At 41.0% G+C, this 528912-nt stretch overlaps 3 protein-coding genes and 2 long non-coding RNA genes across 17 annotated transcripts; 3 read left to right on the top strand and 2 right to left on the bottom strand.

The window, feature by feature from the left end:
- The first annotated feature begins 8766 nt into the window (after positions 1-8766).
- Positions 8767-37357, top strand: nsmce4a (NSE4A component of SMC5/6 complex). 2 transcript variants are annotated; one of them, XM_078564773.1, is made up of 11 exons: positions 8767-9066; positions 10270-10350; positions 10759-10889; positions 11626-11771; positions 11953-12052; positions 25362-25452; positions 26521-26615; positions 27490-27538; positions 32780-32865; positions 33384-33469; positions 37189-37357. In XM_078564773.1, exons 1-10 carry the CDS (start codon positions 8805-8807, stop codon positions 33444-33446), a joined length of 1104 nt encoding a protein of 367 aa, XP_078420899.1. In that variant the 5' UTR covers positions 8767-8804; the 3' UTR covers positions 33447-33469; positions 37189-37357. The 2 variants fall into 2 exon arrangements, with proteins under 2 accessions (XP_078420899.1, XP_078420900.1); XM_078564774.1 differs by lacking the exon at positions 37189-37357 and adding an exon at positions 34263-34388.
- A 7276-nt stretch (positions 37358-44633) lies between these two features.
- ate1 (arginyltransferase 1) lies at positions 44634-314649 on the top strand. Of its 8 annotated transcripts, none has more exons than XM_078564783.1 (13): positions 44634-45121; positions 53264-53327; positions 60580-60642; positions 65902-66002; positions 68982-69221; positions 81085-81335; positions 90571-90699; positions 92287-92415; positions 119913-119945; positions 179731-179912; positions 192857-192956; positions 274047-274167; positions 307415-314649. In XM_078564783.1, the coding sequence occupies exons 1-13, from the start codon at positions 45037-45039 to the stop codon at positions 307591-307593; spliced, it is 1677 nt and encodes a 558-aa protein (XP_078420909.1). In that variant the 5' UTR covers positions 44634-45036; the 3' UTR covers positions 307594-314649. The 8 variants fall into 8 exon arrangements, with proteins under 8 accessions (XP_078420909.1, XP_078420914.1, XP_078420913.1 ...); XM_078564782.1 differs by lacking the exon at positions 44634-45121 and adding an exon at positions 45896-46031; XM_078564788.1 differs by lacking the exon at positions 90571-90699 and having other exon boundaries at positions 44635-45121.
- On the bottom strand, positions 253760-287577 carry LOC144694417 (uncharacterized). Its single transcript, XR_013579746.1, has 3 exons — positions 287115-287577; positions 269186-269300; positions 253760-255399 (listed from the first exon to the last, which is right to left on the bottom strand). It is a non-coding gene; the product is annotated as an uncharacterized LOC144694417 (long non-coding RNA).
- Positions 314650-321085: 6436 nt separating the features above from the next.
- On the bottom strand, positions 321086-352835 carry LOC144694416 (uncharacterized). The gene is made up of 3 exons (XR_013579745.1): positions 352719-352835; positions 329752-330154; positions 321086-323306 (listed from the first exon to the last, which is right to left on the bottom strand). It is a non-coding gene; the product is annotated as an uncharacterized LOC144694416 (long non-coding RNA).
- Positions 352836-432023: 79188 nt separating this feature from the next.
- LOC144694413 (fibroblast growth factor receptor 2-like) lies at positions 432024-528334 on the top strand. 5 transcript variants are annotated; one of them, XM_078564780.1, is made up of 19 exons: positions 432900-433042; positions 434925-435160; positions 454086-454355; positions 455249-455323; positions 467736-467905; positions 472568-472691; positions 489120-489310; positions 489817-490008; positions 490683-490827; positions 492814-493017; positions 500866-501013; positions 505062-505183; positions 505587-505697; positions 512776-512966; positions 513856-513978; positions 516761-516831; positions 520386-520523; positions 523073-523178; positions 524426-528334. In XM_078564780.1, exons 1-19 carry the CDS (start codon positions 433017-433019, stop codon positions 524588-524590), a joined length of 2808 nt encoding a protein of 935 aa, XP_078420906.1. In that variant the 5' UTR covers positions 432900-433016; the 3' UTR covers positions 524591-528334. The 5 variants fall into 5 exon arrangements, with proteins under 5 accessions (XP_078420904.1, XP_078420906.1, XP_078420903.1 ...); XM_078564778.1 differs by lacking the exons at positions 432900-433042; positions 490683-490827 and adding an exon at positions 432024-432456 and having other exon boundaries at positions 489817-489967; positions 492814-493010; positions 500865-501013; XM_078564777.1 differs by lacking the exon at positions 489817-490008 and having other exon boundaries at positions 492814-493010; positions 500865-501013.
- The last annotated feature ends 578 nt before the right edge of the window (positions 528335-528912 follow it).

The following is a 528912-nucleotide window of genomic DNA, read 5'->3' as shown; positions in this document are numbered from 1 at the left end:
CCTGTCAAGTCCCCTCAGGGTCAAGATTATGGGCAGAATTGTCCTAGATTTGCACTAAGTGCAGTAGCAAGCGCCCTCACGACGTTTTACCCACCAGCCACGATGGTGGGTTTTCACACTGTATCGTCCCAAACCCGCCACATTATTTATGTACTCCGGGGAAGCCCGCCATTTCCATGCCGGGTGGGGCTCTCATTCACCCGCCCGCAATTACCCCTCCGCTGCATATCTCAGGGCGCCATATTTAAAGTCCAGCCGCAACTACACATCTCAGTGCTTCCACACCACTGGTATTGCATGGAAGACATGGCCCTGAGACTAAAGAAGACTGCAGCCCCCAGGTTCAGCGACATGTCCCTTGAGCGCCTTTTGGATGCCGTGGAGGCCCGCTGGGATGTCCTCTACCCCCACTACAGCCACAGGATGGACAGCAACAGCACAAACCCAGCTTGGGAGGTGGTGGCAGCGGTAGTCTGCGCCAACGCCCTTCAAAAGAGGACAGCCACCCAGGGCTGCAAGTGGATGAATGATCTCCTCCATTCTGCCAGGCTAAGTCACTCTTCTCATCACTGTCAATTCACACTCACAAGCCCATCACACATCCACATGGGACATCACCTTTCACAATCTCACACTCACCATCATTGTCCTCATCCTGTCCATGGGACCACTCACTACCCACAAAGGCAAGGCACACTTATCATCTGGCCTGGCAGGCATCCTGCTTACACTATCTCCATCTCTATCTATGCAGGACAATCTGGCACACATTAAGAGGGAGAGGTCACAGACCGGTGGCAGAATGCCCAAAATCAAGGTCATCACGGTCTTTGGAAACAGAGCCACCAAGCTGGCTGGCAAGGATCTAGTCCGGTCCTGTGCTGACAGTGAGGTTGGCGGTGCTCTACCAAGTGAGGATCCAGCAGTGCAACATCCATCAGACTACAATGCCGTGAGTGATGTGTCTTGTTTCACAGGCCACTGCCATGCACTAATTATCTCTCCTTGCTTTCGCAGGCACATCTGCCAAACAGCTGAAGGAGTCCACGCCCCAAGGCCTCCAATCAAGCCCCGAAGAAACCTCTGAAGAGGAATCTGAAGGCACCCTCCCTAAGTCCCATCACAGTGCTCACCCACACTCTCCACTAGCGCAGAAACACACACCTCGGTGGGACCTAGTTTGAGAATAGCCCCAGGATCACAATCTGGTGAGCACATTGTACCATCCGATCCACAACAGGCGGAGGCAGGTCTTCCCAGGTCCCCGGCACACGGAGGACTGCTGGAGGTCAGAACGTTGCTGAGTCCAAGTCAGATGACGAGCCTCTGGACTCGGTTATGTCACAGTTGCTAGAGCTGCAAAGGCAAGCTCGGGAACATCAGGAAGGAATGTCCACTGCACTCCTCATGTTCCAAGGCATGATGGAGGAGTCTGTTTGCATTCACTCAGAGGTGATAGCGCTGGCATGACAACACACTGAGGTCAACACTGGTAGGATGGCAGCCACCATGGAGACCTTGGTTCAGGACTTTGCTCCTGCACTGTTGTGTGGGCTCAACTCCATTGCTGATGCCATAGTTGGTGAGTTGTACGCGAGATGGATGCTGGGCAGCTTGATCTCACTCCAGCTACCTCTGCTTCTCAATGAGTCAGCCTGGGGCACCTGGGCACCCAAAGTGAGGAGGATCAGCAGGTGAACACTCTGGGCCCATCCATCCTGATGTCAGCAGGCTGCCTCCACCTCTGCTGTGGATGACCAGGGAGCACCGAGATGTAGCGGCAGGGTTAGGAGAGTTAAGGAGAATTAGCTGCACAGTCTGGGCATGGGTGTTAATCACTTGTACATACTGTTCACTATTGTCAATAAACTTCCAAGAACGTCTCCATGCCTATGGTCCCTTGTTCTGATGAGCAGTCTTCTTGTCACTCAGATGTGAAACCTTTCTGCACAAGATAAAGGCAGCTGTCTCAGTCCAGGGCCTTTTCCCTGTGCTCCATGCAGCCTTCAGACCAAAGTGATGGTCCAGCCTCACACTCGCTGGAAACATTACTGATGCCTGCACCTCGACAGTGCTTGTCATTGCTGCCAGAATGTAGTGGGCAGGCATCACAGAGTTCTTTCATTTTCTTGGTGTACTCTCAGTGCCTTTAAGAAGGGGCTGGCCCCCATCTCTTCAGCATCTGTGACCACTGATGCTGTGCTCCAGCTCCTGAAGAGCTCAGGTGCTGAAGGCAGACAAAAGATCAGATGCTTCTAAATTTTCATGGCTGCGTCGCTATGATATGACCCTGATCACAGGGCAAGCGATCTGCCCTTGGCCAGACAGGAGTCAGACATACTCAGAGGCTATGTGAAGATTTATGGAGTGTCCTGATTGCATATTGTCATCATCCTCGAGTTACTATTAGGGCCTCCACTGCGTCTCCATGATAGGAGCATTCTCACAGAGGGTATTCGCGCTGCCATAAGCCAGACTGGAGTCAAAAGTTCACAGATGTGATGTGAGGATTTATGGGGTCACCTTACTGCATCCTCCACATATCTAGCACTTATGAGGGCCTCTCGAGTGCGACTGCCCAGTGCGAGGGCCTCATCCCCATCATCGTTGCCTCCGAGGGCCTCCTCACACTCATCCCCTTCGGCGTCCTCCTCATTGGAGGAGACGTGCAGCTCCTCCTCAGCCAGCTTCTCTCCCTGTTGGAGCACTAGGTTGTAAAGGGGGCAGCAGACGACAATGATGCGTGTCACCTTCTGTGAACAGTATTGCAGGGCTCCACCAGACCGGTCCAGGCACCAGAACCTCATCTTCAGCATCCCGATGGTCTGCTCCACTAAGTTGTGAGCTGCAGCATGAGCCTCATTATACCGTCGCTCTGCTGCAGTCTGAGGCTCCCGCATGGGTGTCATCAGCCACGGCCTCTGCGGGTAGCCCTTATCCCCAAGGAGCCAATTGTGCAGCCTTTATGGACCCTAGAAGACTCCAGGGATCTGTGACCGGCTGAGGATGTAGGTGTCATCTCACTCCCTGGGAACCTGCAGGATGCATTTGTGGTGGTCGCACACCAGCTGAACATTCAACGAGTGGAATCCCTTGCGGTTGATGTAGTTCACCATTCGTTGCGTCGGAGATCTAAGAGCCACATGGATGCAGTCGATTACACCCTGCACCTGTGGGAAACCCGAGATCTGGGCGAATCCAATTGCTCTTGCATCCTGGCTGTCCTGGTCCTGGGCAAAATGCATAAAGCTGTGTGCCATCGCAAAGATGGCATCTGTGATTTCATGGATGCATTTGTGGGTGGAGGCTTGTGAGATCCCACAGAGATCACCTGTGGAGCCCTGAAAGTAGCCACTGGTGTAGAAATTGAGCGCCGTGGTCACTTTCACAGTCACTGGCAGTGGATGCCCTCCATGTCCCCATGGTGCCAAATTCTGCAGCAGGTGGCAGATGTGTCCGACCAGTTCCCTAGATATACGCAGTCTTCAGCGACGCTGGTTCTCGGTCATCTGCAGGAACGAAAGGCGGAATCCTAGGTGTTGCTAGGCACCAGCCTGTGATGGCTCACAGTGGCTCTTGGGCGGCGTGTGCAGGAGCCCCCGCCGTCCCTTCTTCCTGAGGTTGCTGCTCCTGCCTCTGCGCAGCCAGGAGCCTCAGTCGATCTCTCCTCTGTCATCTTCACGCTCTGTAGGCCATCAGGCTCCATGATCCTGATGTACTCCTCCTGCAGAATGAAATAGAGAGACACGTGGTTAGCAAGGGTGTACTACGAACCTGTCCTGGTTAAGTGTGACGGCCCCTTAACACTTCCCGGAGCGTGCTGGCCACCACTTGAATGGCCAGAGATTAATGCACTGCATGGCTGCCCTGTTAGCTTGAACCATGGGGGAGACTGGTCCAAACCTGGATGCTGACATTGCATAGGGCTGTAGCGCCTCCAATAGTAACTGCTCCATGGCTAGCTTTAGCAAGGAGATTGTACGACGTCTGCAGTCGTCCAACTGTTCTGTAGTCCGCTAAAATGCTCATGAATTTGCAGTCTGTGCCAGGGTGGGAGGAGCTCTGGAGCACTTGGTGGCACTTTAATGTCTCTGCATTGCTTGAGTGGGCAGATAAGCTAGGAGCCCGACCCCAATCATATCAATGTGGCTGCGCCTGAACTGTCAGTGTTGCAGAGGAATGGTCATTTTATACAGGTTTCCCGAATGCATGGCCACTTCCCTCACCCAGCCTACCCCCCACTCTGAATGCTTGTGCACTATATTCAACAGCAGGGCTGCCCTTGCCTCCTCCTTGCCATGAGTCACCTCAATGGCAGGGCTGCCCTTAACCCCAACCCCACCTGAAGCTTGAAGTCCAACAGGAGACCCTGGAGAGCACTGCACAATGTTACTGTGTACTCACCTCCGAGTTCCCCTCAAAGTGCAGACCGTCAAGTGCACGCCTTTTATATGCTGTTGTGAAACACGTCGGTGTGCTTTCCCACTGACGTGGACGGACAATTCAGTTTGGGGGAGGGGATGATTCCGGCGGGCTGGTCTTATGCTGATGTATTACAGTGAGGTTCCCGATGTCCAATGGCGGAAATCGCTTACAATCGGCGGGCTGAGTGGACAATCATGAACTGGCTTCCCACCATCATTAAACCAATCGCACCATATTGTCCGCTCATGCCACCAATCACGCCCGACCTCAGTGGGCATGGAAAATTCCGCCCTACCTCTCAATCCTTAAAACTCCGATGGATACAGTCTCAGCCTGTCCAACCTTTCCTCATAAGATAACCCCTCCCCCATCCCAGGTATCAGCCAAGTGAACCTTCTCTGAACTGCTTCTAATGCATTTATATCCTTTCTTAAATACAGAGACCAAAACTGTACACAGTACTCCAAATGTGGTCTCACCAGCGCCCTGTACAACTTTAGCAAAACATCCCTACTTTTATATTTATTCCCCTTGCAATAAATGACAACATTACATTTGCCTTCCTTGTCAATTGCTGTACCTGCATACTAACCTTTCCTGACTCATGCACCAGGACACCCAGGTCCCTCTGTACCTCAAAGTTCTGCAATCTCTCTCTATTTAAATAATATGCTGCTTTTCTATTCTTCCTGCCAAAGTGGACAAGTTCACATTTTCCAACATTATACTCCATCTACCAAATTTTTGTCCACTCACTTAATCTATGTTCCTTCGCAGACTATTCATGTCCTATTCACAACTTACTTCCCTAGCTTCCTGTGTGTCATCAGCAAATTTAGCAACCATACATTCGGTCCCTTCATCCAAGTTATTGATATAAATTGTAAATAGTTGAGGCCCGAGCACTGATCCATGTGGCACTCCACTCGACACATCTTGCCAACCCAAAAATGGCCCATTTATCACTTCTCTCAGTTTCCTGTTAGCTAACCAATCCCTATCCAGGTTAATATGTTACCTCCTACACCACGAGTTCCTACTTTGTGTTTAACTTTTGATGTGGCACCTTGTCAAATGCCTTCTGGAAATCTAAGTACAGCACATCCCAGGTTCCCTTTGTCCACGTTGCTTGTTACTTTCTCAAAGAACTCCAATAAATTAGTCAAACACAATTTCCCTTCCACAAAACCACATTGACTCTGCCTGATTTCATTAAGATTTTCTAAGAGGCCCGTTATAATCTCCTTGCAAATAGATTCCAGCAATTTTGCTATGACCGATGTTAAGCTAACTGGCGTGTAGTTTCCTGCTGTCTATCTCCTTTCTTGAATAGAAGGATTACATTCACTGTTTTCCAATTTGATGGGACCTTTCCATAATCTAGGGAACTTTGGAAAATTAAAACCAATGCATCTAGTATCTCAGCAGCCACCTGTTTCAGTCTAGGCCTGCTCTTCTCATGTGGTGGGATGGCAGAAGTGGTGTCACAAGCCACATGCAGAGGGGATAGCCATTGTCCCTGAACAAACAACCTCTAATTCTGTTCTGAGGCCAGAAAACAGTGGGTAGGGCAGACTGGTAAGGATGAAGAAATCGTGGCTGCTCCAGGATAGTAGGTGTTCACCGAGGCGAACCTCTTGATGTGGTTGCACACCAAGTAGATGATTAGTGATATCCCTTATGGTTTCTGTGCCCCCCCTATAGAGTCAAGTGGGTGCAATCAATGGTGCCCCACATCATTGGCAATTCTGCTATTCTGGTGAAGCCCCGCACCTTTTCATCCTGATCTTGCCTCTTATGGGAGAAGAGGATGACATTCCCTATCTTGGAGTATATGGCCTCGGTCAGATCCCAGAATGCTTTAATATACATCATACTGTGATACCTTCGTGATGTCTCCTGCTGCCATCAGGAAGGATCCAGGGGCGTAAAAGTTAAGGGTGACAGTGACCTTCACAGCCACTAAAAAGGGCTGTCCTCACTCTGCTCCAAAGCTTCAGGTTGGCTGAAAGAGTTGGTGTAGCTTTGTGGCTGCCTCCTTGGTAAATCACAGCTGCTTCAGGCATTGTTCCTGGCTCATTTGAATGTAGGAAAATTGTTCCCAGAATACCCAAGGTGGGTAGGGTCTTGGATAAAGAGCCCTCCTACTGCTTTCTTCTTGCAATATCCCTGCTCTGTCTCCTCCATGCCTCTTTTGGATGCTGCAGAATAAGAAGCATTGCAACAGCTACCCCCAGAGCTAGGCCATACTCTCTTAACTGATTACTTCAAAAGAACAGCTCCAGGAACTCCACCAACTCTGCCTTGAGCAAAATCAAAAACACTTCAGCTGAAACTTGGCCTTTTAAAGAAGCCTCATCGAGAGCCTATCTTGCCTCTTTGGCTTCATGCTTTTTCGAAGAGTGATGCATGATTTTTTTGCAGAGAATATAGCATTGCCTAAATTTGGAATCTTGGCATTGCATCAGCCTGTTAGGTTGTGTGGCATCAGGATAATGCTGAATCTAAGACTCCTAGCACCCTGCCTCTTGGCAGGTGCATGCCTATGTGTTCCGTCCTTCTGCTGCAATGCTGCATAGGCAGCGCAGGAAGCAGCAAGTAGCACAGGCCACATCGCATAAGTGCTTCTAGGTCTCTGTGGCGCCTACTAGCTCTGGCAATTTCACACCCAATTTACATTTCAGCATGAGATAAAACAGAATGGGTTGCATGTTTAAAGCTAAATGACTCTTTGGCCCAGCATATCTGTAAAATCAAAAAATGTATATGTTGGAGATCAAAACCAAAAATGCTGAAAACACTCTGCTTGTCAGTCAGCACGTGTAGAGAGCTTGCCTCGCTCTTCCACTACTTTTTCTGCACTTGGGTGGCTCCGAATAAGGAGCACATAGTGTTCAATGGTACTTTTGAAGCTTTGCTTGACTGCTGGACACTGCAGGACTGGAGGGTGTAGTGGGTCATGCAAATAATACTCCCAAGTTCTTTATTTTACTTAGGTTCTTTATTATTTGTCCCCATCAGAGAGGGTTGCTTTTATTAAGTTTTTGTCAGATGACACTGGGACAATAGTGTCCCCTTAACAATTTAATTAAGAAAATGCATCTGTAAAGAGTCCGCTCTCTTCCGTAGTTTCATCTACACCTGAGGTGGCCCTGGAAAAAGAATATGCTCTATCCACTATTTGATGCCTTCTGCGCCCAAGGGGCAATGTTATTATTTAAATTTTCTAAGTTTCATTTGTTTTATGGTTTAGTTTTATATCACAAAGCAAAGTAGTGCAGATGCTGGAAATCTGAAATAAAAACAGAAAATGCTGGAAATACTCAGCAGATCCATCAGCATTTGTGGAGAGCAAAAAACAAAGTTAATGCATGAGGGCTGATGACAAGTCGCAGACCTGAAACTGTAACTCTGTTTCTCTCTCCAAAGATGCTGACTGACCTGCCGAGCATTTTCAGCAAGTCAACATTTCAAATGTGGATATTTGGTCCTGAGCGTGTTTAATGGCTCCTCTGGGCTCACAGCAAGTGAAAGAGCAAAGAATCCGCTGCTTATAAGGCACTCTCCTATACATTGGGGAGACCAAATGCAGATTGGGTGACTGCTTTGCAGAACACCTCCTTTCAGTCTGCAAACATGACCCAGAGTTTCCGGTGGCCTGCCATTTTAATTCTCCATCTTAATTGCTCTCATTGCTCTGCCCTTGTTCCAATGAAGCTCAATGCAAGCTTGAGAAGTAGCACCTCATCTTTCGGTTAGGCACTTTACAGCCTTCTGAACTCAATGTTGAATTCAACAATTTCAGATTGTAAACTGGACTTCTCCCCCCCCCCCCCCCCCCAACATTATCCCATTTTGTTTCCTTTTTTTTGCATATCCCAGAAGGAAAAAAACAGTAAAAACTGGGGAATGGGAGTACTGGTCCAAACTGTTCTTTCCTTCTGAGCCAGTCGGCATAACCTTGTTTTCCTAATTTTTCTGTACAGCAGCTCTTCATTATTACACAGTTCACAGCTCCACTGGGCCAATCTTTTCTTTCTTTACTATTCCCTTTAGCTCTGCTCCAACCCTTTCGTCATTTAATGTCTCCCATCTTCTGCCCTATCATACACGTTCCCTTTGGTCCTGTTTCCACCCTCCTCCATAAAAGTTATTACATTTCGAACATTCCTCGGTTCTGTGAAAGGATCATCGATCTCAAACGATAAGTCTATTCCTTCTGCAACCTCCACAAATGCTGACAGCGCAGACCTGCTTCGAGTTTTTGCAGCATTGTTTTTGTTGGGCGCTGTGCCGTCGACTTCCGGCGCACGTTATCGACGTCAACGCGTCTCCCATGGAAAGGCGACGTGTTTAGGGGGCGATCAGAGCGTGCGACAATGGCTGAGGGCAAAGGTCGAGCCCGAATGTCCCACCCGAGCGGCGGCTCCCAGCGCTCGGTCCCCGGCACCTCGAACGGAATGCTGGCCGGAGCGGGAGGCCCGCAGCGCGGCAGGAGGAACTCGGCCGTCTCGGATTGTACCATGACTGAGGAGGAGGAGCTGGCCGACGGCGGCATCCCATATGGGGCCCGGGATGATGACCCGAACCGCCGGAGGATGCTGAGGCACCAGTACCGGGAGCTCATCAACAGCGTCCAGCGTGAGTGAGCTCCAGGCCGGGGCCGGCACTTTGTGTAGAACGGCTGAACTCACTACTTCTTCATACTCTCACAAGGAGACCCTGGGTCGCCCCCACCCCACCCCCAAACCAGTGTTATCAAACAAAAGTGAACTAGACCATGCAGCAAAAAACCCCTGTAAAAGTTGATAGTAATATAATCTATAACCATTATGCTTAGTGAGAGTGTACATCGAAGTTTAAGTACCACAGGCCAACTTGGTGGCTCTTGAGTTAGCCACATTTGCATAAACGTTAGGCAATGTTGTGGACTGTCTGCTCCTTTTGTAGTAATGGAGCAGGCTTACCCTTATCGTGGTGCTTGCAAATAATATTTAGCAGAATGTTTAATAATGGGTAAGGCCATTGGTTTGTAACTTTCATGAAAAATATACGCATTTGCTGAATGTGATTCTGAGAGCCAGTAAAATTTCCCATACCTTCCTACTTCAAATTCTCCCCTGCTATCCTGTAACCGTGAAGTGGATACCAATTTGGTTTGTGTGAAGCCTAATGTCTGGACACTTTCCCAGATCCAGAATTTTGTTCAGTGTTATAGGAATCCAGAATCCTCCTGTTTTTACCATTTGCTATATATTGATGGATCTAATCTATTTCTACCTGGGCCACAGTGTGACATTGGGAGTAACTCTGTGACCACCACCGTTGAGATATTCAATGTAGAGCCACAGTTCCTGAGGCTCCCATTGAAAGATGCTCATTCTGCTTTTTCCTAAAACTTTAGTGTTTGCATGAACAAAGATTCCTGGCTGGCTTCATTCCCTTCCAAGCGGTTTTTTCCCCACCTACTCTGTTATATCTCTTACCCTGGGGTGCATTATCAGGACTCTGCAAATTAGGCTGTCATTCTGCCACTATTAGCAGTAACCTCATGGATTGTGGTTGGTTCCCCGTGAGCAGCCCATTGCTACACATTGTCAATTTGTTGCTTGCATTTCTGTGTATCCTGGGTGTCATGAATTGAATACCTATTGGATAAGTCCAGAACTGGAGGTTTCCCAATGCCTTAAATTATATCTAAAATTCCCATTCGCTTTTTGTATCCTGCCATAGACTCAACTCCTCCCTATCTCCAAAGACGATTCAGTATTGCATTCACAAATAGACCACAGCATTTTTTTTTAAGTCATTCCCTGATTTGCATTTTGACTCTCAATGTTTCAGAGAATCGAGAGGATATGATCAGACCCAACAGTAATAAATTAACAGAAGCACTTGAGGAAGCTAACAAACTGTTTTCCAATGGTGAGTACTCTTTAATATTCAATATAGCTTTACAAGGAAAAGGTTACAGTGCAGTGAAATCCAAAAATAAGCACAAGGACAAAGTTTTTGATGTGGGTAAACCAAGTAAACTGGCACAAAAAAGCACTAGCTAGTTCCCTGTTTAGAGAATAATTAAAAATATAGGCTGTAACTGAAGAATGTCTGATCTTTAGCTTGGTTAAGGTGTTAAAACTTATGTCCAGCGGTGTACACTTTTTCTTCCATTCCTAATTTCCTTAGTGGTTGATCATTTGGTATTTGTTTTGTGACCATAGATTCATGGTGACAATGTTCAGTAGCTGAATTATATTGCACAGGGACTCGTGAGTTTGAACAGTTAAAACTACTCAAGAAAACTGAAATTATGCCTTACTTTGTACCTTTCAGTCCGACAGACACGTGAAGCAGCTTTGGATGCACAGTTTTTAGTGCTTGCAACAAACCTGGGCCAAGAAAAAGCTAATCAGTTACACACAGATATGATGGTTTTTGACCCATCAGTCTTTGCAGAGCAACTGGTAAGTTTTCATTGCATGCATAAGTACTGGAAAAATAAATTGAAGCATTTTTAAAAATTTTCCTGAACTTCCAAAGTGGGATTGTGTTTAACTCTGCTTTATTTCATTTTGTACAAGACTGTATTGCAACCTGCATAATTACCATGATTAGAACCAGTACTGATTGTAACTGGGATTATTGTACCCATCCAACAGCTTTGACATTTGTGTGTTTTGATAATTATCTTATGGGCTTTGGTTTTTAAGAGCAAGTACTGGATTGATTGAATGAGATCTAGAATTATTGGTTTCTAATAATTTCCAGTATTTTACTTTGTTTTAATCACAAGTGTTGACTTTGCTTATTGTTTCACAAAAGATTTAAATCACATGGCAATGACATTTGGATCCTAGAAGTTCACAGCATAGGAAGAGTCTTTGCTGATTTTATGTTAGACCGTATTTAAGATTATGGCAAAATCTTGTGTTTAAATTGAAGAGTGATGTTATCACCTGATTTAATATGCATCTCCAAATTGAGGAGGAGAAATATATAGCTGTAGAACACAATTCAGAATTTAGCATTTTCCCACAAGAAGTTTGTTTATTAAAGTTGTAATTAAAATTAATACATAAGTCACAGTCTCATGTTATTTTACTATTTTAATACCAAAATGAATGGTTTTATATTTTTCACTCCTACACAAAAATCAAATGCTAATTATAATACCGTTTGGTATAAATTATTTCTGTGCAGTTAACATTCATGGGCTTAAACCGATTGGAAACTGAAGGGAGTGATGATGATGATGAATCTGCAGGGTGGCTTCCTAAAGATGCCTGGACCAAACTTGGAAATGAAACGGAAAAATATTTTAAAAGAGCTCCAGCCTTTCATTTTATGTAAGTTGAACACATTATCCTCCTGTTACCTGTAGCTGCAGTGCTGCAGTCCAAATACAGTGCAAGGCTGACTATACTTAAGAAGTACTTCATTGGCTGTAGTAGTTTAGCAAATTGAGGTTGTGCAAGTGCAGGTCCCTTTTTTTTTTCAATACTTGACCATACTTATCTTATGGTGTAGGCTGGGGTCTTTCAAGAGTGAACCTCCAGTTCCACGACAGAGAATTGAGAGACCGAAGAGGGTCCCGATGAAGGAAGAACACAGAATAATGCCTACACAGGTTTGTTGATTTTATGCCAACTTGCAGGAGATTAGCATTTTGTGACTTGAAGCCTGAGCTCGGGCTATTTTTTATTTACACCAAAAAACCTTTGGTCTACAAAACATTTCTCGTATTTTTACTGGCCAGCATAGGATCCAATCAAAATTATTCACTGAAGTTCCCTGTTGCCTGACTTTTGTGATAAGGTAATGTTTTGGACCAGGTTAAAAAAAAAACATTGATTTGTTTAGCTTGCACTTCCAAACCTCCCATCATTTGCCTGCCTGTGACTCTGGAACCACAAGTCCTATTTAGAAACCATCTAGATTATGGTAGTGCAGTAACTAAGCTGTTAGACAAGCAACCCAAAGACGCTGAGTTTAAAATTTTAACATACAGCTTGATAAATTAAGTTTCTTACATTTAGCAACCTGTGGGCCAGCAACAGAGAAGAAAAAAATACTGACTTTGAAAGCTGCTGAATTTTTGACTTTTAAAAATTCAACTAGTTCACTAATATTGAACTGCTGAATTGGAGAGCGGGTGCAGAAACAGTAAGCCGAGTGGCCTCCTCCTGCGCTGTAACAATTCTGTGATATCCTTTAAGGAAGCATATCTGTCATGCCCACCTGGTCTGGCGTACATGTGACACCAATGCCATATTATGGATTCATTCTGAAATGTCCTCTGAAGTAGCTTAATGAGGTCCTCTGTTCAGAGCAACTAGGGATGGACAAGAAACGTGGCCTTGCCTGCATTGTCCATATACCAAGAAGGATTTTTAAAAATCATGTCCAATTTAAATGCCATGGTTTTCTACATCACCACTTCTTCAGTTGATCTCTTTCATAACTCAGTTGCCCGACGGTGGCTTTCCCCCGATTCGAGAACGATGCCGACTCAGGCTTGGATTTCTGCCCTGTGTCTTCGTGTGACTGAACAGGCTGATTCTTGACCTGCAGATCTTTGGGCATGTAGGGCAGGGTGTCCCATGAGGAAGTGGGATCCGGAGTGCAGGATTTGCTTCCTTCTCTGTCTCATCATTAAGATATTATATCCATGAGTGCTCTAACATTCCAAGTTGCAAAATTCAAAGTTTTCTTTCTTTGACCACAAAGATAGTGATCCCTCAGGGCGTGATTCTTGTGAATCGCCACCTTCATGTGGTGGAGAGGCTTGTTCACTGCAACAATCCCTTGAACAATGCTGTTGGGAGCTCCTTGCTCTCGGTAGGGCCACTTGTGGTGGCAAGGCTGGGGGTGGGGGGAGGTGCCAGACAAAACGTGGTCCAAAAGTCCTCAATGGCAGAACAGGTGAAGGATAATTCTATCACCATCTTTTCAAAAAGAACAAAAAATTGCCTAATTGTTTCATTTTATTTTGATGCCATTAGTTTCAATCTCGATACCCCAATCCTCATGTTCTGTGTCTCACTGAATAAATTCCTGGATCTAAGTTCTCTGTAAGTTGCCTATATCTTGAAAACCTTAAGCCCTCTACTTCCCCATGCTCCGCTCAACCCCATCCCCACTCCCCAACCCATTCCATTCCCCATCTGTCCATAGAGTTCAGCCCCAGGATAGGCTATGTTATAACTCAGCCTTCTTCATTCAGAACTTGGCTTTTATAGCCCTTCTCAGGACTCTGAAATTCTGACTTTCTTGTAAAACAGCAATCAAATTTTAGTTCTCATGATTTAACCGGTGCAGTGGAAAACCAAAACCTGGCGATCATATTTGTTATTTACTTTGTTGAGTTGCTTTTAAGGATGTTTTTTGCATTTGCAAGATTGTAGTATATCAGACTACATTCGAAACTTATTCTATGGGTCAGCTGTAAGTTGGTCAGGATGGGGAAAATTGAATTTGGCAGAAAGGGAGTTTCTAACTGAGTTTAAATTTGCACAGTCCAAGTAAATGCTACAGGAATTGATTTATTTGAGTCAATCTGGTGGTGTGCAAACAGTAACTAGCTTTTTTATTTTACATTTGCAGTTTTAAAAGTTTGGTTTTGTCTTTCATTCTTTTTCTGTAGAAGGTGGAGGGATCTTTTACGAGAGAAAATGAAAGCTTTTTTTCACCCCTCCTCTGTTGCTCCATGTTTTGCCCAACTGTTTTCCAACTAAATGCTGAACTCATAGAAGAAATCTGACCCATTAAAATGTTTTTTGTTTGGCTTAAATGACAGTCAAGTGACCTGTCCATGCATCCACTTGCCCAATTTTTACTTTTTTGCATCTTTCAACCCCCTCCTCCCCACCTTTTATAGCGCAAAAAACAGCCAATCTATTACTGCTTGTTCTTGTAACTATCACATTTTAGTTGCAAAATTGGTGCTGCTACGCTATGGCAGTGTGTTGGAATACTAATGTACAGAAAGCTACCTATTCTAAAATTTTTATCTATGGATTCTGAACTAGTTATTAAAAACTGGGAATTATTCAGACTTCTACAATCAGTCCTTTGATTTATACTTGGAATGTAGGCGATGCTGGCAATACCACATTGTGAGGCTTCCAGATTGTGACTGATCTTCAGTGATGGAAGCCTATTGCCTGTACCAGGTCAATATGTGTCTGCAGCCCACACTGGAAAAAGGGCCATGTCAATGTATTAGTTATTACATTGCATAGCAATTACACTGTTAAAGACAATTGCTAGTTAAACGGGTGATGAGCATTGGTTCTCCCATCAAAACAGTATAAATAGATACAGCTGGAACACTTGGGTGGGAGGTACTCAGAAGTCCGTTACACTGAAGAGCTGTCTTATGGATAAACCAACTCATGGAGAAAAAATAGCTTTGGACTTGTTCTTCCACGACAAATACTTATCGTGAGTAACGTGGTAGCAGAGGATGAACTTTAAGCTCTGGTGATTGATTGCTGAAATCCCCTGAGGGAAAAGAAGCGTACCGCTACTAACAATTTAAATTACGGAAGGACAGTGAAAAATCACAAGCTTTGACAGCCCACCAATTTTTTGAGTCTGAACCATATCAGCAATGGAAGGCTGAAGTTGAGATATGGACCCGAGTCACTTCCATATCCCGAAAGAAGCAAGGTATGGCTTTGGTGTTATCATTTTCAGCCAAAAGTAAGATTAGGAGTAAAGAATTTTCAGAATGGAACACAAATGTTTTGGATCATGAAGAGGGATTGGACCTTCTGTCACAGTTTTTGGATACATTTTACAAAAAGGATGATTTATTGGAAGCTTACAAAACATGGTCAACCTTTGATAAATTTAAGAAAACAGATGATCAGTCCATGGAGGAATGTAATGCGGATTTTGATAAATAATGTAAGAAATTGAAGAGAAATGAACTTGAAATCCCGGAGCCTGTATTTACATTTAAGTTACTCGATTGTGTGCACGCCTCTCATGTTGATAGACTTTTAGTGTTGACGGGGGTTCAGTTTTGGGGGAAAGACTCTCCCCTAGACCAAATGGCTGCTGCCCTAAAAATATTTTCTGGGAAAACGGTCATTCCCAAACGCTTTCTTAGCAAATCTGAACAACTATGCCATGAAAAACAAGATGGAAGATTCCATGATAAAAGCAAAATACTGTGGATGCTGGAAATCTGAAACAAAAATAAAAATAGCTGGAAAAACTCAGCAGGTCTAACAGCATCTGTGGAGAGGAATACAGTTAATGTTTCGAGTCCAGATGACTCTTCATCAGAGCTGAGGGAATATAGAAATAAGGTGAAATATAAGCTGGTTGAGGGGAGTGGGACAGGTAGAGCTGGGTGGAGGGCCAGTGATAGGTGGAGGCAAAGGAGAAATTGCCAAAGTTGTCATAGACAAAAGGACAAAGGGATGTTAACGGTGGTGATATTAGCTAATGTGCTAATGGTGACATTAAGGTTAGAAAGCAGGACGAGCAAGTAACAGCCCTAGTGGGGGTGGGGTGGGGGGAAGGGATCGAAATAGGCTAAAAGGTGGAGATGAAACAATGGATGGAAATACATTTAAAAATAATAGAAATAGGTGGGAAAAGAAAAATATATTTAAAAATTATAAATAATTGGAAAAAGGGGTTGGGAATGGAGGGGAGAGTTCATGATCTGAAGTTGTTGAACTCAATGTTAAGTCCGGCAGGCTGTAAAGTGCCTAGTTGGAAGATGAGGTGCTGTTCCTCCAGTTTGCGTTGAGCTTCACTGGAACTTTGCAGCAGGCCAAGGATGGACGTGTGGGCATGAGAGCAGGGTGGTGTGTTGAAATGGCAAGCGACAGGGAGGTCTGGGTCATGCTTGCGGATAGACCGAAGGTGTTCCGCAAAGCGGTCACCCAGTCTGCGTTTGGTCTCTCCAATGTAGAGGAGACCGCATTGGGAGCAGCGAATGCAGTAGACTAAATTGAGGGAAGTGCAAGTGAAATGCTGCTTCACTTGAAAGGAGTATTTGGGCCCTTGGACGGTGAGGAGGGGGGAAGTAAAGGGTTGCACCTTCTGCAGTCGCGTGGGAAGGTGCCGTGGGAGGAGGTTGAGGTGTAGGGGGTGATGGAGGAGTGGACCAGGGTGTCCTGGAAGGAACGATCCCTGCGGAAAACCGCTGGCGGGGGGTGAAGGGAAGATGTGTTTGGTGGTGGCATCATGCTGAAGTTGGCGGAAATGGCAGAGGATGATCCTTTGAATGCGGAGGCTGGTGGGGTGATAATTGAGGACAAGGGGGACCCTATCATGGTTCTGGGAGGGAGAGGAAGGTGTGAGGGCGGATGTGTGGGAGATGGGCCGGACACGGTTGAGGGCCTTGTCAACCACCATGGGTGGAAAACCTCGGTTAAGGAAGAAGGAAGACATGTCAGAGGAACTGTTTTGGAAAGTGGCATCATCAGAACAGATGCGACGTAGGCGAAGGAACAAAGGAAGGCGATGGAAGATTCTATGGTGGCCGAATTTCGAGATCGACCCAATATTGGGTGAAGATCCCAGTACAAGGACTGGGTTACTAATAGGTGGCCTGAAAATGGTCGTAACTTTATTCAATTTGACAATAGAGACAAAAAGCGAGTTTGGGACAGTGACCGTAGGCATTTGAACTCGAAAAATATGCTAGAAATGGTTAATCGGTGTGATTCTCCATATCATTATGCGATTAATTGCCCACAGCGAAAGAATGTTGTTGAAGTAGCTCACAAAGATTCTTCTGGGGCCAAAAAAGATGATGGTGGCTGCCATAATGGAATTGTGTTGATCACTGAAAGTTTGAATCCGGTAATGAGTATCTTGATGGTCGATTCCTTCAATTGTGCAGCTCTGGACAGTGGTTGCACTTCTACGGCATGTGGGATGGATTGGCTTAACTGCTACCTGGTGTCTCTCGATGAGGCAGACCAGCGGAAGGTCAAGGATTGTGAAAGCTCTACCTGCTTCCAGTTTGGAGATGTTAACACATTAACATCTTCCAAAAGGATGGTCCTCCCTTGTAAGATAGCAGGGATCAGCCTCTTCATCAGTATTGATGTGGTTTATAGCGAGATACAGCCATTGTTTATTCGATCTCTGATGAAAAAGGCTCAGGTGACGCTAGACATGAAGAATGATAGAGAGGTTATGTTTGGAAAAAATGTGGATCTATATTTTACTCGGTCAGGCCATTACTGCCTGCCACTGAAGAAGCCAGGTATTTCTCATCAAAAAGTTCATGAAGTTTTGTTAACTGCTGGGAATAAGAATTTGGTGGACAAAAATAAGATAATTTGGAAGTTACATAGACAATTTACACATCCAGCGCCAAGAAACTGAAAACTCTACTGCGAGACGCTGGAGTGGTTGATGAAGGATATGATGACCTTTATTGAGCAAATCACTGCTCAGTGTGAAATTTGTATTAAATATCACAAGACACTACCGCATCCTGTTGTGAACTTGCCACTAGCCAGGGAATTTAATGATGCGGTGGCAACGGACTTGAGATTGGGACAAGGATAGGGGTATTTTTTTTACTACACCTCATAGATATGGCAACCAGATATAGCCTATCCATTGTAATACATAGTAAGGACAAACAGACCATTGTCGATAAGGTCATGGAGAAATGGGCGGGAACAGGATTAGGAACACCAACGAAGTTCCTGCCAGATAATAGTGGAGAATTCGCCAATGAGGAATTTTGAGACATGAGAATTTGAACATTATAATTATGCACACTGCAGCTGAGAGCCCGTTTAGTAATGGTCGTTACATTAAATATTGGCTGATCAACTAGATTGCAAATTGCAAATGGCGCTGGAATGGGCAGTGCACACAACTTTTTGCAAATGGTTGGAGGGTACAGTCCGTACCAGTTGGTGTACGGAAGAAATCCAAAGTTGACTTCAGTGTCATCAGATCCTCCCTTTCTAGGGACTAGCATTACTTCCACTTTTTCTGCTGATCTGCATGCAGGCAGAAAAGCTTTCATTAACGCTGAGGTTTCAGAGAAAATTCGGCAAGCCCTCTGGCACTGCCCGAGACCATCGGGAATACAGTTTAGACAAGGAAACTTGGTATACTACAAAAGGGAAGGCTGGAAAGGAGTGGAAAGGACCTGGAAAGGTGATAGGGAATGATGGAAATGTACTAATTGTGCAACATGACAATCAAACTGTTAGGGTACATTCTTCGAGGTTAATTGGCACTGACTATACCTTTACTGGCTCTGACCAGGACATAGCGAAGAGTGTGCGCGTGTGTGCACCCGCACCTGCACATGTGCACACACAGCAGTTATGAGGAGCAGGCTATGGCAGATAGAGAGTCGACTGATGATGAGTACAGGATAAGGCTATTCGTCCAAAAGGGCAACTACCCAAAGTAGGAACAAAGGTAACATACGTGCCAGAAGGGGCCAGTGTGTGGAGGGATGCCACCATCATAGGGAGAGCAGAAAAGGCCTCTGGTAAATACAAACATTGGCTAAATGTGCAGGATGAAGGAGAAGAGATAAGACCCATGGATTGGCAAATGGAGGTAAAGATGTGGAAGCTCAAAAAGTGCAATATAAGCTCTGATAGTGGGCCAGAAAGTGGTCATGACCCCAGAAAAAAATCACGGACCTGCAGACAGGATTCTGCTCGCACGGGAGAAAATCATATAGTAGTAATCCAGAAAGAAAGATGAATGTGAGTAGAGGTCGTAGCTTGACAAGAACGAGGAATATAGAACAAGCTAGGAATGTTAATAGAAGTAGAAGTCCTTATGACCAAGAGGTTTTGGTAATTGCTAATAAATTGGAAAATAAGCTGATAAAGGATGCCAAACAGAGAGTTGGAAAGTTGGAAGGAATTTGGTGTATATACTGAAATAGCTGACAGTGGACACCCAGCCCTATCTCACAGGTTGGATCTGTACAGAAAGGGTACTTCCAAACGGCGCACACTAGAGTAAAGTGAGATTAGTAGCCCAAGGCTTTGAAGAAAGACTCGCGGATCAGGATGTCAGGGTGGACTCGCCTACTGTAGGGAAAGTGAGTTTGAAGATTGTTTTTCAGCTATTTTAGCATCATATTCCTTGATATAAAGGCTGTGTTTTTGCAAGGGGAGAAGTTTCAAAGAGACGTTTTTTTGAAACCGCCTAAAGAAGCTGGTGCTGTAGAAGAAAAGCTGTGGAAATTAAACAAATGTATTCATGGATTGAATGATGCATCAAGAGTGTGGTATTTTTCCATGAGGTCTGTCCTCTTGAAAACAGGTTGCATTCAGTTAAAGGCAGACCCTGCAATGTTCTACTGGTACCATAAGGAGAAACTAGCAGGAATCTTGATCATGCATGCTGATGACTTACTGGGTGGAGGCTCTGTAGAATTTCAGCAATAGGTAATCGAGAAGATAAAGGAGTTCCAGGCTGGCAGTCAGGCTTCAGGGGCCTTTAAATACATAGGTTTGGACATTTAAGCACAGCAAGTTAAGAGTGACATTGAATCAACAGTCTTATCTAGAAAATGTTAATCGCTTCCCTATAAATCGCATTAGATCCTCACAAAAAGAGAATCCTGCTTCTAAGGAAGAAACAGACCAATCGAAAATTTTGATTGGGCAGTTGAACTGGTTGTGCACTTTGACTTTCCTGATGCTAGTTATGATGTATTGGAGCTGAGTACTATGGTGAAACATGCTACAGTTGGGGAAGTTCTGACAGCAAATAAAACATTAAAGAAGTTAAATTCAGAAAGATGCACATAAAGTTTCCAGCCTTGGGTGGACCAGAAGATATGAGGTTGGTCATTTTTAGTAATGTTTCACCTTACAGATGGGTATTCTAGTACAGCAGGGTTTATCATACTCTTGGTAGGAAAGAGTGATAGATGTTGCCCACTGGCTTGGGAGGCCAAGAAAATAAAAAGGGTAGTGAAAAGCACCGTAGCTGCTGAAACACTGGCATTAATGGAAGCAAAATATATATGGGGGTTTACTTATCCAACATGTTGACAGAAAGATTATATAAGGGGCAATGTGAGAAAAGTTTGCCCATAGAATGTTATGTTGACAACCGGTCTCTTTGGGATAATGTTCATTTGGCGAAAAGTGTTGCTGAATAAAGGCTAAGAATAGACTTGGCTAGCACAAGAGAAATGTTAGAGAAGAGAGATCTCTAAGATCCGATGGGTTGACACAAGTCACCAACTATCAGACTGCTTTACAAAAGAAATGCCTGTTCCAAGAAATTACTAAATGTGTTGGAAGAGGAGTGTTTTATGTTAAAATGACAATGAAAAAACTTATATTTTTTTTGTTTTATAATTGTTTATATATGTATATAATTGGTAAAGGAAATGTGGAATCTATAAATGTGGAGATACGTGACTTTATTTTATAAGAACATAAGAAATAGGAGCAGGAGTAGGCCATTTGGCCCCTCAAGCCCCGCCATTAAATAAGATCATGGTTGATCTGGCCCCGGGCCCCAACTCCTCCTTTGTGCTAGCTCCTCATAGCCCTCAACTTCCCAATATTTCAAAAATCTGTCTATCTCCTCTTTAAATACTTTCAGTGATCTAGCCTCCACGGCTCTCTTGGGTAGAGAATGCCAGACATTCACTACCCTCTGAAAGAAGAAATTCCTTTGCATCTCCATTTTAAATGACTGTCCCCTTATTCTACACAACTATGTCCCCTATTTCAAGATTCCCCTACTAGTGGAAACATCTTCTCAACATCTACCCTGTCAAGCCCCCTCAGAATCTTGTACGTTTCAATAAGATCACTCCTCATTCCTCTAAACTAATGAATATAGGCCTAACCTATTTAGCTGTTCTTGATAAGTCAACCCCTTCATCCCAGGAATCAGCCTAGTGAATCTCTTTTGAACTTCCTCCAATGCCAGTATATCCTTTCTGAAATACGGGGACCAAAACTGTACACAGTACTCCAGGTGTGGCCTCACCAACACCCTGTACAGTTGTAACCAGACTTTCCTATTTTTAAACTCCAACCCCCTAGCAATACAGGCCAAAATTCCATTTGCCTTCTTAATTACTTGCTGCACCTGCAGGCTAACTTTTTGTGTTTCATGCACACGAACACCCAGATCCCTCTGTGCTGCACTTTTTTGGAGTCTCTCTCTCCATTTAAATAATAGTCTGCCTTTTGATTCTTCTTACCAAAATGCATGACCTCACATTAAACTCCTACATTAAACTCCATATGTCAAGTTTTTGCCCACTCATTCAACCTATCTATATCCCCTTGCTGATTCCTTATGTCCTCATTACAATATACCCTCCCACCTATTGTATCGTCAGCAAATTTGGATACATTACACTCTGCCCCCTCCTCCAAGCCATTAATATAGATAGTAAATAATTGAGGCCCTAGGACTGATCCTTGAGACATTTCACTAGTTACGTCTTTCCAATCTGAAAAAGACCTATTAATCCCGTCTTCTCTGTGTTAACCAATCCTCAATCCATGCTGATACATTACCACTAATACTTTACCCCCAATACCGTGAGCTCCTATCTTGTACCATAATCTTTTATGTGGCACCTTATCAAATGCCTTCTGAAAATCCAAATACACTACATCTACCAGTTCCCCTTTATCAACTCTGCTTGTTATATCTTCAAAGAACTCTAGCAAATTTTTCAAACGTGATTTCCTTTTCACAAAGCCATGTTGACTTTGATTGCATTAAGCTTTTCTAAATGCCCTGCTATTTCTTCCTTAATAATGGACTCCAGCATTTTCCCACCGACAGATGTTAGGCTAACTAGTCTATAGTTTCCCGTTTTTTGTCGTCGCCCCCCCCCACCACCCTGCAATCCTCCTTGAACAGGGGCGTCACATTAACAGTTTTCCAATCTGCTGGTACCCTCCCGGAATCCAGTGAGTTCTGGAATGTTTTGACCAATGCCTCCACTATCTCTGCAAAAACCCTTGGATGCAAGCCATCAGGTCCTGGCGACTTGTCTGCCTTTAGTCCCATTAGTTTATCAAATACTTTGTCCCTCGTGATAGAGACTGTTACAAGATCTTTCCTCCCATTCGCTCCTTGCTTATCTGATATCTTTGGGATATTTATCGTGTCCTCCACTGTGAAGACCGATGCAAAATATTGGTTTAAATTATCTGCCATTTCCCTGTTCCCCATTATCAATTCTCCATTCGTGTCCTCCAAGGGTCCCGCGCCAACTTTAGCCATTCTCTTTATTTTTTTTATACCCATAGAAGCTCTTGCTGTTTGTTTTTATATTTCTTGCCAATTTACTTTCATAATCAATTTTCTTCCTCTTTATTAGCTTTCTAGTCGTACGCTGCTAGTTCCTAAAAAAATTCCCAAACCTCTGGCCTACCACTAGTTTTTGCCGCTTTGTATGTCTTAGTTTTTGATTGGATACTCTCCTTGACCGCCTTTGTTAACCACGGGTGGTTCATCCTCATTGAGTCCTCCCTTTTGCCCGGGATAAATTTTTGCTGAGGGTTATGAAATATCTGCTTAAATGTCTGCCACGGTTCATCCCTTAATCTATTTTCCCAGCCCGCTTTAGACAACTCTTTCTTCATACCTCTGTAATTGCCCTTATTTAAGTTGAGGGCAAAGTTTAGAGACCTGAGTTGCTCGCCCTCAGTGAATTTGAAATTCTACCATGTTGTGATCGCTACCCCCTAGAGGATCCTTAACTACGATATCTCTTATTAATCCCACCTCATTACACATTACCAGATCTAAAATAGCCTGTTCCCAGGTAGGTTCTGCAACATATTGCTCTAAGAAACAATCCGTGATGCACTCTACAAATTTGTCTTCCATGTTACCCCTGCCAATCTGATTTATCTAGTCAATATGCAGATTAAAATCACCCATGACAATTGTAGTGCCCCTCTTACACACCTCTATCATTTCCTGATTTATAGTTTGTCCTACAGTGAGGCAACTCTTTTGGGGCCAACAGATGTCTCCCACCCATGATTTCTTCCCCTTGTTAGTCCTTATTTCCATCCAAACTGATTCCACATCACAATCTATTGCACCTATATCACTACTCACTACCACACTGATAATTTATTAACAAAGCTACCCCACCTCCTTTTCCTTTTTGCCTATTTTTCAGGAACGTCGAATATGCTTCAGTATTGCGTTCCCAGTCTTGGTCACCCTGCAACCACGTCTCTGTAATAGCTATCAAGTCATATTCATTTATTTCCATTTGTGCCATCAACTCATCTATCTTGTTACAAATGCTGCGTGCATTCAGATATAGAGCCTTAGGCTTTGACTTTTTACCATTATTGCTCATTCTGGTTCTAATTTCTGCTGCACTCTTCTGCTTATATTTTTTGCCCCTTCCTGTCACATTTTGATTATCATTCACCTCTTCACTACCCTGCACCTCTGCTCTCTCATTTCTCTTTGATTTTTTTTAAACTTCCCTTCAATCCCTACCCCCTCACTAATTAGTTTAAAGTCCTTCTGTTTGTTTTGACAAGAATGTTATTAAAATTTCCAAAAGCTTTAATTTAAAAATAATATAAGGGAATCTGTCAATGTATCAGTAATTACATTGCATAGTAATTTCCTTGTTAAAGACGATTGCTAGTTAAAACAGGTGATGGGCATTGGTTTTTCCATCAACACAGTATAAATTGATACAGCTGGAACACCCTGGGGTGGGGAGATATTAGGAAGTCTGTTACACTGAAGAGCTGTCTTATGAATAAAGCAACTTGTGGAAAAAGACTAGCTTTGGACTTGCTCTTCCATGACAAGCACTTATTGTGAATAACAAGCCACTCTGTTATAAATACAGGCACTGAAGAAGGCAGCCCACAACCACCACCTTAGGGCAACTGGAGTTGGACTTCAAAAGCTGTCAGTCTGGCTCAGTGGTTGTGCTCTTGCTTTGGAGTCAAAGGGTTATGCTTTCAAGCCCTATTCCAAAGACTTTAGCACATATTCCAGATTCCTACATAGTACAGTGATAAGGGGGTGTTATTTGAGGTGCCATCTTTCAGGTGAAATGTTAAACAGCGGTCTTGTCTGCTCTCTCAATATGATGTTAAAGGCTCTATTTGAGTAAGAGCAGGTAATTTTTCCTAGTGACCTAGTCAACATTTATTCCTCATTCAACATCCTTTAATCAGATTATCCATTCATTTATTTTGTTGTTGTTTCTAGGATCTTGTGTGCAAACTGGCTGTCATTTTTCCTTACATTTATTACAGTTAACTACAGGTATAACACTTCAGAAAGTAATGTACTGGCTGTGAAGGGATTTAGAACATCTTGAGGTGATTTGCATGTTCTTTTCCTTTCTTGCTTGAGAAGTAATGAAAGTATCTTTTGTCAAGTGACCAACTAAATTTTGCATCCAGATAAAATTAAGGTACTGGTTTGGTCTTGTATAAATGCAAGTTCTTTCAATCTTGGAGACAATTTGTTTGACGACGTTTACGATAAAGATTGATTAGATTTGTTGTGTCAGGTAGCCATTGGTTGACTTAGTGGATTTCACAGCCTGCATTTATTTCAACGACCTGGTTTAAATCCAGGCCAGATTGATGGGATCAGAGTTTGTTCTTAGGCTCTTGGAATTCAAAGTGAAATGAGTCGGGGTAGTCTCATTTCAGAACTGTCCATATTTTGACAAAGTTGGCAACTTCACTAAGTGTCCTCTGCCAATGAGCACATAATGCTGAGAACTGTTATGCCTGCCAATGAAAGCAGGTGAACATAGTAGAACACACTGTAAAATGAAAAAATGGGAGTAGCAAATTCAAGCTATGTAGCTTGGGGATGATTGGTTTTGGGCAAATGTAATTATCAAGATTTTTTAAGTTTAAGGAATGATTTTATTTTTGAACAACCTAATTCTATAAATCTTTACATTTTTTTTACAAAAAAAGCTGAAGAAAATGGATGAATCTCACCAAGAAGCCACTGAAAAGGAAGTCGAGAGGATCTTGGGACTATTGCAGGAGTACTTCAAATCTGACCGTGAGTATGATACATGCAGCATGCTAACTGCTGGACCTATGATGCTACTCTTTACAATTAAAACTGTAGATATACTTCTGAAACAGTCTTTGCCATTGCTATTCAAAGCAGAGTTTAAAGTTGTTGAATGATGCAAAGTATCATATTTTCCTGTGTCACCTTCAGCAGTAAATGTACTTAAAGCTTTACTGAAAGGACTTGATTATTTCCAGTTACTCAAAATTTGAGAGCTGCATATAGAACTCTCAATAACCGTTGTCTTTCTTTCTGTCATTCATTTTTTCATTCGCTCTTAGTCACTTTTAATCAGTCATTTATTTTAATTTAATTGTCCTATTTGCCACAGAACCTTGGCCTTCTCATCTGATTTTGATTCACTTAAAAGAAACACTCCCCATCTTATCTTGCTGCCAGCAGTCTGATTCCACTGATCTTGCACACAGCTCCAATTACACTCCCCCCCGCAAAATCCTCCTCCATCATCAATGGAATAACCATGAACCAATGCAACAATGAACCACTGAATTGGCAAGAAGTAACCTCACTCAAAAAGTAAACTTTTGCATTCAGCATTTTATGATGGGAACCAGTTGCTGCAGATAATCTTTATCCCACCTTCCTCAACATTTCTCTCAACTACTTTGAGCAGTCTGACCTCTGACCCAATTTCACACAAGGACAACATATCTGACTTGCAGCACATCAATACCACTGCTGTATTTCAACATATTCTTGTATCACTGTTCACATATATCAACAATAGACAACAAAACTTTGATCTAATCATGTATAATTCATTCACCTTCTTCACCATTCACTTCTGTTGCACTTCCAGTTTGTAATCAACAACACGCATTTTGCTTGTGAGTGATGTCATCGGGTAGTATGCATAATTTATAACAACTGTCATGGCACTTTCATATTGCAGCTTTTTAAGATGACTTCCACTGCAATCTGGCATTTGCTCAACCAAGAAATGCATTTAAAAAGGTTTATAGGATTAGGATTTGATGAAATAATGTCACCATCCTGATGATATTAATTTCTTGAATGTTTTGTCTTCTCCAGCTGAAACGCCGATCAATTTCTTTGACTTTGTAATTGATCCACATTCTTACTCACGGACTGTGGAGAACATATTCCACGTCTCCTTCATTGTGAGGGTAAGTGTTACATAATGTAATTGACTTGAAGGGCAGCTATTTGTACTAAAGTGCCCTTTCCACAAATAGCACATCAAAGCCTTGTGTGTAAGAGGGAAGAATTGACCTTGCAATAGGAAGATGCTTTTCTTTCCTTCATTGCCTTGGTCTGTAATCTTCCTGTAGTCTCATAAGTATTGGTCATCCTTGTCGTGCCTTGCTTGACGATTTAGGCTATTCACACGTAGCGTGTCATGGCTGGGCTTAGCAGCCTTTACTTGATAACCTTATCTAGGCAAATTCAACAAATATCATTGGTTTTGCTTCTGTTCACTATCCCTCCTCTAACTCTGAAGTGCTGAAACTGATTTTAGTGTCACGGCTGCTGGCCCAGCTGAGACCAGCTATGCAGCACATGTTGGGGGATTGTCTCAGGAAAATATTACAAATAGAATTATTTCCACTGCTGTACTCCCTAAGGATCCATATTTGTAAGAAAAAAAGGAAACTTCCCTGCTACACCTAATGCTGTATCCATATTGTAGCTTTTGCTTAGACCAGTATTGTTTCCCGCTTGGGCAGTTCTTTGTACATGCTTTTGGATGTGGTTACTTGTATGCTTAAAGCTTTCTTCCACCATGGTTAAATGTCAAGTGAGCATGGGAGGAATCATTGGAATTCAAGAGATTTTTTTGCTCTGTTTAAATGCCTAGTGGGTTCAAAGCACTTTGTGTACACTTATTAAACCTAGTTTGATGACCCACTGGTATTGCACTTTGTGGTGTGAAACTCTCCATTTCAAACAGTGTTATTTCTTCTTAACTTGGAGTCAGATCCAGCCCCTATTCCTAAGTTGTTAGCTACTATTTGAAATGATGGTATAATCTCTTTTCAGGATGGTTTTGCTGCCATTGGACTTGACCAAGACAAACTACCAATCATTGGTAAGTTAGAGATTTGTCTAATCCAGAAATTTGTCTAATTTCTTTTATAGCTGGTCTCAGCATTCGGCCATCACTTTAATGGGTACTAATACATATCTCATGCATAACAAGACTTATGTCTTTTTTGAAGAGATAATTAAATCCCATGACATTATTTGAAGATGAGCATGTGCATTCTCTTGGTGTTCTGACCAATATTTATTCGTCAACCAGTATCACTAAAACATATTCTTTTGTCATGTATCCGATTTCTGTTTGTGGGACCCTGCTGTGCACAAATTGTTTGTCACAAGTGTTTTGGGTACCCTGGGTTTTTTCATTTATGGGAAATGGGTGTCGATGGCTAGGCCAGCATTTATTGCCCTTCCCTAATTACCCTTGAGAAGGTGGTGGTGAGCTGTCGCCTTGAACTGCTGCAGTCCATGTGGCATAGGTACACCCACAGTGTCGTTAGGGAGGGAGTTCCAGGATTTTGACCCAGTAACAGTGAAGGAATAGCGATATATTTCCAAGTCAGAATGGTGAGTGGCTTAGAGGGGAACTTGCAGGCGGTGGTGTTTTCATGTGTCTGCTGCCCTTGTCCTTCCAGATGGTAGCGGTTGTGGATTGGAAGGTGCTGCCTAAGGAGCCTTGGTGAGTTTCTGCAGCGCATTTTGTACGTGGTACACAGTGCTGCCACTGTTAGTCAGTGGTGGAGGGAGTGAATGTTTGTGGATGGGGTGCCAATCATATGGGCTGCTTTGTCCTGGATGGTGTCAAGCTTCTTGAGTGTTGTTGGAGCTGCACTCATCTAGGCAAGTGGAGAGTATTCCATTACACTCCTGACTTGTGCCTTTTCCATGGTGGACAGGCTTTGGGGAGTCAGGAGGTGAGTTACTCGCTGCAGGATTCCTAGACTCTGCTCTTGTAGCCACAGCATTTGTAGCCACTCCAGTTCAGTTTCAGGACAATGGTGACCCCAGGATGTTGACAGTGGGGGATTCAGCCATGGTCTCATGTGATTTGTTGGTTGTGGGATTGCTTAGCTCTGTCTATCACTTGCGTGCCAAACAGCATAAGCAGCAAGTATATTGTTATTGTGTTATAGCTTCACCAGTTTGACATCCCATTTTTAGGTATAACTGGTGCTGCTCCTGGCATGCCCTCCTGCACTCTTCATTGAACCAGGGTTGATCCCCTGGCTTGATGGTAATGGTAGAGTGGGGGATATGCTGGACCATGAGGTTACAAATTTTGTTTGAGTACAATTCTGCTGCTGATGGCCCACAGCGCCTCATGGATGCCCAGTGTTGAGTTGCTAGATCTGTTTGAAACCTATCCCATTTAGCATGCTGGTAGTGCCACACAACACACTGGAGAATATCCTTAATGTGAAGGTGGGACTTTATCTCCACAACTGTGCAGTGGTCAGTCCTACCAACACTGTCGTGACAGATGCATCTGCGGCAGGCAGGTTGGTGAGGATGAGGTCAAGTATGTTTTTCCCTCTTGTTGGTTCCCTCACCATCTGCCACAGGCCCAGTCTAGCAGCTGTGTTCTTTAGGACTCAGCCAGCTGGTCAGTAGTTGTGCTACTGAGCCACTCTTGGTGATGGACATTGAAGTCCCCGACCCAGGGTACATTCTGCACCCTTACCACCCTCAGTGCTTCCTCCAGGTGATGTTCAACATGGAGGAGCTCTGATTCATCAGCTGAGGGAGGACGATATGTGGTAATCAGGTTTCCTTGCCCATGTTTGGCCTGATGCCATGAGCCTTCATGGGGTCCTGGAGTCGATGTTGAGGACTCCCAGGGCAGCTCCCTCCCGACTGTACCACTGTGCCACCATATCTTCTGGGTCTCTCCTGCCAGTGGGACAGGACATAACCCAGGGATGGTGATGGTGGTGTCTGGGACATTACCTGTAAGACAAGATTCTGTGAGGATGACTTGTCAGGCTGTTTCTGGACTTGTCTGTGAGACAGCTCTCCCAATTTTGGCACTAGCCCCCAGATGTTGGTAAGGAGGACTTTGCAGGGTCGACAGGGCTGAGTTTGCCGTTGTTGTTTCTGGTGCCTAGGTTGATGCCGAGTGGTCTGTCTGGTTTCATTCCTTTTTTGAGAATTTTTAGCGGTTTGCTACAACTGAGTGGCTTGCTAGGCCAACAGAGGGCATTTAAGAGTCAGCCACATTGCTGTGGGTCTGAAGTCACATGTAGGCCAGACCAGGTAAGGACGGCAGATTTCCTTCCCTAAAGGACATTAGTGAACCAGATGGGTTTTTACAGCAATCGACAATGGTTTCATCATTAGAGTTTTAATTCTAGATTTTTTATAGAATTCAGATTCCATCATCTGCCATGGTGCGATTCAAACCTGGGTCCCCAGAGCATTACCCTAGGTCTCTGGATTACTAGCCCAGCAACAATACCACTATGCCATCGCTTCTCTTTCCTTGGCCCCCCCCTGCCCCATTACTATAATTTCAATATCTGTCACTTGAACAGCATATTGTGTACCATTTACAAGATGCACTGCAGCAACTCACCAAGGCTCCTTCAACAGCACCTTCCAAACCTGTGACGTCTACCACCTAGAAGGACAAAGGCAGCAGACGCATGGGAACTCCTCCACTTGTAAATTTTCCTCCAAGCCACACATCATCCTGACTTTACTGTCGCTGGGTTAAAATCCTGGATCTCCCTCCCTAACAGCACTCTGAGTACTCCTCCACCACATGGACTGCAGCAGTTCAAGAAGGTGGCTCATCACCACCACCTTGAGGGCAATGAGGTAATGGGCAACAAATTCTGGACACGAGATATTTCTTTCTTTAGCCAATGGTTAACGACAGCTTGTTCAATAAACACTTATTTACTTAAGTTTACAAACCTGGTGCTTGTATTCTGTTGACCTAAATTAAACAGTTAGGTAGAATTGGGGCAATCTAGTGGTTTGGTCAAACTTTTCACATTTGTCACGTCTCGGGGAATAGTGGGGCTTGATATTACAGTGCACTATCCCTAGTGAGTTGTGACAATAGGAAAACATGCCAAGGCACTTCATGAAACAAAATTTGACACCAAGCCACTTAAGGAGCCATATGACCCAAAGCTTGAACAAAGAGGCAGGTTTCAAGGAATCTCAGAGAGGCAGAGAGGGTTATGGAGGGAATTCCAGAGCTTAGGTCCTTGGTAGCTGACGGCACGGCTGCCAGTGGTGGAGAGATTAAAATCGGGCATGCACAAGAGGTCAGAATTGGAGGAGCGCAGTACCTCAAGAGGTTTGTAGAGGGAGTTAGAAAGATTCAGAGGGGCAAGACAGTGGGAACAATTTGAACACCAGAATGAGAACTATAACATTGAGGCATTGCTTATATGGGATTTACGATACAGAAACTGGCTATTTAGCCCAACTAGTCCATGCTGGTGTTTATGCTTTACCGGAGCCTCTTCCCATCTTTCCTCATCTAAATCTATGATAATAACCCTCATCCTCTGCCATTTCTGCCAACTCCAGCATGATGCTACCACCAAACACATCTTCTCTTCACCCCCCCGGCGGCATTCCGCAGGGATCGTTCCCTCCGGGACACCCTGGTCCACTCCTCCATCACCCCCTACACCTCAACCCCCTCCCACGGCACCTTCCCATGCAACCGCAGAAGGTGCAACACCTGCCCCTTTACTTCCCCCCTCCTCACCGTCCAAGGGCCCAAACACTCCTTTCAAGTGAAACAGCGCTTCACTTGCACTTCCTTCAATTTAGTTTACTGCATTCGCTGCTCCCAATGCGGTCTCCTCTACATTGGAGAGACCAAATGCAGACTGGGTGACCGCTTTGTGGAACACCTTCGGTCTGTCCGCAAGCATGACCCAGACCTCCCTGTCGCTTACGATTTCAACACACCACCCTGCTCTCATGCCCACATGTCCGTCCATGGCCTGCTCCAATGTTCCAGTGAAGCTCAACGCAAACTGGAGGAACAGCACTTCATCTTCCGATTAGGCACTTTGCAGTCTTCCGGACTTAATATTGAGTTCAACAATTTCAGATCATGAACTCCCTCCTCCATCCCCACCCCCTTTCCGATCCCCCTTTTTCCAATAATTTATAACATTTTTTTTTACAACTATGTTTTTTTCTTTTCCTTCCTATTTTTAAATTTATTTTGACCTATTGTTTCATCTCCACCTTTTAGCCCATTTCGATCCCTTCCCCCCACCTCACCTGTACTAGGGCCATCTGCCACTAGCTTGCTTCCCTTAATGTCCCCATTAGCACATCCTTTAGATAATATCACCACCGTCAACCACCCTTTTGTCCATGACATCTTTGGCAGTCTCTTCTTGGCCTCCACCTATCACTGGCCCCCTATAGAGCTCTCCTGTGCCACCCCCTTCTACCAGCTTATATTTCATCTCATTTCTATATGTCTTAGTTCTGATGAAGGGTCATACGGACTCAAAACGCCAACTGTATCCCTCTCCTCAGATGCTGTCAGACCTCCTGAGTTTTTCCAGGTATTTTTGCTTTTGTTCATAATAACCCTCTTATTTCCTTCTCCCACATATGCTTGTCTAACTTCCCCTTAAATGTATCTATACTATTTGTTTCAACAGCTCCCTGTAGTAGTGAGTTCAATATTGTCACTACACTTTGGGTAAAGAAGTTTCTTCTGAATTCTCTATTTGATTTCTTGTATTGATGGCCTCTAGTTATACTCTTCCACATAAGAGGAAAAAAATCTCTTCATCCACTCTTTTGAGCTTGTGATCCTGATTTTCATGCTATCCTGTGAAGTAGAGTGCTGACGTTGCCGTTGCACCCATGAAAGATTGAAAATTGGGGAGTACATTGCCCTGGGTTGCATTAGCATGTGCCTCAATACAAACCTTAGCTTCACCCCTATTGTAACAATCTAATCTTTTCTTCTTTCTCAAGAGTTGTTCTCTTGGCCTAGAGTTGAGATCGACAACTAGTAATGAACTTTGAGTCTTTTGTTATGTGGGCCTGTCACCATTGAGATCTTATGGATTACTGCTCTGAGCTGAGACTGCTGCATAAGCTGTTAAGGCATTAGGCTTGCATAACAAAGTCTTTAATCCAGTCAGCCTGAACAGATTCAAACTTAAGTCACAGACATAGTTATTGCGGTCTCTATCAGTTGGTATTTGTCATTGCATATATAATGCACAAATAAATCATGCGTACCCATATATTATCAAAGGAAATTTGTATTTTTGTGTGATCTTATTTTCAGAGCCAGTGAATGAAGGCGTGGATAATGAAAGGCCACAACAACAAAGGCAGCAGACAGTTATTTCTTTGAGTCAACAGGAATGGAAGGTAGGTACAGTAACTAAAAAGAGACTGCTAGAAAATTTTTCAACCAAATCATATTCAGGGAGGATTTATTCTAAATTATCCTGTTGTAATTTAATGGATTTATCCAGTTTTTTTTTAAGCTGTCCATATACCAGTGTCGGATGACGTGAATGTCATAAGTTGTCGGATAACATATCCACTTATTCTAACTGCTTGTACTGCCGACTGCTACTTTGAGTCTGTAAAATGCCACCCTAGACCTCGTGTTCTGATATTCTTGGGGGGGGAGCAGCAGAAAAGAGGTAAATTGTGTTGAGAAAGTGATAGTGAAATGAGAGGAGGGTTCTTTAGCATGTTGCAGCGAATGTTAACCATTGTAGTAGACTGCTGTTAGGCCTGAAAATCAGAAATTCTGATATATCTCTTTAATAAGGGTATTTGTATAAGCTTGTCATTTTCATGATTAATTAGGTGCCTTTTTTAGCTAAAATATGATTGATGTACATGTTCCACTAATACTAACTTTTTTTATTTTATAGGAAATAATTGATACATTTGAAATAGCAGATGCGATGATACCACCATCCACCCAAGGAGACTGATTAAATTATTTGATATATTTAACGTGCGTAGCCTTTTAAAATCTTTATTTTTATAAAGTGTACAATTCAGACTATCTAATAATGTTTATTATCTCGATTGTTACGGACAGGAGAGAGAGGCAAAACTGAACTCCTTTATTCTCTCGCCATCTGTCCGTAAGCAGAGGTGTTTTTATTTTAAAAATAGGCTGTGGCGCTTATTCCAAAAACCCTTTGTTTAAAGTGACATGCAGCAAATTCTTTTGGGATTAAATCGGAAGTTGAACTTATTCACACATTCAGAGCCAGCCAGTGGGGGAGATGATCGCAACTTTACACGCGTGTGCGTGTGCACACATACACACACACATATACAGTAAGGGGATAGGAAAGAGGTGTTTTACAACTATGAATAACTTAGCAGTAAAAAGAATCACAGAAATGAATGTCGGTTCATGTGATTTCCAGGGACCAGAAAGTCCAAATCCAGAGAAGGTGCCCTCACAAAGTAGCTCCAATTCAGGTGGGTTCCTGGCTGAAGGCAGAAGTGCAGAATTCCTTTGAAGATGATCTCTGGGCATTGAGATGAGGTTGATATTCAGAGAATGGTCTGCTGGGCAGGCAGTGGCCTGTGGCTGCCAGATAAACAGGCGTCGAGCAAGCTGCTTTGTCATCCTGGAGTCCGGCTTTTGATAACAAAAACAGAAAATGCTGGAAAAACTCAGCAGGTCTAACAGTATCTGTGGAGAGAAAAACAGAGTTAACATTTCAAGTTTGCATGACTCCTCTTCAGAGCTAAAGAGAAGTAAAAATGTGATGAAATTTATACTATTTAAGGGGTTGGAGCAGGTGAAGCTGGATAGATGGGGTCAAAGGAGAGATTGACAAAATGAACAAAAGGACAAAGGGGTGTTAATCGTAGTGGTACTGGCTAAAGGAGGCGCTGATGGTGTCATTAAGGTAGGAAAGCATAATAGGACTAGGGTAAGCACCCTGAAAAGATCATCATGAACAAGTGACAGATGCCCTTGGTGGGGATGGGGAGGGGGAGCCCCCCACTGTCCCCATCTACCGTCTCCTCTCTTTCCCCCACCCCCCCGAATGACACCATCAGCACCTCCTTTAGCTAATACCACTATGATTAACACCCTTTTTCCTTTTGTTCATGACATCTTTGTCAATCTCTCTTTTGCCCCCACCTATTGCTGGCCTTCTACCCAGCTTTACCTGCTGCACCCCCTTAAACAGTACAACTTTCATCACATTTTTACTTCTCTTTAGCTCTGAAGATGAGTCATACGGACTCGAAATGTTAACTCTATTTTTCTCTCCACAGATGCTGTTAGACCTGCTGAGTTTTTCCAGCATTTTCTGTTTTTGTTTCAGATTTCCAGCATCCGCAGTATTTTGCTTTTATCCTGCTTTTCAATGTCTGCAGATTGGGGTTAAATCAACAGACTTGCCTAGTGTGGCTAGAAATGTAACATTAAAAAGCAGTCCAAAGGCTAGAAGCTTGGGTCATGTGATGTTGCCCATCAATTAGTTCATTACTGCTTAATGAGTTGTTTCTGTGCTTTTGGCCAAAATCGATTGTTCCCCTTAGGAGCAAGATGGTGGCTGTTAGCGCCTCTGCAGGTATAAAGAGTTTTGTATTTCTCCCTTTGTTATAGTCCCGGCTGGGGGAAGCCATATCATCTGCTAGCCCTCTGGTTTTGTAGATTATAATGTGTTCTTACAATGAAGTGTGAGATTCCACAAGGATGAGGATATAATTCTTTTGTCCTTGTAACTGTTGTTGGAAATTTCCAGAAACTGTGGCCAATCTAATAAATCATGTGACCTGTAGCAGCCATCTTTTGGTCCAGCAAAGTTCATTTTTAAATAACCCAAAAAAAGTTTGATTTAAATGGTTTATGATCCCTTTCATATCTTAGGGACTTGTCATCTTTAAAAATTAGATCGCATTGGCAAGTCCATACTCCCTCTGGACTGAAGTTTGACCTTGTTTTGGATATTGGGCTGTACATATGAACTTTTTTACAATTTGTACACTGAAAACAGTACAGGATTACGCTATACACTCCCGATTTCATCAATCAGTGCAAAAGCATGACCCCAAAAGACCTCGTGGCCTAACCTAAAATCACTTGTTTTTATTGAGATATGAAATAGTATAGCAACAACACCAATATACTGCCAGTGAGATCAGATGATGCAGCAAATACCAAATCTGAGCTAGCTAAAAGTCAAATTAACTAGTAGATCTCCTGTGGCATTGACCATGAAAAATAAGGACAAGTGAATTTCCCTTGGTACACTAATGATGCTGTAGGTATAGGTATGGGAATCTTTATAACAGCAATACCAAAACAAACTTGAAAGGTGGATGCAATTATTATGTGATTAAAACCAAAGTTAATGGAGATTAAAATTTTAATCAATTAATTCGACCAGATGCATCTGTGTACCACAAGGTCACTTTCCATCTTTCCAGTTAAAACGAAATAGCAGAGATTGGATGTGAGTATTTACATGATAACCTGTCACAAGATCGCCACAGTCACACATGCCCCTCTTCCCCAGCAGGTTTTGATATTTATTCAATCAGCACCTAGTGACCTCCTCAATGACTACAGGATAACAGTATTTTGCAACATTTGCTTGTAGGTGGTTGTGGGCAGGAGAATGCAGTTAAAATGCTGATGTATTTCAGGTGATTGAAAACCATGTCTTTCAAGTCTGTCCATGCAATTAACTGTCTTCTTTCCTGTAAGAAATATCTATATCATGTATAAAATTCAGTAACCATGAGCCTTTCTTATGCCTTTCTGAAACCCTTTAAGTTTCATGCTCAACTACTTGTATTTAGTAGTTTTTTTTCCCATTTGTTGATCAATTTATTTTTTGCAAAAGAAATTGGGCTTGAAATTCAGCTGTGTAGCAATTTGCTTCTAGCAGCAGCATGGGGGCTTTGTTGCATGCAGTGCACTGCTGGCTGCTTCCATATCCATGCAATTCTTAGGGCCCAGCCACCAGCTCCTGGGATCTGGACGCAACCTCAGAAGCAAGAGGAGGAGAAAGAGGCAAAGAGGAGATGACATCCATCCCATGAAACTGAACAGAGTGAGAGAGACTTTGCTTCAGTTAACTGGAATTTCACCTACCCAACTTGGACACACTGGGCTGAATTTTAACCCAAAAGAACTAACGGGCAGGTAGTTTAGGACTGGAAATGCACTGCCTGAATGTGGTGAGGCAGGTTCAATCGAAACTGTCAAAAGAGAATTAGACTGTTATCTGAAGAGAGAATGTGCAGAGTTACGGAGAGAAGGCAGGAGAATGGCACTAAGGGAATTGCTCATTCGGCGAGCTGGTGCAGACATGATGGGGCAATTGGCCTCTTCCGCTGTAACAATTCTGTGATTCTGTAATTTTAAGTTCATTTCTGAATGCAAAAATTTTTCCCTTTTATCTTTTTCAATGGCCTTATCTAATTGTGCCACCAAGTTTTAATGTCCAGTGTGCCTGCACACCAATACGCCATTTGAAATCTTAAATTTATAGCATATTTCCATTTCCCATTCTTTCTTTGCATTGTTTTAAATAGGCCCATCTGCCTGCTAGCCAATTTACGTCTGCAGTCTCCCACAGTCGTCAGCTTTCATACTCCAATTTGATATCAACAGATTTGATTATCATTCTGTCCTGTAACTTTGCATTTATTTTTATGATCACTCTCTAACAATTTGTTTTATGTTTTCAGGTACCTTATCCAAAATCTCTATAATAGAAAATGTAATCTTGGAGAAGTGAGGATTATCTTGTACATATAGCTAAGGAAGTTTATACAGCAATGTAATAAATGTTACTGCCTTTATTTGTGTATTCTTTCAGTTCTGTTATTGAAAATTAAAGCTACTTTTTACCTCGAAGTATTTGTGCATTTAGTTTTTTTTAAATGGTTTAAATTTTCTATTGCTGGTTGTTGTTGTTTAAAAGAGACTGAGCAAAATGATGCACAGATGCAGTCAGAATTAAATATTTAGTCATTTTTACATACAATTGACTAGTACACTTGTTCTTGGCAAGTAAATGCTTGATTTTATTACTAAATTTGCAGTCTTTAAATATATTGAGTCAAATTTTTTGAAAAAGCGTAGATACAAATTTGCAGCATATCTGGACTGATACTAGTTCTTCAACGAGGGCTGCCTCCTGTTCCATTTTCTTTGCTTTTCAAATACTTATCCAATTACTCTTTCTTAGGTGGGTCATTTTAACCCCCCCAAAATGGGTGTGTTTATATTGGGTGATAAGTTCAAACCCATGCAGTTTTAACAGATCCAGTGGGCGACTGATCTGTTCTTGGGTGAATTAATTAGCAAAACTTTTTAAGGGGACTGTGTGCTTCCATTTTAATCTTTTTATTTTAAACTTGAGTTGGGTTTCCCTGCTCTTCAGAAACCTAGCAAATAGGGCTGGATCCATCAAGCTGGTCCTTTTGTAACACTGCTATGGGCCAGAAAGAGCAGGAGTTTTTTCCCCCATGCAACATGTTTACCTGTAAACCAGCACCCGTCCCCATCCATCTGTTAATCTACTTCTACAGGCTTTCTCAGACAGTCAGTCAGGCAAGAAGCCTAGAGAGAAAAATTAAAAGGCACTACAGGACGTTCGGGAAACAGTACACCCTGTAAGTATTGTGCCATGGTGTCTGTTCTCATAGCCATATATGGTAAACTATTCTGTGATCCAATAATCACCTTAGAAAATATCCTCTACTGTTCTAGAATTAATCCTGAGACTGCCTTCTTTCAATATCCAATGGACACGATCTTTTGACCATTGACCCTATTAAAAGTTTTCAGAATTTCAAAACAAGCTTTGATTTTTCCTTAACCTTGCATGTTCCATTGGAAAAGATGCCACTTTTTGAGCCTTTCCTCATAAAGACCCTCATTCAAGGTTTTGTGATGAAGTTTTACTGTACCTCTTTCGTAGCTCCAAAATGTAGTTCAAATTGCTCTTTATTGAACTGCCACCTATCTGCCCACTGCACTCATCCTCAGAACTTCCAGACCCTATAATTTGCTACCAATACACCTAAATACAGTTTCTGCCTCTTCTAATTATCTTAGCTGTAGGCACAAAATGATAATTATTTACTAATACCTGCATCCCACCAATCTGGAGAAACATCTATTTAACCACACTTTTTTATTATCCTTTAATATAATTCCATGTGGTACATTCTTTGTAATGTCTACTTTAATCTTCATAATGGTATTTCTTTATTAATGTTTTATGAAAATTTATGTGCAATATTTATTGCATTCTATATATCCATATTGATTTTCCTCAAAACATAATTACCTATAAATTGTTTTCCCATGCCTGTTTAGCCCAAAGCTAGCAACTGGTAATTTCAAATGGTATTGTGAGCTGAAAATTTGCTCACAATGGAACTGAAACTTTTAATTTTCTGTTCACATAGAAACATAGAAAATAGGAGCAGGAGTAGGCCATTCGACCCTTCGAGCCTGCTCCGCCATTCATTATGATCATGGCTGATCATCAAACTCAATAGCCTGCTCCCGCTTTCTCCTCATATCCTTTGATCCCTTTCACCCCAAGAGCTATATCTAACTCTTTCTTGAAAACAAGCAATGTTTTGGCCTCAACTACTTTCTGTGGTAGCGAATCGCTCTCTGGATGAAGAAATTTCTCCTCATCTCAGTCCTAAATGGTCTACCCCGTATCCTCAGACTGTGACCCCTGGTTCTGGACTCCCCTACATCGGGAACATCCTTCCTGCATCTACTCTGTCTAATCCTGTTAGAATTTTATAGGTTTCTATGAGATCCGCCCCCCCTCATTCTTCTGAACTCCAGCGAATATAATCCTAACTGACTCAATCTCTCCTTATATGTCAGACCCGCCATTCCAGGAATCAGTCTGGTAAACCTTCGCTGCACTCCCTCTATAGCAAGAACATCCTTCCTCAGATATGGAGACCAAAACTGCACACACTATTCCAGGTGTGGTCTCACCAAGGCCCTGTATAATTGCAGCAAGACATCCCTGTTCCTGTACTCGAATCCGCTGGCTATGAAGGCCAACATACCATTTGCCTTCTTTACCACCTGCTGCACCTGCATGCTTACCTTCAATGACTGGTGTACAAGGACACCCAGGTCTCGTTGCACATTCCCCTCTCAATTTATAGCCATTTAGGTAAGAATCTGCCTTCCTGTTTTTGCTACCAAAGTGGATAACCTCACATTTATCCACATTATACTGCATCTGCCATGCATTTGCCCACTCACTCAACTTGTCCAAATCACACTGAATCATCTCTGCATCCTCACAGCTTTGTGTCATCTGCAAATTTGGAGATATTACATTTAGTTCCCTCATCTAAATCATTAATGTATGTTGTGAATAGCTGGGGTCCCGCACCGATCCCTGCGGTACCCCACTAGTCACTGCCTGCCATTCAGAAAAAGACCTGTTTATTCCTACTTTGTTTCCTGTCTGCCAACCAGTTTTCTACCCATCTCAATACACTACCCCAAATCCCATGCGTTTTAATTTTACATGTTAATCTCTTATGTGGGACTTTGTCGAAAGCCTTCTGAAAGTCCAAATAAACCACATCCACTGGCTTCCCCCTCATCAACTCACATTAGTTAAATCCTCGAAAAATTCCAATAGATTTGTCAAGCATGATTTCCCTTTCATAAATCCATGCTGACTGTCTAATTCTGCCACTGTTGTCCAAGTGCTCAGCTATTAAATCTTTTATAATGGACTTGAGAATTTTCCCCACTACTGATGTCAGGCTGACTGGTCTATAATTCCCTGTTTTCTCTCTACCTCCCTTTTTAAATAGTGGGGTTACGTTAGCTACCCTCCAATCTGTAGGAAATGTTCCAGAGTCTATAGAATCTCAGAAGATGACCATCAATGCATCCACTATTTCTAGGGCCACTTCCTTAAGTACTCTGGGATGTAGATTATCAGGCTCTGGGAATTTATCGGCCATCAATTCCATCAATTTCTCCAACACCATTTCCCTACTAATACTGATTTCTTTCAGTTTCTCCCTCTCACTAAACCCTGTGTTCCCCAACATTTCTGGCACGTTATTTGTGTCCTCCTTCGTGAAGACCGAACCAAAGTATGTATTTAGTTGGTCAGCCATTTCTTTGTTCCCCATTATAAATTCCCCTGTTTCTGACTAAGGGACCGACATTCGTCTTCAATCTTTTTCTCTTCATATATCTATAGAAACTTTTACAGTCAGTTTTTATGGTTCTCGCAAGCTTACTCTCGTACTTTATTTTCCCCTTCTTAATCAAATCCATTGGTCCTCCTTTGTTGAATTCTAAATTGCTCCCAATCCTCAGGTCTGTTGTTTTTTCTGGCCACTTTGTATGCCTCTTCCTTGGATCTAATACTATCTCTAATTTCCCTTGTATGCTATGTTTGACCACCTTTTCTGTTTTACTTTTGCGCCAGACAGGAATAAATAATTGTTGCAGTTCACCCATGCGCTCTTTGAATGTTTGTCATTGCTTATCCACCGTCATCCCTTTAAGTAACGTTTCCCAATCCGTCATAGCCAACTCCCGCCTCATACCATTGTAGTTTCCTTTATTAAGATTCAGGACCCTAGTCTCAGAATCAACTACATTACTCTCCATCTTGATGAAGAATTCTATCATATTATGGTTGCTCATCCCCAAGGGGCCTCTCATAACTAGATTGCCAATTATCCCTTTCTCATTACACAATACCCAGTCTAGGATGGCCTGTTCTCTAGTTGGTTCCTCAATGTATTGCCCCAGAAAACCATCCCGTATACACTCTAGGAATTCCTCTTCTACAGTTTTGTTACTAACTTGATTTGCCCAATCTATATGCAGATTAGTCACCCATAATTACAGATGTTCCTTTATTGCATGCGTCTCTAATTTCCTGTTTAATGCCATTCCCAACATCATCACTATAGTTTGGGGGTCTATATACAACCCCACTAACATTTTTTGCCCCTTAGTGTTTCTCAGCTCTACCCATACAGAATCCACATCGCCGGAGCTAATATCTTTCCTCACTATTGCTTTAATTTCCTCTTTAACCAGCTCCTTTTCCTTTTTGTCTTCCCTTCCTAAATACTGAATACCCCTGGATGTTCAGTTCCCATCCCTGGTCACCCTGCAGCCATGTCTCCGTAATCCCAACTATATCACACCTATTTACATCTATTTGCACGGTTAATTCATCCACTTTATTGCGAATGCTCCTCACGTTAAGGCACAAATCCTTAAGGCTTGTATTTTTAACATTACTTGTCCCGTTCCCACTATTTTTCATGGAGGTGCTGTTTGATACTTGCACTTGATTTCTCTGCCTATCACTTTTCTTATTCCCCTTTCTGTCTTGTTATTTTCCTTGATTCACCCTCCTCTGACTCTTTGCATAGGTTCCCATCCCCCTGCCATTTTAGTTTAAACCCTCCCCAACCACTCTAGCAAATATTCCCCCTAAGACATCAGTCCTGGTCCTGCCCAGGTGTAACCCGTCCAGTTTGTACTGGTCCCACCTCCCCCAGAACCGGTCCCAATGTCCCAGGAATCTGAAACTCTTCTCACACCATCTCTTCAGCCACGTATTCATCTGATATATCCTGCTATTTCTACTCTGACTAGCACATGGCACTGGTAGTAATCCTGAGATCACTACCTTTGAGGTCCTACTTTTCAACTTACTTCCCAACTCCCTATATTCTGCTTTTAGGGCCTCATCCCCTTTTTTTTAAACCTATGTCTTTTGTACCAATGTGTACCACGACCACCGGCTGTTCACCCTCCCCCTTCAGAATGTCCTGTAGCTGCTTTGAGACATCCTTGACCCTAGCACCAGGGAGTCAACATACCATCCTGAAGTCTCGTTTGCGGCCACAGAAATGCCTAGCTATTCCCCTTACAATTGAATCCCCTATAACTATTGCATTCCCACACTTTTTATTCCTCCCCTGTGCAGCATAGCCAATCGTCATGCAACAAATTTGGCTGTTGCTGCTTTCCCCTGAGAGGCCGTTCTCCCAACAATACCCAAAATGGTATATCTGTTTTGCAGGGGAATAGCCACAGGAGATTCCTGCACTGCCTGCCTAGTCCTCTTGCTCTGCCTGGTGGTCACCCATTCCCTTCCTGCCTGTGGACTCTCAGCCTGTGGTGTGACCACCTCTCTATATGTGCTGTTCATAATATTCTCCGCCTTGCAGATGCTCCACAGTGTCCCCAGCTGCCACTCCAGCTCTGAAACCCGGGCTTCCAGGGGCTGCAGCTGGAAACACTTCCCGCACAAATGCTGACCCCGGGCACTGGAAATGTTCCCGGTTTCCCACAGAGCAGGATGAGCACACCACGGCTTTGACCTCTCCTGCCATGATATACCCCTTTAAATTAAATTAAACTTTTTGGAAGATACTTAATATCAAATAGTATCAATTAACCTAGGGCCCTTCTTCCTGCTCCTCATTGTTACAGAATATAGCCTTTACAAACGATGAACCACAAAATAAGACCTTAAAAACCATAAGCGATAAAAGTAGTAAATACTTTTCGTCCGTACTCATGGTACTCAAAGGATCATCTCGTTCCCTCCTCACTAAAATCCCTGTCACCAAACTCCAACTTAAGCTCTCTACTGCAGCCCAAAGCAGCACTCCAGTGCTTTATAACCAGGACTTTTCAGTACATTGATTAATTTGATTATTAATGTAGAAGGACTGTCTTTGGTTAAATACAAGCTCACCGGCTGATTTGTTCATTTTCCTCTACATGAAAGTTGCTGTAGTATACAGGAGACTTGGGGATATGGGTGCCTTGGTATTTTGCTTGGCAGAAATAAGGCAGTTTTGAATTCTCACTCTCCCTTACTGTATTGCCCATGGTAACCATTGACTTAAAAGCAAAATACTGCAGATGCTGAAGATTTGAAATTGGGGTTCTTAAGAAGAGTTATATTTGACTCAACATTAACTCTTTCTCTCTCCACAGGTGATGCCAGGGCTGCTGAATTTATCCGGCACTTTGTAGTTCAGTGGCCATTGACTTGTGATATAAAAATATGTTGATGGGGAGTGGGGGGTGGGTGTGGAGATTTGCGTCATTGACTTTTCTTGCTCACTTTCTGCCTCCTGGAAGGTGCATTGTCTCATAGGCACAAGCTTTTAGTACCTCAATCCAATGGAAGTTATCCATACAAGCATCAACACTGAGCAGCAGCAAGCTCTTTAGTGAAAGTATGCGTAATTCAGTGCCCTTGATTGGTATTCTTGCTGCAATCTGCTAACTCAGTAGGCAGAAATCAAATCCAGCGTCAACAATTCTACACAACTCAATATTACACTGGGTGTTTGCTCCTTTCACCAGACTTTGAGGAAGCCACCCCAGTGTCTTTATAGTGGCATAGTGTGGCCTAAATAATTTACCATTTCTTTGAGAGGCATGATTGAATATAATTCATAATACGGAGTTGGGGACATTTGTGACATTATTGGAACCTGTCTTCATGCTGCACATCAATGTATTTTTATTTAATATTTATGCGAAGATTACTTAATGTATGGTATAAACAACGTAATACAGTATATAATTTGATATGTAACATGATGCTAGTACAGAATCACAAAACAATGATTTCTCCACTCTGAGCTTTCCTCATTCTATCACTTTATTTTGTACATTATTGTAAATCTCTCACTTATTTTAATGTATTTATTTGTTATTAAATGTGGATAAGAGCCATGACAAAATGCTAAACAGTATATTTAACATTTAGATCAATGACAATCATTTCAGAACTTTGGTTGCATTTAACTTTTGGAAGAACAAGTACATAGGAAAATGTTTAATGATTTGGAGGTTAAAGGTGCATTTGATAAACGTTCACTCGATCTCGTTGTGTAGAAGAGAATCATTTACTTTAGATTATGACTCTGCACCTGCTGTTCTAATAGCAGCTTTACTATGTGATTTAGAAAAATCAATGTGATAGTTATGATCTTCGCGTATTGGAAACTCCGGAGTAAAGTTCATTCTGCCCAGGTATAACTTTTTCCTCTTAAGTAGGGCAGTGAAGGGAATTAAATAAAAGTTGCACACATCAGCACTGCTAGCCCAGTCAACAATGATTAACTTGATTATAAATAGCTAACGAGAAGACGCAAAACTGCATCATTGTGATGTTTACATCAATACACAAGGAGAAAATTAAAACCACTCGTACCTTAAAATATTTTGCAAAAGGTGAATTGGTCATTGCTAAATTTGTAAATTTGGTGTGTCACAACATGTACCCTCCTCCGCATTCCTCGGCCACATATCTGATTGTTAGGGATTTTTTGATCGTGTTTTTTTTTTAAAGAGTGCTAAAGGAGCACATCGGCTTTGCAAACGAACATTACTGCTCGGAGTTGGCATGTGACTTGGCGTTACCACAGTTTTTTTTTTAAAATTCCGGTAAAGCCTGGTCGTGTCGGTCGGGAATGTAAAAACGAATTGCTACTGGATTGGACCGGGCCAAACAAAAACAACATGGGATGTATTCAACTGTGGAATATAAAGGTTTAAAGTCCGATTATCGCTGTGGATACTGCGGCTCGGACGATGGTAAAGTGTCCGCGGGTAAGTCCGAAGCTCAACAGGGCCTCAAATGGATTTAAACCCTTTTCAATCGTGTCAGCAGCGCGCCTCACTAAATAACGTTGGCCCAGGCTGAATGGTGAATACAGGCCTGTGTGTGAGTGAGTGTCTCCCAACCACCTTTCACAAAATAAATCCGGTCCGGCATCTCGATGGAATATTTCAACCTCGTAATTCACCTTTTAATTCTCTCACTATCACAGCCACACCGGCCTCACACAGGAGCTCGAGCATTCAATCGAGGATTTTTGGCTGCGTTAGCCGGGATGGTGTTTTTACTCCGGGGAACATATTCATTTTTTTTTAAATGAAAGACACAATCACAACGTGTGCACCTCATCTGCTCCCGGCTCTGAACAAGAGTCATAAGGACTCGAAACGTTAACTCTGATTTTTTTTCTCTCTCTCCACAGATGCTGTTAGAGCTGCTGAGTTTTTGCCTCTACAGGACCTGTTCGGAGGTGCTGCGCTTTTTAAATTATAGAGATAAATAGCGATCACACAGCTGGCGGCGGCAGCAGCAGCTCCTCCTCCAGGGGACCCAGGCTGTACACAGAGATCCCTTTGCCCTCGCATTGAGATGTGAACAGTTGGAGGAGCAAAGCGGGGGCGGGGACACGCAAAAGCGTGCGCGCCCCCGGACCAACTGCGGGCGCGTTCCCCCCACCCACTCACCGCTGACCACCCCCCCCCTCCCTCCCTCCCAAACTCCCCCAACTGCTTCCTGATTGGCTGGCCGCGCCGCCCCGCCTGGGCGCGCGCTGTGTGCCCGGCAACAGCTGTTTGGGGATCATGGCCGAAGGCAGCGCTGTTACTATCCTCGAGTATTTCACCGAGGACGATGGCTACAAATGCGGCTACTGCAAGGGGACCTCCAGCAACTACTCCAACGGTGAGAGTACCAAACCATAAAAAATCCACTATAATGTCCGGATGTGTGATTCAAAAAGTTGAGTGACCCGAGAGGGAGGGTGTTTATGTGGAGAGGACGGACCAGGCCTATCTTTTCCTCCTGATGAGGCCAGGCAAACAGCCCCCCCAGGAGTCGGGCAGGTTCAGGGTTTGTTCTGTTGAAGGGTCATGAGGACGTCAACTGTGCTCTTCTCCGCCGATGCTGCCAGACCTGCTGAGTTTTTCCAGGTTTTTATTTTTTGTTTTGGATTTCCAGCATCCGCAGTTTTTTTGTTTTTATCTTGTTTTTATCAGGTTTACACCTTCCTTTCCCCTCCCTCCACCTGTGATTCCCAAGGTTTCAAGGAGAGGGCTTTGATTCCAGCATAGCTCAGACATGCATCATGTTTACTGTAATAAATCAAATGTTGTGCTCCAGTCTATTTACCCTATCCTATTTCATAACTTTTATTCTGCGGCATGACATAACATATGGTAGGGTGTCTAACTTATATTCAGACAAAATCCACTTATTCGTTGTTGGAGGATGTTAGCCCAATTCTTGTCTTTACATGCTCAGATTTTAAAAATTCATTCATGGGATGTGCGCATTGCTGGCTAAGCTGGTGTTTATTGCCCATCCCTAATTGCCCTTGAGAAGGTGGTGGTGCGCTGTGTTCTTGAACCGCTGCAGTCCATGTAGCGTAGATACACCCATGGTGCTGTTAGGGAAAGAGTTCCAGGATGTTGATCCAGTAACAATGATATATTTTCAAGTCAGGATGGTGAGTGGCTTGGAGGGGAGTTTCCAGGTGATGGTGTTCCCATGTGTCTGCTGCCCTTGACCTTCTAGATGGTAGTGGTCATGGGTTTGGAAGGTGCTGTCTAAGGAGCCTTGGACAGCACCTTCCAAAACCACAACCGCTACCATCTAATAGATGATAGGATTTCCAACTCTGGATGAACATGTTCTTGGAGAATTGAGAATGTGATGTCTGATCATGTGCCATTTTCCTGCAGTTTGCATATACAATTCCCACTGCTTGTAGCAGGCATGTTCATGCTAAGAATTTCCCTGTTACATGCAATAGAAGGTAACATATAGAAACAAATAGAACATGGTAAAGAAAAGATAGATAGGTTTGTTCTTGATGACTTTTTTAGTTTAAATTATTAATCTCCTTTTTGTTTATTTTTTGTTATTCTACTGATAATCCACCAAATGTATTCACACTTCACTCAGGATTCATCGTTATGCTGTTATAGATCCAGTTTCCAGGAGGTGCAAAGCAGGGGCGCCAACTCACTGTGATTTCCCCAAACCATTGTGTACAATATAAATGCAGAGTTCCAAAGCACATTGGCAGTTGGCTACCATTCATTAAACACCTTGGAATTATTATTTTAGGCATAGTAAGTTTGGACCGTGTAGATTGTTCACTGCTTCAGTCAGCGGAGATCGGAATTTTTGGAATTTTCACCGTTCAATCAGTTTTAAAGGAAATTACTTATATTGAAAATCATTCATGTCCACAAAATACATCTGCATAAAATGCCAAAGTTGCACTTGTAGAATGGGTATTTCTTGTCCTAGCATTCATACTGTCAGAGAAACCGCCTCTATACTTGGGATTGAATATGGTGCTTGTTCATCCAGGTGCAATGTTGAAAGTGCCATGTATGAGAGTATTAGGGATGACAGGGGCAAGAGTTGCTAATCCTAACTCAGTTTAACTGAATGAGTACAGAGCCACATAAGAATTCTTAAGGACTGGGCGTCACTGCAATTTTAGCTGCATAAATAAACAAGCTGTCAGAACGGAAATGTTCATTTTGAAATTAAGTGGAAGCCCAAATGCAAAATGCCCACGGCTGCTGTTGGATTTTAAGCATTTTTGGAAACAGAAGAATGATTTTCCCTGACTGATATAAACCTTGTCTTGAAAATCATTCAAATAAAAGCCCTTAAATTTTGAAAAAGTAGAAGTTTAAGAAATGCACTTGGAGGGCGGACTGGAGAAGAAAGAATATTGGTACCATCTATTACATACCAGTCTTTTTAACATAAATTATAGATTGCTCTTTTAAGTTGCTAGTTAAATGCCAAGGCATATACAGTTAGGCTGAACTACGAAAGTTTGTTTAGAGCCCCAGTTGCACTCAACCTTACCCCACCCCCAAATTCTTTCTCCTTCAAGAATTTGATTCCTGAAACTTGTATTTCCATTGCCCCACTGACTTTGCGTTACCTGAAACTGAAAGTAACCCGGAAGTGGTGCACTTGCCAATTATTACCAGAGCCCTAGGCAATGCACAATCTAGGCCAGCACTGTGGGCAATAGTGCAAAGGTTGCAGCATACTACTGAAGCTGTCATTGATTACTTAAACGCTTGGGCTTGAGATTCTTTCCTCTCCCCTGTAGTATTGCAGAGATCATGCCCTAACAGTGGTTCTCAAACTCTTGGTTGAAGAACCCCTTTTCAAATTAAATGAACCATGGAACCCCACCCATCTAAATTGCACTATAAACTCTTTGCACATTTACATTTCTGAATGTAAAATTCGTCAGTGTCCTGTTGAAGTGATTTGCAGGAAAGTTTTACAGGGCTGCCTGATATAGTGAACATTAATGTGATGAGTGATGTGAAAACTTGTATCTTTGCTTCAGCTGAAAAGGTTCAGCAGCATATCTGTTGAGCACTTTGCTGCACCACACTTCCCTGCCCTTGGAGTGGGATGAGGTTTGTTGGATCTTGTTGGGCATTTCAGGTGTAATCCTTCACCACTCACCCACTCACTGCACAGTTGCTGAATGTTTCATGGTGTTTTTCTCCCCCTCTGCTGTTTACTGGTGTCATGAAGCTATTAATGTATATTATTGGAAATTATTATTTTTTAAATAGAAGGTTAGTCTGTGGGTGTATCTTAACTGGATTAAAGCCAGCTTGTCTGGGTGCTTTGATGTATACTAGTTTTGAGATGTAAGAGTGGTAGAGTGCATTTTGTTGAATAGAGTATTCAAGAAGAGAGTGAAATCTGGCACCTAGCTAGCAAAGACCAAGCAATGTTTATATTACTAATAAAATTGGTACTATGAAAGGGGTTTTATTGTTAGAAAAGGTGGAGTTCAAAGGGGCTGGTGATACAGTGAGAATTTACATCCAATGAGATGTGCTGGGTATAACTGATGGCAGTTCTGTGTGTGCAGGGCAGAGGCAATGTAAGATCAAAGCCTGTAAGCCTACCACTGTATCTGCAAAGGAACCAAAGTGAAAGGAACTTCATTTTGAACTTGTAAGGTAAAAATGCTTTGCCTGGTATCTGTTTAAAATCTATAGGCTGTTGTTGCCTTAATGGAGATTAGCTTGGGAGTTTGTTAAAAGTTATGATAATTTAAGTCATGTATATATATTTAACTTGTGTAAATTAATAAACGTTTCATATAGTTTGATATAAAAACCCCTCGAGAACTGGTGGTCTGATTCCTGAATTTAGAGCTGCACCTCAATCGTACCACTTTAAACAACTGTCATAACCTATGTTTTTAAGTTTCCGTTTGAGATTTTTAAATAACTCAGCTTTACCAACTGCTGTTTCATAACAAGCAGTCTGTCTGAGTAAGAAAATCACTGCCTAGCGTGTGACACTCTTGTCATCGGATTGCTACTGCAATTGGGACTGCGAAGCTCAGCTTGATCATTATTCCTTGCACTTGGACAAGCCTGACATGGTGGCTCTTACTTAAGGGAGAAATGGTGTCATAGTGATAATGTAATTGGACTCGTAATCTAGAGGCCCAGAATGATGCTCTGGGGATGCTGGTTCAAATCCCACCATGCCAGCTGGTGGAATTTAAATTCAATTAATACATCTGGAATTAAAAGCTTGCCTCGGTAACGGTAACCACGAAACCATCACTGAATGTCGTAAAAATCCATCTGGTTCACTGATGTCCTTTAGGGGAGAAAATCTGTTCTCATCTGGCCTGGCCTATATGTGACTCCAGACCCACAGCAATGTAGTTGACTTTTAACTGCCCCCTGAAATGGCCCAGCAAGCCACTCAGTTCAAGGGCAGTTAGAGATAGGCAACAAATGCTGGCCTTGCCAGCGATGCCCATATCTCATGAAAGAAAAAAAACTTGCCCCAGCCCTGCATTACCATTCTCTGTGTGTCTGGAACTATCCATCTCCTCACACAGAATTCTCAGTAAGTCAGAGTCCCACAAATCTGGTTCTGTGGGCATTTCCTGTGCTATTTTGGCCTCAATGCCAATGAAGTGGTTGCTCCCCAGTGTCCTGCTGGAAGCATATCCCATTCACATAATGCCACAGACTCCCTGGAAAGATCCCAGTTTGAGAACCACTGTCCCAGCTGTCCCCTTGCCAACTTAAGGCAGCTGTATAAATTTGATATTATTCATATATTATAGTATTCCTCATTTCCTCGTGTCAACTTTGTTTTTTTTTTGTCTTCCATGAATTTTCAATAAAGTAGAATATAAAGTATTGGTTCCTCCAGAGAGGTCATGGTGTTTATTTCTGTTACTCTCCTTTTTCTCTTTCCCTATTAGACTCCCTTTTCTCTGTTGGACTGACTTTTTCTGATGCTTCACTGCAACTTTAGTGATCCTTAGACTGCATCGTGTTTCTGCTTTTTGTTGCTGCCTTTTCCTCCAGCTATTTCTTCCCCTGTACACCTCCATTATGTGTTTTTATTCTTTCATAGAATGTGGGTGTCGCTGGCAAGGCCAGCATTTGTTGCCCATCCATAACTGCTCCTGAATTGAATGGCTTGCCATGTTATTTCAGAGGGCAGTTAAGAGTTAACTGCATTACTGTGTGTCTGGAGTCATAGGTAAGCTAGACTTGGTAAGGATGGCAGATTTCCTTCCCTCGAGCATTAATGAACCCGATGGGTTTTTACAACGATGAATGATAGTTGTCGTGGTCACCATGACTGAGACTAGCTTTGTATTTATTAAATTTAAATTCCATCATTGTCAGCTGCTGTATTGGGATTTGAACTCATGTTCCCAGAGCATTAACCTGGGCTTACCACTATGCCACCATCTTGCCTTTTGGCATGTACATTCTTCATAAGGTACATGTCTTTCTCTGTTCCTTGGGCCCCTGAATAGTTGATTGGGATGCACTGGTTTTTCAGTCCCAGGCTCCTAAACAGCTTATTAGTGGACAGTAAACAACTTGGCAGTATAGATCAATCCGAAGACCAAAATGGCATGGCTAGATGTGACAACTGGACAATGCAGATGTGCATTGAAACATTAGGGGAATGAAACTGGGGAGGTATCACAGAATCACAGTGCAGACCAGGCCCTTCGGGTAACGAGCCTTTAGCCAGTTTCTTACTCAACATATCATGGAAAAGCATGCAAATGACCTGGACACTCCGCAAGTACTGCAACTGTTTGGTGACTAGAGGCATTGCTTTGTTCAACCTGACAATAGGCACAATGAAGGAATCATTGGAGAGTCTTTAGAAAAGAGCTTCTTTAATGATACATAGAGCAAACTACTAAATACTGGTTTTACTTTGTAAAAATAAATAAATTGGAACTGCATAAAATTTATGGGATTAGGTACTGGAGCACAGGTTTTGCAGGTGCCAGGTGGATTCTGTGTGAGGCTAAGAGATTGCATTGAAAGAATAAGATGTGCAGTACTTTGTGTAGAAAGCTGTATTTCCTCTTTATGGTGGTTGTTTTGTTGCTGAAAGCTTTTCATGTGATGTAAATATTATCAATGTCATGGTTTGTTTCTGTAAACAAAATTAATTTAAACATTTAGTTGGGCTGATAAGGTAGTGAAACGTAGTTAATGTCTCTGCTTGGATCATACTGTTGTAACTGGCTTTTATTTTTAAATGTGACATTTTATTGATCTGAAAAGGGTTGAGGTTCTGCAGTCAGAATTTCAGGAGGTAGCGAAGAAGTTTATAAAAAACGGACATCCAAATTAGTAATTTCTGGATTATTCCTGAAGAAATAATGCAGGCGGGATGGTTTTGGGTGTCTGGGGCATTGGGACCTTTTTCAAGAGGACAGGGTGCACCTCATCTGGGACCAACTTCATCGTGGGGAGGTTATCTGGTGTAGAGGAGGGTTTAAATTAATTTGGCAGGGGAATGGCAACCAGCATAAAATCTTAGAGAGGAGAAATAAGGTGCAAAGAGGATTGGGAGGGACAAAAAGCAATAGAGTAAAGAATAGCCCAAAACCAGGAGTAATCGAACTGGGCAAATATGAGGCAGTCTAACATGGGTTTGGAGTGAATGTATGTAAATATACAGCATTATAAATACGATTGTTGAACTGCAGGCACAATTTGCCATATGGACCTATAACATATTGGCAACAACAGAGACCTGGGTCAAAGAGGGGAGGATTGGGAAATTGCCCGAGGTATTCAGGAAAGACACAGAAGGAAGGGGTTGCAGTATTGATCAAGGAAACTATTATCTCACTGGAAAGAATCATAGAAACTTACAGCACTGAAAGAGACCATGTGGTTGTTGTGTCTGCTCTGGATTTTGGAATTGAGTCCCACGTCCTTTCTTTATGTCTGTTAAGCTCCTGATCCTCAAGTACCTGTTCAACCCCCTTTAAAAATGATTTACGGAATCAGCTTCAACCATCTTTTTAGATAGAGATCCATATCCTGAAAACTCTGAGTGGAAAAACTCTCTTCTCCTTTTCCCTCTAGATTTTTGGTGACAATTTTAAATCTATGTGCGAAAGAGTTGATTGTAGTTGGGGAGGGACGGTGGTTTCTGGCTTCTTTTGAACATTTGCTTCTGGTGCAGCACAAACTGAAACTTTGTGTTCCACATCCCTCTCTGTTGGACAATGTCACCAATATTTAAAGCAAGGCCTGATGCTTTTGTCTTCGGTGGCGGGGGGGAGTGGGCAGCTGCGGATGGGGGAGGGGTGGGTGGGGTTGTGCTGAAGAATCACCAGACGAGAGTAGTGCAAGGAAAGCACAAAATGGGTGGAAAACAATGTGGGGGATGTCAGTTCAGTAAGACTCGGAAAAACTGGAACAGTCTGAGTTTATTTAAACTGTCGTATCTCCATAATAAATATGGCAAATTGGCATTACTGAGCATTCTTAAATTTCTTACTGCAAATTTTATTTTGGTATTATGTATGTATTAAAACTTTTGTTTGATAACCTGAGCAGCTCTAAAGTTTTAAAGTATTTATGTTGCAGGTATGTGGGCTCATGCCATGTCTGTTCAGGACTATCAAGACCTAATTGACCGAGGGTGGAGGAGGCAAGTACCATTCTTAAGAGATATTGTATATTAATGTCATGTTTGATCCAGCACAGAAGAATTTGCATTTTTGTAATATAGATCTTTCGCATCCTCGGGCCATCCCAAAATGGCTTACACTATTGAAGTACTTTTGAATTGTAGTAGAGAAACATGGCAGCCAATTTGCATGTAGCAAGTTCCCATACAGCAATAGGATAAAAGGTCAGATTGTCTGCTTTTGTGACATTTCTTGGGGGACATATGTTGTTCGTATATAGTTATCCCTCTTTGATTAGTGCCATGGAATCATGTGTTGAGAGAATAGACTGGGCCTCCAGTGGTGCAGCACTGCCTCAGTTCTGCACAGAAGCATCAGTATAAATTTAGGGGAGGCAGAGTGGTGATGTCGCTGAACTAGTAATTTAGAGGCCCAGGCTAATGCTCTGGGGACATGAGTTTGAATCACACCTTAGCAGCTGATGGAATTTAAATTCAGTTAATAAATCTGGAGTTAAAAAGCTAGTCTCAGCAATAGTGATCATGAAACTATCAATTGTTGTAAAACACCATCTGATTCACAGAAAGGAAATCTGCCATCCTTACCTGGTCTGGCCTATATGTGACTCCGGACACACAGCAATGTGGTTGACTCTTAAATACCCTCTGAAATGGCCTAGCAAGCCACAGATGTATCAAAACCACTAAGTCTACAAAAGGGAATAAAACTGGATGGACCACCTGGCATTGACCTAGGTGCAGGAAACGACAACAGCAAACCCAGCCCTGTCAACCCTACAAAGTCTTCCTTACTAACATCTGGGGGCTTGTGCCAAAATTGGGGGAACTGTCCCAAATTCTAATCAAGCAACAGCCTGACGTAATCATACTCATGGAATCATACCTTACAGACAATGTCCCGGACACCACCATCACTATTCAGAGGTGGCGGCACAGTGGTACACAGTCAGAAGTTGCCATGGGAGTCCCCTGGACCCCATGAAGTCTCATTGCATCAGGTCAGACATGGGCAAGGAAACCTCCTGCTGATTGCCACCTACTGCCCTTCTTCAGCTGATGAATCAGTACTCCTCCATGCTGAACACCACTTGGAGGAAGCACTGAGGATGGCAAGGGCACAGAATGTATTTTGGGTGGGGTCTTCAATGAACATCACCAAGAATAGATCGGTAGCACCACTACTGAACGAGCTGGTCGGGCCCTAAAGGACATAGCTGCTAGACTGGGTCTACGGCAGGTGGCGAGGGAACCAACGAGAGAAAAACCTATTTGACCTTGTCCTCACCAACCTGCGCTCACAGATGCATCTGTCCATGACAGTATTGGTAGGAGTGACCGATACACAGTTCTTGTGGAGACGAAGTCCTGTCTTCACATTGAGGGTACCATCCATTATGTTGTGATGCTACCACCGTGCTAAATGGAATACATTTCGAACAGATCTGCAATTTAAACTGGGCATCCATGAGGCATTTTGGGCCATCAGCAGCAGAATTGTAGACAACATAATCTGTATCCACTTGGCCTGACATATCCCCCACTCTACCATAACAACCAAGCCATTTGATCAACCCTTGTTCAATGGAGAGTGCAGGAGGGCCTGCCAGGAGCAGCACCAGGCATACCTAAAAATGAGGTGTCAACCTGGTGAAGCTACAACACCGGACTAAATGTGTGCCCAACACTGAAAACAGCACATGATAGACAAAGCTAAGTGACCCCACAATCGACGGATGCGACCTTAGATCTGCAGTCCTGCCGCATCCAGTCGTGAATGGTGGTGGACAATTAAACATCTGACAGGAGGAGGAGGCTCCACAAATATCCCCATCCTCAATAATGGGGGAGCCCAGCACATCAGCACAAAAGACAAGGCTAAAGCATTTGAAACAATTTTCAGCCAGAAGTGTCGAGTGGATGATCCATCTCGGCGGCCTCCTGAGGTTCCCAACATCATAGATACCAGCCTTCAGCCAATTCGATTCACTCCATGTGATATCAAGAGCTGAAGGCACTGGATATTGTAAAGGCTATGGGACCTGACAATATTCCAGCAATAGTACTGAAGACTTGTGCTCCAGAACTAGCTGTGTCCTTAGCCAAGCTGTTCAAGTACAACTACAACACTGGCATCTACTTAGCAATGTGGAAAACTGTCCAGGTATGTCCTGTCCACAAAAATCAGGACTAATCCAACCTGGCCAATTACCGCCCCATCAGTATACCCTCAATAACCAGTAAAGTGATGCAAAGTGTCATCGACAGTGCTATCAAGCAACACTAACTCAGCAATAACCTGCTCACTGACACTCATTTTGGGTTCCGCCAAAGCCCCTCAGCTCCTGACTTCATTATAGCTGTAGTCCAAACATGGACAAAGAACTGAACTCCAGAGGTGAGGTGAGAGTGACTGCCCTTGACATCAAGGCAGCATTTGACCAAGTATGGCATCAAGGAGCCCAAGCAAAACAGGAGTCAATGGGAATCAGGGAAAAAATTCTCCACTGGTTGGAATCACACCTAGCACAAAGATTATGGTTGTTGGAGGTCAATCATCTCAGTCCCAGGACATCACTGCAGGAATTCCTCAGGGTAGTGTCCTAGGCCCAACCATCTTCAGCTGCTTCATCAATGACCTTCCTTCCATCATAAGGTCAAAAGTGGGGATGTGTTGCTGATGATTGCACAATGTTCAACACCAATCGCAACCCCTCAGATACTGAAACAATAAGTGTCCATATGCAGCAAGATCTGAACAACATTCAGGCTTGGACTGATAAGTTGGCAAGTAACATTCATGCCACATAAGTGCCAGGCAATGGCCACCTCCAACAAGAGAATCCAACCATCGCCACTTGACATTCAATGGCATTACCATTGCTGAATCTCCCACTATCAATATCCTGGGGGTTACCATTGACCAGAAAATGAAGCCATATAAATACGGTGGCTACAAGAACAGGTCAGAGGCTGGGAATTCTATGGAGGTAACTCACTCCCAGTGCCTGTCCATCATTTACAAGACACAAGTGAGGAGTGTTATGGAATACTCTCCACATGCCTGGATGAGTGCAGCTCTAACAACACTCAAGAAGCTTGACACCACCCAGGACAAAGCATCCTACTTGATTGGCACCCCATCCACCATCTTCAACATTCACAACCGACACACAGTGGCAGCAGTGTCTACCATCTGCAAGATGCTCTGCAGCAACTCGCCAAGGCTCCTTCGACAGCATCTTTTAAACCCGCAATCTCTACCAACTAGAAGGACAAGGCAGCAGATGCATGGGAACAACCTGCAAGTTCCCCTCCAAGCCACACATTATCCTGACTTGGAACTGTATCATCTTTCCTTCACTGTCGCTGGGTAAAATCCTGGAACTCCCTCCCTAACAGCACTGTGGATATACCGACATCATGTGGCCTGCAGTGGTTTAAGAAGACAGCTCACCATCACTTTCTCAAGGGCAATTTGGGATGGGCAATAAATGCTGGTGTAGCCAATGATGTCTACATCCCATGAAAGAATTTTAAAAAAATTGTGGTTAGGTTTTTGGAGTGCAGCTTGAATGCACAAACTTCTGACTTTTGAGGGAAGAATGAGCCAAACACGCACTTGGTATGAAGGAAATTTTGCATAGCTCATGAACAGAAGTTATTATATTTACATGTTTATGACCTTTTATTTGCTGGTCTCAGTAGCTTTCCACATTTTGACTAATATTAAAATAGTTACAAGTCCTCTTCTGGACTGTTGGAGAATTATGTTGAATAAAATCCTGCATATCATACAACAAAAAAGAACTTTCATATTATCAATTAAAGGTTCATCATATATTTTAGTTAAATTTCTTTCTAATTCTTTCTGACAGCCCTTTGAAATTTAGTGCAGAAACTTTAAAACTCTTATTCTAATGTTGTATAGGTTTATAAAATTCTGACCTTTCAAGATATTTCCTAGGTTCAAGATGCTCCACTTATGATTCTGCGTAGAAGCATAAAAATTAGGAGCAGGAGTAGGCCATTCGACCCTGCTCCGCCATTCAATATGGTCGTGGCTGATCCTCTATCTCAACGCCATATTCCCGCTTTCTCTCCATACCCCTTGATGCCCCTAATATCCAAAAAATTATCAATTTCTTTCTTGAATGTACTCAGTGACCTGGCCTTCACAGCCTTCTATGGTAGAGAATTCCTCTGAGTGAAGACATTTTTCCTCATCTCAGTCCAAAATGGCCTGCCCCATATCCTGAGACTGTGGCCCCTGGTTCTAGACTCCCCATCCAGGGGAAACATCCTCCCTGCATCCAGTCTGTCTAGACCTGTTAGAATTTTATATGTTTCAATCAGATCCCCTCTCATTCTTCTAAACTCTAGTGAATACAGGCCCAGTCGAACCAATCTCTCCTCATACGACAGTCCTGCCATTCCCGGTATCAGCCTAGTGAACTTTCGCTGCACTCCCTCTATGGCAAGTATATCCTTTCTTAGGTAGGGAGACCAAAACTGCACGCAATACTCCAAGTGTAGCATCAGTAAGACATCCCTACTTCTGAACTCAAATCCTCTTGCAATGAAGGCCAACATACCATTTGCCTTCTAATTGCTTGCTGCACCTGCCTGTTTACTTTCATTGACTGGTGTACAAGGACACTCAGATCTCTTTGTACATCCACATTTCCCAATATATCACCATTTAAATAATACTCTGCCTTTCTGTTTTTTACACCGAAGCATATAATTTCACGTTTATCCACATTATACTGCATCTGACATGTGTTTGCCCACACGCAACTTGTCTAAATCGCCCTGAAGCCTCCTTGCATCCTTCTCACAACTCTCAACTCTACCCAGTTTTGTGTTGTCAGCAAATTTGGAAATATTGCATTTGGTTTCCTCATCCAAGTCATTTATATATATTGTGAATAACTGGGGACCAAGCATTGATCCCTGCAGTACACCTAGTCATCGCCTGCCATCTGGAAAAAGACCCATTTATTCCCACTCCCTGTTTCCGGTCTGTCAACCAATTCTCAATCCATGCCAGTATATTACCCCTGATCCCATGTGCTTGAATTTTGCCCACTAGCCTCTTATGTGGGACCTTATTAAAAGCCGTTTTGAAATCCAAATACACCACACCTACTGGCTATCTTTTATCTATTCTGCTAGTTACATCCTCAAAAAACTCCAGTAGATTAGTTAAGCATGGTTTCCCTTTCATAAACCCATGCTGACTTTGCCTAATCCCGTTAATGCTTTCCAAATGTCCTGTCACCACGTCTTTTATAATAGACTCTAGCATTTTCCCCATGACTGATGTTAGGCTAACTGGTCTGTAATTCTGTTTTTCCTCTTCCCCTTTTTTTAAATAGTGGGGTCACATTTGCCACCCTCCAAGCTGTAGGAACAATCTCCAGAGTCTATAGAATTTTGGAAGATGGCCACCAATGCATCCAATATTTCCAGGGCCATTTCCTTTAGTACTCTGGGATGTAGATTATCAGGCCCTGAGGATTTTTCAGCCTTTAACCCCATTAATTTCTCTAGCACCATTTTTTTTTTACTAATACTGATTTTCTTCAGTTCCTCCCTTTCACTAGACCCTTGGTTCCCTAACATTTCTGGGAAATTATTTGTGTCCTCTTTTGTGAGGACAGAACCAAAATATGTGTTCACTTCTGCCATTTCTTTGTTCCCCATTATAATTTCCCCCGTTCCCCCGACTGTAAGGGACCTATATTTGTCTTTGCTAATCTTTTTCTCTTCACATATTTCTAAAAGTTTTTACAGTCAGTTTTTATGTTCCCTGCAAGTTTACTCTCATATTCCATTTTCCCCTTCTTGATCAATCTTTTTGTCCACTTTTGCTGAATTCTAAACTGCTCCCAATCCTCAGGCTTGCTGCTTTTTCTGGCAATTTTATATGTCTCCTCTTTGAATCTAATACTATCCCTAATTTCTTTTGTAATCCATGGTTGAGCCACCTTTCCTGTTTTGTTTTTGCACCAGACAGGAATGAATAATTGTTGTAATTCATGCAAAAGTTCCTTAAATATTAGCCATTGCCTATTCACCGTCAACCCTTTTCGTAAGGTTCCCCAATCCATCATTGCCAACTTGCGCCTCAGACCCTCGTAGTTCCCTTTATTTAGATTCAGGGCCCTAGTTTTGGATTCAACTTCATTCTCCATCTTAGTGGACAATTACATCATTTTATGGTCGCTCTTCCCCAAGGGAACCCGCACAAAAAGATTGTTAATTAATTCTTTCTCATTGCACATTCTCTTAACGGTTCTTATTTCTAAGTTAATTTCAGAAGTAACTGATCCATAAACTTCGATAGACCGAACGAGTTTGACTGCAAAACTTAAAAAGGGATAAATTAGTTGTGGTACTATGGAGTATTAGACTGTAACTTCAAACCACCTCATCAAAGAAAAATAGGATAGGCATTCACAAGCCATATATTCCTGGTGGAAAGAGCAAGGCAGAGCTACTGGGGGTTCTCCTAATACCTGTTGGACCTATTTGCCTATCCTTGGCTCAAGTGTGGTGCTTGAAACCCAAGAAAGGACATTTTGTTAAAATGTTGTTGAAGGGCTTGGTGCAGGATATGATTAAGGATGAAAAGAATAAGAGATGAAATTACATAATGGCGATTAGGTAATACAAAACCTGGGTTTACAGACTTGATTATAGGAAGAAGGAGATAATGAATAGTTTCAAAATTTTGAACTTTTGGGGAAAGAATTAGTAAAAATTAGGCAGACAACATGTTTGATGTTTAGAAAGAACAAGAAAGCAAAAGGCAGATGAGCACTGACAGTGGTGTCAATGAAGTAGAGAAAGGGAGAAAGTTTGAATTGTATGGAGGGGTAACCATCCAAAGAAGTATTAACTTGCCCAGCAATGTGAGAATGTCAGAGAACCTCCTCAGATAGACCATGTTTTAAAAAAAAAATCATCTGGTTAGCTTGGTGCTGTGTCAAAGCAGTTTCCTAACCTAGTTTACAGCTGAAGTGTTAGTAATTCAAGTGAGTTCATCAGAAAGAAAGGAAAATCCTTGTATTGATTTGTTCTGAGTTTGTGCATCTCCACTGTCTAAAACAGAAGCCTGGCAACTGACCATTTTCCTTTCTCTTGGTCTGTGCTGCAGGGTAACTAGGCAATTCAAGACATATCAGATTGATATATGGATTTGATTTACACTATAGCTGTGTAATGTAATCTCTTTAATCATTTTTAGGAGTGGTATGTACGTTTATAAACCCACAATGAATCGAACATGTTGCCCTCAGTATACAATCAGGTAAGAATTATGTCTGTAGGTAACCATCAGCTCTTCCACTTTCTTGCCAATTTTTTTGTGTGGAATTCTCAAAGACACAGTGCTGAAGCTAGTACCTGAATATTAACTGGTGAAGAACTGTCAAATGATACCATTAATGATCAAATTTTCAGGAAATTTGTAAACAAGTGTGGATAATTTTGTAGTATGTAACACTTACAAGAAAAGCTCAGCGAATTCATAATTTATCCATTCTTACTCTTTTATGTTGCAAAACATAATTAGTATTATGTTTTGTAGCATTTAGTAACTTAATCCAGGTCTGGATTAACCCTCCTTTGATACTTGCTAGTTTAAAATAATTGACTGTCTTGTTTAACGATTATGGTGCAGTGATGGGACTTCAATATAAAAAATGTTACACAATTCTGGAACCACTTCTCATACCTATGGAATGAGCAGATTATTTTGAAAAAGAATAACCTAACCAAACCTTCAAAGAAAACATTGGTGATTCAATCAGGAACCATTAAAATTCCTGATCTTTGAAGACCTTGAATTGAGGTCTCCCTTAGACAGTTACAAAGCTTTTGAAGGTTTTGGTTGTATCTATTTCAGATGCTTTAGCTCCCACTTGTGTGGTAAAGAAAATTATAATTAAGACAAAGGGTATTTAAAATTTCACAGATAACAGGTTTGGTGCATAAAGATGCGAAGGAATGTCCATGTGTATGGATTATTAAAAGCTGAGTCAAGTTTATGTAACCTGTCGCTGATAATTTAAACCCTTAAGCCATGGTGGGGAATCTGCACTGTACTCATTCTTTCATTAGCCCTTTTGATACTTGCGATTTTGGGTTTCCTGCATATAGATCACACAAAATTAGTGTGTAGTCATCAAAACTAATCAAAAAAGTTAACAAAATGTTAATCATTATCTCAAAGGTTTGGAATACAAAAATGATGATTCATAGATCGGTACAGCACAGAAAGAGGCCATTTGGCCTGTCGAGTCTGCACTAGCTCTTTCAAAGAGAAATCCATTTAGTTCCACTCCTCCACTCTTATCCCTGCAATTTTTTCTCCTTCAAGTATTTATCCAGTTCCTTATGGAAGTCTACTATTGAATTTATATACACCACCCTATCAGATAATGCATTCCAAATCTTGACCACTCGTTGTCTAAAAAGGTTCTTCCTTATGTTGCCTCTGGCTCTTTTACCAATTAGCTTAAATCTGTGTACTCTGGTTAAATTGGAAACAATTTCTTTTTATTTATTCTTGTCTAACCCTTCATGATTTTAAACTCATAGAGATCTCCTCTGCTTCGGGTAGGACAAGCTTAGCTTCTCAAAGTAACTGTGATCCCATTCTAGCAAATCTCTTCTACACCCTCTTCAAGGACTTTGTCTTTCCTAAAATGTGTATCCATGATTGGACACAATACTCCAGATGGGGCCAAACTAGTATTTTATGTAGGTTTAATATAACTTCCTGGCTTTTGTACTCTGTACCTCTATTTATAAAGCCCAGGATTTCAGATGCTTCATTAACTGCTTTGTTAATCTATTTTTTTTAACCTTCAAAATGTGTACAAACAGCGCCCCCCCCCCCCCCAACCCCACCCCGGGTCTCTCTGTTCTTGCATCCTTTTTAAAAAGGTATCATTTAATATATAATATTTAACTTCTGGTACTAGGTGAGCATAAATTTCCTCCAATTCAATATTGGAAAGACATTGTTTTTGGTCCCCACCGCAAACTCTGTTCTCTAGCTATCAATTCCACCCCTCTCCCTGACAACTGCCTGAAACTAAAACTATGCTGTTTGGAATCTTGGTGTCATGTTTGACCCCGAAATGGACTTCTGAGTATGTATCTACGCCGCTTCTAAGACCACCTATTTCCATTTCCCTGACATGGCCCAACATCTTTGCTCATCAGCTGCTGAGACCCTCAGCCATGCCTTTGGTACCTCTGGACTTAAGTATTTCAATGTTCTCTTGGCTGGAGTCCCACATTCTATCCTTCATAAACTTGAGGTCACACAAAATTCTGCTGCCTGAGTTGTTACTTGCACCAAGGTCAGTTCCTCTATCACCCCTGTGCTTGCAGACCTACATTGGTTCCCAGTCAAGTAGTGTCTTCATTTTGAAATTCTCATCCTTGTTTTCAAATCTCTCCATGGCTTTGCCACTCCCTATCTCTGTAATCTCCTACAGCCCCACAATCTTCCAGTCTATCTGCTGTCCTCTCATTCTGCTCTCCTTGAGCAACCCTGATTTTAATTGTTCTGCCACTGGGGGCCGTGCCTCGCCCCTAAGCTCTAGAATTCCCTTCCTAAATCTCTCTGATTCTTTACCTTGCTTCCTTCCTGTAAGATACTCTGTGAAACCTAGCTCTTTGACCAAGCTTTTGGCCATTTGCTCTAATATCGCCTTATGTGGCTGATTGTCTAATTTTGTTTTAATACACTTCTGTGAAGTGACTTGAGATGTTTTATTACGTTAAAGGCATTGTTTCAACATAAGGTTCTTGTATGGTCTCTCCTCATTCTTCCAACCAAAATCCAGCACTGAATTTCATCTGCCATATGGCATGTCCATATCCTCTTGCTATCTATTCCTATCCCCATCCTTTATACTGTTTGCTACACTTCCAAGCTTGCCTGTTTGGTAGGTTTCAAAATTATGCCTTGTGCCCCAGAATCCAGGCCAATAATGGACACCAAAGACAGTACTGAACCTTGGGGAACACAATGTATACCTTCCTCTGTTCACAACTCCCTGCTTTTTATCTTATAGCCAATTTTGTATCCATGCTGCTGTCACCTATCTTCATTTATGGGCTTCAATTTTGAAACACCGTTTGGAGTCTATATGTTCATATCAACTACTTCAGATGTACGGTCAGGAAAGACGCCTTGGAATGGGTTCAGTCCAATTTCACCAAAATGATGCCAGGCCTTGAAGGATTAAATTATGCTGACATGTTGCGTAAACCTAACAGGAGCTGAGGGGTGATTTAACTGAGGTATTTGAAATGATAGGGATTAAATGGGGAAGACATAGAGAAACTATTTCATGGGAAATGGATCAAAGTTGACTAAATGGAACTGAGATGCAGCTCAGCCATGATCTAATTGAATGATTGATTGGGCATGAGAGGCTGAATTGTCTACTCTAGTTCCTGTGGACCCACTTCCTTAGGACGATGCCATCTATTCAAAAGAAAAGGCAAGTTAGCATTACAGGTAATTTTTAATGAACAAAACATTGCAAACTTTTAATCTCAGAATTATGCACTATACAATCCTCTTTCTTGAATACACTTGTCCCTGTCTCCCCCCTAAGCTCAAAATTAAAAATAATACTGTATATCTTATGTATTAGGTATCATGGCATGTAATTTGTTCTAATTTAATGGCAGTACTTGAACGGTTTTATAAAAGCATGCAGTTAGATACAGCCGCTGAATTGGTGTAACAAGTTATTGTCACAAACGTTGTTATGCCTTGAAGGCCACAATGCAGGATGTATATTGATATTTTCTAAGCAAAGTTGCCAACTCATTATCTATATATAGGACTGTTGTAAGCAACGATCTGATCCGTGATCTTTTATTAAAGTTAGACTTTTGGTTGCCTCCAAACCTCAGAACTGTACCTGACTCAAGATATGGTACTCTTTCTTGCTGTGAAATTTCTGATGATCCAATTAAATTATTTAGGTTTTGGTGAAACTTTTGTTAAGTTGTTTTGATGTGCGTTTTTCATTTTCTTTCTAATATCTCTCGGCCTTTGTGCATTTCTTTCTTTCTGTCATGCTGTTTCTCTTCCCCTCACGTCTTTCCTCTACATGCTCAACTGCACACATGAATCAGTAACTTAACGCAATGGTGTCAATTAACCCTTTGTCTGGAATCGTGCTTCCTTGCATACAGGGTTTGTGTGTTTGTTATTGCTCAACTATTCCAAATCACTGTTGAGAAGTTTCAACGTCAAGTATTTGCAACCAGATCCTGATTGGAAGGTATAGGTGAAGTAAGTGCCCCTTGAAGAAAAAAGGATTAGGATTGGAGCTTGTTGATGATTGTCACTCTGTAGGAAGGTGCGTCAACACAGTCTCTACAAGCAAGGAAATGAAATTCAAACTTGCACGCAGTCCTATACTGGAGACAGATTGTGCTTAGAGTACGGGCTTATTGGTAAAAATGTCTTAATAGTTTCCCAATTCGTGATTTAGAAATGCTCTACAGTTTGTGGATCCTTTTTAAGCAATATTTTGTGGTTCTATCATGATTTATTGTTCTTGGTCTGCATTCAGATACCCCATAAACCAAAGGATTTCCAAGTTAGTTTAAAATACTGATTTTTAACATGTGTGTATATATACCCTTAACATACTTTGGAAATTTGAAAGTACCTAATTATGCACTAAATTGGAATTATTATAATTAATGGTTTGTCAACATGCTTTGTCTTGCGTTTCTAGAGTTGTTGTATAGTAATAAGTTTAGTACCTATTATGGTTGAAACATATTCGGTTGACTGGTTAAATTTAATGGCTAATTTATCGAATGCAACATATGAGCAGGATCTTTGCTGAAATCTTGAAATTGTGGTGTAGGTGATACATGCATGAAATGCGCTATTTTGTGCCTTTTTATTCAGTGAAAGAATTCACCCTCAGGTAGTCTTCACTACAATGGTCCAGCAATTAACATCAGTAAAGAATGGTGTGAGTTTATGGAAGAATTTTTAGTACAAATCCATGGGGTATGCTCACTTCCACAGAACATAAGCACATTCATTATTTATAACCATATGAAAATTGTGGCTAATTTTGAACTCCAAACTATCAATTTGTGTTAGGCAGTCGGGCAGTCAATTTAGTCAATCCAGGTAAAGGGTCAATTGACGCCATTGTGTTAAATTACTGATTCGTGTGTATGGAGGAAAGAGGAGAGGAGGGGAAGAGAGAGAGCATGAGAGAAAGAAAGAAATGCACTCAGGATCATACTTGCATTATAAGATTGGGTTGTAACCATAATGTAACGATTTTGATGAAGTCATCCCTGAGGCTGTGATGTATCAAAAAACAGCAACCTTCAAGGCATAATGTTTGTGACAACTTGTTGTACCAATTCAGAGGCTGTATCTAATACTGCATGATTTTATGAAACTGTTCCAGTATATTAGAGACAAATTACTTCTGGTTATTTTGGATGAGCAATTCACTGTAAAATCATCAAAACACTTTTTGTGCTGTTACCTTCCCAGGTGTCATATTTTAGATTTCAAACTTTCTAAGTCCTCAAAGAAAGTATTAAAGAAAATGATGCGATTTCTTTCCAAAGGAGAAGTAGTAAAAGGAAGTGATGGTGAGTCTACATAATTGTTTTACTAACTGTTGTGACTAATAAATTCAGTTTTGATACGTAAAGCAGTCTGTATTATTCCATATCCTCTGGTTGACCTTTTGTGTTATTTTCTGCCACCCCTCCAAACTTCTCTGTTTCAGAAGGCAGTGACTTGTTTTGAGGCAAAATTCATGGGTGCTAGTGAGTCCCACATATCTCTGCCACTGGCAGAGATTCTTGTGTGAGCCAAGCTGTCAGTGAGGCTATCAAGGTAAACCTGAACTTATCTTCACTGAGTGCCTCCCCAATGTATTTTCCAGTAGGGATCATTAGTGATCACTAATGGAATCCTGAATGAGTTCTGTTGTTTTTTCTGCACTTCCTCTTAGCACCAAGCTCAGCAAAGCGAAGCTAATTGCTACGCCATGATCCTATCCTTGTTGAGATCAGTTATCTCTGCTTGGGCAGAAGATTGAAGCTGGGAGATTCCTGATCCTGTACACTTCAATCCCTACCATGTCATTCAGTAGCTTGTCATAAGTGCTGTCATTTAGAAAGTAAGATGCACCTATGTCCAACATATGGTAACTTGAAACTATGTATATAGGTTACCGTTACAATCCCATATCTGAAAATAAGGTACTTTAGAAACTAAAATTAAGCAAATAATATTTATTTCATGCTGATCTGGATTGGTACCTATAGCAAAAATATACTACATTTTTAACAAATACAAATTAAAAAAACTTGTTACTGCCAAATATGAGTGGGTTACTATTCCAGGGTCAATTTTACTAAATTCTTGGAGGCAATTTTTCATACTACTTTATCTCAAAATTCCTTGGGAATTTTTCAGTCATAATTTCAGGTTTTAAAGAGGGCACCAATCAAATAAATAACAAGAGTTAGAAACTTGATGCAAATTTTTAAGTTTGGGGACAAACTTGCTGTTTTTGATATTGTGTCTCTGTAACCGATAGGGTGTTTTTTATAAATCACTCTTCACATTGGAAAGGCACCTCAGCACTTCAGAGAAAGGAGGAAATAGACATCGAATGCTTTGAAAAGCCAAGGCCACTTCCTCAATGCTAGCAAATTTCAGAGCTCTCTCTGTGTAGCTAAACCTGTTTCCTTACCCAATGTCCTTAAGTAACATAACTAATTTTAACTAATCAATCTTGCATACCAAATTGATGTGCATTCTCCACTTTAAAACTATCCAATATGGATAAGAATGAAATATATAAGTGAATCTATTTATCATATTCACAACTTTCATAGATTAATGGAATTTTGAAATCCAATTGACGAAGCAAAAGTAAAAATCCTAGAATACCATTTAATGAAAATAGAAGCTAACTTATCACTGTAAATTAGTGCCTTTGAAGACATCCTTTACAGGTCATTAAACCCTTATAGGAGCATTGAAGCATAGGAATAGGTGTAGGCTATTCAGCTCCTCAAATCTCTTCTGTCATTTAATTAGACCATGGCTGATCATCTTAATTCCATCTACCCACATTGGTTTTGTAGCCCTTAGTATCCGGACCAAGCACAAAGTTATCAATCTTCAGTTTTGAAATTTTCAGTTGGCTTCACTTCAACCTTTTGGGGAAAGAGGCCCAGATTTCCACTACCTTTTAGTGTGAAGAAGTGCTTCCTGACATCACTCCTGAATGGCTGAGCTTTAATTTTAAGATTATGTACTGTTGTCCTGAATTCTCCCACCAGAGGACATTGTTTCTATTTATCTGCTTTATCAAATACTTTAATCATAAGCAATTGAATTATATCATCACTTTAATCTTTCATACTCAAGGGAATACAAGCCTGGCCTATGTAACTTGCCCTCATAATTTATCTTTTAAACCCAGTATCATTTGGATTAATCTGCACAACATCTCCTCCAAGGCCAATGTATCCAGTGAGGTATAGCCCAAAATTGAATTGAGTACTCCAGATGGGGTCTGACCAAGGCTTTGTACAACTGAAACATCACTTTATCCCTTTGTTTTCCAGTTATCTTGAGTCAAAGGCCAACATCCCATTAGCCATTTGATTACTTTTGTATATGTGTATTAGCTTTTAGTGATTGTGTAACTGAACAACCAAATCCCTTGGCTGCATCACATCTCCTTAAGCCTTTCTAGGACCCGAAGTGAATGACCCCACGCTGCCCCACTTCCATCTGCCATAGTTTTGTCCACTCATTTACTCTTATGTCCCTTTGTAACTTCCTGCTCCCACCTGCACAACTTATTTTGCCTCTTAATTTGTCAGATCCTATCAATCAGGGTACATTCCATTTATTCCCACGCTGTGTCTCTTGCCTCTCAACCAATTAATATATCACAAAATTTCACCCATTGTTTCTAATGCTCACTTGTGCAGAACCTTCTGCTGTCCATCTAGACAACCTCCATTGGCATTCCCCCGTTGAGTACGTTAGTGACCTCCTTGAAAAAACTCAATAAGATTATTCAGATATACCCTATCTTCACAGATCTATATTAATTATATGTGGTTTGCTGATCAAAGTGACAGTTCTACTGCACCATGCCCCTTTAATGCCAGTAAAAAGAGTCGAATGTTGCTTGAATATTTATTCATGTAAGGGAAGCTGAGTAAACAGTGTCAACGTTTTGCCTAGTGTACCATGAAAGATAGGCATAATTCACTTCAGTTAAAATTCCAAGTGTTTACCCCATTCGATAGCGTCGATGAAACTATTCCCCTCATAGATTGTTATGGACTTTCACCTTTGCTTATGAATATGAGGTGGTATTACTAGTGAATTGACTTGTACAATTAAATATGCTTCTAAGTAAGATTATTTTTTCCTTGATGAGGAAAATTGAATTGTTAGAGTCAAAAGACAAAATGCTTAAAATATTCAGATATATTTTAATGGAAATTGTAAATTTTGAAGCTCTGGTTGGTGCCTTCACTGTGATCTATAGAAATCTATCCTGTCATTATGTCTTTTCATGTGTTATGAAGTTGAACCCATGGATTCTCACAGTGAAGACGCTGGAATTGGTCACCAACCTGTAGCATGCACCTCAGAGTTCAATACAGATATAGAGAAACCTTTCAAGATTGTGAGCCTTGAGGAACCTGAGTCTACTGAAATACAGGAGAAACCTCAACCGGATGCTGCTAGTGATAAAGGGGAACCAGGACCAAAAAATCCATCTGTGGATGTTTCCACTGAGCCATTTAAAAGTGTTCCCAAACCAGGTAGGATTTAAGAATTTGAATGACTTAAAGTAGAAATTATCATGCCAGATTCTTGAAGCAATCTATTAGTTTTTTTCCATTTGAGGTAGTATAGCTGGTTGATCTGTTACATTTAGTGTTTGCATCAACTATCACTAAATGGAGACTAGTGAATTGTATTGTATGAAGTGTCTCTTTATTTATTCTCTTGCTGGTTGGGAGCTATGAAGAATAGATAGACTAATCTTCATAATAAATTAATATGATCATGGTCTAATATGTCTAGAAAGTAGTCACATAGTTATTTTTTCAGTTGTGACATCTTGATTACTTGTTCAAGCCACCTTTAACATTAGATCATAAACAAGGCCACTAGGGAAGTGAAGTTACTTAGTCACATTCTAATTTTATTACATTGGCTTCTGGGATTTTGTGCCACTGTTTCAAGATCATATTTTGCTTTACTACCCATTTATAATTAGGGCTGTTGATTTATGGTGACTGAGAGAAGTCAAATGATTCTTTCTCATATCCCCTCTTTGCTCTCCAAATTGCTTTCTTAAGATCCACCCTGCACTTTCTGTACTCCACTAATGCCTCCGCTAATTTGCTCCCCTTGTACCTGCTAAAAGCCTCTCTTTTCCTTCTCATTGTATCCTAAATATCTCTGGTCATCCATGGTTCTCTGGGTTTGTTACTCCTTCCTATCAGCCTAGAGGGAACATGTTGTGCCTGTACCCTCGTCATTTCCTTTTTGAACACCCCCCACTGCTCTTTTGTATATTTCCCCACAAGTAGCTGTTCCCAGTCCACCTTGGCCAGATCCTGCTTTATTTTACTAAAATCCGCTTTCCCCCAATCCAAAACATTTTTTTGCAACTTGTCTATTTCTTTGTCCATAACAAGCTTAAATTGTACCATGTTGTGGTCGCTAGCACTAAAATGCTCCCCCACTATCACCTCAGCCACCTGTCCGGCTTCATTCCCCAGAATTAGGTCCAGCACTGCACCATCCCTTGTTGGACCCTCTACATGTTGACCTAAAAAGTTCTCCTGTATACATTTCAAGAAATCCACTCCATCCAAGCCCTTAACACTATGTCTATCCCAATTAATGTTGGGAAAGTTGAAATCACCTAATATAATTATTCTATTGTTATTCTTTTTACACACCTCCACAAATTGTGCACATATTTGCTGCTCAATTTCCCGCTGACTATCTGGGGGTCTATAATAAACACCTAACAATGTGGCTGCCCCTTTTTTATTCCTAAGCTCTACCCACAAAGATTCATTCGATGCCCCCTCCAAGATATCACCTCTCCTTACTGCAGTAACTGACTCCTTAACTAATAATGCAATGCCTCCTCCTCTTTTACCCCTTCCCCGTCTCGCCTGAAGATTCTATATCCCGGAATGTTGAGCTGCCAATCCTGCCCCTCCCTCAACCACGGCTCTGTGATGGCTACTATTATCACAATTCCACATGTCAATCCTCACCCTTAACTCTTCCATTTTACTTGTAATACTCCTGGCATTAAAGTATAGGCCATCCAGCCTTGCCTTAATCCCTTGAAACTTAATGCAGCTGTACTCCCTCTGACTTGATTGTTTTACTGTATTATGATGTGCCCCTATTCTGCTAACATTCTGTGTTCCCTCCCCCTGCTGAATTAGTTTAAACTCCCTCCAACAGCACTAGCAAACCCGCCCACAAGGATGTTAGTCCCTCTCTGGTTCAAATGTAGACTGTTCCCCTTGTACAGGTCCCACCTTCCCCAGAAACGATTCCAGTGATCCAGGAATCTAAAACTCTCCCTCCTGCACCAACTCTTAAGCCACGTATTCATCTGCGCTATTCTCCTATTTCTGTGCTCACTAGCACGTGGCTTTGGGAGTAATCCAGAGATTACAACCCGAGAGGTCCTGCTTTTTAGTCTACTGCCTAACTCCCTGAATTCTTGATGCAAGACCTCATCCCTCTTTCTACTTATGTCATTGGTACCAACATGTACCATGACCTCTGCCTTATCACCCTCCCCCTTCAGTTCTGGCTGGTAAAAGTAGGAAAAATCCCATGATACTCTATAAGTATATCAATGGGAAGAGGATAACCATGGAAAGAGTAGGGCCCGTTAGGGACCAAGGGGGCACTCCATGGGTGGAGCCAGAGGACATCGATAGAGTGTTGAACGAATACTTCACATCTGTCTTCACCCAAGAGAATGAGGATGAAAGTATGGAACTCGGGGAGAGGGACTGCGAGGCTCTTGAGCAAATTAACACAGGGAGTGACAAGGTATTGGAAGTGTTGGCAGGCTTGAAAGTGGACAAATATCCAGGTCCAGATGATTTGTGTCCCAGACTGCTGAAGGAGACAAGGGAGGAGATCGCAGGGGCTCTGACCCAAATTTTTAATTCCTCTCTGGCCACTGGGGAGGTGAACAGCTAATGTGGTTCCGCTATTTAAGAAGGGTTGTAGAGATAAGCCAGGGAACTACAGGCTAATGAGTCTCACGTCAGTGGGAGGGAAACTATTGGAGAAAATTCTGAAGGAGAGAATCTACCTCCACTTGGAGAGGCAAGGTTTGATCAGGGATAATCAGCATGGTTTTGACAGAGGGAGGTCATGCCTAACAAATTTGATTGAATTTTTTGAGAAGGTGACCAGGTGTGTAGATGAGGGTGGTGCAGCTGATGTAGTTTATATGGATTTCAGCAAAGCCTTTGACAAGATCCCACATGGAAGCCTTATAAAAAAGGCAAATGCATATGGGATACAGGGTAATTTGATGAGGTGGATTTAAAATTGGCTTAGTTGTAGGAGATAGAGGGTGATGACAGAAGGCTGCTTTAGTGCCCGGAAGTCAGTGTCCAGTGGCGTACCACAGGGACCTGTGCTGGATCCCCTATTCTTCATCATTTATATAAATGACATAGATGACTATGTGGGGGGTAGGATTAGTAAGTTTGTGGATGACACAAAGATTGGCTGGGCGGTGAACAGTGAGGTTGAGTCTCTTGGGCTGCAGGAAGATATTGATGGGATGGTCAAATGGGCAGATAAGTGGCAGATGGAATTTAACCCTGAAAAGTGAGAGGTGATGCACTTTGGAAGGAGTAATTTGACAAGGAGGTATTCAATGAAAGGCATGACACTAGGAAGTCCTGAGGAACAAAGGGACCTTGGCGTGTGTGTCCATAGATCTCTGAAGGTGCAGGGGCATGTTAGTTGGGTGGTGAAAAAGGCATATGGGACACTTGCCTTTATCAATCGAGGCATAGATTACAAAAGTAGTGAGGTCATGTTGGAGTTGTATAGAACCTTAATGAGGCCACAGCTGGAGTACTGTGTGCAGTTCTGGTCACCACATTATAGGAAGGATGTGATTGCACTGGAGAAGGTGCAGAGGAGATTCACCAGGATATTGCCTGGGATGAAACAATTAAGTTATGAAGAGAGGCTGGGTAGACTTGGGTTGTTTTTGTTGGAGCAGAGAAGACTGAGGGGCGACCTGATCGAGGTGTACAAGATTATGAGGGGCATGGACAGGATGGATAGGGAACAGTTCTTCCCCTTAGTTGAAGGGTCAGTGATGAGGGGACACAAGTTCAAGGTGAGGAGCAGGAGGTTTGGGGGGATGTGAGGAAAGTTTTTTTTACTCAGAAGGTGGTGACGGTCTGGAATGCACTGCCTGGGAGGGTGGTGGAGGCAGGTTGCCTCACATCCTTTAAAAAGTACCTGGATGAGCACTTGGCACATCATAACAGCCAAGTGCTGGTAAATGGGATTAGGTAGGTAGGTCAGGTGTTTGTCAAGTGTCAGTGTAGACACGATGGGCCGAAGGGCCTCTTCTGCACTGTGAGATTTTCTGATTCTTTTATAGCATGCGATTCAGCTTATCCAGCGCTTTTATTTGTATTTCGCAAATTGATTTTCATGATTCCATGGATCCTGATTCCAAAATCTGTGCTACTTCATGTAATTTAATTCAATGCCTGATGATGAATGTTAGATTATACACAATAACTATAGTTTTTTTTCTCAGTATTGGGATGTAGTCATAATTCAATCTCATTATTAAAAAGTTTCCCCTTTTCCTGCTTTTTGGGTTTCCCCTATCCAGCCTTTTGGTTCTTTTTCTGACCTGGTATACCTCGGAGCTTGTTTTTGGTGTGTCTTCAGAATTCCTCATTGTTTAAATTTGCTTCTTATTGTTCGGTTCTCATGCCAAAACTGAGTTGTGGTTTAGAATGAAGAAGGGTATGGCCTAGCTCAAATTGCTGTCATATTACCTGTGCGAGCCTTCATGTAAAGTACAGCTGTCTAAAGAAGGTGCAGGGGGCCCCCGAATTTACATTCCTGCATGGGTTACAAACTTCAGAGGTAGAAAGGTAGGCGAGAAAATTGGATGAAAATTGGGTGAAAAAATTATGCTTCAAAAAATTATGGTTTTCTTTTAATGCAAATACGACCTTGAAACTTGTACTAACTGAAGCACATCACTGTAGTTGTGAGACACCGTGAAAGATTGAGCTAAGAGACAGAATAGTATTGTTTATTTGATCATCTGAATTCTGGGTGCTCCAGCATCTTTGGGAAAAGAAAACTTCTTTTGGAATTATGATTTTCATAATTAAACTTAAGAATATAATTTGTAGAGTGTTATCCTGCTGCAACTTATAATTTAAGAATTCATGAAAAAGAAAAACTTGCATTTATATGGCACTTTTCACAGCCATCCAGCATCACAAAGCATTTTATAGCCAATGAAATACTTGTTGTCACTATTGTAATGTAGAAAACATGGCACCAATTTGCGCACAGCAAACTCACAACCAGCAATGTGATAATGAGCAGATAACCTGTTACTTCATGTTTTTGATTGAAAGATGAATATTTGCCTGGACACCAGGGATAACTCCCCGGCCCTTCTTCGAAATAGTGCCATGAGATCTCTTAATCCGCCCGAGCAGGCGAATAGGCCTCAGTTTAACGTCTCATTGGAAAGACGGCATCTCTAACAGTGCAGCACTCCCTCAGTGTTGCGCTGGAGTGCCGACCTAGATTTTAATGCTCAAGCCCTAGAGTGTGACTTGAACCAGAATCTTGTGACTCAGAGGCGCGAGTGCTACCAACTGAGGCTATCAGTCTTGCGTTTATTTTATGACATCTGGCTGACTTAACAAAAAATGCATAGCTTTTAATTTAAATATTTAAAATATTATTAAATATTGCACTTTAACCACTGATATAACCAGTTGAGTGACATTCCTTCTAACATGGAAACGTTGAATATTTCAGTTCAACTCAAGATTCAAGGCTTTAATAAACTGAAATCACCAGCAGGTGGCAGCGCAGTACAGCAATTTTGCTTGAAAGTAAAATCTGGGGAAATGTAGGAGAAAAATACTGTTGTATGTTTTCAGTAGGCTGTCAGGCAACTGCCTTTGTTTTAAAAAAAAGATGCTGGAGGCAAAATAAATTTGGATGGATTGCATCGCATTTGCTTTACATACTACTGTAAGCAGAATTCTGCCCCAAATTATCTGTATTACATCCCACTGTCACACAATTTTGAGTCCCGCTTGTCATATGCACTACTTATTGAAAACTTCGCTGAGCAGAGTTGATGAGCACATTGGCAAGATGAGATTGATGCTAAATTAAGAGGCTGGTTTATTTTGCAAACAGGCATGACTGAACAAAAATAACAATTCCAGACTTTTTCCAGATTAGTACAATACTTTTCTTAATAACACAATGTAAATTTCAGTACTATCCGAAATAATGGATATAAATATTTAATGTTGTTTTATTCCTTTAGGATCGCCTTTTAGCTAACAGAACTGACCTGCTATACCTTAGTTGCCAGTTCTGGACAAGATTTGTTTTCTGGCAGCCTTTGTTAGGCTGAACATGGGTCTTCCTGTCTTCTTTGTTAATCATACCTCAGGAATGGAATCTTACCAGACAATCCTGGTAACTGATTGATCCCTGTTGTGCTCAAATCAGTTCCATCATATCAATATGAATAGATGTGGATGATCACTGAAATGTCGATGTTTGATCCTTGCTGGCTGAGACATGCCCATCTGAATTTTATCCTACCCTCTCCCAGCTGTGCTGCCCCGAGAGAGCTTAGTTTAACTCAATAAGTAGCATTTTTAACATTACAACAAAGTCCCTTTGCAGCAGCATAATTGGAAAGCCCAAAATATAATGGTGGTCTTATGAGTTTGTAATTTTTGTTTCATTTTGGTTGATTAAATTTTAGTTAAATATCGATTGAGGTTTTTTTTATAAAAAAACTTATGTCTTGAAGAATACGGTATTGCTCTGATTTTTTTCGTCAATTTTAGCTTAATTATTTTTTAGCTTTTGAGTTAAAAGATGTTTAGGTTGATTGAAGGAATTGGACTTTTCTCTGATATAATTATTTAAACAAGAACTTCCATTTTGCATTTTGAGAGGAAAGCCACTTTAAATAAATAGGTCATTGCTCTCTTACTGCTATTATTTTTATAGTGCTTTTAATATAAATGTTTGAACTTCAGCTCACTTTAGTCCTGGGAATGGAATGACTGCAGGGTAACCTGATTGAGATCTTTAAGATTATGGAAGTGTTTGATAGAGTAGATGTAGAGAGGTGTTTCCATTTGCGGTTGAGACCAGAATTTGGGACCCTACATATAAGGTAGTCACCAAAAAATCCAATAGGAATTCAGGAAAAACTTCTATACGCAGAGTGGTTAGAATGTGGAACTTTCTATCACAAGGAGTAATTGAAACAAATAGTGCAGGTGCTTTCAAGGGAAAACCAGATAAGCACATGAGGGAGAGAGGAATTGAAGGATCTGTTGATAGGATTAGATGAAGTGTGGTGGGAGGAGACTTATGTGGAGTATGGACCTTTTGGGTTGAATGGCCTGTTCCTGTGCAGGAAATATGTTCTATTACTTTGTAAATGCAGACAAGGACAATCATTCGACATACTTCCTACATTGCTGTGAAATATCATCTTTGTAAGCAACTATTCAGGGTTGAGTAGTGAAAATTTGAGTACAGTATAGATAGATATTCTGGAGTATTGCTAGGTTATCTTTGAATGTCAGAGAGAAAACCAGAATTTACACTGAGGAGATTAGAAATTCCCCATGTAGATGGAGAATTGTACCTGGCCTGTGGAAGGATCAAACCAAGTGGCCTTTTCTCATTTCATGCTTTATATTAAAGTTTCAGTGTGATTTTTTTTGTTTTGTTTTGCACTTTAAGTGTAAGAGGCTGGCATTTTCCCCGTCTAACCTAGTTTTGGAATATAATCCAAGCTAATGGAATGGAAGGCTGAGTGACCTTTTCTTGTAATTGTAACAATCCTACCCTGAAAAAAATGTGTTCTTAGCCTAGGTGTTAGTTGGTGAGAATCCAAAGCACAAATCATCATTAGGCACAAACTGCTACTAGCAATATTGTTAACAGACACTATTAGAAGTGCGTATTTAGATTAGAATGAGCAGGCACTGGAAACACTTCGGGTAAAATGAAGAAACAGCAAGGGATCCAATACTTGAGTGGGGCTTGTCTATAGATCTCCTGTCAGTGGTGATATAGCAGTGGGATGCAAAAATGAGGATCTCACAGAAGCATGTCACAAAAACAAAGCGGTTATAATGTGAGATTTTAATTTTCACATAGACTGAGAGAAATAGAATAGTTCAAGTTGTAAAGGCCACACTAGGTTTAGTGATGAGTTACAAGTGAGAAGTACAGATTCACCGAATCGTTAAAGTGCAGAAGGAGGCCATTTGGCTTATCGAGCCTGCATTGGCTCTCTGAAGGAGCATTCTACCTCATCTCCCACCCCCCTGCCTTCTCCCCATAACCTTGCACATTCTTTTTTTCAGATAGCAACCCAATTCCCTTTTGAATACCTTGATCAGACCTGTCTCCACCACCCTCTCAGGAAGCTCGTTCCAGACTCCAACCACCCTCTGGGTGAAATAATTTCTCCTCACATCACTATCACTCCTATTACAGTGAACATGACATGATTAAATTTGTTATTAAGTTTGGAAGGGAGAAAAGAGAGACAAACCAAGGTTTTAACCTTAATAAGGCTGACTTTGAAGGGATGAGGCTTTAACTTGCATTTATGAGGTTAGTTTTTGAATCTCTCTTCTTTTGACATCTCAGAATTTGGAACTGTTCCAAACTGTTCTATAGTTAATTCTCTTTGGTTTCTGGATTTTGATTGATTGATTGTTTTAAGTGCACCTTTCGGGTTGTAAAAGTAAAATATGATGGGGAATGTACAAGACACCATATTAAGAGACTTTGTATTCCAGTACAGATATAAGTTTACATTGAATATTGGTACTCATGAAGAATGGATATTCTGAAGTGCTTGGTTTTTAAGATGGATTTAGTTGTATAACTTGATATGCATTAGTTGAGTGTTTGAAAAGGTTAATGCAGAATTTGATCACTAAGTGTTGATAGAAAAGTACCTTTTTCAAGATACACAAACAGGACTGCCTTGGTAGACCCATTGTTTCAGTCTGTTCTTTCCATGTAGAACTTATTTCTTCCTATCATAACTTTATTTTTCTGCCCTTTGTCTAGTGTCTTTCTCCCCACAATGCACCTACATCTGTGAATCTTCCAACTGTACTCTACTCCTTTAACAGTTTCTAGTCTCCTGGCCCTAACAATCTCCCTTTCACCAAAGATGTCCAATTCCTCTACACCTTCGTTTCCCAACAAGATAACCTTGAATGGACACCCAAAAAGTTCCCATCCACCACCACCCTCCTCTGCCTGGCTGAACTTGTTCTTGCATTGAACCACTTCTCCTTTGACTCCACTCACTTCTTCCAAATAAAAGGTATTGCCTTGGGAACACATGGATCCTAGCTAAGCCTGCCTTTGTATGGGATATGTGGAATATTCTTTGTTCTAGCCCTACCCTCAGGTCCCCTTCTCACCTATTTTTTCAGTACATTTTTGACTGAATCAGTGCTGTTTGTTGCTTTTGCCATGGACTGGAAAATTCCATCAACTTTGCTTCCAATTTCTATCCTTCCCTCAACATCACATAGCCCATCTTCAATTCTTCCCTTCCCTTTCTTTACCAGCCTATCCCCAAAAATGGAAACAATCAACTGATATTTATTATAAATCCATTGACTTCCAAGCTACCTCAACTACATTTCCCCCTACCCCACTTCCTGTAAGGACTTAAGTCCTTTCTCCCAGTTTCTCCATTTGAGTCCCATCTATTCTGTCAATGCCACTTTCCATACGGGTGCTTCTACTATGTATTTTTCCCTCAACTGAGGATACCCGCTCTTCCCTACCATGGTTGACAGGGTCCTTGTTTATGTCCAATCCATTTCCCACATTTCTGCTCGCACCCCTTTGTATCCCTACCAGTGTATCTCCTCTTGCTCTCACTTTCCACCCCACCAGCCTCCATATTCAACTAGTCATCCATTTTCGCCACCTTCAGCGTGATTCCACCACCAAGCACGTCTTTGCCTACCCTTCCCTTTCAGCATTTCAAAGGGATCGTATGCTCCACATCACTCTGATCCACTCCTCAATCACCCCCTTTTCATGGACCTTCCCATGTAAGTTTAGGAGATGCAACACCCGCACTTTTACTTTCTTCTTTCTCATTGTCCAAGGGCCCATACAATCCTTTCAGGTGGAACAGCAATTTCCTTGTACAATCTTCAATTTAGTATACTGTAATCGCTGCTCATGGTGTGGTCTCCTCAATATTGGGAAGACTAATCACAGATTGATTGACCGCATTGTGGAACATCTCCATTCATTTTGCAAATGTGACCTCAAGCTTCTAGTTGCGTCATATTGATTCTCTATCCCAATTCCACTCTGACCTCATGTCCTTACACTGTTCCAGTGATGCTCAGAGTAAAGATAGGAACAGGAGAAGGCCATTCAGCCCATTGAGCCTACTCCGCCATTCAGTACAATCAAGGCTTATTGAACACTTCAATGCCTTTTACCCACATTAGCCCCATAACCCTTCTCACTATTGTTAATTAGAAATCTCTATCAATCTCTACCTTAAAAATCCTCAAAAAACTCCAAGTTTGTTAAACATGATTTTTTATTCGCAAATCCATGTGGACTATGCCCAATCAGATCATGATTATCCAAGTATTCATTTTTCACATCCTTTATAATAGATTCTAGCATTTTTCCCTAAGGCTAACAGGTCTGTAGTTCCCTGTTTTCTCACTCCCTCCCTTCTTAAATAGTGGGGTAACATTTGCTACCTTCCAACCTTCAGGAACCATTCCAGAATTTTGGAAAATGATCACCAGTGCACCCACTATCTCTATAGCAACCTCTTTCAACACTCTGGGATGCAGAATATCCGGTCCCGGGGACTTATCAACTTTCAGTCTTCTTAATTTCTCCAATACAACCTTCTTACTTATACTAATTTCCTTCAACTCCTCATCCTCCCTAGTCCCTTGGATATCTAAATCTAGGAGATTTCTTGTATCTTCCTCAGTGAAAACAGATACAAAGTAATCATTTAGCTTCTCCGCCATTTCTCTATTCCCCATTATGAATTCTCCTGACTCTGCCTGTAATGGACCCACATTTGTCTTAGCCAAACGTTTCCTAAACTTATGGAACAGTGCCTCATCTTTCAATCGGGCATCTTATAGCCTTCTGGACTCAAAATTGAATTCAATAATTTCAGATTCATAATCTTTGCTCCACGTTTTCTTTTTCGAAGACAGCCGTAGGTCCTCCTCCTCCTATATTTTGTTCCTTTAATTGTCCCATTCCCATCTCCTTTTGCTTTGCACCATCATCCCTTTTGCCATTTAATCTCTCTTGCCTTCTCTTTAGTTCTTTCCATTCTGTCTGAGGTTGAACCAGACTGTTCGCAACCTTGGTGTCATAGTTGATCCCAAGATGTGCGTCAAACCACACATTCTCATCATTATTAAGATGCCTATGCCCATCTCTTTAACACCACTTAAATCCATCACATGGATGGATTTAAGCTCATGCCTTTTTTAACCTCTAGAATTGACTTCCAATGGACTCAAGGTTGGACTCGCACTTTCTACCCTCTGAAAACTGAAGGCTGTCCAGAACTGTGCTGCCTTGTTCCTAACTTGCACCAAGTCCCATTCAGCCATCACTCCTGTACTCGCTGACCTACATTGGCTCCTTGCTAAACAGCACCTCAATTTAAAAAATTCTCGGCCTTGTTTTCAGATTCCTCCATGGTCTCGCTCTTCCTTAACTGTATTCTCCACCAACTACACAACCCTCAAAGATATCTTCACTGATCTAATTCTGGCTTCTTGAGCATTCCCAATTTTGATTGCTCCACCATTGGTGGCCATGCCTTTAGCTGCTAAGACAGAAGCTCTGAAATTCCCTCCCTCAGCGTTTCCTACCCTGTACCTCTGTTTCCTCCTTTAAAATGCTCCATAAAGCCTCTCTCTTTGATCGAGCTTTTTGGTTATCTCCCCCAATATCTTTTTACATGGTTTGGTGTCAAAGTTTGCTTGAGACATTTTATTGAGTTAAAGAAGCTATATAAATACACATTAATGGTTTCTCCTTCCCTCCTTTCCTGCCTCTAGACTTGTTTTAAACCTATTACGTTAACTTTTTCCAGTTCTGACAATAGGTCATCAACCTGAAATGTTAACTTTTTCTCTGTCCCTAATTACTACCGGATGGACCTGTTGTGTATTTCCATACTTGTTTTTATTTTGGATTTCCGCGGTGTGCAGTATTTTGCATTAGCACCTGCTTCTTTGATGTATTTCATCAAAATTTACCCAATTTTAGGACTTGAACCAAGTTTTTTCTTTACCAAAGGCAGAGGAGCAGATCCAACTAAACCACCTTGCCGCAAAGCAAAAGATATTCGGAGGGAGATAAAATTGAAAAAACTACTTCAGAAGCAGCAGCAAAGAGGAGTGGCTGATGTATCCCAGCACCAAGGACCCTCTTGTGCCAACCCTTATACTGTCCCGTTGGGGCACCATGTCCCTCAAGCAAATCAGCCAAAATCATTGGAAGAATTCATTTTTGAGTCTTTAACTCCAGATGCAGTACATCAACTAGAGGTACTTCTACGGTTTATCTTCCTGGACCTTTTGTCTTCCAGTATCCTTGTATTAATTTCAGAATAGTGCGTATCAGATACCTTCCATTTAATATTACTAGTTATTTGGCAAATTGGTTTTGACCACAATACTTTAGAACCTTGTTGATTAAGATTCATAGTTGGTAAAATTATTTTATTTACAGTAATTTAACTCTTTATTGGCTATTTAAAATTGCCCTTTTTGGATCATTTAACCTTGCTTTAAATATCAGATTGCCATCATTTGCAATTAAGTATTTGAATAGATTTTGCAAAAGTTTGATCGCATTTGCAATTATTGTTAATACAAAATAAAGATGTGTAGATGCATCCATTGCTAATGTTATCATTCTCAACACAATATATAATTTATGCTTTTTCATTTTTCGCATCCATGCTTTTTTCCCCCACATATATTTAATGGACTCTCAAGCTCTGTAGTTAGGGGGTTAGATTGTTTGTATATTAAAACAAAAGAAATTTACCTTTCACAGTGGCAAATTTTTAAACTATTTTTCTGGCAAACACTTTCCAAAATATAGCAAGTTATAATAGATAACGTTCAAGAACATTTCATAACAAACTGGAGTAAATATACTTGATTTTGATACTAAAACTTTTAAAAGGTGCTTTTCTAATGTGGTAAAAACTTGGTACTCTTTAACTCAAAATCTTGCATATAGCACCTGTAACATTTTAAACATGTCCATGCTATGGAAAAAATCGCAAGCATTTTTGATTGAGGGATTGTGTTTTTTTTAATCCAAATATTAACAAGGAGGAAAAGCTAGCAGCCTTATTGTTTCCTCAACCACCCCACTACATGCTCTGACTAAATATGTATGAATATAATTGATATGATCTGTCACCTGTCAACATTCCTTATGGACTTCTTCATTGGCAATTGTATCAGGACCTATGTTACATTTTTAGATGTCAATGATTCCCATATATGATGCCTTTTCTCTCCCTTAAACAGTGTTGCAGGAGCTGAATTAGAATCTAATAAAATGTACAAGCTTTTAAAAAGCTAAATATTTGCCAATATTCATGCATGTTTTGTAATTCTCATTCAGTTTTTGAAAATTACTTTCCAAACCTTTTGAACCCATCATCATTTCTATCGTGGGATTTCTTTACACAGTAATAAACATTTCAAGCTTGCTTGTTAGTAAAAGTAGTTAGTTATAGATCAAGTTTGGGTATGGATTTGACACTGTGAGTCAGAAGAACTTAAATTAACCAAACATAACAGGCATAAATAAATAACTTACAATCCCCAAATAAATCAGTAGGGGGCAATGTTAGTGTGACAGCACATAAATGTAGAGGCATTGAAAAGTCTTCTTGCAAACTGTTTCTTGTATAGATAGGAAACTAAGACTAAGTGTGCTTTTGTTCAGTATCGCCCAGAGCTCCAATAATTGTATTCAACACACAACTGAGGAAATTGGATGCATATATTTATGATTCATTAATATTCACAATGTTTCAAAACATACTTTTGGTGCAGTTAAAAGCATTTTTAAAATTATATATAATTCTCAATTAAACCGGCAAGCAAAATATATTAAAAGTTGGCAAGAATATTAAGAACAACAGGTGGCTTGCCTTTTGCCATATTGCTTAATGATTCCTTGCATTCTGTTTATTTCTTTCAAATCTTAATTTTGTGCTTTCTAAAAAGATCATTTTTAACTAACTGTTTAGTTGTGGGAAACTGTACATTAACAGTTACACGTCTATTTAAAGTAAGCATTTTAGCAAGATTTGTTTGGAAGCAAGAAGTGATAGGCCAAACACACCTGTCCCTTTTGATTTGTTCTGAAATTTTAATGCGTGAGTTTTGATGTATTATTGGAAAAGTTGTTTAATTATTTTTTGCGAACCTTTTAACAAATATTGATGATTTTAAGTTACAGGTTAAAAAGGAGCAGTTTTATGATTCCCCTTGTTATCATTTTTGTCTTGAGGTATTTAGCTTCATATGGCTGAGAGAGTGAGCAGAGACAATATGGGTCCCGTCAATTCTGGACTGCAGCGGACCGAAACAATTGACTCAATTGTTTGAGAGTTTCACTTGTTGCAAGGAATGACCTTGCCTGTGTTCTAACTATCCTTGGATGGTATAGTTGAGATTGCAAATGTATTGTCACGACTCACTGGGGATACTGCATTGCAATATCAAGCCCTATTGCTCCCTGAGCTGCAACAAACATGAAAAGTTTGATCATCCTGCCTAATTGCTTAATTTAGGTTAACAGAATACAAACACCAGGTTTGTAAACTTAACAAGTAAATAACTGTTTATTGAACAAATTGTCTTTAACCAGTGGCAAAAGAAAGGAATATGAACTGCTAACTTCTAACTCTAAAACCTAAACTCTACCCTTTCTTAAATCCCTATACACACATATATAAGACACACAAAAACATGGATTTTAGGGGTGGGATAAAACAGTTCAATAGCACCAATTCAGGATTCAGTGGGTTGATTTTGATCGATGTCTTCCAAATTCCTTTCAGTTCTTGTTGATGACACGAGGTGGTCTTCCAGCATTTTCAGTATTTAGTTCACTGGTTGAGCACTTGCCTTTCAATGTCTCTAACAGTGATTTTCTCCTTTGCCTCTTGACGGGTTTTCAGAGAGAGAGCAGGTTATCGAGATATGAGAAGAAAAAGCCAGCTGGCTATTATTGTAGAATTACTGGCATCTTCTACACACAGGAGAAAAGAGGCTTGTTCCTTTCAGGCTAGGAGTTATTCAGCTGCACTGCTCTCACATAAAACCTGGTTACCTGGTCTGGAGCCAATTAAAATGTTGTTGCCAGGCAGCTCCCTTGTCCAGGACTCCGTTCCATCACCATCCTGTCTTCCATGGCACACTCTGTTCCAGGACTGCAACAAATTATATATATCTCATCATGTTCCAGTGGACATGTCTTTCAATCTGCAGCCATTGTAATTTTAACCCACAGTCCAACAGAAAATAAAAAGTTATGTTCTTTACAACAGTCCAACAGAAATATAAATATATATTCCTTACAGTATGTTGTGGTGAATCATAACATATATTCATGATTTACTGAAATGCCTTTTGTGGACTTTAATTGAAGGTTGCTTTTATTTAGCTCGCTTCTATACTTTCTCCCCTCCCCACCCCCCCCCCCCCCCCCCCCCCCCCCCCCTTCAATTTGATCAGCAGTATACGTCATTTGGTGACTGAATATGGCTCTTTGGTATTCCATAACCCGTCACGTTCAGTGTCATGTTACAGCTAATGTGAGGTGAGGTGCAGTAGTGTAAATTTTAAAAAAATAATTGGTCTGTTTTTAAGCTTTCCCTTTTTCTCCACATTTAAATCTTTCCAAATATTGGCACCTTTTTAGGAAAGTGCCAACACTCCAAGTAAGCAGTCTTTGGCAATTTCTAAATGTTTTGTCAAAATATTAAAAGGTGAATAAAACTAACTAATGACCTGCTTATTCGAATATTACTTTTTTTGTCAAAGTAACTCAGTTTTGAGTTGAAAATATTAATATTGTCTTCAAAGCTTTGACAATCTTAATTTGCCTTACTAGTATTATAATATAGAAACTGATACAGGCAGAATGTAGAAGTGAGAATGTTTGCTGATGATTGCACGGTCTTCAGTTCCATTCACAACCCCCTCAGATAATGAAGCAGTCAAACCCACATGCAGCAAGACATGGACAGCATTCAAGCTTGGACTGATAAATGTCAAGCAATGACCATCTCCAACAAAAGAGAATATAACCTTGATATTCAACAGTATTGCCATCAACAACAACTTATATAGCGCCTTTATTTAATAAAATGTCCCAAGGCGCTTCACAGCATTATAAAACAACATTAAACACCGAGCCAAATAAGGCAATATTAGGGAGGTTGACAAAAAGCTTGGTTTGCGAGGTATGTTACAAGGAGCAGGTTAAAGTGAGGCATAGTGATATTGTCACTGGACTAGTATTCCAGAGACCCAGGGCGATGCTCTGGGGACCCAGTTTCTAATCCCACCATGACAGATGATGAAATCTGAATCCAATAAAAATCTGGAATTAAAAGCCTAATGATGACCATGAAACCATTGCTGATTGTTATAAAAACCCATCTGGTTCACTAATGTCCGTTAAGGAAGGAAATCTGCCGTCCTTACCTGGCCTGGCCTACATGTGACTCCAGATCCACATCAATGTGATTGACTCTTAAATCACAGCATTTTAACAGCACAGAAGGAGGCCATTTGGCCCGTCATGTCTGCACCAGCTCTCCAAATGAGCATTATGACCTACTGCCATTGCCCCACCTTTTCCCTGTACTCGTGCACACTGTTTCTATTCAAATAATCATCCAATGCCCTCTTGAATGCCTCGATTGAACCTGCCTCCACCACACTTCCAGGCAGTGCATTCCAGACCCGAACCACTCATTGTGTGAAAAAACTTTTTCTCATGTCACGTTTGCTTCACTTTAAATATGTGCCCTCTCGTTTCTTGATCCTTTTACAAGTGGGAACAACTTCTCCCTATCTACTTTGTCTAGCCCCCTCATGATTTGGAACATCTCTATCAAATCTCTTAGCCGCCTTCTCTCCAAGGAGAGCAGTCCCAACCTCTCCAATCTTTCCTCATAGCTGAAATTTCTCATCCCTGGAGCCATTCTTGTAAACTCTTCTGCACTCTCTCCAATGTGTTCACACCCATAAATGTCCTCTAAACAAGGGCAATTGGGGATGGGCAATAAATGCTGGCCTAGCCAGCGAGGCCCACATCCCATGAACAAACAATGAAAAAAAACGTAAAGAATTCGAGATTTTAGGGAGGGAATTCAAAAGAGCTGGACCTAGGAAGCTGAAGGCAAGTTTAAATTGGGGATGCTCAAGAGGTCACTATTAGATGAACGCACATATTTTGGGAGGGTTGTGGACTGCAGGAGATTACAGAAATAGAGAGAGGATATGGAGGGATTTGAAAACGGGCATGAGAATTTTAAAATGAAGGCATTGACAAGGAGCCACTGTAAATCAGAAAGCACAGAGCTGATAGGTGAACGGGACTTGGAATGAGTAAGAACATATGCAGCAGAATTTTGGATGGCCTCGAGTTTATGGACAGTAGAATGTGGGAGGCCAGCCTGAATTGCATTGGAATATTTACGTGCCAAGGTAATAAAGGGTTTCCGCAATGTATGAGCTGAGCATGGGTGAAGTTGGGTGATGTTGCAGAGGTGGAAATAGCTAGTCTTAGTGATGGCACAGATGTGCAGTTGGAAGCTCATCTCTGAGCCAGATATGACACCAAGGTTGCGAGTAATCTGGTTCCGTCTCACAGTTGCCAGGGAGAGGGATGGGTTCAGTGGCTAAGTAACGGCGTTTGTAATGGGGATCAAAAAATAATTGCTTCAGTCTTCCCAGTATTTAATTGGAGAAAATTTTTGCTCATCCAGTACTGGATTAGGTTAAGGAACAGATCATTAGAGATGCAGTGGCACACATTTAAAGGGATATTTCAGAATACACAAAATTGACGCATTCCAACAGGAAAGAAAAATTCCAAGAGGAGGACCCACCATCTGTGGTTAACTAAAAATTTTGAAGATATTATCAAACTTAAAGAAAAATCATATAATTGCGCAAGGATGGGTGGCAGGTCAGAATATTGGAAGAAAAAAAAAGCAGCAAAGAATGACTAAATGATTAATAAGGAGGGAAAAATTAGAGTACAAGAGAAAGCTAGCCAGAAATATAAAAACTGATAGTAAGAGTTTCTATAGATATTTAAAAAAGAAAAGAGCTGAAGTGAACTTTGGTCCTATAGAAAGTGAGCCTGGGGAATTATTGATGGAAAATAAGGAAATGGCCGATGAATTGAACAGATATTTTGCATTGGTCTTCACTATAGAGGGTAAAAATAACATCCCAGAAATAACAGTAAATCATGAAATAGAAGGGAGGGAGGAACTCAAAATTAAAATTACAATCGCCAGGGAAGCAGTACTGAGAAAATTGTTGGAGCTGCGGGCTGACAAGTGCCCGAGTCCTGACGGACTTCATCGTAGGGTTTAGTTTTGGTCTCCTTAAATAAGAAAGAATATACTTGCCTTGGGGTTCATTGAAGGTTCACCAGACTGATTCCTGGGATGGCAGGATTGTCTTATGAGGAGTGATTGGGCCGACTAGGTCTGTATTCACTGGAGCGTAGAAGAATGAGAGGGGATCCCATTGAAATGTATAAAATTCTGACAGGGCTGGATAGACTAGGGAGGGATGATGTTTCCACTGGCTGGGGGGCCTAGACCAAGGGGTCACAGTCTCAGGGTATGGGGTAGACCATTTAGGACTGAGATGAAGAGAAACTTCTTCACTCAAAAGGTGGTGAACCTATGGAATTCTCTACCACAGAAGGCTGTGGAGGCCAGGTCACCGAATATATTTAAGAAGGAAATAGATTTCTGGACCCTAAAGCCGCCAAAGGGTGTGGGGAGAAAGTGGGAGTACGACGTTCAGATAGGGGATCAGCCATGATTATATTGAAGGCGGACCAGGCTCCAAGTACTGAATGACCTACTCCAGCTCCTATTTTCTATGTTTCTATTTTCTTGTTGGCAAGATGTAATGAGTGGTGCGCCACAAGGATCAGTGCTGGGGTCTCAACTTTTTACAATTTATATAAATGACTTGGATAAAGGGACCGAAGGTATGGTTGCTAAATTTGCTGATGATACAAAGATAGATAGGCAAGTAAGTTGTGAAGAGTACATAAGGAGGCTACAAGGAGTTGTAGAATAGGTTAAGCGAGTGGGCAAAGATCTGGCGAATGGAATATCATGTGGGAAAATGTGAAATTGTCCATTTTGGCTGAAAGAGTTAAAAAAAAAGCATATTTAAAGGGTGAAAGATTGCGGAGCTGAGAGATGCAGAGGGGCCTGGGTGTTCTAGTGCATGATTCGCGAAAGGTTAATATCCAGGTACAGCAAGTAATTAGGAAAGCTAATGGAATGTTATTGTTCATTGCGAGGGGAATTGAATACATAAGTAGAGAGGTTATGCTTCAATTATACAGGGCATTGGTAAGACCACTGTATACATTATTGGTCTCCTTATTTAACGATGTAAATGCATTGGAAGCAGTTGAGAGAAGGTTTACTTGACTAATCTGGAATGGGTGGGTTGTCTTATGGGGAAAGGTTAGATGGGAGTTTAGAAGAGTAAGAAGTGACTTAATTGAAACATGTAAGATCCTGAGGGGTCTTGACAGGGTGGATGTGGAAAGGATGTTTCCTCTTGTGGGAGAAGCTAGAACTAGGGATCACTTTTTAAAAATGAGGGGTTGTCCATTTAAGACAAAGATGAGAATTTTTTTCTCTCGGAAGGTCATGAGACTTTGGAACACTCTTCCTGAAAAGGCGGTGGAAGCAGAGTCTTTGAATATTTTTAAGGCAGAGCTGGATAGATTCTTGATAAGCCAGTGAGTACAAAGTTATTGGAGTTAGGTGGGCATGTGGAGTTGAGGTTACAATAAGATCAGCCGTGATCTTATTGAATGGTGGAGCAGGCTCAAAAGGCTGAGTGGTCGAATACTCCTAATTCATATGTTCATATGGATGTTGGATAAGCAATCTGATAATTTAGCAACAGTGAAGGAGTTGAGAAGGATTGTGATGAGTGCCAGCAGTACTTGTGAAAACTAGTGCTGTGCTTTTGGTTGATGTTGCTGAGGGGCACCATGGAATACTCTTTACTTGTTTGGATCAGTGCAGCTCCAACAACACAAGAAGCTTGACACCATGCAGGACAAAGCAGCGTGCTTGATTGGCACCCCATCTACCACCTTAAACATTCATTCCCCCAACACTGCCAGATGCGCTGCAGTAACTTGCCAAGGCTTATTTGACAGCACCTTTCAAACCCATTACCTATAGACGGTCAAGGGCAATAGGCTCATGGGAACACCAACACCTGCAAATTCCCATCTGAATTGTACATCACCTTTATTTTGAGATACATTGTTGTTCCTTCATTATCCTTGTCTAACAGCACTTGGAGTACTTGTACCACACAGACTGCAGTGGTTCACGAAGGTGACTCATCAGCACCTTCTCAAGGGCATTTAGGGTGGACTGTAATTGCTGGCCTTGCCAACAGTCCCCATACCCCATGAACAAATCAAGATCGGTCAGAAGGGACTGACTGGTGACCTTTTTCAGTTCCTAAAATATTGAATGTAATTGTTGTTATGGGTAATTTGTGGTATGATGAAAATGAGATTTGCCTGATCTGCAAGCTTAACAGTGGCTAAGATCTTTTCCTGTCGAAGTTTTTAGACCTAAATTGGGTAAATATTTTCTAAAACTTGCATGTAAACTAACAAAAAAATGAGTGAGGAGAAAGTAAATAAAATGTGCAAACCGAAGTCGCAATTAATATTGAATTTTGTGTAAATGTATTTCTGTATGAAAGCTGTTGATTTTATATAATTTTGGACAGGTAACATTAAAACCTATGTGTTTAAATACCTATAGACATATTCAAAACAAAATCAAGTTCACTTTTGTGAATGGTAGTGTTGACTTGATAAGTTATCCACACTGAGTTTTTTTAAACAGATTTCTCCATTGATTTTTATAATATGCATTTATATTAACTGGTTATCTGTGTTCATATATATCTTATGAGGCGTGTGTGTGTGTATAGTATAAAATGTGTGAAAGCTTTAAGGTTTCAGATAGCTATGAGCCATTTTGCATGATAAGTTAATACATATAAAAATGGCCTTCAATTGAAGGAATAAATTCAACAATTCCTACTATTGCACAACCAAATCATGTGGAGCATGTTACATTGGCTCAAAGCATTTGAATGATGGCATTCTGAAAAAGGTTGATGACACACTTAAAATATAACATGATTCATGAAAGGGCGCAACAATGAATCTTTCATTTTACAACAGTCTTTAAAAAAGTAAGTAATTTATCTATATTATTTTATGGTAACTACAGAGTTAAATGAGATTGTCCAATACAATAAAAGACCATATGGAATAATGCTGCCACACTGTGAGCTTGTTGAAACTAACAATTCTGTAACAAAGATCTTTTTGTTTCCTTAAGTCTTAGAAATTTGAATTAATAAATGGTTCTTTAGCTATTCGTACTCCTTGTTTTAATAAATTACCTTTTCTTCTTGCCTCCTGAAGGTGAGGCTAGTGAGGTCATCTCCACCAAACTCCCAGTTCAAAGCAACTTTTCAGGAGTCTTACCTGATCTATAAACGGTACCAGATGGCCATCCACAAGGATCCCCCTGATAAAGCAACTGAACACCAGGTCAGAATGAGATGCACATAATTCATAAAATTAAGAGGTAAAGCAACCAGCCCAGTGAAAGGATTATCACTTAATGTCATGAAGAAAAAAAATACATTTATTTAATGGGTTCTGTCCCTTTACATTACAGTGGGTTATACATAAATGGTTAAGGGGATACTAAATAAATACCACTAAATCAGTGAGAATGAATATTCTGAAAAGAAGATAATGTATGTATAATGCATTAAGATATATACATATACATTTTATAAAGTACTCCCTTAAACTATAACCTTTTTGGATAAGCCCTGTGATACCTTGTCCTCATCTACATGAAAAAAACCCTCCAATTTCAGAAATAGACAAAATTGAAAATCCTTAGTCATTATGCGTACTTTTAGTTTACATTTCTTTAAAAAATTGATTTTGTGGTCTGATCCAAGCAATGGCTAAAACACTTTAAAAATAGAGATATTCCATTTTATTCTTTAAGATTTGATTGATTATAATACTAATTTACCAATATAGAGATATCTATTTTGATGTAAAATAATACCAATCTCAAGCTGAAACTGATTGTCCTGGGAGGAGCTCTGAACATATCTGGTTATATTCATGCAAAGATCTCAACCACCAGTTAGAATTTAATTGCTGTGGGAACTCAGGGAGGAAAATTCTCACAGTCTAAACATTTAAATTAACATAAAGAAAGTCCCATTGAGCAGTTCGTAGATTAAGTTAAACTCGCACTGGATTTACACTCCAGCTGGGTATCGTCCTGACAATGTGTAAGCCGCATTTTGAGGACTATGTCTAGTTTTTGGAACTCCCGTTGTTGAAGGAGCATTACAACTGTGTATAGTACTGTAATTATTTCCATTGGCACAGAGAAGGCTAAGGAGTAATTCATGGAGTAGTTCTTTTAAATTATGAAAGTTTTTGATAGGCTGAATTGGGAAAGACTATTTTCTTGTTGGGGATTTGTTAATAAGGCATGATTAATTTAAAATTGCCATAAAAGAAATCTCCTCACATAGCTTCCCTCCAGATGTGACTAAAAAATCACCCGTAGTATAAATATGCCTTAAGATATATAATGGAACTAATAGATGTTTTTAAATCAGCAAAATACGCCTCCTTATGATCTCTTGTTCAGGTCCATTTTTCCGCTTTGTCAATTAGCATTTACTTGCACACAAGGGAAGAGCCAGGCTGATTGGTGTGCCTCACCTAGCAACCTGACTTGGAGCCAATTTGAAAGTGCAAACGCATGGGTTTGTTAGCAGCTTGGAAATTTGGCCTGTGTTAGATGTAAAATTACAAATCAGGTGCAAATTAAAATGTCGTTTATGCCAAAGCTGGACATAGGAAAAAAAACACATTTATTCATATAAATTTTGTTCAGATTATTTTGACGTTTGGTTGTAGGAATAGGATAAATTTAAATGGGTTTTTGAACTGGATATGGAGGAGAACCTGCACTACTCTTGCCTTCAGTGGTAAGACCATATGGTAAATCTTCAAGTTTACTTGAGCTTGCTATTGTAAAAATGTTTTCAATTATTTGCTTACTTTGCAAATTTACATGGATCCCCTGCTCTGAAGGTGAAACTAGTGCCAGTTTCCTCTGATGACCCAGATTTCACTGAATCCTTTAACCAATCAGCAGCTTTGTATGCCAAGTATCAAATGGCTGTCCACCAGGATTCACCTGATGAATGTAGTGAATCAGAGGTAAAAGTTTTTGCATTTGTTATTTTATTGATTCTTCTTTAAATGTACTCATTTAAATGGTGTTGTGGAAAAACTACTGCTTTGTTACACAGCTACTTCAAATTTCTACTTAAAGAAAAGTGTTTTATTCACCATAATGTTCAAATCTGCATTTAACTTATCATGAAGGGAGTGCTAGGTCTTTGCATCTTACATACTCTTTGGTAAGCAGGACATGATGGCAAACACAATGGTCCTGTGTAGGAAAGAAAAATGAAGGAAGTAGAATATTTGGTCATATCTATCTCTAATGTCATACATATCTATTGTGGTCATATTTTTTATCTCTGTATACCTACAAAGCTTCTGTAAATAGGGAAATGTTTGTCAAATCTCACTCTTGGTGATGAAAATTACATTATTAGGCAAAGACACATCTGGAACTCTTATTACCATGGTGACTGATCACTTGCCTCTGTATCATTTACCACTTCAGCAATTCCTGATACAATGGAATGTTTGATTTACTTGAATCTATACATATGTCAAGTCCCATTCTTAATATCCGAGTTACATAAATGACTGAAGCAGTTCTACATGATTCAGTGAATATGTAATTCTAATAGACATTGAAAGCTTGTTAAATTTGAAATCTCCCTAACAATTTATGTTTTCAAGCCCAGAAACCAAATATAGCAGCTGCTAACTGTAACATTAACAAATTGTAGTCTCTGTTGCACATATCACTTTGAAGGTCCTTTATATAATTTTTATAATACTGCCACAAAAATGCTTTTATGAAGTAACAAACAAAGTCTATTATGCATTTTGGGAGATGGGGGCAATTTTGGAAACTATTTCTAAACAATTTACATTTTTCTTTATGGAGATACACTATTGAAAATGCTGAATTTATATACTGCCATGTAAATTAAAAGCTAAATTTTGTTTGGACTGCCTTTGGACAGAATACTACATTTTTCTTTGAGAGAGAAAGATCAGCTTTTTTTTTATCAAACCAAAATCTTTCTTCTCCATCACCCTCAGCCATCTAAATCTCCTAACCAGCCATAAGGAAATGGTAACTTCTTCCTCCAGTGTTAGGATCAACCACAGATTCTGTTATCAACAATATAAAAAGAAAGGAACTTTCATATTATAGTGTTATGATTTAGTGTTCATTTTAAAACTGGAGCTAATGCGTCTTGTTGTTTCACTTGAAGCTTTGCAACATTGTTATCTATAAAAAGTAATAAATGTTAATCGGGATGCTTTTTCAGCATTCAATGTATTTTCATGGGTTAAAATCATAATTTTGCAATAAGCCACTGCCAGTGCAGAGTCTTCCATCAGAGAGGACAGTAAGTATGGAATTTAGTTTGCTATGTTTGTAAAATACCAATGAGTGCCATTTCTTTTTATCTTGAACACATTATACACTCACCCCTTCTATGCACCGAAATTATAACTTGCCCATTCAGTTTTTTATGTAATTGTGTAAGGTTCATTTAATGTCCCAGTGCTTCTTGGAGGATGAATATTTAGCTCACAGATACAAGTTGGACTAGTTTGTATTTGACTTTGTAATTGTTTTTGTGACTTCAATGTTTTGTCAAGCCCTTAATCTTTTTTTTTATCTAATTCATTGAGGCACAGCCTTCAAGTTTCAGAACCTTATGTCCTATTTTCATACGAATTTGTATTTCCTCAAATAAGTTCTAAATTATTTTGCCTAGTTACTAAGTGTCTGAGAAACCATTGACTTTCATCCCTTTCTTCAAACATTTTTCTTTGAATCATTACCAAAGAATTTATGTATTTTTTCAATAACTGGATTCAGAACTAATCCTTGAGTTACTCTGCTATTCACAACTGTGCAATGAGATCTTCTACTGTTGATCATTACAACTTTCCCATTATTTGGCCAATATGTTAACTAGTTTGCTACTGCTTTCTATATTCCAACAATTTTAACTTTCACGTTTAGAACTGATGTATAACATCCACGGCTTCTACTGATTATGTAACATTTTTAAAGAATCTCAAGTTTGTTCACCATGGCCTGTCAAATTAATTGTTCTTTTGCACCCCATTATTTCCAGTTAATCAGCTTTTGATCATTTAACATTTCAGTATAGCTAATGTGTAGTCAGTATGCAAGCATTTATTGGTTGTTGGTGTAAGTGATGCCTACTACCAGCAAAAAAGGCCTCAAAAGGAAGAAAACCACTATCATGAATACAAGATATATAAACTTTTTAAAAGGGGAGTGGGGTGGGGGCGGTGGATGTCAGGTCTCTACTTTCTTCACGGTTCAGAAGACTAAGTTATTGAGTTTGGAGGGTTGATGAATGCGGTGGGTTAACAAACTGTCATGACCCTCTGGGACTAAAGTCTTCTGTTTTTGCTGCCTGTAAGCATCTGAAGCTACACAACTTTTAATTTGAAGCTAATTGCTTGCAGGATTGATCATTGACCATTGACTTTTCAGTACAGTTTGATATTCTTGATCGGAAGTGCCATAAAAATAATATGGAAAATTTAACTTCGCCCAAAAGTAATAGCTTGCCCCTTCTGAGGGTCAGAGTGAAGGGAACTTTACTGTCCATTTATGCTTGTACATCCTCCTAATGGTGTTTGTTACTCTTTCATGATGCTCTTCAAAATTTTATTTTGCAAACATTGATTCATTTCCCTTTTAAAGGCTATTATGTTCTGTTTCATCTACTTTTTCTGGTATATCTGGCAGTCCATTTTCTAACAACCCTCAACATAAATTAAAAATAATTATTCTCTATCCCCTTTCGTTCTTTTGCTTATGATCTTAAATATTTGCCCTCTAGTTACCAATTAGTTGGTGTAATTTTTTCAATTTAATTTTTCTGTAATAGTTGTTGAGATTACTATCTTGTAAATCACTTACATTTATCTATTATTCTCTGCATTTGATATATAACCCCTCAAGCCTTCAGGGAGGTTTCTTCTCTCCATCTGTATTGTTAGTTAAATAAGTTGGTCCCTCTTTCCTAGAGCCATCATATATCTTGATGCAAAGCATGGTGACATTTAGCATCTACATTAACAACTACCAACACCTGAATGAATACCAAATAAAACCCTAATATAGAATTGAAGCATAACATATGCTAACTAATGTTTGGGAATGATTTCAATGCAGTAAATTAACTCCAAAGCTTCTTCTAATTTCTTTTTACAGTGTGAATCCCTTCATTTAGGTGAATGCAATTTAGTCATTCTATCTTCTTCATTGAATCCTACATAGTGAGTTGTGTGGTACAATGAACAAGGTGTGTTCCTAACCACTCCAGCTGCAAATTTTATTGAGAAATAATTAAATCAACAATAGTATTAACCTTTCAATACTGTTACGCTTACTATTTTTAGCCTTTTGGTTATTGAACAGCTGAAAACTTGCATATATAGCAGAAATCCACATGAATTAAACTAATAGTTACAATGCATAATCTGGCCATATGGCTTTTCTGATCTGTATTTCTGTTTTGCTCTACTATGTGAACTATATAATCCCTCTATACTGCTTGCTCCATCAGTCAAGGAGGAGAAAAGGTTTTAAAGGCAGGGAAAACCATAGAAGATTGTTTGCAGAGAACAAACAGCATACTCCTATTTTTTAAATAAAGTTGTGCCTGTACTTTAGATGCTGGATTTTCACTCTTTTCTTTTTCTTTTAAATTTGTGTGCGATAGATAATGTACTACTACTACTACTAATGGAAGGGAGAAAATGGTAAATGTTTGCATGTCATGAAATATTCACACTGCAGACTCAAAAGTTTAAATACTTTTTAAATTTGAAAATGTACTTTTGTGTCATGGAATTCCAAACACCTTTGTCATGTAATAGAATATCCAGGTACAAATTTGATTTTTTTTGGTAAGTATTTTTTGCCCTTTAATATCATACTCATTTTCAGTACTGGAGGCTGATTCTCAATTCTATAGGAGGGCATGATAAAAATGACCAGTTGCTGTCGCAATATACTTGGAATGTAAAAATGCTGGCAAAGTAAATCTGTAAACCATGAAGGAAAGTTAGTCAAATGAGATCTTGTAGATCTTTAAGTCTTTTTTATATCAGAAAATTAGCTGGAAATTTGTCATCCCCATCTAAGGTTAGTAAGATGCTGAAAATTCCACTTGCCTTTGAGCCGTTTTCAATTTTCCAATTGAAAAGTAGATTGGCAGTTACACAATCAAAACCAGACCAATCACACCAGGGACTCAGAACACTATTGAGCGAATTATTTAACTTCTACTTACCAGAGCAATTAAAAATGAATCAGGTACAGAAATCCATAAACTGAACTATTAATGCATCCATAACACAGTTAACACCTTTGAAAGGGTGAGTATTAAAGTACTTGGGTAGATAATAACTAACAGTTTAGCAAACATAACAGACATAAAATATAGGTTAAGAACATCCTAGCATCTCAACATTAGGTGGGTTTGCTTTTAAACAACCCAAGGTCCATGATTATTGTACTGTTAGCAAGGTTGCATTTATTGTTGGGTCCCTTGTATCCTGCAGGGGGATTAAGTTGTTGTAATTTCCTCTAAAATACTTGGATTAATCTCTGGGGATGGCTGCAGAGTTAAATTCTGTCTCTACCCATTATGTAACTTTCTTCGTTTGGTTATTGTAGGCTTAATGGACCAGATGAATTTTTCTTTGCTGTCTTTTTTTGTTCTTCGTAGCGTAAACAGCTTCACATCTACATGTCTATTTCCTATCTCTCTTTGCTTAGGAACTTGAAGGGGAAAATTTGGGCTTGCTCACCTGTTTTTTGGGTGAGGTGCCTTATCGTTCTAAAATGTTGTCTGCGGCACATGTGCACACATTTCTAATACAAATTGCGCTGGCAGCATATTGATAAAAGGATTAGTGCGCACACGACTAACTTTGACCAGCAGCAAGCAGAGTAGGCAAATCATGACAGCACACCAATTTGATGTCAGTGCTGCCAATTTGAAGCTCCACACTGTAGCTATACCCTAACCTTGCACAGCTGACCACGTATCCAGTGGCATAAAGGGCCCTCCACTTATTTAAATAGATCATCTAGTACATGCAGGCTAGTTGCTGGATTATTTCTTCTGGCTGTTGCTGCAATTCTGTGCATTTTCAGCGCTTTTCCATACTTTATTAAAAGCTTTAGCACTTTACAGGAAGTGGTCTGGCTGGTGCTGAAGCTCCGTTTTGGTGGCTTAGTGGCTTGTGCACAAATGAGGTGCTTCCAGACGTGTGGACTAATAGAGCTTCCTTTTGGTATTGAGCATGACTGGGAGAATGAGCAGAGGGCACATAGAAGACAAGTTGCTAGAAGAGAGGAGACAGGATAAAGGTTATCATCAGAAGCCTATTTCCACAAAGGGTCTTTAGCGAACAGATCTATTGGAGAACAGATTGCAGGAGTGCTGTGGCAACCTATCCCGAGCCATGATGGCAGCAGTCTGAGCTTCCATGGAAGCAAGCTGAGATTGCATGATAGCCTGAGCTTCCACTGAGGCATACAGAGTTTGGGTGGATGCTGTTTGTGCTATCAGACGCTGCCTCGTGGTTGGCTCCACAGGTGTATTGATGGATATTTTTCCAACTTTTTAATTTGGATTTCAAAAGCACAGTGTTTTATGCACAAAGTAACTCCCTGTTCATCTATTTTATTTTTTGAGCAATCGACATGGTGCATTTTTTCACATGGATTCACTTTTTGACAAGATTCACTTCTTAAACAGATGTATGTCAGGGATCTGAAGTGATCATATTTTCATTTGTCGACAAAAGCAAGACTGCTTATTGCTGAAGTTCCCCTTCCTCACTGCTTAAATCACTCCAATAAGACTGTAAACCATAACAAGGTATCTGCATTTAAAAAAAAAAATTAAGCTTAATACATCTGAAATGAGGACAGTTGATGAAAGCATTAGTGACTATCTGGATGGACTGAAATATTATCTGTACTAGGGCTTTGTTATTGGTTCATAGCTATCCAGAATAAAATGATTTGGGGCAAAAACAAAAAATGCTGGAAAAACTCAGCAGGTCTGACAGCATCTGTGGAGAGAAAGACAGGGTTAATGTTTCGAGTCTGTATGACTCTTCTAGCATTTTTTGTTTTTGTTTCAGATTTTCAGCATCCGCAGTATTTTGCCTTTATCTAAAATGATTTGGGGGTTCTGTTTATTTTCTAATATCTTTAATTATATCTGTGTAGGGTGCTGCCATTGAATAGTAATTGTTTTAAAACAATTCATGCTGGCATACCTAAAAATCTCCCTACCCAAAAATAAGTTTCTTGTGTGACATTGCATGTTACTTTGGCTTCTTATGAACTGCATACTGAGTAGATTTCACTTTTCTGTGGAAGGTGCAGGCTTAATGGGTTGAATGATCTTTTTTTGTTCAGTGTTTTCTTAGAAAATTACTTCAATATTGCATTACTTACTGGCAGAGATCCTGCATGTATTTTATTTTAGGACTCATAGTTGATTTGGTAAATGCTACAGTTATGTTTTTTTTCACTCTGAACCCCCTCCCTTAAAAATAGTTTTGTGTTAGTTGTGTTCTTTAGAATTGAAACTTTACTTACCTAATAGGGAGTGTATTTAAATGTGTTCAATGGAAAATTTAAGGATGCATCTTATTACTTAGTCTGGAATGTTTTATTGGTCTTGAGATCAGTGTTTTAGGTTAGAATTTAAGGTCACAGGAGACATCTGTGCAAACACTGGCAAATCAAGCAATGAATGTGACCCAAACGTCTTGTGTAACAGTATATGAATCTGTCTAGAGGTGATTTATATAAGGAGGGAAAATTCATTGTTGAGTGGAAGTTGTGTCTGGATAATTTGTGTTGCCAGTGATAGTACTTTTAAAATTGATTTTCTCCCCCCTTTCTTTTCATATTATGTGTTCCAGTTTAATGCCTGGGTGTTTTTAACCCAGGCTGAAGCCATTCCTCCTATAAACCAGAGAGCAATTTGAGATTTATGCATGTAAACTACCTCTTTTTTGCAATAGCTGCTCCATCAAACTGCAAGCCATGATACAGCCACTAATTAGAATGGTGTCCAGTGGAACATTTATTTTCAGGATTTAAGCATTTACTACATGAAGGAATTAATTAGATATTTGTAAGGTCAATGCCAGTTTCTAAACATTTATTAGCTTCTGTTCTGGGGATAATAATGTGCTCTAGAGATACACATGTTGAGTGTTTGTCCAAATACATAAAGCTGGGAGGAGGAGGTTGTTGGCAGTCTACTCTGTTCTAAAAATTGTTGGTCTCCACCTTTGCATTAGATCTTATAGAGCAACAATGAGAGATATTTATGTTCAGTTTGAAATTGTTCAGTTTAGCATATCCTTTCCTACTAGATATTTTGTAAGTGTGTCAATAAGATATTACCTCTAAAATCAGGTTTCAAGGTTCAGTTTATAATGTTTTGGGAAGCAGTGAAAGAAGTATATTTGAAATTTCAGAAGGCATTCAGTAAGGTGTTGCACAAGATTAGGACTCATGGAATTGGGTGTAACGTATTGGCATGGATTAAGGATTGAAGGTCGGCTAAGGGTCAGAAAACAAAGTAGAAATACGCAGGTTAGTTTTGCGATGATAGGGTGTAACTCGTGGCTAGTTCATGAGATTGATGCTAGAGGGTAGTTTTATGAATTGCCATTGACTGAGTATTGGATTCATCCAATAAATTGAATCTTTTCCACTTTAAACAAAGCATTACTAAATAATAAAGTAGTATGAGTCACTGTGAAGCATTCAGCCATAGTTGAATTCAAACTGATAACGCTGGGACGGAAAGAGACTAAACTATAAGAACCTTTTTGATCTTGATTGATATGTGAACAAATTCAGTCGCTGGTAATTTGGATCAAGTATGTAATCCTTTTATATTCGGGTAGTTGGAGGCCTGGAAAATTATTTCCACTGCCAAATGTTACAGTTTAGTCAAGCAACTTCCTGGAAAGAAACATTGCTCTGTAATGCAATTGAAGTAATGGGCCAATATCTGCTTTTTGTCTAACATTCTTGACCTACAGGTTGTGATAACCTGTTGGCTTTTGACATTGTGAAATTATGGATAACTGGGTTAAATATAAAAAAGGCAAATCAAAGTTTGTTGTGAAGGTAATGAAGTCTAGATTTTTAATGTTTTACTTAATACTTCATCAGTGATTTAGTGGCTACTATTCATCTCTTAGTGCTCATACTGTATCTATTAAAGCATTCTTTGAATAAATATCTAAAAAGCAGAAAAGTAGATAAGTTGTATTATGGCACAGTGCATTGAAGTGGTCAGTTCTAAACATTTGGCCATAAGACCGTGTAAAATGATCAATTTTTTGTTCCCATTTACTCTTAACTTAGAGTGGAGGAATGTTTATATTTGAAACAAAAGAGTTTAATAGAAAATGCATAAAGATTAACAGCTGCAATTATGTTCCAGTTTAACAGAATGGGTTGCAAAGTTTTTTGACCGGCTTTATATTCACGTTGACAGCTCCATCAAACATAAATGTCTCCCACAGCTTCTAATGTAAAGGTAGCTATACAACCTTCTGACCTGTGCCTGACTAAATATTGGCTTTGGCACTTATTAATCCTGGAGGAAAACAGATCATTTGGTTATGAAGTTAAAATAGAAATACATGTTAATATAGTAATAAATAGTAGCATTGAGAAACGTATGAATGTTTTGAAATGTGGTCAGGCACAGCAGTTTAATTGGGGATACTGGGACATGTGGCTGTAAATGAGAACATTTGAGTCCAAGCTGTCAGTGACCTTTAACAGTAATGTGATACTCCCCAAGCAATGATTGAACACAAAACTGTCCACATGAGGAACTTCCAAATGTTTTGTATTGAAGGAAAATATATATCAGTGTTGTACTATCCTGCAATAAATGAATGAGGATTGGGCTGGTCATGAAATATCACCATAATGCTATTCTAAGATGGCAGTGAAGATAATCTGGTCACTCAATTTGCCTTCAACATGCTCTTAAAATAATTTCAAATCATATTGGAAGGAAATTTAGCAAACTTGCTTTTCAGCCTGTTTTCAATAAGAGATCACTGTCCTTTTTCTGGCCCTTCTTCTTGTAGCCCTTCCTTTCCTACAACTTTCTTCTGAACTTACTCCTTATGCACACAGCTTGTGGTTTCATCTTGCCCAAGTAGCCTTTATATACAGGCCTTGGCGCATCAGTGGGCAGCTGAGCCTGACTCTTCTCTGACTTTTGCTTCTGAACAAGAGTTATTCATTAGTAACATAGACCATGCTGCCTCTTAATTAGTTATGCGGTGTTAAAGTCAGCTAACCTGATGCAGATGAAAGATTGAGCTTGGGATCTTCCTGGACTTCATAGCTGTGTATCATGCTGGGTAGTAGGTTAGTGTGTTAAAACAATACTGAATTTGATCATTAAGTTTGCAGCATCTGTATTATTACAGTGGGCATGTCCTATCACTTGTAAACAATCCTTATGGGCATTTCCATGTTAGCTATAACTCAGTTGCACTCTTGCCTCTGAGTCAGAAGGTTGTGGGTCCAAGTCCCACTCCAGGCACTTGAGCACAAAATCTAAACTCCAGAGCAGTACTGAGAGAAAACCGGAAGTTCGGTCTGTCCTCCCAGGTGAATGTTAAAAAAAATGCTATGGTGACTTTTCAAAGAAGAGCAAAGGAATTTTTCCTGGCTTCCTAACCAATATTTATTCCTCAACCATTTAAAAATAGGTTATATGGTCTTAATATGTTACTGTTTGTGGGATCTTGCTGTGTGGTTGCCATGTTTCTTAGATTATAACAGGTACTACATTTCAAGTACTTAATTGGCTGTAAGGTGCTTTTAGATACCCTGAAGTTGTCAAAGGTGCTAAACAAATGCACCTTCCTTAATTGTCCTCTATATGGCTATCACTTTCTGCTTCCACTGACCTTATTATCTCCAGGATACCTCATTTTTAAAAAATATATAGTCATGTGCCAGTTTCCTGTTCTGATCTCACTTTGTCTTTGCTTTCACTGTCATGGATATCCTGCTGTACTCCCTTTCTACAGTCTACCTAGATACCCTTACTACAAATGACTAAGGCTCCTCATTACACTCTTGGGCAGTTGGCCTGTCCCATACTGGTCAGCAACTTCTGTGCCATTTTATTTGTCATGCATTTGGGGCTTCAAGCTTCCTTCTGTTCAAGCTGGCCACCTCTATTGCCCTCTGCCCTACCTAGTTTGTTTCTTTGTCACATAGGTGGGGCCTTGCATTCTCGTGCCTCTAATTCACTGAACCCCCTATTGGTTCTAATGCATAATGCCTCTGGTTTTTCCCAGAGCTTCTGCCAGAATTTAACAGGTATAAAACTCAGCTCTTTCTCCTCATTATGCTGAAGTCTCCAGTTTGCTATTGATACATTCTTTTTTCTTGATAAAGGGTGTTTTGTTGCTATTTGGAGCCTCATTCTTTCAAGTTGGCAACATTTTTATATTCAAGGTTCTATAATACTTTATTCTATAATACTTTATTACACATTCAAGTTTCTGCTACTTACCTATTTGGTAGTTTTATTGCTGCTGCTGATTTGAGATGGTAGTCTATTCTTTCTGACTTTCTTTGCCACCCCTCCAGTTAATCTTCTGGTGGGTCTGGACAGCTTCAAGCTGTAAACAATTCATGCTCTGTTGTGTTCTTGTTTCCCCACTGTTTTCTGCTGGATGGTCTCTTGAGGAAATTATTGCAGGCACAAGGTTGGAAATGCAAACTAGGTAATTACTGTCTCTTCCATAAGTCCTGCCATCTGCCTTCTTGGATCACAGCGTGCAGTGGCTCCTGTTTCTGTAAGTTAATTCTGCCCTCAAATCTTTCTCTAAGAAGCTAAGAGAGTGGAAATTCACTGCTGCTTTTCACTGAATTTTCTTATGTTTTGAGTTTTGATGCTTTTTGCTGTTGGAAATGCCTCCAGTCTTCTTCAAATGCAGGATTCCAGGAAGTAGGTTCTCTGCTGGCTTTCTAGAGTTTTATTTGTATTTCTAATCTTTACATTATTTTTGTTTCTTTTTCATCAGTAACGTCTTTAGGTACAACCTGCTGAGGCCTAACTCTTATGAACTTAACCATTTGGCATTTATTGCATGCTCTTGACTTTGAAATTTAAGTATTGCCTTGAATCTTTCCCAGCATGAACTAATAAGATGATGGTTTCTTGGTTGAGAGATTTTGGTTCAGCTGTTTGGAAAAGCCCATTATAAGCATATACCCAGCACAGCCCATAAGCTTTACAACTTTCTTCTCTGGTTCTTGCAATACTAGTTCCTAAAAAGTGTTTCTCCTTAATAACCTTAAAGAGCAATGCAAAGTTTTGAAGCAAGGTAAAGCGGCCTAAACCAAAACTCCAATGAGCCAATCTGGATTTTGCATCAAGAGCATTTATGAATTTGTTCAAGAAAGTTAACTTTCTGAACTACTTGTCTATTATATTGTTTCTTATCTTACAGTACACCTCTGTGGTTTTGCATTCTCCCATTTCTTTCTGGTATGAAGCCTGTATGAGGCTCTTGTTACGATATTTGTGGAGACCAGTAACTTTTTAAAAAGAGATTTGAACTTCCAGTTACAAGCTGAAAGAATGACATAACAATGTTCCAAGTTTTAAACCTTTTACTGTAACAAATGACTACAAGCACGATTGACTAAACACTTTCTTTGTAGGCAATTTATACTTTAAACTGCAGTGAGAAATGTTCCCCTTTTATACTTATTAGACATTGCACCCTCCATGGAATTACTGTCCTTATAGCAAACAGCCCGTAATTGCTCCTAGCTTCCAGTAGGTTTCCGTATCCCTGTTTTGCCGAGTAATAACTTTGCAGGCGCTTTTTTTCAGTTTTAGGAGAGTTTCTTAAAACCACCACGAGCAGCAAAGCCTGTTCCAATGATTCTACTTCCTCCTGGCCATACTAGGACAGATCTCTTGGAAGCCTTAGAGACGCATGCTTCGTCCATCTTTGACTAGAGATTGTCTCCCTCCCACATCCGACTGTAGCAGCTCACAAAGCCAAGCAGCCTTTTCTCTCTGCTGACCACAAAGAACAGCTGTCTGTCTGAGGCATTCATTGATTTGTAGGGAAGCCTGTAACCTGACCTAAAAATGGCTTCTCCTATCAACATCCCCATAGCAACACGTTAACCTTTTAAACATGCTGATTCTCTATGCATGACCCCAACACCCTTTCACCTTAGAAGTAAATAGACGGTTTACAGCACAGCTGTTTACAACCCGATAGCTTGAACACCTTCCTGGGACTTTGGCAGACTAAAAGTCAAGTCATTGTGAACTCAGAATGCTGCCACTGCCTCCAAGCGTAAATAATGAGCCTTTTCCTCAGTAAAATAATCTGAGCTTTCCTTTGATCTCTTAACAATCAAACTACCCAGGCTTGCTGTCAGGCAGACTGAAGAACATGACCCCTTAATTTACCCCAAATTTAAAGATGCAGTCTAAAACATAATCTCATAAGCCTCACAATTATAATACTCTGTGCAATTAACCAATTTTATTCTGTGTCAAAGCTCAGTTATCTTTCTGTTGGAGATTGATTATTGGAAAGGAATGTGTTCAAGCCCGTTTCCTAAAATGTATTTTTATTTTGTAGAAGGCCTTCGGTTTCTGGGCCTTATACAATCTTTTCTGTTATTGATTAGAAATTGGCCCTCCCTACAGATTCATCCTCTAGTTTGCCAGTTGGCACTGGTTCCTGTTGCATGACAGATAACTGGATTTGGTCTTTGCTGACATTGAGTGCCAGCTGAGCCTGCTGCATGCCTTGAAGCTGTGCCATTAGCACCAGTAGTTTTCTTGTCGGTGAGCAGATTATTTAGGTCTTCAAGAAATATTTAAATAAAACGTTATTTGCTAGTTATTTAAAGATAGCTGCTATTTATGCCCATTTGTCACAGCACCAACCCAACCAGACTTACACAAACCTATTATTAACATTGTTAAGCACAAGTGCAACTTCAAAATTGTCAGGGAAGGAGTTGCAGTTTGAGCTGAGGCAAGTGGAGTTTTGACAGCAAAGTAAATTGACTTTGCAAGGTTAAAGTGGATGAGATTAAGAAACCATTTAGCCCATCTAGCCCATTTCCTGTAGTCACCTATAGATCTAGCATCATCTATCTAAATACCTCTTTTATGGACTCCAGACCATTTGCCTCCTTTCTGTTACCCATTCCAAGTATTAAATCATTTTTTTGCTTGAAGAAGTGCTTCCTAATCATAGTTCTGGGCTTAGAATTTACCAGTTTGTAACTATGACTGTTGGTCCTGCAGTTCTGTTTTAATTTAAAATTGTACTCTCAATTATCGTTCTTCCATTTGGTGTCATATGCCTCCTTTCAAGGGTGCATTTGCTTTGCTGACCACTCTGTTCTATTTCCAAGCGAAGCTCCAACTTTCCTGTAGCTTGACACTTTAATGGTCTGGTTTCCCCCACCCCCACCTCCCAAACCTGAGTATTAACTTTAGTCAGTTAAGATCATAGCCATATGTTCTATATACTTTACAAGTTATGTTGGTGATGTGGGGTGACTCTGGTATCAAGGGAGGGGGTAACAGGCTAATATTTTGGATGCAGGCACCCCATCAGAACACTTCTGGTTGGGAATGATCTGTGCCTTTGGTGTTGGATTTTTTTTCTCTCCTTTGGAGATTGACTTTTTGGCACTTTATTTCCAACATTTTCATTATTCCATTTCAGTCTTTCTGTACTGGCTGGTTTCTTTAGTTTTTACAATTTCTCTCATTTTGTTGCCTTTTGCTTTGATTTATCTCTCACCATCTTAACAATGTGCATTGCTTTTGTTTAATTTCCTTTCATTTCATTACTGAGATAATCTTTTATATCACATAATTTCCTGCTTTCCTTTTGAACAAGTTTCAGGTCATTCAACTCATTCATGACATCTCTGGAGTATCTGTTGTTTCAATCCTTAGTCACCCTTCTCTTAATTTTCCAGCTCTACTGAAGTACCTGCTTATCTTTCATTTTTCCACTCAGAAGACTTCAGTTATTCAAAATGGTAACCTGTCTTTTCTTTTTACAGATGTTCACTGATCTGTGCATCTCCAGTGTTGTACTTCTGTTTGATTTCTAGCAGTTTGTCTTTTCCTCCAAATTCAATTCAACATGTTAGCTTTAACAAGAAGATCAATTATAGTAGGATTGCATGCAACAGACTTGTGCATAATTGTAAAATCATTAAAATTAAAATGTGGAAACTGGAATAAATTTAGCAAATTTTAAATACACCAAATATGACATGCCCTAACAGTGCATTTCCTGGAAACTCTTTTGAGTTATCAACAGTCACAGATTGCAACTCTTTCGAGTACAATCACGGTTCTTGGTTTCCGGGAGTGGGACATGAACCCACAACCCTCTGATTCAAAGGCGAGGGTGCTATGAACTGAGCCACTTCTTATGTTAATGAGTTAGGTCATTGTCATGGTTACCTCTCTTAAAAGCACCTGTGCATGTTTGATTAATACTATTCTTGCTTTTATTTTTGAAGATTTTATCTTTGAATAAAGAAGTTTTATATGATGCATAGTATTCCATACAGAAATTTGGAAATGGTGTAAGTCTGAGCTATTTCTAATGTTCCAAATCCAAAAGAATCAATTTACCTACTAGAATACATTTCCCAAATATAGCTTGTATTCCCTATGGGATAAAGTTTAAGTACTATTTGGCCTTGAATCGTCTTGAAGTGGGCCAGCTAAAATGTGCTTCGAGAATCTGTAATGATAATATTTGATAAACAATTTGCTTGTATATTCTTATAATTAAGAGCAGACAGGTTTTTTTGGTTATTGAACCTGCTGTTTTAGGGAACGCTAATTAGAAATATGTTTCTAATTGTTGAGCTGCGTGAAGGTGCTTTGACAACAATTCAACTATCACATTTGTAGGCAAGCAGAAAAATTGCAAATTGACCAAAAAAAGTAGAAATAGGCAATTGTGCAAATTTCTCCTTGTCATCAACCAGCTTAGGTTTTTTTGGTGTCTATATATCAGCACTGCAACTGACTTAAATTAGAAGAGGATGTGTTGAAGAAGTTTAACAGTGATGAATATTTGCAGTGTTATTTAGGTTTGGAGAAATCAAACTAGCGAATCATCAGAAGCTGTTGGAAAAAGTTGTACATTTTGTATACAAAAGTTATTAGGTTATCCAGAGCATATATAATTTACTTCAATTAAATTTGGTTATTTTAATAGTCTGCTTGAAGATATTAAAATGTTTTGCTTTGAATTAATATCTGTTTAATTGAAAAAAAAATCATTCAAATTTTTTGGCTGACTAAGAATGTGGTTCAGTTATGAAAAGTTCAAGCAGTATTCTCTGTTTTAGCAGTCGTCTACACTTGACTATTGTTACAATCCCTGTAGAGACCGATTAAACTTCAAATAAGAGATTTGCATTCCCAGTGACTAACTTAAAAGAATTGCGCAAGATTTCAAGTTTTAAGACTTTTACTGGTACAAACAAACTAAAAGTAGCAAGTGACTAAACATTACTTGGTCGGCAACTAATACTCTAAACAATAGAAAAGTTAACCCTTATTAATGTTTTATGCAACCAATAATCCCATGCCACATATATGCACCACAGCATGCTGTCTACACGCTTACAGTCTTTATAGGAAACTATCCACAGTCACTCCCAGTTTCCATTAGGTTCACACCTCCCTGGTTCGCCAAGTTGTGACGTCGAGTGACCATCAAAAAACTCTTCCCTTAGCTTTCAGAGAATTCCAAACCAACTACAAGTAGTTAGGCCCCACTCTGGTGATTTCTCCTCCCGGCTTCACCAGGGCAAACATTCCAGAGTCTTTAGATTGTCATGGGATGCATCTCTTCGACCAGTGACTGTCTTCCCTCTGCCTTCTGCCTAGTAGCTCGCAGAGGACCAGCAGTCTTCCCCCCACTGTTCACCTCTTGCTCTCACTCTCACTCTCACTCTTGCTCTCTCCAAAACCTCAGAGACCGAAAGTCTGTCCACAGTAAGCCCAGGTACTCTTGCCTTTGTTTTCAGAGTGAAATAAGGCATGTACATTTCTCTTGTTCCCATGATAACCAAGCCATGTAGGCATGTTGTCGGGCCGAACTGAAAGCAGATCACATTCCTCCATTTTACTTTGAATTAAAGGGACAGCCCAAAACATCTTATAAACCTCGTATTCGTAACACTAGTGGTAAATAAATAACAGTAAGTGCCTGTTAAGTTCCTAACTATAATATAAATGATAGAATGAATTTTCCTTGTGATGGAAAATGAAATCCTTCAGGTACTCTGTTAGCATGTGTTCCAACAACACATGGACTGCAGCAGTTTCAGAAGGCAGCACACCACTACCTTCTCAAGGGCAATTAGAGATGGTGTTGCCAGCGACGCCCACATCTCATGAACAAGTAAAAAAAATCTAGATGCCAGCCTTATGAAGTTTATGCCAACCTAATTACGTGCATTGTATAACATGGTAGTTAGTGAAGTAAATTTGTTTGTGGAATTCAAAATGAACAAGTGTACAATTATCAAGGGAAGAAAATAAAAACATTTTCCTTATCTTTAGTCCCTTTAAAAGCTCTTATCTTTTCTTCATGTTCAAAGGAAAAAAATTGCAGAGTAATGGGAAAGAGCAGGGGAGGGGGACTATTTGGTTGCTCTTTTCAAAGAGCCAGTGCAGGCACAATGGGCCGAATGACCTCTTGCAGTGCTGTAAGATTCCATGATGTTACCAATTGAAACTTCCATACTGAGTCAAATGTGCTGAGGTTTCAACGCCACAAGCTGTTAGGAAATAGTTATCATGTGAATGCTGTTGGATTGTATATGTGTTTATAGTGGCGCTGAACCAGAAGCCTGTTTATAAGATGTACCAATACAAAATGGGTGTAGACCCAGGTTCCAGAGAGATTTTACACCATATTTGCAATAGTACCAAATCACCTAAGAAATATACAGTGGTGTCCCCCAGGTTTCAGTATTTAGGACCACCGCTTTATTGATGTACATTAATGACTTGGACTTGGTTATACAGGGCATAGTTGTAAAGTTTGCAGATGACACAACTTAGAAATGTGGTAAACAATGAGGAGGATGGTAGCAGACTTTAGGAGGACATAGACAGGCTGATGAAATGGGCAGACACATAACAGATGAAATGTAATACAGAGGAGTGTGAAGTGTTGCATTTTGGGAAGAGGAATGAGGAGGAGCAATAACCTAAATGATATAATTTTAATGAGGATGCAGAAAGAAAGAGATATGGTTTCACATGCTTGAATCTTTGGAAATGTGGGACAAGTTGATAAAGCTGTTTAAAAAGCATACAGGCCTTATTAATAGAGACAAAGAGTACAAAAGCAGAGAAGATTTACTAAAACTATACCAGGAATTAGGGACAACAGTTAAATGGAGACTCGAGACGGTGGGATTGTTCTTTTTACAGTAGAGTGTCTTGAAAGAGTAACTAAGGAGAAGCTTTCCACTGGGAAGCATCAGTAACCAGCAGACACAGATTAAGATAATTGGCAAAAGAATCGGGGGGAAATGACAATTTTTTGTTTTATGCAGCAGGTTGTTATCAACTAGGATGTACTGCCTGAAAGAGCGGTGGAAGCAGATTGAGTCATAATTTTCAAAAGGAAATTGGATATGCTTGTATATTTTACATTTGCAGAGTTGTGGCGAAAGAATAGTGGAGTGGGATAAATTTGATAGCTCTTTCAAAGATTTGGGCATGTGCAGTGTTGTACATTCTGCTAGAACTTAAGGACAATTTGTGTAGACGGGAGCTGGTGCAGTTTTAAATCTTAATTGTTGTAGGTTGAGACTGCTGTTTCATAAATGCATTTCTTTTCATTGATTATTTTTTATTTATTGAGAATTTACATACTAAATGTGGTCTTGCCAATTTTTTCCCCTCCCACTGGACTTCTCTTTCAGCACATGACAATAATGTTTGAATATCCAAACATTAATCCACTTCTATCTCCTTAGTTCTGTGCATTAACTGCAGCACAGTGATGATACATCCCATTGAAGTAGTGGACCCTGCATATTGCTGGTTGGAGTACAGACACATCAACCCCATGAACCTAACATAGTTCAGGCCCCCAACTTTGAATATAAAGACAACCAACTCAAGAAAATCAGTTATTATGTACCAATGTAACACACAGCTTTAATTGTGGAAAACTGCAGCAAAATGCCCCAACTACATCTATTCCTTTTACTAGAGCTAGCTGCTGGAGTTATGCCAACTTACTCTTAAATGTAAAACAAAAACAGAATTACCTGGAAAAACTCAGCAGGTCTGGCAGCATCGGCGAAGAAGAGTTGACGTTTCGAGTCCTCATGTTTTCACTCTTAAATGTAAGCTACCTGACATACAGTATCATGTTTTCTGTATATGTTGATACACTGTATGCAAACCCATTGTAAATGAACAGCAACTGTAAACAGTTGGGGAACAGACTAGCCAAAAAAACAAAGTGAGCCAAGTCCCGGGTGGGCTATCCATGAGTGCCTGTAATAATGTAATGACACAGAGTCCAAACCACATTAGCCACTGACTTACAAATGTATCAGTGCTAGGCCTGGTTTTGCAAGACTTTCCAAAGTCCCGCAGCCACTTGGCAAGCAATATGCTAAGTCATGCATCAAACTCCAATAATGATGCCTTTTCCAAAACTACCTATACAAAGATTCCTTTGAAATTATTGTGCGAAACTAAAGTGCAGGAGATGCAGTAAATTATTCGTGAAATGTGAGCTGAGACATATTTTATGTTGATGCTGTAATCTTTCTGTCCCCTCTACAGTATATGGGTCAGTAACCTCTTGTGTCATTAGTGCAATTATTTGCAACAGATGTTGAGTTATACTCACATCTTTGATGGAATGTGTTTGTGACTCCTGTGCCTTTTAAAAGAAAGCAGGCTTTTCTTCATACAGACACAACCAAAATTCAGAGAAATGATATCAGGCAATCATGGGAAATATTTTTTTAGAAGTATCTTTGGCACAGTCACTGACTTGAAAGGTTATGTACACTGACTGCCAAGTAAGGAGTACAGATTATAAACTCCTGGGTGTATGCTGACGTCAGATTTAATGACAGACTTGAACTCCACTGGCGCCAGGATTTGCTTAACTAGATTATTGGGTAAATGATGGATTCCAAGATGTTAGATGTGACAGTTTTTAGGGTTAATATGCAGTATAAAGTTCCTTTGCTTACACTAGATAAAGGTAACTTGTTTAAAGGTTTAAGTCACTAAGCTGTGAAAGATTGCAACCATTGGTGGTTTATTGTTTTTAAAGAAAGTGAAGCCTCTCCAATTTCAGCAACATTTATATTAGAATCTAGCATTTACCTGGCCACCTCTCCATCTTGAGTCCAACTTTGTTGAATGCCGTCTCTTTATATCTTTGACAGAGGCTTTACACTGGGCAGCTGGAAATGATGCCCTCTAAAATCTTAAAGCTAAATACTCCAGCTGGGTTCCAATGTAAGTGAATTAATTTAGGCAGATTCCTAAATCTGAGCCTGGTTAATGGGCCTGAACTTTCAGCAAACTTGTGCCATAATAATGGTGCATTATCAGCATGCGACATTGTTAACTAACGTTCCAGTCAAAAATGGAATGAGAGAGTTACACCATGAGAGTTTTGTGTTATGTAATAGCTTCTTGACACATTTGTCACCGTTGGCCTCTCCAAAGTTGATGAGAGGTCGTCCTCGCCCCCAGCTCTTCATTGTCTTCAACGGTGATGGAAATTTGCTGCATTTGTGCCATTATTCCTACTGCAGCCAATTAGACTGAAAAACAGTGGCACGACTGACTTGGCATTGGCTGAGGATTTTGCATCTTTGTCTTTCGCCACTCTAACTTATTCAACGAGGAAGGACAGGGAGGTGAATGAATACTGAGGAGCAAAGCCTACCTTGCTGATGACATCATTTCTCATCACCAAAATCTAGCGCAGGAATTATACATGCATACACACACGATGAGCCGATAATTTGTAGGGAGGATGATCAGAGTCCTTAAAGCACACTTCCAGTGCCTGTTCAGATCAGAGAGTGTCCTATAGTATGTCATTGATAAAGTGACAAAAATTGTGGTGCCCTACTGGACAACATACAATTTGCCTTGTTGGAGGAGTTTGCCTTTGATTTAGTAGAAGAGATGCTCATATACCTAGATGATCCCAGCCCGAATGTTCCTGGGTCAATGGATGGTGGCTTCCTGGAGGAAAGCATGGTGTCATTGGCGAAAGGTCAGAGATCAGCTCATGGCTTGGACGATAAATATCCCCACCTGGATTCGCACTTGAACTGCCCACACCACCATCACAAGCCAAAGCACTCACCAGTAGAACAGAGGTGCATCAGGAATATGGAGAGAGATTTCTGTGGAATCATCTGCACTGTGAGATGAGCACAAAGCTGAACAGCATAATTTAAGTAAACAATTAACCTTTTATTAAATGCAACATTGAGATACAGACAATAAACAAGATCAATGAATATGCAGATGAAAACAAAAAGCAGTAAACTCTCATCCGGAAAACTGAATTCAAGAAAGCTATTGGAAACCAACCTTTGTACTGAATGGCAGGAAGAAAAGGCAAGTTCTATGCCCTTCTTTATTCTGTGGAAAAGGTGGTGTACAGATAATGCAGATTTCCTTTTATAGCTTTAAATCTTTTTTAATAGCTTAGATTTTTTAATTGATTTTTTTTTAAGTTGATTTCAAAAGTTGTACATCAATCTGAGTTATGTCATCCGTTGCCAGTTATTTCTACTGTGGTATGGTTGGTCTGTGGGCTAAACCATGTGCTGTCTTGGTCCCATAGTCCCTAATTTGCTGTTGATCTTCTCACACAGATACAACGATGTTCTAACAAATCATGTATAAATACAGATGGATTTGAATGGGGAGCTGAAAAGCCCAAATAGCAGTGATGTTCCAGGAAATTCAGGCACTGTAGTTGTTTAAAAAGTTACCCTTAAACAATTATTTCATTTTTATATACTCAAAACCTTGTTTGAGTTTGCAGAATTTAATATTTTTGGTACAAAATACTATAGTGGCCTGCCAAAGTTGATCATAAGGAAAGACAGTCAAAAATGCAATGAAGTATCAATCTAAAATAATTGGAAGAAAATCAGCCCAATTAAGGGTAGGCCGTTCAGCCCTTGAACCTGCTCCGCCATTCAATAAGATCATGGCTCATCTGTTCGTGGCCTCAACTGCACTTTCTGTCCCCCATATCCTTGTAGATCAAAAATCTGTCTAATTCAGCCTTGAGTATATTCAATAACCCAACCTCCAATGTTCTCTAGGGTAGAAAATTCCAACGATTAATGACCCACTGAGAAGAAATTCCCCCTCATCTTCATCTTAAATGTGAGCCCCCTTATTCTGAAATGCTGCCCCATAGTTCTAGATTCCTCCACAAGGGCAACACCCTCTCACATCTACCCTGCCAAGACCCCTCAAAACTTTATGTTTCAAAAGATCACCTTTCATTCTTCTAAACACCAATGACTTCAGGCCCAACTTGCTTAACCTTTCCTGAAGACCACCCCTTCATCCCAGGAATAAACCTAATGATCCTTCTCTGAACTGCCTCAAATACAATTATATCTCTGCTTAAATAAGGAGATTAAAATTGTACTGTAGGTGTGGTTTTGCTATGACCTGTACAGTCGTAGCAAGAGTTCCCTACTTTTATACTCCATGCCCCTTGCCATAAAGGCCACCATTTAATTTGCCTTTCTAATTACATGCTGTACTATACCTGCATGCTAACGTTTTGTGATTCATGTACAAGGCCATCCAGATTCCTCTACCACAGCATTCTGTAGTCTCTCTCCATTTAAATAATATTCTGCTTTTGTATTCTTTCTGCCAAAGTGGACAATCTCACATTTTCCCACATTACACTCTATATGCCAAATTTTTGCCCACTCTTAACATATCTATATCCCTTTGCAGACTTTGTGTCCTCCTCAAAGATTGCTTTCTTACTTTGTATCATCATCAAATTTGGCTATGATAGACTGTTGCTTCATCCAAGTCATTAAGTAGACTGTAAATAGCTGAGGCCCCAGTTAACTCAGAAAACGCAGACTCTTAATGATTGAGAGCAGTCACTTACACACCTTAGTGACAACACCATGCAGTTCTTGTGAGTAGGTTGCATTTAGACAAAAACATCCTCATCATAGGAACAGAAGCAGATCATTTAACCTCTTGAGCATGTTCTCCCATTTAGTGAGAACATGGCTGATCTGTAACCTAACTCCATACACCCACCCAGGGACTACAAGTACAGTTTTAGTAAATCTATGCTACACTCCCTCCAAGGCTGATATGGCTTCCAAAAATGTGGTGCCCAGAACTGGTCCAGGTGTGGTCTAATTAGGGCTTTGTATAGCTGGAGCTTGACTTCTACCTGTTTATATTCAGAGGAATAAAATACAAAGGCTTTTTTGACTATTTTCTGTACCTATCCGTGGCATTTTAATGATCCGTATGCAAGGAACCTCAAGTCTTTTTAGACTTTATATTTGCCTATATTGAAATCGATTTACCACAGTTTTACCCACTATTGACATCCTGGGGGTTACCATTGACCAGAAACTGTATTGGACACTAACGCACAAGTCAAGAGTGTGATAGAATACTGTCCACTTGCCTGGATGAGTGCAGCTCCCACAGCACTCAAGCTTGACACTATCCACGGCAAAGCAGCCCGCTTGATTGGCACCACATCCACAAACATTCACCCCCTCCACCACCGACGCACAGTGGCAGCAGTGTGTACCATATACAAGATGCACTGCAAGAATTCACCAAGGCTCCTTCGACAGCACCTTCCAAACCCATGACCACTACTATGTAGAAGGACAAGAGCAACAGATAGATGGGAACACCATCACCTGGAAGTTCCCCTCCAAGTCACTCACCATCGGGATATATATTGCCATTGGAAATATATTGCCATTCCTTCACTGTCGCTGGGTCAAAATTCTGGAACTTCCTCCCTAACAGCACTGTGGGTGTACCTACATCACATGGACTGCAGCGGTTCAAGAAGGCAGCCCACCACCACTTTCTCAAAGGCAACTAGGGATGGGCAATAAATGCTAGCTCAGCCAGTGAATCCCACATGCCACGAATGAGTAGGAAAAAAAATTCACCACTTCCAAAAATTCAGTCAGGGTTTTCAAGCATGTCCTACCCTATGCAAATCCACGCTGACTCATTCTGATCAGCTGAATATTTTCAAGGTGTTCAGTAACACATTTCTTAGTTTTAGTAATTTCGGGACACCAGATGGTAGTCTAACTGGTCCGTAATTCCTTGGTTTCCCCCCTCACCTTTTTTCAATTCCTGTGCATAATTATGGAAATAAATGATGTGCCAGTATAAATTTAAATGGATGTTTAAAAGAGTTGCGCCTTCAGATAATTTATAAACCTCTTAGTGCGATAGTGTTGTTTAAATAAATGTTGCATAAGTCTTAAAATTCCTTCCAAAACAAGGCAATTATGCTGAAATGTTCCAGCAAATTCCTGTGTCCATTCACGCTATTATATTTGGGGTTTTATTTTTCTTGCCATTCTCCCAGACCTGGAAAAGATCTGGAAATAAGTTATATTGAAGTGATTGTATTTAAATTAAACAGAGTCCAAAGGGGTGAAAGTGGAGTATGCAGCTATACTTAGAAATAGAGTAATCTGTCAAAATCGTTGTAGCTGCATGCTCACAAGTTGGGACAGTGGGGGAGGTGTGTTATCTCAGAGCTGCAGGATCCACACCTATTATTGCTTGATGACCCTATTTGAGTTGGCAGCGGTCAGTTGCAAGGCTAGTTTGATGAAAACCTGCTCTTCAGAGGAGGTAGTAAGCTTAATTGGCAGTTCTACTGACCAGTCCTTGGCCAGTCAAGAGCTAAGCCCCACTTTCTGTGCTCAAGGGGTGGCAAAAAAAGTATAACTCATGATCAGTCAGTTCCAAGAAAGGCTAAGGAGCAAATCTGTGCCCGAAATTAAGATATGGGCAGCTGATTGTTACAACTAGCTGCTGACCAATAAGAAAGGAAAACACAAGTGAGCATTATATCCTGCACATTTGAGGTAGTACAGCCTGCTTTTGTTCTCTTTCCATAATACTACCTGTGATATACAAATGTTGAAATCTGAAAGGGCTATCCTGTTCAGTCATGTATTATGCAAAATACACCAGCTTCCTGATTTTGCATTGACCTTGTCTCAACAGAGTGTTCATTGGTTTTGTCTAACAGAAGATTGGAAAAATGCAAGTGACATGTATGCAAAGAGCACAGCGTCCAGTTCAGATCACAAGAAGGCCCTAGAGTTACACCCCTGGGTTACACGATTATACAATAATTGTTCTGTAATCAATTGGTCTGTGTTTGGCTATGTGAGTCTGTTTACTATTGATGCTCACTGTGCTTGATTAGTTAAGCCTGGGTCTGGATTCAGAAAAGTAAACAAGCTGCAGAAAGATCTGGAAGGAAGCTAAAGCTAGAAGCATGAAGTAGACATTTTAAAGCTTTGTATAAAACTCTTGTGAATAAAGTTCCAACACACACAGAAACTATTGTCATCTCTGCATAGATCTGAGATATAAAATATACAACATACAGTGCAAACTGATATACCACAAGAATTTTTTGGCTTTATTATCGAACAGTCCACTTTAGTTCTTCTGTATTCATTTTGAAATTACAGGGTCCCAATCAATTTCATACCGATATTGTGATTTGATGTCCTTGCAAAATAAAGCACAGTTTGCATTTGTAATTTTTTCCAATCTCATCAGTTCTGTGGACTAGAGATCATGCTGTTTCATGTTACTTCTACGAAATATTATTTCTTAATATGACCTACAGTAAAACCGCAATCATCCACTCTAATGCTGGGGACTTGCTGGCAGAAAATTAAAATTGGCAGATAATGGAGAGTCATGCTGAATTAAACTACGAGAGAATTCATTTTTTAACCTATGTGGGGCAATCTGCTCATATGGTCATTTGCATAATGCAGTTTGACCTGTCTTCATTTTTGATACTAGCCCAATTTATTGTAATACACTGATGAAACAGTTATTTGTGTAAAATGTCACCTGTTTAAAACTGAAGAAAGTTCTTTACTCTAACGGACCCAGTGCCATTTTGTTACCTTTAATCTCTGAAGTGCTAAACAAACTGCACTGCCCACACAAAAGGTTTAAGAATAATTACTCTTAGTGAGCTGTTGGCGGATTTAACGTTAGAGTAAGTGAGATTTCAAATTTCCAATGTCTCATAAATCATTGCAGGAACCCTTTCTAGTTTGAGAAATTTAGATTGCTCCTTATTGTAATTTTGCATATTACCGTTGAAATGTCATGGCGGCGTCACACTTATCAAGAACATTTTCAGTTTATAGATTCAGCACTGACAAAACATTTTGTTTACTTTTGCAAGATGCTTTAGAGGCCAAAGGTGTAAAAAAGTGCCACAGGGTCATTGAAAGTCAGGTACTGTTGCTGTCCTAACCGAGAGCCAAGGCTTGTGAAAATTTTCATAATGGGAATGTGGATATTCATGACCGTAGTTCAAACATATGCTTTGTAAAAGTTGTGCCTTCGGAACAATGGGGGACTTTTTTGTAAGTTAATTAAGCCATTTCTCACCCTGCGCCCTTCAAAAAAAAACACTCATTAGTTCTGCACCCAAGTCATATTTTTAGGCGCTGGGATAATTAAGCAGAAATTGAGATGTTTCTCCTCTGGTAGAAGCCTTGATAGATACTGGTAAATGTTGGATATAGGACCACAACATTGCAGCCTTGATTCTGTGTCCCCTACATGCACTCAGTGATGTCTACACTGGGATCAGTCTTGTAGTTTCTGTCTTGAAATGTATGGGTCAGTCCAGTGTTGTACTGTTTAAATATTTGATTTCTCCTGCTTGATATAGTGAGAAAGCTATTTGACTTCACTACAAACGTCAGTGATAGACGTCAAACATTGCAGAAGTAGAACATACTACATTTTCTCCACTGATCAGTTCTATTATAATGGTTTGCTCTTTCTTTTTTTACTGTAATGGGCATTATGGGTATATCCTAGCAGGACAAAATCATGAACGTGGCAGTCTTCGCAAAGGCAGAACTCCCAAGTGTGTTGACACTAGTCAAACAGAGGCAGCTTCGGTGGAAAGGACACACTCTCAGGATGGAAGACGGTCGCAAACCCAGTGACTTCCTGTATGGTGAGGTAGCCAGAGACAGGCAACCAATAAGGCTCTGCTTCAAGTGTGACATGCGGGCCCTAAATATTGACTATTGCACGTGGGAGTCACTAGCTAATGAAAGAGGGAAATGGTGACACCTCCTGATCAGTAGCTACAGCAGCTTGGCAACAGGTGCTAATGTTGAAAACAACAACCCACGTCACTTGACAGCTTCATGTGTGGCACTTGTGGCAGAACCTGCCTGTCAAGGATTGACCTTCAGAGCCATCAGCAAAGGTGCACCAAATGAAGACATCCCACCTAAATGGATTGTTTGCTTCATGTTCATCACCTCTCGTAGATGGAAGGATGCCAATACATCACACTGTTATTGCCTAAAGAAAGATTGAAAATCTCAGCAATACAACATTTAACTTCGGTTTGCTTGTATAAAATCTGTCAAGTCTTTTAATAAGCTTATTGGTTAAATTATGGCACTGTTCTTTTAAAAGATATCCTTTCTGGTTATATGCTTCATTGGTTGTTAAAACATGTTAAATCCCACTGTGTGTTGGTTTCCATGCTTGTATCCATGTTTAGGATATTGGTTTGTAAAGGGGCATTGTCTTTCTGAAAACTGTTCATTAAACAATGAAAAAAAGTTTGGTTACAGACATGATGTTACTATGTAAATTGTCTTGAAGTGGAACATTACATCTTCATGACAAACTAGTTATCCTGACATTTTTCTCTTCATACAAAGCAGTTTACCAAACCATTATTTGGAGATGGTGGGGTTGTGGGCGAAGAAGCAATGTGATGAGGAGGGAGGGGGAATTGTGCTTAATTGAATGGTTAATGTGAATTGTTAATAGTATCAAATATAGACTTCCAGATTCTTAACAAAATATTCAGAACATAATACACAGCTGTTCTTGTGCTTTAAGTAAGAAATTGTAAGACCAGGGAATTAAATTACAACTATTAAGAGTTGAATAGAGTTGTTATAAATATCATTAGCATAATGATCATTATTACTAAGTGTAACTTTATATTGTTGCAAGAATTAACTTGATTTTTTTATTCTCCTTTTGTTCCCCATTCTACTAACGTCGATCCGGTGAATGCAGTACACACGATTCCTTTGTCAGTCCCCACTCCAGGTAAGTCTGACATTACATTCACTTGTATGGAATATTTTATTGGAATATGAGGTATAGGACCAAAGCCAAAAATATCAAGTCAAATGTTTTGAGCAATCAAATATAATTTTAATGTACTGTTTCAGGCTGTAAAGATGTTTTATTATTGGAGTCTTAACCTGTCAGTTTGCTCTTTGTGTAACAGAATTGGCATGTGGATTGTCAGCAGAAGGGAAGTGAACTAGCCTCAAAGGTTACTTCAGTATTATTGTAATACCATTATCAATTTTGAGTCAATAAACAAAACTACATCTGTTCTTTCGGAATTTAATGCAGAATCTGTGTGGGATCGTGCCTCTTGATATAGCACTTAGGTTCTACATGCACAGCTGCATCTTTGGGATCATCCCAGTTTACTTCCCTTTCTCTCAGGATAGTCCATTTTTACCCTTGATATGACTGCAATAAAACAATGCAGCTGCCTGAAGATGCCTGCTATAGTGGATAATGTTCCACACTTACATGTTAACATATCTTGACCGTACAAGTGTTGAGTACTATCAGCATAAGCAAGTAAAAGGATGACAGGTAACATGATCAAGTTCTAAAAATTTAAATATCTTGAATTTATTCTGTCTTTTTTGCCTTCCTTTGCTTTCTCTCTCTCTCTCTCCCCCTCACTTTTTGTTAATTCTCTCTTAACTTCCTTCACTTTCTCTCTCCCTGGTTGTTCTTCCCTAATTCTTTGGTTTGGTTTGATTACACAATTACTCTGGTTGGCTATGAAGAGCATTAAGGAAATCCAATGAAAATTATTGGTACTTCTGACTATTCCAATTTCAACTATTTATATTTCCTTTTGCTGTGGTGATCATGACAAAAATGCACTAAAGTCAGAAGTTATAATTTTAATAGCTCTGTAACTGTGCACTGGAGAAATGTTGGTATTGTATGCAATCCAACACCCAGTATCAAGTTTAAAATTTGAATTGTCTTGTATATTTTGAGTTTTATTAGTTTTGACTTAGTCCTGATATAGTTGTTGCCTTTGTGGTGGTGCATTGATGTCTTGAGATAGAATTCTGTTCATAATTCTGAACAAACTTGATTACACCAATTGATGTATCAAATTTGAAATCTCAAAATATCTCATAAAACAACTATTAGATGGACTGTTTGTGGTTGATCCTTTTAAGCTATTTTTAATAGCAGTTTGCATTATGGCTTTATATAGCTTAGAAATTAACAACACATCTCTTGATACACATCCTGAGTTAACTAAGATTGTGTTTAATCTAAAATTACTGACATCTTTAGTGTCTTGACAGTTTTGCCATTACCCATAACTTCAGTCTCAATACAATATTATTTTCAAGCAGAGTGAATGGCACATTCTTTCAATCTTGATGCACTTACTGAGGGGTCCCTCTTTTCCATTATCACAACATCTGTTTATTTCCCAATTATGTCCCTCTCTGATTTTCTATTAGTTTACAGTTCCCTGCTCCACTCTCACCCCGCCCTTTCCATTATCACCTTCTCTCCTCACCCACACCTTTCCCGAACTTTTACTATTGCAGAATTGTTATAGTGAAGAAGGAGCATTCGGCTCATCGTGTCTGCACCAGCTCTCCAAATGAACAATTCACCTAGTGCTATTCTCGCACCATCTCCCACAGCCCTGCTCATTCTTCCTGTTCAAACAACAGACTAATTCCCTTTTCAAAGCCTCAACTGAACCTTCACTATCCTCCTCACAGTACACAATGCTTCCAAGTTTTGTATCATCTACAAATTTTGAAATTCTGCCCTACACACCAAGGCTTAGGTCATTAATATATATCAAGAAAAGCAAGGTTTCAACAGTGACCCCAGGGGAACTCCACGATAAACCTTCCTCCAGCTTGAAAAGCATCCATTAACCACAATTCGCATTTTCCTGTCAGTCAGCCAATTTCATATCCATGTTGCTACTTCCCATTTTATTCCATGAGCTATAACTTTGCTTACAAGTCTGTTGTGCAGCACTATTGCATGCATTTTGTAAGTCCATATACACCACATCAGTAGCATTGCCTTCATCAACTTTCTCTGATACCTCTTCAAAAAGCTCCAGCAAGTTAGTTAGACATGATTTTCCTTTTAGAAACTGTAGTAACTATGGTTTTATTTAGTGTATAATTTAGCTTTAAGAATACTTGTTAAGGAAGATCACATGATCTGTAGTAACCTATAGGAGAGTAGCGTGGGATACCTTAGCAGTCAGTGTAGAGATAGAGTTTGAGTTGAAAACACATGTAGTTGATGCTGAGTATATTGTAAATAAACTAATGTTTCCACCCAAGAAGTGCCTGCAGATCAATTCTATCATTAATAGTAGCAACTTGGCCCCCCTTACAACAAACTGGCGATGAGGATAAAACAGAATTGAACAGAAGAAATCAAATAAGAAAGAAATCAGCACTATACATCGCCCAGTTATTGTAAGTAGCAAGCTCCATTAGAATTGAAGAAGTTATCCCCTCTCAAAATGCTGCGGTTTGGGAGAATTTTTCCTTTTGAACCAGCCACAGACAATTGGTCTCATTACATAGAACGCCTTGCATTCTTTTTTCAAGTGAACAAGATTACAGGAGAAGAGAAGTGGCGAGCGATCCTCTTGAGTACTTGTGGGAGCAAAGCCTACAGTTTGACGACACCCAGTGCCCCAGATTCGAAGAATTTTGATGAATTAGTGGACCTCGTGAAGGGCCATTTTCAACCAAAGTCCTCAGTTATGATGCAGAGGTTCAGGTTTAATTCGTGATATGGAGCCCCGGGTGAGACAATTGCATGCTACGTGTCAAATTTGAAGCAGCTAACGGAACACTGAGTTTGGTACAACTCTAAACGACATGCTCAGAGATCGTTTAGTGTGTGGTGTGAAAGAAGACACTGTTCAGCAAAGATTACTGTCCGAAGTGAATTTGGATTTCAAAAAGGTTCTAGAGATAACACTGGCCATGGAAAGCGCAGTATGAGATTCAAAAGCAAGACAGGATGCACAAAATGCATCCTCCACATCGGGCCGGAAACCTCAGCCAAAAAGGGCGTGAAAATGCAAGACTCTGCCGAGAAGTGGGAAGCTCCTCTAGCCGAAGAATAAGGAAAAATAACTTAGCAGTGAAATCGAAGAATAATTTTAATAGAGGTGGAAACAAGCAGTCTTTTAGCGATTGGCAGTTTAAAAAATCCGAATGCTACTATTGTCACAGGAATGGACATATGATGAGGCAATGCAAGGAAAAATTCAAGTAGGCTTGTAAACAAAAGAAGAAGCCCAATGAAATCTACAATGTAGAAGAGCCTGAAACAACAAATTCAGACATTTACTCATTGTTTAATCTGAAAGTTTGAAAGACAGGACCAATATTTGTCACAGTGAAGGTTAATGGCAAACCTGTCAGAATGGAAGTGAACATGGGAGCTTCCACTATAGTAATTGGGGAACATACCTTCAGATATCTGAACAAGTGTGAACATCATTTAAGTTTAGAAGAAACAGCTGCCAAGCTCAAAACATATACAGGTGAAAACATTTAAGTAAAAGACCTAAGCAGAGTAACTATTATGGAAGCCAATCGGTAAAGCTACCCTTGATGATGGTAGCAGGTAAAGGGCCAAGCCTCCTGGGGCAAAATTGATTAAAGGAGATTAATTTAGAATGGGCTGAAATTTTCCAGTTGAGAGCAAGTGGGCTCCCAGAACTATTTAGAAAGTACGCCACTGTCTTCAAGGACAAACTGGGGGAAATCCAGGGCCTGCAGGCCAAGATTCATGTGGATCTGGAAGCAACCCCTCACTTTTTGAAGGCGAGACCGGTGCTTTACGCACTGCAGGAAAAAGTCGACACTGAACTGAACAGACTAGAGAAACTGGGTGTTTTGCAATCTGTTCAGTTCTCAGAATGGCCAGCACCCGTAGTCCCCGTCCTTAAACTTGACCAAAGCGTCCGAATTTGTGGAGACTGCAAACTGATGGTTAATAAAGTAGCTAAGCTAGACAGGCACCCCATTCCAAAAACCGAAGACCTGTATGCCAAGCTGGCAGGAGACAACATGCACGAAGCTTGACATGAGTCATGCTTATCAACAACTAGAATTGGATAATGCCTCCTGGGAATTTGTCACAACTAATACCCACAAAGGGTTGTACCAACATACACGGTTGCCTTTCGGTATCTCCTCTGCTTACGCTATCTTTCAGAGAACAATGGAAAGCTTACTGCAGGGACTGCCCCAGGTTGTAGTCTGTTTAGACGATGTATTGGTGACAGAATTCACTGAAAAAGAGCATTTGACAAACTTAGAAGAAGTCTTAAAATATTTCTTGCATGCTGGAATGCGTCTAAAAAAAAAAGTGCATGTTTCAAGCAAGAGAAGTAATCTATTTGGGTCACTGGGTAGATTCACAGGGCCGCCATCTGATTGAGGGAAAAGTGAGAGCCAAAAGAAAGGCACCTGCGCCAAAGAATGCCTCAGAGTTCAAATTGTTCTTAAGAATGATCAACTATTATGGGCTGTTCTTACCCAGTTTGTCAACAATGCTGGCCCCCTGCATTCTCTACTCAAAAAGAACCAACATTGGTCCTGGGAGGGGCCCCAGAAAGAAAATTTCACAAAGGTGAAACAATTGTTGCACTTGTACAATCTATTAGTACATTACTAATTAGTGCAGACGAAAGAATTGGTGCTGACATGTGACGCATCTCCCTACAGAGTGGGAGCAGTGTCCTCTCTTCGGATGGTTGATGGCACAGAATGGCCAATAGGTATCAAGAATGCTCACCACAACAGAAAAGGGATACTCACAGATAGAGAAAGAAGGCCTGTCCATCATCTTTGGTGTCAAGAAATTCCGCCAGTACATACATGGCCGCCATTTTACAATTGTTTCAGATCACAAACCATTGCGAGGGTTGTTTAGTGAGGACAAGGCTATGCCACCCATAGCCTCAGCAAGAATACAATGATGGGCTTTAATTCTGGCAGCACACAAATATACTTTCGGACATAGGTCTGGCAATCAAATCGCAAACGACGATGCTCTTAGTCGTTAGACTTTACAAGAAAATGATGAACACATCCCAGTTGCACAGCAACTTGTTCTATTATTAAATTTCTTAGATTCCTCGCCAGTATGTGCTTGGCAGACCAGAGACTGGACAAGTCGGGACCCTATCTCAAGTACGAGAACAAGTGCTGTATGGTTGGTCACAAGAGCCTATATCTGATTAAATGAAACCGTACTTCAACAGAAGGCATGAAATAACTAGTCAGGGTGCACGTGATAGTCCCTCCAAAGGGAAGGGAGCCACTTTTAATGGAACTACACAGTGCCCACCCAGGAATTTTCTGAATGAAGATCATAGCACGTAGCTATCTGTGGTGGCCTGGGATGGATGGCAAAATAGAGAGTTCAGTAAAGCACTGTGTGCAATGTCAGCAACTGCAAAAGTTGCCAGTGACAGTCCTATTACACCCATGGGAGTGGCCAGGTAGACCCTGGGTGCAGTTACACATTGACTACGTTGGACCTTTCCTAGGAACAATGTTTCTGCTCATTGTTGATGCCCGTTCAAAATGGTTGGACGTATACAAGGTGAAGTCACCAACATCGGCCACTACAATTGAGAAACTACATCAGAGTTTTGCCATTCACGGACTACCAGAAGTAGTCATTTCTGATAACAACATGGCATTTACGAGTGCTGAGTTTCAACGGTTTATCAGCCTCAAAGGCATCACTTATGTAAATACGACACCATACTACCCCTCCTCAAATGGACTGGCCCCACAGAGTGGTTCAAACGCTCAGAGCAGGCATGAAAAAGCTAACTGGCGATTCCTTGGCAACCAAGCTAACACGATTTCAAATTTAGAGGGGAAGGTGGAAAGGAGTCAGTGAAGCCAGAAAACTAGACACAACTGGCATAGTTGTGAGGTAATTTACTATGGGAGAGACGGTATGCGTGACAAACTTCAGAGAAGGTCCAAAGTGGGTTCTGGGTGAACTAATTGAGGTGACTGGACCTCTTTCTTGCCACGTGGACCTGGAAAACCGGATCTTCCGTAAACACCTGGTCCATCTAAGGAAGAGAGAGACAAATTACCAAGATTTGGTTCCACCAGTGATCATGACCGGGTCTGCGTTTCCTGTTGAGGATACTCAACCTAGGACAGACATGTCTGATGTTCCTGTAAGGGTTGAGGGTACAGAACTGCAAGCGCCCACCGAAGTACCTGATGTACAGGCAACTCTGGAAAAAGAGGTTCTTGACAAAGAGTCTGAAGTTGTGGAGCTGAAACATTCCACACGTATCAGAAAACCACCTGAAAGGCTGGACTTGTAAATTCTTTATCCAGTGTAAACATTATGTTGTCTTGAAAAATATGTACTTGTAAATATAATATGTATAACCAAGTCAAAGGGGGAGGAATGTAGTAATTATGGTTTTATTTAGTGTGTAATGTACCTTTAAGAATGATACTTGTTAAGGAGGATCACGTGATCTGTAGTAACCAGTAGGAGAGTAGCGTGGGCTAATTTAGCAGTCAGTGTAGAGATAAAGTTGGAGTTGAAAACACACGTGTAGTTGCTGCTGAGTATATTGTAAATAAACTTAATGTTTCCACCCAAGAAGTGTCTGCAGATCAACTCTATCATTAATAGTGGCAACTCAGCCATCCTGACAACAGAAACCCATGCTGACTTTGCTTAATTAACCTGCATTTGTCTATGAGACTATTCATTTTGTCCCTAATTATTGTTCCTAGAAGTTTCCCTACCACCCAAGTTAAACCCGAATGTGAAATGAAGTGCTGAAATTACCACAACATGGTAAAGCTTTAATATTCTTATTGATTTCAATACCCATAGCCACTGATTTGCTGTACTCACAGGAAAATGGATAGAATCGTCATTTAAGATTCCAGAAACAAAAGTGAGAATCCTGTAATCCAAGGAATAAAATGGTTCTTGAGTTATTCAGTTGCAAAGATTAAGTGACGCTGCCCGTAATCTGTTCACCGACAGGCAAACAAAAATCAGTTGGTTTCAAAGGTATGTGAGGAATAACTTAAAAATTCCAAAATCAACTTTCAGGTAGGAATTTTATAGAATTGTGATCAATGATCATTATGCTTTTTTATTTATTCTTTCATGGCATGTGAGCATTGTTAGCAAGGCCAGCATTTATTACCCATCGCTAATTGCCCGTGAGAAACTGGTGATGAGCCTTCTGCTTGAACTGCTTAAGTCCGTGTGGTATGTGTGCTACACAGCGCTGTTAGGTAAGCAGTTCAAAGAGCAAAGAAATTGTTACTTTGTGGAGAATTAAGGATGGTTGAGAATATTAGTAAAACTAATTGGAGTTTATGTTGACATCCTAAACAGGCGAGGAATTTTTTGAGTATTCTACAAAGAGCACCTTTGATGAGTGTTTCTGTCTTGAGAGATAAAAATCTGCAAGAAGTTCTTCTCTTGTTTCTTGTGCAGCAACCTGTTTGTGGATTGAGTGAGGAGAGATTTGATTAAAGTGTCCCTGACATTCAAGCCATGTGTTGAATGCAATGTGGAACTTTACCCAAATAAGGAATTAATGTCACCAGGAGAGGATGGGAATATTTGATCATCAAGTTAATAAATCAAGAACATAATTTTCTCATTTCCACTGCCAAAGAAAATATTTTAGTAGGGTGGCAGAGGCACTTTAAAACATTTTCTCTGCCAAAAAAACTGATCATAAATCATACTTTTGGGTAATTTCCCCCTTTTTTTTCATGAAAAAGTCATGCTGTTTTGTGGTTGCCATTACTAACGTCTACACTCATTAGTTCTCTTTTTTAACCTACCCACTTGAAGCCAGAGAATCTCCTGCTATGGGTTCCCTTTTCGTCATTGCACTCACTGTTGCTTCTGGAGTTCCCAAGCATCTACTCTGTCCCTCTCCTGTTTCTCATTTACATGCTGGCCCTAAGTGATGTCAAGTTCCACATATTCGCTAATGATACCCAGCTCAACTTCACCACCATGTCTATCAATTCCTCCACTGTCTCTGTGATTTTGGATTGCTTGTCTGATATCTAATCTTAGATGAAACAAAATCTCCTTTAATTAAAAATTGGGAAAATCAAAGCCATTGTCTTCATCCTATGCTGCAAACACCATTCCCTTGCCATCAATTCCTTCCTCCCCCACTGTCTGGGTCTGAAACAGACTGTTCACAACCTCGCTGAGCTGACCTAGAGTTTCCCTTCTGATCCCATATCTTTTCTGTCACTAGGACCACCTCTATATTATCACCATCTCTGCTTAAGCCCACCTGGTGCTGATATCCTCATCTATGCTTTAATTGCTTCCAGTCTTGATTATTTTAATAGTATCTTAGCCAAACTTCCATCTTCAATCCTTAATAAACTTAAGATTATCCAGAACCCTGCTGCTCAGGCCTTAACTTGGACTAAGTTCCATTCATACATCAGCTTGTGCTTGCTAACCTATTTTGCCCGAAAGCCTTGATTTTAAAGTTCTAACCATAGATTTTAAACCCCGCCATGGCCTCCTCTCTCCCATCCGTGTGACCTTCTCCAACCTACAGCCTGTAAGAATCCTGCATTCCTCTAACTCCAGCCTTAGTCCATCCCTACTTTCTTCACTCCACCATTGGTGGCATGTCTTCAGCTGCCTAAGCCCTAAGCTCTGGAGTTCCCTCCCTAAACCTCTCTGGTTCCCGCCCCTCTAAGACCCTCCTTTACACCTACCTCTTTGACCAAGCTTTTACTCAATTATTCTAATGTCTTCCTCTGGCTCCGTGTCACTCCCTTGTCCAATTATACTCCTCTGAAGTGCCTTGAGAAACGTTACTCAGTCAAAGGTATATCATGTGCTTTGTCTGCCTTGCACCACTAGGTATGGGAAAGCTCTAAATCTAAAAGTGTTATATAAAGAAGAGTTGTTGTTGTTTTTTCTATGTTGTCTCAAGTTTTCTGTTGCCCAATGTGAAGTTCTTCCTATTTAAATGTTTTTCAATTCTGCAATACTTCTCTTTAATGCCACTTGACTGCTGTTTAGTCTTAACACAATCCACCTTGGAGCTCCTGGGGAGGATTGCTGCTTGCTGCACCCTTTTGAGTGGGGGGGCTCTCCTTTCCAGCCAGCTGCCCTGCCTGCTAACTGGTTCACTATTTCCCCTTCTGCACTTAGTCCGTGGAGCTCCTGCTCACTAGACCAATTTCCAAAGAGCTCTGTACTGCTGATATATTTTGATGTAATGAATAATTTCAAATACTACTACCTTTTTACTATTCTGGGAGTTTCAAGGGCACCTAACTTCATATTTTCTGCCTTGAACATAGAACAATTGAGCTTTTCGCTTGGATTTTGATTAGTACAATGTATGTCTCTGGGAGTCACAGAACAACATCTTGAAACAATCTGAGTGCAAGATCTTGGTTAGCAATATTCTGTACCTGGCAGAGTAAATTTTTCTTGTCCACTGCCAGCCATACAGGCTGTTCAAATCGCTCACTGATATTTACTAGGAATAAATTGTATGTTTAGGAGGAAATAATTTGAAAATAAAGGTGATTTTTCTTTTTCCTTTCTCTTCACTCACACGCCATCCCCGTCAATAGAAATCTGGATAGTATGCAATTATTCCTCTCTTTTTACAACAATTTTGCCTCTATTGTAAAGCCCTTTAATATGTTGCTGCCTCCAAATTCATGCCCATTTTCCCCAGAACTCGGTTTTAATCCCTCCAGTTGTGTTTCCCCCCCCCTTGCCAGAGTACCAAAGCTGCTTTGTGATTGTGACAAAGGTAAATCTTCTCTCCTTGTGCTTCTCGACCTCTTTGAAGCCTTTCGTACTGTTGACCGCACCATCCTCCTCCAGTGCCTCTCCACTGTCATCCAGCTGGATGAAACTGCTCTCAAGTGGTTCTATTCTTACCTATCTGATTGTAATCAGAGTATCACTTGTAATGGCTTCTCTTCCTGCTGCAGAATTGCTATCTCCGGTATCCCTAAGGATCTATCCTTGGCTCCCTCCTATTTCTCATCTACATGCAACATCAGCTGAAGACACACTGTTAGTTTCCACACCTGTGATGACACCCAACTAAAACTCACCACCACCTCTCTTGACTGCTGCACTGTTGCAAAATTATCAGGTGGCTTATCCAACATCCAGTACTGGATAAGCAGAAATTTCCTCCAATTAAATATTGGGAAGCTATTGTTTTAGGTCCCTGCTCCAAACTCCATTCCCCAGCTACTGACTCCATCCCTCTGTCTGGCAAGTCTGAGATTAAAACAGGCTGTTTCCAACTTTGGTGTCATATATGACCCTGAAATGAGCTTCTGATCACATTTTCATGCCTTGACTAAAACGACCTATTCCCAACACCCAACTTCACTTCTGTCTCAGTTCATCTGTTAAAACCCTCATCCATGACTTTGTTACCTCTAGACTTGACTAACCCAACACACTCCTAGCTGATCTCCCACATTCTACCCTCTGTAACCTTGAGGTCATCCAAAACTCTGCTGCCCATGTCCTTAACCCCCACCAAGTTCTGTTTACCTATCACCCTTGTGCTTACTGACCTACATTGGCTTCTGTTCAAGCAATATCCTGGTTCCAAATCCTTCCATGGACTCACCCCTCCCTATTTCTGTAACCTCCTCCAGTGCTACAGCCCTCCAAGATATCTGTGCTCATCTAATTCTGACTTCTTGCGCACCCCCAATTTTATTTGCTGCACTTTTGGTGGCTGCGCCTTCTGGAGCTTGGACCTTCTGAAGTTCGCTCTCTACACCACCCTGCCTCTCTATCTTGCTTTTCCCCTTTAAGACAATCCTTAAAAATTTATCTCCTTGACCAAGCTTTTAGATGCCTGACAATATCATCTTATGTGACTCAGTGTCATATTTTGTTTTATAATGTTCCTTGAAGTGTCTTGGGATGCTTTATTGCGTTAAAGGCTCTATATAAATATAAGATGTTGCATCTCCAAGAGGATTTTTATCTTGTAAGTAATGTTAATTGTAAGCGTTGCTCCCTCTCCTGTGAGCTAAATTTGGCTGCTTCTCTCAGCAAAGAATTATTTTGAGTTCTTCAAAATGTTCAAACGGACAGGGAGGAAGTGATCTCTCATTGGAGAGAATATTTTGAACAACTCCTCAGCCGAGACTAGCGTATTCGACTTGAACATCCTCAACTCCATTCCTCAATGCCCTGTCTGGCTCAATCTCGGTGCTACCCTGATCCAGAGCAAAATTGAGAAAGCCATTTGGCAGCTAAAAAATAACAAGGCCTCTGAATCAGATGGAATCCCTGTCAAAATTCTGAAACGCAGCAGAGATGCAGTCCTGGCACAGCTGCACTATCTCATATCCCTCATCCGGGAAGCCCTGCTGTCTGCAACAGATTATTGCAAGGATCCCCCTCAATTGCTTCTGCCCAGTGGCCGAAGAACTTCCAGTATCACAGTGCGGATTTGCCCATCAAGAGGGATCACAGACATGATTTTCATTGCGTGGCAAATTCAAGAAAAATACAAGGAACAACACCAGCTGCTGTACAAAAATTCTAAGGGGAGGACCCACCATCTGTGGTTAACTAAAAAAGCTAAAGAAAGCATCAAACTTAATGAAAAAGCATATAGCTGTGCAAAGATGAGTGGCAGGTCAGATGATTAGTCAGAATATAAAGAGGGGCAGAGAATGACTAAAAGATTAATCAGGAGAAAGAAATTAGAGTATGAGAGGAAATTAGATAGAAATGTAAAAACAGATAGCAAGAGTTTCTACAGGTATTTAAAAAAGAAGAGAGTAAGTAAAGTGAGTGGTGGTCCTCTAGAGAGTGACAATGGAGAGTTAATAGTAGACAATAAGGAAATAGTAGATGAAATGAACAAATATTTGCTTCTGTATTCACGGTAGAAGAAACAAAAAACATTCCAGGAATAGCTATAAGTCAGGAGGTGGAAGGGAGAGAGGAACTTGGTTAAATTACAATCATGAGGGAAGCAGTACCGAGCAAACTGATGGAGCTGCAGGCTGACAAGTCTCTGGATCCTGATGGACTTCATCCTAGGGTCTTAAAAGAGGTGGCAAATGAGGTAGTAGATGTGTTGGTGTTAAGATTCTTCTTCAGAGTCATACGGACTCAAAACGTTAACTCTGTTTCTCTCTCCACAGATGCCGCTAGACCTGCTGAGTTTTTACAGCATTTTCTGTCTTTAAATAAAAGTAAAGTTGTTATGCTTCAGTTATACATGGCATTTGTGAGACCACATCTTTGAATACTGTGTACAATTTTGGTCTCCTTATTTAAGGAAGGATGTAAATGTGTTGGAGGTGGTTCAGAGGAGATTTACTAGGTTGGTACCTGGAATGAACAGGTTTTCTTATGAGGAAAGGTAGGACAGACTGGGCTTGTTTCCACTGGAGTTTAGAAAAATGAAGGGTGACTTGATTGAAGTATATAAGATCCTGAACAGTCTCAACAAGGTGAATGTGGAAAGGTTGTTTCCTCTTGTGGGTGAGTCCAGAACCAGGGGACATTGTTTTAAAACTAGGGGTCACCCTTTTAGGACAGAGATGAAGAAAAATTTTTTTTTTTTTTTTTGAAGATTGTGCAGCTTTGGAATCCTGTGCCTCAGAAGGCGATGCAGGCCGCGTCATTAAATATTTTTAAGGCAGTGGTAGATAGTTCTTGTTAAGCAAAGAAATCGAAGGTTATTGGGGATAGATTGGAATGTGGAATGTGAAACACCAACAGATCAGTCATGATCTTATTGAATGGCAGAGCATGCTCAAGGGGCCTACTGATCCTAATTTGTATGTTCGTACGTACATAGCCTCTTTCGACCTCAAGAAAGCCTTTGACTCTGTCATATGCAAAGGCTTATGGAGTATCCTCCTCAAATTTGGCTGCCCTGAGAAATTTGCCACCATTCTCCACCTACTCCATGATGACATGGAATCTGTGATCCTCACCAGCAGGACCACTACAGACCTATCTTAGTGAAGACTAGGGTCAGACAAGGTTGTGTCTTGCACCAGTCCTCTTCTCCATTTTCCACATTGCCATACTATGCCTCACCACCAACAAATTACCCACAGGCTTAGAGATAATCTACAGTACAGGCGGAAAACATTTCAACCTACACCGGCTACAATCCAATGCCAAAATGAGTGCAACTTCAATCAATGAGTGTCATTATGCAGTTGAAGCTTATGTGTGCACTCACTCAAACTGATGTCCAGGTCATTGTGGACTTCTCCAAAGCATATCAGAAAATGAGCCTTTCAGTAAACATCTGGAAAACTAAGGCCCTCTTCCACAGCAAAATTCTGCCTCTCCCTCTCCCACTCAGTCTCCCTCTCTCTCACCCACTCCCTCTCCCACTCACTCTCCTCCCACTCAATCTCCCCCTCCCTCTCCCTCTCAGTCTCCCACTCAATCTCCCCCTCCCTCTCCCTCTCAGTCTCCCTCTCCCACTCCCTCTCCCACTCACTGTCCCTCTCCCTCTCACAACCCCTCTCCCACTCAATCTCCCTCTCCTCTAACTCAGTCTCACTCTCCCACTCAGCCTCCCTCTCACTCTCCAACTCAGTCTCCCTCTCCCACTCCCTTTCGCTCTCCAACTCAGTCTCCCCCCCCACTCCCTCTCACTGTCCCACTCAGTCTCCCTCTCCCATTCAGTCTCCCTCTCCCACTCCCTCTCACTGTCCCTCTCCCACTGATGCTCCCTCTCACTCTCCCACTCCCTCTCACTCTCCCACTCCCTCGCACTCTCCCACTCCCTCTCACTCTCCCTCTCCCACTCAGTCTCCCTCTCCAACTTAGTCTCCCTCTCCCTCTCCAACTCAGTCTCCCTCTCCCTCTCCAACTCAGTCTCCCCCTCACTCTACCACTCAGTCTCCGTCTCCCTCTCATTCTCCAACTCAGTCTCCCTCTCCCACTCCCTCTCGCTGTCCAACTCAGTCTCCCACTCCCTCTCGCTCTCCAACTCAGTCTCCCTCTCCCACTCCCGCTCACTCTCCAACTCAGTCTCCCTCTCTCGCTCCCTCTCACTCTCCAAATGAGTCTCCCTCTCACTCTCCCTCTCACACTCAGTCACCTCTCCCTTCACTTAACAGAGCTGTTAGAAAGCATACTTCAGAATCGCCGGCTCTATGTTGAACTAGGTGGGAAGCGCAGCAGGTGGCTTATTCAGAAGAATGGTCTTCCTCAGGGAAGCGTGCTTGCACCGCTGCTGTACAACATCTACACGAATGACCAACCTATAGACGGTGTCACACGCCATTTTATATATGCTGATGACTTATGTGTCACTGCCCAAAGCACTGATTTTAACACCGTGGAGAAAACGCTTTCTGAGGCCTTGGAGGGACTAACATCCTACTATGAAGAAAACCACCTTCACGCAAACCCATCAAAGACGCAAGTTTGTGCATTCCGCCTCAGAAACCGTGAAGCCAAACGCCAGCTTAAAGTAACCTGGTGTGGAGCAACACTGACGCATTGCGAGCACCCTATCTACTTAGCAGTCACCCTTGACAGATGCCTCACCTTCAAGAACCACATCGAAAAGACAAAGGCAAAAGTGAGTGCACGAGACAACATCCTGAACAAGCTCACTAACACAAAATGGGGAGCAAGCTCGAAAACATTGCAAACCAGTGCACTTGCTCTTTGCTATTCCACTGCCGAATACGCCTGCCCTGCATGGGAAAGATCTTCTCATGATAAGAAGATGGATGCCATTCTGAATGCAAGCTGCCGACTTATCACAGGTTGTTTAAAACAAATAAACACCAACAGCCTATATATCCTAGAGGGTATTGCTCCCCCTGATATAAGAAGAACGGTAGCCAGCAAGAAAGAGCGACTCCGTCAGACATCAGATGAGAGGCACCCTCTACATGGTCATACACCTACACCCAGCCGCCTAAAGTTAAGGAAGAGCTTCATGAACAGTGTTGTTCCATTACAGTTAACCCCATCTGAAGCCTGCATCGCCTTGTGGAAAGACCGGCTCGCCAGTCTCGAACAACCCCCAGTGATGGAAATTCTACCGGATGAAAGCCTTCCTCCAGGAGCTAATTGCAACTGGGCAACCTGGAAGTGCCTTAACAGACTTAGAACTGGGCGACCGCTTTGCAGAACACCTGCGGTCTGTCCGCAAGAAAGACCCAAACCTCCCTGTCGCTTGCCATTTTAACACTCCACCCTGTTCTCTTGCCCACATGTCTGTTCTTGGCTTGCTGCATTGTTCCAGTGAAGCCCAACGCAAACTGGAGGAACAGCACCTCATCTTCCGACTAGGCACTTTACAGCCTTCCGTGCTGAGTATTGAATTCAACAACTTTAGATCTTAAACTCCCCCTCCCCCATCCCCACCCCGTTTCTTCCCCCCCCTTTTTTTTCAATAATTTGTATAGATTCTTCTTTTTCCACCTATTTCCATTATTTTTAAATCTAAAACTAAAACTTTGTTAGTCTTTCCATCCCACCCCCACCAGAGCTGTACCTTGAGTATCCTGCCATCCATTCTTAATTAGCACTTTTCTTAGATAATATCACCACCTTCAACACCTGTTTGATCCTTTTGTCTGTGACATCTTTTGATTATCTGCTCCTATCACTGCTTGCTTATCCCTACAACCACCCCACCCTCAACTTCTCTCTCCCCCCGCCCCCCACCTTAGACCAGCTTATATTTCACCTCTCTCCTAACTATACTTCAGTTCTGCCGAAGGGTCATGAGGACTCGAAACGTCAACTGTTTTCTTCTCCACCGATGCTGCCAGACCTGCTGAGTTTTTCCAGGTAATTCTGTTTTTGTTTTGGTTTCCAGCATCCGCAGTAGCTTTCAGCTTTTTGTTTTTAGGACTGGTGTAGGTCATTCAAAGGTGTCACTAAGTAAATAGGGATATACAACCTGCCTGACAACTTGTGTATGTGGAACTGAGCCACAGACTATGCAACATCTCCTGCAATGTCTATCGCTAGAGGAACCCTGCACTTTGCAGATCTTGCTGAATTCAACAACAAGGTGCCAAAAGGTGTCCAGTTCTGGCTGGGCCATGTATAGACTGTCCGTGGACACGATAAGAAGTGAGAGAAGAGAATTTTGGAACTTCATATGATGATCCACATTGTCTATTTCTAAGTTTTGAGAATTGCAATGATGTATCAATTTCATATGGTCTATGTTGGTTCTTGCTGAAAGAAGTCTTGTCTGCTTGTAAAAACAAAAAACTACGGATGCTGGAAATCCTAAACAAAAACAAAAATACCTAGAAAAACTCAGCAGGTCTGGCAGCATCGGCGGAGAAGAACAAAGTTGACGTTTCGAGTCCTCATGACCCTTCAACAGAACTGTTCTGTTGAAGGGTCCTGAGGACTCGAAACGTCAACTTTGTTCTTCTCCGCCGATGCTGCCAGACCTGCTGAGTTTTTCCAGGCATTTCTGTTTTTGTCTTGTCTGCTTGTATATGTGTGTGTGTTTGTTTGTGACTTCAATTACATAGGTGAATACATGATCATGCAATTAAGCTGCATCTTGCTTGATTAGTTGTTTCTTGGAGTGGTTCACATTTGTAAATTCATTTTGCCTCTCAATTGCCCTTGCGGGAATAACTCATTGTGTGTCAGTTTTGACAAATTGGGAAGATTGCCCTTTTTTCAATGTTTATTTCCTGTACATTTAAGTGAACAGGCATATATTTGGATGAGCGTCATATGCTGCTTCTTCTCCACCCCCAGCCCCCATATCACTATAAAGTGGTAGGAGTTCTGAGGTTCGCTTAAGAACTGCTTCTTATCATGGGAAATGTTTTTCTGCTTCCTCTGTTTTTGTCATTTCTTGGCTCCTGTCGCTCTTCGAAGACCTTGTGCCTTCCAAGTTGAGAACAGCACCCTGATTTTCTCTATGGCTGCTATCATTGCTGCTGTGTGATCATTCAACAGGTATTACTATTGAAGTCGGATACAGGATGAGTCTGTGAGTGCCCTTTCATTGCTCCACTACCCCCTTCTCCCATTCCCGAAAGATGTCATGGAGAAGCCTGGGTTTACATCAAATTGCTTGGCAAAACATTGAACTAAGGCAAAGAAGTTGAAGTTTTGATGCAACCTGGTGAGAGTTGCTTCTTGAACTGCTTGAGCTGCAATACTTCTCCATGATCATTTAACTTTATGGGCTGGATTTTACTGTCAGTGAGTGGGGCCAGGGCCAGGGCCCACTCGCTGACGCGTAAAATGACGCACGGTGATGTCGGTCGGAACTCCCAACGTCACCGCGCTCCACTTAAATTTTCAGGAAGGCGGGGGCGCATCAAAATCAGCCGCGTGCCCGCAGACCTGTCAATGGCCAATTGAGGCCATTGACAGAGCAATTAAAGTAATTAGTGGACCTGCCCGTCCAACTTTAAGGTTGGCGGGCAGGCCATGAGCACCGGCGGCAAGTAGAAAAAACATGAAACCTCATCCACAGGCGGGATGAGGTTTCATGTAGGGTTTTAAAAATTTTAATAAAGTTGTTTTGGAAATTATGAATATGTCCCAACTCATGTGACATTATCACATGAAAGGACATGTAAGGGCATTTTTTTTTCTATTTTTAATATTTTTGAAAGTAGAGGCGATCTCCCTGAGGCAGCACTTAGCCTCAGGGAGATGAGTGCACTCTTTCGTGCGCGTGCGTGAAAGAGTGCACTCTCAATTTTAGGCATTCCCCCCCTCACCCACACAGGGAGCGCATAGCGCTTCCCTATGGACGTCATGCTGGGCGGGCCTTCATTGGCCCGCCCATGTAAAATGGCGCCTCGCCTCTGATTGGGGGCGCTGATCGGAAGCACGCCCGCACACGCCTACCCATCAACTTCCCCCCAACGGGGGGAAAATTCAGCCCTATAAATTTTATTTCCGATGACTAGGCCAAAATATTCTGGCTTTGCATTGCACATCCCAAAATTCCTCATGGCTTATTCCATAAAGTTGTGAAAAATTACATGGGCGTGACTTATGAAGTACTCTGGCGATGAAGAGTTAAACTTCTTAAGTTCACTGGATATTGCTGTTGATGACTGGTTTCTTTAAGGAATGGTTTTAAAGATGCATGTGGAGACTGATTCAAATCAAATGTATGGTGTCTTGTGGATTAGTACCTTTCTGGATCAGGGCTTCTTCAATAATTCATGTCTATTTAATAATAATTTTTAAGGTAGACTTTTAAAGTAGTGGCCAACTGAAATGGAGCTGATGGAAAGGTAAAATTCTGCAGATACTAGCAATCTGAAGTAAAAACAGAAAATGTTTAAAATACACAGCAGGTCAGGCAGCATGGAGCTGATATATTTGAGTATTTGTGCTAGAAACATGATATTGTACTTGATTTCAATGGAACCATCTGTGGAGAGTTATTACCTTCTGCAGTAAAAAGGGAACCTTTAGGTTCCTGCCCAATGAAGGCTAATAGAGCTCATTATAATTTATGGGAAATGGGCTTTTATCACCTCATCAATGCAGACTGCAGGTTTATACTATTTACCTAATTCTGTGTGGCTTTATTAATGTTCATGGAAGCATTCCTGCTGGGATTGTGCCAGGACAGTTTTTTAGGGCTAATTTTTATTGGTATTTGTAAGTCTGAAGTAAATTTTGTATGGCACCATGTACATATGCCTTTAATAACAAACGTTATGTAAGACACATTTCATATTGTGGGTCATTGAAATATTTTGTTCCTTTCTTTCTAAACATATATTTATTTTATTAATCAACTCTTTAGATTATCCCCTTGGTTGATGTGTTATAGAGAAGATTTCTATAGTAAATCTTACTTTCATCTTTTCAGTTCCCGTTGATATCTTAATTTTTTTCCTCACACTTCATGGCATTAAACAATGCAGCTACCTACAGGTGAAAATGAAGATGAGATATACTTATATGTGCATTCTGAAGTTTAAATAAAACACTTGCAGAAGAGTAAGGTTATTTTGTACAGAGATATTTCCCTTTCCCCATGTATTTTCTTTTTAGTCCTTCCCTATTGGTGGGGGTGCCGAAGTATGCATGAAAGATCAAACCTTGCCTGTGCTCACACTATTTGACTGTGACCAAATGTGGTCTCCTGGAGAGAACTCAAGTAGAACTGTCTGTCAAGATTGAGACTCAAATTCTTGCTAATCCTCAGTAGCAAATGTGTTAGTAATTGCACCCCAAAATGACCCCAAATTAAATGGTAAACACATCAACTTACTATTATTACCAGTGTTGATCTTAAATGATGCATCAAGCTATTTTGACATCTGCTTAATTATGAGATGCTTAGCTTTGTCAAGGGGTAAAGACTAGCTTTTGATTTCATTGAAATATTGTGGTATACAATTGAAAGGAAATTGGGAAGTATAAAATACAGAATTTGATTTCAAAATGCACATCCTTGGAAAGTGGTGTGTTGATGTGGAATTATTTTTACTATATGTTATTATGCATTATAAAGACTAGTATTTAGTGTGCATGTATCATGCCTGCTACATTGACTCAAAAGTCAATTTTAAAAAAAGCTTTTGTTCACAATTAAGTGAATAATGCTGATTGCCTGAAATATTAGTGATTTAAATTTTTTCATTTTAAATAAAAATTGTGAGCAATAGTATTGTTTGGAACTAGCTCATTTTTGCATTGCTAAGGGAGTCTAATATTTGCACTTGGTCATAGAGGGGAATGTTTGAGTACTAACTCTGAGCTCAGACATTTAGATCACAATATGTCTGTCAGATCCAGAGAATGGCAAATGACCCCTTCTTCAACTTATTGGACATTGAAGACAAAAGTAGTGGGAAAAATCTCCCTGGTGCAGCGCTATGCAAATAACTAGTTAGGCAAGAATAAAAAAGCTGTGGTAAGAAAGGGCAAAAGATGTAATTAATTGAGATAAATGTTTTGGGATAGAGGAGTGTAGAATAAACGAAGTGAGCCAGTTAAGCAAATACTGTTGTCAGGAAGATATAATAATTCTCATCTAATAAATCATTGTAAAATAGAGTAACAGTGAGATGTGTTTTTGTGTCTATATGTGTGTGTGTGTGTATATATGTGAGACTTATTTGAATTAAAGGCAGCTGGCTTGAAGGCTTTGATGTAAAGATGGCAAACACGAGGGAAGTTTAGAATATAAGGTAAAAGGGACACTTGCTTCTTTAAATAAACCAGACTAGATTGTTTTCAAAGGAGGGGTGAAATGTGTCACCTAGCCAGGTAAAGTTTAGAAAAAGTGTGTTTATTTTTCCCAAAGATTACTGGTAAAACTTAGTGCTATGAGAGGTTTTTATTATCAGGAAGATAAAGACCAAAGACATAGTGAAACAATGGGAAAATATGTATAAAGGAGCAAAGGCTGTGTGTAAGGGTTGGCATTTTAACATCTTACAGGTGTGAAAAGCCTTCAGCATCTATGGCTCAAGCTGCTGTTTTCAAAGGACTGTATTTAAGAAAACTCACTTTGAATTTGACTTGTTCAAGGTATCATGTTTCTTTGCCTGGGTCTTTTAAAATTTGTGTCTTACTGTTGCCTTAACAAAAGTGTAACTGGGAGTTAGATTGATTAGGGGATTTAGAAGTTATCATAGTAGTAATTTGTAGATCTATGTATGTATTTAAAAATAATTTCTCATTAATAAATATTTAATCTAGTTTTGTAAGACTTGGTGGTCTTATTACTACTGAATTCAAGGCACGCACCTTGAAATTTATACAAACTGCAAAACAAGTTGTGGCAGTTATTTCAAGTTTCCCTCTGGGATTTGAACAACTCAGCATTTACCATCAGCTGTGCCATAACACTGTAAATATACTTAAAGCTAAATTGGGAAGCAGCAGACAAAGCTACTTTTCTTTTAAGCAAGTTTTTAAAAGACATGTGTACAGGAAGCAGACCCCTGTCTTGCTTCAAACTGTAACATTGCTTATTGGTTTCATATACATTTTTTGGTAGGTAACTATAGAAATAAATTCAACTGTTTTCTAATTTTGTCTTGCAGGGGGTGTGGAATGAGGCAATGCACACTTCTGTGTAGATAGATTTTTTGGCGGGGAGGCAGCATGTAGCTCTTTTGTCTTCTGGAGGGAAATTGTGTGTCAATTTCAAAAAGAACTAACTTCAGTCTTTATAACACCAAATGCAAACAATGATTGACAAGGGTGGTTAAGAGGCAAGCTATTTTGTAAATCATGGGTAACAAAGCCAGCAGTTCTCAGCTTTTAACTGAAAGCTAAGATTGATTTAAAATCTGCTTATGTGCCTGATGTGACAGATTTGATCTGGAATGCCAAAATCCTGGATGGAGTTGTGCAAATGCTGCGCATTTCCAGTATTCCACAGTTGTCTTGTGTCAACCTTTAGTTTTCAGGTCATGGTAGTAAGACAGAACTCGATGGAGCACATGTGCCCATGTTAGAATAATTGAAGACTCAGTTCAAAATCCTGAGAAGTTCCCCCAGAATTTGGACGCTATTATTTTTATGACGGTTGGAATAGTTTGTACCTTGACTACTTTCTTGATTATTCTGAAGTATTTATCTGAATTTGGAGACAGGCTATTATGTAGTATTTGGCATTTAATTTTTAAACTTCTGCTATGAGGACCTGATTGCAATTTTCTATTTGATTTCATTGAGTTTCCGATTTAGATTTAGAAATGGAGAATTTTCAAAAAAAAACTTCTGGGTTATGAAATTCAGTTTAAAATGGTCATCCTTGTATATGTTCCTTGGGATTAGCTTTCATTTTGAAGATATTTTTTAAAAAGGCCTTCTAATCAATATAGAAATGGATCAAACGCACTACTGTTGCATGGGTGGCAGATACAGTTCTTGGAGTTATTTTCTAATTGCTTCAAAGGACTGTAAACATTTAGCTTTCATTAGAATTTTGATGGAAGCAGTTAGTATTGATTCATTTAAGTTAAACTTAGATTGCTTTCAGAAAATAATATTTTGCAAAACAGTGATATGAGTTATTTGAGACCTGACCTATGCTAATTACAGCATGCTTGTGAGGGACATTTGCCTATAGACTTGTGGTTCCTCAAGCTTTCCACCACTGGACTTTTTCCTCATGTTATGACTGAGTCTGTTGTAGATTAATGGATGGAAACTGATTGCTACGATTAGTTAACATTCCATTGTCATATCATGTGACTACTAGGATGGACATTTAGTTTTTTTTGTCCAGCAATTCCTATACTCCTATCAAGGTTAGCATCTTCTGGGCTTACAGAAGATTCATCCTTTTAAAAATGAAGACATTTCCATGCAATATAATTAAACTAATAATTTAAGTTGAAGCTAATCAATGGGTTGATTAGCATGTGATTTATAAGATTGTTTTGGGACTGTGTCTTTAATTTAAAACAAAATAAAAGGAATGATGTGCTCTGTTCTAGAGTCTGCCTGGAAGCAAGTCTGGGTGGTTTGATTGTTAGGGGGCCCAGATTGCTTTACTGGGAAGAAGATGCAAGGTGTTTACACTCTGAGACAATGCCAGTATCCTTTGTGGCAACAGCGGATAGGCTGAAAGTCTCCAAAATCCCAGAAAAGCATTGAGAGTGTTGGGTTGTAAACATTTATGCTTTAAACTGTCCATTTACTTCCAGGATAGAAGAGAGTTGGAGTCACAAGGATAGCTAATCAGCATTTCTACCTGGATACAAGGCCCGTGTGATTCAAGTTGCCATAGAGATGGGTTTTGAGAGGGGAAGGGTCTAAGATATCCTTGAAAACTCTCAGAGATGGTTACTCTGCAGGGTCCGGGAGAGAGAGAGAGAGCCAAAAGTTTCTGTGGTTTACCACGAAGAAATGCGGATGGGAACTTGGGCTCGGGTTAGAAAGACCAAATTTGTGAGGAGGTAAAATGAGGCTGGAAGAGTTGCCTGGCTTTAGCTTGAGGAGAAGTCTCAACGTAAAAGACAGTTCTGAGCTTTAAAGTTATCAGACTCAGAAAGGAAAGGAACAGAACTAAACTATTGGAAGCCAAGAATCACTTTGGACCATGTCTGGAAAAATTGAATGTAACTTAAGAGACAGTGTGAAGCATACCTGTGAAGTGGGTTTTTTGGTTGTGTAAAAAGGGAAAATTCTATTCTCTAGCTTTAAGTATAAGTTGCCTACAAATATAATGTTTAGTCATTGGTGCTGTCAATCTGGCTGTTACAGTAAACATCTTAAAATGTGAAATCTTGTCATGTCCTCCTTTCAGCTATCAACTGGAAGTTTGAATTTCTTTTACAAATTTAACAGTCTCAATTGTGATCATGACACATTATGCATTTGATTTACATAATGTGTAGTTACTGGGGATGCTTTTGTTTTTACAGTGCTATTTGCATTTATGTATATATATCCTTTTTATTTAGATAATTTCACCCTGGTCTGACATGTTTATCTCCACCATTGAAGGTGGGTGGAGGTATTGTTTTCACCTCTATAAACAATATATCTCAAAAACTGATAGATGAATTTCAATGCAACTTGGTACACCGGGTATGGCCCAAGGAAGAACAGATGTTTTTTGGCAAAGATGTGCCCTGGATGCTGGAATTTTTTAAAGAATTCATAAGTATTGGGAGTAGGGAAATCTGACTTTTGTTTAGAATGTTATAGGTTGCTTTATTTAGAATGTTGCTTATTGTTTTAGAAGATTGTAGATTGCCTCAATTGCTGTGGTGGAGTTTGTTACAGCTGTCAAAATGTAAGCAGAGTTTTTCAGAGCAGATTGTTGGATGTGGATTGGTCTGAAACCTCCTCAGTGAGATAGAAGCTCTTAATAAGATTTATTTTTTTCGACCTTGAAGTTACAAAGCATTAAACAGGCAGGCAAGGTCTCAAGGAAGACCTGTGTAATTGTAATAACGTTGAGTTAACACAGTGTGACTGAGGTATGTGCTCTATTGAGTGCCCTCTTCACTTGGTAATGTATAGAATAGTTTAAGTGAGGCTTACACTTCTTGCACTTTCATTGCATAATGCCTTTATATAAACCAGTTCATGTGTTGCAAACACAAAAAGAGCAATTTACTAAAATGAGTGATTTCTACTTTGCTTTAAAAATACATACTTGCATATTCTTCATGAGACCAAATCTTAACATTATTTATTTAAAGCACCATTCTCACGATTCACTTTTGGTTGCAATCCTGATCAATGACTTGCTTGAGGGCTACTCTTAGAAGCATGCCATTAAACAACTCCATGTTTCTTTTAAAAATAATAGTAAATCTGCTGTGATATTGCACTAGGGTAATTCAGGATCAGCAGAGCAGTTTGGTTTCTGATGTTTACTCTGGGCCCTGCAATTTAAGCACGATAATGGTTGCAGCAATTTTACTGAAGCAATACATGACTAGGCTGAAAGTAAAAATGTTACATTTGGATCAGAGGCCCTCTCCTAACATACCCCACAAAATTTTCAGCTGATGTTACTAAAAGATTTCTGTCTGATTGAAGTGAATTAATAGGGTAAGTCGTGACAACCTTTTGTGCTTGAAGTCTAGGACAATGGGTGCATAACCTTAAAATCAGAGTCATTCAGGAATGAAATTAGCAAACTTTTTTTCAGTATGGAGCTCCCTCCCACAAAAAGCAGTGGGTGCTAAAACCTAGCAATTTTAAATTGAAGATTGATAGAGTTTTGCTAGCCAAGGATATTGAGGATTATAGAGCCAAGGCAAGTGCATTGGTAGGATAAAGAGCAGCCATGATCTCTTTGAATGGCAGAAAAGGTACAAGGGGCTGACTGACCTACTCCTGTTCTTATGTTTCTAAAGTTTCACTAGACGCTGTACTTCATGACTTTACTGTTAAAGGTGCAGAGCTGGTTACACCAACTGTTATGTACATCAATGCCATGAGGAGAGGATTCCCAGCTCAAATTAACCCTGATTGTGCATATTTGTTGCAACATAATACACCCCAGTTTACTGATGCATTTCAAAAAAATCATGGGTGTCTACAATTTAGAAATTGGTCGGACTAGAGCCTGCATCAAATCGTAGAAGATTGTCAGGTAGAGTGGAATACCTAGTGTTTGTCAAGTCTCTTGAGTGCTGTTATACAATTAATAGCATAAAATAGTATAAATATTCCTGCATTCAGATTATAGTCCAGTAGTCATGGTTCTGCAAGAGGAGCAGTATAGAAACGTGAGACTGCTGAATAACTTCTTTACTTGCCATGCTTTGTTCAATTAATTCTTGCACACCTTTGTGATATACACTTTTGCGTAGCATTGACAGTGACTTTGTTGATTTCACAAAGACCTTCAGTACTGGGTAGAGAGTAGCATCTGGAAACTACCAGCCAAAATTGCTTGACCAAAGAATTTTACCTAGATGATCTGCAAGTTCCATGATAGCCAGAATAATAGAAAGTAATGAAACTTCCATGGAGGTTTTGTGGCCCAGCAACACTCCTACTCTGGGCTAGAAACTCCGGGTTCAAGTCCCACCTCAGGACCTGATGGCTATAGAAGATATGTTCATAATGCGGCCAAGCAGGTTGATTATCAGCCTGTAAATCCCTCTAATACACCTGATGACAAGTGGTAAAAGTGGGAGAGTTTCCTGGTCAGCTATACCGCAGAAGGCAAAGGCACACCACTGGAGCACTTTACCAAGCATAATCATGGACCAATCTAGTGGAAGTCAATGGTCACCAACCTTAGGACATTGCACCCGAAGGAGGAGGAATAAAGTTTCTGACTGACAATAGAGATCCCTTAGCTGAATGTTGAAGGGCTAATGGTGTAGTGGAGTCCCACGGTCGCTTCCTTGGATCTCGCTCATGAACCCTGTGGTGTTACTTTCTGCAGATTTTGACTGTCTCCTAGCTTTTTTGCTTTTTATTCCAGATTTATTTAGTCAACCAAATTTAAATCGTCCATCTGCTGTGGTGGGATTTGAACTTGCCTCTCTAGATCATTAATCCAGGCAGCTGGATTGCTAGTCCAATAATTATACCCACTTTGTTACCATTCTTCTTATTGCCCACACAGAAGAAAACCTACCAAGTTATCATGGATCATTTCTTGAAAGAAGTGTATGACATTTGGCATTAATCTGAAGGAGGCAGAGTTGTACATTAGCCTGACCCTGGAAAAGTTCAGCACCATTGAATATTACCATTGAAGAGCACAAACTGTCTGCAATGAATATGTTTATCAACATGGAAGCACTTGTCACGTGATGTGCTCTTATATCATGAAATGAACCAGCTTAAAACCAGTGGTTCTTTCGGAAGGCTCCATGTGAGGTTATGGGATAAAAAAGGTGATAACCTAACAATAAAACTTGACATCTACATGGCAAATGTTACATTGTGTTTACTGCACAGACAGACAAATAGGCTATTCAGCACACGTGTCGGTGATTATGCTCCACTTTAACCCCCTCCCTACTTCATCTAACCTTATCAACATTATCCTTCCGTTCCTTTCTCCCTGGTGTGTTTAATCTTGCTTCCCCTTACGTGCATACATGCTCATCACCTCAACTACGGCTTGTGGTACTATTCCATATTCTAGCCACGCGCTGCATAATGAAGCATCTCCTGAATTCCCTATTAGGATTATTAATTATTTATTGCCTTCTAGTTCTGTTCTCTCCCACAAGTGGAAGCAACATCTGTGCACCTACCCGAGCAAACTATTTCAAAATCTTGAAGATCTCTATCAGGTCAACCCCTCAATCTTCTGTTTTCTAGAGAATAGAGCCTCAATCTGTTCAATCCTTCCTTATAGGTATGACCCCTTTGTTCTATTAGTGTTATAGTAAATCATAATTGCACTTCTCAAGTGCCTTTTTATAATATGGGGACCAGAACTGTTCACATCTCTGTTTGGGCTAACCAAGGTTCTGTACAAGTTTAACATAACTTCGATAAAAACAAATAACTACTGCGGATGCTGGAGATCCAAAACAAAAGCAGAATTACCTGGAAAAACTCAACAGGCCTGGCAGCATCCGCCGATGCTGCCAGACCTGCTGAGTTTTTCCAGGTAATTCTGTTTTTTTTTAACATAACTTGCCTGATTTTCAGTTCAACACTCTAGAAATAGACACCAGTGCTTTGTCTTTTTTATGGCCTTATTAACCAACATCACTGCATTTAGTGCTTTATGTATCTATCTCCACATCCATCTGCTGCTCTACCCAATTTAGATGCTTATTTTCAAGGCACGTTGGATCCAAAATTGGCTGAGAGGCATGAAGCAGAGGGTAATGGTAGAGGGATGGTTCTGTGACTGGAAGTCTGTTTCCAGTGGGGTTCCGCAGGGATCGGTGCTGGGGCCCTTGCTGTTTGTGGTGTACATAAGTGATTTGGACTTAAGTGATCAAGAAGCTTGCAGATGAGATGAAAATTGGTAGGGTGGTAAATGTTGAGGAGGATAGCCATAAACTGCAGGAGGATATCAATGGACTGGTCAGGTAGGCAGATCAGTGGCAAATGGAATTCAGCCCAGAAAAGTGTGAGGTAATGCACTTGTCAGTGCAGAAATCCCCTGTGGCTGTCCCCCTCTCTAACAGGTATACTGTTTTGAATACTGTTGGGGGGGATGGCCTATCAGGGGAAAACAACAGCTGTAGCCACAGCAGTGGCACTACGGCTGGCTCTGTTGTTCAGCAGGGGGGTGGTCAAAGCACAGAAGAGCAATTGTCATAGGGGACTCTATAGTCAGAGGCTCAGATAAGCGCTTCTGTAGTCGTGAAAGAGACACCAGGATGGTATGTTGCCTCCCTGGTGCCAGGGTCCAGGATGTCTCTGATCGGGTACGGGACATTCTGAAGGGGGAGGGAGAACAAGGCAAGGGATTACACTATGGATGGTAGGACCCTGGAAAGTACTGAAGATCAGAGGGACCTTGGTGTGCATATCCACAGATCCCTGAAGGTAGCAGGGTAGGTAGATAAGAAGGCATATGGCGTACTTGCCTTTATTAGCTGAGGCATAGAATACAAGAGCAGGTAGGTTATGCTGGAACTGTATAAAAAGCTGGTTAGGCCACAACTGGAGTACTGCATGCAGTTCTGGTCACCGCATTGTAGGAAGGATGTGATTGCACTAGAGAGGGTGCAGAGGAGGTTTACCAGGATGCTGCCTGGGCTGGAGAATCTGAGCTAGGAGGAAAGATTGGATAGGCTGGGGTTGTTTTCCTTGGAGAAGTAAAGGTTGAGAGAGGACCTGATAGAGGTGTGTAAGATTGTGAGAGACATAGGTTGGATAGGAAGGCACTTTTTTCCATTAGTAGCAGGGTCAATAACCAGATTTGAGGCAAGCGGTAGAAGGATAAGAGGGAGTTGAGAAATTCTCTCACCCAGAGGGCGGTGGGAGTCTGGAACTCTCTGCCTGAAAGGGTGGTTGAGTCAGAAACTCTTGTAACATTTAGCAAGTATTTAGATATTCACTTGCATTGCCATAGCCTCCAGGGCAATGGGCCAAGTGCTGGAAAGTGGGATTAGTGTAGTCAGATCTTTGTTGACTGGCGTGGACATGATGGGCCTAATGGCTGCCTTCTGTGCTGTAAGCATCTATGAGTCTATGAGAGTGTGGCATCCTTATTCTTCCTACCAGAATGTACCAACTCCTACTTCCCTATATTGAAGTTGCTCATGACATTATTATAGCTTTCTTCCCTTATGTGTGCACTAGCTGGACCACTAAGTTATTACATGAGAAATCTCAACCACTTCCATCTAAATACACCAGGCTTAGAGGCAGTTATAGTAAAAGTGCGGTTAAAGTGGGCTGGTAACTTGGACTCGATGCCTAATGCTAGACTAACCAAAAGGGTATGCTGTGGTGAGCTGAAGCTTGGCAAATACTCTTGTGGTGGTCAGTTCACATGATAGAAGAATTGCCTGAAGACTAATCGAAGAGAAATGTGACACCTCAATTGAAATGAGGGAGCCCGATACTTGACTCAGGAACTATTGGAAGTTTGAGGAGATGATACAAGAGCTGTGGTAGAATTGAAGAATGATTCAGTAGCTATAAGAGGAATAAATTATCCTTCAAGCCAGCAGATTTAGTTCCAGGATTCATCCAGACGAGCAGATTCTAGCCCAAGATGCCAGTTTTTTTATTTACTGTTTCTGACAGGGAAATAGACTTCTATTGAAAGATGGCCTGCTTATAGTATTGAAGAAGTAGACTTTGCAATATTTGCTTGCTTTGATTTAAAAGCTTCAGATGAAGCTCAATTACATTATAAGGTCATAGATGGAATCTCAAGACATTTTTGTGTCTTTTGAAATTTCCTTTCTTTTTGACTCTACCAAAATAGGTAGATACCATCTCTAAAAGGGAGTTCTATTAAGCTGCCCTCCAATTTTTAAGCAACACATTGAAAAAGTCTGCAACTTTCCTACCTACTTTACAAAAAATCCTGTTAATTTCTTCCATTTGGCCTTTTGAAAACCCTGATATTTGAGATTGGAAAATTGCTGAAGACTTGCTTAGTTTACTTTAGCCACAGGCACTGTCAGCGCGAAATTGCTAAATTGGCAGGGCGCTGTTTTTTTTGGTCCTGGATGATAATCTGGAAATATCAGTTGTTTTGAAATTCAGTACCACTCAAGTAATGTTTTGTTCTCTGCTAGTACTGGATTTCAAAATGACTGATGACTTAAGGACTGAAAAAAGTTGCTGATGCCTTCGATTCAGTGTTGTCACTTGCTGACAGAGCCCGTGGCTCGTGTCAGTTGAGCTCTCTGACAACCTGACCCGAAATATCTGAGCAGTGGTGTTGGAAGGGAATAAAAATAAATAGATTGGAGAAACAAAAAACTTTGAAGTGGAATAACTAAAAGTGGTTATGATTTTTAAATTTGTTCAAGCTGTCGTTTATGTAATCCAGTGTAAGCCTCACTGATGTTCAATAGATGCAATAACACAGGTGACTGATGCAGAGGAAAAGAGAAAACTGTCCTGGTTTCCTGAGCAGCTTTAACTTAGCCTATACTTTTTTCGTCAAATAGTTTTTCCTAAGTTTAGCAAGTGTGGAATGGATGGGATTTCAAATCAAGTGTAAAATGCTACAAAAACAGAAAATGCTGGAAAAACTCAGCGGGTCTGACAGCATTTGTGGAGAGAGAAACAGATTTGATGTTTCAAGCCCGTATGACTCTTCTTCAGAGCTACAGAGAAATAGAAATGTAATGAAATTTATACTGTTTAAAGGGGGGGGATGAAGCAGGTGAAGCTGGAAAGAAGGCCAGCTGGTGGGGGCAAAAGAGAGATTGACAAAGATGTCATGAACAAAAGGACAAAGGGAGTGATAATGGTGGTGGTAAGGACTAAAAAAGGTGCTGATAGTGGCATTAAGGTAAGAAAGCAGAATGTGATAATAGCAGGACAAGGATAAGCACTCTGAAAAGAACAACATGAACAAGTAACACAGAGATAAAAACAAAAAGCTAAAAGCTACTGCGGATGCTGGAAATCCAAAACAAAAACAGAATTACCTGGAAAAACTCAGCAGGTCTGGCAGCATCGGTGGAGAAGAAATCAGTTAACGTTTCGAGTCTTCACGACCCTTCGGCAGAACTGAAGCATAGTTAGGAGAAAGGTGAAATATAAGCTGGTTTAAGGTGGGGGGGGAGGGGGGTGGGGTGGGGAGAGAGAAGTTGAGGGTGTGATGATTGTGGAGATAAGCAAGCAGTGATAGGAGCAGATAATCAAAAGATGTCACAGACAAAAGGGTCAAAGCGGTGTTGAAGGTGGTGATATTCGTCAAAGAAAAGTGCTAATTAAGAATGGAAGACAGGACACTCAAGGTACAGCTCTAGTCGGGGTGGGGTGGAAAGACTAACAAGGTTTTAGTTTTAGATTTAAAAATAATGGAAATAGGTGGGAAAAGAAGAATCTATATAAATTATTGAAAAACAAGGGAGGGGGGAGAAACGGGGTGGGGATGGGGGGAGGGGGAGTTTAAGATCTAAAGTTGTTGAATTCAGTATTCAGCCCGGAAGGCTGTAAAGTGCCTAGTCGGAAGATGAGGTGCTGTTCCTCCAGTTTGTGTTGGGCTTCACTGGAACAATGCAGCAAGGCAAGGACAGACATGTGGGCAAGAGAACAGGGTGGAGTGTTAAAATGGCAAGCGACAGGGAGGTTTGGGTCTTTTTTGCGGACAGACCGCAGGTGTTCTGCAAAGCGGTCGCCCAGTTTGCGTTTGGTCTCTCCAATGTTGAGGAGACCGCATTGGGAGCAACGAATGCAGTAGACTAAGTTAGGGGAAATGCAAGTGAAATGCTGCTTCACTTGAAAGGAGTGTTTGGGCCCTCGGACGGTGAGGAGAGAGGAAGTGAAGGGGCAGGTGTTGCAACTTCTGCGTGGGCATGGGGAGGTGCCATAGGTGGGGGTTGAGGAGTAGGGGATGATGGAGGAGTGGACCAGGGTGTCCCAGAGGGAACGATCCCTACGGAATGCCGTCAGGGGGGGTGAAGGGAAGATGTGTTTGGTGGTGGCATCATGCTGGAGTTGGCGGAAATGGCGGAGGATGATCCTTTGAATGCGGAGGCTGGTGGGGTGATAAGTGAGGAGAAGGGGGACCCTATCATGTTTCTGGGAAGGAGGAGAAGGCGTGAGGGAGGATGCGCGGGATATGGGCCGGACACGGTTGAGGGCCCTGTCAACGACCGTGGGTGGAAAACCTCGGTTAAGGAAGAAGGAGGACATGTCAGAGGAGCTGTTTTTGAAGGTAGCGTCATCAGAACAGATGCGACGGAGGCGAAGGAACTGAGAGAATGGGATGGACTCCTTACAGGAAGCGGGGTGTGAGGAGCTGTAGTCGAGGTAGCTGTGGGAGTCGGTAGGCTTGTAATGGATATTGGTGGACAGTCTATCATCAGAAATTGAGACAGAGAGGTCAAGGAAGGGAAGAGAAGTGTCAGAGATGGACCATGTGAAAATGATGGAGGGGTGGAGATTGGAAGCAAAATTAATAAATTTTTCCAGGTCCCGACGAGAGCATGAAGCAGCACCGAAGTAATCATCGATGTACCGGAGAAAGAGTTGTGGGAGGGGGCCGGAGTAGGACTGGAACAAGGAATGTTCCACATACCCCATAAAGAGACAGGCATAGCTGGGGCCCATGCGGGTACCCATAGCCACACCTTTTATTTGGAGGAAGTGAGAGGAGTTAAAGGAGAAATTGTTCAGTGTGAGAACAAGTTCAGCCAGACAGAGGAGAGTAGTGGTGGATGGGGATTGTTCGGGCCTCTGTTCAAGGAAGAAGCTAAGGGCCCTCAGACCATCCTGGTGGGGGATGCCCATCCCCACCCCGTTTCTCCCCCCTCCCTTTTTTTTCAATAATTTATATAGATTCTTCTTTTCCCACCTATTTCCATTATTTTTAAATCTAAAACTAAAACCTTGTTAGTCTTTCCACCCCACCCCGACTAGAGCTGTACCTTGAGTGTCCTGTCTTCCATTCTTAATTAGCACTTTTCTTAGACAAATATCACCACCTTCAACACCTCTTTGATCCTTTTGTCTGTGACATCTTTTGATTATCTGCTCCTATCACTGCTTGCTTATCTCCACAATCACCACACCCTCAACTTCTCTCTCTCTCTCCCCCCCCCCCCCCAACCTTAAACCAGCTTATATTTCACCTTTCTCCTAGCTATGCTTCAGTTCTGCCGAAGGGTCGTGAAGACTCGAAACGTTAACTGATTTCTTCTCCACCGATGCTGCCAGACCTGCTGAGTTTTTCCAGGTAATTCTGTTTTTGTTTTGAACAAGTAACAGATGGCCCTTGTGGGGCTGGGGTGGAGGGGAGAGGTGGGGGTGAAAAAAAATGGATCAAAAATGGGATAAAAACAGGGATAAAACAATGAATAAATGAGTGAAAATAAAAATGAATAAAAATAAAGTGGATAAAAAATAAAAATGAATTTTGAAGAAAAGCATTTTTTTTTAAAAAGAGGTGCAGATAAAGGAGGAGTTCATGGTCTGAAGTTGTTGAACTCAATGTTAAGTCTGGAAGGCTGTAAAGTGCCTAATTGGAAGATGAGCTGCTGTTCCTCCACGATGCAGAACTCTTCTTCTGCTGCCTTTGTCTCCGTGCTCACTTCTTTGGGTAGGAGTCGTCCTGCCCCTGTTCCACGGATTCTTTCACCCAGCTCCAGTATTCTCCCTCCACCTGGACCCCTCCCTCTGGCCTCTTAACTGTTCTTGATCTTTCATTGAGAACTGTTGGCGTGACATCAGCAGTCTCAATTTCCCTGCTCCTCTCACCCACTCTTGCTTGTCTCCTGCTGAACTTGTTGCACTTCGCTCTCTTAGGTCCAAATCTGACTTTGTTATCAAACCTGCCGACAAGGGTGGTGCTGTTGTTGTCTGGCGTACTGACCTCTACCTCACAGAGGCTGAGTGCCAACTTGCAGACACTTCCTCCTACCTCCCCCTGGACCATGACCCCACCACCGAACATCAAGCCATTGTTTCCAGGACTGTCACTGATCTCATCTCCTCTGGGATCTTCCCTCCACAGTTTCCAACCTCAGTTTCCCAACCACGGACAGCCTGCTTCTCCTTCCTTCCCAAAATCCATAAACACAGCTGTCCCAGTAGACCAATTGTGTTAGCCTGTCCCTGCCGCAGGGAACTAATTTCTTCCTATCTTGACTCTGTTTTCTCTCCCCTTGTTCAGTCACTTCCCACATACATCCACGATTCCACTGATATTATCAACAATTTCGAGTTCCCTGGCCCTAACCACCTCCTCTTCACCATGGATGTCCAATCCTGCTACATCTCCATCCTCCACCAGGATGGACTGAGGGCTCTCTGCTTCTTCCTTGAACAGAGGCCTGTACAATCCCCATGCACCACTCTCCTTCGTCTGGCTGAACTAGTTCTTTCATTGAACAATTTCTCCTTTAACTTGTCTCACTTCCTCCAAATAAAAGGTTTGGCTGTGGGTACCCACATGGGCCCCAGTTATGCTGTCTCTTTATGGGATATGTGGAACATTCCTTGTTCCAATCCTATTCAGGGTCCCTCCCACAACTCTTTTTCGGTATAAGCTCACAGCTCCATGTGGTTGTAAACTCTTTGAGGTGCGATTATGAATTTCAATGCTTGTTTTTTTTAAGGGATTTTGTAAGGGGGGGTATGCTGAGGCTTGTTTAATGCTTTTTTTCGAAAGCTTCAACATGGTGCCAGTATACTGAGGCAGGCCTTCCAGCTTGCCTCTGCACCCAGCAGCCTCCGGCAATTCTCAGGGGTCGCTCGCCGCAAGTCTCATTTTCACCTGCCCCCACGGACCGAAAATCCAACCTTCCAGGGCACTTGCACATGGGTCATGTTTGCAGAGCCGGGAATTGCCCTAACTCTGCTCTCCTGACCTGGGAGTGAAAATTCAGGCCCTAGTCTCAATGGCCTTGTGCCAAGATGCATGCATGGCATAGAGCCACTGAGGAGGTACAACAATGACAGAACATTGTGTATATGCCTTATGTGTAATTACGCTTGAATGAAGCAGTATATGCTGTCAATTCCATTACAAACTCTAAGAAAAGGAAGTTTGTTGAGCAAATAAGGGTAAAGTATTTTAAGTTATCGTTGATATATTAGAGACATTTCTGAGCACAGAGATCTCGATGATTGTGTTGAGCGGTTTATGGACATTCCATTTATTAATGAGCAACCTTCCAAAGTTTGCAGACAAAAATTGCTGAAAGAAATGGTTATTCTGTTGTTGACATTTACTTTAGGCACCTGAGGAATTTTCAGTTCATCCAACTGGTGAAAATGATGGGCAATGGCCTTGTGCCCTGTTGTCTCTGTCATTGTGGCCATGGTCACAATGTTTAGCAGGGCTTGTTAAGAAACCCTTCTTGTTTTCTCTAAATTTGCTTTGACCTAATAAAAATAAATTTCAATAGACTTCTGGATATAGCTTTCTTATGCTTTGAGAGCGCCTTAGATTTATAATTTGAGCACATAACCCAGGCTTACACTGAAGTGCAGTACTGAGGGAGTATTGCATTGTCAGAGCTGTCATCTTTCAGATGAGAAACCAAGATCTCTCTACTTTCCCTAAACAATCACACGACACGTCTCGAAAAAAAAAGCAAAGGATTTCTCCCTATGAATTCCCCAACTTTTATCCCTCAACCGATACTGCCAACTGCCTGGCCATTTAGCTCATAGCTGTTGTGGTACCTTGCTGTGTTCACAGTCGGTGCATTTAAAAAATAATTTATTGGCTGTGAAGCACTTTCGGGCCTGAGGTCGTAGGAGGCACAGTTCAGTCACTCATTCTTTCAGTACTTTAAAGCTGCAGCCATATTACATCTTCCATGCGGATTGAAATGACCTGGCTCATTCTCATTACTGCGTACAAAGTTATATGCATTTTTGGTCTCATTTTAGTGTTTGCCTCCTGGCCCTATGCCTTTACTAGCTTGTCTGCCCACTAAGGTGGCATATCTGCAATGCTACCAGCTCTTTTTCTAATTTCCCTGTGTCCATAACTTCCTTACAAATATACACTCCATATCCATGTCTGCACATCTTTGAAGAAGATCACTAGGGTTGCAGAAGCCCGTTTCATTCCAAATGATGACAAAGGACATAGAGTTACCACCTGGATGCAATCATTGATTCCAGCACAAATTGCAGCAGTTTTTATGTGGGTGTCACTGGCTAGGCCAGCATTTATTGCCCATCCCTAATTGCCCTAAAGAACTGAGTGGCTTGCTAGGCTATTTCAGAGGGCATTTAAGAGTCAACATTGCTGTGGGTCTGGAGTCACATGTAGGCCAGACCAGGTAAGGAAGGCAGATTTCGTTGGATTTTTATGACAATCAACAATGGTTTCATGATTTTATTGAATTTAAATTCCACCATCTGCCATGGTGGGATTCGAAGCTGGATCCCCAGAGCATTACCCTGGGCCTCTGGATTACCGGTCCAGTGACAATACCACTACGCCACCACCTCCCCCGGAAATATTTTCCCCTGAACCTCTTCCTCCCCCTCACCCCAGCAACCTCCCCACCCCAGAGTTCCCCCTCAAAAGTTATTTGCATCTTGCCAAATGCAAAAATCTGCCATGCACCAGCACAGTTAGGCAGCGTTTAAAACATAATTTGTTTTTCAAAAATATTTTGATATATTTGAGTAGTAACTTGGTAAAATTTGACTAATAGAGCTAAAAATGGGTTTATCACAATGGGTTTATCAATCCGCCACTTGTGAGAAGCCTGATTTTAAATGACTAAAAATAACTTTTAGAAAATATACAAAGATATTTTCTAGTTAGATTGGAGCACAATAGTTGGTTGCTTAGTATATTTAAAAAGACGATTCAAAACATTTCAAAATATACCTGTTCGTGCCCTTGTGCCTTAAAGATCAAGTGTAATTTTTGGCTCCTTAAAAGCCTGCAAATGAGCAGATGTAGCAGAAACTCTCGATGGTGATTAATTCAACCTGGAGGCATGACCAGTTTTGTGGGTGGACCCTGCTTCGAGCCCAATGTTTTTAAAAGGAGCACAAAAGTTCATGGAAACTGGAGTTGTGCTAAATGCAATTTGAGCTTAAATTTCTGTGGTTTTGTTTCTGTACCACTTAGACTGGTATCAAGGAAGCTACGCCGGAAAACACAGCACAATCAAGCAGAAACTCTGGGCCATTAATTACAAACAAGTAACATGTTAAAAACATCATGATTCTATCTACTGACTCAATTATAGTTTATATTTTATAGCTACACAAATGCGAGGCCCTTTCATTTCCAACAATACCTTCTTATACTATCGCACAATTAACTGTAGACAGTTCAGCTACCTGAGCAGCCAGAAAGGGGGAGATATGGCGAGTGGAGGAAAGAGTCAGACTGTCATAGAGAGGCGCAGAACACGCCAATCCAGTAAAAAAAGGTGCAAAAAGTTGTCATGTGCCGATCGAAAAAGGGTTTTATCTTAAATCCTATTTCTGAGAGTAAATTCTGGATATATTTATGTTGCATCTCTACATTCCATGAGATACAAATATTATTGACAGATTTTTGCCAGTTGAAAATCAAACAAGTTTGTCAAAAAGCCATATTTACTGCTTCAGAGAGGCCAAGAGTAAAAATTTGACCTTTCTCTCTATCCTTTGTTCTTTTTCTCTCTCTCCCTGTCCCTATATTATGTATCTAAAGAAAACAATATTGATTTTCAATTGAAAACACACTCAGTGCTACCAAATCATTGGAACTCTTCCCCGCTCCCTGCTGCCACACTTTAGTAATTACCTGGTCAGCTAAAATCCATGTTTTTCATCACCTGGCATTTCTGCTAAATGACACTGCAGCTTGTCAAAGCGTAGTGTCCCCTATAGTGGCCACAGCTTCCAAAATCCACAACCTGCTGCTGCCAAATCTCAGGAACAACTTACTTAATGTTCTCTGACTTATGCTTCTAAACCCTGTGATAGTAATTTTAACCGTGGGGTTGGGGGGGTGGGTGGTGGTGTTGGGTTGGTAAACGGTTAAAACCTGAAACGGGAACCCTTCCACTTTTGATTTTAACAGAAGCGGGACAAGAGGCAGATAAATGATCAGCTCTCAAGAGGCAGGTCAGTTGTTGAAACCTGAGTGCCTTCATTTTTGCAGTTCCAATTTTAACTCATTGGGTTTGGGTTTCCTCGGCCTCAGACAAACCAGCAGGTAAAAGGAAGTGAGAAGGGAAGGGCTGAAACAATCGGCTGAGTGCATTTACAGGACTGTTTGGGGGCCAGGAGGAACAGGAATGCTCCCTCCTGGCCCAACAAGCTAACCTGTAAACTGACCTACCTCCCTGATGTCCCTCTGATCCAACATGCCCACAATGACCAATCATTGACAGTCCCCCCCCCGCCCACCATGATAATAAGCCCCCAAGCACCCCCTTATTGATATGCAGTGAACAATTAAACCTCCCCATATCTGATCTCCCCTTCGTTACCTGACTTCCCCCCCCCGCCCGACCACTCGTGTCACCGCGCCCCCCCAGCCAACACAAACTAACTACAATCTCTCCCCGACTCTGCACAAACTTTAACCATTGGCGATCACCTCAACCAGGTTCGACCCACCTACTCCCTTGATCCCTACTCTGATCAACCGCTAAATCTACCTTCTCCAGGACTTGATATCCCCATCTGACAGGCAGGGGGATGGGGACCCTTTCATTTTTAAAAACACATGTCAAGATAATACCGGTAAAGGAATATAGAAGGCCTAATTTTGCTTTAAAAATAATAATACCTAAACAATGTACACTGTTATTGGTGTGCAAATTCCCAGCAATTTGCAGTAAGGATGAGATACCTGGTGTATCGTAAATCACAAAATTTGCCCTCCGCAAACTCCCAAAAACAGCAATGTATAATAATGACCTGATAATTTGTTTTTGTGATGTTGATTGAGGGATAAATATTTGCCTGGACACTGGAAATAACCCCCCTCCTGTCCTTCGAAATAGTGCCATGGGACCTTTTACATCCACCCAAGCAGGCAGATGGGGTTTCACATTTCATTCGAAAGGCGACATCTCCAACAGTGTAATACTCCCTTAGTACAGGAATACTCCATTTTCAGTAATATTTAAGTTCCACGGTGCCACTACTTAAATCAAAACTACTTATCCTGAAGCAATTTTTTCATTTAAATGTATGTAATGTCAGGAGATGCGTTCCCAACCCAAGATTTTTGACCCCGATACATAATATAAACATGTAATAAACAAAACGCAATGTAAATAAATCTTATACATTCCCAGTGATGTGGCAAAGAACCAAAGAGAACAGGCTTTGTTTTTCCTGATGGCTCTAAAATACAACTGCAAAATACATCCCCAAGGTAGTCGCATGTTTTTGCGTGGTTGATTTCCCTATACTCACTCACGCTAACTTGTTCCATCCCTTAAAATGACCAGGTTGCTTGTGCTAACATTATTCCTGGTCGAGGATGCTCGTGCTATTAATGGACAGCTTCTCGACCCCCTTCTTCCTGCGGAGCCAATCACTGCTTTCTGGGTGGTGGGGGCACTGGTCAGCAATGTCTTCCTGGTCAACCTCCTGGGGTAAGGAGAGTGAGCGTGCGAGTGGTTGTGGACTGCTCCACTACAACTGCTGCCATGGAACATGTAGAGCTCTCGGCGCGGATCCAGTAGACAGTGTCCTTGGCCATTGATAGGAGGAGCATATTCCAAGGTGTGGAGGGTCAGGTGGTGAGAGACCAAAACCTAAGCTGACAGCATGTTCCAAAGTTGCGGGGAGGAGATACCTAAGCCTAAACTGACAGCATGTTCCATAGTTGGGGGGCGCAGGGGAGGCCTGAGCCCTAAGTTCTAGGGAATGAGGTAACAAGCTTTTAATTAATTTACCCAGCCAGTAACTATGCAGATGGTTACAAAGAAAAACATTTACACTTGGTTCCCAACTACTTTATAATAGGGTAGTTAGTATTTAAAACGAATAAATCGGTAGTAATTTTTTAACTACTTGCTAACGAAACCACTCTATACGGGACTACTTAAAACAGGGTATAGCTGTACCGCTCTTGAGTGTCAGCCTTGATTTTTGTTTTGCACTCAAGCCCTGGAGTGGGACTTGAACCTAGAACCTTGCGACTCAGACAAAAGTGTGACTAACCAATCCACAGCTGGGTCTGAAGACAGATTGTTTACACCATTGTTCACTAAGTTTCCAGTGCACTGTTGCCCTCACCAGACCATTATCAGCTTGCAGTAACTGTGAACAAAACACTTAAAGTTCTAGGCATGACTAAACAGGTCTGCCTAAGCTTGTTGCAAGATGTCCCACTCCGACAAACTCTGACTCATTGTCACTAAAACATTTACACTGTAATTGAATTCTATAGTTACACTTTGATATTGAATTCTATTCCAGAAACACCAGCAAAAATCTGAAAATATTATTCAATGAGAATGGAAAATTTGAAAATGGTAAATTAATGGCTCCGATAATACATTGTGCATTGCATAACACCTTCATTGTAGCAAAGTAACCTAATGTTCTACTCATTATGCACAGTATCATGCAAAATCCACTTTTATATTTTTTAAAAATTACAAAATTTATTTTTATCAATTGGCAATTAGCTGGAAATATTTGCAGCATTATTAACTATTATGTGATTCAGAAGCCTCAGGCAAGTGTTGTAATATACTGCAGCACCCAGTGTGTCAGTGAGAGATTAAGATGGAAACCTATTGACAGTCATACAATGAATTATTAGGCACTGATAGCTCAAGCAAAATAATGTCCTTGTCATCATTGTGAGAACATATGTTTCAGGAGCTTCAAATCCACAGTTGTTTTCTTAAAAAAAAGATGGAACTAAATACCACAGTTTTGTTGCCCTGCTTAGTCAGTCATTGGCGAATGAAGGAAAAATAATTTAAGTTTAGCTGCAGCACATCAGCTACTTGTGTGACTAATGAAATCTTAATTGAAGAATGCGTCTGGATTTTGTCCAGTTTGCTTTTTGCCTTTTTTTGACATTATCATTTCAAACATTTTTATTAGTTCTTAAATTTGTTTTCTATTTGTTTAGATAAAATATGACTGCAAAAATGCCAGTGTTTTCCATCTTTACTCCATTGAAACTGAGAGCTGCTTTGGCAGTGGATTAACGTGGAAACCCAGAAGTTCCTGTCAGTGATCCTGTGCTCCTCCAGAGGGCACTGTTGAGGTAACCCCAGAGCACAGGGCCAGAATTTCGCTACCAAGGCGGGTAGCTTAAGTCGGAAAATTTTCCCACTTGGCAGGCCCTCATCTCTTTAAAGAACACAGTTCGAACCAATTTTTGCTCCAGGGTAAAAGCAAAATACTGCAGATGCTGTTCCATTCCCCTTAAACAGTATAAATTTCATCACTTTTCCACTTCTCTTCAGCTCTGAAGAAGGGTCATACGGACTCAAAACGTTAACTCTGTTTATCTCTCCACAGGTGCTGCTAGACCTGCTGAGTTTTTCCAGCATTTTCTGTTTTTGCTCCAGGGTGGTGGTGTCAGCTTAGAGTCGGACCCGCCAATCCCAGAAGCAGATCGTAGGTGGCTATGTGGTGGGCGAGTGCCAAGGAGGGTGAGTTGGAAGGCCCACCTTGGTATTCAGGAACTTCATCTCAGTTGTTTTAGAAGCTTTTAAGCCCTTTCGCCCTCAGCCCTCACACCCCCTCACCCACTCCCCATGCCCTCTCATAACCCCCACCCAACCCCATGCCTCCTATACCTGCCATGCCACCTCCATAGCCACTCACTCAGTATCCACCATGGGCAGACCTCAGGAACCATATAGAGATGATAAGATAAATTCTAGTAATCTAATACGGATCTTATTCATACATGCTTGGTGGTGAAAAAAACTTCCATCATGAAACCTGTTCAAAGCTTCTAAGTGGTTAATGTTATAAAAACAAAAGCCTCTATTCAGTAGCCACATCAAGGACAGGTCATCCTTTAATAGCCTCTTCAACCTCAAATCAAACTGTGAACTCAGAAAGCCCTGATGAAATAATGTTATTGTGGCTTTTGAAAGTCGGCCATGCATTCATAATGATAGAATCACAGCCCTTGGGAAATGTCAATAAAGATCTCTATTGAAACTGCAGAAAATGTCATTTTTTTTCTAACATACACCAGATAGCCTGTCAATCAAAGCTGTTGAATGGATGGTGCTTTTTAAAAACTTTCACTGATAGCTTAAACCAGTTTTTTTCATGTTGAAAGAGCAGAGGATGTAAAAAAAAACATTTCAGAACACGACACTTAAACAGACCTTATCCGCCCTTCAAGAACATGTATATACACTCCATCACTTCATTACTCCTTCCCCCACTGTTGAGTTAAGGCCCTTGGAACAACTGAAATGGGGCCTGTTTGAACTGAACACTAAGCCTAAATGCCACTGTTGAGTTTGGGTTTCCTGCCTCTGTGAATCACAGCCCGCTCTTTTCCCCCTGCCGTGTAAAATTGGATCTGTTGGAAATAGGGTGGGACTTCTGCATCCAGGTCCCACCTGCCATTTTTAAAGGCCCACGGAGTCTTCCCAACTTCCAAAAATCTGGCTTGCAAACCCTTAGCGATTAGGGTCTACCTTTGCATTGTTAGTTTCAATGTCATTATCCTTGAAAATGTTAAATCTCGTTGAATGAGGTGTCGCTGGGTTTCTAATAGCGTACTAACTTTTAATTACTGCTAAACACCCTTAGGCCTTGAAAAACTAATATATTTACAGAATGTTAAATGTTTCTGTAATGGTTAAAACAAATGAAATTTAATCACTTTGTTTTTAAAGTTTGTGATATTTAGCTTCCATCATTCACAGAATCACAGTGCAGAGAGGCCCTTCGGCCCATCGAGTCTGCACCGACACGTGAGAAACACCTGACCTACCTAACTAATCCCACATACCCGCACTTGGCCCATAGCCTTGAATGTTATGACATGCCAAGTGCTCATCCAGGTACTTTTTAAAGGATGTGAGGCAACCCGCCTCCACCACCCTCCCAGGCAGTGCATTCCAGACCGTCACCGCCCTCTGGGTAAAAAAGTTTTTCCTCACATCCCCCCTAAACCTCCTGCCCCTCACCTTGAACTTATGCCCCCTCATAACTGACCCTTCAAGTAAGGGGAACAGCTGCTCCCTATCCACCCTGTCTATGCCCCTCATAATCTAGTACACCTCGATCAGGCTGCCCCTCAATCTTCTCTGTTCCAACGAAAACAACCCAAGTCTATCCAACCTCTCTTCATAACTTAAATGTTTCATCCCAGGCAACATCCTGGTGAATCTCCTCTGCACCCCCTCCAGTGCAATCACGTCCTTCCTATAATGTGGCAACCAGAACTGCACAGTACTCCAGCTGTGGCCTCACTAAGGTTCTATACAACTCCAACGTGATCTCCCTACTTTTGTAATCTATGCCTCGATTGATAAAGGCAAGTGTCCCATATGCCTTTTTCACCACCCCACTAACATGCCCCTCTGCCTTTAGAGATCTATGGACACACATGCCAAGGTCCCTTTGTTCCTCAGGACTTCCTACTATCATGCCATTCATTGAATACTTCCTTGTCAAATTACCCCTTCCAAAAGTGTATCACCTCACACTTTTCAGGGTTAAATTCCATCTGCCACTTATCTGCCCATTTGACCATCCCGTCTGTATCTTCCTGTAGCCCAAGACACACAACCTCACTGTTAACCACCCCGCCAATATTTGTGTCATCCGCAAGTTTACTAATCTACCCCTCACATAGTCATCTATGTTGTTTATATAAATGACGAATAATAGGGGACACAGATCCTTGTGGTACGCCACTGGACACTGGCTTCCAGTCACTAAAGCATCCTTCTGTCATCACCCTCTGCCTCCTACAACTAAGCCAATTTTGAATCCACCTTATCAAATTACCCTGTATCTCATGTGCATTTGCCTTCTTTATAAGTCTCCCATGTGGGACCTTGTCAAAGGCTTTGCTGAAATCCATATAAACTACATCAACTGCACTACCCTCATCTACACACCTGGTCACCTTCTCAAAAAATTCAATCAAATTTGTTAGGCATGACCTCCCTCTGACAAAGTCATGCTGACTATCCCTGATCAAACCTTGCCTTTCCAAGTTGAGATAGATACTCTCCTTAAGAACTTTCTCCAATAGTTTCCCTCCCACTGACGTGAGACTCATTAGCCTGTAGTTCCCTGGCTTATCTCTACAACCCTTCTTAAATAGTGGAACCACATTAGCTGTTCTCCAGTCCTCTGGCAACCCCCCCCCCCAACCCCCGCGACCAGAGAGGAATTAAAAATTTGGGTCAGAGCCCCTATGATCTCCTCCCTTGCCTCCCTCAGCAGTCTGGGACACAAATCATCTGGACCTGGAGATTTGTCCACTTTTAAGCCTGCCAACACCTCCAAAACCTTGTCACTCCCTATATCAATTTGCTTAAGAACCTCGCAGTCTCTCTCCCTGAGTTTGATACCTTCATCCTCATTCTCTTGGGTGAAGACTGATGTGAAGTATTCATTCAACACTCTAGCGATGCCCTCTGGCTCTACCCATAGATTGCCCCATGGTCCCTACTCTTTCCCTTCTATACTTATAGAATATCTTGGGATTTTCTCTACTTTTACCAGCCAGAGCTTTCTCATATCCCCTCTTTGCTCTCCTAATTGCTTTCTTAAGCTCCACCCTGCACTTTCTGTACTCCACTAATGCTGATTTGCTTCCCTTGTAGCTGCTAAAAGCCACTCTTTTCCTTTTCATCGTAACCTGAATATCTTTGGTCATCCATGGTTCTCTGGACTTGTTACTCCTTCCTATCACCCTAGAGGGAACATGTTGAGCCTGTACCCTCCCCATTTCCTTTTTGAACACCCCCCACTGTTCCTCTGCAGATTTCACCACAAGTAACTGTTCCCAGTCTACCTTGGCCAGATTCTGCCTTATTTTACTAAAATCTACTCTCCCCCAATCCAAAACATTTTTTTGCAACTTGTCGATTTCTTTGTCCATAACAAACTTAAACTGTACCATGTTGTGGTCGCTATCGCTAAAATGCTCTCCCACCACCACCTCAGCCACCTGTCTGGCTTCATTCCCCAGAATTAGGTCCAGCACTGCTAGACCCTCTACATATTGAACTAAAAAGTTCCCCTGTATACATTTCAAGAAATCCACTCCATCCAAGCTCTTAACACTATGTCTATCCCAATTAATGTTGGGAAAGTTGAAATCACCGAATATAATTACCCTATTGTTTTTGTTTTTACACGCCTCCACAAATTGTGCACATATTTGCTCCTCAATTTCCCGCTGACCATCTGGGGGTCCATAATGAACACCTAACAATGTGGCTGCCCCTTTTTTATTCCTAAGCTCTACCCACAAAGATTCATTTGACGCCCCCTCCAAGATATCATCTCTCCTTACTGCAGTAACTGACTCCTTAACTAATAATGCAATGCCTCCTCCCCTTTTACCGCCTCCCCTGTCTCGCCTGAAGATTCTATATACCGGAATGTTAAGCTGCCAATCCTGCCCTTCCCTCAACCACGTCTCAGTGACAGCTACTATATCACAATTCCATGTGTCAATCCTCACCCTTAACTTATCCATTTTACCTGTAATACTCCTGGCATTAAAGTAGAGGCCATCCAGCCTTGCCTTACTCCCTTGAAGCTTATTGCAGCTGTACTCCCTCTGACTTGATTGTTTTACTGTATTATGATGTGCCCCTATTCTGCTAACATTCTGTGACCCTCCCCCTGCCGAATTAGTTTAAACTCCTCCCAACAGCGCTAGCAAACTCGCCCGCAAGGATGTTAGTCCCTCTCTGGTTCAAATGTAGACCGTCCCGCTTGTACTGGTCCCACCTTCCCCTGAAACGGTCCCAGTGATCCAGGAATCTAAAATCCTCCCTCCTGCACTAACTCTTAAGCCACATATTCATCTGCGCTATTCTCCTATTTCTGAGCTCGCTTGCACGTGGCACTAGGAGTAATCCAGAGATTACAACCCGAGAGGCCTTGCTTTTTAGTCTACTGCCTAACTCCCTGAATTCTTGATGCAAGACCTCATCCCTCTTTCTACCTATGTCGTTGGTACCAACATGTACCATGACCTCTGCTTTATCACCCTCTCCCTTCAGAATGCTCTGCAGCCGTTCAGTGACATCCCGGAACCTCGCACCATGGAGGCAACATACCATCCTGGAGTCACATTGACGGCCACAGTAGCGCCCATCTGTTCCCCTGACTATAGAATCCCCTATTACTATTGTTCTTCCTCCCCTCCTGTACAGACAGGCTGCTTGTGGTGCCAGAAGCTCGGCTCTGTCCGCACTCCCTGGAGGAACCAGCGCCCTCATCAACCTCCAAAACGGAATACCGATTTGCGAGCGGGACCCCAGGGGACTCCTGAACTACCTGCCTGTTTCTCTTGGACTGCCTAGTGGTCACCCAATCCCTTCCTTCCTCAAGTTCCTTCATCTTCGGTGTGACCACCTCCCTAAATGTGCTATCCACGATGCTTTCAGACTCGCGGATGCTCCACAGTGTCCCCAGCTGCCGTTCCTGCTCTAAAATCTGAGCTTCCAGGAGTTGCAGCTGGACACACTTCCTGCACACATGCTGGTCCCTGGCATGCAACCATTATATTGTGACTATTTATTTCGCTATATGAAAATTTAAGTTAAACATTGAAGAGATTCAGTTCTTTAAACTACTTGATTTACTGTCTGTGCGAATGTTTCAATGTGATTGGCTGCTTACCCTTGTTATGATCCTCGGCCAGACCCCAGAACATGCAGTGAGATCCAATTAGGGACCAATAAAGTTTTGATTAAAGTAGATAAAAGTTTGAGAGTGAAGATGCTTGCTAAGTGAATAAAGCCACAAGATTCCATGAGTTTGGAACAACAAAAAATAAACTTTACTATACAAGTTCAGAAAGATAAAACAATTTACAATACCTCTCTTATACTCTTAACATTCAGGGTAAGTATGAGATACATGTGAATTAACAGGCAAACTGTGGTTGGATACACCACATTACACAATAGATGACATCTGCAACCTAAACAGTTTCCATGGATTTCTCAACAACCCACCCAGACGTTTGTCACATTGTGTCACTGAAACTTTGTCTTTCTCAAGAGGGTTTCCAATCTCCACATTTGATGACCTAGCCTTGGAATCCTCTTCAAAGTCGCTCCCACTTGGATGTCTTCAACAATAACCACTTTGCAAGGTTTCAATCTTGCCTTCCGAGATTTCTTTCCCCTGGATCTCTGAATACACTCAAGCTTCATCTTCCATGCACAATCTCAGATCTTCAGCCAAACCAAGCAGAACACCACTGCTCCAACGGCCCACAGCATGGAGTCACTAACCTTCGGCTACCTTCCCGGATCTTCAGGGCTCCTTTCGTGCCTACTGTTCAAAGTCTGCTCCCCTGCACCTCGCTCTTGAATTCAGAGCATATAACTCTGCTCCTTTCTTTTGCTTCACTTAAGGGAACCTATTTCTGTTCCCCGCCTTCATCTCTTACCTGAGACTACCTTTTGGGACCTCTCCCTGTACCCCTCCCTGGTTTGGGACCTTCTCTCTGTCCCCCTCCTGTGTCCTGCTCCCTGGGCCATTGACATGCATTTTCATGCTGTTCCGTTTCTTCTGCGCAGGCATGAAGAGTAAGAAAAAAAACCAAAATGTGCATCCATTTCCCAGCTGGCTCATGCACAAGAGACCTGAGGTTTGTCTGGAACTGGAGTTGTTGACCTATGAACTAAAAGAGGTTAGTTTGAGTTTCATCGCACCCTGTTCTCCGAAATCACTGCAGTTGGACTCCTGGAGACCCTTTAACATTTAAACTGCCAGGAAAGGGGACCCTAATCCACAGAGATCACTAGATCTTTGTTAACAGTTTTCATTGAGGTCAGCGGTGAGTGCCATTGCTGACCAGAAGATCTAACCCAGTGCCAAAATGAAAAGATGGACAGACATGACTTCAGTTCACCTCTTCAACGTAGACATAGATTCTATAAATGAGCTGTTTGTTAGCAAAAAGTTGAATTTTTGCCCATCAAATGTCAGTTAAGGCCTTCAACAAATTTGAAACTTTTTTTGTGATTGCAGTTAAAAATTAGTTTTATAACCTTTTAAACGACAGTGGTGATGCATTTAATTCAATAAGACACCGAGGCTGGATTGCAACCATTAATAATTTTTCAATTGGATTTCTTATTGAATGTTACAAAAGCCCATACTGAATTACTGTATTACCTTATAATGTCTACAAAAGTAGCATTCCATTGATCTTACATATTGAGTGCCGTGAATTTAACTTGACATGTGAAGCTTTTTAATTTCATTTCATTTGTGAATAAAATCTATTGTATTTATATTTTAGCTACCAAATGCTACACAGTTTTCAAGGTTTTGAAGAGTTGAATTTGAAACACATTGCAAAAAAATGGATTTTAAAGCAGGGTCCACTTAAATAAATATTTTGCAAATCCCATGAACTTTATAAGTTTCAGATCACTGTAGGATAGTTTATAGAGTATAGTTTCAGCACAGTACAAAATATATAGACATAGGATACTTTTTTAAAAAACTGTTTTTAGAAGTCCTTTTGGAATGGAATCTTAGTGAAAAATATGCATTGTGGAAAGTGAAATGTTTGTTACTAATTTGTACTTGAAAAACCAATATGGAACAGCCAACAGCAGATTAAAGCTCCCTTTGCTTTGCTCCATTAATTTACCATGACACCCTCTACTGTTCCAATTTATTTCTACTTTACATACCAGCCACCTTGGTATTTTGGAGAGTTAGTGAGTAAAAGAAATAATATTTGCCTTGTACAAATTTTCTAGTTATAAAACTCCTTTTGTATTTGTGGTGAGATATTGCTAATATTTATGCAAATAGATTGAGTGGAGCTGCCCACTTTGTGCCATCAACTATAGATCAAGCAGCTTCAGGGCTTGTGTATATATTTGTTAAAAGACTGAATCTTTTACACTGGAGAATTGAATTGCAAACATTACATCCTTGTTCAAAAAAGCTTGTAGGGTTAAGCCCAGCAATTACAGACCAGTCAGTTTTGCTTCAGTGGTGGGCAAGATTCTAGAAACAATTATTTAGGATAGAATTAGTCGTCACATGAAAAAATATGGGTTGATAAGGAAGAGCCAGCATGGTTTTCTAAACGGGTAATCGTGTTTAACTAACTTGCTGGAGTTTTTTGAAGAAGGAACAGAAAAAGTCGATGAGGGTAATGCTGTTGATGTGGTGTACGTGGACTTTGAAAAGGCATTTGACACAGTGCCACAGAACCGACTTGTGAGAAAAATGATTTCTCATGGAATAAAAGGGACAGTAGCAACGTGGATACAAAATTAGCTGAAAAATAGGAAGCAGAGAGTAATGGTCAATGGATATTGTTCGGGCTGGAGGAAGGTTTGTAGTGGAGTTTTCCAGGGGTCGGTATTGGGACTCTTGCTTTTCCTGATATATATTAATGATCTAGATCTCGGTGGCAGGGAACAATTTCAAAGTTTGTGGATGATACAAAGCTTGGGAGTGTTGTGAACTGCGAGCAGGACAGTGTGGGACTTCAAGAGGACATAGACAAGTTGGTGGAGTGAGCAGATAGGTGGCAGATGAAGCTCAATGCAGAGAAGTGTGAGGTGATGCATTTTGGTAGGAAGGACATGGACAGACTATAAAATAAGGGGTGAAATTTTGAAGGGAGTACAGGAGCAGAAAAACTTAGGTGTATATGTGCACAGATCATTGCAGATGGCAGTACAGGTGGAGAGGACAGTTAATAAAGCATATAGCATCCTGGGCTTTATTAATAGGGGCATAGAGTACAAGAGCAGGGAGCTTATACTGAATTTACATAAGACACTCATTAGACCTCAGCTGGGATGTTGTGTACAGTTCTGGGCACCATATTTTAGAAAGGATGTGAACACATCGGAGAGAGTGCAGAAGAGGTTTAAAAGAATGGTTCCAGGAATGAGAAACTTCAGCTATGAGGATAGATTGGAGAGGTTGGGACTGTTCTCCTTGGAGAGAAGAAGGCTGAGAGGAGATTTGATGGAGATGTTCAAAATCATGAGGGGGCTGGACAGAGTAGATAGGGAGAGGCTGTTCCCACTCATAACAGGATCAATAATGAGAGGGCAGAGATTTAAAGTGATTTGCAAAAGAAGCAAGTGTGACATGAGAAAAAATGCTTTCACACAACGAGTGGTTTGGGTCTGGAATGCACTGCCTGGAAGTGAGGTGGAAGCAGGTTCAATCGAGGCATTCAAGAGGACATTAGATGATTATTTGAAAAGAAGCAATATGCAAGGGTACAGGGAAAAGGCAGGGCAATAATGGCACTAGGTCATAATGCTCATTTGGAGAGCCGGTGCAGACATGATAGGCCATATGGTCTCCTGTGCCGTTAAGATTCTGTGATTCTATGTTATGCTTTCTTGCCTGTGTGAAAACTGTGTTGGACAGTTTTAAATAAATAATTGTAAAATTGTAATGTTCTTTGAAGAAAGCACTTTAGAATCTGTGTGTCATGTGTGAAGAACGGTGTCAAACAAGGCTGCGTCATCATGCCAACTTTCTTCTCCACCTTCCTTGCTGCAGTACTGCACCTTACCTCCTGCAGAGTACCTCTTCCAACCAGCTCCCACAGCACACCTTCCCCCATTGATTAAGATCAATGGCGAGATTCTGGAAAATGTGGACCATTTTCTGTATCTCAGGAGCCTTCTCACAACAAAGGTAGACATAGACGATGAAATGCTTCATCACCTCGAACATCCCCACCAACTCATGGGAATCCCTGACTTGTGACCAGCCAAAATGGAGAAAGTTCATTTGGGAAGGCACTGACTTCGCTGGGAATGCGCAGAGTCAAAGTTGAGGCATCAGTGGGAGCACACAAACCTCCAAACAACCCATCTATCCGACCCTCCAACCACCAACTGCGGCAGATGGAAGCAAGTCATCTCGCTCCCGAGGGACTGCCTAGAAAGAAGAGTATAACACTGGTTGCATTATATACCTGAAAATTTAGCATTAGTAATTGCAGCAACCTTTAGCTTTATGGTTGGCTGATTTTGAAATGGGAACTACAAATGTAAATACTTCAACAGTAAAAAATGTGATTTCAATTAACATAACAAAACAATCTGACTTTAAAGATATGAAGTTCATTGTTCAGGAAATTTGTTATCATAGCAGGTGGTTTTTTTAATAGTAAATAAAACACTGTCCTAGTTGGCTTTAAGATAAAATAGAAGTAAAGTTTTCATTTGTGAAGCAATGCCAATTCTTCCACCCTCATAGTTTTTCCTTCAACCATAGACAGATATGTGCCAAACATCTTAATGTATTGATGTTTTTTATCATGGCTACAGTATTGTAGTGTGATAAGTGAACTTAGTACTGATTGAATGGAAAAGCCAGAGAGTGTGATTTAAACTATATGGCAGAAAAATTCATTTTATCCGTTGTAAAGCCAAGATAAATTATCAAAATAAGAAGTCACTAATAAACTTACTTCATTTATGCATTTGAAATATGAATATTTTACTCTCGCTGGCCACATGCTGTTGGCTTGCTTATTTCCTTTATGTGACCAGCTTTAATATTCTTTGAAGCAACAAAATAATAGATTTACATCCACAACAAAATACAACTGAGCAATTTAGCAAGTTTACAGTTAATCCTTTGGATATCTGCAGACAATTCATTTTAAACCCGTATTACTGGAAATTGTGGAATCAGCTCTGGATGCACAGCAAGAACATTGCTGATGGCAATCGGTTACTGCATAACTGAACATACAATCATAATGAAAATGAATTTTTACGTTACGATACTGACCTGACTCCTGCTGTAAATATTGTTTATCCAGCAGTCATACAGGCCAGGAATGTCGCAGATTTAATCTCCTTTTTGTGTTGAGTTAGTTGGTTGCAGCTAGGCCAACAGTTATGGTGCTATAATTGGCTTCATCTGAAAAGGGTGCACATGTGGATGTTTAGTAGGATCAGACTCAGCTATCATGGCTGCCATAGTCAACACTCTTAATTAAGACTCTTGCATGTATAATAACTACATGAACAAAGTAACAAAGGATAACCAGCACTTGTGGGACCATGCCCCAACAAGGAGTCAACTTTTTGAGGGAAGTAGGAGAATGGAAACGGACAAAAGTAATTGTTTATCTCCTAGAACGTAGTACTTGTAAAAAGACAGCTTGTTTTTTTTAAATTTAAGGGTCTAGCCTTAAAAATATGAAATCAATAACATAATAAGTCATCTCTGAGCTGCAGTCCTCGAGAAATAGTTTTCCAAATATCCACTGACAATCTCATCTAGCCCTCTGTTATTCTGCAGCAGCTTCTGTTCTCAGCTGTATCTGTAGAGCACAGCACACAATTAGCAGACTAGATTGATGGTGGAAGAAGCAGGTTACAGCAAAATCGACAACAACATAGGCCCAGAACTTCGGATCTTCGAATGGTCGTACGTACTCCTGCTGGCACTCCCCAAGATGCTCTATGGGACCCCTCTGAGGTCCCGATGCCCTGACAATGCGGGAATGGTCCGGGAAGTTGAGACTTCCGATGGGCAATTACCCTGCATCAAGAACCCTCCAAAACAGCTTCCAACTCTGAGTTGTTGTCAGACTTCGGATGGTTCCCACTCACTCATCTAAATCTTTACCCAAGAAAAGTTAGAGGGGGTAAAACCAGTTCTAAATCCTGGGTAAATATACCCCTGACTCGACTACTACTCTGACCCCACTATCCCCTGACTCCCCGACTACCCACCTGACCCTCCGACTACCCCCTGACCTTCAACTATCCTCCTCCTATCCCGACTACTTCCTGATCCCCCCCCAACTACCCACCTGACGCATCTACCTTTCCCTCCCGACCTGACTATCCCGACCCAACTACCCTCGAAACGTTGACTGCCGCCAAATACCCTCCTGATATAACTACCTACCAACCTGACCTCTTTCCCCGACCTGATCCTCCGGCTCACCCCTGATCCCCAACTATCCCCACAATTCTCTGACTCATGCCCAACCCCGATAGCCCCCCTCACCCACCTGCCACCCTACCCCCTCACTCACCTGCCACCCGACCCCCTCATCCATTTACCTGCCGCCCTACCCCTCACTCACTCACCTTGCTGCACTATGTGAGCTTGGAAGAATCCTCCATCGGAAGATGGGCTGGAAAAATCGTAGGAAGGTACGTAGGTAACTTTGTCTGATCTGGGTTGGAAATAGGGATTCTGACTGAGATCAGAAGTTCAGGACCATCAAATTGTATAGCATTCCTCAAGTACTGGAACATGCTTCGGTGCTTAATAAGTCAGAGAAATAACAGACATTGAACTGTGGAAAATTTATGGCAAAGAAGGAGGCAATTCGGCCCCTTGTGCCTGTGCCAGACCAAAAAAGAGCTATAAAGCCTAATCCCATTTTCCAGCCCTTGGCCCATAGCCCCGCAGGTTATGGCACTTTAAGTGCATATACAGGTATTTTTTAAAATGTGATGAGGGTTTCTGCCTCGACCACCATTGCAGGCAGTGAGTTCCAGGCCCTCACCACCCTCTGGATGAAAAGACCTCCTCCTCAATCCCCTTCTAATCCTCCTCCCAATTATTCAAATCTATGTCCCAGGACACTGAGCGGAGGGAGGGAGGAAACTAGAAAGTCAAAATGGAACCTTAAAAGCATAGTCAAAGAGAGATGTTTTATGGAATACTTTGAAAACACGGTAAAAAGTGACTCGGTTAAAGGATGAGAAGGGATTGGCAGAAGGTACAATGTAGTGGCCTAAGAGTGTAACAGATGACATAGCTGGAAACAGTGGGTTTATGTGGGGACATATGGATGAAGGAAAACACTTCGTTAAAGTAAAATTAGACAATGTCTGAAGAGATTTGAATGTAAGGTTAGTTAGATTTCTGAAAATCTATTTGATGGGACAGTTGAAGATGAGGAATCTTGCCAAGAACTGTTAAATGGTAACATGGGCTGTGCCATTCTAAATTAAATGTAGTTTGCAAAGAGTGCATTAAGCATGTTGAACCTCCATGAAAAAGATGTGATGTCCTTCGGGAAAAGTTGGATGATGACAACTGTGGGGGAGAGGTCGGGTTTGGCTTGGAAGTGGCAGAAAATAATTTTGGTAATGGTTCGGATATAAGGAATGGAGCTTAGCTTGGGGTTTGGTAGCATGTCAAGTTGCCTAAACTCTACCCTAATTTAGCTTGAGATGGTAGCCAGGAGGCTGATTTAGGCACTGCGTGCAAATGTTTAACTGCAAGCATAGAACTCCATTATCTAGTGTCTAATTCTTGATATTAAGCGACAGAGATGGAAATATCAGCTTTGTTTATTTTCTGATGTTTTTACTATTAATGCAAAATAATGGATGGAATTTCTGTTGTACTGCATGCAATGTGAACTCGGGCTGTTGGAGTTTCCTTATCGGGGTCTTGCGTTACCCAGGTTTAGTACATTTGGGAGCTCAATAGAAACTTAACTCTGTAGCTACACAACCTTCCCATTAGTGTGCACCCAAAAATGTTTTCATTTACATGAAAATGGAATTTAAACTACATTTGGTGTTTTCTAAAGGGTCAGTTTTCCTTGTCACCTTTCAGTGGAACCTTTTCTTACACTGATTAAGCTTACTTCCAGGTAGGACAACCAAGGAGCCACATTGATCAAATGTGTGAAATGTGCTTGTTCCAGCTAACCAAGATGGGGAAAGACATAGAGTAGTGGAGCACAGATGAGGTGGTTGGATCAATGGTCAATAAACAACAGTAGTATTTTTCATGCTTCATAAATTATTATTTCTGTGAAGTTTCATCACTTTTCTTGATTTTCAATTTCAGAGCTCAGTTGCCTCTTTGATATGAGTTTGCTTTCTGCAGTGCTTTGATGAATGTCCAAAGAATAGATGCCACACTTCTGTCTATAATAGCTTCAGTGTGATCAATCTCAGGGAGTGAAATAAAGTACCTTGTGTTTTGTAGTGTGTGAAGCTTGAGATGTTGGTCCTGAAATGCATTTTCCAAACTAGTGGGTAAATTGAGGGTCACTTGGATGAGATCATACTTCTATATAAAAGAAATAACATTGGAAAAGATAGCCTGTGTGTTTTGTACTCCTACCTTTCTTGTTAAATGGTAAGAAGCAAGTTCATATCTATACTACAAATGCCTTTTGAGTGAATAGTTTTAGCACATGTGCTAACAATTAATGGAAGTCCCAGCTCACTTTATAGGCTTTGATCTGGCTACTGTATTCATTATTTTTTTCAATATTGTTATTAAAATTGTAATGGAAAACAGTTGCAATGGTTATTATACTATATTCCTTGTTGGGTAGGATTGCTTGTGTTCATTTTAAAAAAAGTATTCTTTATTACTTTCTGAAGAAGTTGATTCAAAATGATCAGGACCACTTATTACTGACTGAATAGATTTAGATTTAGATTCCAATGTGTATGCTGGTTATTCTAGGGATTACATTCCTGGTTCTACTGGAGAGCAAAGTAGACTCTTGAACATAAATGATAAATAATTTGGAGCACCTTTTGAGCTGTCCCTAGTTGCCATAGTGGTACCTAATTATTGTCCTAACAGCCCTGAAACACTGACAAAGAAACACTGTTGGGATAAATGGCGGTTTGGAACAAACTAAAATAAGTACATTGCCCCACAGAACACTGCCAGACAAACCACTGATACCCAAGTAACAGGAACAGCATTCTAATTTTCTTAAGCTGCTCTTAGTCACTATACCCCATAACATTGTAACATTTTGAAAATATGGGCAAATAACCAAGCGAAAGACTACTGGTCACTAGGAACAGCTGTAAAATTTGTATATTTAAATGATCATTTTAAATTGAGCCATATTTGCCCTTAGAGTAACTGGGTAGAAAAAGAGAAAGAGTGAAGCAGCCGACTGGGGAGCAGAGATCTGGATCTGCCAGCAAAATGAGGAACTCTGAATATGATGCCTGAAACACAGAAGTCCCACTGGAGCAAGAGTAATAATGCAAGATTTCTTTAACAATCGGCTAACAGTAAATGCTGATAATTATTTATGCGTTACAGAGCAAAATTGATACAATTAGAATTTAGAGAAAAAATTACAGCCAAAGACAAAATCTTGCATTCTTGCTGTTGTGAGGTTTCCACGATTCTGGTGTCTGATTCAAAATTCCAGGTGTCCAATGTGCAATTCTGACAGTTTTCCTTTGGAAGTGGAAAACAGTCATCTTGTGAATACTAATTTTTAATGGACCTCTGGAAGAAAATGTTTCAACTGGTGGTACATATCTGTTTCTAACTGCAACTGGTGATTGCAGATTTAAAACAAAGCAATTGAAAGTTTATTTTAACATTATTCTTGATTTAATGTAAGCTGTTTATTTTTTAGTTTACATCTATAAACATTCTTAACTATTCCTTGAAAATATTTGATAAACAACTGAATCCTTGAAGAATTTTGTCTACTGCCTTGCACTTCAATCATCAAAGCAGTGTGAATAAAAAGTGCACCTTAAAAGGAAACCGAGCCTTATATTAAAATGTTGAAAAATGCACAGATCCTGCAGGTGCATGATTCATAAAATTTGCGTACATTAAGTGCCAGTCACATAGGTTGGTCTTAAAATACGAATTATTTTAGCACCATAGAATACATTTTTTTCTAACTCGAGGAATAACTAATTGAGAGTTCAAGTTTCTCTAAAGCAGTCTGGTGGAAAATACTTATTTATGTTTCGATCTAATCTACCGTTGCGTTGTGAGCCTCTAAAATATAAACATGTTCACTGTTCCTATAACTGCATCTCTGCGTGTCTCCCAATTATTCTAGTTTTACTGTTGTTCTGCCCTACATCCTTTCCCTCCATGCCATCTTTTTCTCTACACGCTGTTCATTCTAATTTATAACGTATTTTAGTCAGCAATCCTAGCAGCCAGACATAATGTAATGAAAAAAAATTCTGATATCTGTTCAAATTAGTTGAAGGCTGCTGTCAAACTGGAAAATGTCTACTTGGAAATGACTTTGTGTGAAACTAGTTATTGCAAGTGTTGTTTGTGCATTAAAGGCCTGATTTTTGCTGACTGAAGCTTTCTGTCAAATCTTGGGTAACTTCCTATGTCTGGGTTTTTGCAAATCAAAACCTCTTATTAGCATGTGCAACCACATAGCCTTCTGCAGGTTTCTGTAAAATTGGGTCACAACTCCAAAACACAGAACTCAGCTGTTTAAGGTAGTTTGGTGTCTCACTAAGAGGTCTGGAGGCTTGTATGGTTGAAGGTAAACTGTTTATTGTTAATACACAGCCCTCTACATATCTCCAAGGTATAGCCCTAGTTAGGTGCTAACCTCGTGCCGATTTCTCTCAGATTTTCACTACACACTGTCTACCATCATGTGACTCTCTACATCATAATGTGGGTGCTACTGTTTCCCCAGTCCCATAATTATCCTTGCTAACTCAGACACCCTTATACTATATCAACCAGTGTAGAGATTGTGAACAAAGTAAAATACTGCACTGAATATCTGAAATTGAAGCAGAAAATGTTAGAAATACTCATCAGGTCTGGCAGCATTGGTGAAACATCGTTGACCTGAAACATTAACTCTGCCTTTGCCTAATCAGAAATAGAAATAGAAAATGCTGGAAATACTCAGCAGGTCAGGCCCAAGAACACAAGAAATGGGAGAAGAGTAGACCACATGGCATGTCGAGCCTGCTTTGACATTCAGTACGATCATGGCTGATCTTGGGTTTCAACTCCACTTTCCTGCCTGCTCCCCACATCCCCCGATAGCTTGAGACACAAAATATCTGTCTACCCCAGCCGAAAGTGTATTCAAAGATGGAGCATCCACAATCCTGTGGGGCAGAGAATTCCAAAGATTCACAGCCCTTTGAGTTAACTAATTTCTCCTCATCTCAGTCTGAAATTCTGAGACGGTTCCCCGTGTTTTAGATTCCCTGACCAGTGGAAACAATCTCTGTGTCTATCCAGTCAAGCTCAGTCATTGAGTATGTTCAAGACCGAGATCGGTATATTTCCTGATACTAATGATATCAAGGGATATGGGGATAGTGTGGGAAAATGGAGTTGAGGTAGAAGAGCAGCCATGATCTAGTTGTATGTTTCAATGAGATCACCTCTCATTCTTCTGAACTCCAGAGAATATAAATCCAAATTACTCCACCTCATAGGACAGCCCCCTCATTCCAGTAACCAGTTTAGTGAACCTTAGCTATATACCACCACCAATGCAAGCGTACCCTTCCCTAAATGTGGAGACCAGAACTGCACACACTACTCCAGATGTGGTCTCACCAAAACCCTGTACAATTGTAGCAGGACTTCTTTAGTCATGTACTCCAATCGCCTTGCAATAAAGACCATGCCATTTGCCTTCCTAATTGTTTGCTGTACTTGCATGCTAACTTTGTGTTCCCTATACAGACACATCTCTTTGAATGTCAACACTTACAGGTTTCTCACCTTTTAAAAAATATTCTGCTTTTCTATTCTTACGACCAAAGTTAATAACTTCACACTTCCTCACATTATATTCCATCTGCCATCTTGTTGTCCACTCACTTAACCTGTTTTAGGCGTAGGCCATCCAACTCTTTGAGCCTGTTGCACCATTCAATTAGATCATGGCTGATCTACTTCAACTCCATTTTTCCACACTATCCCCATATCCCTTGATGTCATTAGTATCAGGAAATCTATCGATCTCTGTCTCGAACATGACTGAGCTTCCACAGCCCTCTGGAGTAGAGAATTCCTAAGATTTACTACCCTCTGAGTGAAGAAATTCCTCCTCATCTGAGTCCTAAATGGCTTGCCCCTTATTCTGAAACTGTGTGCCCTGGTTCTAGAACCTCTAGCCAGGGGAAGCATCCTTTCTGCATCTACCCTGTCTAGCTCTTTAAGAATTTTGTACACTCCAATGAGGTCGCCTCTAAACTCTAGAGAATACAGTCCCAGTCCCCTCAATCTCCTCATAGAACAATCCTGCCATCCCAGGGATTAACCTGGTGAACCTCTGCTGCACTCCCTCCATGGCAAGTACATCCATCATTATGTAAAGTGACTAAAACTGTACACAATACTCCAGGTTCCCCCTATGCCAAGCTCTGCCCTTCCACACAGTGAGGCTTGGCTGAGAGCTCACATAACTATTAGAGTACTGAATCACCTGCCCCTCAGAGAAAACATTGTTTGATTGACAGCTCAGGCTCTCTGATCTCTGCAGTTAATTTTAAAATGATTGTTTACCCAAGTTAAATGGTTTCAAGGGTTTGTGGTTTTTGTTATTTTTTTTAAAAGGGTCTGAGTGATTGACACTTTTATTAGCTTGTAGTGAAATGACTTTTTCCAATATAGGCAAGAGTAATGAATGAATTATTTTTAAAGTTTTTTTTTATTGCGCATCCCACTATACAATACAGCATTCACTGGTTCTAGACATTCTATAGTGGGTCAATGGGCATGGAAGTGTCATAACTTGGCATAGGGGGCATGAGAGGCCATAGGGGGGTAGGTGAAAAGGCTTTGACAAGAGGAAAATAACTCAGTAGTTTCAGAGCATGATTTATCTCCCTCTTGAAGACAGTTACACTTGTTCCATTCCTTGAGAATCCACCTACCAATGTTTGGGAATGAGCTTTTACTTTTGTCAGGTTGGTTGCAGAATCTTGACTGAGAAGTTTTATGTTTGAGAAATTGAATAAAAACCTTTTAATGATTCTTAAAATTTAAAATAGATACTTCTCAGCAAATTGACGTTAACTGTGGAAAAGAACAGATATATGGGCTTCCTCATTTTGGAATTGCCAAATATTTGTCTTAAGTTGCCAATTGTAAATGTAACTTAAATGACTTTTGTAGACTTAGTAACATAATTAGAATTTTAGACTGCATAATTTTTCAGGGTTAAGCCTAAAGAGATATTACTACAACACAATTAACAAGATGGCACACTTTCAACTTCTATATATGTTAAATACCCGTATCATTGACTCATATTAAATTGCTTGGATATCCTCTCATAATCTTCTCCCTTTTCTAGGCAGAGAATCCACCAGATGGGCCTGTTTCAGGTTATGGATCATTTCACCAACAGTACTGGTTGGATGGAAAGATTATTGCAGTTGGTGTAATTGACATTCTTCCTCGGTGCATCTCCTCTGTGTACCTTTATTATGATCCTGATTTTGCATTCTTGTCTTTGGGTGTTTATTCTGCACTCAGGTATAGTGTGATTTTATTTTGCCTTTAATATATGCTTTGATTGTATCCTCGGGTCAGATACACTGTAACCTCTCCTGTCCGGAATGTTCAGGACTAAGTTGTTTTTGGATTTTGGAATTTTCTGGATTATAGTATAATGTTAGAGTACCTAGCCACAAGTGTGAGAACGAGAAAAAATTGCAAATGTAAATATTTTCCTGAAACAAAACAGGGGTAAAATATTTTAAAGCAGTAATGAAAATTGTTTTACCTATCCAAATATTGTATCTTCCACGTTTCCACACTCAAAGAACTGTACTAAAATGTTCAGCTTTATTGAACATTAAATGTTCAATAACGCCGTTGAGGGAATCCTTGGGTCTGCTCAAAAAATTTCCAGATAATTGTGTTTCCGAATGATAGATTTCTGTTCTGGAGAGATTACAGTATATTTCTATAGAGATTAAAATGATTGTGATTTGTTTTTAAATTTACCTGTTACTTCATGGGCAGAATTTTTCAGTCGGCATGCGGGGGTGGGCCCGACACACCGACGCATAAAGTGAGAGCTCAACGTCACTGCACGCCATCATGATATTGTATTCGGCAGACGTGCGCCGGAGTCAGCTCTGCGCCTGCCGAAAAATAAACGGTTATTAAGAAATTAATTGAAACACTTGTGAATGCTGCCCGTTCAACCTTAAGGTTGGCGGGCAGGTGAAAAGCCCAAACAACCTTCGCGTTTGTCAGGAAACCTCATTCACGAGCAGGATGAGGTTTCCTGAAGCTTTTATTTAGTAAATAAATAAAGTTTCAGAAATTTAAAAATATGTCCCAGCTAGGGTACAGCCTGCCCACCATAGGAAAATCCTGCCCTATATTATCTTTGACCAACATAGGTGGAGGGCCAAGGTTGATAGAGAGGTCAAGTCAGTTGGGTCTGAGTCTCTACACTTGCACAGTTTGCTGTTGTACCTGCAGCCAGTGCAAATATCCTTTTCTGCAAGGATCCAAATGATGATAAGCCACTGGCTCAATCTATAATACCGAACTGCAGCAAGTTTAAAAGAGTAGAATGACATAAATTATCATTGACCTTCGAAGGTGGCAGAACATACCGTGAGAGTGGTTAGCAAACCATATGGGATCTTTGGTTTCATAAATAGAGGCATTGAGTACAAAAGCAGGGACATTATGCTGAACCTATCTAAAGCCCTGGTTAAGCCCCAACTAAAGATTGCGTCCTGGTTCTAGCCACCACACTTTAGGAAGTTTCATGAGAGGGTGCAGAGGAAATATACTAGGGTGGTTCCAGACAAGGTTAAGTTAAGTTGTTCACCTTGGAGCAAAGGTGATTGAGGGGAGATTTGATATAAGTGCACAGGATTAGGGCAGGCTTAGATAGGGTAGCAAGGAAACACTATTCCCGCTATCTGATTATATAAGAACTGGGGGACACAGATTTAAGATTTTGGGCAAGAGATGTAGGAGGAACATGAGGAAGAACTTTTTACACAATGAGTGGTACTGACTTCGAACTCCCTGCCCATGTGGGTGGGGGGAAGTGGAAACAATCAATGATTTTGAAAGGATTGGATGAGCACTTGAAGGAAATAAACTTGCAAGGCTATGGGGACTGAGCAGGGAGTGGGACTGACTGAGTGCTCCCCGGGGAGCCAGCATAGACTCGATGGGCTGAATGGCCTCCTTCTGTGCAGTAAATTACTCTGGCTGTATTATGTGCAAAGATCTGCTCATATGATTTTCCAATTCTTAATTTCCAAAGATTTCGAGATTTGGAAATGTACCCTTAGATTAGAAAATTGCAAATGCTACTTCATTATTTAAGAAAGGAGGAGGGGAAAATTGATAACTACTGACCTGTTCATTCAGTATCAATTGTGAAGTTGTTACTGGAATCTATTATCAAAGAAAGAGTGTCTTAATAACTTGGTTGAGTATCAAAGAGAGTCTGCATGGATTTGTGGAAGGTAGGTCAAGTCTGACTGATCTGGTCTAAATTTTTAAGCCAGCCACTGACATTGTAGAAGGGGTCGATGGATGTTGTATATGTCTAGTAGGAATAAAGGATTCATTTTCTAAATTATAGAATGTGACAAATGTAGTTCCCTAGACATCAGTACTGGGCAATCATCTTTTCAGATGAAGGATTAGAGAAAATGTAAATCCAAGTTTGCAAATTCAACTGTTATAATACAGAGTAAGTTATGTTCATGGGAGAAGAATTTACAAAGTGAGTTGGCAAAACTATGTATTTAAATTATGAAGACAGGTTAAAAAAACTTGGGTTTATTTCTTTGTGTTTGGAAGGTTGAGAGGTGATTTGACCAAGCTGTTTAGAATGATATAGGAATTTGCTGAGATAGATACAGTGAAACCATTTCCTCTATTGGTGGACGTGACAATAAAATTAGAGCTAGATCATTTAGGTGTGAAATCAGGAAACACTTTTTCTGTACAAGGGTAATGCAAATCTGGAATTCGCACACTCCGCAGGCTGTAGATGCTGGGCCAGTTGAAATTTTCAGCATTCTTATCAATAGATTTTTGTTGGGTAAGGTTATCAAGGGCAGGATTCCCCGGTTGACGTGCAGGGGGCGGGACCCGCACGCCGATGCATAAAATGATGTGGGATGACATCGGGCGGAACTCCCGACATCATCCCGCGTCATTTTTAGTTTTAGGTTGGCAGGGGCGCAGCCGAATCAGCTGTGCACCCGTCAACCTGTCAACGGCCAATCTTCTGACTCGGAGGTGAGGCTACCAACTGAGCCATGGCTGAGGGGTCAAGCAAGTTGATATTGTGACCCTACACACAGAAGCTGATAACATGTCTTTAGTTTATGTTACCACAGGGCAGTATGTAGATGAGAAATAGAAGAAGGCAAAGGATCGATTGTTAGGGAATTCCAGAGGGGACCAGAAGAGAAACTTGCAGGAAATTTTCAGGCAATGACTGGATGAGAGTGGAATCAGGCAAGGGCAGTCAGACTCAGCTGGGAGGATGACATGATCAGTTATGTCAACGACTCCATGTATGTTGAGACGGAGCTCTCGTGCATCATCATCACAGACATGGAGGATGCCATTTGTGACTTTAAGATGGTTTCAGAATATTATTTGAAAGATTCAAACAGAGGGTTGGCAGAAAGATGGGTGTGGATTTGGGAGGTGATGAAATATTCAAGGATGTTGGAGAGGAAATGGAGGTTGGAGATGTATTGGAAGTTCGTAAAGCCATAGGAGGGGTCAAGAGGAGAGAACAATGATGAATTTTTTGAGGAGAGGTTGATGACAGATTTGAAAGGGAAGGGGACTGTAACTGAGCAGAGAAGACAGTTTATAATGGCAGCTAGCATGGTGGCCAGGAAGGGAAGTTTGCTGGTCAGTGGATTAGTGGGAATATGTCGAGAGCAGGAGGTGAGTCTCATGGACAAGATGAGCTTGTGAGGGCATAAATGTAGATGGTGGAGTAACTGAGAAAAATGTGGCAACTTAATTGGCAGAATTAATGCCACAGCAGTCGAGTCATTGCTTTGTCTGTGCTTGTTAGATAAATACGATATTGTTTGCAATTGAATGTTATATAGTATAGAAATAATTAGCCTTCTGTTCCCTTTTCTGATTGCATAATTTTCTGTCGTCTTATTTTCAATATTTTATTCCAGAATGCAAGATAGTCAGAACAGAAAAAAAACCTGTCAGGAATTCTATTAATAATGTAGTGCCTGTCTATCTGCACTGTTGATGTTTTGATTTTAAAATTAAATAGTGATGGAAATTTATCTTGTTTATTCCAGTTCAGTAGAATACAATCTCTGCATTCCAAAAAGACAGTGCAGATTATGTAACTAAATATTAAACACAAAGAACACTTAGGAAAGATTAAATTTTAGTGGAGAGCATAGGGTCCTCTTGCAAACCTGATATGAATATGAATAGCCTATGAACTGCCCGGTTGCTTCTTTCATGGTGCACAATGACTGAAAAAAGGTGTCTGCTTTTCTCATGACCCTTAATATGTTTTATTTTTAAAAAATTAATGTGGAATTCAATGTTAATTGTGGGTTTGATACAAGTCCTGTTGCTTTCATTATGTGCTTTTATTTGTGGTGGACACTGTGGTATTGTTGCTGTCAGAAGCTGCATTCAGACTACCTTTTTCACTTGGGAATTTTCTACTGCAAATACTTCCTGAAGAAAAGAATGCTGTCTTGCATTAAATGTTTTGAATTAACAAACCAGTACTGGAGAGCAATGCCATCTTGCTCATTTTCTATAGCCTCATCATATGGCCTTGCAGAACTAAGACTTAAATTAGGTGCCAAATCAAAGGATTTTTGTGGTCTATACACTTGTTTTCTGGAGAGTTAAGGAGCCAACCTGAACTCAATATTTCTTTGATCTTATCAACCATTGGATACAAGGAACCCTGTGTTTTCCTGAGCTCCAGCTAATCTTGGTCATGGTAAAAAAAACAAATACTTTGTAAGCTATCTACTCTTAAAAATTGCTTGGAAAGAAAATTTGACCGGAAATTCATTTACCCATAAATACCATCCGATAATTAATGAGGCTATTACCACATGCTTTATGCAATATAATTTCATGATCATAAAAGAGCTGCTGAGGTGATCATTATGGGTGGCATTCATTATGCACACCTGGCCTTTAGAAAATTGCAGGCCTGTTGTCATTATACAATAATGTCAATTTTCTACCTAATTTTGATATTTGAAAAACTATTTTTCCAGATGGATATTTTACCCACTCATTTATTTTATTCATCTTCATCTTTTCTATTTTCAGAATTTGATACCTGCTGATAGAAAGAAACCATTTATTGGTGTTAATATTTCATGCATTGCATAATATAATTTTGTGTTTCTTGAGTAATCTTGATCCTGATTCACTATTTACTAAGGCGAATATGCTTTTGAAATGAAGTGTAATAGAGCAATAATTCTCAAACTTGTTTGGTTGAAGGACCTCTTTTTATATGAATTAATAATCATGTCACCCCCATCTAAATTATACTAATATACAGCACATATTATGTGTAAGAGCTGCAGAGAGTGCCTGGTAATGCTTTTAAAAAATTGGTTTTCACTCTCACACTTGAGAGCACTCCTCTAAGCATGCTCCCCTCCTAGGTGAGACAGCAGGCACACACTGCACTGCATTCTGGCAGTTTGCACTTTCATATCGTTCTGTGGACCCCCTGGAGAGTGTCTATAGACCTCAATTTGAGAACCATTGTATTAGAGGTACCAACACTGAACTCATGACCTATTCAGCTTGAGTAAGCCAGAGTCTGTTTGCTATACCAGAACAGCTTAACTCATAAAAATTATATTCAGGTGGCAAATCATAATCCAAAATCAATAGTATCAAGACTCTCATCAAAGTGTGAAATGCAGTTCATACAGAGAATTGACGGCTAACTGTTGTTAAAATATGATGGTGTCTCGATTAGCCGAAGCCTGACAGTAATTGAGAAATGGAATGTGATTCTGGACTAAATATCAGTTATCTCACTCATTTTAGTACTGCTGTTGTTATAATTCAGTCATGATAGAGATCAAAAAGAAAAAAAAGACTTGCATTTATATAGCGCTTTTCACGACCAGCAGACATCTCAGCACTTTACAATTGACATGATATTTATTGAGTATTGCCATCTTTCCTTTTAACAGTCACAGGGAGTTTCTCCATGCATTCTGAGGCAGGTTCAGTGCTAAAGGTGGGAGGCGGATTACTTCAAATAGCCATCAACATTCGTGGCTGAGATTAGACCCGAAGTGTGATACGATGTAAGGGCGAAGGAGAAGGAGCAAGGAAGTGACATTAATTGGATAGTTCTACCAGAGTTGGCACAGGCACAATAACCCGTACGGCCTCCTTTTGTGCTGTATAATTATGATTTTATATTGGGGTAGTGGAGCACATAATACTTGAACCTGGGTCTGTCCTCGCCTAATGTCCATTCCAGCACCTGTGATTTTTGTTTTCCCTTTTTCCTTGCCCTTAAGATGGGAGTCGGTGGTGGTCAGATCATGGAACACTTAGGCTAATATTAGTGCCAAAATGCTACCCTGGCTAAGATCAATTAACTCAGTACAGTCTTAGATTGATGCACCCTACTATCATCAAAATGGATTATAAGATTTATTTCATTAGTGCTCTTGAGACCTTGCTGTGCAAAGATTGGCTGCTGTTTCAGACATTACAACTGTGACTAGACTTCATAAGTATTTCATTGGCTATAAAACGTTTAGGATGTCCTGAGGTTGTGATCGGCACAATATAAATTAAATTCTATATATGGCATACATACAGGCATGCAGTTCATGTGTGTGCGTGCGCATGTTTGCCATGTGTAAGTATATATGTTAAAGGTACAGAGGGAGAGATGATAGAAGCACAGAACCATAGGAGAGGGAGAAAAGTACCGTCACATTGGAGGGAGGACAAGAGAAAAACATGCAGGAGAAATGACTAAAAAACACGGCAGCAAAGGAATGAATTAAATTACAAGTGTGTAATTAGGTAATAGACAATGACAAAGCAACAACTTATATTTATTATAGTGCCTTAAACACAATAAAAAGTCCCTAAGTGCTTCACAAGAGCTTTATGAAACAAATTGTGACATCAGGCCACGTAAGGAGATATTAGGTCAGATGACCAAAAACTTGATTTTGGTGCAGGTTTTAAGAAGTGCCTTAAAGAGGGAAAGTGAGGTGTAGGGAGGAAATTCCAGAGCTTAGGCCTAGGCAACTGAAAGTGGTGGAGTGATTAAAATCAGGGATGCTTGAGAGGCTAAAATTAGTTGAGTGCTGATATCTCAGAGGGTTTGGGGCTGGGAGAAATTACAGTGACAGGGAGGGGAGAGAGGCCATGGAGAGATTTGAAAACAAGGATGAGAATGTTAAAATCAAGATGTTGTTTGACAGGAGCCACTGAAGCTCAGAGAGTAAGACTAGGATAGGTGAACAGGACTTGGTGTGATAAAAGCAAAAAACTGCGGATGCTGGAAATCCATAACAAAAATAAAAATACCTGGAAAAACACAGCAGGTCAGCATCTGCGGAGAGGAACACAGTTAACGTTTCAAATCCGTATGACTCTTCAAAAAAACCAAGTAAACATAGAAAAGAAGTGAAATATAAACTGGTTTAAGGGGGTGGGGTAGAGCTAGATAGAGGGCCAGTGATAGGTGGAGATAGCCAAAAGATGTCACAGACAAAAGGACAAAGAGGTGTTGAAAGTGGTGATATTATCTAAGGAATGTGCTAATTAAGAGTAGAAAGCAGGACAAGCAAGGTACAGATGGCCCTATGGGGGGTGGGGTGGGGTGAAGGGAAGGGATCGAAATAGGCTAAAAGGTAGAGATAAAACAATGGATGGAAATACATTTAAAAATAATGGAAATAGGTGGGAAAAGAAAAATCTATATAAATTATTGGGAAAAAAAGGGGGGGATCAGAAAAGGGGTGGGGATGGAGGAGAGAGTTCATGATCTAAAATTATTGAACTCAATATTCAGTCTGGAAGGCTGTAAAGTGCCTAGTCGGAAGATGAGGTGCTGTTCCTCCAGTTTGCGAAGAGCTTCACTGGAACAATGCAGCAGGCCAAGGACGGACATGTGGGCATGAGAGCAGGGTGGAGTGTTGAAATGGCAAGCGACAGGGAGGTCTGGGTCATGCTTGCAGACAAACCGAAGGTGTTCTGCAAAGCGGTCACCCAGTCTGCGTTTGGTCTCTCCAATGTAGAGGAAACCACATTGGGAGCAACGAATGCAGTAGACTAAATTGAGGGAAGTGCAAGTGAAATGCTGCTTCACTTGAAAGGAGTGTTTGGGTCCTTGGACGGTGAGGAGAGGGGATATAAAGGGGCAGGTGTTGCACCTTCTGCGGTTGCATGGGAAGGTGCCGTGGGAGGGGGTTGAGGTGTAGGGGGTGATGGAGGAGTGGACCAGGGTGTCCCGGAGGGAACGATCCCTGCGGAAAACCGCCGGGGGGGGTGAAGGGAAGATGTGTTTGGTGGTGGCATCATGCTGGAGTTGGCAGAAATGGCGGAGGATGATCCTTTGAATGCGGAGGCTGGTGGGGTGATAATTTAGGACAAGGGGGACCCTATCATGGTTCTGGGAGGGAGAGGAAGGTGTGAGGGCGGATGCGCAGGAGATGGGCCGGACACGGTTGAGGGCCCTGTCAACCACCGTGGGTGGAAAACCTCGGTTAAGGAAGAAGGAAGACATGTCAGAGGAACTGTTTTTGAAAGTGGCATCATCAGAACAGATACGACGGAGGCGAAGGAACTGAGAGAATGGGATGGACTCCTTACAGGAAGCGGGGTGTGAGGAGCTGTAGTCGAGGTAGCTGAGGGAGTCGGTAGGCTTGTAATGAATATCGGTGGACAGTCTATCACCAGAAATTGAGACAGAGAGGTCAAGGAAGGGAAGGGAAGTCAGAGATGGAACGTGTGAAAATGATGGAGGGGTGGAAATTGGAAGCAAAATTAATAAATTTTTCCAGGTCCAGACGAGAGCATGAAGCAGCACCGAAGCAATCATCGATGTACCAGAGAAAGAGTTGTGGGAGTGGGCCGGAGTAGAACCGGAACCAGGAATGTTCCACATACCCCATAAAGAGACAGGCATAACTGGGGCCCATGTGGGTACCCATAGCCACACCTTTTATTTGGAGGAAGTGAGTGGAGTTTAAGGAGAAATTGTTCAGTGTGAGAACAAGTTCAGCCAGACAGAGGAGAGTAGTGGTGGATGGGGATTGTTCGGGCCTCTGTTTGAGGAAGAAGCGGAGAGCCATCAGACCATCCCGGTGGAGGATGGAGGTGTAGAGGGATTGGACGTCCATGGTGAAGAGGAGGCGGTTGGGGCCAGGGAACTGGAAATTGTTGATCTGTTGTAGGGTGTTAGAGGAATCACGGATGTAAGTGGGAAGGGACTGGACAAGGGGAGAGAGTATGGAGTCAAGATAGCAAGAACTGAGTTCCGTGGGGCAGGAACAGGCTGACACGATCGGTCTGCCAGGACAGTCCTGTTTGTGGATTATGGGTAGGAGGAAGAAGCGGGCCGTCCGAGGTTGGGAGACTATGAGGTTGGAAGCTGTGGACTTGGTGTGAGTTATGACATGGGCAGCAGAGTTTGGATGACTTCAAGTTTATGTAGTTTAGGAGACCAGCCATGAGTGTGTTGGAACAGTTAGGCTTGGAATAAACAAAGACATGAATGAGGATTTCAGCAGTAGATGAGCTGAGACAGGGCGAAGTGGGAATAGATGGCCTTAGTGATGGTTGATTGATTTAGGAAAGATGCTGATTAAGAGGGAAAAAAAGATTTGCTTGGGATAAAGAGAAGAAAGATGAGGAACTGGTGCTCTTTTCACTAGAAAAATGATGGCTGAGGGGTGACCTGATCGATGGCTTTAAAATTATGGAAGGGTTTGACAGGGTATTTGTAGAGAAAATGCTTCCACTTCTGCCGAAGTTCAAAAACTAGAGGTCAGAAATATAAAGTAGTGACTAATAAATCCAATAGGGAATTCAGTAAAAACTTCATCTAGAGATTGGTAAGAATGTGGAACTCGTGACTATAAGGAGCAGCTGAGATGAATAACATAAATGGATTTAAGGAAAAGCTCAACAAAAGCATGACGGAGAAAATAGGAGGTATGCTGATGGGGTGAAGGAAGAGGGATGGGCCAAGGTATGTGTAGAGCATAAATGCAGACATAGACCAATTGGTCTCTATGTCTTGTTTCTGCACTGTAGACTCTGTTGAAGGATATACAAATTACCTCCTCTGTTGTCTGTGCCTCGATTCGAAAGTGACGTCTACTCAGGGTCATGAGCTTCTGCCAGGGGCCTTCATGTGATTGAACAGGCCAATTCTCGACCCACACATCTTTGGGTACGTGGGTCAAGATGTCATGGGATCTGGAGTGCAGGATTTGCTTCCTTTTTTTCTTTCCCCTGCAATTGTTCTGCCTCATCATTAAGACATTGTGAATCAAAGCATGAGGCAACTTGATGGAAAAGTTGTTGCCATTTTGAAGGATTGGTAGCAAGCTTCTCCCAGTCATTATGTGTATGCTACCATGCTTCAAGGAGAGTTTGAGTGTCTTTGTAGAGTTTTATTTGTCCTCCCTGGAGGCTTGCCATTTGAGAGTTGACAAAAAAAGGACCTGGCAGGAGATAAAAGCAAAATACTGCGGATACTGGAAATCTGAAATAAAAACAGAAAATGCTGGGAAAACCCAGCAGGTCTGGTAGCATCTATGGAGAGATGGTAGGGTGGGTGGGGGGATACTTTTCGGCTATCCAGACAAAACGTTCTGCTCATCAAAGTTGATCTGGCAGGGGTTCTGCATGAATGCTTGTAGAGCTGGCTTCAAGAAGGACACCAGCAGATGTTCGGTGGTCCTCCCATTGAATCCGGAAGTGCAGTGGAGGCATTGCTGATGCAATTTCTCTAGCCGCCCTTATGTGTCACTGATAGACAGTCATGGTCTTCTGGCAGTATAGGAGTGTGGTGACTTGATGACAACTACTCTGTACACTAGGACTTTTGTTAACCTGCGGAGGTCTTTGTTGTCAAACACTTGCAGCAATAGTTTGTAGAAGGCTGAGTTGGTGCAGCTGATCTGGTGTTGGATCTCCTCGTCAGTGGTGGCCCTTTCAGAGTGGTAGCTGCCAAGATTTTTTTTCCTCCTTTCATGGGATGTGTGTGTCATTTGCAAGGCAGCATTTGTTGCCCATCCCTAATTGCCATTGAGATGGTGGTGGTGAGTTGCCTTCTTGAAGTGCTGCAGTCCATATGGTGTAGGTATACCCACAGCACTGTTAGGAAGGGAGTTCTAGGATTTTGACCCAACAACAGTGAAGGATGGGCAATATATTTCCAAGTCAGGGTGGTGAGTGCCTTAGAGGAGAATTTCCAGATTGTGGTGTCCCCATGTATCTGTTGTCCTTGTCCTTCTAGATGGTAGCGGTTGTGGGTTTGGAAGATGCTGTCAAAGGAGCCTCAGTGAGTTCCTGCAATGCATCTTGTAAATGGAACAGACTGCTACCACTGTGGATGGAGGGAGTAAATGTTTGTGTCAAGCTTCTTGGGTGTTGATGGAGCAAACCTCATCCTGGCAAGCGGAGAGTATTCCATCACACTTCTGACCTAGGTAGATGATAGATAGGGTTTGGGGAGTCAGGAGGTGAGTTACTCACCACAGCATTCCTAGCCTCTGACCTGCTCTTGTAGCCACAGTATTTATATGGCTAATCCAGTTCAGTTTCTGGTCAATGGAAACCTCCAGGATGTTGATAATGGGGGATTCAGTGAAGGGAATGCCATTGAATGTCAAGAAGCGATGGTTAGATTCTCTCTTGTTGGAGATGGTTATTGCCTGGCACTTGAACTGAGTGGCTTGCTAGGCCATTACAGAGGGCAGTTAAGAGTCAATTGCTAAGTCATTACAGAGGGCAGTTAAGAGCCAATTGCTGTGGGTTTGGAGTCACATGCAGGCCAGAACAGGTAAGGACGGCAGATTTCCTTCCCTAAAGGACATTAGGGAGCCAGATAGGTTTTTGCGACAGTTGATGATAGCTGTCATTGTCGTCATTAATGAGACTAGCCTTCAATTCCAGATTTTTAGTGACTTAAATTCTACCAGCTACCATAGTGGGACTTAAACCCATGCCTCCAGAGCATTAGTCTGGGCCTCTGGATTACTAGTTCAGTGATATTACCACTACACTGTCAAATGCTCAACGTACTTACATAAACGTTATGTTAATAGAAGGATAGATTCTGCTCCAGTTCTTATCCCCCTATTAAACCTTATAGAAAGAATAAAAATGCAAAGTTTTTTTGATAATTTTAAGTTGTGTAATTCATCCAAACGGCAGCTGTGTGTACTGTACAGAGCTGTGATTGTCTGGAAGAAATTACAGCATGATAGTCCAAACGCGTACTTGAACTCTGAGTTTTGGGAATACTTAAGTCTGGGTCCCACCAAAATTGCAGCTAGCTAACCCTTTCTAATTCTGAATTCACAATAAAGTTTAATCTCTTTAATTTAAAATCATCGACTCAAATTAGCCTTTTTTCCATAGAGTTCTATCACTAAATTCCCACTTGGCTGCATTTTTTCACAGCTTAATTCAATTCTTTTAGCAGAAGGTAACTTTGAAGTACTAAGAGAGCATTGTATTCTATTGATTTATTATAGGAAATGGTGTCGTGAATGGACTCCTAAAACAGGTTGCTGCAACTCAAAATGAAGTTTTAGAACATTGGTATTTCTCCTTGTCTTTATCTATATGTAGTAATTGTCCTTGATTAATACTGTTTTTCATTATTTTCCTTCCAATCAGGACAACTGCATACATAATCTAAATTCAAAGACTCGGTTAAAAGAGGCGACCTTGTACTTCTATTCGTGCAGGTTGTGTATTTGCATATGAATTGGCTCTGCAGCCTGAGAAGTCTTTTCTTTTGCTTGTTAAAAACCAAAGGAGGAAAATGCTCTCATTCTTGCTTGTTTTGCTGTCTTCTGCCCAGCTGGGGATGATGGCAGGCACTGATCTCTGTTTTAAAAAAATAGGATACATGAATATTAACCAGAAACCACTAAATAGGGCCTTTAATCACAGGCTGTTTGAATTTCAGATCAGGCACTTGAGAATAGGAGATGGTGGCAGAATAGAGGCTTCAAGTGTTAGCTTGAGATGATTTTCTGAATGCTGTCCCCTTTCTAAATTAGTACATTCTTCTTGTTTTCCATTCTCTTTGTACCATGAGGGTGGGTGAGAAAGAATGAAATTTAAAATGCTGAACCTAGAAGAAATACACCCCAAGGATGACTCTAATGCTGCTTTTGGTGAATTTAACTGCCATATTAATTTTAACATGTTGTTTATTCTAGGGAGGTTGCTTTTACAACTCAGCTACAGAAGACTGTTCCCAGTGTCTGTTATTACTATATGGGCTTCTACATCCATTCATGCCCCAAGATGAAGTACAAGGTAATTAAAGTTGTTTTGTTTGGTTCCATTGTTTCATGTTGTTAGAAAATAAATTAACATCTTTCATCCAGGTAGGACTATATTTTACAGAAATGTGTATTTTCATGATATATTGACATGAGACGCTCCAGCTATACAGAACACAAAGTCATCAAATATTGGATTCTCCACGTGGCTAAGAAATTTAAATACAATTTGATGGCAAAGTTCTCTGATATTTTGAAGGAGAATGACCATGTGACATTGAGATGGTGGGGGCTACTGAAATTGGCTCCCTTGCCCATTTTTTGGGTTCAGAATGCCATCAGGGTCCCACAATGGTGGCTGCTGCACACACGCGTACTTCTGATGCAAAGTGTGTCAGATGCCATTTTGGTAAAGGAATTAGCATGCCAAGTTGACGTCCATCATAAGTGTACAAATTAAGTAGATCATGGCGTCAATCAGCACGCAATGCTAATTTGCTGCTCTCGGGCTGCCATCTTAGAACTACATGCTTTGGCTGGCAAAGTTGAAAGACTTTGTGAATAATTTTTTGGCCAGTTTTAAGCTAATTCCAATTACTTTAAATGAATTATGTCGACATAGCTAGAAACAACCATCTTAGGTTCAGCACGTGACCTAAAGGACATCTTAGAATTGAGTTTTGTATTTGTGGGACAGCAAAAGCAGAAAGTGCTTTTAACATTGTTTCTACAGCTAAATATATTCAATGTAGAGATATGTGTGCCTATAACTGTGATAACATACTAAAACGCATGTCAGAAAAAATTGATTAATTGAAATCAATGTACCTTGGTGGCCAGCCAAAGAATTAATCCAATCAGCAAAGCTGACGCTGAACATTTGTGCTTTTAAGTTTATAGTATTTTAGTATTTTTTAAGTCTTACACTTAAGTTAGAATAGTTTCTTAAAACCTATATACCATTTCTAGACTATTTTCATGTTGTTTTCACTGTCGAAAGCTAACAAGGTCAAGAAGCCATTTTGTACTAACATGGGCCAAAGGAGCCATTTTATGCTAACATTAGACCAAAGAAGCCATTTTGTGTTCTCCACTTTATAATCACTTGCATGTATTAATCAATGACTGCATAATTAGTAATGCAGCCAGAAACAGTTGATTGACTAAGTAGTTTACCTCAATTCAGTAACGACTGAAGAATTAGTAATTAATCAAGTAGTTATATTGTTAAGGCAGGGTTATATTCAAAAATCTGTAAGCTTGCTTTAAATGTATTAATTAGCCATTGTGAGTTCTGCCTGTGGAAACACCATCAAATCAGATACCGTGTGCTAGCTCAGCGTTGCTCTGGCCTTGACCATGTCAAAGTTGAGAATGGACAATAGACAATTGTGCAGAGTCAAATAAGAAAAGGCACCACGAAAGATACATTGTTCATTTAGGTTGACAACGTACGCAGGTAGCTAAAATTCGCTGAAAATAATTCAACAATGAAATTGACTAATTGCAAAATTATAACAGACCTAATTTGAGATGAAGTAATGGTAATTTAGGAGTTAATAGTAGAGATTCCGAGCAACATCTTTGCTAATCGGTGTCCTATCTGAAAGGATAGATGTATCCTCTGTATAGCATCTTCTGGGGAAGGGTGGTGAACTCAAAGAACTGATCACTCGAAGGTTGACCGAAGTCTGCAAATCGTGTCATTTGTGAGTTGGAAAGAGTTGAGTTAGTTAATTATGTAAACTTCACTTTCTGCACTATATTTCTTAATTAGAATCTATTAAATCTAGAAATTTTGTATCAGTAGTCTTATGTATTACTTTATGAAACCATCTTCACATAAACCTTCTGATTTCACGTTCGAAGTCTCATGGTCTACCTATTGCAATTAAAAGCCTCAGAAAAGAACCTTATTAAGATAAGATGTGTTGGTAAATTGATTTATGATTGGATTCAGATATACAAGTTATACACCAATAAACTTAAACTAATCAAAAATCTCTCAACTTGCATTTATATAATGCTTTTCATGAGTGCTGGACATCTCAAAACAGCCAGTAAAGTATTTTTGAAGCATAGCCACCGATGTAATGTAGGAAACTCAGCAGTGAATTTGCGCACAAGCAGCTCCCACAAACAGCAATGTGCTAACAACCAGTTAATGTTTCTTATATTGATTGTGCAATTTATTAGCAATTGCAAGGTTTTACTGGTAGTATTAAGATTTACTATCAGTGATAAAGCTTATTGCGAGTAGTAGGGTGTTATGTTCTACTATGGGGTCACTTTGCTTGCGAACCGGTTACACACTTATCTGTCAGCAGGTGAGTCGATTACAATATACTGCAGATGCGGAGACCAATATGAAATGAAACACATGCTATTTATTTACACAGACAACAGAGCACTAACATGATGTGTGCTCCTCTAGCCAGATCCTACTCTAGGCTAACATTAACATGGTAGTCCACGCTACACAGCTATTGGGTCATACAGCCACGTCGTCAATCTGCTCACACTCTCTTAAAGGTGTATTATACCCAGATTACTACATCCCTTCCCCTTTACTTGAAACTACATTTTACAATACATTAACTATTTACATAAATAAACTATTCACAAATTCAGTTTCTCGGGAGGCTTTTCCAACCGTGTCGACCGCCGTAGTTCTACAACTTTGGATGGTTTATCTGAGGCCTCCCTCTCAGGAGTTATCTGTCCACTAGGCTATCCAGCAGGAACCTGTAAGTTTGCCTCTTCAACTCCCTCAGGCTCAACGGGTCCTGCAGGTACTTCCAAAGCAAGGGGAGTTCCTTCTACCTGTGGTGTAGACTCCAACAGGAATGTTTGGCGCACCTTTTCTTGTGGATTTGCTTCCCTTTTCCTGAGGTGATCTACATGTCTCCTGATTATCTGACCTTCAATCGATATATGGTAGGACAGGTGTCCTGTCAGTGCACTGACTTCACCTGATAGCCATTTGGGCCCATCGCCAAAATTCGTTGCAAAAACTGCTTCTCCTACAGTGAAGTTTCTTTCACGACTGTGATAATCGTGTTCATTTTTCTCGGCCTTTTGACTTCTCTCCACCCTCCCCCGTAAGTTCGGCCTTATGAGGCTTAGATGTGTCCTGAGACGTCTCTTCGTTATTAACTGCGGGGGCAATACCGGTGGTCATATGTGGCATATAGCTGAGCAGGGAATGTGATAATTTCGTTGCTATAGAGTCACCATCTACTTTTTTCATTCCAGCCTTGAAGGTCTGGACTGCCCTCTTGGCCAGTCCATTGGATGCAGGATGGTATGGCGAGGCCTTGATACGTGTGATGCCATTGAGACTTGTAAATCTTTAGAATTCCCCACTAATGAATGCCGTTCTATTATCAGACACTATTATCTCTGGTAAACTGTGTATCGTAAAACACTGACGCGATCTGTCTGTGGTGGCAGCACATGTGGGTGATCTCACCTCGTATACATCCATCCATTTGGAGTGAACGTCGATACGTAAGAGGAACATTGTGCCCAAAAAAGACCCCATGTAATCAATGTGGAGGTGGACTCATGACCTTCCTGGCCATTCCCAAGGATGCAGTGGAGCAGAAGGAGGCAATTTCTGCACCTGTTGGCACTGCATGCAGTTCTTGACCATGTTTTCAATTTCAGTGTCCATCCCTGGCCACCACAAGTAGCTGCGCGCCAACATTTTAATTCTGGAAATGCCAGGGTGAGTGCTATGCAATTCTATCATTAATGGTTGTCTTCCTCTGGGAGGCACAATGACTCTCGCTACCCACAGTAAGATGCCATTCTGGCAGGTGAGCTCGTATCTTCTGTTAAAATAGGGCTTCATTTTGTCCAACTTTGGCTTGTTAGACCATCCCTGCAAGACTTGTTTCCTGACATGAGACAAAACTGGATCGCTGTCTGTCCATTCTCTGATCTGTTTGGCATTCACTGGTGATGAATTAAGAAACTTTTATAACAATATAAGTCCTTGAGGGATGGGGACATTCATGTTGCTGTCCTTTATGGGAAATTGGCTTAGTGCATCGACATTGGCAATCTGGCTTCCCAGCCAATGGATAAAAGCATATTTGTAAACAGTTGAAATCAGTGCCCATCTTTGGATGTGTGCCGAGGCGATTGTTGGTACTGCCTTATCTTCCCCAATCAAGCCTAGTAGTGGCTTGTGATTGGATACAAGTGGCAACCATGGATGTATGGGGGAATTTCTTAATGCCAAATACAATGGATAAGCCTTCTTTCTCAATTTGTGAGTATCTTCATTCTGCCACACTGAGTGTTCTTGAGACATAGCCAATGGGCCGCTCAGAGTCATCCGGTGAGAGAGTACTGCCCCTACTCCGAAAGGGGATGCATCGCAGGTTAAAATCAATTCTTCCTTTGGGTCGAAATGTAGCAACAGGGTCAAAGAATGGAGTAATTGTTTTACTGCCGTAAAAGCCTGTTGTTGTGGGGCTTGCCAAGTCCACCTGTGGTTTTTCTTGGGAAACTCATATAATGGAGCCAGTACTGTTGACAAATCTGGGAGAAAACGACCATAGTAGTTAACCATTCCCAAGAAGGACTTGAGTTCTGTGACATTTTTTGGTGCTGGCGCCTCACGAATAGCTCTCACCTTGTCTTCTACTGGGTGAAGGCCCTGCGAGTTGACCCTATGACCCAGGTAAATGACTTATTTTGCTTGGAAGATACATTTTTCCCTTTTCAAGCATACTCCGGCTTGTGAGAAATGCTTCAATACCTCTTCCAAGTTAGCCAAGTGTTCTTCATCAGTTAGTCCTGTTACTAGGACATCATCAAGATAAACCGCCACATGGGGTAGAGTTTGGAGTCAATTTTCCATAGTCCGTTGGGAAATGGCACAAGCCAATGAGACTCCGAAGGATAACCTGTTATACTGTATAACGCCCTATATTTGTTGATAGTCACAAAATCCTAAGAGGCCTCTCCTAGCTCGACTTGCTGGTAAGCGTGGCTCTTGTCGAGTTTCGTATTTGTGGTTCCCCCTGCCAGCTTAGAGTACAATTCATCAATTTTTGGTATAGGGTGCCTGTCAGGTCTGGCCACTTTGTTAATGGTCAACTTGTAGTCCCCGCATATTCACACACTCTGGCCAGGCTTCAGCACTGGAACTATGGGTGCTGCCCATTCAGAAAATTGTACAGGTTGTAAGACTCCCAAACTTTCCAGCCTGTCCAATTCAATATTCACTTTTTCTCGTAATGCATAGGTGATTGGCCTCACCTTCAAGTATCTGGGGGTTGCTCCAGCATCCACATGGATTTTAGCTTGCAGCCCCCAAGCTTTTCCCTGAACACGGAGGCATATTTCTGTCATAATTCTTGCAGATCTTTCATCCTGAGTTGAAAAATCTCAGTCCACTTGAACATTATTTCCTTAAGCCAGTTCTGACCAAGTAGAATTGGACCGTCCCCTGCTACCACTATCAGGGGTAGGTTAGCAGACTGGCTTCTATATTGTACTAGAACCTTGCATATACCTTTCACTCATATGTCTTCGCCAGTATATGTCTTTAGTATAGCATTTGAGTTTTCCAGCTTTAGCGAGTGGCCTCCTTTATTCAGATACTTAAACATGTGTCCCCCTATGACTGTCGTGGATGCGTCTGTATCCACCTCCATTTGAATGGGTTTTCTGTTGACTTCTACTGTCACGTACTGTTTTACCCATTTTTAAGTTGTGTAGCGAATAAATATCTGACTCTGTTTCTTCTGGTTCCTCCATTATATAAATTTCACAACTTCTGCCTTTTTGTTTGAAATTTTGCCTAAATCTATCTTTACAATATTGCATAATGTGCCCATTGCGATGGCAGTAGAAACGCTTGGTTCTTTTAAATTGCCGTTCGTTTGCAGACTGTCTGGTTCTAATTCTGCTATTATTAATGTGGTTTTTATCCACTAAACCATTGCTTTTTGCTGGTCTGTTAATTGCGGCTGTTTTCCGCCTTTCTACGGAGCCCTGCACTCCCGCGCCATTTCTAGCTGGTGCCTCCCTCCCAACGCGAAGAACTGCTCCGTTTTGTGCTCCCTTGATTTCTTCGAGTCCCTGACTGCGCTTTCCATTGCGAGCACCAACTCCAGCGCCTTGCTGAAATCTAAATTTGTTTCTGACAACAACCTTTTTCGAGTTTTTCCAGCTATTTTTGTTTTTGTTTCAGATTTCCACCATCTGCAGTATTTTGCTTTTAACCCTTTTTGAATGGCATCTTCATTAACCCTATACACTAATCGGTCTCTTAACATGTCATTAATCGACGTCCCGAACTCTCAGTTGTTTTAAGGCTGCTACATAGCAAGCAACTGTCTCCAGGGGCACGACACCTTGAATTAAATTTAAAACACTGCTTTGTTATCTAGAGTTTTGCCTGAAAATGGCTTTTCACTAGATTCACCAACTCGTCAAAGCTCTTGGAATCTGGGGCATTGGGTGCCGTTAGACTACATGTTAGGCCATATGTTTTACTGCAACATGTCGATATGAGGATCGCCCACCTCTTCTCCTTCCCCCGATATGTCGTTGGCCAAAAAGAAAAACACATGGCGTTCTGTATAATGTGACCAGTCATCGGCGGTCTGTTCAAACAGTTCGTTGCGGCCAAATTGTGGCATACTGGAGGGAGATAACTTCGACAACTATAGTGAGGGCTTTACTTACAATCGGCCTGCAAGGCACAGCTGATTCACTTCCGTTGAGTTTTCGCGGCTTTCCTTGGTGTCGTTGACTGGTCGTCAGTCATGCCGCCAGTCATATTCTACTATGCGGTTGCTTTGCTCGTGAACTGGTTGCATGCTTATCTATCAGCAGGTGAGTCAATTACAATATACTGCAGATGCGGAAACCAATGTGAAATGAAGCACATGCTATTTATTTACACAACAACAGGGCACTGACATGTTGTGTGCTTCTCCAACCAGACCCGACTCTAGGCTAACATTAACATGGTAGCCCACACTACACAGCTATTGGGTCTTACAGTCACGTGGTCAATCTGCTCACACTCTCTTAAAGGTGTATTACACCTCAGATTACCATATAGGGTTTATTAATTATAAAGTAATTAAGGAAAAAGTCATAAAAAGTAATAACACATAATAAAGATGGCAGGGCAGGTAATCTGTTGGAACTGCAGAATGCTTCAGCACTGAGTCATTGAGCTGGACACCAAACTGCAGACATTGCGATGCATCAGGGATGCATCCTCCTGGGTTAAAGCTTTAATCCAGGAGGCGGTCAAACCCTTCAAGATAGGCAAAACTTTAGAATTGGTCAATGGTCCGGGACAGGAAGGTGTGACTGAGAGTCAGGCAGGTATGAGGAACCAGCACGTCATGCTGGAGGAGCCTCAGTCCCTGACTTTGTCCAGCAGGTACCAGGGGCTTGCTACCTGTATGCATGAGGAGAAAGACTGCAAGGTGGATGAGCGCACTGACCAAGTCATCTTGGTGAAGGATGCCGTTCAAGTGAGTGGAGGGAAGAGGAATGTGGTAATTTAGGAGGCACTATAGTCAGGGGGCTGTTCTCTGCAGCCGTGACAGGGAGCTTAGAAGGGTGTGATGCCTCTCCGGTGCCAGGGTTAAGGATATCTCCTCGTGGCTGGAGAGGAACTTAGAGCAGGAGGGGGAGGATCCAGTTGTAGTGGTCCACATAGGAACCAATGACATACGTAGAACCAGGAATGATGTTCTGCTAAGAGAATTTGAGGAGTTAGGGTACAAATTAAAACACACAACATCAATGGTAATCATCTCTGGATTGTTATCTGAACCATGTGTGGGTCAAATAGTTTAGAAAATTAAACATGTGGTTCAAAGAGTGGTGTGGGAAGAAGGGGTTTCAATTCATGGGGAACTGGCATCAGTACTAAGGAAAGAGTGAACTATTTCATGGGATGGACTCTACTTAAACCAGGCTGGGGCCAGTACTCTGCCCAATCCTATAACTAGGGCTGTGGAGAGGCTTTAAACTAACAGAGGTAGGGGATGGTTCTGGTGAAGGGAGATTTAGAAACCTAAAGAGAAAGGCCAAGGTATCGGAACAGTGGATAAAGACAAGCAGAGCAGGACAGGAAAGGACAGAGAGTTTAACAAAAAAATGTACATCAGCGAATAAGATCACTGTAGGAAATAGAAGTAAAACAATGAAATTCAAGGTTCTTTATTTGAATGCATGAAGTGGAAAAATAGTTGAATTAATGGCACAAATAGAGGTAATGATTTAGATTGAATTGCCATTCCAGAGACATGGTTTCAAGGTGACCAAGGTTTAGAAATAAATATTACAGGACACACAATATTTTGGAAAGACAGACAGAAAGGCAAAGGAGGTGAGGTAGCCCTGAAAGTAAAGGATGACATAAGGACATTATTGAGAAAAAGGACCTGACCTCTGAAGATCATGAAGTAGAATCAGTGTGAATGGAAATTGGGAATACCAAGAGTCAGAAAACAGAGGTGGGAGTGGTTTATAGGCCCCCTAACAGTTGGGCAGAGCATTAAACAATACATTATTGGAGCTTGTATGAAAGGAAATGTAATAATTGTGGCTGGATTTAAACTTCATATAGACTAGGACAATAGAATTATCAAGAATGGTCTAGAAGATGAGTTTGTAGAGTGCTTTCATGACAGTTTCTTGGAGCAGTGAGTAGTGGACCTGACTAGGGATAAAGCTATCTTCAATCTGGTATTGTGTAATGAGGCAGGGTTAATCAGTAAAAGATCCACTGGGAAATAGTGATCATAATACCATTCAATTCCATGTTAAGATTGAAAGTGACATTTCCAATTGCAAACAAAAATCTTAACCTATCTAATTGGCTTTGTTTAAGTTTATGAGGGGAGAACTGGTTGAGCTTAATTGGGTAAATAGACTAAAAGGTATGGAGCTAAATGAACAGTGGGAAACGTTTAAAGAAACAATTCAAAATGTTCAACAAAAATACATTCAATTGAAAAACAAATACTCAGCAAGAAGGACCCCTCCGTGGCTCACTCAGGAAGTTGAGGATAGCATTAGATTAAAAGAAAAGACTCACAATGTTTCAAAAAACAATAATTAATCTAAGGATTGGGAATGTTTGAGAAACCAGCAAAGGGCCACCAAAAATTTGATAAATAGGGGAAAAGTAGAATATGAGAATAAATTAGCCAGAAATATTAAAACAGATTGTAGGAGCTTTTAAAAGTACATAAAAAGGAAGAGAGTGGCTAAAGTAAATGTTGGCCACTTAGAAGCAGAGACAGGAGAAATTATCATGCAGAATGAGGAAATGGCAGAGGCGTTGAACAAATATTTTGTCTGTCTTCACAGTAGAAGACACAAGCTCCAAACCAGAAGTAGATGGTAACCTATTGGCTGAAAAGAGTGAGGAAATCAAGGAAATTAATATCAGCAGAGATTAAGTATTGGAGAAACTTAAGGGACTAAAATCCGACAAATCCTTGCGACATGATGGCCCATACCCTAGGACTCTAAAAGAGACAGCTGCAGAGATAGTGGATGTGATAGCTGTGATTTTCCAAAATCCCTTAGATTTGGGAATGGCCCAATTAGATTGGACGTTGGCAAATGTTACACCACTTTTCAAGAAAGGAGGGAGAGAGAAAACAGTGAACTACAGCTAGTTAGCCTATCATCAGTTGTTGGAAAAATGCTGGAATCTATTATTAATGAAGTCTTAACAATGCACTTAGAAAAGCATAGTATGATTAGAACAAGTCAACATGGCTTTACTAAATGTTTGACAAATTTATTTAAAAATTTTTAGGATGCATCTCGTAGGGTTGATAAAGGGAACCAGTAGGTGTAGTACACCTAGATTTCCAAAAGGCATTCGATAAGGCGCCAACCCAAAAGGTTAGGAGGCAAGATAATAGCTCATGGAGTTGGGGGTAATATTAACATGGATAGAGGATTGGTTAACAGTTAGAAAAGAGTGGGCATAAACCAGGCTTTTTCAAGTTGGCACGCAGTGAATAGTGGAGTGCCGCAGGGATCAGTGCTGGGACCGCCGCTATTTACAATCTATATTGGTGACTTATATGAAGAGACAGAGAGTGATGTATCTAAGTTTGCTGATGATACCAAGCTAGGTGGAAAGATAAGCTGTGGGGAGAAGATAGAGAGGCCGCAAAGTGCTATAGATAGGTTGAGTGAGTGGGCAACAAGGTAGCAGATTGAGGATAATGTAGGGAAGTGTGAAGTTTTTCACTTTGGTCATAAGAATAGAAAAAATGAATATTTTTTAAAAGATGAAAAATGTGTAAATGTTGATGTTTAGAGATGTTGGGTGTACTCATGCGAGGAACACAAAGTTAGCCTGCAAGTACAACAAGCAATTAGGAAGACAAATGGCATGTTGGTCTTTATTGCAAGGGGATTGGAGTACTGTACAAGAATAAAGAAGTCTTGCTACAATTGTACTGAGTTTTGGTGAGACCACATCTGAAATACTGTGTGCAGTTTTGATCTCCATGTTTAAGAAAGGATAAACTTGCATTGGAGTTGGTACAGCAAAGGTTCATTAAATTGGTCCCTGGGATGAGGTGGTTGCCCTATGATAAGAGGCTGAATAAATTGGGTTTATATTCTCTGAAGATTAGAAGAATCAGAGGCGATCTCATTGAAACCTACAAAATTCTGAAGGAGCTTGATTGGGTGGATGCTGAGAGATTGTTTCTGCTGGTCGGGGAATCTAAAACATGAGTCACAGTCTCAGGATAATAGGCCAAACATTTAGGACTGAGATGAGGAGAAATTCATGTACCCAAAGGGTCGTGAATCTTTGCAATTCTCTACCCCAGAGAATTGTGGATGCTCCATCAATGAGTACATTTAAGGCCGGGATGGACAGATTATTGGTGTCTCAGGGAATTAAGGAATATGGAGAAAATGGAGTTGAAGCCCAAGATCAACCGTGGTCATATTGAATGGTGGAACAGGCTTGATGGGCTGTGTGTTCTGCTCTTGCTCCGCTTTCTTGTGTAATGAATATTGAGTAGGACACCAGGGATATCTCCCCTGATCATCTTTGAAATTGTGCCAGGCAATCTTTTAGGTCCACCCGAGAGGGCAGGCATAATGGTTTAATGTTTGATCCGAAAGACAATATTTCCAGCAGCATAACACTCCCTCGGTACTGCACTGGAGAGTCAGCCTTGATTTTTGTACTCAAGCCTGAGAGTGGGACTTGAATTCAGAACTTCGTAAATCAGAGGCGAGAGTGCTACCAACTGAGTTGGTTTATTTCTTCCGATTGTTGCTGCAAATATTTTGCTGTTTTCCATAGTTTTCTGGTTTAAAAAGGTACAGGTATGGTACGTGTCGAAGGAGCTTTTGCTGACTTCAAAACTTCCGCACAAACCGTTTGCTTCCAGACATGGGTACACATGCAGGCCTTCCTCTTGAAATTCAGAATGGCTGGGAGAATGAACAAAGACAACACAGAACAGGACAAGCTGCTAGAAGAGGAGAAGATGGGGGAGAAGGGTTCTCAACAGGAGATCTGCTCATGGAGTTCAGGGAGCAGTTTTCCTGCCTGAACCTGGAAGAGTCAACTTACAGCCAGCACCACCATTTCCATGGGAGTTAGAACATATAGGGTATGCCTCTTCCCCTCCAGTTGATTCCTGTTGCATCCAGTTGTGCACCACCTTCTGCAAGCAGCCCGATCAAATCTCGGGGGAAAAATGTGAGGGTCACTATGTTGAAGGGTTGTTGAGACTGTGGGGGTTGGCGTAAGGAGCTTTCAGGACTCTGGAAGCAAGGCACCAGTGGCAGGGTGGAGGTGCATACTGCGCATGCACGTGAATCATAGATCTAAAATATGGGTCAAAGGCCATCCCGGCAGCAAACAACCTGGGACTCAGGAGGACCGCCTCAAATGTGGGATGGCCCCATTATATCCAGGATGGTTGGTCACCCTGTCTGCAAGAGATGAAAGTTAGCTGATTATTGTAAAATATGTTTACCTGTTGGGGCGGTCATGGGAGAATACTTGGCAGGGTGTGTAAGGTGTGAGATTTGGGTAAGAGGCATGCAATAGTGCTAATTTTGTGAGGATGAGGCGAAGCAAATGAATGTTCAGTATGAGTTGTGATTGATAGAGATTGTTAGTAGATGAATGTTGGGAGAATGGTGTGAATTGAGCAGTAACTGGGGCTTGCAAGTGCAATTAGTAGGATGTGAAATTTGAAGATTCATTCACTGATCTTGACCGCTCATGAATTCATTAAACTTCTTGCAGCACTGCATCCAGGTCCTTGGAACCAAACTCTTGACATTTATCTCCATGGCTATCTGCTCCCATTTTCTTCATAACAAAAACAGAATTACCTGGAAAAACTCAGCAGGTCTGGCAGCATCGGCAGAAAAGAAAAGAGTTGACGTTTCCAGTCCTCATGACCCTTCAGCAGAACTGAATAAAGTTAGGAGAGGGGTGAAATGTAAGCTGGTTTAAGGTTGGGGGGGGTAGGGGGGAGAAGTTCGGGGGGTGGTAGTTGTATGGACAAGCAAGCAGTGATAGGAGCAGATAATCAAAAGATGTCACAGACAAAAGGAACAAAGAGGTGTTGAAGGTGGTGATATTATCTTAGAAAATGTGCTAATTAAGAATGGATGGCAGGACACTCAAGGTACAGCTCTAGTGGGGGTGGGGTGGAAAGACTGACAGGGTATTACAGTTATAGATTTAAAAATACTGGAAATAGGTGGAAAAAGAAAAATCTATATAAATTATTAGAAAAAACAAAAGGGAGGGGGAAGAAACGGAAAGGGGGTGGGGATGGGGGAGGGAGTTTAAGATCTAAAGTTGTTGAATTCAATATTCAGCCCGGAAGGCTGTAAAGTGCCTAGTCGGAAGATGAGGTACTGTTCCTCCAGTTTACGTTGGGCTTCACTGGAACAATGCAGCAAGCCAAGGACAGACATGTGGGCAAGAGAGCAGGGTGGAGTGTTAAAATGGCAAGCGACAGGGAGGTTTGGGTCTTTCTTGCGGACAGACCGCAGGTGTTCTGCAAAGCGGTCGCCCAGTTTGCGTTTGGTCTCTCCAATGTAGAGGAGACCGCATTGGGAGCAACGAATGCAGTAGACTAAGTTAGGGGAAATGCAAGTGAAATGCTGCTTCACTTGAAAGGAATGTTTGGGCCTTTGGACGGTGAGGAGAGAGGAAGTGAAGGGGCAGGTGTTGCATCTTCTGCGTGGGCATGGGGAGGTGCCATAGGTGGGCGTTGAGGATCTGAAGGTCCGCCTCCTCCTCTGCAGGTACAAAGCATCGCCTCTCCATTCCACCTCCTTCACCAGACCTCCAGTGCAGGGTCTCATAACCATGCTACACTCTGCCATGCTCCAACATTTTTCTTTGTTGCATAGCGCTTTTCCAGATGATGTCAACGCTTCCAATAGCCACAATGCACATTCAATTTGGATGCTGCAAGCTAGCTTTAAATAGCACTAGCAATATTGGACCCCCTGCTGATGTACGTAGTCAATGAACAGGCTTGCAAGCAGCAATCATAATGAGCAGGCAGCATGAAGTTGAAGTGTTGCCTACATTACATTGACCAGGAGAAGGGTAATTGCACAATGCAATCCCCGTGCCTGTTTTTGGAGGCTATCCAATTTAGCCCCCAATGTGTCATGAAAAAGCAAAGTTTTATTGATGCAAGAAAAGAGCCAGAAGAGTAAGGTTTACCAACTACTTTCTTTTTAAGTAATGGGCCTGGCCAGTAAACTCTTCGAAAAGCCAGTTGTGATCATGCATATCTTCTGAAAGCAGCAATAAGTTCCATTTGTCAAGTTATCTCTAAGTCTTGCATTTTTCTGTTAATTACAGATGATTTTTCACTTTGTTAGAATTATTAGGTCATAGTTTTAGGCGAAGGGTGGTAGATTTAAATCAGAGATGAGGAGGAATTGCTTTTCTCAAAGGGTCATGAATCTTGGAATTCACTACCTCAGAGTGCAGTGGATGTCGGGATGCTGAATAGATTTAAGGAGGAGCTAGACAGATTTTTAATTAGTAATGGGTTGAAAGGTTATGGGGAGAGGGCGGGAAATTGGAGCTGAGGCCGAAATTAGATCAGCCATGATTGTATTGAATGGCGGGGCATGCTCGAGGGGCTGAATTGCCTACTCCTGTTCCTAGTTCTTATGTTCTTATTAGATCACAAACAATTTAATGTTGTTTAAAGATAAAAATCAAGACCATACAAACAAACATGAAGATTATTTCATTCTAGATGATGTTTATTGAAACCTAAATATATCAGTGCTATTGAAATGGTTTATTTCCAAGGATCACAAATGTGACCAGACCATTAGTCAAATTTTAAACTTTTCATATCCAATGTGAATAAAATAACTTGTATTTTAATCACTATCAGCTCTACATCTGTGCCTGTGATATACTAAGAAATTTTAATGTTTTTTGTTCAGGTTTGAATTTTAAAAATTACTGCAGTTTATTTCTAAAATGCTCATTATATACCGAAGTATTTATGCATCATAGTGGATGCATTGCTCCCTGTTTCTATAGATTTATCTTTTGGAGAAAAAAGGCTAATGGATTTTTCGTAAAACTTTCAATGCCTCATCTGGCGTTATTGGCACTGGTATGAGTTGCTCTGTTATTAGGAACACCAATGCACTCTATAGACTACAAGGAACATAGTAGCAGCAAACATAGGTGACTCATTTTCAATGTCAATCGCTCTGCAAAAGGCATCATTCCATGCTTGTATCATGGCCGGCCACCTGTTTTTCAAATCTTCAGCTGATTTTATGAGATCTGCCACCATCTTGGCTGTGAATTGACCTTTCTTCGGCTCTCCCTCTCGTTCCTGCTCCTGTTTAGTTTAATTTAATTTCATCAGTTCTCACAATTCTTATAGAGAGTTCCTCTTGATAAGATTGAAGCAACTCATCCACTTCATCTGTGGTCAGGTCTTCAAATCCCTCCTTTCCAACTTGCTTTGCCAAGTCAACAATCCTGGCCACTTCAGCATTCACATTGGGGAACTCTATGAAATCATTCACAGCCTCAGGCCAAACTTTTTTCCAGCAGGCATTTGTGGTTCAAGCTCTAACTTCACCCCATGAGTCCTTAATTATGCCTATGGTTATGGGGATGTTGAATTCCTTACAGCAGTCATGGACTGTGGTTAAAGGGCCTGCTTCCATAAGATGAAGGATGTGGCTGAAACTTCGTCGGGTGTAGGAAGCCTTGAATGAGACAGTGTTGCCCTGATCCATTGGTTGGATAATTGCAGTCATATTTGGGGATAAAAACAAAATGTCAACATCTGGATGACTCTCTATGAGAGAGTGTGGATGCCCAGGTGCATTTTCGAAGGTTAGTAGGACCTTGAAAGACAGGTTCTTTTCCCTCAGATAAGTCCTGACATCTGATAGAAAGCAATTGGCAAACCAGTCTTCAAGTACTACTTCTATAATTGCTGTTAGCCTTCCAAAAGACTGGCAGATGAGATTTATTTTTCCCTTTAAAAGTTTGAGGGTTTTCTGACCTATAAACCAGCATTAAAGCGAGCTGCATTGACACATAGCAGAAATGTCAGCCTGTCCTTTGAAACCAGGAGCTGTATTTTCTTGTTTCGAAATGTCGGTCCCATTTGGCATCATCTTCCAGAACAGGCCAGTTTTGTCTGCGTTGAAGACCTGCTCTGCCTGGTAGCCTCTCTCCTCAATGTATTCCTGCAGCACCTTGGGAAATGGTCCTGCAGCTGCATGGTCAGCTGAAGCAGCCTCCCTCATCAACTTCACATTATGCAGCCTGAAACGCATTTTAAAGTGATAAAATCACCCTGTGCTAGTTCAGAATCCTTTGGAAGTTGAAGGAGAGGCACCCCATTCATTGTCACTAGCGACGCCAGCACTACCCTCTTTTCTATTCTTTATGTGCTGGTACAATTCAAGTGCTTTGTTTCGAATGATTGGACAATTAACTGGGATCCTCCTTTGATGCTGGTGCTCTATCCACACGGAGGTGTCAGCTGTGGCTCAGTTCATAGCACCCTCGCCTTTGAATCAGAGGGTTGTGGGTTCATGTCCCACTCCCGGAAACCAAGAACTGTGATTGTACTCGAAAGAGTTGCTCTATCCACACGTTGAGTAACTTCTCCGTTTCCTCTAAGTGTGGATCTCTCCTCACAAAAATTAACCTGGCAGTACGACTATCAGAAACACTTGCCCTTATTTTTTTTCCTCAAATTGTCTAATGTACACTGTGGATTCATTGACAGAGTATCCCCTGGCAAACATGGTAGCACTTGCACCAGTCTATCTCAGATTGTGACTTTTTGTTCAAGTGTCATCGTTTTCCTGGGAACTTTTCTGCTTGGCTCTGACTGACTTATTTTTAGTAAAGTGCTATAATGTACCTGTACTGCAAAATATTAGTTGGGATTTACTGTATCCTGCAAATCACAGCAAACCACGTGCCGTTAGAGACAACAAATGCAGCAAACCACAGGCTGTTAGAGGCGGCACTTGCGCAGTGCACACTTTCTGCGTGGGAAAGACAGCGCGGAAGCTTCGTTTTTATGGCCTTTAAATTCGGTCTTTTATTTATTTTGGGACCAACATACGTTTAGGTGATAAGTTTTAAATGGTAAATCACGGATGGGCGAATATTTGGGGTTGTGAATCGCAATCGTTTGTACAAACACTTCCACGTGGTAAACGAATTCACGATAGAGGAGGTCATGAACAGCAGAAGTTGACTGTTCCAATGCCCAAGAGAACCACATGTTTCAAACCTTTCTTATTGCAACATGAGTGTCTCGTGAGTGATCACTGCTGCCATCTACTTTTTATAGCTGTAGAAGTTGGAAAAATAGATGCGCAGCTTTGTCGCAAGTTGATGCATTTAAGAGGGGACTGTTCAATCCTTCTGAAAATTCCAATGATTATCTTTCCGTCAAATTTGAAGGTGAAAATTATAGCAATTTTAATTGGTTACTTTGACTGTAGGAAGTAAAGTAGGTTTCAGCTGTACAACTCAATCGGTGGGGTGGGGGGAGGGGGGGTGGGGGGGTGCAGCGGTGGTGCCCTGTGAACAACAGACTATTTTTCTTTCTTTTGTGGAATGTGAGTGTTGTTGGCAAGACCAGCATTTGTTGTTCATCCTAATTGCCCTTGCGAAGGTGGTGATAAGCCATCTTCTTGAACTGCTGCAGTTCATGTGGTGTAGGCACACCCACAGTGTTGTTGGGAAGGCAGTTCCAGAACTTTAACACAGCAACAGTGAAGGAATGGCAAGATAGTTCCAAGTCAGGATGGTGTGTGGCTTGGAGGGGAACTTGACAGGCAGCAATCAAAAAGAGCAGGCAGCACAAAGTTGAGATGTTACCTACATTACATTGACCAGGAACAGAGTAATTGCACAATGCAATCCCCGTGCTTGTTTTCAGGGGCTATCCAATTTAGCCCCCATTGTATCATAAAAAAGCAAAGCTTCATTGATGCACGAAAAGAACTTGCAGGTGGTGGTGTTCCTATGCTTCTGCTGCCCTTATCCATCTAGGTGGTAGCGGTTTGGAAGGGGCTGTTGAAGGAGCCTTGGTGAGTTGCTACAGTGTATCTTGTACATGTTACACCGTGCTGCGACTGTGCATTGGCGCTGGAGCAAGTGAATGTTTAAAGTTGTGGATGGGGTGCCGATCAACTGCGCTGCTTTGTCCTAGATGGCGTCAAGCTTCTTGAGTGCTGTTGGAACTGCACTCACCCAGGCAAGTGGAAGGTATTCCATCACATTCCTGACTTGTGCCTTATAAATGGTGGACAGGCTTTGGAGAGTCAGGAGGTGAGTTACTTGCCACAGAATTTCCAGCCTCTGACCTGCTTTTGTAGCACAGTATTTATAGGGCTAGTCCTGTTAAGTTTCTGGTTGATGGTCACGCCTGGATGATGATGGAGGATTCAGCTATGGTAATGTCGCTGAATGTCAAGGGGAAATGGCTAGGTTCTCTCTTGTTTGAGATGGTCATTGCCTAGCACTTGTGTGGCACAAATGTTACTTACCGTTTATCAGACCAAGCCTGAATGTTTTCCAGGTGTTGCTACATATGGACACAGCAACTGGATTGTTCACACTAATAGAAATGAATTTTTCAAAAAGTGAGATAATGACCTGTGAAACTTGTGATCTAAGTATTCTGCTTTGGCAGTGTCAGCAATAAAAGATGCCTAACAAGTTGAGACTTGATTAATAAACCTGATAACTCCCTTCTGATGTCACTTCAGTCATTTCACAGCTAACAACATTGATATTTGTAGGGATATATTTGGAGAGAGAGGCTAAGAGAAAATTAAAAAGTACATTTTAAAAAAGGACTAAACATAATAAATTTGTTAGGATGGTTGCAAATCCACACACTCATATTAAAAAGTTAAGTAACTTCTGAGAATGTATGATACTATAAAAACAATTCCCCAGTTTTACGTTAGCCTTTGGAAGGAAAGTGCAGAAGGATAAAATCCAAATAAATAGTGAGGGACATTGTACAGAAAAATGCCACCTGAATGAAAATCAATAAAAGCCGAATTAGTAAATGTAGCATTGGCACCTGAGGGGCCCTTGCTTAATGATCTGGAGGATTATTGTAGTGAGTGCAGGCTTTATTTCGACTTCATAAAGTTTGTTCCAATGCAATAGGAAAATTGCAGGCACTCAGACTTCTGGTATTGTGTGCCTGAGGTACGGTAGACTTAATCACTTTATTGCTAATCTAGTTTTCACATTAACACGATTCCTTTTAGAGCTGAACAACTGGTACACAATGGTACAGTATTTCAGATGTCCCTGCTATATTACTTTAGTTCCTGAAAACAAGTATTTCTTTAGGCAGGTGTTCTAGTTGCAATCATGATCCAGACTAAAATTTTGGCCAATGTAAATGAAATAATTACAGCCAGTGTACTTAGTATGACTTTCAGTAATAAGACATAGCCAAATGTCAGCTGTCTGAAACATTAAACAGAGTCATGGCAGCAGATTCTAGACAAAGATTTATTTAGCTTAGATAAATACAAAGAATCACTAAAGATTTAACTAAATTTGAGATACTAAAAGGTAGACATGTCTGGTTTACAGATAACAAATAAAGGGTGAGTTATTTATATTTCCACTGAGTGGAAAATTGGATCATCTGACATGTAGTATATTGTACTTTAAGTTCACTTAAAGAAGCAATGTTGTTTTTTTTAAAATATCACATCCAAATTCTTAAACCATTGATATTAAGTAACTACATGATTACATATCCTGTCTTATTTTCTTCTCCCTCCCCACCGCTATTTTTTCTCCACTCTCTTGATGGTAGCAAATGCTAACAATTCTACAGTATATTGTCCAAATGGATATTCCATATGCATGAGCCCAGATATTGCATGCTGCCAGGCTAATTGACCATGGAACTCGTTGACCACAACCGAATGTGACCCTGCCCTCACCCAATATCGATAAAGCGCATGTTCCAGTAGGGAACAATAGACAGTGATCAAAAATGCGATTGCCCTCAATTAGTCCATGATGTAGCAAATTCCAGCTTGTAACCAGTATCTGCGTAGAGATATTTCTCCTGAATTCTTTATTTGATTTATGAATGACCATCTTACATTCAAGATCCCCCACAACAACAACTGCAAACATCTTCCCGATGTCTACCCTATCAAACCTATTCATAATTTAAGGATTTCTATTAGGTCACTCCTCAGCCTTCTCTTCTAGAGAAAAGAGCTCCACCATGTTAAGCCTCTTCCTCATCATTAGAACTGTTCAGTTCTGTTATCGTCCTTATAAACCTTTTTTTGCACCTTCTCCAGTGCGTGCATATCCTTTTTGAAATACAGAGACCAGACCTGTTCGTAGCACTCCATGGGCAGAATTTTGCCCTTGATGGGCGGGCAGGCGGGCCCCACCGGCTCGGCGGCGGGCAGGCAGCCAAAACAGGCTCCACCGCCATTTTAAGTGGGAGGGCCAATTAAGGCCCACACAGCGGACTGCCCAACAGGCACTATGCGTTTCCTGGGGGTGGGGTGGGATTCCCCAACTGTCAAAGTGCGCTTTTGCACATGCGCGCGAAAGAGCACACATCTCCCTGAGACTAAGTGCTGTCTCAGGGAGATCACTGACAGCATTTTAAATATTAAAAATAGAAAAATCAAAAAATTATTAACATGTCCCCCTCATGTGACAATGTCACACAAGATGGGACATGTTAATAAATATGACTAAAACTTTGTTAAACTTTTTAAAAACAGACGTGAAATCTCGTCCTGCCAGTGGATGAGGTTTCAAGTTTTTTCAGAAGCCCGCTGGGGCTCCTGGCCTGCCCGCCAACCTTAAGGTTGGACAGGCAGGGCTTTTAATTGTTTTAATTACCCTGTCAATGGCCTCAATTGGCCATTGACAGGTCGGCGGGTGGACAGCTGATTTTGCCGTCCGCCCGCCTTCCTGAATATTTAAATGGGGTGGGAGGACGTCGGGGGTTCTCCCCGACGTCATCCCGCGTCATTTTCGCGTTGGCGAGCGGGCCCCGCCCCCAACTCACCGACAGAAAAATTCAGGCCCAGGTGTGGCTCAATACAAAGACCAAGGTTCAATACAAAGATAACATAACTTCTCTGCTTTTCAATTCTGTCCCTCTAGAAATGGACCCCAATGACTTGGCTGCATTTTTTATGACATTGTTAACTTGCATTGTCGCTTTAATTATTTGTGAATGAGTGTCACTCTTTATAAGGAGGATGTGGCCTCATTATTCTATTCCTTCTACTTATATGTACCACCTCACATTATTACCTTAAAACTATTTATGTTGGCGTTTTTGATCAAAAATTTCATGTAAACATTTTGACATCACCCTTAGTTGAAGCATATGGATGATTAGAAATACCTTTTCGGAAAAATAGTCACCACCAATTTTTCCTCAGTTTTTCTAAATTTCAGAATGAGGTTTTAAATAAAATTCAAAATATTTTTAAAATTAATCACTTAGATTTCCTTTCTAAGTTAGAGATAATAGTGATGATGTGGAATTTTAACTGAAAAACTCATTCTACTGTTTGTTTTCAAATAATCTGAAATAACCCAAAAATCTTTTGTACTATGCGGAGATATTCCATTTGCACGTGTAGCTCTGGTATCAACTCTAAATCTAGATTTTAAGATACTGGAAGACGTGAATTAAATTATAAAACACATAAAAGACAAATTTTTACATGGATTTGGTGAAATTATGATTTTGTTCCTATTGCTTTTACTCTATGCATGACCTAATTTCAGTTAAAAATAATTAATATCAACCAGTAAGTTGAAGAAATTTGTATTGACTTTAATTATCAAAAAGGATTTGAATTCCAGTTAATTACTACAAGAATGTCAAAAATTTGAATGAGAAATTTACATTTGTCTCCCATGGCCTTGATCACTCCTCCTACCAATTCCTTTTCTAGCTAACCGCCCACATCCACTCTGGGGAAAACTCTTCCACATACATCAGTTACTGATATATTTTCAAACTTTTAACCACTTAGTCTTTGGCCCACCATTCGTCACAATATCTCTACAGCTCTTGCTTGATGACTCCCTTCTCATTTCCACTTCCTTAAATTTATAACATACTGCAGAAAACATTGTGATTAAAAATAAGTATTTTATCAGGATTTTTTTTTTAGTTTTGCATGACTTTTTTCATTCACTCATGGGATGTGGGTGTGGCTGGCTAGGCCAGCATTTATTACCCTTGAGAAAGTGGTGGTGAGCCGCCACCTTGGACTGCTGTAGCCCATGCAGCAATGATATAAATGGTATCAATAAATTTTCAGTGGGGAATAATTTAAGGTGGCAGCTGCAAATTTTTCAGCAATTTGGTTCTACTTTTGTTAATTTTTCTCACTTTTGATCCTAAATGTGGAACTTTTGTACTGACTAGTACTTCCTTATTGGTGGGAAATATTGAGCTGCGCCATTTATTTCACTTGTGCTCACTGCTTAAGACCACTCGCGTAAGTGAGCATTTTACTCCCTACAAATTGAAGTGTCTGCTTATACAACATGTAATAAAATAGCATTGTCTTGCATTGAGCAAAACCCATTTGTTGTACGTTTGCTAACTGCAAATAGCACAAGTCTTCTTGTGCCATGGTTTTTTGATAACAGAAGAATAGACAGACAGTCAACATTGAGCTTATTAAAGGAGTAATAACAGAACAGGAGGTTTGAATATTATTTCATAAAGTTCAACTCAATTCACAAAATAACTTAAGATGCATCGCTATATATGCTGTATTAATAAGATGAGCCTGTAGCAGAGAATGTATTTTTGAAGAGGTTTTGTCTGCTGCAGGGAGCCTTGACCTGTTCAATTCCATATTGATGGAATGCAAAGAACAAGCAAGTGTAGATTCCATTAGTTAAAACACTGCCCTTTTGATCTCAGAAGACCAAGGGAAATTCACAGTTAGAAATTAAACACAATTCAACACTAATGCATTTGTTTGTTTATTCTTTCATGGAATGCAGGAATTGCTGGCAAGGCCAGCATTTGTTGCCCATTCCTAAATGCTCTTGAATTGAGTGGCTTGCCAGGCCTTTTCAGAGGGCAGTTAAGAGTCAACCACATTGCTGCGGATCTGGAGTCATATGTAGGCCAGACCTGGTAAGAATGTCGGATTTCCTTCCCTAAAGAGCATTAGTGAACCAGATGGAGTTTTTTTTTATGACAATCAATAGTTTCGTGGTCACTATTACTGAGACTAGCTTTCAATTCCAGGCTTTATTAATTGAATTTAAATGCCACCAGCTGCTGTGGTGAGATTTGAACCTGTCCGCTGAGGCCTAAGCATCCGGATTGCTCGTCCAGTGATTCACTACTATGTTACCATCTCCCCGAGATGGTTGTGATGAGTACCTGTACCTTGTAATCAATGCTAGAAACATGGTTCTAGGCACTTTTACCTTCATTGATTGTCAGGGCAAAATAAATAGCCTGTAACCTGAAATTCATTGGATAACATCTTATTGGAGTACCATGCCTATACCGTTTCAATTTGAAGATGTTAGCATATAAAAAGATCTTGTTCCTTCAAAGATAGTGTGGCTGCATTCCAATGAGGCATGAATACATATTCTGTTTGCAATGAAACAAGTTAATGAAGTCTTCGCACAGTTTGTCAAAGACCCTGATATTTTAAAAAACGAGTTATCTAACACTAGATAGAGCTGATTTCTAGTCTGTAAAAAAGTTTGTCTCCTATAGTTACTTATGATGTATACATTCAATACTTAAACAAAATCCCGATTTCATGATGTTTGATAAATTATAAAATGCTGAACGGAAATGTGTGCTATCCAAGTATTTTTATTAAATTATATATATATACATCTAATAAAGTCACTTGGAAAAGATTAGCCAAAATCCAAGAGCATTTTAATGCAATACAACACGGGTTATTCAGCTAAAATGTCAATGTCTACAGTCTACAGCTTGATAATGTCTCAAGGTATAATTGCAATTGTTCTCCATTCTTAAAATCAGTTGGATGATGATTGCTTTTAGCTGATCCTCAGGATGATTAGAGGTTAGACTGACTTTTGTAAACTCCTCAAATCAATTATAAGGTATTTTCTGTACCATTTCAAGCCAATGAGAGGCTCATTGGACATAACAAATGCTGAGGTCCATTAGAAGTCAGACTGACTTTCTTTTGTATACAAATCTGCATGCATGCTATCTGAATTGTGAAAACAGTTGCATGTTGGGGGTTTCTGCTGATCTGTATTTATCAGATCCTGTAGTGTCATTCACAGTGAGTTAAAGTTTATGCCAATTCGAGAAGGGTGCTATTGTGGAAAATTTGAACATTTATTTGGTTGATTTGGCTTCCTGTAGAATGTATAAATGATAACTTTAACCAATGCAGCTAGAACCTTGCATAAGTAATAATTGTTTTACAGTTCTTGTGTTTTCCTTACCAGCTTTGTTAGCTAAATTACATTTGCAAAAAGAAATCTTTCTATTCCTTGTAAATCTAAGTATGAACAAGTCTCAGATGTTTCACATTGGTATTGACCCTTGGCAATGGACTATTAAGGCATTTTTAACTCAAAATAGCATTGTATAGCTGGTGGGTATAATCATTTTTTTATGCTTGTATTGTTATTGCTTTAGCACAGACCATATTTTGATTTCTAAGCACTCAGCTTAGAGGAGAAAATACTGTGTTGGCTAAAAAGGACTTTCAGGCAATTTTTGTAGCCCTTTAGTTCACGTTATTTTGTGTATTTTGCTGACTCCCAGGTTTTCCTACATAGTGACTGTACTTCATAGGTAAAGTGCTTTCTGATGTCTTGGGTCATATATATATAAATGCATGTTCATTCTCTCTTTCCTATTTTCTTTCTTATTGACAAGTAAAATAGATGGAAATATTTTGAAAAAGTAATTAGAATGATTTTGCTCTGGTTATTGATAGACTTTGGATTCATGACTTGTTCTTGTTAAAAATTCTTAGTTGTTCTGAATTGGTTACATTTGTTGCAGGATACCTTACAAAGATCTTCATTTGTTCATGTTTTATGAATGGAAAACCTGAGCAACTCAGGCCAAAGAATATATGTGTGTGCATAATATTAATTTAAATTTATTTTCTATCAATAATTTTTATGTTTTAAAGAAGGAATGTGCCAAAATGACTGCTTTCAGAGTTGGAAGATCATTGGATTTTACTTTATATTGTAAATTATCATTATGTATGTTAAGCCTTAATGATTTGGCTATTGTGATTAACAGGAAAATTGGTGCACTGTCGACTATTAAAAAATCCTGCTTGTTTTTGAATTGCAATGTAGTGAATTCCCACTGAAGCCAGCAGGTGTTTTACGATTGCAGAGTAATTTGACTGCTGCTACCACAAGAGTTGCCAACAAGATTAATTCATCACAGCTATACAATTATTGCAGTGACACAACTTGGCAATTTGTGAACGGTGAAGAGGATATTGATAAAACTTTGAGAGGACCTAGTCAGGCTGGTGGAATGGGTAGACACATGGCAAATGAAACTTAGTGCAGAGAAGCGTGAAGTGATTAATTTTGGTATGAAGAACGAGGAGAGGTAATATAAAATAGTGATTACAATTCTAAAGGGAGTGCAGAAACAAAAAGACTTGGGTGTATAGGTACACAAATCGTTGAAGGTGGCAGGGCAGGTTGAGAAAGTGGTTAAAAGGTTATCCACTATCCTGCGTTTTCATAAATAGAGGCATAGCGTTCAAAAGCAAGGCAGTTATGTTGAGCCTTTGTAAACCGCCAGTTCAGCCTCAGCTGGAGTAGTGTATTTAATTCTGGGCATCACACTTTAGGAAGAATGTGAAGGATTTGGAGAAGGTGAAGAAAATATTACAAGAATGGTTCCAGGGAATGAGGAATTTCAGTTGTGTGGATAGATTGGAGAAACTCAGGCTGCTCTTAAATAAGAGAAGATTTGATAGAGGTGCTGAAAATCATGAGCGGTCTAGACAGAGTAGATAGGGAGAAACAGTTCCCATTGACTGAAGGGTCAAGAACCAGAGGGCCCAAATAAATTAAATGGCAAAAGAACCAACTGTGTCATGAAGGAAATCTTTTTTATGCAGCTAAGTGAGTGGGATCCGGGATGGACTGCTTGATAGTGTGGTGGAGGCAAATTCAATCACAGCTTTCAGAAGGGAATTGGAAAAGTACCGGAAGAGAAAATAATCACAGAGCCATGGGAAAAGGACAGAGGAGTGGGACTAGCTCAGTTGCTCTTGCAAAAACTCATTCTCTGCTGTAACCATTGTATGATTGTATTAAGAGAGGAACTATTCCATGAATGATGCACAGGATAGAGTTAATCACTTGTAAATTGTGGCCCTATGAAGACATGAGTCATAGTTTGCTTCAGAAATGCCTCAAATTTAAATTTGTGAAAGCATGTTCTTTCTGAAGAAATCAATATGCTAGAACAATGTCAGGTAGTAGATTATTTTCACAAACGTAATTTAAAAAAAAATCACTTCATATCTCGATCATAAGGGAAAAAAATTCGAGCTGAAAGTATCCTTGAACTGTTTTGTCTAAGGCATCTACACAAAAGCAACAATCTGTGCCCAAAAGACTGTTAGCTTTCTGAGAATAATAAAACCAAAAGAGCAGTTTCTGCTGACATTAAACCTAACATAACGGTCTCTTTTATTTTAACAAGCTGATTTCTCCGGCTAGTGCTTTAAAATGAGTGAGGTCTGATATGGTGAAATGTCATCTATAAAAAAAATACAATGTCTCAATTTACTTTTCAGACAGTACAGCTAAATAGAATGACACTTTGATTACAACGAAATTACTTCGCAGTGGAAATATAGTCAGTATTTTCCATTGTTTAGCTGATGTATGCAACTTTGTGTAGATCAGTAAAAGCTTCTAATCATGAAGTGCTGATTATTTTTTTTCATTAAAAGCATTTGCTTCAATATTAGGAATTATCTGTCTTTGGAACATAAGTTGAACACAATTTGAAGCATAAACAAAAGTACCTCCTTGAGGTTTAGAGTTCCAGATTTGCTATTTACATCAGTATAGAAAATGGAGCAGTTCCTAGTTAAGTGGAATAAAAACAGAAAATACTGGAAACACTGGCGTAATGGTATTGTCACTGGACTAGTAATCCAGAAACCTTGGGTAATGCTCTGGGTACCCGGGCTCTAATCTCGCCATGACAGATGGTGGAATTTGTATTCAATAAAAATCTGAGAAAAAAGTCTAATGATGACAATGAAACCATTGTTGATTGTTGTAAAAACCCATCTGGTTCACTAATGTTGTCTGCCGTCCTTACCTGGTGACTCTCTTGGCTGCCCTTTGTTACTCAGTTGTAACAAACTGCTACAAAGTCTCAAAAAAGGAAGGAAACCAGATCACCACCCATCATTGACTGAAGCACCGGAAATGACTATAGCAAACTCAGCCCTGTCAACCCTACAATTTCTTCCTTACCAACATCTGGGGGCTAGTGCCAAAATTGGGAGATTTGTCTCACAGACTAATCAAGCAACAGCCTGACAGAGTCATCCTCACGGAATCATATCTTACAGATAATGTCCCAGACACCACCATCGTCACAGGCATAATGGTATACAGTTGGGAGGTAGTTGCCCTGGGAGTCCTCAACATTGGACCCCATGAAGTCTAATGGCATCAGGTCAAACATGGGCAAGGAAATCTCCTGCTGATTACTCCGTACCGCCCTCCCTCAGCTGATGAATCAGTGCTCCTCCATGTTGAACACCAGTTGGAAGAAACACTGAGGATGACATGGGCTCAGAATGTACTCTGGGTGGGGGATTTTAATGCCCATCACCAAGAGTGGCTCAGTAGCACCACTACTACCCGAGCTGGCTGAGACCGAAAGGATATAGCTGCTAGATTAGGTCTGCGGCAGGTGGTGAAGGAACCAACAAGAGGAAAAACATACTTGACCTCATCCTCACCAACCTGCCTGCCACAGATGCATCTGTCCATGACAGTATTGGTAAGAGTGACCACGGTACTGTTGTTGTGGGGACAAAGTCCTGCCTTCACATTGAGGATACCCTACCACCATGCTAATTGGAATAGATTTCGAACAGATCTAGCAACTCAAGACTGGGCATCCATGAGGCACTGTGGGCCATCAGCAGCAGAATTGTGCTCAACCAAAATCTGTAACCTCATGGCCTGTCATATCCCCCAGTCTATCATTACCATCAAGCCAGGTGATCAACCCTGGCTCAATAAAGTGCATTAGGACATGCCAGGAGCAGCAACAGGCATACCTAAATATGAGGTGTCAACCTGGTGAAGCTATAATACAGGACTACTTGCGTGTCAAACAGCATAAGCAGTAAGTGATAGACAGAGCTAAGTGATCCCACAACCAACGGATCAAATCTAAGCTCTACAGTCCTGCTGCATCCAGTCGTGAATGGTGGTGGACAATTAAACAACTCACTGGAGGAAGAGGCTCCACAAATATCCCCATCCTCAATGTTGGGGGAGCCCAGCATGTCAGTGCAAAAGATAAGGCTGAAGCATTTGCTACAATTTCCAGCAGAAGTGCCAAGTGGATGATCCATCTCGGCCTCCTCCGGAGGTCCCCAGCATCACAAATGCTAGTCTTCAGCCAACTCAATTCACTCCACGTGATATCAAGAAACGGCTAAAGGATAGTGCAACAGCTATGGCCCTGACAACATTCCAGCAATAGTATTGAAGACCTGTGATCCAGAACTTGCCACGCCCTTAGTCAAGCTGTTCCAGTGCAGCCACAAAACTGGCATCTACCCAGTTATGTGGAAAATTGCCCAGGTATGTCCTGTACACAAAAAGCAGAACAAATTCAACCCGGCCAATTACCACCCCATCAGTCTACTTTTGATCATCAGTAAAGTTATGGAAGGGGTCATCAACAGTGCTATCAAGTGGCACTTGCTTAGCAGTAACCTGCTCACTGGCACCCAGTTTGGGTTCTACCAGGGCCACTCAGCTCCTGACCTCATTACAGCCTTGTTTCAAACATGGACAAAAGGGCTGAACCCTTGAGGTGAATTTAGAGTGACTGCCCTTGACATCAAGGCCACATTTGACAGAGAGTGGCATCAAGGAGCCCTAGCAAAACTGGAGTCAATGGGAATCAGTTGGAAAACTCTCCACTGGTTGAAGTCATACCTAGCACAAAGGAAGATGGTTGTGGCTGTTGGAGGTCAGTCATCTCAGCTCTAGGACATCACTGTGTGAGTTCCTCAGGGTATTGTCCTTGGCCCAACCTTCAGCTGCTTCATCAATGACCTTCCTTCCATCATAACGTCAGAAGTGGGGATGTTCGCTGATGATTGCACAATGTTCAGCACCATTTGAAACTCCTTAAATACTGAAGTAATCTATACCAAATGCAGCAAGACCTGGACAATATCCAGGCTTGGACTGACAAATGGTAAGTAATATTCATGCCACACAAGTGCCAGGCAATGACCATCTCCAACAAGAGAGAATCTAACCATCACCCCTTGACGTTCAATGGCATTACCATCACTGAATTCCCCACTATCAACATCCTGGGGGTTACCATTGACCAGAAACTGAACTGGACTAGCCATATAAATACTGTGGCTATAAGAGCAGGTCAAAGGCTGGGAATCCTGCGACGAGTAACTCACCTTCTGACTCCCCCAAAGCCTGTCCACCATCTACAAGGCACAAGTCAGGAGTGTGATAGAATGCTCTCCACTTACCTGGATGAATGCAACTCCCACAACACTCAAGAAGCTTGACACTGCCCAGGACAAATCGCCCTGCTTGATTAACATTACATCCACAAACTCACTCCCTCCACCACAGACAAACAGTAGCAGCAGTGTGTGCCATCTACAAAATGCACTGCAGGAATTCACCAAGGCCCCTTAGACAGCACCTTCCAAACCCACAACCACTACCATCTAGAAGGACAAGGGCAGTAGATAGATGGGAACACCACCACTTGGAAGTTCCCCTCTAAGTCACTCAACATCCTGACTTGGAAATATATCGCCGTTCCTTTGCTGTTGCTGGGTCAAAATTCTGGAACTCCCTTCCTAACAGCACTGTTGGTGTACCTACACCACATGGACTGCAGCAGCTCAAGAAGATAGCTCACCACCACCTTCTCAAGGACAATGGGAAATAAATGCTGGCCTAGCCAGTGACGCCCACATCCCCTGAATGAATACAAAAAAACTCAGGTCAGGCAGCATCTGTGGAGGGAGAAAGAGTTGAAGTTTTAAGTCAATGACCTTTCCTTAAATCTGGAAAATCTTCGAGTTGAATGGTTTTTTCGAGGTAAGTGAGCTGACCTCACAGCTTGAATTTGTTTCATGAAATAGGGAATAAGGTAATCACTAATGTTAAATCAACTGACTTCTGAGATATTTAGAATTCTTTGCAGTGACACTATGGAATAAGTCCAAAATTAAGTATCTTGAAAGTCAGCGAGAGTTGGTCTTCACTTGTCACATTTCGCTAATAAATTTTAATGCAGATGTCAAATAACAGATACAGTTGATCAGTGAAGGGCGTGCGAGGAGACAGGCAACTATACCAGAATGAGGAGGAAACAGTAAGTAGTGAATTAGGTTCATGTGCTAAGTCCTTTTTTGATTTTAACTAGAGATTAAGAATCAAGATCTGACATAGTGCTAACCTTCAAGTAAGTTAGGTTAGCTTGTTTAACCGAGAACTGAAAGGAGTGGCAATTATCTGTCAATCACCTGAAAGCAGTTGGTTCAAGTGGTGTTAATTAATGTAGTAGGAAGCTAAACTAGCTAGTGACTCATTAGAGGGTCTATAAAAGAGACAGGCTTTTTAAACCGTATGGCCAGTTAGGGGCGCGTGAGGAGGCAGGCAGGCTACTACACCGGAGTGAGACTGAGACAGAGTGAATAGAGAATTAGGTTCAGGTGGGAATTTGGTGCATGGGGAAAAGAGGTGTGGCATTCATAGGAATTATTCCAAGTTAATTAAATGAGTAATTAAATTAAGTTAACTACATAACATAAGTAACAATGGCAGGACAGGTGTTATGATGCAGTTGTGGAATGTGGGGGCTTTTGGACGCCAAGGCGACCCATGACAACACGTCTGCAGAAAGTGTAAACAGCTAGAGGAATTCTAGTCAGTATTATTGATCTGGAAGCCGAACTGCAGACACCGTGCAACTTAAGGGAGAGGGAGAAATACCTGGACACTTTGTTCCAGAAAACAGTTACACCTCTTAGAATAGGGTTGTCTGTTTTGATCAGCAGTGAGGGACAGGAGGATGTGACCATCAGTGAGGCAGGTAATGGGACCAAACAGACAGTAGTGGAGGAGCCTCAGACTTTGCAATTGTCAAACAGGTTTGAGGTGCTCACAGCCTGTGTGGATGAAAGCGAGGCCTGCAATGTGGGTGAGCAGGCTGGCCATGGCACCATGGTACAGGAAACTGTTCAAGTGGGGTGGCAAACAGGAATGTAGTGCTAGTAGGGAACAGTATAGTGAGGGGGATTGACACTGTTCTCTGCAGCAAAGAGCAAGAGTGTGGAAGGCTGTGTTACCTGCCTGGTGCCATGGTTTGGGACATCTGCTTAGTGCTGGAGAGGAACTTGCAGTGGGAGAGGGAGGATCTAGTAGTCATGGTCCATGTAGGTACTAGTGACATAAGCAGGACAAAGAAGGAGGTTCTGCGTAGTCAGTATGAGACACTAGGTACCAAATTAAGAAGCAGAACCTCAAAGGTAATAATCTCTGGATTATTACCTGAGCCACGTGAAAATTGGCATAGGGCAAATAAGACTAGAGAGATGAATGTGTGGCTCCAAAACTGGTGTGGGAGAAGTGGGTCCTGGTTCGTGGGTCACTGGCACCAGTACCTGGGAAAGTGGGGCCGTACCTTCTACAACTGAACCATGCTGGTACGTGTGTTCTTGCGAATCATATAGCTAGGCAAGTATAGAGGGCTTTAACTAAACGGGGGGAGGTGGGGTGGGGGGTGAGGGATCAAGCTTGGGTAGAAGTGGCAAATCAAAGGGTAAATTTTAAGTAGGAGACCGTAATAGTAATATGGGAAATGAGGGTCAAAGAATAGCAGGAAGGGACAGAGGATAAAACCTAAGCATACACCAGTAGTCAAGACCAAATGTTACAAGGATAACAAAATGACAAAGCTAAAGGCTCTGTATCTGAATGCGCATAGCATTCATAACAAAGTAAATTGACAGCGCACATTGAAGTAAATAAATATGATCTGATAGCCATTACAGTGATGTGACTGCAGAATGACAAGGATTGTGTCCTAAATATTAAGGGAATACGACATCCAAGAAGAATAGGAAACCAGGTATAAGTGGTGGGGTAGCACTGTTGATAAAGGATGTACAATAATTAGAGATGACCTTGGTTCAGGAAATCAGGATGTAGAATTGGTTTGGGTGGAGATGAAGAACAACGGGGGAAAGAAGTCACTAGTGGGAGTGGGTCTGCAGGCCCTCTAACAATAACCACAATGTAGGACAAAGGGTACAAGAAGAAATATTGGGTGCTTGTGATAAAGTGACATCAATAATCATGGGTGATCTTAATTTACATATAAACTGGAAAAATCAGACTGGCAATGGTAGCCTGGATGAGGAGTTCATAGAATGCTTTCAAGAGTTTTTTTTAGAGCAGCATGTTCTGGAACCAACCAGAGCGCAAGTTATATTAGATTTGGTAGTGTGTAATGTGATAGGATTAATTAATGACCTCAGAGTGAAGGTACCCCTAGGTAGCAGTGACCACAATATGATTGAATTTTAAATCCAGTTTGAAAGGGAGAAGAATGGGTCTAAGGCCAGTATTGTAAACTTAAATAGTCAACTATGTGGGAACAAAAGCTGAGCTAGCTGAAGTGAACAAGAATCTAGGTTAGAGGATAAATTAATAGAGAAACAGTGGCAGACATTTAAGGGGATATTTCAGAATACTCTAAGTATATTCCTACTATAAAGAAAAATGCTAAGGGGAGGACCCACCATTCGTGGTTAACTAAAGAAGTTAAGAAAAGCATCAAACTTAAGGAAAAAGCGTGTAACTGCGCAAAGATGAGTGGCAGGTCTGATGATTGGTGAGAATGTAAAGAATGGCAGAGAATGACTAAAAGGTTAATCAGGAGAAATAAATTAAGAGTATGAGAGGAAGCTAGCTAGAAATGTAAATATAGACAGTAAGAGTTTCTATAGATATTTAAAAAGGAAAAAAGTAAATTGAGTGTTGGCCCTCTATAGAGTGACAATGTGGAGTTAATAGTAGATAAGAAGGAAATGGCAGATGAAATGAACAGATATTTTGCTTCACTCTTCACTATAGAGGATACAAAAACATTCCAGTAATAGCTGTAAATCAAGAGGTGGAAGGGAGAGGAGAACATGGTGAAATTACAATCACAAGGGAAGCAGTACTGAGCAAACTGATGGAGCTGCAGGCTGACAAGTCTCTGGGTCCTGATGGACTTCATCCTAGGATCTTTAAAGAGGTGGCTAATGAGGTAGTGGATGCATTGTTAATTTTCCAAAATTCGCTAGATTCTGGAGAGGTTCCATCAGACTGGAAAGCAGCAAATATAACCCCTCTATTTGAGAAGGGATGGAGGCAGTAAACGGGCCAGTCGGCTTGATGTCTGTTGTGGAGAAGGTGTTAGAATCGATCACTAAGGAGATTATAGCTGGGAACTTAAAGAAACTCAAGGTAATTGGGAAGAGCCAGCATGGTTTTGTGAAAGGGAAGTCAAGTTTAACCAATTTATTGGAGTTCTTCGAAGGAGTAACATGCTCTGTGGATAAAGGGGAGCCAGTAGATGTGCTGCACTTGGATTTCCAGAGGCGTTTGATAAGGTACCACATCAAAGGTTATTGCGGAAAATAAAAAAAATCATGGTGTAGGGGGTAACATATTAGAATGGATAGAAGATTGGCTGGCAGAAAACAGTATGCATAAAAGGGTGTTTTTCTGATTGGCAGGATGTGACGAGTGGAATCCCACAGGGGTCTGTGCTGGGGCCTCAACTTTTTACAATTTATATCAATGACTTAGATGAGGGCAGTGAAGGCATGATAACCAAATTTGCAGATGGCACAAAGATAGATAGAAAAGTATGTTGTGAAGAGTACATAAGGAGGTTGTAGACGATAGAGATAGGTTCAGTGAGTGGGCAAAAATCTGGCAAATGGAGCATAATGTAGCAAAATGTGAAGTTGTTCACTTTGGCAGGAATAATAAAAAAGCAGAGTATTACTTAAACGGAGAATGGCTGCAGAATTCTGAGGTGCAGAGGGATCTAGATGTTCTACTGCATGAGTCACAAAAAGTTAGTAATTAAGACTGATGGAATGCTATCCTTTATTACGTGAGGAATTGAACATAAAAGTAAGGATATTATGCTTCAATTATACAGGGCATTGGTGAGACCACATCTCAAATATTGTGTGTAGTTTTGGTCTCCTTATTTAAGGAAGGATGTAACTGCGTTGGAGGTAGTTCAGAGGAGGTTTACTAGATTGATACCTGGAATGAGCGGGTTGTTTTATGAAGAAAGGTTAAACAGACTGTGCTTGTTTCCACTGGAGTTTAGAAGAGTGAGGGGTGACTTGATTGAAATATATAAGATCCTGAACGGTATTGACAAGGTGGAAGTGAAAAGGATGTTTCCTCTTGTGGGTGAGTCCAGAACTAGGGAGCACTGTTTTAAAATTCAGGGTTGCCCTTTTAGGACAGAGATGAGGAGAAATTTTTTGTCTTAAGGGTTGTGCAACTTCGGAACTCTCTGCCTCTCAGGGCTGTGGAGGCAGGGCCATTGAATATTTTTAAGGCAATGATAGATAGATTCTTGTTAGGCAAGGGAATCAAAGGTTATCAGGGATAGATGGGAATGTGGAATTCAAAACACAAACAGATCAACCGTGATCTTGGTGAATGGCGGAGCAGGCTCGAGGGGACTTATGCCACCTTCTGCACCTATTTCATATGTTCGTATGTGTATTAGTGAAGTATTCTAGCAAGTGTGTGATAAATTTAAATTCATCCTGTATAAGATAATGAGAAACAGAAGTGTTGCACACTAGCTTTAATGTTAGCATTCTAAATGCAACAAGACAAAAAATAGATCATTGACAAACAGTAAGAAGATATTTATATTATAGGAATGCCAAGTTTGATCATGGGAGGAGGTCGCATAGTGGTATTGTCACTAGACTAGTATGCCAGAGACCCAGGGTAATGCTCCGGGGATCCGGGCTCGAATTCCACCACGGTAGAAATTTGGAATTAAAAGTCTGATGATGACCATGAAATTGTTGATTGTTGTAAAAACCTATCTAGTTCACTAATGTCCTTGAGGGAAGGAAATCTGCCATCCTCACCTGGTCTGGCCTACATGTGACTCCAGACTCCAAATGTGGTTGACTCTTTAAAATGCCCTCTGAATGAGGGCAATTAAGGATGGACAATAAACGCTGGCCTAGCCAACGACATCCTATGAACGAATATTTTTTTTTAAATCATTCTTAGAGGTATGGTTACTGCAAAAAAAACTATCAATTTACCATATTTATGATAAATTCAAAAGAATAGTTCCTGTTTCCTACCTTATTGCTAGGTTTCACTTTGTCCTTCTAGGCAGTAGAAGTCAAGGGCTTGGGGGCTGCTATTGAAGAAACCTTGCTGTGGTGCATCTTGTAGCTGTGTTGTGCCAGGAGTGAATGTTTACGGTGGTGAATGGGGTGCCAGTCAAGCAGGCTGCTTAGTCCTGGATGGTCTGAAGCTTCTTGCATGTTGGCAAGTGGAGTATATTTCATCACCCTTTTAACATGTGCCAAGGTCTGTTGTTAAATTGCAGTCAGATTCAGAGGTGAGTTACTTACTGCAGAATACCCAGTTTCTGACCTGTTCTTGTAGCTACAGTATTTATTTAGCTGGTCCAGAAAGTTTCTGGTCAGTGGTGAACCCCAGTTTGTTACTGGTGTGACTGTGTTGATTTATTAGAAAAATGGCGATTGATGTTGATGAAAAGTTACATTGGAATGTACAGGACTGTTATAGATCTCTGATTACACTCATGTTATGTTCCTCCCACAAAGCATCATCACCTTTCTTATTTCCCTCACACGGCCTCATCGTCTTCCATTTGTTCACTTAATGATTCAAATTCCTCATGTTTGCTCCTCTTGCTTGCTGTTATTTGCTGCACTCCTGCTATGTTTTTATTTTCAGTTTTGTTTGTTTTTCCCCTTTCAAATCATTTATATACAATGTAAACAATAATGATACTCTGCTAATCATTTTCTTACATTCTGATGCAGCTTTTAATAGAGCTCCCTTTTGCTTCCTCTGAGCCAATTTTTGGTTCACTCCAGAAGTCTGCGCCTTAACAGCAAATTTAGCGCCTTCAACCATTGGGCCAGTAGCATACATGACACTGTCACAAAGTTTGCCAAAGTATAAATACATAACCCCTACTAATTACCCCTTATCCAATTTTTTTTTCCTCAGCGTTCTAGGAAATTTAATAGACATGAAGTCAATGCTGAGTCTCACTGATCAATTATTCTTTGTGCTTTATTTGTCCCCCTGTCAAATTCTCCTTTTCCAGTTCCTGAATGCGTTCATTTGTATTTTTTTAAGTGGGAATTAATTTTGAGTGGATTCATTTTGGAAAAAAAATAAATGATTTTAATCCAAGATTTTTTTTACAGTTTATGGAAAATAGGTAAAGAATGCCCAATTAAATTGCATATGATTTAGCATGATTTTCTCCATCAACTACAGGCAATTGGTGTAATTTACTGTTTATTTTTCTGAATAGTAACAGTGATGTTAAAACAGTATATAACATTTGTATATTTTCGTAATGTGTGCAAAACTTTAGAAAAATTTGAAATGAACCCAATAATCAGCCTTAAACAAAATCTGAAATAAAAGGAGAAAATGCTGGAACTACTCAGCAGGTCTGGCAGTTTCTGTGGAGAGAGAAAAGATGAGTTTACACCAGAATTGATGAAAGACCACAGCCTGAAATGCTGGCCCGGATCTTCCAATGGCACCAGCACATCTGTGGTATTTACTTGGGAAGTTTAAACTTCTGATGGGTAGAATTACACAGTTTGAGCCCCTTCAAGAATGTCCCCAACATTGACCATAGAGTCAGAGACTTGGGCTAAATGCACTATACTCACCCAGATATTTATCCCATCCTTCTCCCACTGTTACTCTCAGGTGTGGGCACTGCAAAGCTTAACCCGCTCCCTCCTCTCACCCACCCTCGACAATGCTCACGCCCGCACCTCTCTTAGTAATAACCTTCACCTCGCACCTCCTACAATGCTTACCCTCCCATGCCTGCCAACTGCCCCCACAAACTCATAACAACAATTAAAAGTCTTAAACATTAGAAATAGTTTTAAAAATCCTTAGAAACTTAAAAAAAGCTTGCCATAACACTGCAAGCATGCTGATCTTAAAAGGAGTTACTTGAGCTGGTGGCATCAAAAGGGGGCATGGCCTTGCCACTGCTTCTCCTTGCCAGTCCTCCATGTGATTTCTGCTTGATGGCTTGCTTCGCAGTCTAGGACAGGAATGCCCTGCTGGAAGGGTGAGGAAAGTTAAGACCGTACTTTTAATCACATTCAGCACTGACCACTGTGGCATCGCCGCTGACCAGAAGATTTTGAATGTTAACTTTGTCTCTCTCTCCACAGATACTGCCAGACCTGCTGAGTATTTCCAGTATTTTCTGTTGTTATTTCACAATATAATCAACCTGCCACCTATACAACAAAACTGCTGTCAGTGTTTTCATTAGCTTGGAATTATGTCAGAGAAGCTGAGGGTTTTGATATAGTGAATAAGGAAAGAACATTCCTTTGCTTGGGTTGTCAGTGATGCTGGATCATCGATTTGAAATTGTCAGCAAGAGATTGAGAGCAGTTATGAGAATAGAACATTATTAGCAGTGGGTCATTGGGACATGGAAATCTTTGCAACAGGATTGGTTGGAAGCAGAGGACGTTACGTCTCTTTTTAAAAATTGTGTAATGATTTGAAGCAGAGGAAGATGCAGGGCTGTGCAGAGAGTGTGGGGCATTGGGATTAATTTTGGCTTGCTGTACCAAAGACCTGACACAAATGTGGATCTTCTATGCTATGACTGTCTGAGAGTTCTGTGCAAGCCCTCTGCTCTGGTGGTTTCACACTTCAATGTTTAGGAAAATCACATTGGGCCCAGCTCCCAAAATTGCCACTTTTCTATTGCTACATACCCACAATTGTTTTGCAGTGATGTGAAAGTTGTATTATGATGAGGAAAGAGAAATTTCAGACTGTGAAGCTGAAAGGTAGATGAAAGGATGCACTATGTGCAGGAATGTACATACATGCATTTACCTGAGATCTCAACACTAAGGCAGGAGGGTGTTGAACCAAAAATCACAATGGACCTCTAAAATCGAACTTGTTGCCTTTTGTGACAGCAGTTTACAGATACAAGTCAGGTTGAAGACCCACAGGACCTGGAAAACCTTCACTCTGTTACTGTTTGTAGGATTCTATTTTGTAGTTTCTGCTGTGTTCTGAGATTTTAACAATTTGTTTGGCCAATGCTCATGGAATGGTGCCCACATGGATTTGTAGACAGAGTGTCTCCATCTCCACAGGTTAGTTTTCATTGCCCTGTACATAGACATGTCTGGATTACATATTCACTCTCACCTCTACACATTTTCTAAACATTTATCGCTTTTGAAAGATGAGTAAGCGGCAGTTTTCATACAGACAGTGTCTCCATATAAAATATTATTCTGTGTTCTAACTAAAGCTTTTCAAACAAGCTCAAGTCCTTTAAACATCTTTAATAAAGTATGTAAATTAAACCAGTGTTTATATGGTTCAATATAAAAACATTTCTGAACAGTTGATTATGAATAGCTTCTGGTTAAGATCTATCCATAACATTTTCACAAGACTACTCTAGAAAGGATTATTCTCTATGTACTGTGCAATCAGTTGGCATTCTTTTCCAATAGTTTTTATTGAAATAAGAAACAGAGATTACATTCTGTAAAAATGGTGCCCTCGTTCTGACCTGCTCGCCTTCAGAATCCAAGGATTATTTGCAATTTTAGAAATAAGCACATACTGGCTATAAGACTTCCACTGAAATTTTAGTAAAATGTTCAAGTACAATATTAACTGCATAATTCCTGAAATCACTTTGGATTTCCGCTTGCTGAAAGAAGGTGCACGTATTGATGTATTTATTGTGAATTAGTGATTGGTGCAGGAAATATGAATGGGATTGTTCCTGTGCCTCCAATCCCTCCCCACCCCTCCACCATCTCGGCACAAAATCTAGGGTGATAATTACAGATGACAAAGTCAGGTTATCAAAAATTATCCATCCAGAGAGCTCCTCATGGGGTCATGGGATCAACAGGGGTCAATTGATCTTTCAAAATCTGATCTGTTTAAAGAAAGATGAACTAGGAAATCATAAGCCTATTAGTCAAACATCAGTTGTGGGAAATTACTAAAAACTGTTATTAGGGACAGAGTCACTGAGCATTTGGATAAACATGAGCTGGTCAGAGAAAGCTAGCATGGATTTGTAAAGGGTAAGCCATGTCTAACAAGCCTAGTTGAATCTTTTGAAGAGGTAACTATTGTGGTAGATATGGGAGTGCCTATGGATGTTTTTCATATAGACTTTCAACGGACATTGTACAAGGTTCCATGCAAGGAACTGTTAACAAAAAAAAATGAGAGTGCTTGAAATTGGCTCTGTTGGTTTGGTTAGGGAATTGGTTACTAAGTGGAAAACAAAGTAGTGATGATGGGTATGTACTCAAACTGGCAGCATGTGACTCAGGGTGACCCCAGGGATTAGAATAGGGACCACAGCTTTTTTTACTACATTTATAAATGATTTGTATGAAGGAATAGAGAGCTGTACGTCTAATTTTGCTGATGGCACCAAGCTGCACAGTCAATAGTGTAGAAAGTTGCAAAGAAAGTTGCTAGATTAAGTGAGTGGGTAAATCTGTAGCAAATGGAGTTCAGTATGGGAAAATGTGCAGTCATCCACTTTGGAGCTAAGAAAGATAGATCAAAGTAAATGTTGAGAAACTAGGAACCGTGCATGAACATGGAAATTGAAGGGTCAAAGTGCAAAAATCAGTAAAAGCTAGTGGACAGGTATTAAAACATAATTAAAAAGCTTAATGGAATGTTGACCTTGATTTCAAGAAGCTGGATTACCAAAGGGTAGAAATTAACAGCTGTGCAGAGCTCTGATTAGACCCCATCTGGAGTGCTAAACTCAGTTTTGGGCACTGCACCTGAGGAAGGATATACAGTACAGGCCCGGGAGCGAGTGCAGTGCAGATTCATCGGAATAATACCGTAACTAAAAAGGTTTCATTAAGAGGGCAGGTTGCAAATGCTAGACCTGTACTCCTTGACTATAGAAAATTATGGGTGATCCAGTCAAAGTGTTGAAGATAATTAAAGGACTGATATTGTAGATAGAAACTATTTACTTTGCTGGGAAAGTCCAGACCAGGGGTGTGTAATCTTAAAATTAGAGTTGAGCGATTTAGGGGTGATGTCATAAAGCTACACAAACAGTAGTAGGAATCTGGAAAACTCTTCCCCCAAAAAGTAAAGTTGAAAATTTCAAATTTGAGGTTAATAGATTTTTTATTAGGCAAGGATATTGAGGGCTACAAAACCAAGGGCTGGGTGAGGGCAGGGGTGGGGGGTGCACAGTTAAAGTTAAGATACAGATCTACATGATCTAATTCAATGACAGGACAGGCTAAAAGGACTGAATGGCTTTATTTTTGTCCCTATGTTTGTTTCCAATAATCTTCCAGGACATCTGTTTCATGCATTGACCACTCATTCTGTGAAGAAGAATTTTCTGACATCAGTCATAAACCTAGTTTTCACTAACTTAACCCAGTGTTCCCTTGTCCTACTCTCTCAATTTATTATTTTTTTGGGGGTTCATTCTTGAGATGTGAATGTCACTAGCAACGTCAGCATTTATTGTCCATCCCTAATTGCCCTTGGGCAGGTGATGGTGAGCCACCTTGAACCGCTGCAGTCCATATGCTGTAGGTACACCCACAGTGTTGTTAGGGAGGGGGTTCCAGGATTTTGACCCAGCCACAGTGAGGGATCAGTGATTTAATTCCAAGTCAGGGTGGTGTGTGACTTGGAGGGGATCTTGCATATGGTGTTCCCATGTGTCTGCTGTCCTTGTGTTTCTAGGTGGTAGAGATCGCGGGCTTTGAAGGTGTTGGTCGAAGGAGCCATGGCAAGTTGCTGCAGTGCAACTTGTAGATGGTACACACTGCTGTCGCTGTGCACTAGCGGTGCAAGGAGCGAATGTTTAAGGTGGGGGTGCCGGTCAAGCAAGCTGCTTTGTACTGGATGATGTTGAGCTTGAGTGTTGGAGCTGCAGTCATCCAGTCAAGTGGAGAGTATTCCATCACACTCCTGACTTGTGCCTTGTAGATAGTGGAAAATCTTTGGGGAGGCAGGAGGTGAGTTTCACGCCACAGAATTCCCAGGCTCTGACCTACTTTTGTAACCACAATATTTATATGTTTGGTCCAGTTTAGTATTTATGAAGGTAGTATTCTGGATTTAGTTTTTCCATTTCCCTACCTTGCATACCTCAGTAAGATTATCTCAAACACCCCTTTTTGAAGCTCAAAAGCCAAATTTGCTTCTATCTTTTCTCATAACTAGGGATAAGCATTCTGGCTCTTATCTGTACCACTTGTAGATATTGATTGTCATCCTGGCATTTGGGTTGGTAGAACTAGACACAATACTGAAAGTGTGATCTGATCGGAGCACTGTACTTGGTTATGACTTCCTCCGACTTACATTTGATTGTTCAATATTCTGTTGGCTTTGTGGTTTGCTGCTCTACATTAGTTCAACATGTTCAAGTTTAAATTTACTTAAACTCCTAGATCTCTTTAAACTTCTTCCTTGGCTATTTCAATTCCATTCATGTGTTACGTATGTTACTTCCTTATTCATTCTATGTATCGTACTTCACACTTGTCCATCTACTTATATTTCATGCACATCATTCTATAATTTCTGCACAGCCCCCTCTGACTCCACTGCCCCCATCTGGTTCGACATCCGTAGCACATTTGACCACTGGATTCAGCACTCAACAATTTCTTAATCATTCTCAGCAATCAACATTAATCTCTACAGTTGTAGCTTAACTAATATTGCTTCACATGGAACTTTATCGGTTGTCTTTTGTGAGTGTAGGTACATAGGCTGGAATTTTCCAGCCCCCTCATAGTGGGACTGGTGAGCCATTGAAATCCCGCCGGCATGAGGGGCTGGCAAATTGCGGCCATAGTTCTCAGTTCTTCAAAAACCTGAGGAGGTTCATCAGGCAGGACCTTTCCCTGCTCGATCTCTAGTGGCTGCTGTTTATCACGCTGTACAATTTAACAGGTAATCACATTTACTCCAGTTAATATTGTTATTTTATACAGAATGAAAGCAAGACGAGTGTGTCTGCAGATGCATGTTCCACTTTTAGAATTCATACCATCCCAGTCTGTAGTGATTGTCTATGCAGTCTCGTTAATCCCTCTCAGCACTCTGGGTTAAATTCCATCTATGCTGGGGATCTGTTTGTTTTGAACTTTTTCAGCCTGCTTAGGACATATTTATGTCAGTCATTGGTTTAAGTAAGATTCTCTCTAGGGAAGACATGCTCATATCTTACCTTGTAAGCACTTAAAATCATCATTCAGGCAGTTAACTATCTTGCGCTCATTATTGATTCTGTTTGCACCTTTTCTTACTGTTCTAACAATGTTGTGGAACTAAAACAATGGCTCAGATTTTCACTACCAGGTGAGTAGCTCGAGTTGGGAAATTTCTCAGCTCGCTGCACCCGCCTTGGAGAAAAGGCCCCCCAAATATTGCGATCTTTGCTTCGGCGAGGCAGGTGCGAGGTAGAGTTGGACCACTGACCTTGGGAAACAGATCATGGGCTGCCGGGCTGGCTAGAAGGCCTGTCTCAACTCTCTAGCACTTTGTCCTGGCTGTGTTAAAGATTTTAGGCCTCCTAACCCTCACCCAACCCCATGGTCCTTTATACCCCCATGTGAACCTATGCCCACACTCAAGCCCCATTTCCCCTTATACCCCCATGCCAACTCATGGCCCCCATCCACTCCCAATGACCTCTTGTACCATCATGCTAACTCACCCAGTGTCCATGCTGGGCAGACATCAGGAGCCATGTAGAGATGAAATAAAATAAAGTTCTAAAAATCTTAAACGTATTTCACAATACAGACTTGATAATAAAACAAAATCCCATTTGTGAAAGCCCAAAGTTTTTTTTATACCTCAAGTGCTTAATCTCTTTTAAAAACAAACTTCTATTCATACCTCATTTCAAAGACAGCTAATAACCTCATTAAGCTATCGAACAAACTGTGAACTCAGAACCTCCTGAGATAATAATAGCTTTGGGCAGTCAACTAAACATAAAGAGCCCTTGGGGAAATGTCAATAAACAACTATTGAAACTGTGAGAAGAGAGTTTGTTTTTTAACTCTGACTGACACCTGCAGCCTGCTTTCTTTTCATTTTTAGAGGACTGCGGATTTAAATAACTACTTGGCAGTTGTTTAGACATTACTTGTCCTTCAAGAGCTTTTATATCTTCTGCATAAATTTGTGACTTCCGTGCTGCAGGTTAGGTCCATTGCAACAGCCAAAATGGATTCTCAGCTCTGAGTTCAAATGGCCCTGCTGAGTTTGGGTTTCCCTCATGTGTGAATCACGCCCCGCCCCCATTGCCCTTCTGGCAAAAACTGGTTTCTGTCGGAAATGGGGGTGGAACTTCCTCATCGGTGACCCACCCACCATTTCTCCATGACACTGCAAACATCTGGGCCAATGTCTTTCTATTATATTTCACTTTTACTTCTCTATTCATTTAGCATCTTGCGTGTCCCGGTGGCTGCAGTGGTTATACAATGAATAACTTAAGTGCAGTGACTGTTATTATTGTACATATGGTAGTTGTTGTGTACAAACAAGAACCCACCAACAACACTGAAATGAATCACTAGTTAACCCATTTTTGGTGTTATGTGAGGGAATGGTTGAGAGTCATGATATCTATAGAAGCTGTTTGAGGAGTTCCATGAGATCTTTAACATCTGCCTGAACAACTTAGGCCTTTTTTTCAGATATGGCGGATTGTGTTCATTTTAATACCATAAACTGCGGCCTATAAGGCCACCTGACGAATAGGACAACCCCATTTTTCTACCCCAAAAAATTATGCTTTTGCATGTACTCGGCATTTAAGTCGACCCACCCCTCCCCCTTTTCAACAACAACATACCATACTTGCCTTAGTAGTCAGCCTCAATTTTTCATCCCACAAATGGATACTTTACTTACCAGCACCCTATAACTGGGTGTAAGGAATCAAACAGGCATTACAAGCTGTGTTGCAGAGATGCACAAGAGTTTAGGACATGTCCACACAGAGCAGACCTCGTGGCGAACATCAGAAATGGCAACCAACTATACCCACATTGACAGTCCCTTTTATACTCAGCATATAAGTCAATCTCCCTTTGTGGAGGGATTTTTGGAGACTTCAAAGGTCAACTTTTATGACAACGTCTACGTCACTTCACAAAAAATTGTCATCTTCAACAGTGTAGTACGCCTCAGTACTCCATTGGAGTGCCTGTTCAACTGTGCTTTTCTTGGAGTGGGCTTAAATCCGCAGCCTTTTTTACTGAGGCAAAAGTTCACCGTGCATTAAACACTGAAACATTCAGGCAGCTGTTAGGCCACATTTGACTATTTTTGAAATAACTTGCCCCACATGACCTTGGTTCACTGTGTCTGTCTTCACTTTTGATTTATTTTTATTTGTTTTACATTTTTCTCTAAAGTGCGACTGGTAAGATGATTGATTTTCTTTCCTAACACTACTTGAATGTTGTGTTGCTAACATAAACCTGCAGTCCCGAAGTCGATTTGTATCATTCTAATTCATTACCTTAAAAATGGAAAAATGTTTAAGGTAAATAAATTGCAATGCTGATTTTGGTGTCTGAAAATTTACTTGCAAGTGACAAATTTGCCCATTTGTCCTGTAGATTAACATTCTGGGATGGGAAATGCTTATTTTTAAACAAGGCTGCAGAGATGAGAGTGTAACTTCATTCAAATTTTTGATACATGTGCTAAAAATGAGCTATTCATGAAAACTAATCTGAGTTATCCTCTGCAGAGAATTCTAGGGGAAACAGTTGACCCCTTCCTCACTGGATTACTGGAGATCAGGGACAGCTTATTTTCTATTCAGCTATTATAATTGTGCCGTGCTTTTTTAACTAATAAATAATATCAACTGGAGACCATTTGATTAAAAATTCTGAAAGTTCCTGCAAATATTGCCCCATCCAAATTTCCAAAAAGACAGTGTGAGCCTGTTAAGCAAAGTTAAACTCTGTAGCATCATAGAAGTCAAGAAATATGGCTAGCAAGTTATTTGATCCCAGCGTGATACCATTGAATGCTGATGGATGACAAAATTGTATATAATGAAGTGAGAAATGAAATGAAATTATTTTAATCCATTATGGTATTTACTAATCTTGGCAAAGTCATTTCTGTATGAACACTGCAAATATTAGTTAGTTTGATAATTGGAATAAAACCAAACTAAATATCATATCTATCTTGCTGAACAGTTTGCAGTCTTAGTATATCAATTATTGCACATCTCCATTGCTTTTGTATTAACTATATTTTATACTTTTTTTCCCCCTGTTTGAATAAATGCAGCGTGTAAACATGCAGCAAATTAGTTTGCTTATTTGAAGCTCACTTGAGGTTCTTTGAATCTTTCACCAAAACAATTATTACTGGTGATTATGTTTATACTTATTTTTCAAAGTCTATGTATCTAAAATGTACATTAACAAAATGCTCATGGAAGGCTTAGCTGGTGAAGGCAGTGAGGAGCTAGGTCAGCGATTTGGAAAGTTCTAGGTTTGATTCTGCATGCTGACTTCACTCTTTTCAGCGACAGATATGCTACAATTCATCTTGACGGATATTGATTCATTGCTTAGATACAGTATCAGAATTTTAGTTATAGAGAGGGAAATCATTTGGTGTGAGGCTGGGGTGAGTTTGTGATGAGGGGTAGGATTAGTCAGACTGGAAGTTGCTGTCAGACATGGTTAAAAGATCCAATCGGATCGAGGGTTGCAGCTAATTGTACATAAAAATTGAAAACAAGTGCTCATAATAAATGCATCCAAGGTAGCATCTCAGCAATTGAAAGGCAGGAGTCATATTGACCTGACCACAATCAAAGTTGCAGTTGTGTGTATAGAAGCTGCAGCAAAGTAAGTATGAAAGATTTAACCTGAATTACATATCAGCAGTTAAGATCCCATCCGAAACTCTGACTCCCACTAGTGTGATTCTTGGATAATTATAAACAAAGGTGATTAGAATATTTAATCTAGTGTAAGACTTTTTACTTGTCAAAATCAAAAAGTGTGCAGAGTTATTTAAAGATGCTTAGCAAAGGAAATCCAAATCAGTTGTACATTTCATTACATTGGAACCTGGAGAAAGGGTTTTTCAGGGTGCTATTGAATGAAATGTGCATTTTCCTGTCCTGTTTATAGTTAGCGAAATGAGATCTTAATTGTCCATTGGTGTCCCTATCACTATTCCAACTAAAATCATGTAACTCAGCAGTGATCAAGGACCTGGGCCATGGGCCCCGCACGCCGACAAGTAAAATGACGTGCGGTGACGTCGGGTGTGCTTCCCAGCGTCACCGCGCGTCATTCTGATCTTTCGTTCGGCGGGCGCGCACGGGAGTTGGCTGTGCGCCTGCCGAACTGTCAAAGGCCTGTTAAGGCCATTAATTATCTAATTGAGCAATTTGTCAGGGCTCCCCGTCCAACCTTAAGGCTGACGGGCAGGCGAAGAGCCCAGGGGGCCTTTGCATTTTTCATGAAACCTCATCCACGGGTGGGATGAGGTTTCATGAAGGGTTTATTAAATTAATAAATATTTTTTAAACATTTGATAAACACATCCCAGTTCATGTGATACTGTCACATGAGGGGACATGTGTAAATGATTTGTACCTTTTTTTATTTTGAATTTTGAAACTGAACTTAATCTCCCTGAGGCAGCTCTGATCCCAAGGGAGATTTCTGTGTTCTTTCGCGCACATGCGTGAAAGAGCGCAGGCCCTGGCTCTCTCTACCCCCCCCCCCCCCCCCCCCCCCCCAGCCGCACAGGTAATGCTGAGCACTACCGGGCACATGTCACGCTGGGCGGACCTTAATTGGCCCACCCATGTTAAATGGCGGCGGGCAGCGATTGGCTCCACGCTGCTCCCGACCGGCCCACCCGATGGGGAGAAAATTCTCCCCCTGGAATCCTCATGTTGCATATCAGTCAAGTACCAATTGTTGAACTCATATTGATGCAAAGGATTTAAAAGATTTTATTGAAAGTGGCACATTAGCAAAGCAGAGTATTCTCTTTCAATCTGTTCTTGTTACCAGTGGTCTTTGTCAAATGTCTCACAGCATTGCAAAGCCTATCTGTGTTTGAGGTGGTGATGCCTATTCTCCTGAGCAACTGGCAAGCTGATAGAGCTCTTGAGAAAAGGGCAAGAGCAATCCAAGTAAACGCAAAATACTGTGGTTGCTGAAAATCTGAAATATAAACAGAAAATGTTGCAAGTACACAGCAGAATGGGAAAATACTGCAGATGATGGAAATTTGAAACATAAACAGAAAATGTTAGAAAAGCTCAGCTGCCTGACCTGGTATTTCCAGCATTGTCTGTTTATGTTGCAGTGAATGTAAATGTGGATTAGGATCTTTTTTTAAGTTATGTTACCTTTTCAATATAAATTACTTAGACAGCTTTTGAAATTTAAAATAGTTTTCCTCATTACTATTGTACTAATTGAATTGTAAACTTTAAATTATGGGGCTTGAATGTGTACTGCGTCTGCAAGTGGAGCTGTAACACACAAAAGTTGCGGCATGTGACTAATGATTAAGAATAATTGTAAATTCCTTGTTATAATGCCACAAAATTAGAGCTTAAAGAACACTTGAGAACACTGCCATTCTTCTTTCATTCTCCACACACCATTAGAATATACCCTATGTTGATAGGTTCTGGGCAAACATATGCTGAGAACACACATGAATATCTCATCATGATGCTGCAGATTGCTGGTGTTATGCATAGTTGCCTGCTGCTGCATTGTGCAGAGCCTAACTCCCACAGCAGCTTACTTTCTCCCAGCTGAACATTTGTTGCTGCTTGCTACGAGACCCTCCTTGCCAAAGTTTGGGACAAAGTCTTCAGCCTCTCTACAGGAGGTAGATTAGTTAAAAGTATCAATTTTTTAGCTATCTAAATTAGTTTGTCTGGGTTTTTATTTTCTTTTCCAGTTTTCCCTGGGCCCTAAGACGTTAGTACAGTGGCAGATCTCTGGAAAATGCTAACTTATCTTTTACAGCTCAAACACATGAAAGGAAACAAAGCTGTGCTTTTATGGCCATATGGTAACACTGGCAGCCAATTCAATAATAACCTTTATACCTATATAAACAGCAAATAGAGCAGGCAAAGCAAACACGTGCATTAGTATACAAGGAACTAAAGCACAAATTGAAATTTTACTGCTGAGCAAAGAATATGGCCACCAGTTGGGCAGTGGTTATATAGAATTCATCGAGCCATGAAGTACATTGCTTGAATCAAAAGTAAACTTCATGTCTCCTCAGTTGAGACAGCATATCTAAATCACCATCTACCAGTGGGTATGAAGTATAACAGTTCAGCGAATGTTCCTGAGGCTCCCAGTTGCTGTATCAAAATACTCATAGCCAAATATGATATTACAATTTGTGAAATTTGTTGTGGGGGCATGAAACACACCTGTGAAGAATGGCTGAAGTACATAAATCACGTATTAGGAACAAATGAAATAAGCCTCAGAAATTCAGCCATCTCTGTCAGATATCACCAAACACACATTTGCAGCAACAGGTCTTGAGGCCCTTTTCCTGCTCATGAAGTTTTTTTGTATTTTTTTTCCCATTTGCCTTATATTTTACAGGTAATTAAAAGCTTACAAGGAAACTGAGAAGAAAAAAGTTGCACTGGCAACTAATTATTGATCCTGTCAATTAAGCTTCTGAATGAGGAATTATCTACCAATGAGGCAACAACAACGTTTTCCAAACCTCATTACAAAATGCCAACAAGCCAAGCAGATAGGAAATAACCACAAATAGCACTGAATTATTAGTGCCTCCCGGGTGCCAAGGTCAAGGATGTCACAGAATGGCTGCAGGGCATTCTGAAGGAGGAGGGTGAACAGCCAGAGGTCGTGGTCCATGCTGGGACCAATGACACAGGAAGAGAGAGAAATGAGGTCCTGCAAGCAGACTTCAGGGAGTTATGTAAGAAATTGAAAAGCAGGACTTCAAAGGTAGTAATCTCCGGATTACCCCCGGTGCTACGCAGTAGTGAGCATAGGAACAGAATGATAGAGCAGGTGAATGCGTGGCTAGAGAGATGGTGCAGGAGGGAGGGCTTTAGATTCCTTGGGCATTGGGACCATTTCTGGGAAAGGTTGGACATGTACAAGATGGATGGGCTACATCTGAACAGGAATGGGACCAACATCCTCAAGGGGAGGTTTGCTAATGCTGTTGGGGTGGATTTAAACTAAATTGGCAGGGAGATGGATCTGAAAAGTAGTTCAGTGGGAAGAGAAGCTGAGATGGAATTAAAAGTTAAAACACTAGTAAGTGAGTCTGGAAGGCAGAGGAAACATAGGCTAGATAAGAAAGAAGTGAGTTTAGCAAGGCCAAATGGAGTATATTTTAATGCAAGGAGCCTGAGGAATAAGACAGATGAGCTGAGGGCACAGGCACGTGGGAGTATGATATCATAGCTATGACAGAGACTTGGCTAAAAGAAGGGCAGGATTGGCAGCTCAACATTCCTGATTATAGGGTATTCAGATGAGATGGAGATGGGGATAGAAGAGGAGGGGGATGGTCGCAATATTGATCGAGGAATCAATTATAGCAGTGAGGAGGGATGATATCTTGGAAGGATCATCATATGAGGCCAGATGGGTGGAAGTAAAAAAAAAAACAAAAGGGGCAAACATGCTGTTGGGTGTGTACTATAGACCTCCAAACAGTCAGGGAGAGATAGAGGATCAAATATGTATCAAATTTCAGAGAAGTGTAGGAATAATAAGGCAGTACTGGTAGGGGATTTTAACTACCCAAATATTAACTGGGATAGTTTTAGTGTGCAAGGTAGGGAGGGAGCAAAATTCTTAGGTTGCATCCAGGCGAACTTCTTTAGCCAGCACTTAGCCCAATAAGGGAGGGGGCAGTTCTGGACCTAATATTCGGAAATGAGCCCGGGCAGGTGGAAGGTGTATCAGTAGGGGAGCATTTTAGAGATAGTTACCGTAACTCAGTTAGATTTAGGATAGTTGTGGAAAAGAATAAGATTGCGCTGGGAATATAAGTTCTAAACTGGGGAAAAGCTAATTTTACTAAGATGAGATACGATTTGGCCCAAGTGGACTATGAGCAGCTACTTGCAGATAAAACTCTGTCAGAGCATTGGGAGGCATTCAAGGAGGAAATAGTGAGAGTACAGGGCAAATATGTTCCCATAAAGACATGGGGGGGACCAGGTTTGGAGAACCCTGGATGTCAAGGGACATAAAGGTTAGGATTAAGAGAAAATGAGAAATTTATGGCAGATACCGAGGGTTCAATATGGCAGAGTCCCTAGAGGAATATAAAAAGTGCAAGGGAGAACATACAAAGGAAATTAGGAAAGCTAAGAGAGTGCATGAGAAAGCATTGGTGGGTAGAATAAAGGAAAACCCAAAGGGTTTTTGAAAAATATAAATAAAGCAAGAGAATAACTAGGGAAAGAGTAGGGCCAATTAGGACCATAGAGATAAAAGCAAAATACTGCAGATGCTGGAAATCTGAAACAAAAACAAAAATGGCTGGAAAAACTCAGCAGGTCTGGCATCATCTGCAGAGAGGAATACAGTTAACGTTTCGAGTCCGTATGGCTCTTCATCAGAACTAAGGAAATATAGAAATGTGGTGAAATATAAGCTGGTTGACAGGGGTGGGACAGGTAGAGCTGGATAGAGGGCCAGTGATAGGTGGAGGCAAAGAAGAGATTGCCAAAGATGTCATAAACAAAAGGACAAAGGGGTGTTGACGGTGGTGATATTATCTAAGGAATGTGCTAATGGTGACATTAAGGGTAGAAAGCAGGACAAGCAAATGACAGATGGCCCTAGTGGGGGTGGGGTGGGGGGAAGGGATCAAAATGGGCTAAAAGGTGGAGATAAAACAATAGATCGAAATAAATTTTAAAATAGGTGGGAAAGGAAAATATATTTTTTAAATTATAAATTATTGGAAAAGGGGGGATCGGAAAAGGAGTGGGGATGGAGGAGACAGTTCATGATCTGAAGTTGTTGAACCATAGAGGTAATCTGTGTGTGGACCCGGAAGAGGTGGACACAGTCCTCAATGAATACCTTGCGTCGGTCTCCACAATAGAAAAGGACAACGCAGGTATAGACATTAGGGTGGAGGACTGTGAAATGTTAGAGGAAATTAACATAGAGAGAGAGGAGGTACTAGCAGGCTTAGCGGCCTTAAAAGTGGATAAATCCGCAGGCCCGGGTGAGATGTATCCCGCGCTGTTGAGGGAAGCAAGGAAAGAGATATCAGGGGCCCTGGCAGTAATTTTTCAAATCCTCTCTGGCCACAGGTGAGGGACTGGAGGACTGCTGATGTTGTCCCATTATTAAAAAAAGGAGGAAGGGATAGACCATTACAGGCCAGTCTAACCTCAGTGGTGGGGAAGTTACTAGAAAGAATTCTGAGGGACAGAATATATCTACACTTGGAGAGACAATGATTAATCAGGGATAGTCAGCAGGGAAGGTTGTGTTTGACTAATTTGATCAAATTTTTTGAGGAGGTAACCAGGAGTGCTGATGAGGGTAATGCATTTGATGTGGTCTACATGGGCTTCAACAAGGCTTTTGATAAGGTTCCTCATGGCAGACTGGCCAAGAAAGTAAGAGCCCATGGGATCCAAGGCAAAGTGGCACATCGAATCCAAAATTGGTTGAAAGGCAGGAAGCAGAGGCTGATGGTAGAGGGATGTTTCTGTGACTGGAAGTCTGTATCCAGTGGGGTTCTGCAGGGCTTGGCCCTGGGGCCCTTGCTGTTTGTGGTGTACATAAATGATTTGTACTTAAATGTAAGGAATATGATCAAGAAGTTTGCAGGTGACACAAAAATTGGTAGATTGGTAAATAGTAAGGAGGATAGCCGTAAACTGCAGGAGGATATCAATGGACTGGTCAGGTGGGCAGAGCAGTGACAAATGGAATGCAACCCGGAATACTGTGAGGTAGTGCATTTGGGGAGGGCTAACAAGGCAAGGGATTACACTATGAATGGTAGGACCCTGGAAAGTACGGAAGATCAGAGGAACCTTGATGTGTATATCCACAGACTTCTGAAGATAGGGCAGGTGGGTAAAATAGTTAAGAAGGCATATAGGATACTTGCCTTTATTAGCTGAGGCATAGAATATAAGAGCAGGGCGGTTGTGCTGGAACAGTATAAAACGCTGGTTAGGCCACAACTGGAGTACTGCATGCTATTCTGGTCACCACATTATAGGAAGGATGTGATTGCACTGGAGAGGGCAGAGAGGAGATTTACAAGGGTGCTGCCTGGGATGGAGGGTCTGAGCTGTGAGGAAAGATTGGATAGGCTGGGGTCGTTTTCCTTGAATCAGTGAAGATTGAGAGGGGACCTGATAGAGGTGTATAAGATTATGAGGGGCATAGATAGGGTGGATAGGAAGGCACTTTTTCCATTAGTAGAGGGGTCAATAACCAGGAGGCATAGATTTAAGGTAAGAGGTAGAAGGCTAAGAGGGGAGTTGAGGAGAAATGTTTTCACCCAGAGGGTGGTGGGAGTCAGGAACTCACTGCCTGAAAGGGTGGTTGAGTCAGAAACTCTCTTAACGTTGGAGAAGTGTTTAGATATTCACTTGCATTGCCATAGCCACCAGGGCTATGGGCCAAGCACTGGAAAATGAGATTAGTGTAGCCAGATATTTGTTGACCGGCATGCACATGAATAGCCGAACGGCCCTCTTCTGTGCTGCAAATGTCTGAGCCTAATCACCTTAGCATGGAAGACCATTTTCCAGGATGTAATGACTCATGGGCAGCAGTTTGGGCACCCTTGTGCTATGTAGTTGTTTTTATATTTGTTCATGAGATGTGGGAATCACTGGAAAGTCTGGCATTTATTGCCCATCCCTAATTGCCTTTGAGAAGTGTTGGTGAGCCACCGCCTTGAACTGCTGCAGTCCTTGTGGTGTAGGTACACCCATAGGGAGGGATGTTCAGTATTTTGACAAGCGACTGAGTGAATGGCAATATATTTCCAAGTTAGGATGGTGTCTGACTTGGAGGAGAACTTGCTGGTGCTAGCATTTCCATGCATTTGCTGCCTTTGTTTTACTCAATGGTGGGGCTTGCAGGTTTGGAAAATGCCTTGACCAGAGTCTTTTTCATTCTTCAAACAATATGAAGCTCCACATACCACAATTGCACATATTTCTTCCTACTTTATCAGATGTCACAAAACACACATCTCCAACAATACGTCTTGAGGTTCTTTTCCTGGTCATGAAGGTTTTTTTGTGTTTTTCTTCCATTTACCTTACCTTTTGTAGGCAATTCAAAATGTACAAGTAGCCCTTTAGGGTTGTAAGTGTTAAGTGATTACTTTTTAGTTTAGCTGCAGGCCAAAACAAGTCACTGCAATGATGCTTTTGAGCTTTACATGATGTTTGAGTAGGAGATCATTTGTGAAATTGCTTACTTGCAATGGCATAGTCATGTATGTGCTCAGTACATAGTTTTCTGAAGCTTATCACAGTAGGCTAGACTCCAATTTTGTGTAAAGGATGCTTATCATTTAAATATCAAAGAAATCCATACCAGGTAGATAATTAATTTTTATTAAATGACAGTTAATATGTCATCACATGAAGGTTTCTTTGTGAATTACATTCAGAACTAAAGTTAAACATGATACAGAATAAATAAGTTTGATATATGCCCAGAAATCTGATCTTTGTTGATCTGAATTACTGGCCGCTGTCCCATCTTATCATATTGTCATTGAAGCAGGAACGTCACAGTTTTTTGAATTTCTGTTATGCTGGCATATTATCCGTTGGTGATGAACGGTTTCATGGTTGGAGTGAGAACAGCCAAGCCTGAAGTTTGTTGTTCTAATAATCTGATTCAAACCACACAGGCGCCTGTATTAAAGCTGCTGTCAGCTTTGCTGCTGGAACAAACAGTACTTCCAGCAAAGCATGGCAGGGAATCTGTTATTAGAGTTTGCACGGTGAAGTTATGTGACAGGTGGTCTTCCGCAAATATCTTATTATTTACTTGTATGAAGTACTAATCGATTGTGAAAAGTAAAAAAAAAAATTGCATTATAGGAACTTTTCTGTCAAATTGGCTTCTAGATTATTTTTTCTCCAACCCTTTGTTTTAAAACATGATGTTGCTCTCTATCAAATAAAACGAAAACATTTCCATTTATTTATCATGTGGTCATTGTTGATCAGAAAATAAACCCTCAGTTAACTGAAGAGCAAATTCATCAGTTGATCCAGTAGTATGAAATGAACTAGGTGATGAATGAATATTGCATTAAAATGATTAATATGTTATAGTAGAGATTGAATATTTTAAATATTCTGCTTTTTCTATATGCACTCTCAACATTTTAAAACAAAGCCCCTGAATGAGAAACTTGGAAGATTGCCTGTCAGTTGATCCATGCCTATTTGATAGTCTCATCCCAGTGAACTAATCATTATTTTTGGTATGTTGATGGGTTTTAAGTTTTGGGTAATGAGTTCGTTGGCCAACCAAACTCTAACTGCATGCTTTCCATGCTCTCCTCAAATGCTGCTTGCAATCAATAACGGACAGACTGATGTAAGAATAAACAGTGATGGTTTATTGAGACATAGGGCAGAGCACCAGATCATACGTGCTCACTCAGAAACCTCCAGAACTAGACTTACAGTTCCCAGTTGCTAGAGCTGTATGGTGATTCATCAGTGCTGTCACATGATCAGTACACGTGCTTCCTCTTAAAGGGACAGGGTATCTCACTTTACCACATCCCTCCCCCTTTACTTAAAAGTACAAAGTAGCAAACTTAAAACACATTAACTATTTACAAAATAACTAATTACTGGTCAAGTCTCTCAGGAGACCTTCTTTGATGGGTTGAGTGTCGTAGCTCAACAACCTCAGCTGGTGTTTCCAAGACCTCCTTTTCAGGGGCAGTTGCCCACTATGTCCCTCAGTGGATGATTTCACCATCTTTCAGGTGCAGTCACGCTCACTCCTGTTGCCCCTCCCCTCCAATCTGAAACAGATAAAGGGCAACAAGCACAAAGCAATACAGCAATGAGCCACATGACTTCTGAGGAGAAAGAGGAAAAGGGGAAAAAAATCTTTTTGTTCTTTCTGCGGACTGTCAATAATTTCTCTTTTTGTTCCTGCATGCCCTTTTCTTTGTAGCACTGACCCGTATCTCTGTCTTCTTTTTAATTTCGCTGTTGGCTGGACTAGACTCAGGTACGAGCTGAACGTGAATGAGCTCACTAGTTGGATTTTCCGACAACTCTTCTGAGAATTCAGGGCCTTTAGCTTTAAAACTTCAGGGCTTTTATGCAGCTGCTGCTTCAACTCTGCCTATTCTTTCCTATTCTCATTAATAGTTTCCTGGAGAATCGCATCTCGCTCTCCCTTCTCAGCTAATTTGTTCCTTAACTCGGCCAGAGACAGGTTCAACTCTTCCTTTTCTTCTGCATATCTTTCCAGTGGCACAAATTGGGAACTGATTGGATTTTGTAGCACACGAAAGTCCTTTAATAGATTTTCCATTTCCTTTCGAAGGATGCTGATTTCAGCTTGAACTCTGTCCCAGTGTAACACTTCTACAGGCTTGTCCCATTGGGTCTTTGCGTACTCTTTTTTTTGTAGCAACACTTCTGGTTTCGAATTGGGAACTTAGCAAGCCCTCAAGATTTATCTCTCCCAGCCAGTTCCTTCTGAGGAGACATGATCTCCTGCCAGACATTACGAATAGGGGCAATTTTGCAGACTGTCCCGCATACTGCACCTTCACTTGACAAACCCCTTTTACATTTATTTCTTCGCCCATATATGTCCTTAGCTTTATGTCTAAAACTTCTAACTTCAAAGGATGGGCTCCTTTACTCAGATATCTAAATGTATGCTCTCCAGTGACGGACATTGACGCTCCCGTATCAACTTCCATCTTAGTGGGTTGTCTGTTAAATATGACTACTTGGATTGGCTCGGTTCTACCCACTTTGAGGTTATATAATGAATAGATGTCTGATTCTATTTCTTCTGGCTCTTCCATTAGGCATATTTCACAATTTTTCCTTCTGCCTTTATTGTATTGTTTTAGCCTTTCTCTGCAGGTGCCACATTATGTGGCCATAGCGGTGGCAGAAAAAGCACTCGTCTTGTTTAAGTTGTCGTTTGCTCACTGGAGCCTGGATGTATTTCTGTCATTCATATTGTAGGTTTTCATTGCATACTGTTGTTTTTCAATGGTCTGGAGCTAGAGAGCATTTCCCGTCTTTCCGTGGAGTCTGAAGTTTTTGTGCCTTTTGTTGCTGGATTGTCCCGCTCGACCAGATGGACGGTGCCATTTTGTGTATCTTTCATAACTTTGAAATTTCTAACAGCACTCTCCATGGCTGTGGCTAACTCTAATGCCTTATTGAAGTCTAGACTAGGTTTGTCTAGCAAATGCCTTTGGATAGTATCATCTTCAATCCTGCACATGAGCCGGTCTCTCAGCATATCGCTCATGGATGTTCCAAATTCTCAATGCTCAGTTAATGCCTTTAAATCGGCCAAATAGGCAGCTATTGTCTCCTCTGGAAGCCTGTTCCTTGAATTGAACTTGAAGCGATGCATAGTAACTGAGGCATTGGTCTCAGGTGGCTCTGTACAATTTTTATTAACTCGTCGAAAGCCTTTGAGTCTGGGCGCTAGATGACATAAGGTTGCGGATCAGCCCGTACATTTTGATCCCGCATGAGGACAAAAGAATCGTCCTTTTCTTCTCCTTCCCTTGATGTCATTAGCGGTAAAAAAGAACACTAGGCATTCAACATACTGAGACCAGCCATCTGAAATGGGGTCGAATTGATCGACACGCCGGAACTGCAGCATCGTGAACGACTGCAAGGCGACTGCACTTCTGATAGGCTTCCCAGGTAATGACGAATTTAGGTGTTTGGCTTACCGTGGAGTTGCCCTCTCTCTGGGGTTTCTTATAATTTTCTGTCCATAGCCATTTTTCATGTATTTACCCTTTTAAATGCATCACTGCTTTAAGATCAGTCACCGTTTCTTTTTTAACTCTGTCCCTGCAGTTGCCGGCTTTTCTCTGCTGTGTTTCGCGCTCTTTTCGAGTTTTGGCAGAATTCCCGCGATCACAATTCTGCAGGGTTTTTTTCAATTTTAAACTGCAGCACTGTTTTCTGCTCCTACTGTTGGCTGTCGCTAATTTTACAAGGTAAGTACAGATGGTCTTTCCAATGCTTTGCTCACCTGCCTTATGGACTCTCACTCAGGGGTCTTGCAATGTTTTTATCCCATCCTCATCGCCACTTTTATGTCTTGGGTAAATTAGTTCATTGGCCAACCGATCTCTAACTGCACGCCTTCCTATGTTCTCCTCAATTGCTGCTTGCAATCCATAGTGGGGAGAGACTGATGTAAGAATAAACATGATGGATTATTGAGACGTAGGACAGAGCACCAGATCAAACGTGCTCACACAGAAACCTCCAGAATTAGACTTAGAGTTGTCAGTTGCCCGTGCTGTATAGTGATTCGTCAGTGCTGTCACATGATCAGTACACTTGCATTCTCTTAAAGGGACAGGGTACCTTACTTTACCACAATGAGGCCATTGAGAGGAAAAAAAACTTTCTTGAGAATGCTTGAGACAGATTTATTTTATCAAAATTTATGCCGCAAAGGCATTATTTAATAGTTAACTCCAGTTCTTAGTTGTATCTTTTGAGGAGGGACACTAGGGTTAGATGTAGGGAATAGTCAGTTGCCCTTTCGTAGCTGTACTTAGGAACATAGAAACAGGAGTAGGCCAATCATCCCCTCAAGCCTGTTCTGGCACTCAGTTTGATCATAGCTGATTAGCACCTCAGCTGTATTTACCCGCCCTTGTTCCACACTTCTTAATTCCATTACCCAACAAAAATCAATCAATTTCAGTCTTGAAGATTCCATTTCATCCAGCAAGAAAATTTGATGCAAAGTATTCATTTAACAAGTCTGCCATTTACTTACTACCCATTATAGCATTGCTTACATTTGTCTCTAATTAGCCCACATTCCCCTTTCCTCTTTTTAATATTTATAAAAGGGTTTGCTGTTAGTTTTGACCCCTTGTAAGTTTAATTTCATTTTCCTTTTGTGCCTCTTGTTGCTCTCTTTGTGTACCCCCAAGTTGCTTTTTAATGTCTCCAAGTCTGTTGGATTTCCACTTTTTCTTGCACTTGTGTAAACCTTTTCTTTTACTCCGATAGTGTCTCTTACCCCATTTGTTGACCATGTTTGCTCAACTATTCAAGTGGTGCTTTTGCCTCTTAGTGATATGTACTGGATATAAATTGTACCAAATACATCTTAGAATACTTCCCACTATGAGTCTTTAGGTTGACTTGAGTACTTTACAAGTAAAATTTTAATTGCTGTGTAATTTTGTTCTCCGTGAATATAAAGCAAAATACTTCGTTTTTAATTTTGTAGTCTGTTGTAATTTTTAGTAGTTTTGAATGCATGTTTTAATTGAATTTTCTTTCTCCTTTTTGCTTCTGAACTTTATAACAGAACAAAATGTACAGAATTTATTAAACTCTGTCACAGCTGTAAGGATGATGGGAGCCTCTGACAACCTATACTTTGCATTTGAACTTGTATTCTTACCAATTTGTCCAAACTAAATCTAAAATTCATAAATTCTACCTTTAGTTTGGAAAGTCATCTTGAATTTTCTTTTAAAAAAATAGTTACATTGAGTCATTCTGTTGTATTTCTTATTAACTTAAAACAGAATGATGTTAATTTCTTGTGTCTGGTTAATATATTCACTTTGGCTTTGCTAGAAATGGAGAAAACTGAGTGACATAGAATTGCAAATTTGTATTGTAATGTTTATTTTGAAATGTTTCCTGCACAAAGATTTGCCAATAAGTTTGAGTCTTTAATTAAAATGCCCATTTAAAAGCAGATAAAAATTTTGAAAACAATTGTGAATTGTAAAAACAGGTAAAAACAACCGGAATGCAGATGGGCATGAAATATATGTCTGTTCTATTTCTTGTTGAAAATGTTAATTGTCTCGCATACTGTGGGGAAAAATTAAACTACATAAATCTAATATGCTTTAAAGCTTTAGATGTATAAAACTGTTAATGTTCCAAGTGCTTGTCAATTATTTGACAAAGATTTTGTCTGTGTTCTCACAGTGTGAGGTCTGACTGTGCTATAGAACAGAATTTTTCATTTTACATCTGGTATAACTCCTCATGGAACTTTGGCGACTAGCAGTAGCACTTGGAATATGTTGTATTGTCATTGCCAGCAGTTTATTCTTTCTGTTAGCAACACTCTAGATGTGTGATATAATTGAAATCATTGGGTTGATTCCTGAATCTTTGTCTCAATACTTCCATAACTCATTCGATTTTTTACACTTCATTATCAGTATGTATCTTCCATCATTTCCAATATTTCTCAAAATGTTAAAGTGCCTCCAGTAACTGCAGATAAGCATAATTTCTTCCAGTTTCTGTGATGGAACTTAGTTTAGAAAACTTTGAACAAGCTGTGGCTAGCATTCTGGATGTGCCATAAGAGGAGAATGTGAGCTGTATGGGAGTTTCATTGTTTTTTAACTTAGTCAGCAAATGCATTGTTCTTGGCTGAACTTGAAGTTGCTGAATTTCTCTTCCAATTTAAATTTTTTAAAAGCCTATGACCTGGCTGACAAATACTGAAAGTGTTTGAGCTTTAAGACATTGAGCTATGAGCAAAAAGTGGCTGCATTATAGTCGTAATTGCGAACACAAAAATGGATGAACATGTTTAGATGGTATTTTTGAATTATATTTAGAGGGATTAATTGCAGAAGGAAAGAGGTCATGTTGACTTTTGTATATGATTATCAGTGAGGCAACATTTGGATACTGCTCACAGTTTTGAGTTTCTTACTTTGGTAGTACATAACACCTTTGGATGAAGTCCAACACAAGATGTAGCAGGAGGGTGCTGAAGATTAAGAGTCTGTTATGAGGAAAAGCTCCAGCAACCAATTTTGTATTCTCTCAGCTGAGAAGATTGGGGATTTGATAGATTCAAAATGATAACAAGGAACCATAGATAAATCCCGTTGGCAGACAAGTAAAGATGAGACCATGTTATCAAGCTAAGTACAAGATATGTAAATGAAGAAATTATTGGAAACATTTTTTGAATTTTGCCATATAGAATGCTTTGCCACAGGTGGAAATCAATGCCAAATTGATGAAAGCATTCAAAAAATACTTGATGATTCTTTGAAGATTATGAAAAGGATATTGGGGGAAAATCAATAATATGGTTTTAACATGCAGCAAAGCAGGAAATGGAACTGTGCAAGCTAGGGCACCTAGATTCATCTGAGTAGTCTCTTCCTGTGCGAAAATCTCTCTTTCCATAACTGAAAAATCGTAATTATTTTGCTTGTGCGCCACAATTAAATTCCATCTTCATTCGTAGTTATGTGTGACTTGGTAAAAAAAATCCACAGATATTTTTGAAAATCACTTTTTATTTTAATTGGAAATGAAATTCACGAAATGGAACGGTGCTTTGTAGAAAAATAATCTTTATCTAATCCCAGAGAGGTTGCGGAGCACTTCAGGTTTGTATTTTTGTTTTAGTTTTGTAATACGAGGATTGCTAAATTCTGTTTTTAGCATCAATTCTGATTTTGGAAGAGTTAGAAGAGTCCCTAAAAATATTATAAATGTGAGTTTATTCATATTTAGCAATTTTTGCCTGGAGATAGATGCATGATATACCTGGACTGAACCACCAAAGTTCATTCCTTCTATTTACAACATTTTTAAAGTGCAACTTGATATAAGCTATCAGTTTTTATCGTTGGAAGTCTGATATTGCAGAAGATTATATTAAAAGTTTATAGTTTTGCCGAGAAGTGTTTAGATAATTAATTAAAGCAAAAAAAGACCCAAATATCAAGATACAAATAATCTAAGGGGTTTTCTGTTGTTTGTTATGAATTATAAAAACAAGGTCATTCCAAGTGTTCACCTGTAAATAAAAGGATTGTTGTGATTGAACAATGTGCCATGGCTTATGTCAGTTTAAGTAGCTTTTGCAGGCAGGGTCATAAATTCATGATGAGTGTTTGTTTAATTCAGAGTTTGCAACACACCTAGAAGCAGATGTGTGTTCAGGTATATAAAGACAGTCCCACTGATTTAGTGCTCATAAGCTTAAATAAGAAAGTTTATTGTAATTCGATAGATGTCCGAACTGAATATGTTAACAACTGCACATAATAAACATTCAGAGAAAGATTGTTACAGAAAAGGGAGAGCTCAGATGACTGTTCAACTGGAATTATAAATGGCTTAATAATAAAGCAATGTCTGTGCAAAAGATCCTCGAATATTTCAGTTAAATAGAAACAGTTGTGAATCATTAATCAAACACAACAATAAGTGATTTGAACTATACATTTTTACATTAAAGAGACTAGCTGATTTTAATGTGGCCAGCCAGCATTGTCATTAAAGAATTCAGTCAAGGAGCCATTTCAGCTGTATGTGTTTATACTTGTGGCAGCCAATAATTTGGAGGAATAGTGATTGTTATATCTTGTCAATGAGTGTGAAATGTTAGCAATATCCCAAAGTTTACTAGGTAGGGACTAAAAAAATTGATGATAGGAAGTAAAAAGGTGTGCTACTGTATGATTATAGTTGATGCACTGTGGGTGAAATTGAAGTGCACAGACATATATCGAAACAGTGTTTGCACAGTGTGTGTTCTTGAGCTATGCCCACAGCACAAGATGTCAATGTAACATTTGGCAGGCTAAATTATGGTCTGAACAAGTTCAACATGTCAGATGGTATATACCTCCTACCAATGCTGTATGAAATCCATGTGTTTCGTTGCTTTAGTGCACAAAATGGCACTAAATGTTGGTGTGTCATTCCCTCAGAATAATATTTTTAAAATTTCACAAATTTCCATTTTTTTAAGTTTGTTTATATATCAGATTCTACCTTAATGCCATATTTATGTCCCAGTTGTTATTTTCACTTCTACAAAATGATTAAAATGTGTATTGCAATCCATGCTTCAAGTTCCTGATTTGCTGTCTGTGGAAATGTTTCAGCTTGATTGGCTGCTTGATGACATCACTGTTTCTGGACACCATAGATCTCCTATGGATGACAAAAATTCAAAGTCATTCCCGAATAGAGAAAATTGACACTCGAGAGCCCGCAATATCTTTGTGGGCTTCTTTTTTCAAGGTCAGCGATAAGCACTGCTCCTTCACCGCTGACCTCAAAATCCTGGCCAATTTGTTGAGTCCTGTGAACCAGGCAGTTCAGTGGAGTAGCCCAAGATGGGACTTCAAAGTCAGGAGAAATAAACAATTGACACACCATCCCGTCTAGCTGGTAGTGCACAATTGAAACAGACTGATAATGGACTGGCATTAGTATGGGTCAGAAAGCAGTCTGCAGACTGAACTTCATTAATAACCTGACTACAGCATTCTGCACAGAGATGAGCAATGTTGTGAAGACACTAATACCAGTTTGATACAAGCTGTCATGCGTCTCAATGACACTTTACAGTTATGTATGTCTCAGCCAGGTCACTTTAAGTGCAGCATTGCCACAGATCTGATTCTATAATTGACACCGTGTCATTCAGTTTTATAGGATAAGTAGCCATATAAAATTTTATGTTCAAAACTTTTATGTCCAAGAAAATGTATATGAAGAATCCAAGTTGTCAGTATTTGCTATAGGTCAGGACATAGCACATTTGTGAAATGTAGAAACTGTTCTCACTTATGCCACATATAGATTTAGCCACCTTACACACAGACATACGAACAAGGAGCAGGAGTAGGCTGTTCGGCTCCTCAAGCCTGCTCTGCCACTTAATAAGATCATGGCTGATCTGATAGTAACCTGAAATTTGCATCCCGCCTACCCCCGATAACCTATCACCCCCTTGCTTGCCAAGAATCTATCCACCTCTGCCTTAAAAATATTCAAAGATTCTGTTTCCACTACCTTTTCAGGAAGAGAGTTCCAAAGATTCACAACCCTCTGTGAGAAAAAATTTCGCCTCACCTCCATTTCAAATGGGCAGCCCCTTATTTTTAAACAGTGACCCCTAGTTCTAGATTCTCCCACAAAAGGAAGCATCCTCTCCACATCCACCCTGTCAAGACTCCTCAGGATCTTGTATGTTTGAATATTGAGTGGAATATTTTTCATATTTCAAAAACTAACCTTATTAGGATGGACTAATGATATGACATAATCCACCAAATAAATCAATAGTACCAGCTGTAATTAATTTCTGTTGCCGCATGATTTTTATTGCTGATATTGTTTGATATTAGCCACGATGTTTCGACTTTTGTTCCCTGATTCGTGCCATTGACCAATTCTTGCAGAGAAAGAAAAAGAAAATTGAGCAGGGCTATGCTCTTTATCACTAATGATGTAGGTGTGCAGGTATAAGCACATACACTCAGTTTGGGGCCTTCACCATCAAATATCCCATCAACATTCAATGTCCAAAATGATATGCAGCATGATCAACTGGGAAAGTTACTAAAGATTTGTGAAACTGAATCCCACCTATAGTTGTCATTCAAGAAAAAAGGAGTAAAGGGAGAAAATCATAGGGAAAAATTGGGGGTGTAGATGCCTGCTTTTCTGCTACAATATTTTTTTGCATGGTGAATTTTGCTGGCAGTTATCAAAATCTGATGTGTAGTGTTTGTAATGCATTTATAAACTTCTGAACTATACCGAAATATTGTTCGTTAACATCAAGGAAAAAACATTTCATATGTTTAAACTATTTTCTGTATAAAGTAAGAGTCTTGTGTTTTTTTATGTTGGATTGTGTCCATAAATCCGCAGAGAATTGGTACTGATTCAAAACTTTGTAAGTAGAAGTGCATTTTGCTACTTTCTGCACTTCACATTATCATCTAGTCATACCAGCAAACTGCCTCGCCACGACTGTCCCCAGAAGTATCTTTTCCTGGCTCGGCAGAATGGTGACTTTCAAACCTTACAGTCTGTTGCCTGTTATTCTTTAAATTTCAGGGTAAACAAATAGTAAAATCTAATGCATTTCAGCTCCTATAAACCTGTCACTGCTTTTCATCACTTGGCTGAGTTGCAGGTCTTAAAACGTAACTGAGAATGCAAGTAGACTAAATAATTGTGTTATTTATAATTCCTTGTGGGCTGGATTTGTATTTCTAACTCTTGTCAGAGTTAAATCCCTTTTAGCTTCATTTCTGAAAAGATGGCGTGCATTTTTCAATGTGCTTATTATGTAGAAATAAATGCAGCCTTATTAAATATTAACACATGAAGATGCGCATAATATTGCAATTGCTGTTAGTTTGTTTTTAAGTCAATAAGTAAGATGTAGAATATTTTTCACCTGGACTTTTCATAACATTTAACATGCAACAGTTGATCTAAGGAATTGCTCACAAACAAAAATATTCTAAACATAAAATGTTAAAATATTAACTGAATATTAATAATATTATCCCCAATTAATTGTATTTTGTTTTCTTTATCTCAGAATAATTCAAAAAAAAATTCTTCTCCAATAACTTAATGAGTTGTGATTAAATATCTTTGACCCTGAAATTACACTGTCGGAAACTAGTATCATAAACATCCGAACAAATGAATTAGGAGAAGTAGTAGACCATTCGGTCCCTCGAGCCTGCTCTGCCATTCATTGAGATCATAGCTGATTGTGGCTTTAAATACACTTTCCTTCCTACCCCCTTAACCTTTTGACTCTCTTGTCAATCAAGAAGCTATCTAATTCAGCCTTAAAAATATTCAGTGACCCTGCCTCCACCACTCGCTGGGAAAGAGAGTTCCACAGACTCATGACCCTATGGGAGAAAAAATGCCTCGTCATCTCTGTCTTAAATGGGAGATCCCTTATTTTTCAACTGCGTCCCCTAGTTCTAGCCTCTCCCACAAGGGGGAACATCCTTTCAGCATCCACCCTGTCAAGTCCCCTCCGGATCTTATATGTTTCAGTAAGATCGGCTCTCATTCTTCTAAACTCCAATGGGTACAGGACCAACCTGCCCAACAGTTTCTCGAAGGATAACCCCCTCGTTCAAGAATCAGTTGAGTGAACCCTCTCTGAACTGCTTCCAATGTAATTAGGTCCTTTCTTAAATAAGGAAACCAAAAGTGTACACAGAACTTTAGATGTGGTCTCACCAATACCTTATACAATTGTAGCAAAATATCCTTACTTTTATTGTAAGGGGAATGGAATATAAATAACAACATTTAATTTGCCTTCCTAATCTCTTGCTGTACCTGCATACTAACTTTTCCTGATTCATGTACCAGGACATCCAGATCCCTCTACCACCAAGTTCTGCAATCTCTCCCCATTTAAATAATATGCTGCTTTTTTTATTCTTCCTGCCAAAGTGGACGAGTTCACATTTTTCCACATTATACTCCATCTGCTAAACTTTTTGGCCACTCGCATAACCTATCCATATCCCTTTGTAGACTCCTTATGTCCTCTTCACAACTTACTTTCCTACCTATCTTTGTGTCATCAGCAAATTTAGCAATCATACATTTGATCCCGTCAACCAAGTCATTGATATACATTGTAAATAATTGAGGTCCCAGCACTGATCCTTGTGGCACTCCACTCATTACGTCTTGCCAACCTGAAAATGACCAAATTATGCCTACACTCTGTTTCCTGTTAACTAACCAATCCTCTATCCATGCTAATATGTTACCCCCTACACTAGGAGCTCTTATTTTGTGCAGTAACCTTTGATGTGGCATTTGTCAAATGCCTTCCGGAAACCTAAGCACACCACACCCACAGGGTTACCCTTTATCCACGTTGGGACTCTGATAAATTAATCAAGCCTGGTTTCCTTTTCACGAAATCATGCTGACTCTGCCTTATTACACTGAGATTTTCTAAGTGCCCCTCTATAACCTTCTTGATAATAAATTTCAGCATTTTCCCTATGATAGACATTAAGCTTGCTGGCCTGTAGTTTCCTGCTTTCTGTCTCCTCTTCTTCCTGCTTTCTGCCTCCTTTCTATCTTGCATAGAGGAGTTTCATGCACTATTTTCCAATCTGATGGGGCCTTTCCAGAATCTAGGGAATTTTGGAAAATTAAAATCAGTGCACCTACTATCTCAGCAGTTACTTCTTTTAAGACTCTCAGATGAAGTCCGTCAAGGCCTGGGGCCTTGTCAGCTTTTAGTTCTAATAATTTTCTCAGTACCCTTTCCCTGGTGATTATAATTGTTTTAATTCCTCCTCCGTCCCTTTCACCTTTTGATACACACTTACTTCTGCGATGTTATCTGTATCCTCTATAGTGAAGACAGATGCAAAATATCTGTTCAATTCAACCACCGTTTCCTTATTTTTTTTTATTCATTCACGGGATGTGGGCTTCGCAGGCCTTCTTGAACCGCTGCAGTCCTTATGGTGTAAATACGCGCACAGTGCTGTTAAGGAGGGAGTTCCAGGATTTTGACCCAGCAACAGCGAAGGAAAGGCAATATATTTCCAAGTCACAATGGTGAGTGACTTGGAGGGGAACTTCCAGGTGGTGGTAGTGTTCCCTTCTATCTGCTGCCCTTGTCCTTCTAGATGGTAGTGGTCGTGGGTTTGGAAGGTGCTGTCTAAAAAGCCTTGGTGAATTCCTGGAGTGTATCTTGTAGGTGGTACACACTGCTGCTACAGTGCGTCGGTGGCGGAGGAAGTGAATGTTTGTGGATGTGGTGCCAATCAAGTGGGCTGCTTTGTCCTGGATGGTATTAAGCTTCTCGAGTGTTGTGGGAGCTGCTCTCATCCAGGCAAGTGGGGCGTATTCCATCACACTCTTGACTTGTGCCTTGTTGATGGTGGACAGGCTTTGGGGAGTCAAGTTACTCTCTCAGGATTCCCAGCCTCTGACCTGCTGTTGTAGGCACAATATTTATATGGCTAATCCAGTTCAGTTTCTGGTCAATGGTAACCCCCCAGGATGTTGATAGTGGAGATTCAGTGATGGTAATGCCATTGAACATCAAGGGGCGATTGTTAGATTCTCTCTCGGAGATGGTCATTGCCCGGCACTTGTGTGACGCGAATGTTACTTACCACTTGACAGCCCAAGCCTGGATATTGTTTAGATCTTGCTGCATTTGGACATGGACTGCTTCAGTATCTGAGGAGTAGAGATTGCTGAACATTATTCAATCATCAGCAAACGTCCCACTTCTGACTTGATGATGGAAAGAAGGTCATTGATGAAGCAGCTGAAGATGATTGGGCCAAAGAAACTACCCTGAGGAACACCTGCAGTAATGTCCTGGAGCTGAGATGATTGACCTCCCAACAACCACAACCATCTTCCTTTGTGCTAGGTATGACTCCAACCAGTGGAGAGTTTTCCCCCTGATTCCCATTGACTCCAGTTTTGCTAGGGCTCCTTGATGCCACACTCAGTCAAATGCTGCCTTGATGTCAAGGGTAGTCACTCTTTCCTCACCTCTGGAGTCAGCTCTTTTGTCCATGTTTTAACCATAATTTAACGAGATAGATAAGTTCTTGATTGGTAAGGGGATCAAAGGTTACGGGGAGAAGGCGGGAGAATGGGGTTGAGAAACTTACCAGCCATGATTGAATGGCGGAGCAGACTCGCTGGGCCAAATGGCCTAATTTCTGCTCCTATGTCTTATGGTCTAAGGCTGTAATGAGGTCAGGAGCTGAGTGGCTCTGCCGGAACCCAAATTGGACATAAGTGAGCAGGTTATTGCTAAGCAAGTGGCGCTTGATAGCACTATTGATGACCCCTCCCATTACTTTACTGATGATTGAGAGTGGATTGATGAGGCAGTAATTAGCCATGTTGGATTTGCCCTGCTTTTTGTGCACAAGACATACCTGGGCAATTTTCCACATAGCCAAGTAGATGCCAGTGTTGTGGCTGTACTGGAACAGCTTGGCTAGGGGCACGGCAAGTTCTGGAGCACAAGTCTTCAGTATTATTGCCAGAATATTGTCAGGGCCCATAGCCTTTGCAGTAGCCAGTGCCTTCAGCCGTTTCTTGATATCACGTGGAATGAATCGAATTGGCTGAAGACTGGCATCTGTGATGCTGGGGACCTCCGGAGGAGGCTGGGATGGATCATCCACTCAGCACTTCTGGCTGAAGATTGTAGCAAATGCTTCAGCCTTATCTTTTGCACTGATGTGCTGGACTCCCCTATCATGGAGGATGGGGATATTTGTGAAGCTTCCTCCAGTGAGTTGTTTAATTGTCCACAACTGGATGTGACAGGACTGCAGAGCCTAAATCGGATCTGTTGGTTGTGGGATCACTTAACTCTGCCTACCACTTGCTGCTGGGCATGCAAGTAACCCTGTGTTATAGCCTCACCAGGCTGACACCTCGTTTATAGGTATGCCTAGTGCTGCTCCTGGCATGCCCTCCTGCACTCTCCATTGAACCAGGGTTGATCCCCTGGCTTGATGGTAATGGTAGAGTGGGGATTATGTTGGGCCATGAGGTTACAGATTGTGATTGAGTACAATTCTGCTGCTGCTGATGGCCCACAGTGCCTCAATGGATGTCCAGTCTCGAGTTGGTAGATCTGTTTGAAATCTATCCCATTTAGCACGGTGATAGTCTCACACAACACGATGGAGGGTATCCTCAGTGTGAAGGCGGGACTTTGACTGTACGGTGGTCACTCCTACTGATACTGTCATGGACGGACATATCTGCAGCAGGCAGATTGGTGAGTTTGAGGTCAGGTATGTTTTTCCCTCTTGTTAATTCCCTCGTCACCTACCACAGCCCCAGTCTAACAACTATGTCCTTTAGGACTCAGCCAGCTCGGTCAGAAGTTGTGCAAGAGCCACTCTTGGTGATGGACATTGAAGTCCCTCACCCAGAGTATATTCTGCACCTTTGCCACCATCAGTGTTTCCTCCAACTGGTGTTCAACATGGAGGAGCACTGATTCATCAGCTATGGGAGGGCAGTATGTGGTCATCAGTAGGAGATTTCCTTGCCCATGTTTGACCTAATGCCATGAGACTTCATGGGGTCCATTATTAATTCACCAGACTCACTCTGTAGAGGACCAACGTTCACTTACTCTTTTCCTTTTGAATACTTGTAGGAACTCTTACTATCCGTTTTTACATTTCCAGCTAGCTTTCTCTCATACTCTAATTTCTCCCTCCTCATTTTTTTTTGCATTCTTTGCTGTCTTCTAACCTGCCACTCATCTTCATGAAAATGTATGCTTTTCCTTTTAATTTGATACTATCTTTAACTTCCTTAGTTACATGTGCATGGTACATCCTTCCCTAGAGTCTTTCTTTCTCACTGGAATGTATCTTTGCTGAGTATTACGAAATATCTCCTTAAATATCTGCCACTGCATCTCTGCTGACTAATCCCTTAACCTAAATTCCCAGTTCACTTTAACCAGCTCTGTCTTTGTACCCTTATAATTGCCCTTATTCAAGTTCAAAACGCTAGTCTTAGACCCACCCCTCTGTCCCTCGAACTGAATGCGAAACTCAGTCATGTTATGATTGCTGCTACCTCGGGGTGCCTTTGTTATGAGGTCATTAATTAATCCTGTCTCATTTCACATGACGTGCTCTCTGGTTGGTTCTGACACATGCTGCTCTAAGAAATTGCCCTGAAAACACTCCATGAACTCATCTTGCAGGGTCCCTTTGCCAATCTGATTTGCCCAATTTATTATGTATATTAAAATCACCCATGATTATTGCCATACCTTTCTCACAAGTCCACATTATTTCTTCCTGTTTACCCTGTCCTACAGTGTGGTTACTGTTAGGGGGCCTATAAGTCACTTCCACAAGTTACTTCCTACCTTTAGCATTTCTTATCTCTACCCAAACTGATTCTACACTTTGATCTTTAGAACTAAGGTCATCTCTCTCTCTTGTACTAATGTCATCCTTAATTAACAGAGCTGTCCCTCGGCCTTTCTTTCCAAAATATAATGTACCCTTGAATATTCAGGTCCCAGTCTTTTGTCATCTTGCAGCCATGACCCTGTAATGTAATAAATCATTTGTTATTTCCCTCTCTGCTATTCTGATGGAATAGCTTATTCTTAAAACAATTGGACCAGTGTATCTACTAGAATAGCAGGAGAGAATTTTAAATAAATGCCCTAAGGTTTGCATATTTCTTATGAAAAAAGGTTGTAATCGGTGAAGGCAGTGATGTGTGTGAAGCTAGGAGCAAGAGAAGAAAGCAAACAGCAAAGGAACTGAAGCAGAGATATTTGAGAATCTTGAAGGAACATAAGATGAACATTCACCTCAGGAGGGAGAACGATAACAATTGGATTAAATAGGAACCAAGAAAACGTTGAGAAATCTCTAAATGTGTAAAATGGTCTAGGAATAGCAGGCAGCCGCATCATGTTTGAGGTAAATTTGGGGCATGAGGCCAGGTAATGGCTTTTGAGAATTGCAATCCAGTTACTGGATTATGCTGCCCCAGCCTCAATACAATTGAGTTCTTTGAATACGCAAAGTGATGCAGGCTGCATCATGCGAAGACTTGTGGGAGTTGTGGGAACAATTGTTTAGCTCAGGTATTAGGTGCCATGTTTGCCAGTTGAGCCATGGTGATTTGGGACATTCCCCACATGTTCTGTTAACTTGGGGGTTATCAGGGTGGGATAGAGAAGCAGGAAGTTCATTTAATTATGTAATAAATTGAAATGGAGATTTTATTGAATAATAAAATCAATCTTTTAGATATATATAGCGAAGAGGAGTCTGGTGGGAAACTGTTTTGACTGCTGTATCTTTGAGAATTTTTTATCCGTTCAGTCTGTTGCTGTCTCCTGGCTCAGCTTCATGCCTTTGCAAATACCAATTTCCCTGACATTCTATTTTTCAACCTGTAGGTGATGCCACAATTAAGTTGCAACACAATAATCCCATTATAAATAAAAATCAGCATAATAACCATTAATGATCCTTCAAAATTTAAATGAAAAGCAGAATTTAGAATCAAGGAACAATAATGACCACCTGATGACATTGACATTAGATCTAAATTTATTCACTACTTAGGGTCTTTCAAAAATGTCAGCAGTGCTCAGGTTTCCCACTGGAGTTACCAGCTCCACGGGAAGTATGTGTTGGGTGTACTGTACTTTGTAGTTATAACTAAAATATCAGCACATCATTCTTCAAAAAAGATTAATCTGCATTTAAAACAATTCAAATAGTGCATTAACAGAATATATAATAGAAACGTTCAAGAACTGAAAATGCTGACTGGGAAATTCCCAACTGTTCCAAGTGGTAATACAGAAGCAAAATACCGCAGATGCTGGAAATCTGAAATAAAAACAGAAAATGCTGGAAATACCCAGCAGGTCAGGCAGCACCTGTTGGAAGAAACAGAGTCAACCATGTTTCTCTCCACAGATGCTGCCAGACCTGCATTTCCAGCATTTTCTGTTTTTATCCTGAGCAGTTGTCGTGCCACTTTTTTTGTATGAAAGAAAATGTCTGTTCTTTTGCATGATTTGGGACTTTCCTGACTGACTCACTCAGGGAATGCATGCCATAATACATAGCAACTCAGCTAGCATTTGGAGTCCTTTGAAGTTGGAGAGCCAGTTTACCAAGTGGATGTCATGAATTATTCAAGCCTATGTATGTGTATCTAGAATTCAACGTAGCTCAAGGTTTAGTAGGGTTTATCCTTTCTGGATGAGGGGAAAATATGTTCGAAGAAATTCTATGCTTTTAAAAGTTTTGTGCTTGTTCCATAACTTAATTTTAGGTGCCTATAAGTGATATACAGTGATGTGGTGAGAAACTATTTCCATTTTTTTTGATGGAATTTGAGTTGTGGAATATGATTGGAAGAAGGTTTTACATAATATATTTAGTTAACCATTTAAATCTCCTTTCTAATTGGCTATTTCCTTTTGTTGTTCACCAGCGGGGATGAATAAATTTGATAAAAACAAAAAACTACTGTGGATGCTGGAAATCCAAAACAAAAACAGAATTACCTGGAAAAACTCAGCAGGTCTGGCAGCATCGACGGTGAAGGGTCATGAGGACTCGAAACGTCGACTCTTTTCTTCTCCGCCGATGCTGCCAGACCTGCTGAGTTTTTCCAGGTAATTCTGTTTTTGTTTAGGAATAAATTTGACTTGACTCAATTTACATGTCACAGAATCACAGGGAACAACAGAATTGTTACGGTGTAGAAGGAGGCCATTCGGCCCATTGTGTGTGCAACGGCTCTCTGAGCATTTTAATTTCGTGCCAATCTCCTGCCTTTTCCCCGTAACCCTGCACATTGTTTCTATTTAAATAATCATCCAATGCCCTCTTGAATGCCTCAATTGAACCTGCCTCCACCACACTTCCAGGCAGTGCATTTTAAACTCTAACTATTCACTGTAGACTTAATATACATAAAGCACATTATTATAATTATGTACTAATATGTGTACAAAGGTGTGATCTTTAGGCCAGAAGATCTGGGAGTGCAGATGTAACAAAGTCTCCATTTTAAAATTAAACATTTAATCTTCATTTTTATGTTTCCATTATAAATTCCTGTGTCATTTGGAATGATAACAGCTTATGTAAACTTGTCACACGATTATCCTCTCCATTCAGTGGTAGTGCTGCCATGCCTTCCCTGGGAATGGGGAGGAAGGGTGCAAATACAGTTTCCATAGACAATTTCCATTATAAATGTGGACTTGGGAATTTTTAATGTAAAAGTTGATGATTAAGATGGGTATGTAATAAAATATTTCATTCCTGTTCTCTATTTGTCCAGGATGGAGGAATAGGCTGGACCTTTTGCAGATGCCAACAGCAAAATGGGATTGAATACTGGTTTTATCCCATCTGCCTATAAGTAGCAAGTAGCTCTATTTTATGAGCCTAGAGCCACTAAAATCAGTGATAAGAGACTGTTCTGATTTGAACACATCTGAAAGGCTGATCTGCCAGCAGTAATGATGCTTATTTTGCATGTGTATTCACATCATTATTAACCCTTTCATTAGTCCTTTGCTTAGTTGCTTTGGAAGGATGCTTCTGCTTAATTCAAAAAAATAACTTAATTGGAGAGAGCTCTGCATCTCAAATGTGGATTCTATCTGTCTTCAAATTGGGTTCACTGGCCAGGAGCTATTTTTGGACAATAACTATCAATGCTTACCATTACTAAAGATAAAATCAAGCACAACCTCCGGCAACCGAGCCATATTGCCCAAAAATCAAAAGGTTAGCATGGCCCACTCAGCCACACAACAAGCTCAGTTTAGTATTAAAAAAATTAGCAAAATATTACAGGCCCAAGTATTTTTTTGAAATTTGGAAATCAAGTCAAAATACAGGCATGATAATATAGTAGGGTTTTTAACGTATGGAATAATGTACTAAAGTTATTTATTTTATCTGTGACCAACACCACATGATCAGTTTTCTCTTCAGAAATTGTTTCATCAGCTAGTTTTCTTCTCATTGTAAAAGAAAACATTACTTGGGGAGACAGTGCAAGTCTGTGCAACCATCTCAAAGCAGCAGAAATCATCACAAACAAGCAACCAACGTCAACTAAAAACAATTTGAAATTACACAACGGTCTCTTGAGTGCACTCCTTGCTCTTTAATCTGAAGTAACAAAAGTCCTGTGATTTTATAGTGGTTTACTTTATAAGAAAACACATTTAGTTTCACATTGCTGAGCCCAGGTTGTTTAGTGATCTATACTGTTCGCCTTCTGTTGAAATTGTGTTCTAGTTCCTGACTGCCCAACAGTGTTAGTCAAAATAGGCAGGCTTGGGTTACTTGCCATAGGAGGCAAAGCATTCACCCAGAATATAATTGAATCAATCTACATTAGTGTAATGAAATCAGTAAGTGGGGCCACAAAATCCTTGAGTAAGTTTATTGAAGAGAATCGACTGGTGTCCTCTTTCATAGAAAAGTCAGAATTTAATAAATTGAAGCACTGCCTTGCTTCCAGATTAATTCCGCTAGAGTTTAATGAAATTCTTCTGCTTTGTGTTGCAATGTGTTCAGGCCAATGCAAACCACATTGAGAAAGTATTATTTATAATTTTAATAAATGGATTTTTTCAAGAATAATAGAAGTAGCATTTAACTGATGACAAGAGTGTTACACAGTGTAGCCCAGTTATACTAGTTCTTTCATTGCAACTCTTATTCACATTTTTGTTGTTGTACAGCCCTGTTTTTCAGTAGGTTTCTGTTCATTTTAGGTGTGTAATTGCCGTTCTTTACCGCTAATTCTCACATATTGAGCGGGCTGTCTAGAAAATTTCTGTTTATACAAATGCATTTCTCTCTCTTCTCACTCTCAAGTATCTGAACAAGAAGAATGAAAAGTCTAGTATCCAAAGAGGAGTTTTTTGCTTTTTGTTGGCTTTCATCCCACCTGGAAAAAAGTTTTAGTTATGAACTGCATTTAATGATTATCATAAGCAGACTTTCAGGGCTTGTTAGGAAAATAAATGGCACATAGTTGTATTGTTTCCATTACAAACTGATTTGAAAAAATTGTAACTGTACTAAAATGATCTTGAATTGTATTTTGTATTATTGTCAGGCATTTATCCAAAATCCACTACTGAATGAGCCATAGTCTCCTCCAGATGAACTTTGACAAAACAAAAACCATTATCTTCAGCCCGCCAACAAAACTGCACCCTTGCTTCTGATTCCATTCTCCACCCCAGCCACTGTTTTGGGCTTGACTAGACTGTTCGCCTTGAGCCGAGTTCCCAACCTGTGTCCCCTCCATCATAAAGACTGCCTACTTTCACCACCGTAACTTCTCCCACTTCCACCTCTGGCTCATCTGGTGTTGAAACTCTTTTATATATGCCCTTGTCATCTCCAATCTTGGTTATTCCAATGGTGTCCCGTCTGGTGTCTCATCCTCCATAGTAGACATAAGTTGATGTTGTATTACCGTAGCCATTATTAAATTGATGCACATCTCTTTGTTCTGCCCAAAGAGGTGAATCTTTTCGCAGCTTCCTGCAAAGTTGGCAGTTTTGATCAAAATACCATCACATTGTAGAAGGACTGACTTCATTCTCTTAACTGAGTTTTATCATGAAATATTCCATTTTGAAGGTGTGACTGAGGAAAACTGAATCATGTTGGAATAAAACATGTGAAATAAATTAAAAGTAAGAGAAAATGGCTCTATTGTACAAGATGTATTTTTAACAGCAGTTGAGGAATAACCAACTTTAAAGGGCCACCTTTGTACTGAACCCTGCTCTGCTTTCAGAGGATTACACTAATTCCTGTAGAAGAGTTTAAGCATGAATACAGTTATTCACCCTGAAAACTGAACACTACAGTTCTGTTGTAACCGTTTTAGGCAGTGTGCCACTTTCTCCTAACTATAAACTTTTGGGCGCCAAGAAGATAAAGTGGCCTTTTTCTCCCCTTCTCAAAATGCCAGTAACTTAAATTCCAGATCCATGGAAAAGAATTTCAACCACAAAGCAAACCTTAAAAAAAATTAGATAAAACTATTTTATGAGTTTGATGATGACAAGTCAAAAGTTGTATTACTTTTTGTTAATATAGAAACTGGAGGCAAAACATGAAATGCCCTCTAACTGAAAACAGGTTTAGTTATTTATAGTGAAATATAATTCTCATGAAATTAAAATGTAAATCAATATATAGTGTATAATTTGATTGTGTTATGCTTGGAACAGACACTTTGTTAGTTCATTCAGGATTCAAATTCTTAACCATTCTGCTGCAAAATTTACCTGTTAAGTTCTTAATTATATACAGAACAATAAATACCAGGCCTGTAATTTGATCGGACGGCAGAAAGCACTATATCTGACCTTCCCCAGGGAAATTGCAGCCTTGAAGCCATTTCTGTAACTTCACTACTTTTGTAACACATTTTTCAGTAGTATTTGGTATCATTGCAGACCACTATGCAATGTATAATTGACACTGCACAACGCAAAATTATCAGAGTATTTTCAATTGGTTATAAATAAATAACATTCAGAATATATTTTCAATTGGTTATGAATAAATCAGAATACATTACTGTTCTAATTGCACTACAATTTTAATTACAAAAGTAATTTGTTTTAATTTCAAAAGTTAATTTCACTTCACTTTGTTATTTGCTTTGAAAGTCTTGTCGGCTTGTGCTTCATCTTATATACAAGTCTTGTATGCCTAGATATAATTAAAGGCATTAAATCCATGGGGCCATCCTAAATAATGTTCAGCCCCTGAAATATGAAATGTATGCCATTGTACTGAGAAAACATCCCATGTAGTAACAAGGTACTTGAGCATCTCCATAACGAAAGTTTGAGGAGGACCATTTTGCATTTTTTAAAAGTCCTGAGAGATTTAAATGTGAGAAGGCCATTTGAAGAAGTATTGCTAAACAAGGAATTAGAAATCTGTATAATCTGCACTGTATGTAACATGAAACCTGCATTATCAACACTTTAATTTTTGTAGAACAAACCTTTGTGCAAAATGCTAGCACCAGTTTCATCCTGCCTGAATCAACCTTTAAAGCCCAGGCAGGTTAGCTTTATTTTTATTCCAATGCCTGTGGTATTGCTGTACCACATTTGTAAAGCTAACATTTGAGGATTCTGAATTATGCACCAATTTCCATCCAGGAGAAGAGAGATCTCCATTATGGCAGAGAATGGAGGTTCTCACCGTGTGTTTTTAAAATTGTATACAACGTACGGTATCATTATTTTTGTTTTGGGATTTCATTTCTGAAGCTGCAAAGTACAGAATTGAAACTCCCTACTTGAACATATTTATTTGGAACCCTTGTTCCATTTGACTGAGCAACATAGGGCCTTGCCAATGGTGTTTTGAGCTTCATGGTTCAGAGATACATGCTGATTTGATTACTAAGGAAACTATTGATTTATATGTGCACACTCTTGCTTATCTACCTTCATTGGTGCAATGGTTTGTTCAAATGGATTTTATTACAATTGAGAGTGTAACATCCTATTGTTTGGGCAGCTTAAATGATACTAATGCATCTTAGGAAATTGTTTTGGCTGCAAATATTCAGAATACAGCACTTACCTTCAGGTACCCATGGGCAGAATACTACAGCCCCGGCCGACAGCTGGTAGGTCTTGTATGTCAAGAAATTGTAATAGTTTTCATCTGCTAATATCACTGTCATTTTTCTTATGTGCTGGAAGACAGGTGGCTGGGGTAATTGGAGTAAGAGCCAGAGTGACTGCACGAGTCTAAAACTAGCAGTAAGAAGTGGTTTTGATATGTTAATGAACCAAGAGGAACTTCAATTTTACATAAAGCAATAGCAGGAGTGTTTTTGCATTGAATTGTTTTAGTTCAAAGGCGGATATATGCAGGTTGTAAAAGGTGTAAGAAAGGTAAAAAATAGGGTAAGTTTGTTTTTACAAGTCCAAGAGCTAGGTAATCAAACGAGTTTAATCAATTCTGGGAAGAAAGCATTTCCGAAGAGACTGGTTGAGACAATAAAGAGACCAAAGGGAAGGAATGCATTTAAGGAAATGCTGATGCCCAGGTGGGGGTAGCTGGTCAGATGTGTCAGAAGTCAGCAGGATAGCTGTTTAGATCTCCCAGAAGACAGTGTGAACAAGGCCAGATTGGGAGAACCAGTTGCTGTCCACCTCAAAGGACACCCCAAGGAAAAAGGCACTGTGTGGTATTAATTATTAGAATTCTACAGATTTTAAAATCTATAAGGATAGTTGCTGAATAGAAAAGGGGAAGTTTAGCTCTGAAGGTAGTTAAAATCTTGTGGAACTGTTTTAAAGTACTGTTTACTGTGTGAAGCCATTCTTCTGTTGTAGTGTGATTGTGGTTTTTTGCTTTATTCTTTTAACAAATATTTACTCTGCTGTAAAATCATCACAAGTAGTCGGGGACATCATTTCCTGATTTCAGAACCTCTCAATACTATACAAATTACAAAAACATTTTGGAAGCTGTTTCAATTTTCCCTCTGGGATTTGGGGAGCTCAGCATTTACCATCACCTGTACCATAACATAAAATACCCCAGGTGGCCTTCCATCCACTCTCCTGCCTGCCCCCGACCTATCTGTAATTTTATGGGGGACGGGCCAGGCCTCGGACAGCCTGCCCTTGCCCCAGTTGAGGGTTAAGGGCCACTTCCTTTCCGGCATCAATTTTGAGGCTGGTGGAAATAGTTCAGGAGCTTGGCGTGGGGAAGGCCGAACAGGTCACCCTGCTCAGGCTCGGTGTAAGGGTGGTGGGGGGGTGGGCTGGGTTGGGTGGGGGGGGCTGAGCCCCCCCTCAAAAGACCCATTTCCACATCTGATGCCTCACCGCCAAAGGTCTTTGCTTGTGGACACTCCCTCCCCTTCTGGCCTCTGCAACACACACCCTCCCGCTCCCCCCCGGGCCTTACCTCCCAAAGCCCTGCACTTACCTGATCCTGGGCTCCGGGACTTAGAATCTGGGGACTGCTTGTAGTCCTAGTCCCAATCCGATTGACTGGCAGCTTTCTGAGGCAGCACACCTGTCCCTCACAGGAGCGAAAGCCCCATCTCCAGCCAATTAATACTCCTGGGAGTTAAATAGCTGCAGGGCTGCCGTGATTAGCAGGGATGCATCCCCTGCCAACTCATTTGGGTGGCAGATTGGGAAACCCCACCATCTGCAAAACCCTGCCCTGCATTATCACTCTTGAAAGAAATATCAAATGCCCAACCAAGCCTTTTGGGAGTGGTTGAGATCTTCAAGTAAAAACTTCAATGAAGTATTAAAAAGGGGAAAATATTTCACGGACAACATAAATCATTATTATGGTATATGTAATTTTTAATATTTATTTTGTTATTGGCCTTAATTTGGCAATAGAAATTTCCATTACAAAGGGAAGGAAATGGTAGGAAAAACTTTAAGGATCATATTGAGTAGTTTAATTGGTACTTGACTGTGAAATGTTAACATTGTCACTAAAACATGCTTTCTGCCAAATAATGGTTTTTAATCCACCGGCTGGAAAACTGAACTAAACTTTTTAAAATAAGGCTTTTTTAAAACACAGGCTAAAAGTGTGACTTGAGCCCACAACAAAGATGGCTACCCAATTTGCATCACTGTACTTTCCACATTGCAACCCACTGAGATTTAGACACCGTGTCTGCTAAGACCCATCATGGACCATGGCCTCAGGAGAATATGAATGAGCCACATATCCTGTTCCCATTAGCAAGTCATCAAGGCAATCACCTAGGATAACAGGCAGTCCCCAGACATGATCTCATCAATCTAAATGGGAATATGCTAAACCCAATCACTTGAACAATGAGATATTGGATAAGAGAGCGGTTTCCCAGATATGAACTGATTAAGCTACAAGGGGAAATACTCTAGTCCTGACCATGTTTGAATCACTGGGTGATGGTCATGTGGCAGGTCCACCCTTTGTGTGCTTAAACCTTCGCTTTCTCTGCATAACCGCCTCCAGGAGAATAGCTAAATCAGCCGTCTACATCTTTAAATTGGAAGCATTGGGATCACCGAAGAGCAAAACCACTAAATTCAGCCTGAAGCCAGCCGAGTCAACGAAATACACGCTGTGTATCCCTTTTATTTCTCTGATTCTAAGTTGACAAATCTATCCTTCCCCACTCCGTAATCCATTGGTGCGTGTGTGTGAACTCCAAGTGTGTGTTTGGAGCGCATTGATTATTTTACTTAGATCGGTTTAAATATAATAAAGCTTACCTCTTTGTTAAACTCAAGAAAACATGCCCAATTGCATCTTTTATGATCACAGTGCATAAACTGTTAAACAGAATGATTTGGCAAGTATGTTCTTTTCAAAAAAAAAATATTGCAGCCAAACAAGAAGAGGGAAGCCATTCAACCCCCTCCTTGCCTGATCGTAACAACTTAATCTGATAGGGTTTCTATTGTGTCTTGCTGACATATTCCACTATAAAAATCGTTAACACTGGATGTGCATAGGAAGTACGTACCATACAACAAAAATTGTAATTGTATATAGAAATGTATATATTTCAAACTAATAACAAATTTCATTAATCCATAAAGTACATGAGTTAATCAATTTTATGGTACTCATGACAGAAAAGACTGCTGTTGTTGATAGTATCTTCCTAACGGTTTCTGTTTTTTGATTTTTAGTTGCTGTGTTTATTTATCCCATCCCTTTTTCCTGATATGATTTTCCTTGGCATCAACCAGGGATGGAACTTGCTTCAAATTCCTGCTGTTCATGTGTATGCTGCAAGGTTTAAGAGACTTTTTAGGACTTTTGTGTTCCACGTCAGGATAGCGGACCACATAAAACTCTACTTAGTTTGGGGATCTGGGGTGTCATGACCTTTGCGTATATAAATTATTTGCAGCATCAGGTAAAAGACATCACCTTTTCCTTAACTTAAAAGCATAATTCACAACAGCACTACACTAATAAAAATGTTACCATTTATTTAACAATGCTTTTCTTTCATCCTCTCCTGCAGTGTCTGAAGTATTATATTTTAGCACATCTACCAATTAGTTTTATACTTCATTTTAGGGTTGGTTTTTCAAATTATCAGATCTTCATGAATTTTTCTTCCCCTACATTTGTTTTCATACATTGCAATAATTAGATCACTCAAAATATTACTGTGTAACTTATGTCTAGTGTTTCTTTGTTGTTGCTTCTCAGGGTCAGTACCATCCATCTGACTTGCTGTGTCCAGAGACATATGCCTGGGTACCGATTGAGAAGTGTAGGACAAAGTTGGACCAGTCTAAATATAGTCGTCTAAATGAGGACCCAAATGCAGGTAGGTTACAGCTTAACAGCCCTGCAGTAAATCAAGCTGCTGTGGCTTATTAGCTAATTCCACTGCTCTAATACCTTATAAATGCATAGTACAATATAAACACTCCCTATGAAGGAATTTGAACCTATGTTCTGCTTGTCTGTGTGCATATAAATATTTTTTTCTGTAAAGAATTTTACAGTCAGCCTGGTTTATTTAAACCCTCTCAGTCTATCATAGCAGTGTGTCTTGCTGTTGGGTAACTGTTATTCCTTCATTTCTCCATCATCTATCTAGTTTTAAGTCGAGCAATTCAGTTGGAGAAACTCCATGTTATAATGGTTAATGCACTCTATGAGTTACCATACAGCATCATCTAACTTGAGATAGGCATGGCAGAGCAAGTGTGATGCCATAGCTGCATCATGTCGGAATTTCTGGACAGCACCGCAGGACAACTACATCTGTGATGGCTGCTGCTCGAGGAACCTCAGTTCAGAGTTATTGGGCTGGAATCTGCGCTGCAAACATTTTGGGTCATCAGGGATAGGCAGAGTTACCTACACACTTTGGACAGGATTTTCCCAGTTCTAGGGTGAGAGGTGGGGAAAATAATGGAGAGCTGTGTCGGAATAGGTCCTTGTGCATTCTCACTGCTGGGGGAGGGTTTCCCTTCAGAGGGACTAACTGCAGAAAGACCAGTGGGCAGACATTTTAAATAATTGAAGGCCCTATTAAGGGTGATTTTTCTGTGCCCCCTGGCATTTTGCCAGCAGTGCTGTGGTCCCTGCTGCTTGGGGTAACCACCAAATTTATGGAGACTGCCTCGCTGCGGCCGCACAGAGTTCGGTCATCAGAGACAGAGGCTTCATTGCCCCAAAGAGGGGGCTATGGGCACTGATGGCCGCCCTTCAAACTTCAAGGGGCCATCTAAAGGTGCCGTCTGCTTTATCCCTCTGATTTTAAATTTTTTACTTGCCTTTCTGAAGGTGCCTCAAAATGGAGGCACTCTCTCGAAACCAACTTGCCTCAGCAGTGTCCACTTCTCCCAGTGGGACCACCAAGGCTTCAGAGCTGCCAGCTTGGGCCGGCAGCATCTACATCTCCTCTGCCCTCCTTGATTGGATGGTGAACATGGAGGTGGCCAGTTAGGAGGCCGCCTCTGTGAAGATTGCTGAGCTGGACCCTGCTGCCGGGAGTGTGGGTTTCGGACCTCCATTTGGTTCCAATTTTGGTGTCCTGAAGCCCACAGTAAAAATTAGTCCTTTGTTCCAGGAGGCAGTCACTTCCCTTAGGTTAAGTGATACTTTCGAGATGGTTGATGCTCAGGGGCAGGAGGGTGTAACTGTGAGTCAGGCAGGTATGCAGATCTAGGATGTAGTGAAGGAAGAACCTGGCTCTTGCCATTGTCCAACAATTACGAGGTGCTTGTTAGCTGCTTTGATGGAAATAAGGATTGCAGGCCAGATTAACCATGGTGCAGGAGGCCATTCAAGTGGGGTTACCAAATTGTGCTATCGAAATAAAAGAAAGACTTACATTTATATGGCGTCTCTCATGGCCTCAGGACACCCTAAAGTGTTTTACAGCCAATTAAGTACTTTTAGAGTGAAGCCACTGTTGTTTGCCTGCTGAGTTTTTCCAGGTAATTCTGCCACTGTTGTAATATGGGTGACATAGCAGCCAATCTGTACACAATAAAACTCCCAGAAACAAATATTCGATAATGACCAGCTGACCTGTTTTTGCAATGGTAATTAAGGGATAAATATTGACCAGTACCCTAGGGATAACTCCCTTGCTCTTCTTCGGAATAGTGTTATGTGATTTTTTACATCCACCTGAGGCAGTAGAAGGGGCCTCGGTTTAACGTCTCATCTGAAAGATATCACTCTGACAGTGCACACTTCCTCTGTACTGCACTGGAGTGCCAGCCTAGATATTTGTGCTCAAATCCTGGAGTAGAATTTGGACCCAGAACCTCCTGAATCGGAGCCTCGCTTGCTGCCAAGTGAACCATGGCTGATAGCACACTCAAGGGACTAGATGCTATTCTTTGCAGCCATGGCCAGGAGATCTGAAGCCTGCCTGGCATGAGGTTTCGGGGCATCCCCTAGCAATTGGAGAAGAATTTGGAGGGAGAAAATCCAATTGTCATGCTCCATGTCAGAACCAACGACATGAGCAGAACTAAGGTTCTGCAGAAGGAGTTTGAGCAACTAGGTTCTAAATTAATAAACAGAACCTCAAGGAAAATAATCTCTAGATTACTACTTGACCCACACACAAATAGGCAGAGGGTCATGCAGGTTAAACACGTGGCTCAAGAGTGGTGTGGGAAGAAAGGATTTTGATTCATTGAGCACTGTATCTGGTATTGGGAAAAGGGAGAACTGTTCCGTTGGGGTAGGCCCCACTTAAACTGGGCTGGAATCAGTGTCTGTGGATAGGGCTTTCAACTAAAAGTGGGTAGGGCTGAAGGGCATTTTAGAAATGTAAAGAGAAAAGTTAAGGCAGTAGGGCAGTATAACGATTTGAGTAAAGACAAGCAGTGTGGGACAGGAAAGGACAGAGTGTTCAAAGTTAATAGCTCATCAGTGAATATAGTCCATGCAAAGAGGACTGGTAAAGAAATAAAATTAAGGGTCCATTATCTAAATGCACGGACATTTATAATATGATAAACTAGCAGTACAAATATAGCTAAATGAGTTTGATCTATTTGCCATTACAGAGACATGGCTACAAGGTGACCAAGGTTGAAATAAATATTCCAGGGTGTGCACATGTTGAAAAGACAGCCAGAACGGGAAAAAAGGAAGAGTAGCCCTGTAAAAGATTAAATAAGGACAGTAGTAAGAAAGGATCTTTGCTCAGAAGATCAGGAATTAGAATTAGTAGGGGTAGAGATTAGGAATAGCAAGTGTCAGAAAACACTGGTGGAAGTAGTTTATAGCCCCAGCCAACAGTAGTTACATCACTGGACAAAGCATTATGCGAGAGATAATTGTAACTTGTAACAAAAGTGAAGCAATAATCATGGGAGATTTTGATCATCTTATAAACTGGACAAACCAAATTGGCAAAGCCTGGAAGATGTTTTTGCAGGATGCTTTTGTGACAGCTTCCTAGAACAATACGCTGTGGAATCAACAAGGAATCAAGCTATTTCAGATCTAGTATTATGTAATGAGGCAGGTTTAATTAATAATCTTACAGTAAAAAATCCTCTGAGGAAAAAGCAATTATAATTCAATTGAATTTCATATTAAATTTGAAAACAACATGCTTGAGTCCAAAACAAAAATCTTAACCTTAAATGAAACCAATTACATAGGTATGACGGGCAAGCTGGCTGAGGCTTATTAGGTAATAGACTAAAAAGATATGGCAGTAAATAGACAATGGGAAACATTTAAAGAAATTATTCAAAATGTTCAGCAAAATGCTTTCCATTAAAAAACAAAGGCTCAGTGAGAAAGATCTGTCTGTGACTTACGAATGCAGTTAAGCATAGTGTTAAAATAAGAAGCATATAATGTTGCAAGGAATAGTCTTAAGCTTGAAGATTGGGAGAGTTTTGGGAATCACCAAAGGACACCAAAAAGTTGATAAAAAGGGAAAATATAAAATATGAGAGTAAGCTAGCCAGGAATATAAAAACCAGATTGTAAGAGCTTTTGCAAGTACATAAAAAGGTGTAGAGAAGCTAAAGTAAATGCTGATCCCTTAGAAACAGAGACAGGAGAAATTACCAAGGGGAATGAGGAAATGGCAGAGCTATTGAACAAATATTTTGTGTCCATCTTCACAGTAGAAGCGACAGCTTGCATACCAGAAATCAAAGGTAACCAAGGGGCTAATAAGAGTGAGGAACTTAGTATTGAAGAAACTTAAGGTACTAAAAGCATACATCCTAGGGTTCTAAAAGAGGTAGCTGCAAAGATAGTGGGTGCAATAGTATGATTTTCCAAAATTTCCTCAACTCAAGAATGGAGTTGGAAGTAAACAAATGTAACACTGATATTCAAGAAATGAGGGAGAGAAAAACAGGGAACTACAGTCAAGTTAGCCTGACAATGGTCATTGCGAAAATGCTGGAATCTTCTTATTAAGGAAATCATGAAAATGTATTTAGAAAATTTATGGTGTGATCACACAGAGCCAACATGATTTTACAAAATTAATTAGAGTTTTTGAGGATGTGAAAAGGTCGAGTAGATAAAGGGGATCCAGTAGATGTTGTATACTTGGATTTCTAAAAGGCATCAATATGTCACTTGAAACATTAGAATGCACGATAAGGGCTCATGAAATAAGGGATAATATATTAGCTTGGATGGAGGAAGCATTTAGGAAGCCGAGAATAGAAATAAATGGGGCATTTTCAAGTTTGCAGGCTGTAACTAGTGGAGTATCACATGGATTGGTGCTGGGACATAAGCTATTTACAACTTGTATTAACGAATTAGACAAGGAGACCAAGAATAATGTACCCAAGTTTGTTGATGATGCAAAGTTAAGTAGGAATGTAAGCAGTGAGGAGGATGGAAAGTGGCTGCAAAGAGAAATCGACAGGTCACGTGAGTGGACAGCAAAGTGACAACATGGTGGAGTATAATGTGGGGAAGCATGTGGTTATTCACTTTGGTTGTAAGAATAAAAAAAAGAGTTTTTTAAAACACGTGAATCTTTTAAATTTTGATGTTCAGAGAAACTTGGGCGCACTTTAACAAGGAATACAGAAGGTTAGCATGCAGATACACAGCAAGCAATTGGGAAGGCAAATGGGATGTTTTCCTTTTACTGCAAGGGCATTGGAGTACAAGAGTAAGGAAATCTCGCTACAATAGGAATAGGCTTCGGTGAGACCACACCTGGAGTACTGTGCACGGGTTTGTTCTCAATTTATAAGGAAGGATAAACTTCCCTTGGACGCTGTGCAATGAAGGTTCATTTGATTCATCCCAGGAACCAATGAAGAGAGGCTGAGTAAATTGGCCCTATATTCCTTGAAACTTTCCTTGAAGATTCTGAAGGGTCTTGACAGGATGGAGACTGAGAGGATGTTTCCCCTGACTGAGGAACCTAGAACAGAGGGACACAGTCTCAGGATAACGGGCTGATCATTTAGGACTGAGATGAGGAGAATTTCTTTCACACAGAGGGTTGCGAATCTGGCGAATTCTCTATCACCGAGGGTTGTGGATGCTGTATTGTTGAGTATATTCAAGGCTGAGATAGCTAGATTTTAAGACTCTCAGGGAATCAATGGAAATGGGAGGAGGTGGGAAAGTGGAGTTGAGGCAGAAGATCAGCCATGATCATATTAAATGGCAGAACAGGCTTGAGGAGCTGCATGACCTAGTCCTCCTATATCATGTTTTTAAATGGTGGAAGAATTGCAGAGAGAGAGAGATGATGGGTGGGGAGCTTACTGGAAGAGGTTGTGGGTATCACTCGCAAGTGTAATAATGGGAATTTTCTCAGGTGGGTGGCAGCTAGATGCTCTTTTAAAAAGGAGTAAGGAAAAACAGGTGAGCCTGGGAGTAAATATGGATATTTCATGCACATAGAGCTCTGCAGATTTCTTACAAAGAGTTCCTCATTGACTTGGGGAAACCACAAATACAGAGAAGGAATGCATTTAAATCCAGGTTTTATTATATCAATGTTGACATAACCCTTTTCTCTCTCATCCATAACTGGTTCCTTCTCGCTCTTAGAACCAGATCCCAAGCTGCCCTGGAGGACAGGGGCCAAAGCCCAGTGTGCGGCCCTGACTGGGAAACCTGTACCGAAAATAAATAATCAGCTGCTTTATCTTAAATACACATCTAGTAAATGTCTCTTTGGCAAACTGCATTAATTTGTGTTCATTTTTGTCCTGAGAGCTCAAACAATTTTCAGTCTTAATAAATGTAGCAAAAATAAATTTTAAGACCTGGGTTCAGAATCCACAGGAAAACTGGTAAACAGCTATGACATTGCTCACTTTGGGATATCTAGTATGTTGCCCTATCCATAAAGCTACATAAAGCAAGAGTGAAAGCACAGTGCACTTAGAATCAGATACAAATATAGTTACTAAATATGCTCTGTTATAAGGGGCTTTGCTTTTCATATTCAGGATTATGAAAAGGTTATGAATAACAGTCATTTTATAAATCAAGTGCTTTAGCCTAGAATTTGTATATGTTTTGTACAAGCTAATATTCCCTTCATTGATTCTAAATGAAAATACTGACATGGGAAGCTGCCGTTTTGTTGACCTGAATGTTGGTCATAAGTGTTAGTGCATTGGATTCCTTCAGTCAGTGAATACTTTGCCCTAAAACATACTGTTGGCAATATTATTGGATGAGCAAATAGCGTATTTGGATTATGTTGAGCTGCTTACTATTTTCACAACCTATTGAAATTGTTCAAATTTTGTGTAGCAGGAATGCTATGTAAGCATGTTAAGTATTTGTTTATATTGACAACAATAATGTCTCAGCTCTTTTCATTTGGCTTGAGGGCAAAGTAGCAATAAGTTCTCATGCAAAATCTGTGCTTACCTGTTTCTGTTTTGTGATAGGAATATGTAGTATGCAAACAAAATATTATTTGAAGTTTGCTTCAATGCGTCTGTCTTTTGTTGATTCCAAGTAAGGAATCTTTTTTGTTTCATTGCCTTACAGATCATTGGTCCAACTGCAATTAGAATATTGTGTCCAGTTTTGGGTGCTTTGGTAATGATGCCAAGGCCGTGGATAGGGTACATGGAAGCTTTACTAAGAAGATTGAGGTTAGAAGCTTTAATTATAGGGAATAACTAGAGAGGCTGGGGCTCTTTTTAGTGGAGCAGATCTGGAATGCAGTACCTGAGAGTGTGGTGGTGGCAGGTTCAATTCAGGCAATCAACAGGAAATTGAGTTATTATTTGAAAAAGAAGAGTGTGCAGTGCTATGGGGAGAAAGCTGGGGAGTGGCACAAGGTGAATTGCTCCTTGAGAGAGCCAACACAGACATGATGGGCCAAATGGCCACCTTCAATGCTCTAACCTATTCTAGGATTCTTTGATTAACAGAGAAGGTTAAGAGCAGACCTAATCAGTGCTCCATATAAGCAATGGTAACGTATTGCGCAGGGAACAAACGATCCCCTTAAGATACACATATGCGCAGCCACATGAGAATCTTAATGGGACCACACAGTGCAACAAACAAGCCACTCGTAGCTAAGGGAAATCAGAGGGAACTTTGGATCTGTTGAAGTTATTCAAAATCATGAAGGATTTAGATGACGTAAAAGAGGAAAACTATTTTCACTAGACAGTAAATCACTAACGAGAAGAAATAAATTTACCATCACCAAAAATGAAAGGGACAACATTAGAACATCTTTTTTATATGCACAGGATTGTTAGAATATGAAATTCCCCGCCAGAAAAAGTGGTGAAAACGGTACTGGATAAATAATTGAAAAGGAGATAAATTAAAATGCTATGGGAAATGGCCAGAGAAATTCCATTAAATAGATGGCTCTTCCAAAAGCCAGCAAAGAGACGTCGGATTAAATAGCTCCTTGTGATGCTGCAAAATCTAGGCCTGAATCTTACATTCGTCGGGTGCGTGCAATCAGTGGGCCTGGAAGCAGACGTGAAATGCACTTCCACCCGCAATCAGCCCCCGAATGCAATTTCACGCTAGCTGGCCAATTAACTGCCAGCCAGCGTGAAACACGCACTGAGAAAGCCTCAGTGCTGCTGGTGGAGGGGGTAGGGGGTGCGCAGGAAGAGAGCGGGCGCCAAAAAAAGTGAGGGTGCGGGTGGGCTCTTCTAACGAGCTCCCTAAAGGCAGACAGTTGCTGCGGAGTTGCCTCAGGGAGCTGCAGACCTGGACAAATTAAATGTTAAGGGAAAATGCAGCAAACTGTGTCAATTCAGTGCATTCAAGCACCTGACAGCAGAATTCAATAAACCTCAGTCACCAGACAACTTTTTTTATTATATTTCACCCCGGACATTTCATTCTGCTCTGGATCAAGGTTGTAGCAAAAACATGAAGTCCGCCAGGCCAATTAGCCCATCTGCCAACTGTAAAAGTGGACGTGTAATGTAAATTCACGGTCAGTAGGCTTTTTAATTACCCTAATTGGCCCTTTAATTGTTGGCGGGCACAGCTCCGCCTTGTTTACAGTATGTGAAGAATTAAGTAATTTGAGAGTCAGAATTATTAAACCCAAAGTTGATGATCAAACACTTTTGTCTCGACAGTGAATGAATGGAGTATTCCATATACGAAGGCACTTCATGTGGTCTAACACGATTTGATATTTTAAAGGACTTTTTTTCAAAATGCACTTTGTCGTTATTGGTGTCAAGCGCAGTAGAAATAATGTTTTGATTACAAGGGTCAAAATGTTTATTTTGAGGGCTCATTTATGAGAAGCTTAATTTTATCAAGGACCACTTTTTGGCTCTTGGGGCAGCTATTTGATTTTCAGGGCTCCTTTTTCATTGGGGATTGGGAGGGAAATAGGAAATAGGGAAATCTGACCTAAAGAGCTGCCATCCCTTTACTCAGCTTACAGTGGATACCTTATAGAGCTTGGACAACACATCAAAATGTCTGGAAATCATGAGTTAAGCAATCAGGTGCACTGCAAAGAAGCTATAAGAATCCAGTTTGATCCTAGGGTATTTATGCTACAAACTTAACAACTGTGCAAAATGTTTCCAGATTGCCACCAATACTGAACTTGTCACCACCCATGAGCTAAGGTTTGCCTACCTTCTGAAAAGTTTCTGTTCATCACCTGAATACAATTCCCAATTTACAATAATAAACTAAGATAGCCTCCCCACCCACACCACCGCCGCAGGATTAGTGGGAAATTAAAATGGGACAGACCTTCTCTCCGCTGGCTGCTGTCCTTGAAAACATTCTCAGCACAGGCCGCTCTTTCGGGCTTGCTCCAGTCTTCATTACTGGTTTCTGGCCACTTCTTCCCTCTTTTCTTTATCTATTTCTTTTCCTCTGCCTACAGCCCCTCGGTCCCAAAAGAGTTCGAATGGGTCGGACTGTCGACCAGGATAACTGCTCCAATCACAGGTTCCCTCTCTCCTGCCCTTGCTGCTCATCAAGTCATAGATTCTGTCTCTGGAAGAGCAGCAAGAGTGGGATGGAGGGAACCTGTGATTGGAGGAACTAGATCAGCAAGCATGGGAAAGACAGAATCTGTGATTGGAGCAGCAGCTCCTCACAGATTCTGTTTCTCATATGCTCACTTCTTCTGCAATCCAGTATTTCCCTCTCTAAATGATATGCCTGCGTCTGTAGTTGTCAGCTATAATATAAGCTAATATGTATGATTTTTTTTGCCCCATATTTGATTTGATTTTTCGTGGGCTACTTGTGAGTTTTGAGGGTGAATTTGCCTGCCACCCCCATCTATTTTGAACCCTATTGGGGTTAGAAATCTATCCCTGCACATTATTTTTGGAAAGAAGTGGCTGGAATATTCTGTAATAATAGTGATGAGCCTGTCAGCACTTGCTTCCATTAAAACTTAAATCTGATAGCAACCTTTGGTGTTCACAAGTATACAATTAATTGTGGAAATCCAGAGGTTCCTCTTAAAGATACTCTGCTCCTCTGCAGGATGCTCTATTGCTGCCTTGCCGATTGATTTCAGTGTTGAGTCTCTGTAATGGCATAAATTTAGGGTACTCACCCACTATTTCTGCACGAAAGATGGTTGTAAAAGTTAGGGCTGGTACATTTAGGAGTGCGTTTTTAACAGTTTAATGAGTGACAATTAATGGTGAACCACCTCGCAGGTCCTGAAAAATTAAAATTTTTATATGTGGAGTTTCATTCTTTCAGGAAAAAAATAATATTGCTGTTTTTTTTTAAACTTTTTCTGTTAACCCTTTGAATTTCTATCCCTTAACCTCGGTCTTTATTTCACTTTCTTTACATGATTTAAATGTAAATTATTTTTTGTGTGTTATGCTTCCTGGTTTGGACTGTGTGTGCCTCAGTGAGGGCCCTTAACCAGATTGAAGAGCTTTGTTGTTTCTTGCTCTGTCCACAAACACAGATTCCCTAGAGTTGACACCACACTGAAACAAATGTCTGACGACAGGAAATCTGCGCTCTGAAGCCTGTCAAAATTTTGTGAACACCTGTTAACAAGGCGAATGGTGACGCTGTTCTTTTGTTGTGTTATGATCTGAGAGTCAAAGATTATCGGGGGTAGGTGGAATGCGGAGTTGAGGCCACAATCAGATCAGGCATAATCTTGTTGAATGGCCAAGCAGGCTCGAAGGGCCGAATGGTCTACTCCTGCTCCTAATTTGTATGTTAGGACTGTTAACATTTAAAGAGAAATCCAAACATGCTATTTTGACCAATAGAACTGTGCCACAAGATTTACCATCTCTTGACTATGGATGCCTCAGTCCCATGTTCTGGTTACTTTTCCAACACTTAAGTTAATCTGCTCGTTGCTTTCTTTGCCACAAGACTCTGTGAGCACCACTGTAGACTCTTTTACTCGTTTCAAACTCTGCAATCTTCAAAGTTCTGTTACCTCACAAAATTGAAATTGAGATTAAGTCTCATCCGCCTTTTACACGGCCAGTGATGAAGTTAGTCTTTTTTTGCTCTGCTTACAGCACAGGCCTAGCTAACTATCATTTACTGCGGCTATCTCTTAGTGATTTGCAAACTACACCAGGTGCAAACTGCAACCAACTCTCTCAACACTCAGATGACTTGAAACCAGAGAATCTCCCTAAGTTCCATCTGTCTCCATGATGTTGTGGCGTGCTCTGGGATGTTCTCAGACCTTCAGGTTAATTATCCTTCATTTACAATTTCTTCTTTGATCCGGAGAAATGAACAGATTTTACAACCTTTCCGGGTTTACCAAATGCTTTTAAACTAATTCAACACAAACTCCCAAAACAATAACATCCCTCTGGATTTCCCTTCCTGCAAGGATTGTCTCCAGTTCTTAAGCTAAGTAAGCCCACCTGCTGTTTTATGATCTTACCTTTCTACCTGTTAACCTCTTAGGTCAACATTGCACCACCTTTTTTTAAGTGTAATAGACTCCAAGCTGGTTTTAATTGCATTTGCTCCATTTTCTACAATTAAAACTTTAATTTGCTAAAACTAAAAGTTATATTCTAAAACACATGAACCATGAACTAGATATTTACAACAGTTGCTAATGGGATAATCAAAGTCACTGTAATATATTTGCCAAATATATGTTGTATTTTGAGCATAATTCTATAAAATTATCCAAATAAATAATGTTATCCAAATAAATACTGTACTTCTGAATTATGGAAAGTTTGTAAAAAGTTCATAAACCCAGGCTCAGAGCACAAAATAGTATAGTCCAAAGGTGCGGTGACATGAACATTTCTGCATTAACTGCAAAATGGTTTCTGCTTTGCAGTCATGTAAAAATGATCATATAATACAGGGATGGCCAAACTTTCTGAACCTTAGAGCTGCATACGGTAATCTCCAGACATTTGAGATCCACAAGACATGGACAACCTTTAAATAGACATTTTTATTACTATTGCACACAATGTGAGCCCTCCCCCCCCAATGCACCCACTCATACCCTCCCTCCCAGCTGATTCACTCCCTCCACATTCAGCCCACATGCACTAACTCATGCCCTCCCTCCCCACTCAGCCACACTCATTCCCTCATGTCCTCACTCCCCACTCACTCATAACTCCTCCTCCTCCACACTTCCCCACCTGGATTTCTCCACCTTGTCCAGATGTGGGAGAGCTGGAGTATAGAGAAGCAGCTATCGGGGCTGGAAGCCCAGCCCTGATTCTCAGCTCAGCCCCTCCAAGTGTTTGCCCCCTCCCTCCCACCCAAAAAAACCCTTAGCCACATTTTCGCCCTAGCACCGGGCCACCCCCACCAGGCTTGGCCCTCGGCCGCCCGCTGGCCCTGCTCTCAGCCGGCCCCGCCCTCGGCTGCCCGCTGGGTCCCCCAGCCCTCTGCCCCCCGCCCTCTGGGCTCCTATGCAGGCCCCACCCTCTGGGGGGCCCACCCCACCGGCCACGCTGTCGGACTCGGAAAACGCCCTCTTACCTCCCCCCCCCCGCCCCCATTGCCCTCAGGGGTGGGGGGGGGCCTCCTCCAGCCCCGCCCTCGCTCCCTCAGTCTCGCCAATGGCCATCGACCCCAGCCCGAGACCCCATCCTGTGCTGCGATCGTGGGCGGGGACCTGAGGGTCCCCGCCTTCATGTGAGCATGTGCTACTGGATGCGTGACCTCTACAATGCAGAATCACAGAAATCGGACTGGAGCAGTCAGATTCAAGCTGGGCCAGTGGATGTGGCAGTCCTGTGTGCCCAGCTGATTGTTCACACTGATCTCGATTAATCTCCCTGTCTTAACAACTGGCCCACTTTATCAGTAAAGCCTCACGTTATCTGTAAAAGAGCCGCGGTTTGGCCATGCATGATATAATTCAGCCAGCTTCTGGAATGAACAACGGTGAGATCCCCTTGAGGGAAGCCTTCTCACATTCATTGGTCCCTTTAACTTCTTACACATTGTATAAAATTGTTTGGAACTTTTCATAGTGTTTTGGGGCTCTGGATACTGCTGCCTGCTACTCAAAGAATCCAATATATTGGCCATGTGCAGAGTTCTCCTGCCCCCATGAGTTCAATCATCCTTAAGAGCTGCTGACTATAAATCATTTCTAAATTACTGTCCTAACTGATAGCTGCATTAAACCTCGAAGCTCACTCTACCTTTACATCCTATGCCCCATCACTATCTTCTCTGTACCAACTCATCAGTTGCTCATCAGTTAATTGAATCAAATGATTTTAAAGCATTAAAATAAACAATATATTTAACAGTATATGAGAATAATCAGATAATGCACCCGTGCTTGCTTTTTTAAAAAGAAAATTAACAATATACCTATAGTTGAATGACTTGAATATATTTTCAGTTTCAAATTGGCATAGACCTTGTCATTTTTTCAAGAGAACAAATATGGCCATCTTATTTTTTCACAGTCACATGTTCAGACTTCTTTAGTTATGGTCTTTTTCTGTCAAGTCCTTCTTATTTATTCTTCATGGTTTCAATTCATCAAACTGATACTGTTATTTGCTTTCCCCACCTGAAGACAAGCATTTCAGCTGAGAAAACAGACTTGAAATAATGGACTGCAGTAAAGCCCTAGACGATGAATAAACACACTGGGCTTTATTAGATGTACCATTATTTATTGTTCTTAGGAACTTGAAACTTTTCCTTTGGAATCCATAAGCTAAAGACAGCAGATTATATAAAAGGAATTATGAGCTTTACTCAGTCATTCTGCAAGCAAATCACATTTTGCTACCAAATGGGTAATATTCTAATCTGTTTTCACAGAGATATAGCACTCAAAAAGGTTGATATGTAGCTATGCCACAAAGTTGTATTTTGGAATATATATAGCCAGTGTTACGTCATTTAATGGAGCAGTAAAAGTTTAAAGGTTGAAATGCAGTCAGCAATCAACAGAATAACTCAAACACGCTGCAAAATATATAAGCCTTTGAAGAATGAACACCGATTTAGTTTTCAGAATTTGTATCCATCTTTTCTTCCCTGACAATTCATTTCCCATTCCTTTTCTTGGCATTGCCCAAAGTTCATGAAAATCATGTCTTTAGGCTTTCCTTTGCTTTCATATCCAGATATTTCTGTCAATGATTCTCCCGCAGATTCAGCCTCAGTGAGGTCTTAAATTATTGACTCCCACAGATTCCATGAAATAATTGGTTAGAAAAACTTACGGAGCTCTTGTTGTTGTCAGCTGAGATAGATAATAAACCAACATCAAGTTATCAATAGTCTCTGTAAAGACACAGAATTAAACCTCACAGTACCAAACTTTCATGATCATAATCATGCTACCAGTGTTTCATTGGGACTGAATAGTTACTGTAGGATTAAAGAATTCTTTTCACCATATCACCATTTGGCAAAAGCACTGGTTGATTCTCAGGTTTGAGTTCAAAGGAAAAGATAATCAGCCTCTTTTCAATATAAAGTGCTTCTGTAGTCAGAGTATATCAGCATTTCCATGGACACCTTTAACTGAAGCTGTGGCTTCTCAGAGCACTGTGATTGATAGTCAATCGTGAAAATTCCATAGAACCATAGAAAAGTTAAGGTGCATAAAGAGGCCATTCAGCCCGTCGTGTCTACACTGGCCAAAAAGTGAAAAAAGAAACTAGCCGCTCATTTTAATCCCACTATCCAGCATCTGGTCCATAGCCTTACAGGTTACACCACATCAAGTGCAGCTCCAGGTGCCTTTTAAATGAGTTGAGTGTTTCAGCCTCAACCACCAACTTAGGCAGATGCCCACCACCCTCTGGATGAAAACGATTTTCCCAATGTCCTCTCTAATCCTTCTACCAATCACTTTAAATCTAAGATTCCAGGTAATTGACCCCTCAGCTAAGGAAAACAAGTCTTTCCTGTCTACCCTATCTAGGCCCCTCATAATTTTGTACACCACAATTAGGGCACCCATTAGCCGCCTCTGTTCTAAGGGAAAAAACCCTAGCCTATCCAATCTCTCTTCATATCTGCAATTTTCAAGCCCTGGCAACATTCTTGTAAATCTCCTCTGCACGCTCTCCAGAACAGTTATGTCCTTCCTGTCATGTGGTGACCAGAGCTGTACACTAAATTCCAGCTGTGGCCTAACTAGCATTTTATACAGTCCCAGAATTACATCCCTGCTTTTGTATTCAATACCTCGCCCAATAAAGGAAAGCATTCCATATGCTTTCTTGACCACCTTGTCCACCTGTCCTACCACCTTCAAGGGCCTGTGGACATGCACTCCAAGGTCTCTTACTTCACCAACCCCTCATTCCCTTGCTTTGTTTGCCCTCCCCAAAAGCGATAAATCAAATTCAGATCTGCTTGGCACATAAAATGATTGGAGCTAAGGGCAATAAAATGATATGGTCAAAGCACTATATTGATCTGCAGCATTAATAAAGGGGGGTGGGGGGTAGTGGGGTGGTAAGGTAGATGTGGGAGGGAAAAGAACGGCATTCCTTTTTCCTTTGCGGGGATGCAGACCTACTTTCTTGCTGTTGTGTAAGGGTTTATTCTGTTTCACTCAGAATTTACCTAGGGTAGATGAAATAGTGGCAAATATTCTCAGTTGTCTCATGGGTTATTTTCATGAGTGGAGGGTTAAGCAGGATACTTCAGAAAATTTTGAAAAACTGGGGCCACAGAATTTGTCCCTCCACACAAGAGTCTGCAGCCTGTAGATTGGTCAGTTTCCTTTTCTGGTTTAACGTTTCTGTAGGTGCTTCCTCCAATCCTTTCAACCCTGCACCTAGTTCAAAAGGTAGTAATCTTGTTAAGGAGATCCTTCAGATTCACAAAGAGTTCTTTACTTTGCCAATAACCATTTCACTTGGTTGAAGAAGTTACCCCATTGTTGCTTCCACGGTGTGGCTGCTTGTAGAATCTGAAATAGAAGTAAATTTAAGGAGTCTTCATGATTATTTGTTTGCCACAGTGCAAACCAGGGAGGAAGTAGAGGATAACCAAATGGATGGCTGAGCGCATCTTATCATGCTACTCTCATCTTGCAGGAAAATAATTCAGGGACCAAATTTGGGACAATTCTACCAATTTACAGCTACTGTTCCAGTTGAAAATATTTATAATTAGGGGGCAAAAGAGAGGGAGTAACTTAGAACAATCATAATCACTATAGAGAAATGGTACTAGGAAAACTAATGGGACTAAAGGGTGACAGGTCCCCTGGACCTGATGTCCTGCAGAGATAGTGCATGCATGCAATGGTTGTAATATTTCAAAATTCCCTTGATTCTGGAAAGGTCCCAGCAGATTGGAAACCACTGGTAGGAAGAAAGGAGGGAGACTGAAATCACAAAACTATAGGCCAATTAGTCTAACATCTGTCATCGGGTAAATGCTAGAATCCATTGTTAAGGTAGTAGGAGGACATTTAGAAAATCCAAATGCAACCAGGCAGATTCAACCTAGTTTTGTGAAAGGGAAATCATATTTGACAAATTTGTTAGATTTCTTTGAGGAAGTAACAAGCAGGGCAGATAAAGGGAAACCAGTAGAGGTAATATATTTGGATTCCCAAAGGTGCCACATAAAAGGTTGTTGCACAAGACAAGAGCCCATGGTGTTGAGGGTGATACATTAGCATCAATAGAGGATTGTCTAACTAACAGGAAACAGATGGGTCATTTTTAGGTTGGCAAACCATAACTAGTGGAGTGCCACAGGGATTAGTGCTGTGGCTTCAACTATTTGCGGTCTACATTAATGAGTGATTGTAGCCAAATTTGCTGATGTGGAAAGCAAGTTGTGAGGAGGATATAGTGCAAAGAGTTTGCAAAGGGATATAGATAGGTTAAGTGAATGGGCAAAAAATTTGCAGATGGAGTATAATATGAGGTTGTCAATTTGGCAGGAAGAATAGAAAAGCAGAATATTATTTAAATAGAGAGGGGCTGCAGAATTCTGCCATACAGAGGGATCTGGGAATCCTTCTACATGAATCACAAAAAGTCAGCATGCAGGTACAACAAGTGATTACAAAGGCAAATTGAATGCTGGCATTTATTGCAAGAGGGATAGAGTATAAAAGTAGGGAAGTTTTGCTATAATTGTACGCGGCATTGGTGAGACTACACCAGAAGGACTTTGTACAGTTTTAGTCTTTCACTCGAGGGATATTATTTACATTGGAAGCTGTTCAGAGAAGGTCCACTGGGGTGATTCCTGCTATAAGGGGTTTGTCTTATGAGGAAAAATTGAGCAGGTTAGGCCTATACTCATTGGAGTTTAGAAGAATTAGAGGTGATCTTATTGAAACACATAAGATTCAGCCGGGGCTTGACAGTGTAGGTGATGAGAGGATGTTTCCTCTTGCGGGAGAATCTAGAACTAGGGGGCACAGTTTAAAACTAAGAGTTCTCCCATGTAAGGTGGAGATGGGAGGAATTTCTTCCCTCAGAAGGTGCTTAGTCTTTGGAATTTTCTTCCACAGGGAGTCTGGATCATTGAATATATTCAAGGCTGAGTTACACAGATTTTTAATTGACATTGGAATCAAGGGTCATGGGAGCAGGCAGGAAATTGGAGTTGAGGCCACAATCAGATCAGCTTTGATCTTATTGAATGGCAGAGCAGGCTCGAAGGGCTGTGTACAGAGCATCATTTCAAAGGTGCAGATCACATAAAACTCAAATGTAATAAACAGTGAGGAGGATAGTAAGGGTCATGAGGACTCGAAACGTCAACTGTGCTCTTCTCCAACGATGCTGCCAGACCTGCTGAGCTTTTCCAGGTATTTCTGTTTCTGTTTTTGTTTTGGATTTCCAGCATCCGCAGTTCTTTGCTTTTATCTCTGTGAGAAGTGCGAAGTCGTCACTTTGGTAGGAAGAATGAGGGACGTGAATGCAAACAAAATGTTAAAATTTTAAACGGGATAAAGGAACAGAGAGACCTGAGGATGTATGTACACAAGACTTTGAAGGTGTCGGGACATCTTGGGAAGGCTGTTAAAAGACACACAGAATCCAAGCTTTATAAATAAATGCATATCCTTTAAAAGCAAGGAGGTTTTGCTAAACTTTTGCTAAGTCCTACATCAAATGGCAGACTGGTCAGAAAAGTGAGATCCCATGGAATACAGGGGAAGGTGGCGAGTTGGATCCAAATTGGCTCAGTGACAGGGAACAAAGGGTGATGGTCGATGGATGTTTTTGCTAGTGGAAAGCAGTTTCCAGTGGCATTGCACATGGCTCAGTGTTGTGCCCTTGCTGTTTGTAGTATACATTAATGATTTGGACTTAAATGTGGGAGGCATGATTGGGAAATTTGCAGATGACACAAAAATTAGCTGCATAGTTGATAGTGAAGAGGTTAGCTGTTGTCTCCAGAATTATATCAATGGTTGGTTGAGTGGGTGGGAAAGTGGCAGATGGAATTCAATCTAGAAAAGTGTGAGGTAATGCATTTGGGGAAGGCAAAAAAAGCAAGGGAATACTCAATAAATGGGAGGATATTGAGAGGAGTTGTCCACAGTCCCCTGAAGGTGGCAAGATAGGTGGATAGGGTGGTCAAGAAAGCATATGGAATGCTTTCCTTTATTGGGCGAGGTATTGAATACAAAATCAGGGATGTAATTCTGGAATTATATAAAATTCTGGTTAGGCCACAGCTGGAATTTTGTGTACAGTTCTGGTCACCACATTACAGGAAAGACGTAATTGCTCTGGAGAGAGTGCAGAGGAGATTTACAAGGTTGTTGCTAGGGTTTGAAAATTGCAGCTATGAAGAAAGATTGGACAGGCTAGGGTTGTTTTCCTTAGAACAGAGTAGGCTAAAGGGTGACCTAATTGTGGTGTACAAAATTATGAGGGGCCTAGATAAGGTAGACAGGAAAGACATGTTTCCTCTAGCTGAGGGGTCAATTACCAGGGGGCATAGATTTAAGGTGATTGGTAGAAGGATTCGAGGGGACATGAGGAAAGACATGAGGGTGATGGGCATTTGGAATTCACTGCTTAAATTGGTGGTTGAAGCTGAAACACTCAACTCATTTAAAAGGCACCTGAATCTGCACCTGCAGTGCTGTAACTTGAAAGGGTGCGGACCGGGTGCTGAAAATTGGGATTAAAAATGAGTGGCTAGCTTTTTTTTTTTCTCTTTATATGGCTGGCGCAGACCCGATGGGCTGAATGGCTTCTTTCTGCGCCGTAACTTTTCTATGGTTTCTAAATGTGTGTATCTTCTTTCCATTAACATAGATTGTTATATTGTATTCAGGTGGTTTTTAGTTGATGGAAGATAGAAAATATACAATAATTTGTAACCATTATCACATTCTTGCCTTATTCTTTTGTCCACACATGGCCCAGATCTACTGGTGTCCGGATTGTTGGAGACTGTACGTACCCCGTTGAAGTGCTTCGGGACCCTGTGGAAGTCCCAATGCAGTGACTCTGGGAATTGCTTGGGAACTTTGAACTTCTGATGGACAAATGCCTATTCCCCAGGACCATCCAACTCCAGGTTAGAGTCGGAGATATCAGACAGTTCCGACTTACCTGAATATTTACCCAGAAAATGTTAAACAGTAAATCCTAGTCTAACTCCTGGGTCATGAGACAACTAACAGTCCCCCTCGGCCCCCTTACTACCCCTCCTAACCCCCCGACCCAACCTGACTAGCCCCTGCCACCCAAATACTCAACTGACCACCTGACACCCCTCGACTCCCCTCCCGCCCGACCTGACTAGTCCCCACCACCTGACTTCCCTCCCTGCTGACCCTAGAGATTTCCTCCAACCAGATCTGACTAGTCCCTGACCTGACAACCTGTCCTGACCCGACCACCCACCTGCCACCCTACCCACTTACCACGCCCACCCTACCCAACTAACCACTTGCCACGCCCACCCTGCCCACTTACACACTTACCTCACCCACACTACTCCATTACCTTGCCTGTCCTACCCACTTACACACCTACACGTTCACTCACTCACTCGTTCACTCATTCACTGACGCACTGAAAAGTTGTTTAAATGTCTGAAAGCTTTTCACTGTATTAGTGAATGCTTGCCAGAATACAGCAGCTAGTGCCTTAAAAGAGGGTGTGGCTTATCTAACCCCCAACCCCCCCATCCCAATGATCCAGTGCTAGGAGAAAGCAGTTCAGTGTAAGACCACTTCACATTTCTGAAGAAGCTGGGATCGGAAGACTCGAACTGAAATGCGGAGCAGAGTCATGGTGCAGAAAGTAGGAGTGGAGCGGTAATCGTCGCTCCTCAGAAGAATCAGCCCATAAATTCTCTTCAGTATCTAATGATGTGAGTGGGGTTCCCAAATGTCTTGGACACTGTTGTGAGTACCCTGGGAGAAAAATTACTTCAGCTGGACTCACAACAAATGGCATGGTGGCAAAGCAAAATAATATAAAAGTAAAATACTGCAGATGCTGAAAATCTGAAACCAAAACAGAAAAATGCTGGAAAAACCCAGCCGGTCTAGCAGCATCTGTGGAGAAACAGTTAACATTTCAAGTCGGTATGACCCTTCTTCAGAGCTAAAGAGAAGTGGAAATGTGATGAAATTTATACTGTTTAAGTGGGGTGGAGCAGGTGAAGCTGGATGGTGGCAAAGCATCTGGATATGAATGATATTCCTCGAATGTCAATATTCTGAAAAGACTGCGGCATGCGGTAGTAGGTTTTGGCAAGCAGTAAACTGCAAACGATGACCAAATACGGAGAAGAAATTAAAGCTCTGTAGTTGCAAATGATGGAGAAATGTGCTATCATGTGGAGGTAATCTTAAGGAATCCAGGAAGAGAAAATACTCATTGTTTAGTAACAGTAGTATGTTTGTTACAAGCTGTATGTTCACTCATGCACAGTTTTGATCAACATCCCTATAAAATAGAGCACAAACTTCACTTCTTGGAGAATTCAACAAATTAAATGTGACATTTAAAGCAAGTGAGAAATTTCTCCAAATGAATGCTAAGCTTTAAGCCTAATGTTTATTTAATTTTGTAGTTTGCCCATCATACTGGGTTTGAAATGCAATTTCAAAGTTCAGTCTAGTTGACAAAGGCAGCTTAGGATAGATGACCAGTAGTGTGATAGAATGGTAGGATTTGAGCTTGACTGAACCAGTAATATTAATTAGACTGATTGATCTTGACTGATTGGCTCACCATGATGTTCCTGCTGAATGCTCCACTAAAAATGAGTAATGGTTTATATACCATTCTGAGAAAACATTTTTAGCAACTTTATGTATAATTGAACAAAAACACCCTGTGAACAGTTCAGACAGTACACAACATTACTTATTTTCACATTTGAAAGTTGTTAGCTCCATTCTTGCAGAGAATTGTTTTTGAGATGATCAGAAATTGGGTTGCTTGATCATACGTTGTCATTCTTTCATGAAGTTAGAAGCTAATTTTATTCATGGATCGGCATGGTCCCAACACACTTGTGGGTGAAATTCAACTTCAATAGGGGCACGAACAAACAGTGGCAGATCAGTCACCCATTATCCATAGGTTGGCACCAGTGGCCGATAAGTCACCTATTATTAATCTGACAGGGATGGGCAGACTGGATGCAGGGATGATGTTTCCTCTGGCTGGGGGAGTCTAGAACAAGGGGTCAGAGTCTCAGGATACGGGGTAGACCATTTAGGACTGAGATGAGGAGAAACTTCTTCACTCAGAGGGTGGTGAACCTGTGGAATTCTCTACCACAGAAGGCTGTGGAGGCCAAGTCACTGAATATATTTAAGAAGGAAATAGATTTCTGGACTTGAACGGCATCAAGGCATATGGGGAGAGCGCAGGAGTACTGTGTTGAGATAGAGCATCAGCCATGATCATATTGAATGGCGGAGCAGGCTTGAGGGGCCGTGTGGCCAACTCGCCCACTCTTGCTCCTTTTTTCTATGCTTCTATACAGTGGTGGGGCACCAGTGGCAGATCAGTCACCCATTGTACACTGGTAGGTACCAGTGGCAGATCAGCCACCCGTTAAACATAAGATATATATGAGACAAATATAAGAACAAAAAAACTCAGCAAGTCAGACAGCTTCTGTGGGTGGAAACAGAGTTAATGGGCGGAATCTTGAGGCATCGGGTGTCTCGCCTGTCAGCCAGAGAAACAGTGGGTGACCCACGCTGCCTCTTTTCGGGAAGGCCCACTAAACCACAAATCAATCAGGCAGTTGTGAGGCCACTGGCAGGCCTTCCCCTGGATTCAAGACCCCAGGGGCAAAAGTCTCACCTAGCAAGAGCTGCCAGCCAGTAGAGGCTGGCAGCTGTTGTGCTCAGCAGTGCCACTGGGGAGATGTGGCTGCTGCTGAAAGGACAGGCACCAGAGGCCCAGGATTGTGGAGCGGCTCAGGCGTCAGGTAAGTAATGTGGGCGATAGGGGGTGAGTTTGGTTTGCAGGGTGTGGGCTATGGAGGAGGACTTCAGGAGGGTTAGCAAGGGCAGTGGTGTGGCTTTCAGTGGGCCAACCTCTTCCCAATGTGCAGTCCCTCGATCAGGCACTGGGTGCCTTTGATCTAGGTACCCCCACCCCAGAGGTGGCAAGCCGGCCGCACAGTTTTAGCTGCCGTACGTGCCACATGGCGACAGGCCTGCCTGCAGCTGGGTTAATACCAGCAACAGTGGGATGAGTCCCTCAAGTAGCCATTGATTGACGGCAGGGCAAGAAGATTGGCCATGGGCCTTCCCACCCAGAACTTAATTCTGGCAGAGGTGGGAAGATGGCAGGGTTCAGGCACGCTACCATCCCGCCTAAGTAAATGCCTTTCCCACCTCCAAACTCTCCAATGAGAGCAAAAGATTCTAGCCAGTGTTTCAGGTTGATGACCTTTCATCAAAACTGATGAAAGGTCATCGACTTGACTTTTCTCTCAATAGATGCTGCCTGTCCTGCTGGGGTTTTCCAGCTTTTTTTTGTTCCTATTTCAGATTTCCAGCAGTATTTTGCTTTTGTACCCATTATGCACTGTGAGGAAATAGTGACAAATTGGTCACCCGTTATACACTGTAGGGAACCAGTAGCAGATTGGTAACCTGTTATACACTGGGGTCACTAATGGCAGGTTGATCACCTGTTATACACTTCATCTGATTTTTGCCTTTCCACTGAAGTCCAATTTTCATGTTTTATCTAATCTTTTCATCTCTCCTTAAAACTAAATATTTGTCTTTATATAGCACCTTATCACATCTTTCAAGAATGCCTCAAAGCATTTCACATAACAATTTTCATTAAATAGTGCCTTTAATGCAGTAAAATGCTTGGGAAAGTTTACAGAGATGCAGTTAAGGTGTTTTTATTGTAGAGAAAGTCCCAAAACATAATCAAAAATAGACACTGGGCCAAAAAAGATATTAGTGGAGAAACAAAATATTTGGACAAAGGGTTGTGTTTTAAGGAGGGCCTTGAAGGAGCTGTATTCTAGAGTCTGGGGCCTAGGTAATTGATCACAACTATTAGGGAGAAAGGAGGCACAAGCAACAGAGGAACAGGAAGTTGTGGGGTTGAAGAAGGTTATAGAGCTCGGGTGGTATGATTATTAAGGGATTTAAAGATGAGGATGAAAATTTTGAATTTGAGGTGTTGAGAGACTGAGAGCTAACATAAGCCTTCAAATAGAGCAGTGAGGAGCGAGCAGACTTGGTGCAAGGTAGGATGCAGGCAGCAAAGTTTTGGATGAGCTGAATTTTAGGGAGAGTAAAGTATGGGAGGCTAGCCAAGCGAATATTGGAGTAATCAAAAGTGCAGGCGACCAATTCATGGATGAAGATTTCACTGGCAGATGTTCTGATGTAGTGGCAGAGGCAGGTGCTATCAGGGAGTTGGAAGTAGGGATGATGGAGAGGAAATTGGGTTGGAAGCTCAGCATCGAGTTGAATAGGATGCCAGTGTTGCGAACAGTCTGGTTAACCTGTAGATAGAGAGGGTGTTGAAGTGTGTGGTGGGACAAAGGTGATAGCTTTGATGCACCCATTGTTCAGCTGGACAAAGGTCCAATTCATCCAAGATGGAATGTCTGACATCACACAGGCAGTGGTGACGTTGAGGGGGTTGCAGAGATAAAGCTGGATGTTATCAGTGTGCATGTGGAAAAGGGCCCACGTCTGAGAATTATGTTACCATGGATGAGATTGAGCAAGAGAAGGGGGTCGTGATGGATCCTTAGAGAATTTATTACAGAAGGAAATGTCAAAGAGGCTAGAATGGTCTACTACAAAGGAGAAGTGGTTGTAAAGGAAGCCATAATTGCAAGATCAGAGAGCCGTGCTGAAATGTAGACCTGGAGGAAGTTGCACGGTCCGTGTTTAGGGAGACTGAATCAATGGAGATTAGCAAGAACAGGGATAATGAAAATGAGAGCTTTTGTTTTGGTGTAATTAGTTGAAGGGTGGTTGTTGGCAATGGTATTGTAAAAGTTCCTGCTCTTCAAATAGTCCATGTAATCTTTTAAAATCCACCTGCACCTTTGAGCAGGCAAGTAGCAGTTCAGTTCAATACATCATTCAAAAGCTGCAGTTTCTGTTCCACCATTATTTTATAGATTCTGCTGATCCTCCAGTAACTCACCAAAATGGCTATCCAAACAGTGCATGGTAATGAGCTATTTGACTACAAAGGCCATCATAGTTAAGGAAAACTCTTCATTTCAGCTAGTTTTGAAAAAATAATTGGACAATTCACCTTAAAAGCAGGCATCAATTGTAGTACTTAGTTGGCATTGTGCAAGCATTGATAAACAAAACATTAATGGGTCCTCCCTGACCCATTTTCTATATCTGACCAAGTTGCCTGTTAAATCTGACAAATTTATAAATTGATTGACAAGAATTCTAGTCTCCTTTGGTGAAAAATCTTTCTAAACATGCATTATTTTAAATGAACTGTATACAAAACATGTTCTGACATCAACCCAATGAGATCTTGATCCTTTCCTATCTACTTTGTCTAATGATACTTTCCTAGTTCCTAGAATATAGTCTACTTTGAACAAATAACATTCTCAATGTCTAATTTTAATACTGTAGTAATGCTTTACTAAAAATGGAAAGCTAATGTGCCCATATAGTTGCTTTGGTAAAACTGAAGGAGACGGTCCTCTGGTTTGTTTTAAAAAAGTGTTCAACCCTTTTTTTTTTGAAACCTGTAATTTCCCAAAGGAATGCATTTTATTCCGTTCCTAATCCTATAATTAGTCTCAATTGATGAGTGATTTGAAAACATTTAATGTTAATTATTTTTAATCCATTTACTTGAAATTTATGTTTACCCTATCACTGTGACCAGCTCTGATTCAGAGAGCTTTGTTGTTCACACATTGTGCCCAGAAGAGGAGGTGTTAACATTAGGGTTTGTTTTTAGAATTAAAGTCCTTCATTCTGTTCATTTTCTGTGAATACTTTATTTTAAATTTTGGATACTGATTACAATTAGGAAAGAGGAGGGAGTAGCAGCATTGGTGGAATTATGGAACCTAAGTATGAGGGAGCCAAATTAATATTGGTAGAAATATTGGGAAATGTCCACAACTTGCATTCATATTATATCTTTAACATAAAGACATCTGTCAAAGTGCTTCAGAAACAAGTAAAAGGAAATGAATCACTGGCAGCAGAAATGACCAAAAGCTTGATTGAATCGGTTGCTTTTGAGATTTTGTTACAGTGGAGGGAGTGAAGTAGCTTCATCTGTTAATTCCAGATCCTTATAGCACAAAAAAACTGTGCATTCAGTGTGTTGCTATTTAAAGTTTTGCAACATGATTCAGAAAATGATAAGAGTTGTTCTGTCAGTATGCATATACTAGTGCGTATATGCTATTTTCTGAAAACCTCTGTCTTTGTGATATTTGTATTCTTGCATCAAACATGGGAATTTGATTGTACACCTGCATTGCACACACATTGCAGTTCAGCACCTGCTCCAGATTAACTGTTCTTCATTACAGATGACCTGTTTACTTGAAGAATCAGCTAGTCTGAGAAAATGCAGAGTTTTTCCTGATATTGTATGAAATTATTCAATAGTAGAAATACTTGGTGCAGCTCTCTGAGATTTTAAATGTTTGTATATTGCCACAGCTAATTTTGAAAAGACCAACCCAAAACAACTCAACTTTGTAGAAATTTCTAACTGACCCCAATCTGTTATGTTATAGAAAGCTGTGTTCATAGCTTTCTTTGCTTACGTCAATTCTCTCATTAAGGATCTGAGTGTTGTCTGCAGTGGCTCATCTTTCACATTTCCAGCAACAAAATATGTTCCTTAATTGAGCATTCACCACATGTCCAATGGTTCCATATCCGCTGGTCCTGGGAAGTCATGTGCTGGAAAATGCAGAAGGTGATGTCACAGGTGTGTTCGTCAAGATAAAATTGGCTGATCCCATTTTCTTTAAAAGGCAAACGGTGTACTGGATCATTAGTTCATTGCAATCTGTAGCTACAATTTCTAACTTGGTGGAAAAGCCTGATCTGGAAATGAAACCTGTGGTGATAGATTGAAGGGAGCACAATGTGTGGAGAATGTCCATCTGTCTTTTTTGTGTTTCCCTTATTCTTACTAAACTAAAGAAGTTAGGAATGGAAAAAAGCCATTTGGTCCTTTGGAGCTCATCTCTCTGGCACTTTAACTCTTCCATTATCCCATCCGTCTAAACTTGAATAGCGGCAATGTTTTTCCCTCATTACCTTGCCTGACATATTCTTCCGGATCTGTCACCTGAATAAAGAATTGTTTTTGCTAAGTATTCTAAATGTACTTTCTTTCATTTCCATTGTGTGTCCTGGTCTTTCTTGGCAAACTTTGATTAAATAATCTGGGTTTATTTTACCTTTTTGCCGTACATTTATGTCCTGCTTTATTGAGTTGAAACATCTCAATGCTTGTTCAAAGAATTAATTTTTTTTCAGAGCTCACGACATGCATATAGACAAACATGGCAGCCAATCTGTACTTGCAACATGCAAGGAAAGGAAGCACGTGCTCGAGGGGATTAAAAATAATAAAACAATGGCTTCCATTTTATTATATATGTATTGCTATTCAATCATGAAGCTGTGACAGATTTTACAATAATTCTGTTGTCGGTGAGTTATTTTAATTATATGTGAACTGCACAAAATTAAGTGTCCTGGATTCATGCAGTGTAATTGCTGTATGTTTCATGTTGCAACAGATGCTTCATTTTAAATTATAATACCTTGCAATTCTCTCTACGTGCTGTGCTATTTTCTATTTCATCATAGTAAGAGCAATTGGGCTCAATACTTGGATAGTGTTTTCTGCTCAAACTTCAAAAAAAATGATCATTTTGATTTGAAGAAAAGCTAAATTAAATGCTTTTTCTATTTAATTATCTTGTTACAATACCAGCTGTTAACCAGATGGTTTGTTATTACACTGCATACTCTATTCAAGCTACAGTAATGCACAATCGTATTTTATTTTGCTTAAACTATATATGAGTATTACCAAGTCATAAATATAGGGCAACAGTTTTTTTCCTTGGCTATTTATGCCATTCAGCACTGAACATGTTAGCAAAATATTTATTCACCAACTGCATGACATTAGTAAATTCAGTGCCTGGAGCAACAATGTCACACAAGCATCTTTTCAGTTTTTCAAAGTCTCAGAATTCGATACGCCCAAATCGTTTTTCCAAAAATATATTTTATTCATAAAATTTGTAAAAGTACACTACATAACAATTTAAAATTTGACATTACATTAAGTGCGATACAGATCAGTTTCTTTCAATACAGTACTTGAAGTGTCTGTCCATAATCAGTTGTTTGAACCATGTGCTCCAGTAGGGCCTGGGCTACCTCAAACAATGTGTGGAGCAAAGACTATGGGGAGAATTTTCTCCCCGTCAGGCAGGCGGTTTGGGAGCGGGCGCGGGAAGACGCGTAGCGAATCGCCGCCCACGATGGGCTGCGCGTCGCCATTTTGTTTGGGCGGGTCAATTAAGGCCCGCCCAGTGTGACACGCACCCGGAAGTGCTTAGCGCTACCTGTACCTGAGCTACCTCGGAGATTAGTTTAAAAATAAAACTTCGCAAAAAGTAAAATTACTCAGACATGTCCCCTCATGTGACATTGTCACATGAGCTGGGACATGTTTATGAATTTTCGAACACATTTTAATTAATTAATAAACACTTCATGAAACCTCATCCTACCTGTGGATGAGATTTCATGAAAAATGCAAAGACTGCCTGGGCTCTTCGCCTGCCCGCCAACCTTAAGGTTGGACGGGCAGCCCTGAGAATCAGCTTAATTAGTTAATTAATGGCCTTAACAGGCCTTTGACAGTTCGGCGAACGTGCAGCCGACTCCGGTGCACGCCCGCCGAACTGAAGATCGGAATGACGTGCAGTGACGTCAGGACGCATGCCTGACGTCACCACGCGTCATTTTACATGTCGGCAAGCGGGGCCCACCCCTGCACACCGACCAGAAGATTCAGGTCCATAACTGGGATTCACTTCTTAGTCAAGCATAATGGTCCAAATCTAGCTGGAGCACCGTTAGTTGGACTTTCTCCTGCACTTCTTGAAAAGTAGCTTGATGCAAGCGCAAAAAGCGACCTTGGTGAATGACAGGGCTAATGTATCTCCTTAACTGAGGAGATTTAAGACTTGACAAAAATACAGAAATCATGAAGAAAGGTAGGTGGGTTAGAGTCAAATGAGGCAAGGAAAGAAAAATAAGGAAGGGTAACAAAAGATTGGGTTGAGAGGAAAAGAGGCAGAAGGGAAAAGTAAAAGAATGTAAAAATTTGTCATTATTAAAATGTCTTAACCACAATTTATTAAATGCAGAAATGAGGTTTAACAGTTTAACTTGTTTCCTTTCTGGGCCAAAGGGATTGATTGGTATTGCATTAACAATTATACATAGGATATACAGCACAGAAACAAGCCATTTGGGCCAAACAGTCCATGCCAATATTTATGCTCCACTCAAGCTTCTCCCATCTTTCCTCACCTAAACCTACCAGCATAACCCTCTATTTCCCTTTCCCTCTATGCTTATTTAGCCTCCCCTTACGACTTGTGGTAGCAAGTTCCACATTCTCAACACTTTTTGGATGAAGAAGTTTCTGCTGACTTTCCAATTGATTTCTTGGTGACCATCTTATATTGATAGCCTCTAGCTTTGTTCTTCCCATAAGTGGGAACATTCTCTCCATGTCTACTCTATCAAAACCGTTTATGATTTTGAAGTCCTCTATTATATATTGTCAGAAGGGCACTAATGCAATCAATTATGAACATTAACTTTCTGCAAACAGTTTAATGCGCAAATCCAGCAAGTTCTTAAAAATATCAGGAAAGCTAAGGGTAAGACGCCAGAAAATTTTGGAGATTTGCAACTCAATGTATACTTTATCCCTGAACTTGCTAGCTGATTTAGCATTCATAACCACATGTACTATTATTTTTGCAGGAAGTTTTGGCCCAGTTATTAATTGCATTGATTCCAGGCATTAAGCAGCATCCGGTTCATATTCTGCCATTTGTTCAAAATCTTTATTTATATGATTTTGTTGCATTTGATTTGTGTTATACACTTACTATATAATTGAAAGATGGGCTTGCAATATTTTTACTATGGAGGATTGAGTGCAGACTGTTTTTCTCCCATGTCCCATGATGTGTTTCACCTCACTCCAAATGTGAATGCTAGTGTTAATTGATCAACAGTGGTATATAAAATTGTTCATCTAATAAAATCTTCCCTGCCATGTGATTCCCACAGCTACTCTGTTGGATTTTAGGGATGAACATGTGTCAGAAGATTCTAGATTGAAGTTCCAAAGCAGGACTTGAGTGCAGCAATCTTGGCTGATATCCCATGCAGTACTGAGGGAGTGCTCCATTGTTGGAGGTGTTGTCTTTCAGATGAGATGTTAAACCAAGACCCGATTTGCCCCCTCAGGTGGGCATAAAAGATCTCATGTCACTTTGTTGAAGAGTAGCTTGGGGGAGTTATCTTGGTGTCCCGGCCAGTGTTTATTCCTCAATCAACATCACAACCAGAAACAAATTATTTTGTCATTATCACATTGCTGATTGTGGGAGGTTGCTGTGCACAAATTGGCTGCTGCATTTCCTACATTACAATAGTGATATACTTCAAAAAGTACTTCATTAGGTGTAAGGCACTTTGGGACATTTGATGGTCATGAAAGATGCTATATAAATGCAAGTCTTTTTAATTAATTATATTCGAGCATCCTTTATTGTCTAGTTTTGTTCAGCCGAGTTTCTTCTGAATAACACCATTTAAAGCATCAAACTGGATATAGAATTTCAGTACCACAACAGAGACACTGATGAATTAGCTAAAGTTATGATTCTCAGAAAACTGTAATACAAACTACATGCTTTGAATGGTAGATATTGCTGGATAACCTGTAACGTTTAGAAAAGAAAAATTCTCATTAGTACCTTATCACGTGTCTCAAATGTCTTAAAGAATTTCGCATGCAAGGATTCCTTTTGAAGCGCTGTGACAGGACACAACAGTTACATAGGCAATTGTGCTATTGTGCCAAGCGCACATACCAAGATTCTGCGAAAGCAGTTAGATAAATGACTAGTGATTCTGTTTTTGGTGACGCTGGTTGAGACTATAATCTTAGTTAGGATGTTTGGTGAAATCCCTGTGTTTTTTATTATGCCCACCTGAACAACAGGAACAGGCATCCAAGACCTGTTTTAGTGCTTCACCTCTAGGACAGCATATCTGTAGTATGTATATATAAGTAGTATGACTCAATAAAGAAAAATCAAGCTTAGTGCTTGGAATGTCTGAAAAAGCATCCAAAGAATTAGTCTTGAAGTGCATCGACTGTTATATGGACTGAAGCAATCCATGTCCAAATGCAGCAAAACCTGGACAATGTCCAAGTTTGGGCTGACAAGTGGCAAGTAACATTCACGCCACACAAGTGCCAGGCAATGACCATCTCCAGCAAGAGAGAATCTAACCATTGCCCCTTGACATTCATTGGCATTACCATTGCTGAAACCCCCACTAACAACACACTGGGGTTTCCATTGACCAGAAACTGAACTGGACTAGCCATATAAATACTGTGGCTACAAGAGCAGGTCAGAGGCTTGGAATCCTGCGACAAGTAACTCACCTCCTGACTCCACCATCTACAAGGCACAAGTCGAGAGTGTGCTGGAATACTGTCCACTTGCCTGGATGAGTGCAGCTCCAGCAACACTCAAGAAACCCGACACCATCCAGGACAAAGAAGCCCTCTTGATTGGCACCCCATCTACAAACATTCACTCCCTCCACCACTGACGAACAGTAGCAGCAGTGTGTACCATCTACAAGATGCACTGCAGGAACTCACAAAGCCTCCTTAGACAGCACCTTCCAAATGCATGACCTCTACCATCTGGAAGGACATGCAGATAGATGGGAACACCACCACCTGGAAGTTCCCCTCCAAGCCACTCACCACCCTGACTTGGAAATATATCGCCATTCCTTCACTGTCGCTGGGTTAAAATCTTGGAACTCCCTCCCTAACAGCACTGTGGGTGTATCTACACTGCACAGGGTGCAGCAGTTCAAGAAGGCAGTTCACTAACACCTCAAGGCCAATTAGGGATGGGTAATAAATGCTGGCCTAGCCAGTGACACCCACATCCTGTAAAAATGAATTTTAAACAAAGGTCCTAATGCAAAAGTACCTGGTTTATTTTGAATCACAGGGCAGCAGTATCTATTCACTGTCTTCCCATGTTAACGCTGTTAATACCAGGCTCATAATCTCAGCGGTAGAATTGTAAATCCACTAAATCGATATTTGACCTATTTAGACCTCTGTTTCATCTCAGCATGGCTCCTGAGGTCTGCCCAAGGTGGATATTGGGTGAGTTGGTATGGAGTGTGTAAGGGCCAATGTGGTGAGTGGGTTGGCATTGGTTGGCTTGAGTTGGCATAGGGTTATAAGGGGCTGTGATGGGTGGGTTAGCGTTAAGTTGCATGGAAGGTGTGAGGGGTCATTAGGGGTATGTGGGGGCATGAATTGGCATGGAGGGTATGAGGGGCCAGTGGGGATGTATGGGGGACATGGGTTGGCATTGATGGTGCATTGGGAGTGGGTGGAGGTGTTGAGGGAGTATAAAAGATGAGGGCTAGTGGACGTAAAACATAAGCAAACAACCAGGTTGAAGTACAAGAGAACCAAGTGGGCATTTTAAACAGCCTGCTTTGGCGCTCGGCAACCCCTGTGAGCATCTCTGATTGTCGTCTAGGGGCAACAGGCCTGACCACATCCTGTACCCGCCCCCTCAGAATGACGATCCCACCATTCAGTGGAATTTCTCTCAAGGCAGATGCAGCGAGCTGGGTAATTTCCCAACTCGTGCTACCCACCTCAGGAATGAAAATCTAGACCCGCCTTTTCAGGTGAACATAAAAGAACCCATGGTACCTCTGCTGACATTTCTTCCTCGAGCAACACCACGAATGAGCATTGACTTGTCATTCATCTCATTGTTGTTTGCTGGACCTTGCTGTATGCCACTTGGTTGGTAGTTTTACCTATGGAACAAGTGGCAACACTTCTAAAGTAATTAATGAACTGTAAAGTTCTTTCAGGCATAAGCAGGACATGGGAAGTGTTATATAAATATGATTTCATTCTTCCTTTCATCACTCTGGAATGATGAACAGATGTTATCTACCCATTTTAAATTTACTGGTTGAACCTCTCAAAATTAGAACAAAAGTTTGTTAAAATAATAATTCAAAATTTTTTAAAGTTATAATTGAAAGAACAGAAAGTGAACTAGAACTGTAATGAATCTTAGTTTGTTATAGACTTTACACTGACTTGTTTATAATTAAAAGAATGCACATTCATAAGAACCCTATTGGTGCGTGTGTATATAGACCATATTCCCCCAATTTATGCATAAATATTCAACTCCTTCCCCTCTCATCAGTTTGAAAAATTGCACATCCAAGTTACTTTTTATAATTTTATAAATTGGGAAGTACTTACCAGCAGCTTACGTTTATATTGAATTTATAAAATAGAAAAACATGCCAAGGTGCTTCACAAAGGGTGAATCAAAATAAATGGACGGTAGGGTCAGGAGCATGGGGACAGTTTACATGAGACAAGTGTTACCCAATGTATTTTATTTGTGTTAAAAGCTGACTTATATGGAGGAGTTGAAAGAAAAAGATTTGCAAATTGTAGTTTAAAAACTATAACCCTTCAGAAATGATGAGTTTATTGAATATTGCTCCAGAAAATAGAAATGAAGAAGATCAACAAAAATTAAAATCAAAGTGAACACTTTTCAAACATTAAATCTTGTTTTATTTCCTGACACATCGTCCTGTGATTGTTTTTTTTTAATATTGGAATCTGGTGAAAAGAATCCATTTTGTAAATCGAAATTACTTACAATTGAAAATGCTCAACCTTACACCTTAATTTTATTTGAAACTGGTTGGACCTTGCCTGACTGTACAATGCTGTTCACTATCTAACTGATAAAATGATTGTCTACTGTGTACAGTCTTTATTAAGCAACTATTGATGTTTTTTTTCCAGAAGATGAAAATAGATTCCGAGACCTTGGTAAAGTTCTTGTACTGTACAGGAATACAGTTATGCCTTACAGCATCTACCAGAGACGAAAGAAGAGAGCCAATGATGAAGAAGCAGTACGACAATATGCAAGCCTAGTTGGACAGACCTGCGCAGAGCGAATGCTGCTTTATCGAAACTAAAGACATGGTTTATGTGTTAAGATGTCAAAATAAGAAAGTGCTGTATGCTAAATTAATGCTGTGTAACAACATCACAATACACATCTCCTATTTTAAAAGACTCTAGCCAACCACTTCATACAGTGTGTGTGTGTGTGTGTATGTATGTATGTGTGTGTGTGTCTGTGTGTAAATGTCTTTTTTTTTTGTAGTCTACACAGCATTTAACTTTAAAGTTGTTCTCGAACTTTTCCAGGCAAGGTCATCTCCTTTCAGTTTTCTTTGGGTTAAGCCTCACCAAAAATGTTTTAGTCTCACAATGCCTAGGTTAGAATTCTTTTGCTCTGTTCTTTCACTTGGCTTTTCTCTCTCTCCCTTTTCTTTTCCACTGTGCACTTGTTTTTTTTTACTTCCTCCTAATCCCTTCCACACTCTCACTCTACTCTCTGAATCATGTGCTTCTATGTTATTTATGTTCTTTCCCCCTATATTAAGGTCTTGATTTCATTTCTTTTCATTTTTCCTTTCTCTCCCCAGTGAGCAGGCAACTAAACAGCCTTAGAGAGCTGGACAGGGTGCCACATGTTGCTTGCTGGGCATTGTAATCTTCCACGTGCCTGCACATTTTTGTTTGCGTATGTCACAGCCTTTACATTGAAGATGGGGAATGAGTTAGCTGAGTGAGAATATTGAAGTTTCAGAAGGGGTAAGAGGATATACCCAGAGTCCCAGCAGATATTGCTGTAAGACAGGACATTGTTAAAGCCAGGTTTATGGTTGTTTATGATTTTTCTAATATAATGAATGATTAATTGTTTCTGTAGATTGGTAGTTGAACTTATATCCATGTTTGTCTAGAAGGGCATAAAACAGCAGGAAATAACTGATCTGCTTCTTAATTTTTTTAAAATTCAAATGAAAGAGTAATACATGCTGGATGCAATGGGTATAGCTGAGTGAGGGAGCAGCCATTGCAACAGATACATTGTTTCCTATTTTTGCTGCAAGGCATTTCAGGGAAATTAAAATTAGGGGAAAGGTTTTGCATAACATTGAACTTGAGCAGTTAGGAAAGAGAAAATAGATCTAAGTACTGAACCAACAAGGAAAAAGAAAACCAGGTTATTGGTCACAATGTACATGATTGATTCAAATTTTATTATAGAAATACTGTTTTCACATAACACTCCAAAATAAATATAAATGCTTATATAAAACTTATATTTTGAAAACTTTTTTATTTTTACATATAAAATTCTGGTTGATAGACCGTGATCTTGGTTAGGCATATTATCTGAGCAAATTTTTCACCTCATAAAACATTCAAATCTAGCATCCAGATCCAGAGATTCATTGATGAAAGGGTTTGACTGGCACAGTAAACTCATTTCACACTTGGCTACAGCATAGACATAACAAGTGATCACAAAGTACATTGAGAAGAGAAGCTATTGATCACGGGTATACAGCTGATGACAGAAACTGCATGGATAGAAAGCATATGTTGTTAGACAAAGAGCAGCATTTTTCTCAGCCTGCCAAGCAATGTATATAAATTTGTTTGAGATGGCACATGTGTTGCACTGGTACCTATTTCTAACTATATCCTTTTACATTGGTGCCAAGTAGAAAATAAGCATCTCTCAAAACCGTGTGACACAGCACCAGCCTGTTGTCATGCACTATTTGAATAGCGCATTTAAGAGTGGCAGAGGTATAACAACTAGGGAGACAAAAGGGGAGAAAGTGGGAAGTTGCATGATTCCAAAAACTAGTTTGATACATCTCATACAGCAACAAGTTGTATTTATGTAGCTCCTTTACTGTAATAAAACAGCTGAAGGTTCTTCACAGAGGTATTATGAAACAAAATATGACACCGAGTCACATAAGGAGATATTAGATCAAATTACCAAAAGAGTTAGGTTTTAAGGAGTGTCTTAAAGGAGCAAAGTGAGGTGGAAAAATTCAGGGAGGGCATTCCAAAGTTCAGGGTCTAGGCAACTGAAAGCACAGCCACTAATGATAGAACAATTAAAATCAGGGATGCGCAAGATCAAGAATTAGTAGAGTGCCAATGTCCCAGTAAGACTTCATATTAGGGGAGATTACAGAAATAGGGAGGGTCTGCCCTTGGAGGGTTTTGAAAACAAAGATGAGAATTTACAATCAAAGCATTGCTTAACTGGGAGCCAATGTAGGTCAGCGGGGATAGAGGTGAACACAATTTGATCTGAGTTGGGACACAGGCAGCAGAGTTTTGAACGTCCACAAGTTTAGGAGGGTAGAATGTTGGAGGCCGGTCAGGATTGCATTAGAATGGTCAAATATCTAAGTAACAAAGGCATGAATGAGGGTTTCGTCAGCAGAAGGGGTGAGATACAGGTGGAGTCGTGCTGTGTTAAAAGGTGAAATTGGTGGTCTTAGTGACAGACTGGATGTTCATCGCGGAGTCAAGTATAACATGAAGTTTGCAAACAGTCTGGTTCAGCCACAGACAGTTGCCAGGGAGAGGGGTGGAGCACAGTTTATGGTGGGGACCAAAAACAATGGTTTTAGTTCTTCCCAATATTTAATTGGAGGAAATTGCTGCTCATTCAGTATTGAATGTCAGGCAAGCAGTCTGACAATTGAGAGACATTGATGGGGCCCAGAAAGCTGGTGGAAAGGTAAAATTGGGTGTCATCAGTGTACATGTGGAAACTGATATTGAGCTGGATTTTCATTTGTGGATCCATCTGGAGCAAATGCGGGTCTCACATGCCCGCACTGGAACACAGACAGCAATTTTTAAGGAGACTGCTTCCAGCTGGCAGGCCAACACTGAAAGAATGGCAGTCAAACTGGCAGAGGTGGAAGCTGCTAGTAAAGTTTTGAGAAACAGAGGGTGCCACAAGATGGAGAGATCCTCAGAAGAGCTTTTACAATTTTTTTAAAATCAAAAAGGCCACAGCTTCAGGCTATCATCTTGGAGGGAGAACCCACTGCACTGGTCCTTTGATCTGCTATCAGGAGGCCACCTCCATTCCCTGGCCATATTTTGACCTCAGTGGGGGCCCGTGCACCAACTAGAGAATTTCAGTGTATGTGGAGTGGCCTTAATGGGCCCTCTAATTGGCTACCAGCTATTTGCATGCAGTTAGTAGCAGGAAATTGCAGGCCTATCCATCTCTGGTCCCACCTCTGCTGCCAAGTGAAAATTTAGCCCATTGTTTTTTCAGATGAGGGGCAGCATGTAGATGAGAAATAGAAGGAAGCCAAGGATTGATCCTTGGGGGACACCAGAGATAACAGTGTGGGAAACTCTTTCGCGTTATCAACAGTCACAGATTCCAACTCTTTCGAGTACAATCCCAGTTCTTGGTTTCCAGGAGTGGGACATGAACCCACAACCCTCTGATTCAAAGGCAAGGGTGCTATGAACTGAGCCACAGCGACTCAATGACTACAATTAGATAGCTAAGAGTTAACCAGGCGAGGGCACTCTCACCCAGCTGGATGACAAGGGAAAGACATTGGAGGAGAATGGTGCAATCAACTGTGTCAAAGGCTGCAAAGAGGTCAAGAAGGATGAGGATGGATAGCTTGTCTTTGTCACAGTGAAAAGGATGTCATTTGTCTCATGGTTAAAGATATCCAAAGGAGATCACATTGTAATGCATAGATACTTGGGTAAAACACAAGTGCTTCGGGATGTTTTGCAAAATTGCATGCTCAATCCCTAGTTCAATTTCAACCAAATTACTCTAGTGCATGAGTAGATAATGCTTTGTCTTTCACTTAATTGCTAGGCTGTGAGAGTAAATTATGTTGATGGCCATGAAGAGCAGCCAGGCAGCTGTTACTGATTATGTTGAAATGGTATAGCTGAGAATGGATTTTCTATTTTATTTCACAAGCGAGTTGTGAAGAACTTTCCAAAGAGCAGAATAAACAGGGTGCCTGTCATACTGTTCCGAGTTATGTATTCTGTTTATGCAATTCACTGGCCGCATAAAATAGAAATTGTGAAGTTGGCACTTGTTTCTCTGTCACAATGGAACACAGCTGAATGTTTCCCCATATCATGCAAATCCCTTATCCTTTCCTTCATTCTCTTAATGGCCCCCGAGAAGAAATTAAGTTACTTCGGATAACTATAGAGAGAAAGAGCCAACTTGTATTGATATCAGCCTTAATTACTGGTACATCTTTCAGGGCACCTCAAACTCAAAATTTCACTTCCAGCCAATTGTTTTGGACCACAGCGACTGTTATGTAGGCCAATGTAGCAACCATTTTGTTCACAGCAAGGTCCCACAAATGAGATTTCACCAGTTAATGTCTCTTTTATGCATTGCTGGTTTTGAATATTGCACAGGTAACTGGGAAAATTGTGCTGTTCATTATACAGTGTCCCATGATCCTTAACATCTACCTAAACTACTAATATGGATTTCCAACAATGTAACCCTTCCTTGTATTGCGTGCTAGCCCAAGTTATGTGACCAAGTCCTAGAGAGAAGCGTAAATTCACAAACTTCAGGCTTCCAAGTCATTCAACTTCAGAAATGAAATGATTTTCTAAACTGTAAATTATAATCATTATTTTCTGACTGGAGAAAACATGGTGACAGAAGAGCAGACAGCTCTGCAACAATAAGCAACTAGTAATAGACAGTACTTTAGGAAGGGGAAAATTTTATCAGCATTGTCACACCTGATCATATCAATGACTCATTCAGAAAATTACAAATTTCTGGATACTGTGAGAGGATTGGCTAAGTTGTGGGGCCTTAGAGTAGAATAGACTGCTAGTTCATAGCCTATTGACTTAAAACCATGAGGAATAGCCACTTGGGTAGGTATGAGAGGGTGGATGTACCTACAGAGCTTATCCACCCAAGAGTTGGCTCCTAATTACGTTGATCAACCTTTGAAGAAAAAACCCACCGTCATAATAATTTGCATACATTGAGTTGTTCTATATTTCAATCATTAAAAAAAAATGTACATTCATTGCCTCAGGATATCTCAAAGAGCTTCACAGTTAACGAAGTACCTTTCTTCTTGAAGTGTGCTCAGTGCTTTAGTGTGCTGAAGTCCGGGAGTGGGGCTTTTTACTTAAATGCAAGAATGTTACCTCAACCAAGGCTGAAGGCTGGTACATATTACAACAGTCCTTCATGTTTTAAAGGACTTGTGAGGTTTCACAAGCTGTGTAAAGTTGTGTACAAGCTGACTAAATTTAAATTAACTATTCTGATATATTGTCCAGTATCAGTTATGATTAAATCTGTTATGTGCTAATCTGAATTAAGGTGCCATTTAATGGGCAGAACACATATTTAATTTGGATTTAAAGTGCCAGATTATCAGTTGATTTCTGCAATTTTTGACTGTACAGTTCAAATTAAATTTGACAAAATGGTCATGTGCTCATGATTCACATGATGCACAGCTGTGCAAATTCCCCACATACATTATTTATTTGTAGTCCTTCAAATCTGATTGAAAAATAGGTGTACATCTTCATCTAAATTGCATTGCAGATGGAAATAAAAGGATAGTTTTCAAACTGTTAAAATAATTTCCCCTGTTACTGAACCAATTCAAAAATTAACTGAATTGGCATAAATATTAATTTGCTGTACTCCTTTATATATTTTTAACCCATTTAAGGATGCGTGATGTAGTGGGTTACAACACTTTTACTTCTGGGTATGTAGTTTTCTGTCCAGTCAAATCTGTTGGCAAAAGCCTTCTCTCTTTGTAGGCTGTAAGTACCCTAGGTTACATGGCACTCTGAACTTATGGTCCGAATGATTGTGGCAATGTGGGATATATGGTTGGCAGTTGTAGGAAATGAGGTTGTGGCCAAGTAAACCTTTTCCCTAGATTTAAAATACATTTGTATCATCAAACATGAGTATTCCTGCTCTGAACAAATGTGGTATGCATTGGGCAATAAATCATTGGAACAGCGTTGCCCCATTGAAGAACAAAAAGCTCTTATTTGTTTTGGTTAAGAATATAGGAGGACTAGAACACTGCAAGACTTTCTAATCACTGCGGTCAATGTCGTGCTTGCTACAGAGCAAGGTAAATGTTAATTCAGTAATTAAGATGATGGAGTTAATACCTGGCATAGTCATGGTGTCAAGAGTGTGAAGCAATCATCTGAGCCACTGTACTGTCAGGAGACCTCCGTTAGTTTGTTAATCTATGATTCAAACATTTTATTTGTTTCCAGTCCCTAATTCAGAAAAAATACCAACCCAGAAAGATCTGATTCTATATTTAAATATAATGATTACTCTTTCCCTCTTGGTCTATGCTCTTTATGAATAATAAAAAGTTGCAGTTTCTTTCGGACAGACAGACCAGCAGTCGCTAGTCTCTCTGGTGGTCCATATGGATGTGGCTTTTCGTTAATAACCATCTGGTCAGATGAAATTATTTTCGTAAGATTCTTCATACAATCAGGGTTTGTAAAGTTGATATTGTGCCTAAAAATTGGCAATTTATAATCACCCATCTACTCTGCTTACACTTTTTAAATGTTGTGCTGCATTTCTGTGCTTTGGAATTATGAGTAAACAATGATAAAAGGGGTATACTGCCTTCTATCTCCATACATTTAGAATGTTTGCTGTACAAGTGCCTCTTACAACTGACTTTTAAATGATTTCTTTGGTGAAACTAGAAATATGCAATGCTTTTATATGTCAAATTGATGTATGACACTGCTTCAAATGAAATATATTCCTGGTGACACCTTAAATCCAGGTGATTCATCTATGCACTGCATTTTTGACGTTGTTGACTTGATTGTGAATGGTAAACCAAGTATTATTATGAGTCCATTTAATTATTCGTGTTTAATGTTCATTAACTGCTGTGTTTCAGTCACTTGATATTAGTTGAATGTTTGCAGTATGTAAAGTCAAACACAATGTAACAGTCATCGTTTATTCATCATTTGGTGTTCTGCAGAAAGTGTGTTACTGTACGAGATTGTCTTTGTGTTTAAAAGTTCAATTATTTGTTAAGTGTTACAAGTGCAACAATTGATTATTAAAAGCTTACATCCTCTGACAGCAGCATGAGCAGTAGATCTGCTTCACAGCCATTATAAAGGCCAACTGTTGAAGTCCCAGATCTTTCTTTCACATGAATTTGGTTACTTGAGCAAATTTAGTGGGTTCTTATTAATCTGTTTAAATGCCGAACTCAGACAATGAGTTCTGTTTCAAGTGGGTTGTGAAAAAGATGCATGTTTCATCCTATTTGAATAATGCTCGTTGGTAGATGATTATAGAACTAGACTGGCAGTAATTATGAACAAAATTGGTCGGCCAGACTATGCTACCTTCCAATCTGAGGCTTAACATTGGAGTGAACATAAGTCAAGTGGGGAAATGAAAGTTTTCTTTGAACATCTATTGTTTTCACTGGAGTCAATTTTCAGGTTGAGCACATGGGTGGGCACTGGGCAAAGTGATTGCAGTACCTGCCTGATGGTACCGGTGAAGAGCCCCAAATCATGTCTATATTGAAACTTATCTGTATCATTTTGACAAACTTCCAGCACTCAGGTGATGACAGGCAGCTCATCGATTGTGTGTGGCGGGTTGGTGGCGTGGAACAGGAGGCTGAGAATCCAGCGGTTCCTCCACTTGGCCAAGTTGGAAATCCAAACTTAAAGGGATGCCGTGGGCGGGGGTGGGGGGTGGGGAGAGGTGAGGGGCATGGCACTAAGTAGCTGTCTGCAGGAGGGGTGCATTTTGTGGGACCAGGAGAAGCATTCATGCTTATCTGAAATATTCCCACTGGTTAGGACTGATGTAGGAACTAAATTTAAACATTTTAATAAGGCTTCCACCTGTTTTGGGTGAAAGCTGTAGCCGCTTATTTCAAGACCTGCTCAGAAAGAAGTTGAGCCAACAGTTTTTTTTTTAAATCTCAGAATTAACGGAGTGACTGGCAGATGAAAATTGTCTCAACATTTCTTCCTTTTACCATTTTCTAAATACTGCATTGGGTGCCTAATATATAGTAGGGAAAACCAAAAGACGTTTTTAGGCTGTCCATTGTCTAAAGTCCTTTTTCCTTTGTGATCAATACCGGTCACATTTGCATTGTTCTTGCCGCTGAGAAATGTTCCCTGACAGAATATCTATTTTGGCCTTTCCCTCCAGTGTTTTTCTAGAAACAATGTTAGGTTGCAATTTGATAGATGTCAAATATATTTAAATATATTGCTTAAAAAAGACATTTTGTTGAAGCTTTTCATCTTGCATTCATCAGGACAATCACAAGAATACCAATGTCAGAGGAAGCAACAAAGTTATACTGTATGAGAAGAGAGTGTTGATTGGTTGGCAAGTGGACTCTGATTGGTAGAGGAGTTGCCGCAGAGAATGCACCAGTTAATGGTAGCTGACAGTTAACTGCCAAGTTTGACATTTTAAACCAGGCAGCTTGACTCTGATTGGTTAAGGCATTGCCCTGAGAAATGAACCAGCGAATGACTATCACTTATTTTGTTTAGCTGAAACGGGCACAATGTGTGTACATGTTCTTTCTGTTATTATGACACAGCAGTTGGTAAAGGCTGAGTTGTTTAAATCCCAGAAGGAAACTTGAACTACTGTCAACCTATATTTTCAATTGTTATGTTTGAACAAAGAAAAGTACAGCACAGGAACAGGCCCTTCGGCTCTCCAAGCCTGCGCCGATCACATTGCCCATCAACTAGAACATTTTGCACTTCCGGGGTCCGTGTCCCTCTATTCCCATCCTATTCACGTATTTGTCAAGCTGCCTCTTAAACACCACTATCGTACCTGCTTCCACCATCTCCTCTGGCAGCGAATTCCAGACACTCACTACCCTCTGCGTAAAAAACTTGCCCCACACATCTCCTTTATAGTTTTCTCCTCTCACCTTAAATCTATGTCTCCTAGTAATTGACTCTTCCACCCTGGGAAAAAGCTTCTGACTATCTACTCTGTCCATGCCACTCATAATTTTGTAAACTTCAATCAAGTCGCCCCTCAATCTCCGTCGCTCTAGTGAGAACAATCCGAGTTTCTCCAACCTCTCCTCATAGCTAATAACTTCCAGACCAGGCAGCATCCTGGTAAACCTCCTCTGCACCCTCTCCAACGCCTCCATATCCTTCTGGTAATGTGGTGACCAGAATTGCACGCAATATTCCAAGTGTGGCCTAACCAAAGTTCTATACAGCTGCAGCATGACTTCCCAGCTTTTATACTCAATAATCCTGCCAATGAAGGCAAGCATGCCATATTCCTTCCTGACTTCCTTATCCACTTTCAGTGACCTGTGGACCTGTACTCCCAGATCCCTCTGCCTGTCGATGCACTTAAGGATTCTGCCATTTGCTGTATAATTCCTGCCTGTATTTGACCTTCCAAAATGCATTACCTCACATTTGTCCGGATTAAACTCCATCTGCCATTTCTCCGCCCAAGTCTCCAACCGATCTATATCCCGTTGTATCCTTTGACAATCCTCTTCACTATCTGCAACTCCTCCAACCTTAGTGTCGTCTGCAAACTTACTAATTAGCCCAGTTACATTTCCCTCCAAATCATTTATGTATACTACAAACAACAAAGGTCCCAGCACTGATCCCTGCAGAACTCCACTAGTCACAGCTCTCCATTCAGAAAAGCACCCTTCCACTGCTACCCTCTGTCTTCTATGACCAAGCCAATTCTGTATCCATCTTGCCAGCTCACCTCTGATCCCGTGCGACTTTACCTTCTGTACCAGTCTGCCATGAGGGACCTTGTCAAAGGCCTTATTGAAATCCATGTATATAACATCCGCTGCCTTTCCATCGTCGATCATCTTTGTCACTTCCTCGAAAAACTCGATCAAGTTAGTGAGACACGACCTCCCCTTCACAAAACGATGCTGCCTCTCACTAATACTTCCATTTGCTTCCAAATGGTAGTAAATCCTGTCACGAAGAATCTTCTCCAATAATTTCCCTACCACTGACGTAAAGCTCACAGGCCTGTAATTTCCTGGATTATCCCTGCTACCCTTCTTAAACAATAGAACAACATTGGCCATTCTCCAGTCCTCTGGGACCTCACCCGTAGCCAGTGAGGATACAAAGATTTCTGTCAAGGCCCCAGCAATCTGCTCCCTTGCCTCCCTCAGTACTCTGGGGTAGATCCCATCTGGCCCTGGGGACTTATCCACCTTAATATTCTTCAAGACACCTAACACCTTTTTTTGATCTCAACATGATCCAGCCTATCTACACACTCTTCCCTAGACAAATCGACCACTAAGTCCTTCTCTTTGGTGAATACTGATGAGAAGTATTCATTTAGTATCTCTCCCATTTCTTCTGGCTCCACACACAGATTCCCACCTCTGTCCCTGAGGGGCCTATCCTTTCCCTGGCTACCCGCTTGCTTTTTACATATGTATAAAAGGCCTTGGGATTTTCCTTAATCCTGGTTGCCAGTGACTTTTCATGACCCCTTTTAGCCCTCCTGACTCCTTACTTAAGATTCTTCCTACTTTCTTTGTATTCTCCATGGGCTTCATCTGTTCCCAGCCTTCTAGCCCTTACGAATGCTTCCCTTTTCTTTTTGACTAATCTCACAATATTTTTCGTTATCCAAGGTTCCTGAAACTTGCCATGCTTATCCTTCATCCTAGCAGGAACATGCCGGTCCTGAATTCTTTTCAACTGACGTTTGAAAGCCCCCCACATGTCAGTTGTTGATTTGCCCTCAAACATCCGCCTCCAGTCTAGATTCCTCAGTTCCTGCCTAATATTGTTATAATTAGCCTTCCCCCAATTAAGCACCTTAACCCGAGGACTCCTGTTATCCTTATCCACCAGTAATTTGAAACTTACTGAATTATGGTCACTTTTCCCGAAATGCTCTCCTACTGAAACTTCGACCACCTGGCCAGGTTCATTCCCTAATACCAGGTCCAGTATTGCCCCTTACCTAGTTGGACTATCTACATATTGTCTCAGGAAGCCCTCCTGGATGCACCTTACAAATTCTGCACCATCCAAACTCCTAGCACTAAGTGATTCCCAGTCAATATAGGGAAAGTTAAAATCACCCACCACAACAACGCTATTGCTATTCCAAAATCTGCCTTGATGCAGCTCTGAATTCAGGAATAAGACCACCAAGCCTGGAAAGGTTTTTTATATAAAACTAAATTAAACGTTTGTTAATTTAACAACAAACACATACACATGTCTACAAATTGCTACCATAATAACTTTTAAACAAATCCCCAAATTAATCACTCACAGGTAAATCTTCACCAAGACAACAGTAGCCCATAGACTTTAAACAGACACCAGGCAAAGCATGCTTGACCATAAGAATTCAAAATGAGGTTCCTTTCAATTTGTTTCCTTTGCAGACACAGTTGTGCCTTACAGACTGGTTAGATCTTAACTGCCTCTGGCTTACAAACACAAACTCCTTTCTGCTTATACCTAGCTTTTCCTTTGAATGTAAATTTTCCGTTGTATTACTAGGTTTTTAATTTTACCTGTTAATGGTAATCCTTTCAGGTCAACAATTTTATTAGTAATATAAACACATTGCATGGCATCTCCCAGCTAAGTGCAAGATTTTACCCATTCTTTTGAATGGATTATTCAACAATGCAAATTTACACTTTACCTTCTCCTCCTTACATTTATCTAATTAACATCTCAAAACTACTGTACATCAAAACACCCGGACTAGCTGGCTTTAATCCAATCAAGACACACACATAGACCCAGAGCCTACTACAATTCCAATTTAAAATAATTTCCAATAACATTATAGACATTAATAATTCTTCATGGCACTGTCTGCAGTGTGATGCTGGGTATGTAGGCTGTACGTCCCAAAGACTGGCGGATCATATAAAACAGCATGTCCCTTCCACTGTTTGCAACAGGCAAGGTACAGACTGTACCCAGTCAGCCCATGCTTGCAAAATTCAAAACACAGTGTCCAACATTACATGTGATTCTGCAAATTGGACAACATTTGCTGAATATTCCTCAGTGGGCTAAAAGTTATGCTGACAACCAATTTAAGATTGTCAATCAGGCTTGCAGTGTGGCATATTTGCATGTACTGGAAGCTACATATATTAATATACAGGGCCCTGTTCTCTGCCGACAGAAAGAAAATGTAGACACATTGCACCTGGTTCTGCTAACTAAAATAAATGATAGTCATTCGCTGGTTCATTCTTCAGGGCAATGACGACCAATCAAGAGTCAAGCTGCCTGGTTTAAAATGTCAAACTTGGCAGTTAACTGTCAGCTACCATTAACTGGTGCATTCTCTGTGGCAACTCCTCTACCAATCAGAGTCCACTTGCCAACCAATCAGCACTCTCTTCTCATACAGTATAAAGTTGTTGCTTCCACTAACATTGGTATTCTTGCGATTGTCCTGATGAATGCAATACGAAACGCTTTCTCAAAATGTCTTTTTTCAACAATACTCAAGTTCTGTACTACCAAACGACTATAAATATATTTGTGTCAAGTCTTGGTTTCAGAATCAATATCAACTGTAGGAACACCTTTTCTGAACCCTTTGGTAATGAACTTTCTGACGTCTTCTCATAAATTAGAGATTCAAAAACAAGACAGTTCAAAGGTAGATTGCCCACAGGCACTCTCTTTTGCGTGCAAGAAAGGGAATATAGAAACGTTAAGAGTGCATTGGATCAGGTTTGACACATCGGCAGAGATTTTCTTCCTCAAGCTCTTAAGCCTTAACCCCAGCTTTCACTTTAGTGACAATAGTGGTGCAAAGAACCAAATATCATGAAAAGAATATGTCCTTTATCTGAGTTGGAGTAATTTGACTGATCAGAACATGTCGAAATGACTCATCCCAAAAATCAATGTTGCGAGATTTTAGATATTCATAACTATCAAATAGTAAACTTGAAAATACATATGGTTTAAAAGTTGACTGTTCCATTGTGGAATAGTATAACAGTTTCTCTTTGCTTAAATGATCATCATGGGCAATCAAAAAAGCACCAAACTCATCACCAGGTTCCACCAGTACAAGATGCCTGCATGTGATCTAGACTCAGACTTGGGTAACCTAATGAAATCATTGGCAGTATATAATAATTGTACTTGGACTTTGGGGGAGGTGGCAACATATGAAATTCACCTGAACCTACTGGTCAATGATTCCTCCAAAAAAGATTATTGAGTAGTCTTTGCCTTCAGCCAGGTGGTTTCAATGAAACCCATTTAACTACAGTGTCAACTGCATTTTCATCACCTAAGGGAACATTTTACAGATATTCTGCTCAGACCAACAAAAATTTTAGTTTGTCTCTTACTGCAGACACCAAAATTTTCATAAAACTCTCTTTATCTCTTGGTGTCAAGTAGTTGTCATGACTTACTGGGGATAGTGCACTATAATATCAAGCCCCACTGTTCCCCAAGCCACGACAAATGTGAAAAAGTTTGATCAAACCACCAGATTGCCCCAATTCTACCTAACTGTTTAATTTAGACTAACAAAATACAAGCACCTGGTTTGTAAACTTAATAAGTGAATGAGTTTATTGAACAAACTGTCTTTAACCAGTAGCAAAAGAAAGAAATATGAACTGCTAATTTCTAACCCTATAACCCAAACTCTACCCCTTAATTCCCTATACATACATATACAAGACACATAACTTATACAAAAACATGGATTTTAAGGGTGGGATAAAACAGTTCAATAGCACCAATTCTGGAGTGCAGGATTCGATGGGTTTATTTTGATCGATGTCTTCCAAATTCCTTTCAGTTTTTGTTGATGACACGAGGTGGTCTTCCAGCACTTTCAGTATTTAGTTCACTGGTTGAGCGCTTTCCTTTCAATGTCTCTAACAGTGCTTTTGTCCCTTGACAGGGATTTTCAGAGAGAGCGCACATTATAGAGATAGGAGAAGAAAAAATCAGTTAGCTATTCTTGCGGAATTACTGGAATATTCCACACACAGGAGAAAGAGGTTTTAGGTCTTATTCCTTCCAGGCTAGGAGCTATTCTGTACTGCTTCTCACACAAAACCGTTTCACCTGGTCAGGAGCCAATTAAAACTTTGTTGCCAGGCAGCTCCCTTGGTCCCAGGACTCCTTTCTGGCACCATCCTGTCTTTCATGGCACACTCTGTTCCAGGACTGCAACATTGTATATATCTCTCATCCTGTTCCAGTGGACATATCTTTCAAACTGTAGCCATTGTAATTTTAATTCACAATCAATCTGAAAATTAAAAGATATGTCCCTTACACAATGGGTTCAGATTATTTATGTCCTCCTGGTATATTCTAACTGAATGCAGGGTTATGGTGAGATATAACCCAGTGGTAACAAATAGGTTATTGACAAACAACATTTAGGTAATGCATTCATGATGTGACAATACTATTATAAAACATTTACAATGTTATTGCATAGAATATAACTTCACATTATGTATTTATAATTAAATTTTCTTTTTCATGACTTCTCAGTTACAAGAGAATAAAATGCTCAGTTAATTTAGATGCCCCAACAGGGGTATTTTTCTATGGAGTGGTGTCTGAATTAAGTCAGCAGGATCTGAGGCAGCTCCTGAAAAGCCTGTTTATTATTGTTGTTAATGTCCTTGGTGTTAAGGCTATTTCTTATCTCTTGGACTTTCTTAATGCAAAAGCAGGGTTACATACAGCAATGATGAAGCTGCAGTTTTACACTGTTGCTATCAACTCCATGGAATTACCTCAGATACCACCAGAACCTACAAGTGAGAAGCGAATTAGTGAAGAAGCAGATTTTAAATGAGCGCAGAAATCTTTATTGAAGAATTTGATCTGCAATCATGACCTTGAACTTAACCTTAACAGTTCTTAGCCTACTGTAATCCTTGACTGATTTTGCTTAATTAATTCCTTCTGCATTCCAAGATGGTTTAAGTAAGTCACAAGTTTATTCATTTTAGTTTCACGTGTAAGCTCTTTCACAGCTAGATTTTCTCATAGCTTTTAAAGCAAGTACTAATTTAACTATACTAACGCAATAAATTTGTATGGAAGAAAAAGCATTGTGTTTTTTTTCAAGATTTACAAACCCACACATTTTTTTCTTTTCAACTGATTTGAAACTATAATTATTCTGGTTTCATATGATAGCTCATAATATGTCTCCTGTATCTGAGCAGTCTTAACATGTAGACTGTGTATTTGTTAGAATTGAGTATTTAATGTGTATAAAATGCTTAGAACCAACTGTAAATGCAGTATTGTTGACTGAAACTGCTGAATACTGAACTTACTCACATTTCAGCCAATTGTGTTTAAGTACACTTTTAGGTCTATTTGACTGATGAATTAGTGCCAATGCAGCAAAGTTTTATAATCCTGATTTTAGATGATGTTTCAATATGCAGTGTACTCTAATACAAGTTTAATTCAGAATTTAGGTTATTGCTGAGTCTGCCATTCTTTAAGATTAGTGTCCTCGTTTTCATAATTCTCTATCACCCAGAAGGCAAGATTTATAATGTCTCTTTGCAAATTTTAGCTTATGGCCTATATAACTTAAGCATTCAGCATATCATTTCTTGGAACAATGGAGTTCACTATTTGTATCGTAAACCTGTGCCACAAACCTGTGATGTGTCCTGATCCATTTTGCAGTGGAAATTGAACTTCAAATTGGCATCTGCATGTAAAAAAGATGCCAAGCTCAATTATTCTCAGAGCAACTTCTTAACGGCATTCAGTACTGACATAAATTGAAGGCATTCAGCCTTGCTAAAGGTCAGTCCGCCAGTGGCTGTTGAGTAGCTATTTAATGGAAGATTATTATTTACAGACAAGAGTTTAGAAAAACGTTTTGAGTACCGTATAATGAAAGTAAGCTTAATTTGAGTCTTCATTTCATCAGACAGCAAATCCTTTCTAAAATGACCAGGCTGGGAACAGTTTATATAATCTGCTGAGAGCCTAGAAGCAATTGAAATATTGGATCTGGTGGGCTGGGTGGCAGGGAAGCCGGGAAAATAATGAAAAGCCACATCAAGACAGCTTCCCAATGCAGTCCCTCCGCCAGAGAGGTTTCCCAGCAGTAGTACTGGATGCAAAGTGGCTACCCACAAAATGGAGGATGGCAGTCATTTTAACTATTTAAGGACCCTATTAGGGTCAATTCTTCAGGCCCACCAGCATTTTGTTGGTAGCAGAGCAGACCCCGCCACCTGGGAAGGCCACCAGCTTCAGGGAGTTGTCCTCTCTCCCGCCACCCATGGGTGTTCAAGCTGGAGACTCCATGTCCCTAAGAGGGGGCCACGGGCAGGACTGGCAGTATTGCAAGTCTGCCCGCTGGACCTAATTGAATGGTAAGCCCGGAGGTGGCCAAATAGGAAGCTGCTTCCAGTAAAATTGCTGAGCTGGTCCCCCTACAGGCAAGCGTGGGTTCAGGTCTCCCATATCGTTCTGAAATCAAGGTCCCAAAGCCTGCAGAATAGTTTTGCTTGTTACCTCAATGACAACAATTTTCCTAGGACTTTCTTTTCTTGATAGTTTTCTCCTTTGTCTTCCTCTCTTTTCCAGAAGCTTACAACTTATGCTGAGAATGCCGGATCATGAGTGTCACCTATATTTCACCTAAGTGGCCAACCTTCACTCAAGTGGCTGGTGAGCCTGGATATTGAATGCTGTGGCATATATAACCATGGGCATCACAGTCAGGTCTTGCCATTCGTTATTTAATGTCCACATTTATGTGCTCTTGGTAAGTGGCATAGTGGGAAAAAACACTTGCTGATTTTCTTTCCCTCCCTAGCTCAGGGTCACAACAGGCTTAGAGCTGGATATTTGCTTGTGTGTCAGATCTCATTAACATCTGCAGGGATTTCTTTAAGGACTGCTAGTTAGGCTGCATATAGAGCTGGTTTTGCAGATTGCAACCAGCCCAGCACCAACTGTGTTCAGGGTAATCCAAAATTGCACAAGGGACCTCAAAAAGGCATTAAGCCCCTTATTTGCATATGCAAAGGGCTTTATGCCATGGTTAGGAACTCACCGAATGGAGAATTGTGGACCCAAACTCATTTTCTGGTACAGTACATTTTGACGTCTAACACCTTGCATTGTCACACTGCCAACATACACACACCTGTATTTTTATTATCACATTTGATTGTGCTTGAATCGAATTTCCAAACCCAATCCAATCAACGCTCGCTGGGGATTCCTTTCTGAATGCTCTTCACTTGTTGAGACCTGTAACTAACTCTTCACAATATTCAGCCTTCAAAATGTGTTTCCACAGCAACCATGATTTAATTCTAAATCATTGTTTTCTTTGAGTTCCAAGAATTTCATACCTGAACTTTGGCATCTTCAAAAAAATAACTACAATAAATGAATTTTTTTGAAGAGATTGTTCCACCTTTTAAGCAGGTGTTATTATGCTTTAATATGCAATGACTTAAAGAGAGTTACAGTTTAATTTACTTGCAGTACGTTTTTCTTTGATTTTTTTTACCAAGCATAAAGGTTTATTTTAAACCAAAGTGTTATTGTTATTTTTACAGTATGATTGATTCTTAAATGTTTGCTATTTCTAATCTTCCCTTCTGTGTAATTATTTACTCACTTTAATCACCAATATTCTTAATTTTAAATGAGTTTTTACGTATGCACAGTGCAGGTAAAACTTAAAGCAGTTGCTAAAAGTATGATATAAGGGTATGTGAAAGAAAGGTTGTTGCAAATTTTTGCAGCCAATGATGTGCTTTTAGGAAGATTCAGGAGCAGACTGGGAACACTTGTCAACATCATCGTAGTGTAAAGTTATACACATGGCATAACAAATATTCAAAACAATTGCATAACAAATATTCAAAACAAGAAAGCTATTACATTCATCAATAAGATGAGGGGGGGCAGCCTGGCAGTGTAGCTCAGTGCAATGTGGTATGGGCATTATGCCCATAAATCCCTCACGCTGAGTTCCTAATCATTATTGGGCTGAAGAGGAGGAACTGCATAAACAGAGAGGAAAATTGAAGGAAATGCTGTCTTCAATTACCTCCTAGCAACCAGATAAATGGCAGCAGTGACGGGAGAGCAAGATATCAATCCTTCTCCGTTGAAAATCATTGTGAGATTTCGGCGGGGGGAGAGATTTTGGAAGCAATAATTAAACGAAATAACACACCCATCTGTGTGAATGCTTGTCTGTTGAAACTGTTCAGTAGCTCATCTTATAAAGTATTTCTAATTTCAAGTAGGATTGGGCTTTATTTCTGAATTCCAAAACCTTTCCTAGCAACGCAACAGTATTGTGCTGTTTGTAAACAAAAATTACATCCTGCACCTGTTTTTTCTTTCAGGTGCACTTAAATACTTTTATGAATTGATGGTATCTGATAAACCCATTTGAAGTGAAATTCTTTGATGTTTGTGCTTAAGTGAAAGTGGACCAAATCATATTGAAAAATTTAACTGATTGTGGCACCAAATATCCCTCTTTGTTTTAAAACCCTAAGGATAGAATATTCAGTGGATTCTAAAAGCTTTGTGTATTATTTTCAAAACATTTCTGGTTCCAGTGCATCTGCAAAGTGTTATTGATGGGCACTTGCAATAAAATATTCTCAAAATTCACCCTTTTCTGAGCTATACAGTAAAACCACATGCAAACAGTATTCAAACCTCCAGCAGAGTGTTCCCACATTCACCTGGTACATCTCCATCTTTGCTTGCCATTTCCTAACTTTATTTCCAAAACTTTTCTTTCATTTTGGTATTTCAGATTGGCTGGCAGCCTGCTACTACCTTAGTCAAGCAGCCATTCTTTGATGTGACAACCTGCAGACAGTGATTACCAACAGGCTATTTGACATAGACAGTATCACAGCCAGTTCTGATTCAGTTTTTACTTATCGTTCACCAGTGTAGGCCAAGCCTTTATGCCCTGACCACCGACCAGAAAGCCTTGGCCAGTCATGGAAGACCTGAGTGCATTTTTAGTTCCTCAGTCGATTAACTATCTTCAGTTGGGGCTTCCAGCCCTTTAAGGGATGAGGTCAGCATATGCCCCCACTCAAACCCACCCCCCCCCAACCCCAAAAGAGCTGTTGGCCAGTTGGAGGGCCGGCAGCTCTTCAGCACCGGAAGTGCCACAGGGACCAATGGCCACTGCTGGAGCAGCAGCCAGCTGGGACCAGTCATGATGGAGGTCAATCAGGTTGGTCTCGCCAGGGAAACTCCAGCAGGTCCAGGTGAGGGGCGGGGTCTCTCAGCAAGAACAATCTTTGCCTCCAGGCAAAGGCTACAGTGCCCATTTGGGCGGGTTCCCCTCCCTCCCAAATCTGCAGTGATGAAACTACCAACAGCAGCAGGAAGAGGCCCTTAATTAGTCACTTAAGGGGCTCAATTGGTGTAAGGATAGGAGGACCATCTTCCACCTTCCCTGACACTGGTAAAATGACAGCAGGAAGGTGTCAGGCACGCCACACCTGCCATCTCACCCGATTTCACAATCGCCTCCACCCAACTACCTCCCACCATGCTCCCTAGGGCCCCAGAAAATCCCGGCGGTACATTTTCGAGCAGGAATCATCAAGGAACTTTGGATAGCAATTGGGAGTGGGAAATTTGACTGATATCCACTCCACACCAACATCTCAGCTGTGATCAGCTAGCCTAGTTGTGCATTTCTTTGCTGTGAAATCAAATTTTGATTGCCCTGACTGATTATGAAGAGCTGTAGTTCATTGTAATAGTTTTAGGTCATGACTTTTCTCATTCTCACAATGGTATAATTTGAACTGTTTCTGTATTTTCGCATAGTCTGGCAATTTGTCCCACTGTGTCCTAGGATTTGTCTCTGGGTCGGTGCTATTCCGTGTCAATGGACAAGCACGGTTTAATAATTCAAATATGTGCTGATGACTGAAATGGTAATAACGAATCACAATAGTGAACACAACATAACTGGAATAGCATTTATATTGTGTGCGTGGGTGTGCAAAACTTCTCAAGGATCCACTTCTACCAACACTTTCATGAGTATAATTTCACTAACTTAATGGTAAGATTTAGTTTTCATAACTATGACGTTACCATGACTCAAAGTTTATGGTAATCATTTCTCTTTATTTTTCCCTTAATATTTCAAAGCTTTTTTTTCCCTCTGTCTTTACATCTGTCAATGCCATTCCCTATTCTGCTGCCTGGACAGGCAAACAACACTTCTTGGAGGAATGCCATTATTGACCTTGGCATTAAAAAGTAGATTGACTGGGATGACTTTTCTCTCCTTGCCCTAAGAGGAAGCAAGTGCTTTGTCCTTAGCTCCGTGTGTCTACTTGATTGCCTGTCCAAGACAGTAACTTGATGTGCCAGTAATTATGAGTAAAAACCCATGCTCTGCTACGCAGAGCAGGTTAGGCAGCAACCTGCTGAACCAGCTGCTTTCTATCTGGTGTGATTACTAAATAGTTATGTCTTGTGACATTTTGTTGCCCACTTGTAATTTTTCATTCTTTACAAATATTTTAACTCTTATGCTTTTGCCATAGTTCGGAACCTTATTTTTATTATCTTTAAAGGATTTTGGGGTTGAATAATGTTTAAGGATTGGGGGTTAAAGCAAAGAATATTCACCCAAATATTTTATTAGGAAAATTGCTGAGATGCAAGGCGGTTAAGATTCCAGTGGTCCAGGCTTGAAAATGTTTCTCTATAGACTGAGGAGTATAAGAAATTTGCTACATACTCAGAAGAAGCACTGAGGGTAGCAAAGGCCCAGAATGTGCTCTGGTTGGGGGACTTCAAGGTCAGCAAAAGTGAATTGGTAGTACCACTTCTGACAAACTGGCCAAGTCATAGGGCTGGATTTTATCGTTTGACTCAAAGTCCTGATGCTGGGATCATTTGTGGACATCAAAATCGGGTGGTGGGACTCCCACAACAATCTTCCGCTTTGCGGTCAATTAGTGTACAGCTGGCAAGGAAGCCTCTGGAGGCGTGCAAAAGCTAGTGGTGGCGAGGAGGTAAATGGCGCCACTTTTAAAGGCCAGTCTGCAGCCTTCATTCTAGTTGCACACAGAGAAGCCAGACGAAAGGATGCAGCAGAAGGAAACTTTTGGAGAAATAGCTGCAGTGAGAGGAAGGGTAGGTCCACATTTCAGTGACACCTCCCTGGAGACACTCATGCAGGCAGTGAGGGAACAGAGATGTTCTGTTCCCAGTGGATAGGAGGAGGCAGCCAGCAAGCATTAATAAGAAAGTATAGTTGGAGGTATCCAAGGAAGTGAACATGGGTGCAAAAACAGGAGTGCTTTAATGATCTAGTGAGGTATGGCAAGGTGAGTGACATGCATAATTGCAAAGTGACAGGCCTCATGTTTTATATGGCGGCCAGGAAATATGAGGCAAGGTGTCCAACCCATGCACAAAGACTCACCATGGACACTGTGTGCAATGAGCCACTGAGTGGTCCCACACCAGAGGACTATGGTTAGTCAGAGGCACTCGCTGCAGTGCAAGCATGAATGACTGCTTTCCTCACTGGTGTTTGCCATGGTGCTTCTGTGGCCCTTCGTTACCACAGGAAGCTCTGGATCATAGGCAGGCAGGGGAAAGTGGGTGGACATGGAAGCTGTTAACTCTGTAGGGCCAGTAGTGGATGAGATGCCATCCTTGATTGGATAGTCCAGCAGATGAGTGAAAAAGACGAGGCTGAAACATTTGCAACTCAACAAGAAGCGCTGAGTGGATGACACATCTTAGCCTCCTCCTGGATCTATACTATCATAGAAACTAGTTTTTAGCCAATTCAGTTCACTCCACGTAATATCAAGAAACAACTGAAGGCACTGGATACAGCAATGGCTTTGGGCTCTGACAACATCCCGGCTGTAGTACTGAAGACTTCTGCCCCAGAACTAGTCATACCCTTAGCCAAGCTGCTCCAGTACATCTACAATACTGGCATCTACCCAATAAAATGCAAAATTACCCAGATATGTCCAATCCACATAAAACAGGATAAATTCAAACCGGTCAACAACCGTGCTTTCGGTCTTACTCTCAATCATCAGCAAAATGATGGAAGGTGTAATTGACAGTGCTATCAAATAGCATTTACTCACCAATAACTTGCTCATCAATACTCATTTTGGATTCCACCAAGACCACAGCTCCATACCTCGTTACAGACTTGGTCCAAAAAAGGACAAAAGAGCTGAATTCAAGAGGTGAGGTGCGAGTGATAGGCCATTGTGTGAATTGAACTAAGTAAGTTCAATTTTAACTATTTCTCAGCATGTTCACTTGTTTCTGTGAAATTAAACAGCTTAATGATTCATATTTAATCATCTCAGACCCAGGGCATCACTGCAGGAGTTCCTCAGGGTAGTGTCCTAGGCCCAACCATCTTCAGCTGCTTCATCAATGATCTTCCATCCATCATAAGGTCAGAGTGGGGATGTTCACTGATGATTGCATAATGTTCAGCACCATTCGGGACTCCTCAGATACTGAAGCAGTCTGTACCTATGTGTAGCAAGACACAGATAACATTCAGGCTTGGGCTGTTAAGTGGCAAGCAACATTTGTGCCACAAGTGCCAAGCAATACCATGTCCAACAAGAAACAATCTAACCATCTCCCCTTGACATTCAATGGCATTACCATCGCTAAAAACCCCACTATCAACATTCTGGGGTTACTATTGTTCAGAGACTGAACTGGACTGGCCATATAAATACTGCAGCTACAAGAGCAGATCAGAGACTGTGAATTCTGTGGACAGTAACTCACCTCCTGACTCCCCAAAGCCTGTCTGCCATCTACAAGGCACAAATCAGGAGTATGATGGAATACTCCCCAATTACCTGGATGAGTGCAGCTCCATATCATCCAGGACAAAGCAGCCTGCTTGATTGGCACCCCATCTAAGCTTAAACATTCACTCCCTCCACCATCGATGCACAGTGGCAGCAGTGTGTACCATCTACAAGATGCACTGCAGGAACTTATGAAGGTCCTTAGACAGCACCTTCCAAACCTGCAACCTCTACCACCTAGAAGGTCAAGGGTGGCAGATGTATGGGAATACCACCACATGCGAGTTCCCATCCAAGTCACAAACCATCCTGACTTGGAATTATATTGCTGTTCCTTCACTGTTGCTGGGTAAAATCCTGGAACTCTCTTCCTAACAGCACCGTGGGTGTACCTACACCACAGGGACTGCAGCGGTTCAAGAAGGCAGCTCACCACCACTTCCTCAAGGGCAATTCTGTATGGGCAATAAATGCTGGCCTAGCCAGCGACGCCCACATCCTGTGAATGAATTGTAGAAAAAAATCCAGACATGTCTCATCCATCTTCAAGTTGGTTAGAGAGTCACACACAAGGGCACATGCAAAATACTCATGTCCAGTTCACAAGAAATTCTGCTGTCACAGCCCTGACTTATGCTATTGTGCAGTTTGATTTGGGCAGTATAATTACAACCCTGAATATAAACGTATACTGTGTACAGAAGTGATCAGCACTACTACAGCCAAGGAATTACCCAAGCTTTTAACAGTTGGTTTTGTGGCTCTTACAGTAAACCTTTTGTAATAAGCAGCAAATTGATAAAGGTTAGCTTGCCACCACCACCTTCCATGGTGGGACACGCCCTTTGGCACCAGCCAATTTTTAATATATTTACTCCATATATACCTGAAGGAACTGTATGTCTTGCTTTAACATAAAGTAAAATCATTCAAATTTCAATTGTACAATTTGAACATAACAGTTAAGCTTCTCTGTCTGTCATCATATTTGAAGTGCCACAATTTTTTTATTCAGAATAGTCTTTTAATAAAGTATAAAGATAGCCAATCATTCCCTGTTGTTTTCAAAATAAATCACTAATTCCTCTCACGTTGTGCTTATTTACAGAAATTGGACTTTGTGCCCTTAAACAGTCCAAATTACATCTTTGCTGCAACTTAGCAGCAGAATAATATTTCATAATATAATTATAAAATTAGATTGTATTGCATAATGCTATTTCCTAAAACAGCATAGTCTGTGACACAATGAAGAATACCACAGAACAGCTACAAGGAAAAGTACATTTTTTAAAAATTAAATTTCTATTTTTAAAAAATTGTATTCTCAGGTCAAGCAACACTTCTTACCCTTACCAATGGGCTATTTTTCAGGTTAAGCAGGCTGCAGCTTGACCTTTGTTTACCTGACATTCTAACATGTAACAGCAATATTTCATTCCAACTTACCTCGAAACAGCACTGACTATTCAATCAGTTCGCTAATTAAATATAAATGCAGAAATACTTTGTGTCGGGTGTCTTTAGCGTTCAGCGGGGGGAATTCCCATCCTTGCTTACTGTCCAGTGATTCCTATTGGTTGTGCAGTAAATGCACATTGGATGAAAACAAAATTCTTTTGGCTCATGATCAAATAACATGCTGATTATGCTGGCTCACATGTGGAAAATTACTACTTGATAGTATTTGACAGCGGTGAAATTAGTCTCCAGCATATTGTCACTTGAAGAAGCATTTTTACCTTTCAGCATCCCTTTTCAAAAATAAATGTTTAAAAGTACCTTTTCTGTTGATTGCCTTTTTTTATTTACATATGGGGAATATTTTGTTTTAAGTGTTATTGTATTCATGAGTATTGGGAGAAGCTGTCGGGGAGTAATTATTGAAGCTAAAGTTGTGATTTGACAGGATTTTTATTTTTGCATTTAGTTTCCTTGAACCCTAAGATTTAAAATTAAAACCACTATTATGGAAATCCTCAAGATTACAGAGTAATGCTCTGGAGAACAAACTTCCATGCATTCTGGCTGGTGTTCAACTCTTTCTCAGGAGCATGTGTTCGAAATTAACTGAAGAAGGTTTTGTAAATTTTCCATCCCCATGGAAACAGTTGTTTGTTTCAACATGAATGTGTTCCTATGAACATGAGCTTGAATTTTTTTAAAATTTACGCATTATATTATAATGGCTGTCCTGTTAGATTAGTAGCCACCATTCTCTACTCAACCCAAGTTTGTAATGTTATTAATATTACAAATGAACTTTCTCAGTGTGCTGTCAGGCTGCTCTGCAGGCCAAGGGGTTTTGAGCTTTTATGAGCCTTTGGAAATGTACCTCCTGTTAGCTGATCACAGACGTTCATTAATGGCAATATTGCAGAGGAAATCTGTGAGCCATACTCAGCTGCCTTCCTAGATCAAGACATAAGTGGTGGTGGATGGATGAGGAATATATGTAGGGGACCCAAAAGGAGAAAAGGCACTAAATCATGAAAAATAATGGTTTTGCCCTCTTTTTGGGTACATAACCCAATTTGGAAGCCCAGGCCTCGGGTCTTATGTGAATAATGTGCTGCTTGTTGCCTCTCCAGAGTGGCTCACCCATTGTCAGTATTCCAATTTCAGGCCTCTTGCCTCCTAACAGATGTCCTCAGGTGAGTGCCAGGACTCCAGAAGGGTGGAGAACAATGGGAAGGCGGTCTGTTGAGGCTGGCACTTGCTGTCAAGAATGTTGTGAAGTCAGAAGAATTACTCCTGCTCCTCCTAGCTCCACAGAAACTTTTTTTTTAAAATCACACTTTTTGGTACAGGTTACTGCTCAGGCCACAGCAGCCTTGAAGAATTCAGAGCAACACAGGCCTAATTTAGTGCAGGGGCCTACTTTATGCCACTGAATTACATATGTAAAGCCTCTAAGGCTGGTTTTGGGGAGACAACTGGGCAACTACCTATGTCAGTAAGGAGATGCCTGTACTCTGGTGTTGATCCTGCACAGTCCTTTGCCCACTGAAATTGCTGTCCATTTTACACCCAATAAAGTGGGTGCAACGTGGTCCAATTTCTATCCTGTTGTACCCTAATGTCACAATGCAATCTTATTGCATTCTGGTACTGTACAGTTTTACAAGTATTTCATCTTACAATATTATTAATCTTAAAAATGTATTGATTGTTTCATGCATAACAAATTTATTCCTGATTCCGCAAACTCAGTTTTTTGTAAAAAAAAAATTAATTGAAACTAAAATGTAATCATTAATGATTATTAAGAACTCCAATGCTGTCTTGTTACAAAGGGGACATGTGCCAGAGCTATACCTTTTAAAGGGCAGGTTTTGGATGCACAAGTTGAAACATTTCCACCAAACCACGTCAACAAATGCAGATATCCAATGAAACTGATTATTCTGTGCACACAAAATAATAATTGCTACCATTTCAAAGGTGCTAATTTATTGTTCGGGATTATGTTGCGTAGATTCTACTAATACGCAAACCAACTTTGTTTTCTTATGAATGCAGAGGGGATATGAGAGTGTTTTTTTTACTTAGAGGGCTGTTATGATCTGGAATGAATTATCTGAAAGGGTGGTGGGAGAATATTTAATAGTAACTCACCAAGGCTCCTTCGACAGCACCTTCCAAACCTGCGACCTCTGCCACCAAGAAGGACAAAGAGTGCATGGGAGCACCACCAACTGCAAGATCCCCACCAAGCCACACACCATCCTGACTTGGAACTATGGCCAGAATTTTACGTTCGGCGTGTGGGCTGCGCCCAACATGCGCGAGCGTAATATGACACACGATGACGTCAGGCGTGCGTCCCGATGTCATCGCGCACTCGTGCTAGAGTCGGCTGCGTGCCTGCCGATAATTGAAAGGCTATTAAGGCCATTAATGAGCTAATTAGCTTGAAATTTATGCTGCCCACCTTAACCCCCTTACGGTTGGCGGGCAGGCGAAAAGGTCAAGCGGCCTTTACATTTTTTCGGAAACCTCATCCATCGGATAAGGTTTCCTAAAGCTAATAGAAATTAAATAAAAACTTTATTTTGAAATCTAAAACATGTCCCATCTCATGTGACACATGAGGGGACATATTTCATTACATTTTTATAGCCTTTATTAATTTTTTTAGAAAGCGCTTCAATTTCTCTGAGACAGCTCAGGGAGATTGAAGCGCTCTCTCGTGTGCATGCGCGAACTGCACACCAGGCCCACACTCCCTCCTCCCCCTGCCCGCACAGGTAGCGCTCAGCATTGCCACTCACGATCCACGCAGGGTGGGCCTTAATTGGCCCACCCACGTGAAATCACGGTGTGGAGCCAATCGCGGGCAGCAGTCGGCTTTCTAACCGCCCCCGCCCTCTCCCACCAAGCCTGCCCGATGAGGGAAAAATTCTGGCCTATATTGCCGTTTCTTCACTGTTGCTGGGTCAAAATCCTAGAACTCCCTTCCTAACAGCACTGTGGGTGTACATCACATGGATTGCAGCAGTTCAAGAAGGTGGTTCATCGCCACCTTCTCAAGGGCAATTAGGGTTGGACTATAAATGCTGGCCTCGCCAGCGATGCCCACATCCTGTGAAATTTTTTTTTTACATTCAAAGGGGAACTGGATATATACTTGAAAAGGAAAAAGTTGCAGGATAATGGGGGAAGAGCAGGGTACAGGTCTAATCAAATAGCTCTTTCATAGAGTTGGCACGGGCACCATGGGCCAGGTGGCCTCCTATCTTGTAAGATTCTATTATTCACCAAGAAAACCAATACTTAGAAAGCTCTAAAACAAAAATAAAAATAAAAATACCTGGAAAAACTCAGCAGGTCTGGCAGCATCTGCGGAGAGGAACACAGTTAACATTTCGAATCCGTATGACTCTTCAACAGAAGTTAGAAAGCTCTATTTGTTTATATCATAGTTTATAATGCTAGTTTATCCATTAGTTACAGCCACACAATGGCAGGCAGCATATACTGTAGCCATAGGAGTAATATGCATATGAAGTCCTAACATCTGCTTTTCTCAGAGATTTGATTTTCAAAAGGCCTTCGATGAGATGTCCCATAATAGACTAATCAATAAGGTAAAAAAATGTGGGAGACAAGTGGCAGAATGGATTGTTAGCTGGCTTCAAGACAGAAGACAGAAAGCAGAAAGTGGGAGTAAAGAGTAGCTATTCGGAGTGGTAGACGTGGGAAGTGGTCTTCCACAAGGATCAGTGTGGCACCACCACTGTTCAGAATTGATACAATTTGAACTTTGGAATCCAAAAAACAATTTCTAAGTTTGTAGATGACACCAAACTGGGCAGGGGAGGGGGTTGGGGGGAGGCAGGGGAGCTGTGGTTGGGGAGGAGATATGTCAATACTGAGGAGACTGCAACAAATTACAGGACCTTAATAAACTTAGAGAATGGATAATTATGTTGCAAATGAAGTTCACCACAGATAAATGTGAGGTAGTGCATTTTGGAAGGGAAAATAGGGAAGTCACTTATTACTTGGGAGGTGCAAGTCTCGAGGGGGAGTAAGAGCAAAGGAATCTTGGGATACAATTACATCAATCATTAAAGGTTGCACCACAGATTAGCAAACAAAGTACTAGACTTTATTTCTAGAGGGATATAATTGAAAAGTAAGGAAGTTATGCTAAACCTGTATTGAATCTTATACCACACTTAAGAGTACTGCATGCAGTACTGGTCGCCACATTATTAAAAGGATATAGAGGCACTGAAGCCGGTGCAGAGAAGATTTACAAGGATGATACCAGAAATGCATGGGTATACATATCAGGGAAGGATTAAGAGGCTGGATCTCTTTTCTCTTGAAGAAAGAAGCCTGAGGGTTACCTAATAGAGGTCTTCAAAATTATGGAAGGTTTTGATTACAGTGGATGCTGAGGATTCCTGGTGTGGAAGAGCATAACTAGAAGCCATCAATGTAAGATAGTCACAAAGAAATTCAATTGGGAATCCAGAAGAAGCTTCTTTACCCAAAGAGTGGTGAGAATGTGGAACTTGTTATCATAGGGAGTGGTTGAAGTGAATAGTACAGATGCATTTGGGGAAAGCAGTTGAGGGAGAAGGGAATAGATGGTTACAATGATAGATTTAGATGAGAAAAGATGGGAGAAGTCTCGGCTGGAGCATAAACACTGGACTGGTCAGGCTGAATGGCCTGTTTCTATATCGTATATTCTATGTAATGCTAATAATTCCTCAGAAGAAGGGATGGCAGACAAAAGACAATCCAGGAGATGGCAGCCCAAAATGCAGCACCTATTCATCAAGTACCATCCCTGGCATACTCAATGCGAATGATACAGACAATGGTTTAGAGGACAGGATCACAGAGTAGTGCATAAATAAGAGGCAGAGATGCCAGTTGTTGTGGGCATTACAACATAGCAGTACTTAAAACTTCAGATCTCATTAGGACTGCTTTATAAAGGATGTTAGCCTCTTTAGCAACAGTGATTAACTTAATGACATACTGTAATGTGATAGCCATCATGTGTATGCAGTGCTAAATTGCCAGTAACAATCCTGCAGATACCCTCATAGAGGATGGTCAGCAGACTGTCAGGGGTGCGGATATGTGCACAAATAATGCAGTATTGACCTGGCAATGATATTGTCCAACTGCTATCGATGTGCTGCTAGCATGACAGATAACCACTCTGAAGCACTTAGAACAAGATTTTCAAATCTGTTATGGAGAGGTAAGGGCAGCACTGGATGTTGTGAAGGTCATTCTCACTGGAAGCAGATGTGCTTCCAACATGTGCCTATTTCACTTGCAACAGTAAGTAATGTGACAGTGTGTGCCTCTATGCCAGTAGCTGCTGATGTCTCCAAAACAGGTTAGACCCCTTTGGATCCAGTGCCCTTGGTTTGTTGGGGCTAAAGGATCAGGGTTGCACGCTTGTTTTGGGGTGACCGAGTTGGTACAGAGACAGAGAACATCAGAGTTTGTTGCTAGAATAAACACATGCTCTTTATTTACAAACTAAACTCAGCATCTACTCTTGCCTGCTTACAACTTAAAACTCTGTCTTCACTCTTCAGTGTCTAAGTCAGGACTCTCTCATAGAGAGGTAGCCTGCCCTACTCTGCTATTGGGTATTAAGATCATGTGACCTTACATACACTACTTGTCTTAAAGGTATGTTACATATTAGATTACTACATTCCCCTTTTACTGAAAAATACATTTTACAATTTTTTCAATATATTAAGTTATTTACACAAATCAATAATTTACAAAGTCAGTCTCTCTGGGGGTTTCCTTATGCGTGTAGAACGTCTCAGCTCTACAGCTTCTGAAGTTTGATTTGGAACCTCCTTTACTGGAGTCGTTTGAGTGTCTGGTTCTTCAGTAGGTACCTGTAAATCTGTTTCTTCAATTCTTTCAGGTACAGTTGGCCTTTCAAACACATTTGTACTTGGTTGAGTGCTTTCAACAGGAGATGTTGATTCAGTCTCGAATGCTGGTGGAATCATTTCTGGTTATTTTGTTACTCCTCTTATATGATCCACATGTCTCCTTATTACTCGATCTTCGACTTTCACGTGGTAGGGAAGAGGTCCCGTTACTGCACTTATTTCACCAAACAACCATGATGGACCTTCTCTAAAATTTTTCGCAAATACTTTCTCTCCTACATTAAATGTTCTGTCCTGACTGTGACAGTCATGTCCAATTTTCTACCTTCCCCCCCAAGTTTGGCAAAATTAGGCTCAATCTCGATCAGAAACAGCATTTCATCAACAATTCTGCAGGTCTGACACCTGTTGTCTTATGAGGGGTGATTCCATAATGGAAAAGAATACATGCTAATTTAGTCACTATAGAATCTCCAGATAATTTCTTCATACCAGATTTGAATGTCTCAACTGCTTTCTCGGCAAGTCTATTTGAAGAAGGGTGGTATGGAGATGTTTTCACGTGAACAACATCGTTGAGGCTTGTAAATCGGTTAAATTCAGCACTCGTGAATACTGTTCCATTGTCTGATAATAGCACTTCAGATAGTCTATTGATTGCAAAACTTTGTCGTAGTTTATCTATTGTAGTAGAAGATGTGAGCGACCTCACTTCGTATATGACCATCCATTTTGAATGAGAGTCTACGATAAGTAGAAATATTGTTTCTATAAAAGGTCCCACATAGTCGATGTGTACTCATACCCATGGCCTGCCTTCCTGGCCACTCCCAGGGGTGTAACGGAGCTGTTGCAGGTAATTTTTGTACTTGTTGACACTGCATACAACTTCTCACTAAGTTTTCTATTTCTCCATCCATTCCCGGCCACCACATATAGCTGCGTTCTATTGCCTTCATTTTGGAAATTCCAGGATGCGCACTGTGAAGTTCAGATAACAATGGCTTTCATCCCTTTGGAGGAACAATCACCCGAGCTCCCCACAATAAAATACCTTCTTGGCTGGTTATCTCGTATCTTCTCTGGAAATACGGTTTCATTTCATCAGATTCTTGTGTTTGTGACCAACCATGGAGAACTTGGGCCTGAGTCTCCTGGTCAGCGTGCGGGGTGGGCCCTGCTCACTGACATGTAAAATGACGCGCGGTGATGTTGGGCATGCGTCCTGACATCACCGCGCGTCATTCTGATCTTCAGTTCAGCGGGCACACGCCAGAGTTGGCTGCGTGGCCGCCGAACTGTCAAAGGCCTGTTAAGGCCATTAGGGAAGTAATTGAAACAATTAACAAGGCTGCTTGTCCAACCTTAAGGTTGGTGGGCAGGCGAAGAGCCCAGGCTGCCTTCGCATTTATCATGAAACCTCATCCACAGGCGGGATGAGGTTTCATGAAGGATTTATAAAACAAATACATTTTTTAAATAAAATTCATTGACATGTCCCAGCTCATGTGACACTGTCTGAGTTAATTTTTTTTTTCTTTATTTAAATCTTTCATAATCAAACTAATTTCCCTGAGGCAGCTCTGTGCTTCAGGGAGATTTCTGCGCTCTTTTGGGAGCATACGCAGGCCCCAACTCAGCCTCCTCCCCCCGCCTGCACAGGAAGTGCTCAGTGCTTCCGAGTGCGCGTCACACTGGCTGGGCCTTAATTGGTCCGTCCACATAAAATGGCAGCGAGCAGCTGATCACGGTTGGCGGGCAGGCCGGGAGCCCTGGCGGGCTTCTGAAAAGGCATGAAACCTCATCCACGGGCAGGATGAGGTTCCATGAGAATTTAAGAATCTCACAATATTTTAAAATTAAAGGTTGGACATGTCCCAACTCATGTGTAGTGTCACATGAGGGGACATGGCAAGGAAATTTTTTCTCAGCATTATTTAAAGTTTAAAATATGAGCCGATCTCCCTGAGGCAGCACTTTGCTTCAGGGAGATCTGTGCACTCTTCCGCGCGCATGCCCGAAAGAGCGCACTCCCGGCTGAGGGAATCCCCCCCCCTGCCCGCACAGGGAGCACATAGCTCCCTTAATTGGCCCGCCCACATTAAACGGCAGCGCACCCCCGACTGGGGGCGCCAATTGGAAGCCCACTCGACCCCACCCGTTCCTGCACTTCCATCCCGACAGGGGGAAAATGTTGCCCATGCTGTTTATTTACAAACTAAACTCAGCAGCTAAACTTGTGTGCTTACAACTTAAAACTCTTCACTCTTCAGTGTCTAACTCAAGACTCTGTCACAGAGAGATAGCCTGCGCTACTCTGCTATTGGGTATTAAGATCATGTGACCTTACATTACAATACTTGTTTTAAAAGTATATTACATATTGGATTACAACAACCCTTTGATGATAACATAGGCTATTGCTGTTCTAGATGCTAGGGGAAAAGGCATGTGGGGGAGTTTTCCTGAGGAGGGGATCAGCCTTCCTACGTATCCTCTGCTTTCCTGTGCTTGTTGCAGCCAAGTGCTGGTGAGCTATTGTAACCCATGTCAAGGTCCCTTTACTTAGAAATCCTTCCTTTTGACAGATCCAGTGTCTCAACCAGCCTGCCCTCTCTGATTGGTCAGGCAATTCACAGGCAGGATGTTCAGTTAAAGAACCTCGGCAAAGCCCACTCCAGCTGGCAATAGGTTCACAACCTGTTAATGGCCCCGCTGTTTGGCCAGGGACTAAGTTGTGAAAATTTTACTCATGGAGCTAGTGGGTCAGCAGAGCTTATAGTCAGGCTAAGAAGCACTTTCTTCTTTAAATATTCAGAGAGGAATACAGCACAAGATGCAGGGTTAGCATATTTTTTAACTACTCAGTCACATCATCATTCTTGTCATCTCAATGTGCTCTGACACCCACATAAATTTTGCAAAGTGAACAATTCATTTTTGGCATTCATGTAATTAAGGAGAGGTGGGCATATGTTGGATTATATTTAGTCACAGTAAAGAGAAGGTTATTTCAATAGATGAAATACAGGAATGTTTAATTATTTGCCTCAATCGAAAAAGTTGTTACTCAGGGCCTGAAATCTCATCTATGCCTACATTTTATCATCTCTGATGGAGGTGGATGCTGTGCATTTTCATATTCCTCCTCTTCCATGTGTTGTTGCAACTTCTGAAATTTGGTAACTAAGTTCTTCTCAATTGCAATGTTGTGAAACATACATTACAGCAACATATTATGGAGACTGCAAGGCCCTATGCCCCTTGAGCAGCCTAATCATCAGAAATGTTACTTCAAGATCCCAAACGTTCACTTGCTGCTTTTGTCTTCTTGTGCTTGTTCAACCTGGGGAGTTGGGAAATGTTTGAGTGTCAAGACTCAAAGTTACAGCAGATATATGTGGTCTCTTCAAAGCCGGCCTCAAAACTGGTTGCCTTCAAAATAACTTTATGCCACAGTGCTTTGCCTGAAGAAATGGGTGTAATGTTGTCTATCAAAGAAGGGTGTATCTATGAACAACTTTTGAAATGGTAGAAATGGGGTGCAAATACATTTCATTGAATTGAATTGCATTGCAGTGTGTGCTGGTGCTCACATGCACGCTGTATATTATGTCTTACCTCTGACAAAACCACTACAGCCACAAGTTGAGGCTGTTTCCTTTGTTGCTACTAGTAATCCCTGCTGAGTTGAATGAAGGTGTTGTGGTATCAGAGGAGAGCATCTGTGACCTCTTTGATGCTTTGATTGACACCATACTCATTCACATCAGCTATATCCCCCTTCAGTTTCCTGGGAGGAACCTGAGATGTAAAAATTCAGAAATAAAAACATAAAATACTGGAAATGTTCAGCAAGTCTGGCAGGAAGAAACAGGTCAACTGGCTGGAATTTTCCAGCCCCTCATGCCGGTGGGATCTTCTGGTCCCACTGGTGTGAACGGGGATTTCAATGGCTCACCAGCCCCGCCACAGGAGAACCTGGCGCGGGTGGGCTGGAAGATTCCAGTCACCATTTCAGATCAGCGACCCTTCATTGATAACTCTGTTTCTCTTTTCATAGATGCTGCCAGACCTCCTGAGCTTTTTTATTTTTATTTCATATTTCCAGCATCCACAGTTTTTTTGCTTTTGTGCTTATGTAAAAGTTCAGTGGGATTGCCACTTCCATTGCCATGATTAAAGATGGTTGATTGCATCTATTAATATGGCTAAAGATGGTATACATCCTTGGTGTCATTTGATTAAGTTGGTATAACTTCGAGCTGGTGCTGTCATGTCTCACTACAGGACTTGAGCACAGAATGTGAGCGGTTATAATGCACTACGGAGGGAGTAGACACTGTCAGAAGTGCCATGCTTCAGGTACAACATTAAACCTATCTAGATGATCTGGTGATTCAGGTGAATGTTGAAGATCACATACCACTGTTCAAAGAGCAGGGTTTATTTTCCCAATGTCCTGGCCAATATTCATTCCTCAACCAACACCATAAAAACCGATAATGGTATGGTTCGTCTCATTGCCCATGTTGGATATCACTCTGTACAAAACAGCTGCCACAAAATAACAATCATTGCACTCAATAATGAAATGTAGATGATGTGCTTTGTAATTTTTTTGAGAGATGTGCTAAGGCTTTATCTAAATGCAAGTGTCTCTTTCTGAGCCTGAGTCATTTTTAATACACTTTCTTTTGAAGGTCCAATTAAGACAGTGCAGAATGGTATGGATAGATCATGTACCTCTTCTGCTGCACTTCCTTATTCAGGAACCACATCAACTTGAGATTTGATGTGATACTGATACTGTAGAGTAAGCAGCGACAAATCTCTTGCAGTAACTGCTTTGCTGCACCATTTCTCTGGCTGCATTGCAAAAAATGCAGCTGTTCAAACACTTTTTTTCTGGCACAAAATGAGTCAATGAGAAAATAAGTCAAGTCAAAAGGTTTGCAAGTGGCAGAGTGTGAGCCTTAATAGGCTTTTCAAAGCTACTTAACTATGGGAATAAGCCTTCAATATGAAACATTCATTAATTTATGAGGTCCTGATCAACATCAACTTGGGGTTTCTGAGGATGCACAGGGAACAAAAGAAGATAGCTTTATATCAAACTCCACAAGCTTTGCAGCAATGCACCAGAAACAATCACTTGCTAATGCTAATATTATTTGAGCAATGCACACTTGGAAGTCACACTTTTAAAGTTTCCAAACACATTGTTCTTCTGGATGGGAAATAGGGCAAAGCAGAACTATATGTCTCAGCTGGGAAAGGAAAATAGTAACAGCTGTACAGTTTCATGTAACTCTGAGCATCTGACTAAATACCAGCAAGGGTAAAGGCCCAAGGGTTAAAGCTAGAAGCGGGGAATAAAATTGAGAGTTTGGTAATACATCCTCAAAAAAACTTTTGTTTGATTTTTATGGAACATACAAAATTGGCTGATTGATAGAAAACAGAGAGTAGTGGTGAATGGTTGTTTTTTGGACTGGAGGAAGCTTTTCGTTGTGTTCCCCAGGGGTCAGTGTTAGGATGCCTGCTTTTCTTGATATACATTAATGACCTAAACTTGGGTGTACAGGGCACAATTTCAAAATCTGCAGATGACACAAAACTTGTAAGTATTGTGAACTGTGAAAAGGATAGTATTAAACTTCATAAGGACAAAGTCAGGCTGGTGGAATGGACGAACAAGGCAGATGAAATATAATGCAGAGAGAAGTGTTATATTCTGACAGGAAGGAGGAGGGGAAGCAATACAAAGTAAGGGGTACAATTCTAAAGGAGGTGCAAGAGCAGCAGGACCTGGAGATATATATTCACAAATCATTGAAGGTGACAAAGCAGTTTAAGAGAGTGGTTAATAAAGCATGTGGGATCCTGGACTTTATAAATAGAAGCATACAGTACAAAACCAGGGAGTTATGATAAACCTGTATAAAATACCCGTTCGGCTTGAACTGGAGTATTGTCTACAGTTTTCGGCATCAAACTTTAGGGAAGATGTGAAGGCATTAGAGAGGGTGCAGAAAAGATTTATGAGAATGGTTCCAGGGGTGAGGAACTTCAGTTACATGGATAGGTTGGAGAAGCTACGGTTGTTCTCCTTGGAGAAGATTGAGAGGATATTTGATAGAGGTGTTCAAAATCATGAAGGGTCTGGACAGAGTAGGTTAGAAGAAACTGATTCCATTGGTGGAAGGATCAAGAACCAGAGGACACTGATTTGACTGGTAAAAGAAGCAATGGTGACAGGGTGAAAAGCAAGTGGTTAAGATCTGAAATTTACTGCCTGAGACCGTGATGGAAGCAGATTCAATTGTGGCTTTCAAAAGATAATTATCTGAAGAGAAAAAAAATTGCAGGGCTACAGAGGAAAGGCATGGGAGCAGGACTACGTGATAAAAGCAGAAAACTGCAGGTGCTGGAAATCCAAAACAAAAACAGAAACAGAAATACCTGGAAAAACTCAGCAAGTCTGGCAGCATTGGTGGAGAAGAGCACAGTTAGTGAGTTGCTCTTGCAGAGAGCCAGCAGACATGCCAGACCAAATCGCCTGCTTCTGTGTTGTAAGATAATTAGCCATAGTCAATGAGGGACCATAGGCATCTCACTCTGTTAGAGAGAGAGAGACAAGTATATAACTTGAGAGGTAACATTCCACATCAAGCATGGGGCAGGCCTCCATGTACTACCACAGCCAATACAGGGATCAAACCTGCGTAGTTAGCATCATTCTGCACCACACTCTTGTCATCTAGCCAAATGATCTAACCAATCCCCACTCTGTGCTATAACCATTCTATGATTCTATATTTTTGGTAATATGTGTACATTTACCAGCAAGGGAAAATAGAAATACTTTGAGGTACCGTGCTAAGAAAGAAAAAAATTATTTTTAATCAGTTACTCCATATCTCCATCTCATTAACTTCACCGGTTATGAGAATGTTCTTTGTGTGCCGAAGGATAAACTGTGCATAATAATATGGATAAACAGTTAGTTAACTATTCAAATAATACTTTGAAGTTTACCCAGTGAAGTAAGATTGTGATGATTGTGAACATTTCTGTAAATCTTTCTTCCTTGCCTAAAGTGGATTATTAATTATGAGATTGTTATAACATTATGAAAGTTATAACCAATTATTCATAGTCTTTGGAACAATTTATGGGTAAACAGAGGAACTGGAAGAAGGAACAGATAAATATGCAGATATGAAACTGTTCAGTGTGTTGCAGTCCAAGCATTTCCCATACATCAGCCCCACAAGCTTCCTGTCACCTAAGGCCCCTAGAGAAGCAGAGTAAGCAGAGTAGATTTCAGGCATGTTGGGGTAGAAGGCATATCTTGAAGGCATCATTGAAGGCTGCATTGCCAATTATTAACTATACTAGATTAACTTTGTCATTCACCAGTTGCGGCAATTACAAAATTCAATGCAAGCACTAACCTCCTCAGCTCAGGAGACAACCAATGTCTCATGCAGGTGTCTCAGCTATTATTCCATCAGGTCTGTTATCAAAACAGTCACTGTAAAATGTCTGGTTGTGCAACTTTGGTCTGCCAGTACAAAGACTTTGGTGTAAAATTTACTCTTTTATGCTGAACACATACTTGGAATTAAAATAGAAAAACAACTTGCTTAATAAAATTCAGATGAATAGTGCCCGTTTTTTGTATGCTATTACTGACCACAGTGGTCCAAAATGAGGTCTAGCACATGCACGCACACAATTCTGATATAAGTCATGCTGCATGTTATTTTGGTGAGGGCATTAGTGTGGGCACAGTGGGCGTCTGCCAGAAGTCTATAGACAGATCATGAAACCAATCAGCTTGCAATACTGATTTGATGCCAGTGCTGCCATTTTGGAGCAATATTATAGCTTAAGTCCACTCCTAATCACATACTGTTTATCAGCAGGAATGCTCACTGCCACTACCAGCACTATTTAAAAGGATTATAACTACTTTCAGGTTAGTTGTTGATTTGATTTCTACAGGCTCTTGTTACAATTGTAGAAGCGTTTGGTGTTTTCTAGAATTCTTTAATGTTTCTAAAGTCTGCAGGAAGTGATATAGCAGGTGCTGAAGGAGTTGGACTGCCTTCAAGACTTTTGCACCAACCAAATTGTCCCGAACATGGGTACAGTAGTAAGCATTTCTCTTGGAACACAGCATGACTGGGAGAATGAGCAGAGGCAATACAGAGCAGAGCCAGTTGCTAGAAGAAGGAGCAGGGAAAAAGAGCTCTTAGCAGGAGACCATATCTGCCCAGGATACTCAGGGAGCAATCCTACCTGAACCTCAGCTGGGAGCAATCCTACCTGAACCTCAGTAAGGAACAATGCGCCAGACATCTATGCTTTAGTAGGTCCTTACTGAGATCTGCTGCAAAACAGCTCATCAGGCTGCGATACCAGTAAATGCAACCTCAATTTCCCATTCACCAAGAGTCCCACATTCCTTATCTTCCCTCAGCTGTCACCATAACATTGACCCTGAGGCAAAAATAAAAGCCACTGCAAAATAAACATTCCAAACCAAATTTATAAATGAAACCATGCAACATTACATATAAACTTAAACACCCTTGTGCATTTGCTCTGTGTCTGTTATCTGTGTGCCTTTCTCTGTCCTGATGCTTCTGTGCAGTTCTACCCAAATGGCTGCAGTATGGTTGGTAGGAGGCTGCTGACTTCATTTGCGAAGACTGCAAATGGCCTTGCAGGATGATCTCGAGCAGCTCTGGGACTGCACCACCTCAGCCAAGGTGAGAGCATTCTGGGCTGGCTGACTGATGAGTAACAGCAAGGACACTAGCAGAGTGGCAAGGTGACAGGACAAGTGCTGTCAGTCTGAGTGTGCCATGAGCAACTGCCACCATCCTGGGGCAGTGCCTCTGCAATCTGCATGCCCCTTTGGGCACTGGAATCTGCATTGATGATGACAGCGGTCTGAGCTTGCATGGCAGCAAGCTGAGCTTCCTTTGCAGACTTTTGTTGAAGCTGCTTATTTTGCAACAAAAACTGAGACGTCAAGATTCAAGTATTGCATCTTGGCTGAGACCACAAGTGTGCTAATGGATTTGATCCCACTTCCTGGAAAACATAGACTTCAAGCTCTGTGTAAAACCCTATGCCAAGTTGGTGCCGGACTCCACCTTGCTCCTTGACATTAATGCAAGACTTTTGGGCACTCTTCCCAATGCATCAAGTATTTTGTTGTCTATACCCATAAACCTTCATCTGTAGTCTGAGTCATTGATATTCTCATCTGAGTTTTCAGCAACAGAAGTCAAGTGAGCTGGTGCCTGCCAGGTCCTTGCTCCATGAGTTGACTGCAGTACACTTGTGCTTGTCGTTTCACCACAAGCAGATCCCTCCTCTAACCCTTGAAGATATCTGCAGTGTCAGCATCTTAGTTTGTGGCTGTGAATGTGAAATCAAATGACAATATGTTCTCATCATCACTCTTTTCATGATGTTCCTCCACTGCCTGGCCAGATTGCACTTCATGGGTATTTGAAAGGTAAAAGGTACAAGGGTAAGGTTGTGGTGAGGGGAGGGGGGAAATGTAGAAGATGTATGCTTACAACATCTGCAGCTTACAAGACGGAAGAGTTTGTGAGATGAGAAGGAAGTGGGAAATGAGAAGGAAGATTAAGTAAACTTGGAGGACACTGTTGTCTTCAATGGTTCAACTCAGGCATGGGCCATGACCTCAGCAATGGCCAGCACCACCTTCTCCAAAGGGAGTTACAGCATGTGGGTCCACCTCTCCCTTTGGGTTGTACAAAACCTTCTGCAAAAGAAAGGGAAGAGTGTCGGTGAATGTTGTACAATAGGTTTCGTTGATATGGCTGTCATGGTTGCATAGCTGGCAGTATGTGCAAGTTGTGAGATGTGGGTGCGAGGCTTTCAGCAGTGCTAATACGTGAGGGTGAGATGAAGCGTTATGCATGTTAGAAGTTAGTCCTGATTGATAAGTATTCCTGGTAGTTAAAGGATGGGGAGTGTGGTGAATTGAGCAGTAGCTGAAGCAAGTGATGCAGCTGATGGAATATGTCATTTGGAGATATATACAGCAAAGGCTATGAGTCCTGACAACGATAATGGTACTGAAGACTTGTGCTGCAGGACAAGCCGTGCCCGTAGCCAAGCTGTTCCAGTACAGCTGCAAATCCAGAAATGTGGAAAATTGCCCAGGTACGTTCTATTCACAAAAAGCAAGAAAAATCCAAGCCAACCAATTACCACCCCATCAGCCCTCTCTCAATCATCATCAAAGTGATGGAAGGTGTTGTCAACAGTGCTTTCAAGTGGCACTTACACAGCAATAACCTGCTCACTGACACTCAGTTTGTGTTTTGCTAGGGCCACTCAGCTCTTGACCTCATTTCAGCCTTGATTCAAATATGGACAAAAGAGCTGAACTCAAGAAGGGAGGTGACAGTAACATCAAGCCAACATTTGACTGAGTGTGGCATCAAGGAGCCCTGGTAAAATTGAAGTCCATGGGAATCAGGGGGAAAACACTTTACTGATTGGAGTCATACCTGGTTCACAGAAAAATGGCTGTGGTTGTTGGAGGTCATCACTGCAGGAATTCCTCAGGGCAGTGTCCTAGCCCCAACCATCTTCAGCTGCTTCATCAATGACCTTCCTTCCATCATAAAGCCAGAAGTGGGGAAGTTCGCCGATGATTGCACAATGTTCAGCACCATTTGCGACTCCTCAGATACTGTAGCAGTTCATGTCCACCTAGACTATAGACAGGCTTGGGCTGATAAGCAGCAAGTAACATTCATGTCACACAATGACCATCTCCAACAAGAGAGAGTTTAACCAGCTCCCCTTGACATTCAACGGCATTACCATCACTGAATCCACAACTATCAACTGCCTAGGGATTACCATTGACCAGAAACTGAACTGGATCAGCCATATAAATACTGTGGTTACAAGAACAGTCAGAGATTGGGAATTCTGATGCATGTAACTCATCTCCTGACTCCCAAAGCCTGTCTACCATCTAAAAGATACAAGTCAGGAATGTGACAGAATATTCCTATCATGAAGATATTAATGTATGTAATGTTATTGGAAATTATTTTAAATTGGACTTGTAGTAGGGTCTGTGTCTGTGGGTGTGAGTCTGTGTGTCTTAATTAGATTAAAGCCAAATAGTCTGGGTCCTTTGATGTATAGTGGTTTTGGGATGTTAAACAGTAAGGTAGAGGGTACATTTGCATTTTGTTGAATAAACCATTCAAAGACTGGGTGTGAAATCTTGTACCTAGCTAGGAGACACCAAGCAATATGTTTATATTACTAATAAAATTGGTACTATGAAAGGGGTTTTATTGTTAGAAGACGTGGAGTTCAAAAGGCCAGGTGATACAATGAGAATTTGCATTCAAAGAGAAGGCTAGGTATATACAGAAAAAGAGTTTTGTGCGTGTGGGTCAGAGGCATGTAACATCTAAGCAGCCCGTAAGCCCTACAACTGTCTGCAAAGGAAACAAATTGCAAGGGACCTCATTTTGAATTCATAAGATAAAATGTTCTTTACCTGGTGTCTGTTTAAGCCTGTGAGTTATTGTTGCTTTGGTGAAGATTTAGCTAGGACTGACTAATTTGGGGATTTCTTTAAAAGTTATTATGGTAGTAATTTGTAGACATGTGTATGTATTTAATTCCTTGTTAAATTAATAAATGTTTAATCTAATTTATATAAAAACCTCTGGAGGCTTGGTGGTTTCACTTCTGAATTCAGAACTGCATCTCCAACATACCAATTGAAAATATAGGTTATGACAGTTGTTTTAAGTTTCCCTCTAGGATTTTAAATTACTCAGCCTTTACCAACTGCTGTGTTATAATATTTCCACTTGCCTGGATGAATGCAGCTCCAACAACACTCAAGCTCTACACCATCCAGGACAAAACAGTCCGCTTGATTGGAATCCCTCAAAGGGCCATGCAGCGCTTCCTTATTCTCTGCCTTCTATCTTAATTGGAAAAAGTCTTGTCATCACTAATTGCAATTGTTCATTACCCTTTTATTTTCTAATGCTATCTCAGAATTTGCTGAATTTTAGCCTTTTTTTAATTTTGGGGTCAGCTGTGGCTCAATGGTGGCACTCCTGGTTCTAAGTGAGTGGGTTCAAGTCCCACTCTAAAAATTTGAATACAGAATCCAGGCTGACATTGCAGGGCAATACTGTGGTGGTGCTGCAACGTTGGAGGAGCCATCATTCAGAAGGGGTATTAAACCAATGCCTTGTCTGCCTTCTCAGGTGGATATGACGTATTCCAATGTGCTATTTTGAAAAAGAGGTCTTCTCCCCAGTGTCTCGGCCAATATTTATCCTTCAACCAACATCACTAAACCAGATTATCTAATCATTATCATACTGATGTTTGTGAGATATTGCTGTGTGCAAATTGCCATATTTCCTACAACACTAACTGCACCTCAAAAGTATTTAATTGGCTGTAAAGCACTTTGGGACTCCCAGTGATCATAATAAATGCAAGTCTTTTTATTTGTTCCTAGATTTTTGAGAATTGAGTCTTTTATATTGGTGAATTGTAAAATACAATCAAACTGCCTAGGTGACAATTCATCCCGAACCCTCCTTATTCTCCAAGGCTTCCTTATATATTGATAATGATTTCAGAATAATCATTTTTCCCACATCACAATTATGTTAAAATGTTTATCTAAAGGATCTTATTCTTGTTCTTGGATCTTATATTGTACAGGAGACTGCCCAGTTCCAGATGTCTTTTTCAAACTTATAATTAAAATATTTATTGCTTTCATTAACAATGCATTTTGAGGAAAATATATCAACTAACGTGAGGTGATCAACATTACAACAGAGAAAACAAATCTTGTAAATAGTTAACAATTTGAGGAATCCAAAGCTGAAATACCTTGAAGAAAATGTAGAAAGGGGATAATGAAAATGTTGGAGATAACAGATAGTTGGTGGGGGGGAATAGAATCAGTGGTCGAAATTTTGTAACAGCTAGCTGTCTACAAGATGCTAAAAAAAAGACAGGAACGACATGATGATTATAACTTATATTGGTCTATATGAGAAAAAACGTGTTTAGTACTTGTTCATTGAGTTGGACTTACCATTTCACTGCCACTTGGCAAGTAATTAAATCAATAAAAATAATAGGAAATCAATTGATGAGAGCACTGACTGGCTCTCCAACATTTTCCTTGGGTAAACTATTTCTGACTGTGCCTATGGAGCAGGGGAAGACAGTAGGGAAGAAAACCTGCATACCAATTAACCTGTACCACTGTCGCAGACCATCAATGGGATTCTCAGATGTGGCATTAATGCAGTTCTGAAAGCAAGTTGTCTGCTAGATATCCAAAAAAAAAACTAGCAATAAATAAATAGAACGGCATGAAAAGGAAATAGGGGGCGAATAAAGGAGTATTTTAAAAGCGACAGCTTTCCATTTAACAGTCGGGCTTGGAATGAAATGTTCAGAAAGTTTTTTTAAAAAGAGCTGATAACTTGCTTCCAGCGCCTGTGGAAAGCATAGTTTGTTGGATCTGGAGTTTGTAGGGTGAGATCACGTGAGGAGAGGAGCCCTGGAATTCAGCTCAGAAATGGCAAGAACACAGGCTGGAGGCTGAAAGTTTAGGAATCCGCACAACGCAGCCAAGAGACGCTGTCACTGTTAAAATCTTTTCACACTCGGGTGAGTGCAAAACAGTCTTTTGCCAATCTCGCAGTCTTCTGCTTCAGAGCAAAGAGGAAAATGGACGAGTCTTGCAGATGTCAAGGAGAAAACTTGAGGGCATGTTGTTAAAAAGGAAGGTTTTTGCCAGTGCGGATTTATCGGAAAGCAGCGGAAGATGGCGACTCGATCACCTTTTAGTTGCCCCGGGTTCATATGTGAAGTGTTCAGATGCATGTTTAAAGGTTGCTTTCTGCACACTCTTACCATGCAACCCGGTAAATTTGGCGTAAAATGAATGAGCCAGTCCCCAAGGGAAGCGCGCGCGGTGCGGGGCGGGGGGGGAGGAACGTGGGGTCGCTTGAACTTCAGGCTAAAGATCATTGCTTATTAAAAACAAATGCAGTGGCAAGTATGATAACATTTAAAAACTTGTTATATAGCACTTAATAAGTGGCGTTTTGCATAAATTAAAGAAAATGTACCAGCGATAACTGGTTTTGCTGTATCAGTTATGTGAGAATTTGGGCGTAAAATCAGATTTAATAGGGAGAGAAAGAGCGTTTTGCATTCTTGAGTGTTTATTTACCAAATGACGGCATGGATACGAAGCAGAGTTTCCAGTTTGAGTAAGGAGGCGAGAGGTTCAGTAAACACAGCCCTAATGGAGAGAGACAGATCATCAATCAACTTTATGGTTAGGGAAGGTGAGGGGGAATTTGGGAGGTGAGACCAACCCCAGGTTCTCTGAGGAGGGCAGCGTGTTTTTAAACTTTTTTTTTTCGCTTGTGAGGAAGAAAGGTTGAGGCGCCGGTAGGGCCGGGGGTTAGAAGCGGCAGGGTGGGCCGAATGGTCTCGAATTCTGGGCTTGTTGATTCTGTGTAGGCGCCGGTCCCGATTCCTCCGGCCAAATACCTGCCGAATAAACGGTAAACACGAAGAAATATATTTTATTTATTTTTAAACCTGCCAGACGAGTATTAACTTAAAACCAAAACCGCATCCAAACTCTGCGTTTCTTTCCTCCAGCACTTTCTGCCATTTAATACCCTGCTCCTTCAGGTTTGTTTACTTCGTCATTTTATTGCAAACCACCCATCTTTCTAAAAAAAAAACAGTAGCCTATAGATTGTATTTAAAAATAATTATTACCAGGACGGCATTTCTGATTTTGAGGTGAGATTTCGCATTGAGTGAATTTTCTTACTTTGCTGCAGATTCCCGATACCCGGACCGAACTCGCTGATAAATTGGAGCAAGGGAGTTGGTCTGATTCTTAAAATCTATAAAGGGCCGCCGTGTAAAGCGAGTGGGAGCTTTTTCCCTTGGCCGGGGCTGGTCGTCGCTGCCATGGTGACGGGGCCTGGTGCCCTCTCAACTGCTGCCACGGTAACAGGGCCTGGTGCCTTATCAGCTGTTGCCATGGTAACGGGGCCTGGTGCCCTCTCAACTGCTGCAACGGTAACGGGGCCTGGTGCCTTATCAGTTGTTGCCATGGTAACGGGGCCTGGTGCCCTCACAGCTGCTGCCACGGTAACGGGGCCTGGTGCCTTATCAGCTGTTGCCATTGTATCGGGGCCTGGTGCCCTCACAGCTGCTGCCATGGTAACGGGGCCTGGTGCCCTCTCAGGTGCTGCCACGGTAACGGGGCCTGGTGCCCTCTCAGTTGCTGCCATGGTAACGGGGCCTGGGGCCCTCTCAGTTGCTGCCATGGAAACGGGGCCTGGTGCCCTATCAGCTGCTGCCATAGTGACAGGAGTCTGATGCCCTCTCAGCTGCTGCCATGGTAACGGGGTCTGGTGCTCTATCAGCTTCTGCCATGGTAACGGGGCCTGTTGCCCTCTCAGCTGCTGCCATGGTGACGGAGCCAGGTGCCCTCTCAGCTGCTGCCATGGTAACAGAGTCTGGTGTTCTCTCAGCTGCTGCCATGGTGACGGGGCCTGATGCCCTCTCAGCTGCTGCCATGGTAACAGGGTCTGGTGTCTTCTCAACTGCTGCCATGGTAATGAGGCCTGGTGCCCTCTCAGCTGCTGCCTTGGTAGCGGGGCCTGGTGCCCTCTCCGCTGCTGCCATGGTTACAGGGCCTGGTGCCCTCTCAGCTGCTGCCATGGATACGGGGCCTGGTGCCCTCTCAGCTGCTGCCATGGTTACGGGGCCTGGTGCCCTCTCAGCCGCTGCCATGGTGACGGGGTCTGGTGCTCTCTCAGCCCTGCCCTGCCTCTAGCCGACAGCTGCAAGACTGACAGCCCTGCCATTGTTTTGGAGGCTGTTTTGTCGTTGGCAGTGGACACTATTGAAACATTGATTAAAGAGATGCAGAAATGCACCAGTGTTGGTTGGCGTCTTCTGCGGCATGGATTACTTGTTTTTTTAAAAAACAGTTTAAATATGGGGAGAACAATCCCTGTACTGTAACTTATTGTTTGTATAGTTGTCTTTGAAATTCTGACATTTTGCATGTTAGATTAATTTTGTATTGTTGAATTATAATAAATCTATGTAACTTATTGTCTGCATTGTTGTCTTCGGAAATTCTGACATTTTGCATCTTAAGTTAGTTTTGTATTGTTGAACTATAATCTGTTCATCATTCTGATGTCAGTCAATTTATGTAGATTATAGAGAGATGAGGAGTTGAGATTTTGCTTGAAATTCCAGGAGGTCCTTTATTAAATATGCTTCAAATTCATTTTTAGTTTTAATGTACCTTCATTTCTCTTCATACGTTTGCAAAAATTGTAAAGATTTTATGTTTAAAGCAGTGTTTAAAATGCTCAGAAAAATAGTTTATGTGAACCTTTCCCTATATGCCAATTAGAAATTAAGCTGTGAACCTTGGACATTTCTTCGATGTTTTGTTAGTGAGTTCTTAGTCCTATTATGACCATACCCTATTCTCGCATTCAATTTGATAATAAAATGCAGTTCTCCAACCCATTACTCCTTTACCTTTAGTGCTGAGGTGAATGTTAACTATAAATAAAACCTTAAACGAATATATTACCCTCCTAGTAGGCATTCCAAACATAGTGCAGAAGGTCTGTCAGCTGAGGGGATGGTATATTTATATAAGACAGGCAATGCTCAGCACTAAACGTGATTTTTAATGATTATCATGTTAAGTTGTGTTGTTTTTAGACAGTTGGAACATTCTGAATATTGATGTAGGAATGGGTTAATGACTGTGACAGTTGAGTTACATTGGTATTCAGTAACTGAGTTAGAAAATGAACCAGTGTAGGTAAATTTTAAGATAAAACAAAGATGGAGTTCTAATTCATCCCATTGTTCCTCCTCTTCATCCTGTTTCTGGATTAGACAGAATAGTCAGCCAATCAGGTTTGACTGCTTAGAACCAAATTCTGAATGTTAGTGGCAAGTACATACAGCATCAATCTTCTCAAATCACCAACACAGAAAATAGTCTCTGGCAGGGAAGCTCTATTGTTTTTTCTGTCATACATTTCTATCTTTTCTATTTGGCAGATTAATACCAAAATCACAATAGATTTTATTTCTCAATACATCAAAACTTATTAAATGGTACCTATCATTGCATGGTTTAATTAAACACCTAAAGAAGTAATAGGAATATTTTCATGATTGCAATTAAGAAATTCCAATTTATAAGGTATTGAAGATAGGCACAGTTGTGTGAATACAACTCAATTTTTGAGGAATTTAAAGTTAACTCTTTGTAATAGATTTTCTGTTCACATCTCTCTCCAAGAATATGTCAATACCAAAGATTCCTTAACTATCTTTCTTGAATGACACTGGGGTGACCTCTAAAATGAGAAATACCTTATTTTGCCTAAAGTTATAATAGTCATGTTTTATTCATTTCATATCTTTAAACTGACTCTAATGTTGTGAGATCATTTTGAAATAGTAATTTACTTTTCCTTTCTTGAATAATGTACTCACTTGGCATCCAGCATACACTTCTTATCATTGAACTCAGTTCTCCCAGTTTGCTGCTTTGTACTAAAGCACAATTAAATAGCCTGTCTGCCTTTGGCTCACTCTTGGGTCTCTACATCTCTCACTTGACAACCCTTCTGCTTTAGTGCATTGGAATACAAACCTGCTAATTTGGACATCTCCACATTAAACATTGCACTTTCACCCCTGAGAGATATGGCTATCCTAATACCTCCAGTCCAATGTGAAACACATATGTCTCTATTAACTAGAATGCGATGGTTTGGTTTCTGTCATCAACTGGCGTAATCCTGGCAGCATTTCTCAGCTCTCACTTGAAATCAAGGAGGAAATGGTTGTGTTGAGCATAGTGATAGATTCTCTGTGATGTTGTGATGTCAGCCACGCATGTGTTGGAGTGACAGTAAAGAGATTTGAATAAAATGTTTTGCATACAAAAGCTATGCTATCAAGTTTTCTGTTTACATTTCTAATTATATTTTTAAAGTGGGAATAATTACAAACCTTATTTGTGCTGGATAGAAATCATTTAGAAATCACAACATTTTAATTAGATAAACTAGAAACGGTATGAGGAAATAGCCGGGAAAAAAGGTAAGGTAAATGGCTGTATGGTGGAGCTAGAAGCATCATGATGGACTAAATGGCCTGAAAGTTTTGAGTTTTGAATCAAAAGTAAATATTATTTTTTACAAATATCTAATAGGGTGTTTTGGGGGAATTGAGCTATAAATTGTATCAACTTCTGGCTGAAATTTGTGAATTTTGTATGTGTAATCACTCTATACCCAAAGCTTAGTGAATGGGAGTCAAACGTAGTCCCAACCACTTCATTGCCAGTACAATGGCAAATGTAGAAATATATGCAAAACAATATTTTATTCCACAGTGTACATCGTAGACTCTTGCAGCATATTTAATCAAATTTACCGCACTGAGGGGAGTGTGGTGACTGATGGGCTGGAGCCCCAGAGTGTGGGAAATTTGAAACTTCTTTCAAGTAAGGGCTGGATTTGCTGTGGAAAAGGCTCATTGGTTTGGCTAGACATAGGAGAGGTTATGTTATATTATATTTAACCTTTGTATATCTGATTAATATTCTGTTTAACAGTAGTGCTGAAATTATATTAATTGAAGGCTTAGATATGTTCGTCACTGCATAATTATGCTGCAGTAGTTATTAACGGGAGAGAATAATGGGGAATTACTTTGCAGCTGAGAGCTAACATTTCCTAGATCTGGTAAACCATATACATATTCTAGTTGCCCTAATTGGATTCTCAATTTCACCATAATTGTTGAAAATATGAATTGAATTAGGGACACCTGCAAGCTGTTGATCCAGCTTCAGTTAATATGCAGTGATGTATGTGTGGTCTGTATATGCACAAGAAGCATTTGTTCTGAAAGAGAGACTTGATGCTTTGGTGTGTCAAGCTGTCACAAAATATTGAAAGGAATTAAAGCCCAGAATTTAGATGATACAATTCCTACTTTACAGGTTTGTGAACATTATGCTCTGGATGTGTGCCATTCACCATATTGGCTAAGGCTGAAGTGTAGGAGACCTAATGACTGTTTCAGGACAGCTTCCCAAAATTGGAATGCTTTGAACAGAGTGGGCATTGGGCCTGTTGGGTTCATGATAACTAAATCTACATGTAGCCTAACCAATAGTCTTTGAAGGTTTCATTTCCATGCATTCAACTGTTTATTTTTAAAAGATTTGTGCATCAAGCACTGCTTAATTCCATCACTTAAAGACGTTTTCCAGGCTATTAGTTTCTGAACTCATTGCAGATTTTGGAAGAGGGCTGAAAGTGGATTTTGCCATGGTTAGTGTGTGTGTAAACATTTGGGGATTGGTTGAGTCAAGAGTATTTTCTGACACATTCGGTGTTTATTTTTATGATAAAAATATCGCATCAAGTCTGTGTATGGATTACATGACAGGAAATCACCTTGTAAATTATTTTGTGAGGTGGACTGCAGAACCACAAAAATCCCTTCTGTGATTTATTAAAATATTTAAACAAGTCACTGCATTCTTTTCCAGGCAAGTTTATTCAATCAATATTCAGTCACAGTGATCATTACTTAGCCTTCCAGCACATACGGAAGGTATGTACTCTTCTAGTATTGGAAGGACTTGACGTATGAAAGCTTCAAGCCCCATTTATGACAAACCCTGTATGTAGAGAATATGCATGCCATCACATGTTAAGTGAAGTAAAATCAGTGGCTTGCAGGTTTCCTGAGTAGCTTTTAAAAGTTTGTAAACATCTCCACCCACTTATTGACTTGTGAACATTGTGACTCACGTAATTTGCTTATCGTACTTTCATCAACGATAGCAGGTTAGCATGAGTGTTTCGAATTGTATTTTTCATTATTGTCTGGTTGCCTTTTTAACAAAAGGAAGCAAACTTCTATTACAAAATAGTATTTTATCTATTGCTGTCAGAACAGAGTATCACAACAGTTTCCATAAAACGACAATACTGATCACTTCAATTTTTATATTGACAGCACCATTTTGAACAGGTCCTTCATGTCAAGTGCTGTACTGACCATTTTAGCTCAAAATGATTTGCAGTGAATTACCTTGATTGAGGAGAAGGAAACTAAATGTGTGTGTAAAATTAATTTTCAAGAGAAATTTTGCTTATTTAAAATTCTTAGCCATATAGCAAAATGACAGATTGCAATAGTGATGTGAGACCAACAGATGAGAGTATTTCCTGTAACTTGTTTTTTAGATGCTAATAGATGTACAGGCTTAAATGAAATGTTTGGGTTTGGTAAATTCTGAAATGCAACCAGAACTGATGAAATCATAATATTTTTTCAAATTTTAAATATTGATCGTCCTTCCCAGCACAGTGTTATAATTATGCTCTGATTTACATGATTCAGACGAGCAATGAAAATACCGTTCAGAATATCAAACAATTTAACTCGATCATAGATCATGGAGATCATATGATAAAGGAAAGAGGAAAAAAACTGAAACTGCCTGTTCTAACAGAATAGATAAAATAAAACGGAAATTGCAAATGACATTATTAGTACTCAAAGTAAAAGAGATACAATTAACACAATCATACCCTTCCTGAAGTGCCAGATTGTGATGGGCCATAGGCAGCATTAGTTTTCTAGTATTTCGCCCAAAAAGCAATTTGACATGCTTGAATCTAGCCTGTGACTGTCAACAGCCTGTTTGACAGTCAGAATCAAGCCCAAACCTGCTCTCGTCCATCATTGACACGCATGCTTCCAAGAGGGAGCACTAGAATGAAGTCCAGGACAAGAATCCTGACCAATCTTTTCACTCTCCAATCCAGAGACAATGGGCGAAATTTTCCATGCCCACTGACGCCGGGCGTTATGGCAGACGTAAGTGGACATTATGGCGGGAAGGCCAAAATTCGGTTTCACGATGTCGTGAAACTAATTTGCAATCGTCCGCTCCGCCTGTCAATAGAGGGCTGTGTTCCCGCTGCAACATGTTGGGAACTTAATTGTAATACATCTGCCTATCATTATAAGCCCAGCTTGCGGGAATCATCCCCCACACTGGAAGACGTGCTTCACAACAGCATTTATAAGGCGTGCTGCACTTTGAGGGGAACTTGGAGGTGAGTGCACAGTAACGATGCGCCGCACTTGCGGGGGTTGCCTGTTGGACCTCAAGATTGAGGCACTGCGCATTCAGGCAAGGGCTCAGGCAAGTCGCATTTTCCCAGCTGGCTGACAGTGCGGTGCCGGGACAAGGGCTGCACTGCGGTTGAGGCGAGTTGGGGGCTGGGGGGCAGGGCTGCACTGCGGTTGAGGCGAGTTGGGGGCTGGGGGGCAGGGCTGCACTGCGGTTGATGGTAGTGCACAAGCATGTGCGGGGGTGGGAGAGGGAAGCGGCCACGCATCAGGGAAACCCTGTATAAAGTGACCATTCCTCCGCAGTTGAGGCAGTTCAGGCGCAGCCACATTGACATGCTTGGAGTCGGGCCTCCAGCTTATCTGCCCACTCAAGCCACACAGAGGCCTGAAAGTGCCACCAAATGCTCCAGAGCTTTTCACTCCTCAGGCACAGACTGCAAACTAATGAGCATTTTAGTGGACTGCAGAACAATTGGACAACTGGGCAAGTTGTACAATCTCCTTGTGAAAGCTGGCCATGGAGCAGTCACTGGTGGAGATGCTCACAGCCCCTTGGAATGTCATCATCCCGGTTTGGACCAGTCTCCCCCATGGTTCAAGCTAACAGTGCAGCCTTGCAGTGTGGGTTAGGAGAATACCTGTGCCTGAGCTGAGAGCACAGCATGCAGTCCAGTGGGCAAAGCTGCCGCTAATCAGTCAGATGGAGTAGGGCAGAGGTGGGTGGAGTTTTGGGCAGCCATGTAACGCACTAAACTCTGGCCATCCAAGTGGTGGCCAGCACTCTCTGGGATGCATTAAGGGGCCTTCAGACTTAACCAAGAGTGGTCCTTAGCACACCCAAGCTAACCCACTCTTTCATCCTGCAGGAAGAGTACATCAGGATCATGGAGCCTGGTGACCTAGCTGTATGCCTCATGGCCTACAGGAGGGTGGAAATAAAGGAGAAGAGAGCGATGGAGGCACCTGGCTGGGCAGCACCCACTAGAAGAAGGTATGGCTGGGGCTCCCACTCACGCTGCTGAAGAGCCACAGCGGGCTGTCGCTGGTCAGCGCTCAGCTAGACCCAGGGTTTACAGATGGCACTTGTCATTCCTGCTGATGTCTAAGAACCAGTGTCTCCGAAGACTGTGCATGTACGGGGAACTGCTTGGTCGCATCCGCCACCTGTGCAGCATTTGGCAGCACGGGGACGTGGACTATATTCACTGCCAGTGGCCGTGAAAGTGACCGCGGCATTCAATTTTTACGCTAGTGGTTTCAGGGCTCCAAAGGTGATCTCTGTGGGATATTACAATCCTCCATGCACAAGTGCATCCATGAGGTCACGGACGTCATCTTCGCGAAGGCATTTCGCCCCAGATCAGGAAAGCCAGGATGCAAGAGCACTGGGATTTTCCCAGATCTCAGGTTTTCTACAGGTGCAGGGTGTGATCGACTGCACTCATGTGGCACTCAGATCTCCGTGGCAACAAGCGGTCAACCTCACCAACTGCAAGGGCTTCCACTCGCTAAATGTTCAGCTGGTGTGCGAGCACCACAAAAACGAATTCTACAGGTGTGCGGAAGGTTCCCAGGGAGTGTCCACGATTCCTACATTCTCAGTAGGTCTCAGATCCCTGACGCCTTCCAGGGTCCAGAGAGGCTGGAGGGTTGGCTCCTTAGGGACAAGGGTTACCTGCAGAGGACGTGGCTGATGACATCTGTGAGGCTGCCTCAGACTGCAGCAGAGTGTAGGTACAACGAGGCTCATGCAGCAGCTCGCAACTTGGTGGAGCAAACCATCAGGATGCTGAAAATGAGGTTCCGGTGCCTGGACCGGTCTGGTGGAGCCCTGCAGCAGAGTCCACAGAGGGTGTCACACACTGTCGTCGCCTGCTGCGCCCTTTAAAACCTGGTACTGCAACGGGGAGAGGAGTCGTCTGAGGAGGAGATGGAGAAGCTGCACGTCTCCTCTGATGAGGAGGATGTCGATGAGGATGACGGCAATGAGGCCATTGCACAGGGCAGATGAGGCAGGCTTGTTCGGGAAGCCCTCAAAACTGCGAGATTCGTGGCGGATGATGACTATGCAGTGAGGAGATACCATAGATCCTCACATTCCATCTATGAACGTTTGACTCCTGCCTGGCTGATGGTAGCACACATACCCTCTGTGATAAGGCTCCCGTCATGGAGATGCAGCGGATGCCCATTGTCCCTCCAGGAGGATGGTGACGACATGCAGTGAGGACACTCCATAGATCCTCACATAGTTTATGTGAATATCTGACTTCTGTCTGGCTGATGACACCTCGCTTGTGTTCTGTGAACAGAGTCATATCATGGAGATGCAGTGGGGAAACTTTAACTTCTCCTGATCCTATGGCATCCCACGTGAACTGACCCCTTCAGGACCGTATTGTCACCAGACACAGATACTGATGAGATGGGGGCAGCCAGCTGCAGCTCAAAGGTGCTGGGAGCACTCAGAGAGAATGGTGGAACTCTATGCCACCGGCCCAGGACATTTGGACAGCAATGATAAGCCCCACTGAGGTGCAGGTATGACTGATGTGACCAGTGACAGATAAGGCACACAATCAGTGTGCTGGGAAGGTTGCACAAAGCACAGGGAAGAGACCCTGGACTGAGACAGCTGGCTTAATCTTGTGCAGGGACCGAGGTTTCACATCTGAGTGACACAAACACTGCTCACCAGAACAAGGGGCCATAGGCAAGGAGACATCCTTGGGAGTTTATTAACAAAATGAACATTATGTACAAGAGATTAACTCCTGTGCCCAGGTTGGGCAACTACATATTCTTAAACTTCCTAACCCTGCTGCCAAGTCTTGGTGCCCCCCCACCCCTCGATATTCACAGTGGAATTGGGGCAGCCTGCTGACTGCTACACCCTATCTGTGATGACCTTGACGGGCATCCTCTGGAGGGCCGAGACCTGGAGGGCCCCGGCCTGCTTTCGGGGTCCTGCTGTGTGGCAGTGGCACCCTCCTCAGCCTGTGGACCTGGACTTGCTGGGGTCGCAGGAAGAGGAGATTCAGATAGGCCGAACACTCCTGGAGTCACCTGGGTGGATGGCCCAGGGATGCGCACCTGTTGATCCTCCTCCCTATGGGTGCCCGAGGGCCCCTGGCTGACTCCATGAGGAGAAGGGGAAGCTGGAGTGAGATTGAGCTGCCCTGTACCCCTCTTGCACTGACACTGTTGGAGGCCAACTATGGCATCAGCGGTGGAGTTCAGCCTGTGCAGGACGGATGTCCTGGACCAAGGTCTTCATGGCAGCCGCCATCCTACCAGTGTTGACCTCGGTGCATTTGCATGACAGCGCTATTACCTTAGACTGAAGGTGGACCGACCCCTCCAACGTGCCTTGCAATCTGAGGAGTGCAGCAGATGCCCCTTTCTGATGTTCCCAGGCTTGCCTTTACAGCTCCAGCAACTGAGATATGACAGAGTCCAGAGGCTTGTCACCTGACTCGGACTCAGCAGATTTCTAGTTCCCAGCAGTCCTCCGTGTGCCGGAGACCTGGGAATTCCCTGCCGCTGACTGCTGTGGATCAGACAGTGCAATGTGCTCAACAGACTGTGATCCCCAGGCAACTCTCAAGCTTGATCCCACTGAAATGTGTGTCTCTGCTCTGATGGAGGCTGTGGGTGAGCGTTGTGACGGGTCTTAGCAGATTCCTCTTCTGAGTTATCTTCGGGGCTTGGGTCGAGGACCTGGGTCGTGGACTCCATCGGCTGTTTCCCAGATGTGCCTGTGAAAGCAAGGGGAGATAATTAGTGCATGCTAGTGGCCTGTGAAACGGGACACATCACTCACAAGATGGTTGTCTGAAGGATGTTGCACTGCTGGATCCTCACTTGGTAGAGCACCACCGACCTCACCATCAACACAGGAATGGCCCAGGTCCTCGCCAGCCAGCTGGATGGCTCTGTTTTCAAAGTCTGTGAGGACCTTGATTTCAGGCATTCCTCCACCAGTTTGCGACCTCTCCCTCTTGTGTGCCAGCTTGTCCTGCAGAAATAGAGATGGAGAGAGTGTAAGCAGGACACCTGCCAGGCCAGATGATAAGTATGCCTGGCAAGTGTGGGTGGTGAGTAGTGCCAAGGACGGGATGAGGACAATGAAGGTGTGTAAGAGAGAGTGAATGGTGATGTTCCCTGAACTGGCAGTGAGTGAGGGTCCTGTGGATGTGTGATGGGTTTGTGAGTGTGTGAGTTGAGAGTGATAAGAAGAGTAACTTACCCTGGCAGAACGGAGGAGATCTTTCATCCTCTCTTGGCGCTGGGTGGCCGCCCTCTTTTGCAGGGCGTTGGCACTGATCACTGCTGCCACCACCTCCCAAGGCAGATTGGTGATTTTGCTGCCCCACCTGCAGCCAGAGCGGGGGTACAGGACATCACGGCGAGCCTCCATGGCAGCCAAAAGGCATTCCAGGGACGCCTGGGGGCGGGGGCCTGCAGTCCTCTTGCCTTTTGGAACCATGTCTTCTGTGCAGCAGTCCTGGGCTGGAAGCACTGAGAGGTGTGTGTGTGGCTGCACTTTAAATATGGCTCCCGGTGTGAGGAATCAGCGAGGTGACAGCATGGTGGGCAAATCGGAGGTCATCCGCCAGCGAAATGGCATGTTTCCTGGGAATGCATGATTAATGAGGCGGGATTGGGACGATACGGCGTGAAAAGCCGCCTTGGCAGCTGATGGGTAAAATATTCTTTTTCTTGCCCGCTACCATATTTAGTGCAAATCTGGGACGATACCGGCCAGTGACATCAGTTGTAATGCCGCATTGTCACCCGGTTTGAGACCAGTTAACATTACACTGAGTGTACACAGGGATCAGCTCAAGACCTTGCTGCCCTATTTAGTAAAGTGCCAACTTACACATTGAATGTACTGTCATATATCTACTGAATTATCAGACAAAGCATGTGTGTTAAGATTTTTTTTTTTGTTTTTATTCAATTTCTAATGTTAAGAGAGGACAAGACTGCAAAGATTCAGTTTAAACCTTGTTTAATAGGTTGGCTAGGATCCAGCTGGAGTATGGACTCCATTAGTGTTTGCATTTAAAAAAAATCTATTGCACATTTAAGAAAAGAACTTGAATCATTCTGCATTCAGTTAGTTTATAAAGACTTATTTATCCAAACGTTTCAACTGATACTGCAGTTTCATCATGTGTTGTAGATTTTTAAGTGGCTGTTCTGACTAAAGCACTTTCCGTTTGATCTCCAGGCATGAGAGAACAGCTAGGAGAATGCAGCTCTCTTTCTGATAAATAGAAATTGTGTATTACCAGCAAGAATCCATTCTTAAAGGTGGGGCTTGTGGCACCAGTTGGAGAAATGATGGTACTGTGTTGCATCTCCATCTCTGACCTGCTTTTCTTTTTGAGTGTAGCTCCGTGGTGGAACATGAGTAAAAAAAAAATTGATGGACTTTTTATTGATTTAACCAAAGTGAAAGCCCACAGTGCAGCACCATCCAGGTTGAATATAAAGAAAAAGTGAAGTAAAACAGCAAATAGCAATTAGGTGATGCTCAGTATGAGTTGAAGATTGCCACTGGAGGAATGAAATTAAGAGTTTCCATTGTTTTGAGGTCCTGGGGAAAAAATAAATTAGAAGTGAGAAATTATGTTATGAGTCTTAATTTCAAACAATGGGGTGTACTGTAATAAAGAAGAGCACATAGAGTGGCACCTTTGTAAATTAGCATCGACAAGAAATTTCAGGGTGGCACCAACAACAGGAGCAGTGAAATAATAACATTGCTAAAATTGGGAAACAGCAGAAAGCTTGACATACAGCATGAGGTTGCAGGTTAGAAGTGAGTGTCAAATTAGCTATCATATCTGCTCTTTTTGTATCATGTCCAAGAGTGTGAGATTCTACAGAAAGCCCATTCATCTCCCTATTCACCATGTGGAGCTTGAGCCTTATAGAAAGTTGTTGAGAGAAGAAAACAATTTGTCATGAAACAGAAAATAGCTTCTTGGAGGCAGCTTTAGCAATAGAATGGGAATGTGAGATCCAAGGGCATAAACAAGATTAAGAATGTCAACGGACAAAGAAAAACAAAGGATAGATTCATCAGTAACTGCTTAGGCTTGTAACCTATGAAAAGGAACTTTCAACCACCCTGTGATGGGCCCAAACTCCATCCCAAAACCTGGGCTAAGGCTGTTAACATATTGTCATTTTTGACAAAACTGGGATGCCCACTTGAACATGGTTTGGGCAGGGTTTTCATTGTAACACCTTGCTGTAGCATGAATGGGGCACTTGAAGGTCCTTAAAGTTCAAAACTGGCCAGCTTTTAAATTTCCCATTTCAGCAATCAGTTACTTTAGGGAAACAGTCTTTTTACAATGTCTATCTCCCCTCTTCTACCAAGATCAGGTACTGTAGATAAATACACCTATTTCATGCAAGTACATTGTGGTGGCATCAAAAGAGACAGAATGGCGGGGAATTTGATGGACCACTCTGCTAGTCATGCTTCGTTTAGTGATGTTGCATGCAAGGGGATGGGCACTGGAAGCACGCACCCCACCTCCAGCTGAGACTGCAAAGCAGAGAAATGGACAGAGACCCATTGTAACTCTAAATTATGTACCCCTCGGTCATATACCCACGTTATCCACATTCAGTGCCCGAAAAGGTAGAAAGTTCGGGCTATTGTATTTTTGAACATTTGAAAGAAACACGATTTTCATTGCTCCATTGAAGGCTTGAAGGAAATCACAATATCAATTCACTAAGCCACACAAGCTGTAGGATATTGACTAATGTAGAATCACCAGGAAACGAGTGGATAAATACCATTGATGGGTGGAAGACATTATTGAAATGAATAAAGAACAGAGGGCGTACTAGAATACTACCTTGGGAATCATTGAGTTAGAGAAGTTGAAGGAGAAGCTTCTGTCTTTAGCACTTCTGTGACAACCACTTCGATTTCAAAGATGTGTTATACAACCTTAAGCAAAAAGTTTAGAGAAAGATTTTTCTATGTTTCTTGTGTTAAAAGTGAGTTGAGGACAGGTTTTACAAAATTATGCAGTGTTTGAAGTATTTTGAAAAGTGAGTGTTTAGTGCTATGTCAGACTTACCAAAGTTAATATTCTTAATAGATGTAACCAAATTAACCCTAGTTTTTTTATTAATTCATGGGATGTGGGCGTCGCTGGCTAGGCCAGCATTTATTTACCATCCCTAATTGCCCTTGAGAAGGTTGTGGTGAGCTGATGCCTTGAACTACTGCAGTCCATGTGGTGTAGGCACACCCACAGTGCTGTTAGGGAGAGAGTTCCAGGATTTTGACCCATCAACAGTGAAGGAATGGCGATATATTTCCAAGTCAGGATGGTGAGTGGCTTGGAGGGGAACTTCAAGGTGGTGGTGTTCCCGTGTGTCTGCTGCCCTTGTCCTTCTAGATGGTAGGGGTCGTGGGTTTGGAAGGTGTTGTTGAAGAAGCCTTGGTGGGTTCCTGCAGTGCATCTTGTAGATGGTACATACTGCTGTCACTGTGCGTCAGTGGTGGAGGGAGTGAATGTTTATGGATGGGGTGCCAGTCAAGCAGCTGCTTTGTCTTGGATGGTGTCCAGCTTCTTGAGTGTTGTTGAAGCTGCACCCATCTAGGCAAGTGGAGAGTGTTCCATCACATTCCTGATTTGTGCCTTGTAGATGGTGGACAGGCTTTGGGGAGTCAGGAGGTTAATTACTCACCATAGGATTCCCAGCCTCTGACCTGCTCTTTTAGCCAAAGTATTTATATGGCTAGTCCAGTTGAGTTTCTGGTCAATGGTAACCCCCAGCATGTTGATAGTGGTAGAATTCAGTGATGGTAATGCTATTGAATGTCAAGGGGCAATGGTTAGATTCTCTCTTGTCAGAGATGGTCATTGCCCAGCATTTGTGTAGTGCAAATGTTGCTTGCCATTTGTCAGCCCAAGCCTTGGTATTGTCCAGGTCTTGCTGCATTTGGACATGGACTGCTTCAGTATCTGAGGAGTTGTGAATGGTGCTGAACATTGTGCAATCATCAGCGAACATCCCCACTTCTGACCTTATGATGGAAAGAAGGTCATTGATGAAGCAGCTGAAGATGGTTGGGCCCGAGGACACTACCCTGAGGAACTCCTGCAGTGATGTCCTGGAACTGAGATGATTGTCCTCCAACAGCCACAACCATCTTCCATTGTGCTAGGAATGGCTCCAACCAGTGGAGAGTGTTCCCCCTGATTCCCATTGACTCCAGTTTTGCTAGGGCTCCTTAGACCGTTGTGAAATAGGTTAGTTTTACCCCACTGATGATATTAGAACAATGTAGATAAGGAAATCGGCAAGTCAGATCCATACCTTCGGGGAAAAAGATTGGCTCTAAGTGCTGGGTCGGTCAGGCTGGGGTATGAAGTGGGGCTGGGCATGTGCCACAGCTGGATGATGTGCTGCTGGAGGGTGGTGGCAACTCTGGATGCACATCAGGCCAGCTGCTGTGCCCGCTGGCCTCTTCAGCAGGCAAGTAATCTCAGCTGGCACCTAGCAGCTGACTTAGAACTGGTGCGGACCATGAGAATCTGACTGTTTAATTAACTCTAGTAACACTAGTGTTCATTTGTACCATGTGCAAGAGGGTGAGAGGTTCTACAGAAAGTCACTTCACCCATGGATCTGGGCTAATTGGACTAAAACCATTGATTGTAGGAAGACTTTTCTGCGGTCTTAATCATGGGGTGGTTTAAAGTGTTGTTTTGTTAGCCTGGTTAGGTCTTGCTAATATTAGTCTACAAGTTTAAAAAATATATAGTTTGAAGAAATGTTTGCACCAATACTACCAAAAATTGTATATGTGTGTGTATGTATGTCTATAATTTATAGTTACGAAAATGAAATGTATTGACTGCCTGAGTGCCACAGAATTTGATTGTCAGTGTGACAGTATAAGTTTATATATATTGAATGCCATTTCTTTGTATAAATAAAGGTAGTACAGTATCGATGAGGCTGTCAAAGATCTTGCTGAGACCTGGTAATTTTACCTCTGCCAATAAAAGCAAAAACTAAAAGACTAATGTACGGGCCTTGGCAGCCAGCTGCCTGCTTGGTTTCAGTGTCATAAAAGCACCTGGCAAAGAGTGGAAGAAGCGACTTTTCTAAGCAATAACAATGGTTGGAGCCAGTGCAAGATCTTATGCCTATTTTTTAAAATTACAATGCAGGCACAGTAGAGGCAGTCAGGATCTTACAAAGAAAATTCAAACAGTTTGCACTGGGAATGATCAGTAACAAATTAAATTTGACAAAGACAAATGCAATTTGTAAAAATAAGGCACCCCTACATTCAGTGGGGTGCGATAGAACTTACCAAAGTGGATGTTGAGATGTTAGTAATTTTGGCATACTAATTTCTAATCATGTGAGTTGACCATTAGGAAAGCTAGCCTTTTATTGGAAAATCAAATAAGTTCAAATCTCCAGATGTCATGTTGAACTTCTATAGTGTGGCTTGGCTGGACTTTAGGTACAGTGTACAATTCCAGTCACCATGATGTAAGGGAACATGACGTAGAGGCAGTGCAGGGATGAGAAATGAGGATGATCTAAATTTCACAGGAAGGAATTGTGAGCTAACAACTTGATCAACTAGAGATTTTCTCCCAGGTGATCTCATGGAGCTGTTATTGTCAACAGTTCCTCGGAATCGAGGATAACGTCCGTCAGTCTTGGTGAGACTTCAGATGACCGAGGAGCCAAATTGTGGATCCACATGTTTTTCCACAGTGGGGGCACGTTGTTGCGCAGGGGAGTGGAAATCGCAGCCCTGGGTTGACTTCCTTCTCCTTCCTCTGCCGCCATCATTCCGACTCGCTGTTGAGTCGCTGAGCCTTGAAGTGGCTTGCGCCTTGATGGACCAGGTGGTGCCATGCCGAGCGATCAGCAGCATTCTCCTCCCATTCAGTGGTGTTAATGCCTCTGTGCTTTAGGGCAACCTTGAGTGTATCCTTATACCTTTTCCTTTGGCTGCCAATGGAGAGCTGTGAGAAGAGAACCTGCTGAGTGAGGCGGGCATCTGGACGCAATGGCCCGTCTGTCAGAATTGGTTCCGCAGGAGCAGGGCTTCATTGCAGGTAGACGCAGCTTCATGGAGGATGCTCGTGTTAGTCTGGCAGTCCTCCCATTTGATCCCCAGGACTGATGGAAGCTTTCAAGGATCTTAATGTGGCATCGGTAGACAGCCCATGTTTCACTGCAGTAGAGGAGGGTGGTCAACAGAGTGGCCTTATAAACCAGACCTTTGTTGACTTCCAAAGGTCCCTGTTGTCAAAGATATGTTGACGCGGATTGAATAAGAGAGCGTTGGCACAGTTGAAGCCAATTAACTCGGTGTTGAAGCCAATTAACATGATAGAGGACAAAAACCCAAAATAGCACTTTCAGATATGCCATGGCAACAGGATAAGATTGTAAAGCTTCTGAATCTTGAAGGGGAAATTGAGGAAGATGTCACGCAGTTTTTGCTTTAAGGAACATATGCATGAATTACAACAATTCCTGTCTGGCACACAAATAAAACAGGAAAGGTGGCTCGACCGTGGATTACAAAAGAAATTAGGGATAGTATTAGACCCAAAGAGGAGACATATAAAATTGCCAGAAAAAGCAGCAAGCCTGAGGATTGGGGACAGCTTAGAATTCAGCAAAAGTGGACAAAGAGATTGATCAAGAAGGGGAAAATGGAGTATGAGTTTAAACTTGCAGGGAACATAAAAGCGGACTGTAAAAGCTTCTCTAAATATGTGAAGAGAAAAAGATTAGCAATGACAAATATAGGTCTCTTACAGTCAGAAATGGGGGAAATTATAATGGGGAACAAAGAAATGGCACATGAATTGAAAACATATTTTGGTCCTGTCTTCACAAAAGAGGACTCAAATAATTTCCCAGAAATGTTAGGGAACCAAAGGCCTAATGAGAGGGAGGAATTGAAGAAAATCAGTATTAGTAAAAAAAATGATGCTAGAGCAATTAATGGGGTTAAAGGCTGAAAAATCCCCAGGGCCTGATAATCTACATCCCAGAGTACTAAAGTAAGTGGACCCTGGAAATATTGGATGCATTGGTGGTCATCTTCCAAAATTCTATAGACTCTGGAGATTGTTCCTACAGATTGGAGGGTGACAAATGTAACCCCACTATTTAAAAAAGGAGGGAGAGAAAAAACAGAATTACAGACCAGTTAGCCTAACATCAGCCGTGGGGAAAATGCCAGAGTCTATTATAAAAGACGTGGTAACAGAACACTTGGAAAGCGCTAACGGGATTAGACAAAGTCAGCATGGGTTTATGAAAGGGAAATCATGCTTAACTAATCTACTGGAGTTTTTTGAGGATGTAACTAGTAGAATAGATAAAGGAGAGCCAGTAGGTGTGGTGTATTTGGATTTCAAGAAGGCTTTTGATAAGGTCCCACATAAGAGGCTAGTGGGCAAAATTCAAGCACATGTGATCAGGGGTAATATACTGGCATGGATTGAGAATTGGTTGACAAACTGGAAACAGAGAGTGGGAATAAATGGGTTATTTTCTGGATGGTAGGCGTTGACTAGTGGTGTACCGCAGGGATCAGTGCTTGGGCCCCTGCTATTCCCGTTATATATAAATGACTTGGATTAGGAAACCAAATGCAATATTTCTAAGTTTGTTGACGACACACAACTGGGTGGGGTTGTGAGGAGGATGCAAGGAGGCTTCAGGGCGATTTAGACAAGTGTGTGTGGGCAAACACATGGCAGATGCAGTATAACGTGGATAAATGTGAAGTTATATGCTTCGGTGTGAAAAACAGAAAGGCAGAGTATTATTTAAATGGTGATATATTGAGATGTACAAAGGGATTTGGGTGTCCTTGTACACCAGTCAATGAAAGTAAACAGTCAGGTGCAGTAAGCAATTAGGAAGGAAAATGGTATGTTGGCCTTCATTGCAAGAGGATTTGAGTTCAGAAGTAGGGATGTCTTACTGCAGTTATACAAGGCCTTGGTGAGACCACACCTGGAGTATTGCGTGCAGTTTTGGCCTCCCTACCTAAGAAAGGATATACTTGCCATAGAGGGAGTGCAGCGAAGGTTCACTAGGCTGATACCGAGGATGGCAAGCCTGTTGTATGAGGAGAGATTGGTTCGACTGGGTCTGTATTCACTACAGTTTAGAAGAATGAGAGGGGATCTGATTGAAACATATAAAATTCCAACAGGGCTAGACAGACTAGATGCAGGGAGGATGTTTCCCCTGATTGGGGAGTCTAGAACCAGGGGCCACAGTCTCAGGATATGGGGCAGGCAATTTAGGACTGAGATGAGGAAAAATGTCTTCACTCAGAGGGTGATTAAGCTGTGGAATTCTCTGCCACAGAAGGCTGTGGAGGCTGGGTCACTGAGTATATTCAAGAAAGAAATTGGTAAGTTTTTGGACACTAGGGGCATCAAGAGGTATGGAGAGAAAGCGGGAATATGGCGTTGAGATAGAGGATCAGCCATGATCATATTGAATGGCGGAGCAGGCTGGAAGGGCTGAATGGCCTACTCCTGTTCCTAGTTTCTGTGTTTCTATGTTTACCCAGAGGATGATCAATAGTAACAAAAAACTGTTAAAAAGGTTGGTGCAAGCCAGGAAATGGTCATATGGCAGCCTTCTGTCCCGTAAGATAATGGCTTGCACCTGTATGGTCAACCCTGTGTTACGCTTTACCTGATGTGGCTCAAAAGCCCCACCCTCATGTGGCGTTCTGGCTGTATTTGCTACAGAAGAAGACAGTGGACTGAGAAGGTGCACAATTCGCTGGCCTCTGTTTCCTCTGTGCCCTCTTCTTGGCCAGCTGAGCTTTTCATTTTTGCTTGTCTCTTCCAGTGCCCTCCCAAACAATCAGCCTCTAGAGGCCATGGCTGATAGTGACTGTCTCCCAGTTATCAGTGCCAGTGTCTGCCATCTTCATATCTCGCTCGCAGGTGTCCTTGTAGCAGAGGTATGGACGCCCAGCAGGTTGTGACCCAGTGATACAATCCATCTTGATGTATGTGTCCATATTGGCCGTTTTGTTCCTTCATTCATGGCAAGAAAAAATTCTGCTATCAGGACATGAACTGTCCTGCTGGTGAGCTTGACGTTGGGTTACTGTTGAAAAGTTGAATTCTGTGTCGTACTTAGTACAAATCACTACTTATGTGCTTTTGTCAGTAACTTATAGCGATAGATAAAAGACAAGATACAGACTTAGGTAAAAGACAGATAAAAGACAAGATACAGTCTTAAGTGAGAACTGAGTATGACCATTTTTCTGAGTTGCTAAAACTTTGATTGCAGGTTATATTTTGGTTAAGAAGGTACAAAATATGCCATGCTTCGTAAGGACAGATTTTGATGCTACATTTCTGGTATAATTTTAGAAGACATGTAAACTAGCTAGATAAACCCATTAATTTTGCACTTCAGCTTTGGCCCAGCTACTGATCTCTGAAAGCAAGGTTTCTACATACTGTAGATTACAGAGTTCAGTACAATCATATTAAACCAATTAACGTCTCTAAGATTCCAAGTGCCTACATGTAAGTGTGAAAAATGTGAATGATTAATTGTTTTCAGTAACACACTAGCAGACTATGCCCAACAAAATATCAAACTGAAACCCTGTTGTCTTAATAAGAAAGCAACTGGAAGCAATGAATGTAATAAATATCTTTAAGGCTTATAGTAGTTTCTGCCTGTGCCTCAGTTTTTCTATACATAGTGAAACAGTAAACATTGGAACTTAATTTTTATCTGCTGTTCCTTTGGAGTGAATTAGTTGTAGCTATAAAAATCAATTTTGCCTGAGAAACAGCCATTCATTACTGCACAACAATTCACTGCTTGTTTTCACATTAAGTCATTCATGGTTGAAATTTTGACAGTATTATGGAGATGTCCGAGAGGGTGATGGGTTAACGAAATGGATGCAATGGCCTGGGTGGATGACAGCGGGTACCATGCAAGGTTTTGTAGCGACACTTTGTTGTTATAGCAACTGAACTGGACAAAATGACAGGCAAGGTAATTGAAGAAAAAAGGCTTTCTGTGGGAATGAGTAGGCAACAGTTAGTGCAGGGATGACCCTCTTTCATGCTGTGATTTTGTGGCTGTGGACTGCGCTTTTGTGTATAGGCTTAAATGTTCATTAAGAGTTGATACATGGATAGAACTTGCACACGTAAAGACAGTGAGCTCTGGAAGATGTCAGCAGTGAATGTTTGCTTCATTCTATGAATACCGATCGAGTGATGGGTAGAAATGTGAAAGTAGAGCAGGATATTGATCATTGTGGTATTCAGCACCAAATTTTGATCTGGAAATTGTTTAATTATTAGGTTGATTAAGATATCCCAGTTTGTCAAGTTCTCTCATGAAAATAAGATAGTTGGGAGTGGGGTGGGAGTGGGAGGGTGCTGTGAGGATAGTGCGTCAGTATCTTAACTCTGGGGCTGTGCTGCATATTTACTGAAAGCATTCGTATCAGTTAAAATATTTAGAGTTTGATTGTAACTGAGCAAAATTGTGAAAGAAAATGAAGAGCTCATGTTCTAAAGGGCTTTTTGCCCATTTTTCAATTATAGATCTTGGTGTCCTAGTGCATGGGGGGAATTTTCTCCCCATCGGGGGGGGTCGGGCGGGAGCGTAGATGATCGCCGCCTGCGATCGGCTGTGCGCTGCCATTTTATGTGGGTGGACCAGTTAAGGCCTGCCCAGCATGACGTGCACCCGGAAGCACTGAGCGCTCCCTGTGTGGGCTGGGGCTATAAGCTGAGTTGGGGCCTGCGCTCTTTCACGTGCATGTGCGCGAAAGAGCGCTGAAATCTCACTGAGGCAAAGAGCTGCCTCGGAGATTAGTTTGATTTTTAAAAATTTTAATCAGGGCAAAAAAATTTTTTTAAGACACGTCCCCTCATGTGACAGTGTCTCATGAGCTGAGACATGTCAATGAATTTTATTTAAAAATTTTATTAAACTTTAAAAACCTTCATGAAACTTCATCCCGCCTGTGGTTGAGGTTTCATGATAAATGTGAAGGCCGCCTGGGCTCTTTGCCTGCCCACCAACCTTAAGGTTGGACGGGCAGCTCAGTTAAGTATTTTAATTGATATTTAAATGGCCTTAATAGGCCTTTGACAGTTTGGTGGGCGTGCAGCTGACTCCGGTGCGCGCCTGCCGAACTGAATATCTGAATGACACGTGGTGATGTCGGGACGCAGGCCTGATGTCACTGCACGTCATTTTACTTGTCGGCGAGCAGCGGCCATCCCCGACCCGAAGATTTTGCCCCATGATTCACAAAAAGTTAGTGTGCAGGTACAGCAAGTAATTAAGAAGGCTAATGGAATGCTATCCTGCTATCCTTTATGATGAGAGGAATTGATCATAAAAGTAAGGATTTTATGCTTCAGTTAATACAGGGCATTGGTGAGACGACATCTCGAATACTGTGTGCAATTTTGGTCTCCTTATTTAAGGAAGGATTTAAATGCACTGGAGGCGGTTTGGAGGAGGTTACTAGATTGATAGCTGGAATGAGCGAGTTGCCTCATGAGGAAAGGTTGGACTTGTTTCCACTGGAGTTTAGAAGAGTGACTTGATTGAAGCCTATAAGATCCTGAACGGTCTTGACAAGGTAGACCTGGAAAGGATGTTTCCTCTTGTGGGTGAGTCCAGAACTAGGGGGCACTATTTTAATATTAGAGGTCGCCCTTTTAGGAAGAAGATGAGGAGAAATTTTTTTCTGAGGGTTGCGCAACTCTGGATCTCTGCCTCCGAAGGCAGTGCAGCTAGGTGAGGTCGTTGAATATTTTTAAGGCAGAGATAAATAGGTTCTTGTTAGGCAAAGGAATGAAAGGTTATTGGGGATAGATGGGAATGTGGAATTTGAAACACAAACAGATCAGCCATGACCTTATTGAATGACTGAGCAGGCCTGAGGGGCCGAATGGCCTACATCTGCTCCTATTTTGTATGTTCGTATAAGGAAGATGTTTTAAAATGCTAATTGAAATCAGATTGTCAGAAAACCACTAGAATAATTTGGTAAAATGTCTCATTCACATTAAATGAATAATTTAGGTAGATTTTGTAAAATCCTTCAACTTCATCCTTTCTTAAGCTTCATGAGAATACTAAAAAGCATAAAAATGAATTTAAAATCCTATATATTTGTTTATTTGTAATAAACAATTTAGTGAATCTATTTTTCCAATCTTTGTAACATTATAACTATTTAATTTAATTGTGAAATTTTTAACTCATGTAAAATTGAGAAAGTCAATAACATCTTTTAATTTCTCATTAAATTTGTAAACACTTTAGATTGGTGAGGTCACAGATGAAAGAAAATCAGGCAGGCTTCATTAGCAGATCTGTGATCCTTCTCAGCCAATTTTCCTGTTGTAAAAAGCAGAACACCTCCATCTAGTCAACAATGTTTGTTCCAGTTGTACATTTTATATGAAGTTTTTAAATTATTTACAATAAAAGTTCAGAATTCAAAATTTTTTCCATTGTATTTCAGCCCCTGTCTCAATAGTAATATTAAATGAGATTAGATATTCTTTTAATGTTTTCAGTGTGGATATGTGACTAGAATTTGGCCTTGGTCAGATGCCAAGATTTTTAAAATATTCTTGCTATCTTCCTGTTAAGTGTGGGCTCCTGCTGTAAAGATTTTTCGTACTGTACCTTCGTGGTATCTCAGTGTTCCAATAATGAACGCTTAGCAGACAGACTTTGGTTTATGTAACTTTGGGAACGTTGTTTCAGTTCAATGGTAGTATGGCGATTTAACTTGCAATGCCTGTGCTGTAGACCACAAAGCTTGAGGTGGTCTTGATGGTTGGCAGCAAGAAGGAAAAGTATTATCAGCAAGCTGTATGAATCAGAGTTTTTTTGCGAGGCCTAGACTGCAGTTGTACTTAATTTGTAGTTTTGATGCCTCTTAGCTGGTTGTAAGATGGTGGAATCGCTAACCTTCAAGGGGGGGGGGGTACAAAGTTTGCTGTAGCTGCATTTTTAACCGTAAACCAGTAGACTCTGATTCTCTTACATATGTTTGGTATCTGTAGGATGGACAGCTGACAAACATTTGCTTCAAAGATATTGTGTGACTTAATTAAAAGTCTTGACAGTGGGGTGATTCTGCCCTTTAAGAAATGCTTGAAGAGACGGGACTTTGAAGTTTGAGAATATAAAAATAAATTTGTTTATTCTCTCAGTTTGTTTTAGTTTTTATTGACATTCTAACTGCTGGATAATACTTATAAATTTGCTTAAAGGATCATTTTTTTCAAAGATAAATTAACTGCAATGAAACAAGAAAATGCTTGAAACCTACATTTTGTTGATCAAAAGCTGAAAGCAAAGTTAGCCTTTCAGAAAAGATTCTTTGCTGCAATGAAGACCACATTTGAAATAGTCATATTCCTTCCCTTTTCAGATGCTGAATTAACAGTTGTATCTAATCTGACTTCAGATATCTGGCACTTGTGACTTTATCTCTGCAAAGCATGCACCCTTAAATGTAAGCGTTTGCATATTCAAACCTGCAAGATTTAATGTAGATTAGGATATGTATTGTTGAATTGATTAGATTTTTATATGAAGTAAACATCATATCTGATTTAAGTTTTAAATCATACTGTTTTTTGCTTTGTTATACTGTTCATTTTCAGTGAAAGAGTGAATATTCATAGATCATTTATGATGATTAAAATTATAGGTTGACTCTCTATACTTATGTGCACAAACATTTAAAAACTCTGAATTGATGGCACTGGTGATGTTCATAATGAGTATGAGACTTGTCTGGGGCCCAAGGCTTGATCAAGTCCAGGCCTTAACTCTGTTAAAATTTTAGTTAGAACTTGTGCAGTGTTTACAGTTACTCATCTTGCTGATGATGTAAACTTTCAGGTTTAACCTGCATAATTGTCTTTATAACCTGAAGAACTGTTACAACAAGTATATAAAGTTAGAGTTTGATTGTAACTGAAGAATGTTAAAAAATGAAGTGGAGAGCTTGTGTTATTTTAAAAGCATTTCCCCCCCCTTGTTTCAACTTATAAAAAGAATGTTTTAAAAATGCTAATTGAAATCAGATTGTCAGAAAACCATTAGAATACTTTGGTAAGATCTCTCTAGTTTGTTTCGTAACATCCTTTTGAAGTTATTTTATAAACTACATATTCAGTTAGAACTTATAGAGGAGGATAGAAACAGACTTTGGGAGGACATAGACAGACTGAAGAATTGGGCCGACACATGGCAGGTGAAATTTAATACAGCGAAATTGTGAAGTGATACTCATTGGTAGGAATAATGAGGAGAGGCAATATAAATCACATTCTGTAATTTTAAAGGGGTTGCAAGAACAGGGAATCTGGTGATGTATGCACACAAATCTTTGAAGATAGCAGGATGAAAAAAAGAAACATATGGGATCTGTGGCTTTATTATTGAGGCCTATGGCCAGATTTTCATGTCCTGGCGCTGGGCAAACCTGTGTTGGGCAGCTGAAAATGGAGGCGGGGTGACCGTATATTCAAATTGCCCACTTCATTCCCACTGGCCACCATTTTGACCGACGCTGGAAACATGGCGGGTCACGACCTGACACTGACTCAAAGTGACGTCGGATTCAGCCTTTTAAATGCCTGTTCAGTTGTGAGTTTCCCAGAGATTGATATCGCCAGCGAGGTGGGTAGGTTCTTGAAGCCTGCGTGAAACACATCAGGTCACTTCGGTCAATTTGTGAACCTTGGGAGAAGCCTGTTGTGGAGTTGGGAACTGTTTGACAGTTAAGTTGCCAACTTCAAATATCATAATGTAATGGTGTATGAATAAGTATGTTGTGAATGCAGTGATTGATCATTGGGCTCTATACTTGAAAGGTAACTGGTCATTAAATGGACCAGTTTTGTGTAAGTGTCCACGTGCATTAGAATACTTTTTCCAGTGGATAAAGTGTTCCTCTGAATCCAATGTTATTGAGAATCTGATTTTAATAGGTCATCTGGACCCAATGCTTTGATTTTTTTCATTGATTTAAAGTCCAGACACCTGTTGAGCCTTTGAAACAGCTGAACAGATGCCTCACTTATTTGAAAGTCTATCTCTTGAGCCTTTGAAAATATGAACAGATAATCATCTGTTCAGTCAATTTCAAAGGCACAAAGGCACCACTGTATTGAACTCTGGAGGGTTTATTTATTCAGTTCTGCAATCAATCACATTATGAATGCTTGGCTGGGTTCCATACCCTCCATACCCCACTATTTGTCTCAGCAGGGGTTGTTTACACAGCTGTGAATGGGTGTGTGAGCTTTGGTTGACAGTTTTGTGAACAGATAATAGGATTAAAGTGTTTTGAAGAGGTTTTTGAATGGCTCTTTGTTTATTTTGACAGATTAATAAGCACTTAAGATCACGAGTTTTTTCAAGAGAAATTTCAATGATTATGTGCTTGGCTGACAGTTTTGAGCTCCTAAGAGGAGTAACTTTTTCAAGTGGAATATGGATAGATTGATTTTTTTTATTTCACGAGCATTTCAGCAACTTCCCATTGTTGTTATAGGGCACATAAGTTCTGTCCATAGTGCATACCTGTTGAGGAGACACGGGGGGGAATGGAGGGTGCATGGGAGATATGAATGGGTGGGTGGGTGTTGAGGGGTGGGATTAGGGGCCTACCAATCAGGCACAGAATGGAGCTCAATGTCCTAGTGAATGGAGGTGGGCCTACTAACCTGTTGGCCTCGACACCTCCGTTCCCACCCAGGCCTGCATCAAGAGGCGGCCGTCCCAACACCAGCCCACTCCCAGCTCCCCGGAGTGAAAATTACATGTGCATGTAGATTCACTCAGACGTCGAAGACATGATGTCGGGAAATGGCCCGACTCACGATTCTCAAGCCAATGATGAAAATCTAGGCCTTAAGGGTACAAAAACAAGGAAGTTATGCAAAACATTTACAGGGCACTGGTTAGGCTTCAGCTAGAGTAATGTGTTCAATTCTGGGCACCACACCTGAGGAACAGCATCAATTCATTAGAGAGGTTGCAGAAGAAATTTACTAGAATGTTAGCAGAAATGTGGGACTTCAGTAATGTGGAGAGATTTGAGAAGCTGGGATTGTTTTCTTTAGAACAATGAAGACAAAATTTGATAGAATTATTCAAAATCATGAAGAGGTTTGATAGAGTAAATAAAGAGAAAATGTTCAGTGGCATAATATTCAGTAACCATGGATTTAAGGTGGTTGGCAGAAGGACCCAAGATGACATAAGGAACCTTTATTTCCCCCACACAGCCTACTGTTGTGATCTGGAAATTTTGGAATGCACGGCCTGAAAGGGTGGTGGAAGCAGATTCAAAAGTAACCTTCAAAAGGATATTGGATAAGTACTTTAAAGGGAAATATTTACAGAGGTGTAGGGGAGTAGGATTGCCATTATTAAATAGCTCTACCAAATAACACGCATGATTATCCAAATGACCTTGTTATGTGCTGTATCATTCTGTGAAACTTTGAGATTCAACTTTAAAATGATTATGGGTTTGCCAACTCTGGAGGTAATCTTGGAGGTTCCATCACATGACCTCCTGCTTTTAACAGCCTACCTAATCAACAGCCATCTATTTTATCTCCTTAACTGATAAAGTTTTCAATTTAAAAAAAAAAGTTTTATTTAATACCCCTCTGCTTTTGCTCCTGTGTTGCTCATAAAAATGTCCAAGAAATTAATCTTTGAATTTTTGGTGTGAAAGTGTAATGACTACTTGACATATGATTCTGTGATTTGATTAGCCCATGATAACCATGTGACTGATAATATTCTGTCATTCTCATGGACCAACTGGAGAGGAAATTAGAACTTTATTTATGTATTAACACACAAGCACTTAAAAATAAATGTAGATAATATCCATGATAACACTGAAATATTCATTTCAGTAATGTTTTTCATTTTAGTCATTTGGTTATACAGAACTTGAGTACTGTTGAAAAAAGAGACATACTGTTGAAGTTTTTTGTCTTGCACTCATCAGGACAGTTCGCAAGAATACCAATCGTAAAGGCATCATTAATCCTGATTGTGCTAAGAATTACACTGAAAACTAATTTAAGATTCAGTTGGGCTTGCAGTGTGGCTCACTTACGCATGCTAGAAGCTACATATATTCACACACAGGACCCCGTCCTTTGCAGACAGAAGAAGCATGTCCACGCATTGCACCTTCTTCAACTAAACAAAAGCTTGTGGGACAGCCATTCCCTGGCAATGCCTTGCCCAATCTGTCTGGTTTGAATTTGAATGAAAGCTTCGCAATTAATTGTTCGCTGGTGCATTTTCCATGGCAACGCCTCTACCAATCAGAGTCCACTTGCCAACCAATATTGGCATTGTCTTCTCATGCAGTATAAGTTGTTGTTCCCTTTACTATTGGTATTCTTGCAAACTGTCCTGATGAGTGCAAAACAAAAAGCTTTGACAGCATATCTCTTTGTTCAGCAATACTCAAGTTTGTCAATTTGTTTGATCTACACAAAGGGAAATGGTAGCATAGTGGTTATGATACTGGACTGGTAATGCTGATGCCTGGACATGAGTTCAAATCCCACTATCAGCTGGGAATTTAAATTCAGATAAAAAATCAGTAATGATAACCATGTAACTACCAGATTGTGATTTAAAAACCATCTGCCTCACTAATGTCCTTTTTTGGTGAAGGAAATCTGACATCCTTACCCATTCTGGCCTATATGTGACTCCAGACCCATCTGAATGTGGTTGACTCTTAACAGCCTCTGCAGTAGCCCAGCAAGCCACTCGGTTTGACTACCTTCACAAGGCAAAAAATGCTGGCCTTGCCAGCAATACCCACATCCAGTGAATGAATATAGAAGAGCAAACTAGCACTATGGTTTCTTTAGAATGTGAAGCAGGTGCAATGTAGACCTTTCAATCAGTCCTCATGTTGCTGATTTCATGAAGTAGTCTCACCCTTAAAGTTGCAGCAGAGACTTGCATTTAACAACTCTTAAAATGCATTTTCTACATTTAATTAATGGTGTTTTTAATTCCTTTCCTTTATCCCCTTCCTTTATCTCTTCTGGCTTTAGATTGAACTGCAGGTCAGTAAGTGCCAGGAGCCCTTTCGCAGTTTGGCCCAATGCCTATTCATCATTTCTAAGCCTAGAGCACTGCTACAATTTCTCATTAGTTAAAGTCGGGCAGTAATTCTGTAAGTTTTTTTTCTTGCACCTTGCTGCCTAAATATGTTGAGGCCAGTTGTTGTGCCAACATTATTGGCCTATCTGAAATTAGCTAACTCAGCACAAGCTAAAGGCTGAACCTGATCTATTCCTGTCCTATAACACAAGCATTTATTTATCCACTGAACTTTGGGCGGGGAGTGGAGGTGGCGGTGGGTATAGGCATGTGGAGGGAACAAAATTTGTTTTTATAGTATTGTATGATATTAATCAACTAAATATGACATTATTAAATAATTGTTTTACCTCGGTTAAGTTTTCTTGTCCAGATATGGACTGGCACTGGAGGCTTTTGATGTGTTTTCTTGACTGGTAGCTAAATTCTATGCTTTCACATGTCTTTGTATGTCAGAATTTAAGCTTTAGATTTTATGAAAATCCAGTTTTTTGAGGTTGCTCCTACTCCAAAAGAACAAGGAAGGCAGAGAATCCAGAATCTTGTTTCTGTTACAAGAAAAGCAGTTAAAAGAAGTTCAGAGTAAAAGTACCCTTAAAGAAGAGGGGATCTCAATAACAAATTTCACTCCACCTCAGGAACCGCAAACTAAAGACTATAGTGCTGCTGGGAAAGCCAATGTGAATTAAATGCTGGGGGTTGTCTTAAAAGTGTGCCAGTCATAATATTTTATGCTTGAAGTGATGTAAGAGGATAGAAGGTACTTCTGGTACCCTTGCGGCCATCCCTACTCCTCAGCACAAATCTACATCATTTGTGAACTAGTAGGGCACTCCTTCAATGCCAAGCTGGTCTGTAGTCTGTAGCAATACAGTATGTTACAGGTTAATACAAAGCAGCTATGATTTGTTGAAGGAAATTCTTTTAAGCTTGGATTCTTTAAAGGGGAAGGTAGCTTTGAAAACTGACTGCTTAGGCTGCCCTGGATCATACAATTGCAAAATCCATAGTTAGAAAATTATTATTTATTTATTTTTTGATACACAAATAGTTTGTTATATACATATATAACCATTTTCTATCGGAAATAGAAAATGATTATATATGTATATAACAAACTATTTGTATATCAAAACTGCACTTAAAATGCATGACAGACTATGGGGTATCTTTTTACACAGACTCTTTAAGACCAACGTCTTAAGAATCATCATTTCTGCAGAGCGTTGGCCAAAGAGGCCTAATGATGGAGGGTGTGGAGGAACAGGTTCATCTACAGTCAGTAGCGGAAGATGAGGGGCAGTAACCATGTACATGCTGCTGAAGAAATAGCTTTGCAGCCACAAAGAGCAGTACACTAGGTTTTTGTAGAGGAGGTTTTCACCCAAGTGACTGACTTGTTTGTATGCTCACTGTGTAGTGGAGCAATACACCACCATCAACTATGTCCTGTGCACTGTGTTAGCCACCATTGAAGTCCAGCCTTTGATTTGTTGACACTTTGTTCTGTCTCAGGAGAAAGAAGGGTTCTAGAAAAAATGGTAATAAAATAAATCTAAAATTTTGTGCTACAAGTATACACTGTATTTTGTATTTTGTTAACCTTGATGCTTGGTGGCTAAAAACATGTTTTGTGTGTTCCAAGTCCTAATCTTGTGCTCCTTCTAGGTGCTTCCCCTATTGCAGGGGTAAGTAAAATGACTGACTTCTGAATTTCAGTGGAAGCCTCCTGGGATCAAATACTGGGTAATGAGATGGTCCTACAGCTGGTGTTACCATGTTAGATGGTGTGGTGGCTGGCTGATCCTGCCAACTTTCTAGCATTTGTTCTGACACTTGAAGGGAGGGGGCTAGATAGACCAAGTGATGTCACCCCTCAGCCGCTTCATTTGTGCCTGCTGTGTCTGTAGCTCTGCTGCTGGGCACTTCAGCATGTCTGATAATGGACAATGAGTACATTGAAGCTCTTCTCAAGTCTTCTCAGCTGGGTTTAACAACTACATTCTATCAATTCCATGCTCATATCAGAAAATCTGCCTCTTGATGTTTCAATTCTTTAATTTTTATTTAACTTTACTTTGGTATTTTAGGTCAGTATTTTTATTGGGTAAGTGTATCAAGGGATGTGAGAATTGAGGTACTGATCAGCTGTGATCTCACTGAATAGGCTTGAGGGGCTGAATAGCCTACTCCCATTTCTGTGTTATGACAGGAATAAACCCACTGCTGGTCTATGAGTAGCTTAATTATTGTAACATCAGTGTTTATTTTAGCATCATGTAGTGTCTGCACTGAAAACTTAAAATGACTGCTTATAATCTTAAACACTGGTTTTCGACCTTTTCTGTGTTGGGGACTGCATGAAAATCATACATGTTTAGGGGCCCTCTATCTACACATTTGAAATAAATAGTTCTGCTAAAAATAGAACTATTTGCAGAAAGCATTTTAATTAGTTTACAGAAAAATAATGTGCTAGCAAGTTAATAAATATACACAAATAGAGAAATAATTTCCTTGTGTGTTCCTAGTATTCTCTTATGAACCTCATCGGGCTTTGGAACCTCAATTGGAAAACCTATATTATAGTGCTAATAGCATTCTTTGAGTTACGGTGGAGGTAATTTTTTGCCCCTGTTAGTCTGTTTGCCTGTAAACAATATATCTAAAAAAACTAACAGATGGATTTTCATGAAACTTGATGCACTGTTAGGGTATGGCCCAAGGAAGAACTGATTATTTTTTGGTGAAAATGCAGATCCAGATGTGGACCCTGGAATTTTTTAAAGGATCTGTTAACATTGGGAGATAGGGCAAATTGACTTATTTTTGGAAGGTTGTGGGTTTTATTTAGAATGTTGTTGGTTGTTTTAGAATGTCATGGATTGTCTTAGCTGCTGCGGTAAAATTTGTCACTGCTATCAAAATCTGAGCAGAGTTTTCAGAGCAGGATATTGGATTAGACTGAAGCCTCCTCAGAGAGGTGGAAGCTCTTAATAAAAATATTTATTTTTTCAGCTTTGCAGTTACGGAGCATTAGCCAGACAGGGAAAGGCCTCAAGGAAGAACTGGGTAATTATAATAACATTGACTTAACACAGTATGGCGGAAGTGTGTGCTCTACTAAGTGCTGTTTTCCTTTGTTCTTCTTGTTTCTCAATTTGGTAATAAGCTGGTGAAAGTTTATGTTTTCACTGTGCGTCCAATATTTACCTGTTGAATGAACCATATTTTAAAAAAAGTAATGGCTAAATATTTAGACAGGTCGGCAGCTTTCAGTAACTAAATTGAGTGCATTTGAGTTTAAAACAATTTTGGATCCAAACATACCTACTGATTAATGTATAAACATAAATTCCAAATAATGTCCAAAACAAACACACAGTTTAGCAGAGCTCAGAAAGACTTGAAAGTGGCTCACTAGTTGGAAAGTTATTCAGTGCCTACATACCTGTTTCTCAGATCTCTCTATCTTTGTCTTGCTGCAGCCCCTGCCTCCCCCCATGCATACTCTGTTGACACATTTCATCTATTGAGACATGGCCCTTTCCCACAGACTCACTATTTTGAGAATATTAAATGACTCCTGCACAGCAAAATCAAAGCTTCAGTATCCATTTTCTAATATGATAGTTCTTAAATGTTTAAATAGACCAGTTTTTAAGCTGGTTTGTAGCCGTACAAGTTGTAAAAAGTATCAATAAAAAGGATGAATGAAATCTGAAATTAAGCAAAAGACAATGAGACAATAATTTTAACTTATCACCTGGGTGAAAATGGGTAATAGTGATCTGCCAGCCTGCTTTACACCTCATCCGATTTTCTTTCTAATGGACAATTTTTAAACATTGCCCAAATTTCTATTTTTTGACTGTTTGGAGAGCATGTAGGGGACAATCAAACACATTTTTTAAAGTCGCAGCTGCATTTAAAATCTCATTAGATTTCACATTAAAATAAATTTTAAAATGAGTAATTCTCAAATTTACTGCCTTTGTCACAGTGGCCAGTAAGTGACCGTCTGGCTGGAAGTTGAGGAAATTGTTCCAAGAACTATTAAGGTGATACAAATTCTTGTTGCGTACCCTGGAGAAAATACATTGTAGAAATAATGTGAGAAGTAGTGCCATATTGGTGCTTTCCTAACATATGAAAACATTTAAATATTTCCCTGATGTTCCCAACTTGTATTATTTGGCTCTAAAAGTAAGCACAAGCAGCCTTTATCTTGATGAACGAATTAAATATTTCAACAAATTGACTGTTTTTCACAAGCAGGGGTTGACGATTACTTAGGTATTTCCTGAAAAACAATGTTGTAAATTCAAATTGCTGTGATGCTACTTAACTTCTGTTTCGCAATAGTTCCTGAATTCACTTTGGAATAAAAGTTGTAAACAAAAAAATGCAACAGCAATTAAGAAGTTATGTCATATTTTGTTGCTAAAGTGAAATATTATAGACTGTGCACCTTTTATTGCTGAGGCCATTTTATAAATGAGGTAAATACACTATGGCCAGAATTTTTAGCTCGGCGGGTGGGCACGCACCCGACCCGGCCGAGCGTGAAATGGTGCGTGAAATGGAGGAACAGCACCTCATCTTCCGACTAGGTACTTTACAGCCTTCCAGGCTGAATATTGAATTCAACAACTTTAGATCATGAACTCTCTCCTCCATCCCCACCCCCTTTCCGATCCCCCCTTTTCCAACAATTTATATATATTTTTCTTTTCCCACCTATTTCCATTATTTTTAAATGTATTTTCATCCATTGTTTTATCTCTACCTTTTAGCCTATTTCGATCCCCCCCCCCCCACCCCACCCCCACTAGGGCTATCTGTCTCTTGCTCGTCCTGCTTTTTACCCTTAATGTCCCCATTAGCACATTTCTTAGCTAATATCACCACCATCAACACCTCTTTGTTCTTTTGTCTATGACATCCTCTGGCAATCTTCACCTATCACTGGCCCTCTATCCAGCTCTACCTGTCCCACCCACCCTTAAACCAGCTTATATTTCACCTCTTTTCTATTTTTCCTTAGTTCTGATGAAGAGTCATACGGACTCGAAACCTTAACTGTGTTCCTCTCCGCAGATCCTGTCAGACCTGCTGAGTTTTTCCAGGTATTTTTGTTTTTGTTCTAGATTTCCAGCATCCGCAGTATTTTGCTTTTATCTCAGTGAAATGATGCGTGTTGACGTCGGCTGAGCGTGCCGTTGTCAACGCGTGGTCACGCAATAGTTCGGTCGGCGGGTGCGTGCCGGAGCCAGCAGCGGGCCCGCTGACAATTAAAAGGCCTGTTAAGGCCATTAAGTTATCAATTGTCCTGAATTTTTCACTGTCTGTTCAACCTAACGGTTGACAGGCAAGCGAAAAGGCCAAGCGGCTTTTGCATTTTTTTTGGAAACCACATCCACGGACGGGATGAGGTTTCCAAAAGCAAATACCCATGAAATAAAAACTTTAATTTTTAATTTAGAACATGTCTCTGCTCATGTGACGAGTCGCATGAGGAGACATGTTTTATGAAATTTTTCTGATGTTTAATAATGTTTTCAACGTTTTCTTCATCTCCCTGAGGCAGTTCCTTGCCTCGGGGGATTACTCAGTGTTCTTTCGCACACGTGCATGAAGCGCGCGATAGGCCAGCTTGTGCACTCCCACCGCCCACACAGGCTGTGCTCAGCGCTGCCACTCGCGTATCACGCCGGGTGGGTCTTAATTGGCCCACCAGGATGAAATCGTGGTGCACTGTGGATCGTGGGTGGCGGTCGGCTCCCCAACTGCTCCTGCCAATCCCACATGCCAAGGGCAAAATTCTGCCCTATGAGGTGAAAGTAATCCTGACACTTTGCTAAATACTACTTTGATTTATTCCAGTACCTAGGACAACTTTTATTCTCTAAAGCAAGTGCAAAACCATTGTATCTCTCATTACATTCTACCTTTCTGGCCAGCTCTTTTTCTCCTTTAAGATCATTTTTGATCAAGCTTTTCGTCACCCCTCTTAAGAGCTCTTCCTTGGTGTGCCATTTCCATTCTTGTCTGATTGTGCCTCTACGAAGAATCTTGGAGTGTTTTCCTGTGTCAGAGATACTATTGAAATGCAATTTGTTGTTGCATCTTGCCTGAATCAATTTTAAAAACATACTAAAATTGTTAACAGGCTGTGGTGACATTATGCCACCATGTATTGTGCCAAATTTTGGTTGGAGAAGAGATGGCACTTATTATTTGCCACATATTGATTTTTCAATTCCATTTAGTATCTTAACTAAAGTGAATTGGGTTGAGGTTTACAGTGCACCACCGGCAAAAGAATAGTAGGCTATTCAAGAAAAGGGAAAAGTTGCTTTAAGCATTCAAATTGTTTTTTAAAATTGCATCAAAAATTGACATGGTATTTTTTAAATAAAATGTTCCCAACCTTACCTCTGCCCCCTCCTGATCATAGTATCAAGCACCACAGGCTGCTAGATAATCTACTTTCCATGCTTATTATGATCCCCATTGGGAAACTGTAAACCAAACCAAAATAAGCAAATTTACTGAATGACTCCTAACTGAAGAAATTACCAACAAGATTCCACTTTTTGTAGCTTTTACGTTATAACATGAATCAGAATCATCATGAATTAACAGGCAAATGATACTTAAAATAAAGAGGTAAACCTCAAAGCAAATAGCCAATACAACAAAGATACATCTTACACAACCATAAGCACTGACATCACACTCGCACAATTGTGGCACCATGGATAATCTTATGATCTGTCCAGTTTAGGCCTATACTCGCTAGAATTTAGAAGGTTGAGAGGAGATCTAATTGAGATATTTAAGATGCTAAAGGCGATAGACAAAGTAGACATGGAGCGGATGTTTCCCCTTCTGGGACATTCTAGAACAAGAGGCCGTAGTTTTAGGCTAAGGGGTGGTAGATTTAAATCAAAGATGAGGAGGAATTACTTTTCTCAAAGGGTCGTGAATCTATGGAATTCACTACCTCAGAGTGCAGTGGATGTCGGGATGCTGAATAAATTTAAAGAGGAGATAGACAGATTTTTAATTAGTAATGGGTTGAAAGGTTATGGGGAGAGGGCGAGAAATTGGAGTTGAGGCAGAAATGAGATCAGCCATAATCGTAATGAATGGCGGGGCAGGCTTGAGGGGCTGAATTGCCTACTTCTGCTCCTAGTTCTTATGTTCTCAGCCTCCCACTCCGTCAATTCGACCATCGTGTTACATTCACCAGTAGCTGTATTCCATGAGATCTCCAGATACGGTAAACACCAACAAGGCACAAATTTACAAACCCTCTTCTATTGGGTAACGTCAGTCCTAATGGCATAGTTTTTCAACTGACCAACCAACAATACCCGGTTCACGATCCGGTCCTCTGATAAAACCTCTCAGCTCTTTTGCATGCCTGAGCTGTTTGCACTGCTTTCAGGATTCGGTCCCTTTTAGCTCAGTTGTGCATTGCTTCCCCAAGAGCTTCTGGAATTCTATTTTTCTTCGTACTGCCAAACAGAAAACCAACCTTTTTGTGGCAAACTTGGCTTGCTCCTAAACATACCAACAGTTTGATAACTGTGTCTGACTGCAGCACTTTGTATCTGCACCTGTGTGCTGACCATTGTCTGCATCTAGCTCTCTTTTGTGTCTGCATTTCTCCTTTGTGTCTACCAGCCATGTCGTTCCTGGTCTTAGTTCCTTTCTGTTGATAGTATTTCTGGGTCAAGGGTCACCAGGTCATATGTATCAGTATTTCTTATTATCCAAGAAAGTTACAATTGTTCCCTTTACAATTGATGCAGACTCTTAAAAGTCCTTTTCAGACATTCTTAAAAACAATTAAAAACAATTCCACAGACTTTTTTTGAATATAAATTTTCCTTCCTGTAATGTTCTGAGGTCAAAGCTCATCACAGCTATATGACAGATGTATCTCACACAAATGTATTGATTTTGCACAACTTGTGCATAAAGTGCAATCTATCAATGCTGTAAAATATATACAAAATCAAACTTAACAAAAAAGTGTAATTTAAAAAGTTAATAGAATAAATGTCCAGAGCAGGAGGGTTAAAAGGCCCACCTCTGTTCCCGAAAAAGCACTGGCTCAACTCTATACTGTTGAACTTTCTGACCACTTTAAAGACCCCCCTCATCCCTTTTACCCCCACCCCCCTTTCACCCATTATCCACTTTATGAACAGAACTATTACAACAGTTGGAAACCATTTAAAATTCCATATATCTCTGAGTAGACAATCAGACTCTTCAAACCAGCTGCATAAATAATGTGAAGCACTTGTAAAACGATTAAGTAGTTAGATAACATTCAGGAGCCCATAAAATTCCCCAAATAAACATACAGACTTCAGAATCGCTATCTCAACAGATGTCTACACTGAATATAAAAAAAGCAATGGGAAAAAAATTAAACAGTTGGTTATGATATTAGGCTGCCTTTTCAATAGTGTGAACTGTACTTTACATTTTTACCCCTTAGATGAACTTTTTAAACTCATGAAGACTTTTCCACATTTACGATGTGATAAGTAAAAATGTGACGTTTCACTCACTTGACCCACGCACGCTATCACTCACACAAAAATTAGATACAAATGAAGGAGAAAAAACAATAGTTATAACTTGGGATTATTTCAGTCTCTTTTGTAGTTTTTTAGATGAGTTGATGTTTTTGCTGGAGTGAAGGTTTTGAAAGGAAGAGGAGTCTCAGTTAGCTGTAAGGCTTCTTGTAGTTGAATTGCCAAGAAGTTGGTTCTCAGTGAACTTGAATTGGAAACATGTTGGAGAGAATCCTTCTCCCACTTTCAAGGTATTGCTGTTTATTACCTTGACTGCTTAGTTGGCTATAGCTTTCGATAGCTTTCTGCAGGCTTCTCTGTCTGTACAGAACTGATTCTTGCTGATTTAAAAGCCAGCAACAAACGTGGCTGTCTCACCCATGTGACCTGTTACAAGTCCAAAGTCCTTTTCCGAATAAGGTAGTGCATTAGGCTGCTAAACATCCTCTGTTGTGGCTTTTCACAAATTGAGAGTTTGAGACAGCCAAGGTATTTGTGTTTGGGTGAGAGGCCATCACATGCAATGAAAGGTCGATGGGACCCATTTCACTTTCATCTAGCACCCATTGAGTTTCAGTGTCCTTGGTGAAACATGGAGATGAGTTGTCTGCAAATCCCATTGTCTAAGTTTTGGTACATATTTAATCAGGTATTGACCGCAGATTCTACTGTCTACATTTCAAATGTCAAAAGTCACATGGTATGATGCAGCCATCTTAACTGCTTTTGCGTTCACTTTTTAAAATATAGCTTTAAAATTTGTAATGTTTCCGTGACACTACTGGGCATGACATAGAGTGAGGGATAAAAGTAAAGGGGATGGTTTCAAGTGATCTGTTCTCCAATGAAAAGGAGACTTATGCATCCATTTCTGTAGATTTCCATCTCCACATCTGAGGGTTTCTGTTGGCCTTAGCCATGGGTGAAGGTTTTTGGATGGCCTTGTAGAGATAGAGCCTAAGCCTACCTCTACAAGCCAATCAATACAACTGAGTGGGGCTGCAATCAGTGGCTCCCAAAGTCAGGCGTTCTCGTGCCCCTACCAAAAATTTGCTTAATCCAAAATTGAGTCAGGGTTGTGGGCACCACCTTGAAGTCCAAGTTTGATTGGACTTTGGACCTCTGAAGATGAGAGACACAAATTTTTTTTTTAAATTATAAGCAGCCCCCTGATACAGAACTGGTGATGTTGCTTTCCTGTGGCAATCTGTCACTCTTCTATTTTTGCCCAGATGTAACTCTTCCCTCAACCCCTTAAAGTTTCTTAGTCCATATGCCCATGTTTGTGGAAAAGAGAGAGGGGAACATCTGGCTGGGCTGAAAGAATGGAAAAAGAGGGGCATATGATTGCATTTATTTATTGCTAGTCTCCTTTGAGTTCTGGCAATGTTTCCTATTGTGCTCTGGGCTTTTATTCATTTCTGAGGGGCTGTATGTTCCAAGATATTCACATATTGTACTTTTTTGATCATTCATTTAATTATGTATATTTTTTCAGTGTCCACCATTGGTATCCTGGCTGGAATGAAGTTAGTTTATTTAAAAAATATTTTTCACTGCTCATATTGTGGTTTGGTATTTACAAATCATGCTGTGCTGAAAACAAATTGTAAAATTGTGACTGTTTAGTACGTTTTTTAAACAAAAATATTGGGATACAGTAAAATATTTAATGGTCTATCTCACTGTTCCCATATGAAAACTGTATCTATGGCAACACAAGGAAGCTAGAATCCACAAGGAACTTGGAATCCTGAACCGGTATGAAAATGAATGGCTGAGGTCACTGTAAAGTGTTGTGCTTTAACATAGAACTGGGAAGATTTTTCTGTTCACTTTAAACACTGTATAAACAGTATATGCAGTGTTTACTATTGAGTGTCAGAAACCCCCATCTTATGATCTAGCCTTTTACAGCCCACTTGACATCCCTTCTTAAATATTTATAGTACTCAGTAATTAGATACTGAGTAGCCCTGGCCTAACTTGGTGCAAGGTAGTGGCTGATGCTTAAAGCTTCAGGAGCAGAATGAATCACGATATATGCTTGCTGTACCCCAAATATTGACTGGCATGGTTTGAGCATGTGTCGTGTGATCACTTAGCATTTTTTTTCCCTTGAGGGCCACCACTGTCGCGCTTTCCACCAATATCCTATAGTCTGTAAACTGGGACATCACTATTGTTTTGCTATTAGTTAACCTGAAGTGGACATCTGCAGAAAATCCAGAGCAGGCTGAAAGAAAATAAGTAACTGAAAGTGGGGTTGGGGGCGGGATAGGTGGGGATGTGCAAGTGTGGTTGGTGGACTGAGTGTGGGAATGCAATCACGGTGCAGGGGGCCAGGAGAAGCATTTATGCTCTTGGTCTTAAGAATGCTTATTATTATCAGTTTTCTAAATGGCTAGTAACTGTGTCTATTTAAAGAACTTCTGGGTAGGTCCCTTTATGCCTAGTACCAATGGATGAGCATGTTCAGTGTATCTGTTGCCCATTGACACCTGAGAATTGCATCTGAGTCCAGTGTACATCACAGGATCCCTTTCTGCATACTACAAGCAGGCCCCTGCCTGAAAGAGACAGACATTTTGGCTGCCTTTGTGAAAATTCCCCCAAGTTCCCTTCCTAACAGAACTGTGGGTGTATCTTCACCACATGTCCTGCAGTGATTCAAAAAAGTGGCTCACCACCACCACCACCTCAAAGGCAATTGGGGCTGGGCAATAAATGGCCCAGCCCAGCCAGCGACGCCCACATCCCACGAAATAATTTTAAAACTGTGGCCGGTACCTTGGGAGAGGGAATGGTCAATTGAGCCTCATGAATTTTTTGAACATCAACGCCCTGTTCCTACCCAATGGAGGCTGTGAAAATTAACCCTTTTGATATTTCCCCTAGAACTGTAAAAGAAAATGGCCTTTTAGAGGTATACTGTATAATTAAGTATAATTAAAAAAATCCAGAATATTACTATGAATTAAGTTGTGAGAGTAGGACAGTGGGACATGTGGTCCACGTAATAAGAGGCAATGGACTAGTCAGGTAGGCCGAACATTGGCAAATCAAGTTCAGTCTGGAGAAGTATGAGGTAATGGATCTGGTGAAGGCTAACAATGCAATACACAATAAATGGTAGGATACTCCGAAGTATAGATGAACAGAGGGATTTTGGAGTGCATATACACAGATCCCTGAAGATGGCAAGACAGGTAGATTACCTAATACAAGAAATTGGAGCGGGAATAAATCATATTGAAACATTGAGCCCGCTGCACCATTCAATATGATCAAGGCATTTTTGGGGCTTCAACTCCATTTTCCTGCCCACTTCCCATATCCCTTAATTCCCTGAGAGACCAAAAATCTGTCTATCCCAGCCTTAAATATATTCAACAATGGAGCATTCACAGCCCTCTAGGGTAGAGAATTCCAAAGATTGACAAACCTTTGAGTGAAGTAATTTCTCCTTATCTCAGTCCTAAATGATTGGTCCCTTATCCTAAAACTTTGCCACTGTGTTTTAGACTCCCCAGCCAGTGGAAACAATCTCTCAGCGTCTGCCCCAGCAAGCCCCTTCGGAATTTGCGGCTTCAATGAGATCACTTCTCATTCTTCTAAACCAGAGAATATAAGCCCAATTTACTTAACCTCTCATCAGATGACAGCCTCCTCATCCCAGCAACCAATCTAGTGAACCTTTGCTGTACCGCCTTCAATGCAAGTATATCCTTTCTTAAATGTGGAGACCAAAACTGCACGCAGTATTCCACTTGTGGCCTCAGCAAAACACTGTACAATTGTAGCAAGGCTTCTTTATTCCTGTATTCCACTCACCTTGCAATAAAGGCCAACATGCCATTTGCCTTCCCAATTGCTTGCTGCACCTGCATGCTAACTTTGTGTTCCTTGTACAAGCACACTCAAGTCTCTTTGAACATCAACACTCACAAGTTACACACCTTTTAAAAATATTCTGCTTTTCTATTCTTACGACCAAAGTGAATAACTTCACTATTTGTTACATTATATTTCATCTGCCTTCTTGTTGCCCACTCACTCAATCTGTTTATATCTCTGCAGCCTCTCTGTGTCCTCCCCAGAGCTTACCTTCCCACCTGGCTTGGCATCATCAGCAAACTTTGATGCATTACTCTGTGTGTCTTCATTTAAGTCATTAGTATAGATTGCAAACAGATGAGGCCCCAGCACTGATCCTTGTGGCTCTCCACGATTCACTGCCTACCGACTTGGAAAAAGCTCTGTTTATGCCCAGGTTAACCGATCCTCCATCTATGCTAAAATGTTACCCCCAACTCCATAAGCTCTTGTCTATTAACCCATTGTGTGGTACCTTATCAAATGTCTTTTGGAAATTCAGGTATGCTACATGTATTGGTTCCCCTTTATCTACTTTACTAGTTACATTCTCAAAAACTCTAATGAATTCGACAAACTGGATTTCCCTTTAATAAAACCATGTTGACTTGTTCTAATCACACTATGCGTTTCTAAGTGCATTGTTAAGACTTGCTTAAATGATAGATTCCAACATTTTACCAGCAATTTTGGTTTTAGGCTAACTGACCACTATTTTCTCTCCCCCTCCTTTTTTGAAAAGCGGTGTGACATTTGCCAACTTTCAACCTAATGGGACCATTCCGAATCTAAGGAATTTTGGAAAATTATAGCCAGTACATCCACTGTCTCTGCAGCTATCTCTCTTAGAACCCTAGGGTGTAGGCCAATAGTGTTAATGTTGGCATTGTGCTGCCATAGAGTACATGCTTTAAGTTGGTAATCGAGAGCAGCTGTCCCCAGTAGACGCATAGACGTTTACAGCATGGAAGGAGGCCATTTGGCCCATGGTGTCTGCGCCGGTCAACAAAGATCTGACAACATTAATCCCATTTTCCAATGCTTGGCCCATAGCCCTGGATACTTCTTAAATGTTACGAGAGTTTCTGACTCAACCACCCTTTTAGGCAGTAAGTCCCAGACTTCCATCACCCTCTGGGTGAAAAGATTTCTCCTCAGCTCCCTCTTAGCCTTCTACCTTAAATCTATGCCCACTGGTTATTGACTCCTCTACTAATGGAAAAAGTACCTTCCTTTCCACCCAATCTATGCCCCTCATAATCTTATACACTTAAATCAGGTCCCCTCTCAACCTTCTTGGCTCCAAGGAAAACAACTCCAGCCTATCCAATCTTTCCTCATAGCTCAACTCTCCAGCCCAGGCAGCATCCTGATAAATCTCTGCACTTTCTCCAGTGCAGTCACATCCTTCGTATAATATGGTGACCAGAACTGCACGCAGTACTCCAGCTGTGGTTGAACCAGCGTTTTATACAGTTCCAGCATAACCTCCCTGCTCTTGTATTCTGTGCCTCAGCTAATAAAGGCTAGTATCTCATGTGCCTTCTTAATCACCTTATATACCTGCCCTGCTACCTTCAGGGATCTGTGGATATGCACCCCAAGGTCCCACTGATCTTCAGTACTTTCCAGGGTCCTACCATTCATAGTGTAATCCCTTGCCTTGCTAGCCCTCCCAAGTGCATTACCTCAAACTTTTCCGGGTTGAATTCTATTTGCCACTGCTCTGCCTACCTGACCATTGACATCCTGCTGCAATTTACAGTTATCCTCCTCACTATTTACCACCCTACCAATTTTCGTGTCATCCGCGAACTTCTTGATCACACCCCCTACGTTTAAATCCACATAATTTATGTACACCACAAACAGCAAGGGCCCCAGGACCGAGCCCTGTGGAACCCCATTGGAAACAGACTTCCAGTCACAGAAACACCCCTCTACCATCACCCTCTACTCTCTGCCTCTCATCCAGTTTTGGATCCAACGTGCCACTTTGCCTTGGATCCCATGGGCTCTTACTTTCTTGACCAGTCTGCCACAAGGAACCTTATCAAAAGCCTTACTGAAGTCCAAGTAGACCACATCAAATGCAGAACTAGGGGACACAGATTTAAGGTTTTGGGCAAGAGGTGCAGGGGGCATGTGAGGAAGAACTTTTTTACACAGCGAGTGGCAGTGACCTGGAACTCGCTGCTTACAGGCCTGATGGAAGTGGAGACAATTAGTGATTTCAAGAGGAATTTGGATGGGCACTTGAGGGAAATAAACTTGCAGTGCTATGGGAATAGAACAGGTGTATGGGAATGACTTGTTTGCTCTAAGCCTCCTCTATGCCATTGTGACTCTTATGACCATTGTCCTGCCAGGAGAGAAAGCAGAGAGTAATGAGCGTTAGAAATGACTTGTGTGAATAGGAGAGAAGGACAGCACTTCTAGGGACTCTGGAGCATGGGTCTGACAGGGCAATAGGATGAGGGTTTGGATGAATGTTGGTTGTTCAGATGGGGATGTGAGGAGGTGCCTGAAGAGAGAAAGTTATGAGTGCAACTGCAATGTGAGTTTATCTGAGGACACTGTATAGGAGAATGCTGGGAAAGGCAGTGTGTGGGGTTTGGCACCTGAAATTTCCAAGTCACTCACCTTTCCTGCTCTCCTGAGGTCCTGGGCCCTCTTGGTGCACTGCCTTCAGGTGAAACGACCTCAGCCCTGATGGCACTTCATCAGTCATTTTCTTCCATGCCTGGTTGGTTGGCGAGTTTGCCCTCTTCCTCCCGTTCCTGGGAATATCACCTCACTGTCGTCCCATTGATCACTCAGCAAGTCCTCCAGTTAAGAGTGAGGCGCCTGCGGAGCAGCATGCCCTGGTTTCCTTTCCATTCCTAAGGTTGCTGTAGCATCAAAACTCCAAGTCCAGTTGAGTCTTTCTATCCAATGCGGGGTTCCTTTAATTAGAAATCCTGCTTTTGACAGATTCCAAGTTTAAACTATCCAAATGTCATCCCTCCTGTCCCCCCGATAGGTCGGAAAACCCAGAAATGGGATGTTAACGACATGGCTCAGTCAAAGAGCCATGGCAAAGCCCACTGGAGTTTCCAAATGGTTTGTAACCCGCTAACAGCCCTGCTGTTTGGCCAGGGCCTAAGTTGAGAAAATTTTGCCGCATCTTTACGACCTGAGGAACAGTTCCCAAGTTGCATTGGAGCTTTATGGCCAGATACTACTGCTTCCTCCTACCTCTGTGAGATATTTCCCTGTGGTATTTAGCTATGTTTTCACTACTGTGTATATTGATACTGATAATGTGTAGTGACAATCCTGCTATGTACCATTTTATATTTTTAAAGAATTCTCCCAAGGTGACATTCTTAGCTAGTAGTGTAACTCTGTACAATTTGTGTAGAATTTGCATCCAGTCACACTAGAACAACCATACTGACCACAGCAACTACTGACGCAGTGAAGCCAATGACTGGACCCTTTTTTAAAAAAAATACATTTTTGTGGCCTTTGTGTGAACCTGAGTGCTTCCATAGTTTGGTAGATTTGTGTTAAAATGATGCCTGTGTCTTTTTTCAGTTATGGATACCGTACCTCAAATTTGAAACCATGCTTTTTTTTAAGTGGGTCATGCAATAATTTTAAGTACTATTAAGTGAGTGAAAAAACTTACTGGCTTGTTCGGGGAGTGGCGTGCAGAGTAGTTATCCGATTCGGCGCCTGTCGTTTCCCATGTTCCACGTGGTCGGAGCGACCCTTGACCCCACCAGACCCAGCTCGGGAAGAGTTCGAGGAGTTGCGCTTCTTTGCACAACTTCTATGTTGAAAACTTCCCTAGTGCTCCAGTGGCTCGAAGTGAAGACAGATTTTAAGCTGTGGTTTTATCAAAGCACCATCCAGCTTCAGTGCGGCTGTCTTAGACTTAAACTTGATCGCTGTCAATCTTTATCTAATTACACTTGCAGGCACTGTGAAATGGCTCAAGACATTTTTCCAAACACCAGCAAGATCCGAAGTCCGGCACGGACTTGGTCCTGAGGTTTCTGGTTTTGAGACATTCTACCTGTATTAGTTTGATCAACAGGATGAAGAGTACTTCAGTAAGAGAGAGCATACGTTTAATTGTATTTTTTTAAAGCTATTAACTGTGCTATATTTATTCCATGCGCTGAATTGCCCAGATTCCAAGTTTAAACTATCCAAATGTACACTGCATCATAAAAATATTTTTGAGGTGGATTTAATGCAGAGCATTGCATGGTGAGAATTTTGGATGTATGATTTTTGTCCAATAAATTGTCTGCCTGCACCCAGATTTTGGATATATGTTCCTCTCACAAGAAACTCTGCACCAAGAACAGTAATTTGGTCAAGTTGCCCATAGTGTACTTGCTGCTTTAGGGAATGCCCAATGTCACTGGTTTTTTTTCTTTTTCTTCTCATGCATCAGAAAGATGGATTAAGTTACCACCCTGATCCGGGCAAATAAATCTAGAGATTCAGATCTGACACGTTTCATACATGAAGGAAATAAATGCCTTGACAAGCCTTTGCAAGGTGTGTAGTTGTAAAGATGCTTTTGTTGCATGCTTTCATTTGGATTATTTGTGCAGGCAATCGCTCATCACACATATAAAGAAGGTACCTGTTAGATTTCTGATAATATCAGTGACACCAACTACAGCTAATGTTTTCATTTCCCCATGCCAAACTCTCTGTTCAGAGTGACTACAATACAGCTCACACTGTGCGCAGCTGCAATGAAGAAGGATGCTGGCCTATTTGCATAATAGCAAACCACAGGCCTTCAGAATCCCATCACATGGGAAGGGCAGCAGTGCCACATTACCAACCTGGTGGCTGTTGCAAATTAGAGTATCTCCTTAACGTGTGAGCGTAGTGCTTAAATAGAGTAACAATAATGCCGATCTCACCCTTGGCAAGGCTATTTACCTTACCAGTATGAATCTGAATTAAGTATTAATGCTACAGGTTGTGCAATGGTGCTAAATTAATGTTATGTTCACTGTCAGGACAGAAAATGTAATGTGTAAATAGGGTTTTGGAGTGAGAATATAAAAGTTTTGACTACATTTGCCAGAAGCTTAAAATGCATTAAATTTATTGGGAAGCTGATTGAAATAAAGATAATGACTGAATTTACTTGAGAATGCTTTTGCATTCCCCTGACCAGCTGAACTCACTGCAAAAAGGAAGAGTCCTTGTGTCTCTGGGAACTCCTTGCTTGGGCAAGATCTCCGCCCATGTCCTAACAGACCAGTGACACCAGGGAGTGTGGTAGTGGGTAGGGGTATACAAAATCGGAGGTTTCTGTTATTGCTGTTGAGAAGAGCCAGAAGCTGGTACGCCAAAAGAAATGAGGTACCTTGGCCTTCTAATAGGCACAAGTAGGCCACAACGCAGTGGGGAGGGGGCCCAGAAGAGAGCAGTGACTTGGATCCCGAAAGAAACATGCTGATCCTTTGTAAATGAAGTACCGCTTGCAACTACACAAACTCGCGACAGTTTAGTGCTGGAGTGTACGTGATTTTGCTAATCAGAATCATGGCACATGGGTTTTCTGGGCCAATATTTACTCCATGGTAATTTTAAGTGAGCAAAAATCTAATAGCAATGCTAAACATGACAGTAATGATCACCTTACTGTCCTAAAAAAATTGTTGTTTGTGCAGGTAGTGAGTTTTCTTTGAAGAAAGTTATTTTAATTGTTTGAAAATTATGTAGGATGCAAGTTAGCAATTTATTTGATTTAATGTGGGGCCTGAAAGTATATTGGATTTAAAATGGTGAAACTTCATTCTTACCAGATGATCCCTATTCTGAGTGTTACAGGAACATTTACTACTATATATAACTGAGCCGTTTAAAATGTTTATAATTTTTTTTTAATGGTGAAATCTATAAGAGAAACTTAGATTTTGTAGAAGACCCATGTTTTCCTCCACTCCATGTTCCAAACTTCAACGTCATATTCACCTCTAATTTGAGAAGCTAGTATCCTTTACCTAGTGCTCCGAGACCATGGGTCTAACCTTCAACACTCACACCCTGGAGGTCCCTCCTTACTATTGTTAAGTGCCAAAACAACACTTGCTAATCCTGGAAACCCAGCCTATTGTTTCCATGCCCCAGAAATACCATCTACACCCCTCTCAAATGTAGAAACCTCATCCCCAAATGCCCGCACACCCAAAAAACCTTCTGATTACACCTAATCCTTAAGGCCTCCCTTCACGAGATATTTTGTTTACCTTTTTTTCCCTGATATATCTTTCTGTCCTTCAGAGACTCCCTGGGCGGGATTTTCTGCACCCGTCTGCCGCCTGGATTGTCCGGTCTCACCGTAAGTCAATGGACTTCTGGCTGGGGCATCACCTCGTCCGCGGCGAGTCCCACCCTTGACAGGGCCGGAAAATTCCGGCCCCTAACTCCGTCTCTCCTGCTTGCCTAGCTTTTTCTTGCAACCTTTATCCCACTCACTGCTCTTTGCAGCCATGATCTTTCCTGCTTCTTCATCTCTTAATTTCACTGCTGCCTCATGAACTTCTCCACCACCATCAACTTTACCATGGCCCTGTGCTATCATTTTTGCTCATTCTTCTATAATGTTTTTCAGCTCCCTACCATTCAGTCCAGTTGTCCACCTTCCCCCTTTATCCATCTACCATTGTCACACTCACGACTGATTCAAAATCAAACACCCATTCTCCTTGAAAAAGTCAAGGCTACTACTTAGGTATTATGATTTGATTTCGAAATGAAGTAAGAGAAGCATTCAGAACCATGGGTTTTATAAATATCGGCAGTGGTATTTAGCAAAGCAAAGAAGTATTTATTGCCCATCCCTAGTTGCCCTTGAGAAGGTAGTGGTGAGCTGCCTTTGGCGCTTCAAGCCTGTTCCGCCATTCAGTATGATCATGGCTGATCCTCTATCCCAATGTCATACTCCAACTCTCTCCCCATACCGTATGATGCCTTTAGAACCTGGAAATCTATTTTCTTGTTAAATATATTCAGTGACTTGGCTTCCACAGCCTTAGTGGTAGAGAATTCCACAGGTTCACTATCCTCTGAGTGAAGAAGTTTCTCCTCATCCCAGTCCTAAATGGCCTACCCCATATCCTGAGACTGTGACCCCTTGTTCTAAACCGCCCCCCCCCCCCCACTCAGCCAGAGGAAACATCATCCCTGCATCCAGTCTGTAGTACAAAAGACATGAGAATTTAGTTATGAGGAGACTAGAGAACGTCCGTCTCTTTTCATTAGAGCAAATGAGGCTATGGAGATCTGAGAAAGGTGCTCAAAATTTAGGGTTTTAAGCTAAATGAGGAATAACTGTTTCCACTAGTTGGTCCGTCAATAATTAGAGGGTGTAAATTTACAATCAAAAGAATGAAAGGGTAGATTGGAAGAACTTTTTCTGTATGTAGAGCATTATTAGGACTTGTAATATCCTACCAAAAACAGTGGTGGAAGCAGAATTCATAGTAGCTTTTAAAAGAAATAGATAAGCATTTGAAAAAAAAACATAAGGTAAAGATTAAAGGAGTGCAGCTAAGACTATAGGTCTTTCAGGCAACTAGTCATGGTGGGTGGCTCAAATGGCTCCTTCTGTACTGTAAAATTCACTGATGCCACACCCAACTATCAACACTCAACAACATATACAACTTTCCCCATCACACAAATAAATATACAAAATATTCCTTACTCTTATTCCTTAGAGATATTTCTCTACACAAATTACATTAGCTTACGCAAAATACATTACACCTATATTCACATTAGTTTATTTGAGCTCGCATTTCCATTACATCTAAAGTTCTATAATTATATAGAACATCTTCCAATATCCAATTTCATCACATTTTCAATTAAGCAATTTAATTTTGGGTTCTAATTTCTCTTTACTATTTAATATACCTCCACACTAATAATATATTCTAAATTACACCATGCAATCCTCTCTTTATCAAACAACACATCCTCTAACTGTGTTCGAACATTGTCACAGGAGACCCACTGCTAGATATTGCTTATTGTATTTAGTACTACAGTATTTACAAAACATCTAACCATTTTGAAGTTATGTACTCTGTGATTAAGCAAAGTATGTGTAGCTTTCATTCTTCCATTATTCGCCGTTGAAAGCTGCAAGTACAGGTCTTAAGGATCTGTATATCTTGGCATGTAATTAATGCTTTACAGTTTTACTCAACCTGTGTTGCAGATGAATAAAAGGTCTTGACTGTAAAACGCCTTGTCAAAAGTTCATTTCAAACATGTCTTTACAGATGTCTTGATGTATTGTACTATTCTCACACAAACATTTAATGCGAGACAAAGCAAGCTGTTCAACATCATGTTGTAACCCAGATAAGATGACCATACATATCTGCAGTGAAGTATTAAAAGGCTGATGAAATTGAAGGTAACCACATCTGGTTCGGTTTGGCCAGTTATTTGTTGTTAGAGTCAATTATTTGCCTATGTGGAATCTGACATTATCATGCTATCAGTTTCTGAAAAAATATGTAATGCTGCAGTTCAGATAGTTTCTGGAGGGCTGTGTATTTGTGCACATTAGGCATGGTCCTGCAGTTAAAACCTTGTGCCCAGTTTGATGTGGATTTCTTACATTTTCACTGGCATATTCCAAAGGGTAGAAATGAACTAGATGTTAGCATAATTATTGGTTTTAATTGCCATGACTCTAATGACCATCAAAATTTGCATCCTTCATAAATGTATTAACATTTTAAGACATTTTGTTTGATGAGAGGATGGCCAGAAAGCTGGGGAAATGGTCCAATAATAATGTTCCTCTGCAGCAGCCAATCAAGAAAAGGCATACATTTGTTTGAGAGGCTCAGCCAGGAAAAATCCAGACTTTGAGATGAAACCTAGAGAAGTTCTTCAAGGCTTCATTTTCTTTCCATTGCTTGCTGGTACCAACAGCAGGCATATCAACAACATCCCTACCCATGGCCAACTCTGCTATTATAAAGCTAACAGATCACAAAGGGACATTAATGAGATATGACTCTGTCAATAAAATATGTGTCTGTTACACAGTCCCTCCCCTGTGACCAATGTAGTATTGTTGGAACTGCGTTTTGGGAGAATATTGCTCTGGCCATGAGCTCCCAAATATTGTTGCAATGTCTCTTTCAAGATTTCCCCTAATTGAAAATCATTTAAGATTGAAAGCTTTGAATTTGGGGAAAACCACCACTGCATAAGAGAAATAGAAAATTAGTTAATTAAGCCTGCGAAAATGATAAATTTTGAGAAAAAAATAAATTCTTCTTTTGGCTGGCATCAGGTAATCACAATGCTGTGAAAATTCAGTGCTCCACATAACCCAGCCTCTACTTTCAAACATTTCTCAATATTTTTAAAATTCAAGCATAATTATCTACAAAAATGTGTGTCCATTTAAAAAAAATGGCAAAGAATATGGTTTGTTGTATACATGAAGAATGTGCTACAGGAATGAAACTCTTCCATTTGTCTGTTATAACTTTGGATCTGGTGTATGTTAGTCACAGAGCCTGTAGTCAAATTATTCTAATGCTGTGTGGTGCTCTTGGCAAACAACTGTGGGAGGCTGATTTGAGAAACATAATACAGTAGTTTATTTTAGCTTTGTTTTTAGTGAGGCCCACAGGGATTCACTATGGTGCTAAACTGCTGCTGTCTATATTTGTGAGACATGGGGACATAACAACATTTAATTAATTACTGTTTGCAATATCAGCCAATCGCAAAACTGTGAGCCAGATAGTAGTAGATAGCCAGATTGGTAGTTCGGCTACTGCCATGATCATTGTTTTTTTGAAAAAGACCATGAGACCAGCATTAGCTGTTGATGAGTGCATTTGTCTCTCTCTGCACATGCCTGCAATGGAAGCTTTTTTAAGAAGGATGCCAAAATGAAATTATTTGAGTACACTTGATGAGCTTTGGCAGTTTCGTGTAAGAGAAAAGATGGAAGTGCCTGTTGAGCATATTCCCCTCCACCTCCCCAACCATCCCCGGCCCACCAAAGTGTGTTACAGCATGGGTTTGCAGAAGATTCAAGATTTTATAAATTGCTCTCTAATTCATAACCAATCAAGAGTGAATTTTATAGATCTCGGAGATCTCAAATTGTTGAGATCAGTTGTGAATTAGATCTCTAAATTCCAAATGTGCAGCGCTTTGAAAGTGGCAGCACCTTTTGTAACATGGGGCAGGATTTTATGCATCAACGAGCAGGGGCGGGGCCCGCTCGACGATGCGTATAATGACCCTCGGTGACGTCGGGTGAAACTCCTGACGTCACCGCGCTCCATTTAAATTTTCAGGTAGGCAGGGGTGCAGCAAAGTTAGCTGTGCGCCCGCCGACTTGTCAATAGCCAATTGAGACCATTGACAGAGTCACTTAAATAATTAAAGGACCTGCCCGTCCAAACTTAAGGTTGAACGGGCAGGCCAGGAGCTCCGGCGCGAATTAGAAAAAGCAGGAAACCTCATCCACTGGCGGGAAGAGGATTCATGTAGGTTTTTAAAAATTTTAATAAAGTTTTTGTAAAAATTATGGACATGTCGCAACTCGTGACAGTGTCACATGAGGGGACATGTTAGGGAAATTTTGTTTTTCTATTTTTAGGTTTTTTACATTTAGAGCCGATCTCCCTGAGGCAGCTCTGTTCCCCAGGGAGATTTCTGTGCTCTTTCGCATGCATGCGTGAAAGAGTGCAGGCCTCTACTCAGCCTACTCCCCCCCGCCCGCACAGGGAGCGCTCAGCGCTTCCGGGTGCGCGTCACGCTGGGCGGGCCTTAATTGGCCCACCCACGTAAAACGGTGGCATGCAGTCGATCGCGGGCAGCGATTGGTTGTCCGCCCGCCTGCGCCCACTCCCGCCCAACCCACCCCACCCCACCCCCCAATGGGGAGAAAATTCTCCGCATGGTAAACATGGATACATTCTTGACATCACTATACAGTATTTCTCCATTAAACTTGGGAGTAATTGTTCAAATGAACCGAGTTCTAAAAGTAGATTGAAGATTACAATAGGAGAAGGAAAGATGGGGAAGAATCAACCATTTATCAGAAGGTTTAGTCTTAACATACTGATTTGAGCTTAAAAGTTTTTCATAGTATAGACTGTGACCTCCCCAATATGTAATAGAAGCAAAGGCTGTTTAAAGTGTTTGCTTAAATATAATCTGCAACACGTCATTCCTGTCCCAAATCTTTTGAATAGAATGTATTTTTTGTTTCCTTTTAAACTATAGAGCAGCATGATAATATTGGCTGTTTAGAAATAGGGCCACTGCACAAACCAGAATGGATCTTGCAGTATTTTGAAGATTTCTAACATTGCATTATACTTCTGATAATTATATTCACTGTTTTTAACCATCTTCTTGTTTTGTTTTATCTCAAAATCATATCTCATGATTTTAACTTGGGCCAGGGATTATGGGGAGGGAGTGTTGGTGTGGGGGTGGTTCAAAAGTGGAGGGAAGTGAGTGGAAAACCATTTCTGCATTGTTGAAAAATATTTCTGGTTCCTCTGTGCTCATAACCAACATTATGTTTAATAGGAAACAGAAGTGTTGACTGGAAAATGACCTCTCTCAACCAATTTCTAAGGTGCTAGAAAACCTATGTTTCTCATTTCATATATTCTGACAAAAAAAAAAGTGTTTCTTTTTCATTTATTTATTTGTCTAGACAATGTTTAGCAATAACCGCATTTTATAAATCTTTTGGAAAAGCTGATATTTGCATTCTTTCAAAAAAATGTCCTTAACTGTGCAATTTGTTCATAAACCATGTTATTATATGTCTAGCCAACTTTCTGTAGTTTGCAGTCACTGAGGCATCTCTGGACTTTTCTGCTGCAATATCCTGATTAACCCCATGCAAAAATTTTATTATTAATGCTTGAAATTTTGGAGAACCAGAGTTGAATTCTTACATATTGCATTAACTGTGAAAGGAGCATGACTCTGCATGAATCTGTGTGGGAAATGCACCAGTGTCACATCCTTGATCAAAGATTTGGAATGGGAATCACTACAGCAAAGGAGGGAGAAAAATAGACCGACCGTGTTCCATAAAGAATGAATGGACTGTTGGGAATTGTTAGGAATATGTCCCTGATGCCCCCAGCAATGACAAAAATGAGGTAGCCATCCACACAAACTACAAAGACCATTTGTTTCCAAGACAATGTATAAACAATCTTTCTTCCTAAGGACAATCCCACAGTAGAACAAACTGCCAAGGGTAATAGTCACAGTCCCATCGCTTGAAATCTTCAAGACCCATCTTTAGATTATTTCATTTTATAAGTTTTAATTATCAGGGCTACCATTTAAGCAGGTCATGGCTGGTTTAGCTAGTGTGACCCATATAAGTGTTGGCGGAATACAGGTATTAGTCTGTGAAGCCAACACAACGAAAGCAGAAGCACTGTGGACTAACCTTTTGCAAACCCCAAAACCATAATACATAAAATAGTAACTGATTTTACAACGCAGCTTGTGATCTTTTCTTTTGTATTGAATTTTATAAGATTATTTCTGCACCTTTTTTGCAACATGCTGAGGTACATAGATGTGTTACTCAAACCATTGTCAATGCTTGGCTGTTGTGGGAACTTGGATAATCCACCAATAGTTCTAACAGTTTAGCTGAAGGCACTCCGATTAGGTGCTTCTGTGGTTTGAATTGCAGGAGAATTGCATTTTCGCACTGGCCTGTTGTGTTCCCTTTTGTTAAAACAGGCTCACTTTGACCTATGGGAGAATTAGGGGTCCATGTTCTTGTGCTAATAGAGCCAATTTTAACAGTGTAAATGTAGGAACTGGTGCTTTGCCATCACGCCAGAGGAGTCCTCGATGTGAACTAATTGAGTCCAGATGTGACTGTCATTTACAACCAGGGTGCTTTATATCCATGGCACTCTCATTATCTTCTAGTGAGGAATTTTGTAACTACTAGGCTGTATTGTTTTTAACATGACTATGATTGTTTTCAGAGTTTCTAAACAAGGAGATTATTGTCTATTCCATTCTGTCTTTATTGAAATTATTTCAGCACTTTATGAATTGCTCAGATCTTGTAATCCTTTTAAGTATGATTTCTTTCAGATTTACTGTAAATTTGTGGGGAACATCATTACAATGTTCTTCAATTAGAAAGTTTTGTGAAACATTGCACTAAAAAATCCCTCTTTATTTAACCCTAAGGGTAAAACATTAGATGGACAATTGAAATTTTGTGTCTAAATTATTTGCCATTTTAGATTAACCCAAAACTTGTCTAAACTTCACAACTTTATTAAAAATCTGATCAATTTTTGAACATGCTAATGTCCTGTCTATTGTTGTACTCCTAATTTGCATAATAATAGTTCAACTAATAACGATAGGAGTGAGAGCTTTACAAGTTGTAATAATGATACTTGGGCAGGAACAAGATGTAATAAATCAAGTAATTTTTTTAGGATTTTAAACATATAAATTGTTTGTTGCCAGAATTTTCCTGCTTGTGAAGAAATTTCCTGTTTATCTTGCATATACTTCAGCTTTCTTATAACCCCTCCAAGTTCCATGTAATAGACTGGAGAAACTCCAGGTTTCTCTGCCACTGCACGATAGTTTATTGTGGTATACTTATTTTAATTGACTGTACTTTTCATAATAGCATAGCAGTTTTTTTTTTTGTTTATGTACTCAAGGCGTTGGAAAATTGTTAGTAATTATTTGACCTCCAGAGAGAGTGTAGTGCTCCAAGGGAATAATTCGGCTACAATCCCTGCGTGCAAAAGACCACTTTCTGTCAGCCATGTGTTTTGAGATTAAAATATAGTGTAGTCCTTTCTCCATCTCAGGGATTCGAAAAATACTGCAGGTATGGTATTGGTTAAATTACGTAGATATCCAGTAAAGTATGAATCTAGGCACACTGATAAATAGTACAGTATGACCCACGCATGTGAATATAGTATGCCAACACCCAGGCATCTATATATAATACAGTGTGACCCAGGCATGTAAATGTCTAGTTCAGACTTTGGCGCATGGATTTATGGTACAGTGCTAACTCAAACATTTGAATGTATAGAACACTGTAGACACAGCTTACAGTACGGAATGAAGCATGTGGATATATGACTGAGATCCAGCTATTTGACCTCAGCCTGTAATATCACCCTTTTGTGTATATCAGTCAAACTGGAATAAACCAGTTCAGTTGGGTATTTGAACTCTACATGTGTGCTCCAGTGTTTTCTGTCCTGCAAAGATATCACGAGGCGCATGAATATTTGGCACCATATGACCCAGAAATGTGGATACATAATGCAATACAGTCACATGAAAATATATTACACTACAGACTCAGCCAAGTGGATAGATAGTACATCATGGGTATGGATGTATGACATATAACTGGTTAAAATGTATGAATACTTAACATAAACCAAGGCACATGGCTGTATTTAGTACAACATAGGACAGGGAAAGACATTGTACAGATTACCAACCTGTACTTATATAGTGCTTCTCATGTAAAAACATCTCAGAATCCTTTTCAAGAGGAAAATGGCCCAGAGGCAGATAGGTGCTGGCATAACATAGAGATGTAGATGTATACAGTTGCTGTCACAGAGATGCACAGCACAATCAAAGTTATGTAGATATTTGCCACAGCTTTTTTTCTGTCTTGTCCTTTCAACTAACTTTGTAGTGAAAAATTATAATTTGCTAGGCACTAATCAAATAGCACACAACAGTTTGAAATACCACAAGCCATGTCAAAGCTTATTATCTCACTTCAGTACGGTGATTCAGATAAGTGACCCTTAATCATCACGGAGATCAAACGGAATGAGAAATGGTAACTACAGGATGTTTGCTAGTGTTAGAAAGTTTGTAAATCATACAAAAAATATTTTCTGTTTTCATGACAGATGCTGTGTGGCACTGCAAACATCATGAAATAATTAAGTGCTCATTGGCTAAGAAATCATCCTGCTATTGTATAAGGTTCTGCAGTTGAGCATACAGTGTCTGTAATAATGAGGGATTGCTCCATAGTTAGGTTTGGTTTGGTTTGCGTTAGGTTTGAATCCTTGTGTATGTGTGTGTGTATCCTTGTATATGTGTGTGTATAATTTTGTTTGCCTTTTAATAACTTTAAGCACATGCAGCTTTGAGTTCTTGATGGGGTTATGTGAGCTGTCTTTAAAATGACTAATCTGTTGTCACTGTAAATATTATTTATAACTGCCTGGGCATAGGAATGCATTCAAAAACCTTCCTCTTTCCCAAATTATTAGCGGAAATGCAAATATTTTATTTTCACCAAATTGGAGTGCAAAACAGAAAAGCAATCTTCATGTACAAAACACTCTCTGGTATCTTTCTAGAGGTGAGCAGCTGGTTATGAATTGTTGCTGCAGTCTGTTGTCTGACACATTATTGCTCCTTTTAATTTGACTCAATTTTGCAAGTCTTGATCCTGCATTATAAGATGCGGTCTATTAGGGGAATGCTGAGTGCCTAAGTTCAAGTTTCCCAGGTGTATGATCTGGTTTTAAAGCTAATCACTGTACTATTCCCTTTCTATGCTCCAGTTGAATTGTTAATAATAAAGAAGTTGAGAATTTTTTTTTTGATATGTGGAAATGTCCATGGAATGTCAGTAGTCTAACAGTCTGCCCTTGTATTTACAGCAAACATTTCTCCAGGTGTGTGGGTGCAGAGCCTGCCTGATTTTTATTTTCAGACTTGTGTCATTGTTTTTTTTATTCATTCATGGGATGTGGGCTTCGCTGGCTGTGCCAGTATTTATTGCCCATCCCTAATTGCCCTTGAGAAGGTGGTAGTGTGCTGCCTCCTTGAACTTCTGCAGTCCATGTGGTATAGGTACAGCCACAGTACTGTTAAGGAAGGAGTTCCAGGATTTTGACCCAGCGACAGTGAAGGAACAGTGATATATTTCCAAGTCAGGATGGTGTGTGGCTTGCAGGGGAACCCCCAGGTGGCGGTGTTCCCATCTATCTGCTGCCCTTGTCCTTCTAGGCGGTAGAGGTTGCGGGTTTGAAAGGTGCTGTTGAAGGAACCTTGGCGAGTTGCTGCAGAGCATTTTGTAGATTGTACACACTGCTGTCACTGTGCATCAGTGATGGAAGGAGTGAATGTTTAAGATAGTGGATGGGGTGCCAATCAAGCGGGCTGCTATGTCCCTGGATGGTGTTGAGCTTCTTAAGTGTTATTGGGGCTGCACTCATCCAGGCAAGTGGAAAGTATCCCATCACACTCTTGACCTATGCCTTGCAGACGATGCACAGTCTTTGGGGAGCCAGGAAGTGAATTACCCGGCATAGAATTTCCAGCCTCTGACCTGCTCGTGTAGCCACGGTATTTATGAATGGTCCAGTTCAGTTTCTGGCCAGTGGTAACCCCCATAGTGGATAGTGGGGGATTTAGTGATCTTAATGCCAATGAATGTCTAGGGGGAGATGGTTGGATTCTATCTTGTTGGAGGTGGTCATTATCTGGCACTTGTGCAGCGCGAATGTTACTTATGTGAATGTGAATTCACAAAGGTAAAATGTACAGATCTCAAGAAACATTGAAGATACTTGCATTTCATGCATGATTACAAATATTTTAGTGTAAATATTTAATATTCAAGTTACACCATTTCAAAATCCATTGCACTGATTTGTTGTGGTAACATTAGGCACTTGAAAGAACTTGTGGTTTCCTTGTGGTACCATTTTCAACTGAGTCCAAGGTTATGGGTCCAAGTCCCACTCCAGCAACTTGACCACATGATGTGGGCTGGCATTTCAGTGTCATACTGAAAGAGCCCTGTACAGTGGCAAATGCCGTTTTGTGGCTAAGATGTTAAACCAAGCCGTTAACCAAGCAGTTAAATCTGCACCTTCAGGTGGAGTTAAAAATCTCCAGGGCAGTACTTTGAAGAAGAACACAGGAATTCTCTCCCGTGTGCTGGCCAACATACATCCTTGAACCTTGATTATCTGTTCATTTATCTCATCGTGGTTTATGGGGCCTTGCTGTGTGTAAATGGCTGCTGTGTTTTTTTAACATTGCAGCAGTTACTACACTTCAAAAGTTTTTCTATGGCTACAAAGCTCTCTTGGATGTCCCGAAGTTGTGAAAGGTGCTATATAAAAGCAAGTATTTTTTTCCCTTAGAGGTTTCTTAGACTTCACTGGGTTGCCAAGGAGATGTTCAGCATAGGCTGGGTGTATCAACACTCTTATCTCCCTCCAGGTGGTCATTTGCAGATGCCTGTCCCCTCAGCCAGATTTAGGGTATGGTGTACGTTGGGAGGGAAATTTATAGCACACTGGGAGAAATTCCTTGTGCAGAGGCAAGGCAGCACATAAAGGGAAAAGCTAATATTGGAAAGGGATAAAAAGAATTTGAGTTTCTGGCTGTGGCTATCAAGATGCACATGTGTAACCTTGAACGCAATTCGCTTGTGAAGGTGTTGCTTGTAGAAGTTGTGATAGAGGTATAATTTAATTCACCAATGACAGATAATGGTATAATTTAATTCACCAATTTTCCACTCGTCAGGCAGGCGGCGCCAGACTCGAATGAGCATAAAGTGATGCGTGATGATGTCAGGTGAGCATCCCAAGGTCATCGCGCACTTGCGTGATATTTCGATCGGCGGGCGTGCGTGCGTGGGAATCGGCAGCATGCCCGCTGATGATTAACAGGCCTATTAAGGCTAATAAACTACCAATTGAATTAAATTTTTCGCTCCCCATCCAACCTTGGCGGGCAGGCGAAAAGGCCAAGCGGCCTTTGGATTTTTTTGCAAAACTTCAACCACGGGTGGGATGAGGTTTTGTTCAGTGATTAAAAGTAAATTTAAAATTTTCAAACTAATTTATAACACGTCCCTGCTCATGAGTTACCTGAGGGAACATGTTATAAACATTTTTAAATTTGTTATTTTCATTGTTCAAAATTTTTATCTCCCTGAGGCAGCTCTGTGCTCAGGGAGCTTTCCCTGCGCGCACCTGCATGCATGCGTGAACTTGCGCGCTCGCCCTCCCTCTCTCTCTCTCTCTCTCTCTCTTTCACCCCCCCCCCCCACACACACACACACACACACACACACACAGAGGCAGCGCTGCAGCGTGCATTTCATGCTGGGTGGGCCTTTTTTGGCCTGCCAGCATCAAATCACAGTCGGGCTCTGATCGTGGGCGGCGGTCAGCTTCCCGACCGCTCCTGCTTGCCCCCGCTGAGCCTGCCTGACGAGGGCGAAATTCTGCCCCAAGACTCTGAAATAGTCAAAGCTACTATTCAAAATTTGGGTGTTAGACAGGTATAATGTAAGACAAGTAAGTGGACTTGGAGACTGTGTGCATTTAATGATGAGTAAATTTAAATTAATAGCCTTATGATTAAATCAGAGGAATTCAGTTCAATTCAAATGGATTGTATCCAGCAAGCATCACTTCTTCCGTCAAATGTCTTAGACCAGACTGAAGAGATGCCTGCAGCATGCTACCCAAGGCGTTTAGAAGATAAGAGGGTGGGCTGGACTGATTTAAATTTGTGGATGCAGATGGTAGCCGAGGCCCTCCGTTAGCTGTCTGGGGATACTACACAGAGCTAGCACTAGAAGGGCAGGCAGTATTGTGATATGAAGTCCCCAGTTAGCTGCATTTCCTTTTAAAACAGGTCATCATTCTGAAGGATATGAACAGAAGTGTTTTGCCTTGTGCTCTGTTTCCTCAATTATGCTCTAGTAGATTTTAAATTAATTAGCTTTTTCCAAAAAAAATGAAAAAGGAACCAAGTGAATTAATTACATTCATTATAATATATATGAAACAAGGTTACATAGAGTGGCAGTGCAGGAGGTGTGTGGTATGGGAATTTATGGAGACAAGTGTTGAAGAGATATGGGAAGTGGGTGGGAAAGTTGAAACCCAAGATCAACCATGTCTGTATTGAATAATGGAGCAGGCTTGATGGCCGTGTGATGTACTTGTGATCCTATCTCTTGTGATCCCAGGTAACCACGTTTCTGGTACTTGTGCAACTTGAGGCATTTTGGCTCAGAGTTGTTGAACTAGATTCTGAGGTGCCGATTTATCAGGGAGGGGGAAGAGTTACCTTCATGTCCTGATTCTGGAGGCACTCACACCTCTTAAGTTAGGTAGTGGTTAGTGACAGGTGGATGTGATTGTTCCTTAGGCAGGTAAGGAGACTGCAGATGCAGTGATGGAGGACCCTCAATCTTTGCTGTTGCCCTGCAGGTACAATGTACTTATTTCTTATAAGTACTTCTAACCAGTTTGGATGAGAACAAAGACTGCAGAATGGAAAGGCAAATTAACCATTTCACCATGATACAGGGGCCATAGCGAAGAGGAATGTGGAATGTGCTAGTTGATGGTATAGCCATGGAGAGATACTTCAGCCATGACCAGGAGTCCCAAAGACTGTGTCGTCTGTCCAGTACTAGGGTTAAGGACATCTGCTTGTGGCTGAAGAAGAACTAGGAGAAGGAAGGGTGGATCCAGTTGTTATGGCTTATGTAGGAACCAATGACATAGGTAGAACTGGGAATGAGGTTCTGCTGAAGAAGTTTGAGGAGCTTGGGTACAAATTAAAAAGCAGATCTGCAAAGGTAACAAACTCCAGAATGCTACATGTGAAAATTGACATAGGGATTGGCATAGGGATAAACTATCAGAGGTTAACGGTCATGGCTGAAAGAGCAATATGGGAGGTAAGGTTTTCAATTTATGGAGCACTCGCATCACTACTGCGGAACAAGGGAGCTGAATCATTGGGATAGATTCCACTTAAACCTGGCTGTGACTAGCGTCATGGTGAATCAAATAACTAGAATGGTAGATAGGACTTTAAACGAATGTGTGTGTGGGAGAATTCAGATAAGGATAAATTTATAACTTTCAAAGAAGTCAAGGCTGTGGAGCAGAGTAGTGCTTTGGGTAAAATCAAGCAGAATATGTCTGGAAGTGATGGAGAGTTTAATGGCAGTAAATGGGGCATTAGCAACTAAGGGCACATCAGGGAAAAAGTAGTAAAAAGTTAAAATTAAAGGCATTATTTCTAAATGGAAGAAGCATTTGTAACAAGATAAATGAATTAATGGCACAAATAGAGTTAATTGGGTTTGATCTAATGGCCATTACTGAGACATAGTTGCAGGGTTACCAAGGTGGCGACTAAATACCCCAGGGTACTTGACTTTTGGAAAGGTAAAAAAAATGGAAAAAGCAGTTGGGTATCTCTGATTAATAAAGGATGAAATAAAGGAGGCGGTGGGGGGAAGGAAAATTGCAAGGTAGAATCTGTAAGGGTGGAGCTAAGAAATAACAAGTGCTAGTAGGAGTAGTTTATAGGCTCCTAACAATAATTATAGTATTGGGTGGAGTATAAATCAGGACATTAGAAGAGCATGCAACAAGGGTAATGCAATAATCTTGGTGAACTTTAATCTTTATATAGACTGCAAACTAAATTAGCAAAAGTAGCTCAGAGGATGAGTTCATGGAATACATTCAAGACAGTGTTCTTGACCAATATTTCGAGGAACCAACTACAGAGTAGCCTATTTTACATTTAGAATTGTGCAGTGCGATAGGGATAATTAATAATCTTTTAGTATAGGATAATCTAGGGAAGATTGATCATAATATTATACAATTTCAAGATTGAGAGGGTGTTATGATCCCTGTGCAGATTAATAACTTTTAAAAAGATATTCCAATTCCCAGTGACCAAATCAAAGGAATCACGTATGATTTCAAGTTTTAAGACTTTTACAGTAACAAACAAACTAAAGGCAACAATGACCAAGCATTACTTAGTAACCAACTAATATTCTAATATGGATTATCTTTTCTGTAGTTTAATGTGTGAATCACAAACACAGAGAAAATTCTGTCATATATTGCTTCTTATCCTCTGGATTTGTTCTTTAAAACCAGACACTACATTGTTCTTGGGATGTTGACCTTTTAACACAGGGTGGAACTTTCTGCATCCACTGGCATTGGGTGCGCTTGGCGGCATGAGCGGACAATATGGTGAGAAGGCCGGAAATCGGCTTCATGACATCATGAAACTAGTTTGCGATCGTCCTCTCAGCCCGTCAATGGCGGGCCACTTTTCCCGCCTTCGGACGTCAGGAACATCATTGCAATACATCTGCATATCATTATAAGGCCAGCCTGCTGGAATCATTCCCCACCCCCCACCCCGGCACCACTGGATTATCCACCCACATGTTTCACAACAGCATATATAAGGTGTGCACTTGGTGGACTGCATTTTGAGGGGAACTCGGAGGTGAGTGCCCAGTAATGTTGCGCAGCGCTCGCAAGGGTTGCCTGTTGGCCTTCAAGGTTGCGGTGCGTTGGGGGGCAAGGGCTGCCCTTTGGTTGAGGCGCAATGGAGGTGGGGGGTGGGCAAGGGCTGCCCTGTGGTTGAAGGTAGTGCACAAGCACATACAGGGTGGGGAGATGGGAACCAGCCACACATTAAGGAAACCTTGTATAAAGTGACTATTCCTCTGCAGCTAAGACAGTTCAGACGCAGCCACATTGACCTGCGTGGAGCCGAGTCTCTAGCTTATCTGCCCACTCAAGCAACACGGAGGCATGAAATTGCCACCAAGTGCTCCAGAGATTTTCATCCCTTGGGCACAGACTGCAAACTAATGAGCGCTTTAGCGGACTGCAGAACAGTTGGTTGACTGGGCATGTTGCTAAAGCTGGCCATGGAGCTATCACTGGTAGAGGTGCTCAGAACCAGTTGCACTGTCATCATCCCTGTTTGGAACAGTCTCCTTCATGGTTCAGGCTAACAGTACATCTTTGCAGTGCGGGTTCGGAGAATGTCTGCACCTGAGCTGAGAGTACAGCATGCAGTCCAATGGGTGAAGCTGCCACCAGTCGGTCAGGTGGAGTGGAGCGGAGGTGGTTGGCGTTTTGGGCAGCCATGCAGCGCACTAAACTCCTGGCCATCCAAGTGGTGGCCAGCATTCTCCGGGATGCATTAAGGGGCCTTCAGACTTAACCAAGAGAGCTTCTTAGAACGCCTAAGCTAACCCAAGCTTTCCCTTTCATCCTGCAGGTGGGAGTACATCAGGATCATGGAGCCTGGTGAACTAGATGTATGCCTTGTGGCGTACAGCGAACAGAGATGACAAAGAAGAGAGCAACGGAGGCACCTGGCTGTGCAGAGGGAGGAGCAGCACCCTCAGAAAGAAGGGGCAGCTGGGGCTCCCTCACACGCAGCTGAAGAGCCACAGCGAGCCGTCGCTGGTCAGCGCCTAGCTAGACCCAGGGCCTATAGACGCCACCTTTCAATCCTGCAGACGACCGAGAACCAGTATTGCCGAAGACTGTGCATGTCTAAGGAGCTGGTTGCTCACATCTGCCAGCTACTGCAGGATTTGGTGCCACGGGGACATGGAAGGGGTCCACTACTAGTGGCCATGAAAGTAAATGCGGCACTCGATTTTTATGCCAGTAGCTCCTTTCAGGGTTCCAGAGGTGACCTCTGTGGGATACCACACGCCCCCACCCACAGATGCATCCATGAGGCCACGGATGCCATCTTCATGAGGGCACACAACTTGTGCATTTCGCCCGGGGCCTGGAGAGCCAGGATGCAAGAGCAATTGGGTTTTCCCAGATCTTGGGTTTCCCACAGGTGCAGGGTGTCAGCGACTGCACTCGCATGGCTGCCAGATCTCCTTCGCAACAAGTGGGCAACTATGTCAACCGCATGGGCTTCCATTCGCTGAGCGTACAGCTGGTGTGCGACCACCAAAAACACACCCTGTGGATCTGCGCATGGTTTCCAGGGAGTGTCCACTACTCTTATATTCTCAGTTGGTCACAGATCACTGATGTCTTCCAAGGACAACAGAGGCTGCAGGGATGGCTCATCGCAGACATGGGCTACCCGCGGAGGATGTGGCTGATGACACCCCTGCGACGGCCTCAGACTGCAGCAGAGCGAAGGTATAACAAGGCTCATGCTGCAACTCGAAATTTAGTGGAGCAAACCATCGGGATGCTGAAAATGAGGTTCCGGTGCCTAGACCGGTCTGATGGAGCCCTGCAATATAGTCCGTAGAGGGTGTTTTGCCCTGTTGTTGCCTGCTGCGCCCTTTACAACCTGGCGCTGGGAAGGGGAGAGGAACTAGCTGAGGAGATGGAGGAGCTGGAGGTCTCCTCAGGTAAGGAGGACTTCGACAGGAATGAGGGTGAGGAGGTCCTCAAAGGGACGATGATGGTGATGAGGCCCTGGCACTGGCCAGACGAGGCAGGTGCGTTTGGGAAGCCTTCATAGCTGCTAGGTTTGTGGAGGATGATGACGACATGCAGTGAGGAGACACCATAGATCCTCACGTTGCATCTGTGAACATTTGACTCCAGTCTGGCTTATGGCAGTGCACATATCCTCTGCGATAATGCTCCTGTCATGGAGATGCAGTGGAGGCCCTAACAGTCGCTCAATTCCAGGAGGATGATGACGACATGCAGTGAGGACACTCCGTAGATCTTCACATAGCCTCTGAGAATGCCTGACTTCTATCTGGCTGAGGGCAGCTCGCTTGCGCTTTGTGAGCAGGGTCATTCATAGAGACAAAGCCATGAAACTTTATAAGCACCTGACCCTTTATCCGCCTTCAGCATCTGACCCCTTCAGGATCAGTGGTCACAGATGCTGGAGAGATGGGGGCCAGCCCCACCTTAAAGGTGCTGAGAGCTCACACACAATGACCGAACTTGGAGATGCCTGCCCATGGTGTTCTGGTGGCAGTGATAAGAACCTTCGAGGTGCAGGTATCAGTAATGTGTCCAGGGAGTGTGAGGCCAGATCATCACATTGGTCTGAAGGCTGCACAGAGCACAGGGAAGATGTTCTGGACTGAGACACCTGCTTTTATCTTATATAGAAAGGTTTCACATCTGAGTGACATGCACACTGCTCATCAGAACAAGGAGCCATAGGCAGGGAGACATTCTTGGGAGTTTATTTACAATAGTGAACATTATGTACAAATGATTAACACCTGTGCCCAGGCTGTGCAACTACATCTTCTTAACCTTCCTAACCCTACTGCTACGTCTTGGTGCTCCCTGACCATCCACAGCGGAGGTGGAGGCAGCCTGCTGACTGCTAAGCCCTGTTTGTGATGACCTTGGTGGGTATCCTCTGGAGGACCGAGACCTGCAGGGCCCCAGCCTGCATTCGGGGTCCTGCTGGGAGGCAATGGCACTCTCCTCGAGCTGTGGAGCTGGAGCTGCTGGAGTCACACGCATAGGGGATCCAGATGGGCTGGACACTCCCGGAATCACCTGGGTGGATGGCCCCAGGGTGTGCACCTGCTGATCCTCCTCCCTATGGGTGCCTGAGGGCCCCTGGCTGACTCCTTGAGGAGAAGGGGAAGCTGGAGTGAGATCAAGCTGACCCGCGCCCCTATCACGTACACACTGTTGGAGGCAAACTATAGCGTCAGAGATAGAGTTCAGCCCACGCAGCAGCGCAGGAGCAACGTCCTGGATCAAGGTCTACATGGCGACTGCCATCCTATTAGTGTTGACCTCGGTGCATTGGCATGCCGGCGCTATCATCTCAGCCTAAAGGTGGATGGACTCCTCCATCGTGCCTCGCAATCTGAGGAGTGCAGCGGACATCCCTTCCTGACGTTTCTGAGCGTGTCTTTGCAGCTCCAGCAACTGAGACATGACCGAGTCCAGAGGCTCATCATCTGACTCACACACAGCAAATTTCTGGCCACCAGCAGTCCCTCGACTGCCAGGGACCTGGGAAGTCCCTGCTGCCACCTGCTGTGGATCAGACAGTGTGATGTGCGCACCAGATTGTGATCCCGAGGCTTCTCTAAAGCTAGGTCCCACCGAGGTGTGTGTCTCTGCATTGGCGGAGGGTGTGGGTGAGTGCTGTGACTGGACTTCAAATGAAGGTGCCTTCAGATTTTTCTTCAGAGGTTTCCTCGGGGCTTGCTTGGAGGCCCTGGGTTGTGGACTCTGTTGGCTGTTTGGCATACATGCCTGCGAAAGCAAGTAGAGATAATTAGTGCATGACAGTGGCCTGTGAAACAAGACACATCACTCACAAGATGGTTGTCTGATGGATGTTGCACTGCTGGATCCTCACTTGGTAGAGCATTACCGACCTCACCATCAGCACAGGAATGGTCTAGATCCTCACCAGCCAGCTGGATGGCTCTGTTTTCAAAGCCCATGAAGACCCTGATTTCAGACATTCCTCCACCAGTCTGCCACCTCTCCCTCTTGTGTGCCAGTTTGTTCTGCATGAACAGAGATGGAGGGAGTGTAAGCAGGACACCTTCCACCCACATGATAAGTATGCCTGGCATATGTGGGTGATGAGTGGTCCCATGGATGGGATGAGGACAATAAAGGTGTGTGTGAGAGAGTGAATGGTGATGTCCCTTGAACTGGCAGTGAGTGAGGGCCCTGTGGGTGTGTGATGGGTTTGTGAGTATGTAAATTGAGAGTGATAAGAAGAGTAACTTACCCTGGCGGAACGGAAGAGATCGTTCATCCTCTTGCGGCACTGGGTGGCTGTCTTCTTTTGCAGGCCGTTGCCGCTGACCACCGTTGCCGCTGCTTCCCAAGCCCGATTGGTGATGTTGCTGCCCACCCTGCAGCCAGAGCGGGGGTAGGGGACATTATGGTGGGCCTCCACGGCGTTCAAAAGGCGCTCGAGGGGCACGTCATTAAACCTGAGGGCAGCAGTCTTTTTGCCTTTCGGGGCTGTGTCTTATGTACAGCAGTCCTTAGCTGGAAACATTGAGAGGTGTGCGCACGGCTGCACTTTAAATATAGTGCCTAGCGTGGTGAAGCGGCAAGGTGATGGTGTGGTGGGCGAATGAGAGCCCGCCCACCAACAAAACTGCGTGATTCTCGGGAATGCATAATTAATGCAGTGGGTTTGGGATGATGTGGCGTGAGAAGCCACCATTGTGGCAGGCGGGTAAAACATCATTTTGCCCGCCTGCTGCCGCACTTAGTGCAAATCTGGGAAGATTCCACCCATATTTTTTTGTATAATCTTTGTCTTTGTATAATCCTGTTCAGATTTTGTCTCCGGATCACCATTCTCATTCATGGCTATCGGTTTTTTAACTTCCTAGCCAACATACAGCTGAATTGTCGTCGTCTTCTTTAAATTCGGGATTACTTTTATCTTTAAGTTTGCCCCCATGATTTAACCTTTCAGTTTTCTTGTTTAGGTGACGCAGGTTTAACACTGCTTCTTTCTGCAAGCAGTTTGCTCTTCTGAGAACAAAATCCTCCTTAGCTGCTTTAAGAACTTCATTGAGGTTACGTCGATGATCAGATAAAGCATCTTGATACTCTTTTTTCAGTCAGTTCACAAATTCTTTTGAATTCTTTTTGGGTTGCATTTTCCCACTGAGCACGAACCTTTTCTAATTCTCTCGAGAGCGATTGCTTTGTCATTTTGAAGTTTTAATTTACATTCAAGAACATGGAATTCGTTCCTTGTAGCTCCATCGTATTATTAGTTACTACTCAGTCATTTGGTTTTAAAACACTGCTTTCCTTTGTTTCCTCATCGGCTTTGACCTTTTCTGCTGGCTGTTTTGACACCTCTTGCATAAGGTCTACCTGCAAGTTTAATTCAGACAGCTTCAATTCATCTCCAGCTACCATTAACTCTGCGTTGTCAGTCTAATGTTCCACTCTTCCTTTAACATCAGTCGTTTGTGATTTTGACTGTTTGGCACATCTTTTGTTGAAACAATAATTTCCACAGAAGGAATATAGATAGTTATGGATTTTTTGCATGTCATTTGATTTCCCCTGTATATTTTCAATTGCAATAGCTTCACTGGACTTGTCTGACACCATTGGAGAGAGTGAGGTCATTTTGAAGTATAAAACTGACACCATTAATAGGTAATTTCAAACCAATTCCCACAGTCATAATACCAGAAATTGAACCACATTTTAAAATAATTTTATGTAAGAAGTGGTTAAACAACCTCAATTAATGTTGCACCTCCGGAAATCCTGTGGCTACAAGAGCAGGTCAGAGGCTGAGAATTCTGTGGCAAGTAACTCACTTCCTGACTCCCTAAAGCCTATCCACCATCTGCAAGGTGTAAGTCAGGAGTATAATGGAATATTCTCCACTTGTCTGGATGAGTGCAGCTCGACACCACCCAGGACAAAGAGGTTCACTTGATTGGCACCCCCTCCACCACCTAAAATTTCACTCCCACCACTACCAACACACAGTGGCAGCTGTGTGTACCACCTACAAGATGCACTGCAGCAACTCACCAAGGCTCCTTCGACATTACCTTCCAAGTTGCGACCTCTAGCACCTTGAAGGACAGGGGCAGCAGATGCATGGGAATGCCACCATCTGCATGTTCCCCTGCAAGCCGCATACCAGACTGCAGAAGTTCAAGAAGGCAGCTCACCACCACCTTCTCGAGGGCAATAAGGGATGGACAGTAAATGCTGGCCTAGCCAGCAATGACAACATTTGTGAAAGAATTTTTAAAAATCATCTTCACTTGGAACTAGATCACCTTTCCTTCACTGTCGCTGGGTCAAGATCCTGGAACTCCCTCCCTGAGAGCACTGTGGGTATACCTACACCATGTGAACTGCAGCAGTTCAAGAAGGCAGCACACTTCTGCCTTCTCGAGGGCAATTAGAGTGTGCAGCAAATGCTGGCTTAGCCAGTAACACCCATATCCTGTAAATGAATTTTTAAAAAATGCTCTTAATCAATGCCGCCTTAAATAGCGTACCTTCTAAAGCGCGTTTCCATTCACCTACCATCATCAGTGACTAGGCTGACCCCATATCTCTAAGAATATTAATTTGTTTGCTTACTTTAGCAGATAAAAATGTGGAGCCTTCACCCTTGAACACCATTTTTATAATACTCTATGCTCTGGTCTTTTCCAGTAGTAAATACATTCAAAACCATTGGTTTGTCATAAGCTCCCCTCCTGGCATATTATTTCCTGAACTCATGTTGTGCACTCCCACAAATGCCACAGTTTTATGTTATAATTTCCAACCATCCGTCCTCTCCTATGACAAAAATAACATGTTAGTCCCCTTGAATCATAGTTATCCTTCATACTGACTTTTTTTTTACTACTCTTAAGGAATATCTAATTTTTCATTTCTGCTATCTTCCTCCATGTACCCAGTGTTCTGTTCATTATCAGATCTCTTATCTCTAGGTTCTATGTAGTCATCAGCCATTATTGCGGCTGTCCTTACCTTAGAAACTTCATGGTCTTCTAGGTGAGACCCTATTCCTAAAAGGACACTATTTTTAAATTCTTCCATTAACATGACCTCTCTAAAGTTTCCAAAATCTTGCTGAATCTTCATAGCTCTATACCACCAATCAAATATCATTTTGTTCTCTCTAGCAAATTCCACAGAAGTTGTATTATGTCTCTTTAAATTTCGAAACTTTTGCCTGTAATTTTCTAACACTGACCCCCTATGCATTGAGAACAGTAGTCTTCACTGTATCATTGTCACTAGATTGTATATTGGAAAGAGATAAATATGCTTCTAATGCTTTCCCCACAAACTCACTGCAATAAAACTGTCCAACTTTCCCTTGGCCATTGTAGCTTTGTAGAAATATTCTCAAAGGACCACAAAATACATTTCAAACCCTTCTGCACTGAATTTTATCACTAGATGAATGTTCCTTGCCAAATCAAAGCCAACAGTTACATCTGAGTTAGTGTCAAATTTTCCTGTTACCCTCTGTTCGCATAATCGAAGCTTTTATTTGTCAAGATCACATTTCCTCATTTCCTTTTCTCTCTGGAATTCAATGTTTTCCCTTTCTAATTTTTCCTTTTCTCTTTCCCTTTGAAATTTAAGTTGCTTCATTCGTAATTGTATTCTAGCTACCTCAACCTTTCATGAGGTTTATAAGATTATGTTTTGGGACTGCACCTTTCAGATGAAGTGAGTGATGTGACCTGTTCTGAAGTTTGCCTACCAACAGATCTGGATGACATGGCTGTTAAAGATTAAAGGGTGGCCTGGATTGTTTTGCTGGAAGGATGGTGTTATGTGTTCATACTTGGAGAAAGTGACAGCAGCATCTATGCTTCCAGTGGTTAGACTGGTAATCCCAAAAGTCCAGAATGGTGTTGAGAATATCAAGGCGATTGGGGGCTAATTAAGATGTTCCTAGAGTTGTTCTTGAAATTCGCCAATTTTTCTTTTGGTTGTCTTCTCTGGGGGGATAGCATTGCTAGCAGTTGAGGAGGATGATGTACAAGATTACACCATCTAAAGTACAGCACGGTAGAGCCTAATCATCTTTTCTTGCCTTATCTCCGTGTTCAAATATGCAGACATTGGAGGAAACTTTGCCCAGATCAGATTTAGCAAGTACATTGAGAAAAGCATTACCTCTGCTGAATTTCTGTTTTCAGGCACTTCTTTGTTCAATCTTGTTTGGTTTCAAAATGGCTGCCTTGTGTACCCAAAATTAAAAATAAGACTCATGATTTCCCTTCATCAGCCCAATTATATGATGTGTTTATTTCAGCAGTTAGTTTTCAGATTCTATTTAGCAAAACATCATATGAACTTTGTTACCTCCAAACCTTTTATGATGGGGGTGTTTAAAGTTCTGAATAGTACAGAGGAAAAGTCTGATCGATTGGAGGAGGGAATATTGTTTGAGAGGTAATAAAGGAAAAGGGAGAGAAGTATTGGGGTTACCAAAAACAGTGCTTACGAACAACCTCCTCGGTATACTTGCTTAACAACATATCAACTTGGGATCAGTAATGTGAGTGATACCGTTGGAGAAGCCCTCCATACTATCCAGAAGTTGGTTCCAAAGCACAGCAAGTAGACTTGAGTTGCCTGCCTATAACCTCATGTAACTCAATGTTCCCAAACTAGACTGTTCATTTCTGTCAGTGTGAATGATCCTTAACCTCCTAAGAGTGTTTGGCATAGCAAGGGTTAATGTGAGACTAGAGAACAGTACTGCCCACAGTGTGATGTAGAGGGTCAAGTGACAAGGGACCTGGGTCAGCTAAAGAGTACACAGAGACCTGTGTAGAGATAAGCATGGAGTTAGCTCATAATGTGAACTATACTTTATATATGTAAATAGTTATGTATTACCAATAAACACGACTGTTCAATCTTACAAGCTTCTGAACCTCTTCATGGGACCTACTGAACAAGCCCTTACAACATGGTGGCAGTTCATGAACGAACCCAGAACCGAAGAAGCTGGTGAAGGACCCGAATCTGAAAAACAAAAGGAATAACATCTTGACCTTACTGAAGTGCACCTGAACCGAAGACATAGGGCAGAATTTTCTGCCTTCCAGGCGGGCGGGCCCGACCCAATCCCCGCCAGAGAAGCGGGCCCTGCTGCCATTTTATATGGGCAGGTCAATTAAGGCCCGCCCAGCGTGATGTCCGTCGGGAAGCGCTATGCGCTTCCTGTGCGGGTGGGGGGAGAATTCCCCAAAAGCAAGAGTGTGCTCTTTCGCGCATGTGCATGAAAGAGCACACATCTCCCTGAGGCTAAGTGCTGCCTCAGGGAGATCGCTGACAGTTCTAAAAACATTAAAAATAGAAAAAAATGAGATGGGACATGTGGATGAGGTTTCATGCTTTTTCTATTGTCCACTGGGGCTCCTGGCCTGCCCACCAACCTTAAGGTTGGACGGGAAGGTCCTTTAATTGTTTTAATAATCCTGTCAATGGCCTCAATTGGCCATTGACAGGTCGGTGGGCCCACAGCTGATTTTGCTGCAGGCCCGATTTCCTGAAGATTTAAATGGGGCAGTTCCCCCCGACATCATCCCGCGTCATTTTACGCGTCGGCGAGTGGGCCCCGCCCCCTGCTCGCCAACGGCAAAATTCAGCCCATAGCTGGAGATCGCCTAAAAAGAAGCTCCATTGCAGACACGGAGGCTGAAAGTCAGAATAAAAATCCACTGTGCAGCTTAAGGACTCCACCAGAGCACGTGGAGGGGGGGGGGGGGGTCTATTGTGAATCCCCTTCAATTGCAGGGTTAAAGGACCTAGCAAAGGTGAGCAAAATTTCAGTTCTGAGGCTGAACTAGCATTTAAACATCTTCAGGCTAGTAATCAGTCAGAGCAATCCATTTCGTTAATCACCACGGTGAACCTGGGTTCAGAGACAGCACCATTACCATGTGGCTGCCGAGCTCTGTTCAAAAAAAAATAAGGTTTTAAAGACTCGGTCAAAGTTGGGAATCACCTTTTATTCACCCTAACATACTCCGCAAACATTCTAAGTGCACAACTCATTGATGAAAATATTCACTGCAAGAAATTGATTCTGTTGAGGCCGGGCCCGCGATCGCTGCAGATTCCTGCATACAAGAAGCTCGCCAAAACCCAACAACCATGGGAAGAAGCATTGAAAAAACAGTTGCTGCAGTGCCAAGTTTAAAAGCATTTAAAGCTGTACTCCCCTGAGCCGGAAAGCAACCATGGATAATAAGTCAACCCTACCAGATCATTTTGGGCTGATACAAGGGCGCAGAATTTGGGGCTTTGGAAAAAAAGATTTTCAAGATACATGATAGCTTCAGGTTTAGATATGAAGGCAGAGGCTGAACAAATGAATACACCACTGTACACAGTAGGTCCAATCACCGATGACATCATTGCGAGGCAAGAAATAAATAAATCTTCAGATAAGTTTGAAGATGTTCTGAAATCCTTCAATACTTACTTTAATTTAAGAAGTAATAAAATTTTACAGCAAGCAAAGTTCAACAAAATGAGTCCAACAACCTGGAGAACCCATTGACTCTTTCATAAACAAATTATACAGATTGGCTGACGCTGTGTGTACGGCGACCTTAAGTCAGAACTCATGCAAGCGGCTGATGATACCCTATTCGATATACTACAGGAAATGACTCTGGAAAAGGCAATCCAAATAGTCAGGCAGTTTGAAATTCACCAACAGCACCGGTCCAATTTACGTGCTGAGGTTAAGCCATGGTATATCACAACCCCAACTATCCAGCTTATAAAGCAACAAAAGGGCAGGGAGACTCCAGGCTAAGGAAGACAATACCCAGACAGACCAAATAATGGCGGGAGACCATGTCAGCGCTATGGAGCTATAAGACCTCACAGGCAAGGACAGTGTCCAGAAATATCTGTGCAGTGTTTCAACTGCAACCGTCTGGGACACTTTGGAAAGCTGTGCAAGTCTAAAACATCAAAATGTGCAGAGGACCCCAAAACAGTCAACGAGATTGAAGTACCACACTAGGAGAAAGTCCAATTGTGCTTCTTGGGTGAGATCAAGGAACCCAGATTCTCCTTTTGAAATGCTGATGTCTCTGCAAACGGTCACTTCACCAATTTCAAATTGGACACGGAAGGAACCCGTGTTATGGTCCTCTTGGATAAGGCACCATGGCTGAAAGACCTCTGGCTACGAAAGACAGACACACCACCCTATGGCCCTGGAGGAAACTGACTTCCAGTCATGGGCTCGGTCCTAGAACCACTTCGGTATGGTGACAAGTAAATGTTGGAAATTTTGTATGCCATCCTAAACCAATCCTTTTTTCTCTTAAGCAGGGATGCCTGTGTTGCCATTAACCTCCTCGGAACAGCAAAAGATGTCAAAACAAACTCTGTTGTCAACTACACTGAATTGCAAGTTCCCAAGGGGTCCACCAGTGAAGAGTATCTCAATTGGGACTTCAGTGCTGAATTGTCTTCACTCTTTGCAGAGCCATTTGTCCAACTCCCTTGCAGGTGGCAGAAGCTCCTCTTTGGTCAGATCAGTAAAACCTTCAGCTAAGTGCCACCATTCTTCGAGTGGAAGACACATATGAAAATGGCCAGCAACAGCACGATCTGCCCCAGCCTGAGCCTCCACCGGTTGCTGTCACACAACCTGGGAAAACCGTGGCAACAAAACTGCAATTTCCAGCAGAAATGCACAGCAGCAAGGTGATGCTAGAGCAGGAGAGTAGCAACAATTAACTCACCAGAGCTCACCTCAGTAAGGTACAAGGGTGCAGGAAAGAAGACAATATGGTGATGAAAGCCAAACTGCAGGCTGAGCTCATGGATGAGGAACATTCAAACGGAATGGAGATGCACCTTCAACTCCCAGAAAGATCATGGCGGACCCCAAGGTAAAAGAAAACCCATGTTCGTGCTATGAAGGAATGGAATGAACACTCCCTGCAGAAGGAACGGAACAAGCCTATGGTGTCCGAACAAAGCAGATGGTGGTTGATAAAGAAAAGCTGAACTCCAAGGAGCATAAACAGTGACTCAGATGGGACATTCAGGTGCCAGAAACACAGAACACTATGATTCAAACTCCAAATCAACAAAACTTGCCAAAGCAACTGAGTCTACCACTCCTCTAGATGTGACCAGAACATGCTCTGAAAGAATTGGCAAGCCTCCAGACCATCTGAATGTATACCGTCAGAAACTTGAGGGGGGAGAAGAAGGGTAGCATGTAAAAAAAAATTATACTGTAAATATGTTGGATGAAGACTTGGGGGGAGGTGTAGCATAAATGTGTTTGGCATAGCAAGGGTTAATGTGTTACTAGAGAACCGTACTGCCCACAGTGTGATGTAAAAGGTCATATGACAAGGAAACTGGACCAGTCTAAGAGTATGCAGAGAGCTGTGTAGAAGTAAGCTGGGAGTTAGCTCATAGTTAGGCTATATCTTGTACATACGTAGATAGCTGTGTTACCAATAAACACTATTGTTCAACCTTACAAACCTCTTTGTGAGACCTACTGAACAAACCCTTACAACATCCTTCAAGGTATTTCAAATATCTTAGGGGAATAATAAATCCTGGAGTTTGTTATAAGATGAAGCAAAATTCTACTGTTGTTTTTGTCAGTCGATCAACTCAACTGCATGAATTGAAGTTTTGTGATGAACTTGCAGGGCTGCTTTTACATGTTTACAGTATGGTGTGGTTGGGCTAAATTGCCTGTTTCTGTGCTGTATATCCTGTGTATGGTAGTACAGTAAAGTGAGCACAACAATCATACTTATTGTTCCCAATTCTGATAAGTGCATAAGAATTCATGGGATCACACAATGATGTAGGCTTGTAGCTGTCTCTTTATGACCTGTAAATTAGGCGCCTCTTGAGGTGTGGTGATTTTTAAAAATGAGGATTACTTTGGAATAATGAGATAAGCTAGCTCTACCGCAGATTAAACTACCTTTTTAATATGCAAGGGTGGAGTCAACATTTTTGTGGTTTCAATCATACTTTTGTAGGTGTATATGGTATTGTTTCATAGCTGCGCAGGAGGGGAAAAAAATCCATTTCATTCCACCTGGGGTGTCAGTCAAACAGACAGGCAGGTTTTGAGAGTGAGGGTTAAATCAAGAGGAACAATCACTGAACAGCCAGTTATGAACATCTTGGAAGGCTCCAGTACAGGCATTTCTGATTTATGATTTTCTTTTGCTTTACATTTGATGCATTTTTCTTTTTAAATGTTTGGAATTAAAGAATGTTTTATCCACATTTTAGTGTTTTGTGTGATTTAATCTGTCAAACATTCTACCTACTTTATCTAAATATTCAGGATATGTAGATTTGGAAAATTATCCACTGTGCTTCTGTTGGGGAGCCATACTTATGGCAGAGTAAGAAGACCCTGTGCAGCCTATACCTGAATTTGCACTAAAGCATTGCCACAAGCAAGGGCTGCCACTGGGAGTGCACAATCAGAAAATTACTCTGAACATTTTTAAGGCAACTGGTAAGAGCATGGTTGGAAACTATTGTGAGATGCAGGGGCTGAGCATGTCTAGATATCCAGGTCCCAAGACAAATCCAGCAGATCTGCCTAATTTTGCTTTGAGCTGTGGTTTGCCAAGTTCTAATTATCAATGGAGAAGCAGCCTCTAATGGCAGAATTGAGTACAGCAGTTGGATAATTTACATTGCTTTGTAATAACTTAAAATGACAGGTTCAACAAGTGTGGACCCAGAAATAATGTGACTGCCAATCACCTTGTGCCAGCCTGTCAGTAAATAAAATTTGTTAAGCGTGCGTGTGTGTGTATATGTGTCTGCATTAGCTGATCACATATGTGATTTCAGCACGAGCCCATGATCTTATTTGCGCTGTTAGGAACATATTGAGCAGAAGCCACCAACTTCCTAGCAGACATGAAAGGAAGAAAAATAGGCCTAACCTGTTCTCCTTCAAAGTTTGAATAAAACAGATCTCTGATTCCAGCCTCTGATGTAGATGATGTACAACATATTTTATGTCCTGCTTTATTAAAAATAACTAATGTTTACTGTCTGAGGTTGGAATATGCTATCATATAAGCCTCTAATTTATCCTCTGATTTACTTTTCAAGTTATAAACGCTGTCACTGCTAACTTGTGTAGTCAGCTTATTATGACAGTTAAGGCTGCATTTCAGTAACTCTTAGAACTATTTCAAATACATATATATAGCTTCTGATTAGTTTTGGACTAGGATAGCTCCAAAGGAGCTTTGAGACCACAGGCTCCCTTTGTAACAAGTCCAAAACCACATCAGGCTCAATATAAACTAGCAATATTTAGAAATAGTTTACATTTTGAAGGCTCCTCCCTTTTTGTTTCTCCTCACTCCCATACTGTCAAAATATACTTTGAAGTAATTAATTGCAGTTTAAAAGGCACAGTATTTTTTCTGTGTGAGAACAGGCTCTGTTCAGACGTTCTGCACACCATTGGCTAAATGGGTTTTTTAAAGTAACTTGTCTATTTGGATTCTGCCATTGTCAGCTTGCAGCTGAGGAAAAATGAGCTCTCTCCTTTACTCTCAGAAGGTTCAGCATACTGTAATGTTAGTATTATTATGCTTCTTAAAGTGCTTCGTAACCTGAACATTTTGATTCATATGATCGCAAGTCTGTGTTTTACGTTAGAGATGCAAGATTTTGGTCTGAAAATGAATGTTTTTGCTTTAAATGCTTTTTTAACACTTCAATTTTAATCTCATTGTAAAATAATACAGGAGAGTCCCAGGCCAATGCCTGATTTATGTTGAGGTAACAAACAGTGTCAGTGGTGGTGAGGACTGTTCCAATTGGCCTCCACATCTCTGGCCTATGTGGAAGGGAAAGTAATCAGCTGATGTTGGTGCTCCTGATCGGTATTTAGTGACTTCTGTCAGATAAGCACATCTCTGAAGGTTTGATGAGGATGGGATCAGGTTCAACTGTGATGCTTCTGATGGTTGAATAGTCTGCTTGTGCTCACTATCCAAGCGCATGATAAAGAGTGACACATTGGAGAAAGTAATAGGTGAAGAGAAGCAGTGCCATTTGAAGCATCATCCAGGGTGATCCAGAATTTTCAGTGGAGGAAGTGAGAAAATTGAAGGATAAAATTATCTTTTGTTTCTAGCTAAATGTTAGATACATGGCTGCTATTTTATATATCATAATAAAGGGCATTTGTAAATGCAAACTGAACAGGAGGTGAAAGATGAATTGATAAAAGCAAAATACTGCGGATACTGGAAATCTGAAACAAAAACAGAAAATGCTGGAAAAACTCAGCAGGTCTAACAGCATCTGTGGAGAGAAAAAGAGAGTTAATGTTTCGAGTCCGTATGACTCTGAAGAAGAATCATATGGACTCAAAACGTTAACTCGAAAGATGAATTGAGTTCTCCTGTCTCATGAAAAGTTGGGTGTTAAAGAAACAGGATAACTAATATAATATTTTTCTTGTATTGAGACACTACCTATGCTTTCCCAATAGTGGTGGCAACCATCTCAATTAAATGGTAAATTGATGGCCTGCATTGTCAGAGTATCTCTGCACTTGATTATCGGGGAGCGTTGTTCAACCTATCCCTTCTCCTTAATGTCCTGGCTGCTTACTGATGTTTCAGTATAAAATTTAGAATGGCAGATTTTTTTAGAGGAAGTCCCTGGGGTCTTTCAAGAGCTTAGGCTACTTGAGATATTTTGTTGGAGAAAGACAAAATAAAATGGATCCCTCTGGGGGGTGAAGATACACTGAATGGGTCCTTGTCAGTCCCAGCTCTTGTTTAAGACTTAAAGCTATTGTTCTCTTTGCTGGCTGAACTCTGATGGCTTTACTGCCCTTGGTCCCAAGTCTGCTGAGTAGTGTCTATTTGTCCATTCACACTCCACTGGGGGGCTCAATAATAGGCGTATTAGCCATACCATTCACATTCAATGGGACCTTGAAGGAGTTCGAAAGCAGCCAATCACTTTGCAAAATCAGTGAATAGATTATAGGTCTATTCAAAAACATAACTGGTGTGAAAGATTCCTCAAGCTTGCTGTGATAAGCTTTTCCCTCAAAATATCTCATAATGGAATTGTTTACTATGATCATTGTTTTTATATTCTTTATTACGAGCACTCCTTTTCTTTTTTCAAATTGTGTAATTGCTATCCCTTTAAGAATTGCCAGGCATTACTTCAATGGTAATTCATTTAGCCAAATGAGCTCCTGTTGATTGATTGCTGTTCTTTCAGCCTAAAGGAGTATACTCCCTGAATTGCTGTTAAAGGAAAAAAATGCTGTCCGTCTTGTCATTGTGCAATCAAAATGCTGCATTCTAAAGTATTAATAGGTAGATGTTAGTGTATGCCCCAGTGTCTCATTGCTTCCTGTTTCTGCATTCATTTTGCTATTTGAATGCAACAGCTACTAGTCTTGGAAATGTATGTTCATGTGTTGGGAATAAACTGAGTTGGGGGACATGCCAGCAAACTGTATGCCAAGTTCTACATGCTGTGAAGTAGAGGAGTTACAGCCTGGCCCACGGAGTTAAACATTACTGGAAACTGATTTGATTGGCAGAGGCAGTTTGCTCTGCTTGTTTGATGATGGAGCTCAGTTCAGGAACAGGTTCAGATTACAAACAGGGGGAGTGACCAAAGAGGGGAGAGAGGGGGGAGAAAAGATTTACAGGCACCACAAGGCTTTTGAGATTGCAACGAGCTTGTGAATGAAGTGAATCCAGCAGAACTGGGGCTGCAGTATTATTCTGTATCGTTGCCGTCTTTGTTTTCTGACAGAGATACCATCAGGACGATTGTGATCCCTTGTGGCTTGGGTTCCTGACTATTTTATATAAGAAAAAGTTACTCAGCGAAATGGACCCTCTTTTTCATTCTGCGAGAGCCGCATGTTGGATATATGTGTTTGGGTCATGTTTTCACTGATCCCAAATAATCAAGTTTTCCTCAGAGACCTATGGCAGTTGGATCTAAGTAGTCCAGGCACAACTCCTGTTTCTAGAGGACAACCCAAGGGATCCCACATTCCTTACTTTAATTCATCTTGTGCACACGCCTGCTGTGGGGAGCGTGGGTCATATTCTTGCTGTGGTAGTAAAGGTAATTCTACCAAGCTGCGTTGAATTGCAGACAATTATTGTATGGCAGAAAATTGCACTTGAATGTAATCTGTTTGAAATCAAAAATTCTTATCTTTTTTTATTTTTACATGTTTTATTTGAACGCTACATTTTGGTGGCCTTAAGGGACAGACAGAAAAAGAAAAAAAAATAGCTGAGGTTGAAAAATAATGAAATGACTGTGAAGTTAAATTACATTAGTCGATGTAGAACAAGTGCTCACTTGCAAATTATGCACAGAGAGATTTTTATTTGGTTTGCAGGAATGCAGTACTTCTCTCAACTTAGCCGCCTTTCCCATGTTTAGAATAATTCGGGCAGGTATGTGATGAGGTGAAAATGGCTTGAAGAGCGGGTGGCATTGAGGCCATCAATCAGATTAGTTTGACAGCTCCTCCCCAATGTAGTCTGTGGAGGGAGACAAAGTTCCCTTTCAAAAAACGTCTAGCTTTCACTGCGCAAGGAACTCCGTAAAGGATTGCTGTGTATTTCTGTATAACTGCGAGGAGCCAATATGTGAATACTCAGGAGAAAAATTGCATGTCCAATCCTGTAATCAACTTGAGGTACTTCTTAAGACTCGTACATTATTTTTCTTTTTACTTGCCACAATGTGTTGTATCTTTGTAAGATTATTCCACATATTTATCAGTTTTTAAGTAGGGAAAACCTCAATTTTTACTGCCTGATGTCGTAATTTTTTGGAATATTTATACAATTGAGTTGTGATCTAATATTGTTTGTCACCACACTTTCTTGTCACTTTCAATGGAAGGGCTATAAATTGTTACCTCTAAGATGAGGAAAGCAGAATCTTTAGTTAGCTGCAATCCAAAGTCTGCTGATGATGTATTTGGGTGATAAGTTAGATCAGTGTAAAATTAATTCTAGGTTGCAGAAAAAGATCAACTGACAGACTATTAGCCTATGTATTTTGGCAGCAAATAGCATTGGGCATAAAAACAGGATTAGAATTTCTGTCATTTTTATCAACCAAATTATCTCTCTTACAGGGCTTACAGCTTAATTATGTTAAGATGTTCTATACCTTACCTGTGATGCATTTTGGTTCTGTATTTAAATACTCTAAATGTAAAATGAACAGGAATGTTTGAGAAAACATCTTCCAAAAAATGAATATCATTTTGCATAATATCCATGTATAGTATAATTTTCATAATGTTTTGCAACAGAAGTACAACATTTATGTTATGGAGAGAGATTGTTTGAAAGTTTTTTCTTGTTAAGGGTGTGATCCATTAGCAGTGTGTGTTCCGCCCACGGTCATGAAATATCAAGTTTTATGGTCAGATGCTACTTTTACTAGTATATTGACTTGATTTCTGGATCGCCTGCTCTGTGTAGTTCTCATTATGTAAGTAAACTGTTTAGGGGATATTAAGTCCGCTGAAATAAAAGGCATTGTATTTGGGAGTAATTTATTCTTGATCACCAATGGAACTTTCATAGAGAATTTTCATAGCCAGTTATGCATTATGAACAAGTTAAATTTTCACTCATATAAGCTGTCAGGCCACTTTAGAGGACAACCAGCGCTGGAATTGTTTCATTCAAACTCAGTAATCAAAGATAATATTTTGTCTGTGAAAGGGTTAAATTGGGTTTATGTAGACCTTTTTACAATAAAGATTGGAGCCAGATATCTCTCATCAGAGACGTTTATTCTCAAACATTGATTTTATTTTCATCAGTTGTTTTTCCTATTATGTAAGGCTGCTGTGTTGATGTATTTTGACCCGTGTGTTGACTCAGGTCAGAATGTGTATTCCTCAGGTTGTGCAGCTTTGTTTGCTGTCGCAATCCCACATGCCTTGTGCTTGTACTGGAGGACAGTCCTGCACATTGACTGAAACAGTTCCCATGCATTTGCACGTTTAATACCAACTGGAAAAAAATTTGGGGGTGTATGCATTAGTTTTAACAATATAATTCCTAGGAAGCATTTTTTTGTGTTTAGTGCAGAAGTTCTAAGCTAGCTTTCCAGTAAGACCTTAAAAATCTTCATTGCAGAAAGAATGCAAGAGGGAAAATTAAATGAGGCCAACTTAAGTACTGCTTATGAATTCTTTGTACTCTTTAATCTTTTGTGATGCACTTCACCGTCACATACAGTTCATGCTTTCCAGGTTTGATACGATGAAAAAAATTAGAAACTAAAGATTTCCTTGAATAATTTACCCAATATTTAAACCATGGAGGGCTGGTTGAAGTTACTGGTTTGAAAGTAGATCCTCTTAATAAGTTTTTTCACCAGAATTTTCACCAGAAATAAATGTTAAACAGAAGATGATTTTTGTACTAGTGAGTAGTTGCTGTCACAGTTGAAAAATAACACGATTTTCACTTTTGGAACTGCATGTATTCCTCTTTGGATTGAAATAAGTTTCCACAATTGTTCCACTGACAGGCTAATTCTTCTTTCTGCAGCCTTTCAAGTGAGGAGCCACACAGTAAAGAGGAGGACATTGGTCTTTCATGCATACACACAAGAATTCAGATGGGATTAGAGTCCAAATGGAGTTCCAGCAGCAGTCTAAGGATCTTCACTAACAGGATGCCTAGTTGTTGTTACTTAGCCTGCTGGGCCATGTTAACCATGGCAGCACTAGCTGCAGCAAGGCCACAGTTTAAGCCTGCTGATAATGGTGCATCAGAAACTGAAGGTAAGTCTAAATTGCATTGATTATAATGTTAAATGGCAATTATCATTACATCAAGGGAGAATAAAGGCAGCTCTTGTCTAATTCAACCTTTTAAGTGCCTCTAACCTTTCTTATGTAAATTTTGTTTAACTGGCCTGAGCCAATAATTAAACTTTAGTATTTTGCCTACTTTATAATGGGACAACTGAAGTGTTTGTAAAAGTTTTTAACTAGAGTGAGAGATTTTTGATCTCCGTCTTTTGTACTTTTGTAAGCCTCTTGTCTTCAAAAATTTTCTATTTTCAAGTTACTTTTGCTTGTTTCTCGTAAATCTTCCTAATTTCTCCACATCAGAAACCACAAACAAGCATTTAAATACTTAAAAAGTGAGATAGCATTTTACTTCAATATCAACACTAAACAGTGCAGTTAAATGTGTTTTCATATTCAGCAGCTTTTTCTGAGTGACTTCTGTGATTGAGAACCCACTCTGATGTAGCATTATCTACAAGGCTTAGTTGAATTGCTCATTATTTTGGTAATGATCTAGGGATTCTGTGTGGTGGTTCCAGGAAGTCAATGGGTAGATACCATTGCTCTGGAAAGGCTCAGTCAAAGTAGGATGCTGGTGTGATATCATGCAGTGATATGCGCGGTGCCAATATGGCACAGTAGATGAAGTTGATTTTTTTTTCTTTAAGTGAAGATTCAGCATGTTAAGTAAATGTCAAAGTTCCCAAAAATACAGCAATGCTTTTTTTTAAAGAAATTGTGCAGGAATGTCGAGACTTTTATTTCACAGGTGATCTTGGTGGGTTCTGTAATTCATTCCATTAGCGATTCTAAAGTAGTCTCCCATACCTTAATAGTTTTTGTTCCCAAGGATGCGAGTAGGAATGTAACTTAAAATTACTCCATAGTTTACATAAATGAGGTTTCTTAACTGATGGATAGATAAATGAATGAAGACTTATGTCTGTGGGTCTGTCGACAGTCAAGGGAAATTGCAGTCAGTGTTTTGGCTTGGAGGTAATCTGAGAATATCGAGAGAGCAGTTAGGTTCTCATCACCATTTAATGAGTCCTATATTATTTTCCTTTTGCTGGTGACATGAGCATTTTCAGGAACATTTTAGTGACAACCTGGTGCTAGTTACAACTGGTCTTGGAAGCTGTTATGGTTATTTAGTTTATATAAGCAAGCATACAAGGACAGTGCAAGTTAGTTCAATGCACTCCAGTTTTGGGGCTTTCAGTTAAATGTGATTTTTCGGATAAGAAGAGTTCTACAAATAGTGAGAATCTTTGAATGCATTATGTCCCTTTTTTAAGAGACGAGGACATTTTTTTGTTTGCTAAAATGCCTGTTTTCAGTTTGCATTTTTTGTTGCTGTACGTTGTAGTTAATTGTGAAATATTGAAAGCTGTGAGCGCAAAAGCTCATGTATACTATTCCTGGTTCTGTTCTGCTGTTGAGTACTGTCGAGAAGGAAAAGTATGCTATTAAGAAGTATTCATACAGCAAACTGACCAGGTGAAAAACAATGAGAGCTATGGTTTTAATGGAACTATCAGTCCTGCAGTTTTATTTTATTTTTCCCCATTCCCTTCCTTTGGGGAAATGCCTGGCTTCCACTTGGCAGCTGCTCAAATTGAAACATTTGGAATCACAAGTTCACCACGTGGGGAACTGCGGGTGTAGACCCATGTCTTATGGCTGTATGGTACATTCCTGAGAGCAGCCCCGCAGTAAGATGCTGTTTGGAATTGTGGCCATTAACAGCGAGGGTTATGAAACACAGACCTTTACAGTAATCCTGTTTAGCCCAGATGTCATTCTGCCTTGTATTTTCAAAATATGCAAAAATATGAGGTACGCATGCAAAATGAGCTGAGTTGTTGGTGGTTTTTATTTCTTTATCATTTTTTAAGGTGAATCAAAAATATATATTGTGAGATTCCAAGTTTTAGTTTTGTCAGGGAAAACCGCAAATGCTCCCTGTCCTACTCTCCCTATACACTATACACTATTTGATTTGGAAGACATATTGAGCCAACCTTCTCCTGTGTTTCTGAGTCAGTTGCTAGGAGGTTTGAGCAAGTGATTTGGGAATGATTTTCCCTTTTCTCCCCTAACACCATCTGCATGATGCCTTGCTCCCAAAATCAGTCCACAACGAAGATCAGAAAGTCAGTGACATAGGGAATGAAAGTTGTGTCCTCCTGCTACCATGGTCTCTTCATTTTCTAATATTCGGCTGTATAATCCTCAATTGAAATATCAAGGACATAATTTTTGTAATGGATCACTGCAAATAGATGCCTATTGCAAAGGAGATAAGTGCTAATGACTCTTTCAGAGTCAGACCGTAAATCACAAATTTGTCTATCTATACATAGTTAAGATACATAAATATTGGTTTACTCATTTCCTTCTACTTGACCTTTATAAAGGCCTAAGTTATGGTAATTCCTCTTCTACAGTTGTGTCAAAATTATACACTAGATATACTGCACATCAGAGGTTTGGATTTGCCCTGCTATTGCCTGCAGCCTGACTCGTGTGGTTCAGGTGTGTAGAACTGCTTGACAAGTGCTAAGTCGATAACACAGTGTGAACCAGACTCCTTTTCTGAGACTCTGCGTCACTCTGGCATTTAAATTAGGTATTGAGCAGAAATAAAACTGCACTGCATTAACTTCCCCTCTCATTTTCATGAACTGAGCCTACAGCACAGAAGTGGGTCTTTGGGAGAAGTGAAATGGAAGACCAGAGTCGGCCAGGTCTTTCAGGAGTTTTGACTCTCAGGCCCTTTGGGTTATGCTCCAGTCCAAGGGGATTGAAACAGGCATCTGGCTGACGTATTCAACCCCTGAAGGTTTTTCCAAAGTAAGAGCAGAGCTTTAGCAAAAGACCTGCTTAGATTGTGAAATAGGGAAAGATCAATTACATTTTTTAAATTGCTTTTTAGGTGTTGTATACCACTTTGTAACCAAGAACAAAAAGGAGGGCTGGTTGCTTCTTCCGATACTGTTCAGGAACTCTGAAAGTGAATAGGGCCAAGACCTGCAAAATATTACTTTTCAAAATTCAGGACAGTTCAGCAGAAACGGAGGTATCTTATCCAAATCATAAGTAACATCTTCCATTATAATATTTTGGTCTTGCATTTAAAAGAGAATTTATAAATCTTTGGCCGAAGCTTTGTGTACCATGAGAATACACTGCTAACCTAGGAGCTTGTAACACTTCTTTGCCAAATATTAGATTCTTTTTTGTAAATCTAGATATAATTGAACAATGTGACATTTGCTCTGGGCATTGTCTGCTTGGCAAAGAACTAGTTGAGTTAACCTATGGCAAATTATTCATGTCACCAGATAAGCAAACACTGCTGGCAGCTTCAAATTGTTTTTAGCATTAAGTAGATTAAAAAATCAAGAGTTTTATCTAGTGTTTTTGTTGCTTTCTAGGCTGCTCCCAAATAAGGGGATATAATACATTATTTATGATATTGCTGGATGCTGAACAGGGCTACTAAAAATGCCAAGTAGGCTATTTAAAACCTAAACCAAGTGGGTAAAAGCCTCCCTGGACTTATTTTGGCAGCTGTGAAGTTGATGGTGTCAAATCAGTGATGTGTAAAAGAAGAGCAGCCAAGTGGATTTTGCTGTTCGCCAGTTCAAACATGGAGGCAAAGTCTCACATTGTAAATGCAGAATTTGTTCTGTCATATGTCTACAACTTCCAGCATGATAATGGGATTTGGCCATAAAGCATATGTAAACTAATATTTACATTAAAACAGGGAAGCCATTGCGTACCTGGTATAGAAGTGGAAAATATGCATACCTCACAAATCAGATTGTTGCAGGTTCAAATTCCAGGGCTGCCTATCATTTCACTCCAGTGTTTCCAGTGAGCAGCTGTCTTGGCTAAGCGATTGGATGGAGACTGCTATGAGGGGGGAGGTTGCTCCAGTTATTTGAGAGGAGGGAGTACGCATTGGCAGCACAAACTCGTAGAAGCGTAACTTCTATCAGGCCATCACTATTATTGACAAGCATTACAGTCAATTTTGGAGTTGTTTTGTGAAGGGGCACATTGGGAATAAAGATAGCTTCAAAAAGTGTAGTGAAGTGATAAAAAAACTTCACACTTTCAAATACTGTGGCACAATCTGATGTAAAAATGTTTATCAGTTATTAAAGGTGAAAATAATTAATATCATCAAAATATAAGGTTCATTAATAATTATCAGTTCTGTATTCAAAGAAACTAAAATAATGTTTCAATTTTCAGCAGTATAAGGGTCAGAGCCTTATAAGCTACATGTTTTGAACATGTCAGAAGAGAAAAAGCGCTGTAGCAATAGATTTTCAAAGCTACAGACTGAACTGGTCAAACCTAGGCTGGGAAAACAACAGAGTCTAGGTTACTGCAGTGTCTCAAACCAATAAATGCAATGTATCCTTTTAAAGAAGTTCTGTTCTGGCACTGAGATAATATGTGACCGTACTATTTGTCACAATTTAGCGTTTGCTTGCACTGCAGCATATTAAGTTATTGGGATCCCTCTTGATAGGTTCTGTTGTTTGAGAGTGGCATATTAAATCACTGTTGAGCCGAAAGCCCATTGCTGTGCTGTAAATGCTATGTAATAAATACATCAAAACCAAAATACTGCAGATGCTGGGAGTCTGGTATAAAACAAAGTGCTGGAAATGCTCAGCAGGTCAGGCAGCATCTGTGGTGGGAGGAACAGGATTAATGTTTCAAGTTGATGACCTTTCATCAGAACTGGAAAAATATATCATGGTTTTTAAGCAAGTACAGAGGCAGTGAAAGCAAGGAAGAATGGTAAGGTCTGTAATAGGCTTGAGGTTTACAGAGATTAAATGAAAGAAGGGATAATGATGCAAAGCAAAAGGAGAGATGAAATGGAACAAATAAAGAAACAAAAGATGGGTCTCAAGGGGATGGGAATCGCAGAATCATCACCAACAGCTGCTGTCTGAAAAAAATGGGGGCAGAGGTGATGAACTGAAATTGTTGAACTGTTGTAAAAGTTAAAATTAGAATTAAAAATCTCCTCCTCATCACCCTGATCTCTTCAGTGTCCTACGCTGATCCAATGAAGTTCAGTGTAAGCGCGAGGAACTTTTGATTAGGCACTTCACCGCCTTCTGAACTCAACATTTACTTGCTTAAAACCTGTTACTGCATTTCAAACATTTTCCAATTCTGGCGTGAGATCATTGACCTGAAAGATTAGCTCTGTTTCTGTCTCCTGAAATGCTGCCTGACCTGCTGAGTATTTTCAGTATTTATATTAAATTACATCAATTTGGTTGGCATAAAATCAGTAGTGGATTTTGTTTTGCTTTATTTTCAATGTATATTAAACTTTGCACGCACAATTGTGTATTTTTTATGCGTGATTGATAATAAGATATTATTACTCCTGAAATGACCAGTTAGGAACATTGGATTGTCTGGGATCTATTAAAGGGACATTAAAAGAGCTGTTCCAGCAGAATGGAGTGAAATTTGGATAGAAATAGCCAAGTAGTCCATTGAGACTTGCCTCCTGGTTGGCTAAAAATGATATTGGCTAGGAATTGCTTGGCCTGGAGATGATGGGTATAAAGAGAAAACAAGGTAGAAAGAGGTTAATGTATCCCCAAGCTGTAGCAATAAGTTTTAACCGATGGCAAACCTCATTAGATAGCTACTATAATTTCTCCAAAGTACCTGATTATAGGGAAATATTTGTTTGGTCATTTCCATCACGTTTATTGCCTCCCACAGACTGATGCTGAATCACACCATTTGATGATTTGTCTATTAATCAAATTTTTGTCTGCATGTAGATCTTCATTTAATAACGCTGAAAAGCTCCAACAAATTAAATTGGCAAAGTGCAGTCACTGGTCATTTTTTTGATCATGGGGTTACATCCCCCTCTTCATCTCCACTATAAGTATCAGAATTTCCCCTAGTGTCTCCTTACCCAAGTCTTTAAATATAGTTGTGCCTCATTTCAAGCATTTAGCCATGATCTGCTGCTCTTCATACAACACTTTAATTTTAATTGCAGAGAACCCACAGATAGAGTAGATCATGGTATTTGTTAAGGAAAAAGACAAGTTATGACACTTTTACTATGCACTCATTGAAACGAGAAAAACTTCTTGACAGGCTAGCTGCTGAGAGGCTGTTTTCCCTCGATGGCTGGACATTTTAGAACTTGGCTTCATAGTCTAAGGATAAGGGGGCAGCCATTTAGAATTGAGATGAGAAATACCTTCATTCAGAGAGTTGTGAAACCTTGGAATTCTATACCCCAGGAATTCTGTGAATGCTCAGTTGTTGAGTATATTCAAGGCAGAGATCGATAGATTCTTGGGCACTAAGTGGATAGGATAGGAATTAGTGTAAAAGCTCAGACATGATCTTATTGAATGGCGGAGCAGGCTCGGTAGCATGCCCCTGCTCATATTCTTATTTTCTCTCTTCGTCTAACTGAAGAATTATTGGATAGTGACTAGGAACACAAGCAAAGACTGAATTTTCTTTTATCATCCTTTTGCTAGTTTGGGAGCAATATGGGCAATTAAAATGAAGTCAGTTAACAGCACAGATCTGGAACTGTTTAGGCCTATGTTGCTGATATATCTAGCAATTAGAGAAACCTAGCAGAAGAACGAAAAAGTATATTTATATCGTATCTTTCCTGTCCGTAGGACATTCCAAAGCACTTCACAGTCAGTGAATTATTTTTGAAATGTAGTTACTATTTTGTAGGTAAGTGCAGTATCAATATATGCCCCACAAACAACAATGAGATGAATGGAGAGTTAATCAGTTCTTGTTGGTGTTGGTTGAAGGTAAATGTTTGCAAGAATCCCAGGAGAGTTCCTTTGCTGTTTTTTGAGTACTGCTATATGCTTCATTCAATTATGAAGTCAACTCCTGTTTCGTATATCTACCCAGCTGAACTATGCATTTCATCTGGGTTTCAGGTTCTAATCATAGAATCAGAGTGAGAACTGGAGCACGAGCGGGGCTAGCAGAACTGCTTCACAAGTCTCTGCTATGAAGTTTTGATTATCTCTTTGATAGAGTGTCAAAGATGTTCTAATAGATTGGCTTATTTGGTTGCACTTGTACATGGTGATAATATGGGGTGTGCAGCTTTAAATGTATAGTTTAAATAACATAGTGTTGATCTCAGTTTTAACTGTTACTGATCTGGATCATTCTTGGAAGATCCATTTCTGTGTATCTATAGAATAAGCAGATGACCTCAGTGGTGGGGAGTAAGGTATTCTTTCACTCCTGCAAAGGGCTGTCATAATTCCGTGGCACCAGCACAACTTCTAAATGATGACTCCTTCACACTCTTTGATTCACTGAAAGATCCTCATTTACTGGATTATTGAAGAATGAGTTTGTGTGAAACCATGGCAACGCATAGCTGTGGACTTTGAGGTGCGTTACTGATCAATCACCAGACCTCACCTGGCAGCATCACATTTGAAACACCTGTCATGATGGTTAGAAGTACAAATTAGATTTACGGTTCTTTATTTATTTGTGGTTAGGTCATTTATCAGTTTCTCCAAGGTAGCTTGAAGATAAATTAGTGGAATGTCATCCTTCATACTGCAATGGTGTAGATGGAGCAAAGAATGAGTGTTTATTCTGATTTTCAAATGTTCTACCAGTGAGTGTCACCATTAATACCCCTTCAAATAAAAAAAATCAAACAAATACAATGACTTGCATATCTCTTGTTTTTACTTTCCTGTTTTTTTGTTTAAATGAATGCTGGTGTCTTCATAGGGTTGGAGGAATTGTTGAGCTTGGCAGCATAAGAGACCATGTAGAAATGTAATCAGCTGTGTGTGTGTGCTCATACCTCTCCCTCACAACATCAGTCTTAGTAACTACCTCAAATCAGTTCCAAATAATATTTCCAACATTCATTATTTCAATAAATATTGTAAAAAGAGAAACAACATAAAAATGAAGCAAAGACTATTAAGAATAGTGATAATGTTTTGTAACTTTTTGTTTTACAAATGAAAACAAACACTCATAACAAGGTCTGTTGGAACCTGCTGAAGGCATCCTTTGGATTTTAATGAATTAAGCTTTAGTCCTGTTAGAACACATTCTGAGCCAAGCTCATGTTCTGAATCATCTAAGAAACTGACCTAGTCCAATGTCTAATGCAAAAGACAGGTGTTCCAAGCTTCCTCGAATATACGGTAAAGTCATTGTATAGTATGTTAATACTGGGCTTGTTTTTCTCATTTCCTTATTCATGTATTTTCGCTGGCAATTTAACAAATAACATTCACAGATGAACTGTGTAGTATTTTGAACAACCAGATTACTTTACATATAATTTGCATTTTCTCTCAATTAGAATAATCAAAATCAATAAGATTAGCCGTCTTACCTTTTTTTTTAGACATCTGAGTTCTATCAGTGTCCCTGTCCAAAAATAATAAATGATGACGTAGCTTTAGTGGGTTGTAAATAGCAATGTTTTATTTCCTGTTACAGTTTACAATTTGCAGCTTTTTTAGTGTGAATTCATAAGGAAAAATAGACGATGGAAAACTGTCTCTTTCATAAAAATGCAAATAAAGTCTTACAATTTCTTCAAAGGGGTTAGTAAATGGAGGACAGCTCATTGAGTCCTGACTTGAGTGTTTTTTTCCTTCTACAATGTGTTCTACACCCAAAACATCAATACCAGAACCTATAAGCACAATTTGTACATTTGAGGTTTATCATAAAAAATTCTAAATTAAGAAAGTGATCCTTAACAACAGAAAAGGAGAATTACATACACTGGGGAAATGCATGTTTGTCTGTTTTAAACTCTGATTGTTGTAATTTCAGTGCTTGACATAAAGCATTTCCAACCTCTGCTGATGGCTGTACGGAGCTAGTGAGGGAAAGCACATTTTTGAAATGTTCATTGACACTATGAAATCACTTGTCCAGCAAGCAAAAAATGGCTGATATGGAGATTTCAAATCTTGTTTGCTGTCTGTCAGTTCTGTCAACCTGGCGATTGTGTTCGGAAAGTTCTAACTCAAATATCACATGAAATTCTTCAACCATTTACTGGGGAAGAATAGCTGAAGTATTGCCCCTGTCATTCTTTTATCTTCAGACTTAACCTTCTGAGGGTTTGGAGCTGCAACCCCCAAGGCTAAAGAGCCCCACCTGCCCTTTGCAATGGCAAGGGAGCCTGCAGCCATTGGGTTTAAGGACCTGCCCCAGATGCCAATCAGAATTGAGAACCATTTGGAGTCCAAATTATACCTTTCTGACTTAGAATACTGAGCCAGTGATCACTCTGTCTGGATGTGCATAACCCACTAAATATCAACCCAGTATTTAGTGACTATATTCTGGTCTCCACTTAGGAGAATCTTATTCAGAAGCTGACATTGAGATTTTATGTCTTTTGTGAGATGAAGTTTAGTCTCTATGTATAAATTTCTGTGATATTTTTCAAAATTTGCACTTGCTTACTATGTCATGTTTTCAAAAAATATCCCCTGTGGCTAAGATGCTAGAATTAAAAGATCCAGGGATTCACAGAAACCCCTATTCTAGTATAGAAATATCAAGAATTAAATCAGAAATGTATACTGAATACTATTGTATTATTTTAACTGGTTGTAATGGTACTCCAAAGCATTAAGGGCAGTTTAGCAGAATTATAAACATACAAAGATGACATTGGGAAAATGGCTTTCTGGATTTTTGGAGAATGCCACACCTCCACAAACGAACAACCCCCAAAATCTGCAGTGGGGCTTGTTAGTCATCTGCATAACTCCAGTGGAATGCTCACAGTTAGGACCTGGATATACCAGGTTCCCACCATTTCCAACATATCTTGTAAGAAGCAGAACCTCTGCTTGTCGCACGAAAGGCAGAGACATCATCAGCAGGTGGAACTGTGGACAGGAGTACCGCATGTTGGAGCCCCTGTTTTCCTGGCTGAGGCCGTACCTGACACTTCTCTGAGTCTTCATTTTAAGAGAGTTCTTATTTAGTCCTTTACACTGGAGACTGAAGGTGACCTAGTTTGGGTTGGGGAGGGTACAAAGGCCTGAGATAACTCCAGTCTGCCCCCAATTTTGAGTCTCTGAACTTGAAGAATGGTGAAAAGCAGAGTAAATTAATACATGCTACAACTCATTGTAAAGATTACATCAAGTATATCATGGCATTTTTTTTCTTTTTAATGTGGTTAGATTTTGGACCTGTTTTAACAAGTGTTGTTTACTGTCTGCTTTTCAGAATGTTTTGATATTGTTATTTCACTGAGTGGTTCATAGCAATGGGAAAGTTTATTTTCATTTTGAAAATTTTTTTGATTGTTTTAATGATTTTTATCTAAAACAAGCTAGGTGTGTGTGATAATTATGTTGTGCCTCAACGACACAGTGCTCTGTGTGCTGCAGCATCAAAGCACAATGCTGTGGAGTAGAAGAATATTGCCCTCTCCCCACTAGTCCTCACCACACCACCAACCCCTCCCCATCACCTCCATTCAATTGATTATCTCAATGCAACAGAATGTAGGTAAATCCAGGGTGGAGGAAAGAGGACTTCTTGCCTTGGCAGCTGGTTGCCAGTATAGACTATTATGGCTAAACCCCCACTGGTTCTGTCAGAAGGACTGACGATGAGGAATAAGTACATGGGGATGCATTTTCAAAGAGTAGTGAGCTTGCCAGTGTTATCTTCAAGGTGCAGAAGGGCTAATGTTCACTTGAACTGGGCTAATTATAGTTCTTACTTGTACCTATAATGACTTTAGTAGCTGATAGTATGTCACTGTGTTGTATTCTTGGGCACAGTTTTCTCTTTGACAGTGCACTGATCCTGCAATTTAAAAAAATGGGGATGATTTGCAGCAATGATCCCTTTGACATCCCACATTAAACGCTTGCATATCACATAGGACATGACAAGACAAGCTAGCCTGACAATGTGTCCTAGCCTCAGTACTAGTATATTATGCCGAGTTATAACAGCACAATGTTCAATTTCTTAAATGAGTCATACCTCAGACTCCTAGTAAGATTACAAAATAATTCTCTCAATGTACTCCATTAATAGAATGTAATATGTATGTTCTAAATTCCATGATAAGATTAAAATTGTTGAAACCTTCTGTAAGTGATTTATGTACCTGGTTGAAATGCTCCCTGATTTCTTGCTATGGCTTTGACTGAGTCATGGTTGCTAATCTTTCACTGACCTATTAGATTCATAGGTCATAATCTATTTTTTTAAGCCAAGTTTTGTGTGCTTGTTTCATACTTGAAGATTGTTGACTTCAGTTTGAACAGTTCAAAAAGCAACTTCACAAGTGTTGGTTTATTCTGTTCCCAGTAAGGCAGTAGGCTTTTCCATCATTTAGAACAACCTTCAATTGATAACTTTGTTTGACTGAAGCATAACTCTAAAGTATAGGTGTAAATAAAACAAAATGTTAATAAAGGAGTTATGTCGAGGAAAATAAGATGGTCTATTAAATATCCTTCTGTAGGGGATAAAATAAAATGTAAGCTTTTATTAATGCCTTTACTCCTAACTTTGAAGTATGTTAAGATTACCACATTGACCCTAGTGCAACCTATTTCCCTGAAAGGGCATCTTCATTTTTATCAGCCCATCATCCTACAGAATGTTACTTGGCCAGCCCATCTGAAAATCAGTCCTCAGTTTTAGACCATCAATTGGATAGTTTTAACATATGGAAGAGTCAGAAACTTCACAAAACTGTATTATTCCATTAAAGAAAAAAAACTATAAATGCTACTTGTACACAGTGGACCTGTGGTATAGTGTTTGGCACTTGCCTCCTGTCTCTGTGGTTGTAGGTTGTTTGAGTTAGGTTGGAGCGTTTGCTCCTTCCTGTCTGGAGTAAGTATGACCACTTGCGCCAGCTGCTTGATGGTAGAAGCACTGCCAAGGAGGAAATCCTTTAAGAGCCTGTCATCCTATTTTCGTTTAGTGACATGCAGGACATTTACAAGCAGAACCGTAACACTTTATAGTTCTTCCAAACTTTCAGTTAAGAGCAAAGATTATACTTACTGTCCTTTTGAAGTTCTTTTGAATAGATAAATTTATTCTCATAATTATATTTTAATTGATTTATGCCTGCTCCATCTTTCAATGTTTCGTGCTTCTCCTGAACAGCCTGGTAAAGATTGCAAACTCCCAAGGGAAAGTTGTAGTGCCTCTTATCAGTCCATGACATCTTGTTGTCCTGCTTTAGTATACCAGCACTACCTCTTTGACTATCATTTCTCAAGTTCCAGTTAAGTAATGCAGGAGCTCAAACAACAAAATAAATTTCCATAAAATGCTGTGACCAACTGCCACAACATAGATTGATTCATCTTTGTTGTAAAATATCAATTTTTTTTTAAGGTTATACTATATTATCCGGTACATAGACTGGGATGTTGGTAGCGTAAAGGGCAAAGAGGGACAAGAGTTCCTAGAGTATGTTCAGACGAATTTTCTACAGCATTATGTTTCCAGTCTAACGAGAAAGGAGGCATTGCTCGATCTGGTTCTTAGCAATGAGGTATTAGTAGGGGACAGTGATCATTTTATCATAAGGTTTAGGTTGGCTATGGAAAAGGACAAGGAGCAATCCAGAATAAGAATAATTAATTGGGAAAAAGCCAAATTCAGTGGGGGTAAGAATGGATCTGATCCAGATAAATTGGAATCAAAGATCAGCAGACAAAACTGTAACTGAACAATGGGCTGCCGCTAAAGAAGAGGAAGTTTGAAAACAGTCAAGGCATATTCCCACAAAGAGCTCCCTGGGTGATGAAAGAGATAGAGTTTAAGCTGAAGCAGAAAAACTGTACTATGACACATATGGTGGATAATACAGTTGGGAACCAGGCCAAATATAGAAGGATCAGGGAGAATTAAAAAAGCAAATAAGAGAAGCAAAGAGAGAGAATGCGAAGAGACTGGTAGCTAACATAAAAGAGAATTCAGAAGTCTCCTATAGGCATTATAAATATAAAAGGGTGGGAAGAGGAGGAGTGGGGCTGATTCGGGATCAAAAAGGCAATTTATGCATGTAGGCAGAAGGCATGGCTAAGGTACTAAATGAGTACTTTGTACCTGTCTTTACCAAATAAGCTGCTCAGCTCATGGTGAATGAGCAGATGTCTCAGATACTTGAAGGGTTTAAAGTTGATGAGGAGGAGGTATTGGAGGTTGTCTGTACTTAAAGTTGATAAGGCACCAGGACCAGATGAGATGCATCCAAGGATACTGAGGGAAGTGAGGGTGGAAATTGTGGAAGCACTGGCCATAATTTTCCAACCTTCCTTTAGACTCAGCCAGAGGACTGGAGAATTGCAAATATTACACCCTTGTTCAAAAACAGGTGTAAATTTAAGGTCAGCAAATACAGGCCAATCAGTTTAACCTCACTGATGGGGAAGCTTTTAGAAACGGTAATTCAGGAGAAAATTAATAATCTCTTGGGCAAATGTAGGTTAATTAAGGAAAGCCAGCACAGATTTGTTAAGGGCATATCACATTGAACTAACTTGCTGGAGTTTTTTGATGAGATAACAGAGAGGGTTGATGAGGCCAATGCTGCTGATGTGGTGTACATGAATTCCAAAAGGCATTAGATAAGGTGCCGCGCATCTGACTTGAGAGCAAAGTTACAGCTCATGGAATAAAAAGGGCTGTAGCAACATGGATGCAAAATTGGCTGAGTCACAGGATACAGAGTAGTAATGAACAGTTATTTTTCAGACTGTAGGAAGGCTTATATGGGAGTTCCCCAGGGATTGGTGTTAGGACCCCTGTTCTCCTTGACCTATACTGGCGTAATAGTCTGCAGGACATAATTTCAAAATTTGCAGAAGATATGAAACTTGGAAGTATTATGGAAGATGAGGAGGATAGTGTAGAACTTCAAAAAGACATGGACAGGGTGGTGAATTCACCAAGGTTCCTTAGCAGCACCTTACAGACCCATGACCGCTACCATCTAGAAGGACAAAGGCAGCAGATAGATGGGAACACCGCCACCTTGAGTTCCCCTCCCAGTCACTCACCATCCTGACTTGGAAATATATTGCGGTTTCTTCACTGCCGCTGGGTCAAAATCCTGGAACTTCTTCCCTAACAGCACTGTGGGTGTACCTACACCACATGGTCTGCAGGGATTCAAGAAAGCAGCTCACCACCACCTCCTCAAGGGCAACCAGGGATGGGCAATAAATGCTGGCCCAGCCAGCGAAGCCCACATCCCATGAATGAATAAAAGAAAAGAAATGGGTAGACAAGTGCAGATGAAATTTAATGTAGAGAAGTGTGAAGTGATTAATTTTGGTAGGAAGAACACAGAGAGCCAACATAAAATAAAGGGTACAATTCTAAAGGGGTGCAGGGGCAGAGGGATCAGAGGGTGTATATGTGCATAAATCATTGAATGTGGCAGGACAGTTTGAGAACCCAATTAATAAATCGTATGGCATCCTGGGATTTATCAATAGGGCATACAGTACAAAAGCAATAAATTTATGTTAAACCTGTATAAAACTTTGGTTTGGCCTCAATTGGAGTACTGTGTCCAGTTCTGGGTGTCACACTGTAGGAAGGATGTGAAGGCATCAGAGAAGGTGCAGAAAAGATTCACGACAATAGTTCCAAGGACGAGGAACTTCAGTTATGTTGAAAGATTGGAGAACTTGGGACAGTTCTCCTTGGAGAAGAGAAGGCTGAGAGGAGATTTGATAGAAGTATTCAAAATCATGAAGGGTCTGGACAGAGTATATAGGGAGAAACTGTTCCCATTAGTGGAAGGATCGAGAACCAGAGGGCACAGATTTAAAGTAATTGGCAAAAGAAGCAATGGTGACATGAGGAACAACTTTTTTACACAGTGAGTGGTTAGGATCTGGGATATACTGCCTTAGAGTGTGGTGGAGGCAGGGTCAATTGAGGCTTTCAAAAGGGATTTGGATCATTATCTGAAAAGGAGCAATTTGCAGGGCTATGGGGAAAAGGCAGAGTGGAGTGGCATTAAGTGAATTGCTTCTTCAGAGGGCCAGCATAAACACGATTGGCCAAATGGCCTCCTTCTGTGCTATAACCATTCTATGATATTTTCCACCTTGCACCTATTGCCACTTTGTTTGCTGGTCACAAAGTGGCAACAAAAATCTACTGTACTCTGCTTTAGAATGAATTTTAAACTCTTGGGTTTCAAGTTATCAGTAATCTCAATCTCTGAAATCTCAATCCCTGTTGAGTAGAAAGAAAGCCATAGGTTCTCGTGTAGAATTAAGGATGTAGCAAATAATGGAGTTCAACCACAGAACATTAAAGTTAAAAGACAACAATGCTAAAGGAAGAATGCATAAGCAGTCCAATCACTAATGACACTGAGTCAAGTTACCCAGGACTATCATTTATGAAGATATGAACATGTGACGGGTCAAACAAACAATAGGTAAATGCTTTTGTAATGTATACAGTTTCAGAAAGAAATGAAGAAAATGTTTGTAGTTCTCTCCAGCTCTAAAATAATATAGTAAGGAATGTAGTTATCACTAGCCAAATAATGAAGCATTTCAAAGTGGGTTTCTAATAAACAAGAAGTTATAAGAAATCTTAAGTTAGAAACTGAAATACCGGTTCAGGTGGAATTTAACAATTGAAGTGTGTTTCTTGAATATTTTTTTTCCCTAAGCATATATATTAAACAGCAGTTTGCATTTATATAGCACCTTTAGCATAGAAAAAGCTCCAAGCTATTTTAAAGAAGTTTTAAGGAAAAATGACCATGGAACCAAAGAAGGTTGACCTAAAACTTGATCAAATAGAGAGATTTTAAAGGTGGAACAGGTGGTGGACTGGCAGAGGTAATTAGGAAGATGATTTCAAGGGGCAAAATAATGCTCGAGTCCATAAGCCATACATGGGGCTCCTACCAGGTTTGGGGCTAGTAGGGAGGTAGTTCATTTAAGTATAGTATATTGTAATATGATTTAATTTATTATAATGCAGTATGTATGGGCCTATATATTCATTTGCCTTACCACTATTATTTATTCGTGGCCTGAAGGTCAAAATATATTTGGTGCCCAGGACCCTGAGATTCGTTAATCTGGCTCTGAGGATTTCAGACAATTTGGTGTATGGATGACCTTGAATCATTTAAGGAAGCAGATCAGGCTGGGATATAATAAGAAAAACAGAAAAATAACTCAATTTAATGATTTCTTCAATAAATATTCAAGTGATGTGTTATTGTTTGAAAGTATTGCTTAGATAAGAAATAATTTGAGTGTGAAATAATTGAGTTCTTTTTCCTGTGAGATCCAGCCCAGTTAATGCTTCACTGCCTATGCTGTACTCCATTCTACAGGCAATGTTGGGGTTTATGATGCCAAGATTTAATTATTTTTCATGTGTAAAAGGCAGGCAGCATATGCAGGGTGCTTGTGTGGAGAATAATTATCTTTTCACTATGTAGAGCACCATAAACAATTTTGAAATGAATGTGTCTACAAATTTTCCATACATTTTAAGCAGTTCTTCCCTTTCTGACCTCACTGGAGTGTGTTGCATGTAGTTCATGTTCTTGTATTACGAAATGTGTTTTGATTTCCGCTGATGTAAAATATTACTGCAAGGATTCTGAGCACACATTTGTGCTTAATATAGAAGTTTTGCTGTATTTTGTATTTCTGACACTACTTTTACTCCTGAGTAGAATAAGCAGAGTGAGGTTGAGTGAATCCCAGGGAAGGTGTAAATGTGTAATTGATTGCCTTTCTTGGTATGTATGGGGTGGTGGGGGGAGAAATTTCTCAATTAAAGTTTCTTTATGTGTAAAATGCCTGCACAGCTTACGAATTTGCAACAAAGAATTGACAGAAGAGAGATGGAGCTTGATGCTTAGGGAGTCTGCAAATGAATAATTATTATTTGTATGTCTCTGAAGAACCTTGCCTTGTGAAATGTTGTTCCTTCCAGGCTTTTTCAACCAGATCACAATCAAAAGTAATTTTGCAGTCACTTTGTCATCTGGGAATGTAAATGCCAGTCATATCAAATTGCCTCACACAGTCTTGGTGGAGTGTAGTGCAAGAAATACTTGGTGATTCATTACAGCAATGCCTTGTTGAAACAAGGAAGCCCAGGAGTAATTTTCTTAACGTAATTACAGCTTAATTAAAGAGACATGTCTAAGGCAGGTTTCTCTTAACAGATGTCATTCTGTTGGAAAATGATTTGTAGCTTTTGTGCAATTTTATAATTTAATAAGATATAAAGACTGAATTAAAGAACAAACCACAAGATCAGTATAATATATTTATCTGTGCTGCATAGCCTGGAAAGAATATGAAAGTATATTAATTTGATTTTTTTTCTTGTCTATTTCCATAATATGGATTCCCCATGCACCTCCTAAGTCAGAGCTCTGCAGTTACCTGGTCCCAAGTATCTGCCCATGCTAGTCTTCATTACTAGCCAGATGTTGGCTCACAACAACTGTCTAACTGATTTTCCCTCCTGCACATCACCTCACCTCTCTAATGGGAGATGTGTCCTATATTCAGCCTCTTCTCTCCACTCCCTTTTGATGCATTATGACTCAGTTAAGGAACTTAAGAGGAAGACCTGTGCCTTCCACCATGTGACTGAAACCCACCCACAGCCGGTGATCATATTCCACATCCCTGGGTCATTTGTACAATTGGGGCATGCCTATGGCGCCTGAAAGGATGCACCCAGTAGTGGCTTCCGTAAATTGAGCTGACTCACCCTTCCAAGGTGAGTGAGCTTAAATAGTCCCCTTTTGATGTCCTGGAACTGCTCTGACGAAGGACGGTAATTGATCCCTTCCCTACAAGCTCTCAAAAGGAACTTGGACCACGATTCCACTGGGATGTGTTCCATTAAAACCTTTCAAGAGCATAAATGAAAGCATTTCTGGGGAAGCCCAGGAACCTTTCTTTTCTTCCCCTCCGCCACTTTGACGTGAATGGGATTTTGGGTCCAAAACATATTCTGTCCCTTCCCCCAGGCATAACCTTTAATTATGTTCCTGTCAACTCAGGAATTTCAGGGCAATTGGTTTTATTAGAATTTCATAGAAACTCAATATTTGAGTGTTACATCCTTGGAGGTATTTTGATACATTGCGTAGAACTACTGGTTTTACAAAATAATGCAGTTAGTGCCACTGCCCTGAGATTATCTTCATGTTCTGTAGGCTTTTGCAATCTCATGCTGAGTTGATATATCATTTAAAAAAAAACTTTTTATAGCAGCAAGAAATGGAAAATGCTCAGACATATGAAAACCTCTGTTGCATATTAAGGCAAAGCTGGTAAATATATTTCAGTGTGCTGCCTTATAATTATGTGTAACCATGTTTTCAATTTGGGAGCGTGCAACAAACAGTGCTTTGCTGGGAACTTAATTGATTTTGGTTTAAATTTTGTGATTTGGGGTTTTTAATTTCTAAATAGATGTACCATCTATCTGCTGCATGCTGTTCCACGTGTATGTAAGCAAAGTCAATGGGTGTTGTTTTATTTTTTGGTGATGGTGTAAAATGGGTGATATAGGATTGACCACATGTCATACGCTTTTCCCAATTTTCCCATCCATTGACTTCCAGTATTGCACATTTTACTCTATTGCAAAGAGTTAAAATTGCCCCCTGTGACTCTAGTGGCAGATGTGATTTCATTTCCAATGTTAAGCTTTTGCTTACCACTGCTTATTTTTAAGGCAAAATGGGGCATCAAATGAAGTCAGATTTTCTGACCTATATTGCTACTTTCCTTTTCCTTCCCATCTCTTCCTTCCTTTTCTTGCTTTGCAGAGCTTCCATCAAACTACCAAATCTCTCAACCTGAAGTGCACACAGCGCATCCAGGAGATTTGCTTCAGTTGCAATGTCCATTGAAAGAGGATGTACAGAGCATCAGTTGGACTAAAGATGGGGAACAGTTGGGGTACAGCAATAAGACTTACATAATCAGAGAGTACTTGCAGATTAGTGATGCCACGCACGAGGATTCGGGCCTCTATGCTTGCACTGCAATTAGACCAATAGGCAGTGATACAGTGTACTTCGTTGTAAACATTACAGGTGAGTAACATTTGAACTGGATCTAGAAATTCAATAAGGCTTAATATTTATGCTGACACCGTTACACCTCCAAACAACATTTAATTAAGGCTTGGGGGGGGCGGAAATAATTAACTTGGCATTATGGACAAATACAAACTGAAACCCAAATTGACAGACTGTTTGACAGGAGTAGCCGTCAGGAATACGATAATTTTCCAAAAGGTTGATGCAGATTGTTCTTGGACTTGAGGGCTGTTCTATTTCAATACCTGTACACTTTCTGTAATTGTATATGCTAAATTAATAACAAAAACAAGACTTGCCACATATCAAATGATCCCATGTGGATGCTTGTCTCGTTTGAGTTTTTAGAGAGAATTTTGTTTTGAAGCCTTGATCTTTTAGTTCACATGTAGAAGAGCTGCTCCAATCTGAGTAATTACCTTATGTCTTTTCAGTGTAGTGATTTTTGATATTAGTACACTTCCTGAGTAAAATTTTAAGGCAGCACTGTAGCCATGATTATCCCAGAAAGCACGTTCCATATTTTGGCTGAGTCATCAAAGGGTGGAGTTGAACTGTGGGCAAATTTATATCAAACATCTCACATGCTCCTTTCAGTAGGTAGTGCTGGAGCTGCTTGGGTCTTGGCATGGTGTTTGGTCTGGGAGGGAACAATTTAAACCACCAAAGCCAAGTAAGATTATTATGCATAATATTGTGTGCTGGTGCCTAATGGAAATATTGTGTTATTTTAATTATTTTACATGATTATTGTTAAAAATAATTTGAAAATAGCGTTAATGTTCTTTGGCTATCTAGAGAGGAAATGTTTTAGAAATATTTAGAAAATATCCATTTTTCAAATTTTCATGATCTTGGGGAGACTATAGGTTATGGTTTTCTTCCAGATGCCATTTCTTCAGGAGACGATGAAGAGGACAGTGATGGGTCAGAAGAGACAGCCAATGATAGTAACAAGATAAGTAAGTACAGGATGCGGAGACTGTCTGATTGATGTAATGAGGTCAACAAGAACTTCAGGTCCTTTAAGAAAATCTAATTTTGTAAATGTAAAATTGTTAAGAGTTTGTAAACTAAAGATGAGAAAATAAAAGAAATGATGACCTCGAGAATTAATTTATTTGTTTTCTTTAATCTGCATGCATTTTCTTTGCACAGTTATTATTGCATCTGGTCTGGGTATGTTTAATTTCAAGTATGGTAATGATTTATTCTCTGAGGAGTCATTTTTTTTATAAAGCTGATTGTAGGAATTGTCCTCTGGAGATTGCTTTGCAAATCTTATTTATGAAGATAATTTCAAAATGAATTAATCTGGAATGCACTTGTTCTGCCCAGTAATTGTGTACTCTGTGGAGTCCCTTTACCTTGTCCAATTTGTCAGCCAAACATATGACATCTCTGACATGACACGCCATCTCTGACATTAAATGGGCTTACTGAGCCATTTAATGTAGACAGAGATATGCAAAATACCTTGAAAAAAATGAGAGCAGGCAGAGCACTGTAAGCTTTGCTCACATGGTAGCATTCTCATTTCTGAGTTAGTTATAGATTTCAGCCTTAGACCAGACTATGAACATATAATTTGAGATGACGTTGCAATGCCGTAGTGAAAAAACATTTTTTTATGAGAAGTGTTGACTTTGGATGAGATGTTAAACTAAGGTCTTATCTGTCCATCCAAGTGATTAAAGTAGATGTTAAAGATCCATCACACTATTGTTAGAAGAGCAGGGAATTCTTCCAGTGATCTGGAGAAACATTCATCTTCAACCAACATCATTGCTAACCAATAGCATTTAAAAGCAGATTATTCACCTGCTGGTTGGTTGTTGTTGACCAAACGTGGCTGCAGTTTTTTCCCACATAGAAACAATCACTGCAGTTCAAAAAACATTCCTTTTGCAAGATGCTTTGTTGTAATAAATAAGAACTTTTATATAGAATAAAGACTTGCATAGTCTATTAAAATACAATAAAATGCTTTATACCCTGGGGAATTACAACATGTAAGTTCAGTTTCCTTATGCTGCTGCACTCCGTTCCATATCCATATTGCTGTGGGTAAGTGTTAAACACGGGCCGGATAGCTCAAATGGGGAACAGAGTAACAAAGATCAACCCCAGGTCTTCTTGGGACCTCCTTGTGATTAACTCAGCATTAGTGGAAGTCTGGGAAGAGGTTGCCTACCTATAACCTTGGCCACAATGGATACATGATTTATAAGGACTGGGGAGAAATTCTAGGGATTTGTAGTATCAAGGTTGCTGAGCAGATGCAAGAGATTAGAACATTGACTGAATGTAATGCCCCCCTCTTCATATTTTAATGTTTTATATTAGTTTATGATGCAGTAGTCTTGACGGTACTGTGGAAACGAGTATCTTTTGTGTTTTAAAGTCCAGTTCATTATGGCTAACTGAAATATTTTTACCTTTTATTGAACCACTTAACATGATAGAACAAACCTGTTGGAAAGAAAGGGAAATGTCTTGCATTTTTTGGATGTGATATAGGTAGTTGAGAATATAAATATGTGAAAGTTGTTAGTCATAGTTTAATAAACTGATTTGTTAAGGTAAAGAAAAGCTATTATAGAATCTTATTTTGGCTATTGTATGATCAACAACAAAACTTTTTTTTAAGTGTATCCTGAATAATGTGTGTAATATAGATCTGGTGTGCATGAATGGTGCCATTGTTTAAGTAAAGAGTAATTTAAATCTGTCTCTGGGTTCCCATATTGAAGTGTTATAACAAGCAATGACAGGAAACAGTAACCAAGCTCGGCACACACGTAATGCATAATGATATGGTCTAACTTGGCAGTTAACTGTTTTTTGTAGAAGAGAAGGGAAGTGTTTGAACAATAATTCTACGCATATATCTAAAGATTGAATTTTTAAAAAATCTATTTGAACATAAAATTGCAACAGTGTTAAACTCAATAGTATTGTTTACGGTTCATTGCTATTGAGTACATTCGTAGCTGTTCTGTTTTACAACGTGTAATTTTAATTTTACCATTGGAACTATTTTTAATTAACTTAAAAATTGCATACAGTGTCAGTACTGGCAAGAAATGTCAGTCACACAACTGCCTAGGAACTGGTGATCAATTGATGTTATGTCTAAGAAGAGGTGAGAGTGAGTCTTAATTGACCTGCAGCATAGTGAAAAATTGCAGCTCATAACCACAACCCACAACAGCTGTAATAATGCATTTTCTTTTGACTACTGCATAAAAAGTGTACATTAATGGTACAGTATATTAAATTACTTTATCTGAATCATTCTCCCTATCTTATTCAAATTTTTGACTTCCGTATTTCTCCAAGTCCTATTTTGTGAAAACTGTTCAAAGTCTTATGTCCTTAATTTTTACAGTTGGTTAACTTACATTCACATTATACACTTAATATAGTCATTTGGAGCTGTCCCCAATGAAATCTGATTCACAGGCTGTCAAAATTATATACATATTGTAAGTTATGGGGGAAATGTACCCAAAATCATCTTAATGCTAACTGATATTCCCAAGGAGAAGAATTCAACTAATTGCATCTTAATATATTGAAATATTGAGAACACATCAAATGGTAACTTGCATAGTCATTTGGTGTGATTATACTATTGATACTGAGTGACAGGGAGCTTAAAACATGGTGGTGATAACTGTAAAAGGAGATTGTATAAATATTGATGTTATTTAGTATTGGTATCAACCAGAAATTCTTGTTTGTTTTACTTTTACTGCATTGAAATGAGAACTATTGGGCAGATAGTGTAACATGGTACTGTACAGCCATATTTATTACATTAAGCATGGGCTTTCAGCACTTAAAGGGAGCATTGTCTCTAATTTAAAGTAGCTCATGAGACAAGAGCCCAGTGTGTGCCCTGACTCATGTTTTAATAAACATGCTCTATAAAGAAAGAATTGACTATGCTTTAAGGAATAAGGAAATCTTTAAAGTTTTAAGAAGCTAATGTTTTCCATTACAGATTTTGTATTTAATGATATTTTGGAGGTGAAAGCTGGTGCTAAACACTGCAGAGCTCATTGAAAATGAAGATTAGGCCAATGGGCGCCTAAAAATCAGCGTCAGTTGAAGACTAAAGGGCTTTAACTGTCCCGTTAATTAATGGCGGGTGCACGTCGGACTATCTCGCGCGCCTGCCCAGCGAAATATCGCTATGGTGTGCGGTGATGTCGGGACACTCGCCCGACGTCACCGCGCATCATTTTACGCGCAAACGTGTGGGGCCCACCCCCCACACGTCAAACTGAAAATTCTGCCCATTGTTGTGCCATTTTCGCTCAAACCAGTCAGTTTAAACTCTTACAACTAACATAGGATAGTGGATCAGTTAGTGTGCACACACTGACAAACTTCATCCCTGTCCCCCTGGCTCATTATGCACTCAACATTCCAGACCCAATGGACACGAACATTGGTGGGGTGCTAAATAGTGAGGAGGATAGCTTTACATTACTGGAGGATGTAGACGGGCTGGTCAGATGGGCTGATGAGTGCCAAATGGAATTTAATGTGAGGATAAGTGTGAGGTGATGCACTTGGGCAGGACAATCAAGGCATGGGAATACACGATGAACGGTAGGACCCTGGGAAGTAATGAGGATTAGAGGGACCTTGGTGTGCATGTCAATTGGTCCCTTAAGGTAGTGGGACAGGTACATAAGGTGTTTAAGGAGGCATATGGCATACTTGCCTTTATTAGCCGAGGCATAGAATATAGGATCAGGGAGGTAATGTTCGAACTGAAGAAGACGCTGCTTAGGCCACAGCTACAGTACTGTGTGCAGTTTTGAAATGTGCATTAGGGATGTGATTGCAGTGGAGAGAGTGCAGAGGACGTTTACCAGGATGTTGCCTGGTCTGGAGAGTTTCAGTTATGAGAGTTTGCATAGACTGGGGTTATTTCCCCTGGAGCAGAGGAGATTGAAGGGGGAGACATGATTGAGGTGTATAAACTTATGAGGGGCATAGATAGGGTAGACAAAAAGGAACTTTTCCCCTTGGCGGAGGGATCAATAACCAGGGGGCATAGATTTAAGGTAAGGGGCAGGAGGTTTACAGGGGATGTGATGAGCAACTTTTGCCCACAGAGGGTGGTGGGAATCTGGAACTCACTGCCTGAAAGGGTGATAGACGCAGAAACCCTCCTAACATGTAGTAAGTATTTGGATGTGCACTTGCGATGCCATGGAATACAAGGCGATGGGCCTAGTGCTGGAAAATGGGATTAGAATAATTAGGTACGTGTTTGACCCGCGCATCCTCGATGAGCCAAAGGGCCTTTTTCTGTGCTGCACACCTCTGACCGAGCAATGTTGCAACAATAACAAATTTTACAACCATCAGTGCTATGGATGTTGGGAGGATATTGCGAATCTCACTGTTGGCCTCAAGTACCTGGCCGTGCCACCCCAGCCTCACCGACACCAGTTGGTCTGGGTGCATGCGGCCTCTCCAGCTCAAGAGCTTCCTGCTTGAATCTGCTTAAGATGAGGAGGTGTGCCTGGCCGCCTCCAGTCCTCGCACGCTCCGAGGCATTATGAGCATTCTTCTCCTGAGAAAGAGAGAACACCACTCATTACAGCAAATTGCACATGGATTCTGCATGTGCACGCCGCACCCCAACCACAGTGGGCCATATCAGGCCTCCAGTGCTTCCTCTCCCCACTACTGCTGACCACTCACACAAAGATAGTACACCTGTTCCCAACTCTGTCCCCTTGGACACATGCTGTGTACATCACTTTAGGAACCACACGGTATGTGTTCCCACAGCAAGGATGTGCGACTATGTGCAGCGTAGAGGCAGCAGATGGTTCTTTGCCACGACACCTTTAGGCTCCCCTTCCACCATCTCATCACCCTGAATAGGACATGTGCTGGAGTTCTGAGTAAGTGCCTAGCTGCATCCCCTGCAGGTTGCCCCCAAACTAGTCAAATGCGACTAAGAGAAACACATGGTGTGGGGGAGAACTCATCTCCTCATGAACCACTCAGGCTGATCTAAGCATGGGCACTACCTGCTTTCCCACCCAGTGAAGGAAAAATGCCCTACATGATTCAATGCAGTCATGACAGTAAGACTTGGCGGGTTGGGGTGGCGGGGGGGCGCGCCTCAGAGGGTAAGGCTACCTGCTGGGTTAAATGCCCAAAGCCAACATGGTACTCACCCTGCCAGAGTGCAACAAATCATTGAAGTGCTTGCGGCACTGGATCCAGATGCACCACACCACATCAGGGGATCTCACCACCTCTGCCACCCCCTCCCAGGCACCTTGCGTCATATGTGGGGGCCTCCTCCTCCCATCCTGGGGAACCAACACCTCCCGCCATGCTGCCACCTCCTCGAGGAGGGCAGCAAGGCAGTCATCAGAAAAACGAGGAGCGCATTGGCCTACCCTGCAGCCTGCCTTGCTCCTGTGGCAGACCCTGCAGCCTGGCCTGCTCACCCGACCCCCTGTGGTGTGCCCTCGAACTGGCCATTGTCAACAGCCTACAAAGTGCTGCCAGGCCTTCTTTTAAACAGGCTGCCGGGTCATCGTTGGACCCGCCGGTCTGTGCGCGCCAGCCGCCGTCCACACACTCCCGCTATCCATGGGAGTCGGCAAATACACTGGGTGGGCCTTTATTGGCCCGCCCGCATAAAATGGCGGTGCGGACCTGCTCTACCCCCCCACCTCCCAACAATGGAAAATTCTGCCCAATGTCACTTTTCTATTAAAAAAAATTATTGATGATATACATAGTGCAAAAGAGCAGGCTGGTGGCATAGTGAGTTAATACACTGACTTATTTTGTAAATATTTTGTTTCATATGAGTGATTCCCAGCACTATCAGTTTGTTTAAGAGGAGAAATTCAAGAGTCAACTGGTATTGCCCACGCATATTCCACCAACACCAGAAAGGCAGACGAGTGGTAACCATACTATTCTTCAAAGGCCCTACTTTCCGAATACTCATGGAAACAAACTTTTGTGAAAGTTAAGCTATAGCTTTCATGCATTGGGAACTGAATTACTCCAAACCAGTTTATCTCTTCTGTTTGAGCTAGATCCAAAATTGGATGTGCAAAGTAAAAATGCAGTTCCAGTCTCTGGAATACAAGTTTGTATGATTTAATTTAAACATTTAGGTATGAGTAGACCTTTATATTCCAATGGAGTACGTGTACTTTAGGTATTGTGCCCAGTAAGATATAATTTGAAACAAATTCATGGCATTCCTTTTCCTAAAAATGTATGTTCAAATTTCAGTTGAAGGAATGCAGTGAGGTTCCACTATTCTACACTGCATTGAATAAGCACCCTTCTGTAGTTAACCCTTGAGTCAAATAGGTAGTCACTGCTTGAAGGAGAGTTCAGATACAGGCCTGTTGTCAAATGCAGCATTTTGGGAGATAAAATCCGATCAAATTAAGATGTTGAAAAATAATATGAAGCATTAAAAGAATCCTACTTTCGAACAGTAATTTGTACCATCCATTGATGTAGTTAGTGCTGATAGCTTTATGATCCCCAGCTGAAGTTACCACTGGACAAGCCTGATCCTGGGGTGGAACCCAGCTTGATAGATCCTAACTTTTATTTGTTTGTTTAGGTATGTGGAGAGGGGCTACTAAACAGAGTCACCGGAGTCAGCTAATGAACTTTTAACAAAAGCATAAAACATTTTATTCAACAAGAAAAGATGAACAATACTCCTTCATCCATAACTATACCTTTACAGATATATACAGATTTGTATGGATAACACAAGTTACAAAAGCTATCTTATACTTTCCCAGGTTCTTGTCCTTCCTTTAACTAGAAGGTCTTCTTGGGACTTTCTCCTGTTCCACACCCGTGGATTTGGAGACTTTCTTCTTTAACTTGGGACTTGCTATCTGTCCCTTTTGCTCTGGTCTCTCTCTGGCAGCTACTTTCAACCAACTTTAGCTTGGGACTAGCTATCTGCCCCTTCTAGGTTGCTTCTGCTTAGCAGCTGTCTTCAAAACCACTGAACTCAAAACCGCTGTTTCTAGTTTCTTCTGCGTGTCTGTGGGAGGGACCTGCCTCTCTGGACCCCTGTTGCTAGGCAACAGCCCAGTTTTTCTACTCTTGCGTTTGCTTAACTTCTCTTACAGTTGTAAACTCTCCTTAGAAATGCAGGTGCCATTTAAAGTGAAACTAAAACTCAACTTGACCTTTTCTTAACACACACATACAGAAATACAAATCACATTTAAACATTAAAGCTAAAACTCATTCCTGACACCCACAAATACCAATATAACTAACTTAAACTATCTCTATTTCCTAACAGTAGTCACAAGTGCAGCTAAAAGACAATTTACAATCAACAGCTGATGTCTGCACAGAATGGAAAATGATGCCTAAGTGGTTTTAAAGGAAGTAATTTGGAAGAGATGTTCCAGTGGCATGTTTAATCTTGAAAGTTAGCTTGCAGAGATTTTCAAGTTTACTTGAGTATATGTCAAGGTGGCTACAGAACTGCTTGTCATCATTCACCTAGGGGTCTATGGCCAATAGTCTGTTGGGGAAAATAATTATCACTTGATGTTCCAGTGTAATTATGCTCTGTCCTGATGATTTAATTCTTAGTGATATAACAGTTCATATTTAGGAAAAACCATCTGGTTTGATGTTCAGGTTCCATATTGGTGGGCTATCACTTTGGAGCATTAAATGGTAGTTGTAATATGGTGTGTAAAGAGCTTTAATTTATTGTAAGAAAATTGAAGCCTTGGTGGATTCTTAATGGTTTAATCTATATTTTGTGTTTACTCACCAGTTAACACCCATTTCTTATATAGGAGAGTTCTATTGACAGCCTTCAATTATATATATGCCTTAGGTCATTTGGTAGTACAGAACTTGAGTATTGCTGAAGAAAGATATATTTTTGTCAAAGCTTTTCATCTTGCACTGAGCAGGACAATTCGCAGGAATACCAAATGTAAAGGAAACAACAATTTACACTATATAGTTTTTCCTAAATAGTTCTGATATGTGGATGATGGGGTAGGTGGTGTCATTGTGGCATTGTCACTGGACTACCCATACTGACTGACCAAAGCCAACTAGCCTGTGCTTGCAAAACTCAAAATACAGTGCCCAACATTAAATGTGATTCCACGATTGGACAACGTTTGCTAAATAACCCTCAGTGTGCTAAGAATTATGCTGACAACCAATTTAAGATTGTCAGCCTGGCTCGCAGTGTGGCACATTTGCATGTACTGGAAGCGACAGATATTAATACACAGGGCCCTGAGCTTTGCAGACAGGAAGAACATGTACAGACATTGCCTCCGTTTCAGCTAAACAAAATAAGTGACAGCCATTCGCTGGTTCATTTCTCTCTCAGGGCAATGTCTTGACCAATCAGAGTCAAGCTGCCTGGTTTAAATTTCAAACAATGCTTGGCAGTTAACTGTCAGTCACCATCAACTGGTAAATTCCCCATGGCAGCGCCTCTACCAATCAGCCTCCACTTGCCAACCAATGAGCAATATCTTCTCATACAGTATAAATTGTTTTTCCCATTACATTTGATATTCTTGTGAATTGTCCTGTTAAGTGCAAGATGAAAAGCATCAACAAAAATATGTCTTAGTTTAGTCTTGAAAGAAATTTACTGTTTTCTGCAAAGCTGCTTTAAAACGTTAAGATAGGCTATTTAATCTCAGCTTATGGTCTTAATTCTATAATGTAAATGATAAAGTTTCTTTTAATACCCATAGCTCTGATTTTTAGGTGAAGGGGACAACATGGTATTGGTCTGCTTATGAATAATAGTTAAAGCTAGAGAAGGATAGATTGGAGGAAAGATCCCCTGCCTCCCTCTCACCCACCTGGCCATTACCACAAAAATGGAAGGGAAATCCGAAAGCTTCATAACTTGTGCAGTTCTGGTCATTGCATGAATGGTGTTGGCGGTTATATGAGAATGTGTTTCTGGCCTGCCATCTATACTTGTGCAGGAGGCAAAGATGGGGGAAAGACCAAAAGCAAAAGGACAAAGAGATCAAATGTTGGATGAAGGAATGGGAATTAACTTGACACTTTCATCTCTTTTCTTAAATTAATATGTATTCTTTATTTCATAATTTGGTTTCAGCAGTGTTATTTAGAGAAGCCTTCAGTAATTAACAAATAGATATGGTAAAATATTACAATGGGAAAGCCTTAATAAAGGAAAAAACTAAGAAGGAATGTAGTTTACATGAATTACTGACCAGTTAACAGTTTAAAAAATAGATGCACTTAATAGTTTTTGCCGTGCAAAGCTATGATGAACAAAGTATTTGAACCATAAATTTGTGTCTGTGAAGAAGGTAGACACAAAATAATATTGAATATATACATACAGTGCTTGGAGTCAGCACAGTTTTTGAAAGTAGTGTACTGCCACTTCGCCCCAGTGCTTGGTTTTAGCCTGTGTGACTCCATGGGGAGAATTTTCTCCCCATTGGGAGTGGGCGTGGGCGGGTGCGGAGCCGATCGCCTCCCACAATCGGCTGCGTGCCACCGTTTTACGGGTCTTATTTGGCCCGCCCAGCGTGACGTACACCCGGAAGCGTTCAGCGCTACCTGTGCGGCCGGGGGGGGGGGGAGGAGGGAGAGTCGGGGCCTGTGCTCTTTCACGCATGCGCGCAAAAGAGCGCAGAAATCTCCCTGAGGCACGGAGCTGCCTCAGGGAGATTAATTTCATAATGAAAAATTGACAAAAATTATTCAGATCTGTCCCCTCATGTGACGCTGTTACATGAGCTTTGATATGTTTATGAATCTTGATATAAATTTTTATTTCATTAATAAATCCTTCATGAAACCTCATCCCACCCATGAATGAGGTTTCATGAAAAATGCGAAGGCCGCCTGGGCTCTTCGTCTGCTCGCCAAACTTAAATTTGGACAAGCAGCCCTGACAATTACTTCAATTAGTTCATTAACGGCCTTAACAGGCATTTGACAGTTCGGTGGACGCGCAGCCAACTCTGGTGCGCGCCCGCCAAACTGAAGATCGGAATGACGCGCGGTGATGTTGGGACACGCCCGACGTCACAGCACATCACTTTACGCGTCGGTGTGTGCGGGCGGGCCCCACGCGTCGCACAGAAGATTCTGCCCCATGAGTCATTTACAAGTTATTGTCGAGGATGGCATGAGGGCATAAATTCTGTTGAGCTGTGCTGGAGTTGGGAAGTCAAAATGGTCATACACAATTCAATATAAAATTAAACATTACAATCTACGTAAGTAAAAGCAAGTTTCTGAAGTGCAGTCATTCGAGTCATTTCCAACAGTCAGAGGTTCCACACCTGGCCTCCTAACATATTACAGGATCACAAATTCTGATAGTTGCTATTTTCTCCAATAGCTACTATTGGAACTGAATGGCCTATAATCACACCTTTTAAATTGTTTGTCAGCTTTTCTGTACTTCAAACAATTACAAGAATATTAAAGAGAGGCTTGTGTTTGAGTGTCTTCAAAATGATTAACTTGCGTCTTGCGTTACTGCTGTTCTTTGAGACTTTTTGCTGAGTTCCCTGAGAGCAAAACAAAAGCCATGGAAGACATAAATCAGAGTCAAAATTTTGGGCCATTTATGATGGTGGTTTAATCTGGATTCATTGCCAATGCTGAAAATGCTGTAGAATGGAAACCATCGTTATTGTAAGGGAGTGTAGGAAGAGGCCCAAAAAGGAAATGGAATAAGGTCAAGTTTAAGCCAATTATTTTTTTTAAATTCCACGTTAGTTTGATTTATTTCAGGAAGTTCAGGTTGCAGTTAGAAATGGGATTTCACATAAATTAAAACAAATGTACAAACAAACTACATTTTTGATTTATAAAGATAAGGACATATTTGGGTTCTCTTCTGAATTTTCTGTCTTGGTTTTGCAAATCATGAACGAGCGTGAGGAAATAGTTTTTGTCCGGGTTTAGAGATGGAGAGTTTCACTGAAGTTCTTGAAGAAACATGAATTGGGAGGCTGTGCAACATATGTATTGCAACAAAAAGGGATTCCTAAAGCCCAGAAATGTATAGGGAGTTCAAAATGTAAAATGAGTAAAAGTAAAAAGTGACTTGCATTACTTTTACAAAAGATGTCTAGCTGTTTAAGGCCTATAGCGTTAGGAGTTCATTCATTTGTGTTTTTGGAGGTATTGAGTTTGCAGCCAGTTTCCAGGTCTGTATTTTGAATGCATTCCTCATTACTCAGGAGCATGTGCAGTCTTGGCACATCTGTAGAATCTCGTTTCAAACTGCTTGAAATGTGCACATCAATGGAAAATAGCTTTCTTCCAAAAGAACATTAATGCAATTTTGTACCTTGAGGTTTGCTTTTAGCAAAGTCTAAAGTTTTTTTTTTACATCCTTTATTCCCACAGATGTAGAGAGAAAAATACACTTGAAACAAGTAACATGCCACTGCTTCCTTTCTGGCAAGGAAAAGTACTTTCCTGGCTTTGCTTAAGCCTAATTAGTAAATTACTTTTTCATTAATTCTTTGGCCTTCATTGCAAAAATACTAGTTATAGAAGTACTGTGACGTTTTTACTTGATGAACTTTAAGAAACTCAGCTAGCTTAGTTTTGTAGGCTGATTTGACAAACTTGTAATGTCAAATTGTATTAAAGTCACCTCCTGCTGATTCTGATCATCCTTGGAGGTTGTGTTGGGAGGGGTGTGATATTTTCAACTTCTAACTGCCTCTGTCGTGATGGAAAGGAAGGCAACCAACAAGACAACCTGACAGACCTTGAAAGCCTGTTTTCTCATTTGATTCAATTTTCAAGCAGATTATTAAATGGGGGCTTGTCAGTACACCTGCCCAAAACAGGCAATTTGATTGATGCCCAATGTATAAATTCCAAAACATGCAAAGTATGCCCTAGTCTGTTTCTAGGCATTAAGCGGCCTAACCTGCGATCCTTTTTCGTGATCAAGACTTTTGCAGAGATAAGATTATTCATGCTGCTGCTGGCCTCACACACAACTTCTGCCCGCACTCTCTCCAAGTTCTACCTGTTGCCCAGGCCTGTGCAGCGGACAGTTGAGCTATAGTGGAACTCTGATTTTGGTCCCTGCTAGCTACTAATAAAAATTAAATGAAGTCTGATTCCTGAACCTAGCTTCCTGATTCATACCTGTAGCTTGTAACCCCTGCCAATATCATTTGTTTTGTACCTCCTTTACTATCTCTCCTTTCATCCCAGCTGACCAGCCATCTGCCAGGCTTGAATGGTGTGCCATTAGCTACAAAAAGCTGTGGTTTTAAATTGTATTTAATATACATTGGTGCTTGTTTGAAACAGGTCCCCCATACTGGACACAACCTAATAAGATGGAAAAGCAGTTGCATGCAGTGCCAGCAGCCAACACTGTAAAGTTCCGCTGTCCAGCAGCAGGCAACCCAAAGCCAACTATGCGATGGTTAAAAAATGGTCGTGAGTTCAAACCAGAGTATCGAATGGGTTCATATAAGGTAAGGGCTTATTTCTCCAGTTCATAATAACACAACCTGTGTAAATATACAGCAAATTAAAAAATGAGTAACCAGCCTTCCATTTCCCTGAAGGATCTCTGTAACCTAGCTTCTAATTCAGTTCAGTGGGCAAAACAAAATCTTGAAAATTACTCCAGCAACGCAATACATATTGTCACAAACCATCTGGGAATATAGTATGTTGGTAGAGGTTTGTGGTGTATGTGACTTGGCTGGATTCAGTGCAATGATTGTTGCACTTGGCAGAAGCAGTGGGACAGTGCTGATTTGCGCTTGCACTCGTAGCTCTTTGCTATTTAATTAAAATAGACAATTGTGCTGGTTTTTTGGCCTGTGTACAGTAGCAACTTGCAGATATAAAGTGTCCTTTAATGTAGATAAAATATCCAAAGTTGCTTTACTAGGTGTAACAGAAATGGGTGCTTAGTCAAAGAAGAAGGAATTAGGACGGGTGACCAAAACTTTGGTCAAAATGCTGGATTTCAAGGAGGACTTTTAAAGGAGAATAGGAAGGGGAAGAGATGGGGAGTTCTGGAGGGGATGTTTCAGAGTGTGTGGGACCTAGGCGGCTGAAGGCATGGCTGCCAGTGATGCGATGAAACAAAAGAAAGTGCAAGAGTGCCCTGTAGAAGTAGGTGGGGATAGGCCACAGAGGGATTAGAAGAAAAGGATGAAAATGTTAATATTGGGGGGTAAGAGTTCGGGTGTAGGAGCAGAAGCAAATGTAGGACAACAAGCACAAGAGTGATGAGATACGGACAGCTGTATTTTGGATGAGCTGAAGTGTCTTTCGGATGAGGATGGAAGCACATTGGAGTAATTGAAAATCTTTGTTATAGCTGGTCGCTCATTTGTTACCTGACAAATTGGCTGCAGCAAATGAAAACCAGAGTGTTCCAACTGTTACCACAAAATAAGGCCTGTGTCAGCCCATCAGTGGCAGTTAAATGAAGCTGACAAGAGTGGACAGTTATAAGCTGCTTTTCTGACTTTGTGTCCATTTCGGGGAGAAGTTGAACATCATCCCAAATGAATTTCATTTTTGTTTTTGACCCTGTCCAGTATCAAGATACTGAAACCAAATGCAAGGCTCCCATAGCCACACTGGGCTGAAATACAGTCACAGACCTGATATGGAGCTGAGCTTACTGGGCATCTAAATAATGCTTTCTCTGCACGATAGCTGAGGCCACTTTCAGCGGGGGCAGAAAGCTGACAGTAGTGGATCAGCTCCCTCTATGTACTTTGCCCGATTTCACATTGGCTTGGATGGAAAGGAAAGGAAAGAAAGGGGCAGCCAATCTGCTGCAGTCTTGATTTTGGCCCTGCCAAAGTTGAAAATTCTCTCATGTTTCTAAGTATAGCAATCCTCAATTGTTAGAGTCATAAGCTCTATAGAGTATTTCTGTTAGTTGTGGCGCAGTGTACAAAATGAAGAGTCACTGTTTAATTGAGTTATATAAAGTGGGTTTTACTGTAGTTATGATCGCACCAACACCTCTTAGTGAAGTATCCAGATTATACTGTTTGAATGATGTGGACATGTTAGCATTAGGATTCATGATCTATACCATATTTGTATGTGCGCCAGAACTGTTTGGATTAAGACGGATTCCTGGAAACAGTACTGCACTTGAGATTTTCACGTGTTACCAATGTAAACAATACAAAATAAGAAACTTTATTTACAAAAACAGACGGAGGTTATTTGCATTTCAATACATTTAAATTTAAAACTGTGGAATACAGAGCACAGCATCTGCCGAGTGTTCTGTGTGCAAGATGGAGCCAGTCACTCAACAGCAAGTGTCAAGTCAGTCATAAATCAAAAAAGGAGGGCACTAGGTGTCTAAAACTACTATACATGAGACAATCACAGAAGATGTTTAGTCTGGCCTGTACAAGTTAAAGTTGGTCTGTTTTGTTAGAGGGAACAGTGGTGTGAAGTATTTCTCGTACAAACTGTGTGTGAAGGGCGTTTGGTTCTTGAAGTCCCTATGGATTTGAATCTAAATTGGAATTTGGTATCTAAAACTCTCACGTAGCAAATCGTTCAAGATGAAAAGGAACCTTTCATTTCTGGGGACATCGCAGTGTAGTTGTGGCAGTTTGGTCCTTATCTTTCAACACTTTGAAAATTGTTTTCACATAATGAGAAGCTGACAGAGTGGACCTCACACTATGAATGGGACATTGTGTGGAAAACACAAGTTCAGCCTCTCTCCTCCTACTGGTGCGTTTACCATAAAATTTATCAACAAAATATGAAATGGCAGAGAGAAAAAGTTGTTTTTGTTGCCATGTGGTCTTATACTTAATCTGATATAGGATTCAGAACAATTGTTTGATTTTAATTTCTTCCACTGAGGCTGACATAACATCTGAAATTAGCAAAACTGCATACTTAAGGTGCTGTATCATATCAACTGTTTAGTTTATTTATGCCCCATTTTCCCTCCCTGCTCCCCCTCCCACCTCCCATGCACTTCCTCATGATGCTCACCTCGGGCTGAATTTTAGTTCCAGCATACCAATCCTGACGCCAGGCTAAATTCTAGTTTGGGAACTTGGAAGTGGCCATGTTGGGACCCCGGAAGCAGTCATGTCAGGAACTTGGGGGAGATTTTCGGAGAGGTGACCAAATAAGAGGCCCATCCAATTAAAGGCAGCGGACTCCACAACCAGGAAGACTAATGGGAGTGCACAAGGCTCTGGCAATCCCACCAGGTGAGGTGGGTGCTACCACTGTAGGTGGGAGACCATGAGGGCACCTCAAGATGGAGACGCCTCTGAAGTCTTGTGAATTGTACAAATTATACTGTGGCCACAGCTGACAGGCCATCATTGTCCCTCCACAGGGTGCTTTCCGACCATGACTGTAGCCTTTCACTGGGCTGCTCTGCAGGATGCGCACCTATTTCCCCCTCTTCCCCACCACACCCCCATGTCTCCCACTGCCAAGAGGCCGCCACAGTTCTATCTGCTGGCTGCTGCCATCTCAGATCCAGAGTGTGGTCAATTGGCACTTTGTTGGTCTAATTGGCTAGTTGCTGCTAGCCCAGAAGCCGCACCTCTGAATATAGGCCGGGGTGGGAACCTGCCAGCAGACTGGTACACCAGCCGGTAGCGAGAAATTGCTGACACACCCACTACCACCTCGGGCTGAAAATTCAGGCCCTTGTCTGAATTTGCTGTAAGAGTAGCTTATTGGACAGATTTCACTGTGGAATGCTTTACAGTTTGGGCTCTTCCTAAACACTCTGCTCTTTAATTGTGAAGAGGCATTTTAACCCACCCTGCCCAGTAGAAACGGGTGGGCATGCAGTTAAAATAATTGTGTCCACCCTGTTCTTACTTAATTTCTACCCATTGCTATCTTAATTGGATATGTTTTTTAGGGGGCTGACGTTCCTCTCTGGCTCAGTTGTGAGATTCATTTAATATATGCTGAACAGGATGTGTAATCTGGGTTTTAAGTGCCGATTAGTATCTTGATTGTGTGAAATACAATTTGTATCTGGAACAAAGCCCCCATATCCTTACTAATTTCCAGATCGGTCAGTATGTGCTGGTCACAATGACAATTTAACCCCCATCTTTCATTTTGAAAATTGGTCAGAAAAATTGGCTTCTGTTTTAACTGCATTCATTTGAAAACTTTGTGAAATAAAGCATAGAGACCTGCTTATTTTGTCACATTTTCATCATTTTAAGTGTATGAACATACATAATGTGCTGCTTTAGCATGGATTATGCTACCTACAAGCATGAAGCTCTGCCCTACAATGAAACATTCTACCCATGCATCGATACACTACTCTGTCACTGTGCTTTCTACACACACACACATGACATGCTTTGCTACTATAAGGTATTCTGCTCTCAATCATCTCAATTCCAGCTCCTGAATCTGTGCACTTGAAAGTGTTTGAAGTATGCCATAATAATTAGCATGCCTAACACCACCATCATCACCCCCCCCCCAGCACCCCCTCACCGATCCCCTCTTCAAATTAGCACACTCTATATTGAGCATTGTGAAACTTTGCTTACCATGGTGAGAATTTTAATTGTGTACATTTGTATTTGAGTCACACATATAAGGTATATTCCCAGTTTTGAGAGGAGAGGTGCAGATTTGATACTGTTCCTATGCCCACTCTAAAGATGAAATTAAAATTCTCCTGATTCTCTCCTAGGCTATGTATGTGCTTCAATTAATTTAAAGCAAAAGGAGGGGAGTGAGATGAGTGTGATAATTTCCAACCAACCAGAATTGTTAAACTATTATTGAGGTTATATGCAACAAAATCCTATAATAAGGACTAACAAGCAACTGAAGCACAGTAGCATCACCACACGATGGGTACTCTGGTCTATTGCATCATCTTCTGTCAGAGCCCATTGGGCTGAAAATACTTGCCCTTAGAAAAATACATAGAAAAGTGACATCTATGCATCTGATACTTCCAGCAACATATTCCTTGAGGCCAAGCTGAGGTATAAGTTGAGGCAAAAATACTCCTCAGATAATGTAAATTTAGTTGCAGGTGAAACCTGAATAAAACGCAGACATTTTGTTGGGTTAAAATTCTGTGTAATTATGGCTCTCTGAAATAAAACTCATTCTGTTTCTGGCAGATTCGACCTCAGCACTGGAGCCTTATTATGGAAAGTGCTGTTCCATCCGATAAAGGGAACTATACATGTGTGATAGAAAATCTCTATGGGTCCATAAATCATACATATCACCTAGATGTCGTGGGTAAGTTCGCATTTAAGCATCAAACATGAAAATGATTATGTTGAATATATCTGTGGCGGCTTTGATGCTTTGTTAATATAGTATATGAACAAATAATTCGACACAGGGTTCAAAGTTAGAATGTGACAGCAGAATGCTCTTGCGCACTACTGTTTATGATTACACAAGAGCTTAATAAAATATAAAACATTTTGATTGTAACATATACAGTCTGCACAATGCCTGATTTTTCTTTTCCTTTGTTGTCGTTGGTAGAAAATTTGAGAATTTATTTTATGTGCAAGTTTTCTTTATAAGAAACCCAAACGATCTGCCTGACCAGTAAATGCCATTGGATCCGCATTACAGCTCTTTTTCTCTAAAACAAGAAGAAATCACCAGAACTAAACATTTTTAGTCATTCAATTAGTTGCTGTGTTTTATCATGTATATAGTCCATTTAGAAAGGAGAAAGGAATGCATCATTCAACATAAAAGGTGGTGAAGTGCATAGGCGGTTACCTATTGCTGGAAAATTACACAGTTTTAAAAAAAATGATTATTACAAGCAGAGATTTATCGTGGCTTTGCACAAAGCATCCAAACAATAACCTTTTTCTTTTTCCCCGAAGCATAATTTATGGGTCCAACAATTGCTGTTATGAGATACCTTTGTAAGATATGTAAACAGTTGTCGCTCTGCCAAATAATGACTTCACAATGTGCACTCATCCATGGTAGAGAAACCATAAATAGAATAGTTCTGAGCTGAAATAAGTCACTTTCAATGGCAGTGTTTGATACAGCATGTCCTTGGCCAGTTTCTTCCATGAGAATAGCAACGTGAAACCTACACAATCATATTCTTTATCATGCTTGGGATTTCAATTGCAAAGAAATTAAATTAGATTTTTTTCTTTTATATACATGTATACATAAACACACATCTGTGATATACACTGATATGTTACTGAGATGTTGTGGGCTTTCTTTAAAAAAAAATCTGCACGGAGAGGAGTTGCAACTGGATTGCAAAGGTAAATGAAGCTTTATTTATGAACCGTTATTCCAAATTTGTTTTTTTTTCCAAAAGGTATTTTTGATTAGCTGGCCTTTTCTAATATAACAGTCTCAGCTATTTTATCTTGCATTATCTTATTCATCTCCTAACTCCTTTTATGCCTTATATCTTCTTTTAAAATAACAAAAGTGACTTAGTTAAACATTACGTACAGCATCTTTCTTCAACCCAGGAACAATGTTCAGAAGATTGCAAGTGCTTAAACTTATTCCATTAAGTATGAATCACAATGATTTACAAAAACGGTTTGTGGAAGTTTTCAGAATTAACACAGCAGGCTGTGGAATTGCTAACGTAGTAGTCTGGAGATATTAATTTGAAACTGTCCAGTTTTGTTTCTGCCTGATTGACCATTGAGCATTTGCCAGTTGAATATTACTGTAAAATAGCTTCTGGAATTCTGAACTAGTGCACACCTATCATTCAGCTGTCATGCAGTATGAACAATGCGCAGAAGCATTATTGGCATTCAAGTGAACCTTTATTTATTTTGTTTTCTTGTTTTGCTTGCACTCAATTCTTGAATTCTTGGAATTGTCTTAATTGGGGCTCAGCATACTTGTGTTAAATTCACTTTAAATAGATCTAGGAGCTCAATGTGATATATTATCAAATGTATAATGTAAATGTTTAACTAAGAACCCCACATTTATACGACAGTTCAGATAGGTGGAATAATTAACCAGAATTGACTAACTCAAAGGTTCAGCCAACTTTCTCATACAATGAAGGCTCTTGTGTGACTGATTTGGTAGAGTTATGCTATTGATTCAAGCTTAGTTGCAAACTGTCAAAATTGAAGAACAAGTCTATCCAGTAGCTTAAGAGGGAGGTGATTTCAACTCCCAACCAAGTTACAAGCTCACCATCACTCCCAGCAGTTTTTTTGCTTGGGTGAATTCTGGTAGATTTTTCCAGGCATCTAATGGAGTGTCAGTCTGGTAGGGGAGTCATTTTAACATGATAAAGGTGTTGCAAGGGGGCAGGGAGAGGTGCTGGGATGAGGGGCACTTTAGATTTGGTTCAGTTTAGCCAGCAGAATTACAAAATGTTGTTGGTAATGGCCAGGGAGAAGTACACAATTGGAAACAGACTGAGAACTGGCTGCCAAGTTGGAGAGCAAACCCATAGAACATTAAAAGTAGAGAATAGTAGAGAAATTTATTGCAATTCTCATAGTTCTAATATCTGGTCAAAGATGTTTGATCTCAATTTACTCCCACCCCTGAAGCTGTTTTGGCTGCTGTGTCATTTTTGATTAATCTTTGCTCTTGGCATAATTATTAAAATTCCAAATTTGAAGTTGTCTTTGGCAGCAAATCAAGCACTGACCAAACCTTGATTCAGTGACGTAATACTCTGTGAACAATGATTCTTCATACATAAATCACTTTCGAAATGCTCGCTACAAGCTCAAAATTCGACTTTTTAATCATCACTATGTAAAAGTTTTAATTCACCAGTTCATTTTGGTGGAGATTTTAGTTTGATGGTCAATTGTTTTATAAGAAAAAAATTCAAGGCACAATGTAAGAAGTTGTTTAAAATCCCTTTATACCAAAAGCGTTGATCATTAAAAGTAGCTTTCAAAGCAAATGCCAAAGGCTTAGCCAATGAAATGAAGAGATAACATGTTCCTAGTTATATTATTAATATGTTCTTGAGTGCTGATGTGTGTTTCATAACTTTTTAATTAGAAATGATGCAATGTAAAGCTGTAGAACTAATTAGTCTTCAATGACATTTCAGGTTGTGTTGATGGGAGTGCTGAGTTAATCGTTTATATTTCTTTCACAAGCAGCCATGCCTGAATGGATTTCAAATACTAGTGCACCATTTAGGAATTTCCAGAACATCCTCTTGATCAGTTTCTGCATCTGGGAACCTTGTGTGTACTGGTATAATCTACCCAGTTACACCAGGGGCATAATTTTACGGTCCCCCACTGGCAGATTTGCAGGTGGGAGGGCTGGGAAAATTCTGTGAGTGTTCCTGCCCCAGCCTGTCAGCAATTTTACAGGGGTCAGGGTGCAGCAAGCGAGTGTTAGGATGGGCTACTCTTCATCACCCCAGTTTATGCCCTGAAGTGCATTTAAGGGCTGTTTCCCCCTTCCCTACACCGCCCCCTCCCCCCCTCCCCAACCACAATTTTGAGGTGTGGAGGGAGTTCTAGGAAGTGGGTGGAGGGTAGGGAGGGGCCAGGGTGGCAGGGAAGCCCAGCACATCATTTTGGCTGGCAAACTCTCTAAGGCGAGACTTCCGTCTGGGTGGGGTGGGGGGGGGGAGCCCAGGAGCATTAAGTGGCCGTGTAGCTGCCGTGATCTCCGCTGGGTTGAAAACCCCACCACCTGAAAAATTCTGCCTCAGATAATTTTATAGATAATTGGAGGCTGGGGTTTAAATATCTCGTCCATTTCTCTACCACGAAAGTTGTTGAGCCATTGTACCGTAACACGTTTTAAAATGGAGGGAGATCTAAATAAACGAAAAGTCAAACATGTTAATAGGCTAATTAGCTGTCAAAACCCACCCCTGTAGCACCTAGCTTTTTCATTAACATATTCACTCACATTTTCAACACCGTGGTTTTGAAGACTATTCCAAACTTTAATTGCACTTTGAGTAAACGCGTCTCCTGACATCTAATTTCATTTAAAGTCTTCGGTCATACTTTCCCTGCCTTAATTTGATGTAACATTCAGAGTTAATGTAACCTATTCTGTTTGATATTTCACATTGCCTTGAGACGCTCTGTTATCCATATTTTGTCTATGTTCTCAGAGCTCTGCCCCTCTACATTTAAGATATATGGTTGCTATTCTTTTCTCCTGCCCCTGTGATGTTTGTATATGTTTCCTGGATTGGGGACCAAGTTTGAGTACTGCACCTGTGAGCCGATCAGTACTTTGTGAAACAGCAGCGTCACATCTGGAGGCTTGTGCTCTAATTTTTGTCTATGTAGCACAGTACTCCTCTTGCTTTCATAATTACATGGGTACATTTTCCAGATATTGAAAGTGATGAGCCTAACTCCTTTCAGAGTCTTTAACCTCCATTTATTGGATACTTATGATGCACAATGTAAAATATCGTTTGGCAGAATGAACAGGCTAGTGCAGAAATCCAGGGGCGGGACTTTCCGGCCCCACCCGCTACCGGGATCATCCGGTCCCGCCGAAAGTCAGTGGATTTTTGGCTGCGCTGCCGAATCTCCCGCGGCGGGTCCTGCCCACAACGTGGCTGGAAAATCCCAGCCCAAGAATTCTATTTTGACAAAGTATAATTGCAATTGTCAACCAAGAAATAGCCCTGATATATGAGAAGTAGAAATAAATTATTCTGTTTACTTATTGCATGAAATTCCAGAGCACTGTTGTTAGGTGAAAAAAATTATTGCACAGTTAAAATTTAAATATCCCCATACCTGAGATTGTGATAAAGTTCTCAGTAGGCCCCCTGACATTAAAGTACCATGAAAACAACCGAGATTGTATTTCTGTCCTTATTCTCCATAACGTGATGAGCAATTTGGAGGCAATTAGAGTGGGAAGTTGAAGGAGTGTTGTCAACTATCTCACTTACAGGTTTTCAGTCAGCCTCACCTCTGGGGGAAGTGGATAATTTAGCTCTTCATGAAGAGGAAATTTAGTCATGAGTAGTAATTGGGGTGGCAAATTGAAAAATTTTGTTAAGAGCGAAAATAATTTGTCGTTTTTAGTCACCATTCCATGTGATCAGGCCACAAACTTTGCTTTGTGAAGTAGTATCAAACCGGTGTCATTGTGTTTCGAATTTGTAATTTGTAATGCTATTTGTAATTTAATGCTGAAACCAGCAAAGCTTTAATCCAAGCATTAAAAGATCTGATTTGTCCTTCCAAGTTTTAAAAAAAAGTGAAACAAATGTTAAATTGTCACATTTATTGGGTGAGTTCAAAAAACAACATGCATCTGCAATAGCATGAAGCAGAGTTTATATTTGCAAAGGCCTTTTTTAATTAAAGGCTGATGTACATGAGTCGTCAAGGTAGTACATGTTGCGTAGGCTTTTGTGTAAAACCACTTTCAGGTCAGCTCTGTTTTACTTCACCCTGCTATATAGTTAATCCCTTAAGGCAAAGTTTTGCTTTTAAACTGTGTTTGCTCTTCTAGATAGCTGGTTCACCCTTTTCATTAAGCATGTTTCAGTCCCATTTGAGCTTAGAAGTGATGGGACTTTTTTTTAACATTACCATAACTTTGTCGTGAGAATGATTAAAACTTGGAAATTGGGGTGAAAAGGCACTTTCTTGGGTAAATATACGTACCTGCATTTATACCTGTGCATTGCCAGTGTCTGGGAATTTCTAAATGGTTCATTGCTGAGTGGCCCCAACATGCAATTTTTGACAGGCCAATATATAGTTGTTGACTAAATCCTGACAGTAATGAGCCTGAGTTTGACGTATTTACCTCAGAGCATGAGGCCTAAAACAAGAAGAGACTGGGACCGAAGCACAAAGGAATCTTCACCACAACTGGCTCTCAGGCAGTTTGTTGGGAGGTGAATAAAGAGTCTTTATTAAATCTACTGACAATTGAAGGTATGTGATTTACACCTGGCATTAGCTATGATTGCATAGCCATAAGCAATAATCATGCAGATTATCTTGCAGAGAGCTCTTTTTAAAAAAATATTATCTGACAAGGGCTTGCTCTAATATCCGGATAGTAATTTGAAGATGCAGGCAGGAGAGTTGACACATTTTACTGAAAATTCAGGTTAATTCTAGCTTCAGTGCTTTACAATATATACTGCATATGCAACCCTATCGTCTTTCCTTATGTTGTTTTGAAGCCTTAGGTTTTACATTGTGGCAGTAAACTTTGCATGCTAACTTTGTGAATTCACCCTGAAGTCACATTGATTATTTTTATTCAATTTGATTTAATTCTCTGAAATATTTTTGCTGTGCAGTGCACTTTTCCATGAAAAGGAGAAGTACACTGTCGTACATAAATGTAGCTGATCTGTAGAGTGTAGATCATATGGATACAGAGGAGTCTTTTTTATATCGTTCCATTTTAAAAGACCAATTTAAATTGTCTTTCTGCTAACTCTGAATTTGTTTGTAGCAAAATTGCTGCTGTGATTTTAGCACAAAGTGAAAAGAGATGAAGCTTTTTTGCATGTTTCTATTTTTTCCGAAAAATAGGACAGTTTCACTCTCCTAATTCTGAGGCTGTGTTTTTTCAGCAATAAATGAAATAAGCGCGGACATAGTAATGACTCAATTTCTGTCAGTCATTTAGCCTAGTCTCAGATACTGGAAAGGTGAACTGCACTGACTTGAGTTGTGGGTATTGTTTGATTAAATTTATTAACAAAAACAATTATAATCCAGAGAAATTAAGATGTCATAAATTAGAATGTTACATTGCAAAAGTAATTTAATTCATTGCATGTTGCTTAACCAGTTACAGTTGTACTGGCTGAAACCACTTGAGAGTGGTGGTTAAGATGCAGAATTGTATTTTTATTTATGACTTAAATTACCATGAATATTAGTCATGGGCAGGTTAGTGTGACCACAGACGTTCCAGACTCTCTAATGATGTCTGAATGTAATATTAGTCAGGTTATCTTGACCTTAATAGTGTCTCAAAATGATCTTCTAGTTGACCTGAATCTCAAATGTGGTATCCATCAATTTTTTTGAATTGAAATCCTCTTTATACCTACTGCCTCTGCAGTGGGGATTAGGGCATTAACCTCCTTGCTTGCCACTTGCTCAAAGATTGTCATTAAGAGGTGTACTTTCTTCATTTCAGAATGATTGTACCAGACTAGTATTGTGCATTGCAAGAACAAAAACCTGTATTTATACAGCACCTTTAGCAATTGTAACATAATAAAATGTCCCAAGGTGCTTCACAGGAAAAGCAAAATTTGATACCGAGCCACATTAGGAAATATTAGGCAGAAGACGAAAAGCTTGGTAAGAGAGAGAGAGGTTTCAAGCAGCATCTTAAAAGAAGCGAAGAGGGTTAGGGAGGGAATTCTAGAACTTGGGGCCTTGGCAGCTGAAGGCACAGCCACCAATGGTGGAACAATTTAAAATTGGGGGTTCAAGAGGCCAAATTAGAGGAACACCAATATCTGAGGGTTGTGCAGCTGGAGGAGATTGCAGAGGTAGGCAAGCCAGCTGAAAATTGACAAAAACTAACTAATGACAGCATGTGACCCCTGATCTTTACTGCCTGTTATATCATATGTTTAGATCTCAGTTTTTGGGTTAAAGTGATCAATCATTTCCCACAACCCCATTGAAAAAAAGATTAGAAGTCAGTGGGGAATAAATTTGCCATTTGTGGTAATACTAAATGGGTGATAATGAATTGGCTGTCCCTTTATCCAATAGAATAGAAAATTGGGTGGAAAGCAATTTGGGCTGGCAGTTTGATGCTACTTGTTTTGCACAACCATCCAAAACAAATTTTACTTCAGTGTTTCTTCATTAACAGTAAAAAGCTAACTGCAGTAATCCATGTAATTCTTGATCATTATTACAGTATATTGTCACAGATTTTTAATTCCGATTTAAGAGATGAGCAGACGCACAATTGATTCAGCATACAAAAGTTAATTCAACTCTTTGAAGGTTTTTAAAATAACGTAATAAAATGTTGCAATCAATAAATCTACATATGATTAAACCTATATAGATTGGATATTTGATACAGTAAGTATTTTTCACAGGTTAAAATGAATTTAATGCCATGAAGATATTTGACCTTTTTAATACTTCTAAAATGTAGTAAAATCATATAATAGTACTGCACAGAAGGAGACCATTCAGCCTATTGAGTCTTTTGAAGAGCACTCCAGTTAACCCCACTCCCCTGCTCGTTCCTCATTTTCTAACATTTTTTTTCAGCTTCAGATATTTGCATAATTCCCTTTTAAGTGCTACTATTAAATCTGTACCTTTTTTTAAAATTCATATGGCTGGGGGAGCAGTTATAGTTTGATGTTGAGGTTAACAATCCAATCAACAGCTTCAGCTGACAGTGTGAATGGTTGTGATGATACCGGGAATGGATCTCTTGGGGCAGATGTTCAATATGCAGCTGATGGTCTGACTTGGATGATCACAGTCACAATTTGAGCTGTTGTTCACATTCCACTTGTGGAGCAGTGGCCACATCTTTCTTAGCCTGTCCTAAACTGTTCGAGGGTTGTCCAGATTTTCCATGCAAGGTTGAAACCTGGGACCTCACCGCCCCAGGTCAGTTACCAGGTTGCGGTTGGTCATAAAAACAAAAAAAACTACTGCGGATGCTGGAAATCCAAAATAAAAACAGAATTACCTGGAAAAACTCAGCAGGTCTGGCAGCATCGGCGGAGAAGAAAAGAGTTGACGTTTCGAGTCCTCGTGACCCTTCAACAGAACTAAGTAAAAATAGGAGAGAGGTGAAATATAAGCTGGTTTAAGGTGGGGGGTTGGTGGGGGGGGAGGGGGGGTGTTGTTGGGAGGGGGGTGAGAAGTTGGGGGGTGGGGTGTGGTTGTAGGGGCAAGCAAGCAGTGATAGGAGCAGATAATCAAAAGATGTCACAGATAAAGGAACAAAGAGTTGTTGAAGGTGGTGATATTATCTAAGAGAATGTGCTAATTAAGAATGGATGGCAGGACACTCAAGGTACAGCTCTAGTGGGGGTGGGGTGGAAAGACGGAAAGACTGACAGGGCATTACAGGTATAGATTTAAAAATAATGGAAATAGGTGGGAAAAGAAAAATCTATATAAATTATTGGAAAAAACAAAAGGGAGGGGGAAGAAATCACATTTTGCCCACATGTCTGTCCTTGGCTTGCTGCATTGTTCCAGTGAAGCCCAACACAAACTGGAGGAACAGCACCTCATCTTCCGACTAGGAGCTTTGCAGCCTTCCGGAGTGAATATTGAATTCAACAACTTTAGATCTTGAACTCCCTCGTCCATCCCCACCCCATTTCCGTTTCTTCCCCCTCCCTTTTGTTTTTTCCAATAATTTATATAGATTTTTCTTTTCCCACCTATTTCCATTATTTTTAAATCTATACCTGTAATGCCCTGTCAGTCTTTCCACCCACCCCCACTAGAGCTGTACCTTGAGTATCCTGCCATCCATTCTTAATTAGCACATTCTCTTAGATAATATCACCACCTTCAACACCTCTTTGTTCCTTTATCTGTGACATCTTTTGATTATCTGCTCCTATCACTGCTTGCTTGTCCCTACAACCACACCCCCCCCCCCCCAACTTCTCTCCCCCCACCCGCCCCCCGCCCCCCCAACCTCAAACCAGCTTATATTTCACTCCTCTCCTATTTTTACTTAGTTCTGTTGAAGGGCCATGAGGACTCGAAACGTCAACTCTTTTCTTCTCTGCCGATGCTGCCAGACCTGCTGAGTTTTTCCAGGTAATTCTGTTTTTGTTGCGGTTGGTCATGTTTGCAGTCGACCAGAAGTTGTGCCATCGAGAGGTGTGGCTGTTGTTAGTTTATAGGGTGTGGTATATGTTCAGGTAGGGACTACAGGATTTTAGATGAGTGTGTGGAGTTTTTTTTTGAGGTCCTGTGTCAATGGGGGTGCTTCATTAGCTGTCAGCCAATGTTGTTCTTTGAAGAGGATGTTTTCTCTGCGGACATCAGAAAGTTCAGTATGTGCTGGCACAGGAAGCCACTTGAGCTATGTTGCTCTCAAAGTCCCAGAAGTAACTCTCATTCTATTTTAGGAGGTAGATATCTACTACATTTTTTGTCGTGGCTCCTGAGCCAGGTTGAGTAGCAGTACTCTGCTGTTGGGTAGATCAGGCAAGTGAAGCAGTGTGTAAAGTGTTAGCATTGCTGCCCTAGGTGGTACCCGCCAGTTTCTGTATGAGATTCGCTCTCGTCTTGACCTTGCCTTGGGTGTTCTGGAGGTGTTGCTAGTAGATCAATGTGTGGTCAAGAGTGCTACCAAGATATTTTACCATTGGGTTGTGGGTGAGTAGCTGGACATGAAGTTCTTCCCTGGCCCTTGAGTTGTTCAGGTGGAAGACTGAAACAACAGTTTTGGCAGTGTTTGGTCGAAGTCTCCATTTTCTGAAGTAGGCTTCCAGAAAACATAGATCTTCATGAGTGTTTTCTCAGTGTCCTGACGTTCTTTAGTCTAGAAATCGAAGGTCAAAGCATCAGCATATGTAAAGAGCCGTGACTTTGTGGGAATAGAGTCACTGGTATATAAGTTGAAGAGAGCCAGTGCACGGACTGATCCCTGTGGGAATCCGTTATTGGTTTTGTGTAGGTGGCTGATTTGATCTCCAAGGTGCACAGGACTGTCAGTTGCTAGTCATGCAGTTGATTAATTGTAGGATTTTCACACAGCAGATATTTTGGAGAGTTTCAGTAACATGCCTGTGTGACACATCATGTCATAGGCACGAGATAAGTCAACGAACGTGGTTCCTATCTTCAGGCATTTCTGGAAACCAGCCCCCATATGTGAGGTCAATGTCAGGACCTCCTTGGAGCAGTTGCGGCTTGTGCGAAAACCTATCGGTTGGGTGACATTGCTGCTTCTAGGGTGGGACTCAGTCTGTTTAGCAGGAGGAGTTCCAGGACCTTATATGTTTTTGAGAGCAGGGCAATGGGATGGGAGCTGTGTGGGTTGTTGAGTGGCTTCCCTGGCTTGGCAATGGCCACGATCTTGGATTGGCTCCAGATGTTTGGAATGGTGCCTGTGCTCTGGATGTTGGTAAACAGCTTTGCTAGCCACTTCATTCCCTATGATTTGATCTTCTTAAGGAATTCTGGGTGAATTCTATCAACTCTTACTGCTTTGCCTGGCTTGGTTGCTGTCAGGGACTGTCCACTTCCACTTGTGTGTAAGGGCTTGAGAAGTCTATCTGCTCTGGGGCAGTCTTGAGGGATTGCATCAGGGCTATTTTTACTTACCTTCCCCACTGGCCAGTATCTTTAGAGTTTACTGCGAGCTGTGAAGCGATGGCAACAGCATTGATTCTGGGCTGCTGGCGTAGGTGTTGCTTGACTGCTCCCAGGCGCCGTAGGAGTTTCCATGCCTTTGGGCTTGAGTGCTTTGAAATGGAAATACAACATCATTCTGTTCTGTCAGTTTCGGGCAGTGTAGCTGGAAGCTTTTGGTATGACAGCTGTAGCCATTATGAATGCTTGGCTGCATTTCAAAAACTAATGGCTTCAGCACAGCTGGTGGTCTATTTATTGAAACCTAATAATAACAGACTGTAATAACAGAACATTGATGTGATTTCTTGTTTGTTTACAAGCCTAACAGTTGATAAATCATATAGTATCCTAGGTTTTATTAATAGAGTACAAAAGCAAGATGTTTATGCTAAACCTGAAGAAAACACTGGCTCAGCCTCAACTGGAGTATTGCGCCCAGTTCTGGGCACCACAATTCAGAAAAGATATGAAGGCATTAGAAAGAGTGCAGAAAAGATTCACGGGTATGCTTCCAGGGATGAGGAACGTTAGTTACATAGAAAGATTGGAGACGTTGGGACTATTTTCATTGGAGAAGAGAAGGTTGAAAAGGAGATTTGATAGAGGTATTCAAAATCATGAGGGGCCTGGACACAGTAGATAGGGTGAAACTTTTTCCATTGGTGGAAGGACAAGGGGGCACAGATTTAAGGTAATTGCCAGAAGAAGCAATGGAGATATGAGGAGAAATTTTTTCATGCAGCGATTAGTTAAGATCTGGAATGAACTGCTGGTGGAGGCAGGTTCAATCAAGGCATCCAAGGGGGAGTTGGATTATTATCTGAAATGGAAGAATGTGCAGGGTTACCAGGAGAAGGTGGGGGAATGGCACTCGGTGAATTGTTCATTCAGACTGCCAGCGCAGACATGAAGGGCCAAATGGCCTCCTTCTGTGATTCTGTAAAGGATTACAGTTTTTTTGCACTGCAGTAGATATTTTTCCTTTCCCTATCAACGATAGTGTGTTTGAATTTGGGGTTTTATTAGACTGTTGGAAGTTTAATTTTTTCAATTATTATAAAATTAATTCCATTGCTATTGCTTGGCTCCTGAGGACTGTACATTGTGCATGCTGGGTGAGTGATTATGAGGGGCATGGAGAGGGCATGAGAGATTTGAGGGGCATTGGGGTGGGTGGGGGTGAGGGGGCATGGAGTGGCATGGACAACCTGAGGGGTGGCATGAGTGGGTGGGTGGGGGTGAGGTTTAGTGGATCTTTAAACAATGGAAGCTGGGGGTGAGGGGGCATGGGGTTGGGGGATGAGAGAGAATGGAGATGGCATGGGTGACCTGAGGGGACAAGGCGTGGCATGAATGGGTGGGTGGGGGTGAGGTGTTGTGGCTCTTTAAACAATTGAAGCTGGGCTGCCATCTTGGAGAACCAAGGCAGGGGTCTAACCAGCCTGCCTCGCACGCATGAACACAATCACGGCTTGTATAGTGCACTGCGAACCTGAACCTGTGAAAAGACAAAAATCCTGGGCAAAGTCACACATGGGTCAGTGTGCATTTCAGAAGGCGCAAAATTACACAGGATTGTGCAGTTTGGTTTTTCCCAAGCCCACAGGAAAACCCAGCCCTATGCCTCTATTTATAAAACCCACGGCCCCATATGCTTTGTTACCTGCCTTGTTAATCAGTCATTCCATCTTCAGAAATTTGTACAGAAACACCTTCAAGGCTTCTCTTCTAGTACCCCCTTTAAAATTGTAGGTAGAGTACGTTTGGTATAGTCTCATACTTGTCACTCACTTGTCTCTAATAGCCCTAAAAGACCAATAGCTTTGTGATCAATTTCCACGGAATGTTAACTAATCAATTTCTTAGGTTGACATTTGGTACATTCTTTGAATTGTTTTGTGATTGTGATGTGCATGCAGTTCATTATGGCAAAACAATGTTATCTGAATTTTCCAGAACTTGTAAAAAACCTTTCTTCTTGAATCTGCCAGATAGTTGTGGATTATCCTACATAGGATTATCAATTTGCATTATGCATGTTCTAATATTACAAAACACAGATTTCTGGCTCCCAGTATCTTGAGTGGGGAGATGATATGTCAAGTTTTGAATTATGATCATAGAAAGCAAGCATAAGTGATATGAACCTGGCAAGAGTTTTTGTTAATATTTGGCTGCAGCTCCGTGACCTTAATTAGTGGTAACCCCAGTGCCAACCAGCTGCCTCATTATTCCTTTACCCCTCCCCCTACACCAGTCACTCTCAACTTCACCTCATCACATCATTGAACAAACACAATGGAATTAGTTTAGTTGTTCCCTAAGGTTTTTTTTCAGGGACTGATGGCCTCGGTCAGCAGCAGGCATGTTTAATTGTGGAAAGTGGAATGAAGAATGCTCTATCTCTATATCTCATATCCTTAGGAAAACAATTATAGCCTTTGTTTCGTAAATGTAATTCTTTCCTGGGGAGACCTATCCCCACCAGAGCTCTGGCGCATTAAGTTATTGCACCAGGAATTGCTGTAAAAGTGTTCATTTCTTTTAATTGACTAAACATTATTTTTTGCAAATTGAATTATTTTTTTTTACATTAACCTGCTTAAACTGCAAGTAGAAGTTCCAAATGAGTAACATTTATGAAAAAGCATATCTTTGAAAATTAAATGAATTTATTTGAATTGTGCTAACTGAACTCTGTATGAAAAACCAAAGCTTTATTTTTGTGACACTGTAAAGTGCAAAAGCTCAGGAGCAAAAAAAAGATATAAATGACAATACAATCGCTCATCATAGACTGGGGGCAGGAACTGAGGTGGTCAGTTATGTGATTTTATATTGCCAGCTGGCATGCTGTCATCCAAGCCGTTTTCAGTAAGGTGTGGGGTAGAATTAGGGTAAGTAATGGGCCTATTACGGATCCCATCCTGCGCAAAGTGAAATTTTCCAGTTGCCAGGAGGACCCCACACAGCAGCTGAAACATGGCCAGATAAACAAGGCAGAGGTTAGGGGGTTGGTGGGGGGGATGTGTGGGGGCTGGATGGGAGCGCTGCCCGATTTCATCCTGCCAGGGAAACCCACCACCCCTGTCAACCCTTTGTGGCTGTCAGATCACAACTGCAGGCGCTGGCAATCTATTAGAGGAGTTACCCCTCAGCGACCATGGCCAGGCAGCTGTGGCCTTCTTTAAATTAAATGTTCTTTTTATCTTATCTTCTCTGTCTGCAGGCATCGGCAGCTCCCACCTCAGACAGTGGGGCTACTGATGTGTCATTATTAGAGGATCCCTGATTGATCTTCCAGCCTCAGGAGCCTGCCCCGCCATCCTTAATTGGATGGCAGATGCGCCTTCTGTCCACTAAATGGCCAATTCTTCAAAAATCGCTGTTGGTTTACTGCTCCCAACACCGGTGTGGGGTCAGGACCCCCATTTGACACCAATGTTGGGGTCTCAACCCAAAAATGAAAATCCTGCCCTGGGAGTCTTCTAGTGAGCAAAGAAGCTTTATTAGAGCTGCTTTTAATACTCAAACTTTAACTTAAACATTTGTGCACATTTGCTCATGATTCAAATAAAATAGGGCTGCATTAACAAAGTGAAATTATTCTGGCACAAATCGGTGATGGTTGTTAAACCTGACATTGACATATTCAGATGTGATTTCTGTGCTCATCAGTTAAGAATGATTATGTTTCATAAAATGCAGCAGTTGATTATTGGATGAAAATAGAAATCAGTCTGAAATCACCAGCTATCAGATGTCAGATATAGTAATGTAACTGGTAGTTGATTAATCACAATGCGCAGCTTCAACTGTTCTTGAGTTAATTTTTTGTTTTAGAGATGGGAAACGGTGACTTTCTCGCTTCCCAGTTAATCTTCAGACGGCACCTGCACAGGTGTCATTCCCTTCTTTGTCATTCTCAGTTAATGTAGTTTTTCATGTCCATTTCAGGCTCATTCTCAGAAATGAAACCCCTTTGTCTTTCATATTACTTAAACGAGCATCTTTTCATCTGTTTAATATTCAATAATAACAGAAAGATCTTCTGATTAGATAAAAAGCTCGTATATCCTGATGATCGGATGCAGTACTATATGTTTAAAGGACTTCAAATAGTTTTCAAAACAAAAAGTACTTTGTAAGGAAAGCAGAATTCTGATAAGAACTAATTTAAGAGCTCCTTATATTTTGCTCAGAAAATTGAGAAAAGTGAAAATACTTTTCACTTTTAACCTGATGGCAACTGGAAGCTACTTTTACAGTATTTGGTTGTTTAGTAAAGGAGCAGAAATCCTTGATTGAAGTTCAGGTGAACCTCTTAACATGTATGAATGTGGAAATAAGAACATCTCAGTGATTGTACCACACTTTAAATGAGCTAACTGTGGCCTTATAACAGAGTAAGATTGCCCTATGAATTAATTCCCAGTAGATGCCTGCATCTAGCCAAATATGTTTGACTGTATCAAAGGTCTTATTGTTAACCAGGGGCACCATTTCTTTGCAATGTAATCAAAATGTTTGCTTGTGAAAGAATCTGTTGGCAAATTCAAAACACTCATTTAGAAATGCTGGCAAGCTAATAAAAGTAACATAGATGGTGGTGTTGGTTCTCATTTATGTTTCTAAGCCTATTCTTCATACATCCTTAAAAGTACTCTGTTAGTACCTCCAATGTTTTCTTTGGGGTCTCTAGCTGCTTTGTGGTCTCTTTCCAAAGTTTAAAGGCGTTTCAGTGCTTTTTAAACTAGATACTTTTTACAAGCCTCATAGCTATTAAAGCAGGATGTTACTTCATATGTAATGGAAAAACAAAAAGGAATAGCTTCATTAACTAGCCACAGACTTAAGAACTACCTATGTGTCTAAAATTATATTTGCATGAGGCAGAGCATAATTTTATACTGAATTTCTCTCAATAGCTAAAACAACATGGATAACTTTTATGTTCATTTACACCATAAAGAAGTTAGCTGCTGTAGATAAATTTTTTATAGATATTTTAATGCAACTAATTTTCTCAAGTGATTAAAAATCCATGAAACTAAATGCCCTCATCAATCATTCTCAGTCAACTTGCAAGTCATGCTGTGCAGCTAAAATTAAATTCCAATGAAAACAACAAAACTTAAATCTGATTAAAAAAGTGCAAAACCTCTCTACAAAAACATACTTGGCCCTGTCGAAGAGGAGAGAAGGGTCAAAGCAGAAACTCAAACAAGCTCCATTTTGTCAAACACACAATTGTTTCCATTTACAGGTATTAATGGAATGTAAAGAAGTAGAAAATATCAAAATATGTTTCATTTAGTTGAGGTCATGTTGTATGCATCAATACAAATCAAGTTTTTTTTTGTTTTGAAATTTATTTCAGAGCGGTCACCACACAGGCCTATCCTGCAAGCAGGATTACCAGCTAACAAAACTGTGTTGGTGGGGAGTGACGTGGAGTTTATGTGTAAAGTGTTCAGTGATGCCCAACCCCATATACAATGGCTGAAACACGTTGAAAAGAATGGCAGTAGATATGGTCCAGATGGATCCCCTTACGTCCATGTCTTAAAGGTTCGAGAATTCAGAAAGCCTTTCTGAATATTTGTGTATAATGAAAATTGTGAAAGAATGATGCTCATTATCAATAAGGGCAAGGAATATTCATATTTAAGTTACATTTTTAAGTACAAATGTTTTCAAATATCCAGTTTATTTTCACTATACCTTAATTCTGATTATCTCAACCATGTGCACATTTTTTAAAAATTGAATTGCTTTACTTCCATTCCTATTTCCTGGGCAGTTGCAACACATTTTGTTTAAATTGTTAAAATATGCTGAAGAAAACGAGTATGAGCTCTTCGTACAAAACAGCCCTTTCAGTTGTTTTTTTGTTGATATTACTTGCTCTGCCTTCGTCCTTCATACCACAAGATTGTTGAACATTTTGCTAGAGAAAAGTTTATTTCATGAGGTTATTTCATTTAGAAGACTGATTATGCTGGTGGTGGGATGTTAGCTCTGTTCATATCAGAACAGCGGTTATATTGTCATCTTCTGTTATTGGTTTGTTCTAGCATTCGGGGATAAATAGTTCCAATGCAGAAGTGCTGAATCTATACAATGTGACTGAGGCGGACAGTGGAGAATATATATGTAAGGTCTCCAATTATATTGGAGCCGTCAATCAGTCTGCTTGGCTCACTGTTGCTCAATTCTCCCCAAAAGGTAACACTTTACAGGACACACATTACAAAGCTCTGCCCATGGTAAATGAATTAAGGAAACGGCTGACTCATGCTGGGAGATGCTTGGAAGATTGCAAGCAACTTACGGGATCTTTGGGCTTTGGGTTATTAATGGTCCCTTAACCTCCTTTCCATGATGCAACTTGATGCACGCTAGACATGGAAAAATACCCACAATATGTGGCCAAACTATCCCATGCTGCACTTTACAGCTGATGTTTTCATCTGTTAAATCTATTCTGTCTTGTTCATCTCAATGCACTTTTTTTCTTCCTCCTGTCAATATTTAAATGGTTCTATTTACCTCGGTGCCTCTTAATTAAGCCAATAGCACATTTCCAATTCCTTTCTCCATTTTACTTCCTTTATCTTCTCTTTCATTTCATGCTTCCTTTATTCTAAGAAAAATAGGATAAAGAAAACAAATTATTATGGGCCTATTTTTCCATGAGTTAAATTGCATGCCTAGAAGGGTGAGTTAAAGATGGTGATGGGTATCTGATTATTCCATAAAACAAGCTTGGAGTTGGGAGCAAGCTTTGGATGAAGGGTTGTGGATAGGGAGTACATAACTCCATCAAATTACTACACCTCTGCTGTTAAGCAGTGGTACTGGTTTGTTGTCCCTGTCCACAAATATCTCATGTTGTCTTGCTTGTATATTTTTTTTTGTTTTGCTTCCTTTTTTCTTCTAGACTGCCGGTGTTAACACTACGGACAAAGAAATTGAGGTTCTCTATTTACGGAATGTAACTTTTGAGGATGCTGGGGAATATACATGCTTGGCTGGTAATTCTATTGGGATTTCACATCACTCTGCATGGTTGACAGTTGAGTCAGGTACATACGGCTTTCCTTCAATGGTTCATCTTTCCCCTTTTGCAAAATTGACACTGCCTTCTATGGTGGAACTGGCAGCAGAATTGTAATGCAAAAAACCCAAGATCCCAGTTGTGTATCATATTATCATTATAGATTTTAAAAATTTGTATAAAATTGTATGTGTATATATAATATATTTGGAAAAACTAATGGGTCAATCACACTGACGGTTGCCCCTATTACTATGGTAATGCCAGTTCCCCTTCTGTAACGAAGCAGTGTTATTTCATGGGAATTCATTCAATGAATCAACTTTATTTCTTCAGTGATTGCATGCATTCAAAATGAGATTCTGATTCACTTGCAACAGAGGACATGCAAAGTCTTATCTAGCATGTGGAACCTGATGCTGTTTCTCTTCCTTAAGAAATGGTCATCAGTGGTGTTTTAACTGATTGATAATTGATGAGGAAAGAAAGTTGGTGCTACATGTTGATAACTCGAAAGAGTATAATCCAGCCCAGACAAATCTTTCTCAATTATCTGTCCTCGATGCACCTGCTTGGTAATTCCCTTGTGAAACTTCAATTCTATTGAACAGTGGTGGTTATCAGATTTGCAGGTTGCAATGGCAGCTAATCCTTGCTCCCTGGAGAAAGTGACCTGCAACCACACTGTTTGATTTGAATGAAGTGTTGAAGTTTTTCACCACATAACATGATTGTCTCTTAAAACCTACTACAAATCTTTCCTGTAGTCTCTAATTTCACAGACAATCAGGTGAAAACCTTTTGCACAGCTTTGCTTTCACTAGGAATCTGGGATGTTTCTGGTTTTGTTTGCTTCTTGTTTCACCTTAAAGCCTTCAGTAGGCATTTTATGCTTGGTAGCTTTTGGCAATGCTATGGATGGCAAAGCTTCAACAGCATTCATGATGCTAAATGCACTGTAGATGTAAGGTAATGATAAAATTTGAGGCACCGTCTAACGTATTGAAATGTACTCTGCTTGTGTTAAATACTTGAAATTTTTAACAGAACTTTTTAACAGAACGTTTATCATTTTAACAAAACAAGCTGGTTCAGTTTTAACCTTTGGCTATAAATGTCTTGTACTTTGCACCAGAGCATGTGAAGTTTTAAACTTGATATCAATGTTCATAACTGAATGCAACCGGAGTGGTGGACAGAGATGTTTGCAGTATGTTCAGGCTGACTAAACCATTGACATACAATTTCTTTATTGATATATTTTATTTACATTCCCTCTTTTTTGTTACTTACTGCCATTATCAGTTTCCCCTCTGTAACAGCCAAGGGTGCTGGAAGACGTTCATCCTAAAAAAATTCTACCAGTTTCTCTGTAACCAGATTTTAAGAGTGTAAGAATGTGATTAAGTACCTTGCATCACCCCGCCACCCTCCCCTCTGCTCCCCAATTCTTTGCACACTCATCATTGCAGAACCTGGTGCAATGGGACACCAGCACTATATCACACCACAAGTATATTCTTGGTTCTTCCTCAACCCAGGTTTTCTTCCCGCTTCTCATCAAGTCATATGGCAGCCATCTCACTAGATCAGCTAAGTGACTAGCCTGTCATAAGAGCATCACAGCCAACCACGATAATGTTTCTCACCAGTTATTCACACGTGTACTTTTTAATAGGAGCCACTAGATAGTGAACAGGAGCAAGAAACTTTCCCTCATAACCCAGGGAATGCTGAGAGCAGTTGTAACACCACTGGTACTATGCTAGCTGTGGTCATCTAACTCAACAAGCAACAGGAGTTTTGCTGCTGTGTGACACTCAGTATTACACTGGCAGAACCTTTTACTCATGAAACCGTTTATGGAGCATTCACCCTTTTCCTTCTTACTGAAAATGTTGTGAGGAATAGTTTTGGAATTGTTAGCAATTTTTCACTTCTTTATCAGTTACATTATCATGTGTGCAACTATATGTTAATGTCTGATGCAATTGTTTCTTCACGTGTAATCCAGTTCCTGAAGACAAACCAAAAGGGTTGACCTCTCCTGACTATCTGGAAATAGCTATCTATTGCATTGGTGTTTTTGTTATCGCTTGTATGGTGGTGACGGTTATTATTTGCCGAATGAAGAACACAACAAAGAAGCCTGATTTTAATGCCCAGCCGACGGTGCACAAGCTGACCAAACGAATCCCTCTGCGCAGACAGGTAACAGAAAGTAGATAAAGAGTTCAAAAACCTTTACTTGACTTAGTGACCTATTTTATCATAAGCTGCTCCCAGATTTTTCAATCATATTTCAGAAGTGATCATACAATATGAGAACTTTCCCTCCTTCACGACTGCCGATCAAAACATTGTCCATCTCTTTAAATAAACCCCTGGGGGAGGATCTTCCGGCCGGCGAGCAGGAGCGGGGCTGGGGCCCGCTCGCCGATGCGTAAAATGACGCGGGATGACGTTGGGCAGAACTCCCGACGTCACCCCACGTCATTTCCATTTTCAGGTCGGTGGAGGCGCAGCCGAATCAGCTGTGCGCCCACCGACCTGTCAACAGCCTATTGAGGCCATTAATAAACCAATTTAGGTAATTGACAGGGCTTCCTGTCCAACGTTAGGGTTGGCGGGCAGGCTGAGAACCCTAGTTGACTTAAGAAAAAGCATGAAACCTCATCCATGGGCGGGATGAGGTTTCATGAGGGTCTTAAAATGTTTAATAGAGTTTTCAGTAAAGGTGATGGACATGTCCCAACTCATGTGACACTGTCACACGAGGGGACACGTCAGGGGAATTTTTTAAACATTTGTCTTAAAAGTTTTAATTCCGAGGTGATCTCCCTGAGGCAGCACTTAGCCTCAGGGAGATCAGTGTACCCTTCTGCGCGCATGCATCCCAGCCCCCCGCCCGCACAGGGAACTCATAGCACTTCCTGGCGGATGTCACGCTGGGCGGGCCTTAATTGGCCTGCCCACGTAAAATGGCGGCACGCCCCCAATCGGGGGAGCCGATGAGAGGCGTGCCTGCCCGCGCCCGCTCCTGCACTTATCCTCCAATGGGGGGGAAAATTATTCCCCTGGTTTTGTCCACATTTCTAATGCCAAGCTCCTTCCCCATCCATAGGCCAGAATTTTCCCGTCAGCAATTTGGGGGCGGGGCCCGCTCGCCAACGGGAAAATGACGCGGAATGACGTCGGAAGGAACCCCGCATGTCATCCCGGTCCCTTAAAATTTTTAGGAAGGCGGGTGGACAGCGACATCAGCTGTCCGCCCGCCGACCTGTTAATGGCCAATTGTGGCCATTGACAGGCTAATTAAGATCATTAAAGACCTGCCCATCCAACCTTAAGGCTGGCGGGCAGGCCAGGAGCCCCAGCGGGCTTCTGATAATACATGAAACCTCATCCACTGGCGGGATGAAGTTTCATGTCCGTTTTTAAAAAGTGTAATAAAGTTTATGTCGTTTTTATTAACATGTCCCATCTTGTGTGACATTGTCACATGAGGGGGACATGTTAATAATATTTTCATTTTTCTATTTTTTAAGTTTTTTAGACTATCACTAATCTCCCTGAGACAGCACTTCGTCTCAGGGAACAGTGCGCTCTTTCGCACACACGCGCGAAAGAGTGCACTTTGACGGCTAGGGATTCCCTCCCCCCCCGCACAGGAAACGCATAATGCTTCCTGTCGGGCAGGCTGCTGGGCGGGCCTTAATTGGCTCGCCCACTCAAAATGGCGGGGGGCCCTGTTTCGGCGGCGGGGGTTGGCTGTCCGCTCGCCGCCGAGCTGGTGGGGCCCGCTCACCCACCAAGGGCAAAATTCTGCCCATAAAGTTTTCATTAAATAATTAGGCATTTTAATAGTCCTTGGTAAATAATCTTCACTAGCAGAAATTGATGTTGCTACCATGTTTCTTGTAATTGTGAGAAAATACAAATGAACCTTTTTATTTTTGCTCTTGAATTTTCCTACTGATGGTTGACTTTATTAATTTAATTTGTAAGCTATTATATTCCTGAGAATTATGAATCAAGTGCTCAGTAAGAAAGTTGAAGAAGCTTCATTTTCTTGTCAGCCCAATAGAGGTTTTGGGTGATATTCAGTACAATGTGCTGATTTGCAGTAGTGGGCACAGTCTGGGTACCTGCCCTCCCCAAGAAAAGAATCTTCACCCTGGAAAATGGTTTGGGGCTATGGCTGTGTCAGACTGATGGCTGGAATTTTATCAGCCCTCTGGAGATAGGCTGGGAGGAGGGAGAGCTGGCATAAGATGCTAGCAAAAGGCATCAGGAGAGAACCACAATGTCTTCCTGTTGCCACAGCATTTTACCAGTTCAGGAATGGCAGCAACACGGCTGCCAGCCAACCAGAGGTAGGCAGCTAATTAAATCGATTAAGTGGAAAATTAACAACTAGTTTTGCCCCCTCTGGTATTTTACCATGGCAGGATGGGCCCCTGCTGCCTGGTGAGATGGCCAGTTACATCAGGGCAGCCTCCAGGGGGGCAGGGGTAGGGGAGGAAGGGAGGACAGAATTCCTCTATGGCTGCTTGAGGTCCACTGAGGTCGCAGTGTCACTTCACAGCTCTGATGCTGCCGCTGGAGGATGTACCCTTTCAATTGCTTTGGCTTGCCTGCTTGCCCCTGGCACATTTAGATTAAGATGCTCACCTTCCCTTAAAGGATGCCTCAACATGGAGGCTTCCTCTCCTCCCTACAGCCTCAGCTGTGGCCTCAATTGCTGCCGCCAAACTACCAGTCCTTTGATTGGGCCGGCAGTACGGAGAGGTGAGCCACCATCTTTAATTGGACGGTGGCCCCAGCACCAGGTTCTTTATTGACCACAGCTGGTAAAATCCAACCCCCCCCCTCATCAACTAGTTGCCTGGGCTCTGGACCCAGTTTCAGTGCGGTGGGCAGGCCTACTTACCTCCTGGGAAAATCCAGCCGAATGAGTACAATTCCCATTCCGTCCTTCCTCATTTGGCACAGGTTCAAAATAATTGGCAAAAGGAGTAGGAGCGATGTGAGAAAAAGATTTTTCACCCAGAGGTGGAGTCTAGGATGAACTTCCTGAGAGGGTGGTGGAGGCAGATTTAATCGAGGTATTCAAAGGGAATTGCAATGCTATCTGAAAAGAGAGAATGTGCAAGGTTACAGGGATAACGCAGGGGAGTGGGACTAGGTAGAATGCTCTTTCAGAGTGCCAGTGCAGACTTGATGGGCCAAATGGCCTCCTCTGCACTGTAAAGATCCTGTGATTCTGTGAAAGAAGGGTCCTAGGATTTAGGGAGTTTCTACTCGCTGTTTCTGCCATTTCCTTCCTTCCACATAGTCCTAGTTGCTGCTTTGACAGGTCTCTTGACTCCCAATTGTTTATATGCCACCCCCCACTCCTCCTGCCCCAACCACACACACTGTTTTCATGCTGCAATTTGGTGCAGTCTGTAAAATGTCAGAATTTTGTTCAAAAGAAGGACTAATTATCAGGTAAATTAAAGTGAGTTGCAGAAATTTGAAAGGCTAAATGGTAAGAGATAGCCCTTAAACTAAAGCCTTAACAGATTATCTTCCTTTTCACGCCTTCCTAGCTTCCACATACTTGAATTAGAGTGCAGTGCTGTCATTCTGGACATGTACACGACCTTCACTAACACTTTGGAAACCTGTTATAAGGCTTTGCTGAAATGCAGTCAAAGATAGAACCTACGTCCAGTTTCCCATCCAACCTTGTCAGCTAATCACTTATCTTCCAAACTGGTGCTTTTCTTAACAACGCAGCAGAAAGCAGCAACTCCAAGGAGGGGAAAGAAGGGAGGTAGTTCAGCACAACTGTAAACATTCATTAAGGCTAGAATTCAAATGCAGCTGTCATTTTGCACCAAAACCACCAATTCTGCATGTGAAATGCCTGAGTCTGTCTCTGTTGTGAATCATAAAACCATAATGATCCCATAGGACTATCTTTAAGGTAGTAATTTACTGAATGTCTTTAGTACTTTTTATGATACATATTTTAAAATCTTCAATTTCCTCCTTCCTGTTAAACATTATAATTACACTTTTCAATGATTAATTTTTATATATTTGCTTTGAGAGTATACAATGTGGTTCTCTAGTACATAAATAGTTAAAATCTTAAACCCTACTTGCTGCACATGGTGCAACCCTAGTGACAGGATGTGATAATACCAAAGGAATTCTACGTATGTACGCATGACCCCATTCTGTCACCTCCAACTGCCAGATGTCACCCCAAATTATATATCTTTAGCCTTTCATCCAGTCTTAATAGTGTAAATTAATTGCTGTTTAATGTAAGCATCATTGTGTATATTAGAATATTTTTTGTGAAAATTATTCTATTTCATTAAGTTGGGATGAAAAACTGCTTCAGTCTTTTCAGTGGTATTTGACGGACACTGTTGTCAGCAGCATCATTGATTAGTAGAAGCAATTTATACTTGAGTAACATTTCTTACTTTCCCTTCAATCTGTAGCAGGCAAGGAATGTCTTTGTTTACAGACTTGATTTGCAAGAATTACATCAATTAAACAATGCTCTTGTTAGATTAGTCAGTGCATTTGCTTTGGAGCAATTTGTTTGAAAATTGATTTGTCAACAGTTCCATTCATCAGTCTGAGTATTCAAGACTTTGCAGTGTGAGACTGATGAAGTATTAGAATTTCCATTAACTGTATGAAAGGATCACACAAGATATCAAGTTTCAAGACTTTTACTGTAACAAACAAATTAAAAGCAACATTGACTAACCAATATTTAGTAGGCAAGTTATACTTTAAACTACAGAAAAGTTTCCACAGTTAGCTTCTAAAATGACCAAAAATCCTCCGTCTTGGTTCTACTTTACGCTGTCCCTTAAGTGGACACTTTATTCTCCAGGAATCAGTCCCAATTTATTATCAGCTCCCAACGGCTACTTCCTTTATTCTTTCCCAGCTGGGTAACTTCTAATCTTAGACTGACATTCACTGCGAGATTGCTTCTCTCTAGTCGAAGCTAGGGAATTTTCCAACTTCCTGATATTACAATAGCTTGCTATGAACTCTACCCTTCCCAAAGTCCATCTCCAAGGCAACAGGAATTGCATGGGCTTTCTATCCAGGTAAAAGCCTGTTAGCTATTCATTAGACCCCCCCCCCCCCCCCCCCCCCCCCAGCTCCATTCTAGCTTGGAATTAAATAGACAGTTTAAAGTGTAACCATTTATAAAACCTGACATTCCAAAAGCCTCCTGTGAGTTGGAGACTAACAGTCTACCCACTGTCAGCACAGATGCTCTTGCCATTGTGCACAGGTGTGAACATATTGCATCTTCTCAACAGGTCTGTTGACTTGGGCCCCTCTTATTCTCACAGCAACCAAGCTACCAGGCATCTTGTCGGGTAGAATTCAAAGCAGGTCACATAACCCTCTTCACCCTGAGACAGTTCCAAAACATAATCTTGTAAATTTCATATTTGTGACAAGTGATATTCAATTTTGGAAACATTTTCACTTTTTAAAAATGTATGATTTGATTAGCTATAGCACATGCAAGGGAAATATTGTGTTGCCAGAAGTTTGTAAACATCTAACCAGGCTCTCTAGGTTTTGATGCTGATTTTTTGAGCAGTCTTCTGGTTTCATCAAATCTGGTGTTTTTCCTGATACTTTTCGTTTTCTTTTTAACAAATAATATTGAGGCAAAACAGTTTCAGTCATAAAAGTAGTCGATACAGAATTAACCCAGAAAAGGAACTGTGATTCAATACAATCATGAACTTCCAGGGAATGAGTTACTTGACATAATTGTTTAGCTGGGAGTTATTTTTAATTTTTTATAATCAGACTGATGGGTTTATGGAGAGCTGCTGGTTAGCATTTGTCTTCATAATTTTTCATGTCTTGTTGAGCCCCTGAAAATAAATACCATCTTAAATGTTTTGCATCCATTGATTAAAACTGGAGAGCCTGCACATAGTGCATGCTGAGTAATCATATAAATGAATGTGATTCACATTCAGAGAAAAAATAACCATCATGGGAGGTGAAAATGTGGAAAAACCTATACCTGGATGACCTCCAGAAGTTTCAAGTACCCTATTACAAACATTGACAGCATGTGTACTGCAAGAGCTGCAGTCAATGGTTTGGGTTGAAACACGTAATAAAAATTAGAACCAAATGTGCCAGAACTGATGGTAGCACTGCCAACAGATTGGTGTAATAGACTGCAATCTGAAAAATTACCAAAAATGACAAAAAAGCTGGATTCAAAATAACCCTCTCCCTAGCAAATGTTTTTTTTAACCATTCGTAAAACTGTATGTAGTATGTCAGGGAAAATGGCATCAATTAAATGAAGATGGATTGCTAAAGGGCTTTATCTCAATGCCACTAGACCTTTAATGCCATCAAACAGATTTGGTTTTGTTTAAATTTCAGCCTATTGCGGCAGTGTTGATATCGCTTTCCCCCGATAAATGTATTTGGGCTATCTGTTAGTTTCCTGCTCCTCTCTGCCCTTCAATATCTATAAACTAGTTAATTTTGTCAAGAGGATATGTAATTCCCTTTTAAATGTTGTGATTGACTTGACCACTTGAGGTAAACTTTTCAAAATCCTAATGACCCATTAATTTAAATTATTTCTTTCTACTTGTAAGTATTAATCCTAAATTTAGGAGATAAGTTGGTCCAACTGAAAGTTTGAAATGGCATGCATTATTCACTATAGGAAATTCGGTGTATCTTTGGGGATTTTGCCTAGTTTAATAGATGCATTTCTTTGCAAAGTGTGCTGACTACGTCAGTAAAGCTGTGCAGTGACCTGGCAGGACTATTCCTGACAGAATTTACTTCTTCGGAGAAATAGAATGTTTCACATTCACCCAGTATTTTTCATTTAGCAGACCAGCCAAGAACAAGCAGATTTGAGAGTTCGCCAGGACTGGGATTCAAATTCTTGTTCTTTTGGTTGGGGTAAATATTTAACTGGTAAAACAGTAGATTTTCCCCTTTTTATTTCACTTCATTATTAAGTCCTTTCTGGCAGTAAATTTAATAACAGTTTAAATGTACCCTCAGCTGCAAAGCTGCAGGTTTCTATACTTCCCAAACTCTACAAAAGCCTGAAGTTCAAACAGTGTGTTTTACTCAACCTACAAGGTGTACAATAAACCAATGTACTTGTTAACTGGCTGATTTTATACTTCATAGGGATCTATTTGAACTCCCAGGCGGGAACACGGCCTAGTGAGAGGTCGGCCCGTCTAGGAGCACTGGTTGCAAGGCCCAGCCAATATTAAAGGCTGGGCCTCATTAATGTGCCGCTTGCTGTGTTCTAACCAAAATGGCAGGGTAGTCGGTGGGAAGCGGCTGCCCAGCCAGTAAAACCTTGCGAAAGATGTTGTGCAGAGGTCCCCAAGGCATGGTCCTTGGCACAAAGGTAGGTAGTAAGTAAGGTGGATCCAGGGGTGATCTCAGTCAGGGGTGGGGGGATGCCTGGGGCAAGGGAGGCCTAAAGTTTCCTTGTGGGTCCAAGAAGACCACTCTTGTTCCTTCTCACCCTCAAAGAAACTACAAAAATATTTTCAAAGCCTACCTTGTTAGGCCTTTTTTTTAGCCCAGGCTCCTTTTCCTGGCAGGTTTGGCCTTGCAGGGATACCATTCAGGCTTTTCTACACAAGCCTGGGAATAATATTGCAGTCGGGTCCTAATGATGCCATTGGCACCCTATTTGCTTTGTTAAAAATGGACACCGTTGGCTTCAGGCAGGTGTCCTCGACGTTTGGAAGTTTAGGCGCTTGGAAGTTTTAAATTGGAAACAACAGAACTGGGCGGGTGTAAGTGAGTATGTCGTCTGCTCCAATTAAACTGCCCTTAACTTCAAGTCCACTTTCCACCAGGCAATAGGAGGTAAAATTCCCTGCAAATGTATTCATTTAATAAATACAGACAATTCATACAAATAGCATAGTTTACAGATGTTGTTAACTATTCTGTATTGTGACATTGAGGATCATTGGCGTCTTGTTTTTTCATTGTTGCTGTAAACAGGTTTCTGCTGACTCCAGCTCCTCAATGAGTTCAAATACTCCTCTGGTGCGGATCACCACCCGACTCTCATCTACAGATGCACCAGTGCTAGCTGGAGTTTCAGAATATGAACTTCCAGAGGATCCAAAATGGGAGTTTTCACGGGACAAGTAAGTACCCACTGTGACGTTTTCTCAATCGTTTCCTCGTGTTATCAAATTCACCTATGTTTAAACTCAAAATATCCACAAAGCTGTGGGAGTGGACCCATCACCCCCAACACTTCAACCCCCTCCCACGGCACCTTCCCATGCAATCGCAGAAGGTGCAACACCTGTCCCTTTACTTCCCCCCATCTCATCGTCCAAGGGCCCAAACACTCCTTTCAAGTGAAGCAGCGCTTCATTTGCGCTTCCTTCAATTTGGCCTACTGCATTCGCTGCTCCCAATGCGGTCTCCTCTACATTGGAGAGACCAAACCCATACTGGTTGACTGCTTTGCGGAACACCTTTGGTCTGTCCGCAAGCATGACTCAGACCTTCCTGTCGCTTACCATTTCAGCACACCACCCTGCTCTCATGCCCACAAGTCTGCCCTTGGCCTGCTGCAATGTTCCAGTGAAGCTCAATGCAAACTGGAGGACCAGTACCTCATCTTCCGATTAGGCACTTCACAGCCTTCTGGGCTTAACTTTGAGTTCAACAATTTCAGATTATGAACTTTCTCCTCCATCCTCACCCCTTTTTTCAAATATTTATTTTTTAATTTTTATATACATTTTTTTCCCACCTATTTTTATTATTATTATTTTAAAAATATATTTCCATTTTTATTCATTGTTTTATCCCCACTTTTTAGCCTATTTCGATCTTTTTTCCCCACCATCGTCCCCTCCCCCCAGCCCACTCCCACGCGGGCCATCTGTCACTTGCCCATTCTGCTTTCTAATCTTAATGTCACCATTAGCACCTCCTTTAGCCAGTATCACCATCAACACCCTTTGACCTTTTGTTTATGACATCTTTTTCAATCTCTCCTTTGCCTCCACCTATCACTGGCCTCCTATCCAGCTTCACCTGTCCCACCCTACTTAAACAGTATATGTTTCACCATACTTTTACTTCCCTTTAGTTCTGAAGAAGAGTCATACGGACTCGAAATGTTAACTCTGTCTTTCTCTCCACAGATGCTGTCAGGCCTGCTGAGTTTTTCCAGTACTTTTTGTTTTTGTTTCAGATTTCCAGCATCTGCAGCATTTTGCCTTTACCTAAACTCATCTGCGTGGATTAGATTGGAATCAAACTGCTTGATCCAATATTAGGCTTAATGAATAGTATAGATGTAGAAGGAAGTCGAGTAAATATATATGCAAATATCGAAGGTAGTAACTTCTGAAAGTTAATCAGAGTGACGGTTGTAATCTTCTGATAAGGGATCACAGATCTGAAATGTTAACTCTGATTCTCTTCACAGATGTTGCCAGACCTGCTGAATATTTCCAACATTTCTGTTTTCATCCCACATTCCAACTATTGGTGTGTAGATTTGTAGGTTGCAGCCCTTCCAAGTACATATCCATGTACTTTTTAAATGCATTGAAGTTTCTACCTCTACTATTCTTTCAGGTTGAGAGTTCCAAATCCACACCACCCTCTGAGTGAAAAATTTCTTCTCACTCCGCTCTAACCCTTCTACCAATTACTTTAAATCTAGACTCCCTGGCTATTGACCTCTCTGCTAAGGGAAATAGGTCCTTTCTATTGTCTTCATCTATGCCCTCATAATTTTATACACCTCAATTAAATCTCCCCTCAGTCTCTTCTGTTAGAAAGAAAACAACTCAGCCTGTTCCATCTTTCTTCAAGCTAAAATTCTCCATTCCTGATAGCATCCTTGTAAATATCCTCTGTAGTGCGAGTGTATATCTTTCCTGAAATGCAGTGACTAGAACTGCACACAGTACTCTTGCTGTAGCCTAACTAGTGTTTTATATGCTTCTAGCATAACCTTCATGCTTTTTATATTCTGTATGCCAGCTAATAAAGCAAATATCCCATATGTCTTCTTGATCATCTTATCTATCTCCTGTTATCTGCAGAGATCTGTGACCATGCAGTAAAAGGTCCTTCTTTTCCTCTACACTTCATCAGTATCCTACCATTTATTGTGTATTCTCTTGCCTTGTTTGCCTTCCCAAAATGCATTACCTCAATTTCTCTGAATTTTCTGCCCACCTGACTGATCCATTGATATCTTCTGACAGACTACACCTTTTTTCCTCACTGTCAACTACAGTGACAATTTTTTTGTATCAGCTAGGAACTTCTTAATCATACCCCTGACATTTAATTATAAATCATTGATATATACCATGAAAAGCAAGGAACCTAGTATTGAGCCTTGTGGAACCCCAAGAAACATCCCTCCAGTTACAAAAATTCCCATCAGCCGTTATCCTTTACTTCCTGCCTCTGAACCAATTCTGGATCTGACTTGCCACTTGCACTTGGATCCCATGGGTTTTTACTTTTCTGACCAATCTGCCATGTGAAACCTTGTTAAAAGCATTGCTGAAATCCAAGTAGAATCCATTTATTCCCCCAAGTATTTGTATTTCTGCTGTTCTGCTTCCAGGTCTTTGCCAATGGTGACCTTTTCCTGTCCAGCAGGAGACACTGGCTCTGCCAATTTTTCAGTGGAACTGGGGTGGGTAGATTATGGATCAGAGACACAGAAAAATGTGGAGTCAATCACAAGGTGGTGGTGTGCTTTTTTTTTAACCAACATTTTTTTCTCAATTTTCTCTCAGCAGCAAAAAAGGTCACTGGCAATAGCACATTACAGCAGGCTTCAAAGGCCTGAGGCATTAATCTCTGTCCCTCACAACTGAAGCTAGGAAATTGGAAGGTGGTCAGGGGTGCATTTCCTATATCAAGTGGAAGACACACCTCAATGAAGGTGTACCACAGTTCAGATAATGCAGAATATTTGAGCTAATGTTGAGGAACTTTTTGTTGCCTAGTGAATCCTAGACTGTGCACTGAGCAGAGTGGGTCATCAAACCTAGGTCTTCCACTTTGTGGTATCAAGGATCTCATTGAGACAAATATTTTGAACATTAATCGACTGAGCAAACTGTATTCCTGAGCCGGTATTTCTGGCTAGCACCTAAGACAATGACAGATCCAATAGATATTTGTCATTGTATGGATCAAAAGATGAAATGGAGAGAGGTGGAATTGGGTAGGTTGGAAGACAGACCTTCTTAAAAAGTGTTCATAAAACAGTATTCTTCAATGACATGGCGTTTATTTTTAAAACAAATTATTTTGGCTTGTTTTAAAGTTGTAGCTGTTGGTGTGAGAAAATTCTCCTTGGGAAACAAAGTATGCAATCTTCTTGGTCCATTTGTTCCCAGCAAGTATTTCAATTAAATTAGATGCCTCAAAAAGCAATGTACTCTAATTAACGCCTGCATTATTCTGGTCAGTGCTGCAGTCTGTGAACCTACTTGTTGCTTAGAAGCCTCAGGGGACATACTAAATGTGGAAAATTTTAGTGCATCAACATTTAAGAAAACAGTGGTTAACGCTAATGTAGGTGGAGCAGGTTTGCAATGAAAGAGAGCTTTGAGAGTCAGCTATTAGATCTTGGGCACATTTCTAGCACAATGAAAGGATTGTAGAATTCTGGTACATACACTATCTAGTGGAACTTAAATTGACCACCTGCAAATGTCAATGTTTGTACAATATCGCTGTTTAAAAATGCAGCACAAACTAATAGAGATCTTAAGTGATATACACTCAGTAAAATTTAGATGTTCATTAGGATTAAAAGATGCATGCTTTATGGGAGTGTGACTGTTTAATATAGAACTACTATAGCTACTGAAAAATCTTTTTAAAACAAGTTAAACTGAGCCTCAATTGTACTTGACAATGTTCAATCTAAATGATACACCTCTAAATCATTAAGCTGATGGATAGTACTCAATTTTCAGTGGATATTATGACTTACTTTGTCAGTTGTCTTGACCTGCATCGCTTTCCTGCAACATTTCTGGCAACATGTATGGTACTGTGTAAATCTCCTAACTGATGGAGGGGTCTTTGTTCTTTTGGCTACACAGGGGATTGAAGTTTCCATTTCTGGAAAAAATACAAGCAAAACAAGGTTAAAGTCCAACTGTGCTAATCTTCTGTTTTCATTTGCAGGCTGACACTTGGCAAACCCCTTGGGGAAGGCTGCTTTGGACAAGTTGTGATGGCAGAGGCTGTAGGAGTTGACAAAGATAAGCCAAAAGAACCACTCACTGTGGCTGTGAAGATGCTGAAAGGTAAAGAGGGAATTTAAGACCACATTTATTTATTTTTGGGGAGTGAAGGCTGACCTTGGAAAGGTCAGAGATTCAGCGCGTGACCTCTGCATTTATTTAGTCGTGTGAAACTGTTTTGGCTAATTAGATGAACCCTTATAAGAAATTCCATAGAATCAAACATAATAAAATTCAGAATTTCTGCACTAAGTAAATGATGATGTGACTTTTGGAAGGATTCTGGCCTATTTTACATTTTGAAGATTATTGAACTAATGAAAGAGGTACACAGTCTACAAAATGTCTCTTCAGTCCAAAGCTAATTTGAGAATTAGAGTTGCATTTGTATGCATTTCTAAATTAACTGAGTTACCTATTCTATTAAGTTCTAACTAAGGTATAACATTAAATTCAATCTTCTCAGATGATGCCACAGAAAAAGACCTCTCCGACCTTGTTTCTGAGATGGAAATGATGAAAATGATTGGAAAGCACAAGAACATCATCAACCTGCTAGGAGCCTGCACGCAAGATGGTAAGCAAAAGAACCAGCCAAGCTGAGCGCAGCAACAAGTGTCATGATTTCTGCAAACGGTAGCATAGAAGTATAGAGCAGGAGCTCTTATCTATGACTCTTGGTTTCTGTCAGCCTTGGTGGAGTTACCAAATGGAGGTTAGATCATTTCCTTAAAGGGAGAGAGAAAGCAACATTACATGAAACACCCTACCTAACAACTGCATATTCTAGCTGTTGACATTAGCAGAGACCTGAGAATGGCTCACGTACCTTCCTTCTTGAAGCATGCAACATGGAAGGAGCAAAAGAAAAGCGAGGTTCATTTATTTTAAAAAGACAAGCAGAAAATAAGATCAAGTTTTTCAACTCATGGCCTTCTTTTGCTTTTCATCCACTGTGCAGAAGCCTTTTCTACGGCTGCAGAGTAAAATGAGATGAGATACGACTTAGGATAAGGACCTGATTAAAAGACTGGAACTTGGTTTCTTCAAAACTTGAAAATTACCCGGTTGCTACGATCTCCGTGGAGACCTATAACTTTTAAAAACAAATTCAAACTTCCAGTTCATGGCTGAATGGATGACACAACAAGATTTCATGTTTAAAGACATTTACTTTAACAGACTAAAAGCACTATTGACTAAACAGCAGTTTTGTAGGCAGCTTATACTTTAAACTACAGAACAGAACTTTTAACAGGATCAGGAAGACCCACTATCAGGTATGCATTACACTATCCTTTAAGTAGACACTCAAGTTTCCGAGAATCAGCCCAAAAATGATTCTTAGCTCCCGAGGGTTTACTTCCAATCTTTTCCATTCCCAGCCTGGAAACCTTTAACTCCAGAACTGTCTTTCTTGGTGTGAGTTTTCGTGGACACTTCTTCCTCTTACTAAAGCTAGGGAAATCTTTCAGCGTTGTTTCAACTCCCCATGAATTTGGTCTTTCGAATCCAAGCGCAAGCTCCCACCTGCGTTCCTGTGTGGTGAACCATAGAGACTTTCAGCCTCTAACTGCTCTCTCTCTCCTGGACCCTCGAAGACTAACCTATCTGTGATATTCAGTTATATTTTAGGAAAGCCTGTAAACCAATATCATGATGTGCCCATCCCATCTTAAAGCCCATAACCATGACAATGTGAATCACATGGGGCAGAATTTTCCGTGTCCGCTGACGTCAGGCGTGCTCGGCGGCATGAGCGGAAAGTATGGCGCGAAGGCCAGAAATCGGTTTCACGACGTCGTGAATCCAGTTTGCGATTGTCCACTCAGCCAAGGGCGGGCCGTTCCCTGCTATTGGACATCGGGAACCTCATTGTAATACATCTGCATATCGTTCTAAGGCCAGCCCGCCAGATCCATTCCCCCGCCCCCCAACCCCCGCTCGATCGTTCACCCACGTCGGTGTGATTGCACGCTGATGCAGACTGCGTCTTGACAGGTGTGACATGCAGAAGTTGGGACTTAGCGCCAGGGCCTTGCTCACATTGCGGACATCCGAGGAGCAGAAGATGCTGGAGCCCGATAGCAATGGGACACTGGGTGGATTCTCATGGACATGGCATGGAAGTTGGAAAGTTACTGTTGAGGTTCTGATTACATCGGATGATGGTTGAGGGGCATTTGGGAGAGAAAGATATACCAGGGTTGGGAGAGGAAGGTCTAGGGTCGACTGGGAGAGGAAGAGGTTTTGGGGGTGGGAGGGGTGGGGGGGGGGGGGGGCGGTGCGCGTGAGGTTGGGAGGGGTGAATGAAGGTGCCCCAGATGGGGTGAGGTTGGTAGGGGGGTCGGAATTAAGGTCTCGGGGAGAGATTGGGAGGGGGAGGGAGTACGAGAGGAGGAGAGGGGGTAAGGGAGGAGAGGAGGTAAGGGAGAAGATGGCAACTGAGAGGTGGGTGTAAGAGGGGGTGGAAGGTGTAAGGGAAGGAGATCGGAGGGGGGAAGGAGTGCGGAGAGGGGAGGAAGTCCGGGGGGGGAGGAAGGAGTGTGGAGAGGGCAGGTAGTCCGGGGAGAGGAAGGAGTGCGGCAAAGGGAGGGAGTAAGACTGGAGGAAGTAAGGGTGTCTGCAGGAGTCAGGAATGGGGAAGGACTAAGGAGAGGTGGTGGGGGGGAGTATGGTGGGGTGAGGTGGAGAGGAAGGGGCCCTGGGTGGGTGTCCAAGTGCAAGGGAGGGCTCTGATGAGTCCATGGCTGCTTCCTGGGAAGTGACGTGAGGGTGGCCGTGGAACAAGGGAATGGTGAGAATGACCAAGGGCAGAATGAGGCAGTAGGGTGGGAGGGTGAAGATTCGACGGTAGCAGTACAAGGGGCAGCTAGGATGGTTGGTGCGGATTTGGAGGTGACACGGACCTTGGGGGTGGGAAAGAGGAGGTCGGGGAGGTTAATGTGTATGAGGTGGCATTTTCAGGAAGGAAGGGAACGTGCACATTCATTAGGACATCCCCAAAGGAAAAGGGTTGTGGCTGGTAGGTCACAGAGGGGAGTTGGAAGGTGATGCCGGGGGTGGGTTGGGTCAACTGTGATGGGGGAAGGGAAATGGGAGACTGAGGGCGGGGAAAAGACGGGGATGCACACGAAAAGCTGAATCATGACCATGCTGTCTAAATCAAAAGTGAAACGAGAGTCGTGGTCGGTGAGATCAGGTGCTGCATGGGAATGTGATCATTGGGTGGCTGGAGATGCAGGTCAGCTCAGATGGACAACTGAAAGCCAACCCCAGCAGGCAGCATTGAAAATGTTCAGGACAGCGAGCTGAGTGTGATATGGGAAGGATCTGCGTGCGTGGGAGAAGCACCAAAAGGCCTTGCAACACACACTTTTCCCTCCAGAATCACTCATTGGCCAGCTGCTCCCTCTGAAGTGACAGAGGACGAGGTTAAGGGGCTCACAGGAAAAGGGGACTCGGAGGGAGAGAACAGCCTCTGAGATTCCTGAGTAGGTGACCCAGGAGTGTCCAGCTGCAGCTCCTCCTCCCTTTGGGTGCCCCAGGGCCCTGGCCTGATTTCTTGAGGGGAAGGAGCACCTGGAGGGACGTCGAGATGCTCCGTTTCCCTCTCGCGTTGCTACTTCAGGAAATCACCCGTGGCTACCACGATGGAGTGCAGGCCTGCACACATCTCTGCGTTCTGCTGGACCAGGGTCTCCACGGCGTCCGCCACCCTCCCCACAGAGTCCTCCATATGTGCGCATGTGGGCACCACTTCATCAGAGAGCAGGCAGATGCACTCCTCCGACTCGCATGCCACTCTGATGAGGGCTTCCAACATCTCTGCGTGATGTTCCCTCGCCTTCTGCTGACTCTCCAGGATGAGGTAGAAGACCAAATCTAGAGTCTCGTCACCTGACTCAGACCTCACAGATGCCTTTTCCCTAGCAATCCTCCGAGTGCCGTGGAGCTCGGCTGACCTGCCTTCTGCGGACATGTGTCCATGCGGTGATCACCAGATTGTGAACCTTAGCCTGCTCTAGATCTAGGTCCCACCAATGTGTGTGTCTGTGCTGGTGGAGGGTGTGGGTAAGCACTGTGACAGGTCTTCCAGGCTGCTTATTTCCAGCTCTTCAATGGAGGAGGTGTCCTAGGTGAGGACCTGGATGGAGCTGAGGAACTGGCTGGCTAAGGGTGTCGGTCACTTGGCAGAGCTCCCTGTGAAGCAAAGTACAGATAATTAGTGCATGACAGCAGAATTAAAAGCAGGAGAGAGAGCACTCCCAGTTGTGTTGAGCGAGGGTTGATGTGATGCGGGATCCTCAGATGGGTGTTCGCCGCCGACCTCACCGTCGCCACAGACACGGCCCATGTCCTCACCAGTCAGCGCGATGGCACACTGCTTCAAGTGAGTGAGGGGCTTAATGTGGGCCACTATACCCACACCCCCAGCCCCCCACCACCAGTCTGGGACCTCTCCCCGCTGATGTGAGCAGGCTTCTCCTGAGTGGAAACAGATGGACAGTGTGAGCAGGATGCTTGGCACTGCCTGGAATGTTTGTGTGGTGGGCAGATCCATGGACAGGATGAGGACACGAGCTCCAGAGGATATGAGCCTGATGGAGATGTGAGGGTGTGTGTGAGAGTTAGTGGTGTTGTCCCTTGAGGTGTGAGATCCCTGTGGATGTGTGATGGGTTTGAGTGTGTGTGAGTTGAGAATGACTAGAAGCGTAAGTTACCCTGGCAGAATGGAAGAGACCATTCATCCTGTAGTGGCACTGGGTGGCTGTTCTCTTTTGCAGGGCTTTGGCGCTGACCACCGCTGCCACCGCCTCCAATGCTGGACTGGTGATGCAGCTGCCCTTCCTGTGGCCCAAGAGGGGTAGAGGACATCATGGCGGACCTCCACGGTGTCCAAAAGGCACTTGAGGGATGCGTCAGTAAACCTGGGGGCTGCAGTCTTTTTGCCTTTTGGGGCCACTCTGTCTTCCAAACGGCGGTCCTGGGCCGGGAGCACTGCGAGGTACACGTGCGGCTGCACTTTAAATATGGTGCCCAGCGTGATGATGTGATGAGGTGATGCCGTGGTCGGTGAATGAGTGCCCGCCCACCATCGAAATGGCATGTTTCCTGGGAATGCATAATTAATGTGACGGGTATGGGACAATACGTTGTGAGGAGCTGCCATTCCGGCCAGTAGATAAAACATCATTTTTCCCGCGCACTACCGCACTTCGTGCAGATCTGGGATCATTCCCCCCATGGGCCTTGTATCCAGATAGGGATGCTGAATAGCTATCCTTGACTCTCCAACTCTCTTTTATCTTGAAAGTAAATGGTGAGTTTAAAGCACAGCTGTTTAAAACCTGAAATTCTCAACACTTTCTGGGACTTTGGAGACTCCCAGTCTATCCACTGTTAGCACAAAGGCTGCTGCCATTGTCTCCAAGTGCACCTTGCACCTTCCCCCAGTAAAACAATCTGGGCCCCCTTAAATCTCTAACGATAAAACCACTTGCTATCAGTCTGACTTCAGAACAGGTTACATAACCCCCTTCATCGTGCCCTAAAATTTTCCCTAAATTAAAATTACAATCCCAACATAATGATCTTATAAACCTCTTAATTGTAACACTGTTGACCAAGATTTCTATCCAACCCCATCATAGTGCAAATAGTATGATTCAGTGCAGATAAAGAGAAAAAATTGCAAATGTTGAAAATCTGAAAAAACAAAATTCTGAAAGAATACAGATCCTAATTGGCTTGCTGTGTATTTCCAGTGTTTTCCATTTTTATTTGGAGTATGCATCAGTGGCTGAATCCACTGAATTAAGATCAAATTTTATTTAAACTATGCTGGCCGGAAAACCTAATTATTACACAGTTTTTCCAAAAGTGTCTAGATGTTTTTGAGAGTTCCCTTGCTTTGAGGTCACAGGCAAGGTCCGGGGGAGGGAAATAGCAAGGTGCAAAACTCAGGCGCGCATGCCCTTGGAGGAGCCCGCGCCCCTGTCTTAAAATGGATACAATGAAGGCAACACACATGCGCCTGATAACAAGATGGCATTGTGACGCGTGGCAGCCTGAGTCTGCGTAGGCATGAGGGTCGTCATTTCTGGCTGGGCAGAGCGAGGTAGGATATGAGATGCTTGTTCACTTGTGAAGTACCAGCTCAGAGCGGGGAAGGGGGATGGTGGTGGTGGCAAAGATCGCAGCAAAGCTGCTAGAGTCTGAGTATGTTAGCAAGGGAAGGCTGACTACACTGGGCAAATGAAAAAAAAAGCAAGCAATGTGACAGGCAGTGGCTGGCAGGGACGGCGAGCTTGGGGGATGGGAGGGTGCTTCCGCATTACAAACATAAGAAATAGGAACAGGAGTAGACCATTCAGCCCCTCGAGCCTGCTCTGCCATTCAATAAGATCATAGCTGATCTGTTTGTGTTTCAAATTCCACATTCCCACCTACCCCCAATATCCATCGATTCCCTTGCCAACAATAACCTATCCACCTCTGCCTTAAAAATATTCAGTGATTCCACTTCCACCATCTTCTGAGGCAGAGAGTTCCAAAGTTGCGCAACCCTCAGAGAGAGAAAAAATTTCTCTTCATCTCTGCCCTATAAGGCCAACCCCTAATTTTAAAACAGTGTCCCCTGGACTCTCAGTTGTGGACTCACCCACAAGACAAAACCTCTTTTCCAGGTCCACCTTGTCAAGACCATTCAGGATCTTATATACTTCAATCAAGTCACCCCCGCAGGCTGCTGAAGTCCCACAGAATGCACCGCCAGCCTTCATCACTAATGAACCTTCCACTTGCCGTTGTACCGATTGTAAAATCTACCCCTCCCCTCCAACCCCGGTCCCATCTCCCAGCCTCTGCGCCCGGGAGGTTGGATATTGACACGATGCGGTGACCGAATCTGTCCCTATGTCATCCATGTCATTTGATGTGTGGGAAGCATCTGGAACAAATGCAGAAAGCCTCCCCCCTCTAAAAGTGTCTTGTAGGTTTATTTACCTCTCTTAAATAAAATGAAGGGCAGGGTTTCAGAATTTGTCTGATCACATTAAATGCCTGAGTGTTGGGGCAAATAAGGGATTTTTCTAAGTATAAAGTATTGGTGCAAAGTTTTTCTCAACATTATTAATTGAAGCGCATTTGATGCAGATTTGACTAGAACTGGGCATGATGGGGGAGGGTTGGGTGGGGTGGAGGGGTGTGGTGGGGTTGTAGCTAAGGGAAACAGGAGACGCACCAGGGCTCATGATTTCCCTCCCCGGCCCGGGTCACAGGACTCACTATATGATTCCTCATACACTCAGTAACAAGCAGTAGAAAGTTCTGAATAAAGTGTCTACATTCACAGCATGAACAAGAGAAAAGGAAATGTTCATCTTCCAACTATCCACAATGAATTTTGTTTGGTTAGACAAAATGTAGTTGAATGATTCAGTGGAGGTAAAAACCTGCCTTGTCTCTCAGTATGCTGTATAATCTTAGTCAACTTGTATTGCATTTTAATACGCTTATAATAACCCAATGTTAACAAAGTAGTGTGGTTTGGATCTATTTCCAATTGGAACATGAGATACTATATGTTGAGTACATGAGTATGCATGTATGTTCTCTGTGTGCTTATTTATTTCAATTTTTGTTTTGTGCAGGCCCATTGTATGTCATTGTAGAATTCACAGCCAAAGGCAACCTGCGCGAGTATCTGCGTGCAAGGCGTCCCCCTGGTATGGAATATACATTTGATATAAACCGTGTATCTGATGAACAGTTAACATTCAAAGACCTTGTATCCTGCACTTATCAAGTGGCAAGGGGCATGGAATACTTGGCTTCACAAAAGGTATGTAGCCTTGAAGAGGACAAAGTCCATTGAAATGCAAAATGTATTGTAAATATTAGATAAATTAATACAAATTTACAAAAGCTGTTTCTCAGGTGTAATCTAGATCCTCACCTGATTATCACTGCAATTAGACAGCAGACATCTGCGTATGAAACTACTTTAAATACTGTTGATAGAAAGTTAAATATTTATATAAAAAGTGTTAACCCTTGAAGGTCTGGGCAGCATTATTGTGCTATTCAAATTGCCCACAGTTTCTTACTAAAGTTTTTATCCAGTGGGAAAAATGAGGAAAACTATTTTTGACTCTTGCATTAATACTTTAAGGAACTGCTCAGTGCAAGATTAGACATCTGTTTATGGACACAGCCCCAATCATTACTCTTCATCTATGAGGTTAGAATTTGAATCCAGTCTGGCAAAAATGAAGTGGTTATCTTTCTGGAATTAGCTATGCACTAATTTTGGCCTATTTCCCACTGATGGTCCACTCTCTGAAAACTGATCCTAATTTAATTCGTAACTTGGTAGGGCCTTCTTGAAAAGGTACAAGATTGTGAGACTGGAGAACAGAATCTCCAATCCAGGAAAAGGAGCTGAGGTTGTCTTTTTTAAGGTGTTTTGTTGAAGAACCACACAGCTTTCACTTACCACTAAAATAAGAAACTCTGTCTTTGTAAAAGATTGTTTCTGAGGGCCCTTGTCCTACACCAGCCTAAATTACTGCATCACACTTCAGTCCATATCTCTCTCCTTGTACTCACCACTGTTGTAACCCTCATGCCCCCACACCTCGCATCTTTGGCCTGAAAAATAGGCACAGCATCTGCAAGTTTCTAGGCCTTACTTTCTTATATAAAGTAAACATTTCATTTTTTTGTTTCAGTGCATTCATCGAGACTTGGCAGCTAGGAATGTTCTCGTTACAGAAAACAATGTGATGAAAATAGCAGATTTTGGGCTGGCAAGAGATGTCCACAATATTGACTACTACAAAAAGACAACAAATGTAAGTTTTCATGTTGATTTACACAATAAATACTAAATATTGGCACCTTTGCTAATTATCAGTAACTAGACTGTTTTGCTGCTTATTAAAGCCGCCTTCATTTTAGTAACAAGCTATCAGGAAATGGGTTTATTCCCTGCAGTTTTGTGCACGTTAACTTCCTCATCTGAGTCATGCCACCAGCCACTGTGGGAGGCGCCAATCTGAGGTTGGGAGTGGAATTTGCCTGACGAGTATTAATGGGAAGAATTTCACCCCCTCAGTGTTTTTGTACAAGGAGAGAGTGCATTGGCCTCGGTCAGTCTGATGTATCCTCTGGCAGCTGCGTCCTGTGAACCGGCTTTTTTGATTTGTTGAAGGAGGATACGCTGTGAGAGGAGGCGACAGAAAAACAACTAAATTGCTAAAGACTCGGTTTCTTTCCAGTGGATTATTAAGGATAATGTTCGTTCATACTTCCTTCCTGTTTTGGACTTTTTCTTCACATTTTCAAGCATGGATGCACTCTTGCAGTATTGCTTAACAAAGTTGGAAAGAAGCACTTGCAACATTTTATTCAGATGAAACCAGAATGTCTGCCAAATTACAGTCAAGGTCATTGAAATAGTGACTGCCATATTTATAGTGATTTTATTACTGTGTAGTTCCACTTGACCAGCCCTCTGACAAAATCTATAAACTATTGAATTAAAACCATCTCTATTACGCTGCCTTACATGAATTGTTTTGCCTACTACAAAATAACAAAGTATAGGCCTTACTTGTGCCGGTGTACTCTTTTTGCACAGTTGATTTGCAATATTCCTTTGGCATTTCTCTGACTGTTGATTTAATGCTGAACTGAAACAACCTCCTGTTGATATTAGATGCACACGAAATAGTGTGTAATCCTGACCAATTGAAAATCACAACCTTTAAGGTTGAGGTCATGGCACTATGAGTTTGGAGGCATAGAGATACAGCTGTAGAGTTAAAGTTTTTGCTTTAGGTGCAATTGGAAATCTGGGTGTAAATTTCACCCACAATTGCACACTTTTCTCATGTTTCTACTCAAACATATTTGCATTTGGCAAACACCAAACCTGCCATGAACTAGTGCAGTTGTGCAGTGTTTTAGATGTATTTTTTTTTAAATAAAGAGTCCTCATTCCTGAGGTTTGCTCTGGACCTTCTGTTTTTCAGTGGTGGGTGCTGTGACAAATGATGGTAGAAGAGGAACAGTCGAAACATTGTCAGTAAGAGCTAAGGGTGGGGGCATGGAAGTTTTGCAAGGGAGGTCCAGAGTTTTCTGCAGTCAGCTCTGATGGGCAATCAGGTGTTGAAAATGTGCCCAAAGTGGCAATTGCACCAACCTGGACATTGCAAATGAGGTGTCGTCCCCTGGACTCAGTAAAGTCCAGCGGGGTTGTGTTGGAGGGTGCTATCAGATATGATCTGTGACTTGAGGACTTTCAGGACCAGAATATACAAGGAAGAAACCAATAGTGGCAAGACCTACAGTGAAGTAACACTCCATTTTATTACATCACACTATGTCCCTGCTCTCGATCATTTTGTAGAGATAGCAAGTGGAGGCAAAGCATTAGCTGAAGGGAGAGAAAATCACCTACAATGTCAGCTATCAGCCTTTGATCGGTGGTAGCGCTCTTTCCCTTTAGTCAAAAGATTGTGGGTTAAAGTACCACTCCAGGGACTTGACTGTAAAATTCAGGCTGGCACTTCAGTGAAGTACTTAGGGAATGCTGCAATGTCAGAGATGCCATCTTTTGAATGAGACATCTGCCCCCTCAAGTCGACATAAAAGATCCAATGACACTCTTTGAAGAAAAACATGAGCATTCTGTCAGCATCCTGGACAATATTTATCCATTAACTATCACCACTAAGACAAAGTTACCTTGTGTATAAATTGGCTCCTGTGACACTGGAACGGATATCTTAGAGTAAGTGGTAGGCCTTCTCTTATCCAGGAAATTGCATGTGACAGAAGAGAAATAGAACAAAATATCCATATTAAAATGCTAATAAAATGTAAGGTCTGGACATTTTAAAAACTGAAATTAGTTTCTAATTGCTGGTATGAGTGATTAAGTAGACTTCTGCAAGCTGCTTTGGCCTTGCTATGACCCTGTTGCAAACTGCAGGGACAGCATCATTGGAATAATTGGGACAGGTGACCCATGCCTATTGAGGCACAGCAGAGGCACCCATCCTGCTGTGCTGTCGGAATCTCTAAGGCCAAGGCTTTTAGTGAGCAGAGAAGATCAAAGTTGGAAAATAAAATTTTCTCCACAGGGAACTTTGGCGTTTTAGGATTAATTAACTGTGTGCAAGGCCCTATGTCTGCTCACATTTGAGCATCCATCACAACTCTGCCTAAACTCTGTCTGTAAAAAGGTTGTAAGTGTCGCTTATAATCTGTTGGATGAATTACCTCCAAGCTAGGGGACAAAAGTAGACCTGCGACCTGAATCTGTTCTGAACTCAGTTAGTTTGTGGCTGCTTTGTACGTCAAATCCATTTACCCACCATTGCACCATGTCCTTTAATACACCTTTCTAATAAAAATCTATCAATCGTAGACCTGAATATTTCAACTGATCCAGCAATCACAGCCTTCTGGCGTGTGTTCCTGATTTCCATAACCCTTTCTGTAGGTGAAGTGCTTCCTGATTTCACTCCTGACTGGCCTAGCTCTAGTTTCAAGATTATTCAGATTTGGCAATGCTTAAATATTTTCAAACCACGTATTTTTTGTTTATAAAGGAGTTTTGTGTTCTAGGGTCGACTGCCAGTTAAGTGGATGGCTCCTGAAGCTCTCTTTGACAGAGTTTACACCCACCAAAGTGACGTGTAAGTACCAAATAAAAATATGCATCCTTCCTCCTAATAATCCATTTACAACAGCCAGTTTGTCAGTGCTGCCAGGCTGTATTGTAAACGACAAAAATGCTGCAGATTTATTGCCATGCACTTGTGTAAATACCGAAAACAATATATGTTCAGGTGGGTAAATTTTTAGCTTACCTCCCCAGAGATAGATATGTGCAATTAAATAATTGAGAATTATTTTAGCATGACAATTCTGTTTTACTGTATTTCAAAACTTAAAACAAAAGAGAGACATTTTTATTGGGTCTTCTAAACCTGGGGACTGACTTGACATTCTTGTGCAGATCTGAGAGAGAATTGTCAGCCCAAAAGATAAACTCTTATATTGATGCTCACTTAGTGTGACCACCATCCATGTACTGTCTCCTCTTATTTATATCCTGAATCCTTTATCTTGATAGCAGAATCATAAACACTGTTTTCCCTGGAACTACGAGTGGAATCTTGTGCCCTCCCTTGTGGTGAGTTTGGCGGTGGGGGTGCATTGAATCAGGCGGAAGGGTGGCAGGTAGGGACCCACCACCTTCCCGCCCCGACCCTGATTTAAGTCAGTAGTGGGAATGCCCACAGACAGCCTTCCTGCCCCACTGCAAATTGAGGCCCTTAAGTGCTAATTAATGCCCATTTAAAGGCCTCACCCCGGTGCTGCTGGTATTAATCTCCTGCTGGACGAGAGGTTCTCCATGCGAGGAGCACGACAAGCAAACCAGTGTGGGTTTGCTTGTGGGGCTTGGGAATGGTGGAGTGGGGAGGGGTCTCCTTTGTTCAAACTCACATCGGTAAGGGGGAGCCCACTGAGAGCCACCTTCCTGCCCTTGCTGCTGACACCCCCCCCACCCAAAAGCCTCGGATGGGTGTGATACCGGCAGCTGCCACCACCTCCCCAGTGACACTGCCATTGTTTGGAGCTGCTGGCCTCTGATTGGTCAGCAGCTCTCGGCTAGACAGGACTTCCGGTCCTCAGCATCTTTGATCCCATGGGAAGGCTGTTTGCTGGCCTGTCCAGCGCCTGAGTGGAACAGGATGGGCAGGAGAGGTGGGGGGCTTCCCAAAAAGAGGTGATGCGGGGCTCTTGCAGGCTCTCTAGCCGACAGCCAAAATACCCATTTCTCTACAAGAGAATCTTGTAGATCCTGTGAATCTCCCGTTGGGATAAAGGAAATAGCATAACAGGAATCAACTCATTCAAGTTGGCTCAGACTCCTACCTAAACAAGTGTCAGCACGAAAACAACTTAAATTTATCAGTTACAGTGCAGCAAAAATTTTTAAATCATTAATTACTTTGTCCCAGCTGGGAGAACCTAGTTTTAATGTAGAATTAGAAGCATCAAAGGAGACATTTCCAGAGTTTATCCAAATGAAAGTATGATACACTGAAAAATGGTCAATTCAGATCTGTAAGAGATTGGTGCTCTTGTAAAAAAAAAACAAGCTGTTTACACTGAAAAGTTCCTTCATCGTACTCTTGATGTCTACAATACTCAGCAGTGAAATAAATCTCATTTTTCTGCTTTTGTCAGCCAGCAACTAATTCTCAATTGCTTTCAGCATGATCGATCCTTTGTATGGATTAAGTTGAAAGAAATACATGCATCAAAACTAATCATTTCATGGTAGACTGATGACCAACGCTGTTACTAATCTATCTGACTTCAAAGCACATTGGGAAATTAAATTGTTATCTAACTCTGTTACTATAGAAGGTTTGATTGAAGTTCACAGATGTAGAGCTGAAGAATGATTTTACTTTTTCCTGTCCAGCACATACTTCATCCTATCAGCAACATAAACTTGCTAATCTTTGAATTTCATATCGAAGAGCTCAATAGCTTCTCGTTTAATCTGGACTGTCAGCAAGTCCGCTGGTTTTAAAAACATGGGATCAGCACAACTCACTGAGGAAGTGGGCTATCAGGTTGAGTCTTCTCAAAAGTTTTGCAGAATATTAAGACAAGCACCTGATTTTGTAAAAGAAACATGCCTGGCTCTGGTTTAAAACTCCAGTGAGACCCATGTACCATTTAATAAAAATACAAGTGCTGATTTCTGTTTGTGTTCGTTTAATGAAGGAAGGAAATGTAACTGGAGATCAAATTCCCTAAAATAAAATTGTGATTTGGCATTCTTAGTGAAAATATGAGCAAATAGAATCATTAATAACCCTGCCAGGCCTTCAACTCATGAAAGCTTCAACAAAAAAGCAGAAATTGGTCTACTTTGGTGGCCACAGTACATAAAAGACTAGCGGTGGGATATTGTATAATGCAGAGCTTCAATGCCTGATCTGTGGTGCATTAACCATTGTCTGTTGGGGTACCAACTGGACATTAAAAATGGTCTCAACATCTCTAAGCTAGATAATGGATACCTCTATTGATTTCTTGGGGCTGGATTTAACACACCCCTGCCAACGGATATGAAGGCAGGGGACATGTTAAATCCAGTGTGCTGTGTGCCTGCTCCCATCTCAGATTTGCCAGTGGTGGGGGTGGCGTCAGCAGCCCAACTGCCAATGAACCAATTGAAGTATTTAAGTGCGGATTATTGTCCACTTAAGGGCCTTATCCCATCGCCACCGGGATTAAACCAGGGGCGGAAGAGGCACAGGCCAAGCGCCCAGCCTGGCAGAGTTGGTTTGCCTATGCGGGTCGGAGGCAGGTAGGTGGGTAACTCCTTAAAAGCTTCCTGGACCCGTCAAAAGGTCCCCCCAATGTGTTATTTGCACCCCACTCCCGCGTGGCCTCTCAAGCCCCAAACCCTCTCCCAATCTCACCTGCCCCCTGCTCGGGTTGCCAGTATGGCAGGGAGTCCCGGTGAGACTCCCAAACACTTACCAAGTCCCGATCCAGCACTAATTGCTCAAGCCCCAAGTGCCCCATTGGCACTGCCGGTACTGGAGAGCCGCCAGTCTCTGATTGGTCAGCCGCTCCCTTAGGTGGGACTTCCTGTCCTTAGGAGGGGGTGAAAGTGCATCCTGCAGGCTATTAATGGCCAGTCAGCCATTAAATGGCTGTGGGTCTGCTGTTGCTCTTGTTGGGTAGGCTCCCCATAACCCCCCACCACCCGGACATTTTAGCTGCGGGGTTGGGAACCACAGTGCCCCATAAAATCCGGCCCTTGATCACTGTTCATTTACCCTTGTTATAAAATAAACATCAGGTGATGGCAAATTAGACTCAGCTGCGATACCCAATAACAAGTAACCCATGGACGCATACGAAAGTTACTAGTTAAGGTGCTAAGAGACTACTAGTGTCCATAGAATTGAACCGTTGTATGACTCAATGGCTGGAATTTTCCAGCCCCTCAGTGAGCGAACATTTGAATGTCTTGCCGCATCAACCTCGGGGGAACCTGCCGAGGTGGGGCCGGAAAATCCCACCCATGTGTTCGGTATGGTTGAGGTATGGGACGAACATTGTGGCATGGGAGGATGGGTTGCAAGGAAAGTGGGACAAGTTGGAAGAGAGTGAACATTCTAGAAACTCTTACTAATGCTTATTAATGTTACAGATGGTCATTCGGTGTGTTGATGTGGGAAATCTTTACCTTGGGAGGATCTCCATATCCAGGCATTCCTGTTGAAGAACTTTTCAAACTACTTAAGGAAGGTCACAGGATGGACAAACCAGCCAACTGTACCAATGACCTGTAAGTTTGTGGCACTGTGTTTTTGTAAGGCAGAACCATAGAATACAATAGAATAGAATAAGTGGATGGCCCTACCATCTGTCACTGTACTTGTCATCCATGAATTATACTATCAACACATTTTGTATTCTCTGCCTTGGGCCTTTTTTGTTGTTCATGGCATGGCCTGGGAATGAAAAATCACCCCTCCCACACCCAGCTAAATTTACAATCTTGCTTTGAAGTCAGCTTTCCTGAACTTGTCCTGGGGAATCCTGATTTCCCGGGTCAGAGGTCATGAAGAGGCCGAGACTGATTTTGCAAGGTCTCCACCATCTGTATATTGTCCTGTGATGTTTCAAGTGTCCCTGGAAAGGATGAGCTAGGCCTTTTGCCTGCATTGATGCTACTGTGGCAGGGGGGATTGTCCCTGGCTTGCCACCCAAATTTCCTGGGACAGCGCTCACCAGGCAGCCTGCCAAAGGGATGCCTCGTGAAACTTGGCATGGCGGTCAGCTTCTGGGTCCCTGCTGCTGATTGAGCAATCAATGGTGGGAAGTTTTAACTTTTTCTCCATCCGCCTATGTCAAGGATGATTGCATGTAGCTCCATTAGCAGTGGGAAGGCCCTAACCTGAGGCTTGTCATCAACTTGCTGATATTACTCTCCTTTCTGGCAGCACTAGGTCCTGTGAGGGGAGTGGGCTGGTGCTGTGGTGTCTTCATATCATGTTAATGACCTGAGACAGAAAATGCCTTCACTCCTGGGCCTGGGCAAGAGCAATGCACTTTGGGTCTGCTGCTCCTGGGCAGAATTGACCAAGGAAATCTGCTTTCATGCAAATAGCTGTTGTGGGAATAGAGATGTGACATTTGTGAAAGTAGGGAAAGCCTTTCTGAAATTGGAATTAGAGACAAGCAGAAGAAGCTTTCTTCTGCATCTACCTATGTTACATCTGACCTTAGAATAACTAGATAAAAACAAAAAACTACTGCGGATGCTGGAAATCCAAAACAAAAACAGAATTACCTGGAAAAACTCAGCAGGTCTGGCAGCATCGGCGGAGAAGAAAAGAGTTGACGTTTCGAATCCTCACGAGCCTTCAGCAGAACTGTTCTGCTGAAGGGTCATGAGGACTTGAAACGTCAACTCTTTTCTTCTCCGCCGATGCTGCCAGACCTGCTGAGTTTTTCCAGGTAATTCTGTTTTTGTCTTAGAATAACTAGGACTGACGTTTGTGTCAAAGCTAAAGAAGCAATGCATTTCCCAACAATAACATCCCTTGTGTGAACTCAAAAATTTCATTTATAAGAGGTGACCTCATTGAAACCTACAAAATAATTAAAGGGATAGACAGGGTAGATGCAGGTAAGATGTTTCCCCTGGTTGGGGAGTCTAGAACCAGGTGACACAATTTCAACGTAAGGGGGAAGCCACTTAGGACTGGGAGGAGGAGAAATTTCTTTTCTCAGAGGGTTGTGAATCTTTGTAATTCTCTACCCCAGAGGGCTGTGGAAGCTCTGTCATTGAGTTTGTTTAAGGTAGAGATTGATAGGTTTCTGATTAACAATAACATAAAAGGTTACGGGGATAGTGTGGGTAAAAGGCATTGAAGTGTTCGATCAGCCATGATTGTATTGAATGGCGGAGCAAGCTTGACAGGCTGAATGGCCTTCTCCTGTTCCTATATTCCTAAAACACGTATTGGAAAGCTTTAAAAAGTTGCTAGTATGTTCACAGGTTTCAAATTCTATTACGTGGCACTTGTGTTCACAAAAAGCAATTCCAATGGTGACAATTCCAGAATATTATTTGAAATGTGCTATCTTTAAGGAATAGTCAAAGCCTTGTGGTTCTCACTGTAAGTCTTGAATTAGCAACAATTTGGGTATTTAGATGGTGTTTAGGGAAGTGCTGGCCACACCTAATGGTGACCCATTGAAATAAGATTACACATGGTGCAAGTGCCTAACCGACGTGCATGAATCAAACATTCAACCTCTTGCACATTTAGCAGGGAGTACCAACCTTGTTTTTTTTGTTCATGGCAATTAACCTGCCAAAAAGCTGAGCACCTCTCCCAGGTCTTAGTTCATGTACTAAATAACAATGTTATTGTAAGTTCTAAACAATGACTTTGCATCACTATTTACTGGCAGTCCTTATTTATTTACAGATATTCATTTTAAAACTGCTTTCAAAGACTGCAAAATAAAAAGCACTTGATGGTATTTCTGAATTTTAAATCTCAGGGCTGTCCAAACATATTTCTACAGTCTTTGGGCTACCTGCCAGTAGTACACTCGACTGAAGTTTTCCCTGTCCACCAAAGTTCAGGTTTAAAGTCTTGGAACTATGGACATTTTTGATCACTGAAAGCTGACGACAGATTAGAAGTGAAAAGGATATATAACCATTTTGCTTTACACTATGATTTGGCCTGTGGCTGCATTACAGAAAGTTGCTAAGCAACAGAGAGAAAGCTTTTACTGTTTGTATTGCAAATTTATGCCAATTTAATGGCAAAGCAGTATGATGTGAGAAAAATCCAGTTCTTATCTATGCTGTAGGTACATGATGATGCGAGATTGCTGGCATGCTATCCCTTCACAACGACCAACCTTTAAACAGCTGGTTGAAGATTTGGACCGAATTCTCACTTTAACATCCAGTGCGGTAAGCTTACAATGATACTTGATTGTAATATTCAGCAAACACAATTTAACACAAGTTAGTGCCCCTTGTACATGTTTTGTCCATAAATATTATAAAATAAGCAAAAGCAGCTCCTTTTTTAGCTAATGAATTATGCATTGTAAGCTATATTTGATGCAACAAAGACTGCTGGACAACAATCTCGATTGACTGAAGATTCATTGTTTGAAGAAAAGCATTTTTACTGTTGCCAACTAGTTGGCACCAACAATCAGTAATCTTTCTCAACTGACATCAAAGGATAACAAAAAGAGATGATTTCCTGCTGATGATCGCAATCCAAAATAGTGATGGTCTGTTGAGGATCGATGGAACACTTTGTTTGGCTCCAATGACTGGTACGCACCGAAAATGTATACACTTGACTTTGGAGAACATTGTTACCATTGTTTGTTGCCAAAGAATGCAAACGTACAGAATCTGTGTTCTTTCAGTCTTTGTTGTTATCAGATTTTTAAAAAATAAATCTCAAGTCCAAAGCTAATCTTAAATTAACTGTACTTTTCAGGCTATAAAGTTAACCATTGCCTCTTGGGTTACAAAGTTGACTTTGCGTGAACAATAATATTTCAGGATTAACCTTGGGTGTGTAGGTTATTTCTGTACCCATGAACTAGAGACTATTTACATGTTAATAGTAGTTCAGGCTTGTAGTCTGCATTTCTGCCACGCATTATGTTAATGGGGTTTATGTTTACAGCATGACCTATCGAAACTTGTGGCAAATATATCAGGTAGGAGATTTTGGATTGAAATGAGCATTTGCTGGATGTTTTAAATTTGCAGTCCTGTTCTTTGACACTATATTACATCTTGGAATATTGTGCAGTTTGAGCAGATAACAAGATATATGTGAAATCTGTGATTATAGCCTTATGCACTTTCAATACTTTGACCAAATCAATTTGTGGACAGTATCATTTCAAAATCAGAGCAAAGCAGTAAGTAGGACAGTAATAGGACAATTTTTCTACATTGTCTTAACATATTTATCATTGCAGTAGGTAGAGTTATAGGGTTTAATGTAACATACGTCTTAACTTTTCAGTAGCTATGCTAATGCATTATGGCTTTCAAATACATTTGTTTTGATTTAACATAATTAACCCACAAAAATGTTATTCTTGCTTAATATATTAGCAAGAATATGTATGGTAGAAATGACATGACTTAGTATTTTTAATATCTCTGTACCCCTCTATTGGCAGGACTATTTGGACCTCTCTGCACCTCTAGAACAGTATTCACCCAGTTATCCTGATACAAGAAGTTCCTGCTCATCAGGAGATGACTCTGTGTTCTCTGACCCTATGCCCAATGAGCCATGTCTTTCAAAATATCAACAGCACATGAATGGTACTGTTAAAACATGAATGAACAAGCCATCATTTGCCAAATTGACTTTAACTGTGGCCTTCCCTGTTTCACACACGTCATCGAGGAACTTGGGCTCCAGAATGGAATATTGATTTGGTATGGTTATGATGGAAATGATGCAATGCAAGGATTGGAACAGGCTGTTCATGAAGAAATGTGCAGCCGAATATATTTTGTTGCAAAAGAAGATAGTATAAGTCTTAAGACCAAAACTTTGCTTTGGTGACCAGTCCCATTTTCATTCCATTAAAAACTGACAAGTTGGACTTTGGGCAGATCTTGAAGTAGGAAGTTCTGTCTAGATTGTTAATTTTGTAATATTGGAAAATTTATCCAGCATGGAACTTCAGAGTCAAAATATGTGCTGGCTGTATTTGTAAATATACCCAAATATGTATAAATATATATTTTATATATATATATATATTTACAGTGAATTATTTTTTGTATGGATATAAAGGTGATTCTATTGCAACCAGAAAATGAAAGCAACTTTTGTTAAATAGCTAATCGCTTTTGAAAACTGCTTCTGCAGAAATTCCTAGCACTTCAGTTTAGAAACATTTTCAAGACACTTAAAATATTCTTTGTTTTCAGGGAATAATAATTTATTTAACTGATTTGGTATTTAACAGCAACAGTTAAAACAATTAATCTTTGATGTTTCTTGTATTTTGTGTGGCTTTTGCTAGACAGCACATAGACTGACTTGTAAAGCACAATGGAATGGTTGTTTCCGTGGCCCTGTTTATGTAGCTGACTGTCCAGAAAAGTGTTATGTTCGGAAGCAGCAAATAGGTTTTCAGTTGAGATTTTGCACAGGGATAACATGTCATATTAATGCTTCCAAATTTTGTCCTCTATTGGGTTTGAACACAAACTAATGTACAAATGTAGTAATCTATCAAGGACATTAATCCACATGACATGGTCACAATTGCTTGCTTTTCCTACACTATGATAATGGTGAAAAGGGTTGGGGGCAGGGGAAAATTGGGTAATGAGAGTGATCTCCTCATTCCTTCTTCAAGCACAATTGTGTCCTTGCCAATGCCATCTGCCCCTTCGTCGCCCAGTCATGTAAATAAATACTGGTGGTGGTGGTGCATTAACACGGGTGAGGTTACGTGGCCATTTCCTTCCTTACTGCCACTGTCTCTGCCATGTCCAGGGACAGTTTTATAATGGTGGTGGTAGTCCCTGAGGCAGTGACAGTAAGTTGCCAAAGTTCTTGAGTGGAGGAAGGCCTAGTGAAAGTTGCCTCTCGCTTCCTAACTGCTCCAAAGACTTCACAAAAAGCCTTCTTTCTTGTTCATGGTTCTTTTTCTCGTTCAACTGACTGGTTGCCTATTCAACTTGCTGTTGTGGGTGACCTGCTTCAACAGCACCATGATTCTCCTTCTTGACAACAGTACGTTTGCCCGTGGTATCAGGGGTCTTGCCAGGAGAGTGCTGTAGTTTTGAATTGATCCTAACACCAGTATGGTTTAAGGATTATGGCAGGTGCATAGCTGCAGATCCAGAGATCCCTTCCTGCTCTGGTCCTATTTTGCACATTAGATAATGTTAACACCAACAAAACCTGCAAGTTTTATTCCAATAGTCATACCATGGCCCATAAAATATGAAAAGGCTATTACAATTAGCATTTTTTCATAAATTACAAGATGAATGTCTAAAATATCACCAGATATTCAAAAGTACCTTGTCTAATTATCTGGCTATATGATCTAACCTCTGTTATTATACATTTCCAAACATGTAACCTATTAACTGAATGTTAATGTGGTTTTCGTTTTTAAATTTGAGGTACAAGCTTGTACAACCTAGATTATCAAAAAAATTAGCAATTTTATTAGCTGAAGTAATAAGGTCTAAAAATGCTCCCTTTTGAAACGCCAATTATTCATGGACACAAATATTGTTAAAATTTAGAGTCAGTTGTGAAATAAAAACAAAATCAATCTGACTTGATAAAATTATAAACACTTAATAATTTCTTTGTATGCCTGACAAGACTGTGTTGGTGTTGCTTGGCATTGTATTGTTATAAATTTAATCTGACTTATGAGCATGTTAACTGGCTATCCAGGGCACATTCTGTTCTATTTTATTAAATATGATGCAGTATCAGATATGAATGTTAGAAGATTGTTCATGTGCCCTAACTAATTACCTCCAATGTTCTTTCAGTATTATAATTTCCCAAGAAATTTGTTTTATTGCATCAGAAATATATGGTCATTTTATTACCTCCAGTAATGAGCGTGAGCTTTCCAATTGATGCCAAAATGACCAGTGAAGTAAGAATATCTTTGCAGGTCGTCAGATTTTGGAGAACACAACTTATGTGACCTCAATTGCCAGAATGCACTCTCTTCCATGTACTTGGGACCAAACATACGACCTGCTGGGACCAAACATACAATATGCCCCATTCAAACTCTTATAATATCTTTTAAAAAAGCTTTTGATCTTGCATTCATTTATTAAAGTAATACATACTCTAAGGATACTCTAAGGATTTTCACAGCCATACTCTTAAGGATATTCTGTTAATTATAGGGGATGAACAGTGGGTCAGATTTCCGGAGTAGGAAAGTGATTTATGCTGAAAAATAGACCTCTTTCATTAGATGTTTTATACCCATGTTTCCCCAGAAAATATGCTTCTTCCTTTCTGACATTAAACTAGGTTTGAAGACAATGGAAAAACATTCAGTACTGTTTCACTTAGCTTGTTTATCTAGCTAGCTTTTGTGTTTTTCTATGTTCTAAATAATGTGGCATTCAGCTTGAATAACACTCACTTGTGATTGCTGTGTGACCTATTTATAGATCAAGATTTAAAAGTGCACTTTAGCAAAAATAAGCAAACAGCTGTCAAAAATAGATCTCCTTAGTCAGAAGAGGTTGCTGCAAATTACAGGTATAGTCATTTAGATTAAACGTGAGCTAGTTGATACATTTTCATACATGACCGAGCATGATACTTGTTTAGTTAAGCTACAAAAGCTTGCCACTTCAGATAAAACAGAAATATCACCAGTTCAAAAGAGTGATGAATATTATCCAATATTTTCATCCAAATTAGTGTGTCAGAATGGAATAAGTAGAAGAAACAACAATGCAAGATTTGTTTGCCTGAATTAAGATACATGTAGTATTTAGATGATGTAATAAGTTGTGAGGGACAGGAGGACCAGCAAGACCAAACTGTAATATAGCTGCTTTGCTTCCATGAGAAAGTGCTTGGTTCACTCTTTTCTACATTCCAGTACTTTGTATATTTTTATAAAGCATTTGCGATCCTTTGTGTCATAATGTTGAGATTTGTGCATGAATTTCATACTACAATGTACATCTAATTTATTGAATTTTTTTTTACAAAAATTTCTATTTTGTTGTTACAGTTTTTCAAATAGTTAAAAGCCTAGTTAAGGCTGTAAATGATTTGTTTATATGAAAGATTTGCTTCTATATTATACTGTTTTTTCCTAAATACTGCTGGGCACATTTCTATTAAGCAAGAAGAAAATGTAACCAAAAACTTTTACCTAGTTTAATTTGCCTTTAAAAGCCAAGGGCCATGCCCACTTAATTTAAATGTTTATATTTTTTTTCCCTGAAGTGTTCTTGTAAAATTGTTGACCGGCACGAAGGTATTTAAATGTTTTGTATTTCGTTGATGCTGATTATTTGAGAGATCTTAAAGGAGACAATAAAATATTCTAAACGCACTATGATCATAACAGCCTTTGTATTAAGTGTTTGGCCACTAGTAAAAAGCAATAAGCGGATACTTTAGCTATCAGTCATCCAGCTGTTGTTTTGAAATGGGTAGTTGCTTAGGAATATAAATATCACCTTTGTTTGACTATGGGTGTTAACCTCATCGTTTGTACTCAAAGATAAGCAATTGATGGTGTTGAACACAAGAACTTTGTCCATTCAAGTACAGAAAAACAACACTGTTCAGGTATTTTCTAGGGTATATTTACAAAATGTTTTACAACAATAGGTGGTGGGTTGGCCAGTAATACCAATGCACACAAGTCAAAATGCTGAAGGGGTGATTATATACTAGAGGTCACTGCAGTAACTTTAAAGCAAATGTTAGCACAGCTAAAAGGAGATTGTAATCACTATTTATTTTGTTACACCTTTGCGCTATCACTACTTACCTGTTACATTGGAATATTTCAGATGCACATGTTATAATTTAGGACATCAAGTTCTGTTTGTTCACCAGACCAGTTACATAATGCAGCATGATTATGGCTGCCCACACAACCTGAAATACAATCTGTTAAGTGCA

This window comes from Cetorhinus maximus, chromosome 20, assembly GCF_964194155.1.
Source record: "Cetorhinus maximus chromosome 20, sCetMax3.hap1.1, whole genome shotgun sequence".
NCBI lineage: Eukaryota > Metazoa > Chordata > Chondrichthyes > Lamniformes > Cetorhinidae > Cetorhinus > Cetorhinus maximus.
The sequence above is the reverse complement of the archived record's forward strand: the minus strand, read 5'-3'. Positions and strand labels throughout refer to the sequence as shown.

What these genes read in the sequence shown, in the direction of transcription:
- ate1 (XM_078564782.1), top strand. Translation starts at nt 45,932, where the DNA reads ATGGCCGAAGGCAGCGCTGTTACTATCCTCGAGTATTTCACCGAGGAC. An exon ending in CTCCAGCAACTACTCCAACG is followed by an intron (nt 46,032 to 53,263) that starts GTGAGAGTACCA and finishes TTTATGTTGCAG; the next exon opens with GTATGTGGGCTCATGCCATG. An exon ending in GGTGTTTATTCTGCACTCAG is followed by an intron (nt 179,913 to 192,856) that starts GTATAGTGTGAT and finishes TGTTTATTCTAG; the next exon opens with GGAGGTTGCTTTTACAACTC.
- nsmce4a (XM_078564773.1), top strand. Translation starts at nt 8,805, where the DNA reads ATGGCTGAGGGCAAAGGTCGAGCCCGAATGTCCCACCCGAGCGGCGGC. An exon ending in TAACAAACTGTTTTCCAATG is followed by an intron (nt 10,351 to 10,758) that starts GTGAGTACTCTT and finishes TGTACCTTTCAG; the next exon opens with TCCGACAGACACGTGAAGCA. An exon ending in GGAGTACTTCAAATCTGACC is followed by an intron (nt 25,453 to 26,520) that starts GTGAGTATGATA and finishes TGTCTTCTCCAG; the next exon opens with CTGAAACGCCGATCAATTTC.
- LOC144694413 (XM_078564780.1), top strand. Translation starts at nt 433,017, where the DNA reads ATGTCCAATCCTGTAATCAACTTGAG. An exon ending in TCTGCGCAGACAGGTAACAG is followed by an intron (nt 493,018 to 500,865) that starts AAAGTAGATAAA and finishes GCTGTAAACAGG; the next exon opens with TTTCTGCTGACTCCAGCTCC. An exon ending in GCCAACTGTACCAATGACCT is followed by an intron (nt 520,524 to 523,072) that starts GTAAGTTTGTGG and finishes TCTATGCTGTAG; the next exon opens with GTACATGATGATGCGAGATT.